Source organism: Heliconius melpomene, chromosome 4 (genome assembly GCF_056956725.1).
Source record: "Heliconius melpomene rosina isolate 202511_hmr_F chromosome 4, ASM5695672v1, whole genome shotgun sequence".
Lineage (NCBI taxonomy): Eukaryota > Metazoa > Arthropoda > Insecta > Lepidoptera > Nymphalidae > Heliconius > Heliconius melpomene.
Genome location: NC_140392.1, coordinates 942742 through 1501964, shown reverse-complemented (window position 1 = coordinate 1501964; position 559223 = coordinate 942742). Strand labels below are relative to the sequence as shown.

Sequence of the window (559223 nt, the reverse complement as noted above, 5' to 3'; positions counted from 1 at the left end):
CTAGGATTATCTTTCAGTAGTGTCCGCAGAATACTGCATAGAGACCTTAAATTTCACCCATACAAGATTCAGGTAGTGCAAGAATTAACAGTTAGAGACTTAGACACACGAACAAATTTATGCCGCGACATTCAGCAGATCCCCCGCACTGCTGTTTTGATCTTCAGTGATGAGGCACATTTTCACCTCGCCGGAACTGTCAACAAACAGAATTTTCGATACTGGGCTGAGAATAACCCACGAAACCTACACGAACGACCACTTCACAGCCCTCGAGTGACAGTGTGGTGCGCTATTGCAGAGTTTGGCTTCAGCAGTGTGTCGTCAATGGAGGTAGACATTTACAGGATATCATTTTTAAAACCAACTAAATTAAAACTGCATGTTATGTGCTTTCAAACAATAAAATAATTTTTACTGCATGTCGCTTTGTTTTTAATACACACCTTATTGAAATCGGAAAGTTCAATATGACTCACCCTGTATATGAGAGAAATAAGTAAGAATAAAAGAAGAGGAAAGATACTGTTATTAAGATGACAAAAAGTCTCATTACCGTGAGACCTACAGCAAAGATGAATCTATGTTAATATTATAATATTGAAGATTTTGGTTAAACGCTCTAAAGAATCTCAGGAACTACTTTGAATTGCAATTATATTATTTAATGTGTTAAATTAATGATTTCTTAAAAAAGAATATAGACTATATTACGTCACGTTAATCGTTTCGATGTGGTCCACTAAATCTGCGGTCAGAGTAACCTCGAGCTCTTAGAATGTGTCATGTGTCATACAAAAATCTTAGTAATTTCCATTTGACCACGAAGGCGAAGCCACAGGTAAAAGTTAGGTAACCAACTGAGATGTAAAGTTAGACTAAATAAACATTATCAGATGACTATTCATCTCATCTGAAAACCGACATAAAACTGTCTCTTTTAAAATATTTTGATCTCAGTAAATTACAGAAAAATAAAAATATATGCTTCTCAAATTTACTTTAATATAATATATTAACTATCACAGAAAGTAGAATCCAAAAACCTCCCATTTCTCAATCCTGGACACCCCAACATACTGACATTGAAGTAAATATTTAAAAAAATCGAACCTACGAATCTTCTCATGTATTCTACAATAAGACTGTAATTGTGTTGCTTATTCCTATGACGGCTGCGTTACCTTACTCTCATTGTCATTTTGAACTAACATCGTGAAAGCCTTTGAAGAAACTTTTGAAGCGTCCCGTTGTCTAAGATTTCTTTATTTTCGTCTTACACCTGGTTGCGTAGTACTATTGTTAAATTTTTAAATCAAAATAAATCCGTATTTCTTTGTATATAAATATATGCCTTTTTATCTTTCAACATCTCTAAAAAATATACGGCGTAAATAGAAGGTACCTAGTGGTTGCTACAAAAATGCATGATTTTGTTATTTTGTCAATAGTACTACGCAACCAGTTGTATGACGAAAATAAAGAAATCTTAAACAACTGAAGTTACCGCAAATATTTTTGTGTGTTTTAGCTTCACGCTTCCCGCAAATAGCACAGTACAGAGGGAAGCCTAGTGTTAAGACACTCCTTTCCCCAGTATCCACCGAATTTTAGAAATATTGCATGTTAAGTGGAGCAACTCAACGCCGCGCTTTGTTTTGTTACCAGTGAGAGGAACCAATAATAATTAATTCGCCTGAGTAGCAATCGAAGCCGCAACCTTCTCGTTAACAACCAGACAGCCTCAGTATAGACAAATTGTGTTAAAAGTGCCGAAAAATAAAAATTACCATAAATATCATATTTTTTAAAAAAAAGTCTACGGCCTAAATTTTTTTTAATACAATAATAGTACCCAATGATTTTAGTCTTAAATTTACAAGGTCAAGTAACTATTATGTTAATAAAAGGTACAGAAACGTGTTCATAACTCAAGTAGCTGTAGCTGGGGACCGAACTTGTCAATATCGCTTTGATGTCTTGTTGCTACCGACGATTTATGTCTAGCGATATTATCTATATAAAATAGTAAGAGAAATTATTTTTGAGACATTAACATGATAGGTTAAATATAAAATAGATAGATTTTCTATTCTATTCGTGATTTTATAATGCCTTTAACGTTTGACAGTAAAATGCGTCTCATAGAAAAGTAACTGATATGAAAGTGAGAAGCAAGAATTTATGTCTTTTTGTCAATAAGGTCTTGCCAAAGTTGCATGATTTTTAAAAAATATAATTAAAGAAATGAAAAATTTTACAATTTTGTTTTTTTTTTATTTTGAACCCACACTTACCGTTCTAATTACACCAAAACCTAATACTATATTTTTTAAAGGTATATTTGTTAAGACATTTTAGGTTTAGGTTTAACAAGAACAGTTCTTCCATTTTGAAAAAAACGTATACATGTATTTTTTTCAAATATAAACGCTACCCCGTCACCGACTCGGGTCAGGTATAAATTTAAAATTCTCCAAATAAGATCGCTGTTTTACTTGTTTGTTAAAGTGCCTCGTTGAGGCCCGCCAGGCCCGCCAGGCCAGCTCTAATTATAATATGTTGTAAAGAACCCTTTTCTTCACAGCAAGTAGGTAGGTACAGTTAATAATAAATCTTGATGCGGAAAATGGATTTCAATGCGGTATTTTGTATCGTCGAGTAAGTAACTGAGTGCCTGACGTATGTGGGTACGTTATTTTTTCAAATGTCCCTGAAATATATATCTGAATTTAAGAAATACATATATTTGTTGTTTTTTAGTAGTTATTTCAATTTAAGGTTGTATTTGCGTTTGGTGTTTTAGTGTTCATTGTGTTCTCTGTCCATAATACTTGCATTTATTTATTAATGAATGTTAGTTGAGTATATAAGTATTATCATTTCAATTAAGTCGTTGCTTAAGAAATAAAAAATCTATTTTAAATAACTACAACAATTATATTACAATTCAACCTTTTCGACGATGAAATACAATTTCGACCCCTACAGTTAACATACGGTTTATCTTGTTGGTTCAGTGTCGGGCTTTGTTTTGCTAACGGTTTGTAAGCATGCCGCTGCAATGTTTTACACCAGGGCAACAGACAAAAACAGGAGGTGATTCTAGTATAGAAAGAATTTAGACCATCTTACTATATAAATATTACGCTGGCTAGTAAAAAAAAACTAATTGAAGCCGTAGTTGTGCAGTGATAATAAACATAACGGTTGTGGATTCAATTCTCTCTCGGAGCAATAAATTATTATTAATTAAAACTTTAATTTTCAGTTGTGTTTGGCCACTCAAAAGTCCTAACACTAGGTTCCATCTGCCTACCCCGCTATTGGCGGAATACATCTGAAGTTGACAAAAAAGGAAATAAAAAACATTCTTAACATAATCAATTAAGGCAGCCCAATAAATTATTAAAAAAGATCAGATAATGAGTGACTACCTACGTTTCTAAACAAAAGTTTAATAGCTACCTCCATTGGCAAGGGGTGCCTGCGCTCAAAACGATCGAGTTGTGGTAATAAGAATTAAGATTCTTTGATAGAATCATTTAATTTTATACAATTCTTAACGGTTTCTTCAATTTTTTAACAGTCACTTTTGTATTTATTAGGTATTAAATATGAATTTAATTTCTATTATTACTAAAAATATAACAAAATATAAAGTCTTCCTTAATATCCTAATTCTAAAAAAAATGTCAATGTTAGGTGAGGCCACTCGTGGCCCAAGGGTACTAGTGCGACTGCAAACGTGAGAGGTTGTGGGTTCGATTCCCTATCGAGGCCACTCAACACACAATCTCGCCAGAATCTCGGCGCATAGTGGGGAGCGTAAGTGTCTTAATTCTTAACAGAATATCTTAACACAGGTTCTCAGGTTCAGAGGGAACTACACTGATATGTGCGGGATACAGCGTGAAGATGAAAAAAAATTGTGGAATTTGTTTTTCACACTAACTGTTCATATTTCTTACTTATTAACATTTAAAAGCTAATTATCAATATTTTACATTAACTCCATTTCTATTTTTTAATCCTATAAAAAACATTTAAAAATCCAATTTTTCCACCAAATCAGCCCAGATAATACAAAGAGGACGTTTCTAAACAAAGTCTAATACGAGTTGGCAAGGGGTGTCCGCACTCGATCAACTTCGAACGGTAGTTTGGCGCTATTCCATATCAAAGGACAATCCGTTGGGCCACCGACCGTTGCGTCAGACACGAGACGGCATTCGTAAATGAACGCGGTCTAGACAGATTTTAGTAATAAATTGTGAAAATTTTTAATCTTTTTAGATATACGCTGTATGTATCCCGTATATAGCAGAGTAGGCAGAGGGAATCTAGGAACCTCGTATTGAGACATTCTGTTCACGTTAAACAGTTCCCCATCCCATGATGAATTTCTGGAGGCATTACATGTTAAGTGGCGGAACTCAACGCCGTGCTTTTTGACTTCTTATTTAGCTTATATGATTTAGATATAGATATTTTGGGTATACTGACTGTGATGTTTATTTGAGCACTGAAAGGATTGGACTTGATATTTGCCTGGATGAACTCGAAAGTCACTTCTGTTTGTGTTTCACTCTCTTTTCTCTTGCTACCCCGCTAGTTAAAGCGGGATATTAAGGGGGAAGTTTTATACTTCCCCCTGCGTGAAGATAAAAAAAGTCAAATTTAGTAAATCATTGTTTTGTTGATCCTCTTAAAACAGAATCTAGTATCAATAAATTAGACATTAGACATTTTCATTTAACACAGAGAGTGGATAACAGAGTGTCTTAACATTAGGTTCTCGCTGGTTACCCTGCCATGGAGTACATATATGAATGTTACAGCGAGAAGCTGCACTGCATCACATCTTATATCACCTATACATATAACAAGTAAACTAAAACCTCCAATTATATTCGTGTTCCCAAAATCTTAGAAGGCTAGCAACAACAGCGAAACAAACATCTCTAGCTGAGAATAACTCTGAATACGTTTCGGGCCAATGAAAAAGTAAGTACATCGCCTTGACCTCGGCCAGTTACGAATGAATACGTAATACGGATCGCGCTTGGCTCTATAGGGTAAACGGTGAATGGTGGATTTACTAAAACATAGATTTTTTTAAACCATTATATACATGAACACATTTTGAAGTATAGTTATTATTAAATTAAATTATAGTGACCAAATAAAAAAATGTCTATAGGGAAATTTTTAAAAATTCTCCCTTGACTTAAATAAAATCAGCTTCACGCTGTATCCCGCACACAGCAGAGTAGGCAAATTGAACCTAGTGTTAAGACACTCCGTTTCCCTCTTTCCGCCGAATTCTGGAGGCATTGCGTGTTGAGTGGCGAAACTCAACGCCGTAATAACATTACATATGTACATTTAGCAATATTTGTAAATATTCAAAATTTACACGATAAGCAATATAATACTTCAAACTTAAGTAAGTAAATTTAAGTAAACCAACAGCGCCCTATTGGAATTAATTAAAAAAATTATACTTTTGGACCTTCAGAATATTTTGTGTCAAAATTAGATCAAACTCCCTAAACTGGTGGAACTGGTTTGAAATAATATATTTTAATACCTTATTGCTATGGCTCCATGTTCATTAGTGTGATAGTCTGTGTGACATTTCCGCACTTACAAATAAACTTGTTAATATTAAATTATTATGTTTATTTAACTTCCTATCTACGGTAACAATCTATTTGTATAGTTATAGTTTTAATTTTGAAGTAATTGATATTTTTTTCTAGAAATAAGAGAGATTAGGTCCTCATGGCACACACACGTGGATTCGATTCCCATTTGAAAGAATAAAATTTTAATATGTAGTTTCATTTTTCGCTGTGGTAACGAGGTAAAGGTCGACGTTGAGTTCCGTCGTCGTCCTCCCACAAGCGTGTGGATTCGATTCCCATTCGATAGAATAAAATATTTAATAGTTTTACTTTTCGCTTTGGTAACTAGGTAAGGTCGATGTTGAGTTCCGCCAGTCAACACGTATTGTCTCAAGAATTCGGCGGAAAGTGGGGAACGGAAGTGTCTTAATGGAATAGAAGTTTCTTAACACAGGGTACTCAGAATCTCTCTGCCTACCCTGCTATGTATGAGATACAGCATGAATGTTTATGTAATTGTTTCAAGCTTTATTACTATATTAATATAACAGTTTTTGAACTTGACGTTATCACATATCAATCATAACACGTTCATTAAGTATAGGAAAAACGAGCTTACTAATTCATATTATGTTCTGTTATTTTTCGACTTCCGTCCACTTAAGGATCCAAGATCTAAATAAGTGACAAAACTCAACACTATTTATTATGTTCTTTATAGTAGGTACCTATGTATATAGGTAAAAACACTATGACCCACTCAACTCCCCTTCACCTGCCCGCCAAAATTTATACAATTTTTATTTATGTGGCACAATTTAAAAAGATAACGGTTAACTTAACCGAATATATAAATATATAGAAATTTTCGTAATTTGGAAAGCGATGTTTATGTAATTTGTCGATAGTGATCAGATAAGCTTATTGGCTGGTTGTACCAATGCTTAGGACAAATAGAGTGTGAAATCTTAAATATTTTGAAGGTAAAACGTATAGGGTGTCGTCATGTCTGTAATATTAGTTTCAAATAACTTAGAAAGCTGGATAGGTATGCTATTGAGGTTTTGACAATACCTTATATGTTAGACATGTTCATGAAATTTAAGACATTACTTTCACATGCACTTTTCGAGGCATTAAATGTTGATTGGGGTTTAAAACATAAACGACATAGGTACAGATGTAAATTTAAAAATATATTAATAATACATAAATAAATTTCTTATTATTATTATTCTTATTTCCTATATATATGAACATTTCAAAGAAAACCTATTTAATATTACCTAGTACACTATCAAAGTGGTAGAGGTAGTATAGTATGTGGCACTTGTTCACGCATTCAGGAGTCTCGTCTCAACGAGTCTGCGAATGCAGTCTGGACCGAAAGTCTACTTAGTGATATACTAACGTGATGCCTGCCTGCTTTATTATACTACAACAACATAAGGACACCTAGAATGAAAGTGATATAACACTACGTTTCCGGTTTTTGATAAAAACATGATAGCAAATAGGTTTATTTTTATGATTCTGTGTCAATTAGCTATAAATTAAATTTTTTTTAGAAGTCCGTTTTATTGTTAGGCTGTGATGCATATCTACTACAGTTCGTCTAAATTGCAGAGTAAAAATATAAAGAAAGTTATTTTGGTTTTCTATATATACAAGACAATTAAAATCGATAGACGTAGGTACTCTTCTTCTGCTTCAAAGTATGTTTTATATTATTTATTTTATTTATTGAATTATAATATTTTTGAAAATGGCTGTGTATTCGAATTCTATACACATTTTCAACTTCATATATCGAAATATTGTCAACATCGTAGGTCTTCATATGTACATGTAAAAGAAATATGGAAAGTGCAATTGTAGTGATTAGTCACTACTGCACAAAAAATGAAATAATAACAATGAATTTTAATATATAATCATCCTTAGTGTTAATAGTTTAATTAATGTTTACCGACATATTGGGTAAGTAGGACGATTATAATAAAATAATAATTGAATGAGTAAGATTTTAGCGTGGGTGGTCGTAACTCGTGAGATATTTTTGCTCCTTAAAATATTGAATTACTTTAGTTTAGTTCAATGCAATGTCTCTAGAATTCGGCTGAAAGTGGAGAACGGAGTATGTTAACACTGTGTTCCCTCTGCCTACCCTGCTGTGTGCGAGATAAAGCGTGAAGCTGTTTTTTTTTTCTAGTTAGTTTGCATCTTGTTGTACTAAATATTAAAAAAGGGTGTCTAATTTTTGCACTACGTTGACAATTTAATGTTTAAGTGACACCAGTTTTACGCCATATTGACACCAGATTTGCGTGTTAAGTTATGAAAAGTGCTTTTATTATTGGTAATATTTATATTATTAGAATCTATGTAGGTAGATTTTTAAAAATTCTACCTTGACTTGGCAAGAGGTAATGCTATTTATTTAATGTTTTTTTAATATTTCGCATTAAGAATATTTTAGAAAATTAATATTTAAGTAGAAATGAAACTAGTGAAGATATTAGTATTTTTTTTAATGTTGTTCAGTTTAGCGTTGACGACTAAAGAAGACTTTGACTTGTTTAGTTTACACTTTTTTTTGAGAATTATTTTTTACTATTAAATGTTTTATCTTTAAAGAAGAAAATAAGTTAAATTTGACTATTTAATAATAATTTAATACAAATATATTTAACCCCATTCCGTTAAAATCCGATAGACGTTCTACGAAGTAGTGATAAATAATAACCGGCCAAGTGAGAATTAGACCTAGAAAAGAAGGGTTCCTCGCGCCTGTCATGTATTCATTACGTTTTTTTTAATATGTTACCCCATTTTCATATTTCAAATAATATTTAAAAATTAGTTGGGATAAAGACATACCAATATGTATATGTGCGTGAGAAGTTTTTGATTTTCTCTAAAGTAGGATAATTGTATCTGTTTGGGACTGATGCCGCGGGATGGCGCTAGTTTGCCTGCGCGCATGCGCGGGACAACTGACGACAACTTAGCTTACTATGGCGCGGTGCGCGGGGTGCGTAGCCGTTACAACAAAATTTGTTTCGTCAAAGTTTTCTTTATTAAACGTCTATGTTATTTGTTATACAGTCCACTAATTTCAATCCCATCGATGCTTCGTCGACCTCTACAATATATTTGCTTATATTGAGTGAAGCACAGCGTCTGACTGTAAACTCAGTGGACGTGGATTCGACTTTCTCTCGGGGCAATCATTTTTTTTATTTTCTCACTCTGATATCAATATATTTTTTAAATAATTGCAATTAACAAAAGAAATTATTTTTAAATTAACACCACGACCGACATATTCGTAATGAAGGATAATTCTGTAGAAAGTGGGGAATGGAGTGTCTTAACACTACGTTCCCTCTGCCTACCCTGCTGTATGTGGGATACAGTGTGAAGCCGGAAAAAAAATCATTTTAAGAGGTGAAATATTTCTTTAAATCATATTTATAATTATTATTCTCATCCTTCTTCAGCTGCAGGCAGTATCCTAGAAAATATTAAATAATTCATTTCCTCAAGTGGGAATCGAACCTACTACCTGTCTTATTGTTAGAGTGGCTTTAGATTGTTATTTTCTAAATTATATTTATAAATATATACAAATTATACATTTGAATGATCCCACAAAAGGTACATGTTAAGGGTACCCTAAGAATAAATAAGCTCGACGTGGAAGTCTGAAGGCGCGATGCATTAACCTATTAATGCAGCTTATCAACGTTATACCTATACTAAAGCTATTAAGTAAAGACGTACCCGTCTGTCGGGAAGTCGGTGAAGTTCACGAGCTCATGAAATTAGAAAACTAACGATATGAGTAAGAGTCGTTTAAAAATTCCTTCTTAAACTTATTATTTATTTTATACAGCCTATTTTTTTTAAATTAACGCTATAATCCGTATATAGTAGTGTAGGTAGAGAGAACCTAATGTTGAGACACTCCGTTTCTGATACAGCCGAAATAAATAAAAAAAATCTATTATTTATTACTACAATTTGCCTTTATTTTATTTTTTTGAGGGTACCTAGTGAACTTGTTGCTAACGTGGCATGCAGATTGTTAAGAATTCATCATATAGTACACTAACTTACAATGTGATATAATTCTAATTAAAAAAAAAGGTAATACTTTAAAAAAAAAATAGTTTGTGACCAAACAACAATACACGTATATTGTAGTACCTCTTTTGTTTAGAGTCGGTTAAAATAATCAGCTATTTAGGCAATTCTATAAAAGATGTCTATACATACTTATATTATTGCGTTAGGAGTTCTTCAAAGAATTTGAATATAAATATTATATTGTCCACCATCTTGTATAATAATAATGGAATAGGTATTTGTTATTACCTCGTTAATCAAACCTTTCTCATATGAAAAGTCAAGAAACAGCTCATTTCGCTTGAATACAATATTTGTTTACGGAAATTGAGTCTTTCGTCCTACCTATATTTCTTAAAATTATTAGAATCGGAAATATTTATTTATTCAATATTATTACAGTACATATTATTTTCTTTTTACTATCACGTGCTTTTTAGAATATCGTCTGTTTCGAGAATAGTTCTTTTTCCATAAGAATCAATTTGATGGCTTTAAATCTTTATATGAAGCTTAATATCTCATTTGTATGAATAAAATAAAATAATATAACAAACTAAAATTAACTTTCTCCCATGTAAGGCGACGACAGCTAAGTGGCCATATCTCCAACTGCCACTAATTGACACTGAGTGAGGAGTTAACAAATTAAAATGACTTAATCATCGAGTCACAACTTACAGTCATCAGTGGTGGTGTAGTATGCAGGATAATCACCTGGTGTGATCGGTTCCGCGGTGGCGGTGGTGGTAATGGTGGTGGCGACGGCGGCAGGGCGGGCGGAAGCTGCGTCGCATCCCGCCCGGTGCAGCGCCACCCTGCGCCCCCCCGCCGCCCGCCCGCCGCGAGCACCCCGCCGCCCCGCCGCCGCCCCGCGCGCCCGCACCGCGCCCCGCCGCCGCCAGGCGCGTGCGCCCGCCGGCCGGCAACTCAGTTCACCGCCGCGCCGCGACCATATCACACGTGCGTTGCGTTACAACGACGCGGCGCCCGCAACGATCGCTACACTAAATTTTGACCAGTGACACGAGAGGGAAACCTCTCCGGAGCCGCCAAGATTGCGTCCCAAGTGGAGATGCCATCAAGCCTTTTCGGTGAGCTGGGCGGCGGGGGCCTGGTGGAGGACCAGCGCGCCTTCCAGCTCGCGCTCGAGCTGAGCATGCTGAACTTCGGCGAGAGCCTGCCGGCGAGCACTTCGCTGGCGAGCCCGCTCGGCTTCGCGCCGCCGCCCGACGACCGCGCCAAGAAGTCGCAGAACATGACGGAGTGCGTGCCCGTGCCTTCCTCCGAGCACGTCGCCGAGATCGTGGGCAGACAAGGTAGGCACTAGGCAGTAGGCAGCAGGCACCCTTGTGCAAGGGCGCTTCGGCGCACGTGCCGCCGCTTCTAGGTTATGTTCGACCCGCGGCCCCGCTTTGTTTGTTTACCCTCAACCTGCGGCTCGCGGCGCGCTGCGTAGCCGCTGGCACGTAGGTCGTAGCTTTGGGACGTAGGCCGGTGTCACCGTGGATAATTCATAAATGATTGATTGTGCAGTGATTTCCCATGGTACGGTCGCCCAGAGTTATTTCTCACCGGTAGACTAGCGACCTGGGCCTGTCGGAGTCAGGTGAAAAAACTACGATCCACTAATTAAAAGGCTGCGACGAACAAAAAACGATACCCTTAGGGACGTTATAGTTTTTCTTGAGAGTGCGTAAAAAATTCCGACAAAGCCCATCCACGCCGCCTTATCTGAGACTAATTTTTCGAAATGTGCACCGGATTTGCGAAAAAAAACTAATTGCATGCCTGTTCGGAGGTTCCTTTGTGAGAGTTATTTTCTTGCCTTTAACGACGCGTTGTAGATGCGGCTTCGTTAGCTATCTACCCTCCTTCGATATTTTTTTGCACGTTTTACATTTGTGTCACGTAAGCAGTAGTACCGAAAGTTCACCTACTAAACTTCGTAGACAATGCCTTTAAGCTTTATATCGATAACTTAATATGCATTTAGTGATGTTCTGTTCTAAATTTTAAAAAATAGTACATTATTTATATAAATATAGGTATATTGATGCATGAGCAAGCGAGTTTCTTCCATCTTGTAGGTATTTACAAACAGCCAAACACCTAGTTCCTACGTTACAAGTTAAAAATGTAAATATTGAAATTTACAATTTAAAACTGCTTAACTAGACGACATATAAATTTTATAGTAAGTTAAGCAATTATCAGAATGTGTGATACATTTGCATTAAATTAGACTTGCTTCTGTCTAATATGTTCAATTAATAACTTAATTTATCCGTTTCAAGGACAGATTTGAATTATTATTTTTTTATACTCATATATGGTAAAAATTAATACATGAAAATTCCAAAAACCTTCCAAATAATCTAATTTAAACTTTCTTTCATTATATTGGCATTAGAAATAATTTAAACTAGCTAGAAACAAACAAAATATCTATTATTGATGTATGCTGTCGTCGCCTTACATGGGAGAAAGTTAATTTTAGTTTGTTATTTTGTTTAAATATGTATCTTTTTGTATATGTTGTTAATTGTAATAGTATCAATCTAAATAAAAATTGTATCAATAAAATGTCTGTAATATTCAAATGTATAGGTACAACTTCGTATTACTATAAGTATGAAAATAATACCCACATAGTATTGTAATTTTTTCCCGCGCCATTTAATTGAAGTAAAATTACATTAGTGTTGTACCTACCTTACTATTATAAAAAAAATATTGAAATCAGCACTATATAACTCATTTAGCTGTCACTATGTTTTTCGAGACGTAATAACATTCGATTAAAAAAATAACAACCCAATACAAAAACTAAAAATATATTTAAATCTTATATACAATATATAAAATCGTAATAAATAACATATTTCATCAATATTATTATTATCTATGTTGTCTACACGTATATATTGTAACAATATTTTAAAACTCATGAGTCTGTTTGGATGAACGCACTAATATCAGGAACTACCTACTAGTCCGATTTGAAATTATTTTTGTGTTAACCAGTCCATTTATTAAATAAGGCTAGATATGCATTACATCATTAATGCCATTGCAACTACAGCTGAAGTTAGCTCAGGCACTTATAACATTATACTAAACTTTTAGGTATTACTTTATTACCATTTGACAACGGGAGCGAAGCCGCAGCATAAAGCTAGTCCATTAAAACATATATTATTATAACTTAGAATAGATATCGAACAAAAACAATCCCGATTTGTCCCGCAATCCCGACGCGAGTCCCGTCCCTGGTCCCCGTGCACGTCCCCCGCTTTTTAATGAGACGCTCGCGATATAGAAATTGCATTCCGGTGATTGCCCCGTCCCGAGCCCCGTGCTGATGTATGCTGTGTGCACGTTACGATACTACCTATGTTCATATACGTATTATATACTTATTTGTTGGCTATTATTAATATATTCGTTTATTTACGGCGTTGAGTTCCGCATTTGATGCGTTGTCTCGATTTGAAGTGGAAAGCGGAGAACGGAGTGTCTTATCACTAGGTTGGAGTAAGGTATCTCGCTATATGCGGGATAAAGCGTGAAATGTATATTTTTAATATAAATAATTTTTTTTTTTTTTGGAAATTTGCGAGTTATACCGAAATCCCGTGGTAGTATAAATATATAGATAATAGTATTTTATACATAATATTTATTATTATTTAATCTAAAAATAATACATTTCAGATCATTATTTCGGTATATGTTATTAATAATTATATATTTTAAGATCGTATAAAGTCGAATCTTTGCTTGAAAAAAAATATTTTCAGATACCTACCTACGCTCATTAAAAAAGATTTGTTTAAGCATGTTGAGTACACTTCGTATTTGAGTATTATTGATTTTTTTCGCAACGTTTTTCAAAATGAAAATATCCCAGTTACGCAATTAATATACCAGTAACTTGGGAATGGCCTTGTGCTTGATTACTATTAAGCGAGAGGTCGTTGGTTCGATTCTCAACTACACATATGGTCATCATTGTATTAATTTGAATATATAGATATTCTTATTATAATCTAATAACTGTATACATACATTAGTATTGTCCATTCCAGTATTATTATAAAGAAGTAAAGTATATTTAACGAAACAATAAGAATTTAATACGATGTTAAATTGTTTCACAAGAATAACTAACGCTCAGACGGCGTAACAGAAAGCTGGAAACCTTTCCCAAGAACAATAATACAAAAATATAGTCTATAGACTTATATGTATGTATGTTTGTACGTATGTAGACTGCATTTCCAGCCGCCTCTTAAAAGCAAAACAAAAAACCGCCCGGCCGCGACACTTGCAACCTTGTCTAACCAAACTACCGACTGCTTCATTTCACTGGCGGTCGTAACGGCGACGGCCCTTTATTGCGACAAGGTGCCATCTGCGGAACATTTCGTATTGTAATGTAGGTTATATCGCTATATTTAGGTCGTTTCGTTTTTGAACGATTCAGTTTGTTTTAGTTTTGTGTCTAAATGCTTCTTGTGTTTTTTGTATGTCCTATTCATTGTGTTCATATAGAATATATTTTCTCTAGAAATTCGGGAGAAATTAGAATTATATGCTATAACTAATAAGAAAACAATCTAGTCGTAGACTATAAACAAAAGCTTAGTTTATTATAGAATTAACATATAAATATTATTATAATGTTATGGAAAAGTATAGCTGCATAATTTTCATAATAAAACGTAAACCGAGACCTTCCTACATTCACACAAAAAAAAACGCAGTAGTTAAAAATATCTCATAAAAGTTCGAGAACATCTTTAGAATTAAATCTTTTCTGCGGACCTACCGGGCACAGCCACAATGGGGGAATGGTAGAAATTCAATACTCACTTGGAAACACACAAGTGCTTTAGCTGGGAAGTTTTTATTTATAATAAAGGTTCCTACGTACCTACTGCGTACTTACCTGAGATTTTTTGCAAATATTTTAATTTGTTTGCTTTAAAAGCTCAAATAGGCTTTGTTAATACAGGCGCTGGTTTCCAGCTATGTTATTTTTATTCAAATTGCCCGTACACTCTACATACAATGAGTATATATTATGTTTTATATATGTAAATATAACTACTTAGTATTTTATATTCGCCATTTTTTTTTGTTATCTATGATTAACATGTATTATATCCGCGATTTCAAAAGATATCGACATACTTACAAAACAATGGTCAATCGAAGTGAAATCTTAAAATTCTCAAAACATAATTACGAGTTACGACCTTATAACCACGCGTTGTACGACATGAATGTAAAATGAGAACATCCTTCGCTCCAGCCGGCGTCCGCCGCGATCTGAACCTTACACCCTCGGAATAGGAGTAGCTGGGACAAAAATACTATACGCTCGTTCTGTTTATACCAGTGACATGTGTTTCAGAATATACCAAAAGGAGGTTGTTTAAAATTCTCGCGTTTACGCGCGGACGGCGTGACGTCACGTCCGGTCGCTGGCTCTCTATCGGTATCGATTCGATGTTCGATTGTCTCGATGTCGATCGGATCCTGTCGGCGCGTTTGTTGTTTTGATTTGTAGTGGCGCAACGTACGGTGGTTTGAATCTCGTGTCTCGACGAAATCGAGTCGAAAGACGATTTAAGCTTAATAAAAAAGTAAGGCAGAAGGAATCTAGTGTTAAGAAGGAGTGTTCCTTTCCCCACTTTTCTCGGAGTTTTGTAGGCATTCATTACGTGTTTAATGGCGGAACTCAACGCCGCGCTTTGCCTCGACAGCAAAGCGAAAAAATCTAAATATTAATGTAAATAAATATTTCATTTCTTCGATTGGGGATCGAATCCACAACTCACACTTTGAGACTGGCCTCTAAGCTTAATATTATCAATTATTATCACTTATCCGTATTGTAAATACGAGGATAGCACCGATCCCGGTCCGCGTCAGTAATTCATCCCCGTCTCGAGCCGGTTAGTGACGGGCCGAGACCGGTTCTACATCAATGACTGGCAACCCCTCTCTCTCCGCCTCTGTTTACTTCACATCTTGATAGTCATGTTTTTAGAGTACAATAACTCTCGATTTTGACGTTACCCGACCGCTACCGACTGTGGGAACCAAAAGTTCACGGGAACCAAGATGGCTCGCTAGAGAATACGACGCATAAGTTGCATCTTTAAAGATGCAGGCTTTTCTATACAAATGTACAAAGACGCACTCTTTAGCTACAAGTACAATGTAAGCGTAGTACAAATAGTATCGGTTTGGCCGAAAGAGAAAACAATCTAGTAAATCACACGTGCGAGCAGCGTGTACTAAGACCGCAGCACCGGCGAGGCGGTGAGAGGAAATCGAGATTCGCAGTACTGGCGTACGTTCCGGTCGACGCCACCGCAGTCAGGGTCAAGGCTTCTCCTGGCCGCTGCTGCTCGCCTGGTACTCGCGGGGCGCCCGCGATCAACGGAAATGGGATATAAAGCGAATTTAATTTCTACTATGTCTTTTGCGTGCGTGTGATCTCTGTTTATTTGCTTGTTAATTATCGAGCGGCATAAGGACTAAATTGTTAATTTATGCATGCAACTTTATTTATATGTTTAGTATTTTTTTCTTTTTATTTATATAAAAATATTAATTGGGGCTGTTGTGTTACTGTAAACGCGATCATTATGGGTTCATTTCCCCGGCTAGTAATTTCTTCGCTCTTGTAACAAAGTAAAGCTTACCACGTTGTGTCTTAAAAAATCTGCAAAAGTGGAAAAGTAGTGTCTTAACATTAGGTTCCCTCTGCCTACCTAGCAACGGCCCATATGTGGGATACGACGTGAAGCTGAAAAAAAAAACAATTCATTCAGTTCATTCAAAACTCGTAAACGTCTGATCAGAAGGGTCGCTGAATTGCTTGTTAACCCGCTGCTATTACTTTAACAAGATTACACAAATCTCTATTCGTTGACAATTTTTGAATGAAACGGCTTCGTCGTAACAAATAGAGGAGCATCTGTCCCGGACTCCTCTCCCCCACCCCCCGGGCGCAGAGACGTCCCGAAATTCCACGATCCCGTTTTTATGTAAGTCAACAGATGCATTCTGGAACACCGCTAACCGCATCTTGCATCCTTATCTGTCCTTCGGAAATGAGATCCACGGATGTGTAGCAACTGATGATTTTAAGATATATTTTAAGGTGTACCACATTCTCCGTCCCTGTCGCTCACAGGTTCCCAGTGCGATGGCGCCATGCCGTGCTCCGGGAACTAACTTGCCCCTGTTTGTATTGTACGCAGGAGCATTCCTAAAGTGGAAGCGTTTTGTTTCTAATGCTTTGTGTATAAACAGACTGCTCGACTGGCAACAGAGTGTGACACGGGGTCACAGTGGTGAGTTGCGAAAGAGTGCCGTGACGTCACAATGCCGGCACCCTCACGTCTGCGAAACTTAGGGACCCTAATGAACGACTTCCTAATTGCCGCGGCAGCTCGAATAAGCCCGTAATCCGGCGCGAAAACGCACTACTCCGTTTAATTGTGGACCTTGAGCCCTTTCGGTGCTGAGTCTGAAATTGTGTGCAGACGTCTCACGGCGCGCACTCGTACTAGTGGACGCGAACGATTATTTATGATACGTTTATTGAGTCATATACGTCGACCAGACGTAGCAGAGAAACCGCTCTTATGGAACATGGTGGTTTGAGGCCAGTGTCGCGTGCAGGCACGGGTGCGCACGAGCCAAGTTGTAGGGCGACAAGTCAATATGCTTCCCGCACTAATGTTGACAACAATCCATCTCGGAGTGTCAGGCGGCGCCGCGAATTAGACTCACTCCCATTTCGATTTGCTCGTCATCCGTGGCACCGCGGACCGCTCTCATCATTGCGGGCACCTACTTCTACACGCCGTCATTTACCGCGAGAACTAAGCGAGAGCAATTTCAGTCCGAGATTAATTTATTTGTCGCGGACTACATTATTGTGATGGAAAAAGTCTCGTTCATTTTTCTTGTAAGGGTTTAATGACAGGATACGTTTATAATGCGTACGAGTCGAGTCGAGTCGAAGACGCAGATGTGTGAAATGTTGCACTAAGAATGTGCCCGATCTGGTGGCGGCCAGCGAACGCCACATGTGCCCTTAATCCTTATTCGTAGTTTATTACTCGTTCAGTAGTTGACATTCAGCAAGTCCGCCGAACTAGTTCCACAGAAATTCTACATTGTAACGTAATTATATATTAACAATCGATTTAAAATCGACTACTATTATTATTAGTCACGATCGAATAACGCTTATTTTAACAATAACAAGGGACGGAAGCCGAAGTAAATTAATTTTAAAAGACAACACATGATATTTCACATGGTAGTATAATATCATTTACAAAAATACCTTGGAAATAGATTACCAGGCACACTTACTCACGTTTCTTATCACGGAGTTGAGGTAAGGTAACATCTGCTGGTAACCGTCGTCGTCCACCGTCGAACCGTCTTTTGCGACCGTTGCCTCGCACCTGCCTCGCCTTAAGTACATCAATTTATTGATATCAGTATAATCATATCGACAATGGATTAATTTAATCATCAATCATTTGTCAATGAGGGCAAAGCTTTTACTTTAATTACATATCTGGTTTAATTGAGTCCTTATGAGATATCGAGATAAATCTTTTTAACTTTAAGTTGTCCATGTTCGCATTACCACGAATACATGTGACATGCATGTTATGTTAAATGATAGATACATGTTTCTTTTCTGTTTTTTACTTAGTTTTACGTGTAAGTCTATAATATTTCGAAAATAAATCGTTTTTTCTGTGTAGTTGAACTGACCATCACCGTACACCAGCAACTAATAGTTACTAAAAATAGAAAAATTTGTTTACCCAGTAATAAATTCAATGAAATAAAAAATATAAGAAAATATAGTAGAGTATGTATTATTTATTCTGTTTACGCTTGTCATTTAAGAGTCAATGTCCTGTCATCGAAGTTATTGAATACATACAATATTTTATTTAGCTTCGAATTCCACATTCCTTTAGCAAAAAAACAAAAACAAGTAAAGTTGGTTGCACACACATGTTCATTACATGAATGTTAACTATTTTCGAAGAACCGTTAAGGCTATGCTGTATAAGCGTTTAATTGCGAAAATGCTACAAAAAATTCATTATTAAAACGATAATAAGACCCATCTATAGTACTGTTTGGTTTTTTATTTTTATTTTATATAATTAATCAATACCTTTTTTAATTGGTGATTGTAGAGAATATTCTATTAATTACTTTTTGAAATACCCGTTGATTGTTCCGAATCTTGTTTTAATGTCACAAGTTATTTTTGGACTATAAATAGTACGAATGAAGATATTTTTAGATTATTTCAAGACTGTCCAAGCTTTAGATTTCAAGAGGCGCGGGTTCGAATACAGCTACGTTCCAACTTGTATACGTTTTCAAAAAATACTTCTGTTCTAAGTGTAAAATAACATTAAAAAATATTACGAAAAATTCCCATAAAACAAAACCTTTATAATTTATTTTAAATATAGGTATTTAAAATCAACTTTCAAAGGATTTTCGCTTCCTTATATTTCGCCTACACTCACCATGCCTTGGCCGCGACACAAAAAAAAGAATAAACACCTGGTGGCCATTATAAATTTAATCCATTGTGAATTAAATTACTTCCTATATTCGTGTTTAATTTGTATTTAAAATTATAGGTGTTCTGTTAGTACGTATGTATATGTATGTGTACGTGTCAGTATTGGGGTACAAGGTAATGGGATATTTTTTTTTATTTTTTCTTTTATGGGGCGGTTCTTTAGAAAATATTTTGAAAATAGTTATATAATACTAAACAAAATGAATAAAACTAAGGATACAAAGAGTATATTATAGCATCTTTTATTATTTTATTTTATTTATCAATATAGAGAGACGATAAGTTTACTAACTCTCTCCTCATAAAAAAAATAAAAAAACAATCCTTATTATTTAACCCAAAAAAAAAATTCAACGGTCATATCTACCAAAAACATTATACAGGATGTAACAAAATATTAAAAATTTGAACCTAGTACCAACCGACCGCTCAGAAGAAGTAGTTGTTCAAAACTCATTAAGGGGTAAATATAATACACGAACACGAACGACAGATGTTGTGGCCGTTACCGACGTTGACGGTGCGTGAGAGCGTCAACCGTCACCTAGACGACGTTCGCTATTCGTTATATTATGTTATTTGTATGGAATAAAAATTATTATATTGTTTGTTATACACTAGGTTCCCTCTGCCTAGCCCGCTGTGTGCGAGATACAGCGTGAAGTTTATTTTATTTTGTTATACTATTCGAAAAGATTTACCTCTTATGATGCATATTAATTATTTCTTGAATCAGTTATTTGAGGCCAGTTGTTGCACAGGCTTTGTATATGTACTAGAGAGTCAAAAGGATATTTTTTTTTTTTTAAATATTATTATTTTTCTATAAAAAGTACCCAATGTCCTTTCTTATACTTTTAAGTATAGGAGTGCAAAGTTTCATGATAATCGGTTGAGTAGTTGTGGTGTAAAAGCGTTACAAACAAAACGTTACGTTTGATCAAAAGTGTACGTTTGCGTTTACAAACGTTGAAATTGTATATAAAAACTTATTCCAACTTCCCAAAAAGGTCTTGCGACATACGAAATTTTTATGCTTATAACTTAATAATAAATAATTTTTAACCGACTTCTGTAAGAAAAGGAGGTTATCAATTCGACTGTATTTTTTTTTTTTTTTTATTTTTTTTTTTTTTATGTTTGTTACCTCATAACTTTTAACTGGGTGGACCGATTTTGATATTTTTTTTTTTATTTGAAAGGTATAGCTTCCTGAATGGTCCCATTTTTTTTTGGTCCATGTCTGACAATGGTATCCATGAGAAAATCACATAAGTCTTAAATTTGCATTATGCATGTGCGCGACTAATAGCCGAATAACTCAATATCGCGCCAACCGATTTTGATGATTCTTTTTTTATTTGAAAGGATACACTTTAAGGATAATTTGGTGAAAGTTTGGTTAGGTTTCGATTATGGAATCCGGAGAAAATTGAGAAAGTTTGTTTTTTTTGGTCAAAAATTAATTATACTGTAATAGTTACAAGCAAAAACTTTTTAAATTGATGTCAGAAGTGAGATTCCTGATCGTTGCATTTCTTTTCAACCAATCTCAAAAAAGAGGATGTTCTCATTTTCAACCAACTTCAAAAAAGGGAGATTCCGAATTCACCCGAATACTTTTTATGTTTGTTCTTGTCAATATACCAAAATGTAACTTTGCACAAAAATAATAGCTAATTAAATGAAGTTTTACATAGAACAATCACAACCACTCGTTGACAACCACTACCACCACCATCACCACTCGTTCAAGAAGCATCATTTTAAGATCTACCCATCACTAAAAATCGTAAAATAAATTAATTTTTAACAAAAACAAAAACCGACTTCTAACAACGAACTAAAAAGTGAAAAATAATTATATAAAGATTTTATAATTTTGAAGTCGGTGTCAAACTAATGCTACAACACCCTTACTACATATCTAATTACTAAGCCTGTTTGTTTTACTTGGCACCGACTTCAAAATTATAAAATCTTTATATAATTATTTTTCACTTTTTAGTTCGTTGTTAGAAGTCGGTTTTTGTTTTTGTTAAAAATTAATTTTTACATGGAGCATATAAGAGTTTACGCAATATTAATTTAATAATTAAAATTTATCTTTATTTTATGGTAATTAGAGCAATGTACTGTTTGTATAAAAATACTGTTTTTGTTTACGATAAATGAATCTACTACTTTAACGAATAACTCGGAAAACTAATTCATAATTCGATTATATTAAACGTAAGTAACATTAAATTTCATTTGTATCGCGCCTGTGGAACACCGCGGATGCGAGGTTATCAGGCTCTTATCAATAAGCGGAAACTGATTAATAATATTCCTGGGATTCTCGAAAAATTAAAGGAAAGCGCAATATGTTTTTTTAATAAGTAGGACTTAGTGTTGCTAAAAATAAACCTGCATACGAGAGCCAAGTAAAACACTTCATTATAATTATGACATTTTTATGTGTTGAGAATATGAGATAATGTCAGCGGTAATTGGTGAGGCCGGTCGTGAGGCAGAGGCACAAGCGCGTGGCCGTAAACGCAACAGGTTATGGGTTCGATTCCCTTTCGATGAAATGAAATATTAATTAATATCTCTGCATACCCACTGCATATCCTACTTCATGTGGAATACAGAGTGAAGCTGAACAAAAAATAATAATAATTGCGTTTTTGCAAAAACCTTTTCTTTCACAAAACGTGTCTTAAGTGTAAAAAATAACAAAAACCATAACAACTTCCCTTTGAATTCAACAATAATTCGACACTTAAGAAGTCGTCCGTCCACTTCAGACAAAACGTTTCTATCTATATTGTAAAATACCTTAACACTGCGCACAAAAGGTTCCCTTTCTCGAGAAACATAACTGTAGGTACACTAAAATGACCACTGAAAAAAACCGCCGGCGCTCAAAAGCTCCGATCGCGGTTATTAAGTCGGGTCTTCAAATTCCAGTGAGAGTCTACCTGCTCCTCCACTGTTACCTGCCTTATCGTCCCTGGCTATTGGCTATAAATTAAGGACACGTTTCAAATGAGATATATCATGGTTGAGGGGGACTTCATTATTTTATCATCACGTTCGGTGGCGGGTTAACGTCCTCAGCGGGTTAGCGCGGGATCGTAACTCAATATTACTATTTACTGTATCGCAAATAGTAGTCTCAGGTTACTTTAATTGACAGTGACGGTTGAGTTTTTTACTTTCGCCGTTGCGTTTTTACCTTGTGTAGTAGGTTCAGGGGGATACAGCACGAGGAGCGGAGAGGAGCGGAGAGGAGAGGAGAGGCTAGTCGCTGCTGGCGTAGTGGGTGGCGACCTCTCCTCGTGTAAACCGATATTTCCATCATGAAAATGTTCAATGGCCGGTGTCGAGTTGCCTCCGAGCGGTGCGTGTCGCCACCCTTTAGATTTTCGTTTCGCATGCTGGTACATTATTTCGCGTCATTAATTATTGTGTACGATTTTTTATACTGAAGTGCCCTCATACGCCACCTGCTTCGAGTTCGGGCAATTAGATGTAACAGTTGTCTTTGGGAATGTTAAATGTGACATATTGCGGGTTCGATTACCACTCGAGGAAATGAAATATTTAATATTTTCATTTAGTCGCTGTAGTATCAAGGTAAAGCGCAGCATTGAGTTACGCCACCCAACACGCAACGCCTCTAGATATCAGCGGACATTTGGGAGCGGAGTGTCTTAACACTACACTCCCCTTGCCTGTCCCGCTACAACGGAGATACAGTGTGATGCTGAAGCTTTCATTATTAGATATTATTGATTTCAACAACTAAATATTAAATATAATCGGCAGCAGTACCAGAGCGAACCGCTCAGTTCCGCTAGGAGCCAAGTGGAGGCAGCTGGCGGGAAGGCGCCATCTGCGGCGGCGCCCGGAAGTACCAATTTGTTTTGTTTTCGGTTTTCGTTCAGCTCCTAGCGTCGTATGCAAATGTACTGAACGTAGCGTAACGACTTTCGTGACATTTGCAGGGTGACACGTGTCCACTGTTGTAGTGCAACCGCCAGACGAAAATGCATAATTTTATAGGCTGTTGTATCGCGGAAGGCAAAAGGATGTGGTGGAGTTCCGTCACGACTCGTAAATTCTGCGGAAAATGGAGAATGGAGTGTCCTAACACCTTCCTTTTGCCTACTTTATAAGCTTTATATATTACAATATAAAGATAAAGAAAAATAATTCATAAGAACATTCTTTGATAGCCTATGTTCATATTTTTGCGTTGGTACTGTGAACAAAGAAAACAAGCAAGCATAACTTTTGAATACTAAAATTAAATTCTACTTACATTAAATAAAACGTGTAAACTTAACGAAATACGGTGCTGAGACCGACGAAGACACCCGACATCTGCCGCGAGCACCTGCCGCGCTAACTCCAGTTTTTACAAGCGATCATACCGCCTGATAACTCATGCTGCCTTGGTACCTTTGTAAATTATTTCCAACATTACATACAATACATATAAATAAACCAGCGAGTGGGAAAGTTTACTTGCAACATATAGTAAGTACAACGAATATTGGCCGCTCATATATTAGCTGCAGGTGGCTGCGCAGATTTGATTTTATTATTTCTTTTACTCTATTTTTTCCCGAATAAACGAGAGAGAGAGAGAGAGAGAGAGAAACAGAGAGAGAGAGCCTAACAGCCACGACTCGTCACCCGTGCTATACAAGGCACGTTTTTAAAATAACATAATTAATGCAACTTCAATGGCGCCGGCCCCATGCAACTTACACCTGAGGCGCGGTAAACTACAATGAAATATAATAAAATAATATTATAGTCATTTCAAACACGCACTACCTACCTACCTATCATTTTAGGGTCCTAGAAATTGAAAAAGAAAAACACTTGTTACTTGAGTCTTTTAATCATAATTATTAATTAGATAACGAGGCTGTCATGGCGCAGCAGTTACGCGGATTAATTATAAACCCAACGGTTTTTGGTTCAATGCCCATTTGAGGGAATTGATTTTTTGTTTCCTAATTCTGGTTAAACGATGAGCATAGTGTTGAAATGCTCTCGGACAGAAACAACTCCCCTTAACCTACCCCACTATAAACCGAAAGAAGCTAAAAAAAACTAAACTAATCTAGCTAGCTTAAACAACATTTTAATACCATTTTTTTTCTCTAAAAAACACTTTTTAGTACACAAAATGACGTAGGGCTACAGAGCGGCATTCCGCAGTAATAGTCCTTAGAAGCGGCTCCGGCGAGACGCATCGAGAGCATCGATCCTTTTGCGACACACGCTTTCGTTTCGCGAAGACTTCTCGCCATTATATTATTTAACAGAATTAGTCGGTCCGTCTGTCAATGTGCGAAACTCTAATGTTAGTAGACAATAAGTAAAAAAAAATTAAACTAATATTTACATATATATATTAGATGATAATATCGTGTTAAAGTTGACAATTTTAGTAAACTTACAAAATAAATAACTCTCTTTCTCTCTCTCTCTCTCTATTTTAACAATTTAAAATCGTATATCTCATTGTAATTATCGTTATGTAAATATCTCATACAGATTAAAAGCTGTAACATCCACACATGTAGAAAGCTCGATGTGTTGCTCAAGAATTATTTGCTTAAATTCATTCTCGTTAGAAATTTTATATGGAATTTCAATATTCATCATATACCAGCTTCACGAGTCTATCGTTAAGACACTGCTGCCCACTTTCCGTCAAATTTTGAAGCAATAAAAATATTAAATATTTCATTCATTGAGTGGGAATCGAACCCATAACCTGGTGCGTTGACTCGCTTGGTCCCCCGAGACACGACTGGCCTCGAATATTTATTTCCAAACCATAAAACAATATGCGAACTTAATTTAGGATATTCTTAGCGTGATATCGGGGTGATCTTGATTAGGTTCAATAACTAGGTATATCCAAATCACTAACCTCTCCGGTCTCCGCTGGCGGTATTGAACAACAATTTTATTATAATTGGCAAAGCAGTCAACGCTTCTCGGAAATTATTCCTTTTTTTTCTCTTTATTTCCAACATTTGGCCGATCTCGTTTTTGCACCAGAATCACTCAGACGCACCTTTGTTCTCCTCCTCCATATTGTTTTAAATGCTTCCAAAGGAACTCACATGAATCGTGAGTGAAAGTGCGCCATACAAATTATAATGTACCTACCATTAACAATAACGTTGACGTGTTTTTTTTATTGTATTTTATATTTATTTATAAGTTATTTAAAAGTTTCCACAACTCGAGTAAATTAAAATAATTTTCTTTTTTTTTTTTGTCACTTAATGAAATAACAAAAATCTGTACGTGTTAGATCGTTTGCTTTATTATAATTTTATTCAATTTAAAAAATATATATGTCAAATACAAAAAATCCGCCCCTTAGCGATTTTAAAATATGCACAGATAAGAAAAACACGTTGCTGAGTTATTAGAGTTTTTTGCAATTACTAACATGAGGTGAAGTATTTGTTTTATTTATCTTCGTTGACACAGAAACCCACTCCCTGTAATTAGGGGTAGAACGCGAGCCCGGGGGAGCCGCCAGCTGACGGCCCGCTCGACCGTAAACGTTACTGTTCACACAGAAAATTAATACTTTTCTAAAGCGTAACAATAATTCTACATCGAGATATTTTTTTAGCTATTTCGAAAAGTTTAATTAAGTCGAGAACCGAACCAGTAGGTACAAGGCGTCATAAATCACGTTATTAATTTAGGATATCGCAACCAACAACACAAAGGCTATAAATATGCGACATCGATTTAGGTATTGGATCTTTAGGATGCCGACGACATTTCTCACAAAAATGATTTGATGCGGAATTATTTTGAACGAATGTTTCACGGTGGCCGAAACGCCCAACGTCTCTTGACCTTTCCAAGCTACCAATATAGAATGATAACGTGGACTAGAGTGAAGTAATCGAAGGCCAGGTTGAGTTGGTGATCGAAATTAAAACTTTTGATGTAGCCGGCGTGTTCTAGAGCCGTTTATTTCTCATAAACACTAAACTCGGACAAAAGAGTTCACAATTCATTTAGATTTTTATCGTTTTAAGAAGAAAAACTAATAACGTCATGCTCACCTAAATATGGATATGTAGGTTTACGCACTATACGGGCCTTGTTTTCGGCTATACGATTTTTAATTAAGTTTAGTCATACCAGCTCCTCATTAATTATATATGCTTTTGACTTCTGGATGTCAACATCTGCCCTTATTGATCTATGTGCAGCAATGAGTACAATATTCGACCGGTTTCGTTTACTATATGAAAGTAAAAACTCAGCACATACTAATATAGACATATTAATTGATATTCCATTTTAATCGAATTATCTAGTTCATTACCTGGCTGGTCCGTAGTTTTTGCGGACCGTCGTCACGACATCAAAGATCGGCCGCCGTTTGACATATATTTTGATACCTCACGCAGATTATAATAATGTATGCACATGGATGACTTACTGTTCGCTGGTGGCCTTTTTTTTTAACAATGTTACTTGTAAGTCACTTTGCCCAGGTCGTGTGAGGTGGTCTCAGTCCACCTGTATAGTTTAATGTCGATTTTATGCTCTGCCCAATTAAAAAAACAAATATATAACAAACAAGGACTAATATTTAATATCCTATATCGTATGGCAAGTTTCGAGCAGCATTAACAGACGCCCGAGGCTTGGGCTATTAATTTTATAATTATATTCTATAGGTTGTACAGACACATCTATATAGAAATAAACAGTTTTTAATATACAAAATGTTTGCATGCATTTTTGACACTGCAAATTTAGAATGAGCGATCGGTACTAGAATTAAATTGTCAAATAAGTTCATCCACTATCATTAAGAACGGATGGCAAACGTATGCAGACATTAGTCCGTTATTTGTTGATGGCGTCATCCATATAATTTATCATTTTAAACGAATCGCTTATTCATTTGAGACCCTCCCATAATTTAAATTACCTTAGACTAATTTTTGTATTGCAAATACTATAATTCGGCGGGTGGTGTTTAACGGAAGTATTTTAATGGGAACAGAGTGTGTCGTCACTAGATTCTCAGGTTCGCTCTTCGGGATGCAACGTCAAGCTGAAAAAAAAAGAATTATAAACTAGATATTTTGATACTAACATCGCCGTAGAGCTTTTGGGACATGCCAGATTAAGCACCTTGGTTATCCATGTTTTTAATATTGACTGATATACAGCGTTGAGGAAGGTTATGATAGGAGGAAAATGAGGGAAATAGGACTAGGACCTCGCTGTCTTCATATAAAAAAAACATTGCATGCATTCACATAAATCACGTGGCTCTTTCCATTTGTTTACGAATCGATTGGTGCATATTCGTCGCGGTCTCGGCAACGCGCCTGATGTAGATATCCTAAAACGGTCAATTCCCAGTGCAATGCACTCTTACTAAATAACTTAATGTCTCCGTCATTCGAGACAACTCTTTTTTTTATGTTTTGCCACAATTAAATGCGCATATTCGGAACGTCCTCAGAGTTATTATGTTAAGTAGGTAATTAATTTCCAACCAGGTCTTTTATAGATGCATATTTATTGCAATAAATGTCTATACGAATAAAAATGATCGGCTATATTTTTGTAATTTTAATTGGCTGTTTGTTTGTTGGCTGTGGTATGAGTTGTATGGGACCGTCAACACGAGTTTCTTTGTGATACATCATGGCGACGTCCGTTCCGGCCGCGGTGACTCGGATGACCTAAAGACGACCTATCGCAAACAAAAATAAAGCTTCCCATTCACAATCAACACATCACTAGCAACCTTGAACTAGTTTAACTGGGCGGGAATAAATCAAGACAGACATGGCAACACCGCGCCGCCAGGGGTTAAAAAAAAGACCCGTTTCGCCGTATTAGCCCAGACGTATTATTATCTTATTATTATAATACGCTCTACAGCTCCGACACGCGGCGTTGTCCGAGATTAATTAACATTTTAGGTCTGTATACAATAATCGAGGCTAATATTTCATCAGTTTAACAACAAATAAACATATTTACACGTAGGTCATTCCAATAATACATTACTCGCGTGACATTTCAACGGGGGTGGCCATAAACAAAAAAGGATTACGAAATTTATTTATAATGATATTTTTGTATTAATATTTTTGTAAATTGACCTTTTACAAGATTTAATGTGGCGTCAGCGCGAGTTGTAATTCACATTTTTAGTGGAGGTTGCGTCAGAGCTGCATTTGCGTCTGGTCTGCATCAGTGCAGGGGTCACACGCGAACCGTTTGATGGAGGTCCGTAATGACCCCAAATCATAATCCACGGACCTGCAAAAAATATCGATATTAATCTTAATCTTCCGTTACCGCAAATATGATTAATCTTTTTTATTTTAATTTTAAAATCATATTATAATAAAAATTTAGTAATAAATCAATCCGTATTTTATTTTGGAACCAATTTGCCAATCAATGGACGCGGTACGGTGTAACAAATAGACGTTATATTAGGTAGGTTTATTTGTGAATGTATAAATAACTAGTTATTTGCACAGTCTAATGACAGGTTCGGTGATTGCCTCTCCGCCGTATTATAATTATGTATCATAAAGACCATGGAGGTTCCAGACCGCAGAAAAAACTGCCAAAAGCTAATCTGTTGCGGCAATTAACTTATCAAGTAATAGTGAAGGTCAATAGTAATAAATAGTTTTCAGAAATCTACTTTAAAGGATTGATTATATTTTCGAGTACGAGCCAGGTTCTCTATAGGTGCTCTTATAACAAGTTACCGTCCATTTACACTGCATAAAGGATTTTACTCTCAATTCTACTGAAATTGTCGTGTCGGACTATGCGGTTCTTTTACTGTTGAAGGAAATGAGCGGTTTTTGACATCTTTTGACTTTTATTGTGAGTGCAATTTGGGTGCAGGTTGATATTATGAGTGATATTACCGACGCCTTTCATTATTTTTACTTGTATAGCTAATAGGTTCTTCGTGATGTACGACAACAATGTATTTATGAAAAGCTTCACGCGACACGTCTGGTAAATGATTCACGCCTTCGAGTTATTCTTGTAATGCTATAGTCACATACTTTACAAAATTGCAAATATTCCTCTATAAATTGCAAATATTTAATATTTTCGTTTCCTGTGGGCTATGGAAGTATTTTAATGATAACGGAGTGTATTAACACTAGGTTCCCACATTCCCCCTGCCTACTCTGCAGGATGCAGCGTGAAGCCAAAAAAAAGAGGAGTTATTAATAGTGAAGTCCTTCCATACATAATTATTAGTATAGTGACACGAGATAACTTTGCGAGATTATAACAAAAAGGTGAAATCAATTCGTTTCAGTGGACAAGTGCATAGACAAACCAGATCCAGGCTCCCACACGTACGGCTTCTATAGTCTGCGGTGGATAGGCCGCTTCATTTGATACCTCATCCTATGTGATTCTTAGTTTTTTCTATTATATACTTATTTATAGTGGTTGATCGAGTTTTGTTTCTATTTACACATATGTGCACTGATGCATGTTACAAGTATTTATTAATAATTTAACATGTTTTCATCTAAAATCTTGGGGATAAACGTTGAAGAATAGAAAACGTAGGGCAAAATCACTTTTCTAATTAGACTTTTTGAAAAAAAAAATCTAATTAGAGTCTAGTCTAGTCTAACGAAAGTATTAATACCAAAATATAATCAAAAACCTAAGTTTATCTAAGAAAGTTTATAACAAATACATTGTGGTAATTCCAACAAAGTGACTGGGGAGCACAAGTTAACAATAAACATAAAATCGCGATCCGCGCATTACGTGCATCCGGCGAGCTTTCGTCCGGCGCATGCGCGTGCGCACTGCCCGCCGGATGTCTTGCGGTCACACGCAATTTCACAACCTCTGTACTCATGCCACCTACTATAAAGAAAAAAGTGAAATTTGCAAATTATTTAAATTCAAATGACACATAAATAAGTGAGCTTCACGCTGTATCCCCCACACAACAGGATAGGCAGAGGGAATCTAGTGTTAAGACACTCCGTTCCCGACATTGAGGCGTTGAGTGTTGAGTCGCGAAACTCAACGCCGCGCTTTGCCTTGACTCCAAATGACATATTCTTTACAAATGAAACAAAAAAAAACCATTCTTATTGTACAGAATCCATTATTTATTTCCCAATAAGACAGTTAATTTTCACTTGCCAAATGATAAGATAAGTGCATATAATTTTATTGTACCTATAGAGTCGACTATAAAATGTACAGAACTTATCAAGGTCTGTTATTTATATCCTGTCCTAGAGGCACTAGAGGTCGAATTCAAGCTTTAAGACGCTTAAGCTGCTTGGCTTCTAACAGCCTCTAGACACGTTGCCCAAAACAATGTAAGGTAACCCTGAAACCTGATTAGCTATCAATCATATGCGAGATTTTAATACTCGTTAATTGATGATAGGTGCCATTGTGTCCCCGACCTACCCTGATGACGTTGGACTTCTTCTATCTGTTTACACATTAATAAACTTTATCTTATGTTTTTGACGTTAAATACTTATTGTTATTTATGATTCCTCACATTGAACACTAAATCACAGAGTGTTGGTACTTACATTATGCACCTACGTGTTACAAATAACTATAGCACTGTCTGAGCGAGTCACGCAAAAAATAATGAAATTCTCATGGATTTTTTTACGTTTAATTTATTTTTTAAAAATTAACAGAAATAAAAAAATGTACCTATAGGTAAAATAATCAATTATTAATATATTCATCTATTTATCTATTAATCTGACAAATTAAATATCTAGTTAGACTTTAAAAGATTTAAACGGAAACATAAAGTTATCATGTACCGACATTGCTTACGCAATGCCAATTACAAATATAATAATCAGCATAAAGTGCGAGGGCTCAGGGGGCTCCATTCATTTTATTGGCAAGTCGTTGACTTATTGCTTTCCGGGCGGTTCAATATGTCACTCGATAACAATGTTACTGCGTCCGATCTGAGTGGACGGAGAGTTAACCCTTTAGTTATTATTAGATTATCATCTCAGCTGACGGTCAAGTTTAATCAGCTTTACGTTGTATTCCGCAGACAACAAGTAGGCAGAGGTAACCTAGTGTCAAGACACTGCGCATTTTCCACCGAAGGCATTGAGTGGCGGAACTCAACGCTGAGCTCCAGCGTCTCGACACCAGTGAGATAAAATGAAAATATAAATAAACCCACAAACGGGCGCCTTTCCAGTCACAAGATGGTCTCAAGTTAAATTTAAATCACTCTTATTTAATTTAGTACAGTAATACTCCAAAACTGGACTAACGGCGGTCTCTCCCTTTATAACTTTAACGTTTCGAAGGGTCCTTTAACGGTAAAGCCGCGGACGGCGTCACATTCGGCGCTGCACCACTCCAGTCGCGTCATTTCGGCAACTAATAACCCAACTGGTGCTCATAATTTATAAGGCGGTCCGAGCGACCGCTTTTTACGTCGCCGTTGCCGACGTCTGGGAATCCGCACTGGGGACCAGGCGGGGACCAGGGGGGAACCAGGCGGGGGCCAGATTCCGCTTGGCATTCCGCGAGTATACTGCAGCGGATGCCCGCGAATTCGATGTTTCGAAATCAAAATTTGCACTCAATAGATGAGAGGAACCGTCCGCATATATAATGGACGCGCGTCGTTTCCCACGCAAATCGCGTATCTAATAAAACAACGAGACTTCTTAATCTGACGATCGTCTCATGGCGTCGGGACGTCTCCGTAAGACGTGTCTGACAAATGTATCGACGCTGAACGCGAGTGACCTACTTCCGGCGCAATAAACTACCCTTTCGAAATTCGCGTCGGCCGTATCTCTGCGAACGGGCTTCGATAAGTTACTTTTTAGCCTTTTAGCGTCAGCTCCGTTGCATTCCTGACTTTACGATCATCTCGAGCTGACCGACGCCTGACAGAGAGCTCGTAAAAGAGTGGATTTTACATCTTATTGTTCGCCTTTCGCGAAATCTAATTGAAGTTGGCAGGACTTGCGCCCGCATTCATCTTTACGTGTTCTTAATTTTACTGCCGTCTCGTACGATAATGACAACTGACGGGAATTCGTTCATTATTTTTTATCACACATTAAAAATTTAAACGGTTCGCGAGAACGTTATTGGGTAATGCATCATCAGTCTGTCTGTACGCTCGGCTCGTCCTGAAAGCTCGCGAACTCGAACCGAAAGCTCTCATTTACCAGAGCCATTATTTCAAAATATCACATTTATTGTACTTTAAATATCACAATGCAAAAAACAATCGTAAAATAGACTTTAACAGATCTATAAAAGTAAATACAAATGCTCATTGGTGTTTTTTACGTTTTAATTAATTAATGTTTCGAACTGGTTGTTACAACTTCCTACTTTTCTTACAAGTCGTAAAATATTTATAATTATTATAATTACTGTATAAGTTTTTGATAAGAAAACTAGTTACAGGCGCGTATTAAGTTTAAATTCATTCATATATTTTTAAAATCGCGAAATAACAAAGATCGGTCAGCATTGAGAGGCCGAGAGCCGCGTGTTTTTAGAACTATGTATAAGTTAGTGGCATAGGGACGAAGATCGTTAAATATGAATAGAATGTTCTAGCTGAGGCCTAGAGTTTAATTCGAAGCCGGGCACACCGTGACTCACTTTGTATTCGCCATACGTCGGCCTGCGTCACTCGCCTATCGGAAACGATGGCCGAGACGCCTATTTAAACGCGTCGTGCCCACTTTTATATATAAAATACGACTGACAACAATACCAGTTATTAAATTTTGTATACGATTGGCTTGAGAATTAATATTTATAAAAGGAATTACTTACACTAGGTACCTACGCCCGCTATAAGTAGTAGATATAAATTTATATTTTACTATAATATTTAAAAAAAACAAGCTTACAAACTGTTATATGTTCTTTTTAGAACATTATTAAATTCTTCTCATTCAAATCTGCATAAAGCTAGTTCCACGATTAACTTTAATCACACTATACATAATTTCCATAGTATTTTTTAATCTTTGATGTCTTTAAACTCTGCTGACGCATCCCTTTCGCTCCTTCAATATTCATCAGCGTTTAGTGGAGCTGTTCTTCATTATTCATACCGTATAATGGTGTATAATATTACTTGAAATATAATAGCGTTAAATAAATTATATTAGTTTTACATATACCATGTTGCATACAGTAAGTTTATCAATAATTCTAATGTCGTATAATATTTTAAGATTAATCTTTTTCGTATTAAATGGAAGAAGTAGTATTTTTTTATATATTTTTTTTTTAAATTAGTATAAAAGCTCATTGAAGGTGAATAGCTATATTAAGTCCAAAAGGACAAAAACTTTGAATTTTTGTAACTTCTTGCTGTATTCTTGCTGACTGGCAGCGACTTGCGTTTATTGTTTTTTTAGAATTGTTTCAAAAGTAACTTTTTTTTTAACTTCTTAATTACGTCGTACGAGAATAAGAATGCTGTAAGACACAACAATACCGGACGTCATCTCGATTGTCCGAAACGTAAAACGACATTTTATAAACATTTAACGCAACGACGACGTGGCCTTTGGAATGCACACTTTTGTACTATATGTTTACAATACTTTGTTATTTACTAACCGCAGCACACTTCGAAAATTAAAGTATTTAAAACAAGACTATTTTATATTATAAAATGAAATTAAGTTATTTAATTCCCCTTAAACTATAAAAGATATCGAAAACATAACTAAAACTTAATTGAGATTTGTCCAACTAATTTTCCGTTCAACTTCATAGGAGGCCCCATTATAAATAGAACGAGTAAAATCGATAATAATAGTCGATTGTTTATTTTCTGATAAAAAAAAACTTGTATCGAGATTGTCGTTTACATTTATTTTATTGCGTCTGTGCAGTAAAAATGTTACTTGAATGGTTTTATAGTTGCGATGTTATTATATATAGTTATTAATGTTTTTTTTGTTTGTCTGCAGGTAAATATCTCCTCACACTCGAGAGTAATTCCTCGGTAGATTATCTCTGTAATCTCTCTCCAACCACTTCATAAATCCAGTAAGTTAAATTTATATAAAAAGAAACTGATATCTCATCCAAGAAATGCAGTGTCGCCAATTAATATGTTTATCGAGTGGCATATCTGACGGGGCGAGGTCACCAACTTTCTTGTCGTCCCACGGTTTGCGATGCCACCAAACAAACATGAGATACTATCCTCGTCGCGTCAGCCTCGTCAGTTCCGTCAGTTGAAGCGACTGACTAGCTACAGCAACTGACCTAGCCCACGCGGAATGGAACACTTTCTTCTAAACTCAAAATGTAACTGTAACTACTTTGCGGACCGCGTTTCCGGCGCCCGTGACGTCACGCCCGTCTCGCCGCGCCGCGCCGGTCGCCGCCCCTACTACGTAACCTTGGCGAGATGTGCTCGCCTCGCCACGAGCAGCGCTTCGCTTTCGATTTCATTTTTTTTTTATTAAAACAATCTATATTATGGACGCGAGCGAAAGGACACAGCACGCAACGCTTCGCCTCGATCGCTTCGTAGTATCTTATTCGCATAATGCTACCTTTACATATGTATAACATGCAGCCGGATGCAAAAATTATACTTATTGAATTCCACTTATAAGGTGAAATAAGAGCAAATCTTGGGTAATTTTTCACACGATCCACGAGAGCATAGGCGCCCTAAGCGGCGGTCGGGGTGAGCGAACTCGCAGCCTGTAATTTCGGACCGCAAAAGGAATAAAACGTATCGAGATCGGTGATTAAAAACCTTTGTCGGTTCTACTAATATTTATATTTTAGCAATGCGTCCGACATCTAATTGGCCGCTTGTATATTTGAGGCGGACCACGGGCCGCGGCGCGGCGCCGACCACCGACCACCGACCACCGACGCTTCATTAGTTTTCCTGGTAGTGCATCATAAAAGCCCGATTTTTATGTATAGTCGTATATGTCAAAACGTGACCCCATCATAGAGTACGGCCGACACACCGACAAAAGACATCAACGACGACCTTAACAGCAATAGCTAGGAAACAATTGTTTCATTTTGTCGTTCAATAAGAAGCTAAATATAGCTGGTAAATTATAAAGTATCGCAGGTGGTAAGTACGGGCGAGGCAACTAGTTTGAACTGGCCACCGCGGGTACTCTCGCTCGGCCCAAGGTCTGGGATATTGAACCTGACCGGAGCAACAGCACGGCAAGGTCCGCCGCGAAAGAGATGGCTGCACTATCACTCATTGTTATGGAGCTAGCGTCGCGGCCACACACCACTACCACTACCACCATAGGCGCGCGCGCGCTGATCGATGCCTTTCGCCTGAACCTTCGACTTCTAATCAGATGCAAAGTGTCAGCCAGTTATAGAGCGATCCCGTAAGCGCGATGCGCACTTCCTGAACCGGCGGTCGAGCGGAAGCGGGAGCGGGGGCGGCAGCGGGAGCGGGGGCGGCAGCGGGAGCGGGTGCGCGTGACAGAGACAGCGTGCGCACGACAGGGACGGCAGAAGTGCATTGCGCTGACGCATCGCGATCGTCTGCGCGTGTTCGTCTTTTTGTTGACGCTGCCCGCTGGTACGCTGCTTTCGGTTTCGTTGTTTACGAACACTCCGCTCGAGTGTCGCTTCGCTAATATCAATCAACGATCTGGTAATTAAATCCGCTCGTCGTCGGACCGGTCCTCGATTTGGCATTTGTGGGTTCCCACGCGGTTGTCATTTCAATTATGAATGGCGGCCTTCGGGAGAGGGATGCCGGCGGAGGGCGGAGGGCCGGCGGAGGACGGAGGCGCGCTCCCGGCGAGTGCGCTGACCCACTGCCTGTGACCGCATTCCTCTCGGCCATCGATGATTTCGCTTAGTCAGACCGATGGGCAATTATTATCTATTTATAGATCTTGGAAGGAAGCTGAAGTACCGTCAGCTATTATGAATGTAAATACTCATACCCTCATTGCCATAATTAAAAATAAATAACATCGTTTTCGGTGTGTTAGTCAGCGTGCGCTCGCCCCCTGCCGAGACCGCGTGAACTTTTTATCGGTCGGTCTCTGGGAGTACATCTTACTTAGCGGTGCGTTAAGGATGTGTTGCGACGTGACCGAATATCGAAATGGCATTTGTTTGATATGATAATGACTTTCTGATAGGACACAAACACACAGTTGTTGTACTGTAATCGTAATTGTTAACCTCGATCCCCACGTGCGTCGTTATCGCGCAGCCGCGGCCTCTAATACGTAGTAGCGTAGTTCTCACGGCGCGCTGCCGGGGACGTTCACACCCAATAAGCACCGCGGGCCGGAGCGCGGCGCGGCGGCGGTGAGGGCCGATCGCTGCTTATTTGTGGTCGGCAAACATTCACCCAGATAAGCCGTGAACGGCGTGCCTGTGCTTCCCACATCTGCTACGACCTTGGCCGCTCAGCCCGTTGTGTAACGACGCTATCAGTCACGCTCCCTGCCTCCCGACCCCCCGGAGCCCCCGACTCCCGGCTCCCCGACCCGCCGCTCACCTCACCGGCGAATCTTACCGAGTTTTCCGGTCTCGATAACTTTATCAGCTTTATCGAGCAGATGCTCGGTTATGAAAGTCAGCCACGCGACGTACTCCACGATCCGAATGTAAATCGGTACAGGATACAATTTGGTTTCGGGCTATAAAAGCAACCACGTGGCTGTATGCCTCGTTAACATAATTACAGTTTTCGACTGGACATACAGGTTTGGACGCTCACCTGAATACATTTCGTCGGTCTGCTCGATATCGGCTGTAGCGTTTGTACGAAATCGAAAGTTAAGTCGAGAAGGTTGCTCAAAAGTAAACTATAACCAAAACACTACGCCGTAGTGACGAAACGGGTTAGCAGCTTAAAAAAACTGATTGTGCATAGAATACGAGGCGAGGCACCGATTGTATTGTTGACATTTCAGTGATGACTTATGGTTTAGAGAAACACTCTCGTTGACTCTCGTCGACGGCGCTCCTTCCGTGAGCTTTTATTATTCCGGTTATAAATTAAACTGCTCGTTAATCGTCCCTCTAATCCGTCTGGGCGTTGACTCCACGAGCGCGCCCGCTCTGATCGTCAATGCCTTGTTTACCCTCGTCGTTCAAACGCACTTAGATCTAAATTACGCATGTCTCCATACTATGCCGCGTTTGAGCGCGAGAAAAACTGACAATAGAGGTCCGGCGGGCGAGTCATCGTCGTGGAATGTGGTCGCATCGCAGCCTCCCATATTACAGTCTAAACCATTTCTCGTCCACAGTGCCGCGACTCTACACTCGTTTGGGACTATCAGATATCGACGTGAGATAATTCGATTCGATGGTCAGTTTTTTGTACGTTATTGTTAGCCTCGAATGATACACTGCTTGAATATTTAGCAATATCCGCTGACTTCACCGCTTATAAAAAATGGCGAATAATTAGTCAATAAAAATTCCGCCGATTATATAGCGACTTGTTACACGGGTGTTGCGTAATTGGAGTAAACGACCTAAGAGCTGGTGGTCCGCGGCAAGGTCTTGGGGACCACGTGGTGGCAGCATGTGGCCTTTACATACGCCGGTGCTCTGCCGTTAACAAAATTAATTACTACTCAAATTTATATAAAATTTACATTGGATCTCTCGAAAAGAAGCTTCCACACCAATATTAGATACGTTAAACAAAATGGTGAATACCAATTTATCGATAAAATAAAACCAGAATAATCGTATTAACATATTTTGTTTTATCTTTTTTATTTTATAAAGGAAAGATAACGTCAATAAGATTCTCTTTAAAGCACTTACGTTATCACATAATTATCATCAACCCTCATCAAGATATCTCAATTCAAAAGTAAAAAAAAATAAGCTCGTACGCAACAAGGTAACATACTAAAGCGACAATTAATATAATTTAGCATACATAACTCCCTAATTTGAAAGGTTGATAATTTGAATGGGTTACGAGCGGGCGATGGACGTCGCCCTTGACCGGGCGTCGCGGCGCTCAGCGGTAAACAAATTGAATGAAACGTGTACCATTCATGTGTGTGCCGTTACAGCACGATAACTCAAGTATATTTAACAAGGCGTCACACGGTCCCCGCCGATAACCCACTGTTAGAAATTTAAAAAAATGCCTTTTTTGATGACAGGTGAACAATGAAAGTAATAAAATAGATAACTGTTAGACAAACTGCCTAATTTACGCTTTTATTATGATATTATTATTTAATTAACAAGTTTAATTAGAAGTTTACACATAGCTGAGTTAATAAAACAGCATTTACAAGTAAAATATATAAACATAATATAATGATATATTTAATTTAACTAACAAATATAATTCAAAGTTAGTGAATGATAAAAGCGAACCGTGTGTCGAACGGAAACTGGCGTCACGGCTGGAGGCGCCCCTCAAGACGTGAGCGGCGCGGGCGCACGGTTCCACCTCATTTGCAGCCATTTCCCTCTCTTTACTAAGTCCTGGGCATGTTGCCTTAAATTGTAATTGATATCGTTAAACTCAACTTTAACTCTAAGCTAAAGCCACTTATTTCACAAACTTAAGTTTTCTACCACGTGTTTGTTATTATGTTTTTGTTTCGAACACGTATTTTATATCTTCTAGAATGTTCTCTGTAATAAAAGCTTGCTTGTTATTATTTCGATACTAACAAACTATAAACTCCAAAGTTTAAGATTGCTTAACATTTAGTGTATAGTGTATCCTTATTAAATCCTTATATATACGAGTACATATATAAAAAAATACATCTATTAATATGATAACATTTAAAGTTCATAGTATTTTAATTTGAGATACAAAATTTGCTTTAGATATTCAAAAACTTATTTCATAACATTTTTTCCTACATAAAAATACTTTAATACCTATACAATTTTATTGCGATTGCACAATACTTCAAAAAATAAGCCTTAAATGTTGTTAACCTTAAGTTTTCGTTATCTTATACAAACATTTAAACTGACATAATAGATAAGAAATCCAGATTTACCAGTAGTTTTAAGTGAAATATTAGTTTGATAGGACTCCAGGCTCGGCCCTAATAGACTAGGGCTCCTCCTCCAAGGATAGAAGGAGCCCTATTCCACTAGGGCCGAGCGAACAATTACAGAATGTTATAATTTGCGGAAGGCTCGCGGGTGAACGGCCGGAGCGGCCGATCGCGCCGAAGGTCAAGGCGGATCGGAATCTAGTTGCAACGAAAGAAAAAGTGACGCCCAACCTGAATAGAATACGAGGACGAGTAAAAATGAAAGCTCATTTTGACAAAACTTTTACTTATTATATTAGCGTGGCTTATTTATTATTTGGGTACCGTCATTCGTGATTCAATTTTGTTCCCTAGACTATTTATTTTATGAGAATTTTAATTGGATTCAAAAAAATATAGTTGGTATGGCTAATAAAATTTTTTCACACGTATTTTATTAGTAAAGTTCGTTAGCTTTGTTTCCTTGTATCGGATAAGCGTTCAACACGCAAAATAGTTTTTGATTCTATTTTATTGAATCATTGCGATGACTTGCTCGATGCGTGCGAAAGATCTCGTACACGTTAGATATCCTGGTGGCTGGTGGTTGGGTCGTTCTGCGTGCAATGACCCGCCAATTTCGTTAAATAATAATGTCAATATTTATATTTCTGCTTATTTTTGTTACCTTAATTTATAATACGCAATTAAAAATTAATATAATATTTTTGTAGCTTACTAAGATCGGTAAAGTAATGTATGTAGGTTTGTATTGTTAATTTTGGTTTCTTTAACAATAATGATTAATCTTATAATATTTTGATAAAAGAAAAATTATCTATTTAAAAATACAGGTATATAAAATAAACATAAAAATGTACTGCAGTGAACTGTAACCCTGAAAATATAACACGACATGGTTTTATTCTGCAGCAACTAGAGTTCTGACCGCACGCGAAATGAAAACATTGTTTCATACAAATCTGGGCCTGGTTTTAATCTGAAAGAGTTATTCATATTACGATTCTACATACCTTGTACATACATAGATAACTGAATTTTTATTACTTTTTTGGCACTTATCGTACCTATCTACTTATGTATTCTTTAAAATATCTAAGCTTAAAAAATCCAATAAGAAATATTGAACTATTATTATTGTTGTTAAAAGAATTCTGATACAACCAATAATGAGATACCAGCTACGGTCTGAAACAAAGAGTTTCCTAACTTTCTTGTTAAGTATTCGGTCCATATTTTCGTAGTACCTTTGTTGTTTGTTTTACAATTGGAAGATTCCACATTTTTTGTCCGCGAAACTCTATCGCTTGCAGCTGCACCCTAATTAAAATGTTCGAAACCGAATCCCAGCGGTCTCGATCTGTATCAATTTTGCTTAATGGGCCGTTCTACAGTCGATTTGACGGCTAAAAACTTGCTCCCAGCCTTAGCTTGTAGGTCATTGTTGAATGCCCCTTCTTGGACTTTTTTACCTTTTATTGGACGATTATTCTGTCTTAACTAAATTATATATTTACTCTCAATAAATTATATGTTGGCTGTTAGAATACATTGAAATAATTTACCACACTGGTTGGTATATTAAAGACAATATACGTTATCAATTTCAAGGATGGACACGAGTACATCACGCGGCCTCAGATCGTTGGAGACCTTCAAATTATGAACCCAGAACGAAAATAATAACGATTAGTTCGTGCGTTTATTTATTGTAACGATCAGACTAATTATTTCACAGCTTAATCTAATTTGTTACGCATCATGGCTCGAATCGTACCCACAATATGTTCCATATCGCCTTGGAATGTTCCTATTTGTTGAAGAAACGTATTTTTGATCAAACACCGTCCATCGGATTACTTAAATGCAGAAGTCGCACAAAACTTTTCGGGCTTCCGTAACGTGACGTCGTGTCTGGAAAATATATCTGTGAATTGCTTGAACCTATACGAAATATACAGTTTATAGGAATCTCATAAAAATATAAGTAATTTTTTGCTCATAATTAACCTCCTCAGGTAAGCGAAAGTGCAGAGTATCATACAACTTCGATTTGAAGTCGATTGACTTATTGAAAACAAATCGATCACAGCAAGTAATTCAGTTCAATGATGTCTGAAGTTCTAAAGTATGTATAGTATTTTGATAGTAGGGTCGGATGCACCTAGCTCGACGAAATGTCACTCGGTGAGCCGCCGCCACATTTAGTCGCTCCGAAATAGACGCCGCGTTCAACAACCCCTCACATTCGTCATCGTCTCTATAAGACTCGCTGACCTTTTACATCGCCGCCTCTCCGCACAGAACTGGTCTAGAAATCAATAAAAACCGGCAATGTACCACGACATTTGCAGTTTCCACGCCCGACATATCGAGAAATAAAAGCTTCAATATTTAGACTGTTGCTAATTACATTATTCTGGCGATATCCTTGTCCATACCTGCGATTATCTGTATGTAATTTGGAGCTGTCAAATCATATCCAAAATTAATTGAGTGTTCGTTTCAAACGGGCCCGAGCCGCAACGATCGCTGCAATTTCGACCCGTCATAATGACCGGGCGGCAAAAACTTTTGACACTTAGCTGCCAGAAATAACAATCGATTATTTGATTTGGTCTGTATAGATAGGTCTTTTGAATAAATCGCAATCTTGAAAGGCTAAGGGTATATTTGAAGAGGACGAGGGTCATGGTGAGGAGGACTGTAGTCGGGAAGCTGTTTGTAAACAACTCCATTTAGTTTGCGCTTTTATAGTCTATTTTATTGCGACATCTAACCAGGAAGAGGGGAGCGTTGTTCCGTATGCCACGTGTGGATGATATATCCCGATTGCGGGTATGAGGTCGATATGTCACAAAAAGCTTATACATTGACATTTCTACTAGGTACGTTATTTCTATCGCCGTCGCTGGCGCCAACTTCATATTAGACACAGGTCCCGTTTGTTTTCGAGTGCAATATTTCTGAAACTTATTAAGCAATACGTCATTCGAACATTACAGATCGTCTGTCATGTTAAAAGCTTTGAATGCCTAACCTTTCCCAATAGTGTTTATTGGAATACTTCACTACCTACGCGTAGATCACACTTACGTATGAGTGTAACGAATCTCGTTATTTATAGTAACAGTAGATGGCCGATGTAGTGTTGTGGACAGCGTCAGATTGTTATCGCGGTTGTTGTGGGTTCGATTTCCGTTAGTTGTGGGAAAATTAAGTGCGGCGTTGTGTTCCGCCATGCAATACGCATATCACTTGGATTCGTATCCGAATGCCTTAACTCTATATTATCTATATTTACTCTGCTATATGCAAGATAAAACGTGGCTAAAAAAATATCAATTTTTTTTTATTTAAGTGTTGTACGACGGTAACGGAGTGTTTATTCATATTTCGCAGTTCAGGTTTCCCCCCATTGCATCGCGCTTGTCTCATAACTCCGCCTCTGCCGGTGTCACGGTGGCACAAAGTATATTTTTTTTGTATGACTTTATTTACGTGAAATATTATCCTTTAGAGTGACCTTTTACAATATTAACACGTATAAAACAACACACTATAATGTTACCGCGTAAATCACAATTGGATTTAAGAGATATTAAATTTCGTTCTCAAGTTGTGAGGAAGTGAATGGCATATAATTATGGATAATGATGGTGTACGGGTTGTAAATAGTAATTGGAACGGTTCCTTGGAATTACTTAAAATTTTTCAACAGCTTAGTTATTAAAGAAACCATTAGAATTTAAATTTCATAATAAATCTAAAAAGTTTCACGACCGTATATTTTTTAATAAGTAAAAATTGTTAAATAAAGAAAAGAAGAATATAATACAGAATGATAAAATAACAACATTATTTTTATTAACTTTTTAATTAAGGCAAATAATACACGTATCAATGTCACGGATTATTGCTTCTTTTTATATATAAAAAAGGAATTTATTGCAACACATTTTATTTACTTCCAAAATTACCATATTTACACTCAATTATTGAAATATAAATAGCAGGAAAATAAATCTTCGAAACTACATGTAAAAAAAAAGAAGTAAAACAAAATGAAATATAAGAGTTTCTTACTCAAAATACATGTTATTTTTTTATTTTAATAAATATGTAATAGTGCACAAACACAAGAGTGTCTTAACACTTATTTTCTACTTTCTATCCTGCTATGATAAAAAGTTTAATAATAATAAGTCTAATAATAGTAGAAAATATAATTGTTTCAAATAATACATTTAATATTTATGAAACAGTATGTTTGTAACTGTGTCGTCTCCGTCTCTCCACATGTGGTTGTGAGCCGGCGCGCCCTTCGTCCTATTTAATGATATTTGCAAATTACAAGCGCTCAAAGCTTTTGGCCAGTAAGGCTTAGTGCACATGTTATACGATAAATTTTAGTTATTTTATTAAATGAAAATTTATTGAGCAGGGTGTTTGTATGGCTGTAAATTCGATAGGATGTGGGTTCGATTTACCTCTGGCAATGAAGCAAAGCACGGCGTTGAGCTCTAACACTTAACACACAATGCCTCTAGAATTCAGAATTGAGAACGGAGTGTCTTATCACAAGGTTCCCAGGTTCCCTCTGCCTACCTTGCTAGGTGCAAGATACAGCATGAAGCTAAAAAACAAGAAAAACCTTTTTTAAAATTAAAACATATAACATATACACCACAAATACGTCATTCTCGAAAAGTAAACGTATCCTATACGATGCATGAAATATTCCATATAATTTATCAAATATTAAGATAAAATCACAAGATTTTAAACAAAGATTTAATATACAATATACATATATATTTCTTACACGTCTGTCTCGATAATAAATAAGAGGGTGGTCCCTGAACCAACAATGAGCTGAGCGTCTCCAAAGTTTGCACAACAAACACTCGGTCACCGTCACCGTACCGCGAATATCGTACAGAAGGTACCACCTTTACAATTTTTTAAGGTTCCTTTGTCATTTAATGATGAAATATGTATACAATACTTGTATTGAGGTCAAGTTATAAACTGTATATTAAATATATGATCGTAACCGGAAGTACCTCAATTCGTTTTTAAATCATCTAACTAATATAATAATTTAAAAGTAAAATTATTACTTTGAATAATTAAGGAACATCACTACAGCCTCGTTTCTGTGGACACGTTTTACTTGTATTTAACATAGTTCATGTAGACTAATATTATAAACAAATTCGTTTAAATTGTACACTGGTAAGTCTAAAGCAGGCAATTCCAACGTATGTTAACGTAAACGGTCAGGGTCGTTGAGACTCAAGGTCGACGTACGTCCCGCGTGGGTACTACAATAGAAATTTAACTAAGGACCTCTAGATAATCAAAATATATCTTAAAGGAATTTCTGTTAAATACTTATATCAATTAAAAATTATTAACAAAATAATCATTTATTAATGTGTTTTTTTAAGTTTCTCCGTGGACAATTTATACTGTGAGAATAGTTCGTATAGTTTCTAAAATATTTTTCACGAATATAAGAACTTATTCGTGCAGACACTAACACCGTATAGCCCGAGGTGGGTTCACGGACCAGATGTCAAAGTACTGTAACGCAGTGATCTCCTAAATATAATCATTTTCGGTGCGTTGCTCCTACTGCTAACTTTTGATGCAGTACTATGAGGTGATAGAAAATATTATACCTACATTAGAAATATGTTTATGTCTATATTACAACAAATATTAAAAGTTTCAAACATTTAACTTTTTAAAATATTTTCTAGTAGAATTAGAACCTTTCTTTGTTTAATAGTAATAAATAAAGTCACTGATCACTAGCTAACGGCTGTCAGTCCTAAGTGAAAAGTGTAAAATATTTCTGTAAGTATTCATAACTGAGTCATCAGCACGCCGCTCGGAGGACGCTTACCTCTCCTCGATCTATATGAAAGACGATTTATGGCAGACAAATAGCACGATAGAGTTAACCAGACTAGAAAAACCTGTAGGGATAGAGAAAAAACGCAACAGGTGTTGTACTTAAATGGTTCGCAAACTTAAACAGCGTCTCCTCCCAAAAGTTCAAAGTCCTTAGAAGACCTTTAAAAGACAAAAACTTTAATATTGTACCAACTTGACGTATTATGATTTTAGATAAGGCAAATATTTGGTCGTGAACATCTTTTGTCAATTTCCTTGAACATTACAATTCGCATATATTATGTAACCTTCTAGGATTGACCTCACGTACGTCGTCGAGACGGAAACGCATAGACCAACTTTTAGGCAGCGATATCTCACAAGCATCTCACGGTGGTCTGATACCGGTCTTCAATTTAATCTAAGTATACAATAGTAACCTCTTATTACATGGACTATAAGACGATTGTGGCTTGTTGTTTGGAAAAACCGTGACCACCGACCCGTTCACAGCTTTGATATTTAGCCGTCTCATAAAAAACTCGCCCAATTTTTATACTGACCGTAAATGTTCTCAAAAGATCGTTAAAATCCATATACCTAAGGAATATATCAAATTATACAAAAAATGCATCCTTGCGTAAGATATGAGGTTCCTTACATCAGGTTGATTAACCGATAAGGGAAGTCCTATCATAATACCGGTCCCGAACCGAAATTTTAGTGATATTACACAATATTTACAAGAGAACGTTGAGTTTCTGAGTGATGTCCGAAAACGTATGGAAAAACTGCTAATATTTGTAATATAGCGTGCGTCCGTGTGTGACCGAGAATCGTACGTTTCAAGATAGTAAGTAAAAAAGGGAAATTACGTATTAATATAAATTATAATTAACTCTAATTTGTCCATTTAAGTATTACTAATATTCAAAAGAAAAAAAACACATAATTCCAACTATTTATATATTAGAACTTAAATTAATCCAAAGAGATACGTCAGTCAAATAAGCACAAAAAAAGATTTTTACTATTTAAATTTGACAAGACAAGAAAGAAGTGAATAGGGGGCGATTTGTTTCAGAATAACCAGGCGTTTATGATCAATAAGGAGGTTTGACGATTAGGCACCGTGAGAGCTGGCGTCCCGCCAAGCGGGCCACGTACGTTCACCCACCTCGTAAACGTAATTAACTATTGTTTTTACAAGATATTTGTGTGTATGTAGTATGAACATTTTCTACTGAACTACGTGCCTTATCGTCGCAAAGTTTGGCGCATTTGACGAATCCAGGGCAACCTTGGCCTTGGAGATATCTCCGGGTAATAAATAATAATGTGTCGATCGTGTGTTTGAATTTTTTTTTCGGTTTATACGTAATTTTATTGTGTTAATAATCTATGAAATTTTATATTAAAATTTAATTTTTTACTTTAAAATATTATATATAACCAAACTTAAAAGAACACAGATTATAAATATATTTTAAACACGTGTATTCAAATTTAGAGTGCAAAGTATTATAATATGCCATACCATAGTATCTAACTCAACAGCCAGTTTCTGTCAAAAAAAGTTAATTATTGCTCTTATTTCTTATATTATTGAATATTGACCCAATATTACAATATCTTGCAGCGAGTAGTCATCATTAAAAGTACGTACAATAATATATCTTAACACTCTAAAAATAAAGTGCATTATCGATTATACAATGCAGTACGTAGCTAAGTACGTAATTTCACACCTGATTCATAACCGAGAGATCATTGAACCAATCTCCATAATATAATACGAACGATCACACAGAACTAAATATAGATAATTAATACTATAAGTTGTTTTTTCTTCGTTAAACTAACGCCAACAATGTTGAATGTGTGTTTTGCTTTTAAATCTCATGAACTTTTGAACGGAATGAATGGCGATGGATGTATAAAAATAGCTATATCTTATCTATTATATTTTACTTCCGCAATGGTTATTGTGGCTAGTCGTGACGCAGGGACATAAACGCGACTGGTTGTGGGTTCGATTCCAACTCGAGGAAATGCATAATTAATATTTTCATTCCTTCGCTGGTGTCTTGAGATGAGTGCATCTCAAGATCGATCTCAGATTTGAGAGTGATTTATAAATACGAGCTTAAGTTTCCATTTGAACACCGGGACGTCAGAGGTAAAAGCTAGTATATGTCTATAATTTCTGTAATGTATATAAATATGAAAATAATGTGTATACGAATGTTTAATTAAAAAACTATGAAATCCTATATTAGTAATAATCTTTTCTGGTTATAAATTTAGATCATTATGTGTCAATTTTCAATAGTTTAATGTGTTAAATTTATAGTTATTTAAACATTTAGGATAGTTAAATAAAATATTTTTAACATCTCAAATTTTGTGCTAATATGATTTTAATTATGAAATACACCGTTTTCTCTATAAATTTGCTTAAGTGTTAGAATCTTTATTACTAATTTTACAATATATATGTATATACTTTACAGTAAATTTTAGACATTTATATCTTTATAAAACCTATAAAATATTTATTCGTTAAGTGGACCAGAAAACAATTTCATAAGTAAATAATGTATTCTGTATAAGTATATATTAATAATACAAAACAATCTTTGATACAATGTCGGATAGCCCATACAAATAATTAAACACTCAGATTCAGTAATTTAGGTCAAGCACCGCCTTGAAGCCTAGACTACAGGGAATACTGTAGTCTATAGGTAGATAAACCTATTGTTGAATTCTACTTATAATTAATAATGTAATTTATGTTTTGAAAGTCATGGAAAATGGTGTATTTGTGTAGTTGAATTAGAATAACTGTAATAAGTGATTTTGTATTGTTGTTCATTTGCTGTCATTTTGTAAAATGGAGAGCAGAGTGTCTTAACATTAGGCTCCCTCAACCCACCCTGCTACATGCGGGATACAGCGAGAAGCTGAAAAAAAAACATATAACTAAATCTTTTACTGGACTATTTTTAACTGCTATCCATTATCATCCTATTATTAAAACAAACCAAGGTACTAATAAAGAAAGGGAGGAAGGCGGGAGGTAGGTGGACAAAACGGGAATACCTCTTGGGCCTTTTTACCTTGTAATGTAGGCTTTGTAGAACTAGCCGGTGTGGTAAAGGGCACTCTGTCAACCCTTGAGCGCCACACACTTGGGTTAGGTTAGTTCTCAGGTTTTCATTTTAATTTGGATACTAAAGGTGCTTTCTAGTGTTAGTTTTACGTACTTTTATTTGGGGTATTGTTGTCAACTAAAAAAAATATATATTTAAAACTTTTAATTCTTGTTTAATATATATTTGCTTAGCTTCACGCTGTATCGCATATAGCAGTGTTGGCAGAAGAAATTTAGGAACCTAACATTAAGACACTTCCGTTGCCCACTTTTTGTCGAATTCTGGAGGCATTGTTGTTGAGTGATGGAATCCAACGGATTTCTTATATTTATATCTTTATAACTTATTTTTTTAAATACCACCGGAAAACTAACTTAGCTTACGTGTTTTGGGTCACGGTCGGTTAAATAAATTATTTGAAGAATGACTAAGCAACATAAAAAAATAGATTACACATTTAACGAGATTTTATTTATTTATTTTATTTTTTTAGCTTCGCGATATATTCCGACACTTACTAGGATAGGCAGAGGGAAACTATTGTTAAGACACTTCCTTACCAATAAGACACTTCCGTTTCCCATTTTCCGCCGAATTCTGGAGGCATTGGAAATGGCGAATGGCGAGGAAATGTAAATAGAGTAAAAATCGAACCTACAACCTATCGCATTTACATTCGCACGCTTGTCGCCCTGCGCCACGACTGGCCTCACAAGATTTTATCAAGAACAATAAAATGACAAAAAATACGACAGCTTTTGATGGCGGTTAGTTTTGAGTATTTGGGGCCATTTAAAAGTCATCTTTAATACCTACGTAATTTTAGGAAATCTACGTGTCTAGAATATCTAATCTACGTGATATTTGAAAAAAATAAACGACATATTCTAAACTCATAAAGTGACAACGTAATAACTATAAAAGCTATCAAAAATGTATATAAAAATATATTTTTCAACAAAAACCACTGACAGCGATAATTAAAAAAACTAAGGCCATCGCGGCGTAGTGGATAGCATCTGATTGTAACCGCAATGGTTGTGGATTTGAACTAGAGGGAATAATTATATTAATTTCCTCGCTCTGGTAAACAATGCGCGGCGTTAAGTTTCGCCACTCACCATAAAATCTATCAAAAGTTTAGCGGAAAGTAAGGATTTAGCGGAAACGGAATATCTTAACACTAGGTTTCCGTTGCCTGAAAAATGCAACGCAATGCGTGAAAAAGCATGTAGCTGTAAATATAAGGTTTTTATTGAGTATCATCTTAATAAAACTTTAAAAAAAATTCAACTAATTATAAATATATATATTTGTACTAAATATTTCTAAATATAACAGGAAAATGAGAAATAAGCCACGAGTTACCTGTTAAATGACTCAGTGGGTTGAAATGTATCAGGCTTTGTATCGACAGCGTACTGCAAGTCCCACGGGACTATATGTAAATATAGCCTCGCTGTTGTCATAAAAGACCCTATTACAAGAACAGAGAGTTCAATTTGCAATAACGTTAACCGAGATGACGTCTATTAAGGACGTTATTTAGAATTACATAAAGTTTGTTGACTTTCGTTTACACGATCGTATAATTTTTTTATCTTTTTAAATTAACTTTATACTTCTTTTTATTACTTAGATATATTTAAGAAATATTACGTAATATTATCTTATAACATATTTTTTTATTAAAATATTTATAAAATCCTTAAACGACTTGAGTCAGCGCCATAATAAACGAAAAAAAAAAACTAAAAAAATATGTAAAATTTACATTATCTTTGACATGTACATTGCAAAGTTAATTATTTTAAAATATTCACTTAATATGAATATAAAACGTTTATTGCACATTAATTAGGATTACAACGATTACAAGGAGTACTCATTTCGGTGCTTGTAAAGTGTCTCGTAAAATATAAGTCAGGAAATTTATTGAGTGTGAGCGTCGGCGGGAAAAAATTTATGTAGCATTGTCCGCGAAAATACGATCATTGAGATTCGGTATTCGAGATTTAGGTACGATGTTTCCTAGAAAGAAATTCGTAAAGCAAAATTATTTGAGAAGTATACGATTTTATGTTTTTTTTAATATATACCTATATTTTTTAATGATTTCTGCCAAAAAGTATTAAGTAGTCTTGGAGTAGTGGGACAACGTGTGACCAAACACTACGTTTTTCTTCACTGGTTTCGATTATCTCTCGCGGGGACAAGATATTTTAATTTCCTTTTTCTATATGCAATGTCTCGAAAATTACGCGGCGCCTGTGGAACAGAGAGTCACACTATTTCTATCCTGAGATGCAGGAAAAAGAGTGAAAAAAAGAGCAAAAAAATATAAATTGTTGCTTACGTCACCTGAGAACATTCAGCTACGCGCAAACTACTCACGAAATACTTAATAATAAATATCTTATAGTAGATTAACATCTGGTGTCAATGAAATCTTTTAACATTTTAGCAAAACGAGATTGTAATATATGTACATATAACACTTCATTCACAACCTTGAAGTTGATCGGCGATAACAATTAATTAAGCGAAAATTCCTCATACAAAAAAATATTGCCAGTTTTTTATACATCCCTTTCCATTAAAATAGATAAGAGATTGCCCTCTAAGGACAGCCAAGCGACACCTTAGTTAATTTATAAAGTAAAATATTTATAGTAAAAAGACCTTGGTACGATTAGAGGTACGTTAAGTAACTTGTTATAATTCGACAGTAAAATTTTATTTTAGTCCGTTGTTGCGCAGTTGGGCAGCGTTGGCTTATAAAGGTTAAACTTGTAGGTTCGGTCCAAGTTTACGTCGAGATCCGCTATTTAATAAGTAGGAAACGGAGTGTCTCAACACTAAGTGCTCGTACCGAAAAAAGCATGAAGTAAAATCGGTCGGTAACCTTTCCCTCCGATGGTACTACGACAGTCGCGTGTACAATATTCTATATTTATGCCAAATTATTGTATAATTTAGTCAAGAACCTCCAGACGAAAATGCGGCCTTGAGACTGTCTTAAGCTCAAACATGTACAAGATTAATAGTTTTTTACATAATAACGATAGAATCTTTCATGTTTAATATAATTAGCTTTCTTTATCTTTTATTTGAAAAGGTCAAGGCTTCATTGTTCCAAGCCTAGTATTGTTTTTTTTAAATATTCATAGGTTATTTTCGTCATATATGTATGTAGATTTTGTAGGTTAAATTGTGATCAGAAATCTATAAATAAATAACTATGGAAAGAACATTCGATTTCATTCTTATTTCTAAGTATTCTGTATTTACGGGTGAAAGAGAGAGTGTAGAAAAGTAATATTTAGTTAACTGCATTAAAAAATACTAACTCTGAACAGTAAACGAGCTTATTCGGCAGCTTTTCGTAACCTAACATTAATATTTATGCAATGAAAGTTCAAAAATTTTTTACAAGTTTCTAAAAAAATAAAAATACTTAAAAGTAACGTAAAATTGTAATGCTTACAAGTTTTATTAATTAGTTATTTTTTGGTTTTACTTAGTATTTTTTATACTAACGTTATTTTTTTCTTTCAGGTAAATATCTGGAGCAATTGGACAACTTACTACTTACAATTGGTGAAGTTTATAATTTAAGTAATATACAGTCGTGGCGAAGGGGTACTAGCGTGCGACATTAAGAGATTGTGGGTTCGATTCCCACTCGAGAAAGTGAAATATATTAATATTCGTTTCTTCGCTCTTCGCTTCATTCAGCGCCTCCACAATACGGAGGAAAGTGGGGAACAAAGTGTCTTAACATTAGGTTCCCGGCTACCCAACTGTATGCAGGGTCAAGCGTGATGTTAAAAAAGTATATATATGACTTTTAAAAGCAAATAGTTAATGCAGACGGCAGAGGTGCATTATTGCAAGTAATGTTACAGGGCAAGTGCTAATTTTTACACTTCCAACGTACGTATGTATGTATGTCTTTCGGTCGTTACTCTTAACTCTTAAACAACAGTATCATATGTTGATGATAAATAAAAACAAATAAATCAGCTTCACGCTGTATCCCACAAACAGCCGATAGGCAGAGGGAACCTAGTGTTAAGACACTCCGTCCCCACTTTTTGTCGAATTCTGGAGGTGTTGAGTGGCAGAACTGACGTGACGTTACAGTCAGTCGGCCTCATATTCCCGATACTTTTATAAAAACATTCCAAATAAAATGTAAGTATGAAATGTATGAACTATTAAATAAAATATTTGATATTTTTCAAACAGTAGTGTCGAGTCGCGTTCTAAAATAACAAGACATTAAGTTTAAGCAGAATTCGTCTACAATGGTTGTTATTGTAACTTGACTTCGACTGACTAATTAATAAGGCCTCTCAACTTAAAAGTCATTCCAAAGGGCAATGTAAAGGAAACTCAAAATATCCCTTGTTTCGGTTCTTTGAATATTAAAAGATGCTTTGAATTTCGAAATTCATACTTTAATCCCCATAAAAATATGTGCCTTTAAGCATAAAACTTGGATACCATTTAATTATTTTATTATTCAGCTGTAATTTCGTCGACAATACTATTAGAACTTTTAATAAATATAAAAAAGAAAGAGAATCCTACAATTATAGAAAAGTTCAACCCTCTTCATGAAATTACTAAATTGCTTAAATACGACAGTGTAGATAAACTGCCATGGGTAGTTATCATTCAAGACACACCAGCCTCTGCAACGTAAAAAGCAACATACTAAAACATCCACCCGTTTAACCATTCTTCTTTCTTCGAACATGTCTCGAGATGAGTTCGACGTCGAAGTGCTCATCTCTCTCTCTCTCTCTCTCTCTCGCGCAACACTCTCCAAACGCCACGTGTCACTCACTGCTCTCATAAAGTATCAAGTCGTTACGCCACTATAAACGAAATTAACATTTATTACCATTGAAACAAGGTCTCTAATTACTTAAGTGGACGTGCCAGCCCAGCCACTTTGCCCAAAGAGTAAGGGAGTACCACCCGGCGGTTAACACTGCGAAATCGACCTAGATGCACTTATATCAAGACCGCATTTCCAATGTGGAAGTCAAATTGTCTCAAAGAACGTCTGCTGCCCTAAATTCAACGGCATTCTAAATAGACCGCGAGTGCATTTTTAAAGTGTAAGTCTGTCTAGCTCTTTACATAGCTCCTAAACTATTTTGGATCGTAAGCTGGTAGAAATAGTGATTATATAGTAAAACAAACGTCAGGTGGGCATTGAACGCTAAAATTTCAGTTCGATCAACCCCGGCCTCCCCTCTGGCCGCACTCCTAAAGACACCATTAATCACTCCGCTTAGCCGCGAGTCGTTCTAATAACAGGCCTATTGTAAGGAAGTAAAGCTCGTTTTAGGTTGAGGGGTCGCGGACTTACGCCCCTGCGTCTGTGCGAGCTCCTCGTTACCGCTGTAGCCCTGGTGTTACGTAAGCCGAGTGCAATGGCCGCGGGAAACACCAGGAAAAACTGTTTTCCTCAACACGAGCTAACCTTAATTTTGATCGTTTGAGATTTTTTTGTGTGTTTTGTTAAGTTTTTTTGCATGGTAGTATATCGTAGTTGAGTATGAAATGTTAAATTATGTCTATTTAATGAAGGTATTTATTTCAACTGTATCGTTTTATGAAACGACTTTGTTTTAGACGAAAATAGACGTTTAAATATAGAAGCTAACATCAAATATCAGTTGTTAATAAACAATTTACTATCATTAAAACATATTAATAAGCACAACATAACTAAAACTAAACCAAATGAACGGTCTAGCAACACAGACATGACCTGCGCGATGGTTTCCTGGTGCGCGCAATCACCTCAAAATGTGGGTTAAATTCGCACGCGGCAGGGGTTGCCAATGCACCGGCCGCGGGTCGTTGACCGGTATCGATCGCTGACGGCACGCGCCCCGGCGGCGCCGCAACCCCTACCCCCTACCAACCCCCGCCCTACACCAGCCCCCACCCCCGCCCTCGCCCCACACACCCCCGCCCGCCCCCGCTACGCTCTCAAACACCGCATGCGACATTTCGCTCCATTTAAAAAGCCGGCTCGTATCCTATTTTTGCGCGGGAAATGTATTATAATACTCTACGCGTAGTGGTAATTAGTTGAAAAGTCATTTTAATATAGATTCTCGTGCCTCTATTTACCCTTTGAAGTGCAGTTTCCATTTTATTTCTATCGAATGTATGGTATCTTCTAATAATTACTCGTTGACCTCTGATTTTTGACCGACGACTGTCGTATTGATGGCGCAAACGCTACGGTTGGCGGCGTGCCAAAATTACTGGCGAAAAAAACGCTTTTCCCCTATCTGATGGAATAATAGTAAACATTTCCATTTTCTCGTGTCCTCAGAAGTTTGTAATAAAAAAAATGTTGGCTGCGGAATGATTTGTACGATCGTTACAATGAAGATGTATTTCAAAGTATTCAAAAGGCAGAATAGATGAACGCATTCCCTGGGTTCCATTGTGGGCCGGAAGTGTGGCCATAACTGGGTAGTAACAGATGTAGGTTGCGCGGGAAAACTCGGCACTTCCGCTTTCCCGCTAAGTTGGCCACCCCACAACGCGCTAGCGCGAACTCCCTTCGACTTCTGCTCGCCTGGTACTTTATAGAAAATTCCGCGTAGTCTATCCATATACTTTTTGCTCCTAGTCTCATCATTTGCCTTTTGAAACTTAGTGCTGTAAGGCTTTATTCACAATGGTAGATAAATGGGTACATACAAATTTATATAGAAATAGTTTGTTTCGGTTAAGCAAATTTATATTACAATGTTAAAATACTACACATTTATTTTAAAATTATTATCGTAAATTTAATAATATTCATATATTCCATATCAATTTATAGAATAAATACTTAAAGATACATAAAAGCCTTACATTACAGTAGCGACTCGAGCGCGGCTGCGCCCGCTTAAGGCCGAATTATAAAAAACTGTTAATAAAATGTAGCCTATGTGTTATTATCAGCATGTAAATATGAAGTTTCATCTAAATCCGTTCCTTAGTTCTTGCGTGAAAGTGGAACATACAGCCATCATCACACACTTTCACTTTTATAATATTAGTAAGATATGCCAAATTTTAAAGTCATACAGTTATTTAATATACCAACATAACAATAATAATCTATTACCTAAATTACATCCCTAAACATCTGCCATGATAAATTATTTTTACAATTTGAATACAGATAAAAAAGGTTTAAGAGCCCATTAATATTTGGATATACATACATATCATAATATAAATTTCTTATAGTAAGCTCACACGATGTTTTTATAACGCCATAAACTTTATATAGATGTGTAACGGCCCTTACTCTTTGCACTGAGCGTTGTACTCCTCGCTAGACATGATCTCCTGGTACTTTATTATAAATATTACCCGCTCTGCCTACGTAGTACTGTACTTTATTTTATTTCTGTCACACAAAAAGCTTAAGAGACGCTATTTCCGGGGGCTTTTAGAGCATCTTGTTTCAATTATATTATTACATCATGTGGAAAAGTTAAAGTGATGAATATTCCCGTAGTGTATTCCGTGTTGAGTGGCGGAACTCAACGCTGTGCCTTGCTTAAAGAGCAAGGAAAAGAAAATAATTCGTTCCCCCAGGTGGATATCGAACCCACAAATGTCGCACTTACAACAAAAAATGTATGCATATTATATGCGTTAAATTACTATATTGTATAATAATTATAATAACGATATAAATAACGATAAGGATAATTAATTTTATATAACATCTGTATTTGAGGGGTATTAATCAAAAGTTGGCCGTCGATTAATCAAACACAGCTTAGACCGCTCCGTGCTCTATTGAGCTATCCTATTTCATTATTTTGAAAGGATTCCGCTATTTTTGTTATAAAAAAATCTGTAGACAGATTTATATTTATTTATATAGATTTCTTAAATATCAATAAACATCTTTTTTTTAATTTTCAACTTCCTGTTAAATACATATCTACTAATTATAATATTTTTCTATACTTCTGTACAAATATTATAAAGCTGAAAAGTATATTTGGTTGAACGTTGTAATCTCAAGAACTGCAGTTTCTAATTGAACATTATTACTGTTTGTGACGGATAGTCCAGTTTTCGAACGTAACAAATACTTATTTCCATTTGATAACGCGACCGAAGCCGCAGGCAAAAGCTAGTTTGTTATAAACACGTTTATACAGATATAAATATTTGGAATATCTTCATTTATAATACACCCAAAATGCCGAGACCGACGTGCTGAAACACCATGCAAGCACCATAAATCTTCACCACGTCTCATTGTCCTCCGCCCTAACGTTAAATTTCCTGTGAACAGAAGATAACCTCCTAAATCACTTTGTGTTAGATTACATCGTTATCGTGATAATAAAGAGAAAATTGTTTATTTAAGCAGATTTAATATTAATTAACGCTAGTTTAAGCTTCATTTAGTGCCATCGTTGTAATAATAACACGTAGAGTAATAAAAAACTATAGCAACGTAAAAAAAACCCCAGCGTAAAATCAGCGTAAGGGGTTGAAAAAAAGTATATGATAAAAAGTCCGTAGCGTGCGGCGCAGTGACCCGGTTCTACGGCGTAGAGAGCAGTGGCCGCTACGGGCTACGATGTAGGTGAACTAGGGTCTACGCGGCCGACGAGTACTTCAGGCGGTGGCGTGGGTTTTAATTGAGGGTTGCGCGGGTTGTGGGGGTTGCGGGTAGCGGGTTCTTATTTTCAACTTTGCGCTCTTAATGAGAGAGACAATTTGTTTAATGATACATTTCGTTTAGCATAAATAAAATCTAGGCCGTCCCCACTTGTCCTGAAACGTGATTTAATGTCCTTTAATTATTTATTTAAATCATACATTTTTTTATCTTCACGTTGTATCTCGCATATAGCAGGGTAGGCAGAGGGAACGTAGTGTTAAGACACTCCATTCCTCGCTTTTCGCCGTATTTTCGACGCATTGTGTATTGAGCTGCTAATAATAATTTATTTCTCGGTGGGAATCGAATTTACAACTATCGCATTACAATCACACTATTATACCACTGCGCCATAACTGGCTTGGTTTTAATTATTCATTTGATATTATACAACTTTAGATAAAAGTATTTAACAAAACCAGCGCAGGTTTTCGGTGTTCGGTGTTCGGCGTGCGTGTAATCTCGCTCTTTTAAATAATAAATCAAACATTTGTAAAGCGTCGGGCATGTTTTTGATTTTATATTGTCTGTCATTTAGATGTATGAAAAATATTCTTATTTGTTAGGATTTCTTTATATATGTAATTAAAAATATCTATAGAAATCCTCATTAGTAGATAGACGCTTCTAATATTAAGTTAAATTAGATATTAGAACTTTGATATTCTTGTATTCGCATTCTGTTGAAGAATTTTACTTGAAACGATCAAGATACTGTTATAAGGAAATTCCACCGTTTCTGCGAGGGTTGTAGAAAGAGACAATTATATATTACATCTCGTTCTAGGAGGGAGAGAATACAAATTTACCTTATCTAAGAGGGTCTTTCCTCTGAAACATCGAAATGTGATTCTACCCTTATAAAATACAACTCGATATTTAATATATCCACATTATAACAATTTTTATAGAAGCACGAACGCACTAATGATTATTTATATAAGAAAATATAACTATATAAATATAATATTGTAGTGCTATACAAATGAACGTGCCGTCAGCCACGACGCGACTAAAACGCCTCCAAAGCTTTGACGCCGCAGTCATTATTACACTCCACAATACAGAGGGAACCTTGTGCTAAATAATTCAACATTTTTCAACCAAGCCCCCTTTCTTCTCTACGCTGTGAACAACCTGTGCTCGGCTGATAGAATGTTATAAACATCTTTAAATATTGTTCTCGGTTCATTATTAGTTAAAACACGGATGGTTTACAGCCTTTTCGCTTTTTTAAGGAGCTTTTCTTAAATTATTCTGTATATTTTGTTATAAGGATTATTTTGAGGCTGTCGTAGCCCATAGGTACTAGGGTGTGACTGTAACACAACGGTTGTGGGTTTGATCCCCACTCGAGGGATTGAAGTATTATTTATTAATATTGTCATGCATGCATGCATTGACACGCAATGCCTCGTAAAATTCGGCGGAAAATCAGAGTGTTTTAAAACTAGGTTGTCTCCGCCTACTCAGTTTTTTGCGGGATACAGCGTGAAGCTGAAAAAAAAGGATAATTTTTATAGTTTTGTCGTATTTTGTCAAATCATCTCATACGAGTCTCTTTAATTTGTCAAGCGGTAACATACTTGGCAGCTTGCCAACGCCATGTATCGCGAATAAAACTAAGCTCGGTATTACCATTCGATTCCTAGTGCAGGCAATGGTATGAAATTTTTCATCCTATCCTTAAAATTTTATTTGATTTGGTTTAAAGTAAAATTTTAAAATATTTATCAGCCTTTATGATTGAGGCTAAAAGCTTTTGATACATTTCAATAATAATATTCGTTAATATTTAGTTTTTCATCTACAAGGGAAATACCAACATAATATATGGGTCATTACTTTTATGCATCGTAAACGTCTCACCTTTCTCTAACGCAAAGGAAAATAGAGACATAATTTATTATATAGAAAAACCGTCTTCAGGAAGCGTGCGATATTGATTGCGGGGTCGTGGATACGCTCGGACAGGACACTGCACGCTACGCTACCACGCCGTTTGCCGCAGTGGGGTGGAGGGGGGCGCGAGCGGGACGCGCGTACAACAGAGCCACGAGTCGGTGCGGGACAACGACCCACCACGTGGCCTCTTATTTGGGGCAAAAGAGCATAATTATTTGTGTGAACCGGGGTCAGAAATCATTATATTGTAAAATGGCCGAAAGTAACTACATAATTAATTTCTTTTCATACAAAAGGAAAATTTCAACGTAACAACGTATTTTAACGTAACGTAGTCTACGTGTGTCCCCCGAGTGCCGCCGCCGCCGATTGACGCTTCCGCCGCCCGGTCCCGGCCGGCGCCGCTCGCAGTGACGGGCGCTGTCAGAGTGTCGCAGTGTCGTAGTGTCGTGTCGCCAGCTCGCCAGACCAATGATACAATTGCTTACTATTAAATGATACTATGTAGAGTACCTACAGGGCACCTACTACCTACTTACATAGAAATTATCTAGCGTTGACTCGTATTGTCTAATTTTCTTCAGATGTCATAATTAAAACTAAAATGTTTATTTTATAATATTTTAATGTAAAATAACAATCGCTACATAAATATGTTGTTTGTTTCAGGTTGCAAAATCAAAGCACTGCGCGCCAAGACCAACACCTACATAAAGACACCGGTGCGCGGCGAGGAGCCCGTGTTTGTGGTGACGGGCCGCAAGGAGGACGTCGCACGCGCCAAGCGCGAGATCCTCTCCGCCGCCGAGCACTTTTCGCAGATCCGCGCCTCGCGCAAGTGCGGGGCCGCGCCCCCGCCGCCCGCTGGCGCCCCGGGGCACGTGACGGCGCAGGTGCGCGTGCCCTACCGCGTGGTGGGACTCGTAGTGGGCCCCAAGGGCGCCACCATCAAGCGCATCCAGCACACCACGCACACCTACATTGTGACGCCGTCGCGCGAGCGCGAGCCCGTGTTCGAGGTCACCGGCCTGCCCGAGAGCGTGGAGGCGGCGCGCAAGGAGATCGAGGCGCACATCGCGCTGCGCACCGGCGCGGCGGGTGCGGGCGCAGGCGCGGAGGCGGGCGCGGCAGCAGGCGCGGGCACGGGCGCGGGTGGGCTGTCGGACGAGTCGCTGGCGCAGTTCTACCGCGCCGTGGGGCTGCCATCGCTGCTGCGGCCCGAGCAGGAGGCCGCCTTCTCGTCTGCGGGCTCGTGCTCGTCGGGAGGCTCGTCGGGGCGGCTGGGCGACCTACTGGGCATCTGGTCGTCCACGGAGCGCGACGAGGGGCTGGGCGAGTCGCCGTCGTTTGAGTCGCCGGGCGCGGGCGGCGTGTGGGCGTGGGGCCCGCCGCGGCCATCGCCCGCAGCGTCTCCGGCGCGCGCTTGCGCTGTGTGCGCCGAGCGCGGCGTGGCGGCGGCGCTGGTGCCGTGCGGGCACAACCTGTTCTGCCTGGAGTGCGCGCAGCGGCTGGCGGCGACGGCGGCGCCGTGCCCCGCGTGCGCCGCGCCCGCGCACCAGGCTATCCGCATCCTGTCGTAAGTTCCCGCCGATGTGGAACTGACCTTTTTTACTTAAATCGTTACGAAAATATTAAAAAAAAGTCGCGTAATCGAAATCCTGGTGCCAAAAGTCGGCGCCTCGCCGGCACGGCCCGTCCGCCGCGCCGTACCTATCGTAAGTCGGCAGAGTTTCTCACGATATATTTTCTTATTATGAACGTTTTTTATTGGTCGTCGAGCGTCCGCCGCGCTCGGCGCCGCAGAGAGTCGAGGTTACGATAGAATTTCGAAAAAAAGCATAAAATTTAAAAAAAGTTGTATAATTATTATTATTGATAGCATAAATGAGAAATCGAAAATTTATAAAGCTTACCTAATGTAGTAGCGTAAAGTATTAAGATATCGTAATAATATAATAAGCGAGGGGCGGGCGGCGCGGGGCCGGACGCGCGGCGCGGAGCGGCCTAGCCAATGTGTTGTTGATAGGTAATGAGTATTGAGTAATGAGTATTGAGTATCGAGTGTAGCGTAATGCCGCCCGCGCCGCCCGAGGCGCCACCGCAGCCCGAGGCGCCACCGCAGCCCGAGGCGCCGCCGCCGCCGCCCCGCGCGCCATGCTCATTATTTTGACTATACGATTATTCGCTTAAATGATATTATACATACGTACACACTATGATTATAATAATATTAATATAATGTTTGTTTTAAGTGTGTTTTAATGTTTAGATTTTTATTGTAATGTTTTTATGAATGATTTTTATCTGTACGATTATTATTGATTAATTATTATTTTATGTGTTGACGATGTTTTTTTGTATTATGTGCACCCACGTGGGTCGAGGCTGCCGTTTGCTCGTTTAGTGGTTAATATCGACTAAGAAATCTAAAGTAATAAATGGTAAAGAAATAATACGACTCATTCATTATTATTATTATATTATAAACTATTGTAGTTTGTAGCACGACATTGACTATTCATTACCTATTGATACTTATTAAGTATTATTATTATTATTATATTGAATAAATCTAAAGAATGCATAATTATATTTCATAGGATCATTATTCTGTATAACTCTAGTTAAATATAACGATAATAAAATAAATATAATTGTATTTGTATCGGACGACGTTGTTGTTTGGTTTAACGGGGGGCTGCTTTTATGAATTGATATTTTTTTATTTTTTTACCGTTATTAGTTTTTGACTTACTCATGTAAAGATACGCGAGATTAAAAAAACTGCCTATTAGATTATATTTTAAAAAATAATGGTTGCGTAAAATCAGCCCCCGTCGTACGTAGATCCAGTGATTTCGATAATTTTATTTTCATAATAAAATGGGTAGACGCTTTAGGTTCAAATAACGTTGTGAAAATTTGTGAAATTTTGTAGACTACATATCTTATTATAAATCTAATATAAACTATAAATTTCGATCTAAATCTTTTATTTATCCTCCTTACTTGTATGTAAAATACACAAAAATATACTTCAACTAAGTATCCTACTTATAACATCAAAAAAGATACTGAATTAAGAAAACCTATGAATACTAAAATGAGTCGAGTATTAGAAGCTCTTTAAAGCTTTCTAAGAATAAAGATAAGAATATTCAATAAATACTACATAGGTTACACGTCCCGAACGGAGAAGCCATATACAGGGTGTCCCAGGAGCCAACGATAAAACGAAACCAGGTGATAGACCAAGTCGTGACAGTTATGAGAAAAATATAAAAAAAAATCTTTGTCATGTATTTTTCATATTATATTGATTTTAAAAAATATCACAAAAACCGACACCCTGTGATGGTTTTTCACGTCCCTGGACTACAAATATTACTCTTTCTTCATTTTTTTTTCTGTAATGTAATCATGATTAACCCTTCTGTGAATTACAGTTTAAGATTTAAGCATACCTGCATCAGTTTTCAATAAAATGTGGTGTTTTTGCCAAACATTAAATTCAAAATATTTACTACACCCAACTTTAACCGACTGTACTATAAAAAAAATGTACTACACTGTTTTTGCAAGTAACTTTAAAAGTTGGCGCATTTAATCTGGATTCCGAAATGGTACGACACTTGCTGGATTACTTCTTTGTTGAAGAGAGAAAAATCGAAATACACGATAATCGGGATGACGTTCAGCTTTTTGGTATCTTTTCCGATACATTCTAGCTGCAGCATTTGCGTTACATAACCATTCTCCATGAATGAAATGCATATTGGCAATGTGTCAAAGACCGAGTATATGGCCTGCGAGAGCCCGGAATCGAGCACTGTTCTTATAAGTCCTGGGCCAGCCCCTAAGTCGGATAAGCGTTGCCTGGGCTAAGTGTTTAGTTTAGGGAGGTGACTGGAGTGGTCTGTGATCGCAGGATACCGTCCAAACTCTTATCCGTCTTATAGAGATCGTGATCGATGCCTTCAGACTCGTGCATGACGGATCCAAGGTACCTGAACTTTTCCAACTTAGGGGATGACCCAGGACTTATAAGGACAGTGCTCGAGTCCGGGGTCTCGCAGGCGATATACTCGGTCTTTGACACATTGCCAATATGCATTTCATTCATAGAGAATGGTTATGTAACGCAAATGCTGCAGCTAGAATGTATCGGAAAAGATACCAAAAAGCTGAACGTCATCCCGATTATCGTGTATTTCGATTTTTCTCTCTTCAACAAAGAAGTAATCCAGCAAGTGTCGTACCATTTCGGAATCCAGATTAAATGCGCCAACTTTTAAAGTTACTTGCAAAAACAGTGTAGTACATTTTTTTTATAGTACAGTCGGTTAAAGTTGGGTGTAGTAAATATTTTGAATTTAATGTTTGGCAAAAACACCACATTTTATTGAAAACTGATGCAGGTATGTTTAAATCTTAAACTGTAATTCACAGAAGGGTTAATCATGATTACATTACAGAAAAAAAAATGAAGAAAGAGTAATATTTGTAGTCCAAGGACGTGAAAAACCATCACAGGGTGTCGGTTTTTGTGATATTTTTTAAAATCAATATAATATGAAAAATACATGACAAAGATTTTTTTTTATATTTTTCTCATAACTGTCACGACTTGGTCTATCACCTGGTTTCGTTTTATCGTTGGCTCCTGGGACACCCTGTATATCTTTCATACAAAGAAGTTCTCAACTTCAAAAGTGCAAAAGCGAACTTATTGGAAACAAAATTAGTTGATCTCAACCTTATAAATATAAAAAAATAATAATAATAAAATATTTTAGTAAAATAGTATGAATTTCATGTTTTTTGTTTTAATCGATAATTATCAAACAACATTGAGATAATTATGAGGGTAGCAAATTAAACATATTAGTAAACAGTACATTCCTTCCAGGGGATTCTGTTCTTTTTACTGGGCATATAAGAGGTTCATGATAGTGGACAACGCGAAAAAAGTATGCAGGAACCGTAGAGTTTAACTCTCCGTTCTCTCAGTACCCCGCTAAGAATAAAGCTAAAAAATTTAAAGATAAAAAATTCTTTCTAACATTTGGCTTTTAAGCTTTAATTTAACTAGGAGTTACTTTTTTTATAAAAGACTCTTGTTGTTCATGAACTTTCTACAAGAACTTTTGATAGACACACTGAAAGTAATGACACAATCACATAACATCATACTCCTTAAATATTAGTTTTTAAGAAAAAAGTGAATAAATAAAAAAAAGTCTTGAATCTTCCTTGAAAATCACTGGTTCAAGTCCTGCTATCTATATAATTATTAAACTACTCAAATGTCATACTCAAATATTCTAGTAAAGCAATAGTGCAACATTTGATTTTCTGTCTAGAAATTGATGAGAGAAGATTTTTTTACTCTAGCTTTTCTCCAACCCTTCTCATATGTGGGAGATGTAAAAAAATATTTTTATTATTTAATTATTTCCTATTTATGTATAAATTAATTTTAGATTTCTACAAAATGTTTCAAATAAAAAATAACGTATTATATTTTATATTTATGTATTTACTATAATTTGATTGGTGGGTATGGAGTGCACAGCAGACTGGAACGCGAGCCCGTCGATGACAACAAGGTTCATTCTTCGCTTCAGACTAACATTAAAAAATAAAAAAATATAAGAAATCCTCTAACAAGATAAACGATTGATATGGGAATAAAATGGGAGAAAAACAATGATCTCTATATATTAGCATTAAACTGTAATATGCTTTAATATATTTTAGGCCTCTTTTATTATAATTATAGAAGAATAAAATAACACACTGTATCGTGCATATCAAAAATAGTATGAGGAAGTAATCTAGGGTTAAAGATACAGTTCCCCACTATCCATCCAATTTTGGAAACATCGTGTGCCAATGCCGCACTTTGTTTTGTTACCAAAACGAAGAAGTTAAAGAAACTCTCAATTAAGAATTGAATTTGTAGACAAACGCTGTAACGGCCATTATAATTATAAAATGTTCAGATTCACGCTGTATCGCGCACACATCAGGGTAGGCAGAGGGAGAGACACTAGGTAGTGTTAAGACACTCCGTTCCCCACTTTCTGCCAAATTCTGGAGGAATTGCGTGTTTAGTGGCAGAATTCAACGCCGCACTTCTGCCTCTATAAAATGTTGTAAATTAATATTTATTTAATGTACCTACATAACCTTTAAATGGTTAATATGTATTACGTGGGCGGGTAAAAGAACAGTTCAATGCACAAATTACAAAATTCCATATGCTAATTTATTCTGGAATTATTAAATAACGTTAAATTAGAAATGTATGTGAATTATTTATATTTATACTTAAAATTTCTTTGCTCTAGCAAAAACCCCGTTGTTGAGTTCCTCCTCTCAACCAGCAATGCCTTGAAAAATTCGGGGGAAAGTGTTTTAACGTTCCCCCTGCCTACCCTACTGTGTGCGGGATATAGCGTGAAGCTGATGATTATTATAGTTATTTTGTAGGATCGATTCCCAATGCTCAGGTAGGCAAATTGCAGCGTTAAGTTCTGCCATTCAATGCAAGCGTAAACATAGTCTAGGATATATAGGATAGGATAAATTGTAGGTGACAAAAGCATATTTGACAATGACAATATATTTTCAGTTTTTAAACTATTTTGATTTTAGAATTTTATTTTTAACAACATCAATGCAAGGTAACCATAAATAAAAGCTTACTTTTTAAAAACTGAAAATCTCGAAAGAAATTATCATTGGCGAAATCTAAATGCTCGTCATTATAAAATGTCTAAGAAAATATTTTTTACAAGTATTTAATTAGAAATAAAATAATTGCGGTTTATATAATAATAAGAAGAAAATATATATTAAAAAAAACCCTTCTAAGATATAGACTGAAATACTAACTAAAAAATATTTAATAAATAAATTCTTTACGGTCATTACCCATACAATCTACGTCGACAAAGCCTGCAAGCTGCTACTTTACGATTGAATGAACTAGTTAATATCGTATTTGTTTTCAACAAACAAGACTGTCACTAGACCTCATCTCACAGCAGCAGGATGCTGGGCCCCGTAACCTGATACTGTAACCTCACAATATCATAAAAATCACCAATATTTTATTTGTTACCCTTATCCACTAAGAAATAGGGATAAAATTTGACATAGCAATGTTTTTTTAAACGATTTTGTAAAATAGTTTTTGATAATAGGTACTTTGGTTGCCATCTGTCGCTAGAGCTGCTTGGTCACGATCACACGTTTTTCTCATATGTATACGTCGGAAGTTGACTATTTTTGTACCCGCAGGTGTACACTCGGTAGGGTACAATGTGCTTTAAAGCGTTATTAAAATTTCATTGTTTAATTAAATAACTTATTAGTATTATGTATGTAATATATAATTTAGTTACCTCTTTTTATTTAGGCAAATTTATAAAAGTAACTCAGTAAGTATATTACTATCAGGCCAGATAAGGGCCATTACACACAGAACTAAAGCAACAGGTAAAAGTATGGATTAAGATAACATATATAAAATATGCTCGTTTATATATGTATGTTCTTAATTCCTGGGCCTAGTTAAAATTTTAGATTCTCTTATATAATTAAATTTATTTTAAAACTTTTGGAAATTTGGAAAATAGTCTGTAGAATACAAAGGGAAAATAGAAAGTCCAGAAAAGCCTCATGCAAATGTGGAATTTTTATTGGTTACAGTATTTTATACAAGGAATTTATTCGTCTAATAATGTGATTTGATAAAAGACCTTTTGATTTGTGATCCTATGGAAAATTCTACTCAGAGATGTTATAAGAGGAAAACTTGTGTAAACATGCTTAGGTCCAGACGATAGTAATACAGAAAATAACATATTTAACTTTCAACAAGTATCGAGGTTTGCTCTATATCAAACGTTGATACCAACTAAAGAAAATTTATATTAGAGACTAGAGATAGATCTGGATCGGACTTACAATATGGCTTCCACCTTGGTCGCTCTTCTATTCTGATCTTTTGGTTTACCTGATCCACCATTGGTCTGCAGCTAATGAAAACATGGGGAAAGCCTTCGATCAAGTGTGGCACGGAGAAACTTCAGCGAAAAGCGCATACCCTGCTATATGCAGACTGCAGCCTAAACCTATAAAAATAATCATAGATCATTAATAAAAAACCTGACAATATATAATAACACGATTAAGATATATACAATAGTTATTTTAAAAAATATAATAAATAACTTATCTATATATATAAAAGGACTTGTCCTCACTGACTGAGGTAAGACGCACGCACAGCCGTAACCGCTCATGGTAGAAACGCGAAATTTGGACAGATGTTTACTTTCGTAATCTGGAGATCCACTTAGAAGGGATTTTGAAAAATTTTAACCCTAAAGAGGTGAAATAGGGGTTAAAAGTTAGTATGGAAAATAATTTAAATCGGCACCGATTCTTATAAAATTTGAAATTTAGATTTTTAAAAGTATTTAATTGAACACGTATTTCATCGTTTTCTAGAATTTACCCCCTAAGGGTGCAAATAAGGGGTTGAAAGTTTGTATGGAAAAATTCTTAAATCGCCACCGATTTTTATAAAATTTGAAATTTAGAATCTTAAAAATATCTCATTGAACACATGTTTCATGGTTTATTAGAATTCACCCCTAAGCGAAGCTGCGCGCGTCCGCTAGTTTATACATATAAACGTATGTAGAGGGCAAATCAACTCAATCCAGATGATGGAAGCTGTATGCAGTATACTATAGTGTACTCGTATAGCTCGGTGCAGCGTGCAGGCTGCGGTGATCGCATCCGCCCCTCACTTCCGTCGCTATCAACCTTTAGTTTTTAACATTCGGTGTTTTTTTACTCGTTTTCTTTTTCCCATGACCTACAGGATGTTTTTTTATGAAGATTGTTTAACCATAATGTGGTTAATATATTAAAAGGATATGTGATTTATGAAATAATATTTCTTTTATCGAAATTTTCAATTTCCGTTCCGTTTAAATTATAATATTTTAATTATGTACATTTTTCAAAATTTTGCTCTTAAATTTTTGAATTTATTTTTTTATTATGTACACACATTATATTATTATATTTTGTGATACTCATTATAAGTGGCGGAACCAAGTATAAATATATAAGTATTTCATTTCCTAGAGTGGAAATCGAACCTACAACCTGGCGTTTACAGTCACTTGTGCCACTGCACTATGGAGTAATAGTTTCTTTTACTTCAGAAATAACAGTAAGACATATTTTCTTAAGCTTTAGTGTTCCATTCAGCACCAGGTGAGTCACTTGAACTTAGAAAAATGAAAATAATTTGAAAATTCATTATTTTTTTTATAAAATCTATTTTCCATCGAACCAGTTCTAGGTATCCTAGTAATGAAGGGTAAATCCTACTTAGTCACAGGTTTTCCCTATTCGATGCTCTACATACACTCCTACCACAACTTTTAAAACCTTGAAGTGAACACGTGACATGCTAATTTGGTTTGAAATAACGAAATAAAATTACGAAAGGTTATATTATCTATTATCGTTTACATAAAACGAAACAGTATGTGGGATCGAAGAAATGAAAATATTTATATTTAATAATTCATTCCCCCTAGTGAGATTGAACCGACAACCGTCGCGTTACAGTCACATGCTTGTGCCTCCGCGCAACGATGCCTCACTTTAACTTTAACTTTAGTATATTAAATTTAAAAATTGTACAGAATTACATTTGTCAAATACAAACACCCATACATTAATTAGCTATACGGTACCCACTCAGAGATATAATGAGGCTTTTTATATTTTAAAGTATTATTGACATACTTAGTACCTACCTATATTGAAAAACTCATTTTTATAGCTTTAATATATTTCGTTCAAATTTGAACAATATTATATTATTTACTTCTGATCCTATTGATTATAAAATTTGATTTTAAAATATTTTATTATAATATTGAAAAAAAAAAAGTCTTCACGCTATTTGTCATAGTTAGACTCTCGTCTCGTCTGTTTTCCACATTCCATCTACCAGAGTGTGAAAAAAAAATAATGAAATATTCTCCCGAGTGGGAATGGAACCCGCTACCATCGCTTCTATAGTCAGACGACTTCCCACCACCACGACAACCTCATATTAAAAAATAAGAAACACTATATTAGAATAATATTAAAATTATTAATAATTATGAATAAAAATACAATAATCTTATTATTTATTCACAAAAAGATGTTGATATGAAATAAAGACAAGATTATCTAGTAGATACATATTTTATTACTTAGAAAGATACTTGGTAAATATTTTATAGATATAATACTTAATTCTTTAAGACGTTTTCATATTATGATAATAACAATGCCTACACGGTGCTTTTACCCGACCGGAACTGACCTATAAGCTGGAAGCGATGAAATACAGGTTTAGTATGAATAAAACATCACTGGAAGGGCCAAAATGTTTTGGTACCAATAATAATATGTGATGGGCGGATATTTGTGAATTTACCTCATGTTTGATACAAGAAATATAAAAAACTGGCCAAGTGCGAGTTGGATAAGCGAAAAAAGTTCTAAGGGTAGCAGGTTCTTATTTATAAAAATGGCCAAAACTTCACGTTTGTGGTATGAAAAACCCTGTTAAACATTTATTTGATTTTGATTTCTAGTAAGTGTTGTTCTATCGGCAACAGAAATTCAACATCTGTGAAAATTTCAACTAACTACGACAGTTTATGAGATATAGCCTGGTAACAGACGGACAGACAGATAGATGGGCGGGCAGCGGATTCTTGGTAATAGGATCCCGTTTGGGTACGGAACCTTAATAACAATAATTTGTAATATTGAGAGAATAGCGAACTTGGTATTTGTCAATATAAAACAAATATATTATGTAAATAATATTTTATAATATTTTTTTAGGAAAACTTTAAGTTGTTAAAAAGCTTTCGTATTTCTCGAGGCAGGAAAGAAATAAATAAACAATCACTACATATTCCACTCCTCATCTGAACAGTACTAGTTCAATTGTGGAACTCAACACTGCAATAAAAAAATACACCCTCATCTAAATATTTCACATGTGTTATTCAAACTCTGTATATCTTTGTAACGTATTGTATTCGACTATAAATCGCAGCACGCGATCCGAAAATTACCAGCACATTTTCCTTAGCCCCCACTACATCCCGCTCGCGCCTCCTGTAGATAACTATTTATATAAAAATCTAATTCCATTTGAATATTTATGGAGCTAATTTTTGGTATGATAACTACAGGTTCTAATTCCATGTAAAGTTAATATTTGTATTAGATACACAGGGTAGGAATCTATAGTTAAGCACTCCGTTCTCATTAAGACACTTCCATTTCTCACTGTTCACAGAACTTTGGAGGCATTGCATGTTGAGTAGCGGAGCTCAACGCCGCGCTTTACCTCGTTACCAGAGTCAGGTAATGAAATTAATACGAGGTAATAGAGGTCGAGTAACACTGCCACGTACGACGGACCTTATACTCTATTACCTATATTTACTAGATGTATCCGTTTACTAAACAGGCAGCGGCAGCGAAAAGGTTAAATGTTAGACGCCCAAGGGCTCTAAACCGTTCTTATACATAGGAGTATAAAGTAAATATGTAACGAACTTGTTTTGTGAATAAATCCTACGAGATCAGAAATAAATTGAAGTTTTATTAACATTTTCTTCAATATTTTTCTTCTGTTTTTTCTGTTTAACTCTGTATTCCGCATATAGCAGTGTAGCCAGAAGTAGCTCAGAGTGAAGAAATAAAAATATTAATAAATATTTATTCATTCCTTCGAGTAGGGATCCAAAACGATCAAACGATCGAACCCAAAACCGTCATGTTACAGTCACACCCTTGTGCACCTGGGCCACGACGGCCTAGAATAAAATATGAATTATAAATATAAATTTTCTTTAGAGCATAACTATATCCAACTATTCGACCTTATAAAATACAAGGGATTAATTCGAAAACATGTTATATTGCACCAATATATAAAACCACATATAAAATATGTAGGTACTCCTACCGTAAAACATTTTGATTCAACAAATAGTAGAAAAATGTGTAGAATATATTTTTATTTTTTCCATTCTTACTATTTATGCCTAGCCTAGACCCTTAGTTACGCGATTTCGATTCCGTACTAGTACTACACTACTTTGAGGTTATCGGAAAATTTGATATTACTGGGGCTATATTCCTCTATCTCATCTTCTTCTTGGTAAATAAACTTCGTATTGCATGTAACGTGTTTTCGTAAAATATATATAGACCTTCTATAGTTTGTATGTTTAACGTGCTTCATGTAAATAATAATATACCGATGGAAATTGTTAGCCTTAATTTAGAATTGTTTAGGAGTGTATGTAGCCAGTCAGCCGCAAGAACACAAGTGTGTGACTGTAACACGACTGTTTATGGGTTCGATTTCCACTTGATTATCGAATATATATTGACATTTATATTTTCATTTCCTGGCTCTGGTCTCAAGGCAAACTTCCGTCACTCAACATGCAATACCACAAAAAAACAACGGAAAGTGGGGAACGGAGTGTCTTAACACTAGGTTCCGTATGCATACCCTGATGTGTGATTTTATTTAGGAGTAAATGCCGCAATGATGTGCGCCATCTAAGCATTTAGTGATAAGTAAATAATGTAATATCACTATGCTCTCTCTTTCTATGTGTAGTAAATGCATTTATAAGCTCATTCTTCATTCATTCTCTCATTACATACAGTCAATAAGTCGTACACTCATTCTCTAATATAAACAGACAAACACAATCTCGTTCACAACACGCCATTAATATGAGAGCAAGTGGCGAGAGGAGATGTGTTGGTAGTCTGTTCATGAGGACGGGTCCCGTGAAATACACTGTTTAGACTATCCAGTATGACAAGATGTGAGAAATCTTATTATAAGACTTTACATAAGTATATAATTACTATATAAATATATAAGAAAAAATATTGCCTTAGATATTTCATTGAGTACCTATGCATATAGCTTCTTAACTCAATGTGACTGAAATTGACTAAAAATAGTATGTGTTATTAAGTTCATATATAATCTCTAGCTTAGCAGTTTGCATTATGAATGCAAAAAAAAAAATAGGAATCTTTTAAGCCACCCAACCGTCTTCCGCCTTCCAAACGAATTTCAGTGTTGGGTGAACTATACTCAAATACAAAATAGTAGATACTAAAACACAAAATATCGAACTGAAGACTTCAATCTAGGCAATGTAGGTAACAACGACTGAACCTACAGTCAACCACATTTAATATTAAAAATGGAAATTGGTCAGCGCATTTATAGATTAAATATTTGATCAGTGGTGCAAATACAGTACTCGGATTACATATAGAATGTATGTAGGGAAAATAATATGTAATTGCGACTCAATTTTCAAGGGTCATGCAAACGTTTCGCCGTATAAAAGTAAGATTTTTTTCACGTAGAAACTTCATTTCAAGAGAGAACCTAGTGTTAAGAAACTCCGTTCCCTACTTTTGGCCAAATTTGAAGGCATTGTGTGCTTGTAGTGGTGTAACTCATTGCCGCGCAATAATATAATTTATCATTATTTCCATTTCTTTACTCTAAAGTAAGTTTCTGTTATGAAATGAACTAAAAGTAGAATTATAGATTTTTTAACGCTTTATGGCCATAATTTAAAGTATGACAAGTATTAAAAAATAAAACAAAGAAAATGTACCTACAGCTTATTAAGTACCTATTTGAGAATGCAGATTCTATATTTCTTACGTCAAAAATTACAAATTATTTAAATTTAATTTTAATTCGCTCTGGATTTTAAAATTTTATCAATACGAGTGGTTTTTATGCAGTATTTAGCAGTAAATGAATTTTTCCATTTAATTTTAAATGAAATAATATATGAAAATATACGGCGGTGGTACCAGGTACTACAGCACGGTAGGCGGAGCGCTATGACGCATGGTCGCACCCCGAATGCGCTTGCCGAGCCTTCGCTTCGATATACTAAGAGCTGGATGTGACGGACGGTATAGAGAAATTTAATTAATTCTTATACTTAGATACCTTTAAATGTTCTTTTAGGATTCCGTACCTCAAAGGTTGTACTTACTGTTAACCTACAATTATGAAATTGGTAAGGTTCCCTCTGACTAGTATTTAATCTGTTTTTATAATTGATATTATGTTTTTGCAGCGGCACAAGCGTAAATACGACAGGTTGTGAGCTCGATATACAAAGAAAAGATACTTTGTTTTCCGCCTAGATAGTAGTGTAGACCAGAGAGGGGAAATGAAAATAATTCTCAAGAGAACTTAAGAACCCACAACCATCACGTTTACACCTAGATGTTGTCCCACTGCGCTACGATGAAAACTTATATTTTAAGGCAATAAATATTAAAAGAATATTTCTTTTGACTATTCCAGCTAAAGTTTCCAGTGGTATTTTCAAATTAAGGCCTCACACACTGCTAATTACGTACACGATTGTTGATGTCACTACATATTTACCTTCTTACTATTTATTGTACGTTTGCCACTCTAGAATAACAAAGCTTTGAGAGTGTTTCATCATTATTTTTATTTTTTTAAGAATTCGGTCTTTTTTTTAATATTAATGTGCCTGAGGTGAGTCTGGATTCGTTGTGGGTTCAAAGTAAAGTCGGAGTGAATTTTATGTGAGAAAAATAACCGTGAAAGGAAAGAAGAATGTCATCATTATCAGCTTAAAAATAATATAATATTTAAAAATAACTGAAAATATATAGGCTTTGCCTAAGAATTATTAATATTAATCAAATAAAAACTCATGGCAGACATTTTGATATGTCTTACTTTTGTTTATAATATAACAAGAATATCAATTATGTTTGAAATTCAGATAAAACATATGATCCTTTCCAAGAATACTTTCTAATATCATCACACGTTTTACATAATAGATAAGTACTTATATAGAATCTTATTATATATTGTTATTTTTTAATATAAAGGTAATCTCTACTGTATTGCGACTACACGATCACGGCACATTATTTTTTTCAGGTTCCCACTGTATCCCGCATGTAGTAGAGTAGGCAGAATTAAAGCACCCCGCCTACTTCCCGTCCATTTCTAGAGGCGTGTTGAGTGGCGGAGAGCGAAGAAAATTAAAATATCAATTATTTCATTTATTTTAGTAATTTTTTTTAACCACTTAATTTTGTTAACTAACGATCTATACATTATCCTTATTGTAAGCTTAGAACGTGTGTGCGCTATTGTTTTAAAGTAAATTAATCTTGTATATTCATACAATCGATAGTTACAGGTTCAAACAGGTTTCAGTTGAAGAAATTTGTGATTTTAATTATTTTCACTTCCCGCTCTGGTTACACAAAGTGCAGCAATTCAGTTTAACCAATTGTGTTGTAAATTTAAAAAAATATTGTAAATAAAAAAGTTTCTAAATGTTTCGAGTAAATGTAGAAACTATTTCTTATTTAAAGACTATAGGTAACACTGATATCGATTGGAAAAGGCGGCTATACAAATATTTTAATATTATGCCAGTCACCAAAATATTGCCAATAACAGTCTCCCTCTGGACTAATTAAATTATCAAATATAAGCCCAATATTGAGCGCCTTAAGGATCTGTTTGGCTCATTTATATGTTTTATTTATAAGAAAATTTCCACCCCCTGTTTGAACACCGTAATCCTCTGAGGGTTTCTCTAGAGTCACGTAGAATCCCAAATTATTGTATTTGAACCACTCAACCTAATATTGTTATAATTGTGTTTCTTTTTGCTGAAATATAATCTAAAGGTGCTTTTGTTTAAAAAAAGTACTCACATTAATATATAATTTTTCCATACCTAAATAATCAATCAGTCATTTCAATTGATACTAGATGACTGTAGCGTCATTGTGATTGATTTCGAGACAAAGCAATTAATGATTATACATCATCAGCCGCACAAAGCCGGCCTGGACGATAATAACAAATAAACAATAGCTGCAGCGGCATGGCGCGGCGTTCCCCGTGCACGCACACATGCACACAACGTGCACACACGCAACCAATTCAACTTTCCCAATATGAAAATAGAGCGCACCCACACATGGACAAGTCCCGGGGATTTACCCGCACAGGCGAAGGCGCCAGTACGGACTGAGCTGCAGGGTTTGCGAGTGTGCGTCACGTTTGTACGCGGTCAGTGTCGCGCTACGTCAGTAGTCAGTTCAAGTTGAGTGGTGGGGCGGGCGGGAGGAGCGGGGTAAGGCGCGGGAAGGCGGGCGGGGGCCTCACGCACACCAGGGCGGGCAGGTTCCCCGGGCGTAGTACTAGAGACACATTGATCCACAGCGTCTGGCGGCATCGATTGTGCAGTTTCCTGCAACGCTGGTTGCCGTGGCGACCGCCCACCTCTGCACCCGCCTTCCATTTAGAAACTTCAACGCGGAAAATTCTTGTTTTCGATCTCGCTCTGGGACTTTCTTTTTTCTAATTACTTTTAGAGTTTTCTATTCAAATAGATATTATATAATGGGGTATGTTCTGATGCTGTTTTTAGAAGTGGTTTTTGCAACGTATTTTTTTCTCTTGCAGGTACACCACATACGATGTAGATCTGTACCACGTAGAGTTGTTAATTAAAAATCAAGATTCATTTTATATTAACTGTTTATAATATAGCAGCAACTTAACATATTTAGACTTAACCTTTATTATAATAATTAATGATTACTTTAATTCTAATATTATGTTACTTTAATACATTTATAACTAAATACGAGTATATAATATATAATTTTTTTAAATCGTAGCGCAGTGGCACAAGCCCCCCATTGGTAAAGAGGCAAAAGGCGGCAAAAGTTCCGTCGTATAAATTGGAAACGGAGTGTCTTAACACTAGGCTCCCAGACCCTCTACCCACTGTGCTATGTACGGGATAGAGCGTGAAACTTAAAAAAAAAAAACAGATAAAATAATTATATTTTCCATTAACATCAGCACTAATCTGTCTGGGAACCCTTGTAGCATCAGCAAATCTCGAAAAGCCCCCTCGGAGCGCTAATCCATCGCAGTGGGGCCCCGCCGCGGCGGGCGCACTGCTAATTGTTACACTGCCTACTGTTTTCAGGCTCCGATTGACATCCACTGCGCTTTATGCACTTTGTTAGTATGATTTGATTTATTATTCTTTTTTTTGTTAGGGATGTTTTACATGTTTTTTTTGGTTGTGAGTTTTAGGTTTTTTTTTTACGAACAGTACATGTTTCCTTGGTTTGCTTACGCAGTATAATGTTGGATCCTATCACTATCTAAATACAGTAATTTATTGCAGGGGACACTGCGTTCTCTTGGATGCTTATATTATTACTGAAAGAACAATTCATTATTGTATTTTTTTTAGGTTCTCTCTGTATATCGCACATAGCAGAGTAGGCAGAGAGAACCTGGAAACCTAGTGGTAAAAATATGGTACTAAGAGAAAAAATATAATTATTTAATATAGTAATAAATTTCTTATTACAAAAAAACAAATACGAAAGAAAAAAAAGAAAAACAATTTCAAGCAGTTCCCGCATAGGGGAATATGCAGAGAAAGGTAATATTAAGATATTCATTCTCCACTATCCTCCATATTTTCGAGACATTACGTGTTGAGAGACGCAATTCATAACCGCGCTGCCAGAGCGGAGACATGAAAATAAATATTTGCCTTAGTGGCATTGAACCTACAACCGTCTCGATCACCGTCAGGCGCTATCGCACTGCACTAACTGCCTCAACGTACACGAGTACATACATACATCCATTTTCTTTAAAGTAAACATATCGATATTGCATTTCATCCAAAATACATGGATTTTTTAAACTTTCATAGCGTATCCTTACTGCAGTATGCAGAATTTCAAAGTAAAGTGTTTCAGTACATACGTTCGTTACGCGCGCCGATACAAGACACGCCTTTATTTATCACCGTTTTCATTATGGTGGGATATTCATTCTTTATATATAGGTATCTTAATTTCAGTTTTTCAGTAATATGGGGCGAGCAGTGTGACAGCGTCTAACTGTAAATGCAGGTGTGGATTCGATTCCCACTGTGGAAATTAAATAATTTAAATTTTAACGATCTAGTAACAAGACAACCACATTATTGTGAAAAGACTAGAGAAAATTTAGCGATAATTTAAAGTAGAATTTGAACCAAAAATGTTTTCGTTCAGTCTAAGGTATAAAAATTGATTGCTTATACTAGGACTTTATTAAGCTTATTTCATTCAATATAGTTTAAAATTATGACAAATAGCTCTATATCTACACAATAAAATCCTACTACTAAAAATATGACAATATTCGTCATTCAGTCACAATGATAAGGGATTTACCGCTGTGAATTAGGTTAAAACAAAGTTAATGCCACCACGCCCTACGTTTATATGCATAGAGCCGCGCCGCGCTGTTATAGTGAAAACTGCCCATAAACCTGAAATAGTATTTTTACTTGTTATATAGGAAATATTTGGAAATCAAAGATCTTTTTTTTGGTTTTTTTTTTAAAATACCCTTAAGGCTATCGAGGCGCAGTGGGTGTATGTTTTAAGAGCGATGGTTGTGTGTTCGATTTCCACTCACCTGAATTATTATTTTAGCCTCACGAAATAAACAGTAAATCCATATATTTACGTAATAAATCAATCATTCTTACATAATTTATACAAAGATTAAATATGATGTTAATCTTTATAATTATTCTTGTTAAATGAAACTTGAACCCTTCATTTACGTCATAGGGCTATCTTAGAAAAAAACACCTACAACAGGGAACTTTAAATAGCGCTATACTCGTAGGTACGAAGCAAGCTAGTTTAAAAAGCATGAATAATTTCCTTTTATAAAGTATAGCTTCACTGCGTACAAGAAATTTTTAATAAAAATTGTTTTTAAGTTATCTTTTTTGTTCTATTTAGTATGTTTTATCTAATTTCCTTATGAGATTCTTATAATTCAAATACAAATGATGAATATAATCAAAAATAATAGTTAATTCCTTCATAATAAATATGTTGGGTAATTATTTTTTTTTAATTTTCAACATATGTACGTATTAGTTAGTATACGGTACATAAGTTAAGACAAAAACAAAACCAAACCACATGTACTACAATAACTTTAGAGAATTTTTTTTGTAATATGAAGAAGTGGCGTAGCGTAGATTACACATGTAACCAAGCTGGAATGTTACCAAATTCTTAAGAAAAAACACATTGAACTCTTGTTTTAGTGCATTGCTACCTTCTCTATTGTACGTGGACGTGGACGTACACCACTACCTGGCTCTCGTCCAGGAGACATCATACTGCATCACATACATCACTAGTAATGACTGTAGGGTGTGAAAACTGTAAAATAATGTAATATTTACTTTTTTGATTGAGGCCAGTCGTGGTTGTGGGTTCGATATCCACTCGAGGAAATTACATATGTAATGTTTTCTTTTCCTCGCTCGGTAACGAGGCGGCGTTGAGTTCCGCCGTTGTTTGATTTAGACTTTATATCTTTCTTTTAGTAATTGTTGTCAATATTGTAATTTTGTCATGAAGGGTGAAAAACCGGACCATTCTGTTTTGAAACTGCTCGTATAATAAGTTAAATATTTTTCATTTAAAAGTTGCGAGAGGCCTGAGATAAGTCGACTTGTACATGACATAACATTAGGGTTTATTTTTTTATATACAATTCAAGAGAAAATTGTATTCATCCTCATCTTCAATCCTCAAATAAATATATAAAGACATAGTTTGCCTTTTTTTATGAAAATTAATATTTAATATCAAACACAGCAGAAGTGAATTAGCTAGTATACGAACGCTAATGCTGAAGTAGCCTAATTTTAGTTCTACCTCTAGTACAGTTTGACCGATATTGAAGTTATTAACTCACAGTAACAAACTTTGATTGAACTAAATTTGATTTAATATTTCATATTATTAATTTGAAGAGAAAAACGAAATTCTATGTCTATAAATTTAAAAAGAAGGAATTTATATTTTATATTACAATCCCTATACTTACGCACTAATTTACATTAGCCATTTTATTGTTTTTTTATTTTTAATCTGGGAATGCGGCAAAGAACGGCGTTGTATCCCACCACTCAACACGCAATGCCACTAGAATTCGGCGGGAAGGGGGGGGCACGGAGTGTCCCAGGGTCCCTATGCCTCCCTGCTACATGCGGAAAGCAACGTGAAGCTTTTTGAAGAGCTGAAAAGAGAAAGTGAGTAAATATTTTTTGCCGTGATCAGTCACGGCAGTCACTACTATTTTTCTTTTTGAACTCAGTTAAAAATTCAAATAATACCTACCACATTTATTTTTGTATAGTGAATAATATTTTTAGAAAAGCATATTTCTGTTGATAACTAAGTTAGAAGGAACCGTCTACTGGTGTGAACTGATAGAATGTAAGTATAACAACGCCCGCGGCGGTTCACAATGCGGTGCTGGTACCTACCTACCCTACCTACCTCTACGGTCTAGATGCGACACGTGGGTGCAGCAAAGAAAAATCAATGCAGTGGAAACGCATTTTCTATACACAGGTTATATGTTAAGCCTGATTAATAGATTCTAGAATAAACCTTTACTAAAATTTGTAGAATCTGTAAGGAAGTTTGGCTGAACACACGTATTTTTATATTCATTTACAGATTTGCATTGAAAAATTATCTCAGAATGTATCTTTTCCAAATGGTAATCGAACTCACTACTATTGCGAAAAGCTATGCATTTTTTTAATATATTCTTTTACATAAAATTTTGTAAATAATTGTACAACTTGAGATGAGATGAAAAGAATATAATTTTAACTTTTACCATATAGCGGGTAAATATTATTGTAATAATGAAAGTTATTTGAAAGTTACTTTTTTATAGATAAGTTCTAAAAAGTTCAGTATATGTTACATTTTAATCAAAGTGGTATTACATACTCTAGTATGTTTTTCTTTCTCTAGAAAGAAAAATGTTTTTAAAAAACGTATAATAAATATTTGAACGAAGCAGGACCCGAATACGGGTCTCTTTGGAACTGTAAGCTTCCAATTTTTATACGTTTTCTAAAAATATAACTTTAATTTATTTGGTAGCTAGTAAGGTTTTACTTAATTAAAATACTTTAAATTATATGTATTTGGGGAGATCGAACTCATAATTATAAGTTTTACAGTCAAACGTCCCACTGTGCCAGGATCGCTTCAATAAATATTTTACCAACGAACCTTTAATCAAATCAAACTAAATGAATTATAACTAAATCTCTTATTTTTGAATAAAACTTTTCAATTTCTAGATCCCTTTTCGGTATTCATTATGGATGGAAAGTAGAATGTAAGGTAGATTGAACTACTCAATAGCGCGACGACTTGTGCTTATCATCTAACAAATATGCAGAGAAGTAAATTTTATTATTTATATCAAAAATCTATTTATATAATTAATATTCTGAGTCATCACATTATTATGTTAGATTTTTTTAAAAATAGAAAAGTAACAAAAGTTGAGGTATTTGTGCGACTAACAGAAGTTGCAACGATAATGAAGTGTCTAGACATTTTTAAAAAAATTTGTCACCACACAATTGTGTTAGCTTTAAAACTTAGCTCAGACTTTTAAAGAAACAACGTAAGTAAATAATACAAGTTTTAATTGTATATATAGTTAGGTAGGTAGGTAGGTAGGTAGGTACTACAATTGATACTATCTTGAAGCATTTGGTTTAAAAATGTCTATACAAAAGTGATAACGAGTGTATAAGCTCTGGACAGCGTCTGTTTATGATTGTTGGTTCGAGTAAGGAAATTCGGAGGAAAAATTATATTAACATTATTTTCATTTCTCTGGTCTAGTAAATAAAGCACGGTGTAAAGTTCCGCCACTTAACAGAGATTTCATATATCTTTCGTCGTCGTGCGGAAAGTGGAGAACGGAATATCTTAAAGGAAACCCAGTAATAAGCCAAAGAGGCTTATTCTTTATAGGTAGAAAAAACTACTTACAGTAAAACGCGTGGGGCTGTTCATTCTTAAAAAAATCCATCGCGGTGTTAAATGCTTCACATCACCCAAGGTCTTGAAGCAACTTCATACTTACCTCTATGTCTCTTCTTCCTCTCTTACTGCAAGAATGCACAAAATATGTGAAAAAATAATAATATTGACATTCAACTTTGCGAAATAACATCTTATTTAAATGTTTCCAGGTCGTGATATACGATATAATTTTTGTTCGCTTTTCCGAATGCAAAATGATCTGTTAGATATTTCAACATAGAAATAGAAAGTTTTCTACAATAAAAGTATAAATAGAGCTCATTAAAATTATATTCGATATGCACCCGTAAATGTACAAAGGGGTCCAAATAGAAAAGGAAAATATGATTCGCCTTTGAAAAGTGCGATTTTTAATTTCCTTATTAAATCTGTACGGCTCAGCGTGCCGTCTCTCTTCTAGCGAAGCCTATTACCATACTTATTGGATTTTACGCTCTTTGATGCTTCGCTTTTTTCGTCCGTCAAAAATGTGACAGTGTCCGGACTGAAGCGAAGCATAAATGTTTTTTTTAATATGAATTATACTATGTTTTTCTGAGGTTAGCAGAAAAAACACTGGAATAATATCTTGTAAAGAATCAATTTAAGATTCTGTTTTAAGAATATTACGGAATATCTCGAATTTTTTTACGAAAAGTGGGAAATGGAGTGTCTTTCATTACATTAGGTTCCCTCCGACTACCTTGCTATATGTCTTGGTATATTGTGAAGCTATTTATTTAATACATATTTCAAGAATGACTTTATTATGTTAAATTAAATGCTAAAACAAGAAGGTATAATACGTCTTTTGTTAAATTATATTTAAAAAATAGTAAGCAACCTCTTGAGTTTCTCAGTAGAAAAGTTTCAAGCCGCAGGTAACTTCCACTAGTATTGACATTACTGATACTTTTATGTAACTTGATTCTAAAGTACAAGCATTTTTTAATTAATGACTCAACTAAATACAGAATAAATGTAATTTTTTTTTCACTAATAAAAGAAAATCTTCTTCAAATAATTAACGCACGAAAGAATTGTTAAGTGTGTTTGTAAATAATTAAATCACGACTATTTCATTGCTTTCATATGGAACGTTGAAGATCAAATTTATATGTCTTAAAAATTTTATTTTCACTCAGTGAATGAGATATTTTCATTTCCGTAACAAGACAGCACGGCGTTGTGCTCCGTCACCGTCGCAATATTTTGAAAATTGGATGGAAGTGGGGAATGGATTGTCTTAACACTAAGCTCTCTCTGCCTACCCTGTCATATATATAAAGACGACGGGAGTGTATTATCATCAGATTCCCTCAGCCCATCATGTAAAAAAAGACCCAAATGTTTAATAGGTAAATCACGACCGCCTCACAAAGTCTAAGAACTTATATGACACGTTGCAACTAATCCTTGTCAGTCCCGACATTCGCTACCATGTACATACATACATTTAAATATATTAACTTCATAATTTAGAATTCTGACATCAATTTAAAATGCAACATACTTCTCGCTGAATATTTTAAGTAAACGCAGCGACTGCGGCGTACCTATATTAAATTATTTTTTGCATACACTTTTAGCTTAAATAGTTTTAAAATTATTTTATTTAAATTTGTGGCTTCTAGAAATTATTTGGGTAATGTCAAATGATAAAATATATTAAAAATGTTAATATATGTCATAATATTTGTTTATAAACAGCTAATGTTTGAACACTAAATTCCAATTTTCTAGATATTTCATATTACATAGCGAATTTCAACGTCGTGCCTTGTCTGTTTACTAGCGAAGAATCGATATAATTTATTCTTCTGAATGGAAATCGAACCCACAATCGACATTTACAGTCATACACTGTGCCATTGCGCCTATAGTCTATAGGTACTTTAATAATTGAATCTATATCATATTTCGACACTATGAAGGGAATGAAAATTAATAAGGTACTTCCGGTTAAACTAAAATTATGAAATTTGACAATTAGCATCTACAGGTTCTAGGTTCAGCTAGATCAAACTTAAATCAGAAAACTATACATTTGTGGTTAAATCCTAAAAAACAGTAACCTTAAAAGTACGGCAAAATTTGGTATTAAAGCAATACATTTTAGTTTAGCTTACGCTTTTGAATCAAACTTTGTAATCCTGGCCCACTACTGGTCTCACATAATTGCTTTATTTCCATTATTATACCCTCACACATAAGAGTATAAGCGACCTCACATGCCTATTATATTCTCTCAAGCCTCTCAAAATGCAATCTCACGAAGATGCAAAGGGAAGCATGGTTCCATTTCCATTGATTGCAACAGTGTTTAATTCGGTATGGTGGGATACGATCGAACCAGCTCGGCTCTCGGCTCCAGGGCCAGACTCTTTGTGAATTGTACGTACAGGTTATTACCTAAATAGCCTATATACAGTACTAAAATACTCAAACACCAGTTTTAATTGTTGGTGTTAAAGTTATATTTTGAATGCAAGTGGAAATGCATTCGCGCCATCAAAGGAGCTTATGCAAAAGTCAGGCGTTGCAATTTAGTCTTTAAATTCGCCTTAATAAATATCAATTTTGTATGTAAACTATACAATGCAGTGCTATAACGTAGCTGGTGTCTGTAATGGATAGTAAATATTGAAATATAAGCCCTATCTATTGTTATTTAGGTTTAATTCCAAGTGAACGTTCAATTTTAGTTCCGCGTCTGAAGAGTTGTGTTTCTGAACAGCCAGCAAGTTGAAAATATAGGATTTTAATATTAACCAGCCACATTCTGGGCTTTGTGAGCGTTATTCCCTTTATTTTTTCATAAAAAGCGTCTGGATGTCTTGTAATTATGTTTGCATTTAATTAGTGAATCTTTTAGAAAACCACTCCAGCCTGTTTGTAACAAATTTAAAGGATTTCATTTTAATTATTTCAGGATTAATACTTCTATTTAGCAAATAATTGAATAAATTATTCAATATTTATTTTAAAAACCTCATTTTAGACTGATAACAGAACTAAAATTCCAAACCGCACACAGAATTAAGCAGTCTAAGCATAATAACGCACAACCCATTTACTAATATGTATGTCTGACTACTCCACCTGATTTGTTTTCTTTGGGGAGATATAATTCTACTGCATACTATTACCAGAAGCAATACCAAAAAAGCTAAAATAAAAAAAATAAGACCATTGCGTTGTCGCTATGAAATACATCAAAAAACATTTATTGTAAATCAGCAATGTATATCGATATAGTTTTTAGTTGGATTTGCAGTAGTGTTAAAGTAGCGGTAGTCTCGACGTTCCGGGAGTGCTCGACCTACCCCAACGTACAGTGCTTTGCCCCCCTACAGGCTGCAGGCTGCAACGCTATAGAGAATGTCAAAGGTAGAGTATAGTAGGTAGTAGGTACGTATCTACCTACGTACATGCAATGGTGGCCTAATGGATTATTCAATCAGTGGTTTTTTTTGTTTTCGTTTTACGTTCAAAATGTTTTGAAGGGTAAAATGTCTCTTTTTGATTAATTATTACTCGTTTTTAACAGGTTGATATCTGTATGTGTTTAATAAATTCTTTTGAAGTACATTTCGTTTTATTTAAATTGATTCTTGTTTATAATTAATAGTAAAGGTTAAGTGACAATTAACGTTATTCATAGTTAATATTGATTTTATTAATAATAATTTGGAATATTCTTATTTACCTTAAATATAAATATTAAATGGCTTAACACATATCAGTGAGTGGAGAATGTAGCATCTTAGTATTTTAACAAGTTCTCTCTGACTCAACTCTGTAGGTGAAAATAATCCGTGAAATATAAATTGGATTAAACTATTTTTTGTAAAAATCTTGGCAAAAGGAGAGAAACGTATGATAAGACTGATTTGACACTACGCTCTCTAGAGATTCTCTCCTCCTCTCCCGACTCTCCTCTCCGTCTAAAACAATTAAATTTGTCTAATCTATTTGAATTTTCGTTTCATTTCAAATGTATTTAGTACAAACGCAAAGCTATTACGCGTCGCGTCGGACCTATCGTCGCCCGCAGCGCGCTCGGCTGAGTCAATGTTGATTTTACCGATGAAACCATGTCCACGTTACATTCAAATAGCAAGAGTTTTTTTTAGAAAGTAATTAATTATTATTTATTGATATTTAAGCTATTGAAAACATTATTGAGGTTAGTCTTCATAGGCACATGTATAACTGCTACGATTTCCACTCGAGGAAATTAAATATTTTATATTTCCTCGCTCTGGTGTCGAGGCAAAGCAGGGCGATAAGTTCTGCCACTCTATTTTCAGGATTTGATTGTAAATGGGGAATGGAGTGTCTTAACACTAGGTTCTCTTTGCCTACCCTGCTGTTTGCATGGTTACGGCAGATCAATATATTATGTCCGATGATATTGTTCCGTTACACAGTTTTACAAGCAATTAATTACAACTAGGTAAGCAAATAATAGATGTATGTATCTACGCAATATCAAATTCTAGATACTACTATACTATTTATTTTTTATAAAATATACAGACTATCTAAATTGGGGTCGTAGACGTACTAAGAATTCTTCTTTTATTTCCCAGGATAACTTTATATTTTCAATATCTTAAGTAGTTCCCTTTTTATATTACTAAAAAGTAATATAATAGCACTCAAAAGGATTATCCATAAACGAACAAAGCCAGAGTAATAACTTGTTTTACACTAACAATAATTACTTAAACATGAAAATACAAAATAATAATTAAAGCGTGTAAAACATCAATTTGGTTACAGCTCACGAACTGAGTGCCGTACATTATGCGAAACAATGTATTGGAATCCCACTGACCGCACTCGTATCGCTATCAATCTGTCGACCACATATTAAAAATTATTAATTCGCAAAAAAAAACCAAATGAATTGAAAATCAGATCTTATATTATGCCTAGATATTATAATTAGTGCAATTGCTATAATTATTTAATCGGTTATTTAATTATTTAATCCGTTACCAAAATGTGCTAAAAGTGAAGGAAAGAAGTGTAGTAACGGTAAGTTTTCTCTGCCTACCTTGCTACATGCCAGGATAAACTGGAATAGATAGAGAGAGAGAGAGAGATAGACTGATGAAATACAAATATTTATAAGAGACAATGAAGTAGCATTGCGCGTTGACTGAACTCAAACTCATGAAAATATTTAATATTTTATTTCCTCGAATAGGAATTGAACCCATAGCCTATCGCGCTTACATTCGCACGCTAATACGTCTGCGCCACGGCTGGCCTCATTCTACTAATTTTATTAATATTATTTTAAGGTTAAACAAGTGAACCTTGCGACCGTACTAACCTCTAAGCACATAAGCCCCCCAACTCATGAACTGTGGTTAAGCTTCACTGAGTTAACATTTGACATTTGGTTTTTCGTTACTAATTAAAAAAAAAGAATGTACATTTTTACCGAAAATAAACTAGAATATGATAAATAAAAATTCTTGTTTTATTATTTTTAGGACTAAGCGTAAAATATAATTAATATAGTAATTGGATAAAAGCTTCTGTTCTGATTATTTAATTCAGCTTCCTTTTTAATACTTCGATTTGGCGCAGATGAAGAACATTTCACTTTCAAAACGCCAGTTGTGGGTTCGATTCCCGCGCAGGTTAATTATTGGATTACAATGGATGTTAATTAAAACTTATTAAGATTATTTTTTTATATTATAAAATAAGAATAATGCTTAAATTTTACGAAACAAATTGAACCCACAAATGGCGACTATGCGGCAAGATTCACCACTAAAGTTATATGCAAGGTAAATACACATATTATGAGTTTTATATGCCATATTGTATAAAATGGGAACCTGCCCAAGACTCTCGACCCCCAACACTGATATCGATATAAAATAATATATTAAACACTTAAATATCACATTATTCTTTTAAAACCTACAGATAACAAGCATACGAGGTTATAATTATCAATTGAGACGATCTCCACAAGGATGAACCCAGCATGGTGCTTGTACTCTTTAAATGGACGAATAATGAAATATTACCGAAAGCTTCGAGAATACATAATAATATATGTACTTGAAAATATCAAGATTAATACAGATAATATAAAAAACATTGAATTGTTTGCCATTAAAATTTGGTATGTTTATTTTTCTTTTGATTGGATTGTTTAATTGTTTTATTAAACTTCTTGTTGATCTTGTTAAATAAATTGATTTATATTAAATCGCTTGAATATGATGAAATGAAATACAAATGGTTTTGCTAACAAAATAAATGAAAATATGAAATTTTCATTTTTTTGCTCTGGTGTTGAAAGCAAAGAGCGGCGTTGAGTACCGTGTCTCAACGAAATGCTTCTAGATTTCGTCGGAAAGTGGGAAGGGAAGGCACTAGGCTCACTCTGCCAAGCTTGCTCAAGAAGACACTGAGAAAAAAGAAATATATTTTTTAGAAATACATCAAAATATGAGCCAAAAAATGTCACAATTAAGTAACAACACAAACTATTACTATACGAAATCCTAATAGAATATAAGCAGGTGTGTGTGTGAGTGTGTGTGTGAGTGTGCGCGGCGGTATCCATGACGACCGCCGGATGCGCCGCCATCGCTTGCACCCGGGAATAGGTTGACCAGATGTTTAGCTGGAAAATTATGAAAAATTAATATAGGAAAAATTAATATTAATAAACATTGTTTTATGTTATTGAGAGGAGGAAATAAAATAAACTAAATTTGTTTAAAAAATTACAAGTTCCACAGCTTTATTTGTATTATTTTCCATATAATAATTTTTTAGGCCAATCATGGCGCAGGAGCACAAGCTTGTGGCTAGACACGTTAGGTTGTGGGTCCGATTCTCACTCAAGGATATAATATATTTAAAAATATGGCGTTGATATTCGCCACTCAACACGTAATACCTCCAGAATTTGCTGAAAAATAGGGATCGGAAGTGACTCAATGGCAACGAAGTGTATTAACATTCATATTATGTTTTCTCTATTAGTCAATTGATAAAAAAATTATATTCAATTTATCTTAAGCGTGTGTATGAAGCGGGGTTGTTGAGATCCACTACTCAATCTGCAATGTCTTGAAAATTATGGACAAGGACAAGGATGGAAAAGGGGGGAAAGGAATTGTAGAGGGATCCTAGTGTTAGGACACTTCTTAACGGTAAGTTTCCTCTGGCTACTCTGCTATATCCGGAATATGTGGTAAAGCTGTAACAAAAAATACGTGATACGTTTATGAAATATTTATTTTAATTACTAAAAGTTAGCAACGGTAATAAAGTTTTTTAGCTTCACTCTGTATCCCGCACATAGCAATGTAGGCAGAGGAAACAAGGGAACCTAGTGTTAAGGCACTCTGTTCACATTAAGACACTTAATAAAGTGCTCCCACAAAAAAATATTACTAAATTGGTAACCCTAAAGTTGCATAGAATTCACTATTAGTTAGTACCTGCGGGATCCTGCTTCCTAACATTTTAGACGATATCTGCGTTTTAATGGGTTTCCAACAAAAATAAATAGGTACGCTTACCGTTTTATTGATATTGATATATTACTTTAATAAAATGTAAATTATATTGTATTTAATTATCATTAATAAGTTTAGCATATTTTTTAAAAATTTCTCTGGTAATATAATAAGCACGCAATGTCTGGAGATGTGGGTGGAGAACGGAAAATCTTTTCTAGTCTTAGCAGGATAAAGCGCGAAAAAAATCATTCTTACAGTGTTATTTCATTTTTATAGTATATTTTTGTGGTGTCACTATCTACACAAGACATTCAAATCTTTTTAATTCTTAGAGAAAAGTATGGAAGATGGAATGTAGAGTTTAGACACTTATTTCCCCACGCATCGCTAAATATTCGAGACATTGTGTATAGTGAGATTTTTTCTTATTACCAAAGCTAGGAAAATAAACTACAGATTATTTTAAATTTATTATCGAACGCTCAACTGTCCTGTTCACAGTATGAATTAATTCTTTATTATAACAAAATATAAAAGAACAATAATGTAATATGTGCGCAAAAGGCCAATATTCGGTCCACGTTGCGAGAGTATTAGATGCAACCAGCTACAGTCTACAGTATAACAAAAGTTCGCGTTATTAAAAAGGCGAGCGTGCGGTAGACAGTCATCCTTTACAATTTTCAAAATTTAAGCGGACCCCTAAAAAAGGGCAGTCAAATGGTTGATTTTTACCCGATCATGGGCTAGTATTCATTATGGGTCTACATAGGGGAGGCAGACTGTCTCGAATGCCATACATTCGACATATCAAAAAATATATTGCACGTCTGAAGCACTGCTTCTCAATCTGTTTTGTTTCTCAAAATCGTTTGTTTCTATTTTATCAGCGTAATGTTTTAATTTTTTTTAGTTTCAGCTTGTTTAGAAAGTCAGAGAGTTAATAATACAAAAATTACACATATATGTGATGTTCTTATGGTTTTTTTTTAAAAAGATGTATTTTCTTTGTAAAAGTTTATTATAACAAATTGCAGCCTTATTATATACTCGGTGACTTTAGGAAAAATAATTTATATAAAATATTTATCAACAAAAAATTAAACAAAAACTATTTTAGAATAGTCTCTATAAAATATTTTCCACATTACTTTTTCGAGATTTTAAGTAAAAGCTCGTAGATAACATTAAAAGCTATTAAAAAATATCCTGGAGGCTTAGTAAATAGTCGCACCCACGTGCTCTTATACCCTGAGGCTAAAACCTTTAATCTTACCTACCTTAGCCTATTTTTATAGCATGGACATGGCAGTTGTCTGCCATGCCATTTTTCAGAAAGAAGCTATTTTTGTAAATGTTCAATCCAAAAGGTCAGTCAATTAATTTTATTCAAAATAAGAATTGTGTAAAAAGTGCATGCATTTTTTGAACGTCAAATAAATAAATTATTACCATTTCACTAAAGTTAATGCCTCATATCTGAGAAGAACCGGCGCAAGAAAGAACAAGTTCACTCTAAAAATCTTTGAGTTTCACTCACGGCAATGGAATATTTAATATTTTTATATATTTGCTCGGATAAAGAGACGAAACACTGCGTTAAGTTTCGCCACATAAAACACCAAGTCCAACCATAAGCAGGCATACAACATGAATCTAAAAAAAACAAAGAACAAACAAACACTATTATTCTTTGTATTCCATATACAATATACATATAAACAACCCCTAAAGTGTCAATTCAAATCACTGTTTTAAATAATATAAACAATAAAACCCGTTGATAATCAGTGGCCAGTATCGAAGCTGTCTGCACTCACCCCTCTGTCGACTGCCAATTGTAATTAGCAAATTGCTTACTAAAATGTACGATACGAACTGATGCTGCGCCACTTTTAACTCTTTTTGCAACATTCGAATATGTAATGTCGTTCAAAAAGCAAGGAATATTTATTCTTTTATTTCATTTTATTTTACTGTAAGTCAATTTTTAGTTTGATTGTGAGTAAATTTTCAGTGCAGCATTATTACATGGAACTGACTGTGTTACGAAAATTGGGCGGAAAGTGTGTGCGTGTAAAAAGGGGAAAAGTGTGTCTTCCTGCCTTCTCAGCAGGGGATGGTGATAAAATCAAATCAGCTTCACGCTGTATCCCGCACACAGCAGGGCAGGCAAAGAGAATCTAGTGGTATTCCGTTCCCCGCTTTTCGCCCAATTCTGGAGGCATTGCGTGTTGTGAAGCGGAACTCAACAAACTCAACGAAGATAACAAATATTAATATGAACATACAATTTAGATTGAACTCCTTACAAATCATTATCTCCTAGTACTCAGCCGGTCGCAATGTGTGAGGTTTCCCCACGTGTATGATTCTGCGTATGTGTGTCCCCACTGCGCTACTATTACTTACTGGTTGCCGCCCGCAACTTCGCTAGCATAAATTATAAAACATAACATCCCGTTGATTAATTTCCGTAGGAATCTTGAGAAATCGTCTCTCACTGCTCCCCTATACTCCCCAAGACATCTATATAACAAATTTCAGCGTTCTACGCCGCGTACCTGTCAGTCACTTAGTAACGGCAGGATCGGTATAGGAAACCTAGGTTACTATTGTTAGGATACTCTGTTCCCATTAAGACACTTTTATTCCACACTTTCCACCTAATTGCTGTACTCAATGTCGAGCTTTGCCTCATGACCAGGGCGAGGAAAAGAAAGTATCAAATATTTCATTTCCTCGAATGGGAATCGAACGTACAACCTTTCAGTACATTCTCACGTTTGTGCTCCTGCGCCAAACATCTACATAGATTTCAAAAACATGTTATTATGTGATATTTTAGCTTTACAGTATGTTAAAGTTAGAAAAGTAAATAAAATTTAAAGTTCATAGTATTTTCTTGTACTAGTTACATTGCATTTCCCCATCAGCTCCAGCCATGATTTATGCGTCGTCGCACTGCACCGTTCCACGCAAACTCATAGCTGTATTAAGTAATAGGGACCATTGCACGTTTTAACAGTATATATGACTGACGGGCGAAGTCGATGGTCAAACATTAAAATGAATAGTTACGAATATAGAACCTTCGAATTTTCGAAAAAGTAGTCGGTTCAAATATATTTTTATTCTTGGAGGGAGATTCTAATATACTCTGTTTCTAAAGATAATAATAGTGGTTAGTAATCGTCAGTACGTCGTTAATTAAATTTTTTTATATAGAACATTAAAAGTAGAATAAATGACGCAATAAGATCATAAGCTTCTGACTGTAAACGCGACGGTTGTAGGTTCGATACCCAAAAGGGGGAAATGATTATATTTTACTTATTTTATTTCACCGTTCTGGTAGACAAAATGCGGTGATAAGTTCCGCCACCCAACATGCTCCTCGCCACCTCGAAAGTTGGGCGGAGCGTAGAGAATAGAGAGCCTATAGAAGGCTCTGTCTACCCTGCCATGCAAAAAAGAGCATGAAGCTTTTTTCATATTGGATTTGAACCGAAAGTCACTTCTTGAACGCGTATCCATGCTAACTGCATCGAAATAATTTCAACGATTTCCGGAGAAGAAGAGGAGAGATACTGTATAGTAAGACGTCGTTAATGCTTTTTAAAGGCATGCCAATTACCCATTCCCTAGCTGCAAACTAAATAGTTTGCAAGAATCAATATAGACGAGTCAATATAAATTACATTGTATTAAATGAAATTCCGGCTTTTCCCTCACAGACATTCGAGTCCATTGCGCACTCAACAGCCCTCTAAAACGTAGCTATATACGAGTGATCATTGTTAGACAAATGAAACTTTTCCATATAAATATGTACAAAATACCTATAACTAAGTGCAAAAAGTCCAAACTAAAAATACAGGCAAGTTGAATAGCAGTGCAGATCCAGGGAGCTGTCAAAACTCCGGGCCTCGTCAGTTTCCGGCAAACGTCGGGTAACATCGACACCTAACGACCAATCAAAAATGAGCTTCACAATCTGCAGGATATATGGAATTTAGTACAACTAGGAGGTAGGGTGGGGTTCTTGTTATTTCGGTCGCGTCTCGACGTCCAAGTGTGAGTGCGTGAACTTTGGTAATGAACCACGGGGCGATTGGCCGGGAGCGACCCCCGGTGCAGCTTCCGCGCTATCGACTCACCTTCTAATGTCTCATGGTGTCCTGGTACTTGCTCCGGTTAATTATGCTCAGGTTGTTGCCCTCGCTCCCTGGTAATACGGATGCTACCTGCATTGTAAATAATAATTGTTTTTGTATGATGCACATTGAATGTATCGAATAATATTTATGTACTTATAATATTTACTTATATTAAATAGGATAAATTTAAAAAACTGTTTTTTTTGTTCTATTCTCAATAATAGTTCGAGATGTGGACAATCTCTAATTATGGAGCTTCACGCGTTTTCCGCATAGCAGGGTAGAGAGAGAGAGCCTAGTGGACTCCATTTACCACTTTCCACCGAGTTCTAAAGACATAGCTGTACAGTGGCGGAACCCAACATCGCACTTTGACTCAACACCAGAGCGAAGAAATAAAAATATTAAATATTTTATTCAAATGGGGATCGAACTCGCAACCTGTCGCGTTTATAGTCACATGCTTGTACCCCTGTGCTACAACTGGCGCCCATACTCCATTATTATATTTTTTAAAATATCAACGTGTAATGTTGTGACTATTGACTATTCACTTGCCTACACTCCAACAGATGCCCACGCAATATTAGAGAGTATGAAATTGATTTTAAATTCTTAATAGCGTCTTTGACTTCAAAGAATTAATCTCAGGTACATCTCTACATAATAAATATAAGTTTATGGAATTCATTTATTTTAATGTATTTTCATCACATTATCTAATGTTTTTCATTGTTTCAAAATGTCTGTAACAAAATAAAATATTTACAATATTTCCAGATTGTTCATAAAAATTACAATAAATAAGTAATAATAGATAAAAAACAATGTATCAAAAACATATTTAATAGCAAAAAAGGCGTTAAATTTGCACATATCATAGCTATAGTTATTGCTTTTTCAAAGCATTTTACTTAAAAAAAAACTATTAGCTCAGATGAAATAATAAAATTTTACAAAAAACTTATAATTAAAGGGGTAAACTGATTCGGTATCCGCCTGTGTAACTAAGCGTAAACTCCATTTCAGACTGCAGACAGATAGATACCTATACCTCTCCTTTTGTCCAATTTCATAATTCCCTCCGTCGGAAAGCCCTCGAACTTTTCATCCGCCCAGGCATCTACTACAACGCTATTTATTAATTTGATTTTGTAATAACAAGTTTAAAATAAATATTTTGCCAGCTTCATGCTGTATCCCGCAACTTGCAGTTTATGCAGAGGAAACCTAGTGTTAAGACACTCCGTTTCCAATGTAAATTCCAATGCCAAATTTCGAGACGTCTGGACTGTGGAGTGGTAGAACTCAACGTAAATTAAAATTAGTCGTTACTACTGGGTGTATTCATAGTTTTTTTAAATAAATAACTTAATGTTTGACATTAAGTTATTTACTTTCTCGTGATGTTGTGAGTATGCTGGTCAGAAGAATCCAATATAGCATGTAGGCTTATGTAATCCAAAGGAAACATATGATAAATATAAATATTATTATCTATAGGAATCGAACTAAATCATTAATTATTGTTTAGTATTGCGGAAAAGAGTACTGCTGAATAAGTATACATCCCTTGCAAAGTGCTATTAAAGGATTTGATCACGAATCTAACTTATAGCGGTCCAACCTCCATGCACTCTTGGCTGTGAGTATTCTTATCCTAAAGTACATAATATTTTCTCATTCCACAAACGACAATTCATCATCATAATGGAATATACATATTAGTCATCTCCATCAACTCCCCACTTAGTGTCACTGTAAAACTGAAACAATTAGAGCTATCGAAATAGCCAAAACAAATTTGTCCAGCAAACATTGCCCTCGTGATTATATCCCAATATACGAGATCAAAGGGCGCCGTACAGAGTACAAATCCAGTTAAGGACTGCCATTCAATTAACAGCCTTACATTGAGGAAATAGGCTTGTCATAGCATTCCTAATACAGAGAGACTCTTAAAAATTAAATAACGCACACGCATAAGGGATAGGGTTGCAGAGGAGGGGTCCAGACAGAAAAATGCACTTGGCACCCCTCGTCTAGACTGCAGACTGTCTGCAGGGGAGCCGCTGGTCGGGGACGACGTCAAGGTCACCTGACTCTGGAAGATCGTGGTAGGTTAGATTTATTATCTTCGATTTTAATTGGCGGTAATGGGTGAGGTTTGTGGATATAAAAAGTGTAATGTTGCTTAAAAGATAGCAATATTTCTGAAAAGGTTTCTTATGTATTATTTCATGCTGTATCTCGAATGTAGCAGGGTAAGCAGAGGGAGCCTACTGTTAAGACATTCCACTCTTGGCTTTCTTAATTCTGGAGGCCTCAGGAACTCAACTCCGCGTTTTTCCTTGTGCCCCTGCGTCCTTGGCATCAAAACTGGCATCTTTCTTCTTTCTAATTTCTTAAAGTAAATATTAAATATTTCTTAGAGCTTATATTTTATTTAAAACATTGTTATATTCAAGTTTCAACACGACTATTAAACACTAATCGAATAGTTATCAGAATACACCATACGAGTACATCCAAATTATTTAATTTTAAGTTGTAACATCCAAAATTGCATAAAATTAAAGCAATTGAGAAATTTTAAATAGACGACTGATTGCGAGTATCACCTTCTCGTTTTCATAAAAGCCTTATTAAGTAGGATATTATTCTTATAATGGTAATATTATACCATAAAAAAATTAAGGGGTTCTCAATCTTTGAAACGTAAAACAAATCCTATAAGTAATTTATTTTTTTATTAAAATAATACTAATAGCTGATTCTATGTATTAGGTGCTTTATACAAGCGGGCCTCACGACATGTAGTTGGCAACCCCTGTCGTATAATTTAGTGCTTGTCTGGAGCTATACCTAGTGGGTACGTCGCGGCCGCGAGGGGTAGGTCAGTTCCATTGGACAGACGGCTGCGTTTTTGTTCTTATTTGTTAAGCTTTTAGGGGATAGGGCTCTCTTTATTATAATTGATTGTGGGGGTAGATTGAGTATACGTATAGTTTTGTATTGAATATACATATGTACTCGTATAGTGTATTTTAAGTAAGGTAGTTAAGAGTTGGATTTAAATTAATTAAATTTCTTTAAATATATTGGTTATGTTAGTTTTTTATTACAGTAGTTGTATTTTTTGTTCTTAAGAACCAATTTTTTACATAAAGATTATTTTGTCAACATTGATGTAATTTAAGGCTAATCGTGGCGCAGGGGCACGAGCGTGTGACTGTAAACACGGCAGGTTGTGGGTTCGATTCCCACTCTAGGAAATGAAATATTATTATTTTCAGTTCCTCGCTGTGGTACCGATGCAATGCGAGGCGTTGAAATCCGTCGCTCAACACACAAGGCCTTCGGAATTGGGCTGAAATTGGGGATAAAAAATCAAAGAAAGTATGAAAATGTATATGATATTTTTCAAACATATGTTGTAGTATTAAAATAATATGAAGAAAAATTAAAAAAAGGGACTGGTGTGGAGTGTGTTACATAATGATATTTTATATAATTTAATTTCAAAATTAAATAAATATATATCTAAATGTTTGTATATCAAATCAATAATCCAAGGGATAATTAAAAATATACATTTGCAAAATGCACTTTACAATTTGAAACAAAATATTAGGAGTAGACTGGTGATATGATTTACTGTCCCTATCTCAAAGTATTAGATTCCAAACTAAACAGTGTCTCAGACAACACAGGGCGTGTCTAGACTAAAATAGCATATGGATTTATTCTTCACTTTAATGTTTTGTAAATTGGAATTTCTTCTAACGAAAATGTTATCTATATCTTCATAATTACCTAATTATATAGTTGTTTATTCTCGTGTATATTTATTTAGTTTAACACTGTATCCCGTCAATGACATTGAAGACAAAAGAGAATCTAGTACTAAGAAGAGAAGTTACGTTGCGGAACTCAACGCCGAGCTTTGGTTTGTAAAATTTGGGGAACGGAGTGTCTTAATACCTCCTCCCCCACTCGCCCTTGTGCCTCCCTCCTGAAGGTAGAGCCTTCTGCACCATATCACATGAGGTATATAGTGTAAACCCAAAAAAATATTGATATTATTTGACCGAAAAATCTACGTAAAAGAATAATATCTATATAACATGCAAATCAGTAATTAATTTTTAAGTAGTAGATAGAACAAATTAAACATTATTCCTTTGTCTAATTAAAAAAATAAATTGTTGCGTTCCACATTCCGTTCAAACCGCATTCATTGTTCGAGCCATCTCATATTTCAGTATTGCATGTTAATTGGATGACAATGACGTATGTATACTACAATAGACCGTAGTCAATAGCGAGTGGAGTTACTTTAATCGAATAGCTCATTAGTAAGCCCTATGGTCCTATTTAGTTCATTTTCCCCTTTTTATAGATATTATATTGATGAAATAGTATGTTATTAATTATTTTGTAGTTTTTTTTTGTTTCAGTATATGCTTTTGGGAACAATGTTTTTACTAAAACATATTAGAGAAATTTAATTATTTCAAATACTTATATATATAGTTATTGCCCCGAGTGAGTTTTAAGTCCGCAACCATTTAAGTGTGCAGTCACGTAACGAACGAAATTGCGACATTATAACTAATTTTAATCAGAAAAATAAACTTATAAAATATGCTTCACGCTGAGTACACATAGCTATGTTATACCCAGCTGGGTACGAAGAGAGTTAAGACACTCTGTTTCCCACTTTCCAATTTTCCAACTTTAAAACTCCATGCTTTACCTTACATTCAGACCCTGTGTGTTTTATTTTTAAACATTGTAATGTTCAGAGTGAAAATGATAATTCAGCTTATAGAATTATTAACTTGTAAATTAAAACCTAATTGCCATATTACTAAAACATTATGTGTCAACACATTCAGCCATGAATAGAAGTATAAACATGAAAAGGTATTCTGCTTTTGTTCTTGCAATAAATAAAACAAGGTCGTCCCATGTAAATTTGGACACGATCTTGAACTTTGAGCAAATGTCATGGGAATCTTTATGGGAATTTACCTGATATTACAACAAGTTATTATAACAAATTTAAATAATATTCTTTTATATTCTGTGCCCTTTTTTTTTCTTAATAAAATGTTGTGATAATTAACGCTTGATACACATTTGTGAAATATACTTAAGTACAATGTAAAATATAAATATTATTTTATGTTACATGACCGTTCAAACTAGTAACCCTTATTTTAAAAAATGCATAGTTTTAGTAACTGAGTTAATAATAATTTCTTTATATGAAATTCTTAACTTATGTATTTTAACCGGGTAAGTACACTTAAAAGTTTAATCTAAAAAGCAACAACACTGTAGCAGTGCTACTTGCAACTCAAACACTTAATTCATTTTCAAGTGGAGAGACTTCCGGTCTCGTCTAATCTTGAAAACCTGCACTGAATGCGGATCCCGACAAAATCAATTTGACTCATAAATATATGTAGTACAGTTATGTATAGACCGTAGACGCGTAGCCGTCTACGCCCGTAGCCATCACGTAGACACTGCTACCTATAAAACGTGCTTTATTCTGTACCTACATGAAAAATTGAGGTTCTGTGATAGTTATCTTTGTATCTACGAATATTTCAGTAATTTTGCTTATTATGTAGGAGTGAATCTAGTCATATCACTCATGTTGGTCCTAAAAATTGAATTAGGCGGAAAGTTGGGAACGCAGTTGTTTAATGGGAACGAAGTGTCTTAACACTAGGTTCCTCCTCTGTCTACCCTACTACATGCCGGATACACTCTGTAATTTAAAAAAAACAAATAAAATGTTATAGATGTAAATATTCCCCCTATTGGGAATCGATCCTGACTATCCTGTGTTCAGTGTGACTTATTTCGAATCTACGCCCCCATGGTGTCACATAAAGTACTATTATATTATTGGAAAAAGCTTTTGAAAAAACTAGTAAAGTTTATTCCACTAATTACGTTTTACTAGTAACTAGTACTACTACTCATAGTAGGAGGCTCAATAGTAGTAAAAGCCACGTGCTCTCAATGCTTTATATGAGAGCGTGTACAATACCTACCTACCTGCAAATAAAAGGAAAATCTCATTATTTCCTTACTTCTATAAAATTTTCAACTAGAATAATCTAAAATATAAAAAAATACACAACACTACAACTAAAAAAAATAACTAAATAACATAAAAACTGAACTTCCTCAACATATAATATTAGAAAACTAACAAACATATACAGAAATAGTACTAAATATCCGCGTGTTCATAGCTAAACAAACATAAAAAAGTCAATTTTCCCGGGGCCGGGAGCCAGTACCAGGGTAACATGGGCCGGCGGCGGTGGGGCTGCGGCGAGCGCAATGCAGGCGGGTTAACGGCCGCGCATCGATCCACCCCCGCCCCCGCCCTGCGTCACCCTTATGTAACCGGTGACGTGGTCTCTTCCGGATTTCACGTTGCATACTATGGATTACTTCTATATATTATAAATGTTTTCCTTTTATTTGCTTAAGTTTTATATTATTGTATGTTTTATTAATAATTTCATGAAAATATTTCGAAATTCTAAAAAGAAATGGTTAAAAACTGCTGCACTATATAACAATTATGTAATTTGGCAACGGGAAATGATTTTAATTTGTTCATTTAACGATTTTAATTATTCCATTAAAACATACTAGAAGTGAGAAAATAATTAGCAGTCTTTACAAGCTGTGCGAAATTTTTAGGGCCAACAAGGAGGATCAAATTATGTCATTGTTTACAGTTCGTTGACTTCGAGCTGCGAATGAATGTTAAAAATGTGGTGGAACTTAAGAGTACAATTTTCACACAATGAAAAGATTATAGAAAAATTTAACATGTTTTAATGTGCACTACAAAATATAAATGTTTTGGATATATTATTTTTGTTATTTAGAATTTTAGCAAAAATTAAAAATCATTGTAGCACTAATATAAATAAATCACCACCCTCATTCTGTACGCAGGGTAGGCAGAGGGAACCTTGTTTAGACACTCCGTTCTCTATTTTCCGCATAATTTTTCGAGGAATTATGCATTGAGTGGCATAAATAAACGCCGGGCTTTTGCCTTGGTGCCAGAACAAAGAAAAGAAAATATTAATAAATAATAATTCATTCTTTCGAGTGCGGATCGAATCTAAAACCGCCACAACAGCCTCAACACGGTATAATAATAAATATATTAATAGATAATACTAGTGCTTACACAACTCTGTACCAAATTAAAAAAAGATCATACATAAATAATTGCTTCTGCAATTACTATCTGCATTGAATGGTTCAAACGCACCACCCACCACCCACCCACTCACCGCCCACTCACCGTCTACACCTGTTCTACACGCGCCATAGAAACGATCCCGTAACGCCGTAAACCAACAAGCGAACTGCATCCGCATTCATCAAGCGGGTTAAATTTACACCAGCCACGTATTAAGCGGTGAAAACCCATCGTTAAATGCTCTCGTTGTAGCTTAGGATTTGTAGGCTGGTTTTTATTTGATGGAAATAAATATTATGTGGTGTGCTGAAACGGTTTTTTTTTTATTTTATAATATATTTATTGCTCTATTATCTTCTAAGCTAATATTAAAATCACATGAATTTGTACTACTGAATAATAAATATTTATTAACCCTATTAAATATTTATTAATCCTAAACATAAAGGAAATAATATTATACCTACCATATCATTCGACAATTTCCGACGTAAACATACTTTCCCGTTATCTTTCTAAATAAATCTATGGAATAATGATAGAAACACCATAACGGCTACGGCTGATAGTGAACTAGAAAAACCACTTCAAGCACTACATCTTAACTTTGACATTTTACATGCCAAATTCAATTTTACACCAACAACATAAGGTCCATAATAGATTAAATTAATAATTTCTTGACTATAGTTTCGATTTACAGAATTTACGTCACTATTTTAGTTGAAAATAATGGTGATATTTCCATGTACAGTGATCTAGGACGTTAGCTTCTAGTGTCGTAGTTCGAGGCTCAGGAATACTGAATAAGGGTCGTCTGACGATGACTATGGGAATATTTATAAATTCCAAGCTTAGAACTGAGATTACAGGGCGTTGCTGTTAAGTGTTTGGATGAATTGCTTGAAATTTTTAAACATTTATTAACATTCTAGGGACATTGGGACATGGCTAACGATTCCGTAGCGAGGTTTTACATACAGAGGAAACACATTCTACTGCCCCAACTTTAGAAAAAATTACGTTGACGGTCGAGTTGAGTTGAGTGGCGGAACCCAACACTGCACTTTATCTTGTTACTGGAGGGTGGACACGAAAAATAATAATTCCTACGAGTTGAAATCAAACCTACAACTTTCGCGTTCAAAATCAGACTCTGCCTCTATACAAAGTCGGTCTCAATTTTGTTTAATAGCATTGCTCAGTAAAATTTCATACGAATGTTACATAAAAAAAAAACAAAAAAATGCATTATAAACTTTATAATGCAGCATTTGTTGGTAATGCGGCTAGAAATTACAGTAATAACTTCATTCATGCCCTAATGGGGGTCCCCATCTAGGTCCCGACTTTATAGAAAAATAAAAAAAAACCTCAGCATAAACCCTATGCAATACAGAAGTACCTACGTCATTCTATCTCCACGCTGCACTGAACTCTGGAGAACACTCAAAATAATTAAAACTCAACTTAAAAAACATTCTGATTTTATTCGAAATGCGAATAGTCGCTCTTATTTAAAGTAGAAGGATGTATAAAAAAATAATGTTTTACGATTACGATATATTAGTTAAGTAAATAATGTTTATATCCTTATAAAAAAATCGGTTAATATTATTTCCTTCTCGGAACAACTAATTAAATAGAACAAATTGTACCTTATTATCATATAACAATAAAACATATAATATAATAAATGTACTCATAAAATTTATATAACCGCCATTAAATAATTAATTTATACAATACATACCAAATTCACAAACATAAAATCCAGATACAATATAAAATACATAAAATTTATTTGTCGAATAAAAGAATCTATATGCGCTGACCCAATAACTACGAACAATGCATATATGCTATGTTAAAACAAAAGGAAGCTACGAGCCGTAGCCCGTAGCTCCGTAGCGAGGTTACGCCGTAGCCCGGGCGCGGTCGGCGACCCCTGGCCGTGAACGGGGGTGCGCCGGGCGAGCCCCGCGACGCGCGCACAGGCGTGTGCACACACACAGGCACAACGCACCCCTACCCGCTTTATATATGGTGCTACAAATGATATAATTTTTGATTCGTTTTTTGCATAGTACCTATCGTTAAACGATATATTTTAAAACATCTATATGTTTCTATATATGCCGCGAATTTTGATTATCTCTATAAAACTTTACATATTATTAAGGTATTTTGTCGTGTTGTAATAAAATATTCTAATATTGCCTCAGTTATTTTATTTTAGAATTTCATATCTGTATATTACAGTATGACTGTATGACTACAAAAATATCGTAAAAATTATATAAAGCAATGTTTCTAATAAAATTCATTAAATATATAAATGAATATCAAACATTAAATTAAAATTAACAAAACATTAAAATAAGTTTAATACACATAAGGAGACTTCAATCACTACAATTTTTCTAATGCAATAGAGCGAACACGCTGTATTTTCATTAGTCGACTCAGTCACGCACACTAACGACTACAGACGCGCACACACACGCATCTCTCATATCCGTGAAAGCGTGTGAACACTCCGCCACACCCCCGTCACCGTGCCAACAAGGCGGCACCCACACAAACAAGACAATCCTAGAAAATTGCTACATCTGTGTGCTTTCAGACGTGTACAGATAGAAAACTGTTACAAATGTGTGAGTGAAAAATGTATGTTAATGTCGTACTTCCGCGTTCAGTATTCGTGTCATGCGCACACCAGCGCGCAGTAAGTTTGCGTGTGTGAGTGTGGTTGCGGTGGTGTGCGCAGGGTGCATCGACTCTTCCGCTTCCGCCGGGTACAACGGCCCCGGGCTTGATTTATGTCCGCCCGTTTGAAGGTTTGCGTGTTATTGTGACGTTTCTACTGATTTCCACTAAAGTTTCTACTTATTTCACTGTATTATTGTAATGAGATGGTTATATCGTTGGGCGAGCCCAGTGCCGCCGCTGTTATTTATGAATCGAGGCATAAAACTAAAATGCTTCCTATCTAGGACATTCCGCCCAACGAATATTTTGGATAAATACATATTTTATGTTTTTACCATATTTAAATAATATCAATAAAATCATACGTAATTATAAATAACCAATAGCTTTCATTAGCGCTGTTTATATTTGAAACACTTCTAACAATTCTGTTTCCACCTTCGAGAATGTTAACTGAAAACATCCACAAGCCTCTCTAAACTTCATAACTCAATCCACCATCAATCACTCACAGCTTACGATCGTGACACTAAGTTTTAAGAACACACAAAAGATATAATAGAAAATATTATTTGACAAGAATATTGCAATTTCTCAACATGATTGAATATTTATAAACAATACTAGCTTTTGCTCGCGGCTTTGCTACCGTTAACGTGTTTAAATAATTGTTTGAATGTTTTTCAATTGAATGAGTGAAATAATTAATTTCTAATTCATTTCAAAAGCTGAAGCTAAAGCTTATCTATACAAGAATTATATGCCAACATATATAAAAGGAAACATTCACAGTAAAATTAACTACAACCAAAAAGAAAACTTTAAACAGAAAAGATGGAGCTAAATTATAACTGTCCTGACGTTGCTTTTAGGTCTTATTACTTTTTTTCATATTTTACAGATCTTCGTTTTTCCTGTCTCTACTTTCGACACTAATTAGACTCGTTATTAAGGAAAGCCGTGGATTTTTACCGTCATTTGAATGTAAAAACTATTCTGGTCTTATTTAGAATTTTATGAATATATTATTTTAAAATTTATTTATTTAATTATACATATTAGGAAGACTTTTTTTCATAATAATATGTATATTGAAATAACTGAAGAAATGACTGAAAAAAGATTTTAGTGTGAGATATTGACATAGACATTGCACGTGGAGTTAGTGGGAATCGAACCCAAAGCTGTCGAATATATATTCAGTACTACTAATGAAATAACAGAAACAATTGCAGTACAAAAGAAAAAAACTAAACATCCCAACGGAACCACCGAACAATGGTATTCGCAGACGAAATCAATCCTAAAATTCAAATAAAGCGGCCTGGTGGGTTCAAGGGAGTGCATTAAAAAGTCTGGTCTAGCCCCAGAGTGGTATTAAATATTTAATTTGTCGCTTTCCCGTCTGTCCGTCGTCGTCGGAGGTATACAATGCCTATCCGTATAGCGTCGTCTGTGTGGCTGTGGCGAGGCGCGGTGCATTGCGGAAAATGCAGATTATAAAGAGATGTCTGGTTACGGTAAGTTTTTTTTGTATAGCATTTTGTGGTTTGTCGTCATTTGTAAATTTTATCTCAATTTTTTTCCTGTTTCACGCTGTATCCCGCATACAGGAGGGTAGGTTAAAGGCCGCGCATTGCCTTGTTGGCAGAGCAAGGAAATGAAAATAGTTAATTCCCTCGGGATTCGAATCCACAATGGTTACAGGCATACCTGCGTGCGTTACAGATGTTTAACTTACTTTGGTGATGCATTTTTGATATGATCTCTTAATTTAATCAGATAAAGTTCAAGTGTGTGTACCAAACAACACGTACAATTTGGTAAATGGTCAGAAATCAGAAATAGTTTGAAATTTATTTTTATTATTATAACAAAATTTGAAAAAGCTAATCTCATAAAAGGCGAAGCTAGAAAATTTCTTCTATACATTTATATTATATTCAAAGCTTATTATTGCTATAGAGGAGTCACGAGGCGCTCCTTGTGACTTTTCTTTCTCCAGTTCATTTTAATTTAAATTCTAAAATTATTTTACTCAGTCAGTCTTCGTCTTATATTAAATTAGTTGTTTTCACAGTCACTTTGTTGTTTATTTTTAACATAAAATATTAAAAACCTCTACATTCATTGACAAAAACCCATATAACATACAAACATACGTATCCACCATTCAATATGCATATACAAATCAATCGACATGCTCCATCACGGGCTACGAACGCTGTGCAGCGCCAGACACTATATCAATATTGGATCTACTGCGATATACGCGCGACGATAGCGCAGTGGGATGTCCAATTATAAACTGATATAACTTTTATATCGTTGCAGAGGCCGTCGTAGCGCAGTGGTATGTGAGTTCGCGTAAACGCAACGGTTGTGAGTTCGATTCTGCTCGGGGAAATGAATGATTATTTATTAATATTTTTATTTCTCCGCTCACAAACTACTTGTAACTCATCCACTTCCACTTGTTGGCTGGAAGAGATCTCTTATAGAGATAAGTCCACCTTTGTCAACTAAATCTATTTTATTGTTTTCTTATGTATATTTTGTGCAATAAAGAATATTATATAAAATAAGGCAAAAGCATTGAGTTTCAATCAACACGCAATGCCTCAAAAATCTGCTGTGTCGGGATACAGCGTGAAGCTGGAAAAAAAAGACTTTCTAACATCTATGATGACTTACTCTGGTACTGTCTGCTTATTTACAACTATGATTTAATTTAAATTTAAGTCAGTTAGCTACAAAACAAATTAATTATAAATACTGTAACAGCTCCAACAGTGTAAGCCGTACACAAACAGAAAAACATGCGTAATTTTAACATATTATCAAAGTTTAACTTGTCATAAAATATTTAAATGTATTAAAAAACAACGTAAATTTTAACATGAAATTTCAATAATTCAACAGCTTCGGTCTGTTCGTAGGTTCGTTCGTATTGTACTCTGTCAATGCTAGACTTGTCAATATTAAGGCCAAGCTATGCGAGAACGACGTAATAATAGCAGTATTGATTGGGCTACAATCAATATCTCAAAGGTGGATTCAATAAGACCAAATAATAATTTAATATGTTAGCTAGGTATTGTTTATATAAACAGTATGTAGAGATATTTTATCTCGAATATAGCAGAGAAGGCGGAGAGAAGAGAAGTTATTTATATATTTTTAATTGTTTAATCTTCTTGAAGTTTATTCTGCCTAAAAAATCGATTAATAGCATCTAGCTGGGTAAACAGAGGGGACCTAGTGTTAAGATATTCCGTTCCCCACTTACTCCCGAATTTTGAGGCATTTAGTGTTGAGTGATAGAAATCAACGCCGCGCTTTGTCGCGCGCTTGCATTACCAGAGCAAGAAAATTATAATATTAAATATATCATCCCCCGAGTGGAAATCGAACCCACAACCGTCACGTTTATAGTTACACTCTTATCCCACTGGGCCACGACGGCCTCAAAAAGAAATCCGAGAAAATAATTAACTTATATATTCTTTAAATTTAAATTATTTATATCGAAATCTAATAATATTTCTAAATAAACTTCACACATATCATTGTTTGTATAACTTCATACAAATAAAACAATTCTAATACAAGTCTACGTATCAATGGGAAGCCTCGAGTAACAATCGATGTTCAAAGCATCGTTTACTGTACAAACTTCGAAATACCGTCTCTTGGGAAAATAAATACTCCTCTCCACATCTGCTCTCCTGGTGCCCATGCTTTGTGGACAGGTGTCTACTTTGTTTCATATTAGTAAGGTAGGTTTGATAGGTTTACCTTTGTTAACTTGTTTTAAGTTAGATGAATATTACTTACAAAGTTGTAATTTACTTTTTTTCTTGAGGCATTGCGTGTTGAATGTCGGAACTTAACGCCGTGCTTTGTCTCATTAAAATATATAACATTTTTGGTATTACAAACAACATCTAACAATAATAATAATATACAAAAAAATCTATAAATTAAAGAATTAGATACGTATATATCAAATTAATAATAAACAATTCCATGCAAGTCCAACCAAAACAAAGAAACACTCATACATATGAAAAAAATCAATTTTTCAATTAGAACCCAGCGGGATTAGTATCCAACACCACTCGTGACGTACCAACGAGTATCTAAGCCGAGATTGATCAATAGTCATCAACGTAATGAACGCACACACTCGTACACAACGCCTCACGCACACGCACACACGCACGCCGCTGGGGTTCGTTGACCTACATAGCGTTGTTTATTTTCGTTGAGGGTGGAAATTAAAAATTTTACTTTTATGTGAAACCGCCTAAAGCGTTTTCAACTGTGAATGTATGAATCCTGCTTAATCATAACTTTTGTGGTGTTATTTTTTTTTCATTATTACTATTAAATACTTGTCAGTTTTATTATGAAAGGTCCATATAATGAAAAATCAATTTTAAAGACTAAACAACAGTTAGCAAAGTTAAAATTTCTAATTTAATTTTAACGAATAGTGTTTTATCTCTTTATATTATTTTTTTTTTATTTCTACGCTTTTCCACATTTTTATAAAATCAAAATTTACATATTTTCTTTTTAAATGATGATGAATACAGCTTATTTTACGAGGAATGTCAAGTAAAAGCTTAAATAATAATTTAATAATAACATGAGGCCATTTAAAGGAGGTGGATGGCAGCGGATGGGTTGAGCTGTCCAAGACCGGGATGAGCTGGCCAAGACCGGGATTGGCTTGCCCTCGATGGGGACGGCCTACGTTTAGTGGTGAATGGTGTGAAGCTGAGGAAAAACAATAATGAATATTTAACTTAAATTTATTTTAAAACATTTCTCTCAAACAAAAAAAAAATAAATCACTGTCTATAGTCATATACCTAGTATGAAAAAAATGTTTACTCTATATCCACAAAGGTACCTGACCTGGTAGACCTTTGGTAAACATTCATCCATGTAGTAGTAATAGTCCAGCTATAATAAGAAGGGTTATTGGCCACACTAAATTTGAACTTCTAGGGCTTTAGGCTGAAGGTTGATGTATAGTAACTGGTGTAAGTGTAGTTTGTCACTGAACTGGCGTGAACTTTCAACTTTTCCAGCGGTTATTAACTCCTTATGTTAGTATATAGGAAATTTATTTATATTTCTTGTTTTGTGGTATTGCGTAAAATATGAATTATGAAGTGTTTGAAACGATATTATATTATTATATTATATAGTAGAGACTTTTCTGGGTGTGAGTTTCGGAGGATTTTTTTATTTCACGCTTATTTTCGTTTCGAATATATCCAATGATGAGACACTCCGTTCTCCACTCTCCACCAGATTTTGAAAAAGAGATTTTAATTTCTATTATCTTATATGAATTTACATTTTTTCGCGATTTTACATTCGAGAAATACCTGAGGAATCCGATAGAAAATTATTTATATTAAGATACACTTCGTGTACCTGGTAAAGATGCTTAAATAAAAAAATGTGTTGGTAAATTTAATATAAAATAAAATATTTTTGTAAATAACTTGTGTAGAGTATTTCATTTTAAGCTGTGTATGTACTGTGTATACTTATAGTCTTTAAAATACGTTTCTCTATATCTGGAATATTTTTATATTATTCAGTATTTTTAAAAAAATATCTATGTATATTTTTACCTCTTTTTATACGATAGGATCATAAAGTTGAAATTTCATTTAATTTTCCTTCAGATTACACCATATTGTGCGTCCACACCTCATTGGTTTTACTAACTAAATATTAAATATATGTATAAAGTAAATATACCGGAAAGACCTCGACCTCATTACCACCCTAGACCCCAGTGACCCCATGCAAGTAGCAGGTCACCGTAGCCGTGCGAGTAATGCAATTAAACACCATCACAAATGATACAGCTCGTCGAACCGTCAAGTAAATATATACGTGGATATGCAATTATATATGTATAATACAATGTGTTAATTCAAGAAGCATAGCAGTATAAAAAAGTGTATGAAAAAAATTTATAATATTTTTTTCAAATTAACGCTTAAACAATATAATATGATAGAGAGAAATTAGTGTCCGTGTGAAAGTAGTGTATTCCGTCTTCGTTTTAGAAACCATTACTATCGTTTTTTTAATCAGAAGATTTCTACTCAACTGCTGCTATAAAATTGCCTGTCAAAAGTACCTTTACCCTTTTTGCCACCGCAAAGAAAACAGAGGGAACCTAATGTTACGACACTCTGTTTCCTTCCTTGTTGTATCCTTCGCTTCCTCCCAACTTACGAAACTCAACGCCGCGCTTTGCTTACCAGGGCGGGGAAATAATTTACTAATATTTTCATCTTTTCCCTCTGGTTGAATTTATCATTGTGGCGCTGCTCCATGACAGTTTATCCAAAAAGTAAAAGAAAATATGGGATCATTTTGAAAAAGCTATATTTCATTGTTACATTTATAAATTTCATATTTTGTCTATGAATATGAATTTGTGAACACTTTCAACATATTTATATTGAAAACATAATATCCATAGTTATAATTTGGGCTGCGCGTTTTCTAGTTATCTCTCAGTAACAGAAAAGTTTTATATGGATTTAACTTATTGATTTTTCGAATACTAACTTAAATTTCTCAAGGTTATAACAATTAAATTCAAGTGACACTTTTAAAACAATACTTTAACAACTAAATAAGGGGTGTAATAATATAAATGTGCTACAATCGATACAGTCAACTTTCGAATGAGACGGGACGTGACATAAACTAGTTCTACCCTCTTTTATTAACCAAATATCTATATAATTATTATTAATTGGAAATTAGCAACCAATATACATATATTATTAAATATGATATCTGTGTAAAGAATAAAGATACTATAATCTGGGATTTTATAATAAATACAACACCGTTATGGCATCGTTGCCGCAATTTTCGTAAATATAAAGTAAACTTGGACCCACATTAATTTAAATTTAAATTTGTAACATTGGTGTCCACGATTTTATGTGAAAGTTTAAATGAAAATAAGTGAAGACAAATATTAGTGTTTTATTTCGAGACAAAAAATAAAAAATACACGTAGGTAATTCAAACGGCGTATCCAACACGATAAAATCAAAAGCACCTCAAGGTCCTAAAGCCCTAGCGAGGGTGCGCTATGGGGGCTCATGACCTAGTTTCGTGGGGCTCCCAGGTTCCCCATCGATCCACGGCACACCACACATATGTATAGGGGCTACTTTATTTAAGGGGAAACCCATGTAACGGAATCTAATAAAAGATTTATTATTGTTTATAAGTTATAAAGATATAGGATTGGATGTTGTTTAAACATACTACTTTGTTTATAGATATTAAGGAAATTGAACTATTTGTTAAATGTTTAAAGAGTAAAGTATATAAAATAATTTCATAGCAATTGTTCAATTTTAAAACCACAGTAGAATGCATGTATTTCAAAAGAACAAAAGAAATTTACAAAAGAGAACAGACTATATAAATAACTGTGAATGCTCATTCTTTTTAAGTAAAATTAACACACACATAATTGGCTTCACTTTTATATTTCATATTTAAAAAAAAAGAGTATTCAATATTTAAGGTTTTCAAGTAAGTTTTCAAAATCAACTCAATTCGAATACAAAAACAGTTCAACTTGGGTCGGTCCCTCGTTCGGGACTGGCTGATCCAATTTACCCTTTGTCGTCGACACACAGATACTGCAAAGCGAGTTATTATGCAGTATCAGTAGGCTCTAATTATAACACAGGTGGCTTCGACTCAAAACCCTGTACAATGTTGCAAAACTAGGTTGTTTATTGCAAAAGTAACAAAAGTTTATTGAATAAAATAAAATTTCGTAATTTACCTACCAACATTTCATGCGATATCATTTTAGTTAAATACAAGACATATCAGCCAATAAAAAAAACTAAACTTAGATAGTTTAATCTGTTGACAAAATCGACTGTTGACAGTATCAGCAAGATCTTACCTAAAAGCATTGTTATCGTATCCCACCTGGCGTAGCCTTTCAATCTCAGACAGATGTCTCCTAGATATCTCAAGAATCAAGTCCCAACGGACAACAAAGGTTTTATAACAACAGGCGCGGGCGTCAGCTGTCGGCCATCTTGCGCCGTAAAAAATAGGCCAATAACTTTATAGCGAAAAAAAGTTAAAGAAATGCCAAAGATGGCGGCAGGTGCGCTGTCAGCTGCGCACGCACCTTTGTGTTAATTGCTTCGGGCTCGGGCCATGTTTTATATTATTTTGCCGTTCGAGTCAAAGACTTCGACAGATACCATTACTTTGAGTTGAGCGAACGACTTAAGTGATTATAATAATATTAATCTTATTGCGGCTATTACTGGTAACGTATTTGAAGTTTAACTAGATTTGTTGGAAGATATGTAATTCTGTTTTATTTATAATTTTCGGATTGTTAGAAGATATTTTAACAGAGAGTTGAGAACGAAAATTATGAAAGGATAAAACTAGAATAAACAGAAATATATCGAATAATAAAACCTAAGAACCAATTACCTAAGGCATATCTAAAAAAAAATAATTAAATTCGTTAATTTTAACAATGTTTATCCTTAGAGGAAAATACGAAAGAACAAAGAATAATTATTCAAATGTAAAAATGAATATATTAATAATTTTCTATTTAAATAATTACTTTTTATACCGAGGTCGAGCTGCAACAAAGTATGTAATAGAATCGAAGGAACCTAAATTTAACCACTTTTAATAATTAAAACATCATCAAACTGGACATTTAGGTATACGTAGCTCAGGTGACAATACAATATTATGGTATCAAGGAGCTGGAAGGATGATGGAGTTAGGATCTGAATATTGCAACTCTTCAGAGGTTTCTAATATACCATTCGAATTTAGGCTCACGCAAATTATAGCTCCGAGCACGTTCTGCTACTTGGAGTAGTGCGTACATTTTTAAGTGTTTTAACTATACCTAAGTATATTATTATTATTGCATAATAAATTTTCTAATTTACCTAAATTCCAAATCAATTTTAACACCTTGTAAACACAAATTATGACATTTCCCTATATTATAATTACTAAACATAATTTACTATCATCTGCATATATCAAAGGCAATAAAACTCACTAATCTATAGAATAGAAGTAATCTAACGGATAACGAGTGCATCAGGTGGTGCCAAGTTACTGACCCACCCGACGCACGTGCCCGCGCACCTGCCTACCTGGAGCCACTGACCGACACTTTCTTACTTGGCAAAAAGAAATATATACCATCTGCCCGCCCCAGGGCTAGGAATCTTGGAATTTACTAAAGGTTAGCTGAATATTATTCTAAGCAAGGTGATTATGTTATAATATTTGTAGATTTATATTTTTAGCTTCGCGCTGTATCCCGCACATAGCAGAGCAGATGGGCAGAGAAAGCAGAGGAATCCTAGGAACCCAGTATTAAGACACTCCGTTCCCATTAAGACACTTTCGTTCCCAGTTTCCGCCGAATTATGGAAGCATTGCGTGTCGTCAGGCAAAACACGACGCCGCGTTTTGCCTTGTTAGCAGAGCGGAGAAATAAAAATATTAAATATTATACAAGTGGGAATCGAACTCACAGCCGTTACGTTTACAGTAGCACCCTTGTACCACGACAGCCTGTAGGTATATATTTACAAAATTATTTTCTCAGTCTAATGTCAAAATTTGGAATCAAAATCAAAACGTGTAGAAAAAAGAAATATGAAAAATTAAAACGAGAGTAATAACAATACGACCTTTACTTTTAAATAGGCGTTAGTTGCTTTTCGCATTTGTTTATTAAGGGGCAGAATTCAGAAGACATCGCCAAAGGCTAGAAGTAGCCAGTTATTTATGTCCCCCCTTGCTTACATACACTGGACATCCAAACATCGAAAATATGTTTTAGAAGATCTGGTCGTTGGCTAGACTTATTGTTTAAACACATAATTATTAGAAGATGAGGTAAGTTGCCTATAATATAAATACAAAGTTTCCAAACTTCATTATTTCCAAATAATTTAATTATAAAATTACTTAACACAAAAAGGGAAAGGAATAACAGAATAAGGTAACACAGATATGGAACGTATTGTTTTATTTTGAAAGTTTTAAATTTAATGCAATATACATTTTCCATATGTATATAAATTTTATACAATCTGTAAGACTGCAACTGTACACATTAGGTATATGACGCTTTAAATCCTAGCACTTCTCTTCCTATATATTTCTTTGCCTCTAAGTTAAGGTTATCAGTTCATCATATTGTTACTGTATACAAAATAATATATAGGACACACGTGTTTGATACTTCAATTATTTCTTTTAAATAAAACCGTTTAAAAATCAAAAAGATTATGTCAAATGGAAAATTTTTTATAAACAAATTATATTTCACCATATAATTTCAAGTAGAAATCTACTTACAGAGATTTAATTATTACGTCAGTCGTATTAAAAAGAAATTAAACGTACAGACTTTGTTTTAGACGCCATCTATTGAGCCTTTCATTAACTAATATTTTCAAGGTATTAAAATATTATTTTCATAAAATAAGGTCAAAATGTATAAAAATCAAGAAAAAACGTAATACAGTATGATTACGGTTAACATTACGGCATATATCTAACCGCGTGTCCTTATGCAAGTTTGGCGTATAAATACTTGGATATTCTTGCTCTACATGGTTATTTGGGCACTATGATCTCACGTTACATACATTATTAACTAAAGGACGCCATATTTTGCGATATTTATATTTTTATAATACCTAATATACAAAAAATCCAAAGAATTAAATATATGTACTAATAAATCCCGAATCTAACATACGTTTACTGTTACAAATTATAAAATAAAATAAAACAAAATCAGCTTCACGTTGTATCCCGCACACTGCAGGGTATACAGAGGGAATCTTGTGTTAAGACACTCCGGTCCCTACTTTCCGCCGAATTCTGGTGGCATTGCGTGTTGAGTGGCGGGACTCAACGCCACGCTTTGCCTCGAAATGAAAATAAAAATATATATCAATTTAATTTTTTTTTCCTTTCCTCGAGTGGGGATCAAACCAGTCGATTTTATAGAAGACATTGTGCCCCTGCGCCACGACTGGCCTCAAATTGTAAAATAATCATAAAATATGGAGATTTTCAGCGCCGTCTGTACAAAAACTACGAAATTATCAAAGGTGTAGCTAGAACAATAATTCTCCAGAAGATGGCACTTTATACCATTTTTTAAAAAAAAATATTACTTTATATCTGCGGCTTCGAATCTATGACAAAATTAAAAAACAATTAAAGAATATATAATAAATAATAGTCTATAGCCTCCTACGATAAATGAACTATTTAATAAAAAAAGTTTGAACAAGTAGTAGTTTCTATGATTATGCATAAAATAGCATTTTTAGTTATTAACCATTATTAATAAGTGTTTAAAAGACAGCTAACACAAATTATGCACAATATGGCGTCATTTATGCAATTTGGATATAAATATGACACATCTAAGGAATGTCACTAAATATATCTACTGTTACCGAACAGGTACGATTGCTTTGTGTTCTAATAAAATACAATTTCAAATTTTACCTCTTTTGGTATATTAAAGCACTAAGACGTCAGTCTTTGGTGTCGTATATGCGTTAGATTTAAAATTTGAAATGCATAATAAAAATGCTCTACCAGCTAATGTCTTATTGATATAATAAATAGAAATAGTTTGTGCTTGTTTTATTTACTATAAAAATATATTACAACCACAGTGTATTTAGCAAAAAAATTAACCACCCTCTTGGTTTATCGAAAAAGAAGCAAATGAAAATATATTTTTGTTTCAAATCTAATAACGGCAAACATTGCATGAGCAAAACATTCAACTAATAGAGCATTTTGAACAAGTATTTTAATTTTTATTATAGGAACTATAATTAGAGCTAGTGTTTAGCAACATGTGAACGGTGTAGTTCATAGAACAACCGCATTTCAATATGTGAATAAATTATTTAGAAAATATCATCTGTAATGTTGAAATGAACTGATTATATACACACAAATGTAATGTAAACGTAAATCTCGCATATAGCAGGTCAGGAATAAACAAGTGTCAAACGAAGACACTTAATTCTCTAGATGATTTTAAAATGATTATATAATAATATTAACTAATAAAAGAACAAAACCCTTTTCTATGCAATGGATCTACTAATCATAAGAATTAATGTTGCATATGTGTAAAATAATATGCTTTTTCATATGATTACAAAAAAATGTCACTCCAAGTTCATTAATAAAATATTTAAATATTATTTTGTTACTTGTTTCCCCCAACATAATAATAAAAATTTTTTTTTGCTGAATGTGACGAATATATAAATAATTTACGCTACACAGTTCCTATGTTTCTGATGTTTCGTGGCCGCTTTGAAGTCAGTGTTTTTGAACTTAACCCAGTGTAAATTTGAAAAGAAATAGAAAGAATAATCATTAGAAAAAGTCCTGAATTCGAATTTGTGTAGCCATCTACAACCAGCTTCAAGGTAGCCACGACTCGTCGACCATACTTTGGCTAATTGATGTAATGTGTATGTATTATGATCAATAGTAAATTTTATGGCTACTCTGAATTTAGCTTCAATTTTTGTGCATTTGTATTCTACGGAATTATGCAAAATATCAACACACTAAGATACGTTTTTTTAGCAAATTAATAAGATCGGAGAACCAAATGAAAATGTTCTCTAATTTGCATTCGATTCTCTGAGTTCTTTAATTTACTTCACCAACATACTGTTATATGGAGAACATACAAAAAAGATTGTACACTAAGTAAGAGATAAACTTGTACAATAGGAGAACTACTGTCAAAAGGAGATCCAATTAAATTATGGTTGTATTCATAATATTTCTCTTTAAAAAAAAACAATCCAAAATTTACTGTTTCCAATATAGAAGGTGCAATAACTTTCCATGTAGTAATCAGTCATATTTTATTTTTAAGAATTTTCAATATTTTGTGGTATTCCAATATATCACTTATCACTATCACTGACATATTAAAACGGCTACATTCAAAGCAACCATAAACTGACCAAGCGTCGTCGGTCGACGAGTTGTGGCCACCATAAAGTTAGCTGTAGATGGCTGCAATACCAGTTAGATTTTAAAATTTACCTTAACTTTTTGGTATATACAGTCTTTAGATAAACAATGCCGAAAACTTAAGACATTCTAACAACAGGGCGGCCACAACTCGACAACCATACTGTATGATTAACTTATATAATTTGCAATCTACATTGCTTCTTATGCATCATATGAATTTTCTTCAAGCTACCAAATTTATAAATAATGATTTTTTTAATGGGCTGAAAAAATATTTTGTATTTCTATGTAATATTTGTGTTTATGGAAGTAAGTATGGAAGTAAACTAGATTAAAAAATCTTTGCAACAGACAGTCATGACAGTATCACAGTCCATTTGAAACATATACATACTTTTATTCTTCATGCATCTTTTATTTTCTTGTAAAGAATCTGTCATACTGTCTTACTGTCTATATATATGTGTACTATAATATATTTATATAAATGAATTGAGTAATTTATTTAGCTAACCAACTTTATATGCTGATAAAACTAAAAATTAAAAGTACATGAGTCATCAAAAAATTTTTAATATGTAAACAAAATCAGATACTTACAATATTTACATAATTTACACGAAATAAGTGGTAAAGCTATATAGAAGAATGGTAGTGTTATACTAAAGTAGCTGCTTGAGGTTTTAACAGTGTTTAAATTGAAAATTACGCCTCATATTGGCATAACAGACAATATTTGAACTGTATTCATGAGAAATTATGATTTAAAACAACAAACATACTAAATCATCTATATTAAGTAAAAGATCGACGAAAGTTTTGTAGCATTTTTTTGCTACAAAATTTTTGGTCTAAATTCTTTTAAAGCAAATATCTTTTAAAATATATTTACGAAAATTTACTGCATTTTTTGCTTTTGCTTTTAAAACAACTATCCTTTAAAAGAAATGAAAGGTATCACTAATCACTTTAATTCTATATATACACACAACAATATATCTGTATGGACTGGACAAACGGACAGACAGCCCTTGATAAGGATAATAAATTTATATCAAGAAACAGTTTTATATAAATTAACACTATTAAAACTTGCAGCCATACTTACAATGACTATACAATTTAAATTATACATGACTTTTAAATTTTCAATGTTGCAATATAAATAAAAGAAGTAGAAATGTGAAAGAAGTAGAAGTAGTGATTGTTTTTAAAAAAAAAACAACTTAAGAAAAATTTGAATGGCAACTGTCACAAATGTTTCGAAGTTCCCATCACAGTGTTGCCAGCATCCTAAACACCACAACTAAATAAAAAATGTTATGATTGTCTCTCATTTGCTTTTACAAACAAAACAAGCCACTATAAATACACCAAAATAAGCACATCACTTTGGTAGCTGGCAACACTAGTCACATCACAATTCACAAGACATCACTATCACAGACACTTAGTCGCAATCCATATCAGTGTTGTACTGTCGATCTCTATCGTTGTTGACAGAGGAGTTGGATCCAGTTGAACTGCCGGACCTGTTCTGTGGTGCCCATATTCCACCAGTAGTGATGGAGGAAGCCGGTGATGAGGATGTACTGGTGTCATTGAATGAGTCCCACTGGGTTTGGAACCTTCGGAACACACCGGGATGGCGTCCGGCTGCTCGTCGTATCACTACACGAGGTGCTGGTGGGATAAATAAGTATTAATAAAAAGGTTGTTGTAGCGCAGCCGAGTTTGTTTCCCACATAGGGAAGTGACTTATTTTCATCTACTCACTCTAATAACCAGGTTAAGTTACCAGGCAATGTCCCGAAAATTGGATGAAAACTAGGCTTTGGTTGGCTAACCCTCTGTTTGCCTGGCTAAATGCAACATACAGTGTAATTTTTTTTTTGTTTTCTGTTTTAGCATTAGGTTCTCTGCTGTATTCTTTTATATGCAGAAAAAAGATATCGCTCAAATAGGTAAATATAATGTAATTGAGTAAATTACATGTAATTTAAGAAGACTTAAGAAAACATTAAAGTTCAAGCATAGATATGTTTTGTTGTTTATTTAAAGTATTTTTCTTTCCTAAATATAAAATAACACTTAACAAACAAAAAAAACTACATACATATCCTTATCTGCCCTTCACCAATAGTAGTAGTAGTGGGTGTGGCACTAGTAGTAGTACTGCTAGTAGTTGTAGTAGTAGTAGTTGCTGGTGTAGTGGTCGCTGTGGACACCTCCTCAGGGGGCAAGAGTGATCTACGACATATCGGACAGGTGGCGTGAAGCTGGAGCCAGGGTGTGATGCAGGTCTGGTGGTACACATGTTCACATTCCAAGCGGGATATTGTTTCACCTGCGAATATACAGTATATTTAATGAGTCACACAGATTTGATTTTAGGATTTTTCTTAAGAAAATTTGCATAGCAGGGTAAGCACTGGGAACCTAGTGTTAAGACACTCCATTCCCCACTTTTCGAGGCATCGCGTGTGTTGGAACTCAACGCCGGGCTTGCTTGCGACTGGGTGCACAACAAATAAATGAAAATATAATCATCATCATCAATCCACAGGCCACGACTAGTCCATACCATAAAGGATTTATAAAAAACGTGTTTGTTAAAAACATATATTTTTTGTGTTGTAAGGGAGGGATCAACAAAAAAAGTTCAAGTCCTAGATAATGAAAAATGAATTGCCCTTTTTTGTTAAAATTAAACAAATTTAATATTTTGTCTTTAGCTTCTAAAAAGGTACTCAAGTCAAAATGAAGTTTGACAGTATAAAAAAAAACTCAAGTAGTAAGTAGTAGTAATGACGAAAGGGGTTGTTTGGTTTGGTTCCCACTCGAAGGAATGGATTTATTTCATATTTTCATTTTTATTTCCTCCCTCTGATATCAAGACAAAGCATAGCTAGTAATAATTAAGTTCCGCCACACTGCACTTAAGGTCTTAAAAATTCGGCAGAAAATCGGGTTGGGAATCTGGGGAACAATTTTAAAACTAGGTACCCTCTGTAGGGTGAATAGGGTGTGAAGCCAAAAAATGTAAACCCAATTGCAAATTGAGTCCAGAAAGTTTTAATTGATCTAATTATTCTATTACAGTAAATAAATACAAACCTAATTGGAAGTTCTCCCAACAGACCGAACATGCTGTATTAGCATTGGCCTGTTCCTCTGTCACTTGTTCAGTTGGCAGGCTCGCCAACCGTTCTCGGGGTAGCGGAGGTGGTCCAGAGTGTTCTAATTGGCCGAGGAGCTGAGTCACTACTGCATCGAGGCCTGAAATGTCATTGTTAAATTGTGAATTTTATAGCTTTTTAATGATTAGTTTGTCTATTTAATAAAGTTTTTTATGCATCCACACATAGGGTAGGCAGAGGGAACCTAGGAAACTAGTGTTAAAACCCACCTTAAGGCGAATTTTGAAGGCATCGTGTGTAGAGTGCCAGAACTCAAAAAGGCTTTGCCTCGTGAAATTTTAAATATTTCATTTCTTCGAGAGGGAATTGAACCCACAACCTGTAGCGCTTACACTCACACGCTTGTGCCGCTGCGCCACGAGTGACCTTCAGTAAAGTTAATGTTTAAATACCTAATAAAATTATTCTGTTTTACTTTGAAAATGGCTGACGATGGCTGTGACGAGTCGCGACCGCCCTGAAGCTTGCCCTAGAAGGTTGTGCCAGATTTGTATTTAGGATTTGTTCTTACTTTTGATTATTCTCGTCCCAATGTATAATCAGGAATACAATGTGTAAAAATTTAGAAACGTCAAAATTATTTGTCTGTTCAATGTGGCCACAACATACCAGCCCTACTGTACCAAAAACCACAATGTAGTGTGGCCAGACACTTCCTAACAGTGCGATAATGATATGTGTGATAATAAGTATTAGTTTCATTGTCTTCGAAATATACAATTATTAATATTGCATTATTATAGAATTCACAGACACTCCTCTTTAATATTATGTAAGTTTGTGAGGATGGATTAACATTTACAGGATTAACATGTATGTTAATGTAAAAAAAATCTTAATTTGCGCGGGCGAAGCCGCGGGTAGGTCGATATTTTAATCAAATATATATGGTATTAAACCGTCTCCTCCAAACAGACATAGCCCCCCAATGTTACAAAGACAAGTGCCTCTCCTTAATGTGAATGTAGCTTTACAGACTTGGCCTCGTTTGCTTTTATCTTTTTGAGCCAAAGAGATACATCGTAAGAATCGTTATTTATATGAAAATTATCTTATTACAAAACTAGTATGTGGCATCGTACCATCTCCTCCAAACACATAGTCTCCTGGGGTGCCGACCAGTACAAAGGGTGCTCCAGCCGTCATGGCACCAGCTGAAGGCCGACCACCACCTATCATCCATACAAGCTCCTCCATGAGGGTGGGCCTCCTCGTTGCGCCCGTGTTAGGCGTGTTACTCGTTGACGATCCATTGGCTGCGGTGGGATTTGTACCACTAAGAAAAATAAGTGCAATAACCATGTTATATATATATGTATCTCTAATGATTGTTGTCTAATCAAAACTATAAATAGACTCATTTATATATAGTTTTATATTTAGTAGTTTTATATTCATTTAAAAAATTTATGTGTAATGAAAAACTTACCGACGACCACCACTTAAACGACCACCGGACATTAAAAATGCTAAATCATTCAACATTGGAGGTGTACTCTGAAAATTAAAAATCATTATTTAAATTTAATAAATCAAATTACAAATTCTTGCACATTTGTTTATCTTTAAATTATTGTAATACACTGTATTTTTTTCTATATACCACACCTAGGCTCAAATAGTATCACAACTTCAAAATTTTCAAATCTCTTTGATTCACTCTGTCTACGTTGCTATGTCCGGGCAACAGTTCAAACCGTAAAAGATATTATAATATACATAACTAATATTATAGGAAATGAAATTGTTTCCTTATCTTTACATTTATATGATAATAGACACAGATAAGGATCTAAAGATTTTATTAAAGATTTCTTAAAATGTTCAATTAAAACAATAAATAATTAGTATTTACATTTAAATGTACAAAATATTGCAATTTTTAATTAATGTTTTAAAGATTCCTCCTGCCTAGAACTATACTTCACAGGTTAGCATTAGCTTTATAATATTTCAAATTTAGTATTGTTAGAGTGCAGCTCTGCATGTAATAATAATTGTGTAATATTTCCATTCAATATATGATCAATCTGTTTACAATGTACTGTATATAGCGTCAAAATCAATTGTTTTGCTGTTTTTTAGGTCAGTGTCAGTATTGGTATTGCTATATAGACTTTAAACTATAATTTAAACATAAAAATCAATATTTACCCTAAGTCTTTGGATTTCATCTGAATCATCTAAGTTACTCATATCATCAATATTGCTCATATCATCAATATTACTCATATCAGCATCGCTATAGTCATCACTGGACATAGCCATAGCTTCCGCTGCTTCATCCAGCTGTTCGATAAAACCACCTTCACAGTATGGGCATGTATAATCCTGAAAAATATGAATATACATTTTATTTTATAATTTTTTTCCTCTATCCTACATATAGCACACAGACAGAGCGATAGTAGTGTAAACACTCCATTTCCCCATGCACAATCCAAAATGTCAAGATGTTGCTTGTTGAGTGCCTTAAGACCGTGGGGTTCTTTTATGTCTTGTCTTGTTACCAGAGATTAAATAAAAATAATTCATTACAAAGAATGGGAATCTATTCCACAATCATCATGTTTACAGAGATGTATTGTTGTGCTATGATTTCTTAATATAGAAATAAGATTACTTTTACACATGTCTTATTTCAAATTTTTTTTTTCTTTTGGAATAATATTTTATAAAATTTAATATTTCATAAGAATTAAATTAAAGAATTTTATACTTAATAAGATATTTTATGTTTGAATTTACAAGGATATATATGTAAGGTATATGATAATTTTTCCTATTTTTCAATAACTGAAACGCAATTAAAGCTTACAATTTTCCGTAAGCCAAGTGATTTATAAATATTTTTTTAAAATAGTAGCTATTCTTTAAATGTATAACAATAATACTATGATGTAACTTTGTGTAATTCCGCAAAATATTGTCGTAGTCCGTAATAAGTATTTTATTATTACTGTTGACTATCACGAGTTAAGTGCGTATCATAATTTCACACCGGTTGCACCAATAGAAATTGATAAAATTTAATTATACAAAAGGTTCCACTAGGATGCAACAATTTTAAAGCGTGACCTTGACATACTGTAGTGGATGATCAATATAATTGGAAATTCCAGTATAAATGTATTGGATTTATAGTCCTAAAATACTATTGATTTTTACCTGCAGAACATTTTCAAATTCAACAAGACACCTGTGGCAGAAAAAACGAGTAGCTGGCCTACGCTCTACCAATGCATCAGCCATTGTCACTATTTAATTAGAGTTACACCAATAAATTCAAAATAAAATAAATTATACTACAGAACTGTGCTTTTAATCAATGAACAAAAATTTATCGTTCGCCATTTTTTAAGACATGCACACAGTCATAACTTTTTAAACTACAGATTGTATTAAAATTGCACAGACTATAAAAAACACAAATAATGTAGTGTTTGTATGGTTTTTTTTATTTGTATTATTAAACCACCTTATAAAAATGTGATTTGGTAAGAAGGTAACATTTGTATAAATTAATAGAAGATAATATTATAAAGCAAAAATTATATATCTTGGGAGCACAAGTGAATTTCATAAATAAATAGCAACACAAAGTAAATAAAAATAAATTGAAGTAAAACATAAAAGGCAACACTGAAATATCTGTCGTTGCGTCGAAATATCATGATACTATCGATAAACATATAATTTTGTGTAATATTTTATTTTCGTGTAAAGAATATTGAAATGATTTTCATCTAATATTTTTAAACGCGTAGTTTAATTTACTTGCCAACAGTTTAAAAATGAATAAAAAAATATTTCATTAGTTCGTAATCTGTGCGTGTAATGTTTGTGAGGATGATTGTTATCAAATCTGAGTGAAATAAATCCTAATCATGTGGATATCTCCTAAACGTACTACTTACCAACATTTATATTACCTAGTGTAAAATATAATACTATATTTAATCGGATAATTAACTTAGTATAAGGTAAAGTGGGTCAACAGTGGGTATTATAATCAAACCATATTGATTACAATGAATGAGAAAAAGTTAGTGCACAATTTCACGAGCTACATAACACCTAAGGTATGAATATTATAAATTTGGGAAATTAAATATTTTATAGTAATTTTTTAAAAATATAATATGTATTATAATGATTGCATAAATTACTATATTTCCATTTTTATAACAAAGTAAATAAAATATATATTATTTGATTTTAGCCTGCTGAGAAAAATGGTTCAGTCCAGGAATTGAAACCAAAGCTTCTAAATGGTAAGCTATTACTTGTACTCTTAAAAAAAATTCATATTGTTATTTAAAGAATCTTTCTAATAAGAAATCAGTCAATTCAAAAAAGAAAGCTTAATGAAATCAAATATTTTGATTATTTGAATAAAGAGAAGTATGAAGTATGTTACAATGTAACTAAGTTTAAAAAAATATTTAGATCAAGAAATGTTATATATTTCATAAGTTACAACCTAAAAGGTATTTTTTTAAGAATATGCTTTATTAATCTTAATTTACAAACCAGCTAACTTCACACAAGATGCTGAAAGCATTATCTTTTTTTGCACTTCACTTTTCAAAATATTATGTTTCTTGAGTTTGACTATTTACCAACATAACTTATTTATCTTCATAAGTGGTTGTGGTCTGTTAATAATATTGTAATGTTTTTAATGTCTCTTATAATTTTCACACAGGTGGGTGGAGTTAGCTGGTATGAGAATTAAGATTTCAATATAAACAAATTAGACTTAAATTCCAAAATGCTTTGTGATTAATTTCTATTAATCAGAGTGATTGGATGGTTGTGTTCTGAAGCATTGCATGCAAATTTTGATGTCTTCTAAAAATATTTTTCTTTAAGAGTAGAACAACACTTTAAAAATGTTAAAAATATTTAATATTACAAGGTACTTCATTTAAATTACCATGTATATAAAGGAAGCCTTACATTAATTACATTGGGTTTGTTTAATTATAATTAATTCAATTATCTATGGATGATTGAATTTCATTGTTTGCCACCTGCTATTTATGTGTAAAATTTCTTTGTAATAGCAAATACTTTTTTATTATAATTTATGGATTGTTTCAATGTTATCAGGCACAAAGAATGACCAGACGCTATAATTCCATACTAAATTATTGACATTTGCAAGCCTTCCTGGACTATATTACATAACATTTATGCGGTCAGAATTATCTCAGCTTCTAACTATTTGTGTTGCATACTTCATATACAACTCTTAGATCTGTATTAGTAACTACTCTCAACTCTGGAGTTTCGTTTTCGTTCATGGGTTATAATTTATCAATGAAAAGGCTATCTTAAAATCGATCTCAGAGTTGACAGCGGTTTATAGCCTTAGTTATTTATCGATTTGATCATGAGGGCAGAGCTGCAGCTAAAAATTGGTAGTAAAATAGGACCTGACATCTTAAGCGAACTAAATTATCCTCTTAATTTCAAATACAGGTAATATATAAAACATAGTATAGGTAATATCAACAAGTTACCACATTTCAGTGATGATGTAAATGACAATAATAACTCAATTACGTATGCATTGCGTGCGGCTAACTGTATCGCCGTATATGAAGAGATCCGTACATAAATATTGCTATGGAATCATAGACTTTATGCTAGTATTAAAATATGATCGATAATTGATTGTTGTTCATTAGCACCATATTTGTTTTAACGCTAGAAAAATTAACGAAGGGTCTCTCATTCGCGAGTTGATAGCGTTATGTTGTTTGCGTTTTGTGATATGGGTGCTTTGAGGCCAGGTGCGTTTTTTTAAAGTTATAAATGATATAGTGGCTAAGTTACGACTATGTTGTGTAAGAAATATTTTATCAATACTATCATAAAAAAAACCAGTTTCACGCTGTATCCCGCACACAGCAGGGTAGCCAGAGGGAACCTAGAATTAGGACACTCCATTCCCCACTTTCTGCCGAATTCTGGCATTGCGTATTGAGGGGAATTTGATTTTAGGAAATTAAGTAAAAATAAAATTATATTAAGTAATTTAATGGTTTATTTGATTACATTAGAAATATAAAAAAATATATATTATTAAATAATTATGTGAACTACACTTCATTATGAAGGATTGTATTTATGGTCAAACTAAACATTGAAAACCCAAATAGCCTTGTTTGCTTAATAACCTTTTAGGATATTCACATTAAGTCACCCGCTAGGTGTACTACTTACTAAAAATAGTATCAATAAGGATTCCCCGAATCTTTGTTTCATTATATGTATATGGTATTTATTATCCTTATGTAGATTCTTACGCATCTGCTCTGAACCCGGGGTTTGGGGAATTACTTTACGTCACCGCGAAAATATTTCGGTCGTTGTTCTCTTAGAATTTTAAATAAAAAAGTTGATGGTAAAGCAATTTTATAAACAGTGTTTAATTCTTTTACGGATGTTTATAAATTTTAATTAAAAATATATTTTTTTATATTATGAGTACTAAAACATTTAATTATTTTGATTTTCAACTCTATTAAGACAGCGCGGAGCTTAACTCCGTCAATTCAAGTGGAAAACAGAGAACGAAGTGTCTTAACAGTGTATCCTATCTATCTGCTGGAAATGTGGAAAAATAGACTTTTGTATATAATAAGATATATACATAAGATACGAGTTATTACATAACAATGACAACTTTCTTGTATGTCCGATGTACGGATACCAAGGTATCGCGTATCAGTGTAAATAAACTTATATCCTATTGCTTATACTCACCTACTTCAAAACTCAGTGTGAAAAGACAGGTCCTTCACTGTTTTGTAAATAAAACTACATCATATAAATACAGCTATTTTAAACAAATATAATAAGAACTAGTGGTGCACTTAAAAATGTATTTGACTTAATATAATAGTGGATTCGAATCCCACTCGAATGTTTACTTTCTTAATACAAATCTTTCTGAGGGTCCAGTAAAAATAATCCAGGTTTCGTAGAAATTTCCTTCCACGCGTCATGGAACTGTGGAATGGCATACCCGCGGCAGTGTTTCCAGGTCGGTACGATATTTGTACCTTCAAAAAGCGCGTCTATCTCCACCTCAGAGGCTTGCAACGCACCTGTAGCTCCTCTGGTGGTGCACGGGGTCGTGGGCGGCGGTGATCACCATCAAGTGACCCGAACGCTCGTTTGCGTTGTCCTTTTTCCATAAAAAAAAAGTTAAGGAAACTACATCAGTACATTTCCTCTCTCTTATCCCCAAATTGTACTGGCGCTACGTAACGTAAAAGAATTATGCACTCCGTTTTGTAATTAAATCAACATTTGCTTTAATATAAATAAACATACTATATATATACCTACTAGGTATATGATAAAAGAGCAATGATCCATTTGAATTTTATTACCAGATGACTAATAACAACAGCCGTCAGCTCCACCTGTCCCTGAATTACTTGCATACTTATACCTTGTACACTGCTAACTGAGTAACTGGTACGTCGAAAAGCTATAAAGAAACCAGTCCTGGTGACTGTAAATGCGACAAAGTTGTGGGTTCGACTCCCGCTCGAGGAAATTAAATATGTAATATTTATATTTCATATGCACTAATGGCAACGCACGCAATATCTCCAGAATTTGGCGGATCTTGGGGAACGGAAGTGTCTTAACGCTAGGTACCCAGGTTTTCTGTCCTTATTCTTGCTAAGTGCGGGATACAGAATGAAGCTCAAAAAAATAAAGTAAACTACGATTTTGAAATAATTGTTAGATTGTCCCTTGTCGAAACCGGCATTTTTCTGCCCGATTTCGACTTGTCTTGCCAAAGCTGGAAAATGAATATAATTCCTCGAGTTCCTACTTAAGGAACTCATTAATTAAGAAGTACAAGGAATGATAAAGAGTAGGTAAAATAATTAAATTACGAAAACAAGTTATTTCGTTAATCTTAACGGTTAGGTTAGTTCATAATATACGCATGACTTAATGTATTAAAAAATAACTATAACAATGTGATATATTAAACATAATACAATTAAAATAGAACAGTTTGATTATAAAAACACCAACAACAATAATAAAATAATCAGTAAAATATTTGTTATTCTTCATATACTATAGGTCAGGTTAGAGGGTTATATTCAGCACAGACATCGACCGACTTATGAATATTCCTTGCGAACTGACAAAATGAAACTAGGATGTTTTTAGTACAGCTTCTGTCTGGTCTTTTTTTCTGCATAGCAAGGTAGGCAGAGGGAACCTAATGTTAAGACACTCCGTTCCCCTAGCACTGCCCAATTTTCGATACCTATTGCGTAATTATTTATTAAATTTTTCATTTCGTCGCTCTGGCACCAAGTCATAAAGCCCGGCGTCGAGTTCCGCCGCTCAACACGGAATGCCTCGGTGGAGTCGGTGGAAAGTGGGGAACGGAATGTCTTAACACTAAGTTCCCTCTGCCTTCTCCGCTGTGTACCAAGATAGAGAATATGTGTTAGATTATTTATGTGTAAATTTACAGAACATACCACGTTATTGCATGACTCACTTATCGCAAGATTATTTTTCACAACAGACGTGAGTTATGCGAGACTATTTATTTATATATATATATAATCCGCTACGGATATCTCTAAATCTGGTATAGATAGGTAATAGTAGATATTGCATTTTGCAATCGAGGCCAGTTAGCGAATATAAATTATTAATAAGTATAATATTATATTGTTAGCTCTGTCCTGCGGCTCCGCGTGGGCTAATGGTCTCCTGCCCACCACTGTATCATCTCCAAAATAGTGTAGTACCAACTCCAGAAATCTTACTACCAAAAAAATTTTAACTAAAAAGTAAAAAAAAAATCTTTACTCGAATCTGATCAAAGTCTTTTATCAGCCTCAATATGGGGAGTGTCTCCACAAAACTTTACGTCTAGGTTCGGTTAGGTTAGATTCTTTCCTAACTTTACGTCTAATAGTCTACGCAGACAAATTGTGGACGACGACGACCAGTCTATAAATAAAAATTAATTTGATGCCAATCAGTTTTTGACTTTTACATTCGACATTGCTTAGGTTCCCTTTGCATTTTTTATATAAACGAGTGAAAAGTTATTTTTTTATTCTATTTTATAACTTATTTATTTTACTTAAATATGTTTTGTTTACATACAATAACAAAAGATTCATAATAACGATGTTCTAAAAATATTATGTTATCGTTTGCACTTGACATTTTTATTTATTGTCCACTCTATGAGTCATTAATAATTATAACTATGCGTACATATTTAAAATAGTTTTTCATATTATCTCTAGTTATATTTTATATTTTAAACTAGTCGTTGCCCCGCATCTTTCGTACACTTAATACATAAAATGGAAAATCCTATTTTCTCTTTTTTCCATATGAATTTAGAGAAATCCTTTCTACGTTAGGGCTTTTTTTGTTATGACGATCCCTTATTATAATATTCCATTAATTAATTCCTGAAATTGAAGCCACAACCTATCGTGTTTACATTAGCACGCTTGTGTCTCTCTTCAGTAGTTTCGACTGTGCGTTATGTCTCAGTCACTCGGTAACTTATTTGAAAAAGATTACTTAAAAGGTACCAAATTTTATACTTTTTATTTTTACAAGCAATTATTAATATTTAAAATTAACCGGTAAACGAGTTTCACGTAATTATTCTGTTATTTACATTAATATAAACAATGTCTAAATATATAACATCTTAGAATAATGTCTAAATATTTAACGCTGTGGAATACGGTAACTCTTTGAGTCACCTAATTTCACGGTCACTGCTGTTTACGCCAATTACGGATTTGTTTAAAAAATATATCTAGTTCAATGTTAATTTTCAAGGTCGACCAAGTTTCTAAACAAATACTAATATGCTTATTGAAATTAATGTATAAAAGACAAAATTATCATAATTAGATTTTACTTACTACATTGTACAGGCTACATTGAACATTGTATAGGCTGTCGTAACGCAGCTAGCTGGGCACAAACGTGTGACTGAAGTGTAGGTTCGATCCCCACTCGGGGAAATAACTTATTATTTATTAATATTTTCAATTCTTCGTTTTTTTATAAAGCTTGTAGAGTGTCGTTGTGTTCCGCCACTCTACATATAATGCATCAAAAATTCGGCGGAAAGTGGGAAACGGAGTGTGATAACACTAGGTTCCCTCTGTCTACCCTGCTATATGCTGCTATAGCTATTACAGATCGTTAAATTGTAACATTTTCACAGGCGAAATGATCGTGGGCCCCGCGCACAATGTGATGATGCTGGCGCCCCTCAGCGAGCGCAAGTCCGGCAGATTTGGTTCACTCTTCGTCACCAACTACAAGCTGTCCTTCGTTCCGCTTGATGTCTCTGGCAATGACGTGAGTTTACAATAAATAATCAATTTAACTATAGTATGTAGTAATGAAAATTATACTAATATAAAAGTTCTATTTCTATTTGGTAAGTTTTTATTTTCATCAAAGCACAACGCCACTCAACACGCAAAGTCTTGGGAAGACGGAGTGTTACACGAAGGAAGACGGAAGACGGAGTGTATATCACTAGGTTTCCTCTGCCTATCCCGTTATATACGGGAAACAGCGTCATGAAAATAGTCCACTCAACTTTTCTCTTCAGTTAAAGGAACTCAACGCCTCTCTTCTAATGAAAAATGTATTTTAAAAATGTCTTTAACAAAAATTATGTTAATATTACAGGAGTGTGGCCAAAAAAATCAATTGGTAGGCGTGTTCGACGTGCCACTGACGGGTGTCGGAGCACTCTGGCAGACCGACGGGACGCCCACGCGGCGACGGCGTCTCCTGCCGCGCTCCGACGTGCCCGTCAAGTGTAAGGGACTACAGATTGTTTGTAAGGTGAATGATGTATATATTTTTTTCATTTTCTTAAGTATCTCTTCTCTGTCTATCTTTTTCTTTATTATCTAGATATTTATTATTCAGTACACTCGTTTCAATTCCATTTCCCTTTCCATCCATGTTTGGGGGAAAGATTTTATTTAAATTATTATAATTTCCTGGTTGAAATAAAACGATGCGCTTAAATTATACCTACTGCTCAAAAATTGGTGGAATGTCGTGAAATCTTATATGAATTTCTTCCAAAATATCGTATTGTATCGTTCTGTTCTGTATGCGAGAAACTAAGAAAAGAAAATAACTGAATAAATCATTTTACTTTATTAGCTATTTTACTATTAAGCATGTGCTATTTGAGTATTATATTGAAACACAGTACAGACGGTGTTATGATATGACGCCTGTTTTACAGTCTCCTATTACATGTTGTGCAATGCTCTATAGAATTGCAGAACATAAATTACGTAGGTATACAGAATCCCGCTGTATCCCGCACAAAGCAGGGTAAGCAGAAGGAACATAGTGTTAAGATACTCCGTTTCCCATTTTCTGCCGAATTATAGAGGCATTGCGTGTTGAGTTGAGAACTCAATGACTCAATATGAGATATTTGTTTAAATGATTAGTAAATAACTGTCAAATGCAAAATTCTGATAAGTCTTACTATTTGGGACTTACTGAATTGCTTATATTTGTATGGAAGTCAATAGAAAAATGCTGTTTTTACCTATAACTGTCAGAAAAATGTTTTCGACATTTTCTTATTTTTGTTTCTTTTTGCGAGGCGTTGAGTACCGCCACTCTACACGCAATGCCTCCAGAATTCGGATGTACCTAAATGAGAAGCGAAGTGTCTTAACACAGGGTTCTCAGGTTCCCTCTGTTTGCCCTACTATGTGCGGAATACACTGTAAACCTAAAAAATGACTTATCGTGATAAAAGATTGTACTTTATTGTAGACCAAAGAAATAAGAAAACTTTTAATCTCTTTATTTAATTAATATCTATTACAGAATATGAAAGTGCTGACATTCAGTTTCATGCACTCCGCCATAGGCAGCGCCAGACAAGTTGCCATAGCTCTCCTCCACCATGCTTTCCCCAAAAGACACGATCTCTTATTCGCCTTCGAATGCAAAGAACCATATTACCCCACTCTACCTTCAGACCTGAACATGTTTCAAAGACCTGGCGACTGGAAAAGAGAGTTAGAACGATGTGATTGTCCACATTGGAGAATTACTTGTATTAATGGGACGTCAGATGCCTTCATGCTCAGTGCTGGTGAAACCCTGATAGTACCGAGTTCGGTTCTCGATTGTAATTTGATAGAAACGGCGAGACATTTCAGGTCGGGTAGAGTGCCCATATGGGTATGGGGTAGTAGTAAAGGTGCGGCTTTGTTGAGAAGTGGTGAATTACTGCCTACGGAGCAGTCGGCGACTGCTGAAAGTGTTTTGTTGGAACAGGTATTTCTTGTTTCTTTTCTTGTTATATTGTTTAAGTTTTAAATGTTTTTTTTAGATTAAAAGTTTGTTTGGTAATAATGTTATTAGTTTCGCTTTGCTTATGTTATGATTATATTCTTATTAATTCCAGGTCCGTCGCTCCCATCCAAAACTTACGCCTCCCTATGTGATATATTTATGTGGAAACAGTTTTAATAACAGCGGATCGACTTTCACCTTACCACCATTGGCCACGTTGCACATGTCCTTTAAGAAGTTAGCCGATTTGTGTACGCCTACTACGCTACCGGGATTTTGGGTACGTTGATGAAATATTTATTTAAATTTATATTTCTATTCCTCCGCTCTGGTGTCAAGGCCAAGCGTGGAGTTGAATTCCGCACGCAATGCCTCCAGAATTCGGCGGAAAGTGGGCAACGGAGTGTGTTAACACTAGGTTCCCTCTGCTTACCCTGCTGTGCGCGGGATACAGCGTGAAGCTGATTTCATATGAAGTTTTCCTCACAGAATATGTATATTATATAGTATAAAATTGTCCCAGATGCAAGACTCCCAGTACTACTCCATACTGGAGTCGAGCCGGTGGCTGCGCTACGTGGCGTCGTGCCTCGCCTTCGCGGACGACGCGGCTGAACATCTGTGCGACAATGCTACTGTCGTTTTACAGGAAGGTTAGTAGGCTTGGTTTATATGTTTAGTTTCACGCATTTAGCGGGGCATGGGCACAGGCAACGGAATAGAAAAATGTCGTTTGAGAGAATTATCTATTCTTTAATACGAAGTTTTGTATGTTGGAGGGCTGAACTCGAAAATGTGATTTGTATACATTAATGTTGTTTTTTTTATTTATACATATATTTTTCATTTATTACAGATAATTTTTATTTATATTCTTGTATTTTGCTTTGTGACACGCACTAAAAAAAACGTACTATTACTTTTTTTTTATTATTTAAACGAAAAAAATATTTATAAGTGTGTTTATTTAACACATTCTGTTTTATTAACATACATGCTTTTTAATTTTCCAGGTGACGGGGTAGATTATTGTGCAGTTGTGTCGTGTCTCACTCAACTGCTGCTAGATGAACATTTTAGAACTATATCTGGATTTCAATCGCTCATACAAAAAGAATGGGTCGCACTCGGACATCCATTTTGTGACAGGTTAGAATTGTAACTCTGTGTAACTTATATATTTACTTTAGGGTTCCTAGTAAATCATATTAATAGTATCTTTTGTATTATTTGTAGGTTCTTACATTTAAATTATAGTGGTTTTCTACTTTTATGATTCTTATACTTACTATGTTATTGATATTAATAGTTGCTAGTAATATGAGCTAACTAAAAAACCTATAACTAAAAATAATTTTTAAAGATGCCTTTTGACTTTATAATTAAATAAATCTGAGAGTAATTTTTTTATTCTTACAAAAAAAAAATTTATTAATATAACAAGACTTACAATTTCAGATTTGGCCTACCCCGTCCGGGAACCTCAAAAGAAGAAACAGAACGGGAACCTCAAGCTCAGACCGCACCAGTTTTCCTACTGTTCCTAGATTGTGTATGGCAGTTACAGAGACAATTCCCCGCGAGTTTCCAGTTCACGGAGACTTATCTCACTACGCTGTGGGACTGTGCCCATAATCACTTGTTTGATACTTTCCTCTTTAATTGTCCGAGAGATAGAGAACTGGCTGTCGCTAAGGTAATATCCTTTTAATATAATTATGTTGAAGAGTATGCGTGCGTGTGTGTGTAGGTGTGTGGATGCGATATTGTGTGTCCGTGTTTCCATTTTAATTTTGGAAACATTTTAAGTAATTTATTTACATTTTATAAAAAAAAATTAGTAATAGTAGTATTTAATAATTGAGCTGCAATCTAAAAATATAAGCTGAGGTGTATCTAATTTAATTTTAGAAACTTATTAAATTATATTTATTTTAGTCTATAATATAATTTTTATTTTATATATTACTCGTAATAGATTTTATATTAATTAATATTCAAAATATTCATTAATAATTTCCGTTTTTTAATAATTTTAAATATTTATTTTTAGAACTTCGTTCAAAGACCGCTCTGGGACTGGGAAGAACAATTTTCCGAACAAGATATCGCACTGTTCTACAATCCATTGTATTCAGGGCCTATTAAAACGCCACCAACGCAGAGGCATTGTAAGTCATTTGGTATTTTTTAGCTAGTGTTGACATTCTGATCCTCCAATTTCTAGTTTCCAATTTTCGAGACATTGTACGTTGTGTGGCAAAACTGTATGACGCAACTTCGTGTTCTTACCAAAACTAAAAAATATAAATAATTTATTCCCTTTATCCTACTAAATTATGACATTTATATTATTAATTATACTTATATTATTATAACTAAAACCTAACAATTGCTCCACTAGCTCAAGCCCAAGGCGGCCGTCTCTCGGCACAAGTGTCACAAGTGTCACAAGTGTCACGAGTGTCGCGTCTCACCCCGTGCACGTCGGTGGCGGGCGTGGAGGTGTGGGCGCAGTGCTACGAGCGGTGGTTAACGCCGCTGGACGCGCCCCGCGCCGGGCACGTGCAGTACTACGTGTTCCATTGCGCGGTGCGGGATCAGGTGACGGATGTTTTTGTTATAGTAATACGTAATGTATATGGTGCATCAGTAAATGTATCATTATTAGTGGTAAGAGAGGTAGGGGGAGACTTCGGTTGACCTTCGAAAATACAGTATCAAAGATACTGGAGGAAGGTCACATAAAAAGCATGATAACCCACCAGAGGACATGTATGAAGAGGTTGATGATAGTGGATGAGGCGAAAGCGGTATGTAGACATCGTAGCGTTTGCCGCTCTGACCTCTCTGCCTACTCCATTAGGGATACAGTGGAAAGCTAAGTTAATACATTTATCAACTAATAACTCAATAAGCAATGCGCACTAATAATCAATTGACTGAAAATGGGCAACGGAATATCTTGACACTTAAAAAATACATTTATCATTAGCTTTTTGATTTCATATATGAACAATGTATTTGTGTTAGTTGTGTATCGCGTTAGGTATTACAGGCTATAGAATAAACATACATTTTTAAAATTAGGGTCTTATAATTAGAAAACACAGACGTAACTGCTAATGCAGAAACGTCAAATTTGGACAGATGTTTATTTTCATAATGTGGACACCCACTGAAAAGGGATTTCGAATCTAAATATCATAAAACTGTTACAATATAAAAAATTAAAAATTGTACATAATAATTAATTAAAAAATATGGTTGTTACAGATACAGAAACTGAACGACAAACTGACTTCCCTCTCAATCCTCAACCGGCATTCCAACGGTGAAACCGACGCGTCCGAACCCGCTCCCACTCCTATTGTGACGCGATTTTACCCTTTCAGTTTAAAGAGCAACGATGAAATAAGCAGAAACCTAGACTCTATGCAAGTAAGCCTTATAGATGCAAGTCAGTTATTGGACTCACAGTCTTTGTTAAATGCACCTGATTAAGTATTTAATTATATTAATTATATATGTATTAAAAATAGTTTCTGGGTCATAATTGGTTTTTGTATTAGTAGAAATTAACCCACGATCTATTTAGACGTCTTCTAACTTACACCCCTATTTAAATGCCAAACCACACAGTTTTACATATGTAAAATTTGTCCACTTAGCAACAAATCTATAACTGTTACAAAATATGTAATGCTTCATATTATAATCATGTTTTCATGATTATAATTTATAATCACTTTTTAACATTTTTTTCTACAAAACGTACAGCGCCTTTAGGAGTTAAAATTCTCAGTCTCACAATTCTTGTAACTTGTGATTTCTACAACTCTCGACTCATTATAAGAAAACCTAAGATATTGTAGGATTTTGTTTTACTAAAACAATAAATTTGTGAATTATAACATTACGTTCAGAGGGCACGATATATGTATTTTAATTTTGATGACATTAGATATTTTTTACCTTAAATGTTTTTGAAAAAATCAACAAACAAATAAAATTAAAATCCTATTGTTCTACAATGCATAAATTCGTACATTGGAATGTCGAAAAACTGAACAACTTGGTTCGAGCAATTGTGTAATAGTAATGTATAACTTAAACATATTAGTGTACTTAGTGCCCTTTTTTGTATAAATAAGTATTTAAATATATAACTAGCCATTATTTCGACAAGTATTACATAGTTTAATATATTTTCATGTATATAGTTATAATGCTTAATTCTAAATGTTAGCCAGCCAGTTATATGAAGGAATTGAATTTGAGTACTTTTAGCGGCTTTGATGTTAAGTTAATAATCTTATAGATATTATTCTTAAAATATATGCAACTTTTACTGGTTTTGGTAATTACTGTGTATATTATAAATGCGCCATTCTATCTATATCTTAATGAATTATATTAAGATATATATGGGAATGTAGTGTCTAACATTAGGTCCCCTATTCTTTAAGATAAAAAAAAATGTCATAAATTTTAGTGATTAAAACAATTACTTACTAGCAAAAACCAGTTATATATTATCACATATTGTTATGAAAAATAATAAAAATGATTTTAAAATATATGCAACATGCTAAACACTTCAAGCACAGAGTGTTAATAAAACAAATTTAGCAATAAAATTCAGGCTAAGGTGTAAATATTTATTAATTTTGTGACTTTAAAGGGTGAAAAGTAAAACAATAAGGGATAAAAGTGAAATATTATTATATGAATATACAGTAATACCGCTTAACCCGACTGAATTTTGAAATTTTGTAGATTGATAGGGCGGATAATCGCGAATCCGTATAACTAAGGGCGGATAATCGGGTTTCTACAATATTTGAATTTGAATCTGTGTTTATTATATAATACGTGATTAGCATTTATCTATTTTCACTCTTCTATACAATTGTTACAAGTTTTGTGGCTATAAAGCTTACTTAGTAGAATTCAGAAAGATTCACTTGACTCTTTCACTTGGATAATTAAATTTTAATACATTGAATATTAACGTATTTAATCTGGTAAAAATAATAAATTAAATAAAGTTTATATTTAAATATATGTAGATATTAAATATAATATGTTGATATTCTTTTACAACATATAGTTTATGTAACACAATTCTGAATAAATGGCATTACCTCTCGCCAAGATAATTCTTATAAATTTATTAGATCATTTATCTTTGGGTAGGGGTAATTTATAAAAATCTTTCACTACATAAATAAGATGTAGATGTACAAACGTATAAGAATTTCGACGTAGCGTAAAAAAGGTCGAGGTAGAGCCGTCGTGGCGCAGCGGCACAAGGGTGTGACTGTAACGCGACGGTTGTTGGTTCGATCCCCACTCGAGGAAGTGAAATATTTATTTACATTTATTTCCATTTCTTCGCTCTGGTGTCGAGGCTAAGCGCGGCGTTGAGTTCTGCCACCCAACACGCATTGCCTCCAGAATTCGGCAGAAAGTGGGGAACGGAATGTCTTAACACTAGGTTCCCTCTGCCTACCCTGCTAAGTGCGGGATTCAGCGTGAAGCTGTAAAAAAGGTATGGCTTAGTCGGTGCTTCGACGATTTTCAAAAAGCGTGGGTTCGAGCTCCATTTATTAAAATGTTTATACGTTTCTCAATATTTAGCTTTCCGTCTAAATTCCATAATTTTTATTTTCTATACAAATTAATAATTATTATAATTAGAATATATCTAATTTATTATTATAATAGTAACATTGTTATGTTGTTACCATTTCTTTTAAATATTGTATAACTTTTGTATATTATTGTTTGTATTGTATTAGATATTAGGCAACACTGACTGTGTTATACGTACATAATTAGGTATTTGTTTTTTTTTTTATTAATAATGAACAAATCACAAAATTATAGTACTTTCTAGAATTAGTTAATATTAATATTCTTCTTTATTAGTACATTATTAATGAATGAATGAGTGTATCGAATAATTCGTTCATGTATTAAAGTAAATTGTACTTCATTTTTATTATGTAAATTGAATGTGAATGAATGTTAATGTGTGTATATAGGAAGTGAACTAAAAGGAGTGAAAATATTAGAAACTGTAGAAAATTATATGCAAATTAAGTTAAATACGCACATCTACTAGATTTTTGTTGCACTCACTAACTTTTATATTCATAATCGACCAAATTTTATTTATTTCTTGTAATCTGTTTGTTGTAAATATGGCAGCTACCAAGTGTATTACTTTAGTTTGTTATTAATTTTAATGCAAATTTATATATTTATAAAAGTTTTATTGTACATTCTTAACAAGACTAATAATTTTTTCTTTTAAAACATTGTTTGGGCATAAATCAGATACAAATTGTATACATTGTTAGAAGATAGTGGCATAACTTTTATGCGAGACTGTAAAAGCTTAAATTTAATGTTTGGAGTAACGAAAATCGAATAAATTCTTCTATTTAAATTTGATCAGGAAATATATTTTTGGATTTTGTAACTTTGGCGAATCATTTGTCATTGTAATTAATATGAACGTGCTATACCCGTCAGGTTATAAATAACATATTGTTGAAACTTAAGCGAAGTTTAGTCTTGATATTGATTGTATTTTTGTAGTATTAAGTTGATGTATAAATATTTCTACGAATTGTTAAAATTACAATGATTAGAATATGAAAGAGGTTCGCTGGTGTTTTATAATTTTGATGAAAATTGTGCCATTTTTTGTAATTTGGTTCAGCCAAAACTATTCATCAAAGTAACCCAGTTAGCAATAGCAATAAATGTAGCGGCGTTGCGTGTTAGTACCTGACGGTCGTTGCGTTCACATACGACAAATAAAACAATTAACCTCGAAATTTTTGGGTTTTATTTATCATCTGTGCTGTAGAAAAAAAAGGTTTTTTTTTATTTGACATTTCTTTTTTTTTCATTTTATGTATTTCACTGATAGTACTTACATAATATTTATAAATCTTCCGAGTTCTATGTTGCGATTTAATTACTTAGTACGTATATTCACCAAATCGTCTATTCTAATCAGGAAAAGTTTATTGATTGATTTCTTGATATATGGCGTTGAAAAGGTTATTAATATTATCTCAAATTATTAAATGAAGTTAGAACCCACAGCCTCAGCCTGTCAAAGAAGTACTAACTGTGTCTTTTAATTAATTTACTATATCAATGAGAAGAACAATCTTATATTTTTATTTTACTTTAAATAATTATTTCTGAACATTAGGCACAAATTTTTGATTTGTTAACAAATTAATTTTCCCTTAATTATACAATAATTACTTAAAAATCTTTTTAACTAGACTAAGAAAATATCTATTCTTACAAATATAATAATAATAATATTAGCGTGAAATTTCAATGGCGTAGATAAATGAAAGTCAATTGGTAAATGTAAATAAGAAAATAAATGCCGCAATAGATGGTAGATGATGAGAACATGGATTATTTTTATCAAGAATTAAAAAACGGAGTCTGAAATAATAATAAGCCTCTAAAGTATAAAATAATACGTCACTTGCGAATTACTTAACATTTTACTTGGCTCTCATCCCACGTTTGTTTTTTGTGGGAATTATTACACAAAGAGAAAGAAATAAATATTAATATTATTTTATAGTTCATGTCGCAGGTTTTTCTTCCTCCATCAAAACTTCTATTCGTCTGAGTTTTTCCAAATGTTTCTTAGCAATGCGGAATTTATTGAGAAGCATCGTCCGTTCCCAGCTCCATAGTGACAGACGCTGTTGAAATATTCTTGTATTTTTATGTCATTTATATATTAAATTATTTAATTTATTTATAAGATATAATATGTAAGTATAGAATATATGTTTTAATATATGCCTCTATATTTGTGATACATAAAACTACACTTTTTTATATGAAAAGGCCAATTTGATAACATTCCATCTTTTCTAAGCGTCCTTATACGCTTATTTCTTTCCCCGAGTGGGAATCGAACCCTTAACCATCGCGTTTATGTATAAGTTGCACGTAAGAACATAACGTTTCTGTGCCACAACAGCACCCTAAATTCCGACTAATATTTTTCAATATATGTATCACTGTGACACAATTAAATAATATTTATACATAGGTAGTTTGTTTAAAAGCAATGATAAAATAAACAAATCTAGCAATAGAAATAAAATTAAATAAAAGAGCGTATATCTATTTTATTTATTTCTTCAAATTTGCAAATAAAATAAACAAATCTACATACTAATAAACACATGATAACTAAAAGGGAAGTGAAAAACGTATATCAACAAACAAACAAACTTTATTCATGCTCCACTAACAAAGTTAAAAACAAATATATATTTCAGTCGTTTCAAACAATCTATAAAGCGCTCTAGGAACCATTTACTCTATAAATGCAAACATACATACATACATACACGTCTCTTATTGTATGATATCAACATTTTAATTTCATATGTAGGTACTCTATATTCACAAAAAATATATATCATAGTCCTTTCTTAATAAAATTTGTCGCATATTACGTTTTTTTTAATTATGATATTATTGTAATATAATGTACAGGAAATTTAGTTTATTAAGATTCACCAAACCTAGCTTTACAAAACAATTAAAATATATACGCCATATTTTGAAGTTGCATAAATATTGTGCTATAAATTCTAAGTATATATTAATTAAACACATTATTATAGAGTTTAGTGATGTTATTTTGAAATATTTTTTTTAAATAGATTATATAATTATACTTGTGACATTAACAAATAGCCACGACTCTATACCCTTAAAATAAAAAAAATAAAACTAACTTACTAAAAATGCGTAAATCTGAATTTTCATTAAATTGCAAAAAATATATGTGCAATATATATATATATATATATATATATATATTTTATTTGTGCATACTGAACTAAATTGAGAATATTTAAAAAAAATACTTTACATTTGTATTACTGATAAATTGTTTAGGGACATCTTTCTTCACTATGATACTTTAAAAGATTGTAATTATTTAGTTAAAATCGGTTTAGAAAATAATGTTATAATAAAAAATCTGAAAAAGGCAGTGATGTCTCATCAGTTACTTGCTATTAATATCATTTTAAAAACCAATTTGCCGCATAAATTTAATCCAAACCTATTACTTAATACCCACAACTCTAATTTTTATTTAAAAAAAAAATCAATTGTTAGACAATTCAGTTTGATATTTCAAAAACAGTTTATAAAACATGAATACAAATTCACATAACGTTTATTGAATGTGTAATAATAATAAATTGGTCATCTCAATTGACTCTATATATAAAATAAGATATCCACATGTAGTCCAAGCTCAGTTAGAAAATAAGATTGGCATTAAAATATAACAAGAAATACTCAGATATAATAATAAAAATTAAAATATTATAAAAGTTAACTGAGCAGCCGTATAAATAGATAGTTTCAGTGTTAAACGTCGTAACTCCACTGTCAGTTGTCGTCTTCATCATTCTCAAACATATCCCCGTACTCTTGTGAGTGCTCGAAATCTCTCAAATCCTGAACAAACAATGTGAGAATGAGTAAGAGTACAACTGTACTTTTAATATGTAGATATATTTATAATATTAATGCCAATTATTATTAAAATATATTAAAGGCTATATGATATTCAAATTACTTCATTAAGAAGAGACATGTTTTTAATTAACTTCTATAAAGAAATCTTTCTAAAAAGCAAAGGCAAACAATAAAAAGGTCTAAATTTCTTAATAAAAGCATACCATGCACGCGATTATACATTATTATTACTCATATATTAGGTAGAAGGAATCGTAGGGGTAATGTAAAATATATTAGCTTAGAAAGAGTTTAAATAAGCTGTGTTCAAATTTTAAGACATGTAATTAATATATTATTTATTATTGTTAAAGATCATTGTCTGGTTGTAGGTTCGGTACCCATTTTAGAAATAACAGAAAACTTACTTTCTTATTCCTCTTTATATAAAGAACTATAAGAAAACAAAAGATATAATTACCTGAAACATGCCAGTAGCAGCCGCATAACCAGTCATGGCCAGTAAAGCAAATATACCAGCTAGGAACTTATTACGTGTTGCATTTGGAAATTGTGCTTCTCTCTCAGCTTGTGTACCTTGAGACTTCTTTGAGGTTTGTCTGTTGTATTCTGCACATGATAAATTATATTACTGTGGTTGTATGACATTGAGTCGCCAGTCGTCGCCAATCGGGCATAAGTGTGTTACGTAAAGTATACATTCAAATTATATGCTATAAAAGCCAAAGATTATCTTCATAAAATTTCCTTGATGATGGAATAACTTTCGCTCATAGTTTCAATATATTTTTCAAATAAAAAAGGGTGAAGTATTACCTTGCAATTTTCAATTATTTTTTGTCACAAAATGCCTTATTGTGACTTATTTATAAAACATAGATAAACAGTGACACAGACTATACTTTAGAGAAAGAAATTGAATGTTTTTGTAATACAATGTACACAGTTAAAATTATGATGGAGTTCCTTATTATTTTATTTTGCTATAAAAGGCTAAGTAAGTTTTAAACTGTAATGTTATATTAGCTTATAGAACTCTTGATGAACAAAGCTTTCATATATAAACAAAAAAAAGGAAATCCAACTGGTAGTTCCAGAGATCTCAGTGTTTAGGCAAGCAAATAGACTCTTCTGCTTTATTATATCAGTATAAATTATACATTTGCCCAGCTAGGCAATATTTAATAATTTAGGGTTTCCAAAAATGTATTTAACATATACAACAATTATTTATGATAAATGATTTATCATAAGAGAAAAAAACATATATATGTTTTTTCTTGACACTACAATTTTTTTAAAATTATTAATCTGTTACAATGTGTTGAATTCAAGTAGGAAGCAGAAAATGGAGTATCTCAACACTAGGATCTCTATGCCTACTCCACTATATATGAATAAAGTGGGAATCTGAAAAAAAAACTTAATAATAATTCTGAAAACTCACCATCTGTAACATTCCTAAAGTTTTTCTGACTAATTCTAGCAACAAATCTACTTAAATTTGCTATTCCTTTGACATGATTTGATAAAGTTGAATTTGGAAAAGGTGCTTTCACTAGGGGTGCAAGATATGCAAATACTATTGCATCAAATGAAGATGGACGGTTACCAAAGAAATATTCACTCTCTCCTAATCTGTCTGAAAGAGTTTTAAGGCACTTTTCTGCTTCACTGTAGACCTGTGAACATAAAAATGGTATTTACATGACATTAAAACAAACAAATAGCCAGGAAATAATAATAGTTTTTCAAAATAATAGTTTTTCAGCATAAGGTTAAAATATAATACTCATTGCAAGCCTAACCACAGTGTATATTAATATGATTAACATGTTATATAGGTAATTTAAAATTAAACTATTCAAAATAACTTACAGTTTTCTCAATTTCTTTTAGATCTGTATGTTCACCATATAAAGCATCTATCATTTCCTTAGCAACATTTTGATATCTAGATGGATAATAAAAATTAAATGGTATTTGTAGGGCCTTTGCGAATGTTGGTCGTGTTACATCCCCATAATTCTTCTCGTCTACCCACCATGCATATTGATATGCAGGATAAAGCTTATCTCGGAGGTATTGGGTAAATGCACTAGCTTCAGCAGCTTGTTTCTGATTTAAATGTACATCTGTGCTGTAGTGCTAAAACAAACTTCGTAATGAATATCAAAATTATAAAATGTTATAAGAATAACATTTTTTGTAGTTGTCTCTTACCAACGATTTTAAATATTCTACAACCTCTTCAAAATTAGTAAGAATAGTTCTTCCATCTTTCATAACAGGTAAAGAGCCTTTTGGTGTGAAAAATGGATTGCTACATTCTCGAACCTTCACTGGCACTCCGATAAATTTCATATAAGTCTGAAATTTTATGTGAAATTTGTGTTAACTATTAGCGCCGGTATAACATAAATAGGTTATAAATAAAACACATACTAAGACTTTTAGACACTCTAAGTCAATAGATGCTAGCCCCCATTCTCCTCTCCATATATCTAATTCTATGCTGGCCATATTTTTTTTCAAGACCAATTCACAATTTCAAATAAATTTGAACTTCTAATTTTTTGACATTACACAACAGATGTCAGTAATCAGTACAATCAAATATCACACAGATTAAAATAAGTAAATGGTCTTAATTTTTTGTCCATTCCTAATTTTTAAATATAATAGCAAAAATGTAACAGAAGTGTTTTATTAATTATATAGTAAGTACTAAATAGTGCTGATGTATAGTTTGCACAAAAAATATATATTGTGAAAAAATAATTATTCAAATAAGGCCAGTAAGTAAATTTGCCATATGAAAAAGTCAATTTCATTTCAAGTTTGTAACTTAGCAATTTTTCTGATTTGAAATGTTAACATAAAATTCATGATCCCGTTGACGGTGTCTTTTGTGTTTTTGTAGGCATTATATATATTGTTTTATTCGTTTAAATTTAATATATTTTGGTATTCAAACAAATTTATGCATAAATAATCATGTTGATTGATCAACTACCAGAGAAGAACGAAGGCCCAGATAAAGAACAAGCTTTAGTTTTTAATAATAGCTCACAAGAAATTTTAAATAATAGCGAGTTATTTGAGATTGAAGAAATCAAATATGACGGTATGCGTTTAAAAATTCTGCATATTCCATTTACATGACAAAGATGTATTTTGATAGTTAAATGCAATTTAATGTTTTCTTTTAATTTTAGAAAACAATCTATGTACACGTGATTTGGTAATTCTATACGAAAACATGGATCATTGTACGAAAACCATTCATATTTCTAAAAATACAATTGAAAAAGCACCTAACCACTATGTAGAAACAGTAATTTACAATGATGATTTAGATTCTGATGTTTCGGATGTTAGTGAAATCTACAGTAATGAAGATGTTCATAACGTCATCATGATTAACGACGAAAGGATTGACCTTCTCAATACAATTCCTTCTTTTCAAGCTTCACTCTGTCATAAATATGGCAGCGTGAATATGAAAACAGCTTATATAGCTAACGAATATAATAAACATTTTATATTTAACGACAATTATATTAAAGATCAATTAAATATACATTCAATATCTGGTTGCAAGTACTCCGATAGTACTGTAATTCCGGCGTCATTATTAGATTATATTTGCTGTAAGCGATCAGAAGACAATTATAGTTTTTATATGGATAACGTTATAAAATACGTTCAACATACTATTGACCAGTTGAGACGTATAAGTAACGGTGACTATTTAACTGGAACAGCTAAAGAAAAGTGGCGAGAGGTAATCAGCATTCCTAAGGAGAATGAATGTCAAAAAAATGCAATAGTGAGTTGTGCCAGCGTACCCGCACGAATTAAACGTAAATCGAGGCATTTCAAAAATACGTGGGATGATGAGGTGCATTCAGAAATGGATATAAGATGCCTAAAAAAAATATTAGAAAAACGTATTTATCTGCAAGTGCCAAAAATACTAAGTGGGACTTACAAACTTTTCCACAAATGCTTTGATAATAATCTCACTATAAGCTGTAAGAAAGATAAACAATTATCTAGCCTCAAAAATATAAATGAATCGCGTCTAAATGTAGTAATAAAATTACAATGTTCAAATTCTGATAAGGTTGAGGCTAACGTGAATTCAGTTATGGTCCTTCGTTCATCATTACAAGAAGAACCTAATACAGGTAGTTTTTTTCTCGTAAGTTGACATTATTATGTGCTTATTTAAAGATTTGTTAATTTTTATATTGTTTTAGAACAATGTTCACTTATAGAAATTACCTCTGATTACGATGAAAAAGCCAAAATAAGTTACATTGAAAATAACGTTAATGAAGTCATTTTAAAATCCACACCTAGTTTATCATACCACAGTCAATGTGATTTTAATGAAAATATAAAATCAGAAGAAAGTTGTACTTTTGAAGAATTTACCGAGCCGTATCCAATTACGGACGAACTATCGTATACAATGCGACGATTAAACATACACTCCCCTGTACTAGAGGAAAGTGAAAACACATCAACTAAAAAGAAAAGAACTTCTCGTGTCAGAATTAAATCACCATATGAAAATAGATCATATGCTATTGAAGAAAAGAGACGAAGGAAACTTTTAGAGATTAAAGAGAAACGAGAAAAAAAGAAAATGGTGATCAATGAGAATCATAAAGTAACTAAACCGAAATATGGAAAAGGTGCAATAATGGCTCATTCTTCATACTCTGTTACAAAGTTATCTATTACAAATAAATCCTTTTATAATTCGATATATGGACAAACTTTAGACGACAAAAGTTTAAAAAAAGAAGTTAAAAGTCATAATATAGATAATATTTCTTCTCTTGATTATGACAATGAAGAGAAACATGAATCTGGATCAATACCAAATAAAGCAAGCCAACATTTCATCAGTCGTAGTTATTATCTAGACGATGCAGACACGGAAATGATGCACTTACCTAGCAAATCAGACAGCGTTCGAGACGTAGGAAAAGAAATTGGTACTCGATCGACGTCCACTATATCTAATTACGTGGATAACTTGAGTATTATCAAACGACTGTATACAAATGCATCAGCATCCGATCTAAGTGTTACAGATACAATGTCAAGCTTTCACAAGCAAATGTTGTAAGTATAATATTATTTATAAGTTATTTTATCATATTTTACCCTGCTATAGCTGTAATATATTTAAACGAGTATCACTTGAATGTACCAATAATATTTTTTAATGTTTTTATTATTTTTAATAGAATAGGGGCAGGTGAAGTCAATAAAAATGATTTTCTCAAGTTCTCACAAAGTACTGAAGCATTAGTTCCAACTAATACACCAACGAAAAATGAACATAAAAGAATTGATAAAAAAGAAGTGACTACTGAATGCCGAAGAAATATAGACAAAATTTATGATTTAATGAAAATAAATAATGAAACAGATACCCATAGTTTGAGAAATCATAAAAATAATGTAACAACAACTGTTGCGAAGGAAAGTTTTAGTACACAAAGTTGTGACAGTGGAAGTAGCAACAAACATCAATTAATATCTTCAAATATCAATAAAGATATAAACAGTGATCTTGTAACTGTTATTCCAAAAGTTATAATAAATTCGAAGCAACGTACTACAGCAGTAGATAATAAAATAAAAAAAGAAGTTAAAAAATATGACACTACAAAAATAATAAATAACCCATTAAAAGCAATATCTCAACTGCTCCACGATATTGATAACGTTCAGAAAACACGGCAAAAGGGTGGAAATGAAAGAAGATCATCGAAGAAATCTGAAAATGTATATCCAGAAAACAAACTGAAAATTTCAACCTACAAACGAAATAACGATATAAGTACTGTACGATTACAATCTCACAAAGAGAAACATTTACACCAAAATTTAACATTTGAAAAGACCAAACAAGCTCGACGCTTGTCTCCTGAGAAACCTGCAACTAAATTGTACAGAAAAAATGTAATAGATATCATCGACGAAGTGAAGGAACTAAAAGGGGAAGCGGTCCGGGGTCCATCGAAACGATCTCGATTAGATAACTTAGCGCAACCAAAAAAATTATATGTTCAGGCTCATTATGAACAATATCAAAATAAACATGAAAAACAATTTGCGACTGACAGACAAAGAGTCGGCTTTCAATTACCAAATAGGGAAAGGCTTTCACCAGCGGCATTGAAACGACAAAAAAAAGTTGCAGATACGTCGACATTAGCGACGAAGCAGACGGGTATTGATTCAGCAATAGGTGTGTAAAGGTGAATTTGTTTAGCAAAAATGTAAAAAAAAAAGTTTAAGCAAAAGTTATGTAATCACATATAGGTATATGAATTAAGTATATTAGTGAATACAATATTTCATCTACAAATTTCTTTTAAATAAATAAAATTGGATAGTTTCAGTATAACTATACTATGTGAAAAGTATTTGAATTGTGAAAAAGGTCTCTAAATCTTTCTTTCTATATATTACAGAAAAATCTATGAATTCCAAAACAGTATACAGAAACATCTTGGAAGATCATGACAAGAAAACTTATACAAAACGACCATTGTCTTGCACCAAGACAAACTCATTACTCAACTCCTTGTAAGATGTTTTTCGTTTTGTTTTCAGTATTATTTAAATTTTCATTCATTTTTTTAATTTATATATTTGCTGCTTTCTAGGAATAAAAAAAATTTTTCTGTGGAATCTTACGCAACCAATAATCAGACTATTGCTTCAGCTTTGTCACATAATGGCAATAACGAAATCTCTCGAGCGCCTCTCATACCTGTGTGTATTGACTTAGGTAAATATATTAATTTATGGTTTTCATTTAAATTTAATTCATAGTTTATCAATTTCTTACATATTGCAAATTATATTTATATTAAGTTAAATTACCAATCTGAGTTTATCTAATAAACGTGTACTTGTTCTAACTATCTTCATATTATTGCAGAATCTGTTACATCATCTCCTGCAGAAGGATCGAACGCTCTTGGGAATAAATTACACTTAATGATAAATTCTATTACTAGTACAAATTATGTATCGAACTCCCTCACTGGAACGAAAGAGCCCGTAGTAGAATCTGATATAGACGAAAAAAAAACGAAAACTGACCCTCATCCGTTAAATGAAAATGATAAAGCAACTTCTGAGTACTCTATCGATGTATTTGAAGACAAAAATATTGTAACAGCAGTAGCTTGTATTTCTGAAAATAATCAAAATGGTGAAGCCGACAAAGGTCCTGTAACAAAGATATTGACATATGCAGTTAAAGATTCTGACAGCGAGCTCCATAAGTTGGAAAACGCTTTACATAATCAAATATCAACTGGCACATTTCAGAAACGGCTAAAAATAAAAAAGCTGACTCTTACACCTAAACATTCCATACAAGAAGCATTTGTTCTTAATTCTGGAGACACTGACACTTTGCTTGTTAAATCGACATTATCTCGCAAATTTGGTTTCTCTAAAACAGATATGTCTGAAATGAAGCCTATCCCGGATTTGTCTAATATGATTATAGATAGAACGTTTCCTATTCAAATATCAACTGTAGGATATGCTCTTCTTAAGCATTATGATCATAATATTTCTAAACTTACTGAAAATGAAAGAAATCCAAAAATAACTTTTATTAATAAAAGTTCACCTAAAATCAAAGAGCTATGTCATAAAAGCTTTCAATGCAACATGAAAATTCAGAGTGACTTAGAACCCAATAATACTGACATACCAATGACCAAAAAGAACTATGTAAGACCCGAGTCTAGCAAAGTCGATAACTCAAGTGAAATGACTGAAGGTATATTCGAAGATCTTTTAAAATTTAAAGATGTTAGTTTAGAAGAAAAATACAAAGATAATGAAATAAATCTAAAAGCGGAATCTGACAATATTAGCACTTCCCCTTCACTGGATATTCTAGTGGGGCTTTTGAATGAAATTAAAAAGATTACATCACGTCAAGCTAATTTTGTCAAATGTAGTAATGAAATTAATTTGAATATAAAAAATAAAGAACTAGAAGTATTACTCAATAACGTCCCAATACAAGAAAATTCGTCTGATAACAGTATTAGTAGTTCGATTTCATTGAATTCTCTTATAAACAAAGAAGAAACATCTAATAATCGTCCCGTACTTCGAAATGATGGAGAGCTCGTTAAAACAAAAATAGAAAAAGGAAAAGCATTTGATAAAGTAAAACGTATATGTTTCGATAAAGAACTAACCGTCAAAATGTCACAAAAAGAGTTTAAACATGCTTTCACAGATGTGCCATCGCAATTTTATATAACTACACTCAATAGAAGTACAGGTTACTCTACTAATAAACACTTAAGCCATTCGGTGACAACACTATATGACTGCAGCATACTTCATTTGAATTCATCAACTCACAAAATAATAGAATTACCAAAATATAACAACGAAATATCACAATATAATAAAACTGCCCTTGCAAGTGAAGAGAAAATTACGAAAAAATGTAATTCTATAGTAAAGAAAATGTCAAAAACTGAGAATATAATGCTTTCTGAATTAGATACGACGATGAAAATGAAAAGAGATATTTTAGTAACAATGTATTCAATCCTAGTATTAACTATATTTACTGCTTTGACGTTTCCTGATCTACTTCCTCCAGCTTAATTTAATTTGAAAAGCTCGATGAAACAAAATTTTGAGTTATATGAATATTATTTTGCTAAATTGTATATTTTTATATTATATTTTATTTATTGATTCAATTTGTTATTTTATATTGGATAATTAAAAATGAAATTAAATTGATTTAATTTTAACGTAAATGTGGATTTTAAATTATTGAATAGTTAGTAATATTAAATAAATATCATTATTAATATATTAAAATAATCAGCTTCATCTGTATCCCGCCTATATCAGAGTAGGCAGAGAGGGAACCTAGTGTTAAGATTAAGACATATCCACAGAGTATATTCTATATACTATACACACATCATTCCCTACTTTTCGCTGATTTTTTAAGTAATGAAAAAAATATTAAAAATTGCTTAATAATTATTAATGAGGCCAGTCGACTGGTTGTGGGTTGGATCCCCGCTTGAGAACATGAAATATTTATTTAAATTTCTATTTATATTTTCTTCGCTGTTGTTTCGAGGCAAAGCGCGGCGTTGAGTTCCGCCACTCAACACGTCATGTCTCCAGAATTCCGCGAAAAGCGGGGAACGGAGTGTCTTAACACTAAGTTCCTTCTGCCTAATCTGGTGTGTGCGGGATACAGCGTGAAACTGATTTAATTATTATTATTGTCAATGCTTTTTTAGGCGTGTCATAAAACTTATTTTATAGTTTAATCTGTCTATTATTTTAAGAAAAGTAAACTGTCAATGTCAAAAACACATGTTGAAGTTGGTACCTATTCAAACTTCAAACAAGTTCGACAAGAAAATGTTAGCGTAATTTGGTTTTGCATATAAAATCATTATATAGTTTTATTTTCCAATATGTCAGGCGGAAGAAGTAAATCTACTAAGGTATTTTTTTATTCTGTAGAAAATGAAATATTCCTTTATATAACTTATATAAACATCAATTTTTAAAATTTGTTCCTTCTAGCGCAAAAAGAAAGACATTGAATTTACCGCTGAAAACATTGATAATACAGCACCTGTTCAAAAAATCTTAGATGAACTACATCACAAAAATCCTCAAGCATATTTATTTTATTCCCGTAATATAAAACAGAGACATACTACTGCAACAGCTTTAAAAAACTATCATTATGTGGTGCCAGGCTTTTCTTTAAGCACTTTTGATAATGATTGGGATGGAGAACTTAATATAGACTTTTTTGAAACATTCTCTTATAAAAGTTTAACACCAAAAATGATTTCTACTTTAAAACACATAGAAAAGGCAGATCCAGTAACAAGTTATATGAAGACTAAAATGGAATGGCAAAGAGGATGCCGAAATCTAAGACTGACTGGTGGTTAGTATTCACTAACTAAAGTTGAATTTAAAAATTTAACTATTAGTAGAGTACGGCTTGTAATGGTGTGAGTGGGAATTTGATCCCAACTTGGTAAAATTATATATAATTATTTTCATTTCCACATTCTGGTAGACAAAGAACTGTACTGAGTTTCCACACTTGCCATATCATTTTTCAATATGTAGAAAAAGGAGTGTTATGTTATAGTCATCCTGTTAACCAGTGAAAAGTCGCTAAAAATTTTTTTTACATACATGCAAAATTTAAAATTTTTAGCTTTTACTAATATGATGCAAAAGTACGAAAGTCTAAATGAAGAAGTAGTGCAGTGTCCAAAGCACATTGTGGACATGGCAGCCCATCTCGACAGTAATCCCGATCCATATTTTGATTGTACATACAATTGGTATTATGCTGGTAATGGCAATTTACAACTCATGTGTATTGACTGGATAGATTATTTGCTATATAGTGAATTTTCTACTGTTTGTAAGTAAAATATTTTCTAAGAGTTTTTATTTTTACTATTCTTATAAATATATCTCACACATGGCAGGGTAGCCAGAGGGAACCTAATGTTAAGACACTGTTTCTCACTTTCTGCCGAATTGTGGAGGCATTGAGTGTTGAGTGATGGAACTCTACCTTTGTGTAAATTTAAACAAATATTTCATTTCCTCGAGTGGGAATTGAACCCACAACTGGGCACCACTAATTATTAATTTATTAATAATGATTATTTTTAGGGGCTTTTTATTTTTAGTGCTCAGTGACACAAGTGTGCATATGTAAATGCGACAGTTGTGGGTTTGATTCCTACTCGTAGAATAACATATTTACTATTTTAATTTCCCCACTCTGATCCTGAGGCAAAGACCAGCATTGAATTTGGTTGACCAGAGTTGAGTAAATGCCAAATGAAAATTCGACGGAAACTGGAGAGCTAATAATGGACTAACTGATTGAGTCTTAACACTAGTTTCTCAGGTACTCTCTACCCTGATGTTTGCAGCATACAGTGCAACATAAGCTAGTTTTTTTTTATAAATTACCAATTTTTGTACATAAGAATATTAAATGTAAAAGTCCTTACTGTATAAAAATAACAACACAAATTTATAAAAATTTCAGATATATCTCATTTCAACAGAAATGAACATATAATTGATGAGACACCAGCTGCAACATTTGACTGTGGGACAGATTGTTATATTCTTGAAACCATTTGTTCAACAAACAACATTATTGCATTGAGAACAAAATATAAGATTTTTATATTAAAAACTGTCACACAAAACTGTAAGCTGCTAATCGAACTTGTTAAATGTGTAGGATCAGAGTTACCATACACTGGCATATCATTTGATGATTATCATAAAAATATATTATATATTACAACTTTAGATAGCAAACTAAGTATAGTTAATTTAGATAGGGTAAAGGCTAGAAGTATTAAATTAAAAAGCAAAATTTCAATGGTGGATAACTGGAACACAGTCCTCGGTACTGGACGAGGCTATTTTACACATGTTGGACGAAAATCCATTTCCATATATGATAAAAGATCTAATAAACGTGTTTCGGTTTGGACAGAATTAAGAAATTTAACCGATGAAATTGGCTGTAATGATATAAGTGTTGCAAAATTCATTGGGGAGCATTCATTATATTTTGGCACAGATCACCATCTTTTCTTAATGGATTTACGAAATATGAATCATAATGACAAAGCTAAAGTCATACAACGATGGACCCATGGCATGGAATGTATTCCTGCTTACATATCTCATACTAGTTTTGAAATGAATAAAGAACTTTTAGTTCTTAGCAGTCAGTGGTGTGAAGATATGTGTGTATTACCAAATAGTAGCAATATTATAAAAGAGATTGATTCCACTGGTATTTTTATACCTTACCGTCCTCCAAGTATTTTGAAAACTCTTGAGGAAGCACGGCAAAAAATGTTATGTAGTGATTTATATAATCCCATAGATACAAGAATATGTACAGCCATAACTGGTGTTTTAATAATGGAGAGGGCTGAGAAATATGATATTTTGATGCAAAATGCCCTCGGAGACATAACTTGTCACACCCTTTTCCCGGAATACATGGATACATTTGTTGATAATGAAGGACCTCAAAATTTACACGATTGGAGTACCTCATTCAAGCTGCCGACAAAAACTTATGAAGTATCATCAGTTGAAAACATAGCTAGCATTTGGAAGCAATTGAAGAGATTACCTGATAATTTCAGACTTGAGGGCGATCTTAACGATAAAAGTCTGTTTAATAAATCTGAGATTTCAGAAGCATTTGAAAAGGAAGAGGTGGACATAGGTTTGCAGGAAGTTTGGTTGAAAGGCCAGAGCGAGAGTGTTGTGGATCAATCGTCATTTGCCCTTGATTTATATTTTTCAGAAGATGAAAGTGAATAAATGCTATATTATGGTGCAGTTCTAAAATAACTGAATGAATAATCGATGGTTGTAGGTGTGAATCTCACTTGAATGAGTGTTCTTATTCAAATATTTATTTTTATTAAATTAGCTAAATTGTTGTTTGATATTATTTGTAATTTTTTAATACTGAGACTAACAGCATTAATCTCATAAGCAGGGTATTCAAAGGACACCTAGTGTTATGAGTTAAGACACTCCATTCCTTACTTTCCGTAGAATTCTGGAGGCATTGCTTGCTGAGTGACAACACCGCACTTTACCTCGACACCAGAGCGAATAAATGGAAATATTAATTTAAATCAATAAATTAATATTAATTTCATGTTAAAAAAAATCAAAAAGTTTAATTTCACTCTTAGTGAAAATTTCAAAAAAATATATATTAATATTTTTTGTACCTATAGACTATTTTTTTATCCCGGAATTCTCACGAGTGGTTTGTGTATGGGCCATCTACATAAATAAATATGAAATAACTAAACATGTACCATTTAAGTACGACAATTTTTTGCAAGCACAATCAAAAGAAAAAATTCTCATAAAGCTTAAGTTACGATTTATATATAAATAAGATTAAGGCCTGTCGCGGCGCAGGAGTCATAAGCGCACGACTATAACCGCGATAAGTGGATTCGATTCTCACTCGAGAAAAACGAATATTTAATATTTTTATTTTATCGCTCTGGGCACGAGTGTAGCGCGGTGTTAAGCTCCGTTGTTCAACACTAATAAAAAAAAGGGGAATAAAGCTTAATGAAGACGGTGCATTTTAACACTAAGTTCCCAGGTTCCCTTTGCACGCGGGGGCAGTTAGTAGTGAGTAAATAGGTTATTTGTTTTTACTATTTGGTATGTAGGAGATCCGAGAATATGTTATAATAAAAATAAGTGATTGGACTATAAATATTGAAATTAAACCTCATTAATTTTATTTTAACTAGTCAATAAATGTATTCTTTAAAAATTATATGTTCATATTTGGCTGTGTTATATTTTATCATAATAAAACAATTTTTCAAAGGATAATAAATAAAAGAGTTTTCATTTAACAAATCTATAATTAATATCTACAAGTGAGATAACAAGCATGTCATGCATGACGTCACACACACATACATACATTACACCAATATTAATATAAGTACAGGTTTAAACTTCAAATTCTAGATAATTAAAATGCCACGAAATTTTAAATAAGTAAGTAAATTTTAAGTAAGTTTTTAAGAAGTAGTTTTGAATTATTGTGGGAATGAAATTAGTATCAAAATTTACAACGAAAATGTTAAGTAAAGATCTTAATAGTTAATACCAAAATTTTAAACATTTTATAATCGAGAATAAAAACGTTTTATTATATGTTTTAGTATCAGGGTCATCCATAAAATAAAATGCATAAATTTTATGATTTCTTACTTTCCTAGAGGATCTAGTGTGACGTCACATTGCCAGTTTATTCGAAATTATTAAATTAAAACACCAGTTCTAAATTATTATTCTCTTAACTTTATGCTGTATCCCGTATATATATAGGGGTAGCTCTAGGGATTAGTAGGTAGTAGTAGGTAGTAGGGTACACTGGTACTTCTTCAAAGGTAACTCTGGAAACTCCGCTACCCACTCTTGACGATAAGTGTTTGACATTGCGTGTTGAGTGGTGGAACTTAACGCCGCGCTTTCTTAAGTTACCAGAGTGAGGAAATGAATCACTCTTCACCGTGTGACGTATTTCATGGATGGCCCCTAAAATATTGATACTACAATAGCCGTATAGAAATAATGGAGGAACTTTTTAAATATTAAGATTGCCTCTTTATAAATAAATTGGATTTAAGAACACGAAAAAAATAATTAAGGGCAATTTCTTTTTTTCCATCACTCTATTCTACCAATACTGTATTTCATTAAATGTTCAAATATAATTTAATCACATTAGTTGGTATCACATTATTATACAGAAGAATATAAACTTATTTAGTTTCTTGACATTTTACCTATTTCTTTACATACTTATATGAATATAATTTAATTTGATGTTTCATAAATATGAAAGTTAATTTCACGAATTTAACACAAACAGGAAGATATCATTCACATACATAACAGTTACGTAGGTTTGAAGCCAAACTTATACATTTGCTACTTCATTCGCTGACACTTTGCAGGAAACTGGAAAGAAACAATATTTATCAGGCAATATGTTTGTTATTAAGAATAATAAATTAAATTCCGTCATCACTCAGAAAGATTTATATCTTTTAAAAAATGATTTTTTTGTGTGATTAGATTAATTGCGGAATTATGACTTGTCATTCAATATCAAAGTATTACGTAACACTAAGTTAATTTAAAAAAAAAAAGACCCATGATAGTGCTGTTAAGAAGTGTCATGTATATAAGTGACAGTTGTGCGTATGAATCTGACTTGGTAGAATATTGTTGTCTTTATGAAATCTATATTCACACTCAAAGCGTTTTGCGCTACACTCGACAACTTGAAAAAATCAGGAAAAGCGCGGCGTTGAGTTCCGCTACTCACATGCAATGCCTCCAGAACTCGGCGGTAAATACAAAACGAAAATGTCTTAATGAGAATAGAGTCTTTTAACACTTTCCACATCTCTTCCCTCTGCCTACTGTGTGGGACACAGCATAAAGAAAAAAAGGGTATTTCTTTTAATTACACCATTTCTTTTAAGAAGTATCTAAACCCACATAACCAACCACTATCGTCTAGTAAACCCCCGCAACCAGGAGCCGGTGATGGTGGTGGTAGGCGGCGTCTCCTTCTCCATGTGCTCCAGCAGGCGTCGCTGGTTGTCACGGAAGGCCGCTATTGGGTCCTCGAACTGGCTGTAGTAGCGGAGCACCTCTCGAACGTCGGTTACGTTTGACATTGCTATAGCTGTAAAAAATATGTTATGATTTATAATACAATTTAATATAAATCTATATCATAATATTATAGAGGTTAAAGATAAAATTGATAATATTAAAAACAATATATTATGGATATTTTATAAAGTGCAAAAAACAATAATATACCGAAATGCTGTCGTTCAGTGCCTATAGAAATCGGCGGAAAGTAGGGAGCGGAGTGTCTTAACAATAGACTCCCACTGCATAGCCTGCTACAAGCGAGATACAGTGCAAAACTGATAATTATAAAATATAACTATTTTTATAAAAATTTAGATAAATAAGTATAACTAACCTTGTAACAAATTAGCCAAATCAAGAAGTGCAGTGTCGTCGTCAGCTCCCTTCCACTTCTTTAATATGAGCGCATTATCAGGTTGGAATTTAGTTGTCATTTTGTTCCAATCCACCACTATTACCTGAAACGAAATATAAAAAATTATTTATTTTTATAATAATATAAATTTATAAAATTATTTATACTTATTTTGTACTAGTACATATTTGCATAATTATTAGTTAATATTGTTAATATCATTGGGCAGGGGAGTTAAATAAACAACTCTTTTTTCACTTCAAGCTATTAGCTGCTTTAAGGCTGCAAGTATAGCAAGGTTAAGAAACTAATTCATCACTTTTCACCCAATTCTTAAAGCCATTACGTGTTAAAACTCAACGCCGCGTTTTATCATCTTAACAGAGCGAGGAAATGACAATAATTCATTACAACGAGTGAGAATCGAACACACGATCGTCGTAATTACATTCGGCAACCCACTGCGCCAAATTGCTTAAACAATAAAAGAGCAAAAAAGATAAAATAAAAAATGTTTTTGCTTTTGTTTCTATCACCATATCTTTAAGATAAGAGAATCATTACTCTCCATGAATTTCATTTCATGAATTTCATTAAATTCATTTTTTTTTTATCTAATGTGGAATATTTTCCATATTTTAAAAAAAATATGGATTTTAGAAAATTTCTATGAACTATAAATTTTTCTGAATATAATTTGCAGTTATATCAGTTTATAATCATTATAATCTTTGTTAGTTAGTCAATCTGTTTTTATAATATAATTAAATATTAAACTTACCTTCGACAAATCACGATTCAGACCTTCAAGATTTTTAACATGGACTCCATCTATAAAGTGAGTGGAATCTCTGAACAATCTGTAGGATATCATTTTGTTTTCAGGATCTAATTTGTCTAAAACTGGCCAAATCATAAAACCGTTCTCAGAAGTAAATATAACAACTTCGTAATCCGAGTTAGCTACTGTTTGTAAAAATTGATCGACGCCAGGACGCTTTTTGAATCTGAAATTTTTATATAATAAAATAAAAACATGTGTATTTCTGTGAGCTTCATGCCTTAAAGCAGAATATAGAGGGAATTTTGTTCCCCATACACAGCCGCATTTCGGCGGAACTCAACGCCACGCTTTTTACTTATTACCAGGACAAGAAAATTAAAATAATAAATAATTTATTCTCGAGATTGGCAATCGAATACATAATCGTCATAATATCTAAGAAATCTTATTCTATATAACCTACTACCTAACGGTAAGTGGAGAACGGAGTCTTAACATTAGGTTCCCTCTGCCTACTCTACTATAGGGATACAGCGTGACGGTGTTAAAACATAAGAGAAATTTAAGAATTTTCTTTTATTTAAACAATCCAGATTTAACGTTTTTTTACTATGTATTAAAAAAATTAAAAATAACAAAATCTAAAAATATACAATATAAGATATATTTTAAGCATTATATTACCTCCACCCAGTTTGATATGACCAGTCGGGATGTACAAGAACATCAGTGAATTCTAGCACTAAAGTATAAGTAGGTTGATATGGCGGCGGCAAGGGGTCCGGCAGAAGTTTTTCACGGGAAGGCTCTTTAATCATCTGTGCAATTAGGTGTATTCATTTATATACAATCTGCAAGTGCGATGTTTGCAGGTTCGATTCCTTGGGGGAACAATTTGTTCTCATTTTCTTGCTTTGTTAGCATGATAAAGTACTGTGTTGACTTCTTCAACCCAACAAGCAATTTATCGAAAATTAAGGAATATGTGTGGAACTGAGTGACTTATTCAAATTCAAATTCAAAATATTCTTTATTCAAATAGGCAATTATTATAAGCACTTTTGAATCGTCGAATGAACATATGAACAAAAAGCTACCACCGGTTCGGAAGGCAGTTCTGCTGAGAAGAGCCGGCAAGAAACTCAACAGTTGCTCTTTTCAAAGTCAATGGTATATTTTACTATTACATTAGCTGGCAGCTGTCCTGCCTGACATTCAATAGACATTAATTCCATACATGTTTATCCTCTAAATATTCTTGAACAGTGTAATACGCTTTACTTGTTAGAATTTTTTTTACAGATATTTTAAATTTTTGTAGTGGCAAACTAAGAATACACTGCGGAATTTTATTATATACACGTATACTCAGACCCATAAAGGATTTATTAACTTTCTGGAGGCGAAAACTTGGTGTAACAAGCTTATCTTTATTTCTCGTTTCTATCATATGATTGTCACTATGTTTACTATGACAATGTATATTTTGTCAGACAAAGAGAATGTTATAGTATATAAATTGGGAAGCAACTGTAATAATACCTGCATCTTTGAAAAAGTAAGCCTATCTCACTTAGTAAGCCTATCTCACCCTGCTTGGGTAGGCAAAGGGAACCTAATGTTGAGATGACCATTATACAAGTTATATTCAAAAATATCTATAAAAAAATATTTGCATGTAGTAATAATTGCATGGGTGAAGTTTAATTATTCTATTCCATACCTTTTACTAATAAAAAGATAAGATTAATGCCATCTTAAGTGAAGGAGGGTCAGCAGGAATATCCTCTATTTCATTGTTTTTCACATTATGTGGCCTTATGTTGTATTGCACAATACTTATCCATTTACACACAAGTTTTATCATTATCTATATATCATTCTTATTCTTTAAGCTTTAATTCTACCTCAATTATTTTATAAAAATTGATTTAACCATCTCTATAAAAAAATACTAATATATAAAATATGGATTAAGTTATTTAAAATTACCTTTTCATAAAATGTAAGTTCCTTCCAAGTTCTCCTCAGGTACTGCAAAGGCACTGGTAGGTGTGAAAATTCATCCTCTATGGGTCTGCCTTCATCATCTCTCCGTGGAGCTCCCATTTCAATAACCATACAACCTCCCATAATGGTCATCGCTCCACCAAAGGCTGCAAAACTAATTACTATGATTATTAATTGACATCTATGGATATCTTCTTTAAAGAATATGACTCTAAGATTTATATTAAAACATTGACATTTATATTTAAATGATATTATCTTTCTTTGTTTTATCTCATGCCTCATGCTTTATCCTGCACATAGCACAATGGACAGAGAGGATATTCTCAACTTTTATGGTGAACTTGTGATACTGTAGATTAAATTTACAAAACTCTGTAATCTGTCTTGTCAAGAGGGGAGAAACCATGGTTGTGCCATTGCATGTTGGACTGAGCACCTTACAATGACCTCAATAATTATTATACTTTCAAAAATATATCTTACGCATTCACATCATTTATATATTATAAATCTCGATTTTATAGCTATTTTTAAACGAAATACCCAATTTTCATTCGCCTCCAACTCTTTTCATTCTCCTCAGTCTTCTCTTTTTGCTCTTCGTCAAATTTTTGTTGTTCTTGTTGTATTTCTTGAGCATCTTTCTGGCTTGGAGTTGACTGAGGGAAAAATCGTCCGAGGATGTCTACCTTCTCAGGTTCTTTTGCGGTTTTGTTCTTATCCCCTGAAACCAATTATTATAATAGTTTTTCTACTAAATTAGACGGTTACTAATCGCCAACAAATGTATATTAAGGAATAAAATATTTTTCTATTATACTATTCAAATTTTTATTTAAAAATATAGTTAAATCGAAACTAACCTATATTTTCAGAAGAATAAAATCTTACAGAGCTTGTCGATAAAAGAAATATATTTTGCCTCAAAAAATTTGTACTTTGAAGTTTAAGGCTATTACAACATATCGCCCGTGTTAGACAAAATGCTTTTCTAAAAGCCATTATTTTAATATTTTATAAACTAAACGCCGAATTCACATTTCTTTGAAACAAAACAACTGACATTGTCAAATTGCTGTCATTTGAACTCAAAACTATGTCATAGATAAAGCAAAAGTCTATGCAAATCATAAACGACTACCGGTTTGTAGCTGATAACATAAAAAATAGTTTTATATTAGTATTTACTTAATCAAATATGCTTGCTTGCTTCAAAAAATAATAAGTACGTATATAGAAACTTATACCCTCTAAATATATTTATGCTGTATCCCGCATGTAGAAGGGTAGACAAAGGGAACCTAGTGTTAAAACTCTCTTCTCCCCACTTTCCGCCGAAATCTAGAGGCATTGTTGAATGAAGTGAAGCTGAATCCTGAAAGATAAAAAAATAAATAGACCTATATAAATTTACTTTTTTCTATTAAGGCTCATCTGCGCTCGTAGCGCAGTATTATATCATCTTACTGTGAAGACGAAGTTTGGACACATAACAAGTGTGGATTCGGAGTTAGTATGATTATATCATATAAAATATTTTTTGCGGTTTCCAGATTCACCACTGTTCATGCAATCTATCTGATTTCATGAAGATTATGGTGATTTCATGAATCAGGTGGAAAGGCAAAAGCGAAGATGTCGTGACTTTTGGTAAGTTGGTTCTCTCTACAGCTTTCTTTCTCTTTCTTGCTCTTGCAGAAAGAGCGTTAAACGTAAATAATATTAAAAAAATCAGTATAATATATACAAATTTAAGTATTCTGAGAAAATTAAATTCAAAACTGTTTAAAATGAACAAAATTAATCAAATATATTATTTTAATGGTGTCACGTAGTTTATCATCATAATAAGATAAAAGTAAGTGTAAGTACTTAACACATGTTTGAAAATTAATTACAGATATCACCATAAAAAAAAATTCTATTGTTTTATGTTTTTCTTCAAACAAACTAATTGTTTATAAACTCTATATCAACAATGCTATCAATGTTTACACTAAATTATCATATTATTATGAAACAATTTTAAGTAATACCTTTTAAATAACGTAATACATTTAGTTTTTTTTGGGACACAAGATGGAAAACAACGCCGCTGTTTTGTACGGACCTAAAGATATGAGGGTCGTAAGTAAATATATTTTTTTCTATTTATTATTATCAATTGCGCAAGGGGGCAATGTGGGAAGGGGGAGAGCGGGGTGATCCGTGCCTACCCCAGCAATTAAGTAATTACAACAATATTTGTAGAATATTGTATGTTTGTTACGTTCCCACACAACCCGGGAATCGCTGACCTAGGACCACCCAGAACATGTCCCCCAACATTACCCATAATTTCATTTCCAATTAATACATTGCACAATTCTCTTAAATCTTGGAATTGTTATTTGAATCCCCGCACCTGCAGTTGTAATTAAAATTAAAATTAAACATAGAAATAAAAATCATTCTTGTCTCCGACTTTGAGCAAGTCTCACCTTTTGTAATAATAAGTTAATTTTAATAAAATATTTTTAAGTAAAATCGGTTTTTTTTGGAACCTACGCTGCCACCGTACATAATTGGCGCAGTCGGTAGGATACTCGCGGGCCGGGTCGCGAGCAACGTAACTTAAAATTCGGGAATATCGAATTTAACGTCTCCGCGGACCACCCGGGTGGCTCTCAAGCACCAGCACGAGTATCCAGAATCTACGAGGCGGCGCAGGAGTATCCAGACATTGATGCACCAGAGAAAACAGATTTAACCCAGTAAGTACATTAGAATCTTTCTAGTGATTGCTTACCCGTATTTTTAAGTTTCCTTTTTTCCGTTTCCCTTTTGTGGCAATTGGAGATTTTTTTTTTAATATTAATTTAGGTTTAATACGAATAAAAACGCGGTTCTTAAATTTCCTTTTTCGGTAATCTAAGATATATAGGTTTAGCAATTATTATTATAACGTAATTAATTTTTTATTAAATAGAATATAATTAAATTAAAATGTCGGAATTAGATAACATTTTTAAAGCTTTACGCCTAGTGCCCGAATTTGACGGAAATTCAAATGTTTTACCCAGATTTATTAGTTTATGCGATCAATTGGTACAGGAATTTATTAGTAATAATCCCGATAATAATTTAGTTAGTATTGCTCTTGCAAATGGTATTTTAAATAAAGTAACAGGCTCAGCGGCACGCTTAATAAATACAAGTGGTATTCCATCAGACTGGAGTGGCATTCGTAAGTCGCTAATTAATAATTTTTCAGATCAACGCGATGAAACTGCGTTGTACAATGATCTCTCTCTTTTAACACAGGGATCTAATACCCCTCAGGAATTTTATGAACGTTGCCAAAATTTATTTAGTACAATAATGACATATATTACATTGCATGAGGAAATTGGTACTACTATAGAAGCTAAAAGAATTTTATATCAGAAATTAACTTTGCAAGCGTTTTTAAGAGGTTTAAAGGACCCCTTAGGCTCACGCATACGATGCATGAGGCCGGAAACCATAGAAAAAGCGTTAGAATTCGTTCAAGACGAATTAAATACTATGTATTTACAGGCTCGAAATGAACCCGACAGGACAAAGCACCCCCAGAATTTTTCTTCTCAGTCTTTTAAGGTAAATAATTTTAATAACCACATTCCACAGTTTAAGCCACATTTTCAAGCTAATTATCCACTTCGTAATAATTTTATAACTAACCCACAACAGACATTTCATAGACAACACTTAGGCCCAACTCGTACTCAACAAATATTTAGAGCACAACCCCCAAATTATAATCCCCATAATGCATTTAGAATTATCCCACGTAATGCACCCTCACAATTTAACTCGACCTCTCAGGCACCTCGTCCTATGAGCGGTGTTAGTAATTTTGTACCTAGAAATTTACCACCTACTAGGCATATTCCAGGACATGATTGGAGTAAGCACGGAAACCCACCACCGTCGAATTATTTTAAAACAAGGGAAATGAATTTCCACGACAGTGACCTTTATGACCAGTACTATGACTATTATGATTATTATGACGATAATGAATATTATAATTACGACGATTATTATTACGCAAATCCATATTATAGTAGCGAACCACCCCAAGAATTATCTCAAAATTGCGAACAAATTGTAGAGGAACCTTCGTCATCAACCCATAATAAAGAGGATTTTCAGAAACTCAAAATTTTAGACAAACCAAAATAGAACTTAATCTCCAAACTCAACGTCAACTTCCCTATATTCAGATTAAAAATCCCCCTCTAAAATTACTTATCGATACCGGCGCGAATCAATCTTTTATAAGTCCAGATGCAGTAGAAAAATATTTTAATAAATTTTCTTTAAAATATGATCCTTTCGAAGTAAGTAACGTACACGCTGTAAGTAGACATAAGTATTCCGTAACAATACCCAGTTTTCCTGAATTTAATAGTAAAGATAGCATTACATTTTTTATATATAAGTTCCATAATTATTTTGACGGTTTAATCGGTACGGATTTATTAGATAAATGGGAAGCGACTATCGATTATAAAAGAAAATTATTTGTTACTTCAAACGCGTGCAACCCTATTCAAATTTATAATTCGTGTAATTTAAATTTGTACGAAAATATTATACCGGCAGGTACCTCGAAATTACTAAAATTACCAATTAATATTCGTGAAGGTGAAATTTTTATCCCAGAACAAGTAATCTCTAGTTGTATTATAAAGGAGTGTTTAACTTGCGCGAAAAATAACAGAGCTATTTTAGAAATTTATAACCCCACACGCAATGACATCATTTTTTCTATCGATAAACCTATCCAGGCGGAATTGAATAATATCGAATATAAGCATACCAAGCGAATGATAGAACGCGAAAAAGATGTTCTCTCCCGTTTACGGACTAGCCATTTAAATGAGGAAGAAAGAATTAATTTAGAAACGCTTTGTGGTCGTTATTCGGATATATTTTATTTAGAAGGCGAAACCTTAACGTTTAGCAATACAATTAAGCATTCGATTAAAACGACAGATGAAATACCCGTATATACTAAAAGCTATAGGTATCCTTTTATACATAGACAGGAAGTCAGGGAACAAATTCAGAGCATGTTAGATCAAGGAATTATTAGACCCTCAGACTCAGCTTGGAGCTCTCCCATATGGATCGTTCCAAAGAAAAGCGACGCTTCAGGAAAAACTAAGTGGCGCATTGTCATAGATTTTCGTAAAGTTAATGAAAAAACGATTGACGATAAGTATCCTATACCGAATATATCGGATATTTTGGATAAATTAGGTAATTGTCAATATTTCAGTACATTAGACCTTGCTAGCGGGTTCCACCAAATTGAGATGAACCCCGCTGATATTTCTAAAACTGCTTTTAATGTGGAGCATGGGCATTTCGAGTTTTTAAGAATGCCCATGGGCTTAAAAAACGCACCCTCGACCTTTCAAAGGGTCATGGATAATGTCTTACGTGGTTTACAAAATAAAATATGCTTAGTATATTTAGACGACATAATAGTTTTTAGCACTTCACTTCAAGAACACATAGAAAATTTAGGAAAAGTCTTTGATAGATTACGCGAGTCAAATTTTAGAATACAAATGAGTAAGTCGGAATTTTTAAAAAAAGAAACAGCATATTTAGGTCATATTATTACATGCGACGGAATAAAACCAAATCCCGACAAGATATCTGCTATTCAAAATTATCCCATTCCGAAAACGAGTACCGAGATAAAACGATTTTTAGGACTCGTAGGTTATTATAGAAAATTTATTCCCAATTTTGCAAAGATTATAAAACCACTCACTCAATGTTTAAAAAAAGGTTCAAAAATTATTTTAAATCAAGATTATACAGATTGTTTCGAAAAATGTAAAAAATTATTGATTAACGATCCCATCCTGCAATACCCCGACTTTTCCAAGGACTTTATACTGACTACGGACGCTTCGAATTTAGCTATAGGCGCTGTACTTTCGCAAGGACCTATTGGTTCAGATAAACCCATTGCATATGCATCTAGAACTTTAAACACGAGCGAAATTAATTATAGCACAATTGAGAAGGAATTACTAGCGATAGTTTGGGCTACGAAGTATTTCCGCCCCTATTTATTTGGAAGAAAATTTAAAATTATGACCGACCATAGACCCCTTCAGTGGATTATGAATATTAAAGAACCCAATTCCCGACTGACTCGATGGAGATTAAAATTAAGTGAATATGATTTTTCTGTAATTTATAAACAGGGTAAATATAATTGCAATGCCGATGCTTTATCCCGTATAGAGATTCATAATGAAGAAGCGAATTCAATTGCAGTAAATTGCTCAGAAAAATCCCCTTCGAATTCAAATACAGCAACCGTACATACAGACTCAGAAAACCCCATTTTAGAAATTCCCATAACTGACGACCCCTTAAATAAATTTCATAGGCAGATTATTTTTAACATAGTTGGCGACATTAAAAGTAGACCTGTGGTATCGAAAATATTTGAAAATTATATAAAAACTACGATTTCAATTTCAAGTTCAAATCTAGAAAACGACGTAGTATACGCGGTAAAAGAATATATAAATCCCAAGGTAAAAACTGGTATTTTAATTAATCCCCCATTAGGTATGTATAAAATAATCCCAATAATTCAAAATAACTTTAAAAGTTCTTCAATGAACCTTCTCCTTTGTAAAAATAATTTAGAAAATGTAAAAGATTATCTAAAACAACAAGAAATAATTAAAAACTATCATGAAGGTAAAACGAACCATCGCGGAATAAATGAAAGTTATCTCTCGTTATCGAAACGATATTTTTGGCCAAAATTAAAGGAACAGGTTACGAAATATATTAATGAATGTTCTATCTGCGGACAAGCGAAGTATGACCGTAATCCTATTAAGCAAAAATTTCAAATTGTTCCTCCCCCGACTAAACCTTTCACCATAGTTCATTTAGATTTATTTAGTGTGGAAAATCAAAAATATTTAACAATAATTGACGCATTTTCAAAATACGCACAAGCTTATCATTTAAGGGATGCTACTGCGATTAGTGTCGTACAAGGGTTATTAATGTTTTTCACTCATCACGGTGTGCCCTTGATGGTCGTAACCGATAGAGGTCCTGAATTTTCAAACCAATTATTTTTAGAGTTCCTTAGACTACATAAAATTATTCACCATAAGATTTTACCTTGTTCGCCTAATGAAAATGGAATAGTAGAACGGCTCCATTCCACATTATTAGAACATTTAAGAATATTAAAATTAAATCAAAATGGAGAATCAGTTATTAATCTCATGCCTTATGCTCTCTTAGCTTACAATAGTTCTATTCATAGTTTCACAAAATGTCGACCTTTAGATATAATAACTGGACATTTCGACCCCCGTGATCCCGTAGACATTGACCTGACAGAACAATTATTACAATTATATATAAGCGATCATCGTGATCGAATGAAAAAGGTTTATGACATTATTAACGAATCTTCTTTACACCAACGAACCCAAATTATTGAAAATTTAAATAAAAATAGAGAACCTGAGACTATTTACTTACCCGACCAACAGATATTCATACGAAACCCTAAATCATCTCGACAAAAACTAGCCTCTCGTTTTACTCACGATAATGTTTTAGCTGATTTACCAATACACATTTATACAAAGAAAAAACGATTACCTGTTGCAAAAACGAGGCTAAAAAGAGTACCTAATAGTGCTCGATTGACTGACGATCCTGTTAATGACCTTGACCCTAGCGGAAGAAATTAATTTTAGTAACGTGTAGATTTAAGTAAAATTCGTAATAGTTTAGACTCCGTTAAATTACAAATAAATAATATTGAGCCGATTTTAAAGCTTTCCCTTTTCCAAATGCAATGCAGCTGAAAACTTTTGAGTTTAATCGTGTTAAGAGAGGACTCATTGATAGATTATGTAATAGATTATGAAAAGTATTTCGGGAAATCTCGACTACACGGACGCCATAAAGTATGATAGAGCCATTAACTTACTAGAAAAATTAATGAATAATTTAACGAATATTAATATAACTTTTACACATATAACTTAAATATTTTTAATTTTATTATAGTTATCATTCTATTTTCGCTTTTAATATGTATCAAGGTATGTTAAGCAAATTAAATACATTATATAAGAAAAAATAACTTTTAGATATTAGTTTTAGATACTATTTTGACGTAATAAAGGTTGGTTATTATTATAATGCTAAATATATTATTTTAATTTTCAAGTTTCCAATTGTTTTCCCTAAGAATTTTCCTGAATCATTTGTACTCTGTACCTAAAATAAATCGCCACATCTTTTATTCCTCTCACCCCTTCCTAGCAATTCACGAAAAAGATTTTATGTACCTACATAGAGGCTGAATGCCCGAAGATCGGTGAATCATACCTATATGATCTTATTGTTAACTAAAACCTACAAGGAAATTCTGAAATAACACAAAAAAACTGAAATTTTCGAGGCAACTAAGAAATTTTCCGCACAGCAACCTATTTCGAAAATATCTATCTAATAGTCTTTATCATACCACAGTTCCATTTTATGAAATTAATTTATGAAACTTAAGAAAAATGAAAAGCCGAAGCCATCGAGTGAAGGGAATTCTTCAAAGGGAGAGACCAGCGCTCGAGATCCACTAGAGCACATTCTCCAGCACTATTCGAGATCCAAGGACACCGAATAGGTGCTGTTCTTCAGGAGGGAGGTGTTACGTTCCCACACAACCCGGGAATCGCTGACCTAGGACCACCCAGAACATGTCCCCCAACATTACCCATAATTTCATTTCCAATTAATACATTGCACAATTCTCTTAAATCTTGGAATTGTTATTTGAATCCCCGCACCTGCAGTTGTAATTAAAATTAAAATTAAACATAGAAATAAAAATCATTCTTGTCTCCGACTTTGAGCAAGTCTCACCTTTTGTAATAATAAGTTAATTTTAATAAAATATTTTTAAGTAAAATCGGTTTTTTTTGGAACCTACGCTGCCACCGTACATAATTTGTTTGTAAATACAATAATATAACAACAGTATTTAAATATAATAATATTTGTTTCAGGTAAAATGGCCTATGCCAGTGATCAACGAAAATGGTAAATAATATATTTATTAAAGTATTATAATATATTACAAATAAAATAAGCATTGTCAGTCATTTATTACAAAAAATAAAAATTAAGTATAACGACTTTTGCAGAGGTACTAATAAAAATGGAATGTGTCGGAATCTGTGGCTCTGATGTAAAGCTATATTCCAGTGGCAAATGTGGATTGGAGGTTCTCAGTCAACCCATTGTCATGGGCCACGAAGGTGCTGGTACAGTAGTTCAGGTACGGCGAATAATTTTCATATTGTTTTTCTTGCAATACAAGGTATTATTTGATATGAGTATACAATTAAACTGTGAATTTTACATATATAGAATAATGAAAAGACGATTTTTGTACTGATTTCTAGATTTCCGAAACTTATATACATAACGTTTTATATCATATTGATACATTGTTTTCCCGTGAAATAAAAAAAACCTATGATAATTTAGGTGGGTAGTAAAGTAACAAACGTGGCGGTAGGGGACCGTGTAGCGGTAGAGCCCACGCAGCCGTGTCGAAGCTGCGACCTCTGCAAGCAAGGCAGATACAACCTGTGTGTCAAACCCAGCTACTGCTCCACTGCAGACACTTCGGGAAACATTTGCAATTATTATAAGCATGTCGCTGATTTTTGCCATAAGTATGTATTTTTTTGTTATTTAAGTTAAAATAACTTCAATATATTATGTAGTATTACATAGAAGTTCCCGTATCGCAGTTAAAATTTACTTTGTATAATACTAGTGACCCTCTCGCGGCTTCGCCCACTTGAAGTACCTACACAACTATTTATTTACTGATCTGACTTACTTACGTGTTCTTATAACATTATAATTTTAAATATGGCATCTATTATATAAATAGTTTATTAAAAATAAAAAGCATAGTTTTATAAATATTTAAATTAAGATAAAACAGTTAATTTATTGCAATAAACAAAATACTTCCTCTATCCTGCCTCCATATGTACCTTACCTAAATAAATTTTTACAATATGTAATAATAATGAAATCTAAAACACTCACAGAATCCCAGACAACGTAACACTAGAAGAAGGTGCCGCGGTACAGCCATTGGCCATCGCGATCCACGCGTGCAGCCGCGCCAACATCCGCCTGGGCAGCGTGCTGGTCGTACTCGGCGCGGGCCCTATAGGCGTGCTGTGCGCGCTCACCGCACGCTCTATGGGGGTGTCTAAAATACTTATGACTGGTATTATTTTATATTTAGTTTGTTTTGTTATAAAATAATGATATCAGGTTCTTTTTTCTTGAAATAAAAATATGTCTCTGAGAAGCTCAATATCAGCGAGCGTTCTCTATTTTCGTGTGACTGACGTGAAGCGTTAGTCTTATCAATAATCTATTCGATTCTCTAATATAACACTACCATTTATTTCTGTCTTATTTTATTTATAAATATATGTATTTTATTTATAATATATTTTAAATTGTTTTACATTTTTTTTAACTGTTTTACATCATGGGAAAGAAAAATACTTTTTAGAAACCATATAAAAATGTCCCACTACGTTCAAATTATTGTGTTTTACTAAAAAGTATCATTTTAAACTGTCCAGATGTAGTTGAGTCTCGACTGAAAATAGCAAAGGAATTGGTCGCTGATTACACGTTGCTCGTGAAACCAGATAGTAAAAATGAAGATGTTGTGGAAGAAATCACAAAAATCTTGGGTACCTCTCCCCACGTGGCCATAGACGCGTGCGGGTATGAGTCCAGCCAGAGTGTGGCTATGTTGGTAAATATAACCTTGTAGTTGCATATTTTTTTTACATTTTAAAACTATTATTCTACACTTCCAAGAATCCACTTCACAGATAGACAGAAAGAGATAATCTAGTTTCGAGACACTCTGTTTGCCCTTACCGCATTGGCGCATTTAACAACGTCACACTTCGTCTTTCCAAAGCAAGGAAATTACAATCAGCCATCATATTATTTTTCCAAAAAAAAAAAAATTCTCGAGTTATTGGGAAAGACTACTCGACGGAGTAAATAAAACATTACATGTAGCCGTGGCCCAGGGGCACAAGAATGACTGTAACGCGACGGTTCGCATGGGTTTGATCCCCACTCGAAGGAATGAATTACTTATTAATATTTTCACGTGACGAAGTGAAAACGGGGAAACGCAAGTGAAAGTGGGGAACCAAGTGTCTTTCTTAACACTAGGTTCTCTCTGCCTACTCCGCTGCGGGATAATTAATTTTTGAAATTAGTATGATTTTTTAAATTAATATCAGTAATTATATGTATAGGTAACTCGTTCCGGCGGTACGGTGTTGGTGGTCGGTATCGGCGAAGCGTACGCGCGCGTCCCGCTGAGCAACGCAATGCTAAGAGAAGTGGACGTCCGAGGGGCATACAGATTGCTCAATTCGTAAATACTTTTAATTGATAAATTTTGATTTTTGTTCTTCTTTATTCGTTATTTAAATGTAATCTCGAGGAGTGTAAGCCCATGGAGTGGCAGGAAATAACCCAGTGTTTAATATTTTCATTTCTTCACTCTAGTGACGAATATCAGGAACAGTAATAAAAAAGTAATCTCTCAACTTAAACTCGAACTCAGAACCATAGTCAGCAGTTTGTGATGATGATACCATATATCTCATTTTAGTGTTATTTTATGCAGTGCAATGCATCGCAGTAATATATTGATTAGGTACTATAACTAAAAGTTAGAGTATATTAATTCTTTCTAGGTATCCGGTAGCGTTGGCGGCGGTATCGAGTGGAGCCATAAATCTTAAATCCTTCATAACACATCATTTCCCATTGGAAAAGTCAAAGGAGGCTCTAGAATATGCTGCCACTGGTGCAGCTATGAAAATTATTATACATTTATAATAAATATACAAGTATTTTCATTGTGCTTCTCATTTTAATAAAGCTATTACCGACCGATATTACCTATTCTGGATGGTGAAATATTAAATTAAAACTAATTACTAACAGTTATTTATGACCATAGTTACTAGTTTTAAAATCTTCGCATCTTGTTAAATTCGAATATTACGTAGGTATGGCTTGCAGTTAAAATGAAGATATCTTTACTTCGATAGTCTCTACTTAAAGCAAAGTCGTGGAAATCAATGATAAAAGATTATTTCCAAAAAAGTATAATATTAAATATAGGTGAATAGGTAGTTGTTAACAACATGGAATAATTTCCATGGATTTGTTTCTGAATAGAATTGAATTTAAAAGGAATCATTATTTAATTGCAACTTGCAACAACTTATAAAGTAATTATCACAAAAATGATTAACTCCTTTTTAAAAAAACAACTTTTTAAGTCCTATCCAAATAATACTCTTATAAATATTCTTTATTTTAATTAAAATTATTATTGAGATCTATCTTATTTGTATTATCATTTTTAAATGTTTAGTGAAATGAAATATTTTTTTATAGTTTATAATGATTTATTAATACTGAACATAGTTAAGTACATAGCATATGTTTTGCATTATATACAATCCATAGTTACATTGGAATGTTATATAAATAACTTTGAAATATTTCTAACAATAAATTCAGTCTTAAAATTACAAATTACCTAGAAAATATAATTACTAAAAAATATCAAGATGTTACAGATCAAAAATATTTTAAATACATAAATACTTAATAAAACGTGTTTAACTACTATGCAACCTTTTTTATTATACATACTAAACTCGTTTTAATTGTGTGATAAATTAATTGCACTAAAAAACTATTCTTGGAATAACTATCTCTGTAGTTAACTGTTTTATTCACTAGGGTAGGGTCAGTTTTCCGCATCGAGTAGAACATAATAACTATACATATTAAAATGTATTTTTTTTTCCTCCTGCTATATTAAAGAAAAGGTACGGACATACAAGAGACTTTTTTATTAATAAGAAATTTGAATTTAGAACATAAGTAAAAACGGTTGCATAGCGGTTGTGTTGTGTTATAATTTTACAGATATTGATGTTAAAAAACAAACTACCAATTAACATAAATTAACTATTCAGTTTCTCAAATTTCTACTAAAGTAGTTTTATTATATTATTAAGTAATATAGGGTTATATTTTAGTGTTATATTTCGAAAAGTCACGGTGCTCTAAACAGCGATTCGAGTAGTTCGGGCTCGGTCAGGTCCTTTTTGAATTGTTGTGCAATGTCTTGTATAAGATGGCGTCTACGGACGTGAGGCGGCTGGTATCTGTGAACGGTATATCCATGTTCAAAATGAGTACAAGAATAAAGGTATTAATGTTTATATATACATTTACTCTTGGAGGTATTCTGATTAAGTTAGTGTGTCGTTCTAAGTCCTGCTACATGTATATGAAATTTTCATTTACTTGTAAAGAGATTTCAAAAGTTTAAACTACAATTTATAAATTTTAACAAAATTAGTTTTGAGTTTTTTTGTCAGTATCCCGCTTGTAGTAGGGTAGGCAGAGGGAGACTACTGTTAAGTCACTCCGTTTCGTACAGTAAGTACTCACAGATCGGTATTGAGCCGTGCACGTCGGGCCAGGAAGCACGCGGCGCGTCTCAACGCAGCGGGCAATAGACGTGGGGCCACTAGCGCGCCGTCCGCCAGCACGCCCGCCCCGCCCCGGACCCGAACCCGCGCTAACCCGCCTCTCACCCCTGACACGCACAGCGTGCTGTAGGAGCGTGGAGCACCACCCGCCGCGTCGGGCACGCCCGTATCGCAGTAGCGGAGGAGATCATCTGTAGACAAATAATTATATTAGAATAGTTTATTTAGTATTTAATGAATATACTGTTTTTTTGTGACTGTCAATATTTTAGAAACGTATATATATAGAGATAAATTTTCTTCACAACTTAATTTTATATTTTAAATACAAAATGATATATAATTGCCATATCATGTTTTTAACTCGGTAACTATTTTTGCGAATTGAAAAATGTTTCAGTGTTAAAATATATTTTTTAATTTGTAACAATATAATTTGAGCTCATTTTCATTTATATGACCATACAGACGAAGCCGAAGAATATGAGATGAAAAATAGACACGTTATATCAATACTAACATTGTTAACTAGTGCTTACCAATAGGCAGATTTAAATGATCTTCAAAATCCTCCAGCCATATAATAAGAATCTTAGGCATAAAATCTCTGTTCCTTCTGCCGCTGCCTGAAATAGTGAAAAAAAATATTAGATTCGTTTGAAAAATATATTTTAGTTCTGTCGGTTCAGTTCTAGCGATAACGCTCTCGCTGACTCATTCGCTCTTCACTTATATAAATAATAATAAAACATACCAGAAAGACCACTTGGTTGTGAAGGCGGCGGCGCAGTGGGCGCAGGTCGGTCCAGTTCAAGCGAAAGCGCTCTCGCTTGTTCTTTCGCTCGTCGCTCACCTCGCTCGCTCTCGCTTACGCTTCGCTCGTAATTTACGCTCCCCCCGCTTCCGCTTGACACATCCCACCAGGAAGCGGAGGATTTGTCTGAAGTGCGGCTGTGAATGGTATAATGCTTCCGTTAGAGATTAGTCATAATAATGACTAAAGCAAAGTCATTATTATGACTTACAACTTACTTTTGTATAGCAATGTTTCTATTAAATAAATAGTGTATCTAAAAAATTTTAAAACATACATGTATTTATATGCCCATACAAATGTACTTGTATTCAATTACTCGACTACTAATAAAAAAATAAAATAAGCAATCTCACTTAGTAGAGAGACAGGAACCATCAACGTCGGTGGTTTCTTCATCGACCTCGTAGCCGGAAGGTACCACGAACGCGATCTCATCCGTCGAGTCCGACCAGTAAAGTACCTATAATAATTATTATTAGTTATTATATTATGGTATACTGGTATACCCAAAACAATGTGTGGAATTTTTGTTATGAAAATATTTATATAACAACGTAATTGAGTTTTTATGTGATAATAAAAGAAATAACATTTTGAGCACTATTTCAAGTTTAGTGATGCAATTAAATATATTTTTTACGACGTTTACAACTTATGTGTTTTCGAAGTTCAACCGAGGTCACCCCTTCCTTCATAAATACACCACTTTTCCGTCATAAATCTTTTTTGCCATTCTTTCATCACTCATTCGGTCGACGTGCCCAAACCAGCTGAGCACGTTCTTGTTCATTCTCACCTCGTTTATCTCTTTATTGCGGATTCGATCAGCTAAGCTGACTCCGCATATCCTTCGTTCCAAAAATGCTTTGTGTCTGCTGACGTTTCACCCTCTCATCACTGCAGCTAAGACTCCGTTAACCCTGTTGCCTGCATTAATACCTTTCCACATCCATCTCGTATCTTTCATCTCTACTGAACACACCGCCAAAATATACCACTTCATTCACTTGTTCTATCTATATCTAATAAATTCAAATTTTCATACGTTTCCTAAAAAGTATTATTCTTTCCTTAATTGTTAAAAATAGCCGGTAGTCCTCACCTGGTCCCTGCCGTCGTAGAGCGCGGGAGCGTGGGGCGCGAGGGGAGGTCGGGGCGCGGCGGGGGGAGACGCAGGGGGCGCGTCGTAGCTGGTGCGCGCGTGCCCGCTCCACCCCGCGTGCCCCGCCACGCGCACCGGTGTGCCGAGCCTAGGAAAAATTATTTAAAAAATAACAAAACGAAGACGAAGACGACGACGGGAAAAAATCGTATTAGTATTAGATAGATTAATACAATACACAATCTGGTTCCTTTTATACTTTTAAAAGAACTTCTTAAAAAGATCCATCCAGATTGCGAGCTTTGAGACGGGAGACAATAATCCCCGCAACATCCTCGAATCACCTCACATTGGCGACCACACGCAGCACTGTAACGACTTCCAGCTGCATCTAGACCACGCAGCGCCTCTGTGAGACTGGGAGACATACTGAGAGATGGGGTCGCGGACACTCACCCCCGCAACATCCTCACAAAGGCGGGCGCCAGGTCGTCTCTCCTCGCGTTGGCCACGACGTGGTGGGCGGCAAGGGGCGCGGAGGAGGCGCGCACGTAGAACACGTGCACGGTGAGCGCGGCGCGGCTGCCCGTTGCGTCCAGGCGACGCAGCGCGGCGGAGAAGCCGGGGGACGTGCTGTCCAGTGCGGTGAGGCGGGGGACGCGAGCCTGGAATCGAATTGCAATAGATATTAAAACTACTTTTTTTATCTTTGCACTATTTCCCGCATATAGAAAATCAGACGACCTAATTAAAAATAAATGATTACTTTATTTTAATGATTGATTGATAATTTACGCTAATATTACGATACAATTACATAAGTTAAATTTATCAGGTAAACACAGATTTATAGATTACAACTTTTTAATACTATAGTTATAATGTTTATATACCTTTTTTTCACCTCCAATATTTAAATATCCAAAATGAGACAGGAATAACCTCGCTGTCTGAAATTCCGTCACTGGCTCAGGTGGTACGTATTCTTCCGGTGTCTGAAAATAAACGATTTTCATTTATAACTAGCGACTTCATTTATAAACGACTTAGACCGCTTGAAGTATACAATTCTTTACTTTCTCTATATATCATCTATAAAAAAAACAATTCATCTCATTCAACAACACCTGTGTGGTATTTTGACGTATAAGCTATATTATTGTAACGTTCATTTAAATCCTTTCAGTCATTTTGCGTAAAAGTGGAAAAAACATCTACCTTCACAAATTTTCATATTTATAACATTAATGTTATAAACTAAATGCGGTCGTGGCGCATCGGCACAAGAGTGTGACTGTAACGCGACGGTTGTGAGTTCGATTGGAGACTCGAGGAAGTGAAATATTTATTTACGTTTATATTTCCATTTCTTCGCTCTGGTGTCGAGGCAAAGCGCGGCGTTGAGTTCTGCCACTCAACAACAACAATGCCTCCAAAATTCGGCCAAAAGTGGGGAACGGAGTGTCTTAACACTCTGTCGGTCTGTCACTCAACAGTTCCCTCTGTCTACCCTGCTGTGTGCGGGATACAGCGTAAAGCTGAAAAATATATATATATTAGTAAGAAGTAGTCTCACCACATTATCTTCTGCTTCTCGCACTCGTTTCTCGAGAGCCGCTTGCTGTTCCAATAGACGAAACAGTGTGGGCGCCTCGGGGTCGTTTAGCTGACGAAGCACCGCGTCCAGAGAAGGGAATGCACTGTCTCTGAGGATACAATTCGCTTTTACGTTACTTCTAATAATATTGGTGGTAATTTTTTAACTGACTTCCTAAAAGGAGGTTATCAATTCGACTGTATTTTTTTAATGTTTATTATCCTAGAACTTGGTGGACTGGGTGTGCCGATTTGAAAGCTAATGCTTCCCGTGTGTGTGGTCCCATTTTAATATGGTCCATTTCTGATCATGAGAAAATCACATAAGTCTTAAATTTACATTAAGTATATGCGCGACAAATGAACGAATAACTCAATATCCCGCCAACCGATTTTTTTTTGTTAAAGGTATACTTCAAGGGTAATTTGATGAAAGTTTGGTTAGGTTCTGATTGTGGAACTCGGTTGAAATTGAAGTAATACGTACACGGCACAGGCAGGTGGCGCGGGCAGAGCGCGGCAGGCGGGCGCAGGGCGCGCTGGTGGCTCCGCCATGGGCACGGGGCGCGCGCACGCGGAACCCCCGCGTGTTGCGCAACGCGGTGCGCCTCGCATGGAGAGCGACCACGCGTAGCGGCCCCAGCCGCAGCGGATTATTACTGCAAGTTAGATTATATGTTTTAGTTCTTATACATTATGTCAACGCAATTATTGTGTATTCGATTTCCATTGAAAGGAATTAATCATATTTTATTCTCATTTCTCTGATCTGGTAGATAAAGAGCTTCAGTTTTCAGTTTCGCCACTCAACACGCTCTGTTTCAAGAATTATATAGTGCTTGAACAAATTCTATGAAAAAAGACGTATCTCAACATTATTTCCTCTGCCTACTCTGTTATAAGCGCGTTCAAAATGTTAGAAAACGGAAGCGGTTAACGTGTTTAAAATAAACACGATAAAAACACATACCGTCTTATGTTTCCAACGTATTCGGATAGAGATTCCACGTAATTACAATAAGTGACATGTATCACTCAATAACAACACTACACACTAGATACTTTCCAATGTCTGTTTGACACAATTCCACTGCTTTTATTGTCTTTTTCACCTAAATCTACCCACATTTTCACGAGTACGCTAACAATATATATATATTGGAAAACGTATAAACATTTAAACTGTGAATGAAAGTGTGTTGTTAAAAGTATTTTTCAGGTTCACATTTTCCCCGCACGCAAAGTAGACAGAGTATGTCTCACCGACGACGGTGGGCTGCGGCTCCTGGCTGTTCCCGAGCGGCTCCTCGAGCAACGACAGCAGCGTGCCCGCGTCCGCCACGAAGTGCCGCAGGCGGCCGTGACCCAGCGCGCCCAGCCAGCGCTCGTCCAGGCGGCACCAGCCACCACCTCCGCCGCCCGAACCCACCTAAGACAAAAGCCAAAAAGCTTAAATTGCTTTTGTACCTGAAATACTTTGCGCCTCGAAGACGCCTATAAAATATCTTCTCACAACATTATTTATTTTAATATTAAAAATAAATAGATAATAGCGTTGTAATGAGCAGTTAGAAGAAGCAGAAGCAGTTAGAATATAGTATAATATATATTATTTTCTGTAGGTATTTTTTACTATTTAGTGTTCAATTCAGATACTGGTATAATGTGACAAAATTTGAGTGTTTTATTATTCAACCGAAAGTCCTTAGTTCTTTAAATAACAAATAAACTACACTAGATTCCCTCTGCTCACCCAACTGCTATATACTATATGCTGTACATAAAACTAAAAAAAATTCGTTACCTGTTCTAATATCAACATTAGTAGCGACTCAGCAGCGTCTCTTACTCTCATAGACACTGGCTTTAATTCCTTTTCGTCTTTCATTTTAGGGGGCTCTCCTGGTTTTCCTGTAACAAGCAATATATTTAATTAAACTATTCAAAATTATGTTCACCTCTAAACTAAAATTTATTCATAACTTGCAATAGAATGCTTTCAATAAATGATCATCACCCAAAATAAACACATGCACACGCACTACCATAACCGTGGACATAGATACGTCCACAAGCGCACTCGCACTCACATACACGTACACGCGCAAAAGTGCAGGTCGCGTACACACGGGCACACTCACCTTGGCTCTTGGAGCCGGACATGCCGAGCTCGACGACCTCGAGCAGCGCGGCGAGGCAGGCGGGGTCGGCCAGCAGTGGCGCGCACAGCCACGCGGCGAGGCAGGTGTAGGCGCCCACCACGCACGAGTGCAGGTCGCGCGAGTGCGCGGGCGGCGGCCGGTTACACTGCACGTTGATGTAGTCGCATATCCAGCGGACGGCGCGTTTGCGCTCTATTGCCTCTGTTATTAAATTATTTGGTGGTATTTACAAAAAACGGGGTCATCCGTAAATGATGTCACACGTTAAGGAAAGTCGAGTCAAGTCGAGGGAGTCGACGAAGGATCACGAGCGGAGGGAAGGGCCTAAATGTCTATAAAGTTCTAAGTGTTAAATAAGGTTCAAAGTATAAAAACACGAAACACAACATCAAATTTATGTGAACAAAAATAATTTAAATTTAAAGAATGTACAATATGTAACATCCCACAAGGTAGGTTGGGACGTTTTATAATTATGACCAGTAGAAACAAGCACGCAGGAGTGCTTGTTGTGCATAATTTAGCATGGCCTCAAAGCACATGGCGAACCCTACACTTTGTTCTTCAATTTTTGCCCAATTTAGAAATATTGCTTGAAAATAATACCGCGATTTATCTCACCAGAATGAAAAAATTAAATATTGAAACCTTACACTAAATGTGATTTTACACGCGACTGGTGGAAGAAATGAAACATTTAATATTTTCATTTATTCGCTCTGGTATTCGCAAAGAGAAGCGTCAAGTTCCGCCACTCAACACGCAATGCCTTCAAAATTCTGCGAATAATAGGAAACGAAATGTAATTTAATAATAGGTTCCCTCTGCCTATCCTGCTGGGTGAGGAATACAGCGTGACGATAAAAAATAATAATAAGTGATTATTACTGTTAAAAAATCTTCTATTTATCATATCACCGTAACTACTAATTAGTCCTATGAAATATTTTACACTTACCTATCATAAATTCTGAATGACATGCAATCAAAACGTTAATATTAAAATTGTAATTCTTATTTAAACAATGTTAAAAATAATTTAATTTAAATTAAAACAACGTACCTGGTTTAGTGGAATGTAATTTAGCAAGTCCTGACAAAAGTTCTAGGGCCGCAAGTGAGACTTGCAAGTCTCCTTTCCAAGACGATATGAGGCGATGACATACCAAATATGTTGCACGAACTACTAACGCTGAACCTATAATATTACTTTATAATTGAGTACGATACAAAGTACAAATAAGTTTAAAATATTATGTTGTAGTGGTTAATATATTTAAAAAGAAACTTAAGATCTATAAAACATATACTACAACAAATATACGAGTAAGTAGTTAGTTTACTATCTAGATATAATTCAGTACCTTATAAGACCAGAAAGTATCCCTTATTAATATATTGATATATAAAATAGTAAAACTTTGTTAAGATAATTTTTATACATAATTTAACTCCTCTCGTATATGAAACATATCAAAAATATTAAACTTGATCATATTAGACATGTAAGTATAAACCACGTGGTCTAAGCTGAGCTTTGCATTTGTGTGAGTGTTCATATACAGAGTAGATGTGACGTCAGCCTTTAAGGAGTTTATACTTTAAGGAGTTTATACTATATAATAACATTTATTATATTATGATAAGAACTAATATCAGCAAGCAATAAACATAAACATAAAACAAATAAGCAATACGTCATATTGTAAGGTGTTAAGAGATGATATTTGTGTCTTCTTTGCTAAAATTAATTTCTTGAGTACTACACTTCTAGTATAGTAACTAATAATATAAGAGATGCAAGATTTCTTATAATAAAGTAATTTTTATATTGTTTATATAACAAAAAATGTAGTTTTATAGTATATTTTTTAAATCAAAACTACCAGTAGTTATATTAGTTAACTAATAAGCTATAATTGTGCAGTATGCGCTTAAGTGCGTTTCTTCTTTGATACTAAAAATATAACAATCATTATCCAACAATAAAAAAAAAACAAATATCATCCCTAATTTCAGCAAAAAAAAAAATTACCGAAAAATGGCGAAGACGGGTCTAACTCCCTAACATCGGCCGCGTAGTCGTCCTGCGAGGACTCCGCGCTAGCCGGCCCGCTGCTGTCCGACCGCGCTAAAATGATCCCCGGTGTAATCAAATTGTATATGAACTTGGGGTCTTTTTAACTTGGCTGGCTTTTATTTTGCCATATATTGTTCCTTTTTTCTTTAATATATTTTAAAAAATACATTTTTTATATGTGATATAAATAATAAGTACAACAAACTGGCCCGCTGCTGTTCATCGCTTTATCGTGCCAAATAACGTCGTTGGTTTCGTTATTATAATTTTTTAAAATATTTTTATTACAGCATTCCTTTTGCCTAAAATTGTTTGCACTCATAAGTAACTGCATTGATATTAAATGCTTTTAATGTATATAAAAGAAAATAAATAACTTCTTAAGAACACATTTATAGTACCATGTCGTCAATTTAATATTAGTACTTGATAGTTTTATTCCATAAATGTGTAATAACCAATTATGTGTTAATATTAGAAATAACATTTGTTTACAAATTATACTTATAGTTCGAATTTATAATAGTTGGTATATTTATATTTTTCACAGAAAAAAATACATGAATAATAACAGAATGGTTATGTGTTAAAAACCCGCATTAAATTGCATGTTTAAAGCAAACAAAATGTAGCATGTGCGTTATCGTTGTAATCAAATAAATGTATGTATATGTGACAGTGGGGCTTGATGGTGTGAAGTATACTTTGTTTATGTATAAATTAATATGTATTATGAATTGATAAAAGAAAAATTTTCCCTGCCATTGTTTCTCACGGAAATTCTCAATTACTTACCATAATTAACAAACACTTAAACGCTTAACTGAATATTCCTTAAAATCATCATAAGTCATAATTGTTAAAACATAATTTGTATATTATCTGTATGTATCATTCTATCTATCATTTATATCTCTCTGTTTCTATCTGTTAACTCTAATAACAGAATGAAGAGCACAGATACAACACGCCGAATATTAGTAGAAAGAACACGTTGAACTTGAGGATTAGGAAGATTGCTCGCGATTGCTTAGTTCTAAGTTTAAAAAAAAACAAACAAGCCAACCTTTACTCTCGCCTGCATTCGGCGCGGAGGGCGCGGAGGGGGCAGACGCGGGCGGGGACGCGGGCGTGGCGGCGTTGTGTCTCACGCACAGATATAATGCACTAAGCAGTGGTACTGCCAGTGCGTCAGACGCCTCAGCTTGTACTGCACCCACGCATACGAGGGCTAGGCGACCGCGTGCGTAATCTCCGAGAGTCATTCCTGCACTGGACATTCAGGTTCATTATTGAGATAATTAAAAAATACGTATAAATTTTGTTCAAATATACTAACTATTCATTACACCCAGGGAACTCCGGAACAGGCAGCCCTCTATAATGATAGGGGAAGGACACTAGAGACAATAATAAACTGATAGCTGCTTTTCGCAACTCTCGTTTGTCTATTGCCCCACATTCTAACTTCGGCTCTCGTTCAGTGAGGATCCGGTCTAGAGCATTTATATAGTCCGGTACTAATACTAGTACACCGTCTAGGTCGATCCTGGAAATTAGAAGTTTTTTTATTTATCTTGTTTTTAAAATAAAAATATTTTTTTATCTTCATGCTATACTTTACATATAGCAGAATAAACACAGAGAAATAGCGTTGGGCTATTTCGTTTTCTGCATATCATCCAATTTTTCGAGACATTGTGAAAGGTAGAAATTAACACTGCAATTTGTCTTATTATCAATAAGTTTCAACTATTAATCGAACCTACACTCGTCGCGTCTAAGTCGACACGACACCCCTAAATTTGAATATTTAAATAATATTTTATATACAGATAAAAATAAATAACAACAAACCTAAATATATCCTCTGAATGTCTAACAACAGCGGCGGCAACGGCGCGGTCGCGCAAGCCGCGCTGCAGCGCTGCGTATGAGCGAGCCAGATACGGCGCAAGCACTTGTTCGCGGCATTGCTTGGCGCAGAGGACGCGACACAACGCACCGAGCGCTACAGCGCGACCTGACACATAATGACACTAATGGTATTTTATCTGCGATTATTTATTACTAAGCTTTGCCTGCGACTTTGTCCGCATGGTTAGATGAGAATAAATAAGGATTATTTATAACAAATAAGAATACATCTAAACGATTAATAACGTTATTATGATTATCCCTCCTCGATAAATGGACTGTTCAACACAAAATGATTTTGTTCAATTTGCACCAGTAGTTCTTAAGAAATTACCCAGTAGTTCTTAAGTAAACCGAGGTTATAATAAATCATCATACACTAATCTAAAGCAAAAAAGTCCAAATCCTGCCACGAATAAAAAATATATATACATAAAGATTTAATTAAAATTTTATTCCACAAATAAAAAAATATGAATAACCTGCTTGATAGCTGCTCATATTAAGTTTCAACGCCGCATCAGATAACGACGCGGGCGGTGGAGTCCCTTCTGATCGTTCTGAAAACACCATTGTAATCATATAACAATTTTATCATTAATACAGTACAGTCGAGTCTGAAATTAAAGCTGCGGCTTAGATGGATTGATGGATACACAAATTAGATTTTAGGACATTTCTTTCTATAGTTATTTTCTTTTTACGTGCATAATGCGCAAACTTCAGAAAAGATTACTTCAATGCGGCCACGAATACAGATGTGGTAGGCAAAATATTAGAAATTTGTGATTTTTGTTTAGCGTCACAAAACTCTCAAAATAAATATAGAAGGTAATTAATTCTCCCCAGTCGGAATGAAAGCCACAACCGTCTTGTTTGCTGCTTGTGCCATGTGGTCTTGGCAATGTGGCCAAGACGACCTTACGGTTTAAAAATATATATGAATAGATATTGAAGAAAATACTGCAATTAAATTACTTTAAATTTAAAAAATGATAGCTTAAAATATAATATATGTATTTATGTCGTCTAAAAAGTATGAACCCACGTTGATTAATCACAGGCGTGGTACCAACAAGCGCGGCTTCGAACAGCCACTCTCCAAAAAGGTGGAATATCGAGTTAACTTTAGGTCGCAGAGGTGTGAGTGGCGGCTTCTCTATTTCCACAACTGTAAAGAGAAAAACACATTATTTTGTAATAGATTATTTATTTATTTTTTAACTTTACGCTGTATCCCGCATGAAGCATGGCAAGATACTCTGATACTTTTAGGTCACTCCTTTCCCCAATTTCTTCTGGAGACACTGCATGTTGATTGGTGGAACTCAACGCCGCGCTTTGCCTCGTTATGAGAGCGAAGAAATCCTTCCTCGAGAGTGAATCGAGCCCACAATCTGTCTGGCCAGTATCTTTAAATGATATCATTAATATATTCACATTTTACCTTGCGAAGTAATAGAATTGGGTGGCGTTGCTGGAACTACACTTGAAGGTCTGCTGGTTAAACCAATCAACGACGAACGAGGAGTACCTGTTAATATGTCACAAGTAATAAAATATTATGAAAAGGAACTGAATATTAAAATAATGTAATGAATACAAAAATAATATGATGAAAAAAAATACTTTTTACAAAAAATACACTAAACTACAGTGCAGTTAAGCAAAAAAAGCTAAGTACAATATCCAGTAATACTTCTAAGTCTATATCGCTACTATGATTCAAACTAAATGTCAGCCCAAATAAAGTGAAAAAATAATGAAATATAAAACAAAATGACATACACAAATATTATAGTTAAATGGACATAAAGTTATAACCAGTTTTAGATCACTAAAATGTTTAGCCAAGCAGTATTTTATACATTTAATAAAATTGTAACTGACCGCGGTCTGTATAAATGGAATGAAATCATGGCAGATATAAATGGAAAATGGAAAATTTACGGATAAATGTTATTGTAGACATTTATAAATATAATAGAACCCAAAAGAAAAATTATTAACACTCTTGCCTGTTTGTTGGTTTGTCAATTTGTCTGTCCGTTTGAAAGTCAAAGTCAAAATATCTTTATTCCATAAAAATGCTTAACATTTACTTGGACATGTCATAAAAGTAGAAAAAAATGCAAAACAAAATAACCAAAAAGTTTGTGCACACTAATCTAAGAAAGATTAAATATAGATTAAATACAGTTTTCACTATTGTATTTTGGCAAAACTTGTAAGTATGTAATATTATTTTTTTAACATAATTTACATAAAAGAAAATTGTAAGCAATTCTTACGAATATATCATATTTTTTTGCTTTAAATATAAGGCAAACAATGTCAGAAACAGCAGTCATTCTTTATAAGCACCACCGGTGACGCTACCAAAACTACTTTTAAGTTATAACTAAAATAAAAACTCAAAAACTCAAACTCTACACAGTAAAAAAGTATAAAAAAAGCAAATTACTCAAAATAACGACCTAAAATTAGTAACAGTACGATCGACGTATCGAGGCCGCCCTGAACTTAACTGTAAAAAACTGTGCTAATTAGATTTTCCTTACTTTTTCTTCCCAAGTGAAAAATACATAAAACTTCAGAAAATCTAACTTCCGAGCGGCCACGACATATCAACCATACTTTACACCCATATTAAAACCTAAGCATACTTTTGTCAACCGGCTTCTCCCGCGGCCGGGTCGCACTGAACGACTTGGCGAGGCGGCGGTGAGGCGGGGGCGTGGCGTCCTCTTCGCCCTCCACACCCCCCGGGACTCCCCCCGAACCCCCTGGGACACCCCCCGCACCCTCCACCGTCCACCGTTCCGTACTGCACCCTGTTATACGGTTACCACGCCACTACGCTACTTATTGGTTGTGATTTTGTGATGGATTCTTTTGTATTTTGTGTGTGTCAGTATTTATAGTTATATATATAGTATATTTTATTGTAAAAAATTATTGATACTTACGTTTGGGAATTTCAAATTAATGGATTAATAAACACGGACAAAATTTATTAAAAATTATATACAAATTTTAATTTAATTAATTGAGATAGTCATGGAAAATCAATAAGTATTAATTATATGTTTTTCTTTTTATATAAATTTCTCAGTTTAATAGGAAAGTTTTTGTTGTGTTATGCAAAGTGAATCCACCACTAACTAACTACTACCACAAATAATATATTAATTTTCAATGTTCACAATATACTAAAATACAAAATATGCAAATCTTTACATTTTAAAATTATAATATATTATCTGTGTAATGTATTAACTATATAACAAAATAGAAAGAATTCAATAAAAAGAAAAAAGAAATATATCTTTCATTTCCTTATATTAGTATATATGCATTTTCATTGTTGAAAGAGATTATCTTTCTATATAGCAATATAGTCTAAAAAATATTGTACACATTATAAATTAAGCAGAAATACAGCTAAATCTTTTTTAAAATAATTATCCCCATTATGTTTAAAATATAAAACCATTAGAAGACACCCAGAAGAATTGTGCTACCAAATAGGGTCATTAAGTAGTGATAAGTATTAGATATAGGAGTGAATAACATTTGTTTTTTAATTTTTTAAATGAATGTTGCTATTTTCTTCTAATAATTGAAAATAAACTATAAAATAATTTTATTATTGCCAATAATCTTTGATTAAAAAAGAAATAAAACACTCTCATGCATTCCGAACTACAAACAAAACAAGTTTAAAATAAAGAAAAAAAAACTATTTTAATCGTTCACACAACTCACAGGCCTATAAAAACAATTCTTAACATTCCAAACTTAAATTCAAATTTAATTTCAATGAAAGTAAAGCACTTCAAAAATTTAAATTTTAAAGAACCAATTTCAAATTCGAAAACACTTCTAAGCCAGACAAAAAACAATAATTTAAGCAAATATTACATCTCCTTATTTGAAATGTTCAAAGTTCGTAATTCAAATTTCGAAACATTACATCTAAGATTCCAATTCAATCAAGTAGAAAAAATATATATAAATGTTGTTTTTCCAAATTCGAAATTTTCAATGACTTACCAAGGAAAGCGTCGACGTGTGCCGCAACACCGAGCATGGCGCGATGGAAGATGTGCGCTAGCGACGTCACCCACATTTCCCGTGATTCTTTACCCTCTTCTTTGTCTTCTGTCATCCAATGCTATAATTATACAAATCATATTATTCTGGTATAATAAATATAATAAAAGGTTAAGAGAAAAATGCTAAAAGTAACATATGTAAATAAAAAAGACAAAAATCTTTTTCATTCAATTCATTCGGATCTGTTGCACACAATTTTCACGCCATAATTTTCCAATCACTTCAGCAATAAGCCTTCTATAGTTTTTCGGGCACCATAATGTTGGAAAGTCATTATACGTTGAGTGGGGAAACTAAGCACTGTACTTCTTTTCAGGACATATATAATGAAAATAATCCATTCTAGAAACTATAATTATTTAACTTTTACCTGAAAGAACAATGGTGTATTAGTGATAAGGTGAAACTTGGTGAGATCTACAGGGTTGCCTATAGTATGCAACATGCGGTACCAGCTCTGCGTAACCGCTTCCGCGCTCATGTCCGCTGGTACTAGGTTCGCATCCTCTTCTCCTGAAACAAAAAAGGTTATTACAGTACAGTCGACGAGTTGTGGCCTGTCCAAAGTTAGCTGAAATTGACTGAGCAGATGTGATTTAACGTGTGATTTGATTAAAAGTACGACGGGGCACAGGTGGGCCCGGTGTATATATATGTACCAGTTGGTACATACCTATGGGCATGACGGGATACAGCGGCCCGTAGGCGTGCTGAAGAAGGCGCGCGGTGAGGCACAAAGACACGCGCGTCCACTGCTCCGTAAGCGGCGCACGGTGCCGCCAGCGCACGCACTGCTCGCGCAACGTACGCCACAACGCGGGCGACGGGAAACACCTGGTACACCAACCATATTATAAGTAACGTTCCGCCACTTAGCACTCAATGCCTAGAAAAATTCGCCAAAAAATGGGAAACAGAGTGTCTTAACACTAGTTTCTCTCTGCCTACTCTACTATGTAAGGGATACAGCTGAAGCTGATAAAAAAAATATTCGACGACCTGAAAATAAAATATTTAAATAGTGATAACAGACATCAATGGTATGAATCATTTATTTCTATTATATTCTATCATTTTTGAGATAAACAGAAACCATATCATATTTCTATGATTACTGTACACAACAAGCATATAACAAAATAGGCAGAGGGAAGCTAGTATTATGACACTACTCTTCACTATTTTATTACTTGTAGAGTGAAGAAATAACAATATTGCATTCACTTGAGTTTAAATCAATCGCAACCATTGTGTTTACAGTCAGGTTTTATAAACTATAAAACAATAAAAAAACACAAACACAAACCTATGACACGCCAGTATCCACACTTCGAACAGCACACACAGCACTCTCTCACATAACTCCTCAGCTGCACCCAGCAAGGGTCCAGGCGGTGCCAGCAACGCTGCTGCTGCTGCCAGCAAGAGGAGAAGAAGAGAGCGCCACTCTCGAGCTCCTAGGGATCCACTGTCAGCCAGCATGCGAGCGAGGCGAAGAACACGGTGGCAGAGCACCGCATGCTTGCTTATTAAGTTGCCGCCTAGTGTTTTTTTTTATTGATAAGTTTGCACATGAGACTTAAGCGGTATATGTTTATATGATAAAAATTATAGTAAACTTGTTTTAATGGCCTTATTCCCAAATGAATAACAAAGCTAAGCACATATAGTAACATTTTACTTTAGATAGCATTTACGTTTTTCATGAATAGATAAACAAAATTTCAGACACCTCTTGCATTATGCAGGGTAGAAAACCAACAAAAAGACTCCACTTTATCCAACAAAGTCATTTTATAAGTAACCCTCAAGAATTGAAACAAATAGACTATGTTGGACTATTAATAGTCACAATAGACACAATAACATTTTATTTTTTTACTTCACTCACCTAAGTCCGTTTGGTAAATAAATGAAAGTGCTTGAAAAGAAAATTTTATAAACTTAAAACTTGATCTTAGGAAATATATTAGTATTGAAGTATACAATTTGTGTAAGTTTGCCATATTCTGAAAAGTATAATTTGAAAAAATTCTAGGATAATCCCAAAAAATGGCCCAATATTGGAACTATGTGACTGGTGGCCTTAAATATTAATTAAACAAATACACAACAACAACAAAACTTTTTTCTTTTATTTTTATTTATGTTGTTCTTTCTATATATTTCTTTGCAATTTTATGTGTGCAATAAAGTATATTCTATTCTTTTCTAAACAAATTTTTAAATATCACTACTAACAAAAACTAGAAAATCACACTTACTTTCATTAGGCCGTGGTACAAACAGATTGTGGAGGTGATTGAATATCTTATTAGCATATCTATGAGGTTCTGCAGCTAATGGTGGTGGTACTGCAGGCTGTGGGGGATGAGCTGGAGCGGCAGCTGCTGATGCCGGTAAAAGGGCAGAGAGCCATGAGTAACAGATATTCACACAAGCCCTCAGCGCTTCATGTTCAGAGAGGGGAAGAGATAATCCATATCGGATTACTTCTAATACCCATTCTACCTGTAAATTATAACAACACATTGAACAAACAATTGTAAGAGAAAAATGAATGTGAAATCAAAAAAAAAAATATGATCTACTATATTGTGTTCAGTTACTTGTTTCATAGATAAGATGTGTATGTATGTCATTTTAATTTACCTCAGCATCTGTAGTAAGTGGGCTATGTTGACGAGAGGCTAGTTGACAAACAACAGCTAAAACCACATCTCTACCACCAACTGCTGCAAGTACTCCTCGTCCACCTCCCTCTAGAGGCAATGAATTCCATTCCGAATACATACTGTCACCCTCCTTGACCTAAAAGTAAATAAATTAGCACAGAAATCGTTAATTTTATATCATATATAAAAGATATTTAATTTTTTTTTTCTTTCATGCAAATATTGTACAAATAACAGAGTACACAGAGAGAAACTAGTGTCAATATATTAAATATAGTAACATATACTTTCACACGGAAATGGTGCATATAGTTTTCTATATAAATAATTAATAAATAAATAAGATATAGCGGTGTTTTTAAGGAAGAAAGAAGCGGAACTTACTTTACTATTGACTCTATTAAAAATTCCCACATTCATAAATAAAGTATACCTAACGGTATACAGCACTTTCTTATGATTAAAATACAATGTACGTAAATATTCCAACAAAAATGTTAGATTGACGTAGATATATTAACTTATAATACTGCAGTATGTTTAGAGGTCCTTTTAAACAAATAATTACAATCCTTAGAACAATGATAGTTATATTAAATGAATAATTTTCCTTTAATTTCCTTTGTTTATCTAACACATTTCTATGCTAACAATTTTAAAACTACACGTCTTGTTAGAAATTACAAATTAATAATACGAGTGACGTTTCATTTGACTTAAAAAAATGACATTAGAGATAACAGAAAATCATCGATCACAGACTATAGTATGTTGTAATATTTGTATATCTTAGCTGGATCTCTTTTTAACGTGCATTCTCCTATTGCGTTATATTGTCTTTTTTACCGTACATTCTCCTTTGTGTGTTTTCCATTCAACGTGACACTGGCGAAGTGATTAGTGCTGAATTGGCACGCTCGGAACGCCATAAATAAAGAGCAACAACGACTATAGTATGTAATAGTAAGTTTGATTTTTGATAAAGTTGCAGTTTTGCTGTAGTTTTGAGTTTCTTGCCGGCTCTTCTCAGCAGAACTGCCTTCCGAACCGGTGGTAGCTTTTTGTTTATATATGTTCATTCGACGATTCAAAAGGGCTTGTAATAGTTTATTTGAATAAAGAATAATTTGAATTAAAAGTCATGAGAGAATGGTAAAAATCTAACGTAGAGTTCAAAAAATGTATAATTTCACACCGTACGTAAATTATTTTTTTAATTTTTACACTTAAGTATATGACAGAGACAGACGACAGTTGATAATTGACATTTCGGGTTAAAATTATATTTGTTTTTATTTTGGTTATTGATTGTAAACCTGGGTGAACGTGAAGTGAAGTGTAGCAATTAGTCTTATCATCAATAAGTTAGTCAATTTGTAAAAAAGCTAATACCTTAGTCCATTGATAATAGGAATTAATCAAATATTTAATAACTTTGTAAACTTGACAAAATGTCGATACAGTGGACTCTTATAGCAGGAATCCTGTACGTTGAAATTTTCATACTCCTGTTATTGGTTTCACCATTTTTCTTCTGTAGATCATGGAGTCCTATTTTACGAATATCATGGATAGAGAGTATTCGAGAAAATATATCAATATTTTTCTACAGTTACATGGGAATAATGAGTCTGTTTTTGATTGATTCTATTAGAGATATGATGAAATATGCTCACTCTCACTCGGATCTCAGCCAAGCTCATTTGCCTACTGATTTGAAAAACAATCTTAAAATGTTCAGAGCTCAAAGAAACTACTACATTACAGGCATTTCTATGGTGTTAGCATTTGTTATTAAAAGAATACTGGGTATCCTCATATATCACACTAATCTACAAGACACAGCTGACACCATGATTGATAAGACACAAGAAGTTCTGAAAATGACAACAGAAGCAGCTACTAAGGATGCTGAAGAACATCTACAAGAAAAAATCAATGAAATGGAAGCAAAATTACAAGAATCATTACATTCATTGGAAGAGCAAAAAACTAAAAGTATTGAAATTGAAAAGCAAGTGAAAATGTGGCGACAAAAATATGAAGAACTTAAAAGCTTTCAAAATGGCCATGTTGATATGTAAACATCTTTCACATTAACTAATATCTATAACTAGTCTATTTTTATCACTCACATGTGGCCAGGTGAATAAAAATATAACAAATGAAGTAGAAATTAATGTCTATTAGTAATTTACATTTTATTCTTTCATAGTCCATAATCAGCTGGTCTTACATTTAATTAAAATTTTTAAGGTATGACAATGATATTAATATTATGTATGATATTAAAATAATATTTTTTAAGTTTGCCTAGTTTTTAGATTTATTTAAGCTATATATGCTGCATAATTATATTGGTAGAAATAAAAAAAAACTTTTAAAAAGTCTGTCCTTTAAGGGCCATTTGTGATTACATTTAATAAAAAAAAATTTAGTCTAGGAAAGTATTAAATATTTATTGTGATAATATATATATCTTTCATCTAATAAGTATACTATTTTTATATCTATATAATACTTTCTAAATGACAAACACAAAATTGGGGGCCTTTGTGAACTTTATACTAAATTATACTACACTGCGGTTGCCTACAGATATTTGGAGATGCTCATTGTACAAACGGAACTGTTTCTACAACATATTATATACATAATTTTTTTAAGTATATAGACCTAAGTTCAAACTGATGTTACTTTTATTAATATTAAGTGTTAACTCTAATAGTATATAATACATTTGATCATTTATCTAGATACTAGTCTTTATTAACTATATTGCTAATAATGCCTAAATTTTGACTGATTTTAATGGCATTTTTTGTAAAGAAATGTTTTTGTTATACTGTATATGCAGCATTTTGTAGATAACTATGAAAATCCTTCTTAACATAGTATATAAGGAAAAGGATGATTTCAATGAAACCAACTCAATTTAATGAAACTGTATTTATTTCAAAAGCTTTGATCTAAGGGTAGTTGATGTATTTCATATACATAATTGGTGTACACTCTAGCAGAACTCTTATTGACTAGATCAATTTTAAGAATATTATAAAAATATACCCTGCTATTATTTAAATTAAAATATAATGTTCTTTTATTTCTCTTATTCCACTACCAAAACTGGATCATATATATTTGATCTAACTGGATCATATACACATGATATAATTTAATTTTTTAACTAAATTGAGAGTAAACATTGGATTTTTTATAGTAATAAAATAATTTATTTTATTTATAAATTTCTTTGCAATACACTGTTTTATTAGGTATAGTAATATATAATATATATTTCTGGTGTGAATTTTAAAACATAAATACATATATGTTATGTATTGTTTGACGAGATGCAGCCACTCTGAAGTTAGATGACGGCACATATTTGATTTTAGCAATTTATTATCAGCAAACCTAACTTCAAAGCGGCCACAACTTGTTGACCGTACTGTACATATATATTTAGAATTTATTAGAATTGTTAGCGTCTCTCGGTTGTACGTGTATCATGACTTTGATGCCGGTGCCGCGACGCGCCACCTCGTAAGCTTCCAATGTCTCTTCAATGCTGAAGTGGTGGGTCACCAGTGGTTTGACGTTTATCTGTCCGCTAGCCACCATTGATAACGCTATTGGGTATCTGTTTAGAAACAAAATATTGTTTAAGTATGTTCAATTTGTGAAATATGCAGAAGGCTGTGATGTGTCATTAATGGGCCAAGATTTTATATGCCTACAGGTGACAGAATTTAATGTCATGCTTTGCCTAGAGTTATACTTATCTAGGAAATATTTATGTATTAAAAAAATAACAATTTACAGATAGGGTTTGAAGTCTTAATGCATAAGGTTTGCATTAAGTTAGGCATACTCTTTGTCAATGAAGTAGAAATAATGTGAGAGGACAACATCCATCTTCCTGTGTAAGTACAGGCAGTTACTAAAATTAGATTGTATTTAAAACTACTAATATAGATCATACTAGTGGACCCGGACGCGGCTACGCCTGCTTCAACTATAAGAATATTTATGAAATATATTCATTAAATTATTTTCAATTTTCAATAGAATTAGTAAGAAAATATAAGTTTAATATTCAAAAAGAGTAATAAGTAGATACACATTATTAGAAAAAATTATCTGAGTTATTGAAATTAACCAACAAAAGGATTAAAAGTAACTAAAGGATAGATATTCTTAATATTAGAAAAAGTACCTAAAGTTTTCCGTGCGTGCGTACATAGATATCGACTCTACGAAATAACTAAACATTTCTCTCTATTAAGCAGGATAAATTTAGCGGGCAATATCAAATAATATAAGAAGAGAACCAAAGTGTAGCTTAAATTAATTATAAACAGCAAATAATTACATAAACATTTACAATAGTTCTAAAATGTATGAAAATTTATAAAACCGTCAAAGTCATCTGCCGGTTCACGTCGGTCATACTCATACTATGCCGCCCGTAGGCTAGGTCATTTTGGATCAGTGACATCTCCTTAATTATTTATTAGAATGTTATACAGTAAACTATAATTTCAATCTAGATAAAATGTTAATAGTGACTATTATATTTATTTTCATAAGGATGAATATCAAAATGTCGCGGTAACGGTTGCGTAGCGACGCGACGGTTGTTAGTAACATGGCAGAATAAATTGCATGTCAAATTAGAAAGTACTTTAAAATACATTAGTATATATGTGTAATGTTATGTTATATAGCCTATAGCACTTCTGAAGAATGCAGCTTTCATACAAAACAAAAACAATGAAAATCGGACCAGTAGATCCAGAGATCTTAGCGTTCAAACAAACAAACAAACAAACAAACAAACAAACAAACAAACTCTTCCGTTTTATTATATTAGTATAGATTAAACGTTTCATATTGCAGACTAGACTAACAAGAAAATTAAAATTGAAATTTAAAAAGAAAATGTTTTTAGTGTTCATTTAATTTATAGTGTTTTCTAAAGCAAAGATAAGCTACATGCTAATAACAATTAATACTTATAACATACTCATTGACGTAGCGGAAAATGCCGCGGACATCAACCTCCCTTGCGACTGCACCAGCCAACGGCACTGTCAACTCGGGGCTGCCCATACCCACTAGAACTGCTGCACCCCCCGACTTTGTTGCCTGTTTAATATATTTACATAATATAGCATGATATTTTTTCAAATTAAGGTTACAATTATACAATTAATAGGCAATGCGGTCGTATTAACTTACTAAAAGTGATTCAAGCAACATAATTTTAATTGTATTATAGTACTAAGAGCGGTACTAAAATAATAATTTCAAAAGAAAATGGACATGGTCCTTCGAGCGAGATCTTATTAACTGATAAATAATACAATATCAAAACTGACAATTGGAGTGAATTGAAAATGTTGAAATATTAAAAATACATATACTATTGAACTAGTGACGTTAGCGGCCCGCTCACGTCCGCTTATGTAGACCTATATATTATAGACAAATTATACAAGTTGTTATATAAATTGTAGCTTGTATTAGTTTTCTATATAAGCTAATGTTTCAAATTTTATAATATTGGTAGGATTTCCAACTAACCAGTAGTGCAAGACGAACAGTGGCCTGTGCGCCGCTCGCATCTATGGAGACGTCTGGATGACCTCCTAGAAGCTCGTGTACCTAAAACAATATTGCTTATTACTTTTTTCTTTAGGCTTTTTCACGTATAGCAGGAGAGGAAGGTTTTAAAGACATAGTGTCTTCCCCACAATACGACTAGCTACTACTTTCGAGACATTATGCTGATTAGCGGAACTCAGTACGACGCTTTGTCTCGTTAGCAGAGCAAAAAAAGAAAATAATTCATTCCCTCTAGTGGGAAACTTAATCAGTCAGTCAGACTCTGTCTGTCTCTCTCTCTCTGTTTCTGTTTATACGAGTTAAGATTGAACCGGACTTGATTGTGTACATATCTATTATTACTAGTAATAATACTAAACATTTAAATTCAAAGTATACGTGGGGTACTTACCTTATGTACTATTTCCGCCTCATTTGAATCCTTAGTGACCAGCAAAGTATGATCAGCACCTAACTTTTTGGCAGTCTCTAATCGGGACTGAAGTAAATCTGAAGACAAAGCAAGCACACTTATTAATATTATTATTATTTTTTTGACTATCGTTTTTTTTTCACTAACCTAAAAAATAACAAAAGAAAATACGTTTTTTAGAAACGTATAACAAATTTAACGTATTTGAACCCTTGCCTATTGGAAACCGTCCAAGCACTCTGACCACTTATGAACGTATGGTTTAGTGTGAGTTTTATGCATTTTTAAAAAAAGATTAGGAACACTATTATTATTCTCTATGTAGAGCACATTATATATGTGTCACACTAATTGTAGACTGTTGTTAACTTTTATTTCATGTAGGTACAAATTTGGACAAGCTGATTGCTGACAAAATCGAATTCTTTAAATTAATTAAAATCAGCTTCACGTCGTATCCCGTACTCTATGTTAAGACACTCCGTTACCCACTTTCCGCCGAAATCAATGTAAAATTGACTGGTTATAAGTTCGATCCCCACTCGAGGAAATTAAAATTTTATTTATATTTTCATTTCTTTGCTCTGGTGTAGAGGCAAAGCGCGGCGTTGAGTTCTGCCACTTATCACGCAATGCTTCCAGATTTCGGCGGAAACTGGGAAATGGAGTCAAAAGAATATTATCTATTTACCTGTAATAAGAATCTTGCTAGCACCCATAGCCCTAGCAGCCAACATGGTAACAAGTCCAATGGGTCCTGCGCCCAGCACCAGCACAGCTTGTCCGGCGGTCACGCCGCCGCGCCTGCACGCGTGGATACCCACTGATAGAGGCTCAAGGAGCGCACCCTCCTCCATGGAGACGTGGTCTGGTAATCTGGAAGTGATTTTATTTAAATTAAATACATTTAAGTTCAAAAGTTAATTTAAATTTTATATATAAATATTAGCGGTAATAGTATTATTATTTTTTTCACGCCATAGTAGGGTAGACAGGACGAAATTTCAAGGCATTGCGTGTTGGGTGGCGCAACACAACGCTGCGCTCATGCCTTGGTATCAGAGCGAACAAATGAAAATATTAAGAAATAATAATTAATTAATTCCCCCGAGTGGGAATCGAACCTACACCACAATGGCCTCTTAAATGTAAATATTGGAAATCAGATTTTTTTTGTATTTTTAACATTATTTAAGTTTTATTTCACACTTAAAAAAGAAAAAATATACAATTTATAAGTGGCTTAAATTAGCTAGAGCGATTGATATGTTCAAGGTTAGGTTAATATGTTGTTATAGTATTGAAATTAAATTACATTGTTTAAATATATTAGTCAACGTCATAAAACGATTAGTTTGGATACAATGAAATTGAAGAATTAGAAAACTATTATTACGTAAGATTACATTAATGAAAATGGCCAGCGTGGCACAGATGCACAAGCGTGCGACTGTTGACGCACAGATTGTGGGCTCGATTCACATTGTTCGCGATTAACACTAGGTGTTCAAGTTTCCTCTGTATACTCGTATATAGTCGATCGAAGTTTTTACGTTATAAACTCAATGTACATAACGTTATCTTACTTTACCAGTTACCTACACTATTTATTAAGATCTCTTATCAGTTTAAACTCAATCACAACGATCAATGAAGTATAACAACAACTCACTTATAGCAAAAATCGGCAGCATGTTTATAATAGCGAACCAGATTGCCGTCGAAGGGCGGCGTGGCGCAGAACTCTATGTCGGGGCAGAGGTGGTATCTGCCGGTCTTGCAGAACTCACAGTACCGACAAGGAACACCAGGCTCGATGGCCACTCGATCTCCAACTTGTAGATTCTTCACTTTGGCGCCTATCTGTGGAATAAAACAGATATGTTTGTAATTTAAGTAATATTTATTATTAGTGTTTTTAATTTATCGAAAAACATATTCTGTATTTCGTTTGGTAAAATAAATAGAACCTAAAGCTTAATATTTTAAGCCATGATATTATATATGATATTACATATGTAAACTTTATGAGATTAATGTTTATTATGTTTATAGTATTATTAAGAATATTGTGCACGTTGTTCAATTTCCTTCCATTGCATTCCGATACTAAATTATGTAACTAATTCTAAAATTTATTTATGAGCAAATAGTAAAATTTAATTTATGAATACAATGTGTTAAAAAGTTATAAAATCACTAAACTGTATCTTTCAATTTAGCTTCATTTAGATGTGAACAAGAATTGAAAGTAATTGTAAAGTAATTGGCGAAACAATACGTCCATTAATGTCAAGGATATTCTTAAATATCACAATACATAAACTGAAACTGAAACCATTATAAATTTAAAGTAAAATAAAATAATAGTTTAATAACTAACTTGAAAGGAAGTTACGGTAAGTTTTAGGTAAAATGTTTTGGATCCTAAAAGCTGACGCGACTATTTCTCTAGAATGACCTGATAGTTGTTCTATGGAATGAGATGATAGTTGTTCTTGTATTAGCTTGGTATTTATTTTTTTTACTTAGGTAAGTAAGTAGGTATTCTACATATTAAGTGAAAGAAAAGATGTAATTTTAGCTTTTCGCTTTTTCTGCTTATTGTGCTTACTTTGTAAGTTAGGCGTAGGGTAACTCAACGCCATCATTTGTCTTCCAGAGTAGAAAAATAAAAATAACTAACTAATTTCCCCGAATACGGATCGATCCCATAACCATACCGTTTACAGTTAAACGCTTTCCCACTGCGCCACGATAGCCTTGAAAATATGATATCAACATTTAATAACATAAGCAAGATAACAGTTTTTTTAATGTATGTTTCATGTAATTCTTATCTCAAAGAATACTTACACTATTATTTTACATCAACTATATTTCTATACACAAAGGTATATACATAGGTATCTACATATGTTTACTTGTATTTTATGTTAACTACATATAATAATTATTTGTTGTTAGGCACATATAAATATAATAGTTATAATTTATCTTCAAGCGGTACCCCGCCTATAACAGGGTAGGCAAAGGAAACCGTTCCCGACTTTTTGACGAATTGTCGAGGTAGTGATGAAACTCAATACCACGTTTTACATTGTTACCAGAGCATAGAAATGAAAATAATAATTCATTGCCCCGAGTGTCCTACCCCGAGTGTGGATGCTTGCGCCCCTGCTCTACGACGGGCTCAGAATATTTTCCGCTCACTCTTCGTTTTTTTCCCGAATATTATTAACTCTAGCTACGAAAAAACAGAAAGAGAAAGAAAAGGCTTTGAAACCGTTACGTTCACGTTTTTATGTTTCCTAATAAAGTGTTATATACCTACAAGATAAAATTACAAGCAAAACTCATCTGAAATGTATTAGTAGCAAAATATTAGTACAAAGATTAAAAATATATCTTTATTGTCGACGATTGTTGATTTTTGTAAAACTTTCCGAATTATGTAGGTACTTAGCAATTGGTGGTAATAACGTAAATAATGTCTGCGTTGCATAATAACGATAACGTCTTATTACTTATTATCGCTTTTAATAACTTACATCGTACACACGATGATGTGTTTTGTATGTAATTAAGTCATTTTCAGATATACTGTTACTGATATATATAAAATAATTTTATATTAATATTAAAAAAAAAACCAATCAGTCTCACGCCGTATCCCGCAACCAGCAATATAGGCTGAGGGAAGCTAGTGCCGTAGCTAGTAGTACATTCCGTGCCCCATTTTCCGCCGAATTCTGGAAGCATTGCGCATTGAGTGGCGGAATTCAACACCGCACTTTAGAAGTAAAGAGCCACCAGAACGAAGAAATAAGAATGTAAACTTACATAAATATTTTATTTCCTCAGGATCGAACCTGCAACTAGTCTCGTTTACAGTCACACTTTGTGCCCCTGCGCCACTACTGGCCCCAATAATAAAATTTAGTAAAATCATATTTATTAATAATTATTATAGTTTAGTAAGACGAGTATGTTAATTTGTCTGACATTATCGCCAGACACACCTCCGGCCTCGACCGGTTTGAATGTCACATGTTTACTACGCATTACGAGCTACTACGGTAGATACCTGCTAGATACGTACGTAGGTATATTTAATCGTGTTAGTAACAACCATATACGTATAAATATATATGTATAATATATTATTTATTGTAAAAGATATATTTCCAATACAAGGACATTTTAAGGGCAAACTCATAAATAATATTATATTTTAAACATACGTAATACACACAATATAACGTATTATTTTCTTTCTACTTGTTTATAATATATGTAAAGTGTAATTTTTCTAGTTAATGAATGCGAAATCGTCAACATTCATAAGTAATGGATAACTTAACAAAAAAAATGTTTGTGGTCTTTCTCTCTCTCTTTTACCCTGAAGGATGAAACGTGAAGCTATAAAAATGTTGTTTATTTTAAAAATGATTTTGTATACCTTAGCAACTACCCCGGATGCTTCGTGTCCCATGACCATCGGTGCATTGAGGACGAAGTGTCCGCAGGAGCCGTGCTGCCAGTAGTGCACGTCTGACCCGCAGATGCCGACGCAGTCCATACGGAGAAGAACCTCTACAAATTTTGTTTTTTTTAATATGGCATAATCAAATCTTCAAAATATTTCCTGTTGCACAAGATAGGCAGAGATAAATTCTCAATGTCGCGTTTTCACTTGAAAATCGAACCCACAATCTGTCGGGTTTACAGTCATATACTAGTACCCCTGCACCACGACTTGCCTAATTGTATTAATATTAAATATGAATAAAATATGCTGTATTCTTACCATCGTCAGCTATTTCTGGAATAGGTGTTTGTTCCTGCAACACAACATTATAAACTCAACATAACACAGATATAGGTACCAAGAAAATCTAAATAAATACTTAAGGTTACTTATTAAGCAGACTAATCTCAAATCAAAGTTAATTGAATTAATTAACTTGACAAAAGAGTGAAAACAAAAGACAAGTCTTCAAGCTAAGTTAAGGCCGGTCTTTATAAGCCGCTCTCAAGTTTGATCTTACACGAGTACTTGACTACGATATAGTAACCAGTAAGTAGTTGGTAATTATTTTAAGGAGTTAGTACTTATTTATAATACACAGAGGTGAAATGATTTTCTTAAAAAACTAAGTAACATTGGCCGATAAAGAATACACAGCTTACCCACTGTTTATGACGATACGATTATGTGTTCAGGTGTAATAGGTACACAAAACAACTGACACTTGACATACATACATAATATGTAAATTGTAGCTACATATTTTTAAATTGAAACCCGTTTTTTAGTAGAGTAAGTCTACACCCTACCCTAATATACATACGTACAAATATTATTTGTATTTATAATTTTATTTCAATCGGAACTTACCAGTCGCAAATCCTTAGTTTTGTACAAAACAGCAGTGAGGTTATCCAACGCCATTGCTAACGCGTGCGCTCTGGGCGACTGTCACACAACTACTAAAGTACTAATATAGTTAACTAATGATAAATGATAATTTAGCTTCGCAAATCGCAACTATTTCTCATTACACAAAGATAATTAACAGAAGCAACAGTAAAAAAATACTATTTTATTTAGATTGAATGGATTGGAGACTTCATTGATTTTGTCAAGGCAAATGTAGTGGAAATAATAAGGAACAAAACACTTTAGACTATATATAGAACTAGAAAACCGGGATAAGGAAGCTCTATTACGATATTAGAAGACTTCAATCAATTCCACGAGCTCGTTAGACATTACAATGAGATATTAACAAATTTAAGTGAATCCATTTCAAATTGTAGTGCACATAGCAAATAGTGTAGTAATGTAGTTCTTACGGGTGTTAGAGATTCTTTATACAGCCAAACGCTATTACGCGTCTAAAAACTTAACAAAGCTACCGCACATAGTAGAATAGGCAGAGGGAACTTGTGTACCTAATTAACATTAGGTACACAAGTTCCTTTTTTTATGAACTTCTGTTTCCTATTTTACGCTGAATTCTTAAGGTATTGCGTGTCGAATGTCGAAATCGGAACACAACGCCATACTAAACCAAAAATGAAAATATTTCATTTTCCCAAGAGGGAATTGAATCTACATCCATCATGATTACAGTTGCACTTGTGCTTCTGCGCCACGATAGCCTCTCATTATTTCGAAAGATTATCTAAGTATTCTTTATAAGTTTTTTTTTACGAAAGGAGTAAAAAATAGTTATTAAATATTTGTGGTCACGAGATGAAAATCAAAGTAAGCATGGAATAATGTCCATCTGCAACGCAGCTGCCCCACAAAATAGGGGTAGTTTTTATATATATTATTGATAGATTGAAATTGGGGTGAATTATCGATTTACGATCTTGCATTTACAAGTCCGTCAAAAGTTGTGAAAAAGATAATTAAGTAGGTAAATTAGTAACTATACTAGGTATATTTCTATTAACGGTATTATTTTCTTATAAATATATTTTTAAAGTCGATGTGTGTGCAGAGAAAATTTTACAATAAATTATAAACACAGTAGAACAGCGTAACACTACACACGAACACTAGGTAGTAGGTTCCCTCTGCCTACCATTATACCTTGCCTACTTAAATTTTAATTGTTATAAACATAAAAGTATATCATAGGATATTCCATGTGAAAAATCTGTCCCTACCCATATATCCCGTGAGATTTGCTGAAGGACAGTTTTACAATAATTACATCATTATACAGGTGTAAGCTTTTTACTTATTGCTACGTTTTTTTCGACCTATTTTATAGATCTATGTCCTAATCACATCACAACTCAAATCCTGAATGCCCCGCCTCCTCTAGGTACTATATTTGTACTTGCGTCAACGGCCATGCCTTTGATTCATTGTTAAAAACATAATATACACTTATCACACTATCTTAAAAGGTATTTGTATTAGGTACATAAAAGATTATATTATATGTATTAAACATTATCACCGTCAAAAACAATTTAGATACCGTGCCTAAATACTATCAGTTACTGCACGCTGTTGGTCGCAGTTATTTTGGTGTCAAATTTTGCTTTAAGTTTAAACAATTCCTCGGTTTCCTACAAAAAATATATGTTAAACGACGATATTTGTAAATAAATACAGGCTGTTAAGAGTCAATTGAGGGTTCGTTCTCCTTCCTCTCTAACCACTCACTCTTGCTTCATAAATCTTTTTTACCAATTTTCATTCCTGAGTAAGTTGTTCTTCATTCTCACTATAGGTAACATCCTCACTAATACTTACTGGTTATTATTTGTATCTCTTTATAGAGCAGCTTTTAGCAGATTCCGTTACCTAAGCTGACTCTGAGAAGTCGTACAGTATCTATATATATATATCTTTATGTAATACCCATGTTTCAATGGTACGTATAACAGCGTCGGTACCGGTACTGCATTGTGTACGGCCAAACGTTACTGTTACTGGTATCACAAAAAAATTGTAAAAATCATATTAAACTAGCTTCACGCTGTATCTCACACAGGGCAGGGCAGCGGGAATTTTGAGACACTGCGTATTGAGTGGCGAAACTCAACGCCGGACTTTTGCCTTGGTGCCAGAGCGAAGAAATGACAATATGTATTAATAAATAATAATTCATTTCCTAGATTGGGGATCGAACCCACAACCGTCGCATTACAGTCACACTCTTGTTCTTGAACAAGAGTGGCCTCAATTATTTGCAGATTCCAGAAGTAACATTATAGAAGTGGCTTAGCTAGGGTATTTGCTGCCCGGTGCGGCTTAGGGGACTTGATGCCCTTTAAAATGGTCTAAGGTCTAAAAAAAAACAAAGTGATCGTCGACGACTTTGATGCCCCTTTCCTTTTGATGAGTTCTAAAAAAAAAACAAAGTGATCGTCGACTTTGATACCCCTTTCCTTTTGATGAGTTCTAAAAAAAAAAAGTGATCGTCGACGACTTTGATGCCCCTTTTCTGTTGATGCCCGGTACGACCGCACCGCTCGCACCCCCCTAGCTACGCCACTGGATTATAGTAGATATAAACCAAATAAACCACATATTTATAAATATATGGTACATATTATAATTATTCATTTGTATAATATAATAAAACAAGCTTTTATTTAATTAACAACTTGTCGACTTATCGGCTTACTCTTTAAATGATTGTATCTAATCTTTACGACTGACTTAGTTTTATAATAAAATGTTAACGATATAGTAATAATATGATCAGACTTATAAATTTATGTTTTACTTAAGTAGTAATTTTAATTTAATTTATATTTTAATAAATATTAAAAACCTATATTTAAGAAATATTTTTAGTTTTCATTCCCCCATTCTGGTACAACAAGGAGCCTTTCCACTCATGCGGAGTAATATCTTAACACTCGGTTCTCTCTGCCTACCCTACTATATCCGGCTCAAAGAGTAGGTATACTTAGCTCCACGCTGTATTCCAAACTCGGAAACCTAGTGTTAAAACAGTTCGTTTCTAATTACAACAATTACAATAAATTCTCAATACATTGTAAGTATTTGTGTTTAGTGACGGAACTAGTTCAGGATCGGACGGAGTGGCGAGAATTAGGGGAGGCCTATGTCCAGCAGTGGACGTTGAAAGGCTGATGGATGGATGGATGGACGGAACTCAACGCCGCGCCTTGCCGTTACGAGAGCGAGGAAATTAAAAACATTAAATATTTCATTCTGCCAAGTCGGAATCGAACCCGTAGCCGTCCTTTTTACCGTCGCATACTTCTGTACCACGAGTGCCTCACGAAGAGCACATATAATAATTATGTTTGTTGTACCTACATATATACGATTTTATTTTATTATCTATCTCATAATTTGTTTATTGTACTTAGTACACATGCGTCATCTTAATTTATAAATAAGTAAATAATGTGATAAAATAGTTTTTTTTTATTTAACAATAATATAAGGTAGCGTGATAATCCTCACTGACCTTTCCAGATAAATCCGAACAGTTAGCTATGTCAGTATCATTGGAATATTTTTATTAAAACCTACGCTGACATGATATGACCGACAATAATATTTTTTCCAATTATTTATCTTTTTAGCTTCACGTTGAATGCCGCACATAGCAAGGTATGCTGATTGAGCCTGGGATGATAGTGTTAAGATTAAGACACTTCGTTTCCGTTAAGACACTTTGGTTCACAAATTCCATTTTGCACTGAATTCTGGAAGCATTGCATGTTGAGTGAGGGAACTCAAGGTAGCAGGTTATCTCGTTACCAGAGCGAGGAAATGAAAATATTGAACATCTCGTTTTCGCGAATGGGAACCCACAACCTTAAGGCTTAAAAACAAATAACTGACGTTTATTTTATTTCATATAGTATTGAATACAAATATTTTTACAAATTGTATCAACTTTCTGATAATATAGATACGCTCAGTTTCTTTTTTTAAATTGTCTCTTTTGCTTAATAGGCTGATAGCAAGTTTTTTTTCAATTTTAGGATTATTAAAAACTAGCGGCCCGCTCGCGGTTACACCCGCGTGAACTATGTTATTATTAATTTCTGTCTCCATGACTACGTCCTAGTGACGTCTATGCAAGAAATTATTTTAATATTTTGGGCAATTTTTCTTTTATTTCTATGAAATCGTATTTAATATTATGCTATAAAAATATTGACTGATGATTATGCATTAATATCCTTATTTACATGCGTAAAATATATTTCAATTTCAAACAAATTTATTATACCAACTCTATAAATAGAATACAACAAGCAAAAATAAAAACAATTTTTATCCATAATTATAAGCATACAATTTATTCCACACATCACTCCGCCCAACCCCACAATCCGTGGCTCTCTCTAATCGTCTCCCTATTATCTCTTCTTTGTCGAGTCACAGCACTAGCTTCACCCTTCGCAACGGCCTTCTTCCTTTCCATTTTCTTCTGTCGAACTTCAAGATTCTTCTTTACTTGGTTTTTGACCACTTCCGGAGCTATTGTACTCGCTGATGTATACGATCTTATTGATCTAACATCAGATAGTGCTTTTTCTATCATTGCTAGTCTGTATTTTTGGGAATTTTTATCTTCTATGCTATCTTCTTTGTTCTGTTTTTCTTCTCCATCTTTAATAGGTACAAGTGTTGGTACTTCTTCTGTTTCTGATATTGTCAGGTCTTTTGTTGCACTGATCATATTCTGCACTTGTGTTTCGTCGTGCTGTATTGAAGCTTCAACCTGTGAGCATTTTTTAAAATTAAATATTATTGGTCACTCAGCAAATATAAAACTTATAAATGTATACAGATAAATGTGTATGTATTGTAAAGTGGGGAATGGAGTGTCTCAACATTAGGTTCCCATTGCCTACACTGCTGTGATATAGGGTATAGGATACGGCGTGAAGTTAAAAAAAAAAAAAGAAATAAACGTGTACAAAGTAGAAAGAAAATAAAATGAATCAAATTAGCTTCACACTGTATCCTGCACACAGCAAAGTAGGCAGACATTTTTCCACACCTGCCACCGAATTTTTCGAGGCATTGCGTGTTGAGTGCCGGAACACAACGCCGGGCTCTTGCCTTAGTGCCATACCGAAAATCCAACCATTCGAGTGGGGTCGAACCGTGTTACAGTCACAAAATTTTGTGATTGCGCTATGACGGTCTCAAATAAGAAGAATAAAATAAGATTTCATTATACAAGATTATAAACAATGCCTTTGTAAACAAAGGCAGGCAAAGAATAAAAAAAAAATTGTAACTAACGTTGATCAATTATACCTATTCTATTATTTATTATTATATTATTATTATTATATTTGATACTAATGTTATAAAGTTGAAGACGTTAGTTTATGTGGATAATGGACTACTGGTTCAAATAGATTTTTTTTCCATTTATGCATAAATATAGAATGCATCATACACAAATCAGTTCTTCGCATCTCAAAGTAAAAAGCAATAATATGTTAGTACTAGACAACTATATATCTTTCTTACAACTATGTGATAGTTGTATCATCACTAACATAAAAAAAAGTATTAAAGTAATATTTAAAAATTACCTGCTGTCTTAGTGAAGCAATTTCATCTACAGAACATTTACTACTTTCATTTTCTTCTTGTTTCTCTCCATTCTCCTCATCACTGGCCTCGTCTTCACTTACTTCAAGACCAATACCCATTTCCTATAAACAAATATTTGATTTTTTATGCAACTGACATAAAGAACAAATAGTAATTTTATCTATACTAATATTAATAAAATAAAAATGAAGAATTTGGTTAATCTCAAGAATTACTGGTTGAATTAAAAAAATCTTTGTGTTAAATAGTCCTTATTTTATGAGAGTAGATTGCTATATGCAGTATTTTAATAATATTATACTATGAATATGAATACCAAGTACAATTCCATTCAGAATATATAATGTTCTTGCTCTTTCTACAATTTGTTTCCTGCATATTACAGAGCATCCAACAAGAATCTAGAATTAAAACCCTCTGCAATTTCTGTGTGTCAGTATATTTAGAAAAGTATATATTACAATTAACATTTATACCTGTAAAAGTTCATCTTCAAGTCCATTAGTCCGCTTATATCCAGAACAAGCCACTTCTTCGTCAAGATGGTCGTCCCGCTCAAGGTCAGTGAACTTTGGATATAAACTGCTTTCGTAGCCGAAACGCTTTTTGAAAAATTCACGCACACATTTCACATCCCGGTCAAAGTAACTGTGGAATGAGGAATTCATTTAGTATTAAATAAAAGTAATTGTTTAATTTTTCTCAAGCATAACACGTAGTAGTCAGAGAAAAACAAATGTTAAGAGACTGTGACCTTCATTTTTCACTCAGTTTCGAGATATTGCGTGTTGAATAACAAAACACAATACAACACAAAAACTGAGTAAAGTAAAATAGCAACAAATTATGATTATAGTCACAACAGATTTTTCTTGCTCTGTTAAGACAAAGCAAGTAAAATTCTGGCACTGATACCTAATAATGAAAGATATGTTAGTATTAGATTCCCTCTGCTTACCCTGCAATGTGAGCAACATAGCATAAAGATAAAACCAAGTACTCACAGCTCAGCATTAGGATGTTTAGTGGACACCATTTGTGGAAAATCAATAATAATTGGGTGTCCATGTTCATCTATCATGATGTTGAATTCATTAAAATCACCATGAATGACCCCACAGTTGCCAAGACGGACAATTAAACTCATAAGCTCGTCATAGAGACCTTCTACATCTTCCACTTCAGATACATGGGTCCTGAAATGTAAATAAATTATGTCTTTAACAATCTTTATTCTTTATAATATTTTACCTTTACTTCTGCATGGTGTATAATATTCATATTTAATTATGTATATACTTATGTTAAAAATAGGAAATAAGAATTAATAAGAAAAATATTACATTGGTCCTCCACCAACAAGTTCCATAACAACACAGTGTCTATTAAAATCAATTGGTTTAGGAACTGGAAATCCCCTGTCATGTAAAGCTTTCATGTAAGCAAACTCCTTGGTGGCAGAGATTCTAGACAAGTAAAGCCATGAGGCACGGTTCCTGTGTGCATGGTAGTCTCTTTTGTCTTTGATGTTTCGAAAGCATGTGCGGCCTAATCTGAAAATGTAAGATTTTTAGATATAATATTCAAAAAATTACTACCTTAAAGCCTAACCTGGTATACCTGGTATAACTAACTTATAGATTAGTTAAGCCAATTTTATTACCAAATTTTTATGAATTAATGATTGTATCAATATTACTTAGTATGTGAAAAACAAATAAACTACAAAATAAAATTCTTTACCTGTGCAATTTCAAGCATAAGGGGTTTCTATCTTCATCAGCAACAGTGTAAATATTTGATTCTTTTCCAACACCAATTTGATTACCAAAAGAAGTAATCACTTTCCTGTTAGTCAGGGCTTTTAAAGCTAAGTAGTCATATCCAGCATTTGTGAGTCTGTACCCATCATCTATAACCAATAATTAAAATAATAAGATTTAATAATAAGATCTAGTGCAAATATATAATCAGTAAAAATAAAATTGACCTTACAATGTTTACCACGTTCATATGTCAATAGTCTATGTTTACATAAATCCTTCATGAGTTTATGAACTCCTCCGTGACGTAGATTTGCAATAGATGCTACTAAAGATCCTGGCACCAGTTCGTGGTTTTTCATACCCATCTCTACCTAAAATTAGTTAAATATTAAATGTTTTCTGCTAATAATAACAAGGTTATAAAAAATAATACTTACAGCTGTAAGAACCCGAAAGTCTTCAGGTGTTAAGTAGCGCAAAATTGTAACGTCTAGTTTACCCATTGTGACAATTTTTGTATTAAAAACAAATCAAAATAATTTAAAAACACATCATAACATTACACAGAAACGTGGATCCCAAAAAATAAAACCCAAAGGACTGTCTTTTTGACACTGACATTTAAACATTTCATTTAAAAATCTTGAAATAATTAGTTGTTTTATAAAAAAAGGGTAACTACCAACGAAAAAAATATTGTAAAGATTAAAAGCTAATATTTCTTTAGTAGAAACAATATTTTTACAAAAGTTTTAAGAATATGAAATAGATTAAAGATTAATAAAGTTAAACGTTTATTTGCCGAATGAAATTTCCAAACTGTTTAACATTGACAGTGACAGTCTGTACTTTGACATTTTACAACAATGTTTTGTACTTGTCTTGTCCCGTTCGGTTCGCTTGTCGCCCTTCGTCAGTGTATTTTTAGTTACTAATTCGCTGTTAGAATTATAAATAATAACAAAGTGGTCTAAGTTACAATAGTAACTGAAATAATTATAGATTTATCCTCTTTTACGACGCTATGATTAGATATCAATCTACATAATTCAAAATAAATTTAAAAATTAATAATGGAACAAAACAAATCAGAATTTTTAAATGGATTGATCTGGTTAGAAGAACCAAAATCTGTGTTCTACTCAGGACAGTTGATTACGGGAAATGTTAAATTCGATCTAAGTAATCCACTGAAGTTATTGTGTAAGTTTTTACTGCAATAGTAAGGAATATATCATAATTTTCTAATATCCATTATATTTTTAAATTTTTTTTTTCTTTGTAGATATTAACATAGTTTTCAAAGGGGAAGCTAATGTGGAATGGTCAGAACAAGAGGTTGAAACTTATTCTGGTGTTACAAGAAAAAGAGAAGTAAAATATGGTGGCAATGAAGTTTATTTCGATTTTACACTTTGTGTTTGTGGAGGAAATGGTATTTACAACTTATTATTTATGTTATTTTTCTGTACTACATATAAAAGTATTACAAGTATCATTTAACAACAAGTAATGAACATGTGATTTTTGTAACCATTGTATATTTTTTATCTTCATGCTTTTTTCCAAATATAGTAATTAAACAGAATTAGTTAAGTATAACAACACTCCATTCTCACCAATTTTTTCTGTTTTGACTGTTTCCAGTACCACCAACTTTATACCATACCTCCTATCCTTTATAGCAGAAGTAACCACTAGGCTACTATAATCCATTTTATTATTAACTTACCTTACCACTAGGTAAGATCTATTCTTCACATGTTGCCTAATTTCAAGAGATTGAGTGTTTGGGTTGGGGAATAATTGTCTTGTTGTCAAAATGTATAATGAGGAAATAATAATTCATACCCTTGAACTTACAACCATTATGTTTATAGTCAGAAAATGATAACTACTTTTTGCTTTCAGGTATAACAGTACTGCCGAGCGGAGCCCACTCCATACCTTTTGTGTACCAACTTCCTCCTAACATACCATCGTCATTTGAAGGAGAAAGAGGAAGTATCTCATATAAAGTCACAGCAAGCCTTTTACACACAGATGGTGTGACAAAAGAGGAAATTGTTAAAAAAATTAATGTCATTGCCCCTTTGGATCTAAATACTGAAGAAAACATGGTAAAGATAAATAATAACATAGATTATCTCTTTTTTCAATACAGCAGGATAAGCAGAAGGAACCTAGTGTTAAATACTCTTACCCACTGTCCAATTTGTGTATTGATTGTTGCATTTTTCATATAAATAATAATAGCACCATGTGTTTGAATCATGTAAATAATTTCATGGCTTCAAATTTATTTTATTGAGTATTTGTAATGCAGGCCATTGTAAGGCAATGGGACAACATTTGAATGTTAAGGGTGATGATGATAGTTGTAGGTTCAATTTCTTTTTATTTCTTTGCTTGGAAAAAATAAAGGATAGCATTTAGTTCTGCCTGTTGAGACACAATTTATGTTTGCTGTGTCTATGTTAACTGTGTGCTGAGCTATTCTGTGCTGTGTTACATGTGGAAAAACATGGAGATGAAAATATGAATCAAGATATTTTACGGTCTGAATAAAAAAATCTAATAGTATTAGGCTTTGGCTTCTATCATTCAGTATCTCAAAATTACAGTATGTCACTAGGAATAAAAAATCGTATTTTTGGGGCCGGTCTTGGTGCAGGTCCACAAAGTGTAACTGTAAAATCGACTGATTGTGGGTTTGGTCCCCACCCACGGTATTGGGTTGGTTGGAGGAAATGAAATATTAATTATTTTCATTTCTTCGCACTGGTGTCAAGGCAAAGCGCGGCATTGAGTTCCGCCACTCAACACGCAATGCATTCAAAACGCGGAGGAAAGTGGGGAATAGAGTGTCTTAACACTATTTTCCTTCTGCCTACACTGCTGTTTGCAGGATACAGCGTGAAGGTTGACAATTTACTAGAAATATACATGGTTGTTATTACCTTATCAATATTATACAAAATTCTGATTCATTTTATTATGAAAAGAAGTCTATTGCATAAAAACAATCTAAATTTAAACATTATGATTTGTCTAAAATATGTTATCAGTAGCATTAATTTGATCATTCATTAATCAACCACACAAACATTATGATTCATTAATAGAACTATCTATTGACTCTTGTGCTGGGTAATTTTTATAGTTGAATGAATTTGTGTATAATATTCTAGACTAGTCGTAGCCCGTAACTCTGTTTGCGTAGAGTGGGGAAAAAAATCTTTTGTTATCGCGATTCTGTAGAAATTTAGAGATTTCATTTTTCTATATACCTAATAATGACAACCTTGTTCGAAGCTGGTAAATCTGTTTTAATATTTTTTTTCAGAATTTTTGTACATTAAATTTGTAAATATAGATTTTATATTGTAATAAAACAATAGCGGGAACTCCCTAGTGCTCTTATCAGACACGAATGTAATTATAAATTAATCTCCTATATTCACTATTGATATTGCGAAAGTAATTCTAACCAGACTCCTTAAGAATATATCTAATATTCTATACATTATGTGAAATTTTAAAAATAATCCATATAACGTGAATATCCCACATCTAGCAGAATAAATAGAAGACAAAGTAGTTCGTTATGTTCGCTTGAGATATTTGTCTCCCGCGCACTTCTGAATATTCGACAAAGTGGTTGTTGACTACCGAAACTCAACGCCTGGTTGTCTTTTTACAGAGAGAGCAAATAAAATAAATTATTTCCTCGAGTAGAAATCGAACTCGTAACCGTCTCGTTTACAGTCAGACGCTGTGACAGCTTCCGGCATATTTATATCCTGTAATAAGTAACTATAGGATATGAATAACACGTTAAAACGATAATATTAATAGGGAATTGTGTTATGACTATTCACGCCCACGTGATAATACTAAGCAATAGATTAAATAATCTAAATATATAACTACAGTCATACATATTTTGTTATTGAAAGGTATTAAAGTAAATATTGAAAGGTATTTCGATGATAAGTTGATAATGATGCATTTCATTTGATATAAATTCTGATACATATCAATTAATAATAATCTATGTTGGATACAAAACAGTTTTCAAATTGCTGTTTATGAAGGCTTCAATTAAAATAAAATTACAATTTCAAAAATTTCCGTTATAGAACTCTGTCTCACTTAAAAATATATGTTTTTGCTTCTCGAATCGCCTGTACGAAACCTAATGTTAAGAAATTCTGTTCTCCGCTTTAAGAACCTAACACCGCACTGTAATTTACCAAGCAATATAGGAAATATCAGTACATAACCTTACCCACCGAGTGCAACCGCCCCTACCGACAGTCGGACTCAGTCTTATTGATATAGGATTTTCTCGTATCCAGGAACCCATACAAATGGAATTCGAGGAGGTATACAGCTGTAACTGGTCGTGTTCGTCACGTCCTCTCTCCTTATCCATTAAAATACCTCACTCAGGATACTGTCCCGGTCAAGTAATACCCATCACTGTGGACGCCAGGAACGAATCGAATGTTGAAGTTAGCAAGATTATATTTCAAATTGTTAAGGTAAGTTTCTAAAGTTTAAAGTTGAGAAAATGTTCTTATTGAAATTATCTTATTTTATATAATGTCTGCCATTTGTATTAATTTACTGTCAAGATTATACATAGTTAAATATAATATACGGTTTTGTAAGATGAGATTTTCACGCGTCGTTCTCACTGTGTAAGTTAAGCACTTTCTTTCTTCTAGTGTTAGGCCATTTTTAGAAACATGCCCACCATTTGTGCGCATTTTGAATTATAATAACTAAACGCTTTTTTGGAGTAACGTAATTGGCACATTCATGTTTATGATTAGGTACAATTATTTTTTTGCTATATAAAAATATTAAAAAAGTAAAGCAAAGAAAATCCTCTTAGAAAACGTTTAAAAATTTGGAAAACGTCCCAACACTCTTGAGCACTAAGCCATACGTTTAAGTATATGGAACGATTCCAAAATGCGCGGGTTCAAACTTCGCTGCTCAACATTTTTATACGTTTTCTATATAAGTATTTTTTCTTTCTTAAGTATGGGATAACATTTTAAAAAAAAAATTCAATTTAAAGGAACTCATATTTTTTTTCTGTAGAGAATGCGATATCTAAGTCAGCAACCGGTGTCGTCGATCATCCCACCTGAAGAACTCTTGGTTTCTATCAAGAAAGGCCCTATTTTGAGTAGAACCAACCGACAATACGTTTTTGAAGTTAAATTACCTGATTTTATAGCTTTAAATCTCGACGACTGCGGCATCATTGACTTGGGATATTTTTTGAAGGTACGTAAAAGTTCGTAAATATTTTTATTGGCGATATAATCGATAGAAATATTAATATTTGATTATGTTACAAATATATTTATAATAAATATGATTTAAAACCTAGCATTTTCGTTATACATACAATGACGTATAAACCACAATCATTTAATGTTTACTTTTAAGAGCTTTATGAATTATTATCATTAAATAAGTTTTATATTTAAGTAGAATCAATAATTTTAAACAGGTCAAGATGAAAGTGTCTGGGTGTAACGACGACATGTCAGATGAAGCTAGCTTGTGCCTCGGCTTAGTGCCAATTGGAAGCAATCTAGATGTGAAACAAACGCATCCAATGGCGGAGTGCCTGCCACTGGCACCTATACCCAGTATTAACCAAAACCCTCCAACTAATGCCTTACCTCCATCTTATGATAGTGTTTTTACTCAAAACGTGCCAAATTTACAAATTTGTCCACCTGGACCTATACCTTACCCTATGCCAAATATTATTGATAAAAGCATGCACGGCTCTCAAAATAATATAGTGGGTGCTTTTGAAACCCATACGCCTCATAATATGCAAAATCCACCGATGCCTGGATTTCAGCAGTGTCCCTACCCACCGCCAAACCAAAATGCCCCATCGTACCCTGGTCCCCCTTACCCACATATGCCCCAGGGTCAAAGTCCTTATCCTGTTTTTGGATATCCAAATGCACAATTTCCTAATTTACCCCCCGGACAATCGTTTTCAGCCTTCCCTTCAGCTCCACCCCAGTAAAATATGATATATTATTACTGAAATACTATTTAAAAAAAATATGCTATCAATAATATTACTATATTATATATAAAGCCTTACTTCGTTATTCTAAATAAATATATACTTATGTACTTACATTTATTTCAAGCGCAAACAATAAAGGAAATGTTCTGTGATATTTTGTAAGTTTTTGGCTTTTCAATCGTGAGGCCTTTTCTTATAATTGTTAAAGGGATTATTATTTGTTGAAATATAAATATTTACGAAGTAAAACCTGAAAACGTTGAGGCCGGTCGTGGCGCAAGGACACAAGCGTGCGACTGTAAGTTATGGATTCGATTCCCACTCGTGAGAATGAAATATTTTCCGCGGTCTGGTAACAAGGCAAACGGAAGTGCATTAATAGGAACGAAGTGTCTTAGCACTAGGTTCCCAGGTTCCCTCTAGGGCAAGCACCTTGAGGTGGCGATCTTGAGATAAATGTTATAATGATGAATGAAAACGGCATTTCAAGATTGATCTAGCAATTGAGAGCGGTTTTTAATTACATGCCTTAGAAGTCTATATATATAAAATATGTAGATATATGAAATAGACTACTTCTTTTAGTGGAAAAAAAGAAAGAAAGAAAAAATATCATTCTAAAGAATAATTCTAAACATAGTCGATATCACTCACCATCACGCTGTTTTCTGTATTGCAGGAAGAGAACCTATTGTTAAGAAACTCCATTCCCTATTTTTTCGCCATTTTTCGAGACATTGAATGCAAAACTAAGACTTTGTCTAGAGCGTTTAATTAAAAATTGTTTTAAAAAAATAATTCCTGGCGAGAATCGAACACATAACTATCTCGATTACAGTTAGACGCTGGCCAGTGGCCTCAATTTGCATAAAATAAATTTACACTAACAATTCTCAGTACTTTAAGTTGTTGTCTTACGCCCGATGTTAATAATCAATCCTAATCCATAAATTGCAACCATAGATTGAAATAGACAGAGATGGAGGACGGCATGCAGGTTAATGATTGGATAGACATGTCAAAAAATCCAAGATTGACGTTAACTGGAGATCGGAGATACATTATTAACATTGGGCGTTAGAATTTGTGGCAAATTAATCACGTAAAGTGCCATACTATAATAAGTGAACATTTTATACAGCTTTTAAAAATGTTAAGATTTTTGTATTTTATTAAAAAAAAATGTTATCACCTATAAGTACATTAAGTATAGTAAAGATTTTATTGTTATCAATAAAGAAAATCAGCTTATTTTTTATTATATTTTTGTGCTGTGCAATTTATTTTTCTTATCTATCTTTTTTATATTTAAAAAATATAGCTATGACATAAAAATATATTTATTACAAAATAAGAAATGAACCAGCCTAAACTATACCTATTATAATATATGTTATAATAAATTATCCTCCTTTACAAATAAATAAAGTTGAACAATATTTTTGTTTTATTTCATGAAAGCACTTCTAACATTATGTACATATTTTTTTTCATGAATAATTATTCTTTTTAATAGGACAATAATACCAAATAAGAACCTAAAAGATTAAGTTTGAACTAAAAAAAAACTGTTTGGTTTTAGCTTTTTATTACCTAAGCCGATTTTAGTATCACCTAAAACTCGTCAGGGTCGAAACAATTTATTTTACGATCATAAACGGATGCGGATCGCAAATACAAAGGTTGCGGAGTTTTTAATTAATGCTGGTATTAGTTTTTTTTGGGTTCACACTGTATCTCACATATACCATGGTAGCGACAGGAAACCTAGTTTTAAAATCCTCCATTCCCCATTTCCGTCAAATATTCGAAGCATTGTGTTTAGGAGTAAAAAATCACTTATCACATAAAATATTTTATTGTAATTGTGTCTTTCAATTATTATAAGCAAATATTAAAAATATAATATAAAAGTAATAAGCTCTTATAGAAATTCTTATATAGACAATAAGAATATAAACAATTAAAAATAATTTAAGACTAGAAATTATAAACAATAAGGTAATATATTTTAAAATTCCGTTTTAAATATCTACGTAACATCAAAATTGCTCAAAAATCAAAATTTTACACAAAGCTGTTATGTTGCAAACTTGTTTAAAACTAGTATAGTACGGCCGATGAGTTGTGGCCGCAGTGAAGTTATCTAGACACGGCTGCGTAGTTTTGATTTTAGGACTTTCCTTTCTTTCTGACCTTTCATTTCTTTCTTCCCGAGTGTACACACAATACGCAAAATTTCAGAAAGTCTAATTTCAAAGCGGCCACAACACGTCGGCAGTACTGTACAACACATATGATGAAAAGATGGCGTCGGGCGGACTGACCTTGACTTACACCAGACAACAGACGCGAACTTTGATGAATGGATTAAATATACATTATAATACTTTGTAATATGCATTGATATAAGGAAAAATGGAAGCAATAGTTTGTGTTTTCTAAATAGATTTCATTTGGAAACAAAATAATAGTATACATTTTATAATAGAACGAGAGCTTATACTAATGTAGTAAAATGTAGAATAAAAAATATAAAAAGAGGAAGAATTTAACAATATTTGTTTGTTGCATAAGTACTTATAAACGCATATTATCATCTTTTTGGGACCTACGTATTAATAAACATTATAGTAACTAGTAACATTTGTATATAATATAATTTGTAATTTAAATACATTAAAACTATATACATTTAAACAACAATCGACTCGCATTTAGAATGGACGTTAATACATAGCGACAACTAACAATATTAAAATGGCACATTACACTTATGTATTCCTGAAATAGTTTCTTTAATTATTAATTCTAAACAGGCACTTTATTAGACATAGCGTATACAGTAAGGTCGACAAGTCGTGGTCGCCTGAAGTTAAATTTTCTGAACTTCTACGCTTTATGTATTAAAAAAAGTGATCTAAATTAGGAAAAAGTTACTTAAAAGTATTAGTTAAGTTCTTATTTAATAAAAGAGTAAATGTTGAAACAAATACTTGAAAAGTGATCAAAATAAGAAGTCTTACGTCGTTTTAGTCTACTAACTTAAGATAAATATAAAAAAAGGCTTATTTACAGTCTTTAGTTTTGTTAATTTTTAAATAATTAAATTTTCATTTCTTACTAGCCTTCAATAATTTTTCTGTATTATAATGTAAATACTGTTTTCTTAATTTTTTCGTCTGTTCAGTATATATTCAAGTTAATTGTTTAATAATTTCAAAATATTATTTTCGTAACTAAAATTAAAAAGTTGCCATTCTGTTCATTTGTTACAAGAGAGTTTATTCACTCTTTTTCTGAAACAAAAATATAAAAGTTAAAAAATAAAGTCACTAAGAAATTACTAAGATACCATCAATTTCCAATTAATTACGTAAGAAAGGAAATCACAAAACAACAAAAACATACGAGTTCGTAAATAAAACAGTGATAAAAGTTTGTTAAGAACTAATTCTGTACATATTATATATATAATTTAATTTAAACTAGTTTGAATAGAACATACTTGCTATTATTGTTCTTTGAATCTTTTTCATAATTACTTTGAACTAGTAAAATAAAAAAAATATTCTAATAATAATAATACTTTAAAAAATTAATACTTGAAATTTTTTATCTTTTTAAATTCCGTGAAAATAAATTTAAGACGGATTTTTATGTATGGAGGTAAAAAACTTACTTTCAATAGGTGAGTCAGATGGAGGGGCGCTCGCAGATGCATAAGGATTTACAGGTACAGACTGAAAAATATACAATTTTAGATACGAGTCTAAATTTATATTAAAAAAAATCATCTTCATGCTGTATCCCGCACACAGCAGGGTAGGCAAAGGGTTAAGACACTGTTCCCCACTTTCTGACAATTCTGGAGGCCTTGCGTGTTGAGTGGTAGAACTCAACGCCGCGCTTTGCCTCGGCACCAGAGCGAAGAAATGTAAATATAAATTTAAATAAATGTTTCATCCTACACGAGGAGGAGTAGGGATCGAATCCACAACCAGTCGGTTTTAGTCACACTTTGTGCCCCTGCGTCAGGACTGGCTAATATTTATACTAACTGAAACAAAATATTAGCTTCTAACTGGCAACTTAAGTGTTTAGACACTCTGTTCCCCACTTTCTGCACAATTTTTGAGTAGTTGTGTGTTCATTGACACACAACTACTCAAAAATTCAAACAAAATCTTAGCGTTTACAATATGGCGGCGTTGTCCTACCTTCCTATATGTGGAATACATAAAATAAAAACCAAAATACTTACAGAAGGCATATTCAAGTTAGGTGACAACGGCATCGATCCTGGTATTCTAAATCCTAAAGTGCCTGTTCTTAATGAACTTATACCTGAACCTGGTAAAGGTTGTGTCCCAGTGGAATAAGGAGAGGCAGGAGGGTAAGGAGAATTTCCTGTGGGGTATGGAGGGTTACCAGCGGGGTAAGGATTATTTCCGGTACTTATGCCTGAATCTGGTAAAGGTTGTGTCCCAGTGGGGTAAGGAGAAGCAGGAGGATAAGAGGAATTTCCAGTAGGGTATGGATTATTTCTGGTTGGATACGGAGAATTTTCTACTGGGTAAGGTGGCTTTTCTGTAGGATAAGGAGTATTTTCGGTAGGATATGGAGCATTTCCTGTAGCGTGAGGAGAATTTGCCACTGGGTAAGGTGTGTTTTCTGAAGGGTAAGGCGTATTTCCTGTAGGGTAAGGCGAACCGTCATTTGTATTAGACGACCTTTGTAGAGTATTTCCGGGATATGGGGGAGGATTATCAAAATTATGTACACTCTCTACAGGATATGGTGCTTTTGATGCATTTGTCGGATATGGAGCATTAGTGGTAGGGTATGGAGTTTTCTGATCTGATGGATAAGAAGTAGGATCGCGGTAAGGAGTGTTACCACCAGGATAAGGAGCATTTCCAGCGGGATAAGAGGCGTCACCACCCGGATAAGGAGCGTTACTAGCTGGATAAGGGGTAATACTAGGTGGATAAAATTGGTTTCCAGAGTGAGAGGGTAAGGGTTGTTGGGTAACAGCCACCATATGTTGAGGCATTTGATCCTGTAAGGGATTCTGTACATTATCTTGAAATCCCACTAAAGGAACGTTGCCTATTATAATATTGTGAGTCCCTTCTGAATCACTGTGGCATCCGGCTGGGTTTACAACTACCTAGAACAATATAATATGTTTCTCAATTGTCAATACTATGTACATATATTTATGTATATCAAATTGATAATCATTATGAGATTAGATATGTTTTTCGTATAAACATTTTCTAATAGGTTAATAATATTTAAATAAAAATATTGATAAATAGCATTTCCTCTTGCCAAACGATAATAATTCTTAACACTTAAAACTTGCGTACCGGAAATTTGTGAAAACCGCACAGTGATGTTAACAACAAAATAAAAATTTTATTGGAAAATGAGGAAATGAAATGAATTCATTTCTTCACTCTGGTGTCAAGATAAATGCGGCATTGAGTTACGCCACTCAAGACGCAATGCCTTTAGATATCGCGGATAGGTTGGGAACAAAGTATCTTAACACTAGGTTCCCTCTGACTACCCTGCTGTGTGCGGAATACAGCTTGAAGCTGATTTAATTCTTTAATTTGTTAGCATGCACATACAGTATTCTTGTTATGACTTAAAAAATGGTATTCCTTTTACAGACTATAACCATGATAATATCACATATCATTATCTTTGCTTGCATTGTCGAGTGGTTTGTGTTTGCACTGCGTAATCAGTTATTTATTATTGCATTATATAAAAACGTGTTTTTTTAAAAAGAATTAATAGCTATAATTATAATTTTTATTATATTAGAATAGATAGAAATTTCAATCTTTACTATCATTGCAATCCACGATGACTACTGGCCTTAAGCCTAGTAAGAAAGTATTTAATTACGTATATGTACTTGCAATACCCTACCCTTCTTTATTAATAAAAATAAAAACCTTTTGTTTATCAAATATTTCATTCAATTTTACAACATAAATAACAAACATATAACAATTTCACCGTAACTGAACACGTACGCTCCGTGGTGAGAGCCCTTGGATGGATTCCAAGAAGCGCGGGTTCGAGTTCCGTTTCACTCATTTTTTTATACTTACATGAAACATGTCAAAACTACATACCTTAAACTTATAAGTGATATCGATATATCTACAATCGTTCAAATTGTATACATCCAGCGCGGGCACTTCCATTTCCACGGTATAATTCCGTGATGTGTTCGCCGGTACCGGCCCTTTTGTTATTTTAGCTATGGTATCCTTTTCTGAACGTTCGTCTGGGTTGCTTGTTGCTATGAATTTAATTTTCTAAAATGATATATAATATAATTAGTAAGTGTTACACAATGTTATATATTATACTTTATTTTTGTTTCGATTCTAGTTCAAATTCTGCACAGGTTAATATTAATACCACTGTACATAGCTTATATTATACCTATGCGTAAAAAATGGAATAATGTGTTTTTTGTATAGTACAAGCGATTTGTAAAAAGAAACTAAACTCAATAATTTGTTTTACACAAATAATAAAATGGCAACTTTTATCATTGCAGTTTGAACTAAATAATAGGTATAAATAGGTCGAGGTGAATTAAAAATAGAGTTTTCTGGTTTAAAATTAGATCGTCCATTCTACTAATTCTAATGATCGTAATCTTGAGGACATACATTACTGGTAATGCGATCCCATTACAAAAATTTGGAAAGTTATAAATAAATGATCATAAAAACTTGGCACTCTCACAATGAATGTCTATCAATGTATGTATATATTTATTATATAGAGTTTGAAATGCATTAATGTACTTAAAAGATTATATATATACATATAATAAAATCGTAACTGATCGCTGTCTATACATACAAGATACAATATTATAATTTTTTTTTATTCCAGGCATTTATATAAAATAATAGAACCCTTACCCTAACCTTAACCCTAGAATTTTTGTCTTATTTTCTTGCAAACGCATGTACAATGCAAATATTTAAAATATTAAAAATGTAATTGTACAAATATTATTTTACTGGATTGGCTAAAATTTTAGCTGTCAATGTATACATTGATGGATACGGATATATATTCAAAATGACAATGTTATTTGTGTACGATAGTATTACAATTAGTAAATAAATAATTGAGTAAATAAATAGTTCAAACGGGCGAAGACGTGAGCGGGTCGCTAGTTTATAATATAAATATATGGAAGCAGTCGTTAGTAAGTGATTTTAGTTTGATATATAAAAAGATATATAAACTTTTAGTTACAGAATAACATTAAGATCAAAGGATCTTTATCGTCTAAGAAATAAAAAAGAACTTACCTTAACAACCAAAAGTTTAATATCATTGACATCAACAGTACCATTGTTGGAACAGCTGACTTCAATGGGAATATTTTGTCCCGGGCAGAACCCCGACACGGGCACATTGATAACAGTGTTAGTTGCTCCAGAACCCATACAACAACAACAGTACGATGCGTTGAATTCCATTTCTATAGGTTCCTGTTCAAAAAATACTATGAGTAAAATAATAATCCTGAATGGTATTATTAAAGTGAGGCATAACAGACAACAAAAGTAGTTTTAATGGAAACAGAGAGCCTTAACACGAGATTCCTCGATTCCTTCTGCCTGCCCTACTACGTGCGGGAGGGTGAAGATAAAAAATATATTATTACAATAAGGTTATATATTTGGATGTTTGCCCTTTAACAATATGGTAATTGAATTGTAATAATAAATATTATAAGTATACAATTGAATAAATCAGCTTTATGCAGTATCCCGCACACAGCAGGTTAGGCAGATTGAATCCACTGTTAAGACACTTCCTTCCCCATATTCCGCCGAATCCTGAAAGCATATCGTGTTGAGTGGCGGAACTCAACGCCGCGCTTACGCTCGACACCAAAGCGAAGAAATGAAAAAAATAAATATTTAATTTTCTCGAGGGGGAATCGAACCCACAGCCAGTTCCGTTTACAGTCACACACCTGTGCCCCTGCGCCACGACTGGTCCCAATTTAAAAATAATAAAAAATATTATATGTGAGTTGAAAGTGTGTCAATATACCTATAAATAATTTTATATATTTCATTTACAATTAAGCTAGTCATGAATAAGCAATCATGTTGCATAGCACAGAAGCCAGCAAAAATTATTATTATTGTGATAAAAACCAGGAAAATGCATGACTAGGGTTATTCCTAATGCCTGCATTTCTAGGTAATGATAATAAATCATAATGCACATGTTGTTCTTAATATATTCAAGTACTGGATGACAATTAATCTTATCAATATTATAGATATATAAAACTTAGGCAATAATGGGTTGTTTAGTACAAAGTCTGTGTCTAAACACAACAGTTATGGGTTAAATTTCCACTTGGGAATACTATATACTAAGGTCCCACACCACTATTATTTAATATATTCATTTTCTCTCTCTGGCAACAAGACAAAGTGCGCCATTGAGTTATGTCACTCAACATGAAATGTCTCGAAAATTGGGTTGGTGTGTGGGGAACAGAGTGCCTTAACACTAGATTTCTTCTGCCCCCAACTATATGAACAATATGTGGCCAAAAAGAAATTTCTGATAATACTAACCCTACAATATGGATCTTTATTAAGATCCAACAAATTGTAAACACGAACTGCAACTTTTTTCTCTTGATCAAATTTTAAAGATCTGTCGACTACCACTTTTATTTGATATCTAATATGACCATATGAGCCCTCGAAAGACGATGGACTATTATGTGGCAGGTGGAAAGCAAATGGGAATTCATAATCACCAGGTTTAAGATGACATTCACCTAAATTAAAGATAAAAATATTACTTAGTGGTTATTTAATACAATTGTTGTTTTAATTAACTAAAGTAAATTGTTAATGCTTATAAACAATTACATAGGAAGAAGTTCTCATTTTTGCTGTTATATTTAGACAAATATTAAAATTTCTTTTCGCAGAAAGAGTAGCAAGTATAAATTTGCTAAATTCTTGCTTTGTGATGACAATATTAAACGCTTTGTGTAATATGTTCTAAAACATTGATACAACATATTGCCATAAATTCTATTTAAATTTCAAATTGTCTACATTTACATCTTTTAAACTGTTAAAAAAAAAAAAATTAACTAATAATAATAGGATACCTGATTCTCCACCAATTAAATATATTTTAGCATTTGCATATTCTTCATAAGAGTCATGGCTGACTGTGCGAGTTTCTTGTTTACCATTTACTGTGTAACTCTCCTGTGTAGTCCAATGTACTTTACAAAAACCTTTAAATTTTGCATATATACCTTAAACAAGATTAATAAATGATTTTTATTAATGAAGAATTTTTGTATAGTTTACTTTTTTTAGTTTCACACTGTACTCTGTATATGCAGAGGCTAACATTAAGACTATGTTGTGAAAAGACAAATTGACTGGCAAAAATATAATGGAGTCTGTGCTGGTGCAGGGGCATAAGCATTCAACTAAATGTGAAGGTTGTTGGTTTCATTCCCACTCAGTAGAATAAAATATTACATTATTTAATTTCCAGCAGTCTGGCAAAATGCAGCATTGACAGAAGTCAAGTGGATAACATGAGGAAATATTTGAGAAAATATAAAAAATTTCATTCCCCTGATCGGGAATCAGACCCATAGTTATGGCCTTTAAAGTCATGTTTGTGCTCCTGTGCCACAAAAGCCTCCATAAGGAAACATATTTATTTAGAAAAACATTCATAATTTAAAAAAAAATTAAGAATTAGGTAATTCAATTATAATGCTTTTTTATAATCCCATATAGAATAAAAAAAACTAATATACAATTATATTTATTTAATTTTAAAATATTTTGGAATGATACATATATCAATTGCATAATATTTTAATGTGCTTAACAATTAGCTTATCAAACCATTACTCCAGTACAATTTTTTAGGTCTATGCTGTATCACAGCAGCTTGGGTAGAGGGAACCTTATGTAAAAGTATACCTTAGGTAAATAGTCAACATAGTGTAAAGTTGGAGTACCATTCCCATTGTGACAATGATGTTGCCTACTTTCCGCATTCTCGAGGCATTAGGTGTTGAGTGGCGAAATTAAACACTGCGCTTTGTCTAGGTACAAGAGTAAGGAATTGAAAATAATAAATATTTCATTCCCCAGATTGGGAAAAGAACCCACAATCGTGGTATTTACAATACCACGCTTGTGCCCCTTGCTTTATGACGTCCTCTAGCTCCATAAGTCATTAAGGTAACATTAAATGAAAAAAGTGCTATAAGTTTTTTTTGCATATCAAAATATTAACTTGCTAATTTTATGTACAAGGCAAATACAACATTTTATTTAGCAAAAAACAATAAGTATGTTACTTACCACGAAAAGTTTTTTCCTTTTCTTGAAAAAATACTAGTTTTCCTTTGACGGTTTGTCCAGGATAATAAGTTCCGTTGGGACTTTCTAAGACGATTCTACCTTCATCAAAACCCATTTTAGTTTGTTTACTACACTATACCTTAATATATTTTACTTTGAATTCGAATATATACTATTTTTTTCAAATGTACTGAAATATCCGCTGGACACAAGTAATTTATATTTCAAATTAGTAAATCTGTAGAAAGATAAAATTCTTAAAAAAACACTTTTTTTTATTTTTTACACACGAACATCTTATACACGAGAATTTGTTATCTTCGCTTCATATTTAAAAGTTATTAGATTGAATTGAATATGGCAAATAACAAAAATAGCCGCCGATCGCCGAATATGCACTGAAAACGAACCCAGTCGTATTCGGAATTGTTGAACTTGAAAGTTGAAGTTTTAATTGAATTAGACGATCGTAGTTAGATCGATTAATCGAAGAATTGATTTGACAGTCCAAAAATACCGATCTCTTAAATCGATATGGAGTACTGAATCGATTCATTCGATATTGCAGCCTTGAATTTGATTTATTGAGAAATATAAAACAAAAAAAATATTGAGAAAAAAGAAACAAAATAAATAATTAAAAGAGTGAAACTATATTTCTTTATTAAAATTTTAATCTACAGATTAATTTGTTGCCTAGGCCAGAAATTGTGACAGACCGCCGAATGCCGAAAAAAGCCGAAAAAATGTATATTTTTTAGGAAGAAAGCTGTATATTTTTTATTTTTAAAGACATCTTGATATAAGGTGCCGTTCAATGCAATATTCACAAATTGTATAAACTGTGCAAATAAAAATGGTTGTCAAACTCATCGTAGCTTGGTTGCTTGTCAAAGTGAATTGTGCACAAGATCAGTTTAATACGAAACATCGTTGAGGTATAACGATATAAGAATTTTCGTAAAAATGCGCGTATTTTATTATTTTAATATATTTATAGTTTATTTTTGAAAAAATTGTTCGATATGTTGTTAAAGTATTAAAATTTATATTTCGATACCAATTTTATATGTTATGTAAAAAACTGGAACTTTTTGAATTACAACCTTAACAGTGTGGTAAACGAAATGAGGTTTATGAATTAAACTTTAAAAATCCTTTAATTTAATCGCTTTAAATTTATTCAAAAATGGCAACGTCACACAAAGATATTGAATTAAGTCCCGTAAATACACAACCGGACAATAATAAACCGGCGGCAAGTGTGCCGGTGCATGATGAAGAAGATGTTATCATCGGACGATTCAGAAAAATAAGTTCAGCAAAATCTATGGCCGCTACGAACGGCAACATTCAATATCCTTCTGAGATTATCCGAAGTGACACTGACCTAGAAGCTGGGTTACAGTTTAAAGCAAAAGAAGGTGAGAAGGAGAAGCTTCTTGAAACTATAACAAATGGCGCAGTACTTCGCCCTAAGTCTCCAGTAACAAAAAGCAGTTTCAGAGATGTTGAAAAACCTTCTCGGTTTAAAGATCAACCTTCAACTACTAGATTTCAGGTATGTAAATTTTAATGAGGAATAAAAAATCAAATATTAAATATACCTTTTAACATACCATAAATTACCATACCATAATTTTAAAATATTTAATATGATTTGAAATATTTTATCAGTGTTCTACAGTACAGTAAATACAGTCACAAATCAATCAAAACTCATACCTAATAACTAACAATCATTCTGCCAATAGGGTAATGTGTTGAAAGTCTACACAATGCTATACAATGTCACACTTTGTTTAGCAAAAAATGAAGAGATAAAGATATTTTAATTCCCTGATTAGGAATTGAATCCACTATCATCTCATTTTAAATCTTGCACTGTCTAATTGGACTACAATGGCTGCATAATATTTTTTTTTATCATTTAGTCCATTTTTATAATTCACCTTTCAATATTTGTAAGAGATAATACAAAACAGAAAATTATTGTTTATTAATAGCTAATATTTACTCATTACGGGACATATAAAAATAATTTTTTACTTATCAATGCAAATATTGAAGATGTAAACCTCATCTTGAAGCCATCATAGAACAAGATTATCCTTGTTTGTTTTCAAACCCTTTGGTCTATTAAAAAGACCGCATCATCATCCACCATCCACTATAAAATTTTGAACATCTATATAGTATTTTAAACATATGTCAAAATATTCCCAAAAAACTGTACTAATAAATAGTAGTGTAGTACAGTATTAATAAATATTAGAAGTATCTCACTTAGGGCCATTGTGAGTGGGATAGCATCTGACTGTAAAAGCCACATTTGTAGTACAATTTAGGGAGGTGTGGTAAGAAGGGGAGTTCATGGCTAAAGGAGTGTTTTAACACTAGGTTCCCTTTATGTACACTGCTATATATTGCTTACAATGTAAAGCTTAAAAAAAACTTAGTATAAAACAAAATAATAAATGATTGTTGTAAGAAATATTTTTAGAAATTGTTAATCAAAATTTAATTTAAATTGTTAATCAAAATTTAAACTATGTACACTATGATTTTGTCTCTGCAAACCTTGAGCTTATTATACACAGTCTGTAGTAAAATAGTTTTTTATATATTAAATATACATATATGCAACAGGAACTAGCAATGACCTCATTCCGATAAGAAATAAACCATGCGTACAGGTATTATGTAAATGCTATGGAACAATATTCATTGCCACACTAGCTTTAGTGACGATTTTAACTTGATAATTACATTCAAAAGCTATTTTAACTACAAATAATGGAAGGCTTGCATTGTGTAAAATAAACTGATTCACATAATGGAGTCCGATAAGGTATTTCATAGTGGAATATGTTATGTGAAGTTTTATTTTTACACACATTGAATTGTCGTGAATTACTATTTCTATATTATGAAATTTAAAAAAAAAATTCTTGAATTTAATAAAATATAATCCAAGTTCTCAGACCTGTTCAGACCTGTACACAATGGTTGTCCTCATATTAAAATCCTAGAAATATCTGTTTTTAAAATGATTTTCTTTTCTTGTCCATTTCCTGACAAAGTAAGCCGTTGGGCTTCCTTAATTCAGTACGTCGTTGTCAGTTCGCTATTGATTGAGCAGAATTTGGGGACCAGAATAATTTCTCAGTTGATACTGTTTAAGGCAGGATGTATGTACAAAATACGATATAAGGAACTTCTTTTTTCTTGGTTCTTTCTTAGGATCCTCAAAGGAAATGGTTGTCAGCGTCGGCAAAGCCAAAAGAGGGTTATTTCAATAAATGCAGCGGTCCACGTTAGCGGCGCCTATACCGATAAATCATAATAGCAATAAATTGGATAATCACCTATACTTCCCATAGCCTCGGCGTACGTCTTAATATTGTAACGTGTTACCACTGTATGCGTAGCGATAGTTTTTTATAGCTTGAAAAGTTGAAAGACGAAGCGAATAGTGTCCTCTGGCTTTCACATTATATGTTGGCTTTCACCGGCGTTCATTTTTTTTCCAGTATTTTAAGGCAAATGACTTGAGATACCACTTTTAAATTAAAATCAATTATAAATTAAGAATTTTTAACACAAAATAGGTTAACGCTCATTGCAATTGTAGAGTTTTTGTCGCGTACGATGGCAGTTCTATTATTTCTACTTTAATTAACAAAAAATGTCTGTAGGCTTGTGGACGTTCACCCTAAGGCTAGGTGTAGGGGGCCGTGGATTGGCAATGGATAGCGGATTAGACTGGTTTTGTACATGTACGGGTACCGACATTCCAAGAAGCTACAAGGGACACAAATAAAATATTATAAGATTATAGAGATATACAGATATAATACGCAATACCTATATATACCTTTGTACATACAGGTATTAGGTAGGTGTTAGTAGGTAGTTTAGTTTTATCTACCACTTGTATAGTTTGACATAGTTTAATTGTTATGACTTTCTTAGGGACTAGCTATGCTGGTGGAAAGTAAGAAACGGTAGTGTTTTAATGGGACACAGGATATCTTAACACTAGGTTCCCAGGTTCCCTTTGCATAGCCAGCTGTGTACGAGCTACTGTATTCTGTTAAAAATAATTAATATTTGACTACTGCAAAATGAAGAAAGAATTTAATTGTTTACGACCAGCTCTACGTCAATGTTCGGTGTCACCTTAAAAAATACGTAGTAGGTATTCAGAAAAAAAAAACTATAATTTTAACCTATGATAAGGTCGGAAAAATCGCTATATTCTTGAATTTAAATCACTTTATTACGTATTTAGGTATATTGGAATAATATACATTTTTAAAACTATTATTTTCTATTACCCACTGTTTCAGTAAAACTATTAATGTATTACTTTCTATATATATGTAAACATATTCACGTACCTTTATACAATTATCTGATTTAAATTAAATAGATTTCTCAATACACTCATTACTTATGAATTTTATCTACGAGTATATTGGTAGGGTAAAGTTCTACTAGAAATAAGGAATGTTATTTTATGGAACACTTAAAAATAAAGTATTCTTGAAACGATACGTTGACTCATCAGGAAATATTACTTCAACTAATTCCATATCAAAAGCAGTTTTAGCAATATGTACTATAAACTACAGGTTATACAAATTTGAACCACTTAAAGCAATATGAAAATAGCGAGTCCAGAATCCGTTGGCCAGTATAAGTGGGCGCGTCTAAATATAGTGCATCTAAAAATACACGCTGTGGCAATCCCATCCTTGCTCTCTTGGGTCAAATGATTGAAATCAACTTGACCGAGACCCTTGGGGTACTTCGGGATACGGTGTAGACAAGGGAAGGAATCAATTAAGAAGTTATGGTTGTAAGGAATTAGTATATCCTCATCGGAAAAGTTTTTTTCCAACATCCTTTGACAGGTTTTTTAGTATACCTAAAAAGAGAAGTCAAAAATGTTTTATTTGTAACATATTTGGTTCAGTTTTCTATTATGAAGATATTTTTTAAAGGCTATAAGTATAGTAAATCTTTGTAAAATGGTTTTTACTATTAGGCAAATCATAATGAATGGAACAGTTTGCTCCCTTTCCTCTTCCAACTGATGGGTGGTAATCGCAGACGGTACTTCACCACTAGATAAACATAATAAAACTAAAATGCTGCTATCTAATTATGATTAGATAGAAGCATTTTAGTATAAGTATTAAGTAAATTAGCTAGGAATATGTTAGTATCGAATTTTTAATAACTAAAAGGTCTCTATGAAAATATCTCTGTGGATTTTGTATGACGACATCGAAGCTGTTTGTCTTTTATTCGAGCCGTATAACCAGGGTAATTGTTCGTCCCGATTATTAAACTTACTTATATTTTTTTTAACTCCGCGCAATCCCAATATGGCGGGGTAGGCAAATAGAGAAGTGTTAAGATAATAATTTTCTTTGCTTTCTGCCAGTAAATCGGGATATTGCGTGTTGAGTTACGGTACTTAACGCCGCAGTTTGTCCTATCAGCGCAGAAATATGACTAATTATTTTTACCGACTGAAGATCGCTGTCCGTTTGCGTTTAGATGGCGTATAAGTATTAATAAGTAGTTATCTCTACTATTAATAAGACATTGGACAAAAGTAAAATAGCGACGTTGTTTCAAAGTAACCGTTAAGTTAAAGCAGTTTTGTGATAGAATAATACCGTTACATAGAATAGGCCTCAGATTGAATCATCGATATAAAAATGACGTATTGATAGGAAACGAAAACGTATGAGTAACGGATAAATTTTAATACGACGTGACTTGGAATATTTATTGGAACTACCTAAATAAATAACTATACAAGCAATAAAATAATTATGCAAACTAATTTAATATATAAATAGTTAATATGAACTGTTCACGTTTGGCCAATTATAAATATAATATTTAGAAACAATAATATACGCCAGTCGTGATGCAGGGGGACAAGCGTGTGACTCCAAATGCAACAGATTGTGGTTTCGACTCCTGAAGTGAAGTGAAGCTGAAAAAAATGACGACATAAATGAATATATATTCTGAAAAAGCTGAAGCTGAAAAAAATGACGACATAAATTAATATATATTCTGAAAAAGCTGAAGCTGAAAAAAATGACGACATAAATTAATATATATTTTTTTATTTGATTGCTCCATAGTAAAAAGCCTTTGTAAACCAGTTTGTTAAGTTGAATATTTATGATGGTTGTTGCTAAATAGTATATAATTAAATTTGCTGTATCTAATTGGAAAATTTTAGATTTTAAATGATGTAAACACACTAAGTTAAGCTAATCTAAACACTATAAACTGGAATAGAATAGTTTATAGAATAGTTTTTAATTAATATTTTTACTTGTAATTTAATTTAAAAGAGCAAATCGCTCTAAAAAGCATTCATTGCCTAGTAAGCATGCATAAATAATTGATTATTTTGTAGATAATTTCCAAATATGTAATAACTATTTTTATTTCAGATGGAAGACAAACAAGACGAAGCTACAGAGTCTGACGGTTCAGGCATGGAGAGTGACGACCCGCTGACTGCTACTGACACTAAATATGGGAAAAGCTTTAGGTAACCTTTCCAGCCTATACTTATTTACGTGGAAAAATCATTTACTTTAGATCCTGCATGGAACAGGGTAGTTTCGGTGTAGGTCTAGGGAACTAAATGCCGCGCTTTATCATCTCGGATAGAGCAAGGAAATGACAATATTTTATTCCCTGAGTGAGAATCGAACCCAAAACGGTCACGCTTGCAGTCAGACATTGTGCTGTTGCGCAAAAACTGATCTCCGTAGTGTGGTTATTTTAAAAATATTGAATTGAAGTTTGTGTCAAATTATTCTTTAGTTTTTCCCCAACAAAGAATAATATAGCATGCGTGCATAATGTTGAGCAAAGACACGTTAAACAATTGTTAAACAGCACTAGCAAGACTCTATGGAATATTTCTTTTTATTATTGTATACTTAAAAAGCGTATGTTATTATCAGTTTAATTATATGTAATAGTAAATAAAAATAAAATTTTTATCACCTTAACGCTGTATCCTGCACACAGCAGGCTAGAAAGAGGGAACCTAATGTTGAGACACTATTCCCCACTTTCCGCCGAATATCTAAAGGCATTGCCTGTAAAGTGGCGGAATTCATCGTCGGACTTTTGCCTAGGTGCCAGAACGAAAAAAGGAAAATATGAATAAGTAAAAATTCATTCCATCAACCATTCGTCAACCGTCGCGTTACAGTCACACCCTTATACACTGGACCACGACGGCCTCCATAAATTGAGTAGATTCATTAATTTAATTTATTTTTTACAATAGTAGCGTACAAAGCTACAAGTAATCCATATTATTAAATTCGAAACACGTTTCAGTTAGGACAATGTACTTTCATCATTAGAAATTTGTGATTGTGTAATAGCCCTCATAGTTGCGTTACACAAAACCAAAATTTGCATACACTACCTACATACTAATATATCGTTATTAGCATTGTGTATGTATTAGATAAGTGAAACAATATAATGTATTACTTTTTTAGAATCCCGGAACTCGAAAGGAAAAGACGGTGCCCTTATAGTATCACTTTGTTGTCGGTCTGTCTGTTTTTTTGTGAAAAGCCTTTATCTGATGCCGCATCCGCATGATTTCTCCGCATCCGCATGAAAATTCGACGAAAAGTTCGAGACGGAGTGTCAATACAATATTTGTTGTACTAACTTTTCTTTATAATGTCTAGACATTTTACACGTGAGGCGTTGCCGCGGCTGGACAACTACAGGAATGTATTATCGTTACACGCCGCGCCACGACCCACCTTAGATGAGCTTCACAATGCTTCTCTGTCAAGAAAGGTAAGAGTTGTATCTAATTTCTATAAAAATATAATGCTGCCACTCAACGCGCAATACCATCAGAATTGAAGGGAACGGAAGTGTCTTAATGGAAACGGAGTTCTTTAAAACTAGGTTCCCAGGTTCCTTTTGCCTGCTCTGCTTTGAGCGGAATACAAAGTGAAGCTAAAAAAAGTATAGATTCAGGCCATGATTGGACACTGGGACAGCGTCCGACTGTAACGCGATAGTTGTGGGTTCGATTCTCACTCAGAGGAATGAATTATTTAAAATATTTCCTTTTTCTTCGTTCTGGTGTCGAGGCAAATCGCGGTGTTGAGTTCCGCCACTCAGCACGCAATGCCTTCAGAATTCGGCGGAAAGAGGGAAACGGAGTGTCTTAACACTAGGTTTCCTCTGCCTATCCTGCTGTGTGCGGGATACCGCGTGAAGCTGATTTGATTTAAATTGTAATATGATTTAATAGCATTTGTTGATAAATTATTTGTAATATCAAAATTGAATGTCTCTCAACTCAGAAACTTACCTATAACTATTATATTAGGTATATCCGTATCTTATATGCATGAAACGTTAAATAAATTAAATTATGATATAAAGGTTCACGCTAAGTTAAAAACATATAAAATAATTACCTTGAACTTTTCTAGAAATTAATTATTGAAAACTACCTTTCACGTACTACTTTGTCCGCTTTAGAAGCTCAGTATTACTTTCTAACCGAACATGCGAAATGTATGGTAGAGAATAGAGTGTTTTGACACTAGACTCTATATTTAAAAAGCAGTAATAACTGTGGCAGTTACAATAAAAGCAGATATGTAAATATTTTTTTTACTATATGATTTAAGCAATCGTGTTTATTTTGGTCGCGTCTTATTACTACAGAAATACATTTTCGAGCGTAACTAATCGTTGAAAATGTAGGCAGTTAACGTCGAAAGAAAATCACAAATCACACTGCGACCAGGTTAAAATATTATTATAGTATATTTTTCAATGTATTGTTAGAATTTTCTTTGTAAAATGACATAATCATGTCGTAATATTGTTTAAGATCGCTTTATGAGAAATAACTATTTGTATTTAATCGTAATTTTAAATAACTTTACCTTAATTTCTGTTGGCCTTCGTGCTACTACCTTGCGACTGTAAGCGAAACGGTTGTGGGTTTGATTACTATTCGGGGGAATGAACTATTTAATATTTTCATTTTCTCACTTTGGCAACAAGGTAAAGGTGAATTGAAATCTGATGAAAATCAGATCTGCCACTGAACACAATGCTAGAGGCACTTCTGATCTGAAGTGTTATAATAGAAACGGAGTGTCTTAACACTAGGTTCGTAAGTTCTCTGTCTAACCTGATATATGCCAGTTACAGCCTAAAACTAAAAAAATTGTAGATAATTTCCCCATTTGCTCTATAGGTATATATTTCTATAGAAAATTTACCCCATTTGCTCTAAATATATTTGTATATTGATTTACTCATAGTACTAGATTCTTCCTGATTCATCATATGAAAACCTCCAATTTCAGTCAACTATGTCCCGATAACGTTAGCGAATATAGGAACTTTAAAAGCATAAGGAAGTTTGGCACGGACCCATGTTGATTAATATCTTTCTTAGAATACTGTCATTACATCTGTACCTAGATTCCGCTTAGTAATATTCTTAATAATGTATTTCTATTTACTGAATCAATTGACGTTTTTATAAGAAAAGGATTTGTTTGCGTTTTTTTCCGTTTCTAAAGAATCTTTGTCAAGTCGACTATATTTTGTTTAAATTGCAAAATATTTCAACCATGCCACCAAATAAATATATAATAATAAAATAGGATGTAAATACCAATACTAGAAAGGGTTTTCGTTTTTTATTGTAGGTATTTCATTTGAAAGAAAGGGTTATTATGTATGTAGGCTTTACTGTGGACTGAATTTTGAAATGCAGTAATTAACAATCTTTGAGACCAGTCGTAGCGCAGGGGCACAGGCGTGCAACCGTAAAAGAGGAGGCGATGAAATATTCACTCTTGTAACAATGCAAAACGCGGCGCTGAGTTCTGCCAACTTTCCGCCTCCACGGTTCGGCGGAGAGTTGGGAACAGATATGTCTTAACACTAGGTTCCAAGTTCCCTCTGCCTACCCTGCTATTTGTGGGATACAGAGTGAAGTAATAATCATTATATTTATATTTAAAAATGTAAAATTGATTAACTAATTTAATAAAAGTGTATTCTGAAGATTATATTGTATTACAAAACTACAAAAATGTATCACACTAATTTTCCATATCGGAGTCCCAATATATTCAATGCGAAATTAAATATGTATAAAATTTTTCGTACAGTAGTATAAAGGTAAGTTTCGGCTGAATGATTGTTCCCGTTACATATACATACATCATAGACGACACACAAAAATTTATATTCGTACCGGAAATTTTTACGATTCGATTTGTCCTTGTACGCTCAATTCGTAGCGTGATAAACGGATAGCGTTAGTCGAGCATATCTATGTATAAATATATATATTTATTCGCCTTATAAATATATTAAAATAAATCGGAAAATGTTATAATTTACAATACGATGATTCCAATCTCAATAAGGGAAACTCTCTCTGAATTAGTCAGAAAATCACAGTGTTGAGTTCCACCACTCGACACGCAAGTCTTAAAAATTCGCTGTTGAGTTGGTTAGGGTGTCTTGACACTAGATTGAAGGTTTTCTTTACCTGACTATCTTACAAGATTCAGGATGAAGTATAAAGCTGAAAAAAAAACCGTTAAAAACAATTGTTATTTATGGTTTCACATATAAACCATATCGAATTTCGATTACTTACGCACATATCAGTTTTTTGTCAGCTTTTTGTCGTGTCAGTCAATTGATGTATTGTCTGTGGCGTTGCCGACGCAAATATTTATCGGGGGGCACACCTGAATCAATACCAGCCCTATAGTTCGACCATGTGTTGCTTTTTATGTATTCAGAGTACTTCCTTCTTTAGTGATATTACCTTGAAATGTTATGTATGACAAACTAAACTAAACGCCTGTGGGAAGTGGGAAGGCTATTTCTTTTTAAAGTTCCAGGATTGTAGATCAACGGGAAGAAAGGAGTTGTACCAACTTATAAAAATTGACAAACTTAAGCTTGCGGGCGCTTGCACTCCTCATGTATGAGACGATAATTTTACACAGATTTTTTCCTATGAAATTCTAATTAATTTTTACTCGTCGTGTTTTCCTTTATTTGTATTGTAAGTGCTCACTTCGTGCCTGACTAGTTTGCGTTGACTTAGAAATTTGTTTTTTTTTTATATATTTGATATTAATTTCAATTTGAAATCTCTACGCGATATCAAGAAAAATGGTTTTGACAGACGAACGGACAGACAACAAAGTTATTCTATTAGGGTTCCGTTTTTTTTCCTTTTAAGACACGGGACCCAAAAAATCAGAAAGAATTAATTTAATACTTTTTTTTATAAGTAATCCTCGTCATTATCTGATCGTGACAATGTTCTTTTTTTTAAATTTACTTACTATGAATAGTGAGGTACAACTGAATGGAACGGCAGATGCGTGTACCGAATACACCTTTTGATTGAGATACTATTGAATTTTTTATGTTCATTTTCTTAATTCGATACGCTCCCATCCTATAAAGTAACAATAAACATGAAAGTATCAAAAGAATCAAAGAAATCATAATAATAGTAGTAATGGAATTCAAATAGATTTTTCGATAATGTCCCGCATTTTGTAGAATAAGCAACGACTTAGCGAGATAAAAGAGTGACCCGACGCTGGGAAGCGCACGTCACTGCGGCATTGTGCTACATCTGTATTATTACATTTTTTTTCAGTAGGCAAAGGGAACCTAGTGTCAAGATACTCCGATTCTTACGCTCTGCTATTTTAGAGATATTGTATGTTGAGTGATGGGACTCAACACATCACTTTGTGTTCTTAGAGCATAGCAAGGAAATGAAAATAGTTAATTTCCCCGAATGGGAATCAAATCTACAACCGTGGCGTTTAATGTCGTGTTCCCGCTGCTCCACGACTGCCTATATATGTAGAATTTAATGTAATTAACAACAAATTACTCTTTGAAATGAAATAGGAATATAAGAATGTCTCTATCAACTAAGATCTTTTGAATTGCTCATTCGAAAACGCATAATTAAACATTATAGCGTCATTTACTTTAATTGGTATAATAACTTACAATAATTCAATAGTTTATCAATGCTAAGTCAAGGTTAGAAACAAGCCATACATGTAATCGACCACGCGGTCTCTATGTATACTGGGAAATATAGTAGGTACGTCATACGTGCACGTTGTTAGGATTTGTTATTTGTTTTGATATGCAATGCGACAGTTGTAGGTTTGATTTCCACTTGGGGAAATGAACTGTTTTTATTTCCTCGCTCTCTGGTAACAAGGCAAAGCGCGGCGTTGAGTTCTGCCACTCAAGACGCCATTTCTCTAAAATTCAGCGGAAAGTGTAGAGTACAGAGTGTCTTAATAGCAGGTTTCCAGGATCCCTCTGCCTACTCTGCCATAAATAAAATTAAAAAGCTCCACTGAAAATGTACATTTATTTTTGGAAAATTTCTAAAATAATTTGTTGAAATCATTTATTTTCTAAGTAACTTTAGAACAATATAAAAACAAAATAACTTATAATATTATTTATTTTCTATTGTATTTATAATGTCATCGTAAATTCACACTAAACCGCACCACCTTATGTGATAACAAAGGGTATCTAAAAGAAGGTCGATGGTATTTTTTTTTCTCACGATGAAATTTAAAAACAACATTATGGATATTCATAAATTAAAGTTCGTATTTGTGTTTAAAAAGTCTGGCATCGGACCCAGACCCACCTGTCATCTATATAAAACTCCTGCGTTTCTGACTGACTGATATATACTGACATATGACTGAAGTATAGCTGGAATAACGTAGCACGTCAACATGTAGCTTAGAGTCTTGGGAGATGCACGGGAAAACTAAGAGATGATTTCTAGAATTTTCCTCGAACAGGAAAATGTGGGATTCTGGGTTTAAACGTAATTGCGGGCGCACACTAGTCTTTTAAATAAAACAAACTCGAAACATTGATGTTATTTAATTTTTTTCTGATCCAGTAGGATAACAATAGTGTTGGATTCTGCAACTTAACACTATGTATCTCTAAAATGGGTGGGAAGTGGAGCCCGTAGTGTCCCAACACTATTTTCCCCTTGCCTACCTTAATACGTAGAAAACATTACAAAAAGTACATACAATATTCGATACGCATTCTTCAGATCGCATGACCACCGTCCATTGAATGAACTGTTTACTCCACGCTAGCTCACTAATTACCATCAGGTACGACGGTACTAATTGCGTCTTCAATTACGGTTGTGGGGTCTGGGGGTCAATATGGGTGACGATTTCTTTCTTAATTTACATCGTATATTTGTATGTATGTATGTTTGTCTGTGTATGTATGTACTTGGCGCCATTGTGGCGTAGCTCTTGTCGGAGAAAAAATGATCGTAATTATAATTTTGTAGCCTCCCGTTGTATCTCGCATGTAGCAGGGTAGGCGGAGGTAACGTGGGAACCTAGTGTTAAAACACCCCGTTCCTTTAATGGGATTTAAGATAACTGTCTAAAAATAAATAATAAAACATTTTATAAGAACAATTTTTGTTTTTGTTTTGAAGTTTTATTTAATTTTTTAGCTAGCTTTCAGTCGAAAAACTTGACTTGTTATCAATTGAACGTGAGTCAAAATTATGCAGGTATAGTTTAGATTAGTAGGTAGATATCTAGAAACATGTAGTTATTCATTCGGGCATAGGGATACGTCAGTCACGTATGCAGTTAATGAAACATAAATATTTTGTGTCGAAAACTATTTTTATATAGATTAAATTTAGTAGAGTTTTATTACATTTCAGAACGACATTATAATTACATTTCAGAAATAAAAAAATATGTAATCTGTAATATATTGTTAGTTAGTAGTTACATATATATTATTGTTTTAATAATTTATATTATATATTTTTTGTAAAAAACCTGCATAAAATATCGACACAAATCCTATCTCGCTTTAATGGCTCATACATCATGTTTCCTGGAAAAATACTCTATTCCTAGAAAGATAATACGAAATAAGGCCGTATAGTGTGAATCGAGCCTGAGTGGGCAATTTTCTGCAAGTTTTACAATTTATAACAAAAATATACAATGTTTATAATAATTATCATATTGATTGATGACACAACAGTATAATTATTAATTGTTTACATACCGTACGTTACATTGTTGTTAAATAGTAAATTACTCGATGTACCTACTTTGCACGTTTTTTTTTATTACAAATGTAAAAATTAATGAATTTTACTACTTTAGTTATTAATTTTAATGTGTCTCATGAATTTAAAAAAAAGCAGTCTACGTGACTGTCTTTAGTAAAATTAAGATTAACATTAAACATTCAAAATGTGAAATTAAAAAAAAATTAACTGTCTTGATGTTCATACGAGTATATATAAAAGTAATGCATGTTGGCCTCTGCCAACCAGTGAAAAATCATCAGTCAAAAAAACCAGTGAAAAATCACTACGCTTTTTATTTGTACTGATTGTAGGTCACGCTTATTCTTTATAGAGGAAAACGAAAATATTTTCAAGATACATATTTCCCAGAATAGGCAATCCTTCAGACAGCTTTTTAACTTCACCACGATGGCATAAATCCGGATTTTTTTTTCAAAAGTCAAATAATGAAGGAATGTATTTATAAGTATTTTTTAATGTATCTTTGAGATACAGTGAAGAAAAAATATATTATATTGATATTGTATCATACTACCTACTGGCATAAAGGTAGAGTTATGGAAAAGTTTTTAATTATCACAAAAATTGATATCAATAAAATGTGTACCTAATATTTGTTTATAATTTGTATAAAATACAAGTTTTTTTATCTTTTGTCATCTTAAAATGTATCGCTAATGCTTAATATATGCGACCTTCCCTGACTTTGTCTGATAGCTTGTTGTTTTCCGTATAAATAAACATTTATAATTATTTAATGGGATGTATAACTTTGCTATAAGTAAATAAATAAATAAAATTATTTACTAGGAAGAAGAATGGTAATTTACTGCATACTTATATATTTATTATTTACAAAGCTGATAAATAATCACACTTGAAAGCGGTGGGTACAGCGGTGTAGGTAGCCAACTGCCAAAGACCCTGCAGCAACAAATGAACTAAGCTGTTTAAGTTTTATCAATATAAACCAAAATATAAATAATTAAACATTTAAAAATTACCTCGTATTTTTTAAATGAGTTGAAATCATAATTGGGTTCCTGCAACAGCTTATTTATATTCCGATGATGGATTGTTTTTACTGGATCAAATTTGTTGGTCAGGTTCCAATGGCCCCCTGAAATCGGGGTCCCTAGTGCAAGCCACCGTCTAGCCCCCCGGTCTCTGTGAGAAAGTACTTAATAATTAACGGACGTATTGACATTATGCTAATACAAATGGATAGATGTATCCAAATCTATAACGCTATTTTTAATGGTAACCGTCGCGTCGTTGCGTATGATTCGGGGGAATGATTATATCTAAATTGCTTTCATTTCCACGGTCAAGGAAGACAAAGCGCGGCGTTGGGTTCCGATCTTTAGCTTGCAATCTTAATTAAAATGGTAAGAAAATGTACTTTAAAAATTTCCTATATATATGAGTCTTTTATGTCAGCAATTTTAGATTTTTTTCGGACACAACAATTTTCGCCTTTAGCACTTATTTGATTGTTAATTACAATTATAGCTTAATGCACATATTAGACATCTTTCGCTTCATGAAGAGGGAACCTAGGCTTAAATTAAGGCATTTTGTTCTCCACGCGCTGGTTAATTTTACGGAACTCGACGCCGCGCTACTACCAAAACGAGGAAATGAAGATTATACATTTTCCTGTATGGGAATCGAACTCACAACTGTCGCTGTAAGGTTCTGTACCGCTGCCGACAGAACGGCCTCATATACAGTTACTGTGCTTAAAGTTATAATGTTTAGTATAGAATTAATTATATAAAAAACGCTATACGCGACGACCTTATATAATCGTAACTAAGAATATACATTCAAATCCTCATAAAATAAATAATATATTGTATTATAACGCAATTGAATATTTACTGAGCACGTATAGGCTAATGCGATATTACGTTTGCGTCACGTACCTCACTTACACGTGAAGCGCTTATTGTGGATATAATTAATTTCCTGATTTGTTTTATTGTCATTTACCTTATAAAATAAAGGTGTCTTTCCTCAGTGGTACAGCGTTCGTATGTAAACGTGATGGTTGTGGGTTCGATCTCACTGGAGAAGTCAATTATTTTCTTTTCCTTGCACTGGTAATAAGACAAAATATGGATGACGAACGGGAACGGAGTGTCTTCACATTAAAGTTACGCATCGTCAAGTTCTCTCTGCCTTTCTTCCGATACATTAGCGTATTTAGAAATATTTTTATATTGGTTCCTGGACTTAAATTTCGGACTGACTTAAAGGGCTGCTTTCATTTTTCAGGCCTTGTTTTTTATTAGTCAAATTTTTGAAATAGGCACCGGTCTGTTCTGGGCACAGACCATCCTGCCACATATTCCTACGTTCATGTTGGATGCGGGATACATTAAAGCTATTTTTTTTTTATTTTTTACCTTATAAATAGTTGTCTGGATAAGCCTATTAGTGACATTTGTAAAACGATTTCTAGAAAGCTTGTTTACTTAATAGCTTAAAATGGAAAGCTGTTTTCATTTGCCTGGTTAAGATATAATAATTATAACTTAGAATATGAATTATACATATATTTCTGGTGAATTTGGTTACCACTTTTGGGGAACCGAATAAACTATTAATAAAAATTAAGGCTTCTGTTTGCATTTTTTTACCAAAAGTAATAATAGTTCTAATTTTAATTCTTAGATTACTTCTACTATCACATATACAGTGATGAAGAAATCCAGAGTATTTATCAACATACAAATTTTCAAGATGGGTCCTTAACATGAGCATTCTTATTATTAAAAAAAATAGTAGACTAATTATTTCCCCTATGCTTTCTTTGGATGATATCAACGTAATTACATTTTTAATGGGGTTTTATTAGTTCAGGTCATAGGTGGACCCCGGTGGACCCCATTGGTACCACTAACGTTGCATACCGTAGGCGTACGATAGATAATTGCATAGCTTTGACTGTGACTCACGTGTTAGTACCTGCATTGTTTAATTAATTATGTGCCTTCTGGCACAGTGACTGCTTTTTATGGACATAGTTTACAACGTCGGTGGTCGTGATGTTAAATCCTGTTAAATTTCCATCAATGCTTATTGGAGAATTAAAGCAGATATGTTATTAATATCTTATAGTTTTTTCGTGATTCATTCAATATTTGACATTGGTTATATTGACTTAGCTATTAATTATTATACTAGCTGATAATAATAATAATTTATTTCCTTCCAGCCAGGTCAGACTCTAGAGAAAGATCAGGGTACGCCGATACTACCGTCGCCTAACGTGAAGTTTGGATGGATCAAAGGAGTGCTTATGCGATGTCTACTGAACATATGGGGTGTTATGCTGTTTTTAAGGCTCTCCTGGGTCGTTGGTCAAGCTGGAATAGGTAATTTGCACTTCTCCAACCATTCAATTCTTTATATTTCAAAGATGTTTTGAGTAAAACTTAATTTTCTCCTATATATTATCGTAATGAAGAATTATATTTCTTAGTGTATCTCCACTTTAACCGTAAATTATCATTATGTACAAAATTATTATGATCATTTAGGTACTTTTCGATTTTCATGTAAATTATAATCGTTACATTAAAAATAATGATATTAGTTAGATATATTAGTATCATGCTGATATAATTCGATTTAAAAAAAAAACAACAGTTGCACCCTTTATCCCGCACAGAGCAACCTAATGTTAAGACACTCAGTTCCCCATATTCCGCCGCTAATATTAATATAATACCTATCATAAATAGAGAGCAAACTAAAAACAATACAGACAGACAAAAAATATAAAATAGTTAATTTAACATTCAAACTGTAATTCTCTTTTGTTTTAATTTGAAATGAAACTAATTTTAAAATATTTCTACCCCTTAAATCCTGTAAGTAGTATGTGGTAAAGTAATTTCCTTTGTCGGCAGCGCAGGCATCGCTTCTAATACTGACGACGTCCGTGGTGACCATCATAACGGCGCTTTCCATGTCCGCTATAAGCACGAATGGAGTTATAAAAGGGGGTTAGTTTTATTTTATAATATAATAAAAGAGTTGAATAAAAACGAATTCATTAATAATTTAATTTTTTTATAATAAATAATGTCTTATAAGATGGATGTATAAATAGATGCCTTTGCCGAGATCTCATTTATTTTTTTAAGAAAAAAGTAGTTGATTGTTTTTTTACCATTAATTATAATTTTTACATTAATTTGAGTCCAGTGACTCAGTAAATTGCAAATTAAGATTTTTGTTTTCCATATTTTTTGGCTTCAACATTTTTTTTTATATTATTTTCTTCACGCACTTATAGGTGGTACGTATTACATGATATCGCGGTCTCTCGGACCGGAGTTCGGTGGTTCAATAGGGTTAATATTTTCTATGGCGAACGCGGTAGCGTGCGCTATGTACGTCGTCGGTTTTGGGGAATCCCTTATAACTTTAATACCTGAACACGCTTACATGGTCAGCAAGAGTTGGGTAAGAAATCGTCTTTATTTTATTTCTTGCTATTTCTTTATGATATTTATTTTGTGATAGAGAACCGACATTCAGTCATTTAATATTTCCTAATATTGTTTGCATACTATGATTGAATAATTTCTATTTATTGCATCGTATTAAATGATTAAACAAAGTGTAACTGTAAAACCGACTAGTTGTGGGTTCGATCCCCACTCGAAGATATGAAATATTTATTTAAATTTATATTTCCATTTCATCTCTCTGGTGTCGAGGCAAAGCGCGGCGTTGAGTTCTGCCACTTAACTCGCAATGCCTGCAGAATTCGGCAGAAAGTGGGGAACGGAGTGTCTTAACACTACATTTCCTCTGCCTACCCTACTGTGTGCAGGATACAGCGTGAAACTGATTTGTAATTTATATTAAACTTAACAATAATATTTCTAGGATCAAGCCATATATGGTTGTATAACAATAGTTCTACTCACGGGTATAGTAATAGTTGGTTTGGAATGGGAGGCGAAAGCTCAAATTGTGCTTTTGATTATCTTACTGGCGGCCATTGCGGATTTCTGCATTGGCGCCATTATAGGACCGAAGAGTGATGTGGAAGTGGCACAAGGATTTGTGGGATTTAATAGTAAGTAATACTTATTGTATAAAACTATTTTTACTCATTTTTTTTTTTAAATACGGTATTTTTGTTTTTGTTTGATGAGCTTATAATAACTATATAAAGTATTCCACTAATCCTTTTTGTTTTCATTGTTAAGTTTTTCAACACGAGTTTTAGTGCATGATACTTTAAATATAGAAATCGTAATCTATAATGCCATCTCTTTCTTTCACATTATTTTAACAAAAAAAGTACATCATAATCTCTATTTACAGAAAAATCTTAATTTTCAAAACTGTTACATTTGAAATGAGTTTTAGTATTAGTATTAAAAACTATATTTCACTGTTTCAGCGACAGTATTCTACGATAATGTAAAGCCAGATTACAGGAAGTTTGAAGGTGTGGAACATAATTTCTTCTCAGTGTTCTCTATATTCTTCCCCGCTGCTACGGGTATATTGGCTGGTGCTAATATATCTGGTGATTTAAAGGTAGAATAATCTGATAATTAATTAAATAATGTTTTTTTTTTATTTTAATTATATATATTAATCATTTATTAATTTCATCGTTGTTCAAAAATGATTTTGAATGGTTTGTTGTTGGTTTGGTGTATTTGTCGTATGCATGCCATAGTAGAGTTACCTAAATTACCTATATAAAAAAAAAAACTTTAAATACAAAAGCTAAAAATATAACATTAAATCCAAAAGTTAAGCTTAACATGGCTTTATACTGTAGTGTGATTATCACTGTCATTAGCTTCAAATGTTAAAATTCAGAAAATAACTAAATATACAGATGAAAAAAAAAAATAATAATAATAATAAATATTTTTTTTCCAGGACCCACAAAAATCAATACCAAAAGGCACTCTCCTAGCTATCTTCTTAACGACAATATCTTATATAGTAATAGCAATAATAGCGGGTGCCACGGTGCTGCGCGACGCTAGCGGAGAATTGGGTATACCTTGTTTTAATGATGAATGTCATTATGGATTGCATCATAGTAATGATGTGAGTGTTGGTTGTTTTATATATATATATATACAGCGATAGATATGAATTATTAGGGAATGAGTTATTGATATTCTTCGCTCTGGTTACAAGACTAAGCGCGGCGTTAAGTTCCGCTGCTCATCATATAATATCTCGAAAATTTCAGCAATTAGTGGCGTACGAAGTGGTTTTAGACTACATTCCTTATATGTATGTGCAGGATGTCACTTATTCCCACAATAAGACGTAATATAGAAAATTCCGTCCACAATTTGGAAATTCCTCTTTTAATGCTCTCCTCTATTTCTCTAGGAATTTACCTATCTAATGCTTTCTAAGTCCAATAGATTACATGTATAGATTTAATCGTTATTGTCATATATTATCATCTATCTATTTTTTTTTTATTAATACTATACCACTACAGACACTTGGTCCACTATACTCTAATCTGCTTTGCTGCTATATTTTTAACCTTTGTTTATCTATATTTGTTACTCTTGCATTATATCCTTGTCTTTTACATTTCTTGTTTTTAAAAGAAATATAGTAACTATAAACCATATTTTTAGGTAATTCGTCTGGTATCAGCATTCGGTCCCCTAATCTATGGCGGATGTTTCGCCGCCACGCTCTCTTCTGCATTGGCGTCGCTAGTATCTGCTCCGAAAGTATTCCAGGTATGTCATGAGATGAGATGAAATATAAAATTAATTGTATGTATTACAGCAGGTTCTCCCTACTTACCCTACTATGTGTGGGATGCAGTGTGAAGCTGAAAAAACATTAGGAATATAAATAAATTTCTCTCTTATATTTCGAATTCAGCATTAAAACACCTTAAAGTTTTCTTTTTTAACTGAAATAACAAAAATATTTTAAATATTCATGTAACTGTAATGTAAATTAACATTAATAATATAGAATTACTTATTTCTAGGCTTTATGTCAAGACAAGTTATATCCGTATTTGGAGTTCTTCGCTAAGGGCTACGGAGCTAATAATGAACCAGTGAGAGGATACGCGCTTACTTTTATAATCGCTATTAGTTTTATACTTATGGGTACGTGTCTTATTAAATTTTGTGTTTATTATAATATTATTTCTAACATAAAAAACATTCAGTCCAGATAAATTATAAGACATAACGAGAAATGCCTCCGTAACTATGTTATTTATTCTGTGTGTTAGAGATTTTTCATTGACACATTAAAATTGAATATCTGGAACGTCTTATGAAGTACCATTATAGTCCAGTATGAGAAACAATTAATTGCCACTTTTGAAAAAGTTATTGAACATAAGCTTGTTTTACAAATTAAAATTAAGGAATTTTACTACAAGAAATCGGGAAATATCTTTGTCTTACCTGCTATGTGCGTGACAACAGCATGACGATTAAAAAAAGTGTCTTGCCACTAGATTCTCTTTGCCTACCTGTTGTTAGTTTCAATCCACTACAACATCTGGTAAAATTAAGTAGTATAGCTATTGATAATTAAAACACAAAAAAAAACATCACCTTTTTTATTGTTTTCAGGTGGCCTTAACCAAATAGCACCGTTGATATCAAACTTCTTCCTTGCCGCGTACGCATTAATAAACTTTGCAACGTTCCACGCGAGTCTCGCCAAGCCGGTTGGGTGGAGACCTACTTTTAGGGTAAATATATGAAACTTTTAATAAGTTTTGTCATTTTTGTGGTCAATGTGGCGCAGTGAGACAGCCTCTGTTTGTAAATCTGAAGGTTATGCGTTTAATACTCTGAGGAGTAAATTACTTTATTTTTTTTACTTTGGTAAGATGAAAGTGGGGCGTTGAGTTGCGCCTCCAGTTGTCTCGAATTCGAGCGTAAAGAAGAGAGCACAGTGTTTTAACACAATAATCTCACTGCGTAATTTGCTTGCTGGAAAACTTGCTGGAAAAATGTTGACTAAAAAAAAAAAATTTATGATACATGCAGTAACTTACAACATATTGGGGCTTTTGGGCACGCTCTATCTTTCAGTTGACAAAAAAAATATTCAGTGTTTTCAAGGATAGAATATTTGATAATAACTTAAGCTTGATTCCACTCGTTCTCGTGAAAAATGATTGACAGACAGACAACAAAGGTATACTACAATCTTCTTATTTATTGACGTAAAAAATCCTTAAAAAATATTTATAAATATGTATGTATAATTTGAACAGCTGTACAACATGTGGTTGTCTTTGGTGGGCGCAGTGGTGTGCGTCGCCATCATGTTCGTCATCTCTTGGGGCACCGCGTTGTTGACGTTCGCGTGCCTGTTGGCTCTGTATCTGCTGGTGTCTTATAGGAAACCTGGTAGTTAATATTTTGTAGTCTCTTTTTCATTTATATTTTTTACCCGCACATAGCAAGTAGGCAGAGGGAACCTGGTAACCTAGTGTTAATACTCTTCATTCTAATTGAAACACTTCTGTTCCCCACTTTACCCCAAATTCTGGAGGTAATGCGTGTTGAGTAGCGAAAATCAAATCCCCCGCTTTGTCTCGTAGCCAGAGTGAGAAAATGAAAATAATAAACATTTAATTTCCCCGAGTGGGAATCAAACCTATAAGCTTACAGCCGCACGCTTGTGCCCCTGCGCTCACTGCTGTCGTACTGTAAACTATATGAATGACTTTACTTACTTAAAATTATATTTATTAGATGTAAATTGGGGCTCTACAACACAAGCGCAAACATACAAAACGGCGCTGTCCGGCGTTCACCAACTGAACAGAGTCACTGAACATGTTAAAAATTACAGGTAAATTTTACATTTTAAATTTATTATGTGCTGAGTAAACTTCTTATAATAAAAATCTTCAAAATTACATCAAACTTTACTAAGAGAAATATTTAGCCCATTTGAATGTGCTTAGAACATGCTGATTGTATCCCAATAATCTAAAAAAAATATATGAATTTCAATTATGTAAATACTATGGAATTGTAAATACGTTGGAAAAAAATATTCAAAATTATTATTAAAAATTCAGAACTTAAATTAATTTATTATTTATGTATTAGATATGAACCTAATATAATTGTAAAATAATATGTATGTATGTAATTTTTTAATAGACCACAAATACTGGTTTTAACCGGATTTCCTGGAGAGAGGCCATTGCTCACTGACTTCACTTATCTCTTAACAAAGGGATTGTCTTTAATGCTTTGTGGACATATTATGCAGGTAACTATTTTTTGTGCATAGATTATATAAAAATGTTTTGTTTAATGGTGTTACGTCATCTCGCGAGAACTTAAAAATTACGACGACATATTAATGGATTTATATTGTAAATCGAGTGAAGATCATGTTTTTTTTAAATATGTTGATTTTTTCGATATGGTAAGAGAAAGTAAGACAGTCATCTACATATGAAGCATTATTCCCAAAATAGCCTTTGAGTCATATTAGATGGATAGATGGCTCCAATAATAGATTTTCCCATTTATCTCCCATGTACAGACAGCAATCAGTTACAATTTTATTATATTTATAGATTTTATAATAATTTCAGTCGCAAGTTAATCATCGTACTCGTGAAGCATTAACAAATCGTTCCTACCATTGGTTCCTTAAACGGAAAATAAAGGCTTTCTACACTTTAGTCGATGAAGTCTCGTTCAAAGATGGCGCTAGTGCTTTAATACAGGTATGGACAATGTAAATCAAGTTTTTTTGTCCAAGTAATGTGTAATAAGTTATCTTGTTTTTCCACCCATAGCAGGGTATGCAGAGAGAACTTAGTGTTATGACACTAAGTTCCATTATAAAGAGTCATTACGTTTTGAGGAGCTATACTCAACGCCCCGCTTTACCTTTTTACCATAGGTAGAAAATTTTAAATAATTCATTTCCCGGAGTGGGAATTGAAATAAAAACCGTCGCATTTAAATTCATAACCTTCTGCGCCGAGGCGGCTTTTTAATATTCAAAATAATTTTCTTTTTTGTTCTATTGTTATACAGCATTTTCACAACAATAAAAATATAATATGTCAATAAATTATTTCATAGACATTTTATATTAAAAATTGAAAATTTTTATATATTTTTAGGCTAGTGGAGTAGGAAAGTTGAAGCCCAACATCCTGATGATGGGGTTTAAAGAAGATTGGCAGACGTGCAACCGGAGTGAGCTGGCTGAATACGTTGATGTTATGCAGTTAGTCTTTAATGTTTTATATAAATTTTAGAACGAATTACTTGTATACATTATCATAGTTTTGTATATCACTTATAAGATTTATTTAGCGAATTGAAGTCTTGAATTATTGATGGAAAACAGATTAGACAAAGGAGGAGAATACATGGTCTTGGATTTTATTTTCTTGTCTTTCAACCAATTATAATTTTATTTCTGTACTTGCTTTTTACAATCGGTGGCAATATGAAATAGAAGAGTAAGCAAAGACAACTTATAGTAAAGATGTATATTTCATCACGTTAATCCTTTCGATGGAAATCCACTCTACTTCCGAGACGTTTATGATATAAACTGAGTTTAGAAGATGTGAGCAACAAATTTAATTTACATGGAGAATTGTCTTGTAATTGAGACTATATCAAAGTATTTATAAATGTGTTATATTGGTGAATAAATAAATGAAATAAATAACTCTTAAAAAATATTTAACACATTTCCTATCCCACAGTAAAGCACTAGACGTGCACATGGCATTAGCTCTCCTTCGTGTGGACGGCGGCCTCTGCGGCGGCGCTCTAGATGACGATCTACACGCCTACCTGAGAGCGGCCGACGACATTGCTGACACTACCGCTTTTACACGTACGTAGAGTATAGAGTTATTAGAACAATTAAGAAAATAATTGATTTTTATAAGTGTTTTTTATTTTATTAATAAATATAACTCAATTATTTGAATATACTAAAACAAAAATCATCATCATCATCATCAACAGCCATCTTTTGTCCACTGCTGGACATATGCCTTCCCCAATTCTCGCCACGACACTCCTCAGCTTTTCGGACCAAAAATTCTGTTTATTAAATATTTGCCTAGATAACATTAAAATTTATTTAATGACATTAATTGTTTAGCTATAGGCACATCTAAAAGAAATAAAAAAACTATAAAGATTGAATTAAATGTATTAATTTATTTTATCACAGGTTCTATGGGTGACAGTATCAAGGAATCGAAATCTACTGAGAGCTTGAATTCTCAATCAAGAGGTAATATTAATTATAACAAAAAAATATTTGTGATTAATCTTTCCTATGATGATATATAAAATAATAGTTTTTTTAGCTCACGCTCTATCTCGCACAGCAGGGTAGCCAAATAAGACACTCTGTTCCCATTATGACACTTTCATTCTCTACTTTCCACTGAATTCTAGAGGTATTGCGTTTGAGTATTCAATATTTCATTTCTTCGGAATCGAACCCACAACCTTTACAGTTGCACGATTGTCCTCCTGCGCGACAACGGTCTACAATTAACAAAATTAAAATTATAAATTGCCTAATAAAATAAATTGATTGTATTTAGATGACAGCAGCATGTCTGACGTGTCGGTGTCGGGAGAGAGGCGCGTGTCGCCCCATCCCGCGGCTAAACACCGCAAGGCGAAAGAGAGGTAACTTTGACACACTTTTGTTTATTTTATCTACTTCATTGCTAGAATTTTAAAGATTAAAGAGAATCTAGTGTTAAGTTAATCTGTTATCAACTTTTCATCAATTATCATGGAGTTTTGGGTAACATGTGAAATATCGCATTAGGTTGAATTTAAACAATGATATATATTGCATCCGTTCCCTCTTCCTACCCTGCTGTGTGTAGTACAGCGTGACGCTATTTTTTATTATTATTATAATATAATATACAATAAACATTGTTTCAGTAAAACTCTTAGTGAAGTTGTCCGTCGTATTGGTATAACTAAAGCTCGACGCGCCTCCTCCTTCACGTCAGTGGAACAGTTCACTAAGAAACAGCCCGGCACTGTCGACGTGTGGTGGTTGTATGATGATGGCGGTAAGTCTTACTTACTAAACAGTAAATACTGAATAGTACTTAATAACTTAATATCGTCGGCCGAGAAGCTTGAGAGCTAGCGTCCGGAATTCATCAGTTCTGGGCGCCAGTTCAGTTCTCATAAATACCGTATATCTTTCCAGGCTTAACACTGCTTCTGCCATACATTCTATCAACGCGTCGTGCGTGGGCGGCGTGTCCATTACGTGTATTTACTCTCGCCAATAAAAACACTGAAATGGAAATTGAGGAAAGAAAGTAAGTGTATATTTATATATTTTTTTAGTTAAAGATTTATTACACAAAGCATGCAATGTCTTGAATTTAAGCAGTGAATGGAGAACGAAGAGCATTTTAAATTGGATTCAGACTGCGCACCCTCCTATCTTGATATATATATCCAGTAGGATATTTTTAAAATGTGATGTGATGTGAAAACGTTAAAAGAGCCAGGGCATCTGTGTGCCTGTGAAAATTGTTTTTAAAGCACTGATGATGGAGAACACGATGAGTATGCATAAGTAACAAATAATACATTGCGCTTTTTTTGAAGACTGTCAAAAAATTAAGAAATATATTTATATCATTTAACATGTTTCTAAATTTTATTATTGTAAAAATATGTTAAAAATGCTTTGTTTCAGCATGGCGTCACTATTATCAAAGTTTCGTATAGACTACTCAGCTTTGAAAATGATTCCTGACGTGAATAAGAAACCTAAAGACTCCACACTCGCGTACTTTGACGATCTCATCGCGCCCTTCAAGACAACAGATGATAGTACTGATGAAAGTAAGTTGATGTTTTTATTTAAATTTATAAAATTATAGGTCAAATATAATTAAGCATTGACGTCATAATACAATTAATATTTTCATTTTCTCGCGCTGGTAAATAGGAGCATTGAGTTTGACACGCAATGACACGTCGGAATGTGTGGTATAGAAATGTCTAAATGAGGAATCGAGTGTCAAACAATAGGTTATCAGGTTCCCTCGGCTTATCCTGTGGGATACAGTGTGAACTTAAAAAAAATGATATTTAGTTATTTACGTACATGAAGATATTGTTGTTACTAAAATTTGCTTTGAATAAAAGTGATTATTTTGAAAAGTTTGATTTTTGAAAGTAGTAGTTTTCTCTGATTATGCATTTCCCATGTAGCGAATACAGGAAATTTACTCATGAGATAATGCTATTTACGATAATTATTAGAGATATTATTTCTATTTCATTAATAAAATAATAAACAAACTTTCCCACCCAACAGTGTCAATAACAGAGGCCGACCTAATAGCAGCGCGATCCCGCACGCACCGCTACCTGCGCGTGCGCGAGCTCATCAACGCGCACTCTTCCAACGCGCGCCTCGTGTGCGTGACGCAGCCCATGCCGCGCCGCCGCCTGCCCGCGCCTCTCTACGCCGGCTGGCTGGCCGCTCTCTCCACCGCCGCGCCCACCGTGCTGTTGGTGCGGGGCAACCACGCCTCCGTGCTTACGTTTTACTCTTAATGTGGTCCCTTGGTTGCCATGGTGAAGCGAGCTGAAGTGGTTGGCCGTGTTCACCTTCTACTCTGGTCTTTATGGGTGCCATGGTAACATTAATAAACAGTCCGGCGCGCGCTTCGTGTCGTCCCTTAACCCATGCCACCGCCTCCCCGCGCTCTTATTAACCGGGTGGTTACCCACGTTTCCCTTACTTTGTTGCGAGTGAGCAGAAACATACTGCCGCTGACATCCTGACATCTAACAAAGTCCCCTGGCGGTTGCCATAGTGACGCGTGTCTGCACAGCGTAGTGTCAGTGTCAGTCAGTGCCATGGTAACATCCGCATCTCGGCTGCCATATTTAAGAGCGTCTAGATTGTGTTGGCAATGGTGACGCCAGCTGGCTGGCATCGACAAGTCCTTCTGTAATATGGTAAGAAGGAATGCTATGCCGCGTTGTTCTCCTTCGACTCTTAATCTCTAAAATATTTCATCACTCGTTATATTTCATGTTTACCATGGAGACTTTCCATGCTGTGGTTACTTATATGTACACATAATTCAACTGTAGTTATTCTAATCGTTGTATTTTTTCATTATTACTACTTCAATTTTTACAATAAATACAAATAAATATTTTATTAATAATAGACCTGTGGTAACCTAGTATATTACATTTTCTTTTTCTCTACCTAGTAACATGAAGTAATTCAAAAATATAATAAATTAACAAATTTCTACCTAGTAGTACAACCAATATTTATGGTTCTTACTTATAGTATGAATCTATATGATAACTTTATATATTTTCCACATCATTCTGAAAGAGACAAAAAAAGTATTAGATAAATAACTGTTTGACTTTTATTAAGTAATTATTAAAAAACGTATTATATATAGGTTTTGTAAAGTAGATAATTATGTTATCGAATAGATTATATGGATTAGAAAATCGATTCTTGTTATTCAAATTACTTACATGTACACGCAATGTATTGAAGATTTATTTCATAATAATTCTCCAACGTAACGGACTTATATGTAGTCATATAACAGAAACCCTACTAACATACATAATATTATGTAAATATAATATCGTTAGCTACTTTACTTATTTACGGCATTCTTTATTTTATAAAAAAATATGCGTTGTGGTACGCATAGACGACGATTGAAATTCCGACACAAATGTCAGACATTCAGACGCAAAATCGATGGTTAAAAATATCAAAATTGAAAATTACTACTACTACTTACCAGACACTGAGACACTCTGTATCACACACCTATTGTTGTGACACTTATTGTCATGTCACAATAATTTTTGTAGTTAGAGACACTCGTATTCATACAGAGACACTCGGCCGTAGTCTATTCGTACCTTTATTAACATTATGAAAGATGCCTCAATATTTATACCAATTTTATTTCTGAGAAACTTTTATAATATTTTTTTTGACGAATATTTAATAAATTCAAGTGTCGTTATTTACGCGAAGGCGAAAGAAACAACTTAACTTATAAATCTATATATTAGATAATTTAGATTAACCAGTATTGCTATTTATATATCAATAATATTTTGTTTAAATGCCAGTGAAAGAACAGAAAAACAAATTAAAATATTCCTTCGTATATAATTCATTTTCATCTTCTAGATAGATACAATGGAAACTATTTGATTTTTTCTTATAATAATACTATTAGTATATTAGTATAATTGAACATTCCCATAACCTGAGAGTACAAATATTTATATATTATAATTTTTAATCATGTTTGTAGGACAGAGATTTTACAATATAATAATAAAGTTTTTCGGTACCGAAACTTTGTAAACATCTTCCTGCTTTACAGCTAATAATTGGATTTAACATATTTTTTTTAATAATATTTGCTTATGTCTTAAAAAATGTTGTTACTTATTATTTTTCTATTCTCACATACGAGTTTTGAACTTTTAATACTTCACTAGTAAAAGCAGGATTCTTGTGTATATTTTTTTGTATTAAAAAAGTAATATGTAAAAGAAAATTAAATAAAGTTTTATGATCTAGTTAGTGATGGATGATCAATTAATATTTATAATTTTTAGTTTATAGTTTGAATCTATATCTAATATAATTTGGTTTTTTAACTTATACATGACAAAAGGATTTCCAATAAATAATTTACATTTTTATTTCACTATAAAAGGAATTTATTAATAAGTAAAGTAATTTGATATCGGCCATTGTTATACATATTAAATACATATCTACATTAACATACATCGATTTCATAAGAGTCCCTAATGGCCTTAATTCTAAACAAGATGTGCCTAAACTTTTATAAGTATTACTAATAACTTTATATTTTATCGAATAATTCATCTGAATGAATTTTGATCTGAAAATTAATAATAACTTTTGTAACAATTGTTTTACATAAATGAATTTTTAAATTTACTATTTTTGTATATCTCTTTATATACATGTATTTAATAATAATTTTGTATTTGTCTTGTACAATACTTTTTGTATTAAATTATAATACTTTTTTAAATTATAATACAGTCCAGTGATAGTTTAGATCTGTCTTGGAAGTGATGTAACTGTTGGAAGTCGCAGGTTCGATCTTCTAACAACTATTTATTTTATTAAAGTAGAAACCCGATTAACCGAGCAATGATTGTGCTCAGGTATTCAGATATCCGGATAATGGCATTTCTGAAGAAGACGTTTGAAAAAGTACTTTTTATATAATATTGTATCACCATGTATTTTTTTTAATATTACGAAACGATATCTGTCTTACATCTTTCACGTTATTAACTTTAATTACGAATATTTTTTCTTTTCATTTATATTCCATTAAATATAGGTACATTTTTATTTTATTATGAAGGAAGTTTTACGTGTAAAGTATTTTAATATTTGCCATTGTCGTACATATTACAAGAGAATATGATTGACAATTGATTTAGGTTGACTGTCCGGATAATACCGAATCATAACTAAAGGCCGGATGATCGAGTCTCTACTGTATATTATATTTATTTAAAATTGTTTACAATTAAATATATAAATTAATTGTGTTTTATCAAGACGGAAAGTATATTTTTATACTAATTAATCTTAAGTATTGTATTGTATAACTATTCTGTATATTTGATTTTAATTCTCATTTTATATTATTTAAATTATAAATCATTTTTTAAAAAAAATCCTGTGTGACGTTTAACTTGCAATTAATCATAAAATAAATTGTATTATAAATTTATTTTATTAACTAACTGTAGTATAAAAATTTATTGTTTTTAGCATAGATTAATTTTAGTGTATACTAATGTTTTTTTTATTTCTGATTACTAAATGAATTTATATGAATTTATTGAACAACATGAATTTTCACTAACATTTTTAATCAATCAAGAATACTAATAATAGGTAATTGTATTACACATTCAGTTGTATATGGATTAGAATAAACAAATTGGAATTAAAAAATAAATTTAATTACTAAATACAACTTTAAAATCACTAATATATATCCTTTTCTTGTTTTTCGTACGGATTAGAGCGAAAATTATATAATTTTATGTAAGTTAAACCCTAATTGATATGTGTAATTGTGGCTATTAAAATAAAAAAAAATGTTTCCATATACGATTGAACGACTAATTTAATAACATGACTGTACCTGAAGCTTATAATGACATTATATTAGTTACCTAACCAAGATTTTTACATTTAGTTATTTATTAAAATATTCCTAATTATTACTAATTAATTATGTGTTTTGTTGTTTGTACATTGTGTTGTAAACAATATTTTGAAAAATTATAAATAAATGAAAATAATAACTTTGTTTTAGTTCTTAAAAAAATATTTATCAAATTTCATTGCAAACGCATATATACAAATTCTACTCATTTAAATATTTTGACTGGAATAGAACCCACTACCTCAGTAACAAACAAAATAGGCAAAAGGCTACTTGACTCTTTCTTTCAAGCAGATCTTAAATGGTTAATGTTTCCTATTTACTACACAAAATTGACTGACAAGTAGAACATTGATACATAAAGCTAATTATTTATTATACTGTTAGCAAACTCATGTAAAAGAGGGTAGATAAAGGTGAAAAAGAATTGTGTTAATAGGGGGATGCAAGAGCTTAAGGTTTAGCTGGGCTGGTAGGGTTCCATATGAGCTGCTCCAAATGATCATTTTTATTATATGGACAGAAAATGCTTGCTATCTGGATCAACTTTTACTAAGACACTTATTTATATCTCTTAAAGATTAAATGGGCTGCTAGGGTTCCATAGCAGGTACTCCAGACCTTCGTTTTTGTTATGTGAGTGGAAATTGTCTGTCATGTTGTTCAATTTTCTCCAAGGCAGTATATTTATATCTCTTACAGTTTAGACAAGTTGTTAAGGTTCCCCATCAGGTATCCAGATCTTCAAAAGAAACTATAGCCTAGATGTTGCCTAGACTTAATAACTATACAACAAAGAAGTTTCATTCAAATCAGTCTAGTAGTTCCCAAGATTAGCGTGTATAGTAATTTTTTTTGGGATTTGGCCTCTATTACCTAAACTCCCCTCAATTATTATTTTGTAAATATATTCAATGCACAGATCCACCATTTTACTTTTTTATTATATGTATAGATATATTGCAAATATTTTCTTTTATCTTATAGGCGAAGGCAGTATCTTAGCTGGATCTCTTTTTGATGTGCATTCTCCTTTTTCATAATATTATCTCTTTTTAACCATAGATTCTCCTTTGTGTGTTTTCCATTCTATGTAACATTGGCAAAGTGATTAGTGCAGAACGGGTACACTTGGAACCCCATAATTAAAGAACAACAACAACAACAACAGATTAATTCATTTAATGGCACTTAAATTATACATAAATTGTTAAAATATTATTAAAAATGTACAATTAAACAAACAATTGTTGAAATTTAATCAATCTATTGTACTATTTTGTAACATATAATCTGTGACTTCATTTACCTTTTGTTCACAGTGGCTTAATAATACATCATCAAGTTCCATTGCTCTTCTATATAACTCTTGAGTCTTTTTTACACTGTTATGTAAATTTTGCTGGCTAGCAACAAGCTTGGAAATGTTTACCTTTCCGTTTAAGAATTCAATATCTTCCTTTGTTAGTGATGAGTATGGCACTTTTGAGCTTCTTGGTGCTGTTATAGCCATTTGAAACTGTCTACAGAAAATTAATAATTTTATAGGTTTTCTATATGTCGAGTCTGATATTAGTGTAAAATATACTTACTGCTTCAGATCATTATATTTATTTCGTCTTTCTTTAACTTCAGTTTTCCATTGTTCTTTTTCAGACAAAAGTTTGTCATGATACCTAAAATTATAAATATATCAATTACAATGTATATTTATTTACTCTTTAACATAATAATTAGCGAGTAACTTAACAGAGCTTAATATACTTTAAAAGTTCTTCGTTGCAATTATCATCGACGTCGCCTTTTTCCTTGCAAGCATTGGGATCAGTATTTTCAGTAAAAGGTTGGGGAGCTAAAACCGAATCAAAAATATTTTAAATTAATTACGATTATAATTTGTAGTAAAGAACAATTTTGTGTTTATTACCTATATAATAAAATTAAAGGATTACATTTAAATACAATAAAATACCTAAAGAATTTCGTCTTTCGAAAAATGTGGAACGCCTTCGTCGTGGGGGTGACGACTGCTGAGCATCATTTTCAGTAGAAGTATTTTCCATTTTAATGTTTTGACAACAATTTTAAATCACTGTAATAAATTAAAATGTATGCATAAGTTTCCAGCAATTTTGAATTACAAAAACAAAACTGACGTTGTTTAACGGACGTTATGTTTGACGCAGACGTCAGGCATAGACATGAAAAAAGTATCGATACTCTGTGGTATTGAGTACATTGCCTTTCGATACTTTTATACTCGATACTTTTTCGATATTTGTACTCATCAAGTACTTTTTAACACGAATAAATTACCCAACTAACTTGGCCTTTTGTCTCATAGTTACGATAGCGACATCTCACTCACACGCAATCTTCCTTTGGAATCATCTGTATGCGAGAATCGTAAATCGTAATTAGGGAATATTTTTAACATTCTAAATTATCCTCTAATTACTATTTGATGAGAATTATAATAGTAATGAGTACAAAAATTAATTACACTACTACTAAGTACCTACTGTGAAAAATAACCCGAAACCGCCCATCACCAAAACGGCTCGAATGTTTTTTTATTGTTAAGCGATTGTAAGGAGGAATGGGTTTTATATTTTTTTTATTTTTGTAACTTAGTGAATTTGATGTTCTAACGTACGCGAACTAGTTCCCAAGAAATTTCCTCGATACTTCAAAACAACGATACTTTTATCAGTAAGTGGCTTAAAAATATTTTTGATTATTTTTTTCGAAACGGTGTTTTTTAAAATTTGTTGATATCAATGAATAACTTAGATTACTCGTTCAGAAACAACCTTAAATGTTAAATTATTGATTTGAGTAAGGAGTTATAATATTCTTTGTAAAATACTTGTACTGATTGCATATTACAAAAAATACCCAAATTAAATCGAATAATCGAATCGAAAATAATTAATTGAGAACCTCCTTATTGTTTTTGATATGAATTGCTATAATATATTCGTAGGCAAACTAATAATGCCTTAAATTATTCATGACGATAATTTTTTTTAAACAAAGCAATTGGAGAAAGTTTTAAGTAAATCGTTCAGTACTTTTAGAGATAAAAGTGACCATACATACAGACAGACAGACAGACAAGAAATTAAAGAAATATATTTTTGCTTTCTATTATTCTTTTTAAGCGCCCCATATTTTTTTGACTGAAATGGATAGACCATTTCAGTCAAAAATTATAAATGTACAGACATTATATTGTTTTATAAAAGTTTTGATTTGATTTGAAGATAAGATAATTAGATATATTTTAATATTTTAACACAATAAAATTATTAAATATGACGTTTACTAACTATATTTTTGTAATCAAGGAAGTAGATCGTCTCGCTTACGCCGAGTTAGTTAAGCTGACTGTTCAACCTAAATACCGCGATGAATTCGATCTCGCAACCTCTATTATATTGGACACTTGGACAGTGCTAGCTTTGTCACTACGTCATCATTTTACGTCGAGTATAAAAAAATAAATAAAAACATCGGAGTTGAAAACGGAAATGTCTTAATGGGGAATGGATTGTTTTAACACTAGGTTCCCAATTTCCTTCTGCCTACGCTGCTATGTGCGAGATACAGCGTGAAGCTAAAAAAATAGGTGCTACCAGATACAGGTAAAATGACCAAATTACTATCGTAGTTGTTCATTTTTTCGCTTTGAACCCACAATCTTGTGATGTACATGATTGTGGGTTCAAAGTTGATGGCGAAAAGTCGTTAGATTGTTACATATCATAAAATATATATTTTAAATATTTATTTATACACGTCCTTCTGACTCTGACATTCAAAATATTATTTAATTCTATTATAGCTTTGGGTATATCGTAGGTACACAGCGCCGGAGCGCCCGTCCTGCGCTCTATCTTTGAGTATCATGCAGAGTTGTGGACCTCGACGCTGGCTTTGTTTTCTTACCAGAGCGAGGTGAAAGATATTCATTCCTTCGAGTAGGAATCGAATCTACTTGGCCACGGCCGCCTCTAATTCTTATTTTTTCAACGAAAAATAATCATTGATTTAAATTATTTTATAACTATGTATATATATTATTTATGTAGTCAATTCTAATAAATATAGCACTTATGTTTATTACTGAACTAAATTCCTTACAAGTGGGTTAAGCTGTGTTTTAGTGCCGTTTAGCTCACGACTTAAACTAGCAGATAATTTAGTTTGCAATTTTTTATGCAACAGTAACTATTATATAATTTTTAAGTAAATTTAATGCTAATGATATGCATATTTGCGTTTTTAAAAATTATTACAATGGACATTATTATATTCATTTTTCTTTAAATAAGAACGTTAATTCGACTGTGTTTGCGAGAACAATAAGTTATTTTGTTAATGGTCTTTTATAATGAAACATTACCGTGATGCATGTGTTAATCACAGTTTAGACTGTAGACTCACATATTATAATATGAAATCGGACATTACATTATTATGATAATTTTAAGAATACTGATAATGATATAATACTATATTATATCCGTATTTTTGAAATACACTAAGATGTAATATTGCATAGCGTTGTCGGTTGTTAACGAGACGTGGTGGGTTCGATTCCCACTCGGGAAGTCGGGAGTATGAATTATTATCATTTTCTCGTTCTGGCAACAAGTCAAAGCGCGATGTTGAATGAATTCAATATGATTTATATCTTAAAAACTAAGAGGTGCGTGGGAAACAGTGTCTCTTTGCTTACTCGGCTCAGCTCAGCTGAAAATATATGTATAGTTAATATTATGTTAAGTAACTACCTTATTAAGTGTAAATGAGCCTGGTAGCCGTAGGTTACCACATTAGGTTACAGGATTCTGTAGACAGGTGAATTAGGCAACTAAGTATATAGGGATAATAAAAACAAGATTAAATCTGACTTAGATAGATAAGCCTAGTTTAAAAGTCAATTAAGGTTTGTTTAAGCCACGAAGCTATTAACCGGTAGCTTAGAAGCATGGAAATAAGCTTCTACTAAGTTCTGATACATATATTAGTAAAAGAAGAATATTAATTACCTCTTTAAATATATGGGGGATAATTTAAAAAATCCTTGCACTATTTATGTATTTAGGTGACAAAACAACAATCCATTTATGTTAATAAGAAGAACATTTGATAATTTATTGTAATACTCTAATACTTGTCATGTCGATACACCTTATCGCTTAAAAAACAGAAATATTCAAAATATGATTAATAAAATTTAAATATACATAGGTATTGTCTTTGTTTGTTATCTATAGGCCATAAAGTTAGCTCATCATTCAAATTCTAGTAATATTTCTAGGAAATATTATGTAAGTACTCAAGTCGTAACAGGATTAATGTGCTCAAATTTTCTTTGCTTATTTTTTGGAGAAACTATCCATATGATTTCTATATATAGACATATGTTTTCAAATGAAGTATATTCAAAGATAAAAAGGGCTACTTACTAAAATTATTTTAATTTAGAATATACCAAAGGTTTTCTAAGCAGCGATGTGCAATTATCCCAATGAAATATCACTGCTGCACTCGGCCACTCAGAGTCACCACTGGTCAAATCAAAACGATAACCAGTCCACTCGCGGGCGTCGCGTTGATAGAACGTTGCTGTCAAGAGCATTTCCCGCGTAAATCCCGAGTCAATTTTTGTGTAACTTTTTTATTGTGCTCTCTGTGTTTTGTGTACGTGACCTTAAATATACTGATTACTGGATGCAAAGGATTCAGGTTAGTTATATAGTTTTTATTCTTAATATATTTTTTTTGTTAAGTTTAAATGTATGAAAAATTCCGTTTTTAATTTATTTCTGAATGATAAATGGTTACGCGATATTTTTTTTTAAATATATTCACTTGAACGGAAAGTGTCCTTGGACTTTATATTATGAATGTTGTTTTTTTTTATAATTTTCGGCTGATCGAAAAATATTTGATGACATATATGACTCAAATATTTTTTTATAAATCTTTAATTTAATGTTTATAAAATTAATTAACAGTAAACAAGAGTTGTTGTAAAATATATTTTATAATTAATTATTTAATAAAGTTTAACAATTAACAACAAATCTACTTGCATAGCGTGTTAATTTAACGTTTAATAAAAAATAAATTTTAATTAAAACTTTGAATAACTTCTTATGTTAAGAATATAATATTTTTAGTCTATTTATTTAGTACCAAGATAATACACATAAAGTTTTGTTTCAAAGTTTTTGGCGCTCATACTTCTTATTTTGACAATTAAAAATGTACATTTTACTAATGTTCCTCAATGCTTCATTTTCTATAAATAAAAACTTAAAACAGAAAAAAACTAACTTAACAAATAAATAAATACAAAAATAAATGAAAAGAACAAAGAAATAATATTACATACAACTAACAAGCAACAATAAATGATTAAAAACAAGATGTTAGCCAAGACGATTCGAAGATTGCATTGATGCAACTACAGCCGCAACCCGCAATAGTTAGTGATCATTTTGAATCTTTATTTTCCTGTCGACTTGTTCTGCAACTGACAGAAGCGGGTTTAGAGATGTTTTATAACTTATTTATGGGCTGCGTAACATTTTTCTGTTGCACATTATTTAATTGCTATTCCTGGTAAGCTATAGTTATTATACTTATAGCAGTAACAAACTGGTAGGTTGGTAAATTAAATAGACTTGTAGAATGACTTGTGGATAAAATTGTGGAATATTGGGAAAATTGTGGATTTCATCCCTCTTGAGGAAATTCATTATTTTCATTTTTCTCTCTCTAGTAATAAGGCAAAGCGCAGCATAGAGTTCTGTCATTACGTTCCTTCTACATTCCAAGTTACATGCGGCATAAGACGTGAAACTGAAAAAAAATATGACAAGTTTATCTTATCATTTTTTACATTAAAAATCTAACTAATATTAATGGAATTGTTCTTGTAATCATTCAAGTTTCGGCAATTGCAATCAAAGAGTCATTATAAGTATTTCTCACAATATTGATAGAACACATTGCAATTAACCGTGAAATCGAATATGCAATAGCTACCTAGCCTATATAGTTATGTAAGTAAATACCGAAGCTTATGAAGTGGGTAATACTGGATACATATTATGAATAATAGTTTGCTTTTAATGGGTTTTAGTAAATAAGTCACCAATTACAAATAACTATTTTTATTAAGATTTTTTTACTTTCTCTGGTAAAGACAAAATGCGTTGTTGGGTTTCGCAATTTAACACGCAATGTCTCGAATTCAGACGAAAGAGGTAAACATAATGTCTTGATACTAGGTTTTTCCTTCCCTATTCCCTAGGTTTTTATTCCCTACTCTGCTGTAAGATACATAAATATGCTATCTAAAAGATGTTAAAAGTAACATAATATGGCCGTTTAATATTTTCAGCATTTAAATATGAACAATGTATTTATTTATATTAATTAAATGCACTCTTACTTCGCTTTGTTAACATTTTTTTATTACGAAGATATTTTTTTTATTAGTGTAACAACATTAATAACAATGTTATTCATGGATCATAATATGGAAATATTCTATTTGAATACACAACGTGTAGATAAAAAATGAAAAAAAAGAGTACAATAATCTCAACAAATGTAAGTCTACATATGTATTTTATACTTTTGGAGAAGAAGTCTTATAATATTCCAGCTTCCTTTTTTTGCGTTGCTTTTGGTTCATATCTGTTAATTCAATTAAGAATACTATGGTTTCTTTAGAATGTTGTTCTGCATAACATAAAATTCCAATATATACAAGAGGAATTTCAATAACATCAAGTTGTCGAGAATCATATGTGCATTTTCTCTCTTGTGGCTCAGTGGTGAGAATGTATATTATTCTAAAGTTATTAAAAATATGACGCTAGAGATAACGGGTTCAAATCCATTCAATGATTACGTTTTTCAAAGTTTAATAAATCTGTTTAATCATATTATATTCTTGGAAGTTATCCTCAATCGTTATATTTTATTTATATCGTAATTACAATTTACAGTGCAATATTTTATATACTTTAAGTTTGGGTAATAATAGTTTTTACGACATTGGCGTTATCTATTGCTATTGTGGCGCATTTGGACTGGACGTAATATTTGCTTGTTCAAATTTATATTTTTTGTCTTAAATAAAAAAACTTTTTACTTATATAAAATGTATATTTAATATATATTAGATGCCGTCATGGCGCGGGGGCACAAGTGTGTGATCGCAATACGACGGTTGTGGGTTCGGTTGCCCACTCGAGGGAAATAATGATTATATATCTTAATATTTTCACTTCTTCGCTCTGGCACCAAGGCAAAAAGCTCGGTGTTGAGTTCCGCCATTAAACACGCAATGCCTCGAAAAATTCGAAAAGTGGATAACGGGATGTCTTAGCACTAGGTAGAGGTACCATCTGCCTAACCTGTTCTATACGGGAAACACCGTGAAGCTGATTTATTTATTTATTAATTTAATAAATAAAATGATTATCAATATCATTTATTATAATCGTATATCTGTTAAAAATACTATTATTATCCGTTAAGCCGTATTAAATGATTACAATAATCAAACGTCTAAAGATAAAATTATTGTCAACATTTTTAACACATTGAATTTACGGAATAAAACCTATAATATTATCTTATTTTTTAGGTTCACAGTGGGAACCTGAAAACGCAGTGTTATGACTAACTTCTAAAGACCATATTTTTAGTCCCGGCTCCATTGTCAGACCAGATTGATGTTACCACCTAATAAACTGTTTAAACGTAGAGTTTCATAATGATACAATTATTACAAGTGGGTCAAATTCAGTTTCTTAGATTTAGTAACATAGTTAAAACTCGAAGTTATAAAAACGACTTGAAAACTATTTATAACCATATTTTAAAAAGATTTGATGATTACATTAATATAGAACGTGTTTTTACATACATTTGTTAATCATAAAATTAACTTATCACAAAGTAAAAAGTATCATAAAAACCATATATATTTTTAGTACTTAAAATGTACGAAATCTAAGAGTTATCGATAATCATTGATTATTTGACGTTTTATAATTGTATTGTATATGCAGTTGTTCCGCATCGTTGTTTCCCGTTAGCTGCAGGCTGCAGGTAGCGGGCGCTATGGGCTCGAGTGCATTTCATGGGTACTGAACACCTATATACCTACATAGCTGTTTATTCTAGCATTTTATTTTAGACTTCAAATCATATCAGCGTCACGCTGTATCCCGCACACAGCACAGGGTAGGCAGAGGGAACCGTTACCGTTGTCCGTTACCCATTTTCCGTTGAATTCTGGAGTCATTGGGTGTTGAGTGGCGGAACTCAACGCCGCACTTTGTCTCGACACCAGAGTGAAGAAATGAAAATATATATTTAAACAAATATTTCATCTCTTTGAGTTTGGATCGAACCCACCACCAGCAACGTCTACCTACAGTCACACCTTGTGGCCGGCGTCTACTATTTTAGATTATTTTAGAAAGAAACAGATCAGAAGATTTCTAAAGAAAAGATCAGCATTCACATCGAATGTGAAGTTATAGATGCACTATGGACTGTAACAGCAATGATTGATGATTCTGTACAATAATTATGCTTAATTAAGTTTAACTAACTTTTCATTGCGGACTCACCGTAGTAGTGTAGGAGTAGGTTAAATGAAAACAATTTACATGATTAATTATAACCTATTTTAAAAACTGTACTATACAACGTAAAAATAATTTTCGAATCCGAACTAGCTCATTCGATTAGTGTGTAAATCAAACAAATTTTTATAATATTAAAGTATAAATTATACCGATTTCAAAAGATGGCGATGTATGATCTATTTATGCCTCCCTATACCTACAACGACGACGTGCTTCCGATATCGTAAATTATGATTAAATATCTAGATATCATTACAAAATGAAGCAAAATACTTATTTAGTTGATTTCCGAGAACAATTTAGCATGCCCCTGTCCGAATCGGTCGCAACAAAAAGAAAATGTACCTAACAAACTTATTGATATTTCCGTTTCGTCTCCAATCAGTAGATCCAAGGCCGTTTTTCACAACAATACTTGTTCTGCCTATCTTTTGTAATAGCATAGATTGATATAGCGGTGTAATATACCTATGTAAGTATGTTTATTTAACTAGTAGCTCATTTATTAGTACCTATAACAAATGTTATTATTATTATTATTATTTTTCATTGAAGATAGGCAAGCATTTGTCCGCTATCTCGCCTGGTGGTAAGTGACGATGCGATCGATGGTGGGGCATGCTTACCTAGATAATACCTATTCACTTTTTCCTTGAAGAGGGCCAAGTTGTATTTATCGGGGAACAGTACAGCAGGCTGGGAACTCCCTGTGGAACTCCACTCCTTAGCTGTCGCATTAAGAAAGTGGAGGCGAAGTGCTGTGTACGAAAAGGAGGCACGTCGATGACATAAGGGTGAAATCCCAGCCTACGTCTAGTGCCCCGCTGATGGAAAGGAGAAGAAGATAATAAACGGAGTATAAAAATAGTAATACGCTAAATGGTCGTTCTTTTTATCAGATATTTAAAATATCTTCCAAACATTTAAACTTTTAGCAAATTTAAAAATATATTATGAATAATCGTAACTATGACTATATTGTACAAAACGCAATTTTTAAAGGTCACTTTCGTTATGCAGGTATTATGTTACGTTGGAATCGTACATAATAATTGTTTGACGGCAAATGAGACTTGTCTTATCTAAATGATTGCTAATAATTACTTAAACATTTGATTGTAATAAGTAAGTTTAGTTCAAGTTTCAACATATTTATCCATTATTAATAATATAATGTGGTATATCTAAACGTTTTGCAAATCGACGAACGACCAAGATCTAAGAATATTTGTTACATATTTCCACCAGAGAGAACGGAGCTCCAAAGGCTTCGGAGCACTAACCTACTATCTATAACTACTACAATATAATATTTTTCAATTTTTTTATTTATATATCTTCTTACCTTCTTCTTACATCGTACCTTTGTCAAATATCAAATTGTATAGCTTAATAACGCGGCGTTGAATTCCGCCACTCACCGCGCAATCCCTCCAGAACTCGGCGGAAAACGAGGGAACGGAGTGTCTTAACACTAGGTTCCCTCCGCCTCCCCTGCAGAGTGCGGGATACAGCGTGAAGCGGATTCTATAGCTTAATAAAAGTATAAATACAATGTAATATGTAAGTGAATGAATTCATTTATCTGAATGCGCCGGATGTGCATAATAAGAACCGACTAGAACGACATACTAAATTGTATAGTATTAACTAGATGTTGCACGCTAGATTCAATCTCCGTTGTCTTGCAATATTTCTAGACAAATATGAAGCGCGATGGTTGTGGGTTCGATACTAATAATTAATATGAAGAAAGAAATTATTATATTTAGAAGATTTCATTGAGTGTAAAACTAAAGATGTGGATAAATACGAAGTGTGCTTACAAACAGGTAAATATTATTTTTAATATATTTGTCAACATCTTATACAAATATTTTTTATCTATTATTTTGATTAAAAAAGTTAAAGATCTGCCTATCTATTGATAGTGGTAATGCCGGGTAGGTGGAAAAGTCAATGTCTCGCTTTACCTAACAAGATTTATGAACCATAAAAATATATTTTGTTAAATTTAATCATTCCCCAAAGTGAGATTAGCGTAAGTCACCACCTTTTCCAGCTGGATACATATTAACCGAGCTGCAATGGCGAATATTAACCTTATTTTTTTCAACTTCACTATGTATCCCGCATATATAGCAGGGTAGGCAGAGGTAACCTGGGAACCTAGTGTTAAAACACTGCCGTTACCCACTTTCCGCTGGATTATAAAAGCATTGCATGTTGAGTGGATGGCCTCAAAGCCGCGCTTTGCCTCGTTACCAGCTATTATTATTACTTCGTGTGGGGATCGAACCCACAATCTCTCGCATTTACAATCGTGCTTGTATCCTGGCATCTTATATCAACGTTATTTATATTATTTTTTATTACATCGCTTACTTAGGTAACATAATGATTAAATCGAGTACCATTTAGCAATTATGCCTTGGTTTTTTAACAAATAACAGCATAACACAATTATGTGGAACAATAAATATTCATTATTGGAAAAAAAAAACCAAGTGTTTATTTGTAATTCCAAATACTTGTTTGTTTAGTTTTGTAACCGGTTACTTAGAAAATACTATACGTATGTATATACATATATACATATATAGATACGAATGTTAATGTCTTCGTAACAATTTGCAAATTAATGGATTCTTGAAGACATTTCACGTTAAACTAGTTGTGTTGAGTGAATCTTTTATTTATTTATGTCTATTCTAGTTTTGTTTTAAAAACCACATTATATTTTAGCGTAACCATCTTTTTTTGGCTTATGTAAACGAATGTGAATGGGAATCTTTTTTTAAGTTTAGTAATTTTTTTAAGTAGGCGGAGTGAACTTAATGTTGAGACTCTCCTTTGGCACTCATGCTAATTTGAGACATTACGTGTTAAGTGGGGGATATTAGTTGTTAATTTCACTTCAGTAGTAAATTGCAGTGGCACAAGTTGTAAAACGCAACGGATGTAGGTTCGATTCCCCTAGCGCGATGTTGAGTTCCTCCACTGAATACGCAGTACGTCTAGAATTCAACGAAAAGCGGGAAACGGGGTGTGAAACACTAGGTCCCCCGGCCTACCCCGCTGTAAGCGGGATAAAGCGTGAAACTAGAAGAAAAAACAATTGAGCATAATAAAAATTGCGTAATTTTTAAACGATATTTAAAATTCTTTTATTTCATTTGTGTTGGCTAGTTTTAAGAGATTATTTTTTTTGAGTTGGTTTGATTTTTTTTAAGAACTTTAGGTAATCTTCATTGATATCTACTTATACGTTCGGTTATTTGTGAATGCATATATGTAGTTGAATGACAAACTATTTTACTATACAAAGACTGTACATATACGGGTCAGTCTCAGGACATCCTACGTATCTTTTATTTATTATGTAAATATTGTACTATTTATTGTTCTCTCTTAATACTCTAAGGTTAATATTAAAATTAGGTAAGTATATTATGATAAGTTTTTTAATATATTTCTTGTGTTGCAAACAACATCAAAAAGCTTATTAAAAACTGAAGACAAAAAAATATATAAATAGATTTTATGTATTTTAAGCATTCAAATTATTTTTTGGTTGAACGATGACTTTTATTGCATCTCGGGTGAATTATATTTAAATTTTATGTTATATTTAAATTACTAGTGAGCCCGGACGCGGCTACGCCCGCGAATGTATAAGTCTAAATAACTAAAATAAGTTAAAAAATAATAATAAGTGGAGATTTATTATTAGAAAAAATATCTGAGTAACCGAAATGAACAAACAAAAGAAGTAAAAGTACCTAAAGTTTGCCGTGCGCGCATCCTAAACATTTTTCTATATTAAATAATTATTAATTTTTGCGAACAATATTAAATAAAATCCCAAATGATTAAAATTACGATATGTTAAGTGCATAACATCGGTATAATCGGTACAACAGAACTAAGATGAATTAATTATAAGCAGCAAATAATTAAATAAAATTGACAGTAATTCGAAAATATATAAAAATTTACTAATCCATCAAAGTCATCTCCCCGTTCGCGTCGGTCATACTATACCACTCGTAGGCTAGGTCATTTGGAATCAGTGACATATTAATTATTTATTAGAATGTTATACAGTAAACTATAATTTCAATCTAAATGAAATGCTAAAAGTGACTATTATATTTATTTTCATAAGGATGAATATCAAATTATAGAAATTATCTAATTTTTGTTAATGTATACAAATCTATATCGGCGCGCGCCATGTACGCGTTAAGCAAACTCACTTTGGGTGACGTTTTCTTAAAACAACAAACGTTGCAAGCCGTTGCTTAGCAACGCGTATCGACGATTGTTATTAACATGGCGGAATAAATTGCTTGTCAAATTAATTATTTTAATATATTGGTATATATCAAAAATATTACAAATATGAGAAAAAAAAGTATCCTATGTTCATCCCGGGACCCTCAAGTATCTCTATATGAGTATTTTATCACAATTAAATTAGCGGTTTAGCCCTGATTGCGTAAAAGACAGACAGACAGACAGATAGAGTTACTTTCGAATTTATAATATAGGTATGGATTGTCATTTCCCTGTTTTGGTAGACAAAACTTGATATTAAAGTTGAAGTATAAAATGATATTGTAGAATATTAAAATGTTTTCGTACCACATTAATTATTAATTATAATAAAATAACGAAAACATATAAAAACAGACAGAAGATATCCTGTTACTTTCTCTGATGTTTAAAAATTGCTGTTGATTAGAATATCAGTGTTGACGCAATACACGCTGCTATACGATATTTTGTAATATATTGCTGTATAATATATGTAATAGCACGTTTAACTATAGAAATATCATATAACAGCAATTTAAGGGAGATTTTAAAATTTATAAAGTTAAGGCAAAAAAGATTTTTGCTCTTTTATTTTCCATTAAATGTATGAAAGAACATATGTAAAATGCAGCTTATTTTCCTGGTTTTACCTTTAACATAAAAGGGAACCTAGTGTTAGGACACTCCATTCCCCACTTTTCGCATTCTTGAGGCATGTGCGTATTGAGTGGCGAAACCTAATGGCGCGCATTGCCTCGTCATCAGAGTGAGGAAATGAAAATATTAAATATTTCAATTTCGAGATTAGGAATCGAACCCACAAGCTTCGCATTTACACGCTTGTGACCCCGTGCCATGACAGCCTTATAAATTATTATTTTACAATATTTTATTAATAAAAAATCTAAACCTAATAATTTCTTTGGCAAGAACTTGAAGTCTTGGATTCAGTCAGACAACAGTCAACAGCGGTACATTGCATGATATAATATAGAGGAAACTATATTTAAATTTCTATTTATTTCTTTTTGATAGGTATTTAACAAGCTATACTATTGTATAAGATTGCTATTATAGAAGTCAATTACTTTGTCCTCGATAGCTTTCCGTATTGCGTACTAGGTTTTAGAACCTAACGCAGATATTTGTTCAAGATCGGGGGAATACTCATATTATTAGTACTTATATTATAAAAAAAGATCTTTAGAATTATATAACAACATGACATTTATATAGAAAATCAATGTATTCAGTAAAATAACTTACAGGCAAGTCGTTATGACGTTACAAAGAAAAAAGTAAAAAAAACACAATTGCGTATGAGTTCTACCACTCAAAATATAATGCCTTCAAAAAATGGCGGATAGTGGGTAACGGAGTCAACATCAGGTTCCCAGGTACCCTCTGCCTCCTATGTGCGGGTCAAAGCGTAAAGCTAAATAAAGTCATCGCGTGTTTTAATAAGTGCATACAATTATACAACACGCAAATATTATGTAATCTACAAAGACTATTCGTTCGTATATAATTTGTAGTCTAAAGACGCAGTATGTGTGCGCCATGTTCATCACTAGCATGGTGGAATATCAATGAAAACGTCCTCGTTTTAATGGAACTATTATGTTTTATTGAATCAATATTATGATATTAAACGTACTGCTGTTCAATTGGGGCCGAGTGGGAAAAGGGTGTGATTGTAAATGAGACAGGGGTTCGATTCCCACTCTAGGAATTACAATATTTTATATTTACGTTTCTTCGCTCTAATTCCGCTACTCAACACGTAATGCCTGCCTGCCCTGCTGTCTGCGGGCTAGGGATACAGCACGACGCTAAAAACAAATTGCAGTTCAAGAGTCTCTTGTTGTACTGCATTTAGTGATCAGTCCAATTGAGCAATTTAAATTGCTTTTTATATGAATGAGGATTCTACTTACTTATTTGAACACATACCTACTTGATTTAAAAAACAGATAATTTCATTTCGCTCGCCATTAGGCATAAAGAGTCAAAAAAAAAATTGTGTTAAGACATATATGTTTATATTTTATTATTATTTATATACAATATACATAATAGTTATTTAACTATACATATTTATGTATTATTATATATAGAGATACTATGTCACTGTTGTTTTATTATTATTTTTTATTTACATAGATACACGTGGCTTATATTATTCAATAGTGTTGAGCAATTAGCAATCGTAAAACGTCAACTCGCCATAAATGTCAGGGCGAATGTGTTAATCAGTAATCGATTATAATGATTATCAATATTAATCGAGTATTCCGTAGTGAGCAAAACATCGATATGAAATCCATTTGCCGCGGCCGAATTACTATTGAGATTTGTAATTGATGCACGCAATTCCGGCGGAATATTACACATACCAATACTTGTATAGCATAAATGTAGAAAAAAAAATACAAAAAAATATGTTTTAATATGTGCATATTAAAATATTATTTTTTCTCAGTTTCCGTTTCCCGTATTACCGGTGTCGTATAAACAACATTGTAAGATATAAATTGTAATACTTTATTACCTGTATTATTAAAATCGCTATCACACAACGCAGGGTAGACAGAGGGAATTAAAAGAGTTTAGTAGTGTTAAGACACTATTGCCCACTTTCCGTAGAAATGCAGAGGCATTGGGAACACGCAACTTCACCCTTCGCCAGATGAAAAATTAAATATATAAATTTAAATAAATATTTCAATTTTTGGAGTGGGGATCGAACCCACAACCAGTCGCGTTTACAGGCACACACTTGTGCCCCTGCGCCACGACTGACCTCTATTACATTATATTAAATATTAAAAGATAAAGATGTTATATAATATTTATTTTTAGTATCGACCCACAAAGGCTTCACCTTAACCGTAAACAAGATTATTACATACAAACTCCATGATGCAGAAAGATAACAAAAGAATTTAACAAAACAAGATTCCATTGCATGTTGCTCTTGGGTGGCGGAACTCAACTCTGCCATTTTTAAACTATATTGAAGAAATGAAAATATTTTAGGTACTTTTTGACACCATATTGGCGCAATGGAAAAGTTTCAGATAGTTGTGAATTTGAAGGTAATGTAATGCAAGCGTTCCAAACGCGGCTTCGCCCATCTTATTTTTTTTTGTTATATTATAACCAATTTAAATATTTTTTTAAATAAATGTGTACATGTATTATTTTAATTTATAAGCAACATTACTGTAAAGTTTTATCTAAATCTGTTTAGTAGTTTTTGCGAGAAAGTGGAACGCTTGTTGAATTAATGGATGAAATGGATATAAACAAATGTAATCCACATTTATTTCTCTTCTGTTTTTTAAAAATTAAAGAAAACATAAAGTCGTAACATTTTCTTGAATAATCAAGCTATCATATTACATAGTCATTCTTTCAGAGTGTGGTAACATAATATTAAAATAATATTAAATCAATGACTAACCAATTCTCACTAGTTCTACCATATTGAAATCATCAATCAAAGATCAAATTGGAGTAACCAGCAACCACCGGAAGCGTCCACAATGGTGACTAGACGGCCACAGTTCTCAAATAAACGTCGCGCCATTACTTCACATCTCGTAAGAGTTGTATCTCTCGTATCACGCAATCTGTGGGGAAACCGATAAATATATAACCTCCTTGTGTGCTGCAATATATTTATTACGTAGAAATTACGTAGAAATTACGGTACGTCGTCGATATGTTTAAATTATTTTTTCTATAAAAAGTATTAAAAAAAATTAAGGTAGCCGAATTTGAACCCGCGCCTTTTAAACGAGTTCCGCTGCGTTCAAATTTTTATATATTTTCTTAAAAAAATGTTTTTCTTTCCTAAATATGTAATAATACTTGTAATACGTTAAAAATATTTATTTAAATATAGTTCCGGTGTTTTAATTAATGTTATCTATAGTTCTATATTAATATTACAATGCTGAAGACTTTGTTTAGTTGATCGCAATAATCTCAGGAACTGCAGGTTCATTTGATACTTGTACATTTGGATGTCCAACCGAAGTTGCAGAAGCATCCTGATTCTTGACAGTTTCTTTAAAACGCAGTGTGTGTGTGTTTTTTTTATTTCTGGGAATTTTTATTCATCATTCAGATTTTTCCTTTGCTTATCTAAAAAAAGGGGTCAATCGGCCACATATAATAAAATAAAAAAATGTAAACACCCAATCGTTTTGTCATGCTGTAACACCTGAGAACGCGTGGAGAACGGAGTGTCTTATACGACATCCATCCAGCCTACCCTGCTACATATCCGAAATTCACCGTAAAGTTATAAAAAAAAATATAACACTTATTTAGTAGTACAATAATTATTTCAAATGATCGCTCTCAGCTTGTCATTAAATGTTATTTAAAGTAATTCACATTTTTTTATATCACGGAATTAATCTTTTTATTTTCGTAGTCAACTAACCAATTTAATTCGGGCGTGTCGCAAGCAATAACCTGAACCACCTATTTTGTTGATGGCAATGATGCTCGACGGCCTTGTTTTTTGTTTCTAATAATGACTGCGCGTTTGCGTTAAGTCTTGTGGAGTAAGCGGAGAATGTAGTAATTTGTCATTATCACTTCTAATTTTTTTTTCTGTTTATGTGGAACGAATAGGAAAAATATATTGTGATTATTTTGAAACTGACTATTAATAGCATAATAGAATTTTTGTATCTGTTCTTAAGTTGCCAAAAGTAGTGTGTTTGGAGATCTTTTCCAAAAGGGGTTTTGATGTTAGCTTTAAACTGATGTTCTTGTTAGAGAAATCATACTATAACAATAGTAAGAATATAGAATGTAGTCCGTTCCGTTCCCTTTTTACCACCCTATTTCCGAACATTGCGTGTTGAGTAGCCTCCAGAATTTGAGGAAAAGTGGGGAAAGAAAGTGTTTTAATGGAACCGAAGTATCTTAACACTAAGTTTCCAGGTTTCCTGCTATCTGCTCTGCGGGATACAGCGTGAAATTGAAAAATCTTACTTCTTATTTAACAACATAAAACTCCAGTTACTAAAATATCGACAAAAATAACAGTAATTGTCTTGTTTTATGACATCGACATACAAGTATGGTACAGTGCAGGCTAGAGGCTGTGGCGGTGAGAAAGGAACAAGGCCGCGTAATACATCCACGGCAATGACCTTTCACGTGCGAATGCATATCTTGCTTGTTTTATTTTGAGAGGCCATATTGTATTATATATTAATTTAATTATTTTTTTTAGCTTCACTTGTTTTTTAGCGTCACGCTGTATCCCGCACAGCAGAGTATGCAAAGGGAACCTAGTGTTCAGACACTCCGTTCTCCATTTTCCACTTAATTCTAATGGCATTGCGTGTAGAGACAGACACCTGAGCGAAGAAAATGGAAATGAAATATTTCAATTAATTATTAATTTACTTGCCAATTTTCGAAGTACCGAATCGAGGAATTGAAAATAATTCATACTCTCGATTGGGAATGGAATCCAGATACTGTAATTAAACAGTACTACACAGTAATTACACAAGGAATGGACATTAATTATTATTTATAATTATATCGATGATCAACATGGCGTTCCCAAATAGACCGTTTCGATGCAACGAAGCAATTGTGCTGTGGCCTGTGCCTCCAGATACGATATAAACCTGATGAAGTGTCGCTACACTTGCCATGATTTCTACTTTATATTATAAACTTTTACTAGTCCTCACTCGCAACTTTGCTTGGGCAGACTTTAAGACTAAATTTTAAATCTTGCTTTATCCATTCCATTCTGGATTTAAAATCTGGCGGTCCCAAATACATGTCAAATTTCAACTTCTAGGTCCACTACTTTCGTCTGAGCGTTTTCTGTCGAAAGGGCACTAACATATGGTATTTTCGTCAAAAAGTCGTGGTAAGCCAGCATCAGCAAATAAACATACAATATATTTTTTAATTATATTGCATAAATTAAAATTAATTTATAGTAGAAATTTATTTATTAATTAATTTATTAAAATTTACAAAGGGTATCGCAAGGTAGGTGAGGGCAAGAGAATCTTGTTATATGAATACTTCGCCAGATATTTAGGTATTGTCACCAGTACCTATTCATCTCCATCGAGCATTATATACCTCTATTATGACAATCGGGTCGTCAAATTGACCTTTGATTGTCCACTGACCAGCGCCGGTGCCGGCTCGCGCCTGCCGCCGTCGCGCTTGTATCGGAGAGACAAAACTACCTAGTGTGTTTAGAGATATTGATAAACATAGCTTTAGAATATAATATAAATATAATAAATATAAGTATAATAGGATAAAGGAAAATACGTTTAACTGAAGTTTCTTGTACAGTTGCGCATGCGTGTGACTGTCAACGCGAAGGTCGTGGGTTGGATCCTCACCCGGGAATGAAATATTTAATATTTTCATTTTGTCGCTTAAGATTGTCTTAAAACTAAGTTTTCAGGTTCCTTCTACCTACTCTACTGTGTTTACCGTAATACAGGCATACAGATAAAATATGTTAATATATCTTGTATGGCTATATTTATAAAAAAAATATGATTAAGTTAATATTAATGTGAAATTCAATAAAGTTATTATTTTATTGAAAAAAAGTTTATGAAAACCACAAAAAATATACAGCAGATGCGTGAAAATAAAACAAAAATATATTTTTTTGCGTCACGCTGTGTTCCGCATACAACAAAGTAGGCTGGGCCTAGTGTTAAGACATTGCAAGACTCCGAATTCTACAGGCATAGCGTGTTGAGTGGCGGAACCCAACGCCGCGTTTTGCCTCAACACATATCAGGGTATCAGATATTATATTACTACTTCCTAGGTCATAATATTAAATTATAAATGATTGAACAAGTTTAAAATACTCGTCATAAACTAGCATATCGTTGTGCAAGTCTTTTTGCATAGTGACGTGAGACAATTCTATATTGAGCTATTTGGGTCACTGCAAACTTTAAACACTTACTTTTATACGATTTATTCAAAATAAATACAAATAAATGGGCGTAAATTTAGATAAAAAATTGGCAATACAGTTCGAGTTCATTTACAAACGAAGTTTTTAACGAAATGTTATTTACATTTGTCATTGTCACAAGAACTGATACTCGTAATGTCCCTCCAATTTATCAACTTACATTGTAAGTTGTAATTCCCTTTGACCTACAATCCTGAAATTCATACGGAACCCTCGGTTGGCCAGCCTGACTCGCACTTGACCGGTCTTTTTAAATTTATTATAACTTTAAAGTAATTATTTACATCGTCATGGGTTCTTGATTGCACTTCAACCATTATTCACGCACCACCAGCTGTTCGCCCTGACTTTGCTTACTCGAAAATGTGGCTCAAGGTCTCTGTTCACAGTAGATTGCCTCTAATGAGACCATCTAGTGTAATTGAAAACTTTACAGCCACTTGTACACTTCTTTGAATGTATGTTTGGCATTCGGTGGTAATTTCCTTATTAAAAAAAAATGCAAAACAAATCGCAGCGTTAAGTTCCTCTTTTCAATGCAATGTTTCGAAAATTAGGTAGTAGACTTCGCAAATCATCATGCTGTATCAAGAATTGGGCGGAGAGTGAAGAAAGGATTGTTTTAATATAAAATTCCTTCTGCTTGTTCATCTCAGTGGAAAAGAGCATAAAAGTTTTTGTATATCTTTTTTTATTTTATTTATTAAATTTATTTTATAAAAGTGCAGCATTGTGTTCCGCCACTCTGCACGCAATTCCTCCAGAATTCGGTGGAAAATGGGGAATAGAGTGTTAACACTCGATTACCTCTGCCTATACTGCTGTGAGCGGGATACCTCGTGAAACTAAAGAATAATCCAAGAAAAAAACTATTGGAATTCCTCAACAGATGAAGTTGATAAAAAAAACAACAAAAAGTAGATTTCTAATGGTAAGGATTTGGGTCGACTTCTAAATTGTAATATGGCTTGAAAAAAAGATTCAAATGAATTAATTATGTTTTTACAAAATTAGTATTATGTTAATCTACTATTAGGTACTAGCAGTTGCCAAATATGAATTTTAAAACAGGAAACCGTTTCGATACTTTACTTGCTATGTTGATATTGCAATTACTGTATCCATTTTTGTGTGTGAACATGTTGAAGATCGCCATTTTGTTTTACTAAGGACTGTAAATCGGTTTTTTTTTTCAATGAAAATTTCGTGAAATTCCTAAGGGAACACTTTATGAATTCCAGGGAATTTTATAGTGCTCCTCCTTCACTTCCTAAGAAACATTCATGCATTTTCAGTTCACAAGTTCAGTTTTTTACCTAAGTAAAAGAAGAGAGCAATCAATTGAAGACATGCATATGACGGATTGCATACGACGGCTGTTACTTCGAATTCAACGGTATATTTTAAATATTTGTTTTATCAATTTAAACTTGTAGTTCCTGAGATTAGCGAGATCAACCATACACACTTTTCAGCTTTATAATATTAGTATAGAAATATAGATTAAGTAAATACACGCATTCAATTCACGCATAGCTACATAAGTATTAATGTAAATATTTTTTTATTGTAACGTATAAACCTAGTTGTAATTACAACAAGACTTGTGTTTTATTGTAATTGCAACAGTTGCGCCGCTTTTCTTTTACAATAATGCAATACATCAAGTAATTATTATTTCACTTTTTTTATGTACACGCTGTATCCCGCCCAAAGCAGGGTAGGCAGAGGGAACCTATTTATTACTCTGGAGGCATTTCGTGTTGATCGGCGTGTCGTCTCGTTAGCGCGAAAATTAAAATATTACATATTTTGTTTCCTCGACTGGAAATCGAACCCATAACATGTCGCGTTTACGCGTTTTTTATTAATTGTTATGTTGAGTATAATTAAGTAATAGATCTTATAATAAATAAGAATAAAAAACTGAAATGATTACCTATTATTATTTCTCTTATAGTACCTGTTATCAATCAAGAATAAAGTGACGGTTGTAAGTTCGATGCCCACGCTGAGTTAATATATTTTAATGACCGTGGCGTCGCGTTCCGCCGTAGAGTTCTGCGGAACACGGAATATCTGGAAAATTGAGTAACAGTAGCGGAGGTACGGAGTGTCTTAACACTAGGTGCTAACTGTAAAGCTGTTTTTTTGTTTGTTTTTTCCATATACCACAACTACATAAACATGATATCATATATATATATATATATATATAATATTGCACGTTAATACGCTATATATATATATATATATATATAGCGTATTAACGTGCAATAGCTGCTATTGTAATGCTGGATTTTAATGTTTATAACACGTGTTTAACATTTGTATGAGGATACGAGCAAATAGTAACTACTTATAAGGATTCATAAAAAGTTGTATTCTAAGAATATAAGCTTGTTAAATAAAAATAGAGATATAAATAAACCTTAGTTTTTCTTATATTTTTTGCATTAAAATATTTTCAGCAATTTAATTTGTTGATTTCATAAGTTATTTAGGAAAACTTAGTCGATTGAGGCAGTATAGTCTGACTGTAATAACCACGGCTCTAAGTTTCCTCGCACCGCCGATAGCCTTGCTCTGGTATCACGGTAAAGTGTGGCGTTTAGTTTAGTCACAATGCCTTGGAAAAGCCGTAATGTTTTGCGTAAAGCGTGGGGAACGGAGTTTCTTGGCACTAGGTGGGTAAAAATGAGATATTTTTTTGTAGCTATTTATAAACTTTGGTTTTTGTAATAAAAAATTAACAGGTGTGCTACGAAAAAATATGTTTTTTATATTATAAAAAAAACACTAAAAATATTTACTTTTAAATTGTTATATAATATACGATATTCATAAAAACTATACGCACAAAAACTTATAGCATATAATCAAAAATAAACTGTACCAAAACCAGTTTCCGTAACCGAATGACCAGTTAAATAACATGTTTATATTGTAATGTCGTCCAACCTGTCTGATTCCCGACTGACCGAGTGAGCCAGATATATCTCGGGATTAGTGACAACTAGCAACATGAAGCTATGGTAGCTCAGTGGAGAAGGGTACCTACATACTTGATGATGGTAATAGGTTTAATATCCACTCGAGAAAATGCTGCTATCACTGCCACTACCAAAATTTAAAATATCTGAAAAAAAAATTTTAACAAGTAAAGCTTATTACACTGTTCAAGAATATTTAGAGGATAAAGATGTATGGAATTAATGTCTATTGAATGTCAGGCAGGATAGCTGCCAGCTAATGTAATAGTAAAATATACCATTGACTTTAAAAAGAGCAACTGTTGAGTTTCTTGCCGGCTCTTCTCAGCAGAACTGCCTTCCGAACCGGTGGTAGCTTTTTGTTGACATGTACATTCGACGATTCAAAAGTGCTTATAAAGTTTATTTGAATAAAGAATATTTTGAATTTGAATTTGAACAAGTAGCGATTAACCGAGTGGTCAAATCTAACTCGGGCTGCAAGTAACTACAGTGTGTTATATTTAATTTTCCCGATATATCTGGCGATTAGTGACACCTAGTAACACGAGGCCATGGTAGCTCAGTGGAGATGGGTACAGATCATTTACATACAAATATGCAAGTGGTATATAGTGTAGTGGTATATATAGTGGTTATAGGTTCACTTGATAAATGATTATGTTTAGAAGATAGTAGATCATAATTGTGATTCGCGCCCGTGGTCTTTCTAACTCTGGCCGCAAGTGCAGTGGGTTACATTAAAATTGTTAGCGTTATTTTTTTACCTTTGTTATCTTTTCTCGATAAGTTGACTATTCAATACAGAAATATATTTTTTTTTACTTAAACTCGTTCAACCAAACAAATTCTTCATATTATTAGTATTCTCTATATTATTAGTATATAGTATAGCTATAGATATACATTTTTCAAATCCCCTGTTGTCTAGACAGCGTGGTCTGTCGCACTATTTACTTGTTAAAGTATTCCCAACTCCAGATAATTTTATTTAAAATATATCTTAGTTTCCTACAATGATGTTAAGCAGAACGCGGCGTTAAGTTCCGTCATCCAAGAATTACGCCATCAGTAACGAAATGTTTTGACACAAGTTCTTCCTAATTAGCTAAATACAACAGACGTTTTAAGATAAAAAAAAGGTTATATAAGCAAATGACTAATGAAAAAACATGTTTAATCATCGTCGTGTCGATTCCCAAGTGACCCAATGAGCCCGATTCGTCTCAGGATTAGTAACAGTTACAATATACTGTTATTTTGTCTAATCTTTGTTATAATGTGAAATATTGCACGTAGTTTATATTTTTTTTTTATTTAACCTGTATCCCGTATCTAGCAGGGTAGGAATTGGGAACCTTGAAATGCTAAGACACTCCGCTCTCATTAAGTCACTTTCCTTCGGTTTTCGAGGAACTCTGAAGGCATTGTGTGTTGAGTTACAAAAGTAATTCAGATCCGAAAAAAAAACGATCGAATTGATTAACCTCCTCCTTTTGCAGAAGTTGAATAATAAACAATAATATAGATCAAGAGGTTTGTAGTAGCTAGTAATAAAAAAGTTATACATATTTTTATGTAATGCGGAAATTATAGACATTACTTCCGGTATAGACATCCTCGTGTAGTAGAAAATAGCCTACCCTGCTGTGTGCGGGCTACAGCGTGAAAGTGTTTTTTTTTTAATTTTGTAGAGTTGTACTGCATTACAAGATCAGATATAGGAGTTTAACGCCGCTATACCCACTTAAGTTTAATAAGCATACTATTGAAATTGAAACACCAAACGTCAAATGTCAGTAGTTCCTGATATTAGCGCGTACAACCAAACAAACTATATTTAATATTAGTATAGATTTAAATAGGTCTATAAAATCGGATTCGTTTCACCAACAAGGATGCAAGTTATCAAGGCTAACTTATATTGTGAAGGCTTAGAGTGTAAACCTGGTAACAGCCTTTTAAGCAAATTATGAAAAGAAACAAAAAATTAATGTATAAAAAGAAATCAGTTTCACGCTAGTTTGAGCCTAGTGTTGAGACTCTCCGTTCCCCACTTTCTGCCAAATTCTGGAGGAATTGCGTGTTGAGTGGTAGAACTCAACGCGGCGCTATGCCTCGACACCAGAGCGAAGAAGTGGAAATATAAACAAAATACAGATTATAGCAGGTTTTCATTCTAAGTTAACATTTTTTTTATATGCCAAAAAAAGCTCTCTGCAGCTTTAACGATTATTCAACGTCGAGTACCAGGCAAACAGAAGTCACGAGGAGGATTGTATCGCAAAAAATGATCTCATTTTATTTAATAGACACCGCACATTAATTTATATTCGGTCGACTTTAATTTACTAATAATTGAATATTGTAATAAATTATTTTGTCTTTTTTTTTTTTGTAATAAATATTGTTACATTTTTTTAGTGGTGGGTTCTTTAAATTGAGTTCACATTGAAAGTATTTTAAGTGATTAAAGCTTAAATTTTAATTTTGTTGTTATACTATTTTTGTTATACTATTTGATGAATGTTTGCAAAGAAATTTTATTGCAGTTACTGGACACGCAATGTTTTGAAAATATAACGGAAAATAGAGAACGGAGTGTCTTAACACTAGGTTCCAGGATACAGCGAGAAGCTTTTAACAGACAAAAAACTAAATATTAAATTGTTTTAACTATGTTATTAACTCTATAATGTGCGATGATTCTGACAATATTGACACGTTTTTATCCTTAAATGCGGTTTCATGTCAAAAGGTCATATGTCAGTGTTTCAAATTTTAACAAATTTAAACTCTATTTTAAAGAAATAAAATTAATTATTGATTTCATAGCTATATACTCTTCAAAGCGTTGTATAGGGCGTCGTGGCGCAGTGGCGTCTGACCGTATGCACGATGATTGTGGGTTCGCACTCGGGGAAATTTTAAATTGTTTTATTTCTTCACTCTGTTATACAAGGTCCGGTGTTGAGTTCCGCCATTCAACGCTACTGACTAGGTTCACTAGGTCCCCAGGTTACCTCTGCCTTTATTACCTCTGTTTTTTGTATCTATGATTGATTTTACATAGCTTAGGGCAAGTTCATTGATTAAAACTTAAAAGCAATTAAAGATGTATTCTTTCACAGACTTATGGGTTAGAGACAATAACATTCAAATAAACTAAATAAAAGATCATAAAATGTTATTATTAGCGATTACAATATATGAAATATTTTTATGGCACACTATAAACTACTATTTATTGACGCTTTTACTTTAAACCCGGTTTTTTATTCATATTTCTTCCTAAGTTGTTGTTTTCAGCTTCACACGCACGTAGACAGAGGGAACCTAGTGTCAACACACTACGTTCCCCATTTACTGCCCAAATTTAAAAACGTTTTATGTTGAGTAGCGGAGATCAACGCCGCAGTTTGACCGGAACGAGAAAGTGAAAACAATTAATTCCCCTACAAGTAGTAGTTCCCGAGATTACCGAGTTCAACAAAGACATGTAGCAGATAGAGTTTTTTTAATAAGCACTCAGGCAAAGAACCTGTAACCTTCTCTCTCTCTCTCTCTCTATAAGACAACAATTTAACATTACAGCTCTAAAATCTAAATAACGAGTCAGTCAGTCAGCGAGAGGTCACAAGCGCAAGCCATAATCAAGTATTTATAGCGTATGACCGCCATACATAAATGAACCAGTTATCTTTAATATAGCTACCTCGTATGATCTTATCTCGAGATGCAAGTATATATCTCGAGATATATATTATGTAGGTAATAATTAATATCTTAATATAATATTGTAGAGGCCAATTGTGTGACTGTAGTCGCGGGAGCACAAGCTTGTGACACACGCGTTGAAAATGCGGTGGGTGGTGGGTTCGATTCTCACTCGATAAAATGGAACATCTAATATTTTCATTTTGTCGCTCTCGTAACGAGGTAAAGGGCGGTGTAGAGTTCTGCCACTCAACACGCAATGCCATTAGAATTCTGAGTGTAGTGGGAAACGGAACTGTCTTAATGAGAACAGATTGTCTCCATTTAACGCCTTAAAGCCTCCTCAAGCATAGGTACGGAGGACGACTAAAATATATACCAATTGTACCTACTCTTTTTCTATCAATGCTTGAGGTCAAATAGAATAATTGAGGCCAGTCGTGGTGCAGGAGCACAATATAAACGCGACAGGTAGTGGGTTCTACCTCATTCGAGGAAATGAAATATTTATTTAAAGTTATATTTTTGTCTGAGCAAAGCGCTGCGCTGAGTTCCACCACTCAACACGCAATGCCTTCAGAATTCGGCGAAAAACGGGGAACAGAGTGTCTTAACTTTAGGTTCCCTCTGCGTACCCTGCTGCGCTAAGGAAACAGTGTGAAGTTGATTTTATCTAATACAAGTTCATATATCAATATCCAGCTGTCGTCGTCTGAACAGCGCGGTGAAAGATTTAAGTGGTGGAAGCCAAGAACTTACGTTACGTGCCTCTAATGACATTTCCACCGTAATATATCAATCTCATTAGACAAACTTGTACTTTCTAAGCATTACTCATTTCTTTGTCTCGTTTAAGGTTATGTAAAGACAAATATTATTATATTTGACGTAATATCCGGTTTTGCTATGACACTCTTTATCCGGATTAAATTGTTATCGGTTTTTTAGTTTATACATTCGCCGTTTGCCAATCCCAATTTGAAGAAATTAATAAAATATTTGTCGCTCTGGAGTCGAGGCAAAACGCAGCATTATGTTCTGCTACTCAACACGCCATGCTTCCAGGATTCGTCGGAAGGTTAGGAAAGTGACCGCATTGCAATGTCATGTTCCAAAAATTAGGCGGAGAGTGGAGAATGGAATGTCTTAAAAAGAAGTTCATTCCGGTCTTTTTTCGAGCTTAATACTGTTAGAAATATATTGATGTTAATCTTCTGTACATAATATCATTGATTACAAAATATTATTTATAAATAAAAAAATATATATATTTTGTAAATAAAAAAAAAACTAGGAACAAACAGAACTAGAAGTCAGATCTTGTAAAATCTTAATTTCGTATAAAAAAATGAAAACAGTAGAATACAATTAAAAAAAATTGCACTAACCTTGTCTTTGTTCGCTCTGCGCGGGGACCGTGAACGACATCGGTGTTATTATTTCACATTATTTACTTGCTATCCCTACAAAACCTATTGTTACATCTGTATTCTATTATTGTATAGAAATAATCTTTTTAAGACATTTAGGTTATTCTTGACGTATTACTATTACATGTTGTATAATCATAAAAAAATGTCGAGGAAATTAAATAATATTATGCCTTAAGGATTCTGCGGTGGAGAACGAGTGTCTTAATGAGAACGGAGTGTATCAGCGCTAGGTTCCCAGTTTCCCTCTGCCTACCTTTTTATAGGTGGGATATGGCCTCAAGAAGCGCACTAAAAATATATAATATATCTGCTTAATGTTAATATATCAGTAACACAGTTGAAATGTGGTCTATTGGACGCGATAGTTATGCTTTCGATTTTTACTTGATATTTTAAAATGTATTTGTTTTTCAATTGTATTATTTCACTTCTCAACTTTTTTTGCCACATATAACAGAACCAGAATCAAGTGCCCTAATTTCTTTCCTCCCAGTTTTCAAGACATTTGTTGAGTGGCGGAGCTTAACATCGCATTTGAAGAACTTATTTGAGGAACCAAAAACAATTCGCTACTCCGAATAGAGATAGAACTCGCAACCACCGTCTGTAAAGTGAGAAGCTGCTCTCATACCCAACTTTAGCCTCTATAAATAATCGTTAGACTTCAATTTATATATTTTTCTAAGATGAACATGATTTTTCTTATATAACTAACAACAATACTCTGATATCGCAATTAATGATCTGTACCAGGAATGTTAATAAAAGAAACAATAAATTATGTCGGTATGTTGAATTCTACTTATTACAAGCATCCTTGTGTTGAGATTACTTATTTATTATGTAGACGTAAACTTACATTGTGTCTGATTATTAATAATAATAATTTATTATATGTATTTTTTTTATTATTATTATACTTTTTACTCACTGAAGTTACTGCCTCTAAGATGCGCCGGCACAAGAAACTCGGCGGGACAATTTTTTTTTAAATCAATTATTTACAGAATCACACTTATTTATTAATGTCAACAATGATACCTTTGAAGTAGACTGGAACCAATAGAGTACTACATAATAGAAAAAAATCAATTAGATTTCTTCGTCCTGGTAAGTAAACTGACTTCCGCCACGTAACATACTGTCTCGAATTCAAACGTGAAACTAAAAAAATAAGATCTTAACTCTAGGTTCCCTTTAGGTTACCCTTTTTGTACGAGATGCGTGAAGTTACAAGCAATTAATCAATAAACAAAAACAGTTGTTAAGGTAATGTTAGTTTTAATTCGATCTCAAATACTAGAGAGAGAAAGCTATATCATAAATATGCATAGATGATTTCTCTGATCGCACGCCAGCGCATGTGCAATGTTCGATGTGCATGTTTCTACGAAATATATGAAAATGCTAATATTTTTCACGTATCGACTAGTGGTTGGAGATTTATTGGTGTTTACTTTAGTGTTGTAAACTCGATGGTAGTAGGTTCGATTTCCAGTCGGAGCGAATTATTTTCATTTTCTTGCTCTGGTATCAAGACATAGAGCGGCGTTGAGTTCTGCCTCTCAACGATCGAACTCAAAAACAAGTATAACAGTGTCTTGAGTTTAGGTTCTTAGGCCTTTTCTACTATTTCGGTTATAAAATGTGAAACAAAAATAAAATCATATTAATGTTAGTATTACAGTACGCGACCATAACAGTATTTAAAATATTTATTTAACATTCTGAAAAGCTTATCCATACCTATATTATAAATTCGAAAGTAACTCTGTCTGTCTGTCTGTCTGTCTTTTACGCAATCAGGGCCAAACCGCTAATTTAATTGTGATAAAATACTCATATAGAGATACTTGCGGGTCTCGGGATGAACATAGGATACTTTTTTTCTTATATTTGTAATATTTTCGATATATACCAATATATTAAAATACTTATTAATTTGACATGCAATTTATTCCGCCATGTTAATAACAACCGTCGTTGCTAAGCAACCATTTGCAAAGTTTGTTGTTATAAAACGTCACCCAAAATGAGCTTGCTTAACGCATGTCTCTATTGAAAACTGAAAATAATTTCATAAATATATTTAATAAATATTCGTATAGTTCAAGCGGGCGTAGCCGCGTACGGGTCCACTAGTATGTCTATGAAATTTTAATCTACCGGACACGACTTTGAGGTTAATACTGTTAATAAAATATTTTATGTTATTTATATGATCAAATTTTCACTTTCGATATTTTTTTATACTTATGAATGTAAATTAAATAATAAAAAGAAATTGTAATGTTTTGTAATACTTAAGGCGAATTATTATTAAAAATTGAATAAAAATTTTTCATAAAGCAGTCAGCATCTGTGTGAACTTGATTCTCAATCGCAGGATTAAGTTGTAAGAAGTGAGAAATTGCAATAAAAAGAAAGGAAAATATCCAAAAAATGGAATTTTATGCTTATATTTCTTTTGTAAAACATTTAAAATCGAACCTCTAAGTCAATGCAATTCAAATATACTAGCATTCATGCATAGTTTTTGCTGCATTTTGCTGCAAAACTTATAGAATATTTCCCGTATTCCCCTACAATTATGTAATTGTATTTCTCATACATCTTCCATGTACACACATCAATCAGTTTCAATTTTATTATATGTATATGTTTATTTCAAGAAAACTTAACCAATACAAAGGTGAACTTTATCGCCGATAAAATAATAAACCTTCAAGTTGTAGAGCTTATACTGTGGGAATAAGGAAAGACACTGCGAGGCACGAACCGGATTTAAAGGCCATACGGGCCTTACCCAACGATTGTGTTTTACGAGACTAGAGACTTGATTCGTGCCTGATGCATTACAGCTTTCAAAATAGTTTGAAATGCTACTGGGGAATTTTTATTTTCTCCGTTCTCTTTTTTATTCATACATTTTTCACATGTACGTTTATGTTACGTTTTATTTGTTGATGCCCAGTAGATGAAATTGAAGTAAGAATTATAAAGGCTTTTTTTGATAATAAAGTCTTTAACGTGTTTTTTTGTTTCACGCCGTATCCCGCAGGATAGGATAGAAGGAACCTACATTTAAGACACTCCGTCCCCGATTCTCAGCTATGTTTCAAGATATTAGTATTAAGATATTACGAGAGTTTTTGAGTTTCAATCGAATCCACGACAGTTTATACCCGTCTGGTTATAATAAAACAATTTACATCATTTTCATCCAAATCGGATATTTTTTTATTATACTTACATTTTAACACAATATTTCAGTTTAAAATGTAAAAATACAATAAAACTGTAGACAGCGATAGCAATTAAATTAATAACGCGGACACAAACATCAATATCACTATTTACGTAAATAAAGTTCAATGTCCTTGGAAGCCTTTGACCTAGGGTTGATAAAATATTAATTAGTTATTAATTTAAATATATTATAATCTAAGTTCTGTGAACTTATATGTTATCCGAATTATTAGGTGTCGGGACGCAGTAGGACAGCTTTTAAATTTAAATGCGAAGGTTATAGGTTCGATTTCCTTTCCGGGGTAAGATTAAATTTAAAATATTTTTATTTCAAAGTTTTGATAAACAAAGCATAGCGTTGAATGGTGCAAATTTAAAATTTTATTGAAAATAAAAGCTAAAAAATTCAACGAAAAATGAGATACGAAGTATCTTTGAATTATGGCTTGTATAAAAATAAAACTTAACCAAATGAATTTCTAAAATTAACATTAATTATACACAAACTCAGTGGAATTATTTATGTACTACATGTAACGTACAAATTATAATTTTTGTGAATTACTTTTCACGCTTCGAACGCGAGAAAGTAAAAGTTAATTATATTTTTATTTCTTATGTACATTGTTACCTTGAATTATTCGATTGTACTTTATCTTTGTTAAGTAATCTGATATTTGAGCAGTTGACTTAATTTTTTAGTTATTTATTTTTAAGAGTAAAAAGAGTTTTTTTTAAATATTAATTGTTAAATATTGTAAGTGAAATATAGAGATAACGGTTGATAGAGACAGTTTAGTGTCAATGTCAATTATCAAACGTTGAAACAAAAATCGAACGTAGATCAAAACCAAATAAAAAATATCTTGTACATCTTTTGTCATTATTATATTATGTATATGTACTGTTTTTATATTCCCTAAGACAGATATAAGCTATCACCATATAACTATCTATAGTAAAAAATAATAGACATCCCTAGCTCAGGTCGTTAGCCTTTAGTGACGTCCCATGTCACAGTGTCATTATTTTTAATAAATAATCTGTTCATAGCGTATGGTTTTACAAGCACTAATTCCATTCGCTGACATCGACAATATTGTAATGAACCCGCGATATACGGCAAGGCGATGAGACCCCGGGTCAGAGTCACTGGTGAGTCCATTTTAATAAAAGGGAACAAGTGTTTTATTAACATTGCTGCGAACAGAATAATCGATTATCTATTCGTTACTTCTATTTTTCATACAAAGTGAATACTTTGTTATATTTATAATAGAAGTAGTTTTTAAATTTCGATTAATGGTAAAATTATATTTATTCTTTTAAGTTATAGAGATATTTTGTGGGGATGATATTATTAGTTTACAATCTACATATTCGTTAATAAATGATCTTTTTAAAAAAGTAATTGAATGGTACGTATTGGATGTTAACTTCGTGATGTGCCAAGGCTGAGGAAACCCTTCCTAAAAAAACACTACTAACTTTAAAGGACACAACATAATAATACTTATTTAACTAATATAAACCCTCGTTAGAGGAATGAATGATAAAACTATATTTTTCCTTGTTACAGATTGTGCTTAAACTTGAAGAGAGTAAATTACAGGTAAATTAAATATAGCTTCGTAGCGCAGCTGTACAGCATCTGACTTATAGTAGCAACGGTTGTGGGTTCGATTTCTATTTGAGGGAATGAATTATTTTCGTTTCCTCGTTCCTGTAACCAAACAAAGTTTCACACTATGTATATACCACTATAACTTAGTGTTAAGACACTACCGTTCCTCACTTTCCGCCAAATTCTGGTGTGTGGACTCCCTCGTTCACCACTGAATAAACAGTATGTCTAAAATGAAGCATTAGGTTCCCTTTGCCTTTCCTGCTATACAGCGTGAAGCGGTTTAAAGGTAACAATAGCAGTAGTTCCAGTGGTAGCCGGTCTGAGACAGACTCACATAACTTATCACTAGGCACTGGAACACCACTCCGGCACGCGTCGACGCGGTCCAGCGGGCTTTACGCTTTCTATCATCTCGACGAGATGCTACATACTTATATACCAACGTACACGTGTTCTTTGATAAAACAATACTATATTTTTACCATTTTTGCTAAAATGTTTTAATTATTTTGTTTTATTTAAAAATAAATTAAGATATTTAAGTTCATTTAAAGGCCTAACTTTATGGCTCTGGTCAGGAGGCACAACGCGTCGTTGAGTTCCGCCACCGGAAAGTGGAGAACATCAGGTGCCTTGATGGGAACAGAGTATCCTGACATTAGGTTTCCGGGTCTCTTAATCTAGGCATATGAAACGAATAGAGTACTATATTAAGTAAATAATCTATAAAGTAATCCATCAATGTTACCTATTTTCATATACACCCATACGTTAAATCGATCCAATTAGAAATAGATACATAGGTTACCTACCTATATATTATCATTATGATATAAAAATAATTTTGAAAGAATAATATTTAAAAAAAGACATTACTTTAAGAAAAACCACATATTTTGAGACATCATTTTCAATTCCACGTTATGGTAGACAAACCGCTTCTACTGTATCTACATTCTACGTTCAGAACTGTCTTGGGGACTTAATGTGTGTCATGTATACATACAGCTCTTAAAACGTGTCATATGTGACACTGATTGCCATTTGACAATAACTAAGAATTTAGCGGGCGAAGCCGCAACTAAAAGCTAGATTAAAATAATAATAGTGTAAAAATCATGTCACACATTACCACTATACCAATAACCTAGAAGAGAAGTAAACCTTCGCATTAGACAATTATTCGTCTCGTGGTCTGTTTAACCTCGCTGTTAGTGTCGCTATCGTACTGCAAAATCAGTATAATTATCCTTTTACTTATATCTCTATGTGTTTTTAAGTGAAATAATAGATTGGTGGTTGTATGTTCGATACCTGTTTGGGGAAATGAAATATTTTCATTTTGGTGTTTTGGTAACAACACTAAACGCGGCGTTTAATTACTGAACACGCAATATCACTGAAGTTGGGCGCTGTGTTGGGAACGGACAATTAATACTAATTCTAAGTTCCCTCTGACTCCTGCCATCCTGTTATAAGCGGGATATAGCGAAACTAATAAAAAAAATCTACAATCAAATTCAATAAAAAAATGACTACCTTAAGCTTTTCTTAAAGCTATTCAAAATAAAGTTCGACTATAAACTTTAAATATAACACCGTCGCTATTGTCACGATGATCATTTCCTTCACGCGTTCGGAATACAAAAGAGCATTAAAAGGCATTTATGACACGAACAGTTACTTAAAAACTTTCAACTATGACAAAAATCATACAATTATGTATATACTATAGATTAGAGGCTGTCTGACTGTTATGGTCACGGTTGTGGATTCAATTCCTCTCGGGGGAATGAATTATAAAAATATTTTGTCGCTCTGGTAACGACATAGTGTTTTAACGACGAGTGTTTAAACGCTAGGTTCCCTATGACTACCTGGCTATGTGCGGGATACAGTGTGAAGGTAATAATAAAAAATCTTTCTATCAATATTAAGTTGTTTTTTAAACTACGTAAACAACGTTGTCCAAGGGGTCTCTCTTTTGTAAACGGAACTAAAGTGAACTTGCGCAATGACGAGTTTCACTGTACCTTTATTAATATTTATTGGCATATTAAAAAAATGTGACATGATACCCTGCTACATGCGGGAGTCAGCAAAAATAAATATTTAGGTAATTTTGGGAGTTATCAACCCTTATCGTTAACGTTTATTTTCTCCGTATCTGTTAAAGATATCTTAATGAAATTTTAATTGAACATTTAAACGCAAACCTATATGGAGATATGCCACTCATCATATCGGGCTAGATCCTTTTATAATTAGTTTTAAGTATTTAGTGATTACCCGTATAAAACTCCAACATCTTCTGTGAGAAAGGGGTCTTGACATACAGATAGACAGACGAACGGCCAACAAAGTAATCCAATAATAGTATTTTTTTCGGAAATACGGAACCCTAAAAAGATTAATATAGCCAGGATTACATAAAAGATAGAAATTGCTAGAAAACTTAAGTAGATACTTATCTAGAAAGTTAATCGAGTCATCCATAACGTCTATAATAAGAACACGCTGCAGCTGGTGACTAATTGCACGTCACAGGTATCGGTTCAATTTGTAACTGTCGAATGCGATCAAAATGAGTAAACGATGTTTGTCTTTGTATTTGGAAATGTGTATGTTTTTTTTGTCCGTGTTTGTTATTTAAGCCAATTTTCATGTATTTCATCATTTAAGGTATTGGGAAAGAATTTAGTGAAAAAGTAGAATGTGGCGTAGAATTCCTCCATTCAACATGCAATGCCTCCAGAATTTGGCGGAAAGTGAAGGACGGAAAATGATCCCTCTGCTCTGCCTACCCTACTATGTTCGGAATACAGTTTGAAATTAAAAAATAAAGTAAAATGAAAATAATAGATCATTTGTTTAGGGACGTCGGAAAAACCTTTATATTTCAACAACCTTTACCCAATGTTTCGGCCCTGTGACCAAATAGAAATAACAGAGAGTTGTGACACATGGTACATTCTAAGAGCTCAAGATACTTATTATGATGAATATCTTAACACTAGGCTCCTTCTGTCTATTCTGCTTGGAGAAAAAACATAACTCTTTAACTAGGCCCATGTGTTGACAGTATTACATCAAAAGAGTATAGTACCAAGGACTTGTTAGACAACTTTGGTAAGACTAGAGAAAGTCACGCATCATAAGAAATGCTAACATCGCTAATAAGGAAGTGTCGTTATGTGGTGCGCTTGCGCAACTGACCGATACTACTTTAGTGACACATTGATTGTGTGTCAAGAGCGGCTGTGGAGGGTGTCTATGAAGGAGTGATTGTACACTTTATTATTTAAATTATGTTTTAGTTTTTGTTTTAGGACCATTGTGGCGTATGAATGTAAGCGTTGTGTTTTCAATTGCCATTTGCTACTTGGGAATGCATATATTTAAATCATCAATAAAAGTGCGGTGTTAAGCTCCGCCACACAACATGTAATGGCTCCAAAATTGGCTTCGTTGTCCGAATTCTCGAAGCATTGCGTGTTGAGTGGTGGTACCCAATGTCGCGCTTTGCCACGTTACCAGAGCGAGGAAATGAAAATATCAAATATTTCATTCCCCCAAGTGGGAATCAAACCCGAAACCGTCGCGTTTACTGTCACACGCTTGTACTGCGCTATCGTAGCGCAAACCACTAATAATATATTTCTAATTTATATACTTTAATAAGTTTGATTTAACTCCAAGAATAAAACACAGATATTACATTTTCGACTATAAGACTTAATTTTAACTGCATTTTCATAAAAGTAATTTAACATCGTGACCAAATCAGATACGCCTTGAATCTTTGATCTCATAAAATGTTTCCGTATAAGGCGAAGGTTGATAACTGGAATTAGGTACTGAATCAGTAATGCATGAGAAGTTTTTACAAATGATAAAATGAAATAAGTAAATATGTTTTCTGCTTACTACTAAGTCATAGGTATTGATTTCAGCTTCACGCTGTATTACGTACGTATGAGGGTAGGCAGAGGGAACACAGTGTTAAAACACTCCGTACTTTATCAAGGTTCTTCCATTCCAAATCCAAATTCTCGAGGCATTGAGAGTTCTGTGGCAAAAGTCTACACTGTGCTTTTCCTCGTTACTAGAATAAAGGATTTTTTAAAATATTATTACATCAAATTTGCTATTTAGTACAACCGTTATTACTAAAATGCAATATGTTTTTATAGGTGCATTTTAAAACTGCAATTTCTATACTTCTTTCTTACCTAACAAGTAAATAAGTAAACACGATTTTCACAATATTTATTTACAAGCAATAGACTCCCGTCGATAGTACCAAATTAAACTAAATTACCTATTACTTCCAAAGCGAATCGATAGAAGGTCAATTTGCAAAATTTGTTCAGATGGGTTTTTACAATCATTTCCAATATAAACTAGTTTTTAGAAAAAAAAAATATCTTCATGCTGTATCCCTCATAAAACTGGGTAGTGAACCTAGTGTTAAAACACTCCACTTCTCACTTTCCGCTGAATTTTTCGAGGCATTGCGTGTTGAGTGGTGTTGAGTGGTGCAACTCAAAGATCGCGCCTTGTCTTCTTCTCAGAGCGAGCAAATGAGCAATTTACAGTCCGATACTGTCTCACTGTTTCATGGCGGCGTTGAAAACCGCTCAACACGTAACGCCTCTTGAATTCGGCGGGATATGGAGTGTCTTAACACTAGTTTCCCCGGTTCCTTCTGCCTACTCTTCTAAGTGATACAGCGTGAAGAAAAAATATATAAATATGACTAACGTACATAAGTACTAATTTCCTTATTTCCGACCATTGTGGGATTGTGAGAAAGTATTGAGTACAATACTAGACGATATCGGTCACTTTCCCTCTCGGATTTTCGGTTACAAACGGTGGATTAGTTTCACTCTAGTTTGTTATGGTTTTTGGGTTATTGTATCGAGCTTGAGTTTGATACCCAAATATCAAATTTCTATTATTTGAAGCTTTGAAGAAAGCTAGTTGCAATTTTACTTATTATTTTTCTGAGAAACAGTTCGTTTATAATAACTATAATAAAAATATTTTAGGGAGTTTTAAAGCTTAAGGTGTTTACGTATAGCAGTTACGTATAACCGTTTTCCCCCGTTTTTAGGAATTTTGGGAAATAATTTTTGTGTGAATGAGGTCATCCTATAGTGGCGTAGAGGCCCAGGCGTGCGTCTCTAAATTTGATCTAAATTCTAAAGGCATTCATCAGAGCGAAGAATTGAAAATATAAATTTAAATAAATATTTGATTTCCTGGGAATTGAACCCACAATCTGTCACGTTTACAGCTCTCTGTGACTGGCCTCAAAATTATAATTATTTTTATTATTTGTTAACTTATTCAGCAATAGAGGGGCGTATGGGTATCAGTTTACAGTCTGTTCACATCGCGTCACGTACTACGTCAATCTACAATAGATTGGTCAGGTTTCCAAATCAAATTTCCTAATAATTTTAAATATTTGATATCAATTTAAATTTAAAAACAGCTTTGATTATAAACGCCGTGGTTATGGGTTTTTATTGGGCATATAACTTAGGAAATTAATTATTTTTATTAATCTGGCGAGTTAAAATGTGGGGTTATGTTTGTAATATGCTTTTTTAAGCATCAACTTGGCTATGGTGTAGATATTTAGAATATATAGGACACATCGTAAAATAAACAATAGCATAGATAAAGTACGGAACGATGGAATTATAAATAATATCGAATATATAAGTAAAATAAGTAATTAGCTTCATGTTTTTTCGTGGTGTGGTAAGGCTTAGCACAGAGCTTTTTCTTACTAGAGTATAATAACATAGTATTTTCGGCGGAAAATCGAACTCATAACGGTTGCGTATATAGACACAATTGCCACTGCGCCACGACAACCTCCGTAAGAATTTATAAAACAAAAAAAAACGATGTCTTTTGAATGACGGTGTTTAAACTATTTAAACAGCCATAACGAAGCGAAAGTAATTATGTATTAAGATAAGCAATCTCCATACATTTACAATACAAATACAATATTTTCGTTAATAAAAAGCCCAGAAGTTGTTTTCTTAGACTTTCCCTGAATGTTAAACAAAAGTGAAAATCGTATCGTAATTTGGGGTCAGCGGAGCGTGGACTTGGTGCAATTACTTCGTAGATCTTCTTAGTTAGTGTTACGTTGGAATAGATCATTGTTCCCTTATTTGGTTTCGATATGCTTCACATGGAATTAGATAATAAATGTAGACGTGATGGTTGTGGGTTCGATTCTTATTAACCCATTGTACTAATGGTCAGTTACCTCGGGCGTTTAGGCTGTCAAGTCTTAGATTGTTCTTGAGATGCCGTTTTTATTCATCATCATCATCATCATCATCAGCCTGTCCTCGTCCACTGCTGGACATAGGCCTCTCCAATGGCACGCCACTGAGCTCGATCTTCAGCTCTTTATTCATAGATATGTAATTTATGATTGAAAACGGCATCTCAAGATCGATCTCAAAATTGAGAGTGGTGTGAACTTGAGTATAAATTCATTCATTCATAGATATTTCCATTTTGCTACGATGACGAAACCACAAGTAAAAGCTTTACCTAGTTATACATAAAACTACAGATTTTATTTAATAATAATAAATATTGCAGTTACATTTCAAATATTTAAACAGAGATTGCGACCCATTGTCTCGAAAACACTATTTCAATAAGACACTAAGTTTCTTTGTGTCTTCTTAACATGTAAATGTATGACTCAAAAGAAAAGGTTTTTGTTTATGATTAATAGGTGACCTCGATGTCTGACTCTTTATTCTTTGACTTTTTGACTATGGCTTAGACAGAATTGTATGAACCATATAGACAAGACGGGAGAGGGGGGGGGGGGAATGTAGGGGGAATGTAAGCGTATGGCCTAGTTTGATATCACAGTGGCAGAATCTGAGAAGTGCGGGTTCAGATTTTTTGGTAATTTTTTTTTATGAAAGTTGCGCCTCGTACAATATTTTTATCAAAAATTGTAATTAAATATGTCTTTTTTGTTTGTAACTAAAATTTTATTAATGGAACTTGAACGCTGAATCTAATTTAACAAAAAACCTAATTTATAAAAAAATAAAATAAAATCTAATTAAATAAAAACAATTTAATAAACAAACAAAATTGTCATTATAATAATAAAATATATTTTTTAAGCAAACGAGGCGTTGAGTTTCACCACTTAGCGAAGGAGCGTAGTTTTTTAACACTAGTTTATTTTTTTATTTTTTTTTATTAACAACTGATAAGTAACAACAAAATTGTTAGTAATCTCTCATACTATGTATAAATGTGTAATTTACTGTGATTAATGTATCGCGTGTAGTATGAAGTAAGAACGATATGTTGACAGGCAGATATTAGCTAAGACTTTTAATTCACTTTTCAGTGCAAAAAAGATAAAAAAATATTTTTTCATTAAATAGCTTTTCGTATTAAGAAATTTAATTATTTTTATGTTAGTACTTACTACAAGGAACTTTAAGAGAAACATTAATTCAAATTTGAATTACGTGCTAGTTGAAGAGATATCTGTAGATAGAGTTATATTATTTATAGGTGGTAAAGCAAGTATAACATTTTCAAATTTAAAATAATCCTTTTCAAGTGACATAGTGTCCAAAAAAATCCATTTTCATTGGCTTGGTCTCGTCATCAGAGCGAAACAAAAAAATCTCCCATAGGAATCGTCTATAGAATAGGAATAGGGATCGTCGCGTTTACCTGTCACTGTGTCACTATGCCAGGGGCCCAGCCCATGACTATCTATTGGTCTTTTTTGGGAGTTACGTGCCCAAAGGGTAAAATGGGACCCTATTACGAAGACTGCCCTATCCGTCCGTTGGTGTGCCTGCCACCGGGCTGTATATCGAACTGTAATAGTTAGACAGTTGAAATTTCTGCAGAAGTTGTATTTTTGTTCCTGCTATAACAACAAATACTAATAAACAGAATAATTAAAATGTGTAATGTGTAAAATGTAAAATAATAAACGTGATTTTTTACCGTTTTTATAGGTAGTACGGAACCCTTCATGCGCGTGTCCGACTCGCAATTGGCCGGTATTTTTACTTATACAAGTTGAACATTGTTTCCAAATTACAATGTAATATTAGTGTTATTAAAGTGTCTGTGTAATTGCAACCAAATATGAAATATTGTACTGCGTACTGCACGCGAATAATAAACATATGTACCTCTTTCAACATAATTTCTGACCACCAAATCGACTGTCACCTGATTTGGTCTTTTTGTGGTCAAATATACATACGGAGCTTATATTAGTGGTTTTATAACTGTGACATGTTTTGAATGGAAAGTATTAGAAAAAAATTATTTACTATGTATTTTTAAAATATGTAGTTGAATGGACTAGAATGTATGGCTTAGTGGTCAGAGCGCTTGGACGGTTTCCAACAGGCGCGGATTCGAGACCAATTCTCTTATTTATACGTTTTGTAAGAAATACTGTTAATATTAATAAATATTTGAATACCATATAAATATATCCACATTCTCTTATGATATTAAATCTTCCTTGTAACGTGCGAACTGCGATGTACCTGTATTAATAATTAACTATTTCCAATGACATGCGAACAGCATATTACAGCTGTATTAATTATTTTGTTGTGAAAATAATTTGAATTTATAATACTTAATAAATTGTTTGAAACAATAATTATTTTAATTATCATCAAAGAATTGGTAAATAATTTGTGGTAGGTACTATAGACTAATGGCGTAACTCAACGCTGCGCCTTGGCTTATTAATATAATTCCTGAATTGCCTGAATTAATATAATTCCTGAATTTTATATAAGTAACAATTTTAAATCACACAGATGCTACAAATATAAGCTAAATTGGTCTCAACAGCTGTAATTTCGACAGTCCTGTCACCTCCGCGACCCGTAGACGTGGTGTAAAGGTTTCTAATTCTAAGACCTTGGCTTGCATCAGCGCTATGAAAGGGCGCACTGTCGGTTCGCAGCTATGCTTTGTTTTTGATAGCTGAGGCCTGAGATGAGAGTGAAATGTTCTTTTTCTATTTATTCCTTGACATCTTTGGCATTGGAGTATTGTAGTTGTTATTGTGTGTTCTTATTTAAGGCTTAGAATTATGCCTTTTTGTTTTTGCTCGCAGCTTTTTTACCAATATAAATTAATACAATGTACGAAAAATATATAGACATTTTTATTATTTCAAATACTTATATCCTAAACTAGATCTCTAAACTTTTGAAGTAGTTGATACACAATGATTCTTCTGGCTCGAGGTAATGCATTATTTTCATTTCTTCTCTCTGGAATGACACTAGGACAATTGACAGTATAATAATTATATTAAATTGTAAAATAGTGTAATTCGTATAAAAAAAGATACGGACTACGTGTATGTTGTATTTAATTAAAATATATTTTAAAAATACACTAAATTCCCTCTGCCTATCCTGCTATACGGGATACGACGAGAAGATAAAAAAATATTCTTCAATGCTATCGAATTTTGAAAGTGAAGTTTATTATTATATTTTTTTTATTATCGTAATTCAAAGCAACACCGTGGAGTAGTGTCGTGCTTGTACCGCGCACCGCCGTCGTCCGCCTCGTGGTGAATGGCTTGTTTAGTTCGTGAGATGCATATCAATGTTGTTCAGTGTTGTGACGTTGTTTGCTGTCTTATGTTGTAAATGTGGAGAGCAGAGAGTTTTGATACTAGGATTTAACTAGCTACTGCTACTGAAAAGTTTAATTAAATATAAAAAATACATATATACATTTGTAAATAATACATGTTATTGGATACATTTAAACATAAATTCTTATAATCTTAGTAACTATGATCTTAGACGCAGGTTGAAAATTTTATTTATTGTAACTTTTTTAAAATTAAATATTCCATTTACCCAGGAAGCTTATTATATTTATTTTTATTACATTACGTTAACCATTCAATCTCTACTAAAACGATTAATATAAACATTTATTTCTTCAAGTTATATCTCTTATAAAATACTTTGTTCCTGAACTCACATCACTATAAAGGAGCGCAAGCGCATTCTATCACGACCCGAGTGTTACTATTAATAACTATTGTTAGGAAACAATCTCTTCTAACGAAATATATCTTTCGTTATAAGAAACTACCCTTTACCGGCTTTGAAGCCAACATGGACGTGTTCTGTCGAAATGATACCATAGTTTGTTGTATATGATTGTTATGTTTTGGTAGGGTTGGCATATAATATCTTATTTCAAAAAAATATATTTATCTAAAATATATAAGCATAGTCACAAACTTAAATATTATCCACACCATCTGGATGCGTGGCACTTCACTACTGTGCGGTTTCGTAGGAATTTCCTTCCACGCGCCACCGAACTGTGGAACGGTCTACCCGCGGCAGTGTTTCCAGGTCCGTACGATATGGGTACCTTCAAAAAGCGCGTCTATCTCCACCTCAAAGGCCGGCAACGCACCTGTAGCTCCTCTGGTGCTGCACGGGGTCGTGGGCGGCGGTGATCATCATCAGGTGACCCGAACGCTCGTTTGCCTTATCCTTTTTCCATAAAAAAAAAAAGAGACATATTTTTAAGGACATCTACAATTCGCGAGGTTCCAGCAGAACTTTGCATTTGTTTGAGTTTTTGGCCGGTTTATACTGCTTTATGGAAATTTTTTGAGTTCGATTTCTTAAGTGAAAGATAAGAACAACAGTTGCGTTTACGCCCCTGTACCACGACTAGCCTCAAAGTATAGAAGCTTTTAAATGAGCACGATGCATAAATATAATGAAAACATTTTTAATATTTTTAAAGTGGTCAGTATTTTACACTCAGGAAATAAATCAAGTAATCAAAACATATTACTATAAAACTTAATGGCTTATTTTTTACTAAATTAATTTTAATTATTAATCATAATTTTATAGATTTACGTAAATTATTTATCTATTTCATGACAATCAATTACTGAATGCTAAAACAGAATTAACATTTCATCACTTTGTCTTTGTAGACCGAATTAGCGGAAAATTAAAATTTTTACACTTGTTTTGCTAAGCAGAGTATATTCACTTACTTTTACATTTCATAATAAAATATTTAATATTAAGTTACAATGCTCCTATAACGAAGTCTAATTTAAAAAAAAATACATATTTATGATAGAGCATAAAACATAGATATATAGCATATAAACGTATACATATAAGTTGTGGCGCAAAGGCATTAACGTGACAGGTTGTGGGTTTGATTCCCACTTAAGGTAATGAAATATTTAATATTTTCATTTCCTCGCTCTGGTAATAAGGCATAAGCGCGCGTTTAATTCCGGATGGATTTAATGGAGACCGGTGTCTCATAATAGAAACGGAGTGTCTTAACAATTAAGGTCAACGGGAACTAAGGTCTCTTCTGCCGACTCTGCAACCGGCGAGGTACAAAAACCTGAAACTGGAGCCTAAATCCTTTCCTAAAGCTGACAGCCCTAATAAGTGACAAGATTTGTTCGGGCTTGTACGGTTTCGAAATGGTTATTGCATTATTACGAGGACAAAACGGCAGCTTTGGCGAATAATAAGTTCATTTTGTTATATGTACGAGTAGTTTGAAGTTTTGTAATTTATAACGTAATACAATACTACAATGTAAATACTTCGCTTTGTGTATTATAAATGACGAAAATACATAATTATATGACAATTTTGAGGCCGTCGTAGCGCAGCGGCACAGCGTCTGTAAAAACGATGGTTGTGGATTCAGTTCACACTCGGGAGAAATAGTTCTTTTAATTTTTCTAGCCAGGAGTTTGAAAAGTTGCAGCGTTGTACTCCGCCATTCAAGACTCAATGTCTGTATGTGTAAAACAAATGTTTAACAACAATTTACACATATGTATGTAGGTACATATAGAGATAGCAAATATTAATTTTAATTCGGTTTAATGTCAGTTAAAAACTAATTGGCCATTTTGCGTACTGCTATCTAATTTTATGATCATTACCAGCACTGTCCCTACAAAAGTAGTACATCTCAATATTAGCGTATACTCGTATATATAGTGTAGGCGTTGCTAATTTCTTCGTAATTTAATAAGGTCAGGTTCACTCGGTAATTTGCCTTGTAAACCTGTTAGTAGGATAAGAGGAAAAATTACAGGACGCTACAATTTTAGCAATCAATAGCACTCAGAGACGTTAATTAGAGTTTAACTGATAATTATTTTGAATTAGGTCATTGTAGCGCAGCGGTATAGCGTTTGAGTACTAACGCGGAGCTGGTAGGTTCGATTCCGGTGTTTAATTGTTTTTATTTCCCCGCTGTGGTAATAAGACAAAGCGCGGCGCTAAGTTTCACAACTCAACACGTAGGGATGGGAAATGGGAACGAAAGGTGTTTACACTAGGTTCCTTCTACTTACTTTTATAGGTTGAACCTTTCAAAAAAAGCTGATTATATAGGTAATATTAGGCAGAGCAAACCTGGGAACCTACTGTTAAGACACACGTTCGTATTAAAATACTTTCTTTCTCCCACTTACAGCCGAATTCTGGACACATTGCGTGTTGAGAGGCGGAACTCAACGCCGCTCTTTAGCTACCGAGAGGAAATGAAGATAATATGTCTTCATCATGTGTTATTACACAGATATATTTATCTATGTAATTTTTTATTACAAGTATAAGTAAGTGGGTCGTAGATTTACCGCTCGTCATACTAACAATTTTATAATATAACCTTTTCTTCCTTTGAATTTGAACAGCATGCTATTTAGAAAGCAATTCTAGGTCGGGCAATTTGCATCTAGTGTTCAACTTAGTGTACTAACTGGTTTCGAAACTTAGGTCATTAGGACTTTAATAGAAATGGCTCTAATACAATTGAAATTAAAGTAAAATTATTAATATAGGTATATGTAAATATAGCGTTCCTTTTTTATGACACCCGTCAGATGTCTATAATTAATTGACAACCACATAGAAGGAAAAAAAAAGTGAATACGTGTGAAGATAAAAGCTATAAAGCAAAGCAAATTGAATAAAAATAATATATAAAAGAGAGATACGAATAATTAATGTCTATTCCGCACGTGACACCTACCTACCACATTTTCATCCGTGGCAAGCCTTAATGCCACACTGAGGCACAGACTCAGAATCAAACTACCGTTAAACCACTAAAGAGGTATAGTGAATAAGGCTTTACTTCAAATTATGCATTCACTATGTAGCGGGATACTACTTAATTCATGGGAATAATGCAATATTATATACATATAGGTACTAAAATGGGCCGTCGTGGTACAGATGAGCTGGTTGACGGTTGACGGTTGGGATTCGATTCTTAATACGAGTAATGAAGTATCGGTAATGAGGTATTTTCACTTCCAGGCTGTAGTAACAAGACAAAGCTAATTTCCAACTAATATTTTGAAAATTGGGCGGTGTGTAGGGAACGGAGTGTCTGTACACTAGGTTTCCTCTGCCTATCCTGCTATATGCGTGATGCAGCGGGAAGCTAAAAAAAATATAATATTTTATAAAAATGTAATTTGATTATATCGGCAACAATGTATAGTCAGAAATTGCCTTAGAGATGGTAAGTATGGGAATTGATAAAGCTTAGCAAAGTGCACTATGTACCTATGCTATGTGAGAATCCTTTGCATCATCGATTCTAAGTATATTACATTATAATTGTAATGCTATTTAGAAATATCTACCAGAAATGGAAATAATGATGAAATATGATGAAAAATTATGAAAATAAATTATTAATTAAAAAAAAATAAAATAAAATAATAAATATTTTTTGTGGGTTAGGCAGAAGGATCCTGTGAACTACTATAAGGATAAAGACACTCCGTTCTAATAAAAATATTTTTTTAAATTAAATTTATTAAAATAGCATTTTTATATATTTTATAATCGCACAAACGAAAATGCAGACTTTAACATGTATTTTATATACTAGCACAAACTTTTTGGTATCTAACCTCAAACAATAGTCATTATTGTAATTTGTAACTCAGTCATTCCGTGAACTAACCCAAATACTAACGCACATTATGTACCGAAATCTATGAAATTATATTTTGTACCAGCCTTTTGCCTTTAATAACTTCCGAAAGTCCCTTGATGAGGTCACTTGAGTCAAATGGGTCAGTCTATAGTAGCTTTAGTTGTATATGTTATCAAAATATAATGCTAATTTAAAAAACATTAAGAAAAATATTTTTCTGTATTAGCAAAAAGGTACAATATATGGAAAAATTGTTGGTAAAAGCACATCGTCTGACTGTAACCGTGATGTTTGTGGGTTCAATTCCTACACGGAGGAATGAATTATTTCTATTTCCTCGCTCTGTCACAAATACAAAACGTGACGTTAGTTCCGTCATTCGACTCGCAATGTCCCGAATATTGGCGGGAAAGTAGGAGCGAAGAGTCTTAACTAGGTCTAGGTTAATACAATCTGTGTATTAAAATACATATTGCAATATAACTGATACAGCAGTTTTAAAATCCAGCTAAAAAAATGTGGAATAATTATGTAACTCAATTAAAATTTACATTTAATTTTAACTTTCAGGAAACACATCAAGACTACGGAATGGGGCGGAGTTGTTGAAGATAGCTTGCCATATAACAAAATGATATAAATATGGAATCACCGGTCAGAATATGTATAGGTACATATTAATTATATACTTATAAAAAATATTTTACTTTTAGAGACCTTCTGACTGCCACTTGTATGTATAAATGACATTTTCATAAATATGAATGCTAAACTATATAAAGTAAAAAATATTTTTTTATAATAAATGCTGAAGCAAATGCCAATGCAGGAAAATATCGTTTATTTGATAAAATAATTGCACTTTTTTTAAAATAAGTATATGTATATGTATGTAAATGATGCGGAATATGTCGCCAGGGCTCGCTACGTAGCTGTCAATACCTTTAAATTTGCCGAACGTGGAGAGTGAATATTTTGTTTAGTTTTTTTATGAATTTATAAAAAAAATATTCTATAGATATAACGTATACGTTTATTTGAAATTTCAGGTGCCGCATTAGTAGTGAACTTGTTACTGTTGACCAGCAAAGTCACTGCAAATACATTGCCCATAGAAACGACAAAAGAACCCTTTGGCAAAACTAATGTCACCACTTGGAGGAGTAAACCTAAACTACCAGATGTTGCTTTAAATGAATTACATCCAAAAGATTCCACGAGTGAAGAGCACACAGAGAAAAATGCTAAATATAAAGACAGGGGAAGGGTTAAGTTCAATTTGTCTAAACCAACGCAAAGTAGTGCAAAAAGAACAACGACTGTATCAGACGTTATAATAGTAACACCGACTCCAGAAATAAAAAAACCTGCGGAGATTATAAGCAGTATGCATACTTATAAGAAAACTAAAATGCCCTCGGTCACTTTGGTCAGCACGAGCAAACCATTTGAGTTATCGTCCGTTCAGAATGACGAATATGATGATGATGATGATGATGCTGATGAGGACGATGAAGATAATGGATCTTTTGAAAAATATTCGTCTACTAAGTTTGATGGTGGAAGTTTCTTTACAATGCCAAGTTTCGATGACGACGATGATTTTAATAGCAAAAAATATATGCATGGCTACGATATGGATGTGAAAAATGATCATAGTAAACCTTCTTATGAAAGTTTCTCTAGTTTATTCCCTAAAAGTGTTTATACACAAGAGGAATCTTCGTACACGTCAGATTCCTATTTTGACTTCAACTCTGATCTCACTACGCCTAAAAACAATTTCTTTGATAAAAAATATCAAGAAGTCTCGTCTAGTATTTTGAATCATTTAGATATAATTAAATCTAAATCACCACCGCCGAATATAACAAATATAAATAAAGTAGTTAAGGAAAATGTAGGATTTGATAAGCTTAATAACAATACACCAGCTAACAAATCGAGTGTATTTATAAAGAATACCAAAGAAATTCGTTATCTAGATAGCGATAAAGCCGGTTCTAGCAGTGATGGGCTATCTGATGTACAGGGTACAAGTATTTATTATGAAATGACTGTTTTATCAACTGAAACCTATAATTTTAAGGACAGCAACGATTATGACTGCGAAAATGATACTGAAACGTCCTCTACAACACAAAGTACTCCTATAAAAGAAGAAATTGAATCTATACAAGGCAAGCTTTCTAAAAAAGTGGAAATTTCATCTAAAAAACATTTGATCGATTCTGAACCAAGTCCAGTATCTATATCAATAGTTGCTTCTCCGTTCTCCCCAAGTACAATACAGCCAGCTCTTAGTTCAGTAAATCCAATGCCTACTTCTACGCAAAATGCATTTTTTTCTACTGATACGAGTAGAATATATTCTAGCAACTATAATAGTAGAAATAAAAATTATTCTAAACGTCTTAATTTATCGGGCACCAAAAATTCACCAAACAGTGTATTTTCTACTTTGCAAACAGAGCAAGCATCTCCAAATCAAGCTAACAGGCCTCAGACCAGACGATTTCATTTTACTACGCCTAAAATAAAACCAATATGGATGGCACCGAGAAAAAATTACACTAGACCTGTACCTCGAGTTCCGACTACGATATATTATGAACATTTTGATATAAAAGATAAAATTATGAACAAAACTAAGACGAAAGGAAGCTTAACAACACAGTCGTCTGATATTGACCCAGTATTACAAAGTGAAGTAAGTGGTGTTAAGAAAATTGTACATTCTCAATCTATATCTGATAACACAATTCCATCATTATGGAAGAGAGGATCGACGAAATTTGCGACTTCTACTTCTGCATCTGGTGAAAGAAATACTGTAGTTGATTTAGAAATACCTCCAACCATGACAGCATGGGCTTTGGCTAGCTTGCGAAGTCCCCCACCATCTAACTACACAGTAAATAGCACGGTGTCAACACAAAAAACTTTTGATGAGAATGAATTACAAAAAGTTGCAGAAATTTTAGGTATGTATAATGTTTATTATATTTTATTTTAATAATATTTTAATAATATTTTCTGTAATATTTCCATTTTCTAGGTAAGAAAGAAGTTACCACTAGTTCTACAACAAGTACTACAGTGACAGCAAACAACTTTGTTACTAAAAATATAACCGAAATCTATCAGAAGAAATTACCGTGGAAGCCTATATTGCCTACTTTATCTAATTCTGTTCTTGACATCAAAGAAAGACCTGAACCGATATCGGAGCGTGTACCAGCAGAAAGTAATATATCCATTCAAAGTAGTGCAGAACCTGCAAGCACTTTATCAGTGAATGTATTGGCAAGCACTGATACTAATTCTGACACTGAAACTGAATCTCCCTGGATACCAGTAACAGATAACGACCAAACTGTTGAAAGTAATAACTCTTTGCAAAATGAAACTGAAACAATTCCGCCAGTTGACGCAACCAAGTCAACTGGATTCGAATCTATTACGAAATTACCTTCGAGTGTAACTACGCCTAGTGACGACACAGCGGCTTCTTCAGAAGTGAAGAATATAACGCAAGAACTAAAACAGCATGTAAATGTACAACCTACTACTGATAATTATGAAATAACAACAATTAGATTTTCTTATGTTCCAATAGAAACTGAGGAAACCATATCAGCAGATGTAACAGATTGGATTCCTGTTTCTCCAACACGAACTCGTGATACAACTACGGACAATACTCCTGTGACTACTTATAGACCAAAATACGTAACTACTACTGAGAAAATGGAAGAAACGACTACTGTCATAGACAATAATACATCGCCAATCGAAGTATCGTCTCAAACAATTGAAAATGCAACGCATAAAGAAATTACGATAACAACTGAGATGGTTGAAAAAATAATTTCTACAGATATTCCAACTACTACAGATATTAGTATACCAGATACAACAATTAAAGATATAATTACATCAACAACAGAGCTCACAACAACACCAATTGAAACAACTACAATCATAGTAACAGTGGCCACTGAAATAAATTCTGAAAGGGTTCCAATAACTACTATCCCAGATTTACCCGAAACTACTGTTGTCGAAGAAATAAAGGATAAAGAAAATGAAATAATAACACAAGACAACAAACCTACAGAAACTGATAAAATTGAAACTGAAACATATTCAACAACAATGCAAACGAAGCATGTACCAACAACAATAAAGTACATACCAGCTGTGAACCCTTCAACAACAGTCCCGACGACAACAGAATTCTCACATCTTGTAGAAAGTACGACCGAGTTCGTAGAAATTACAACAAAAACAGTAAATGAATTGGAAGATCTAACGAGTTACTCTGATGTGACAACTGAGGCGTCTTTGAGGACACTAGAGGAAGAAGCGGGTTCGGGCGCGGCGATAGCGATAGCTGTCAGTACTATTGGAGTCATCGCGCTTGTCTTACTTGTTGGATTATTGGTAAGTTCTTATATACATTTTATTTAAATCATCGCCTCTTAATTAGTTAAATTAATTATAAAAATATTTTTTCGACATAATTTCTATACTGAATAGCCAGTGCATGTCGGTTCGAATCCCATTACAATTTTTGTTTTTAAATAAAACAAAACAGCACGTTTGCATAAATATTACAATCAAACATTTTCATCTTGAAAATTTTCATCTTCAATTAAATTTCTTTCTTCTTGGGTTTCTTTCGAGTTTTTCTCCATCGAATAAAAATTCTCCATCGATGAATGTTCGTACAACTTCTCCAAAGTAATGAGCATAATATCTATAGATAGCTCACGATAAATTACGTTCACTACTTTGGGTGACGTTGTAGATTAATTAATTATACGTAGATAGTAAGATACAGCGTACCCTGAAATTTAATATTTTAAAATTTTAGAATCTTCTGAAATTATGCTGCGGGCCCACAAAGGTTCGTTTTCCATACCTAGTTATTCGCAGATATTATAAAAAACTAGCGGCCCGCTCGCGGTGTCACCCGCGTGAACTGTTGTTATTAATTTCTGTCTCCATGACTACGTCCTAGTGACGTCTATGCAAAATTTGAGACTCCTAGCATTTGTAGTAACGAAGTTTTATACAAACTTTCGACCCCAAAAACAACCCCTTAGAAATCGAATATTACAAATTCCTGTCTTAGCGAGCACCTACGTCCTATAAGTAACTCCTATGCAAAATTTGAGATTCCTAGCACATGTAGTTTCTGAGATTTCGTGATGAGTGAGTGACCTTTCGATTTTATATATATAGATTTATATTCAAATTAACTAATTTTTAATCGATTCGATTTTGATAATATCGTACTGGATAGAATATACTTTTTACTGGACTTTTTACTTTTTACATATGGTCTTATTTAAATGAATATATGGTTCGCTCTTTTTTAGCTTTACGCTATATCACGCCCATAGCATGGTAGGCACAGGGAACCTAATGTTAAAATACTCCGTTCTCATTAAGACACTTCCACTCCCTGCTTTGCGTCGAATTCTCGTGACATTGCGCATTGAGTGTGGAACTCAACGTTCAGCTTTGCTCACGTTTCAGCTCACGTTACCAGAGCGAGCAAACGAAAATATTTAATAATTTCATTTGAGTGGAAATCGAACCCGCTACCGTTGCGTTTACAATTGCACGCTTGTGCCCGTGCGCTACGATAACGACAACAAGCAACTTAACAAACGCAATATAACAATATATCATTTACACATGTTTACTTTAGCTTATGGTTAGTAACGTTCCTTTATTTATGCGTTTTATTAAATGGAGTTAGTAATTTGATTAACATACCTTATTCCTTCAAGGTTTCTTCTTGAGACTTGCGGGACATTTTGAGACTGTTCCTGAAATTGATGATGATATCATTTTAGTGAATGGTATCTATTATTGGTAGGTAGGATAAGGTAATTGCCACTTAGCCACAACAACTATTTCAATATACTGGTATGTATAAAGTTTAAAAAACAACAATATTTTATGAGAAACAGGAGAACCGGAGTATTTATCACTAGATCCCGATGTACAGTGAAAAACTAACAATAAATGCAATATTTTATATTTTTTAAACAATATTTAGTTTTAGTATTTAAATCAAGAGCCTGAAACAAAGAAAAAAAATATACCAAATATATCTATCCAGACATTTTATTTATAAAAATAAATAAAATATTACTATAGACTGCAATTTACATACATTTTCGTTCCTAAATATTTTTTTTAAGATCTCTGCCACAATTTGAAAAACACTTAGCACTTGCATACACCAATTGCAGAACAGTAAATGCAACAGCAAGTACAATTCAAAGCAAGATATAATTATAACAATTTCTCACAACGTAGCTGGACACCAACGGCTTAAAAGCTCATAAAAATACCTTGCAGTAACACTATCGCTGTCACCCGACACCTCTTATCGGAGTTGCGAGAACTCACTGGCCCGCCTTAGCGCTTTACCACCCTTGATAACATTATATTATTTAAACATCCGGTCAAGTTTAATTATTTGATTGTAATGTCTATATTGTTTGGACTTTTGGATTGTACGATACGGTTGTAGGTTCGATTCTTTTCTGTTTGGTGTAGATTTTTTATAATGTGACAATAAGGTGGTGTAATATGTAATGTAGGGATAAAGGTAAGTTTTTGACTCCCTGACCTTGATCGATACATATAGTATACCATTCGTCTATGTCCACATGTCGGTTTTGAAAAATAAAATGGTCGGCCATCGTGGTGCAGCTACGTTATTTGACTGTAAACACGACGGTTGTGAGTTCGATTCCTACTCGAAGGAATAATCTTTCCTGGAATCCCACCACTCATCACGCAAAGTCGCAAATTTGGGGAAAAAGTGAAAAATGGAATGTCTTAAAAACCAAAAAAGCTAAAAAAATATTTAAGCCACCTCTTATCTTTCCCTATGTCCCAATAAAGCACCTATACTATGCTATAGTATTTGTATTTATATAAAATACCTTATACTCGTAGATATTTTCTCACGATAGAACTTGATCCCAGTACAAAAATGCAAAGATGTAAAAGATAATTTATAGTACAGAATAGGAATTTATTTTTTTGTTAGTTTCGTCACAAGGATTAACGAAATGTATTAATTATTATTTAATTAAAAAACCACAGGATGTATCTTTAAGCATTAAACAAAATATGGTAAAAACTATAATTAAATGCTCTAGTTAACTTTATTTTCATTGGGTTGATTTAGAATCGTAAAAAAAAAGTTTATTTTTAATTATTGCATTTGTTTCTTTTAAATCATAATTATTATAAAATAATTTCATCGATATCCACTTTAAACTGAACACAACGTTAATAATATAAAAAAGGATTTTTTTTCTATAGTACAAGTTAATGCAATCCCACCAACGCCAATTATATCCCTAATTGAAAATTATATAAAATAATGTTTGTTTCTATTCACCCCGCTTAATCGATATTCGATTTCTACAAGTAAATATTATAATACATTTAAAAGAATAACATAATTAAGTTATATAGACATCATTCTATAATATTATATACTATCCTACCACCACTTTATTTCCATAAATCCTTCTTTCTTTTATCCTAATCTAAATTTTTCTTTAATTAATGTAGTAACTTTTTCAACCGTGACATAACCTTTCTTTGACTTTTTTAGCTTTTATCTTACGGCTCCGTGAATAGGTTATATATAGTATCAAATTTTTTAGATGTAATCCCAAATATATAAAATAGTTACTGAATAATAATGTATATAAAACGGTCATAGTGACGATAACGATAATAATGTCGTTTTCATGACATAATTTAAACAAAACGCATAACGGGTGCGTTTACACGCAACAGATTATCACTCTCATTCGAGGAAATGAAATATTTGACATTTTCATTTTCTCTCTCTGGTAACGAGGCAAAGCGAAAGAATTCAAAGGAAAGTAGGTAACGAACATAACTGTGATAACTGAACTGGTAGTACCCTTCAATGCGGGATACAGCGTGCAAACTAAAAAAATATATAAAAATAAAATAAAAAAGCTCTTACCAACAATATATATAGCTTTTCTTTCCACCAAAAACACTAAAATTATATCTTAATAAACAATTTTAGTCATAAAACATAAACTATTACTAATAAACATTTAAGAAAATTAAAAATATATTTTTATTGAATTTAATTAAAATATAAAAAAGAGAAGAAATTAGGTGCGGGCGCGCACTCTACTGGTCTAGAGAGTTGTGAGTTGTGACTTATGAGTTCGAGTTGATTTGTTTATGAGTGATTCAGTTTCAGGGCGGTGGGCGTTATTTAGGGTGTTTTGTATAGAAAGTATTTTATTTTAATTATCTATTAGTTTTATGTTGTAATTATAAAATACAAGTATACATACTCGTATATTAGGGTTTACACAGGAAACCACTAGGTTCCTTCTGTAAACCCCGATGTAAAGAAAACACCCCCATTTTTACGCACTGCACAATTTTCTTTCCAGTTTTCTTACTATTGTTACTTAGGGGAAGAAATAAAAATAATTTATTCATCGTAGTGCGAATCGAACCCACAACTACAATCTTTTACAGTCAGACGATCGATGAGTTTTTGTGTAACTTTTTTTTTATTTTTACTTAATATAATTTTATATATATAATACTAGTGGACGCGCGCAGCTTCGCCCGCTTATTTGCACTTTTAGGGGTGAATCCTAATAAACTATGAAACACGTGTTTAATGAAATAATTTTAAGAGTTTAAATTTCAAATCTTATAAAAATCGGTGGCGATTTAAAAAAAATCCATACAAACTTCGACTATATTGCAAATTCCCTTTTTAGCGAGCACCTACGTCCTATAAGTAACTCCTATGCAAAATTTGAGATTCCTAGCACATGTAGTTTCTGAGATTTCGTGATGAGTGAGTGACCTTTCGATTTTATATATATAGATGATGAAATAGGAAGGGATGTCTAACAAAAAAAAGTATACAAAACTTTCTTATAACTGCACCTTACTAAGGCTCTTACTAAGCTAAGTTAAGCGTCGCCATATCGCTAGGAAAGGATGTTTTTACAAAGTTAATTATAAGCAAAGCTAAATGATAATTAACCTTTAGTTTCCATTATACTTTTGGAACCTTTCTATTTCTTTATTTTCACGCGTTATATTCGAAGAAGACAGAATATATTGATAAAACACTCCGTCTTCTTAATCTATACCTACTAATATTATGAAACTGTGACAGTGTTTGTTTGGTCCACCGCGTTAGTAACTACAAGAAAAAAGTATTATGGACACTTTTAATAGGTGATAAATAAAAAATGCTGAACCATAAGTGTTTAACCCAAAGAGGTGTTACCTAGAAGTGGCTAACTAACGTCAAGTGCCAATTTGATTACGTCTCTCGACGTCAGCTAAATATTTTAACGACCTACTCGTAAGTACGAAGTAGGTACGAACTGGGAACCATATTCCCACGTTTTAAACTCTTTTGCTTACATATTATATCAATTTTATTATTCTGTGTTATATTTGTAAATTGAAATTCATTACTTTAGAAAAAAGGATAAGTAGATTTATGTAAATCAAACGGAGATGATCTCATCATTTAAATAAGATGTATTTTAATTTAGGGTATAGTAAAAGTTTTCTGAGAAATGGTTCAGTAATTTTTGACATGTGGATATTCAGTAAATAAGTGTCAAAATACTGTTCGCCACGCACCAATTTTTAGGATATTGCATATTGAGTGGTACAAATCAACGTCTCCCTTTCTTACCAGAAATGCAAACAATTCATTCCCCTAAGTGGAAATGGAACCCACAACTGTTGCATTTACTTCTTTTCTTCAGTTTTGTCAGTCGCTGTGCCTATGCGCTACGACGGTCCCCACCAACGGATGAATTTTTAATTCAATTCACAGTAATAAATTTACCGAAAATTAATGGCACAACCTAAAGGTAAATTAGGTAAATGATCATTTTAAAGTAATTAATGTCCGTCCTCAAATATACTATATCATTTGATAATTTGAAATTTTATACATTTTTTTGTAGCTGGTGGTCCGTCGGCGTGGTCGTCGTGGTGTGTACGCCCAGCGGTGTACCCCCGTGTCTCTCGACGCGTACAGCTTGGACAGCGTGAGCGTGGGCCACAGGAAGGGCAACCAAAGGTTGAGGGCTAGCAAACGAAGCTATGGCAATCCTGCTTATGATGATGAGGTAATATTTACGGGTTTTTTTTTGTTATTTAAACAAAAAAAAACAAAACACGCCCATTGCTATAGTTTACTACTTTCCAACACTACCACTACCACTTTCCACCGAATTCTTCGAGGCATTACGTGTGACGGAACTCAACGTTGGGCTTTTGCCTTGGTGCTAGAGCGAAGAAATGAAAATATAATAAATAATAATTTATTCCCTCGGGGCTCGAACTCAGAACCATCGTATTACAGTCACCCGCGTGTCCCTGCCGGCTACGACGCGACGGCCTCAATTTCGTTACAATTTTAACATTTTTTTATATAAATATATTTTTCAATTTATTTAACTTCCTTACTATTAGGTAACCTCACATCCAATGCAATACCCAGCCTTAGCAAACTTTGCAATGGACATTGACTCAATAACCGCTGAGTTCTCTGAGATCCCCTCAGTGACGGTGCGACCTGATGAGGTACCACCAGGCTGCGAAGACAAGAACAGGTACTCCAATGTCCTCCCGCTACCGGAGACCAGGGTGCCTTTGAAAAGAATTGGCAATGATCCAACTTCGGAATATATTAATGCTAATTATGTTACGGTAAGCAATTAAGCATTTTTTTATATAAATGAAAAAAAAAAAAAATTTTTTAAAGATTATTGTAGAGCTTTTTGTGTAGGACTGGTGAGAATGACCAATATTTTTATATTAACTGATGATTCACAAGACAAACATATATTATAAATTAATGGTATGGAACGTTATAGTAAGAAATTATTTGTCTATACTTAGAAATAAAAGGGTTTTAGTTGTCGCCTGCAACTTTGTTTTTTATGTTGAATCATTTATTTACTTTGTATCTCATTGATGTTATGTTTTCTCTGTAATTAATATTACATTAATTTTTTTTTATTATTAAATTAGATGCATATTTTTTTATTTCTAGGGTCCCGGTAATATCCGTGACTACTACATAGCGTGCCAGGCGCCGCTGTCTAACACTGTCACTGACTTCTGGAGAATGATCTGGGAGCAGAACTCACGACTGATCGTCATGCTTACTGAGTACATGGAAAATGGCATTGTAAGTTTCCCAGATTCTTGTCTTTCCCGCATGCAGATTAGGAAGAAGGCTAGTGTTAAAAGACTCCGTTATCCATTTTCCAATCAATTCTTGAGACACTGTTGCGCTTTTTCCTGTTACCATAGTAAGGAAATGAATAGAATTCGTTGTGAGAATGGAATCACAACCGTCGAGCTTACAATCGGGCGGTGTTCCCATACACCACGACGACGGCCTCTTACATTAGCATAAGACAAATTTTGACATAAGATACGGCTTTAAAATAATTAAAAACATCAAGAAATCTTTAAATATTGTTCTTAAAAAATATTACAATATTCTGTTACTGGGAATCTAAGTATTTATTTTAACACGCTCTTGTTCATAGTAATCAACTTGCAACTTTGTAACTGTACCTTCAATAAAATCTAAGAAACTGAACCCATATTAATTACGTTATCGTGAAACTTGACTGTTATACGTACGTCGTACATACCTTAGATGATGGGGTATCATCGAGCTGATCTGATGATGGACCCAGGGTAATGAAATTCAGAGAGGTTACTAGTAAAGCACTCGAATTAAGGGTCATATTATTTATAGCTCTTAGCATTTGGTATTTTTGTACTTTTTCTTTTTCTTCTTCTTTAATTATATAATTATATTTGTTGAATTTCTAATACATCAGATTGAAAATTAGTAAACACAATTTCTCTTTACAGGAGAAATGCTACGAATATTTACCACCGTCAGAAATATCGGACAGCAAGAGGACTTTTGGAGAATTCCAGATTATATTAAAGAAACGGGAACAGAAGGACAAATATGCTGTATCCAGTGTCCAACTGATAAACCTTAATACCAGGACGTGGCGGGAGGTGACTCATATGTGGTACTTCTGGCCAGCTAAAGGAGTTCCTGACGATTATGATTCAGTCATAGACTTCTTATCAGAAATGAGGAGTTACATGAAAGTATCGCAGACTGCCAAAGAGTATGATGAAGAGGGTAAGTTTCCAGTGATTTGTTTGTTTATTGACTCACTAACGTTTATTTACTTCAGTCTATAGGTACCTACATTACAAAATAAATATAATTTACTCTCTTTACTTATTTTTTTCACTAAGGCTGATAATTCGTCAGTTTTATCGGAAGTTTATATTTAAATAGAGATCAGTTTTGTGGCATTGTTAATTTTAATCTCCTAAACAAAGCGCCGTCTTGAGTACCGTCACTCAACACCTAATATCTCCAATATTTGGAGTTGCGCGGGAACAGTGTCTTACATTAGGTCCCATTTACCTACCGTGCTATGCGAGAAAAAGCATAAAGCTACTTTAATAAATATAATTCCTTCAAATTATTCCAGGAGTAGAAGTAATATACCAGGACCAAAGTAGATCATCATACCACAATCTATCAAAACTGCGCAGCGACGAGAACGGATCAAGCAACGGAATGAACGTATACTCCCCCGCAAAAGCTGAGGAGATGATGAGGAAGAGCAACCCGACTAATGGCACTCTGGGCAAGATGAAAGCTGCTTCTGAAGTTGAAGGCAAGTTGAAATGACGAATATTTCTTAAATTAGCATCTAGAATTTATTGTTAATTAAAATAAAATAAAAATTAAATAACATGTTCTTGCAATATATGAATTGGTGTTCATTGTTCTCAATACCTACAAGTATTACTTAAAATATTAATTTAAATATTGAAATTTAGGTATCCGTCCATGCACAGTAGTATGTGCATCAGGGGCAGGACGGTCGGCGGCGTTAATCGCCGCGGATATATGCTCGCGAGCACTCGCCGCCGGGCGAGCGGACATACCACGTGTGGTGCGGAAACTGAGAGACCAGCGACCACACTCGTTGACCAACCGACATCATTACATATTTTTGTATAGAGTAAGTATTATTATCTGTTATTTACGTAATATATCATCTACCTTGCCTGTTTAATACATGTAGCTATAATTTTTAAATCAGAGAGTTTTGTGTTTAAATTTCCATGAGTGTACCTTTAAATAAAGTTAGTTAATAATTAATTTTTAAAATAATATGAACATTTCTTTATATACTATTTATTTATTTACAGCTATTGAGTGAATACGGCAACAAGCTGATGGGAGGAGGAATGGATACCATTTGAAACTTCGAAGTCTGACATAAAAAATAAATAAATAGATTATAATTCATTTGTAACAATAAGGTATTGTAAATATCGTATAAAATACCGTTTATACATCACAATAAGGTCTTAGTAATGTTTTATGCAAGTATCTAACTTTAGAGATGGTTGTAGGTTCGATCCCATACTGAGAGAAAGTTTATTTTCAAGGCAAATTGTACAGAACGAAGTAACCCATTGCTCTCTTTTTCCTTTGTTATCCTACATGATAGGGAAATATATGAAAATGAATAAAACTTACAGTTTTGAAACGTATACTGTTCGTATACAAATAATAATGACTAAAGGTTTTCACAAGTTTGATCCTCAGGAACATTGAATAAAAAAAATATTTACATAGCTAAGCTAACTTATACCCTAAGTTAAGACGCTAATTATCGTAGTTGTTGTGGTTTTATAGAGAAAGCACTGACGGTCGACATAATCAATTTTATCAATTTTAAAGATGTAGAGACGTAGTATACTACTCTAATATAAACTGAAGATTTTTTGTCCAAATCCAAAAGGTAAAGGAAGGATCTTATCTGTAATGACTATTGAAAATTTTTCATTGAAAATACCATTTGGCACATACGGTAGTCGTTTAATAACATATTTTTTAGATGTATATATTTTTTATAATTTTATTGTTATTTTGAAATATATTTTTTATTATTTCGGTTCCTATACTGTTAAAGAATAGTAAGAGTTCAGCCTTAATTGGAATATACCAAAGTATACATTAGATCTCTACTTTTTGGTAGCTCAAAAATAAATACTTTAGAACGTAAGACATTCTTTTGGTAGCTAATAGTTATTAAAAAACATATTATTTCGTATTATGAACATAATTCTATTATTAATATTAACACAATTTGTGATATGTTTGTTATCTTCTATTTATTCTTGTAACAAAAAGATTTTTAAGATAAAAACAAGTTTTTTATCATTTGACATTTGTCTATGAATGATAAGTTGTTTCGCCTATTATATTATTATATTATAATAATTTTATATTATTTACTTTTAGATATTGTCATAATAGCCTTTGTAATACTTAGAATAGCTTAAACTACTTAGTTAAATAACGTAATAATAATGTATATAATAAGATTTGAAGAACAATTTAGGTTATCAACTAGAACGCTAGTCTTTAACACATTGCAATACCAAAAAACTCAATTTTCAAATGTTACCTTAGCTTTGAAACGCAGTGTTATATTAAATGCATAATGTAGTATTTATCGAGGTCTGCTGTGATTTCTAATGTCTTCAGCTAAATAATATAAATTGCTAAGTTCATTTTGATATAAATAAACAACTTAATAACATGATAGTAAAATAAAGCAATTTTTGACAGTGTATTTTATAATGTAAATTACGTATACAGATAATAAAATTCCCGCCATTTCTTTTACTTTGTAAATTCTAGGTTATCAGTTTGTTAGCAATTTGTATTATTTAGCTGTGGATATGTAATTTGAATATTTTTTAACTTTAGATTAATTTTATCGCTCTGTGTTGTACATTTTTATAACTTATTGATTAATTAAAAATTATTTTGGAAACTTCATCAATTTTATAAATGTTTGTGTTATACAAATACATATTAAATATTTTGCTTTTTAATCAAAATTTGCTCATAATCAAATGAAAGATAATTAATTTCTGCACAATTTTGAGGTAAAATGAATTTAATTATTATAGATATCCACCTATCTTTTCCTTAAATAGTAAACTAATAAAAATGTACAACACAAAGTGTCACAATACTCTTTAGATTCGATGTGTGCTTTTTAATCACTTGTTATTTTCCACGTTAGTTTGTAAAAATATTTAATTTTACGTTGTATACTTTGAAATATTTTAGATATATGTAATATATTTTGAGAAATTTAATTGTTTATCGTAGCTTATAATCGTTGCCTCCTATATCAACAGCATATAACTATAGTTTTTGCAAGGAATTGCATACAATGAAGGTAGATCACAGATGTTGACATCAATTTAAATGACGTAATAGTATTCCTTACTATAATTGTGACGTTATAAATTCTAAAAACCAATTTTCTAGGAGAAAGACTAGGCTCACACAGTTGTCTTTGCTTCGAAATATAAAAGTAGGTTTTAACTATAGATATATATATATAGAGGTTTACAATTCGGCAACACTTCACATGCTAATATAATTGATGTATGTAAATAATAAGATTATTCTTATATTATTTTTGTTGTTATAATTACTTTTTTTATATTGTTTACCAAAAAATATTATTGTAGCGACGATTTGTGCTCTATGAATAGTTGTAGGAAGACTCATAATAAAGTTTTGATTAAAAAATATTTTCTTTTATTTATACTGTGTGTGTGTAGAATAAAATTTGAATTAAAATATTTTTTTTTCTTTTTATTGCAAAATTAATTTTATACATTTTTTAAATAGATCGAGAGTCAAAGACCGCGTAATCACGAGCCTTTAAAGATTTTATCTAAACTAGGGTCGCAAGTCCCAGATATTTCTCCAAGCTCCTGTCTTTTAAAACCCGTATTGTAAAACTATCAATATTGAAATTCTAAGACATTTCATCATATAATATAATGTATTAGCTAATAACATATTTTTATGCTACAATTTATAAGTAATGTATAAGGATTTTAGCCATCGCTGCCACGAGGACTATTCAGCAACGATTCTTCTATAATAGAAGATTCTGATGAATCTCTATCTTCTTCATTAATTTCTTCCACTATTAGTTCTTCGTCATCACTAATTACAACATCTTGTTGTTTATCCGATTGTTCTTTTTGCTTATTATCGTGATTTACATCCATTTTAGAACTGCTCCCTGAGCTTTCTTGAAGTTTAGCATCAATGTGTAATGAAAATTTTACTCCTGGGATGATATCTTGTATAATTTTAGTAGTCATATCTAGAATAGAATTATAGATTAAAGTCGTATAATACAGCATCTGACTATAAACGCGATGGTTGTCAATGCAATTCCCACTCAGAGGAATGAATTATATTCATTTGCTTGTGGTAATTGGCGTTAAACTCCACCACACGATACGAGATGCTTAGAATTTTACTCTGCCTGGGAAACGAAACTAAAACTATATATATAAATAAAAGAAACAACACAGTCTCGCGTTCTCCTCTGCTATATGATAACATTTAAAGAAAACCATGGGTTACTTTAAAAAAACAAATTAAATGTTGAATCCCTTCGCTTACTCTTCGTGTAATCCAAGGAACCACATTCCTCAGATATTTTAGATAGCGCCGCGGGATCTACCAAATGTTGGCTTGCCTGCGAACATGCATAAGATCCTGCCAATGATATTGAAGAAACTGTCGTTAGATCTGAAAAAGTAAGTACACCTACATATTGTTTTTTTTCAGCATAACACTATGTCATAAGTAGCAGGATAGGCAGACACTAAGACACTCCGGTGCGAACTTTCCGCTGAATTAAGGAGGCATTGCATGTAGATTGGTCGACACTAGAGCGTAGAAATGAAAATATGAAATATTTCAGTTCTTTCAATGAGAATCGAACTCACAACCTGTCGCGTTTTACAGTTCCACACTTGTGCTCCTGGGCCACTGGCCATCCCGCCATTCAATATGCAGTGCATGAGGAGTGTCTCAACACTAGGTTTCCTCTACCTATTCTGCTGTGTGCGAGATACAGCGTAAAGCGATAAAAAAGACAAAAAGTTATTTTTTACTTACTTGGCCTCGTCGGAGAAGTGATGTTGCCTATAATCTGTAATTTATGTGTTTAAATAAGCAAAAATAAGATTAAATTATACAGTGGAAGATGTAGACGTTTACGTCGTTTTAACAAAAAAATACACATCACGCAAAAGAAAGAAAATAAAATAGATAAAAAAAACAACTCATTTTTGTCAACGTTTAATATAGGCAAAAAACACATCGTTCCCTACTTCCCACCAAATTTTCGAGATATTGCACACCACCATTACCAGAAGGAGGAAAAGAAAATAACTCTTTAATAAATCTTTATTTACATTCAAACACTGTCCCACTTCGGTATGGTTTAGATTATTTAATACCTTGTTTTCATTGTATAAGCCGAGTGTGTGTTGCGCTGCAATACTTTCTTTACTTTCGCCATTGGTTTTCTGTAAGATAAAATTAGTAGTTTTTATACTAAATAGCAAAATAATATTTCGGAAGACTTTAGAAATATTTCAACGCCGGACTTGGTGCCAGACCAAAGAAATGAAAATATTAATAAGTAATAATTCAGACATATACTCGTATTTAAATAAAAGAATTTAAAAAACTCACTTCAATATTAGCACGCTGGTATCGGTGGTAGGCCCTCTGTACTATGTTTTTCAGGGCGCAGGTTTGATTCTCCTCAATATTAACTTTCCTTATTAATTTTAAAAATAAACTTTGCTCTTTAACTAAAATATAATTAAAGTTAGTAGCCTTATTGTACATGTTGTTTTTGTAAATTTTTTATATAAATATAATGTATGGTGTATTGTATTGTTAGTTTAATAGACCAGAGGCTAGGGGTAAGTACTATTTTTTTTTATTTCCGTGGTCTGGTGGTTTACGGTATTAATATCTACCATATAATAATAATAATTTAATATTATTAGGGAGTTTTTAGTGAGTTACTTGCATTTAAAACATGGTAAGCTCGTTGCCAAAAAATGTATTGCTTGAAATAAATATTTATACGTATAAATATATATTTATATATTATTTAAATATAATTTGAAATTAATGCGTAACTATATAAAAGAAAGGTAATTATAGAAATTATTATATGCCTTATTTGGTAAAAAATTGACGTACTTGCACTTTTAAAAAAAATTGAAGCAGACTTAAAGTGTTTAAATAGTCTCTCCACATATAATGACAAATATTTCATTTATAAAAAAAATGGAATTACATCATTGTTGCACCAAATCGATCGACATAGAAATTGATAATACTATAAATAACCTGTATCTTTTTTAAAATGTTTTTCTATAATATCGACAGCTTTCTCCACATCTTCGTCATTTAAACCTATAATTCTTAATTCTTCATATATGTCAAATTCACATGCACACTCGCAGGTCTCCTTGCATATGCGACAAGCTACAGCGAGTGTCTCTCGTACTTCTAACAACGATTGCAGGTAGTTTGCTATAAACTTGTATATATCACGTGGCTGTGCTCGTAGTACCTATAAATGTTATTTAAGCTTCCACTGTGGAGGTGCGTTGGGAACGGAGCTTTAACACTATTAAATGGGGCAGTTTTTAAATTGAATTTCACGTTAACGGCGTAAAACTAGGTTCCCAGGTTCCCTTAGCGGGGTAGTCACTACATACGGGATATATCTCGTAATGCTATTTATTATTATTTTCTCAAGCCAAGACAAAGCTCAGGGTTGATATCCGCGCAATGTGTTGATTTCAGACAGAAAGTGAGAAAAAGCGGGCGGAAAGTGGAATTTAAAACCAACTAACGTACTTCTCTTGAGATATCACTCATGAGGTCTTTTAGACCTTCTGGCAACGCCAACTTGCAACTTTCTAGTATTTGTTTTTGTAATAAATCCGTCATGTTTAAATATTTTTTGTCCACAATTAAATTAATATGTGTTTTGTAAATATCAATATGGCCTTGCTTTAGAAAGTAAGAAAATATACATTTTTTAATCGGTATTTGAGTTAAATACAAGATTTCAAGTTAAATAAACATTGTGTTCTTCACATATGCTATCAATTTAAATGTTTTAGAATGGTTTAAAAATTGTAATTAATTTTCTTAAGTAAGAAGTTCTAAACAATTGTTTTATTTTGAGAGATATGTTCTACTATTTAGATTTTTTTACTTATGGCATAGATAGCTAACAAATATGTGCATATTTAAGTATATTACTTATATAATTTTGGTATCTCTCAATTCACGGGGTGGAGTATAAAAGCGCCCTCAAAACAAACTTTTTTTTTTAAATTGATAATGTTTGTTCAATTTAAAGTTCATTAAATTGTCTTTAATATATAAAATAAACTTTAACGTTGAAGATTCTTACAAACAATCCAAACTCCCTTACGGGGTTAGAGACAGAAATAAAATAGTGTGTTGCTATTTTAGATAAAAAGCAATAAAAGCATATTAAAAATAATTCATTAGAAGTTAATGCAGCTTTGCCATGCTTATTGAGCTTAGACTCTTCGAGTAAACAGTTTAACACGGTAAGGGTTAATAAGAAATTTATCGATATAAAATTATTTTTAATGAAATATTTTATTACATTTATTGTATTTATTAGAAAAAGACAATATTTTACTAAAATTTATCACATCCTTCATTCTATTCAATTTCCCGCTCGGGTAGGGCGCGGCGTTGAGTCCCGCCACTCAACATCTCGAAAACTGGCTGTTTGGCCTTGTTGGAAAAGTCTCAACACTACTCTCTGTCTACAATGCTACACCGGGAAAAGCGTATTTTTTAGTTATTTACGAATATTTATGTATTTTTTTATTTAAAAGTTATTAATTTGTGACGTCTTCCATCTCTCCTTCATCTTCCACATCTGTTGTATTCGCAGTTAGCGGAGCCGACGATGGTAGCGAAGCTGGGATACTCTCTTCATATTCACTGTGATCTGTAATATATAATATTAGTAATTTTAATTTTGTTTTCGACGTTTTAAATAATCCAAAATATACTATAAGTGATATTAGAGGCCTTCCTGGTGCAATGGTTGAGTGTCTGACTTTAAACTCGACTGTTATGGGTTCGATTCTCGATTTCCCCCGGAATGAATTACATTTATCGCTAGAACTAGAAACCTTTAGGACTTAGGTATACTACCTTAAAAGTTAACCAATCCTAATACAGCCTGTATTTTGGTATTTTGGCATTTATTAAAGTAATTGTGTGTCGACATCTAGATTCTACATCTAATGAAACAACTGATGGACAAATCAATTTCCATAATGCCAGGTTCCCACGTTCGCTTTCAGAAATAATGTCAAATGATATAGATTGAAGTAACTGATAAAGAATTAATTGAAATTCTCGAAGACGATAAGTATTTATGATTCGGGTTTACGAGTTCATTCTTTTTATTAAATTCACGCTGTATCCCGAACCCAGCAGAGTGGGCAGAAAGAACCTGGTGTTAAGGACACTTCGTGTCTCATACTCCGGCGAATTCTGTTGAATGGCGGAACATAACTCGACTCGACATCCAAGCGAAGAAATGAAAATATTAAATATTTATTTCCTCTATTGGGCATCGAACCTACAATCAAATCGTTTACAGTCAATCCTTGTATAATTACAAATCTACAAATAATAATTATTTATCTCCATATATAATTATAACGTACATATGTATATATAATTTTAATTTATCTATTTTCACCTGTAATATCCTCTGGTACATCTTCCATATCTTCCTGCACACCTTCAAAGTCTTCCCCATATTCAGTTCCTTCACTTACTTCAGTCGTCTCTGGTGCCATCACTTCTCCGACTTCTTCTTCGTAAGCCTCTGTATCAGATACTACCTGTGGAGGTACCTAAGACATAAGAAGAATAAAAAAAATAAAATTATATATAGGCACGTTTTGGTTAGTGGTCAGAGAGTGATCAGATGGTATCCAGCGGGGGCTCATATCTTGCGTTTTCAAAAAAAAAAGATTGTATAGCTCGATAAAAACGTATGGCTTAATTGACGATGCGACGTGCGCTTGGACGGTTTCCAAGAGGCATGGGTTCAAATACCACGTATTTTTTTAATGAAATTGAAATATTTTCGTTTCCGTGTATTAATAAAGAATTAAAATTTTAAATACCAAGGTAACTAATAGTAAGATTCGTATATAATGTTCTAAGCGAACTGTATACAGCAACAACTAAGCGGAAAAATAAAACACTTCGTTCTTTCTCTTATTTTATGATCGTATGGATGAATTCTCACATATTTATATGTACTTTATGGACTCAGAACCAAATCAAGTCAGACCTTCGTTATTATATAAAGCCTGAAAGTTTCTGTGCGTTGGGTGTGTGCACCCAACACCGGTAAGCACTATTAGGGAATATGGATCTTGGGTGATCGTCACTGTGAGTTATTAGGTAAGTAAGATACAAATATAGTACCTAACTTTCGTTAAATTATAAAGCGCAATTATTCAATATTTTCTTGGGAATAATATTATTAATTTATTATTACGAACTTTAACGAACACTAGGTTTCCAAAGTATGGCGGAACATGGGGAACGGACTGTCTTAACAGTAGGTTCCCTCTGCCTACCCTGCGATGTGCGTGATTCAGCGTGAACTAAAAAAAATGTATTTACATACTTCCGCGAAAGATATCTTTTGTCCGGTGGATGGTGGCGCAATTTGACTATCGATGCGGCTTTTACGTGATTCTGTTTTACTTGGCTGGATAAGCTGAGATTGGGGCATCCCTGTAGAAAAAGTAGTAGTGTAGTATCAGTAAAAGTAGTAGTGTAGTAGTAGTGTAGTATCTGATTGAAAATCAATGTTAACGAGGTCGATTCCGACTCGATCGAATAAGTATATTTAAGTTGTTTTTATTGTCCCGATTTGCTAAGACAAAATGTGATATTGAGTTCCGCAACATGCAATACCTCAAAGTTAGGCAGAAATACTCTTATTTCTGCCTAACTTGAGTAAAGTTAAAAAAGTACCTCCAGAAATTTGACTAGACACAAGGCTAGGAAGTCTGCTTTGCCTAGATTCTATTCTAGACGCCTGCTCCTGGACGGAAGGCAGCTCTTGCAGGTGGTCTTCCTCTGGGACGTGGGTGATGGCCGTCATGGGCTCGTACGAAATGCTGAGAGTATCAGGTGGCGCTTCCTCGAACATTGCATGTACGTCCTCTTTAGGTACTTCGATACTCTGTCATATGAAATATATAAATATTTTACGGTAATCATTTTTTGGTGTGGCCGTCGTGTTGCAGTGTGATAGCATCTGTACTGTAAATACGATGGTTGTGGGTTCGATCCGTGGTTTGATTATAGCCATTTTCATTTGTTCGGTCTGATAGGTTAAAAGGAGACACTGAGTTCATCTGTCTGGAAAATTGGTGTTCGAACGTAGAAAACGGAGAACTTAACATTAGGCACCTTCTGCCTAGCCTGTTATATGAGAGAAAAAGCGAGAAGCTAAAAAATGCCATATAACTGTAATAAAACTTAATGTAAAAAATTACATACTATCAATGGTCCCAAATCAATTTCTCTCGAAGCGGCAATATCTATAGGCGGACCTGGTAAATCCAATTTTGGACCTCTCTTCTTTTTCTTCTGAAGATGTTGGAGGAGATTTCTACGTACGTAATAGCCTTTGTAGGCTGCCTGGAAATAAATATTATAACATAAAAATAAAGTATTTTTGTTAAATATTAATTATAAAATTTTTAAGTGAAAAAAGATAGATTGAGCACGTTGAAACAAAACCCTAAAACATACGCATATCACCATAAACGAATGTACACGAAAATCCTTTCTCCTCTTCCTCTTTCCTCCATAAGGCACCCCTTAGTTGATCTTTATTCTCTCTAGTATAAGGTAACGCAGAAGGAAAAAAAAGGAGAGTAGAAAGGGCGAGGGGAGTAAAAGTATAAGGACCTGAAAACAATTTGAGGTGGTTTACCTCATCAGTCATCACGGCTTAATCTCTATCGATTTGATGAGATAAAAGCAAATAACGATATGTAATTAGTCGACGAATAGTAATTAGTCAAATAATTAGAAAATTACAATAAATTATGAAAACTTCAATAATTCTTTTTTAATATATTTAAAAAATACCTGAATTTTTTGTGTAGCTCGATCTAATTCACTCAAAGACGGTTTAGTTTTCTTATACAGCTCTAGAGTCCTTCTTGCTGCTATTTCCCACGGCTCCTCTGGTTTCATTTTCAAAGACTGTATGCATTAAATATATGATTTAAAATTTTATTTGTGTGTTGATGACTCGTGGCCGCTCTGAAGGTACCTGTAGACGGCTGTGCAGATTTGATTTTTGGATTTTTCTCATTTAATTAACAATTATTTTCTTGTTTCTTGACGAGGGAACAATGCGCAAAAGTTCAGAACCTAACTTCTGGGCGTCCGCGAGCCACTCCTTGACCGTACTTTACAGTATACAGTGAACTAATAAGTATATTTTTAATATGTTATGCAATTCTATGTTTTCGATCATTATTTATTTTAATATATTATTTAATAAGTAGGTCCTCGCTATCATAGTTATTGCTATGGTTGTGAATTCAATCCACACTGAGGGAAAAAAATATTAACAGAGAAAAATACAGTAAAGGGAAATAGTACATGGAACATATTCAGTAAAGATATTATAACTGTGTAATAATCTAATTTAGATACTACTGAAAAATCCCAGATCAAGATTCGACAACTACAGAGTAAGACAATGCGCGGCGCTGAGTTTCGCCACTCAATGACTCATGCAATGTCTCAAATTTAGACAGAAAATGACACGACATTAAGTAAATACCTTTTCTAGAGTGGTTTTCTTGTACCAATAGTCGCGGTAGGCATTCCTCACAACTTGACACACTTTAGCCGCCATCACCTCGTCCAGTGGAGTTCGACTCAGAATCTTCTTCATTATTTGTTGTTCTTTTATCGGTTCTATTTAGGAAATATTTTTTTTAGCTTCACGCTGTATAGCGCACATAGCACGGTAGGCAGAGGGAACCTGGGAACCCAGTATTAAGACACTTTGTTCCCATTAAGACACATCCGGTTACCATTTTCTGAAGGTATTGTGTGTTGAGTGGCGGAATTCAACACCGCAATTTGGCTGGTTATCAGAAAATTGAATATTGCATTTTCAGAGCAACAAGTTTACTTACAGTAGCACACCTGTGCCCCTGTGCCATGACTGGCCTCAATAATGGAACTTCTATTCAATTAAGTTATTATGTGAACTACCTACATAATATGTACATATTTTTGGTGTTACCAAGTTATGCTCACACACACAAGTGATATGCAAGTGATTTGCTTAATACAAATATAAACACGTTATTATTGAGCATCGAACTCACGACCCAAGGGATAGATTAGAAAAGGCGTTAACGACTATTTGTATGTTATTTACAAAGAAAAAATGAGTGGCCTCTTCGGTTCGATTCACAGTCAAGGAAGCGAATTATTATTTATTAATACATTTATTTGTTCGCTCTGGCAAGATAAAATCCCGCCGTTGAGGTCCGCCAGTCAACACAAAATGTATCGAAAAATTCGGCGGAAAGTAGGAAAAGGAGTGTCTTAACACTATGTTCCCTCTGCGTACCCTTCTGTGTGCGGGTTACAGGGTGTAGCTGATTAGATTTTTTTTGAAGCGCTTTTGAAGCTGCGAAATTAATGTATGTGGAGACAGGGGGTGAACGAGGAATGTGGGAAACAGGAATACTGAGACCGTAGTGTTTTTCATTCCGTTCTCTCTGGCTACCGCGCTAGGGATATAGCTAAGTAAGTAAGTTAAGGACTAAACCCATGATGATGTTTTTACAGAATATTTCCACTACCTGTAACATTTTCCGGTTGCTTTTCAATTTCCTCTTTAATAATTTCCGTTGCGATCGCAGCTTGTCCACGTTGAAGACCCAGCTGCATCAGATGCTCGGACACTGAAGGTCTGCAGTCGCAGAGGTCATCTAATATCTTTGTTGCCATTATACCATGTTCCCTTGTAAGAAGGAGCGCAGAGAGGTAGCTGGCTATGAATTTGTACATATTTTGTGGCTGATCCCGCAATACCTGGTATATTACTCGTATATTTATTATTAAAGGTATTTCATTGTTATTTGTATGGAGAATTTAATAAGAAAAATCTGGTTAGATATTAAGGATGAATATATTTGATTTACCCAAAATATTTTAAAGTATTTTATTCCTTTTGCCAAAGGATTTTGACAAAAAAATATTTCTTCTATAACTAAGCAATGCCCACTGCATTGTTTTTATAGTTATTCTTATCTCGCACAAAGCAGGTTAGGCAGATGGATCCTGGGAACCTAATGTTAAGACACTCCGTCCTGTACTCTCCAACTGTCTCCCTGTTATACGCGGGATCCAACGTGAAAAAAATACCACGAATACTTACTTCCCGTGATATATCAGACATAAGTTCTTTCAATCCTTCCGGTATAGTAAATACATTTGAACACCCGTGTTTTTGTAGCAGCGCGTTCATTTTTCTAATAATACTTTAAAAACTCAAAACACATAAAATGCGCGGAACAATTTATTATATAAATATGACATTACATTTTTTCTTATAATTACATTTTCTTTTTATAATTGTAGAAAATAGTTTTTATGGTCATATCATATTCAATTATTATTTAACAAGCATCAATGTTTACGACTTATTTACTCGTATTTATTAATTTTAGTATATTTTTTTGAACCTGAACCTTTGGAATTTGAGATATCACGTGGCATCACGTACGTTGAAAAATTCGAGTCCCACCTACTTTAAGTGTACTTTTACTACTTCGTTACGTACTTTGTTATTTAATGTAAATAGGTCGTCGTGGCGCAGCGGCACAAGGGTGTGACTGTAACGCGACGGTGGTGGGTTCGATCCCCACTCGAGGAAATCAAATATTTAATGCTTTCATTTGCTCTCGTGTCAAGGCCTTCCGTGGTTCCTTCTGCACATCCTGCTATATGCGTGATACACCGTGAAGCTATTAAAAAAGTATTTATAAGCGAATATGTATACATATTCTTAAAAATAAATAATTAATTAGCAATTTGAACAATAACACATATATATAAAACAACATAATTACCTCCTGAACTATGACTAAAGAAAATCTCAATATTAAAATAGCGCTAATTAAACAATTTTAAACGTAAAGTCTTCGAAATAAGGTTTAAAGTACCTTAAAACAAGACAGTCACTCATAATACTACCGTAGGGTAAGAACCATTAAGAATCTGTCCACAAAATGCACCGGACGTGCGCTAACTAAACCGCGGCTTATAATATTTAATTTGAATAGGAAATAAATGATAAGACGTGTGTGATAACAGTGTGTCAATAGAAGATAAGCTGGATGTGACAAATGCTGGCTAATATCGTTATTACGCAGCCGCGACTGTTTATTTTGATTCTAGTCTGTGTAGTTCCTTATCTACGAGGTGCACGTTTTCTTTGAATTTTACTGCATTTAATATATTGATTTTCGCGTTTAAGTTACTTATAGTATTTAAATTTTGGATTTTTTAAAAATGGATGTGACAACAGCTAAGGCGGTGGCCATGCTGGCTCTAGGATTGGGTAGCTTCGTGATAGGTATGGCACCTGTATGTATATCGCAAAGTGCAAGGCAACGGCATCCTTTGCTTCTTTCGTGTTTACTCTGTTTCGGTGGAGGAGTTTTGTTAGCCACTTCTTTAATTCACATGCTGCCAGAAGCTAGAGAGAAGTTGCCAACGTATTCAGAACTTATGCTGTGCCTTGGTTTCTTCTTAGTTTACATGGTTGATGAGATTGTTCACGTTTTCAACGGAACTGAAGAAAGAGTGAGTCGTGGAAGATACGGGAGTGGAGAGAGAACAGCTTTGTTGGGAGGAACTGACGGGGAATTGGGTAGATGTCATGGAGATCTGCAAAATCCTATGATGTGTCATGTCAGTCATTCGGAACCATGTAGTAGAAGTTCGTCGGGTATAGTTGGGTTGCTGTGTGCGTTGGTTGTACACAGCCTGTTGGAAGGACTGGCTATAGGGCTGCAAGAATCGTCTTCTCAGGTATTATTTTTTGTATTTACTTTGATTTTTTAAGTATAATTATAATGTAATAAGTTTTTTTTTTGAAAAAAAAAGACTATCAGATCAGATATTTACGTCGGGTATGCGGTATCTAATGCATTTTTAGGTGCAATATCATTTATCTGATAACGATTTGAAGGATGATCGTGACTCCTAATTGATATTCATGTAATAAATTGATAAAATATGTTTTTTTTAAGGAAAATAATATTTGTTACTGCGGCATGGATAAAAAGTTTTCCTCTTCCCCTTTTTACAGTAGTCGGTAAAAAAATATAAGTAATGGCTTATAATATTTTGATATTTTCCTCGGTTCCATAATTTAGTCGTTTGTTTACCGCTAACGTCGTATCCTTCATATAGCAGAGTAGGTAGAAGGAATCTAATATTGAAACTCTAATCTACTCTACTCTACTCTAATTGATCTAATTGTTGCACTCAACAATAATAAAATGAAATTTAGTTTCACAACAAGGGGGAGCGGGGCGTCTTAACACTAGGTTCCTTCTGCCTGCTTCTCTGTGTGCAGACGAACAGAAGATACTACAAACATTTTTGGGTCCCATAAAATTAGTTATGTAATTTAATTTAATTGATCTGGATATAGAATGCTTACATTGCCTATTCCTATTAATCAATCATTTTCAATATAAAGAATATGTATCACGGGGGATGTCCACCAGCGGTACAGAACTGCTAAAATAATGTGAATTTGTGATAGTGAACTATATATCATAAAAATATAATTAAATAGGCGACGTGCCGCAGCGGCGTTGAGTTTCGCCATTCAATACGCAATGTCTCCAAATTTTGGCCAAAAAATGGGGAACAGACTGTCTTAAATTAGTTTTTGCCTACCCTGCCGTCTGGGGGAAATAGCGTGAAGAAGAACATCACTAATTGATTACTATGATATTGATTATAAATAACTTTCTAGTATGAAATTAAATCTTTCACCGCAACCCACAATATATTTCTACCTATTAACAATAACGGAAGTGTATTATTAACCTTATACGTTTACTTTTTCTTTATTATTGCTTTAAGAACTATATTTTTAAAGAGGTGATCGTGGCACAGGTGCACAAACGTACGCGTATAACGAGACAGATTGTGGGTTCGATACCCGTTCTTCGCTGATATCGAGGTAAAGCGCGGCGTTTAGTTCCGCCACTCAACACGCAATGCCTCCAGAATGATAAAACAGTATAAATTATCAAGTATAAGGTGTTTGTGCAATGCAATGCAATGTGACCTAGTTATGCGTAAGATAATTAACGTCGTTGAAGGACTTATACGATTAGGAAAATATTTTTATTGTGTATATTACGTGTTATTTTAACAATTTTTTATTTCCACATTATAGTTTTAGTTATCTCTTTAGTGCCTTTCGTAAACTGACGGGTAAAATGCTATACTATAGATGAAATATACTATTGGCCGCCCGCAACTTTGTTTGTAGACTTTGAGACGTAAAATGGTAAATCCTTTTTTCCCTTCCCGCAGGAATTTAGAGAAATCTTATTCTGTATTAATCCTATTACAGAATCTGCTATTAATCCTATTAATCCTATTACAGAATCTCTCCTTCATTTCTCCAAGGATCAAACAAGGATGTTAAATTTCAACATTTTGGTCCAGTAGTTTCGTCTGTCAATCACTCAGTAAAGAACCTTCATTTTAGGGTGCCGTACTACAAATATACAATTTTGAAATAGGTACGGAACCTTCCGTGGGCGAGTCTAAGTCGCACTTGACCGAATATTTAAATATAGAATTGATCTCGTTGTTATCCCATGCAAGTATATTTTTGTGCTTACTCAAGCGTACTTACACTTTGTGAGCATTGCATATTTTGCAGGTTTAATAGCTAGAATTGCGATAAGAGAGAATGAACAGAACTTCTAAGAATTGTAAAGATATTTAGTTACCATATAGATATTTTACGGGAACCTACTCTCGCTTAATTTCCCACTTTCGAGAAAAATTTCAAGACATCGCGTGTTGGGAGGCGGATCTTGGACTCGGGGGACTCGGATATTGGACTCGATCGTATCGCTTTTAGTCACACGATGTGCCACAGCCTGCTGTGCTGTGTGACAGCCTTACTTGGATATGTTTCATTAGATTTTTTTTATCAATCTAAAAACCTAAAACTTTTAGGTTCTTCTCCTGCTTGCTGCAGTGGCCAGTCACAAGTACGTCGTCGGTTTCTGCCTCGGTGCTGAACTCTGCGAGAGTACATCTGGTCGTATTTGTATGCACATAGTCAGCGTGGCGCTGTTCAGTGGAGGCTCTGTGGCCGGGATAGCGGTGGGTGGGGCGTTAAACACCGCGGTCTTGAAGGACTCTGTCGCTATACCTGTTATGCAGGTGAGTACAGTACGGATGACAAGCAGTGCCCGCCTGACGTTGGCTGTAGATGGATGGATTTTTTTTTACAATTTTTGCTTATTTATATTATATTTATTTGCTAAAATATTTTTATACATTTTAGGCACTAGCGGCTGGTACTCTTCTATATGTGACAGTGAGCGAGGTTCTACCCCGCGAGAGGGCGCGTTGGCATGAACGCAAACGCGCCGCAGGTTTTGTGCAGTTCTTGTCGGTAGGCGTTGGATTCGCTATTATGTATCTATCTACGATATATTTGGGTGAGTTATGAAATCTATACTTGCATTACCATCAGCTTCACGGTGTATCCCGCACACTGCAGGGAAGACAGAGGGAACTTCGTGTTAAAAAACTCCATTCTCCATTCCAAAACTCCAAATTCTTGAATCATTGCGTGTTGAGTGGCGGACCTCAAGCCGCGCTTTGCCTCGATACCAGAGGAAATGGAAATATAAATTTAAATAAACATTTCATTTCCTTGAGTGGGGATCGAACTCACAACCAGTCACGTATAATGTCGTACTTTGTACAAATGCGCCATGACTAGCCTCTCAATCTATATTTCTAAATTAATATTATAGAGTTAAAAATTTAAATTGGTTAAACTCGCTAATCTCTACAACTACAGTTATATGGTTCTTATATAATTTGGATTAGATTGGAATCTTTTTAAGCTATCGGAGATTTGCAAGTTTACTTCATGGTCATTTAATTTTTAAAATTCTCAATCAGACGATAAATCATAGATTTTAAATAATTCTTTTGTCAAAAAAAAATATTTACAAATATAACTAAATAAAAATGAACGCTATGTACAAAAAGCAGGTCGTGTGTATATTAAAAAAATATATATTTATTTTTTCAGATCACGACGTTTAGAAACAACCTATATTGTTAAGAGAATTAAAGAGTAGGTCAGGTCAGTGGATTCAGTAAAGTACATTATAGTAGGAAGTATTATTTTTATAGTTTTGTAGGTCAGTTAACAGCCTTTTTTTATAAAAGAACCTATTTCTGCCTTTATAAATATAGATATTATCGTTTATTTAAATTTTGGCATACTACTTATAAATGAAATGATATTTAAACATTAAAGAATTTATGTCTTTTTGTAACGGACATTAATCTTATGAAGGCAATTTTATATTTAATAGTAAATATGTTTGCCTTCTTGGAAACATCTTCATAGTAGGTAGTGTAAGAAAATGTAAAAGATGTTAGAATTGTTAATAATTGATAAATGTTATCTTATGCTCGGAATAAACAGGCTTCATTCTATATATTAGATATACTTATGTAAAGCAAAAAATTGCTTGTTTTTATTTTGTGAATGTTAAAATTAATTAGTTAAGTTAAAAATATCAATGTTTTAAAAATGACAATAAAACGATAAGTTTTTAATTTTAGTTTTTTTTTTATTTCATTAAAATTGTGTTTTTGTCAACAATTATTTTACATCGGTTGTTATTTGTGATAAGTTTCACTGTAACCAATATTTCAGTTTTACTCAATTTTTTCCATAAAATAAATAAAATTTAAGTAGCTTTCATGTTAATTCTAGAAAATTATAATTTGGTACGAGTAAATTGTGAATAAATACAAAATAAGTACTACTAATTCAACGGTTACAACTACAATACATTACATTTCTGGTATTTTTTTTATAATTAAAAATGGCACAGTTCTGTCGTCGATGTACAAGCAATAGTAAAAAATGGAAAAAAATTGACTTAAAATACATTATGTATGAAGTGTAAATCTAATAAGAATATTTAGTATAAAGTTCTAATATATAAAAATTGGAAACTATAGAGACATATTTTCTGTATTTTTACTAAGTTACAATTCAATTAATAAAAAAAAAAACGAAATCCACAGATAATAACTGTAATGTAAATCATACACGACGACAGTGTTGCTAGCTAAAACAAGTGTAACTAACGCCATCTATACACGTTAATTTAAAATCGAATCTACTATTCACCAACAGATGGCGGGACTCGATCCAATTTGTATGACATTGAATTTCATATCCACATTTAAATGCACAAAATAATCTCAGTCATTAATACTATTGTTATTATATACATATGCTTATATCGCTCATTTGGTGTAAAAATTACGTAATTGCATTTTTTTTAGGAAAATAGGTTAAATATATAAATTTATGTGAAAAGGCTGTTTAAGTCTTCGGCATTTTTTAAAGAAAGTGCAAAAACGTGGTTGTTGCGACAAATGAGCAATATGTCATTAGAGAAGCGATCTAAACTAACTACAGAACGGAATACCTCGTATTGTATAAATAAACGAATACACTTAATCTACATTAAATATTATAAAAAAGTATTACAAAATAGAAAATAATACAGATCTTTGACTCGACACTTAAAACTAGAAGGAAATACAGTTACAATATAATATAACAAATAGTTTATATAAAAAAAGTTATTACTTTTGAATAAATATTCTTAAATTGTAAAATAAGAGAGCATTAGTAATAATGGCACAACGTTTTAAAGTTTTTGATTGTTGAATTTAAAAAAAAAACAGAATAAGTTTGAAATGTCAAATATATTTTAGTTTTTTTATTTCTTTACTGTCAAAAACGTTGCGACTTTATTTTGTGGCATAAGTTTTGTGCCTCTGTTTAAAAAAAAAAGGTAGTCTATGATATTCTATCCTCAATCTTTATTTTCTCAATTGACATTTAAAATTTATTTGAAGTAATATTAACAATAACAATATATTTTTAATTATTTTAAGTGTATACTTTCACTTTCTTTAATAATATGAATCATATAGGTGTATAATAAAAAAAATACTATTTTCTTGTATAAATCGTTTTTTAAATTTATCTATACTAAATATGCTATATTAATGTTTGACATTTAAGGCACAAAATGAAGGCACTGTTCATAAGATCGAAGTTAATAAGACAAGAAGCGTTATAAATAGAAAATGTCAAAATAAATACAATAATACCGAAATAGACCAAACTAATGTGGCGTCGGTAACGTTTTTACAGCTAAGTGCCGTAGCATCATTATAAGCAACCTAATGAATACTGTATATACACGCATTTACCAGTTTTTGTTCGCATTTGCTTATATATTTATAGTTTATATGATAATCATAGAAGAATACAGGAATATATGTCCGTAAAACACTTCACTGTCACACTGATAAGATGCTACGACCTACACTAAAAGGGAATAAATTTCACAGTTCTCCACTCACATCAAGTGTCATCTTCCTCTTCAAGGCGTCTATTCCTCTTCCTCTGCCTGTGTCGTTCTAGCCTCTTCCTGTGAGGATTTTTTCTTTTAGTCGGCGTTATTTGGCATTCACACCCCGCCCGGACTCTCACATAATCCATGGACCATCCACCAGAGCCAGGCACTGAGAAATGGCCTTCAGGACGATAATTTTGCATATCAGTAGCTGAAGAATACCTAACTAGAGCGTAAGAGTATGAATACTTTTGGACGCACCTCGATTGGTTATACAGTCTGGCGTCTACGAAACGACACGGATTATCCACTACTTCGGGCGCACAAGACCGTTCGTAAAGCCTCTGCTTGTTTTCACCATCCTCGTATAGCTCTACGTAGAGTCCGGTCGGGGTCCGACCTCCCTTCTTGGCAACCATTTCGATTACTGAGGGGCAGCACTCCACCACGTCTTTCTGTGAGCCCTCCTTGCGCAGTATTGTTTGCATTTCGCGCCAATGCGACCGCTTCCACGCCGCCGTCGCGTCTAACTCATCGTCCGTTCTGAAAGATTATATAAAAAAATTAATGACTATAATTATATATATAAGACAAAGCGCAGTGTTAACTTCCGCCTCTCAACACGCAATGTCTCGAAAATTGAGTGTAATATGTGTCAGCCATCTCTGTCTACTCTAGTTTATGCGGGATGCAGCCAGTTACAAACTACATAAATAATCTAACATTTAATTAAAACCCAAATATAAATAAATTTCTTTTTTAAAATTAAGTTATACATTAAATAAAATACCAATAAAACTATATCAATAATATTGCATAAATCGGAAATCGAATTTCTAATCACCGACGCTATAATGGCCAGTTGATACCACGCCAGGTGATTATCAGAATGCAATTGAAAAGTTTAAATTATTAAAATGTGATTGCTACAAAATTAGTAATATTATGCGTAACTTATGAAATTGTTATTTTATAAATTTAATTTTAAATGTTCCGATCTCAGCGGGACTCGAGTGTTACGTCGATTTATTTCAATTTATGGTATTTAGTTATTCACGTTGATTTCGTAAAATTGATTCGAAAATGGATTGTATTTTTTTTATTAACTTCACGCTGTATTCCAAGAACGAGAACATGGGCAACTAGTGTTAAGACACTCTTTTCAGTAAAGACACTTCCGTTCCATATTTTCCGTCGAATTCTGGATACATAGAGTTTCAGTGGCAGAACTCATTGTTTGCTTTGCTCGAGGCAGGGAACCAGAGCAAAGAAATTAAAATATCAAACATTTCATAGATACTGATATCGCAAGTTCAAATACAAAATAATAAACGATACTGGATTTACAAATATTAAAACTGTTTCCCAAAAACATATTCTTCATCAACAGGTGGATAAGAAATATCTCAATAAGCAGCTTCATTGATAATATGAGATTGCCTTATATCTTAAGTACAGGTGTACAGCGTGGGACATCCTGATGGCAACATCTCCACTATCTACCACCCATAAACAGTATCGAACAAACTGCCTGAATTAATTCAACTAATTTAGTATTAAAAATTCTCATACTAAGTATAATTTTACAGAGGAAATAAATAATTTTGAATTCAAGATAAGAGATACGAATGCAAATGGTGGGTTCGATTATAGAAAATTAAAATGTAATCTTAATTAAAACAGGTACGTTATGATTATTGAATGGATCTAAATGAGAAATATCTTGGCGGATGGTATTGGGCGATAAACTAATATAAAATATATATTTTTTGTTATTTCAATATATTTTTGTAAGTGATGACTGAACTAAAAAGAAATTAGCTTCCCAAAAGGTATAATAGGAATCTAGACATAAGTTCCCGTTGCCTACCGAAATATATGCGTGATCCAGCGTGCAGTAAAAAAATAACTATTATATAATAATCACATAACAAATACTGATGATATTTTACTATCTACAAGAAACTCGTATATTTTTTTACTCCACTCCCCAGTTTCTACTCGGGAAATGGAGTGTCTTAACACTAGTTTTTCTCTGCCTAGAAAAGGCTAAATGTGGAATACAATACTTTGCTGTAGATTATGATTCAAAGCACGTAAGAATTTGAATCCATGAATCAGAATATCCAGATCACAAATGATTAATCACTGCTTTATCCGATGCAGTGCTAGTAAATACCGAAGCAAATAAAATAAATACAGCTGTTAAGTTAAAATGTTTAACAGAACCACTAGCGATTGATGCAGTAAACAGTATTCATTTTCAATTTCTATATAAGGTTAGTTTAATTCTTGTCTGTATTAGTAATATGTGAAGAATATTTACTTTTATAAGTAGTAAAATTTGATACATAAGGATATATCACTCCTTTAGTGTACCTAGGAACCTAGTGTTAAGACACTCAGTTCCCATTAAGACACTTCCCCATTATCCACCGAATTCTCAAGACATTGTGTACTGAATGGCAGAACTCAACGTCGCCCTTTGCCTGGTTACCAGGTCGAGGAAATTAAAACGTTAAATATTTCGCTCCACCGAGACATTTAATTTAAATAACTTATTGTCTCTTATGACATAAACAATAAAATAAGTATCAATAAACTTAGTAGTAGTCGAGGTCTAGTCTAGTTCTGGTTCAGTCTAGGTCTAGGTCTAAGTCCAGGTCTAGATCTAACTTACAGTACGCGATGCGAGTGGTGCGGCTGGGGTGCGCGGCGCACGCGGCTCGCGTTCCCCATCACGTCGCCTGCGCCCGCCACTGCCCCACACAGCACCTGGAAATTATGAATTTAATATTAGAAAATATCTTTAACATTCTTAAAGTATTATTCCATACTCAAAAAAATATGCATATGGCGTTAATTAATAAGTAATGATAATTAAGCCGTGGAGGCACAGTATCTCATTCTTAACACGACGGTTGGTAGTTCGATTCTGGTCATTAAAACCTTTTTTATCTCGAATACTTAAAGAAAACAGATAAAAATTGGAACTTTTTTGCCTATTTCATAGGATTTCACCTTCAGAAAAGGCATAATATCAATTTATGTATAGGAATTTAGGTTAGTAACAGTGTGCCTACATTTATTTTTTCCGTTTAAAATAGTTACGAAAGAAGCTTTAGTTCATCAGGTGATTGGGTAGACTTATAAAGATGATGAAATATTGAGTGCAAAGTGGCATTCACTTATTATTATAGTTCTGATATAAATTCCTATCTATTTTTATGCACATGTAACACTGATGGAGCAGGTATAATATATCTGAAGAATTTTGTTTATATTTATTAAATGGCGCAGGTTTAAATTGAATTCCGTGTCTCAAGAATTCAGAGGAATATGGGCAACGAAGTGTTTTAACACTAGGTTCCCAGATTCCTCCTGCCTACCTTGCTATGATCTGGATTCAGCGTGAAGTAAGACAGCGTTGTAATTACCGAAACATGTATGTGGGTTCGATTCTCACTCAGGGGAATTAATTTTAATTCACCTTCTCTGGTTAGATGAAGTGTGCAATCCTATATGTAATTTATCGAAAAACGGAAAGTAGGCAACGGAGTTTAATAACATTAAATTTCTTCATCCTATCGTACAAATAGATTGAGTAATTATTATAAAGCCTAGACTTTACAACGTCTTATAATATCTAGATAACGTGACACACGTAGAATACGTCTGTCACGTTATCCCTTTGTCAGACTGTTTTCTCAACAAATGAATTGTTTATATAATGACAGAGATATGATGAAAGAAAGGTTTTGTTTCATCACATCTCTCCGCCATTAAATGGGGCACGCGTCGTGGAAATGTATGAGTTAGTACATGTTGATGTTGATTTGTCTGTTTGTTTACTGAATCATCTGTCTCTTAGTTTATGTAATACGTTTGCTGATTTAGTTCTTGATAGTTTTTTGTTTCCATGGAAAAAGTTTTAGGTTTGTATTTTTTTGAGAAATAATTAACGGGTAATATATTTTGAGACGGTCGTAACGTAAACGTTGTGTCGACGTCTATTCGAAGGAATTAATTATTTTCATTTCTTTTATTTTTGCTGGTAATAAAATAAAGTGCAGCGTTAGGTTCCGCCACTCAACCTACACTGCCATATGTGAGATACTAGAATCTAAAAAAAAACAATATCAAAATATCAAATATTTGATTAAATTGAAAAAAAAAAGACTGTCCGTTCAATTCTCGAGACATCATGCGTTGACTGGCGGTACTTAACGCCGCGGTTTATATTATTTACCAGAGTGAAACTTCAATATTGATTTCTATCTATAAATTAGCATAATATATCAAAATCGGAAGAAGATCAAAGTATAGAAACAGTAGTGGCATAAAACAACTTATACGACCATACACTGTCAGATCCAACGCTATATTTTATTGAAGCAACAAAGGGAGCTGACATCGCAATGTTGCAAGTCGCACATCGCGCGGCGTTTTGATACGTGGCATGTCAAATTCTATACGTAAATGTCAGGATGTTTGTTTTCTTCTTGTATGGGGATATAGTGGTTAAATTTTGTGATGTCATTAGGTATTATGGCGAAGTCGTTGTCGGTTACCATTAATATGAAGCATGTGTGTTCGATTCTTACTCTGAGGGATGGTTTTTTATTTCTTCGTTATTTTAATTGCTTTAAATAATTATAATTTGTAATAAATAACAATGCGATGATTGTGAGTTCAAATTATGGAGGGAATGATTACTTTCATTTTCCTTACAATTGAGCGGAAAATTAGGCTTTTCCTTTGCTTACCGCACTATGCAGACAAGCGTAGGCTTTTTATATAATATAATAAAAAATATTAATAAATGCCTACGCTTTACGCATTTATGCAAGTATTTGCATAAATTCAAAGTTTTTAAAAACAAAACCATATATAGATAGATATATAGATGAAGGTTCCGCAAGAAAAGACATTTGTATAGGATGACACCATTACTATAGAAGTCCGGTTGTCGGTAACATATTACATATGACATCATCAAAGTAATCAGATGTCAATATGATTATTATTTGTGATAATTTCAAACTATACTTTTTTAAAGACAATTTTTTGATAGTAATTACGAAGTAAAATATATGTATAAAATTTTTTACTGTATAAAATTATTTCGTTACCTACTAAGTAACTGATAGATTATATAAAACCAGAATTCCGCCGCGTGGAACAATAAAATCTAGTTTTTCCTTAGGGATTGTTGGAGAGCACTAAGAGGAAATTTTGTTTTTTAGGAATGATTCACACCACAAAAAATCTCCTCCATTCTCTACTTTCTGTCTACATCTCTCCTCAATCTTATGCTAAAATAACAATTTACCTAATATTTACTAAACTAATATTAATTTACGAAGGAGTCGAGTTTCCTGTAGCGCGTGGAACGTGCAGCTCATACTAGATTTGTTGTGACAGTCCAAGCGGGCCACCGCTGTCAGAGTCCGACCTATATCTTTCAATCTCTGGATGTATTAGAATGCAAACAGCGAAAGCTATAGGGAAATTATTTCTACCTTTAAAACAATACAAATACTTGTTTATATTTGTGTTTCGCAACCGTTTATATTTTACCTTCTAGGTAAGGTAAGTGTTAGATTCTTATGCAAATTGAGCGGATCGAGCATCGAGTGTTTGTAATGTTCTATCTTGTAACGTTTAATATAGGATGGTGTTTTTTTATTTTTTAAATAATTTTAGTTGTTTTTATTTGAAAAGAGAACTTTTTCACGTAGGTATAGCATGGTAGGTAGAGGAAAGTAGTGTTAAAACACTCTGTTCCCCAGGTTTCACACAATTTTCGACAACTCTTTATTAATTTATCAAAAAAGCAACTTTTCTTGCGTTACTAATATAGATAGAAAAATGGTATCGTTTAATTTTATAGCATTTTTATTACTTACAAACTTAACAGATGTAAGTTAAAACTGTGTTCATTCAAATAGCTACTACGAATAAATTTTCATTGATTTATAGCCATTTGAAGAGATATGTAGGTTACAGCGGAGCGCTTTAAGTAACATAAGGCATATGTTATACAGGCCCATAATAAACGAGGACTTTCTTTGACTTTGTTTAATCAAGATGAGCCTTGGACTATCGCGGAATTTTTTATCCTGCATCTCGTACGGGCAGTGGAGGGATTCTAGTGTTAGGATATATATATCATTCCCCACTTTCAACTAAATAAAGCGCAATTTCTTGTAAGTCTTTGTTTGTTGAATGGAGGAAGTCAACGCCGCGCAGTGCTCGTTTTCAAATTTTTCCCGAGAACATTTTACCTATCACTTTAAAACTTTTCCCCAGAACAAAATAAAAACCCGCTACCATCACGTTTAGACAGACACGTGCTACGTGACATAAATGGAATTATATTATAGTTAATAGAAAATACATAAATATATTGTTATCGAGATGACATTTCTTATTATTAAAATATTATGTAAAATTATACATTACTATGCATTGTGTGCTGTTTATTATTCGAGACGTAGACTAATTAGTATCCTAATGGCATCAAGCATCAATATTGAAAAATCGTTATTTCTTTTGTAAATATAAAGAATATTAGGATATTGAAAGTTTTTAAACAAATTTATTGTTTCGTAGCTTAGGAACTAAGTGTTAAGACACTGAGTTTAAACTTCATAATATTTAAGACATTACGTGCGGAACTCAACGCCGCCGCCGCTGATTTGTACGAAATTTGTGGAAAAATTTGGATATAATATTCAAATCAGTCCTATTTATATACTAAAAAATATATTTTAATGATTGACGGTATAATAATTGCCTTATCGTTGTATGTTAATTGTATGAATTAATACTAAAAATATTTTATCAGTGTATACTAAATTTTATTGTAATATTTTATTTTATTAATATTATATTAATATATAATGAGGAATGGTAATAGGTATGAAATAATGCTTCAAACGTTCGTTACAGTAAAGTTTTTACGTATACAAATACACTAGTTTTTGTTTCATTAAAAATAACCAAGTAGTTATGATTTTACAGGCATTTGAAGTTTGCAAAAATTTCAAATGTCGCTAACAGTCCCGCGGTCGGCGGTGACGTCACAGGTCTGGCAGAACTCACTGGTCGCCAACGGTGATAGGAGATCTCGCGCAGTACTTTGTTTGTTTGTTACTCGCTTGTGTTTAGTGTTAATACAATTAATGAAAATGGATGAAGGATTCGAAAAAGATCAATCGGATAACCTACCTGTAATAGATGGATTTATGGTTGCTGATTATTTATCGGAAAATAGTGATGTCGTCGCCGCAGAAATGCGAGGAGTAAAAATGCGAAGGTAAGTTTTGTTGTCTAACTAGTAATATTATGTCAATTTGGGGTATAGATAATAACTATCTTACGTTATTTTATTTGATATTATTTATTTAAAACTGTAATGTAAACCACCCTAACTAGTTTCATATTGAGGTACGCTATTTGCGTTAAAAGTACCAAACTTTTTATTCAAGTTCAAAGTAGTAAGAATGTTTTTTAAGTGAAAATAATAAATAATAATATAACTAAATTCATGCAGTAAATTGAGTATGCACAATTTTTTTTAAAGTAGATTTTTAATATTTTTATTGTGATTATTGAAGATCGGCAAGAGAGAGTTATTGTCATGATGCGTACTATTGCGTGCTATTGCGTACGTATAAGTTAAAAGACTAGGTTATGTATGTAAGTTTATACGTAATCTGCGAAGATTGTGCCGCCAGCAGAGGTGATTGTAAACATACCATGGCATTTATAATGGGCTACATCGTCGAAGCGACGAGTCTTCAACAACTGCAACCAAGTCTTCTTTTTCTTGGCATTAATCCCGGCGTATGTTGCCAGGATCTGCCTTCCTGCTTAACCTACTCCACTTTACACGATCTGTAACGTCCTGAGTGGTTCGACCATTGGCACTCATGTCCTGCATCACGACATCCAAACACCGCGTTCTTGGGCGTTCGGAGGTCTAGCTCCAGAGACAGGACAGACATAGCAAAGAAATTGCATCCGACATAGTTCCTACGCCGGCGCGCAACGTTGCCATACCATCTTAGGCCACGCTCTTGGAGCTTATCCGCTACGTCATGGACCCCAAGACTACCTCGAATGCGTCAGACCGCAGCATCTTCATTTCCGTGACGTGAAGCTCCTCAGCGTGCCGAGATAGTGCTGGCCAACATTCGCTGCCGTATAATAGAACCAGTCAGATGATGCTCTTATATATCATCCCGTTGAGCTTGGGTGGTATTCTGCGGTCGCAAACCACACCAATAACCTCCCACCATTTGGCCCAGGAAGCGCTTATCCAGCCATGGACATCGTGATCGATGCCTCTAGACTCATGCATAACGGATCCAAGGTACTTCAAACTTTTCCAACTTAACGGCTGGCTCAGGACTTATAAGGACAGTGCTCGAGTCTGGGCTCCCCCAGGCTATGTATTCGGTCTTCGACATATTTTGTTTAAGACCGCCGTTGTCAAGCGCACCCTTCCAGAGGTTCACTTTACGCTCCATCAGCCATGGAGGCTGGTCCTGGATGTGAGCCGTGACAGTACACTACAATAAATAAGAACGAACTAAAAGCCGAGCCTTGGTGAACCCCCTACTATGATCTAAAGGGTTTGGTGTCGCCAACAGCATTCCTAACCATCGTGAATCGCAAAGCGGGATCGTGGTACATATCTCTGATAATCTCAATATAGGCCTCAGGGATCCCTTTGGATGGCAATGCCCTCCAAATACATTGACGAGGCACACAGCTAAAGGCCTTCTGCAAATCTAAAAAGGCCGCAAATCTAATGCAGAGCTCTCCTTTTTTTTCCTGTATGCCTCCATGAAAGTTCTGAGTAGTCTCTCCATTAATTTACTGATTAAGTTTGTGGTAACGCCCAAGCCAAGCCAAGTGTTGTTGGAAAAAATTCAAGCTTTCTAGTATCGATACTACAATAAAAATAATCAAAGCTAAAGATTTTGGTACAACACGCCATGAAACCGAGCAGGATAGAACTGTTTTTTTTGACAAAGTACTTTGAAAACTTCAATATCTTAAAATACAATGCTCGCTATTACATTATGTCTGTGAAAAAAAAAAGATTTTAAAAATATACCTATATATTATTTATTAAACGAAACTAAATTTGTGGTGGAACGCCAGCTAAAGAAGAGCGTGAACTGCGAGTGAACGAAGACGAACTGAGCGAGCGAGTTTTGCAAGACCTGTGACGTCACGCGAGTCGGTTATGGCCCGACGGAATCTCGCGTCGCGCGCTTACTTTAAAGGACAATATCTCAAAAACTAATAGACGTATCAAAATAATTCTTTCACAGGTATTTTTTGTTTTTAAAGGACAATACGATGAGCTAGAATTTAAAATTAGTGATTATTCTCCATTACGAAGAATATTAGATATTCTTAGCTCCACGTTATAATCCGAATAAAGCAGGAGGAACTAAAGGACTTTTCGGTTAATTCTTCTCCGTTTAGCTCTCCATCTATTTTCAAGACATTACGTGTTTAGTAGCAAAACTCAACGCTGCAATTTGTGCCAAATATGTGGAGAAATTGTGAAATAATATTCAAAGTAATCTTATTTTTAAGAAATACAATATGTCGGTAAATGATTGACGGTACAATAATTGCCTTATCGTTGTATGTTAATTGTATAAATGAATACTAAAAGTATTTTATCAGTGTATAATTAATTTTATTTTAATAGATATAATAATAAATTAATATCCGTTATTACTATGTTCTATTTATTTATTGCGTGATTCAAAATATTGTGTAATTTTAATCTATTTTATTATTCTGATAGAATTTGATTTGTCAAAAAAACTGGGTTGTGAATAATTTATGTACCTACTTGATATTGGATTAATTAAGATTATTTTTGTATTGGCTTAATTTGTTATTTGCAATATAAACAAATTAAGCTAATATAAAAAAAAATATCTTAAAATAAAATGTATAAATTCTATGATATGTATGTATTCGTAGAGGAATAGAATAAACTTGTAATTATAATATTTTCTTACTATATATAATATCTACTTTGGCTATATACGTGTGAAATGGAGTGTCCTAACATCTAGTGTTGGGACACTATATAAAAAATATGGATAACGAAAATATCCATAAATAACAGAGTTAATTTACAAATATATTAACCGACAACAGGTAAAGTCACTAAAAAGCACCTAGCTCTAAGCGATACTATTAAAATGTAGAATTGAATGACATTCCAACGATCGAAGTCATAAAATTGAGGACGCATTCGAATAGTATATTAAATATCGATATAACATCTTAAGCTTGTTTATTACTAGACTATAGAGTGCTATAGGATATTAATTGTTTTGCTTCTGTTCGTGTATTTTACGAATATTTATGTAATTTGACGTCGTTGTGACGGTATTGGGTGGTTGTAAGTTTGATTTCCACTCTTAAGTTTATGTTTAAAGTATTGTTTCTCATTTTGGTTTATGGTGAAACGATATTTGCAAAGTTGTTTCAAGTCAGACTAGGCAGAGACTAGATATAGAAGATGATGATTAATACAACAAGGTTCTATCTTATAGGTCCCCTTTAACTATCGTAAAGTGGTGAGCAGAGGGTACCTGGGTTACCCTGGGTATCTAGTGTTCGTACTGGGTGGTTGTTGTCCGTTCCCATTAAGTCGCTTCGGTTCTCCACTTTCCGCTAAATTCCGGACATATTGCGTGTTGAGTGTTGGAACTCCACGACTTAGGTATATATGCATGCAGTAATTTATACGAGAGAGAGCTAAAATGAAAGATAATAAAAAAAACATGTTAAAATATAATAGTTCACACATAATTCTACGTTAACATAATAATTAATTATTTAATTTAAATATATAAATATTAATCTCCATATGTATGAGCGGTAATGTCGTCTCAGTAACGACCCGAGCGGTACCTCCCGTCTATGGGGGACATTACGCTATATCGAATGCTAAAAATTCATTAGACCTTTATAAATATTCATTTGAGATGGTGTATCGCGTATTCGAATATATTCTCACGTGTTTTATTAGGTTTAGTTGTGAAATGATGCCGCCCTACATAGTGAAGTACGCACACAACCTGGGAACATAGTGTTAAGACACTCCGATTAAGATACTTCCGTTCTCCACTTTCCGCTAAATGAATCCACTTTCCGCTAAAGCAGGCAGTTAGGCGGTACGAAGGTCGCCGGGTCAGCTAGTATATAATAAAAGTACTCGTAGTTCAAGGCACTGTTTTCTCTTCTGTCTCTAACAATAATAAATTCATTTTATATCAATTTCAAATTATTATCAAAACTTATTAGTTGACATTTAAGTTGCAACGAATCAGGTAAATTTTCTTAGCAAAAGCGATCTCTACCGTTCTAAAAACATCGTTTTAATCTCGACTAAAATAAACATACACCGTTTCATATAAAAAAAGGTTAAACGCATTTAAAATAATATATTCAAATATAAATTTTACTGATAGTAAAAAAAAGAATATTCATTTACACTTCATCCATTTACACTTCTATACATATAATAAGAACGTGATGGCTGTCTGTATATGGAAGTTTTATGAAAATAACTGTAATTGGGGGTATTTTTCAATACAATACCACTCAAAACAATGATTTTTTAATTTTTTGTCCGTCTGCCTGTGTTTTTTTGCACTGTCATGTCGTGAAATAGTTCAAATCGATATGGAAGCTATTGTATTTTGGTAAGCTTCCTTACATTTAGTGTTTGTTTTAATTCGGCTTATAAATAAAAACATCATATCAATTTATCATTATATGGCAAGCCAACAACGACAAACAACAAACGACAAGCGTTCGATTATAATGCGACGGGCTATGAGTTCAATTCCCACTTGAGGATATGAAATATTTAATATTTTTATTTCCTCGCTCTGGTAACGAGACAAAGCGTGGCGATGAGAAGTGGGGAATGGAATTGCCGTAATGAGAATAGAGTGTCTTAACACTAGATTTCCTCTGACAACAAAAGTAAAAAAAGTTTTTTTTTAACTTATGTTTGTACCTATATATTTAGTTACTTTTTATTATTGTATTAATAATTAAATAGCAATATTTTATCGTGTGCTTATCCTGATTGTGTAGTGTGAGTATGAGTTTTGCCTTCTATTTTTTGTTTTTAATTAATATTGTTTTATATATTTTTTATTATTATAATTTCATTGTTGTGCTTTTATAGGCATCATTCAACGCAATCTCTTTCTTGTTTCTTATTGCTGGTGGTCAAGGGTGAATAATGTTATATCCATATTTGGTAGTAATAGCCGTAGTGGTAGTTTTAGTAGTATTTATATATTAATATATATCTATATATTTATTTTTTCTGTATCTATTATAGTATTTGTTATGTATGATAATAGTATTTTTAATATAAAAGACGATTCTTTTTACTCTTTATCATCTTCCTCTGATGGCAGTCTTCACAGTACTTCCTTACCCATATCTACCTTCCTTGACAATACTTTTTCAAATTTCCAAAAAAACTTTAATGTTATTCACATTAATGCCCAAAGCATCCCTGCTCATCATACTGATCTTTTAACTTCTTTTGATTGTGAAAATGTCCATGCAATTTTAATTTCCGAATCATTCCTTAAACCCTATCTACCTTCTGCTTCCTTCTCCATACCTAACTTCCACCTTATACGGAATGACCGCATTGGTAAGGGCGGTGGTGGTGTAGCCATTTACATTCGCGACCATATACCGTTTACTATTGTTACCAAATCTCCATCAGAATACTCTGAAGCTGCTGAATATATTTTTATTGAAGTTCTACTCGGGCGATCCAAGTTGTTACTTGGAGTGTTTTATAGCCCATCCTTGCATATAAATTATTTTGACACTTTAGAATCTATATTAGATAAATACGTACCTACTGCTGATCACACTGTGATTCTTGGTGATTTTAACACGTGCATTATAAAAAATGACTCGCGTACGAAACAGCTGTGTAACATTATTAATAGCTCAAATTTGAAATTACTCCCATCGAACCCTACACATTTCTTCCCTCATTGTGCGCCGTCCCAATTGGATCTTATAATTGTTTCCTCGATCGATTATGTAAAGCACCACGGACAATTTCCTGCCGAAGCCTTTTCCTACCATGATTTAATGTATTTGTCTTATGATGTTCGCCCGCCTAAGGTAAAGCCGTCCATTGTTATGAGACGCAGTTTTAAAAATTTCAAGCATGATGAGTTCATGCGCGACCTTAATGACATCAACTGGGATTCCATCTTTAATGCGACAACTATTGATGCTAAATTAGAGTTGCTGAACTCAATTATAACTGAGCTTTATGACAAACATGCTCCTCTGCGGCCTATGAAGTTAAAACACTTACCTGCGCCCTGGATTACGCAAGAGATTAGATCGTTAATGACCAAAAGAAATTCTGCTAAATCTAAATATAAAAAAAATCCTACTGACCAAAATCTTCTAAAATACAAATCCTTGCGTAATCGGTGTAGTAGAGTGTGCAGGGATGCTCAAATAAATTATATTCACACAAATTTGAAAAACTTAAATACCCGCAAATCATGGAAGTTTCTGCAGTCACTAGGGATCGGCCGCCAACGTCAGGACATGATTCGGGACATCGATATAGATGCCTTGAATATACATTTTGCATCAATTACACCCATGGACGATACAGTTAAGGCAAATACATTAAATGTTATCCGTTCCTTGCCCACTCCTTCAACCACTCCATTCCTTTTTGATTTAATTACACCTGCCCAGGTTAAAAAAAATATTCTGGCGATAAAATCAGATGCTGCTGGTTTTGATGGCATCAACCGTAAGCTATTACTTTTACCCTTAAGAGTGCTGGCCCCGGTAATTACACATATTTTTAATTTTTCCCTCTCCTCTAACTCCTTTCCAAGTGCATGGCGAATAGCCCGCATTATTCCTATACCAAAATCCAAAGATCCAAAATCCTTTTCCCAATACCGTCCAATCTCAATACTTCCCTTCTTGTCTAAGGTCTTGGAACGTATTGTCTCGGAACAATTAAATCGATACCTTTTAGAAAACCGTACTTTGTCTCAATTCCAATCTGGTTTTCGAAGTGGACACAGCACAGTTACTACTTTAATCAAAGTGTGCGACGATATACGGTTTAATATGGAGAACCAAAATCTTACCCTCATTGCATTGCTTGATTTCAGTAACGCTTTTAATACTGTTAATACTGATTTACTAATTGCTGTCTTACAATCAATAAACATCTCCCCAGAAGCTACTGAGTGGTTCCGAAACTATCTATCGAACCGGCAACAATACGTACAAGCAAACGACAAATCATCTTCCCTATGCTCATTGTCTGCGGGTGTCCCACAAGGCGGTGTCCTTTCCCCACTCCTGTTCTCTATTTTTATTAATACTGTTTCCCAAACCCTATCCTCTTCCTTCCATCTATATGCTGACGACTTACAGATTTACTTAGCGACTCCATCCAGTGATATGGATGTGGCTATTTGTAAATTTAACGAGAATTTACATAATATATCTGTGTGGAGTACATCTTATGGACTTACTATTAATCCTAGTAAGTCCCAGTTAAGCATTATAGGCAGCACTAAGCAATTAAAAAAACTTGAGGGTATAAAACTTCCCTCAGTACAGCTTAATGGTGTCGTTTTAAGTGTTAATGCGTCTATAAGGAACCTTGGGATTATTTTAGACAACTCGCTATCTTGGTCAGCGCAGATAGCGGAGGTCAGCCGAAAATTATTTGCTAGTATTGGATCCCTCAAACGATATAAACATTTCCTACCGGTTAAAATCAAAACTACTCTGGCTCACTCACTACTGCTACCGATTTTAGATTATGCTGACTCATGTTACCCAGACTTATCTGAGGAACAATTAAACAAACTAGAGCGGTTACAAAACTTATGTATTCGATTTATTTATGGTCTTCGTAAGTTTGATCATGTCTCAGATCATCGTCGTCAGCTTGGATGGCTTCCTATCAGACATCGCCGTAACTTCCGGATGCTTACTCTCCTCTATTCAATCCTTTATAATCCTCTCTATCCTGCTTATTTAAAAGATCGTTTCTGTTTCCGTGACTCCGATTCTAGCCTACGCCTTGAACTTAGGTCCAGGAGCGATAATCTTCTTAAATTTCCAACTTGTCGTACCCAATTCTATTCCAATTCCTTCACTGTAAAATCTGCTATCCTCTGGAATGAACTTCCGTCCGAAATACGTCATTCTAAATCACTTAATATTTTTAAAAATCGTTTAAAAGACTATCTTTTCCAAATATAACTGTAGTTTATCTTTAGTCGTTTATATATATATATTTATATTATGTAGTATTATGTATTATATTTATAGGATTATATGTAGATATTATATTATTATTTTGTATTAATATTATATTATTATTATTATGTAAATATGTATATATATATATATGTATGTGTGTATATTCATTATTATTTTATTACTGTCTGTTATTTAATCTAATTGGGCACTATAACGTTATTCCCATTTCTTTATTTTTAGTCCTTTATTTTACAAGGGTTGCCTGGAAGAGATTGCTTGAAGCAATAAGGCCGCCTTTGCATACATTTTATAAAAATATATTGTTTCTTTCTCTTTTATATGTATTTATGTGTGCAATAAAGTTTTTTCTATTCTATTTTTTTCTATTCTAAAAAAAATCATTTACTTTTAAGCACAAACAAAGTCACAGGTAAAGCTAGTAAAATAATATACGAGACACGAATTAAAAAGATATATCGAAAACACTTTACGTTGATAACACTTGATGAATCCAACATAATTGATCGCCTTTAAGTTATTTAATCGCGGTTAAGTTAAGTCGTAAACACGCTGTTAACTTTTTATATGCGGCTATAGAAGAAATTAACTGATAGAAGTATGTGTGACAGGTGGCGAGGTTAAAGTCCTTAATGTACCGCTATAGGGAACGGTGTCTTGGCGAAATAAAAAAATATTTATTGGTAATTATATCTATTTTATTAATCCTCTTTGGAATCAGGAGTATGGAGTCAAAGGTTTAATTAATTTGAATTTAAATTATGGAGTAGATAACGTCTTTTTCAATTTTTTGTGGAGGATTCTCTAGCAGAGAACTACTCTCTTTTCTGCATAACTGGGTTGGCAGATTTAGTATCAAGATACTTCGTTCATCACGCGACGACCAATTTTCGAGACATTACGGAAGGTGTGCAGTTGCTTCTCGCTGTAACCTTCACATAGCGGGGTTGGTATAGGGAACCTGGGGACCTTAGTTAAGATACTCCATTTTCATTAAGAGAGGGCAAAGGGAATCTAGTATTACGTTCTACGAGAGTGAGGAAAAGATTTTTTTTGTTTACAGTCGCACGCTTGGACCCCTACACCAGGACTGGCCTCCTTTATTGAAACATTTTAAACAGCTTTCTATGAAGTTAAGTACAATAGCTATGGCGTAATATTAAAATCAAATCTAACTAGTAGTTTTATTATGAAAACATATGAGCAGGAAACTACAAGTACAACAAGGCAGATCAAACATTGACTAATATGTGAAGAAACTCGCGTTCAATCCAATCGAAGTCTAAGTGAAGCTAGAGTTAATATTTGTGTTTGTATTACAGAAGTTTCTCTTTCAATAGTTACCTCGTTACCTTGTTATGCAGATATTGAAGAGCTGTAATGCTGGTTGGAAATCTTTAATTTTTATTATTTTTTACGTTAATTCAATAAAATATTGTTATTTTTTTCGTCTAGTAACTGCAGTTTTGCAGCCCTCAGGTATTAAATAGAATATTTTTTAGCTTAAGCTTTATTGGGGTCAGAAAAGGAAATATGCAAAAGAAATTGTAAAGTTAGCTCATGTATCATAATTTACACATATGTATAACTTTGCTCAGTGCATAACAAAGTAAACAGATAGAACTTAGTGTTAGAACACTCCGTTCCCCATGTTCCACACATTTTTTGAGGCATTGCGTGTTAAATTGCTGAACTCAAGTGCTGAGCTATGTCTATCCGATGGGGTAATGGTAATGAAGAGGGAAACTGGTAACTTAAGACACTCCCTTTCCGTTAAGACACTTCCGTTGTCCACTTTCCGTCATATTCTGGAGGCATTCTGGCGACATTTTACACATGTCCAATGCGTCAATAATTTACAATGAAAGTTAATTTATTTACACACCCACAATACAATATAAGCTGAAATATTGAACATTAGATCTCAATGTTTGAAAACTTCATTAATACAAAGGCCAAGTAAGCCGTGTTTATACAAAACCCACCCACTAGAGTACGTACTAAAGTAGCTAAATGGTAGGTAACGATGTTATTATTATATTATGTGGTTTAGAGCATAATTTAATTTACGTTTTGCTAACACTTGTGTGTGTTTACAATGTTCAAGAGGTCGTCTTGGTGTAGTGGCTGTGGTGGAATGCGACGGTTGTGAGTTCTATTTCCATTTGGTATTAATTATTTTCTTTTTCTTGCTCTGGTAGTAAGGCAAGTCGTGGCGTTGAGTTCTGTCACAAATAATGTCGCAATAATTGGGAGAAAAGTTGGCAATGGAGTGTCTCAACTCTAGGTTCCCTCTTCTTACCTTACGAGAAGCAGCGTGGAGCTAAAAATAATTGAAGTTTAGTATTTTATTTGTACATTTAATTCGTAAGCTTTGGTTTTTTAAAATAAGATATATTAGGTTAGAAGATTATACGATATTTTTCAAAATATCGCTTAAAGAAATTTTATGAGAAATTACATAGTATTCTTATACATAATGTTTACTATGATTTATATCTATGATATAAATCATGGCAGTGAAAAACGACCGAAATATTTCCTATGCAAATGAAAACAAATAACATAGAAAATTATTACAAGCAAATTTTATGTACTATAAAGATATTTAAAGATTTTATATACATCCTTAAGTCGAGTAATAAAATGAATATTAGATTATTTCATTCTTATTTATCTTTTTAAAACAATAATGAACTTTTAATTTTGCGTTGCCATAAATTTATTTTATAGCGTTGCTTTAGATAACAACTTCATTACGGGTAATGAAGCAAGCGGGGCGTTGAGTTCTGCCACTCAACTCGCAATGCCTCCGGTATTCGACAGTGGGTAATAGAAGTGTCTTAATGGGAACGAAATCTTAACACTAGGTTACCAGGGTCCCTCTGCCAATGCTGCTAAAACACTATATTACTATTGAAAATTAAGCAATTTATCACCAAATTACACTACAATTATGGTGTTAACCACCACCATTATCCCAAATCACCACTTTCAGTACCCTCCAATACCGATATTGGGTTCAAATAAATCTAACACCGTCAAAACAAGCTGTAAAATCACCGTTTGTGCGTATTAAAATTTTATTTCATCCACTTTTATAGGAGAGATAAACTTTGACTTTACGTTGCCAGCCAAGTTCGACGTGATTTACGATCCGCTTTTATATCTAACTATTGGTCCCGTTTCTAAGACAAAATTATCACCCTTAATCCCTTTTACGTATAGTTTATTGGGTTTTAGTTTTGTTTACTATAACTATTATATAGTGTACTTGCTTGGTGTTTTATCTACAATTGAAATACTTAATCGTGTATAAGAAATGCTATTTAGACACCTTTTTAGAATACGAACTTTAACATAGTGATCTATGATGGTATGATGGGGAATGATGATTAAATTATTTTCATTGCTATGCTGACAAATACGGCAGGACGTTAAGTTAAGGAGAATCGAATGTCTAAACACTAAGACGTCAAGACATCGTTAGTGGCAGAACCGAAAGTCTCCATTTGTTTTTATACCAGAGCGAAGAAATTAAAAATAATTCATTCCTTCAAGTGACAATCAAACCTACAACCATCTACGAGTATATGCCCCTGCGCCTGCAAGGCCTCTCTTCATCATTATGATAAAAGGATTACCAAAACAGAAGCCACTTGTAGAAGCGTGCGAAACACTTTAGATAATGATTAAAGATGCCGCGCGCTGAAAGGTCGTTGTAACTTGGCTATCATTGTTACTTGCAATAGTTATGTTAGACTTGGATTTATAAGCTGTTTGATTTTAAAGGGCGTCTCGTATCAGCATAAATATTAGAATGTCATGATATTTACATTGTTTCAATATGATTTTGAATGTTGCTTAAATATATGAAATATGTGAGACGAGAAATAATATAAGATACTACCATTTTTTTTTTATTAATTGTAAATAATGTCGTTGTGAACGCGACTGCTGTTAGTTCTTTCCCCACTCAGTGAAAAAAATATATATTTTCATTTCCTAATTCTATCTTATTACCCGACAAAGCACGGCGTTGAGTTCCAATACTCAACATGTAATATAAAGAAATATATTTTCAATGAAATTACGTCAATATGACTTACTTAATATAGCACCAGTGTATAATATTAAGCAAACATAATAGATAGACGTCGCGCCATAATTAATTAACACTAAAACGGTACACGCAGTACGTAAATCGAGAAACTATTAAAGATCGTTGGAATAAATCAATTATAATGTCAGTGCCGATCATAACCTGGCTGACAGTTTATAAATAAAGCCATAGAATGTCAGTCTCGAGGAAGGGCTATATTTTATTTAATTTCTATATAATCTTTTAATTATAAGATTATCCCGCAAAAAGGAGGGTAGGTAGAGGGATCAGAGTGCTAGAAAACTTCGTTCTCCACTTTACGCCGAAATCACGAAGCATCTATATTTTAAATTTCCCGCAAATATAGGACCAGACCAGAAAATTATGAAAAAAGAATAAAATCTATATATATAAAAGGACTTGTCCTCACTGACTGAGGTAAGACGCACGCACAGCCGTAACCGCTGTGCGTAGAAACGTGAAATTTGGACATAAGTTTACTTTTGTAATCTGGACATCCACTAAGAAGGGATTTTGAAAAAATTTAACCCTAAAGGGGTGAAATACGGGTTCAAAGTTTGTATGGAAAAAAATTTAAATCACCACCGATTTTTATAAAATTTGAAATTTAGATTTTTAAAAGTATTTAATTGAACATGTGTTTCATGGTTTTCTAGAATTCACCCCCTAAGGGTGCAAATAAGGGGTTGAAAGTTTGTATGGAAAAATCTTTAATACGCCACCGATGTTTATAAAATTTGAAATTTAGACTTAAAATTATTTCATTAAACACATGTTTCGTGGTTTATTAGAATTCACACCTAAATAAGCTAGCGAAGCTGCGCGCGTCCACTAGTAATATAATAATTCCAGGATATAAATGAAAAAAGGAGCCACGCTATTTCTCCTAACCTCACATCTAAGACAAGCCCCACGCACTTTGTGACACCCGCTATTGCAACTTGATGGTCATTCGATAATATTATACTGACTTTAGATGTAATATAAATTACAGAGAGCCAGTGGGAGTGATTTATTTTATTGTTGATTAAATTTAAACACTATTTTCATTGATGTCATGTTAGCCTTTGATTTAGTTATGTGTTCGTTTTTGTTAAAAAAAATCATATTTCAGTTTAAACTTTCAGATGCTCTACGAAGCGATGATTGGATGTCATGATGAAGGACATATAGCCCAGAGACTGACCATCGAGGAAGTCGAAGATCATGCAAGATGGAGTAAATTGAGTCGGAAAGCCAAACCCGGCCACAAATACCGGACCTTTTTCTATATAGGAAAATAAGAGACTTTCGTTTTCATTTCATGAAAATAATGATCGCACAAACGTTTCTAATGTTTAATTATTAAATCTGAAACTGAAAAGCTATTCTAATCTTGTCTAAACAAGATTCGATCCTACAACCTTCATTATCAATTAAGGCACTACTTACTTAACACTACATACTTATTATCACTTCCATCATTTCAACTTTCTATAAAAAGTAAAAAAAACGTCTCCGAAATGAATGTTCAAAACCAATAATTTTCGTGTTACGTCCAAATAATCCCACAGCGTCAGATTATTAAACGCAAAGACCGGTAATCGAATCGGTAACCAAAATAAATTTAAATGTCACATTGCAAAGTTAATAACTTAAGGATGGCGGTCTGACGGACAGATCCGAGCGGCGTGAATAATTGTAACGTCAAATATACGCGCTTAATCCGTGGAAAGGAGGCGTCGTAAGTAATGGTTTCTTTGCCAATTTACATGGATATATATGTATATATTGTGTATATTATATACTAGCTTTTATTTACTATAACCGAATAATATTTTTTTTAATAGTATAAGTAAAATGTATAAAGAGTTGGGTATAACATTTTTCTAAATACCCAAAGAGGTTCCAATATCTCACTCATAGAATTCGAATCTATAACCATCGCGCCTACCGGCTTCGTGTCCTCGGACGATGGTGGGTTCCATGATAAGGATTAAAGTGATATAATATAGCCTCAATAAAAAAAAACAATATAAATCTATCTCTACATGTAGGACCCGGTAGTTCCTGAGATTAGAACATTAAAATTAAAAGAAAAATACATACGGCAATTACTTACACGAACAAAGAGACTAAAAATAACAAACGGTAGAGATTCCACCTTAATATAGGTCAGCTTATCGTACAAATTTCACCTTAATACTTTTATTTCCTTATGTTTGCTTAGGAATCATAGAGCTTGATAAGAATGTAAGTCACAACACGCACTCGTTGCAGTATTTCGATATTGTATATAGAAAAAATATTTGAAACGTTTAAGTAGAGAGAATCTGGTGTTAAAACACTTAGTTCTTCGTATTCCACCTCAGTTCGATGTAATTCAATGCAGCAACGTGGTATATCATAGTGACGATATGAGAACAATTGACTCGTATGCACTAAACCCACAAACATTGCGCTTACAGACAGACGCCGCTGTGCTATTTTTTTATCCTAAAAAATATATATAATATACTTTTACTTAGTAGAGTAGGCAGCGAGGAACATGGGAACCTAGTGCTCAGACGTTCGTTCTTATTGAGACACTTCAGTGAGTGAGACTTTCGTTCTTATTGAGTGACGGAACTCAACGCCGCGCCTTGCTTTGTTACTAGAGCGGGGACATGAAAATATATAATATATATTTCATTCTCTTGTGTGGGAACAGAACCCATGACCGTTGCGCACACAGTCACTCGCAGGCTCGTGCCCCAGCGACGGCCACGTATTTTCTGTTATATTTTTATCTATCTATCTGACTATTGTGCTTAGTCAGGTATGTTGAGACCAGATCTACTTGGCTGAGCTGATAACACTGCAATAGCATAAAAAAATGTAAACAATATAATTTCAACATCACTTTATAATAATTATAAACTCAGTTCAGTTCTTCACGTATACAGCAGGGTAGGCAGAGGGAAACTAGTGTTGAGACACTTCGTTCTCCACTTTCTACCGAATTTTTCTAGGCATTCCGTGCTAAGTAGCGAAACTCAACGCCGGACTTTTGCCATGGTGCCAGATCGAAGAAAATGTTAAAAAATAATGGTTCCTTCGAGTCAGGATCGAACTCACAACCGTCGCGGTACAGTTCCACTCTTGTGTCACTGTACTACGACGGCCTGTTATATTATAATGCTCTAACAAAATACAGTATGTGAGTCATTCATTAAATATCCAAACGTGAACCGGTGACATTGAATTATGTGGAACGGGATTAATATACGAGATATACGAGTGTGTAGACGCCCTTTATCTCATTTCCTTACCGCCCTCTTAGGGTTGTTACTTATTAATAAAATTTAAATTAAATTAGCATCACGCTGTATCCCGCACACTGCAGTGTAGAGGGAACCTAGTGTAAGATACTTGATTTCCGCCACTCAACACGCAATCACTCCAGAATTTGGCAAAAAATGGCGAACGGAATGTCCTAACACTAGGCTCCCTTTGCCTCCCTGCCTGCCTTGCTACAAGCAGGATATAGCGATTATTTTAAAAAACAAAAAAAGAGTTTTGCTATATACGTGCTATATAGCATGTTAAAGCAAAAAAAATGAGGTAAATTCTATATTGTAGTGGGAATCGAACCCACAGTTAAAGTCTTGTGCCCCTACGCCACGAATGGCTTCAACATTATTTCCAACCCTGCTTAAAAGCCGCATATGAATCAATAAGTACAGAGCTTATAGAACTTTGAATAATGGAACTCGAAGTACGCGATCACATTAAGTTATCTTTATTATAATTTATATCCATTTATTTCCATTTATTTGGACGCTACACTCAGTAATGAGAGAAAGTTTAGTGTTAACAGAACTTTTACCTTAATTAAAATTTAGTAGCTTTTTTTGTTGTTTAAAACAATTTGTTACAATTTTGTTCTTACACAATAATTTTAAGATAATGTCATTTACTTCGTTGGAAAATGGAGTTAAGCTTTTGACCTACTGAGCTTTAATTTGGCTTGAAGATTAAGAATGGTTTTAAAGAGAAATTTTGTTTATATTTTTTTTTGTTTAAAAGTACCCACCGTTGAAGCCGTTGCGGTGCAGCGGTAGGGACATCGTATACCGCGACGCTTATACGTTCGATTTCCGTCCGGGAATAAATTATTTTCATTTTGTCACTCAGGTAACAAGACCAGTTGAGTTCCGCCACCTAACACGCAGGTCTCCAAGATTTAGGGATGGAGTATGTTCACTATACAGCTATATATGGAATACAGCATGAAGATAAACATACGAGTATATCGAGTGCATTATAGAAAGTAAATGGCAATAATGCCCTTTACCTATAGTTTTATTACATTTTAATTGTATTTGATTCACATTAAGTATTTACTAGAGCTAGATTAGAACAGATATAAAATTGAATGTACTATAAACCTGTATCTCTATTTCTTGCAGATCAGTATCTGCTCCATCGTAAAGCAGCATCATGATTTTTGACATTCATTTAGCAGGGTAGAGAGAGGAAAAGCAATGTCTAAACATTCAAATTTCGACACGGTACATTCACTTATCTTTCGCTGTACTTTCGAGACACTGTATGGTGAATAGCTGAACTCAACGCCGTGCTTTTGCTTCTATATTATTATATATTTATCTATTGTTGAGCTATGATCATGTTTGATATGCTATTGTTTTATGTCTTAATTGCTAGTATATTTTTAAACATTTTAAAATGTAATAATGATGTATACTATATATTTCTAATAGATTTACTATAGAACTATAACTGGGTTTCTTATCGAAGCTTAGTTAAGATAAAATTTCGTTATCTATTATCTATTTGCTTGTAACTGTACAAAAATGTAAAATTACACAAGCAATGTAACTCAGCGGGAGGCAGCGTTGCCTACTGAGACGGAAATCGTGGGTTTGATAATTGCATTTCTAAATGACATAGGACATGTATACATTAATATTTAATAGACACGTATATACACTCATATTATATTTGACTGTACGGCATACGGTTGTCGGTTCGATTCTCAAAAGGATAAATATTTAATTTTCATGAGCACTAGCAGAAGCGGCTTTTTAGTTAACCTTGCCGTTCCCCACTGTTCCTCCAATTTTCAAAACATTAAATATTGAGATTGAACGACCACACCACAGTGAGAAAAAGTAATAAAAATAAAAAATATAGCATTAAAATTAAATACAAAAGTAATACAAAAACAATCAAGAATAACATTATTGCCAATTGAAAATAATAAGGCAAGGCATTCGTATATAAAAAAAGGATCTCACAAGCTGAGCCCGAGATACGCAAAGCGCGTCTATTTGTTATATGTCACAAATTATAATTGATTTATAGCACATTGCTACACGCGGTGTCTTTGTGTGGATTAAACGGAGAGTTGTATGCGGGAGTGAGTTCAGAATATACATATAAGTATCTAGTTTTTAAAAATTAAATCTTATATAGTTAATGGTAGGCAATTGGAGAATTAGTTTAATTTTTACGCGCTTATCTAAGAAAGTGCTCGTTCAAATTGAAACATAGATTCTTAATTAACAAACCCGCTACATTCAAATATTTATTGGTTTTTAAAACGAGTAAGTAGTTTAAAACAAACATTGTCGTCAAAACCGAAATCGTAATATACATTTTTGTTACCAGAGCGAAAAAAACAGAATAATGCATTTCTCCGCTTTCTCCGTGTATCGCTCTTACATTCAGACGCTATCCCACTCCACAATGACGGTTTTAACTTAAAGGATCTTTTAAGATTTTATGATTTATTCATACATATGTCGCATAACCACATCCAAACGTGAGTTATGCTTTTATTTTTCTATGCAGCCGCTAAAGTGGGTGACAGTATAATTTAACTGTTTCGCAGTGTGTCGGGATTAATTGAAACTTTTCATCTAAATATAAAACTATTAATGTATTCTTGTAGGGCATTAATTGATAATTTATTTGACGTTGTTTGGTATTTGGCTACGGTGGCGCAGTGGCACAACTGTACAAATGATGGTTGAAGGTTCAGTTTCCATTCGGGAGAGTGAATTTAGTTTCATTTTCCTTGCATAGACAAAGATAGCGTTGAATTTCGTCATTTCAGGTGGAAAGCGAAGTGTTTTTAACCGAGTGCGGCGAATGACTAAGGCAGATAGGGTGCACGTGACTGACTTGACGTTTTTGGATTCCAATTCTACCCTTGGTAATATATTTATTAGATCCTATAACTTTTTAAAGTTTGGGCATTCAGCCTGTATCCTCACATCTTCGGTATCACTAGGAACTTTTTTCCAATCCCTTAATAAGGCAAATCCTACTACGGATAAAAATAACAACCAGGTAACCAACTGGTAGCAAAACCAAAATTTCCTAAATCGACGTATAATAGCGTTTCAACCCGCCATTCACCACCTAATCCTCACCTAAAGACATGAATGACCAATGTTTATTCTCATTTACCAAATATATTTACAGAGACGCTTCCCCAAACCCAAAGGGGCCGTGTCATCTCAATATTTGGGTATAACGTTCAAATACATTCAATGGGCCATGTGTACATTTGCCTACACCTTGCGGCATGGGGTTCGATTTCCTGTTTGTCCACGATAAGGGCTTCAACAAACAATGTTGGTATGCAAGTTAACACGGCTTGGACACCCGCATTATTACTTTCTACATACTATTTAATGTTGATGATAATAATTTGTTGTCTTTATTCTTTTTTTTCAGCTTCTTGTATCCCGCATATAGCAAGAAAAGCAAAGGAAATTTAGTGTTAAGGCACTTCGTTTGTTATTTCCAAAGAAGAAGAAGAAGAGCGAAGAAAATGCAAATATAAACGTAAATAAATATTTTACTTCCTCGAGTAGGTATCGAACATGCAACCGTTGCATTACAGTCCCACCCTTGTGCCTTGCACCACGACCTCAATACTAACTTGTATAATATTATAAGACTAGCGGACGCGCGCAGCTTCGCTTGCTTATTTAGGGGTGAAAACCTTGAAACACATGTTCAATTAAATATTTTTAAGAGTCTAAATTCCAAATTTTATAAACATCGGTGGCGATTTAAATTTTTTTCCATACCTTTCAACCCCTTATTTGCACTCTTAGGAGGAGAATTCTAGAAAACGATGAAACGCGTGTTCAATTAAATATTTTCAAAAATCTAAATTTCAAATTTTATAAAAATCGGTGCCGATTTAATTTTTTTTCCATACAAACTTTCCACCCCTATTTTACCCCTTTAGGGTTAAAATTTTACAAAATCCCTTCTTAGTGGATGTCCAGATTACGAGAGTAAACATCTGTCCAAATTGCATGTTTCTACGCACAGCGGTTACGGCTGTGCGCGCGTCTTACCTCAGTCAGTGAGGACAAGTCCTTTTATATATATAGATATTAGATAAATCAAATCCCTTACAGTGCATTGATAATTAAATAACTAAGAATAATTTTCTAGTTTTTACAAATGTCAAGAAATTATTTACAATATGAACAATTGTAATAAATGATAAGAATAAATATTTATTGATTTAATCGGAATGTAGACGCGATAATAAGTTGAGACGCCGGTCTCCGTTTTTGTTGGGCTACTTGTGTTTTTCCGCAATTAAATATTTAAAAATATTTGCTTAGTAATTCTGTTGCTATATACTGTTAAAGATAAATATAAATCTATATTACCTCTAATATTATAAAGTTGAAGTTTGTTTGTCTGAACACGCTAATATCAGGAACTACACTAGTAATAGTAACAAATCGAATACGGCTCTACGCCGTAACTATAGAAAGAGTCACTTTGGACACTTAAAATTGTTCTTGCGTTACACAAGATGCTTAGTTTCTACATCAACAGATGGATGAAGCTGCAGGAAATAGCTAATTAAATAAAAAAATCCATATTACTTCTGGAGGAGGAGTAGGCAATGTTTCCACTTCGTTGAGTATCGGAACTCAATAGAAAAAATGAAAATATTTCAAAACTACTGTTAGCTAGCTCATTTGATAAATACTTGTATAGTACACATTTGTATTATGAAAAGTAATAAGTATTTTTGAAACAAACAAACAAACAAACAAAAAAACAAACAAACATTTGAAAAAGGTTTTATACAAATAGTATTCAATGTACTTTCTTTGTTTAGTTTAAAATATATAAAATTCTTATAATATATAGATAATTTTAATAATCAATAATAAAGAATTTTAAAAATATTTTATTATGCATTATTAAGATAATCTATTATAAGAATTTGGCGGGTTTGACATTCTGTGGTATTTTATCACAAGAATGTATCTTATCAAAACAATAATTACTTTAGAATCAATTGGATATTATACAGCATTTTAGTGAATGGAAAAATTCATCAAGATCTTATCCACTATAAAGAAAGAAACTTTTTTTTTTTAGTTTCTCGCATGTAGCAGGGCAGGTAATGAAAACTAAGTGTTTAGACACTTCATATACCTTGCTATGGAAAAAATGAAGCTTATGCTTTTTATGGAACTATCAAACATTATTTTTGTAATACTACAACACTAAAGATACGTGGTCCATACCCTTTTATCTTACTATTATATCTAATTCTTCTTATCGTATATGCATATTAATTTTATTATTATCTATTTATATAATTAATATCTAAGATAAGAAAATATTGTCTTTGTTAGGTATATGTTTTATTTTTGTAAATTATTACTTAAAATTAAGGTCAATTATAGTAAGATAGACTTGTATTGATTTTAAATTATTGATTTTAAATTATTAATATACCTAAATCCTATTAAACGTTTACTATCCTTATACTATCATTTACTTCCGCGTAAAGTTCACATAATTATGCGAAATAACGTAAGTAGATAGTTTGGCAAATTGGTTGATTTATCATATATAATTTGACAAATGGGACAGTCAGTCATGGAGGTCAGTGCCGGTGTCAGTGTCAGTGTCAGGATCAGGACCGCGGTCGTGATTAGTTTTAGTTCATACTGGTATGAGGCCGGGTCACTCTAGGTAACGCGTCGTGACAACGCCCTAGGCTTCCTGCTACGATGGTTTTGTTTTTTTTTGTTGTCTTTGAATCCCGCGTATGGGGGGTAGAGAGAGGGAACCTAATGTTAATACTTAATAAATATTCCGTTCCGTAGCGTATAATTTTCGAGATATTGCGTGCTAGGTGTCGGAATAGAACGCCGAGCTTTGTTTCGTTACCAAGCGAGAAAATGAAAAATATTAATAGCAAATAATTAATTTCCACGAGCGCGAATCGAACTCACTATCATCGCCTATCTTAACCTACCTACCTAAACCATTATTTTTTTAATATTTTCAAATAGGTTCCATTTGTTATTCAAACCCAGCGATGTTACAAATTCGACGTCAGATACCAAAGATAAAGAGTTAAAGAGATATGAGCTAAAGTACCGACAAATTAATTAGATACATTCCACTGTCTTAGTTGATGACATCCCGCGTGTTTGTTTTTAGTTCAGTTATTAGTTCAATGCATTAGTTAGATGGGGAACATTGATTTACCGTTTTTTTCTTAATGTTGTAGGTACTATCACGTATGGAACTAGTTTATGTATATTCATTTACAGCTTCACGCCTTTTCCCGTAGCAGGTGGAATTTACTGTTAACACTAGTAGTATTTTAACAGTAGGCCATTCGTAAGTTCGATTTTGATTAGGAGGAAATTAAACATTTTATATTTTTATTTCTTCGCTCTGTTATCGAGGCAAAGTGCGGCGTTGAGTTCCATCACTCAACACGAAATGCCTCCAGAATTCGACGGAAAGTGGGGAGCGGAGTGCCTTAACATTTCTAATGCTATCCCGCGTGAAGCTGGAATCAAAAACACTACATTCGCTTCTTTAAGTCCAATTTTCGAGACGTGTTGATTGGCGTATATATTTTATTTGTGAAATTTGTCCCCCTAATTTGGCAACATTCACTATATATTTTAAAAAAATTAACTCTTTACTCTCTTTCATTTTCAACGCAAAATCCTGCATTTATAATTTATTTGAACATAATATTAATAGTGTATGAAATATGATTATTACTGTATATATTACTAAAGAATGTACATAGTAATAAAATTTCGATTATCAATTCTAAGGCACAATAAGGAAATCGCGTAAAATTTGTTTGACAGTGTACATGGATGACCATAAATTGCGAGTCGTAAAATATGGCGGAGGTTATTAACGTGAAATATGTTATTATACAATTTATTTAGTAAGTGCTTCTAGGAGTTTTTTTCTATTTATTAGCATCTGGTGATACTTAGACCCGTGTTTAAGAACCGCTCTCAAGTCTGAGATCGATCTTGAGATGTTGTTTTCATTCATAAATTATATATCGGTATGTAATGCAAACGATAATTCAAGATCCATGTCAGAATTGATTGAAATGACCCCATTGAAAACATTGCGTGTTTTATTACCAATATGAGAAATATTTCACTCCCCCGAGTGGGGATCGAACCCACAACCGTCGAGTTTGCAGTCAGACACTGCGCTACTGGGCCACGACTGCCTCTATAAGATAAAGTATTGTTAAACGCTTAAAATCAACAGCTACTCAAATATTTACATGTTTGTGATAAATAAACCGTTTATTGACTATGTCACTTTTTCGCACTTACATAATATTATGAGTTTAAACATGAAAAGATGATAATTTTGATATAGTTGCCAGTCTATAAGGAGAGTATAATTATTTAAAAAGATATTATCTTTGTTTTGAAAGGTATATAGATAGATCTCGCATGTAGCTCTTTGCGGTGTAAAAGTTAGGCGGCAAGCGTGGGACGGAGTGTTCTAGCACTAGGTTTGTCCTGCCTACCTTGCCGTCGTCGTGGGAATCGAACCTACAATTGTAATACATATTTATATAATTAATTATCAATTCAATATAGATTTTAATCGATTGTCGATGTCGTTAAGTATAACTGTTGGATGGTGAAACGATCAGTCGGTTGATACGTTCGCACTTAACTCATAAATCAAGTCTATCGATAATAACTGACTTTGACCCCTTATACAACAATGGGCCAATGCATTGACCTTTATTGTACTAGGCGCGATATTATTTACCATTTCATAACTTATGATGCAATTTTTTTTTATTATGCAGTTTTGAAATTTAATATTTTTTTGTTTTTTTTTTTTTATATTTTTTGGTATCTATTTTTTATCTTTTCTTGCAAAGTATTCATTCATTTCACTTCTTTTCACTTTTTTTTTCTTAATCTTTTAGCTTCACGCTTTATAAAATAATGGAATACTTTCGGTGATCTAGATATTTCTAGATCCTATACAATGTTACTAATTTTCTAACTAAGAAGAAATTGTTTCTATTAGTGCTATAAATAGGAAAATAAAATGTTTGATAACGCAATGTAAGTAGCATTAAGAGATTTTCATTATATTACCATATTTTTATATATTGTGGTTAAAAAGTTTATTTATTTCTCAAAAGAAATTATATTTCACTATATTAATCTATGTGAGCGGGGTATAATACAGGGTCGCATTCTATATTGTTTTTATAAAATATTCTTTTAATTTATTTATTTATATTACTAGAATTTCTTACATATTTATTTAATTTATTTATTTATATTACTAGAATTTCATATTACTAGAATTTTCATAAATGACTCAGCATTTTAAGTTAAATTTTTGACATAGTTACAAACGATGTTCTTATGTTTAAATAATTACTTCTGAATAGACAATATGATAATTAAATTCAAATTAAAACGGTGATAAGTATTTGAATGTCGGTACCAATTTTGGACATTTTAGAATATCAAATTAGCCCATATGTATGTATATATGTAGATCGTAGTTTGTTGCCGCCGCGTTTAACCGCCCTAAATAAATAAAACCAGTTAATTATTAGATTGTCGCCGTTGCGCCGTAGTAGAGTTGAGAGGAACTTTGAACGATGTGGTCGTCGGTACTATTTTATAATGGGGATTTTATTATTGGAATTTTCCAGGTTATAAGTTATTGTACGACACAGATTATGATCGTGGGTGTTTTCAGTTTCTGTGTTTTTCTTATTCTTAATTGAGTTGGTTTTTGTGAAGTTAGTCCATTTAGCAAACTTGCTTTCAAGAGAGCTAGATGTGTCCTCATCACATCGTCACATAAATTGTACGATATTTGAAGGACTAGAACAGCCCTTGTATTTTACCATCCAGAATGTAATGACTAAAATTAACAGAGGACAGAGTGAGTGAAAAATATTAAAATTGTAAAATTTAATAACCATAAAAACAATAAAATAAATAACTTTAAAGTTAAAACATTAATTATACATTACATATATTTAGTGCTAAGTCGTTATCATAAATCGTAATGTAAATTGAGACATCATTTTGAAATAAATCGATTATATACCATATATCAACTAATAAATCGATTATACTTACCACATTAATTGCCATGAGCAAAAGTAAATTTATCCAAGGTCTTGAATAAATCATACATAAAATTTGAGGCTAACACTTCCGTTCAAACACTTTCCAGTCACATCTAATAAAGCACATCGACATTTTCATCACTAATAACAATTTTAAAAGTTTAATTTATTTTATTATTATTTTTTAAATAAAATAAAATTAAAAACCAGACATATCGAATTAAAAAATATTCAAAATATATTTTTTACAATCCGCGCGCTTTTTTGACGTACGCGTCATTGACAGTTCTACTTTTTTTTTACGGACGACTTGCGCTGTTAACAGCTGGCGCTATACTGCCGAGGGAATTGCGCTTCCTCGTGTAACATAGGTGTGTATTTTAGTTAGTCAGGAATGTTAGTGTTTCAATCGCGATGAAAAAAAGGTAAACGCTTAAAGCACCGACTTCATCTATATTTTTAAGGAAAGAAGAGAGAAGAAGAAAGAAAAAATATACTTTGGGAATATTTCTTTTTATCTTTGATGTCATTTTTGATAATAATAAAATTCTAATTGATAAAATTTGACGATGATGACGACATAATTTAAAATAAAAACAGTATCATATAGTGAAATTAGTTCTTTCATTATAAAACAATTATGATAATTGGATAAGGTATTGGCTTGGAAACATAAGGAAACGACTTCTAGTTGCTTTATATCTGTAAAAATATGTAGATATTAATTTTGTTTATATCATAATAGTTTTAGCCGCTTTTGTGTCGTTATGTTTAGACATTTTAAACGACTTCTTTAAGAAAAGGAGGTTATCAATTCGACTGTATTTTTTTTAGCTTCACTTTGTATCATGCATATAGAAAAAAAGGCTGAGGGAACCTAGTGTTAAGAAATTCCGCTCTCCGCCCGGATTCGAGGCATTGGGTTATTGAGTGGCGAAATTCAACACCGCTTTTCATGTACCGGGAGAGAGAAGGTAAAAATAAAATATTCTACATAATACTGACAGTCAAATACATAACATTATTCAGTTAATTTCGCGAGAAGAAAGACTAATTACAAATTTTGAAAGCGTCTCCTACAATTTTTCAAGAAGTGCTAATACGTCATTGTTGCACCAAACGAATGATATCTCTATTCTCTAGTATATTGTAGCAATATTAATTTTATTCAAACGCCGTTACAGCTTAACGGTGCCGTTAAAACAGTAAAGACATTTTAAATGAGAAACATTATTAGATTTTATATGGTCGAGTTTCCATAAAATTGGAATATAACAGAGGGAAATTGCAGCTTTTAGGACCCAAGGCGGTACGTACTGTTCACGAATAACTATATAAGCCCACGCGTGTATAGCCTAGTTGTGGTCTGTGGCTTTGCTTGGTGATATTGGTTATAAGTATAATTGTGTTTTGTTATATTTTTTTGTGATATTAAGTGATTTCACTATATTTAACTAGTCGTCCCTGTTTGTGTGGACGTTAAATTTAAGAAATCACGTCTTGTATATGAATGTGGAGGGGACTCCAATTCCTTGAATTTTGTAAATGTCAAATTTCAACTTCCTGAATTTAGTAGTTTCGTCTATGTTATGTTTGGTTTAGAAATGGAAGAGTTTTATAGATATAACAGTTTGGTACTTTTTTATATTCAGAAGCCATAAAGCAACAAAAATATAATAATTATGAATGTTAATATTCATGTAATAGCTAGACTAAATAGCTAGATATCAGAACCATTAAATAAATGGAAAACTTTATAATTCTAAGACCATCGTAGCGCAGTGGAACAGCGTTTAATAGGAAGTAACGCAATGGTTGTGTATGCTATCCCCACTTTTATTTCCATTTTTCCCTTCTAGCAGACACAGGTCGGTGTAGATTTTGGAAAAGTATTAACACCAGTTTTTCCCTGTTTATCCTGCTACTTGCGGGATAGAGCGTGAACCTAAGAAAATTTTAAAATTCTAAATATATAATGTTATTATAATAATTATTATTTAAAAATATATATAAACTTTGCACTTTTGCGGGCCCGTGTGTATACTTGATTGTTTAAATTTGATGAACACTATAATATTTAACGAGTGTTGGAATTACACTACAGTGATTGCAGCTACTGATTATTACTTCCCATATCTGTGTAGTATCACTGGGGGACCGCTCTAAGACCAAATACTTATATATTATAGTTCACCTTATAATAATATAACCTTATAATAATATAATAACTATTAAATAATAGTATATACAAATAATAGTATTCTAGTTAAGTTTCTACGCATATATGACTCATATTTGTAGAGAAAATTGTGTCTAGCCATTATTAGTTAACCTATTTTAAATTTAAAAAAAACATTTTTAATAAGTATGAAAAATTTATGTAACTTCGATATAGACAAGACTTTTATTAAAGAGAGGAACGTCGTATGGACGCAACGTTTCATAGGATATGTAACTAACCTAAGGAAGCTTTAGCTCTACCTTGAAGAACTTTGAAGCTTTCACGGGCACCAGGATAGTTATTTGAACCATATGTGATTTTTTTTAAAAAGTTGTAGTTTATTAGTACTCACCGCGAGCAAAGTGGAGAGGGCGCTTGCCATGAGCATCGCGCGGGTCGCTCGGGGTAGGCGGGCGGAGGGGCGCGCGCGAGCCCCGTCCGGCCGCCCTCCGGCCCTCTACCACCGTTGCACCTTCATTGCACACCTGGAACACATATAATACGTTTAATTTAATTTAAATTAATTGATGATTAAAAATCATTGACACAGAATGCTTTGAAAAGTAAATAAATTTGTAGAGAAAATCTTGATTTCGTATAATAAAACGGCTAAGAATACTCTCGATTAAGTCAACTTTTAAACAAAACAAACCTAATTAAAATTGATTTGGGAGCTACGATGCTACAGCCAGACATACAGAATATACATATACAGAGGCACTCAATATTTGTAACTTATAACACCCCTCTGCAAGTATTGTACTGACGGGCGCTTCGGACGAGGCCAATCGTGGCGCACTGCCTAAAGCGTGCGACTATAAAAGCGACTTTAGAATTCGTCGGAAAAGAAATGGAAGGAAATGAATATTTCATTCTCCAATCGAATCCGCGAACGTCGCTATCAATAATAATAATATATCTAGACGATGAACATTTCAATAATTTTCTATCGCAACAATAGAAAAAAATTGCTTAAATTACATTCGATAGTAGGTAACTAATAGATAAGTAAAGTATTTGTATTATTATAAAATAGCCAAATAAATTAAATATTTTAATTGATAATGAATATTAGTCATCAGTTAATAATACATTTTGAAACGAGAGGTCAATTTAGTCGCTTGGTTTATATATATATATATATATGTATTCGTAAATAGATGAATGAAAAGAAGACTTGTAAATTAATTTGTAGGGACTTGTCATTCAAAGTATTTTTCAAGAAAAGGTACCTACAATGTCGGCGCTGTTTTTTTCAAGCTTAAGCTTTTTTCCACATAGAAGAATAGGCCAGGGATATAACGCGACAGGTTGTGGTTTCGATTCCCTTTCGAGGAAATGAAAATATTAAATATTTTTATTCTGCCAAATGCTTGAGGTATTGTCTATTGAGAAGTGGAACTCAACACCGCGCTTTGTCTCGACACCAGAGTGAAGAAGTGACAGTATTAAATACATATTTCCATTTCTTGAAGTGGGGATCGAACCCACAAACCATAGCGTTTAGTCACACTGTGTCCTGTCGGCCATGACTGTCTTGTACATTTTTTTAATACTCTTATTTTATTTTATTTAAAAAATAATTGTTACATATTATAGAGCTTTAGGGATTTCAGGAAAAAATACTATAATTTTCTGCAATACAGTGACTAATTACATAAACATTCGCAAAATCATCGTGGACTTTGCCCTTTTGTAATCAATCTGATGTCATTTACACACCTCCTTACATTTATTACAAATAATGATCATTTCTTTCAAAATAGAAATGGAAATTTCGTATTTAAAGGTTATCTATTAAGTGCTAGAATGGAATATCATATTTTTTCTTCTTTTAATTCAATGTCAATCGATTCGGTTGTTTCTTATCACCGGTGGCGCCGGGACTTATCTTGTACTTTCAAATATTTGTGCTATTATTCACATTTTCAGGAACGCATTGCTTATAAGAGATTTATATAGATTTCTAAGTATTAGTAAGATTAGTCATTTATAGATTTTCAAGAAATTAAAGGATATTTTTATATAAGAATCAACATTATGAAAAAGGATGTTTATTTAGTGCTGACGTAGGTATTTTATTTATTACTTTTTGTCCAGTCGTATCGTAGTAGCCATAATCCATACTTATATTATAAATTCGAAAGTAACTCTGTCTGTCTGTCTATCTGTCTGTCTATCTATCTGTCTGTCTGTCTGTCTGTCTGTCTGTCTGTCTTTTACACAATCAGGGCGATACCGCTAACTTAATTGTAATAAAATACTCATATGGGGATATTTGAGGTTCTCGGGATGAACATAGGATACTTTTTTTTCTCATTTGTATCATTTTCGATATATACAAATATATTAAAATACTTATTAATTTGGCATGCAATTTATTCCGCCATGTTAATAACAACCGTCGTTGCTAAGCAACGATTTGCGAAGATTTTTTTAGCAAACGTTACCCAAAAAATATTATTAGATTTATCAACTAATTAAAATTGAATATCAATGGATAACAAATCAGTATAGCGAGGAATGCAGAGCATTTATATAAAACATTTATTAGACGTTTAAAAACTTTGGCTATCTCGATCTATTCAATTGTTTCGTCGATTGTAGTGTGATCGATAATTGATAATAATAACTAATTAATAAAATTCATTAATAATTTTCTGTTATCATCATATTCTTTTTCAGTGTTACTTACAGGTACGTTTCTTTTTACGCGGTGAAAATTTTGAATGAAATTTTATTGGAAAATTATAGTGTTGTGTGAAATATAGTGTATGTGTGTAATATATCCAAAATTGCTTTGGTTTATAGCTTTTATCTTCACACGTAGTCACTTTTTTTATTCCTTCTACTCTCTCTACTTAAATTCTCTTTACATGTATAAAAAAAAATAGAATAAAAAAAATACATAAAACAGTTTAAATGTGATTTACATAATATATTATTATATGGGTAAACAGTTGGTAAATAGTAAATTGATTTCAGTATTAAATCAATTTTCTTGTACACAGTAACCATTACTTTCATTAATTAGTCAAGTCACTTGTTAGTCTTAGGTGAAGAAAAAATAGAAATGGTATGTTTTTAGACTAGAAAAAATAAATTACTGAAAGGAAATTCGTTAGCGTGGGCGTGTCTACTAGCGGCATTAGCCTGCCCTCCAGTGGCCCAATCCTATCGAAGTCAAAATAACGTTTAATATATGAAATCAAAATTTTCTCATTATTTATTTGACCGTGTAGCGCCATCCTAATAAAAGTGTCAACATGGAGAATAAGATGAACTGTAACTTAGTAAAATAAAATTCAAAAGTTTCTTGACTCTACTTTTAATCAATCTTTTTTCTATAGGTTTCTTAATTTTTCAACATAATGTTTTATTAGTTTAAAATTTTTGGCAAAGATCCGGCTGCCGCTAACGATCAATTATCAACATCATCATTATTTCATTCTTTTATAAGTCATTAGGATTTTTTCCTTTCATTTGAAAATAGATTCTTACAAAAAGATATTCACCCACCATACATTTTCTGGAGAAGTAGATCTACTCTATGATTTATCTATCATTCATCAGCTTGTACAAATAATTAGGTTTCCGTCTAACATTATAGATTACGTGCTAAACAACCCAGCGCCAAACAAATGTTAAAATTTCAATAATCATTATAATTTATCATTGCGTGGTTTAATTATATTCCACTTTATCAATACAAAATGATCGACAGCCGTTTATCATTGGCAAGCCACGGAGCAGTAAATGTTATATATTTAAGAATTTATTTATTATGGCGTAGTGTCGGACTATAAACTCGACGGTTGTGACTTCGATTCCCACTTGTGGAAAATTTTGATTTCTTATTAAAGCTCTGCAAATATGGCAAAGTCAGGCATTGATTTTCGCCAATGGAGTGTTTTAACACCAGGGTCCCTTTAGCTACTCTGCTATGAACATAGTCCAGCTGCAAAAGTATACTAAAATAAATTGACATAAGTATTTATTTTTAGTTATCCTGCTAAACCTAAATCTGTACTAATTCAAATTTATACATTATATTGTTAATAATATTGTCTTTTCTTTATTTATATAAATACTAGTGGGCCCGGACGCGGCTACGCCCGCGAAGATATAAGCCTAAATAATTAAAATAAGTTAAAAATTAATAATAAGTGGAGATTTATTATTAGAAAAAATATCTGAGTAACCGAAATGAACAAACAAAAGAAGTAAAAGTAACTAAAGGAAATTCTTAATATTAGAAAAAGTACCAAAAGTTTGCCGTGCGTGCATACTAAACATTTTTCTATATTAAATAATTATTAATTTCAGATCTATATCGGCGCGCGCCATGTATGCATTAAGCAAACTCACTTTGGGTGACGTTTTCTTAAAACAACAAACTTTGCAAGCCGTTGCTTAGCAACGCGTAGCGACGACTGTTATTAACATGGCGGAATAAATTGCATGTCAAATTAATTATTTTAATATATTGGTATATATCGAAAATATTACAAATATGAGAAAAAAAAGTATTCTATGTTCATCCCGAGACCCTCAAATATTTCTATATTTGAGTATTTTATAACAATTAAATTAGCGGTTTGGCCCTGATTGCGTAAAAGACAGACAGACAGACAGACAGAGTTACTTTCGAATTTATAATATAGGTATGGATTATTACTTTACTCGCTGTACATATAGCGGACAGACAGAGTTACTTTCGAATTTATAATATAGGTATGGATTATTACTTTACTCGCTGTACATATAGCGGAATTCAACGCTGACGGCGTTGAATTCCGCTATATGTACAGCGCGCAACGCTAATACTTTCTTACTATATTAATCATTCTCGAGAACACCCATAAGAAGCATTTCATATTCAAACCTAGTATGAACCTACGACGATTTGAACTTATCTACAGATGTGATCTACATAAAGATGTTAGAAATATATTATATGGCCGTATGCTAATATTATAGAGTATTCATGTCCAGGACGAAGCTTACGAACACGGAAAGCTAACTAAAAGCAATGCTTATTTTGATATATTATTGCTTTAGTTAGAAACAATACCTCTCTTTTCTTTTATTTTAGGTTGGAAAAGGTTTCTTTAGGTTAATTTGTCATGTAACTGTGATATTATTTCGCTTACTTTCTCTATTGGTTCGGAAGCTTTTGAAAGTATTTACAAAAGTAAAAGAAGGTTTGTTTATTAAGTACCTTACTACTAACAATAAAAAGAAGGGGTACGGTGAAAGATAGAAGTACTGTAATAATTAATATTAGCCATAATTTAAAGTTTAAGAGAGACCATTGTGGATTCAATATACACTCAGTGGAATTAATTATTTTCATTTCCTCGTAAAGCATGACGTTGAACACCGCTGCTTAGCACGACGCGACGTCCAAAAATTGTAAAGACTTCAGCTCACCAAGTATCATTCAAATACAAGTTAATAAACATAAGATAATAAGCCCTTAGAGTTGTGATTGACACATTATGCTATTTCAACGAGATCACCTAATATAAATCAAAGTCAGTTTTATCTAGATCTTTTAGCTGTGTACTCTAATGGTCTAAATATTTACATACTCAGCTATGGACAAAGGGGTCACGAGATTTTCGTAACAATCGTGGATACTGTAAGATTGATGTATAAAATAAAAAAATCTGCTTCACACTGTATTCCGCACATAGCAACGTAAGCAGCGGAAATCTAGTGTTAAGACACTCCTTCACTCTCCGCTGAATTCTGGGTGCATTGCTTGTTCAGTGGCGGAACTTAACGCCGCGCGCGCTCGCTTTCTTATACATATTTACTCCAACTACTTTAAAAATGAGGATCCACGGAGGGCATGTATGAAGAGATTGATGACAGTGGACGAGGCGAAAGAGGTATGTAGAGACCGTAGCGTTTGGCGCTCCGTTCTCTCTGTCTACCCCGCTAGGGATAAAGCGTGAAGCTATGTATGTATGTACTTCAAAAATTCCTGTAAAACATATCTCATAAACTATTTAAATCAATCAGTTATTTTAATCATAATAAGGTAATATCTATATAATATATAATAGTTATTTAAGCGTCATAAATACGTTATTCAGAACAAATGGCCGTCTGTACGTAATGATATAATTAATTTTATTCAATACAATTGCTATATTATAATAAATAATCACGCGGACATTAATAAGATGTGTCAAGAGCACGGCGCCATTTTATTGTTGATTTTGTTTGTTGATAGCTGTTTTGAGTGGAATCTACATAGACGAGGTTTTGTTTTTGTTGAAAAGCTGTCAAAGTTATTTTTTTTTTCTGTATATAGCATAGTAGGCAGAGGGAACGTAGTGTCAAGACACTCCTTTCCCCACACACTGTTCAATTTTCAAGATATTGTGTATTGAATGGAGAAAGTCGACGCGCAAGTAGTCCGCAGTGTGGGAATCGAACCCATTACCCTCGCATTTGCTTAGACGTTTTAGACGTTGTGATGCGGTGCCATGGTGCCAGGTGAGCTTCAATCACATTTTATGTTAAATAAAGCCTTTGCTGCCAATGTTTCTACGGCCTACTTAACAGGTGCAGTACCTGTAAACATTAAAAAGGATCGTCGAAAGCCACTTTATATGTATTTTTTTCTTATATATGTGTCTAGTTTGTCAACAGTTGTTCGATGATCATTCAATGAAACACAAAATCAAGTTATAATAAATACATTTTATATAATAAATTGATTTAAGATTTGCAATCTAATTAGTAAGAAAAGTATTTTGCCTCAGAATCCGGCGGAAAGTGGGAAACGGAAGCGTCTTAACACTTCTTCCTTCTCTCCACCCTGCTATATAACCTATAAAAAATATTAATAATCATCATTTTCCACAAAAAGAAATGCTAGCCATAAAATCTGTCCATATAGAAGTGATCGTTCAATTCAATTCGTCGTAACTACACATAAAATGGCAAATAGAATTAACAAATCAAATATACGATGTTTTGCAGTTAAGTTTATTAAGCAGTAAATAGTATCTAGACCTTGCCCAATACTAACATAAATAACGTATAGCTATATCTATACCTAGAGGTACTCGTATATTACGAAATTGGCACTTTGTGGATTTCTAATTAAAAACAATTAACGATTTACTTGGACTTGTTTCGACGTGGACATGATTAATTATTGAATATAGGAATTATATTAATTATTTATATATTATAATGTTGTTTTTTTACGTTAATTTGAAGACGGTCGTAGTGAAGAGACTGACTGGTTATGGGTTCGATTTTGTTCAAACCCAATTAAGTATAATTGGGTTGAGGCTTACCACTCTACACGTAATGTTTCTTATTTAGGTGGAAGGTGGTGGTGGTAGGGGAAGGTCTAATAACTAATTCTGAAAGAATTAAATAAAAGAATTTTGATGGAAAACGGATATTTATTAAAATGTCAAAAGTTAAAAGAAAAAAAGGTGACAGAATAATTTAATAGAATACAATTTATTTATTGTACAAGTATATCCATTCCTTTTCATAAATCAATTTATATTTTTGTTATAAAGTATTAAAAGTAATAAAAATTAAAATAAATACTTCTTTATTAAATGTCGCTTTATTAATTATTAAGTTTATTAATGGATTATTATTATTTTCTAGGCACAAAAGAGCAAGGAAAGCTTATAATATAAACTTTAATTACCCTCTCTCCACTCGAGTGGGTAAAACTATAAATTAATTATTTTAATTTTCTCGTTCGAAACGAATTTCTTCGAATACGAAGCAGGTGAAGTATGCGTAGCAATATGCGTAGGGTAGAGAGTCTCTAGTGTTATATACATATACGAGTACACCAACTTTAAGCACAACGAATCACAAAACGTAAAAGCTTTCACTCCGACAGGAGAGACGGAAGTCGTAACTTTCATACGTCCATATAAATAATAATAAGAGCTCTATAATATTCATATAATATTATAATATAATATAATATAATATAGGCACGTCCTCGATCCATTATAGTTAATCGATAGTGCGAAATCGCCAGCGCGTTTGTTGGCGTTATGTCTATTGATCAGGCCACTGGCGCCTCACATACCGACGTGTAGCACCCACTCAGTGTAGGGACTTGGATAAATTGATTACTTTTAAAATTAAAAAAATATTTAAGGTTTAATATATAGTAAAAAAAAATCTAAAAAACATGCTTTTTTACACTCAGTGCTATAGAATATGCTTGAAGATATAAATTATATAACCACTGGAGTGGTTTACTACTAACTTTTGCATAGTTTCACTAGTTAAGCTATGGCTCCATCATTAGATCAGCTCGATAATACTATATTATTATTATATATATATTGTATTGTTATCTACATCTATCTTGCCAAAGGTTTAATGATATAATTATTTTAAGTGTTAATCGACTTAGTAATGCACCTTTTGAAATGCATAAGCAGTATTCTGTATAAATTATATCATTTACACGATATTCATATAAAATGATCAAGAGCTCTATTATAAGTACGAGAAGCTCAATTTAACTTGACTCTGTATCCCGTACACAGTAGGTCAGCCAGAATGAACATGGGAATTTAATGTTAAGAAACTCCGTTCCCATTAAAACACTTCCGCTCTCCACGTTCTGCCAAATTCATTTATTTTACTAATAAGTACGAGTCATTATGCTTATACTTTATTTTTTTTCTTTCATTCCAAATAATACACAGTGTGTAGGTTTATTTTTTGCCTATACAACCTTATAGTTTGAATAAAAAAATATATTTATTAGAATAAGCTTAAGTCCTCAATGTCAGTGGTCGTTTATTTTATATGCACGATTAAATACTTGCGATAAGATTACGATTTAATCTCTTGATTGCATAAAATATTAAATTATATACATATATGTATATGTGCATATATATGCATGTATTTACTATTAAATAACACGAATAGTATGTATAAGTAATAGTAGGCTGAAGTTGTCCAGTTGTATATTTATGTTTGATTTATTTGTTTAAAATGGCTAATAAGTTTTTGGGCAGTTTTAGCATAGGTATATTTGTTTTTATTGGAAACAAATTAAATTGAGCTACTATTGAAAATTGTAACAAAATTCTTAAGAGCAGTTGATGTTGTTAGTGCCTATATAGGGAGGTTACCACAAAGGTTACCGCTAAGGAAGATTTGGCAAACGTAAATAAGTGAGTCACTCTAGGCACATTGAAAATGTTACAAATATTTAGAATTTATACTTTTCTTATTTAGATATTTTTTTAGCTTCACACTGAATCACGCATTTAGCACTGTAGGCAAAGGGGCCTTAGTGTTAACATACTCCGTTACCATTATGCCACTTCCATTACCCAGTTTCGGAAGCATTGGGGGTGTTGAGTAGTAGAGCTCAACGCCCGCTTTTCCTGGTCATTAATTGATACCCTACGAGATGATGATGTATTTCTAAATTGTGAATATTTAATTCAGCGCTTAATATTTTAACAAAAAAGCTCTATATAAAACTACAAGCAAATCCATGAGACACGTCTAGTATAGCATTTACCTAAGAACAAGGAATGTACTTCGGCTAGACAGTATTAGCAAAAAAGTTAAATAGTAACTAATTTATATACAAAAGTTTTTATTATCACGTGCAAATATTTCCTTAATAATAATTAATATAAGTAATTTCTGAAAGCTATTAACGGCACGTACTAATATAATTGTTATTGCATTTATGTGGAGTTTTTACATTTTTATTGATCATACATACATACATGTTGCAAATAAATGAGATATCACTTGACAATGCGTAAATATGTTACATTTTTTATAAATACTATTTACAAGGTAATAGGCACTTTGATTAATTAAATTTTAATTTGTTTGGAATTGAAATTTATTGGTAGTTTGGATTTTTTTTCTTTTATAATTTTTTTACTTTTTATTTTCTTTTATTATATTAACACTGACCATTTTTAGGGTTCCGTTGTTCGCTTTGTAGTACGTATGTGTAGACCATTTATCTCGAGATTGCGTAGAGGTATCAAGGCTGAAGTAATTGTCAAATGTTCAAGTCCCCCCGTAGCACAAAATAAATCAAGCTTCTAAGTCAACGCAATCAAAAGATTTTATGTTTCGTTTTGTAGATATTTTGTATGAAATTAGCCGCATAGTTTACGCTTATAGAGAGTACTTGCCGAGGACCTACACCTATGAAATTTGGCAGGAAGTGAGAACTTAAAAGAAAAGTAAAAAAAATCGATATTTTACATGAAAAACTTATATTTGCAGTTCATTTCATACGAAATGATTACATACATACATCCGGAAACTTAATTTTAACAATATTCACCGCGTAATCCAAACCTGTAAGGTATTGGTAAGTGAGAACTTACAGTAGTAGTTAACAAACTTAGTTAAAAATAACTATTTTTGGCAGGCAGAGGGAATCTGGGAACTCAGTGTTTTGACACTGCTTTTCCACTAAGACACTTTCTTTCTGCATTTGCTGAATTCAGCTGGCATTGAGCGTTGAGTGGCGTCACTCTACGCCGCGCTTAACCTCGTTACCAGAAGGAAGTAAATACTTAGTATAAGTAAATTTTAAAATAAGTAATAACCTAACAAAAAAAACATTCGTGCCACTTACGCAGAATCGATTGCCATAATAACAATTTATTAAATACAAAAGTATTCATAGCGCGGCTCGTTAAAATACTCGACATAGCCCAACGCAATTAAGCAGTGATAGCTGCTAACATATAAATATATAATATGTTTAGTAGTTATTTTGTTTGTTTGTGGTATTTAGACTGATTTAGAAAGTCCACGTTATTACAAAATTAAATTATTATATTAACTGTGATGGCACTGTTTTTTATGTATGAGTTTCTTGCCGGCTCTTCTCAGCAGAACTGCCTTCCGAAGCGGTGGTAGCTTTTTGTTCATATGTTCATTCGACGATTCAAAAGTGCTTGTAATAAATTTATTTGAATAAAGAATATTTTGAATTTGAATTTGTATATGTTGTAATATTGTCTATGAGCAGTTGAGGTCAGCCATGGCGCAAGGGCACAAGCGTGTGAATATAAACGCGATAGGTTGTGGGTTCGATTGCTTCTCAAGGATATTTCATATTTTCATTTCCTCGCTCTAGTAATGAGGCAAAAAGCGTTGCATTCAGCCACTCAACACGCATTGTCTCCAGAATTTGGCAGGAAGTGGGGAATGGAAATGTCTTAATAGGAACGGAGTGTCTAGTGTTCCCAGGTTCCCTTTACCTACCCGGTAGCTGAGGATAGCGTAAATCTAAAATAAAAAAATATAGAACATATTTTAAAATAGTTTGGTCGTATGATACAATGTGAGAGGAGATTAAATTACAAGATATATTATATAGATATATATCTATGTTATATTTTCATGAAAAATACATATATACAAATAGATATAGAACACTACGTTACCCCTGCTACTTTATTTTCGTAATATTTTTTTTGTTAGAATGGATAACTCACCCAAGTACAATTACAACTGCACGATTGTTATTATACTCGTATGTCTAAGCACTAATCTCTCAGAAACTAAGAATCATATCGATATTAACCTTTTTGATTCATATGTAATAGAATCTAAATAGGGAACGATCCAAGTTTCATCAAGATTCGTCTAGCATTTGATATCCATGAAATACGAGTGTATTTAAAGTCGGTAAAGTTTTAGCAAATTACTTATATTAATAATATCACAATTACATCCAATTGACAGCCTAATCAAATTCAAAATAGACTTTATAATATTAAACAAGCGTATCATTCACAAGGTGACAAACGCCAGCACATTACTTCGAAATGGTCGGTAAGGGAGCCGGCATTTGCATTCTGGTAGCTGGACTATAAATAATAAGAGACAGGTATCTGTCTGTCTTTAGAAGTACAGACTTACGATACAACACTTTGTTTATGGATACAAGTAAACATGGCAGTGATTAAAGTAATTTCGTTTGTGTTTAACTAGATATGAAATTACTCGTACTTTATATTTGATTTCATCAATTGTTTTCGTATTTTTTTTTGTCGAAACTCTCTATCTCTCTATTTGTCCTTAATGTTAAGTTTATATTCCCGTATTAGTTTCCCGCATATAGCACGGTAGGCAGAGGATACCTGGGAACCCAGTGTTAAGAGAGACCGTTCCCCACTTTGCGGCAAATTCTGGGCTTTGCTTGCTCAGTGGTGGAACTGGACGACGCGCTTCGCCTCGTTATCAGAGCAAGAAAATGAAAATTTCATATCCTCGAGTGAGAATCGAATTCACAGTCTGTCGCGTTTACGGTCACGCGCTTTTGCCCCTGCGCCACGACTGACCTAATTATTATAAGTAACTACCCTACCTTCAAAAACATGAGGTGAGACAAAGTGTGATGATAGATTCCACCATACACCTATAAGGTTAACTATTTAGATCAAAATTAAAGCTTCCTATATCACAATTGAAGCTATAATCTAGATATTAACAAAATTTCATTCATATCCTTTAATATATTTTTAAGATTATAATGTTTCTGGCGTTTTCTTAATTAAAGTGGATATATATATATATATAAGAAATTCGTTTTAGAATTTATGCTGTCAATAAAATTATGAATATTTTTATCAATCCAGCCAGCACAACTACCGGCTGTACTGTAACAGACATAATGTATTCAGTTTTAAAGTGACGGACGCAGGTAGTTGTTTTAACTCGTTACACTATTTGCATTGCAGATTTATGAATGGCGCTACATTTATTGAAATTGACGTTCTGCTGTCCTGACACCTTAACACTGGTTTAGATTAAGTAAATATATTTTTTATTATCAGCTTCACGCCGTATCCCGCATATAGCAGGATAGGCAGAGGGAACCTAGACCGCTCCCCATTAACGCTGAATTATGAAGATATGTGTTCAGTGGCGCAACTTAACGCCGCGGTTTTTTTAACTATAACTAAGGGTGTTTTTTATTATTGCGACACGCAGTGCCTCCTGAATTCGGAGGAAAGTGGAGAACGGACACTTCCTAACTTCGTTCCTATTAAGACACTTCTTAACAGGAACGAAGTTTCGCAACACTAGGTTCACGTAATGGGATACTGCGTGCGATAACATTTATTCTTTACATAAAGTTTCTATTTACTTTCTTATATAGCTTAAAGTTATGTGTTAACAATTCAATCAATAACCGACGACAGCGAGATTATTATCTAAAATAATAAGACTGGAACAAAGTCCTCTAGAGGCCGAATACCGAGGTGGCAGAATTATGACACAAATAATTACCATTACGGGGATATTTATGTGTAAGCGAGCTTTGTTAGGCCATAGCCTACAAATATTGCAGTTTTATCACTATTTTGTAACAGTCGTATTTTAATTATATTTGGCAGATACAGAAGACTTTCTTTATTTTTAGTATTTCAGCTTCACGCTGTATTCCGCAAGTACTATTTATTGTAGGCAGAGGGTTTTGACACTAAGTTCCCTCTGTCTATATTTGCCAGTACGCGTAGCGTAAAAGTAAATACTTCCACAATAATCTGGTGCAACTGAAACATGACAGAATATATATGATAGCTTAATTTTTCTGTCAGATTCTTATTTTTTTAAATCTGCACACCTTAAATATAACTGTGGGAATTTACAATTCTTATTAATATTTAGAGTTATGCTATCCTTATTCTTTGAGGGAGTGTTCTCAATTGGCACTTCCAAGTAACAGACTTGTGCCCGGTACGCTCCTGTATATCTCTAAGAAATCCTGAGTTCCCTATATATAACACCTATTATTATTCTCCATTAAAGGGTTTCTGATAGAGATAAGTTATCAGTACTTATTTTATCTGTTATTTAATATTTTTATATGTTTTTTCGTGTGTGGTACAAAAATTAATGATGGAAAGTTGAATAATCAGGAAAAGTGTAGAGATTTGTCACTCCAATACCGAACTTTTTCCTTTATGTCATGTGGCAGAACTCAGAAATACACAATGTACAGAAATGACAAGGCTGAATATTGGCTATAATCCTATTGTAAAGTGTTTATTCGGCCTCACTATAATCTGTTAATAAACTTTTGCCGATAATCAGTATCTTAAAGCTAAAATCGTGAGAGCTTTAATATGTTAAGTATTTAGCTATACATAATTGCATTTATCTTTTATCTTTAACAACTACATATTACCGAATTACGTAAATGCCTATGAACGCGTCTATAACGTCTTTTTTAGTTTTACGCTGTATCCCGCACATAGCAAGGCAGAGGGAACTTGAGAACATAGTGTTTAGATACTCCGTTCTCAATTAAATAGTTAAATACGGAGATTAGCGGCTATAACAGAATATACTCTTTAGCTTTAAATTATTAGTATAGAATTAAATATAAATAAGCTTTAAGTTTTAAAATAATACAAAATTAATTAACTACTAGTTACATCGGTTAGTTTTATTTCTATAACGATTTGTGCTAAATATAATAAAAAAAAGGTAATATTATACTCATTTCATAGTAATTACTATGTTCTGCGAAAATATCTAAAGTAACTGTCATATAAATTACTTTAAAGTACTTTAAAACGAATTCTAATTAGGTAATTATGTGACATAATGAGGTGTAGTGATGGCCGAATTTGCATAAAAGCTATTCTGTGTTCCGTAGGAATTTAAGTCTTTAATAGTTAATAAAATAATTTTGAAAGTGTTAAGTATTAACTAAGTTTGGAAAAACAAGTTTAATGTCAAATTATTTAGGTAACCTCCACTCCTATATTTTAGAGACGTTTGTAGTTTACATTATTTTTCTATATCTGTAAAATGTAGGTATTATGTTGACTTTCAGGTTATATACCATATAGCAGGGTAAGCAAAGAGAACCCAGTGTCAAGATACTCCGTTCAAAATAATCTATAATAAGAAATACGTTATATTTTATAACTGACGATTTGTTTATAGTTTGTCTTTTTTGTCTTTATTCTAGCTTCGGCTTCATGTCATTATTTATGTTCTACTTTTTCCTAGGGAATAAATGGTTTCTTCTTTTAAGGAATTGTCATTTTCTCAAGTTACCTACTAAATATCCGATATCGGCCACAATGCCGTCAAAAAAATATAGATTATAATTAAAAGAAAATCATTTCTAACGAAGACCAATATCAAACTGGGAAGATGTATAATATTTTATTTTCAAAGAAATGTTTTAAAATCTTAGTTAAAGATATTAGGCAAAGTATCACTTTTGATATACTGAGTTCGGTATTCCATTTCTCCGGTCAAGGTCGGCCTAAGTAGTCTCATGACCCAGTCATGTTCCTGAATGGTGGCTGCGTGACACCTTCAACTAGCCACTTCCGTGTTTGTTTGATCCTTGTAGACTGTACAATGTATAGACCTACCATATTTTTATTTAATACGCTTTTATTATATCAACTATGCTATAAAAAGGTAAGCCAATAAGTCTAGTAAGTCAGTGAGTTGAGGCTGACTCTTGCTATAAAAAAGCATTTTTATCTACATAAAGAACAAGAAAAGGATTTGTTTTAAGTCCTTAACGCATCTGGTTGTAGGTAAAAAAGTCAACTTGAAGAAGTTCTTTTCTAATAACAGACTAACATTTAGTATAAGTTTTATAAAAGATAACAAATCGTAAAAACAACTTAATGTTTCCCACAAGAAAACAAACGGAACCTAGTTTTGCAACGCTACATTTCCCCTCCAAGTTCAAGACATTAAGTGCTTAGTAGTGCAACTCAATACCGTGCTTTAAAATAAAAACAATTTTAATATAATCATTTTTCAGAGTGGGGCTCTAAAATCATTGCACTTTTACTATTTATAAAAACATATATTTTATAAAACATTTAAAATTCCAAATATTGTGATATTTTCTTTGGTCTATGGCAAATTGTCATAAGACAGGGTTGATTACTCTAGCGGGCGCCGGATCGATCAAGTTCCTACTCGATTCATATCGAGTTAGAATGTTTTTTTTTTCTTTTATTGACGTCACTGACAATATTGTTTCATAATATTTAAATATTTTAAGTAAGATACGAGTATAAATAAAAAGAGGCGATCTTTATTGAATACTTAAAACCTGAGGAATACAATTTTTTTTATCGAATTATTTATTAATATTTTTTTAGTTATTAATTTCTATAATAAAAAAAAATAAAAAAAGTATTTTGAAAATGAAATAATATTTTATAAAATTTCCGCCGTTTGCCGTTCTGGCGCATCGGCACATAGTCAAATGAAGAAGAAGAAGAAGAACGAGATGGTTGTGGGTTTCAATTTCCACTCGGAGGAATGATTTATTTGCAACTCCTTTCCGGGATAACAAGACAAAGAGCAGCGTTTAGTTTCGGCACTCAACACGCAATGTCTCGATAATTGGGCTTCCCGCATAGTCTCCGGAGGGAACAATTGCAGAGAGAAACAGAGTTTTTTTAGCGTGATACAAATTAAAAAAGAAGTAAATTATTCTACTTGTAAAAACTAGTGAAAAAAAAATAACGAAACCAGCACTTATAATTCTTATGAAGAAGTGCAAATTGAATCTTCGCCTCTATCATTACCGGTAGCTGTTAATAAATGTTCCAGAAAACACATGAGCCTATAAAAGGTATGAAAGCGATTACGTGAGACAGGTGTGACAATTTATTTATGACATTTAACCGTCAAGCACAGTGGTCATTATCACCTACTGAGAACGAGGTAGCGGATTTGACATATATGATAAAATTATAATACTTAATTGGATTTTTTTAAGTATTATCCTGTAGTCAAACTTGGTGTGAAGATATGGTATTTCTTATTTTTCCGCATAATTTTCAAGATATTACAAGTTTGAGTGGCGGACGTTAATGCCGCGCGACGAATTCATAATTCACACTTTTCATGTTAGATAGTCCCTATATCGAGGAAGGCGGTCAGAGTTACTTCAGGCACTTAGAATATATCGAAAGTAAGGGCCTTGTTATGTTTATTCCAAGAGTTAAGTCCTCCAGACTCCTACTGGGAACTGACTAACTACTCAGAACGTCAAATATCGCATACATGGACGGCATAATGCTAAACAAATGAAGAAGAAGATGATAACAAGAACATTTGTACTACCCGGTAATGGTATCTACGGCCCTTATCTTAGCTACAGGCATAGTTTCAAAGTCAAGCAGGTGCAAATTTAATTCGAGCTCCGTGTTGGAGAAAAAGTAATTGTATTTTATGACGTTATCGCCGCAATAATTTCTTGTTTCCAAGTAAGCTGGAGGCTCTCGTCGGCACAGAACATGGCTCTGTAGAATAGGCTTTATTTAACTTGAATGAGCAGAGAAGCGCGGTTTGTAACTTATAATTCAATTATTTTTTTAATTGACTTCTGTAAAAGGTATCAATTTGATTGTATTTCTTTTTATATTTGTTCCCTTAGAACGTTTGATTGGGCGAATCGATTTTGATGATTTCTTTTTTTATTTGAAAACTGGTGCTTTCCGTGTAGTTCCTATTTAATTTGGTCCACTTCTGGCAATATTATTCATGAGAAAATCACATAAGGCTTAAATTTACACCGCATCGCCCAATTTTCAGGACATGTTTACGTGTTGAATGACGGAACTTAATTTATTTTCTTATCAAAGGAAGCAAATGGAAATAATTCAATCCCCAAAATGAGGATCAAACTCGCAACTAATAAAACTTTAAGCATTGTAAGAATGTAAAAAAATTTTTTTTTTTCTAGTTGTAAAGATATTATAATATTACAATAATTATTGTTAGGTAAATAATGTGTATCTTGTTGTTTAGGAATAGAACAAAAACATCATTTAATGTGTATGTTCATAGTTTAAAGGTTTTACGAGTGTAACAACCGTATATAAGAATTATGTAAATGTCAACCATGAAGTTTATTACTTTGTGAGATCGTTAATAATTGTTATTTTCTTATAGTTAATTAATTTACATAATAATAGCAATCTACGTATAAGGAAAAATCAAATTACGTCATGCCATTTCTGATTACTCGCTATTCTATGCTCCTAACTAAATAAGGCTTGTAGAGAGGTGATGGATGGCTCATGCTAAGTAATATTTCATTTAACTTGTATTAAGCTTCCTGTAAGCTTAGTTAATGATTTTTTTAACACATAGAACGTCGTAGCAGTGCAGTTTGTAATTATTTGGTAACGTATGACAGTATTGGGTTAAATTTTTTTGCCAGGAAGTGTTTAGAATATTTTTGTTCTTTGATTTGGTATGCCAAGTGCGACGAGGGAATGACATTGAAAATTATTTCATTGCTTTTTATTCGCTGCCTCTTAACTTTCCATTTTTGAATTATTTGTTTATTGGCGGAACTCAACGCCGTTTTTTATTTAACAGAGCAGGGAAATGTAAATGAGAGAAATTTAAACGTAATCATGCCTCCGAATGGGGAGCAAACCCACAATGATTACACTGATATGCTGTCCCATAGCTTCACAACAGAATTAATTGAAAAATTGGCATATATTATCTCTATGGACTTTTTTCTTCTTTTTGGACGAATAAGGCAGAAATTAATTAATAATAACAATTCATGCTTCACTTTCCGCCCATTATAGACGTGTTGGGTGATAAACCTAAAGGCTTGTTACGATCTATTTCAGTACCTACACTACGAACAAACAATAAAGAACATCTAAATTCAGTTTTTATATATATATCTAATTAAATCTAAGATTAAACGCTAATAATTACTGTAACGATTCCCGTATAACATCTTTATTCATCAACTGCAACAAGGAAGCCTTGTGAATAATGTTTTTGCGTGTCGACAACTTTGAAACGATTTAATATGAATAATATAAGTAATTATGAATACAGCATTTATTGTATTAATTTATTTTTCCTCTGTACTTAATTGCCTTAATAAATTAATTGGTTTTTGTAGCCTTTTCATTTTTCTAGCGACTGCTGGTTATAATTAGGTTAATTATTAATTTATGGAATAGGAAACAGACGTTAGAGCTTAAGAAATATATTAATAGCTAGCGAACCGCTTGTGACTTCGTTCGCTTGAATGTGATATAATTTTTTATTACACTATACAAGAAAACTTTTTTAAATTGATTTTGAGCCATTTTGAGATTAGAGTGCACAAATTTCTTGTCTAGAATACATTTAACTAGCACCGTTACCTGTAAATTATATCAAACAAAAAAAAAACACTATACACTATTCAAATAAAACTATGGAGACTTTAAAACATAAATATAATAAAAGAATAAAACACCCATTTCTTTGAACCTCGTTTATAGCGTGAAATAAGTGAAGACGCGTGAAATGGTTATGTTTATAGTAAGTATCGACAGCGTTATTCTATTAGCTGTGGAGCTGGAATGGACCGTTTGACCTTAGCAGAGCGTGGTGGAATAATAGTACTTTGCGAATGATTCTACTATGGTATTGGGTTCATACTCTAGATTTCTTGATTATGTTGTTGTTTTTTTTTAATGGTCAGCTATTCATCCCGCATTTAGCAGGACAGGCAGTGTTACGCCTTTAGTTCTGCATTTACGTTTTTATTAATGTTCACGTTTTTTTTTCCTTTTTTGCGTTTATGAATATTATATTTTTATTGCGTTGAATATTTTTAAAGTATAGATATAGAGAAACTACGTGCTACAATTGGATTCAGAAAATAAAAATAAATAAAATGATACATCCAACGCATAATCAAGAAAACGTAATTGGTATCTTTTAAAATTAGTTGCTATGTAGTGGATATCAACGCCGTATTTTCAAACAATGCAAATTTATCCAAACAGCTGATCTATCTTATATATATTGAAAATACTTTTACTAATATATTAGTATTATATTTTAAATAAATAAAAAAAGCTTTTAGTAAAAGTCGACAATGTGGCGACACACTACAAAGTTGGCACATAGCACCGCGTCGTTTGTGTGTGGTCTCTATACGATGCTCCAGATGGATCGCGGACATTTATTTTACGAACTTGAAAAATATATAATTTATAGTCTATAACCTCCATACTAGTACATGGTCCAGTAAAATTATGTAATATAAGCAGACAGAACTGAAGTATCGCAGTAATCTATAATGTAATTGTTTGTAGGCGGAGCTTATCAAAGTAGCAATTATAAAATAGATTCAGTTATGTTAGAATAAACAAGTTAATTATAAAATTAAATAATCATATTGTTATCGATATTTTTTTATTTTCACGCAGGTAGATGACTTAGGCGCTTTTTTTCCTATTTTCCGCCCAATTCCCAACATTGCATAGCCGAGTCTGGTAACGAGACAAATCGCAGCGTTGAGTTCTGCCACTCAACACCTAATGCTTCACCAATTCAGCGAAAAGTGAAGATAAGAAATGGCATTTTTTCCACCACGTAAACGTTTCAGACTTAAGCTTAAAATTAAAGCTTGCAGCTAACAATACTAATGTATTTCTTATTCTTATTAGTTGTATTATGATGTATTAATATATAGATACATAAAAATGTAACCATATAATATTCCAATAAAAAAGTATAATTAAATAGTTAGCGCGCAAATTGGCCAATAAGCCTTAATTGAGATATTGAGTTGAATGCGTTAAGATCAGAATCTCGCTTACATCGTTACGCCCGAGTACATTCGAGTGTAAATCAAATTAAATTATTTTCTTTAGCTTTATGCAAATTCTGCACGTAGCAGGGTACGCAGAGGGAACCTGGGAATCTAGTGTTAAGATTTTCATTTCCTCGAGTGGGAATGGAAACCACACCATACGTTTTACAGTCGCACGTTTGTTGTCACAACTGCCCTCCAGGATTTTGGAATTGGCAATTTTTTTGGCATTGGCAAGCAGCATTGTTTCGCCATTCAAAACACAATGTCATAGAATTATTTTAACAATTTCATAGAAACAACATAATTTTTTTAAAAAAACCATAAATATATAAAAACTATTTACTAAAACTTTTCTCCATGCCGGTACAGCGTACGGGCGGCACTCCCCGATGCGTATCTCAGATACGAATCGATACAAAGAAGCAAATTAGCTGTTCACGATTTATGCATTTGACAGAGTACCTGCCTGCAGTATAAAATGGACCATATGTTGCAAATATATGGAAATATAAATGTAATATAACGACAATTTAGTTGCAACGGATTTTGATAACGACCGCTGTCGTTTAATTAACGTGGTTGAATTAGTTCTTGTATAAGATATTTAGTATATTTATAGTTTTGTGAGGTATTTTTGTTTGTGTCGATACATAAAGCTTAGTTTGTGGCTGAGGTGCATCTTAAAGTGAGCTGGATATAGAAAATGAAACAACTTAAAAAACTAGTAAGTCATCTAATTTCTCTCTGCCTACAGAAACTAATTCTCTTTTTTTTAATCGTTATACTCTTTCGTAATACTCTCTTTTTTTTTTAATTTTATTTTTTAATTCTTTCTAAATTTAATTTTTAGCTGATAAATAAATCTAATAACCATATAAAAATCGTTATATAATAATTTCACCCCCAATGTCTCGTAGTGTAACACTATCACTATTCGGAATCGAACCCGCAACTGTCGCGTTCACAGTCAGTCGCTGCGCCAAGACGGTCTCTAGTAGTATTACGTTATTACCTAAATGGCATAAGTAAGAACTAGGCATAAATTTATAATTCCCATTTAATTTGCAGTAACTCGATATCAACCAGCTATCAAGGCAACTTATTACGTTCGTGTTGAAATATTGTCTAGTTCGTGTAATGGTGGGTCACGCTCCAATTCGTCTCATTAGCAGAGCAGATCTACGGTAGGTAGGTAGAGAGCTAGAGGGTAGGCAGGTAGCTAGGTAGGTAGGGAGGTATGTAGGTAGTAAGTACTAATGGTTATATTATGCAACTAGTGGCTAATTTAACATACAAATTGTACTGTATAATTATATTGCATGGTCGTTTGAAGATGTGTTTGTTGTAAATCAAGTTAATGTTTAATTTTATCTTGCGGGAAGATCTTGGCGCGAGGAGTCAGTTTTGATTATAAACGTTGGTTCTGGGTTCTATTCTGATTCGGGAGCATGATTGCGATTAAATTAATTATTTTCTACCAAAGGTAGAGAAAGTGCGGGTCTACGCCTAGCGAGGAATTTTCGTGCATTGCGTGTTGAATGACGGAGCACCAGACTTTTACCACCAGAAAGAGTAAATGAAAATATTTTATATAAAATCATTCTCTGAATTCATTCATTTCTCTTCCTTTCCTCCTGGCATTAATCCCGGCTATTGCCAGGGTCTGCCTTCCTACTCAACCAACTCTACTTTGCACGGTCATTTCTCTTCCGTCAGAAGCTTTCCCACGACGGTTCCATAAAGAGCTAAAATATCTCTCTCTGAAGAAAAATGGCCAAATCATTGCAAGGTTTTTAAAACACAGATATAGATATCTTTATATAGATACCTTTATCTAAAGTTTATCTAATCTGTACAAGTACTCGCCGGTCGTGAGTAGTGAGTAGAGTCGTCTAAAAGTCGACGTGCATTTAATATGACAGCCATTTAACAAGTCAAGCCGTTAGATAGTAGCGCCTTATTAACTTTTCACTAATAGGGATTGGTTAAGGCCTGTTGTTAAGGTTCTGGGTTCGATTCTTACTCAAAGAATATATATTTTTATTTTTCTGGAGGGGAATGGAGAACCCTGCTATAGGCAGGCTACAGAGTGAAGCTAAAAAAATATTCGTTACTTCGTTAACGCTGACATAATTCAGACGAGTCTTATTGTTAGCAAAGGTGGATCGAGCTTTTATAAAAATTCCTTTTTTTATTCGTTCCGTAAAAAAGTGCAAATTAAAATTCCGGTACTTAACGTAGATTTTTTTTCTTAATATTCTTCATATGTTTTTAGAAGAAGTATAAAAATAACACTAATCAGCGTTTCTAAATTATGAGAACAGAAACACTTAATTATTAAATACCTAAATGGTCTTAATTAGTCAAAAATTTCACGAAATTACCCTTTAAAGTTAATGTTTTAGTACTTGAAGATATTAATCACAGGCTTATTCGGAGGTAAAGGTTTTAAATGTTTCCTGGCTATACTAGTCGTCACCCACAACTTTGCTTGCATGGACTGTAAAACGTAAAACGAATTATATAATTTTACCAGTTCTCGTAGATATTACTCCCTCACCTACCCACATGCCAAATTTAAATTTTCTAAGTCCTGTCTTCCAGTCCAGTTCATTCGTCTGTGCATTGTCTGTCAACCATTCGGTAACGGAAGAGTTTTATAAATTGGATATATACATTACATATAATGCGATTTTTAAAGTTATACAATTAAATTTTCTTTTTTAATACCAAACTTTAATTTTCTACTGTTGTAATTATAATATATTTCTTATTATTGTAAAGTCCTGTTAAATAGTTTTTCTAAATCTGTCATAATATCTATACAAATCGAACGCACTACCTTCGCCACACGGAACAATACTATAAACAGATTTTTCAAAGACAACTTCTTAGAATAACAGTACAAATCGATCGCATCAAAGGGCGAAGTAATGACAAGCGTTGACAGATAGACATTTAAAATTCTTCGATGATGTACGGAGCTTTCGACAGTGTCAATGTTCTTAATATAGGTTATATTTTTATGTATGATGAATTTCCACCGCGCAGGGTAAGCGGAGGAAACATGGGAACCTAGCCTTAAAACACTCCATCCCTTATGGCTGATTTTGGGGTCCCACTCAAAAGGATTTTTTTTTTGTTTTGGTGACAAGAGGAAGCGCAGTAGGCGATGTCTCGAAAATTCTGCAGTAAAGAATGAACGGAGTGTCTTAACATTCCCACTGCCTACCCGACATCATAAAGAAAAAGAATAAAAACAAAGAAATAAAACCATAAAACGAAAAATGGAAGCCATAGTAAATAAAATAGAAGGTAACATGACAGTGTGTAGGTACGCGCGTTGCGCACGCGCCGACCACCGGGGGCGATTGATACAAAAACAAATTCGCCGGCGACCACACAACTCACTTTAAAAATGGCTTAAGCCGTTTATATATGAAACCGTGTTATAGAATTTTGCAGAGTATTTTTAGATTATAATAACTCTTAAGAATATAAATAATGATTATTAAAGATTATAGGTGAAAGTTAAATATTGAATAACATTAATATTGGTATGAAGATGTCGTGTTACAGCTCAGTTTGCCTGTGAACGCGAAGGTTATAGGTTCGATCCTCTCTCGCTCAGGCTACTTAAGGCGCAGGGTTGAGTTTCACCACTCAATTCGATATCGTAGTGTCTTAACACTAAATGGAGAAATCGAATCCACATCCCATCCCAGTATCAAACGTTACGACTGCGCCATGATAGCCTCGTTTGATAATTTAGATTACATTCATACTCCAAACAAGACTGAACCCGCAAATTCATCGAAGTTTATTAGCATTGTTGATAATATACACTTAGATTTTATAGTCTCATTCTATGAAGATTTAACGACTATTTTCATACAGTTAATAATTTTAATGACAGCTATCGTAAAACAAGATAGTAAATAATAAAGAAATTATAACTGTTTACAAAGAAAGTCAAAATAGATATTGACAATGAAACAATGTCAAGCACCGACTCTATTAAGTTGTTTTGAACGTCGAGAGAAATGTGTCTCTACAAAAATGTATGTACAGCTCGATCACAATAAACTGATTAAACTAACTTTTATTATAAGGGAATAAAGTTGAAAATTGAATTTGTTTAATTGTTAAATGGCAAAGCAATGTTAGCTTTAAGACAGCCTGCGTGAAACTGAACAAAAGTATTAAGCGCAATTTGCTCCAATCAAAAGGCGTTTGGCGGTCTTGACCTTAGATCTATATAGAAAACGGTGTTTGTTAAAATAGCATCTGTTATATTATAGCATTTCTAATGGAAATATATTTTAAGTACGTAATGTTTAAATATAATGTCTAATAATGTAAAATAACTGTCGTTGCTCGGAAACTGCTATCTCTATGATTAGGTTATAATTTAAAAGATGTCTTCAAATAAAATTCAAACAGCCATGGTTGAGCCATGGCCTACAATCACATACGCGCCACCATGTCACAATGGTGTCAACAACTTGTAAATTTCAATGTAAACTAACTTGACTAACTATCGTATAAATATACAATTAATATTATTCTTCGAAAAGGTCAGCAATAGGTACCTACCTCTAGGTACCAAACAGATGGCTATCTTACTAAAGAATCAAATACCAATCTTGCCATGTAAAATATAATTCTACATAGAAATTATGCTTCACATTAATTCTTGGATCACGTCGGCCTCTTTGATGGACAAGTGCGGACAATTTATTTACAATATGCTATAATTGATGCTGACTACTGTATGAGAATCTACACAGTCTTTAAGCTTTTGTTCAACCAAACATTCTCTTCTGCTTTATAATATTAATATTACATAGAAGTATAGATATTAACAATACAGATTCAAAGAAACCCAAAATCAGGTCAAACCATCATTGCATTTAAAAATGATTTATTTCAATACAATGTTTTATGCTAAATTGTTCTTAAAATCCCTCATGACATTTACAACTCGAAGCGGCGAACAAGAGCGGCGTCACTACAAAGAGAGTAAATTGATGATACACCATTTCATCTGTCAAAGCGAAGTGTGGACGACGATTAGTGAAACAGTAGGTTGAATAATTGGAGAGTGACAGGAGTGACACAGCTCTTTTTTATTACTACTTTTTTGTTTTACTTTAATACTTTCCAAAATTGTGGGATTTTCGTCTGTTTTCTGTTGAGGTAGCTAGCTTATTTTTTTTAAAATATGAAGTAAATAAAATATTTTGTTCTATATTTTCTACTCATTTGAAAAGTTATAAGCAAATGACTATTTATAAAATATTTATTTTTAAATTCTCATCGCCTTCACCTTAAGAAAAAAACATTCGAACCACCATAAATGTCTGTAAACAAAAAAAATGTACTTACATCCTATTCCATAAAAAGTGAACATCCTTAAAGTCACTTAAGTGATAATATAAATTAAATTAACAATTTATTATTTACTTTACTTTTGTAAGTAATAAACGAGTATTGTGTTAAGAATAACATACAGCACTTGATGCTAAATCGAGATTTATGATCATTGATGTATTGAGTGCCGTCAATGACAGAAACGATGGCTCGTAAAATCGTTATAAGCATCTCATTGGCGCCACGTGCAAGTACCTTGCTAATTCCACGCCTTTTGACTGCTCAGGATGACTGTGGGAGGTATCTGGAACAAATGTAATGAATAATTAAATTATTTTTCAGTTAAAATGTCTGTTTATATTAAAAAAAGTTCATTAATAGATATAGTGGGTATAGGTTTTGTGGCAAATCAATTTCAAATACGTACTGTTTATATCGTATACTTTGCAGTTGCAAAATAATTGATAATAAATATCTTGATCAATTTAGTAAAATTATAGCATTGAATTACCTTTATAATGAACTATAATAAATATAGTATATCTCTAAATAAAAATATTCTGGAAGAGCTAGAATTTATGGCCTATATTACAAAAGATATGTTCCCTCGTAAAAAACTAGTACGTGACCGACAAAGTAAATCATGATAACTAACACTTTGCTAATTGTCAAAACGTTGTGTTACAATTTCATAGGATCACATTTCAACTGAACTTATGCAGTTAATTGGATAAACTGACGTGTGAAACGTTTTTTTAAATTTATTATAGCATTGTTACGGACATAATCTGTTAACTCGCGACGTGACCGAATCTTAGATGGAGCTTGGTACAAAGAGAACCGCTGTTGCTGTCGGTCTGTCACTTATTAGCACTGTTTCTGTAAATTAAATGTAATACAGTCAATGATACTGTGGGCTGTGAAATAATATATATTTTCTCAGTCTATCAATTTCTTAATTGATCTAAGAAAAAGGAAAATATCATAAACCCCTACCATATTATTTAATATTTATTATTGACATATAAAACAAATTAACCTTAATAACTAGTATAATTTGCAATGCAAATAAAAAAAATGTACTGCCACCTTTTACGCATAATCTAAGTCTAATCCCACCTTATGGAGTCACACCTACTACACATCAACCAATCCTAGAAGCTACAATCTATATTATTACTTATTAATAATTGATATGTATAAATAAACTAGACTCATAATTTTAATTACTTCCTCTTAGCAAGTATCATACTTACATTAACTTACAATATAATACCACGGCGGTCCATATATCGTTTTAAATGATAAATTAAACTTACATAACTGACAACTGCTACAAACAACGCAGCGGGAATCTCACCGCATTAATCTCTTTGAAATGAACTCTACATTCGATCATAAACATTATTGTAATGTAAAAATTGACGATTTTACTTATTTCCATTGCCACCGATAATGGAAATTCTTCTCTATTCTATAAGCATTAGAGCTCAAATCTTGTTATATAAAGAAGTGGTTTAATGTTTGAAATAATTTTACAGTGTATCAGGTACCATCCAGACGTGAAAAGTGCATTATAAATACTTACAGTAATTGCATTTAAGCGAATGTTAAGAGCAATACATGCGTAAATCCTTTGAAGAGCTAAGGCTAAATCATTATTTCTTGTTTCATATATTTATTAGGAACGGTAGCATTATTTTGAATGGAGATAGCGGGTTTGATGTCTAAGAAATGCAAATTATTTTTTATAAACTAGTCACGGCACTATCAACGACAACATTTACATTTGTACCTTTAGTTTTTTATAATGTTAAAAAATATGTGTATCAATTAAAATTATAGACTAATTCTATATCTAATTTACTCGTAATTTCGTTAAATCCATACATAAACATATTTTATAAGTAATGTAATAACAAACAAAACAAAAATAAATTTGGACATTTAATTTTGTCACGAAGTGTAATCGTTATAACATAAAAACTTTAAAATATTAGTAATTTATATATAAATAACTTCTATGAATTAACAATTCTAGTACTAAAATAACCATTATCAATAATATATTTGATTAAAATAATTTCCTCAGTTCATATTTATTATGTGCAAGGGACAAGTGAAACGATAATGAGCTTGACACGTGAACCCTCGAAACCGCATATTCTACATTAAATTTATCGTTTGTATCTCGCTACTGGAGGTATTTCATTGAATTTATTATACATTTGGCATTATAGTGTTAGGAAATTATAAGAGAAATTCCATGTTAAGATTGGTGGAAGTATCTCACTATATAAGCGATGGTTTAGGTTTGATACTAGATCAGAGGATGGTTTTTTCAAAACAGGTATTTTAGTATTCTCGGTCTAGTTAGATAAAACTGAACACACGATGCCTCAAGAAATCGGCAGAAAGTGATGAACGGGGAGTGTTTTAATTGGAACGGAGTGTCTAACCCTAGGTTAACAGGTTCATAAGTGAAATCTCTTTAAAATTTGAAATTAAGCGATTTCAATTTAAAAAATATGACATAATGACAATATGACAATAATTGTTGTTCAATAAGTTGTCACGAATAACGATATCTCAGTCCTGGCTGAGGCTACCATGGCGCAGTGGCACAACCGTGTGGTTGTAATCGTGTCGGTTGTGAGTTCCATTTGCACTCGGGGAAATCGATTATTATTTATGAATATTTTAATTCCTTCACTCTGGTAACAAGGAGAAGCGCCACGTTAAATTCCGCCACTAAACACGCATTGTCTTGACAATTTAGCGAAAAGTGGGGATTATCTTAACACTTGATTCCCTCTGCTTACTCTGCTATTTGCAGCATATAACTTGAAGCTGAAAAAAATGATGTCTCAGAAATTAAAGATATAGAAATCGAGCCCATGATCGCGTTCTATTAGATTCCATTTTAATAACAAACGTGTCATAGGATGTAACACCTTACAATTTAATTTTTAACACCCAAAAAATATTTATTTTGAACCGAATACCACGAGAGTACCATCAGATAGTTCTCATTATTATCTACTTTACATATAAAAAGCCCCAGCTACACCCAGTCCCACCCAATCGAAAGTTCAAACTAGGACATTAGGCAATCTAATTAGCATACCTTTATGCTTTAAAAGCCGCTATCGCCTTCAAATGATCACATATTTGTGCCTCAATTTGTTTGGTCTACTGATTGAAGGCATCCAAGTTTTATATATGAGAAAAATGTAAGGACCCCGTGGGAACGTTGCTACGGTCAATATTGGTATATCTATTCATTCTTACCGACTGTGGCAGCTTTTTCTATAGCGTCAAACAATTCCCCTGCCTTTTACACCTACGTCGAGTTTGTATTTAGGTTTCTGATTAGCCTGTCGCTTCGCCGATATATAATAGTAAATAATGCATTTTTGTGGGTCACTTTTATAGCTGGCTCGTCGTCATGGGTGGCTCGGGTGCCTTTCTCATTTTTATGACAATTCTCCCTTTTGGTTGCCGCGTTTACGTTACAAATGATAGTTTTCGTATATTCATTGTTGCCTTAAACTGTTTGGATATACGTAGTAGCGGTCTGCGTTTGAGGTTTTAAAATATGTCCCCGAATATATTTTTTGGGATTTGACAGTTCACACTGTATCCTGCATTTAGCACGATAGGCACGTACCGCTCAATTTTGGTAATATTCCGCGTTCAGTGACTGATCTCTCTCGCTTGGAATTTAAAATAACCCATTTCTTCGAGTAGGTAGGTATCGAACTCACCACCTGTAACTGACCTCAATTACATTCAATTCCAGTTCAAATACCTTTACTTTATTTTTCATTTTCTTTCTTAATATTTCAAATCGGAGACTCGAGCGACATCACTTAATACGAGTGTCTCAAAATAAGACGGAAAACAAAAAACAGAGTGATTTAACACTAGATTCTCTTCACCTATAAACAAAATTCTTCCCATGCTTTACATTTACAAAAAAATGCAACGTTTCATATATTCTTGTTAATAGAAATCAACAATCGATACAATATATAATAGAATAGATTTAGAATCGTCTCGATAATCAAATTAAACCCCTAAATATGATGCGGACGTCGTAAACTGTTCGCGGCTAATTACCGACTTCACGCTATGGAAATAATTATGTGAGTTCTCAGAGCTATGGGGTTAGAGTGGGATTGGATAAATGTTATATTGATAACAATGATATAGAGGCCGTCTGATGGTACAGGCAACAGTTTTGAGTTCGATTCCGAATTGGGGGCATGGGTTGTTTTCATTTTCTTGCTCTGGTGCTGGCTAGCTTGAGATTGCTGCTGAACATAAAATATCTTGAAAATTTGGCAGAGGGTGGGAAACGCATTGCATTACCATTAGGTACCCCCTACTAAAAATAGACTTATAGTATATATATATATATATATATATATATATATATATATATATAAAAATAGACTTATAGTATCGTTGGTTATGGATTTGGATTATGGAATTACCACTTGAGTTTTACCACCGATCCTATTAGATAATAATGCGCTTATAAAACAACGTCGAAACATTATGGCTAGAGCTAAGAATATCCCTACAGACATACTAACCCTAAATAAATTGTAACAAACTATTAAGAAATTCGACTTAAATTGATAAGACCGTATGGCATAGTGGTCAGTGTGTTTGGACAGTTTTCGGAAAGCAGAGATTCGAGTCCTAGTTTTAAAAAAAAATATTGAACAGTCAATAACGGAACTCTACCGATTAAACAGAAAAAGGCAATCATTTGTAGATCTAACACAAAAATCTTACAGATTGTAAAAGAAAAATAAAATTAAATAATGATCTAATCTATTTACTTTTATAACTATAAATTATACTAAAAAACTATGTAAATCGCTTTAGTGGGCTATTAGGTTATTTTTTGTGTCGGACAAGGCGGCGCTTGTAGCCGACCGATTACGTTTTTATTGGCAATTGACAGGAGAGGAGGATGTTTTAATACCTTCTTAGAAATATGGTGGTATATTGGTAACGTTTACAGTTAACTTAGAAATAAAAATTTATACAAATAAAAGGATATTGTAGCGCAGTTGGAAAAATCACATGATTTTGGATTAAGGTTCGAAGACAGCCACATATTAATTTATTAAAAAAATACACTTTTATGTTTTTCCTACGAAAAGAAACATAGGGTTAAGAGTGTTAAGATACTAATTTTCGTCAAATTTTCAATATATTGCGTGTTGGGTGGCGGAACTGAACGCCGCGCTTGGGCATATTAATATTGAAAATTATGAAAATTGCAGACCACTCCTAAAAACAGTTAATTATTTGAGTTGCTAGCATTTATTAATGAATTATAGGTAAGCTATCGTGTAATTACAACAGCGCTATACGTTTCTAATACTGCGTTTTGCGTTTGAATATTAATTTAGATCTTGATTTCGTACTAATTATACAAGATATTTGACAGGAGTTTAGATTTTCGTCGTAACTTGTTAGCCGTTTGTAACAGGTTCATTGAATTTAGGTCATTGTCAATAATATAATTTTAATCAATTACATCTAATGTTACTTAATTTTTGTGGTGTAGTGGGAAAACGTCTGTCAAGTAGGACCTGCGCTTCTTGGAAGCCATTCAAGTGTTCCCTAGGTGTGGAGTAACACAAAAAAATATCTCAAAATAGCTTTTGGTGATTATTATTTCAGTTATTGTAAAGTGGGTAATGATAATTTCTTAATAGGAACGGAGTTCCCAGGTTCCCTCTACCTATTCCAGGATAGGTACAGCGTAAACCTAAGAAATAAATAAATATTTCTTAGGTTTACGCTTCAAAAACAAAAAAAATAATAGTTTAGTATAGAGTACTTCTACTCGTTTAAGTATTATGTAGCTATCAAGTTTATCGTGTTTGAGACTTAATAGATAAACTGCCAATTTAGAAGAGTATAAAGTAATTTTAATTTAATTTTAAGTTGACTTTTAGATAAGAATCCGGTTATATTAATATGAAAAGGAGTTGTATTTTAGTTCTAATAAATGTAGCCGTAGTGATGTAAGGTCTGGCCGTATATAAAACGGTTGTAGCTTCGATTTCTAGTCGCGGGAATCAATTATTTTAATATTTTCGCTCTTATAGAAAATCAAAACGTGTCGTTGAGATCCGTAACTTTCCTCTATATATTCTGCTAAATGCGGAATACAGCGTGACGTGAAAAAAAATTAAAGAAACTCTCATTATGTCCATAATGCTAACTCGTAAAACCTTTAACTACTTACACCTGCCATTTTGTAGGTTTCTTCATTACACTGGTACAAAGCTATCTTTATATAGAATATCACTTTTTTAGTATTAGTAAACATATTTTAGAAAAAAACTATATATAAATCGCCTTATTAAAAGACAAATATAGATTTAATTTAGGTTTATTTTCTTTTTTCCTATATTATACAATTATGCAAGGAGAACGTATTAAATGGTGGAACTTAATACCGCAATTTTCAACAAGGAAAAGTGTAGGAACGGAGGAAAGGAAATGTCTTAATGGCAAGAGTGTGCTAAGAGGACTAGGTTCCCTTGCCTTTCCTGATATGTGTTGGATACAGCGTAAGCTTGGTAGATATAGAAAAATTAACTAATTCCCCCCTTTTTAACTTCCCCTTATTGGAGATTAAATTAGCTATGCAATGATAGCTTTAAAACAAGATTATTTTATTATTTCCAAATCGATAACATCAAAGAAAACTGTACGACAGTAATTATAGCAGTAATTTATCACTTATCCAAGACGTATCACGACTAACAATTAACATACAATCAGTATTTAGCATTAGAATTAGCTTTACAGGTATATTTGTATGAAGTTTGAGCTAACAAAGATTTATTGCTTGTAAATTATATTGAAATTAATATTAGTTGCTGTTATTTGCGGAGATAGGTCGCGTGTTCGGTTCCTGTTTGTGTTGTTTTTGTTAATTTAGAGATTAGCGGCTTGGACTGCACTAAATTAATCTATTCCGTGTATATCGATATTGTTAAAACTAATAGTTTGTTTGTTTGAGAACGTTAATCTCAGAAACTACTGGTTGAAATTGTAAAATTCTTTTAGAGGCATATGTCTTAAAAAAATTGGATTTACTAGCACTATCAACATTAAACAACCATTAAAGGCGATTTTTGATGATGTATACTTTTACGAATTAAAAATGAATTTTGGACTGAAACATACCTTGTGAGTCTACTTTTAGTCTATAAATAATTTTATAATCCGCAGGAGTCAGGCACCCGGTCTAGTATAGATAATACAATCTGTGTGGGGTCTAAACGATTGTGTATACTAGTTCAATCTAGTTCCAATCCGATCTTCTTGCTACACGTGTTCTGCGCGCGCGCAGGCATACGGCTAACTCAATAATTGGTTTATTTCATCAAGCGAAATTAATAGGCAGACATATTTAGTATATTTATTTAGTGCAAATTTAAATTGATTTACTGTATAATGGATTTTTGTCTAAAGAAGTGGGAAGAGAAAGTACTTTCAATAGTCATTCGTTTTGGTCTATATATAGAGGGATATTGTGTGAGTGGTGGAATTTAACGCTGTAATAAACCTTAATACAACAACTAGGTAACAGAAGTTTTTTTTTGCCAATCTGGTTTTTTGTTTTAACAATTATAACGTTAAAACTACTAAACAAATTTAATTATGAAAACGTTGGTTGGAATATAATTCGAAAATGATGTAAATGATGTATGTAGAATATTGAGAAGCTAAAAAACTTGGAGTAAGAAATCAAGAATATCATGTAAATGTAAAAGGTATGCTGCTATGGAGAAAATAACGAGAAGCAGCTTTTATACTAGCATCAAAATAAATACAAAAATATAAACTAGTATTACTATTCTTTATAGAGTTAGTTCCCATGACTCACTCCGGGTATTATGTTCAGGACCTAGCTTACAATATGTACTTAGGGCTTCGTAGCTTTACGAGAGAAAGCATTTTGTGAAATATGCATCATAAAACTGATTAATGTGACTTGCAGTGGGAATTATTTGGTCACAAAACTTTATTTCTATGTATTGTTTTAGAAATTTATATGTTACAATGTTGGAATAGGAATTTGTGTCATATATTTTTATGGAGAACTCGAACGAATTCGAAGGTATACTTCAGTACGGAATTTCAGTATACTTATTAAAGTTGATCTTAAATAATATTAATATGTACGTTGAAACAACTTTATTTACAAAATATAATTGATTTCGAGACCATTCTTTGTATCAATAATAATGCAATAAATTTGAGTCGTTTTAAAGTAGGTATATGATATAGTTTATTTGGTGGTTTATTTTTAAATATAATAGACCGCCTAGAAGATTAACTATAAATAATTCAATCACCGAAATTCCCGTTGAAATTGGATCAGCCGTTTCTAATATTAAAGTTGTCTAGACAGAAAGATAGACAGCCAGACAAAAATGTTAAAAATATACAAATAATAGCATGTATTCAAGAAAAAAACTAATATTTACGTTTACTATTATTATTGCTACTTTTTAGCTTTACGTTTTTTATACTTCAAATAGTATGGAGGCTGAAGGAACCTAATGTCAAGGCAGTTTGTTTTAAAATTTTCACGAGAATTCGAAACATTTTGTGTTGAGTGGCGGTACTCAACGTTGCATTTTGTAGACCGGAAAAATAAAAAAGAAACGGTACACTTTATATTTTCAAAAAACTATACTAAAATACATTTAAAGATAAAATATCATCTACTTTTGTGAATTATTTATATGAAAACGTATTTCCAAACCACAGTTTCTCCATTTAATGGGTTATTGTTATTGTCTTAGTTATTAAGCTTTCTACGTCTTGTCGACTTCAGTAGTAGAATAAATACATGTCACTTTTGTCCTGCACCACTTGTATTAAGGCCCGACAAACAGTTACCTCGCTATGTTATTTGACTCCAAATTAGTTTAGATTAGTTTTGAAATTTGTATGAACGTAGGAAAAGTAGGTTGTGGATTCTAATGTGAAATATGTTAGGTAATGACGTGTCAGTGTGAACATTCAAATTCAAATTTAAAATATTCTTTATTCAAATAAACTTATTATAAGCACTTTTGAATCGTAGAATGAACATATGAACAAAAAGCTACCACCGCTTCGGAAGGCAGTTCTGTTGAGAAGAGCCGGCAAGAAACTCAACAGTTGCTCTTTTCTAAGTCAATGGTATATTTTATTACATTAGCTGGCAGCTATCCTGCATTACATTCAATAGACATTCCATACATGTTTATCCTCTAAATATTTTTGAACAGAATTATTAATTCTAAAATCACACGGTACAACTGGGTGCTGAGTAAAATTAATATTTGCCTTATAACCTACGTTTAGTTAGCGAAAACTGTCCTGTAAGCCTTTCATAACCCAATAGAACTCTATTAATAGAAAATGACTCTTAAGTCAAACGAATAGAGTTTAAAATAGTGTAGTAATTTGTTTATGTTCCTAGCTTATTACCGATATGACAAACAGGTTGATGCGTGACCGCGTCTCTGTTCTAACTCGCAAGTAAACAGACGTATTGTCTAAATTGTCGTGAGAAAGTTCTTCTAAGGTGACATTTAATTAGATTAATTATTACGTGGGTTCGATTCCAACTCGAATTGAGTCAGTGAAATATTTTTATAATGATTAAGGATTGGCAAAAAGATTTATGATCCAAAAGTCAGTGGTAAGGGTAGACCACAGGTAGGATGAGACCTCGGTTGCATGAGAACCCCCCGGAGGGCATATATGAAGAGGTGGATGACAGTGGATGAGGCGAAAGAGGTATGTAGAGACTGTAGTATTCCGTTCAACCCCGCTAGGGATAAAGCATGAAGCTAAGTTAAGTTACATAAAGAACGAAATATTTTGACACTATCCTTCATAGCAAACAGATATGCCGGATACGGCGTGAAGCTACAAAACAGTAATCAGGATTTGTACTATAACATTTAACTGTTGATAAATATCCACAAATTAGAACCCATAATCATCGCGAGTAATAACTAATAAGCCTAGTTTACACTGAAACCCGACGTTAACTAATAACATCTATTTTACCTAAGTGTTTACACCGTATCTAGTCATTATAGCACATTTACTACAGCACTTTAGGCACAAATATAAGTTAGGTCTAGAGCTAGATATTCTATGGTCGTTTAACTTATAACAGATTACCAGAATTATTAGGCAAGCGGACAGGTCACTTAGCTAAGATCAACTTTTCCATAATGCATATAATTTGGACGGAGTACGCAGTGACAGTAGTACTAATCTATATATATAAAAGGACTTGTCCTCACTGACTGAGGTAAGACGCACGCACAGCCGTAACCACTGATGGTAGAAACGTGGAATTTGGACAGATATTTACTTTCGTAATCTGGACATCCACTAAGAAGGGATTTCGAAAAATTTTAACCCTAAAGGGGTGAAATAGGGGTTGAAAGTTTGTATGGAAAAAAAAATAAATCTGCACCGGTTTTTATAAAATTGTAAATTCAGACTCTTAAAAATATTTAATTGAACACGTGTTTCACGGTTTTCTAGAATTTACCCCCTAAGGGTGCCAATAAGGGGTTGAAAGTTTGTATGGAAAAATGTTAAAATCGCCACCGATTTTTATAAAATTTGAAATTTAGACTCTTAAAAATATTTCATTGAACACATGTTTCATGGTTTATTAGAATTCACCCCTAAATACGCAAGCGAAGCTGCGCGCGTCCGCTAGTACTCCCATAGAATGATAAATTGTGTAGAAATTACTAAGAATATACGCCGAGGCCAGTCGTGGCGCAAAAGCACTAGCGTGTGACTGTTAACATGACCGGTAATGGGTTCGATCTCAACCCGAGGAAATTAATATTTATTTAAATGTATATTCCATTTGTTCACTTTGATGTCATTGCAAGGCGCGATGAGTTCCGCCACTCAACATGTAAAGCCCCCAGAATTCGGCGGATAGTGAGGAACGGAAGTAGTTTAATTTAAAACTAATGTACATTAGGTTTCCAGGTTCTCTCTGCCTAATTATCTATGTGCGGGATTGCGGAAAGTAAAAAAAGAATTTCAATCCCATTCTTAATGCTACAGCCTACATTTAATAATTCTTAGCATCTCTTAATGCTATTCTCTCAAGAGCAACTCATCTCCAATAAATAATTTTCAGCATTCTAAGCTACGTTTTTGCGGCTGTGCACTGCCTGTCGGTCTCTCAGTAACAGAAGAGTTTTATATATAGAAAATCCTGACAGAACTTTAAATACTCGTATATCCAAATGGACGGAGTATATAGAAACGTAATAATTAGGTTAAGTCAATTATTCTATAAGAAATTAGAATAGACTATAAAGTGACATTACTATTAATATCACTCCATTATATGTAGAATAATAAATTGAAAACAAATTACTGATATTGTATGTTAAATTCAATGTTTCAGCGTCCACGGTCTGTCGTATCGAGGCCGATTATAAATAAGGCATAGAAAGCAACTTGTGTAATAGCGTATACGGTAGAGTCAAATACAAATATTTTATTGGTAATTATGGATAGTTAAAAGTTTATGTTTTTGTGATAGTTGTGAGTTCGATCTTCAGTTGGGGGAATGGTTATTAAATTGGTATTAAAGCACTTTCGATCTTCACTTTTCGCGTAACTTAATTAACCTAGTTTTTTTAGTTAACCGTGAAAAAGCGTGAAGCTGTTATTTTTTTAATTTATGTTTTTGTAGTAAATAAGTCAGTTTAGTTGTCAAGGCCTATAATTTCTAACTCAGATGCCGTAGATTCAAGGTTAGACATTAAACATTTTTAAAGCGGAGCTTAACTCTACATTCTTTATTTAATATATCAACATTACATAATAAATATTTAAAATTACTCATTCTGTATACCTATATACAGCTTGTTAGAAAATATAACAAATAAAGGTACCTTATTAACATATAATCTAGATATCGGAATTCAACCCAATCGGCCGCCTTCATCTCATAAAATAATGAGCACGAATTTATAAAACATACAAAAATTAACATACATATCGATTGATTTTTCACAATATACATAATTATGATATAATTTAAAACTAAAATTTAGATTTAAGTTTAAAGGCTGCCCAGATAAGGTAATTGTAGAGTGTCGTATGTATAATATATGTAAACAGTATCGGCTTCGGTGTTTCTCAGAAGCGACGTTTTGGCTAACGATCGTCTGGTATGCCGGTGTAAGGGACAAGGTCGTATTACAATGAAATGTTTGACCGATTTCAAAGAAGGAGGTTCTATGTTCGATAGTTATATATTTTGTTAGGTTTGGGCATCGATTTCTTGGTCAAATGTCACTCTATTTCAAAATTATATATTTTTTATAATGGTCTTGTTTTATATTATGTATTTTTTAATTATTAAACTATTCCGTTATAGTTTTCTTCTTAAAAATTGATGAACGCCGGTTGCACCATAAAAATTATGCCTCATTGTCACGTTCCGCCTGAGCTGAGTGTGCAAGCGAGAGCGAGGAGAATACGATAGAGAGGCACGTTTACGTTGTTACTTGTAACTAATCTATGTACAATATGAGCAAAACCTATAGTATTTGAATTACCGAGTGCAAATAAATGTTAATTTATCAAAATTTATAAATTCTCTCAATCTTCTTCAATCTTCAATCTCCTTTTCATCAATTCATAAAAGTATTCAATGTTTTCTTTTATCGCTATAAAAAGAGTAAAACTTAAAATGTTTAAACAACACAATGCCCGGCTCTTACGCTATACTAAGACCAACCATAAAAACGAACTACAGGTGCAAACCCCAGCAAATAAATCGAATTGACTTCCAATATCTAAATCCTGGATGAAAGCAACAGGAAGTATTTGAGTCGATCAGCCTTCTAGGAATATATAAACGATAATTTATTTGCCTACTTTGTAATTAATCCTTTCCGCTCTTACGGAGGCATGCTCTTGTGCTTAAAAATCTGCTTAGTCATTCAAAGTTGTGTTTTGTAGAATATTTGAATTAAAATATCGATTTATATTATTAAGGTTGTCGTGGCTCAGTGGAACCATATGACAGAATAAACGCTACGGCAGTGGGTCCGATTCTCAGTTAAGGGAAAGAATTATTTAATACTTGCATTTCCTCCTTCTTCCGTTGATAATTATTTTTTGTACATTTTTTATATAATTTTTTAAAAATGTTTTTGGTTAACAAAAACATTTTTTATATTAAAATTAACCAAAAACCAAAAAGTACAAAGTCAGACACAGCACTGTGCCACGATCGGCGTCTATCAAATATATTGTCGTATATGATATACCTATAGGGACTCTTTATAATGTTGGTATACCTCACATTTTGAACAATCTATTCCTACACATAATTTTTATTAGTTTTACGATGTATCCCGCATATAGCACAAAAGGCTCCAAAAATCTGAAAACCTTGTGCAAAGACTTTCCGTTTCTGTTAAAACATTTCGATTCTTCACTTTCTGCCGAAGTCTTGAAGATATTGCGTGTTGAGTGGCAGAACTCAACGCTGCGCTTCGTCTCGTTACCAGAACAAGGAAAATGAAGATATGAAATATTTAATTACATGAATTGGTAATCGAACCCCTAACCTGTCACGCTTACAATCACACGCTTGTGCTCCTACACCACGACTGCCCTCGAACTCACCAATAATACAGTTTCTAAAAGCTCCCATGCACTCTAGACCTGAGATACGATAAATACAATTAACCTAACCCCGCTACTTCCCTATAGGTAAGACTATAAGTTAGAGAACACGTCTAAATTACTGATAAGGTGCTGATAGTGCGGCGGTTGCGAATGGACGGCTATCTTCGGACCGATCGTAACATTGCATGACCCCAGGTGAAAGTAAACTAAACTTACTTATATATTTTGTGGTTTTTTATATGATTATAGTTTTTTTATATTTGAGGCTATTGTGATTATAAACGCGACGGTTATGGGTTCGGTTCACACTTGGAGCAATTAATTAGTATGGCGAATTCCGCCATTTAACCCACAGAATCTCGAAAACTTGGCGGAAATTGGGAAACAGAGTGACTACAGCGTAAAAATCTTATCTTAATGGTTGTAGGATATAACAGTTTAACAAAGTCTTTTGAATCATCAAATGAACATAAAGCTACCATCAACTCGAAAGAAGGCTTATTTTATTTAATATAGAAGTTACAAAATAATTATAATTTATAGGATAATTTAATCTCAGTTTACTGTTTATATTTTGAGATTGCGATATCTTATATCATAGTTGAAATTAACATAAATTTATATGATTTAAATTAACTGATACAAATTAATTATACTTCAAATGGAGACATATCCTGAAATTGTCAAGAAAATATTAAAATATGTCTTCTAAAAGCTTATGCAATAATAGTGGCGCAAGGAGAACTTGCGTGACTGAACATCATGATATATTTTAATAGGCAGAGGAAACCTGATTTTAGGACAGTATTTATAAATCGCTCTCAACTCTGAGACCGATCTTGAGATTGATTTTGAGATGCAGATTTCATTCAGATATTATTAACAGGACATAGACACTCCGTTTTTCGTTCCGTTAACATTTGTCGTCTGGTGTTTTGTTGAGTAGTGGAACTCCATGTCCTATTTTACTATAGCGGAAATATGAAAATAACTTTTTCATCCGAATGTGGATTGATCCCATAACCATGGCCATGGGTGGTCTTGGAACTTGAGCTTAATAATTAAGTTTGTTTATATAAAATTTTGTAAAGAAACTCGCAGTCGTACACCACTCAACACTCAATATCTCGAAAATAGTGGGATGCGTGGAGAACGGAGAGTTTTAACACAAGATTTTCTCTGCCTACCTCACCAAATGCGATGAAATACAGTGTGAAATTAAAAAATACAACAAAGATCTATAACATTTTTAACTAGCAACCCTATTAACCGATGAAAGTGATTGATCAAACTGATATGAACCCAATACCTACTCAACCAAAGGTCAGATCAACACTCCATAGGAATGCAGCGGTAGTAGGTGGAGGTAGGTACGTGGGCGTGGGTAGTGTACATGGGTAGTTTCATTTGACTTTTCGCGTCATTAAGTGTTTGTATACACTCGATGTATACTTCGTCGAATACACGATAAATGGTCATTCATTCTGGGCTTATGGGAAAAAATTATCGTTTTGTTTGTCGATTGTTACGATATTACTCCGAAATGTTAAATTATTTATGGAATAATCAACCTTATATTAGATATGTTGAAAGCCATTTTCCCATATTAAATGTTTGTTGATAAAACCACACGGTCGACTGTTTATTTGATACTATTGTACTGCATTCTAAAGACGGATTTCGACTTGAATTGTTCTGTTAAACACCGTTTTTATGGAAGTGGCGTCGGTGATATTTGTTTTTTTATAAACTGTGAAAGATGTCGAAATTTCATTTTTTTCTATGGTGCTTTCTTGGTGTTGTAATTTTTGTTTAAAGTGAAGTTGCTGCTTATAGACCAGATATATTTTTGCTTGGAATTATGTTTTGTAGACTATATTCTAAGATATGTTTGTATATATTGATATATTCTACAATTATCAATGGGGAAAGGAGTGTCTTAGTTACTTAGCCCTAAGAGTTTCTACATGTAATTTTTCTTTCGTTCTCTCTTTGTCTCGCAATCTTAGACAGGCTAACACTACTTTCTCCGCTTTTATTTTGTTCTGAACTTTGTCCACTAGAGCGGAGACATGAAAATAAGCCCACAATCTTCGCGTATGTAGTAAAACGCTATACCACTAAAATAAATATTTTCTTCCAGGGGACCTAGTATTACGTCATTGCGTTCCTATTAAAACACTTGTTTTTCTCACTAAAACAAATATTTACTGTTTTTATTTGTTTTTTTAATCACTTTGATTATTTTAGTGAACCTTCACCACTGGTGATACCACTAGTGAGTAATGATTGCCAACTTATACCAATTGAAGTATTCTTCGAGGCGCCAACAGTCAACAACAATTTGCTTGAACGATTATAAGTATGTAAGTACTTTAAACGATAAAACATGTATTTCTTTATATCAAGTAGAGGCGAGAAATAGCGTGAAGCCAATAAAAACAATGTCTAAACTCGCTAAAATGTAAGTTCACAAGCTGAGAATTAAACAAAGGCAGACCCTACAGTTGTCCAATTACTTCCAGTACCAAGCATACCCGATTGTGAGATATTCGAGATTGCGATCTACGGCGGTGAGATTTTATAGGCTTTATAGGCTTGTTCTGATACAGCAGTGATTAGAGATACTATCGAACGATACTTATATTAAAATGTTGGAGTGTAGGATTGTGTCACTGGAATCGGTAGATTATCTTAATTATTGTAAACTTATAAAAGACAGGCTGTTATGGCGTAGCGATATAGTTTGTACTTATAATCGCGATAGTTGTGGCTTTGATCCCGTTTGGGGGACTGAAATATTGTCATTTTTTGACTTATAAGTCATTTTAGGTCTACGTTGTATCCTGAAAATAGTAGGGTAGGGTAATCTAGTATATTCTGTTCCCATTAAGGCATTTCCGTAACCCAATTTCAGCCGATTTCTCGAGGCGTTGCGTTTTGAGTGATGGAAATCAACGTCGCGCTTAGCCGACCAAGATCGAGGAAATGAAAATGTCAAATATTTCATTTCGTTGAGTGGGAATAGAACCCATAACCTACCTCTACTAAGAGGTACACATTATTTTAAAAAAAATTTACAAAATTGAATATAAAAAGGCTATATATCAGAACAACAATTGAAATTCCATAGTACAAATTAATGTAAATTGTTTATTTGTACGCACATTCATCACTCGCGACGTATTAAGTGTTTTTCTCGACAAAGAATCACAATATTTGCCACTTGAACGCGCACTCGCCGATGTATCGTAAACACGCACCTACAATACATCTTAGTGTGGCTTCTTTCACTTTTATTTAATTTATTTCTTTCGGTAAAGTCCGTTGGAGTACGGAAAAAATTAAGTAAACGCAATCAAAAGATATGAGCATTTATAAAACGTTTTTGCTAAATTTGAATAAAACCTATAGGGAAATTCCCAAAGGAATGAGAACTTGCAGTACAGACAAATAAAAGAATACAAAAAATAGAACTTTATATTACTGTTAAAAATTACTATTAAAAACTTTAAATTGTAGTTCTTTTCGTACAAATTAACTGCACACTTCCGCAAATTTAAGTTTGTCAACTTTACTAAATTGTTCCTGTTCCTAAAATTGGTACGGACTCGCACTTAAACTACACCTCCACAACGCAATTATAACCTCTTTTCCAATTCTGAACCTCGCAACGTTGAAAATATTAGCAATACCAGTTCCCACATAGTACCCATTAATTAAAAACCATTGAGTATCATTGGGTTAAATCCGTTGAATTTAAAAAGACGACATTTATTTTAGGGTTAAGGAGTGTAGGGCACTAAAAGAAGATTTATCAAAAATCTTAAAGTCCACACAAATAAAATTGAATAACAACTATGTACTTTGTAATTAAAACATCAACTGTCATAACTCATATGGCTGTTATATGAGAAATAGCTTCACTTTAAATTAATTGATTTATCTTTGACAGATTGAGAAACCGAATTGAGTGTGAAAAATACCACACTTAATGTCAAATATGGTTAAAAAGGATCCCATTGATGCATTTGGGACAGTGTCTTCGAAACTAAGTGGTGCCCCCCCATATACAGATGTGGACGTCCATTTACTTAATACGAAACAAAATTGCAGATGTTACAAACATTTTATTGCGAAATTGTTTGTGTTATAACAAGTGGGACTAATATTTCGTTTTAGCAAATGTGTTTTTATTTTTTTTAATTTTTTTTTAACTTCACACAGTAATCTGCATATAGCGCGATTAGTAGAGGGAACCTAGTGTTCAGACACTCTATTCTCTATTTTCTAATTCCGCTAATGATATGAAAATATTACAATTCCAATAAACGGGACAAGTTGTAGATTCGATTCTCAATTGAGAAAATGAAATATTTAATATTTCGATTTTGATAAGTAGGCAAGAACGGAACGGAAGTGTTTCAATCAGGGATACGAATATTACAATTCTAAGAAATGGACCTACGTCATTTGACCGTAAACGGGACACAAGTTGTAGATTCGATTCTCACTCGAGAAATTAATATTTCGATTTTGATAACTAGGCAAGACGTTGCATTGAGTTTGTTCACTCAATACGCTGACCTGAAGTGTTTCAGTCGGGGATTCGATTCCCATTCGAAGAAATACAGTATTTAATATTTTCATTTCTTCGCTCTGGTGTCTCGACGATTTGAGTTCCACCCCTCAACACGCAACTTCCAGAATCCGGCGGGATATGTGGATCAGAAGTCTTAATAGGAACGGAGTATCTTCACACTAAATTCCCAGGTCCCCTCTGCCTACCCTGCTATGTACGGTATACAGCATTAAGCTAAAAAAGCTAAATGAATAGTGGTAACTTTTTCTTAAGCGTAGGAAGTCACGAGCAGAAGCTTGTAGCCATTATACAAAGTGGCTGACCACCAGTTTTATCTATCATCTAAGTTTATGTTGCTTTTGGTCGCGGCCATTTGGTCAGCATTAGCATATTCCAAACAAGTAACAAGCTGTGGCTGTGACAGACGGACGAGGTCTCGCCGCTGTTATGGTAATACTATGACTAAATTATATGATGAACATATCTTTGTAACAGGTTCGAATCTGTTTAGCGGAAGTTTTTTGTGAAATATTTCATATTATTAAATTTAAATATTTAATTGTATGAAATATTTCACAACAACGCAACGACCTCATGTGATAAGACAAGAGATATGAAATAATACAGCTTCAAATACAGAATTGGATAGTAAATGTGTAATTTCAATATAAAGGAGCTGTTAATACGACGTTTATACAAATAATCTGATTAATGACTATTTTAAGACGAATATTGGTGTTTATTTTAAGTATGTAAATTATTATCTTACAAAACGATGATATATTGCTTTTTAAGGAACAATTTGTGTCAGCTAAATACTAAATGTATAATCAATGATCTCTCGTTTTAACTCTATAGACCTAATAAAAGGGATTACCACATTTATAAAGTTTTTAATTTTTTTTTAGCTTTACGCTGTATCCCGCTCATAGTAGGGTAGGCAGATGGAACCTGAGAACCTAGCTAGAAGCTTCCGTTTGTCACTTTCCGCTAAATTCTGGAAGCATTGGGTATGTGTATTGTATTGTTACCAGAGCGAGAGAAAAAAAAAAAACATTTCCCTGAGTGGAATTCGAATACACGACCGTCTCGATTAGTGAGCCTCAGTGCCATTGCGTCACAACGATCTTATACTCGTATTAATGATTATTTATATATTATTTGAAAAGAGCAAATATTTTCTCATAATAACCCCTTCGTATAATGAACTTGCCTTAAAAAATCATGTTATTAATATAATTGTCAAAGGAATTTTCAATGGCTAAGTGTTTTTTCAAAGTGTTTAAAATTAAAACGAAAGTGACACAGCACAGTGACTGACAGGTCTTGTCATCGTAAATTAGTGACGGTTTTAAAAAAGTGTTTAAATATAACGCAAATTTTCCCCTTGACAGCAGAGTGTTGACAAAAGTGCATATTTCATTTTTTTTTCACTTTTTTTATACACATTTTTTTTATTGTTTACACAGAATTTAAAAGAATCGTGTTACTTTTGAAGGACCTCAAATAATGTCCACGTCTGTCTGTTCTGAAATGACATGAGAAAAAATTGTTGACGCCACCTTGGCAGTTGATACGTGTTTAACTGTTTAAAATGATTTTAGGTTCGATACCCGTTCATGGACTTTTTAAAATTTGTTATGTATAATTCTGATCTTGCTATACTTTTATAATATTTCTTTTTTCATTTGCTTCGTAGATATTTACCTCTCTACATCAAAATTTACAAAAAAATCTGAAAATATTATGCTGTAATATTCGATCTACGCCGAAATATACGAAAGAATTTTTAAAGTAGCTTCGCGTTTTTCCCGCATAGCAAGGCAGAGGTAGGCAGAAGCAGCTTTTTCCATTTTCCGCTCAATTTGCAAGACATCGCGTGTTTAGCGGCGGCACTTAACGCCGCGTTCTGTCTACCAGTGCGGAGAAACTAAACTAAAACAAATATAATCTTTAAATTCAGGGAATGTGGATCGAACACGCTATCGTCCTTACAGTTAGATGCTGTTCCACTAAGCCATGAAGGTCCCTATAGAGAATTTTAAAGATATCTTCATAAATTTGCGTGACCATTTCACAAATTTTCTGCCTCATAATGCTGACCGACCCATAAAAACGTCAGTCGATCATTGAAGATGTCAATTCCAAGTAAAGTGGGTAAAAGAATCATTTGTTTACACTTCAAAGTTATACTTAACAATGGGTGTTGGTGTCTGGGTGGCGCCTGGTGCCTGGTGCCTGGTACACAATACTGAGATCGGTTTGTCCCAAGCACAACATAAATAGGCCATTTTTTTAGTTTTATAATTTTTAAATTTAGTTAGGAGGTCAATCATTTTAAGCATTGTAATTGTAATTGTAATTTCAATATTTATTTATTTATTTATTTTATTAAGTTTATCAACGGCTCATACATTGTTACATTTCAGTAAATCTAACTTAAAAACTAAAAACAATTAATGTATTGCCACTTAAAGATAAACACTGCATGCAATATAAAGTGGTTGTGAACAATCGTGAAATGGTAATTTATATAAACATAGGTTTGCAAATAAATAAGCGCGTATCAAAATTACATAAAAATATACTAAAAACTAGATTAAGGAATACACACATACATATATACCATAAATAGGTACATAACCAGGAGCATCAGTAATAACATAATTTACACACATTGTGTTGCTTTCTTAAAAGCTGTTAAAGACATTTTAAAGATATCAATATTCGTGGACACACTACATTTTTTATTATAAAGTGAGCTAAGCCTTGTAATAGGAGAATTAGATCCTAATTTTGTTCTCCGTTGCGGTGGTGCAAACAAACGGATAGGTTTTCGAGGTATTTTACGGGGTATGTTTTGCATATAACAGTAAGACCTAGTTTCCGCCCAATTATCGAGATTTTTCTTAATACATAATATAACCTGATAGACACTAAGGTGTCTAATGTTATTTTTAATGTTAAAATATCGTACATTAATTTAATTTTCCTATAGCCCAGATAGCTAGGTGGTACTATTTTTTAGTTTTACGCATACAGCAGTATAAACAGAATTAGTGTTAAGACACTTCGTTTTCACACACTTAACGTTGCTCTTTGTTTTTTTTACTTTGAGCCGAATCCACAATCGTCGCGTCTGCCGCTGTGCCATGACGGTTTCAGCGGGACTATTCTAGTTAGATTTGAAGAATTAATGCTAATTGTACAACTAAATTATTATCTTTGGTATTTACCTTCCATACGTAAAGAATAGAATAATATATGACTATATAATTATATCTATATCTATATATTAGTCAAACCTCAAAGGAAACAAAGACGGTGCAGTTCACGCTTAGACTGATAACGCACATATTTTTACTTTAAACACTATTCATACTAATGATAGAATTAATTATTTTTAGATAAACTAAAAAGTTTCTTATGGATTTTTTTTTGTTTTTTTTTTTAACTATGTTATGAAATGAAATGAAAATGAAATGAATCATTCGTATCGACAGCGACAGTGAGTTCCGCTACTCAAGACGCAATGCCTCGAGAATTCACCGGAAAGTGGGAAACGGAGTGTCTTAACACTATGTTCCTCCAACCTACCTTTTTGCTGTACCTGATTTAATTCAAAACCACTAAACGAAGTCACTAATTAAATATCATTATAATGAATCATCACTCCCGTGGACTTGCCAAATGCATTTATGTCACAGTGTGACAACGCCGCGTGTAAATTAGTCAAAACGTCAAATAACTCAATAGCGTCGTGGTGTGGCGCGTGAACTCTGATAGTCCTGAGTGGATTGCACAATTGAACTGACTTGGAGATTGCTTTTGTGCGAAAGAGAGGTATCTTAGGTTCAAGTAAAGAGCGTTGTAAATATATGTAAGCGTTGTTATATACGTAAGAACAAAGCTAACCCACTGCAGGTCCGCTTTCTCATAATTTTCTCATAATTTCTTCAGAATTATTTTTAAGACTGTTAACTTAAATATGGTTAGAGGAGACCAGGTGTTAAGTAACCCAACCCCCAATTTTAGAAACATAGCATGTTGGGTGACAAAAGTCATCGTCGCGCTTTGTCTTGCTACCAGAGCGTGGAAATGATAATAAAGTATTGCCTCGAATAGGATTCGAGCTCACAACCGTCGAGCTTACAGTCAGATGCTATGCTGCTGCACCACGATGATTTCTAGTCATAAAGGCAAAAAAAAACCTCATATAAAATTATGTACAAGAATTCAAACGGCACGCTGCGCTGGTACGCTGTTAAACAGTTTTACCAATCCGAATTAATATCCAGTGTCGGAGTATCAAATAACAAATATTAGTTAAAGAGCCATATTTCTATAGGATCTAGGCCACGAGCAATCTTAGCAGCATTAACATTTTATATCTATTTACAGTAAATCAGTCAGTCAGTGTGCAAGCGGAGGTCACCTATAGGCAAAATGGGTTTACGAAATATTTACACAAAAACAATTTACTTATTTTTAGGAAGTTATGTCAAATACGTACGTGCTTATAAAATTCGGAGGTTTTCCTCGATTTCCATCGGATTCTATCATTTGATACAGATTTCGGGGTAGAGTCTTCTCCAATGGGAAGGACCAATGGGAAGAACCATTGGGAAGGAATCTTTCAAGCAGCAAAAGGTATCAGGGTTTTAAGGTTCACAAATGATGAAGAAAGAAGAAAAAAGGAAAACAAACATAAAAATATATACGAAAATGGAACCTATTGCTTTTCGGAAAAAGAACACAGTTTTACATTCTTACGTACTCACCATTAAACGCTTAAAACAAACAAAACTATGTAAAATCTAGAGCAAATAATAACTAAGATATATATCACGCCCAATTCCCCCATACAACGGTACTACGTCGCTTTACCAGTAATAGCTAATAAATTCCACGGAACTATCGCTGTAGGCGCAATAATTGATAACTTATTTGATTTATCGACCAATCAGCACGCGGACGTGCTGAAACTTTCAATTAATACATAAATATGAGGTGATAGGAACTGTGGTTTTGTTGCTGTAAATGGAACTTTGTATAAATTATCTTTGAGGGGAAAAGCGTGAAGGATATTTATGTTTCACGCTTATTCTATGATCGCTGGATTTTTTTAGGATTCGTACAGAGAACTTAAGTGTTAAGATATTGCTTGCCCCAAAATCAGCAGTACGTTCTTCATCATTCTCAACGTGACATCCTTGCAAGTACCCACCATTCTGTGTATCTCCTCCTTGCGGATTCGATCAGCTAAGCTGACCCTGTATAGAGATTGCATCTCCACAGCATTCATCTTTCTTTCACTCTTCTTCAGTAATACCCTCGCTTCGTTGCCGTGTAACAGCGTGGTGACGTCGAACAAATATATAATGAAAAAATGGCATGGCTTTTTGTCTTGAAATATATTTTTTTCCTTGCGGTGGTAACTGCCACGACGCCCCCTCATGGATATAACATAGTTAATTAAGGTAATCTGTATAAATAAACGTAAGGAAGGTCTTTTCGTACACAGAAATACGTGACTTGAAAATGAATAGTATGTTAATTATAAACTTATATTACTCCTATTCTGTGATATTTGGAATAATTTAAGAATTTGTGTGCGAAAAGTCTTTTTATGTAAATTATATCATAATTATGTTATAAAACTAAACAGATCGAAGACAGAATCGAACCCACAATCGTCGAATTTACAGTCGTACACTTTATCTACTTGGTTTTCCTTTTCGACCGTACGCGTCCGGCGTACCTACATTTTACGATGCGGTCCTCATTGTTTTCATCCCGCTGCCCCTATTTCTTTAAAACTGTTATCCAAATTGGTCGCAAAGTCACTTTATGTTACATTGTGATTGAAGTTTGTGGCTTCTTACGTCTTACTTATCTCTCTTTCTCTTTTTTGGGTTCCGTACCTCAAAATTTAAAAATGGAACTCGTCTGTCTGTCTGTCGAGATCGAGATCTGAGCTGAAGTAATACCAAATATTCAGATCAATGGTTCCGTGAAGGACAGAAAAAATATATCTTCTAAGTCAACGCAATCAAAAGTTACGAGCATTAGAGCTTCCATTTTGTTACATTTTGTCAGGAGATTTTTTTTAAATTTATCAACTCAACAAGCAATGTCCGGAAAATTAAGCAGTACTTGAGAACGGAGTGTTCACACTAATTTCTCTCTGCCTATCCTATATAGTGAGAACCTAAAAAAAGGAAAAGTTGTAAGCATTAGTAATAATGATAATAACGTCGTTTATCCTTATCCAAATGGTGCACTTGTTTTACCAAGTTGTCTCCAAATCGGTAACACGTGTCGGTCGCTACTTTAGAACAAGTAAAAATACTCATTGAGATTGTAATATGTAAATGGTATTTACCTATTGTTTTCTTTACTATCTTAAAACGAAATAACTCACGTGTTTGAAGGAAGCCGCCTACGCTTGAAGTAATCTATATATATTTTTCCATGCCGTACAACACATATTACAGTGTAGACAGAGAGAACCTGGGAATCCAGTGTTAAGACATTACTTATCCTTTAGAGACATTTCTGTTCCACACATTCTATTGAGTTCTATTAAACTAGGCATTACGTGTTGAGGGGCGGAACTTAACGCGTCGCTTTGCCTAGCTATCAGAGATAGTTAGGTAGAGTTACGGTACAATAAAAATTAATAAAGAAGTTAAGTGCGACAAAATTATCTCTACTTATACCGTAAAATATATTGTTCTTTTTGTAAAGAAAAACATATTTTTAAAACTACACGCTGTATCCCACAAGTAGAGTAGACAAAGGGAGCATCAAGTTAAGACAATCCGTTCCCCACTTTCCTAGAATTTTTAAAACATTGTGTGTTAAGTAGCTGATCTCAACACCGCACTTTGTGCTACACGGATACAAAAATGAAAATAATTTGCCCCGACTAAGAATCGAACTCACGACCAATGTGCTTACAATGGATATAAAATAAGCAACTATTAAGAAGAAATATGAAGCTATATAAACCACGGTTGACATAGCAACAGGAACGCCGCAATGACTTCAAAAGTCCGAACGAACAATAAATATTGTGTTTGTTTCTTTTTCTCATTGTTTGTTTTCTAATAGCCTATGGGGTATGATTTACATGACTTGTGTCACAGAGTAAGTAAGATTATCGATATTGCTTGAATAAAATTATGATTTTAAGCAGTTATCCCAATGCTACCGCTTATCTAGGTATTGTGTAACAAGTATATACTTGATATATATAACAACTAGCGGACGCGCGCAACTTCACTTGCGTATTTAGGGGTGAATTCTAATAACCCATGAAACATGTGTTCAATAAAATATTTTTAAGAGTCTAAATTTCAAATTTTATAAAAATCGGCGGCGATTTAAAAAAAATCCATACAAACTTTCAACCCCTTATTTACACCCTTAGGGGGAGAATTCTAAAAAACGATGAAACATGTGTTCAATTAAATACTTTTAAAAATCTAAATTTCAAATTTTATAAAAATCGGCGCCGATTTCAATTTTTTTCCATACAAACTTTAAACCCCTATTTCAGCCCTTTAGGGTAAAAATTTTTCAAAATCCTTTCTTAGTGGATGTCCAGATTACGAAAGTAAACATCTGTCCAAATTTCAAGTTTCTACGCACAGCGGTTACGGCTGTGCGTGCGTCTTACCTCAGTCAGTGAGGACAAGTCCTTTTTATATATATAGATAATGGCGTTCTTAATAGAAAACAGCAGTTTTACGTTTTTTCACGCATAGCACACCCTGCTGTATATAGAGGGAACCTAATGTTAAGACACTCCTTTTCCCGCTTTACACCCAGTTTTTAAGACATTGCATATTGAATGACGGCATTCAACGGACAGCGAGAGCGGTAATGAAAAAGTTTAATATTTATTCAGTCAAGAATTTTGCGTAAATCGATTCAGGATCAAAATGTTAATGTGTATATAGTCCAATTCCAAAATTGATGTAAATGTCCACTTTTTTTTTTCCATTAAACTAACCACTTCGTTCCACTCTCTTCCATGTTTTAAAATACCATGCTTCTGGTTACTAATATGTAATTGGTAATATATGATTTTTTTTCTAAATATTTCGCTCAACTCACGTTGGGTGGCAACACAAAAGAGCTTACCCTAATAACTATCTCATAAATTTGTACCATTTTATTTGAATTCTAAAAACGGACAAATCTGATCGAATATTTCAATTTATTTTATATTTTGCCGACGACCATTGTTTCTGAAGTTGAAGGGGAACGATGCTATCAATACATAAAATAAGTTTAGTTTTGTTTCACGTACAATACTCGTATACTGAAGAATTGGCCGAACAAAGATCGATAAGGCCCGAAATAATTCTACCTGGGAATGTTGCCAGATATATGAAATATTTTGTTATGCAATTTTAAGAACTCCACAAATATGTAAATTGGGCGTATTTTAGGGGTTATTGATAAATTTTTGACATTATTATCTCTATAGCAGTATGCGATTTAGATAAAGTATTTACTTAGTTAAATTTCGTTCTTCGATTTGAATTTTTAAGGGCAATTATAATTAATTGATATAATACTACAATTCATTTAAGTAACATAAGAATGGGACGAAGGATGTAGATTCGATTATCCAAGATATGTATTATTTTTTAGTTCCCTGCTCCACATAGACAAAGTGCAACGTTGCGTTCGAACAATCAACGCGGAGTGTCTCGTATTCGGTTATTAAGCGGAGAATGGAATATCTTGACTCTATCTGTCCTACTATTTATATTACTCTGTGATACATTGTGAAGCTAACAACTCAAACCATACTAAGATCAGTTAGAAGTTTAACTATGTCTTAATATTTATGATCTGAGAATCGAATTCGCTATCATCGTTTTCATTTAAAAACATTTATGTCATATATAATTCTAATATATTATAAATATATATGGCATGTTGATTTAATATAATAGACCACAAATCGCTCAGCCTTCTGTTACGATTTAGGATATTTATGAATTGATTAGAATTTACAACTTGGTGGCATTTGAATTGTAATAGCTATAACAAGATAAGCGAATAACTTACTAAAGTGGATAACTGACACCAAATATGGAATGAATACAGGCTACATGCTGTCGTAGTGTTGGGGCACGAGCATTGAATGTAGGTACAATATTGTAAACGTAAGTTCAAAATATATGTAGTAACTCTCTCATAATGTAAATTATATTTGGGGCTCACTTTATAAGAGGCGGAGAGCGGAGAATAAAAAGAGGAGAGTTACGTTTAATAACTTCTTTTCGGAACGTATATTGATTGATACTAATCTCATGTAACTATATTTATTATTTCATAAAATCATATACTTACCGTATACGCATATTTCATTAGAAAAATATTTTAAATATTTATATTTATAATTTTTTAAATATATATATTTCCTCCTTACTTAAATGTAGTAAACATTTAATATGATAGGATAATGTTTTAAAATTAACACTTTTTAATTTTTCTGTAAAAGAAACAAAAATAGAAAAGATATCCATCTATAGAACATAGACAATAGTTAACTTAAATTCGAAGAATTAAATAACAAGATAAGATAACATACAAATTCTATTCAAAGATGGGTTAGTATATTTTGTATACAGACAACTGATAACCAGGAATCGCCTAACTTCAGTCTCAGCTATCACATTCACAGCTTGACGCTTCTCCTCCATTGCAGGGTAGGCTGAGAGATTCCAGAGTTAAGGCACTCCGTTCAAAATATATCAAATCTATCAAATATTTCTCCGGTGCTGAGTTCCGCCACTCAACACGTAATGCCTACAGAATTCAGCGAAAAATGGGGAACAGAAGTGTCCTAATAGGAATGGACTATCATGAAAATAGGTTCCCAACTTAAAAGTATGAACCTAAAAAAATAATATATATATTTTTATGGAATACTATGGCGTCAAATATGAATTTTGTCAATACCTAACCAGAAAAATGCAGCAGATAACATAACAGCATGCATATGAAACTATTTTAACGCATCTTCTCATAGACCAACGAATGATGTCGAAATAGTGATGTGATAGTGTTAAAGAAACTAATATTTAGATATATTTAATTAGATAATTAAGTAAGCTGTGAAGAAATAAAAAGTAAAATCACTTCCGCTTGTAATAATATGAGAAATTCATTATAGATGATTAGTATGGAAATTTAAACTGGGATTTTGGTTTCAGATGTTATCGACATGATATTGTAAGTATGGATCCATTATAATTATACACTTTTAGTTTATTTAATAACTAATTTATATTTATGAATTGCCTAGAGGCCCTCGTGGCGCAGAAATATAAGTGTGCGCCTGTAAACGTGACGGTCGAGAGTTCGATTTCTACTCGGGGGAGTGTAATGTTTAATATCTTCTTCGCTCTGGTAACCAGGCAAAACGCGGCGTTGAGTTACGCTACTCAATATCTCAAGAATCCGGCGGAATGTAATGGAACTGTTTGAATGGGTGTCTTAACCCTAGGTTCCCAGGTTCCTAATGCCTACTCTGCTATAAGCGGGATTGAGCGTGAAGCTTAAAAATAAATAATAATTACCCAGAAAATTTTGAGGAGTAGCATTATATGAGGGCGTCGTGGAACAGTGCCTGTAAATGCTATGGTTGAGGTTGCGCTTTAAACTCGGGGTAATTGAATATTCTCATTTCCTCATGCTGAAAGTGCAAAGCGCGGCGTTGAATTCCGCCACCCAAGCCGCTATGTCTCGAGAACTTAGTCTCTTCTTACCAGGGTCTACCCTGTTATATGTGGGATGAAGCGTCTAGCTTAAGATTCTATTAATAGATTCCACTGCTTTTAATACGTAGGTAGTAGGTATAGACGTTAGACACTGTGTCCCACCGCACAACTACGGTCTTAAATAAAACTTTTTTTTATGCAGAACTATAAAGCTAAGTCAAAGAATTCTAAGCATAAATTAATTAATAAAGTAGCTTCAATTTAATATACCTGAGTTTTTTTCTTATTTTTATTTTTATTTTTTTTAGCTTTACGCTATATCCCGCACATAGGCAAATGAAACCTAGTGTTATGATCCTCCGTTGATATTCTCTATCGGTGTTTATTAAATCGTTATATCAAAAGTTTCTCAGAAAGTGAGTATTAGGTGTTTAAATCCGTTTCTTTCTATCGCTTGATTTGAAATTGATCATTTAACTTAAATATTTAAAATCTCGTCCGTCCGGGCCATTACGTGCTCATTAAAATATTTTTGTTTTGATAACTGCTTGTATGAGGAAAGTGAATGTATGAGAGTAGGTAAGATACTCGTATAGATATATATACTACTTATACATTTCTTATTATAACGTAGATTTGTTTGTTTATACTTAGAAAATAAATTAAACTACGATTTTGACGTAACCGAGTTATTGGGGTCAATGATTAAATACCGGAAGCTGCAGGTTCAATTTAACGAGTGTTAAAATTTATGTTAACATATTTTTTTAAATGTGTAAATATTCCTCATAAAAAAGCGATACATTGTTTCTAGCATATTCTATAACACAATTTAAACAAATGTAAAATAAGATTGGTTGGTAATTAAGGACTCGAACTCACACCTCTTGGTGAAATTTTCTCATTCTTATATGTTTTTAAAGTCCTTTAGATTTCATTTTCCAAAATGAAAAGTTCAGAATCCATACCTATATTATAAATTCGAAAGTAACTCTGTCTGTCTGTCTGTCTGTCTGTCTTTTACGCAATCAGGGCCAAACCGCTAATTTAATTGTAATAAAATACACATATAGAGATACATGAGAGTACCGGGATGAACATAGGATACTTTTTTTTCTTATATTTGTAATATTGTCGATATATACTAATATATTAAAATACATTTAATTTGACATGCAATTTACTCCGCCATGTTAATAACAATCGTCGCTACGCGTTGCTAAGCAACGGCTTGCAAAGTTTGTTGTTTTAAGAAAACGTCACCCAAAGTGACTTTGCTTAATGCATACATGGCGCGATTTGTATACATTAACAAAAATTAGATCATTTCTATAATTTGATATTCATCCTTATGAAAATAAATATAATAGTCACTTTTAGCATTTTATCTAGATTGAAATTATAGTTTACTGTATAACATTCTAATAAATAAGGAGATGTCACTGATTTCAAATGACCTAGCCTACGAGTGGTATAGTATGACCGACGCGAACGGGCAGATGACTTTGATGGTTTTGTAATTTTTTATATATTTTCAAATTATTATTATTTTTTATGTAATTATTTGCTGCTTATAATTAATTTATCTCAGTTCGGTTATCTATACCGGTTTTATACACTTAAAATATCGTAATTTTAATCATTTCGGATTTTATTTAATATTGTTCGCAAAAATTAATAATTAATTAATATAGAAAAATGTTTAGTGCACGCGCACGGCAAACTTTAGGTACTTTTTCTAATATTAAAATTTTCCTTTAGTTACTTTTACTTCTTTTGTTTGTTCGTTTCGGTTACTCAGATATTTTTTCTAATAATAAATCTCCACTTATTATTATTTTTTAACTTATTTTAATTATTTAGGCTTATACTTTCGCGGGCGTAGCCGCGTCCGGGCCCACTAGTACTCTATATAAAAACGTAACGTAAAAAAAAACTCATACTTGTCAAATTCCCCAAGTGGGAATTGAACCACTACCGTCCAGGTAGGTATTGCCACTGCGCTTCTACAGCTTTATTTAATATATTTAAATATTTATTACCAACTTTATGATAGCTATATCATAATCGACAACGTTAATAGCAAAATAAATTGAAGAAATCAGCTACCTGTGGAACATAACGAGACGTTATTCATACAAATGTTATTACTTCAGAGGTCTTATTGCAATTTCAATGGTATTATTAAAATATTTACCTTCGCTCGAGCCTCAAGATTACGGTTTGTCAAAATATTACGTCTATAGGATATCTTGAGACGCTCAAGTTGCAATGCTTAAATTATAGACGGATGCCTTTTTTTTGTATTATTATCTCGTGTATCACACATATGTAGAACAGGATAGACAGAGGGAGCTTAGTTTTAAGACATTCCGTTACGTGTTAAGCCGCGAAACCTAACGCCGCGTTTTTAATTCCGCCGAGTGGGAATAGAATCCACAAGGGACGTGAAGGCAGATAAATCTATCTAACAACTCTCTAGTAATACCACATTAAGGATACAAAAAAAAATTAAAGCAGTGGGACTCGAACCTGTGCCTCTTGAAAATCGTCCAACACTTTATTACCTAATATAGTTATAATAAAGTCATAATATAATCATAACAAAGTCATAAAATATAACATAACCATAAACGCCGAAGTTTCTCACTTGAGTCATAGTCGAAGTCGGAGTCATCAACATTTCAGCGCAGGGCGGCTGGAGCCCACCGCTGCAGTGATTTATACTTATTTTGCTCTTGAAATTGTCTACTCGTAGCTTATTTAAAATGTTCACACTGATAGATGTATCTCTTAGGTTCCCTCATTTGTTAGGTGATGGCTTAATTTTTGGGCTTGATGTTTGTTTGTTACAAAAAAACTACTTAACTAATGTTTTATAAAGTTATCGTGTTAGAACTGCTGTTTAAGATTTACTTCCCCTGACATATTTTTTACGTTATCTAACGCAAAACATGCATAACTTCACGCAGAATCCCTGATATAGCAGGGTAGGCGGAGAGAACCTAGTGCTAAGGCACTCCGTCCAATTCCCGAAATATCGCGTGTGGAGCGGCGGAACTCAACGATACTTTTTATCTTGTTACCAGAGCGAAGACGTGAAAATATTTAGTAACTTATTCTTCAGAGTAGGAATCGACCCCACAAGCGTTTGCAGTCGTTATGTCGGTGCACCACGACGGAGTCCTTGGAGCTAAATCTGCTATGTACACTTTGAATAAGCAATTTTTGCAGTGGCTTAACTGATGTTTTTGACGTATCTACGAGTATATTTGTTGTAGTTAAATGAAACTTTTTGCAATATCTCAGCTAGATAACAAACAAAGCTTTTTTCCTTTGAGTCTTGTTGTCAATTTTCAAAATAATTTAACAATAACGTTTTTTATTAACTTAATAATGTCCCAATAAATAAATAAAAACTAAAACAAGACTTAGTAAGTTATAGTTTAAATATTGAGTGAAAATTATAATTCTTTTACAAAAAAAATTTAATGATCGACATTTAAAACAGTTATTTAGTTATTGCACGTATTGTTACATACTTGTTTTTGTATGAAATAAATTATTTATTTGTTAGACAATCTGAGTTTGTTTTAGAAAAAAAGTGTAAGTCTAATTCACTTTGTGCATAATCAATAATAATTAGCAGTGTAGTAATTAATTTAAATAAAGTGAGAATATTGATATTGGATGTATCATCAAAATTGGGGTTTTTTTTTAAAACAAATTTTTAAGAACATATTGATTAAGTATTTTAATGTATAGTAATAGATCCTCCTCCTAAATCAAATATTTTATTATTATTTTATAATATGTTTATAAGAAATGTGAATTATTCACAATTCTTAATTTCTTGTTTTATTAACAAAATTTGTAATAAGTATTATTAGCTTGTTTTCAAATATAATACATAAATATTTAATAACAATTTTTTTAATAATAAATAAATATTATTATTAAAAAAATAAATATTATAATTAAAATATTACCTGTCAAACAAAAATCACTTTTCATGTCTGAAATCACAGTGCACATCACTACACAGCACAATCGAAAAAAAAATCACTCATTAAAAAAACTCACAGATAAAAAATATCCTATTAACCACCTACAAAAATAAAAAAATAAAGTTATAATAATTATAATTTTTAAATGATTAATCTTCTTTATAGTTATATAGGATCGCGCGTGGTTGCTGGATGCGCGTGCGCAGGGCACTGCGTGACTACGGCGCGGCCACGCTACCATTGAAGCTGACTGAAGAGCTTTCGCAATTGTTTCATATGTTATATTACGTGGTGTTACCGTTACTCATATGTGCATTATATCTGTACTTTACTATTCTGATAGTTAAATTATATATTTTTTAAATTACATTCACGAATACGTATAGAATTTTAAAATTTTAAGGTGATTAACAAGTATTATTGACCAGTAAAGTAAAATTAAAGTATGAACGAGATTCAAGAGGCCGTCATGGTTCTTGGTTACAAGCGTGATACTGTTAACGCGACGGTTGTAGATTCGACTATAGATTATTCTAAGGGAATGAAATATTTGATATTTTCATTTCCTCGTGGTGAAAACAAGGCAAAAGCGAGATTTCTGCGGAAAGTTGAGGAAGGGCGTGGAGTATTTTAATGGAACGGAGTGTCTCAATACTAGATTATCGTAAAACTTTTACAACTTAAAACTTAAAACACAACTTAAGTTTCAGCAAGAATATTCCGCCTATTATAATTTTAATTTTATTTTACAGAAATATTTTTAAGCTATCATATACTGTATATTATAATAGAAAATTTAAATATAAATATGAACTTAAAATCTAAATAGACATAAAACAGAATATTCTTTTGTAACAAAATTAGCGTTCACGAACTCACGTAAAGCATTCATCCACCACTATTTAATGCTACAACGCTAACGAGCTTCGCGATAGCTTTCTTGCAAAGCTTATATTAAAGCTGGTCCATTCTGTTACTTTATGCATTGATTTGCAAGTAAAAGGCCACAAATTGTTTCCTTTTAAATACCCATTGTTTGAGAACGGACCGTACCTGCTGGTGTACTTGATCTTATTGTCCTAGGTAGTTATTATTTGGGTGGTGTTTGAAATTGAGCTCTATGGTCAGGTGTTTAAGTATATTATAAGTTATTCTGGAGGGTTGCTTATTTGCACTAAAGTTGTAAGCGTGGTAATTGTTATGAGCCACCGCGCCAATGCTTTATAAGTGATGCAAGTTTAAAGTTTGTATTAACAGTTAAGAATATCAATATTCATGTTATTTTTGTTATTATTATTATACAAAATATACTTTTATTATTATAAGAGAATTTCAAAATCATTTGTGTTATTCTCAAAATATGTTGTAAATAATCCAAATAAGTTTCATACTTCTTGCAGGGTGGAGTGCCCTTCAAAGTAGTACTTAGTTTCAAGACACTCCGTTCTCCACTCTCCACATAAATCCTAGATATTTGACATTAAGCGGATATTAACGCCTTTACCGCTATTACCGCGTGTTACGGTATATCTCACTAGTCGCCTATATCTAAGCAAATCACGTTTTTAACTTTAACTTTTTTGTGTAATTTCCTAATGTTCACAGCTTATAGAGAATAACAAAATTGAAAGAAATTTAGAATTGTGTCGAAATCAATACAATTTACGTGAGTTACATACGTGAGCTATATATCTATGGGGAATGTAGTTAAACTACGTGTTAACTTGAAGATATATAAATTGTATGAAAAAATGTATAAAGCCTTTGTGTCTATATGTATATTAAATTGTGATAGAAATAATTATAATAAGGAAAAAATTGCATATAATTGAGTAGTCCATCTATAAACGTGAAGTTTATAGGTTGTAATCCTATTTGAGGTAATGAATTCAACTGAGTACCATCACTATACACGTAAAATCTCAAAAAAAATGTTAAAAAGTACAGAAAGAACTTTTTAAAACTAGATTAGAAAACAAAGGGAGAAAAAATTAAATAAACATTTCCCCAACTCAAGACGAACCCATAACCGTCGCGTATAATTAGGACATTCTTCAACTAAACCACAATGCCATACAGATTCATAAAATCAAATATTTTCTTAGCAACTTGACGAATTTAACACTCTGTAAGTATTGGGAACAGTCGCCGGAGAAATGAATTATTCATACGAAAATCATCTAATGACTTATAAGTATGAAATTTTTGAGATACTATCATGAGATTTGTCACATGCAAGTATGATTTATGGACATCACTATGTAAATGAATGCTAAAAATTGAATATATTTATTTTTTTTATTTTACAAAGCCTATACGTTCAATTCAATAGATAGATTATAATACCTTGTAACCTTATTAGCGAACTCTACCATTTTTATTTAAATTTAATTCGTCATACATCGGCATCTTCTAACAAGGGCTATGGGTTCGATACTCACTGTATATTGTATATTGAGTAGATCTCAATGTCTAGAAAATGGACAATAAAAACCGGGAAGTGAGAATCGGAGTGTCCCGACACTAGGTTTCCTCTATAAATTCATGTGTGAAGCTGTATTTTTTAATTATATATTTTATATGTAATTGGAAATATTGTTAATTCATACTTATAAGGGTTAGTTTTAAATTAAATTAAGGGGGGTGCCTAATTTGTTTGTTTTCCCGTTTCTGATTTCTAAAAATATCATATAAATATATATATGATTACATTTCTCTGTTTTACAGTGACTTTTTGTATCGATAAATCAGTAGGCGCACAGACCCTCGCTTCCGTGGTCGCTACCCATGTTCACGTCAGATATCGATGCTAGCCAAACTTTACATGACTTTAAATTTCATTGTACATTTGAAGCTGGAATATTATTTCTCCTTGGATTTTGCTTTCTCCATATTTTATGTTGTGCGAGTGATTTATACATTACTAGCGACCCTCTTGCGGCTTCGCCCGCTTTTACTACTGGATTATTTATATAATGTATGTTTGCAAAGCACTTAAGAAAATAGGAAAATTAATTAAACCCTAATGCAACCCGCATTTTCCAATTGTTTCTAACAGCAAGGAGGTAGGTACCGTAATTTTAAATCTGTGCTACTAATGTTTTCAAGTACTTATTAAAATATATTTAAATGATTATTTTTACATAGTTAAATGATTATTTTTAAACGGAAGAAATTATAAACAAAAACCTACCTACTAATAACTACTACAAAAAATATGAAACCAAATATATCGCGCTGAAATAATACATTCAACTCCAATTATTCAATACGTGCAAACGCATCTAAATCTTTGTTGCTATAGAGGCAGGCGGGTTTTTTTTTCGAGCTTGTGGTTAATGCTGAAGAGAGTAATCTGTCCCTGATAAAAAGCAAGCACTACGTGGCTTCCTGTGAGGAAAATTAAATAGAATGCATCGGCCGAGAATCAAACCCGGGCCGCCCACATGGCAGGCGAGCATTCTACCACTGAACCACCGATGCGTGTAAGGCAGGCGGGCGCGGCGACAATGGCGAGTGGAGAGCCGTTTCGCAGCAAGGATTTTTTGATATAGTAACAACTTCTAAAGTACTTATTAAAATGAAAAACAGTAAAAGACAGTTTTGATCTACATTTAATGGCCAACGTAACTAATATACTTATTTATATGCTGAGAGTAAGGGATAAGTGAAACTTAGTAGTAACATACAACTGATGTATCAACGGCGGGATGTGTCAACAATTAAATGCGTTTTTCTGTAAAATTATTCGCAATTTCGAAATAGTGTGAAAAGCAAGTTTTATCATCGTTTAACATAGAAAATTAATAAAGTATTTTAAAGGATAAGGATTAATACCATTATGGAAAAATATCCCTCACAATAAAAAATATGTTGAAATTATTATTTTTAGACAGAAAAATGATCACTACACGTTATTCTTAAAAGATACGAATATGCCGTCGCGGACTTTTTTGTAGATCTTATTAAGAGGAACAATACTCCAGTACGTTTTTTCATGTAGTACTTACCATTAGAGCAGCGCATGCGCAAAAGTGTCTCAACGGGTAGGACTTTATACATATTTATCGTATTTATGTTAATTTACATAAGAATGTACAAATAATAAACTATATATAAACCTTCTACGAAAAACACCCGACTTAATGGTGAAGGACGCATCAAAATCCGTTTGGTTGGTTTAGAAGAAGAAGAGTTAGAAACAACAGACAGACACGAAAAGCGACTTTGTTTTATAAGATATAGGATAGGATATTAAAAGCCGTCATGATAGAGTGAGTCATCGGCTACCTGTACTTATATACAATAGTAGTGAGTTCAATTCCCAATAATTATTATGATTGTATTGAAATAATTTTATTTCGCCGTTTTCAATAGGCGAAAATTTAGACACACGAAAATGAGATTACATGATACACAAATTACAATTTTAAAAATTGGGTGGAAAGCAGAATGTCTTGACACTATATTTTCTCTCACTATCCTGCTATAGGTACTTGGTAGATGCATCAAACAAAAAAAAACACTACAAAAGTAAGCAAAACCGTGCAATGTAACTTAAGTAAAAGCTTGCTCTATACACAAATTAATTAATGATAAAAACAAACCATACAAGCGAGCGGCACCTCTAATCAAGTTTGCACAGTACTGTTACCCTTCCAGGACGATAACGAATTACATTTAGAACCTTGCACTCTCCACTTATGTGTGGTCTGTATTAATGTATTTGTATTTTTTAGCTTCACTGTTCACATATAACAATCTAGGCAGGTTCTCTGCTCCGCGCCCTGTCAAATTTTCGATACATTGCATGTTAAATGGTGAAATACAACGCCATGCGTTATCTTATTACACTCAAATGGGGTGGGAATGAAAACCAACATCGTAACGCTTACAGAGGCTACCGCTGCACTATAGGCCTCAAAGTAAAACAAAAAAATGAAATGAAAAACAATAATATTTACTATACTCGTACAGAAATTGACGAAAGAAATGATAATAATTAATTCCCTCGTGTGAGAATCTACTGTCACGTTTACAGTCAGATACAGTGCCGCTGCGCTATACTCAATATAAAGCAAAGAAGAAACTGAAGTGAAGAACCATGATATATGTAAATTGACGTAAGGCATGCAAGACCTTCCTCATGGAAATGATTTTTGACATTATGTCTGAGAATCTACAAGATTTCCATTTCGTAACTTAATCTAACTTAATATATCATGCGATCAGATCTGATATATCGCCGGTTATAGAATTACTCAACACCTATAACGATATAATTTTCACACCTCATATATTTATTTACTTTATGATTATCATAATAAAATAATTAACAGAAACATGAAGAGAGCAATAAGTTTAAAGTTTCAATTTCTTACACCGTATCGGTTACGATGAGGCCGGAGTGGCACAAGCGTGTGACTGAAAACGCGACGGCTATGGGTTCGATTCTGAATCGATATCAGAATGGGGGGAACGAATTATTAATTAATTATTAATATTTTCATTTCCCCGCTCTAGTAACAAGGCGAGCGCCACCTAAATTAACCAGAAAAACCAGTAAAATTTTAACAAAAAAAAAATATATATTTGAATGCATAAATTGCACACAATAATTAATTTTCGTATATATATATATATATATATATATATTTAAATATATTTTATGAGTTATGCCACTTTACTGGACGCACCAAATCTAATCGAATGTTACGTAATATATGCATATAAACTTATCGACCAAGTTCATCTAAAACAAGTAGCACTCACGTTATTTTATAATATATTTGTTTTATAAACAATAGTGTTTTCATTTCTATATTAGCTGTAGTAAATACTAAAGGCAGGAGTAAGGAACAGTTTTGCTATACGTGAATAAATTTTTCTCTATTTATTTTATAACAGCTCCCCAGGAGTACAAGCGTGCCAGTTTAAACGTGACGATTGTGGGTTCGATTCCAACTCGGGGAAATGAGATGCATGGAGCAAAAATGGAAAAAGGGCAATAGACGAGTATCTTCATACTAGGCTTTCTCTGCCTAGCACGCTATATGCGGGATACAGCGGGAAAGCAAAAATATATTTATGTATATATTTGGAATATTGACTTATACAGCTATCGTCGCGAATTCGATACTCGTGTGACGGTCTCTGAAGAACTTTTTTTTTAATCTGATGGAACTCTATAAAAATACTATGATTTTTTTAAAATAATAACTTACTCTATGAGTGGTAAATTATTCATTTGCGTTAAATATACGTGTGTAAAACGTAACGGACGTGGGTTCAATTCCCACTCGGAGGCATGAAATATTTAATATTTTAATTTGTCTGCACTGGTAACAAGGCAAAATATGACGTTCCGGAACATAAAACGTAATACTTCAAGAATTCGACGGATAGTGGATAACGAAAATATATTCATGGGAACGAAGTGCCTTCATATTAGGTTCCCAGGTTCCCTCTGCTTACTACTATGTGCGGGATAGAACGTGAAGCTAAAAAAATAGTAACCAAAGGTTGTAGCCTCCTCCTTCCTTAATAATAAACTTGGAAAAGTCAACGAACGCTTTCAGAGTAATAATACAAATATTTTCAGTTGTTTACACAGCGTTAATGTAAACTAAAGTAGCTTTTGTATTCATAATAATATAATTATGTATTAACTTAAGCTGAGGTAATAATTAATAATAATTAATTGCAAGAAAAATTTTCATGTCTGATGGCGTTGATATCTTTTTCTTGTAATTAAAATTATATTAATCACTAAACGATTTGTGGAGGAAAAGTGAGTGGAAAGAGAGGTAGGGGAAGACTATTGTTGACTTTCGAACTTTGGAGGACTGTCACGTGAACAACGTGTCAAGCATGCGGGGTTGATGTAAAAATTGATGGGCAGGCACAGTGGGTTGCATCAAAAAGGTTAATGGGAAAGAAAACAAAGCGAAAACGGAGAACAGCATGAACTGACAGCAGGTAAAGATGAATTTGCAATACATTTTGGACCGAGAATAAAAAAGAAGTAACCTTCACACTGACTGTAAGAATAAAATAACATGACAACATATCATTGTCCAAAATCCACAAAACAAGACAAACAAACAAACAAGAGGCACCCGCGAGGCAAAAATGTATTATAGGCCCCCGAACTATGTATAAAAGGGGCATCTATCACTATTGGGCTATTTGTCACTGAACAGATTTACGTGTGGGAGATCAAAGTTGCCGCGGAAGCCCCCGATATCAAAGCATTTAGTTAGAAATGCCGCACACGTAAAATAGCTAAGGCTGCTTGTAAACTATAAATAATAGAAACCAATACGTTAATTATAAATAACTTTATATTTTTGTAATTTTTATATGTAGCGATGTGCAGGTAATTTTATTCTCCGCCAATAGAGAGAAAAATCTCTTTGTTATTTTTTTCATGTACTTTAAAGTCATATTTATAACAGGATCTATCTTTTTAATCGTACAAAAGAATATAAAAGAATTGAGTGCCTTTTTATACCTTACAAATGATTTATTAAAGCTGAAACAATTTTTCTAGTACGAAGCCTAAATTATCAGCACATCTCTAGAAAAACTAGTAGTAGAGTTAAGTCAAAAATTATATACTAATTGTTTATAATTTCAGTGTGTAGAACACCTGTTCTACGTGACACGTACGATGTACGAGTACGTGATGTGATCGTAACCGTTCTCGTACCCGTTCTTTTATTTATCACTATTTTCTAATATATTCTCCTAATTATAAACCGGGTTGTTCTTTGAAAGGATTAACTTAAATTGTCGTTTTGGTGTGAATGAATACAAATATACCTTAAATATTTTTGTAATGTAAATCAAAAACTGTTCCTTTCAGGTATTTCTCATATCTGTATATAGACAGAGCCTTTAAATAATTGATAAATATAGCTTCGCACTGTAACCCGCATATAGCAGAGTAGGCAGAGGGAACCTAGTGATAAATCACTTCGTTCTCTAGGCACCAACGATTTCTCAAGACAAAGAGAAATTCATATAGTAACATTAAACTGTATTATTTAAAAAAGTTAGCCTATACATTCCAAGCAATATTTATTCATTCCCGCAAAAAGTGAAAGCTATATTTTTAACAGCTATAATTTGCCAGCCGTCATGCAAAACGCCGTGTTTAAGTGCACGCGATCTCCCGACAAAGGATGCGCAAAAACCAATGACATAATATACAAAAAAAACGGGTCAAGTGCGAGTCGGACCCGCTCGTCGAGGGTTCCGTGTCAATATCAGGAATTTCGTGTAGGTAAACGGGAAGTGCAACTTATAACAGGCACACTTAAGAATGGAGGTGTATGCATTTTGTATGAAATGAAATGGAAATATAAGTTTGTAATTTTTTTCAATTAAATGTCTATAAAAAATTCTTATAAGAGATCGGTTTTTTTTTCAAATTTATATTACAGTTAAAAACAATTCATAAAAATTGATCCATATGCACGCGAATTTAAGTTTCAGGTAGGGGTCAGGTTGCATAAGTTGCAGTTCCTACCGTCTTGAAATTGATCCGGAACCCTCAGTGGACTAGTCCTACTTACATTGACCGATTTTTTTATTTATTTACAAAAAAATTAACAGAACTCATCTATATGTCACAACTTATATTATTTCTAAGACATTATCATAATATTATGTTTATTATTTCCAAAATAGCAAATCCATATGTAAGTTCCAACATGGCACCCATCCAACCCTAAGCCTGTATGGTTTGTTACTCGATTGCTGTGAATAGATCTCATGCTCATTTAAATAATATATTCTTGAAGTAATACGAATAAAGAATGACTGACCTATTTCTATGATAAAGTCAAATAATTTAATGTATGAGTTTAAAATTAAAATGTATTTAAATTATCATCATCATCAACAACCATCTTTTGTCCACTGCTGGACTGCTGCTGGCCAATTCCCCAATTCTCGCCACCACACTCGATCCTCAGCTCTTTGGACCCATCCGCTTCCCATTATAGTATTTAAATACTAACAATAATTGAAAACATTTTAAAATATAGAAAAATTAAATTAAATTTTGACCAAAAAGTTAGAAGAGATGGCTATAAGTTACATTTTTATAAAAATGCCACGATAAAAAAACGTGTGATAAAATAGTCACGATACTTATAGCCCAAGATCCCATTGCCCCCAAACCTACGTCGTTTTAAAAGCTTTCAAGCAATTCAAGCTGAAATTTTGAGGATTATTAATCTAATATGTAGTTAAAACAATATGAGTACTTACTAAATTAAAAGTGGGGCCCTCTCAAAGTTAGCGTCATCACCGAACAAACTTGCAGGTTTTAACCAGAGGCTTCAACATGCACCAATTTAACCAACAGAAAGCATGCTTATAATTTACAAATGTCTCAATAAGTTGTCGAAATATTCGCATCAGAGTGGATTTACTACGGTCTGTTTGACCGTAGCAGCCAGCTTACGACCAAGGACGGCCAACGTGTAGTCCGCATTCTTAAGGAAATGTTGGTACTTGTGCAATCAACTTGCTCTATAAATAAAACCTAGCTTTTGGTGCTGGAGTTATCAGTGAATAAAGCTTATTATGGATGATTGGTTGCGTAGGTTTTTGTAACAAATTCGGGATTGTACGTTTTTCGTATTACGGGTCGCTTTCGCTTTTTGAAAGTGACATCAAATTATCATGCTACTTTTAGGTATATCACCGTTGTATACTTTTGCCTCGATACCAGAGCAAAAAAAAATTAAAATATTAATTATTTCATTTGCTCGAATAGAAATCAAACCCATAGCCCGTCGCGCTTGTCTCACACTTGTGCCCCTTCGTCACAACTGTCCTTATACAAAATTTTAATCATACATTAAAAGTTATAGTTAATCTAAATGGAAACCTATTCGTGTTATATAGTGATCAAAACAAATAAACAAAACAAATCGAAATTTTCGTTGCTTTCCTGAAAGTATAAAGCTTTCAATACATATAAATTAACGTCGCCATTTTACATAATAACAGATATATTTATAATAGCAATTTTAAACTACACTTACAAATCGGTGTTGCTATTTGAGATAAATTTAGAATATTTATCTACTAAATTACGTTAGAGTCAACCAGAGACATTTACTTTAAAACAATATCTAAATATGAGTAGTGATAGCAGAAAACTTATATTATACTAATATTATTATAATTCTAATTATTTTTTACTATGCCGTGCCGTGTGTAAGAGTATGTGAAATCTTGCAAGCTCTATGAGATACACTTCTCAGTAACCTGATGACTTAAAATGTGGATTACATCTTCAGTTCTTATGATAGTGAAGAAGCTCCCGCACACACCAGGTTAGGCAGAAGGAACCTAGTGTGAAGATACTCCATTCTCCATCAAGACACTCCCCTTCCACCAAACTCACGTTGCGTGTGGGGTGGCGGGACTCAATGCTGCAAGATAATATGAATTCAAGACTAGATTTTTTTATTGCTTTCCCTATTTTACATGGGATATAGTTTGAAACTGTTAAATATAATAAAATATTAGATACCTACTTTATAAATAAATAACAAATATTTAATTCAAATTCCTATACAAATTTACAATTGTAAGATAATAGATAAGAGGTACGAGAGGCCATGAATAAGACTAGCTAATTAATTATTATATCTAATTTCATTAAGTTCCAATGGGTCTTTATATCGATTTTGTGTTGGAATTTAATCAAAGTTTCCAATTAACGAAATTAATATGCTGTTGTAGTAAATATTTAAGGACACCAAATACTATAGTATAATACAATTAGGTATTAATTAATGTTATTAAAATATAATATGTTAGTACAGTTCGAAATATGCCATATTTTTAACACATAATATGCAAGTGAAAAAATTTTTTCTTTTTTTTTAGCTTTATCCGGTATCCCGGATGTATCAGGGTAGGCTGTAGGCCTAGTGTTATAACACTCCGCTCTCCACTTAACTCCACGTCGTGTCAACTGCACTTTGTCTGGATATTAGAGCGAATACATGAAAATATTAATTAATTCGAGTGGAAATCGAACCCACAAGTTGTCGCATTTACAGTCACACGCTAGTATCCCTGCGCCACTACTAACGCAGTTTTGGTAGTTACCAATTTACCTTTAATTAAAGGTAATATTAACTTACATTTATCTCCAAGTGTACAGTCGATAAAATTGCAAAATAAGTACATATCGCATAATGTCCCAGGTTCAATTTAACTGTAAGCAGCTTATTAGACCGTTAGGCTATGGATGGGTGTGAAAATGACCGCTTGAATTAGCTGAGTAGCTTCATCGACTTGTTCTAAGCGAGAGTTATGATGGTGATACCAAATGAATATATATTATGTACTTTATAAAATAATATTTTCTTTTTAAAATGAATTTATATATATTTGAATGGGTGAAACAGGTGTTATTTAGTTCCATCCGTCTCCCGCTCAGGTTAAGTAGAAAGAACTTAGTGCTTAAACACTCCGTTCCCCACTTTCTCCGTAATTTTCAAGATTTTCCCTTTTTTCAAGATTTTGGGAAAACAAAAAACAATTTAATTACACTCTTTCTCAAATATATTCTTTCGTCTACCTTGCTAGTGTATATGAGATAGGCATGTATACATTAATAGTCTTGTAGCGCCACTTAATTAGCCACAAGCACCGAGTACTTCCTTCATACATTATACATTACGTAGATTTGTATCTACACTATTTAGAGCAGGTTTTCTTACTGATGCACTTGAGTAACAGCGACAAATAATTCATTTCTTCCAATATTACATATTACTACTACGAATACTTATAAATTACCGTAAGGACAGTAAACGACGGTTGCGAGTTCGCTTCCCACTTGGGGACCGGAAGACGTTAAAACAAATACACACAATACAAATTAAATACAAATATTACAAAAACGATAAATATTTATTTTTATTGAATATTGACTTCCTAATTCAGAAGACAAGTTCTTTAATTCGAAACTAAAGTATATGTATGTATAATAATAGATACATAGACTAAACAAAAGCTGTCTTTAGACGAGCTCTAACAATGGCAGCTCCGTTGACGTTCATCTGTCATCGTCTCTCTGAAGTCTGACCTCTTCCTTGAACTACTTCAGAGCTCAATCATCGGCGACCATCATAAAATTTACTGCGAATAATCGATATTAATTCCTACAATCGATATCTGAGTGAATTTAAAATCGATTTGTTTGTATTTGTCAATTTGCTCAATTGAAAAGATGATGGTATTTGTAAATCTGTTGAAAACGTAAACAGAAGAAAGAGAAAACTAAAAAGATTATTAAGTAAAAAAAATACAATATTTATTTATAAATTTATGTAATTATTATTATTGATTTTAAAGTTAAATAAAATAAAAATTGTTTAAACGTGTTATTTTATTTATTTATCTATAAAGCTCTTCCGTTACTGAGTGACAATGCACAGGAAAGTTAAAATTAAAAATGTAGCCTACCTACTTAAGAAGTATTTCAAGATTTTTTCTTAGTACTTAAGCACTAAGAAAAAATCTTGAAATTCCTATGAGAAAGGAAAAAGACGGTATTTTCGTTTCTACGTCTCAAAGTCCACCGTAAACCAAGACGCGGATGACGACTAGTCTTACATAAACTTTAACATGACATAACTCCAGCATACAAACAATAATATTATCTTTGACACTAAGAAACAATAGTAAAACATTGCTTGTTGTATAACACAAGAGAGCGGTTATATAAAATTTTCAATTTATATGTAAATTGTATTTACATATAATTATTATTTTCTATATAAGTCGTTAGCAATATCCATACATGAAGGATATTCTTCAATTCTTATTTATATCTTGCATGATGGTAAGCTGGAAGCCCTCGTCAGGCACCTCTCAGAAGCTCTCGGCACAAGTCTTGGCGAGTGGAGGTTACAAGAGTGTAAGCGACATGGGCTTACTTTCGAGACATTGCATCTTGAGTGATGGACGTTATCAGAGAGAGAGAAAATGAGAATAATAATGTTTACTCCGAGTGAAAACTTTAGCTCACTCACGCCAACTTTAGTACTATAATAATAACGTAATATGTTTGACGCTAAATAAATGTACTAACAAATGGATTCTTATGTGACATAACTTCAACAAGACGTAAACGATACGATTTGCAAAACTATTGTACTGTATAATTCAAGTGGAATCAAAATATTTTAATTTAGATGATGATAACTTCTACAAGCAGTTTCGAATTGTAATTTAGCAAAGAGATGTCAGTGATATCAGTGTTGTCAGTTCAAAAAGGTACAGTGAGCTATGTAATTGTACAGCTATAACGTACGTCATTGTCATTTTGTATCCCATATAATATAAATCAGAATAGGCAAAAAGTCCGAGTCCTCCGAGTGGGAATCGAACCAGGAACCATCGCCCCTACAAGCAGATACGATAATAAAATATAACTTAATATAAATATAATAAATATCTTTTTAATAGTATATTATAAACGTTAAAGCGTACCCACTCTCACACACGGCTCGTTGGTTCAGAAATAATGTTCCACAAATAGACCGTTAGCGCCTTGCACTTGCACGCCGAATTGACTTCGATTGTCGTAACCCGTGTCTGTACTTCACTAATAATATCGATTATACAATTAATGAAGATATTCATTTTATTGAAAGCGAAATATGTAGCTGTTTTTAAAATAATATGTATATTATGGGTTCGGTTCCCACTTGAGGTAAATGATAATTTAATTTATTTGCAATGGTAGCAAGAAAAATAACGGTCTTGAGTTTCTTTACTAAGTAAGCAATGTCTCCGAAATTAGGAAACGGAGTGTCTTAACACTAGGTTCTCTCAACTTTCTCAGCTATAGCTGAAGCAATTTTTTGCTAATTAATTTAGATAAAGAATATGAAATGAAATCTTGTAATAAAAGTAGACTATTAAGAATATTTTTTGCATCCAATACCTCAGACACTATTATAATATAATTTAGCAAATTGGATGTAACTAATTTGATATAGACGGACAGACAGAGCTGTCACAGTGTCTTACTGTCATCGTACTAAATCAATTAGTTAGTAATTAGAAGTGTGAGAGAAGTTTACACTTCCGCATTTTATAATTGGGTGTTATTGTTATATCATTATACAAAGTACAGCCCGCAACTTTACTTGCGTGGACTTTAAGCTCTTTTGCACTGATCCTGTACGAATTTCAAGAAATTCTGTTTCTATATTATAGAAATTTCAATAATTCGATATGTCGTAGAATTATTGAAATTTCTACACATTTAAGCATATTGATCAAAGAATAATAATTATTATTATTTTGAGCTTTTAGCTTTTACAACACAAATCTAAACAGTTTTTAAAGGTTTTGAAAATTGTTTTTAAAATATTTGTATAAATGTATTGGTACTTATTAATGAATATATAAAATACAGCGCAGCGTTAGGCTCTGCAACATATATATAATATTGTGTAGAAAAACGAAAGGTTTTAATAGAGATATAACGTGGTGCAAATAATAATAAGCACTTTTCATATAAACGAAAAACATTATAAAATACATACTGTAATTCTAACTTCTCGAAAACGTCAAAACGTCAACCCTTTGTTAAACTTAAATAGAAAATCGGTCTACACCTACTTACATTGAAAATGTTTCCTATCTTCAAAATGACTCATACTCCATTACGAACCGATCCTCATCAGATCAGATCTATAAAAGAACAAAATGACTTTCCAACATGATGCAACCATTGTATTGACAAAATTAGCCAACCAAAGCTTCTCAAAGTTGGCTCGTGGGTGTCGCTATAAAATAACATTGTTAAGTATTGTTAAGTATAATGAGATAAATCTGTAATTAAACTGATTAATAAGGGCTAACTAATGAACGAACAATAAATATAGCGTAGAGCTTTAACGACCTCGAAAAGATATATTACTTTGAATAAAAGCTCATTTTGTATTGGAAGTAATATATTATTTTAATTGGTAACTCTAAGTCTTGGCATTGGTTTTGTCTTTTAGATATATTTAAATAGATTTTGAGATTAATCAATCTTAAGGAAAGTGTAGGTTGAGACTCTAGTGATAAACGCTGGGATTAATGTCAGGAGGAATGAGAAGGGAATGCTAAAATTCGGGAAAATAACGTTAGATAGTTTAGGTATTGGGGCCAGTCGTGGCAAGGAGCACAAGCGAGTGCGTAAGTGCGACAGGATATGGGTTCGAATCCCATTTGATGAAACAAAATATTTAATATTTCTTCTTTCCCTCGATCTGGTAATGAAGCAAAGCGCGGTTTTCAGTTCTATCACCCAACACTTAATGCCTTCAGGATTTAGTGAAAAGACGGGAACGGAAGTGTCGTAATGGAAATCGAGTGTCATAACACTAGGTTCCCAGCGTCCCTCTTCCTACCTTGATGTGTGGATACAGCGTCAAGCTAAAAAAATACTATACAAATATTTAAAGGTGCATAATTTTTTAACTGTTTGTATGCACAATGTAATGAAACTCTACAATTTCAATTTATCAACTTTCTAAGCATATTGTACGTATAATTTAGTAAAGCTACCTAATAACTTCATGTAAAGCGTAACGGAGGGACAAGCGTGTCATGCCGTCATACAATTAAGTTAAGCTTGCTTGTCGTGTTCATTTTACAAATTTACTTCCTTTATCCAATTTAGTGGTGTTATGCTGTAGAGGCTGATCGTGGTGCAGTGGTACAAGCGAGTGAGTGGGTTCGCTCGAGGAAATGAAATATTTAATTCATTTGTTCGCTCTGGTGTCGAAGCAAAGTGCGGCGTTGAGTTCTGTCACTCTCCAAAACTTTTGTTGAAAAATGAATCAAAATACGGTCGAAAGTGAGAAACAGGTGGGTTTTAAAGGGGACGGAGTATCTAATAAGATATCTAATAAGATACTCCGTTCTCTTTAAGAACTTCGGAATCTAATGAGACTCCTAGGTTCCCTCTGGTTCCCTAACCAGCTATTCGGGATACAGCGTGAAGCTACAAGCAAATATTTAAAGAAGCAGTTAAATAATACAAGTTAAACGCTAAGCAAATCTGACCGGTTTCTTCCACAGTTTATAATACATCCAACATATCATACCAGTACTTGTTCTAGGTATTGACTAGATAAGTTAAAACAATGATCTATTTAAATGATATTGTTCTAGATATTTTTAAATATATGTAAAACAACTTGAAAGTAAATACTGAATTATTATTATTATTGAGAAACTATACGATTTTCTATATTGAGTTCCATTACCCTATAGCTCGATGAGCCTTTTTTGTTTCTATATTTTAATTAAGTTATTTTTTTGAGAAAAGTAGTGAGTAACATGTTTGTTTAATTTTTTTGGTAAAAAATTAAAAGCAGCTAAAATGAAATAAAAATTATAAATAATTACACCAAATATCAAACAAGAAAATTATAAAATAAGACTAATTTTACGATAGAGTACGAAAATAGAAGCTCTCAAAAATACGTAGATTTATATATATAGATTTAAAGCAAGACCACACTTAGTAACCGATATCGTCGCGAACAACATATTAAAAGACAGCTTATCGAATTTACGATTAAGTGCCTCAGTACTTGCCAAGAGATAGAGGAAAAGCTTTGTGCCTCGCACCCACAAGTTACGAGAGACACTTGCGTTTGACACTCACTCTATAAAATTATAATTTACGAGGCTTATATTATGCTTACTATGATTAGGCTTTCAAAATGTATATTTCGAAATCGATTGTTTCGTATTTTCATTTTTTTTTGTTAATAAATTTGTAATTTAAATTTTCTTTGAAAATAAATTGTAGATTAAAAATTATTGATAGGATTACTTTGATGCCGGTACCATTGAATTAATTCGTTTCATAAATACTTAGCTATAAAAAATATTAAACTTCAATATAGTTTTGTTTATGTAAAGCCTATCATTAGATAGGAGAAACCTTAGCTCCAATTAAAGACACGTAATTCTAAATAACAACAACCTAATATTGTATTTTGTACATTATATGAATATCTATACTTCTATACTAAAATGGGTGGGGCATATTTGTCGTAGAGCCGACGGCCGCTGGGGCAGACATGTAGAGTGGACCTCGCACGAAACGTCCGGTGGGACGAACCCCAGCTAGGTGGACCGACCTAAAGAAATTGGCGGGAAGTGGATGGGTTCGAAGAGCTGGAATTGGAAGGCCTATGTCGAACAGTGGACAATCGATGGCTGTCGATGATGACGATAATACTAAAATTATATTGTTCCAATCCAGCACACTAATCTCAGAACTTAATAATTCAGTTAGAAAAAATATTTCCTCTTCTATACTAGTTAACAGAACCTTAATAGCTAAACTTCTCAAATTTACCATCACAATTTTCAATTTACATATCCCAAAGCAACTCAAGGCAAAATTAACCCTAATACCAATTACAAATCAAATTAATCTTTCAAAACAAACTTATCCAATTATACGACGTGTCAAATCGTAGATAGCTTAATGTTTCAATTCTCTGCGGCGTGAGACCACACAGGGCTCCTCCCTCGCGTCTTGCTCTACGTGGGCCAGCGCCTGGAGGTGGCGGCGTGCTTTGTGAGTCACCAACGTTGAACATATAATGAACTCTTTTAGCCAATTTACTTGGTATTGATTGGTATTGCTACTAGCGGTGGATCATCATTATATGGTGGATTGAGATATTGAATCATTGAAACGATGATGAACGATGTATTAAAGCTTTCTCTTATTTTTTTTATATTATTTCACGCTAAACGATTTTATAAATAATTAATAAAATAGAATGATTTTTGAAATATTCTCGATCTATTTTACTTTTGGGTGACATTTGGATGTAGAGGGGTTATAAAAAGTTTTGAAAAATATAATATCAGTAATATTTCTTGTGCAATAACAATATTACAAAACAACTCCACGATCCTAATTCATTCAATATCAGTATGAATTTCTATGTTATTTAGACATTAAGCTCACTTCCTATATAAAACGCTTAGGTACTGTCACAACACCGGCACCTTTGGAGATAATTTAAAAATCATATAAATCTATTTTATCTGTAGTTCAACAAATCGCTTATGAAATGTTCGTAATAATACTATAAAAGTGACGTCATAACCTTGTATGAACAGTTTTAGAGCTTAACAAATGACTATTATTTATACTATAGTTATAGAATAGTTATTTTATTGTAAATTCACGACCAGTAGACTAGATATTATGGTCACAAGCATTACATCACATCTTCATCACATCACAGTATTTGACATATATAACATACTACATAGTTGGTTTGTCCGGATGGCCGTAAAATTAACAAATACTTTTCAAACAAACCCGAATAGTCTTCAATAGTTAAGTTTAGTACACTTCGTCGGTTACTTAAATGATGTCTGCTAAAAGCAGGAATAAATTAATGACACGACAGACTATGGTGCTATAAAATAGATAACTGATGATATATACGTAAATAGATCTTTGTAGCACTGTCAGTTATTTTGGTTTTCAAATATTGTAACGTTTTTTTTTGGTTTTTTATTAGTTTAATTATATATTTCTAATATTGTAAGTGTGAAAATGTGTGGGGTGGATGGATGTTTGTTGATCAGAATAATAGACAATGCAATATACTTAATTTTTTTTTTTCGAACATGATGTTAATGCTGTTAGCCCTACCTAGTAGGTACAGGGAACCTAGTATTAAAATACTAGGTTCCTTGTACCTTCTCTGCTAACCAGTATTTTACATCTTAATTGCTCTAAGACGAATATAGCTATAATATGTCAACCACACTAACAATGATAAAATTATTTTCTCTCATCTCATACCTAATTACAATCCTTGAATAAACAACATAAACAAAACACACGTGACAGAAACGATGATGTTTTCACTTCGTCATGCCACTTGTTAGATGTAAATTAGCTCAAAATATATTAGTTATTCCTTAGAAGGAGGAACTGCGAACGTTCGGTATTATTAGATGGAATCTAGTAATGTCTCGATGTCATGTACATTTACAGATATTTTAGTTTCATATTAATAACACGGGAATGCTAGTCAATTATATTTCAAGATCTTGTTGTTGTCGTTATTTTCAGCTTCACGTAGTAATATCGTAGGCTAAGTAGTGAGGATGTAGAGTTTAAACACTCTTCACTCTCCACGCATCACCATATAGGTATATGTCACTAAGTTAACTATGCCAGAAAAGTAAATAATAACAAACTATAGTCTATTCACTAAGAATTTAACCAGATCCTCGAATTCTAGTCAAATAGAGGCAAATAATATACGATAATTCGACATTTACTTAGAAATACAACGTTTGTTTGTTTCTCGAAACACTTTGATCCAATAATGACTAATTTATATTCTGAATTGCAGCCATTTCAATTTCCATGTACATTTACAGTCGATTGTAAAAGATTGATACTAAAGTAAATTGGTTTATTGTGAATTTGTACAGAAGTGCCCCAGTGGGTAGGTTTAATGCCTTGTAACGTCTTTATATGGTCGATTCGCTCTATTAATTATAAGAATAAATCATATGATTCAGTAATTGGAGGGTTGCTAAGAGGTGCGGGTTCATATTCCGTTACGTTGAAATTTTCATATTATTAGTGTTTTTACCCATTTAGGCAGGAAGAAGAAAAGAAGAGAGAAGAGATTATTTAAACAGTTTCAATCAACTAGGGCACGGAATTTAGTGTTGTTTGCCACTTTTCAACTAATTTTCCAGCCATTGAGTTTTGTGTGGCGGATATTGACGCCGCACTGTTCCCACGTTACAAGCTGGCCTAAGGACTATGACGGAAGTAAATGCCTTGCTAAATCTGTTCATAGAGTTAGATCCCCGGACGCCCAAGGAAGCGATGGCTGGATGTTGTGATGCAGGACATAAGAGCCAATGGTCCATTGTATATCCACCAGGGATCCTGAAGAAGAAAGACCTGATCAGTCAGTTTTCAGGAATATTTCCTCGAGTAGGAATCGAACCAATAACCTCTCGCGTTTACAGTTACAAGCTTGTATGCGTATGTCAGACTATATTCTGTGACAACTACGAAACGGACAGGCGACATGAGGCAGGAGACGCTGTCGTAACCGTCTAGTCGGCCAGACGGAACATCGTAATATTCATATATTAAATTATTGGTGATTCACAAATATATTTATACTTTATTAGTAATTTACTGTAAAATAATTTCGATTTTTTTTTTCATCTTCAAGCCTACTACCCACATATAGCAGGTAGCCAGAAGCAACCGATTTTCGAGACATAGAGTGTCTGAGTCTGAGTGAGAAACCAAAATGGTTTCTATTAATACAATTTTTACAATAGGTGTTTCAATATCACAACCGGCAACCGGCCTCTAAAAGCATACAAATATTTCACAAATCTACAAATGTAATGAAGATACATTTTGCCAATATCACAAATATTTAGCTAACCACAATTACAAAATAACGTCTAAAACAAACAAACAAAAACTTAAAAACTCAGGAAGTGGAATCAGCTTCCAGTTGTAAAATACGATCATTTTGATAAATAAAGTAAAATGAAAATAAAAAGGGATTTTACGATATAAATAAATGTGGTGTAAACATCTCCATGAATTAAGTCATAAAACAACAGCTTTACTACTAGTTTGGTTTGAGTGACTTTTAATGTTGTTTTTAACTCACAACTTGATTAGTACTGACATGTTGTCTTTAATATAGAAATTTTGTTGGCATTTCTTCGGCATATTGCTGGATTGACAGAGAAAGTTTATTTAATTATGCTCTTTTGGCTTGACGCTTTATCCCGCACGTTGCATTAGGCAAAAATAACCTAGTTCCCGTCCCGAACTCCCGTTCCCCACTTCAACGGTAGGTTGCCAGGTTCCTTCTGGTTATCCTGGTATATGCGAAAATACAGTGTGCGAGTATAGCGTGATGCTGAATAATTATTAAAGTAAGCACTTATACCTATCATTATTTCTATAGCTTCACGCACTATTCTCTTTAACAGTGTAGGCTAAGATAACCTGCTTTCAAAATTAATCGTTCTCCATCCTGTGCCCATTTTTATCTGAGTCGTGGAGCAGTGGCTCTCGAAAATTGGTCAATGAGTGAACCACGGAGTGTCTTAACTCTAAGTTCCATCTATCCATCCTGATATATGCGGGATAAATTTAAAAAAATACATAAGTATTATACAATTACACATAATTTACGAGTACATTTCGTTCTAGTAACACATCCATTACGCAACAACGCATATGTATAACATAAAGATTTCGACACACAAACGCCTAATTAACTAACAAAACGATAATTTTTCATTGCTCCCAAAAAACTAATTATCTTCATTACACCATTTTTAATATTAAAACGATGTTTCGACGGATTTATGGTGCAACTAGACGCTATTAAAGTTTTAACTATTTTTAGATACATAAGTAATTTTTGTTCTTAGAAACTGTGAAATGGGTGTGTGTAACGAGTAGATACAAAAAACTATTTATTGTATCTTGCAAATAGTGAATTCTCTCTTTTAAAATGATTGTTTTATTTTAGCTTCACGCTGTATCAGTGTTCCTTAAGTAGAGGGAGCCTGGGCACTTAGTGTTAAAACACTCTGTCCCCATTAAGAACCTTCTGGTACCCACTTTCCTACTTATTGGAAGAAATGGCTGATTGGAAAATTCATTTTATTTAGAAGGCCCACCAGACATGTTATAAATCTTTATATAGATAGTCTTTTTATCGAGGACTACTTAAGTACGATTAATTGTTACGATGTAACCCACTCATCACCGTACCTGCAACTAAGCTATCTCGGACTCTTAAATATATCATGAGTCATAACTCTTAGTCATTTCTCTGCACAGGCGAAACCGGAAAAAGTTAGATAAAAGCTAGAATATTAATGAAGTAGATTGTTCATATATACCCTGTGTAAAATGAAAACCCACCAACAATGCTCGTCCAACCGGAAAGACCGACCACAGAGAGAAAGAGAAAGAGGACTTAGAATTAGAACCTGTAACCACCGCAGGCTCTCTCTATTCCTCAAATAAGACACTACGTTATCAACATATAAATTATGTAACTATTTATTAATGAAGCTGCACGCCTATCGTCACTGATACAATAATGAAGGCCATAAAATGTGAAGTGCATATCGTAATAGCAATTTAAAAGTAATAAAATAAGAACCAATAAAGTCATAAAGAAATGATACATATAAAATACTTCATTCGTTTTATTTACTTTTTTAACTTCAACGGGTGTTCTGCCTACTACAGGGGGAACCTAGTAAGACACTCTGTTCCGCACATTTTCCTAGCTTTCCAGATATTACGTGCTGATGGGCGCAACTTAACGCCGTTCATTGAATTTAAATATTTGAAATTTTTTTGGCGTCTTCATATTTGCAAAATTTTCTTATAACTTTTAGTATGGCGTTGGAGTATTACTGGTTAGGAAGTGAGAGAAGGAGAGTGGAAGTGTGAGTTAATACGCATTTCAGAGGGTCACCCTTAAACATACCCTTGAGTTACAAGTTTAGTCTAATCTTCACTTCAAATATCTATAAGTGCTGAAGATTGAATTTTCTTAGAGATTTTAAATGTTTAAGCTTAACAAATTAAATTAATTATTTAAATTATTTAAAAATATTTTTTTTTAAATTCTTTACAGTTATCATTGATGTCGATAGATGGACTATAAAACAGTATACAACATTTTGAGCATAGTAATGCCCGGTATGACTTTAACCCTATTCTATACCCAATCAGGCATACCCCAGCTGCGGCGCGCTGTCAACACAATATCTTGCTATAATTAAAATATAGGCGAATATCTCGTAGTGTCGTATTTTACGAGTTTTTTACGATTGTGATAAAATGACTTAATCATGCATTACAAATTAGGTCGATATTGAAATGTCAATGAACTAACGTGGATTTTCATATTCAAAAAATGAGAGGCGGTCCGCAGCAGAGCGGTACAGCGTCCGACAATAACCGTGACGGTTATGGATTTGATTCCCACTCGGTACAATTAATTATTTTCAATACCGCGTTCGCTAGAGCTTATTACTAAATAAGACAAGGACGGCGTTAAGTTCCGCTATCCTTATTAACATATAATTAAAATGTCTATATATTGGTAAAAAGTAATAAATCAAGTGTTTCTTTATATCGTTTCTTACATCGTTTTCATCTCTTTATGATTGTAGATTTGCTTCTCACTCAGTCAAATAAGTAATTTTATTTCTTTGGCCTGGTTAAGGTTGAATAAAATTTCTAATATATATTTATATAAATCACGGAGCTAACAAATATAAATTTAACTTATTAAAAATGATATTCAAAAATATAACTCAATTTACGAAACCATATTTAAAATAAATCATTCAAATTAAACATACACATCAAAAGAAAGTAAGCGAAATAAAAGGAAGTGGCCAAAGAACAAAAAGAATGCGAACTCAGTTCATTCACTCACCTGCAGGGTACCAACTGAGTATTGGGCACGAATTTATGCGAGCACGACGCATCCCGCCTTCAGATATATCGAGTCATTTTGAGAATTGAGTGTTAAATGCACTCTTTTTTCTCTTACTCTCATATCAATCTGTTGAATGAATGAAGAGTAGGTCTATTATAAAAAAAAAACTTTTTTTCTGTTTTATCGATTTCGAGATATTAGTCCTTTAATTTTTTTTCCCATTTCTAAAAACCATATTTACTTAATTTCTCCTATAATATACTACTCTAAGACCTATATATATAAGTGGAGAAAAAAATGTTTAAAAAAACACGGGAAAGCTCGAGAGCTTCAATGCGTAAACTGTTAAAGCTACCATGGCAGAACCGTATGACTTATAAAAAACTTAACAAAACTAAAAACAGCAGGATCAACGTTTCTTTCGTGCATTTTCTATATGCGGCGGAAGTCAACGCCGCGAAATGTGTTTAAAATGTAGTAGATAAGCTATTTCATATCTCATTTTTCGACACACATTTTGTGTGGTAGGTAGTTTGAAAATGAATTTGAAGGTATCGCCTAACATATATACATACTTGTGTATACGTGTACTCAATTATTTATAATATGAAAAGATGAACAGAAGTGACTAATGGATTATGTAATGCCACCCACGATGCTACACCATAATATATCGCATTATAGTATAGTTCAAAGAAAAAAAAGGAGAGGACTTTCATTAATATTTTATGTATGAAACACATATAACAAGCTATGCAGAGGGAACCTAGTGTTAAGACACTCCTTTTTCCCTTTTCCGCCCATCGTGCCATTGTGTGCTAAATAGCAGAACCCAGCTCTGAGAATTTCCTTGTTACCACAGCAAAGAAAAGTAGGAATCGAACACCCAACCGTCACACGCTGTGCCGCTACACCACAACGGGCCTCTCAACATTTATTTTTACATTAGCCCCATAAATATGAAAATTAACATTCAATACTAAATTACACAATAAATTCCAAAACAATACACAAAATTAAATTTTACCAAAACACTGATATCTCAATCGGTATGGATTATTAAATGAAATTTATGGGGGCGTTAAGTTCTTTGTTTGTTAGTCTTCTTATTTTGTTTTGCCTCGTAAGTGCGTCTTCGGGCGATACAATCGATTGGGGTCGATAATTCAGGAAATTTGCCGTAATTTTTAACTTTGAAGATAAATACGAAACGTTGGATTCTTAAATTGATAAAGCTTATGTCTCCTATAATTATCATAAAAAAGCAGCTTCATGATTTTCCCGCACTGCAGGATAGGTAAAGAAGCTTTAAAAGAAGAAGAATTTCTTCCGAATTACAACCTTAATGGACGGAGTATGTTGCATTTGAGTTTTAATATTATATTATAGGCAGAAGGAACCTGAGATTTCCTCGGTCACATTAAGAGTATTCCGTGGGAAGTGGGGAACGTCTGTTCCCCACTTCCCACGAAATACTCGAGGTATTGCGGGTTGAGTGACAAAATTCAACGCCGCCCTTTGCCTCGTCTCGATTCTCGATTTTCATTTCATGCTCTGGTAGAGCTTAAAATTAAAATATAAAATATTATAATCCCCAGAATAGGAATTGAACTCACAGCGTGCAGGCTCAAGCGCGTCGCACGCTTGTGCCCCTGCACCACAACTACCACAATGAAGTAGTTTATTTAAAAGCTTTTTTATCACAATTAAGTATTATATATACTTATATTAAAAAACCCTACTATTATTATTATTGTGTCAAGATATTTTAATAAGAGTTTAATAACACAGAAACACTTTATAAACACCTTTATTTAATATATTCAATAAACTATTTCCTTGCTTTTTAATGTGTACGGGTGAAACTTGTCGTGTAAGAATTGGATCTATGTATAATGAATTCCGTATAAAAAAATATTTTTATACTAAAACTTTTTAATAGCGAATTATTTGAGATTGAGCCCGTTAACCTGTCGGTTGTGGCGGGAACAAATTATTTTCATTTCCTTGCCTTAGTAAGGACACAAATAGTGACATTGAGTTCCCTTTCCCCCGCTTAACCCGCAATGTCTCGAAAATTGAGCGGAAAGTAGAAAACGGATAGTCTTAAGTAAATTCCCTCTGCCTACCTTGATATTTGAGTAATACGGCATAATTACTCGATTAGATGTATTATATATCTATAGATATATTATACGACCTTGTCCTCCTCTCTTGTATTATATGTAACGTCCTTGCAATATTTGTAGCTTAAATTAGGAATTAAATTAAAAATTAATTTTCTTGCCATTGTTTCTTAATATATACTTTTAACAACAAATCATTTTTATATAACGTAACTAGGATTAGTGAAAATATCATAGCGGAACCCTAAAAAAGATAATCAAACAAGAATTTCAGGGCACCTGTTCACATAAACTTAGTCTTTAAATATCAAGTATGATTATTATGTTTCGAAATTATAGGCTATAAACATATTATTAATATAAAAATAAAGTAGCTTATTGAGTTTAACTGTCTTAACAGAGCAGCTAAAAATAACAATATCAATTCTAAATGATTATAGTTATAGTTACTAATATACTAAAGGTGCAAGTAATTCTGTTAACGACTCTCTTATAGCCAAAATGCTTAACTAATTTTAGTAAAACTTTATTACTTGAGGCCACATGAAGGAGTTAATTGTTTTCATATAGGGCAAGGCCCTCCTAACAATACAAAAATTAAATATTCATTTATATATTTTCACTTTTTCGCTCTGGTCTCAAGGCAAGGTTATATTTATATATAGGATATTCAATTTAAGTTGATGTTAAGTTTCTATCAGTATATTTACATATTTATGAAAAATATGAAGCACTTGGAGGCAAAATCCCAAATACAGTTCCGCTGTTTTATTGCCAAAAAATAGGACCGAAAAGAGCACAATAAATTCTAAAAATTGCGTGTTGGGTGGCAGAACTAAAGACCAAAACTATAATTTATGTAAAAATTGTACATAATCAACAATCCATGAACGTGTTTACAAATGTTGTACTGCAACTGAAGTTAAAGAAATCACAAGATCATGCATATTCCGTGTTATAATGTGATTTATAAATAGTTTCCTGGCGCCGATCGATCGCTGTCAATTTATTATATACATATGCATATGAAAATGAGACAGCGTGAAGCTACGTAAGTAAGTATTTCATTAATTCATAATATTTCTCTTTATTCGTATAAAAAATCAATACTAGAACAACAGATACAATTCATGAACGCCCAACACCATATATTATCTTCAAATCTCGCTATTTATATACGAAACTTCATTAAAACTGTCACAGGAATCCACACAAAGCGGTGCCATTAGAAAGAGTTGTGTACATGAAAACTTCACCGGCTTGTCGTTTATGGTGGCTCCACCATCGCGACAGAAATACAACACTCAACACGAGTACTACTATAGACTTAATAATCGACTAGTATGATACATCGATTATTAATTAAAAAAATAAAAAACAAACTCTTAAAATCACACTTTTCATATAATTAATATATGAATTGCATTTTATGTATTTTTTAATAAATTTTTAAAGAATCTAATTAGACAATCAAGTCAAAAATGCAACGGCTTATATTGACCCATTCAAAGAAAAAAAATATATAAAAATCACGAAACTATATTGCTTTTCAACCAAAAACAAAGACAAAAATCCACATATTTTTTCCTTAACTCTAATTGCAAGGGCTAAAATATTCCTAATAGGGGGATAAAATATTCCTTTTAGAGTATTTAACAAAAAATCTTTATAAAATATAAACTAAAGTGAACTTACCACAAGTAAGCTGATTTTTATATATATATTTTTTATTTTTTAGACATTATAAATTATATAAAATGATCGTTGGATATTCTTTCAAGAATAAATAAAATTACTATCTATATAATCCCTGGTATTTTTCTAATTTATCATCTTAATTACCGTAATGCCATTTCTATCCCACAGATACCTATATTACTGCAATCGTATTTTGACACAATTCTTCGCTAGCAACACAAAGTAACACTTTATAGTACTCACATTTTTTATTTTCTACTTTATTTTCTAGGTAATAGGTGTTATAATATTTCGTCGAAATCGCGTTGCTAGTGACAAGTGGTAGAATTTCAGTAATGCATTTACAGACAGGGCTCAAAATTCTCGTATCTGTTTTTAATGCTTGTTGCATAGTGTTAGGGTGTCAATGTTTGGCTAAAACTAAATTATCTCGATTAAAAATAATTATGGTTTATTTTATGTAGAGACAATTAAGGAGTATGTACCCATTTATGGTATACTAGCGGACGCGCGCAGCTTCGCGTGCTTATTTGCACCCTTAGGGATGAATTCTAATAAACTATGAAACACGTATCCAATTGAATATTTTTAAGAGTCTGAATTTAAAATTTAATAAAAATTGATGTCGATTTAAAGATTTTTTCATATAAACTTTCAACCCCTTATTTGCACCCTTAGGGGGAGAATTCTATAAAACCATGAAACATGTATTCAGTTAAATACTTTTAAGAGTCTGAATTTTAAATTTTATAAAAATTGGAGCCGATTTAAAAACATTTCTATACAAACTTTCAACCCCTTATTTGCACCCTTAGGGGGTGAATTCTAAAAAACCATGAAACACGTGTTCAATTAAATATTTTTAAGAATCTGAATTTCAAATTTTATAAAAATCAGTGCCGATTTAAAAAAATTTTTATACAAACTTGCAACCCCTATTTCAACCCTTTAGAGTTAAAATTTTTCAAAATCCCTTCTTAGTGGATGTCCAGATTACAAAAGTAAATACCTGTCCAAATTTGAAGTTTCTACCATCAGCGGTTACAGCTGTGCGTGCGTCTTACCTCAGTCAGTGAGGACAAGTCCTTTTATATATATAGATATGTATGTGTGTATCCCTTAATTTAGTTTTAGTATATTTTTATATAATTTTGATACGCGCTTATTTATTTGCAAAGCTATGTTTGTATAAATTACCATTTCACGATTGTTCACAACCACTTTACATTGCATGCAGTGTTTATCTTTAAGTGGCAGTACATTAATTGTTTTTAGTTTTTAAGTTAGATTTACTGAAATGTAATAATGTATGTATATTTATATATATGTATTTTATATAAATATATATAAATATTCCTAAATATATTAGAGTTATATTATATTTTATATTAGAGTTAGTTTAGAGTTAGTTTTCTCAATATACCTCGAGTACATTGCTCATCACAACATTCTTGTCACCCTACACATTTGAAACTGAAGTCTCATAATTTGACGTCGATGAGCCGCGAACCTCTATCCACGCCCCATCTCACTCATTTAACCCACAAAATGTTCAATTTCTAAAAATATATCGTTAAATATATATTTTATAGAAATTTCAGTAAACAAAGAATTAGAAGGAACATTAAAGCTGCTGTTACGATGGTAAAATAGAGATTTACTTTATTAATTTACAAATTTTACTAAAAAACACATTGAAGTGACATATGTGATTGGTAAAGCATGACATGGAAAAAACCTTATATTGGTTTAGGGTTCTTATTTTCTCGATCTCATTGATTTTCTCATCTGATGTCTACTTCTTCTAGTCTTACTTGAAACAGTGAGTTACTTTAGAAAATCAATAGGAAAATTACTGTGAATCTAACATTATTTACCCCACGAATAGGTGAATTCGTAAAAGTGTCACCAGTGTTTCACAAGTGTGATGCTTCCGTGGATTCTCCGCATCACACCCTGGTCGAATGCTTCACTTGGGCCCTACAACGTCTTGCCTTCATTGGTGTAGTGTAGGGACCTCTCACTATCTGTATCTGGGTGCCATGTTTAATAGTAAGATGGAACTACTCTACAATGATGTTCATCTACGAATTGAAATGTATAAAGCAACCGTCAGGCAATTTATTATAATAAATAAATTGTCATACAAATAATTGTAACCTTATTTTACTTACCATATTTATTACGTAATTATTATCAAAATTTACGATTATTATTTAGCTCTTATATGTCAACGTCATCGTGTAATAAACGACACGTTTTGGGGCTTGGTTCGAGAAAAAAATAGCTTAAAACTTCATATATTTTCAATAATTTATCGTCAATTTGTATAACGAAACTATGTCATTAGTTAAGTCATACAATTTTCGTCGTAATCTTGTTATATGACTTTCAACCCTATGTTTTAAAAAACAAAGTTGATTTTACCCTTCCAGTGAAGATCAAAGACAGTCATTTATTATGACTAGTTAAAAATAATATGGATTTTGCGGAGAAAAAATGGGACCTATTTGTAGATTATTATTGTATTTATGACGTTTCTCAGAAGCTATTCTTGTAAACTATTTTAATGTTCCTAAATTATGATTTATATTTGAAATATTAAAAAGATAATTATTATTTCATTTACTAATGTACAAAATGCAATACATAAATTCAAGAAAATGATTTTGTTTTAAAGTAGAAATACGTTTTTTTAGCTTCATGATTCATCCCGCGTAGCACGGTGGTTCTCAACTTTCCGCTTATATTCGAATCGTTGCGTTTCTTATCTATATTGACGGACTCTAACGTCCTGCTGTATCTTGCCAGAGAAGGAAAATATTTTTCTCCCTCGAGTGGGAATTGCATTCGCAAAAATTGCTTTTAAAATCAAATATAAGTTTTGTTTATATTGTGGTAGTAATGTATTCGAAAGTACAAGTCTACGCTACGGACCACTATATACTATATACCGTATAAACATCAACATTAAGTACTTACGTAATATCCTCTTTTTCATTTCACCTCCTGCAGACCTGAAAATATTAAGAAAGTTAATATTAGCTAAAAATAATGTTTCAATATGAAGAAAAAATGTTAAAATAAAGTTAAATTTGCAAAAGAATTTTTATATTTTCACGTCTGATCGCTCTCTTAGCGATAAGGCCGCCAATTGTACTGTTCTATGTTTTAAATACATGTATATGTGTCTTTTCTATAGTACAATAAAGAGTATTTTGTTTTGTTTTGTTTTTGTTGTATTACGCATATAGCAGGGTTGAAAGACAATCCGTTTCCCATTTTGCACCCTATTTCGAGACATTGCGTCTAGTTACCGAAGCTAGGGAATAGAAATGATTATCAATTAATTATAGACATCTGACGGGTGTCATAAAAAAGGAACGCTATATTTAAAGAGAATAAAGAGAATAAAATTATGTAAAGATAAATATAATCTTTTTTTAGCGTGATTCCGTATCCCGCATAAAGCAAGATAGGCAAAGGCAATCTAGTGTTAAGATATTCCGTTGCCCATTTCCGTGGAATTTTAGAGGCATTTCGTGTTGATTGGCGGAACTCAACCCCGCGCATTAATAAATCAGTTGTCCAATTTCATTTAAAATTGAAGCCACTACTTAATATATAAATCTTGTGGCATCTATATAAAAATCTAATAACAATATATTCGTCAGTCGCCGTGCGTCCGCTATAAGCATAAAGTAAATGGGCGTCGCGAGTCTAGACTATGGACGGGTGTCGGTCGACGCAGTGATTGAACACTGTGTGTGTTTGCATTATTTAAAATGTATGGAAATTCTACTTTATGAGTATAATTTGAATTTTACGCAATGGCACAGCGTTTCATTGCAAACGCGACGGTTGTCGCTTCGATTCCCACTTGATGGAATAAATTATTTTTATTTTCTTGTTTTGGTTAGAAGGTGATGCTCGGTGTTTAGTTCGACCATTCCATTTTTCGTTAAGTGGGAATTAGAGTGTAGGCGAAGGGAACCTAATATTAAGACACTTCGTTCCTCAACTACCGCCTAATTTTCAAGACATTGCGTATTACTGGGGTGAAGTAGTGAATATAAATGATTCCTAAGTGTGGGAATCGAACCCGCAACCATCTCGTTTTACAGTAAGACAGCTGCGTCAGACCACCCCTTATGCATTATATTTTTAATCTATATTTACAATATAAAGTTTCTCCTTAAAAGCACTAAAAATAAATTCACATACTGTGCAGGAATCCGGAAATGCCCACTTACAAGTATAATTCGCACGTATCAAGTTACTGCAACTGAAAGGACGAAGCATACGAATTTACACTCTTAACGGAACAAAAATATATTAAGTTTAAAATATTTCTTGGCTTTTCATACAGTCTGTACGTATCGTGCAATGTCATATTAGACAGTGGCGCCACCATTAGAGAGCAAACTTTTCTTTGCTGTCTAAAAACTTACAATAATCACTATTCCAATGAAAATAAAATTCAAATTCGTTCAACAAAGTATATTTTATGACAGATATTTGTTCTGGCATCCGCGTTCAGACTGTCTTTAACCTGTCACAATATTGGCTCATTTCATCGGCGGTATTCATACAAATTACGCTTTAACGCTTTAAATGTTGCCTTTCCTTTTTCCATTTGTCATTCCTATCTGTCCGACAGCGGGATGGAGCGAGTTAAACGTCCCTAGCGAATCGAGTACGTGTTTCGATAAATAAATATCGATTTGTAATCGATATGTAACGAATACGCGTGCGAAATCGATTTGAGAACGTAATGCTTCTATTCAAAGTTAAATGGATGTGTTTATCGATTTACACTTATTTTATGATGATTGTCATTTATGGTGAGTAATTTAAAGTTTAAGTAAAAAATATATTATTATGCAAAGCTTAGTATGCAGTAGATAGTTGTGAGTTTAATTCCCACTCGAGGAAATCCTTCACGCTGTATCCCGCACACAGTAAGGCAGGCAGAGACCTAGTGTTAAGACACTCCTTTCCCCACTTTCTGCCGAATTCTGGAGGCATTGCGTGTTGCGTGGCAGAACTCAACGCTGTGCTTTGCCTCGACACCAGAGCGAAGAAATGGAAATATAAACGTAAATAAATATTTCACTCACTCGACTGGGGATCGAACCCACAACCTTCCCGTTAGTAAAACCCTTGTGCCGATACGCCACAACGGCCTCATTTACCATTACTACCATAATATTAAGTTCCATACCTACCTATTTTCCACTAACATTCCAATGTTTACTCAATAACATAAATAAAACGATTAGCCAAGTTAGATCTCGTTCCAATTTACAGTTCACAATAATTTATAATTTAATCTACTTGACAAGTATGTAAATGATAAACTTTACTACCGATATGTTAAGGGATTATCCTTTCACCGCGACGTTTAACAAACCTAACAATATTGTATGGAACATATCGTATAATAATATACCACGTTTATGCACTAGGTAACCCGTAGTAGCTCGAATAATTAAGTGGCTTTGGAAAGAAAAGGTATTGAAATAAAAATAATATCCCCTGACAAGACAAAACGCAGCGTTGAATTCCGCCATTTAGGACACAATGTCTTAAATTCGGCGGACTGTAACCCTCAAACAGCACATAGGCAAAGGGAACCTAGTGTTAGGACACCCAGTTCCCCTCTTTCGGGTATTTTTACGTTGAGTGACGAAACCGGGCTTTTGCCGTGGTACCTGAGCGAAGCAATAAAAATAAGATACAATAATTCATTTCCACTAATGGGGATCAAACCCACGACTGTTGCGTTACAGACACACCCTTGTGCCCCTGGGCCACGACGGTTTCAAATAACATTCAAAATCAACTTCAACAAAAAAACCATACATTTTATGTATTGACTCTAAACTCTTAATCAGTCTCTACTCACTTCTCTCATGTCTTTGTGTTTGTATTGCACTTACGGTAGTGTTGTAACTCCATAATCGCATTATCTCAGTAAATATGTTTTTATAGTTTGAAAATCAGTAAAAAGTTTATTTCTTTTATAAAGGTACATTGTGATAAATAGTTTTCAAATCATATTTTTGAATATAACCGAATAGTTAAGTGCAATTATATTTTTATTTCAATTTAACTGAATAATTGAGTTATGACTTAGTTAATTTTTCACTACCACAAGCCCAAATATTCTCATTTCATGCATCGTATGCATCACTCAAATAATTCATTGAATAAAACGAGGTTTACTGCGAAATATAATAAACAAAAACGTCAGAAACACACAAACGAACGGACACTAAAACGTCTTCCCTATATAGAATTCTTTTGATCTGCATCTGACATGACCGTACACGAGGGCCAACAAGTGTTAGAATTTCGCGGAGCTTACGCAACAGTGAAAGTAGAAGTAAATACCGGGATAAGTTTAGATTTAATATGTTTAGTGCATGAGGAAGCGTGGTATTGCAAATATAAATATTATGAACAAACACTCTTTTGGGATTGCGTCTTGTAACTCAATTTTTAGGCCCAACTACTTTTAAATGGTCGTTAAATTGAATTTGTTTTCTTTGATCTTTTAAATTGGTTATGCATATTTAAACTGTGTAGCAGAAATAGTATGGTAGAGTAAATTGCTTCACGGAATTGACTGCTACTGGGTAGCCTAAACTGTGTTTACTAAAAAAAGACAGCAGGGTAAGTAGAGGTAACCTAATTTTAAGACATTCCCTACGACTTCATTTTCGAGACATTGCGTGTTGCGAGATAACAAGATATCACTTGCACTTGAAGTTGAATGAAATTGAATTACTAGATAATCAGCCAAGAGTAAAGCTTATACTTCTTTTAAACATTAAAATTAAAATAACAAATCGAAATAGCAACGATACAATTATCAGAAAACATGATTAAAGCTTACAACAAACCATTCAAACTAAGTTAAAGCGATATATGATTCCTATTTACATTAACCACAAATAGGCTAGACAATACGGAAAATTAATATTTTCCACCACATCCACCAGCAATTTTGATCTCTAAACAAACACGAATAAAGCATATAATACCAATAACAAAATATTAAAACCAGGATTGGCAGAGAGCTGCTAAATCGTATAAAAACATTGCCCGGTGCATTAACCACTGACGCCCAAATACGTACATAGATTTACTTTATCGAAAATAGACTCGCGCTGTTGTAAATAAATGTCGACGGAGAGCTCGTGATTGATATATGGATGGATCCGGCAAGTCGGAGTCTCAGAGATCAAATGGTATAGATATGACGGGACTGGTATTCAAATTCAATGGGGCACTGTTGGTTGCAAATGGTGGTGGGTTATTTAGGATTATGTAATCACCTTCAAATTGTCATTTCTCAAGAATTCGGCAGGAAGTGGGGAATGGAAGTGTCTTAATAAGGAACGGAGTGTTTTAACACTAGGTACCCAGATTCGCTCTGCTTACTTTGCTATGTGGAAAATACAGCGTAAAGCTAAAAGAAATAAAAAAAATACCAATCACCAGTAAATTATAGCGCTATAAGCGCTCTAGTAAATATTCCATGTAATGAGAAAGACGGATAGAAGTGAGGTATTAAAAAACAACAAGATTGCAAGAAAACTCCACACAGAATTTCTCTATACGGATAACGGAGACAGAGTGTCTAGTCACTAGGTTTTTACCTTCCATAGTATTCAGGATAGAGAATGAAGCTAAAAACAATATTTTAGTGTCATGTCTGTACAATATTGTGTTCGTCTCGGAAGGTACAGGAGTTCGAAGAAAGCAACAACTCGCTGCCACTGTTCTATCGAATTTGGTTAATATTGACATTATATTTATTGATTTTCTTTGTATTTGTTAAATGTCTGCTTAATAACAATACCGTAATGCTGCATTATAGGTCGGTATTTAAAGTATTTCTACTCTGTTGCAGGATAGGAAAGGAAACACTTCTTCACATCTTAATCTAAAACATATTTTTTTAGCTTCATGTTAATCAATTTTATAGATATTGCTGCCAGATCGAGGAAATGTAAATATATATTTTATTATCCCGAGTGGAAGCGAAGCTTCAACCGTCGAGCTTACAGCCAGAGACACGACCTCAATATAAAATAGTTAAATATTGTTAAGCCTTTATAGCGTTAGTAAAGTATCTATTCGTCCTAATTACTAGTATTATACTAAATATTTGAAAAAATAATCTTTAAATATTTATTTCTATTGCATCAGAATACTTGCTCTAAGAATTTTCAACAAATTTCTAAAGTGGCCTTCTTTTTTGTACTGCACTCGCAAAATTGTCTATTTAGTCTTTCTATTGTAACCGTAGCGATATGTCAGTAGAACACATATATAGTTAATTTTTTATTAAAAGGAAATTGGGTGTAGAATGTACGTCTAGATTTTAATAGCTTACAAAAAGAGACGGGAAACACCTTAAAAAGTCTTGCTAATCAATTTAATTTGTTAAAAAAAAAGTCTTTTATTTGATTTTGCACACATAAATCTATAACATGGTTTGTAAGGAATATATACTAGTAAATCGACTGAAAATATAAAAGAAACTCCTAAAAACGTAACATTATAGTAGATAAATACTACAAATTACAAAGAAATGCGCATTGTAATGGTAAAAATGGCACTTATGTTGTCATAAAACCTAATTACTTTTACGCCAAGTCGGCAGTGAGATGGAAAGTTTCACATACGTTCACTTCTAATAAAAATATACATAAATCTAACTAAGAAAATATTATATTTTATAGGCACTGAAAACCTTCGTAATTATGTCGACGTCTTGTTGTAAAGAGAGCTAACCCACATATTGTAGGTCTGGAGAAAATGAAAGTGGAAAGATTAAACAAAAGGATATAGCTTCGACTGAGGCTATTGTCTGCGCAAGGGTACAAACGTGCGAATGTAGACACGATGCTTGTGAGTTCGATATCAATTCAGAGGAAGAAAATGTTTAATACATATTTTCATTTCGTCGCTCTGGTAATGAGCCAAAGCGAGGATAGGAGAATTCCACGCTTTTTCTTGTTACTATCAAAGTAATTAAAACTATTCATTGACTCCCCCAGAGGAAATCGAACCCACACCCTAACAACATTACGGTAGCCTCACATACAAAGTGTTGCTTCAACAAAAATCTTGTTAAAATTAATCTAATGGCATATAAATTCAAAATTATAAAAATAATTTTCTAAATATTAATACATATTTGAAGATTTAAAAAAAAAAACAAAAAAAACATTGCACAGTAATAAAATAGTTTATTTATCATCAAAAATTCACACAGTCTAGACCGCGGTCGCGGAATGAAATACGACTTTCATTCTGAAAGAGTTGTTGACTAAGCTTTAAACATGATATAAACATTTTGGGAGCAAGCCAGCGGGTCTGCTGGGTCCTGGATCTGGCCGGTAATATAGAAAATATATTTTGTTTCGTTTGTTTGTTATACGTAAAAGATATGTTTGTTTCTGTTTTTATTTTATATGGTCCCTATTCCCAAGTGCGTCCTACGAAAAATATATAAATACGATTTACAACATACCCATTATATCTCAAAAACTACTGAACCAATATTAATATATCTTGGCTATTAGTTTAACTTAGCCTTAGTTGAAATACACCACATTTAAAACAAGAAGTATTAGACATTTTGATATAACTTGGTTCCTAAGAAATTTGTCCACAAACAATCTTACGAAATTTACCATACGTGTTTCAATGCCCAAATAGATCATCATATCAAAATGTTATTCAATTCCAAAAATATCACACATAATATGTATGTATTCATACATGTCATAACCTCCTCCTTTTAATGTTGGTAAAAAATATGCATTGGTCTCAGAAAAAAATCTATTAATCGGCAAGAGAGTAATATACAGATAATTAATTGCCTCTATAAAATATTATGTGACGTGTTGTCACACCTGAAGACACGAAGTCTTCCAGCGCAGTGCGACCGGGACTTGGCAAGTGACTGCCACATTTATCATTTTTATTAGTTTTTCGTATTATTTATTGGAGTTAAATGCGAATGTTTTCGTAATTTAGGGCCAGTAAGACTGACAGGGGGAAAATTAGGAAATAAATCACAAAGTACTATAAACCCGTCATACCCGCATATAGCATGATAAGAAGAGGAAACCAAGTGTGAAGAGACTATCCTCCGCTTTCCTACACAAAACTTAAGAGCTTTTTTAGAGGCGCGGGTCAAGTCACGTTTAATTATTATACATTTTCTAAAAATATGTTGCTATGAATAGTATTTTGAAATTTTATTCATTTCCTAAAAAGGGGGATCTCTTAAATGAGATCCTTAATGGTTAGCTCAGCTGCTGATGGAAACCGGGCTTCAGAATGAATATTTGTATAAAAATAAAACAGTCGTCCAGACTCCAGGTGACACTGCCCGGGTGTGGTCTGAACGAGACAGTTTATTGCATCATTACGTCTGCTGTGTATCGAGTGCTGGCAACCAAATATTTGTGCTAATACATTTTCTAAATCAATGTATTTTTTTTCAGCTTAGAAAATATTTTAGGCGTTAAGAACGTATGTATGGCTGAGTGATCAAAGCGCTTGTAAAGATAGAGGCGTGAGTTTGAGTTTTGCATCGTTAATTTTAGTAATACATTTTTATTAAAAAAAAATTGTTAGTGGAATAATAATTTGAAAATAAAAAAAGGTTTTAATAAAAAGCATATAAACTGTTACCAACAAAAACTGTCAAGCTTAGTTAGTGATAATGAGCATATCTTTTAAAATGAAGAACCAGCAATAAAATCTAGACTCAATACTTTTTTTACGATTGTTTTTACTTTCACATAAGTGACTCTTCGCGTGTTTATAGGCAATAAATTATTTTTTTCCAACTGTTTACAAAATGTTTGCCACTCAACATTTATGTTGAAATGTAATCAAATGACACTAAAAGTGTATTAAAAAGTGTTGTATCACGGCTTCTTTTTATTATTTCTTACATTTTTATGATGATTAAGTAAATATTATGTGGCATTAACAATTTTAAATTATTATTTTTTCATCCCTAGCAGAGTAGCATAGCATAGGCCTCTGCATAGCTCTTTGCTCCGTCCACTAAAATTTATATAAAAAACAATATATATAAAAATAATATATATAAAAATAATTCGATTGTAATAACAGACATCGCACCAATTAAGCTTTTACAAATCAATGAAAGCAATAAGAGAGGATTTTAAGATTTTTACTTAACACATGTGAAATTGATCTGCTAATCCTCCTAAATAAGCTAAAATAGTCTCAGACCCAAAGGTTTTTATTTTTTTGTTTTCGTATATTTGTTTTAATATTTTACCTGCGCCTACGCATACAACCCTTTTCATTAGATGAACCGTGTCTCATTTTGTTTTAGGACTTCTTGGCACGTCGCAAAAAAATTACGTTTTATTGTTTCTAGTCCAGAACAAGAGCCAGAGATTTTACACGAACTATTTCATGCTACTTGTAAGCCAAGTACATGCGTGAAATTTGGCACATTTTTGAAAGACCCTTTAGTTTACAATGTACATAAAATTTTATAAATTTAACTCATAGGTTTATTCATATGTTAACGTTCAAAAACCGCCATGTTTATCACTAACTCACTCACTCATCAAAAATCTAACCTTCTTTTAGCTGAACACACACTAAACACACACTTTGCAAAGTTCTGTATAAAATAATAGATATTTTTTATTAAATTTCATTTTTGAGTTACTTCACTTGCATTATGGAGTGCGATATGTATTTTTTAAGCAGTTTATAGTGTTTCATTTTTATGCGTTCACTGGAACAATAGTAGCAAATTAGTGCGAAGTCAGTTAAAGTAATTTAATTCTTTGTTGCCGCAGCTTTTACGACTTGGAAGGAATCAACTTCCAAAGTCCAAGCGTAGACCTGCGAAAGAGTTTTTAAAATATTTATTAATAGCAAAATAAGAAAAGTACACGTACATAAACATCAGACTGACCGCGATAGTTATGGGTTCGAATTCCATTTAGAAATGTAACTAAATATTTCATTTCCTCAAGTGGGGATCGAACCCACAACCGTCGCGTTACAGTCACACTCTTGTGCCGCTGCGCCACGACGGCCTTATCCTAAACATTTTCATTATTTGATCCTAAATATTCCACAAAAGTTTGATACTTACTACTTACTTTTACATCTTTTGGGGTAAGAAATGAAGCGATTTAAGCGGTTTGAGATATACCCTTTATTGTTCGAATGAATTGACCTCAACGCTAGCACTGAGGTTATTAAGGTACTAGCCCGTAAGCTCATAATTTTATAGCAGGCATATAAAAATTTTGAAACAAATAAGAAACTAAAACTTTGCAGAACTTTTGTCGAATATTTCTTGATTCTACTTAAAAGCTACGAGCCAAATGCCTGGAATATAGCAAGATAGGTAGATGGAACATTGGCACATCATGTTAAGACTGAAAATAAACAATAATTTTTTTAAAAATTTTGAGTTAAATATTTAAATTTTGTATATTATTTTTTTGCCGTACACTTTATGAATCGTTTGAAATAAACAAAAATTAAATGAAATAGAATATACATTTATTTATAAACCATAAATTACAATACATATTTTTTTATAGTAATAAGTACGTAAATAACACTTAGAAACATAAAAGCCATCATAGATACGTATTCCGTGACAAACACCCATAAAGACTATGAACCATTAAATCTTCTACATATCAACTTTCACCCATTTATTTATGCAAATACGTTCTCTATACTGTGTTAATACTATAAATTTACCCACTGCGTTACTTGCGTTACACCTAAATAAATCAATTGTAACCTAGTTCACGACTAAAGGTGCCATTAGTTATCTTAATTTCACTTTTAACTTTTATAGGTAAAACCTTTGAATATGCAAGTGTTTTTAATTTTATATGGATTTTTTAATGTATCTGTGTATAGTTTCTTTTAGTTTAACCTTGTATTCCGCATATTGCTGAAAGCTAAAAAACTTATGTGGTAGGTAGAGGCATCCTAATCTTTACAACATTCCGTTTCTTATTTTCTCAATTTTTGAGATTTGAGTATTGGGTGATGAAACTCAACGTTGCGTTTTATCTTTTTATAAAAGCGACGAAGTGAAAATAATTCTGCCCACCGAACCAACAACCGTTGCTTTTACAGTCAGTTTTTTTTATATATTAAAAATAATAGAAAAATATTTAATTGATCTACAGAAAATACTTTTATTAAATTAGTGAATCAATTTTACATTTTTAAATATAAATTATTATAAAAAAGATACATTTAAAAATATAAAAAAATAATAAAAAATAATTGATCTAATTATTAGACAGTATAAATGTTGATATTTTTATATTTCAGTGACAAAAAGCGCTCTCAATTGAACACTGAGTGGAACACCTATTTCTTTAATTTTCAAAAGAATATTAAAGATTTCTGTATCTCAAAATCGTAATGAACACATTAAATATTTTTACTGCGGCGTTGTGTTCCGTCACTCAACACACAATGCCTCGAATTCAGGCGGCTTCTCATATAGCAGGGTAAGACGCCTTCCCTTTCTTACTCTTCTAAATCTCTATCTCCACAGCATAACAATGAAAACACATTTAACAGATTCATAAAATTTCTAGTAATACCTAAAGAAATACAAGCATCATTCATAAAACATAAACTTTAACTGTCCACTTGTCAGTCTCATTAAGTACTCCACCGTGTAGACGGCCTCCGAGCCGTGTCTTAACAGCGCACTAACAAGTAGAACCACAGATTCATTATAACTAGTATACACTGATTAAGACTTCTCGTACAAATTTTTTAGTCTTGCTAGTTAATGAGAAATTACTGAATGGTTAGGTGGAAATTATTGGAATTAAGCTAAATACATATACATGGAGCTTTTAATTAATAATTAGGTAATAATGTAAATAAAGAATATTATTTTTTTCGTAGGCAGAGGGAATCTAGAGTCAAGACACTCCGTTGCACATTTTCCATTTAACTCAACGCTGCGCTTTGCCTCGAAATCAGAGCGAATAAATGAAAATATTAAATATTTCATTTCCTCGCAAATCAAATCTACAACCTGTCATATTTGTCAGTCATCTCCTTGTACCCTTACGCCAACACTGGTTTCGTCAGGTTTAATAAAAAAATGTTGGTGTCAGGTCTTACAGGAAACACGAGCTCGGAAGACAGTTTTCCTGAGAAAAATTTGCGAGAAATTGAATATTTGGCCTTTTGCTTCTAAACTAAAGTATTTAACTATAGGAATATATTCCGGCCTTTAGTCCGCGGATGCCATACATATCGCAGGCTGCCAGTATTTGTGTTTTCTTTCATCGCATTTTTTACAGTTCATAAATCTTAATTGACGTTATTTACTGCGGGAAGTGTAAATGGCGTTGGAGTAAAAACCTTTAATAAAGTTCTAATTCCCAACTTCAAGGCTGTTATGTGCAATGTACACCAATGGCTGTATATTAAACTAAATACAGTTATACGGATATATGAAAGAAATTTAGTTAAACATTTTTAGACGTATAAATTTAAAGAGAACAAAAGTTTTGATTGTAATATCAGCTTCACGATGTATCCTGCAGCAGGATAGGCTAAAGGAACCTAGTGTTGAGATACTCCGTTCGCCGTCACTGTAATATGAAATATTAAATTATAGCAAAAAACTCGCTCATGGAGAATCAGTAATATTTTTATTTTTAGGTCAATGGAAAGTACAGCTTATAAATGTTGCTAAAAACTTAAGTTTTCGGACGCATGCACTCATTTTGTATAAAAGGAACTACAAATATAAGCTTAATGATTTTTTTTCTATAATTCATAGAAATTAATTCATAGTAAAAGAAATTCCTATAAATTTATAATTTTTGGATTTCCTCGTTTTTTTTTATATTTCAAGTTTTCACTTCGGGCCAAATTTCATAGGTTTTAATAACGTGGCAAATTTCATACACAATTCGTAAAAACGTTGCAAAATGCTAGTGCATTAATTACATTGATATAGAAGCCTGATTTTTTGTGTGTTCTGAGATATTGTAGAATGAATATTAATTTCAGCTTGATAGGATAAATGGTCTTGACAGACGCCACTTGAACAAAGTGATAATGAAAGTCCAGATTTTCTTTTTGTGATAAGGGACCTTAAAAATATGCATCAAAAACATCCCTTTAATTCTCTTTCCCTTTTAAGCATAACAACGCATTCTAACTAAAACGGCGAGACAAAGTATATGGCAACCACGTCATATACTCAATTACATTTTTATTTTTATTTCTACATTGTATACAAAGAATTACTTCATAAATTAGCAACATATTATTTAAATTATACAATAATAAAACATTTATTCATATCCAACACCTGCTTCTTAAAACTAATAAAAGTGAAATATATTATCAAATTACATTATTCAGTACGGATATAATGTATGTATGTTTATTTAATAATAACCATTAAACAAGCAAAGTCTTGTCAGATTTATATTATAGAGTTGTTACTAAGCATTTGAATAAGTTAGAAATTATAATATTTTAAGTTTTATGTAAGTCACGTAGAACTATTCTTGAGGCATCGTTCATATTTATGAAAGAATGTTTTAAAGAAAAATAATATAATTAGGCATATAATATTATAATCGTTGAATTGTTCGAGATAAAAAGCGTTATCAAATAATTCTTATATCTCTAAAAATATAAAAAATAATTAAAAAATATTCAACACACTATGCTTCCAGAATTTAGCGGAAATTAGAGAGCGGAGTGTCTTATCACTACCTTCCCTCTGTCTATCCTACCATATGCGAGATACCGCGTGAATGCCGAATTTGTGCCAGTAGCTGTACTGTATTATACTGAATTTAAAAAATTTCTGAAGCGAAATTTGAGCCGATGATCACTTTTTAACATATCTATTCTCTTAGCTTTCTCAAAAACTTCCGAGCTTAAGATATAGACACGATTATTACAACGCTTGTATAATTTTTTGATATCGGATATTGAGAAATCATTAATGAAATTAACACACTGATACAAACATACATACATACATACATACGTTTTTCGATAAAAAAAGTAATAAACATAAATACTCCAATTAAATTGAGATTACGATATTTTTTATGTATCTAGCTTTATCTTATATGACATTACTTAAATTTCTTAACGAATTAATAGAAAATAAATTATTTATCTATGAAATCATTGTATCTAATAGGTTGAGGCCTTCGTAACGCAGCGGCACAACGCTTGACTGTAAACGTGATGGTTGAGGGTTCGATTTCTACTCGAGAGGTGAAATATTTCAAAAACTTAACTGTAAAACATTAAAATTTTCACAACATAATATACATACACAGCAGTAAAATAAATTTAATTGCAATTAAGCACTAAATGACGTCTCTAAGTGAAGTAGTTAATCATTCCAGTTATCTGAGCCCACGTGGACAGCACGGTAAGCTATCTCCACCAATAAATGTTCCTTTCAACTAAATAGCGGTATCTACGGATGTATCAACTTGGCAACTTAACTTTAACTTTGGGCGACGCTATCTTTAAACGACGGCGTGGATTTATAGTGCCGGTTCGATTATTCTAACAATTAAGTAATAGATAGCTGGTAGAGATGGCTATTATTATTATTTTATCTTTTGTAGTGTTGTGCAATTAGATTGGGATTATTGGATTGTTATAGTGGTTGTAAGTTCGATTTTGGAAAAGTTTTTGTTATTGTTATAGAAGTATTCTATTAAAAGGTGATATGTTAGAACGTTTTGCTGTCATGTTAATATAATTTACACATAGCAGCATAGGCAGAAGGATATTATTCTAGATAGGCTAGTATTTTAGTATTAAAACACTCCGTTCTTATTAAAACTCACAACTGTTTTCCACTTCCCGCTGTATTCTGGAGGCATTTTTTTACTACGATTTAGCATATACGCATAATATTTTAAAATTATATCTTCCCTTTTATCCGCATAAGCCTTGTCTTCCACTAACACTATATAATATATATATAAAAGATGCACTACCAGTGTCTGAATCATTCCTACTATCACAATCTACAAATCAGATTAATGCTATAATAAAACAAGATTTAGTCAACTATTCTATTATAATGGTAATTACTTATTATCGGCTTACATTAATTTACATTAAGTAATTTAATGCTGGCTTTGTTGTACACTTGGATTAGTAAGCTTAGATGGGTGACGACTACGACGACAATCATCACCGAATGTCTCGAGTACGTGTGGTAAGCGAAAAACGGTATATCTTGACTCTATATCTCTATATCTTAGGGAAACGAGGAAATGAACATATTCTCATCACGTTTTTCATCATTTTTTTCGTAACATTTTTTTAACTTAGACGGATTTGAACCCGCCGCTAAGAACATCTAAGAGGTGCAGGTTCAAACTAAAATAATATTTCAAATTCAATACATCTCACCATTAATGGGTCATCGTCACAACGCGACCTTTTAAACTTACTCGTTATTTAACAATACAAATCCGTTGCCCCAAGTAAACCTGTTTACATTTCTAAGTATGTATCTCGGTTAGCGCTAGTATCGATAACAGGATCGATTCTGTTATCGATACGATCGCATTTCGTCGTGATTAAAGGCTTAAGTAGATATCATTTCGTAAGTACAGTGTTCTTATACGACCTAAACTGCGACATAAAAAACTTTCACTGATTAACTTATCTAGTGTAAATACTATGGATAAGATTTTAATTGAGGCCGTTCTGGCGCAAGGGTACGACTATAAATGTGATGGTTTTGGGTTATATTCCGGTCGGAGGAATATTATTCATTTAATATTTTCATTTCCTCGCTCTGGTGACGAGACAAAGCGTGGCGTTGAGTTGCTCCACTTAATACGCAATGCCTCCAAAATTCGACGGAAAGCGGACAACGAAAGTGTCTTAATGGTAACGGAATATCGTAACACTAGGTTCTCAGATCCCCTCTGCCTAACCTGCGATATGCAGGATACATCTTACTATTTAGTAATATAATAATTGGTGCTTAATTAAAATAGTAAAATTTCGAAAGGACCTTTATATAATATTAATTGTTATTAATATTATCTATATAAAAATCTTTGAGATTTTATCTCTCAGCTCTGTAAATTCTGTATAAAAGTTAAAAAACATTTTATTCATGAATTTCGCGCTGTAACTTGTATTTAGCATAGTAGGCAGAGAGAAACTAGTGCCAAGATACTCCGTTCCCCACGCACGTTACGACGGCCAATAACAAATAATAAGCCCTACCATTTTCCAAATAAAATGGCTTACTGGGCCACAACGTAGTCATACACAGTGTTGCTATTTTAATCGAATATCATTGCTAAATCGATATCACGATCTACACAATCGAATCAGCTACCAGAAATGTGTGTTGCAAAACTGTCGCGCCCGGGCTTCCGTTATTTCTTAACAATACTGTCTAATATTATACTGGTATTAGAGACTTAGTAATTATGTTATATAGGACTGGTATTGGTCTTAGCTCTTAGTGCTAAAGTATTAAATTGTAATAGTTAAACATCGATATCGTTATAATGAAACATAGAAGAGTTGGATTTTTATATTATTGTATAAAGTCGTTGTAAATTCGAAAACAATATACTCATAGCATACATATCAGATCTCAGCAGTTTCACGCTTTTTCCCGCTTAGGAGGATAGACGGAGAAAATTAAGTGTTACCTCCAGCTCCGTTCTCCACGTTCAGTTACGGAACTCATCTCCGCGCTTTGTCTATCATCACATTTACAGTTTCTCGCTATTCAAAAAATTAAAAGACCCCAAACTGAGTGGAAGAAAAAGAAATGTACAAACTAATATATATATTAATAGGCTTTTAGCCTTCGACACAAATGCAAAACATTAAAATAAGTTTTTTTTAAAATACCACGCAAAACTATCAGAAATAATTACACATTTACACATTTTCACATTTACTGTTAGACGCTATCCTGTGTTATTATGTCTAGTCTTCAAAAAAAAACTAAATCAAAATATCAAAAGTTCACTAACCTCACATATCTGACACGGGGACAAAAATATCGTGAATTAGATATTATCGAACTTTCACCGGAACCTAATTACGCCTCTAACCAATAAAATGTGGACTTTATTCCCCTAGTAGTAGAAGTGACGACACTTACGAGAAAACTAAAAATACTAGTGGCCTATTTATATAATTTTTGATAATGAGAGACATCGTGATACTATCGGGAAGGCTGTGCACGCGACAGTTTTGGGTTCCTTCCTCAATTTGAATATTTTTTAAGGATGTTTCACACTGTAGTTCCAGTCACGGTTCGCTCTCGGTCCGATCTCAGTCTGCTTAAAATATTGGTATATGAGAAATAATGAGAGCATTTATACTATCATTTCCAGTTAAGTTCGGGCCCAATTACACGTATAAAGATCAAGAGAGAGAAATATGAGAGAGAGAACCGAACGAAAGTGTGAATCCTCCCTTATATTTAGTCCGCAAGCAACATCTGAAATACGTCTTAAACATAAATTTTTATTTATTTATTTACTATAGTTACTTAGTTAAAAGTCGGCTTGATAAAATCCTATTCAAATTTCGACAATAGCACTATATCATATCAAAATTTATTTAAAACTACAGTTATATCAAAAATAATATATGTCCAAACAGTCCATTAGTTTCGTCTATCTTTGCTAATTATGACAAATCGTCTGCATTATCATTTTAATATTAGCTTACAATCTTATTAGAATAGAATATATTATTCACTCAATACATATTTATAGTTCATTAAGATCCTAACTTACATAAGTAACATTAAATTATAGTAACAGATGTGATTATGAAAAATTTGTATAATTTTATTTAGGAACACAATGTGTTTTTTAAATTAATCTCTAGATATATAAATGTGTATTGTATATGTAATATGGCATATATATAGCTATGTATATCAGAATAACATATAAGCAAAATACACTGACTATATAATAGAATTCTACTTTTTTTGTACAACTTGGTTGTAACATAACCACAATTTTAAGCAGACAGTAGAAGGCCCAGGGTTGTTGGTTCAATTCCTACTCGAGGAAATTAAATATTTTCATTTTTTAGCTCTACAGTCGAGGAAAAGAATGGCGTTGAGCTCAACACGCAATACCTCCAGATTTCGGCGGAACATGGGGAGCGGTGTGTCTTAACAATAGGTCTGCCCCTTTCCCACTTTCAGTGTAAAAGTGAAAAAAATAAAGCGGTTGAGTTACTAGTAAAGTAATAAGCAAAAACAAAAATTAATAAATTTATAATATATTGTATGTCGAGCCAACTAATCTTATAGACAGACACAGGAAGTGACTAGCATATATATAAATATTCATATCAAATCAATAAAGCAACGGCATTATTTTCGCAAGACGCCATCATCTAAATCTTAATATATGACTTAATCTACAACATTTAATAGGGTTTTATACATAATCTTTTTAACTTGTGAGCCTAAGTTATTGACAGGGGCCTGTTTCAATCATTTTTTATATACTTACTGTTCATTTTATTAGCAAATGAAATTTTAAATGTACGTTTTAGCAATTCTTAAAGACCAGTTCACCTTTGAAGTTACTACAAACGCAATACGATTCAAGACAAATTGTATTGAAACGTGAGAATTGTTTGATCAACAAAATATGTGTATGTCGGTACAAACGAATGTGAATGTAATATACAATGTATTTTTTAATGTACATTTGATGTATCCGGCACACAGCAGGGTAGGCAGAGGGAACCTAGTGTCGAGACACTCCGTTCCCCACTTTCTATCCAATTTTCGGGAGGTGATGTTTTAAATAAAAGATATAAACAAGCGCTTTGTCTTACTACCAGAGCGTAGAATTAAAAATAACTCATTCCCCTGAGAGGGAATCGAATTAATGACTGTCCCGTTTATTTCGCCATCGAGTTCGACATATTACGTCAAAAATAGACAACAATGTAAACAGATTTAATCAGAATGCGGCTTACATTGTCGTGGATTAACTCAAATATTTATGAAGTAGAATAATCTCTTTCGAATTGGTGGCAGGTGGTATAAAGCAGGATACACACCTGTTCGTAGTACTCGTACATTTTAATATTGGAGTCTCTAGCAAGTCACGTCGTTGAGTTGCGCCACTGAACAAGTAATGTCTCGAATTCGGTAGGGTAACGAAGTGTCTTGACACTATTACTTTGTTAAATCTACAGTACAGGGTTAAAACACATACTCGGTGGCTAAGAGATGAAAAGCTTATCATTCTGCGCTTTACCCGCTTCAACAGGAGTGGACGTCGTCATCATAACTTCTTAAGTTTTCTTAACTTATCGATACCAGTCATAGAGTGCACATGTGATGAGGCGAGTCATAGCGCACGGCCATAACTGTATTGTAATTCGGCAGAAAATGGGTAATGGAAGTGTGTAAATGGGAACGTATCTATAAGAAAAATAAAATAGCACTAGATTTTTACTTTCCACCCAATCCACCAGACAGAAATATTAATTAACTTAACAGTCTCTCCCAAACATCCAAGAATTTTCGGTTATTTTTTTGTAACCAACCTCAAAGAAATATGTTATATCAATTAACACTTTATTAAGAGGTAATCTCCGATCTGGCGACGTTCCAAATGAGACGTCACAAGTCACTTTTATACGCAAATAACTATCGATACGACGTTCTAGGAAATAGAATAGAATAGTATTGTATAAATAGTTGCTTCGCTTGTGATATTTATAAACCTATTAGCGTTGGTAGATTCCTTGTCTCGTCTATACTTTAATTGGTTACCTAAGCTCTTATAACGAATATTATTGGACACGTGTAAAGTTTTTTTTTCCTTTTGTGTATCCCGCGTCCAACATGACAGCTTACACGCTTTACAACTTGTGAAGCAAGGGTATAGTGTCTGGCTGTAAATGCGGTAGTGGGTTCGGTTTTCACTTTAGGGGATGAATAATTTTATTTCCTCATATATCTTGTAAATTATTATAAACTGCCTGAGAAATTATTTGACTTTTAAAAAATGAAGCTTATTTTTATTATAGAGTAGAGTTAAAGTAACCTGAAAAAACTCCTTTAACAACTTTTATTAATGTTGCACATATAGCTAAGCCTGTGATGAAGCAAGAGGCCGTGGTATGGCGATATCTAATAAACATACATTTATGATTTATAAATATCTAGTATATTAGTTTTGAAATTTTGAATACCAGTTTATGATGTCTGGCCTAATAGTTAAAATAATTAACTACTTAATCAACAGACATTTATTATGTACCTTATTCAATAATATACATATATTCTAACACGGGACCATTAAGAAAAAAATAAAACCAACTTGACCACTCGTTTCTGCCTACCCTGCTTTGTACGGGATATATCGTGAAGTTGATTTATTTTTTATTTAATACATACAATAGGGGCACAACAAATTGCAATAAGAGCGGTGGCTTTGAAAGAGTACTATAAATTTCAGCTAATTGTGAGCTCAGAGACATTAATGTACCGTTTGATTTCCATTAAACTACTTCCTAAAGATATAAACGTGACGATTTTTGGTTGGATTCCCACTCGGAACAAAGAATTGTTTTCATTTCTCCTCTCTGGTAACTAGAAAACGCGTGAAAAAGTCCTGCCTTTCATCTCGTAATGTCTCCATAATTGACGGAAAGCAGGGAATGGACAGTTTACACTAGGACTTTACACAAGACAAATTGTAACAAGAGCGCTAACTATGAAATAGAACTAATAACTTCAACTATGCTCAGAGATATCAATTACCGTTTAATTATCATTAAATTAGTACACATCCTAACCAGTGTTAATCACCTAAACAAAAATAGAATTAAAATAAAATGACATGTTGTTCGTGATTTAAGTTCTATCGCACACGATATTTAGATCCGAAACAACTTCGTTCCGAATACCAGCGCTCTGCCATTACGCATGTCTATATGAGCAAATACGAGTACATAGAAAAACAAATAGATTATTATTATATATTTCGCATAATAATTGCCAAATATCATGGATTTTATAGTATCATGGATATAGATAGTCTTTATATTCTTTTGTTTCTTTTTTCTTTCTTTCTGATGATGGAGCTAGGACTTTTACCCAGATTTTATCCCGCACACAGCAACCTAATGTTAAGACACTCGCTTCCCACTTTTCACCAAATTCTGAAGACATAACGTGATGAGTGGCAGAGCTCAACACTGCGCTTTGACACCAGAGCGAAGAAATGAAACTATTAAATATTTCATTTCCTCGAATGGAAATCGAACCCACACATGTCATGTCAAGCATTATAAAATGATATATATAGCAGTTCTCATGTAAACCACTTCCAGTTTTCGTATATGTAAGCATACATCAAAGATGCGCACGCGCATTAAACAAACCGTCGGGCGTCGCCAATTCGGCAGGCGCTATGCAATTACGCACGATAATATCCAACGCGTTTAATATCATCATATATAGGGTTGTCGATATAACATCGTTACTAGTATTTTTGTTATTTCTCTTAATTATTATTTTTTCAGCTTCATGCTGTATCCTGCCTGTAAGAGGGTAGGCAGAAGGAGGCTAGTGTTAGGAAACTGCGCTCTACACTTTCCGCCTAATTTTTACTGACGGAACTAAACGCTGTTCTACAAATTGTAATCTAAATTAATAAAAAACATTTTCGATTCTTCTACGTAATTGGCTAAGGCTATGAATATCGACGTGCTGGGTACCATATGATCTCAGTTAATGAGGATCGAGAGCAAGTGTTGTCAAGCAATTATTCGTTTCTATACGTTGTAAGCCTTTTAATAAATTAGAAAGTACAATTAATTCTATAAGAGCATTTTTATCTGCAGGCAAAAATAAATATTACATATATAGATAAATATTACAACACAGACTTGTGGAATTAGTATAATTTTTTTTAATTAATATTTAAATTAATACAACTAAAAATATCATTATTTAAAAATAATTAGTTCTGGAATGTTTTGATAAAAGAATATTTACCATTTTATCTTCATATGAGGTCCATCTCATGTCTTCATGATCATGAGATATTCTACTCATCCGCATAAGTTAATAACTATACAATATCACAATTTCATTGGCTTAACTACATTTTACTTTTTACTTTCATTAGAAAACCCGTTTGTTTGTTTTTATTGTTGATTTGTGTCAGGCTAGAACAGTCTGGGTCGTTAAATCCTGATAAGATAAGCACTTTCTATTCGCCTGATTGGCGAACGTTATAAATAAGCATAGCGGCTCAGTGTCTGGCTGTACGCTGTACGGAGGAGGAATCAATTATGTAACATTTTCATTTCCTCACTTTAGTGGCACGACAATGTGCGGCGTTCAGCTCCGTCACGCAACATACAATATCTCGAAAATTGGGCGGAAAGTTAGGAACAAGCGTGAAGCATGGATAGTTTAGACTCCAGGAGCTCTCATAGTATTGGTCTTTACACATAAAGATAGTACATCGAATGCTCCCTCGCCCCTATAACGTGACACGATTCGTTAAGCTTTATGATGACAGTAGTGCTATAAAATATTAATTTATATACTAGGCTAGAATAACAATTATAATTAATAATTTTCAATCTCAACGATATAAGTCATATTTAAATAGATATTTGTATTTTATATGTCTGATTAAAGGTAGTGATGATTGAGTTGACATTTCACTTAAGAACATCTACTCTAACAGTGGCGTTAGGTTTTCAATAGTGAATCCTATCCTAAAGTTAAAAAAATATAGTGTAAATATTGAGTCTGTGCTCGTATTTTTTTTTCTTTAATATAGCTTTATGTAATAATTGAAAATTATAGCTTTATGAATCACTTCACGTCACGAACGACCTTTCAAGGGCAGTCGCCAAAAAACAATAGCTTCTACAAGTAATATCAGAAACTAATGACATTTGTGCAGCGTCTCTGAAAAATTCATAAGGCCAGCTCAAGGACAACTCGTTAAAAAGTGTGCTGGAATAATGGAACAGTAACATTTAATTCTGATAGCATAACGGAAACATATTGAAATGTACTTAAATTAAAAAGCAATGAAATGTCAAAAAATCTAATTAGAAAAGGAAGGAAAGGATTTTCGATTATGTAAATATAGTATAGAAATCAGTTTTTAGTTACTTAACTATTATTTTATGGAATAAATATTCAGAATTAAATACAGAAAAAATCTTTTATTTTTAATAAACAAAATAAAACGAAGCACCTACATTCTAGATAAATAAAAAAATATCCAACAGAAACAACCCTGTCAGACAACCAATCTACACTCGTGATTACGAACATCCTCCCCGCATGCATATTGCATGAGCTCTTGTTAAAGCCCCGTCAGTCCCCACTCACCGCTCTCCGCGCATACTGTTCTGTGAGCTCGTGGACTATACTTTATGGACGTCGCAAATGATAAGTTAGCTGCTATAAACGATTTATTTATACAGTGATATGTTATACACGTATATTTAGTTTGTATAGTTTTGTATAATTCATAATATTTATTTTGAATTCAGTTGTATGGCATGACTTCCTCTCATGTTTTTGACTAGTATTATTTGCGGCTTTACCTCCATTGGTCAATTGGAATTGATTATAAATTATGTGTGTCATATGTGTCACATCTGGCAAGTAGAATGTCAAGATACATTCTCTGACACTCTCACACTGCTTATATCTAACCCGATAAATCCCGATAAATCCAATACAAAAAGACATTTTACCATTAGTTCCTGAGATTACTTAGCAAATTCTTTTATTTTATAATGTAAGTATAGCTATAGACTGCTGAAACCTAGACATAATGATTGTTTTATTGCTCTGTCCCTGTAGGACACCATAGCTTTTATTATAAGCTGACATTCAAGTGCTTCTTTTTCTTTAACCACAATTTTCTTCTTCTTTCTTCTCGTATAAAACGTTTTTATTGGTGACAGAGTGGCTGCCATATAACATACGACTATACAGTAAAACATAGTGGTTGTAGAAAGATTTTGACAAGTAGGGGAGTGTGAAGGAGAATACGCAAACGATGTTGCGGACTACAGATTATAATTTAAAAACATTGCATTGTTTAACATTCCATTAAGTAAGTATATCTCATGGCGCGGGGTTGAGTTCCGCCACTCAACTGACAAAAATGGGCAGTGCATGTATCATCCTAACATTAGGTTCCCTCTACCTCCCAGCCATATACAGGATACAGCTTAAAACTAAAAAATTCTAATCCATTCAAAATATAAGCCAAGTAGCGGTTTCAAGTAAGTATATAATGTAATATTTATACAAAGGTGTTAACGTAACGAGGTCCCATTATGTGAGTTTATCATGTCTTGATGACACGTTAGGTCCTGGACTCGACAGGTTTACTAACAGTTATCATTTTTTAATAAATACTCTTGTCAAAGAAGTTATTGATGGATTTGCGGTGTTTTATAAGGAAAAAAGAGGTTTTCTTATGGCAGATTCAAAAGAGATTACAAAGATATATTACATATATATTAATATAATATAAATTATTAAAAGGTAGCATATACATATGGAGTAGAAAATGCAGTAACAGAAGGCGTCGTGGCGCAGTGGAACTGCATCTAACTGTATACGCGACCATTGTGGGTTCAATTATCACTCGTGAAAATGATAATTTTTAATTGATTTCACTGCATTCCGCCACCCAACACGAAATTTATCGTTAATACGGCTGAAATTCCGAATAAAGCGTGAAACTTTTAGAATAAAAACAATAATTAAAACTATAACGAAACATAAATTGAACTACATGTATCTATATATATAAAATCGAAAGGTCACTCACTCATCACGAAATCTCAGAAACTACAAGTGCTAGGAATCTCAAATTTTGCATAGGAGTTACTTATAGGACGTAGGTGCTCGCTAAGACGGGAATTTGCAATATTCGATTACTAAGGGGTTGTTTTTGGGGTCGAAAGTTTGTATGAAACTTCGTTACTACAAATGCTAGGAGTCTCAAATTTTGCATAGACGTCACTAGGACGTAGTCATGGAGACGGAAATTAATAATAACATAGTTCACGCGAGTGAAACCGCGAGCGGGCTGCTAGTACTTCTATATATAGAAATTATAATTTTAAGTATCTACTTACTTCATAAGCAAATGTAAATAGTGTATGTAAACTGGTAGACCGTTGTAGCATCATCGTTAACCCGCTATCGGCACACTTGCGGCGAGTTCTAATAATTATTATACTATCTTTGACTTCATAAAGCTCTACTACGTTTCAATATAAGAAGCGCTTTTAGAATATAAGGTTTTAATCATGACATGATTCTTTAGGTCAGGTCCTGGTTTTGTGTTCGATTCCTCACTGGTACCGAGGCAATACGCGGTGTTGAGTTCGCCATTCTAGTGGGGAACGGAGAGTCTCTGTTACATACTAGGTGCTGGCTACCTCTGCCAATCCTACCATTCGCTGAATTCAGCGTGAAACTCAAAAAAATATGCTTAAGTTAGTTAAGTTCTATTTTAAATATTGAGGTTATCCTCTGACTGTCAACGCGATGGTACTATCAGATACACAGTTTTAGAATCCCAGTCAAGGTAATAAATTATTGTCATTTCTCGCTCTGGTAAGACAAGGCGCGGTGTGGAGTTATGCCACTCATTGCATAATGTCTCGAATTCTAGCGGAAAGCGGAGAACAGTGTCTTGAGATCTATGTGTGAAAACAATGCAGCTGCTTATATGTAAAATAGAAAATCTCGTTTAACCATCTCCATCAAAATTTTAGGAAATCCTCTCTTAATGCTAAAACTCTCTTTAAGCAACATACCAAAAAACATGCCAAATTTTTTTTTTTAAGTTCTGTATCTTCGAGCATCATCCTTCAGTCACTCATTAACGTTAAATATGATACATACTCACATTAGGATGACAAGAGTCAGTTAGAAAGTAAGGAATAGCTCTTTTAGAATACAATTTATTTCGCGATCAATCTTTTGACAGCAAAATGTCGGAGTTAAACATAATTTCTTAGAGTAGAAAACGTCTTAAATTGTAAACATTATATTGTAATAAACATATTTTACAATTTAACAACTCTACAACTATCATTATTCGTATCTAAAATCGTTGTTTAATGTCAAACGGATATTATTAAAGATATAACGTCAACTATTGAACTGCTTTTAATTTAAATGCAGTATAAATTAATATAAGTGGTATAAAAGTCGACTGAATAAACTGGTTTATATATACACATGATATAGATGTTAAAGTACCAACTTTGTATTTGTAAGTATTGAATAGATAAATTTAAATAATAATAAACACACTCTATTTCCAAATTCGCGCTGAATTTTCTGAACCCATGTCTGGTTCTTCCTACCAGTTTATAATAATCTGTTTCTCGCTTAGCATCGTTGACAAAGATACCTTTAAGTTAAGACAGTACAATCCCTATTTCCTGGTCAATTTTCAAAATATTCCAAGATCAATAGTGGAACTCAACGCCGCACCTTATCTCCAAAAATAATTAAATATAAGAATTCCCTGAGTGTAGAACCCAGTGCCTTTCTATAAAGGCACTGGGTGTATATATTTATATATACATTTGAATTACATTTATTCATATATTTAACTGTGTTAAACGCTGATTCAACGACTAAAAAACCAATATCGATAAATTTTCATAGAGTAAAACATTGAGTCAGACAATTGGCGTAATTTCAACGCGACACTGACCACATAATCTCGAATATGCGATAGTATTTTATTGTGGACGGAATTAAAAATACACACGTAGGTGTGTAGACATCGGCGTGCGCCGTCTAGCGATGTCTCAATTTTAAAATGTTTTGTTTAAATCTATGAAGACTTGTTTTATATTTGCCAAAGTCTCGCATATAGCAGAGGAGGCAGAGGGAACGTAGTGTTAAGTCACTCCGTTCCCATAAATTTACAGAATTCAACAACTCAACGTTGCGCTTATTGCCAGAGCAGAATGAAAAAACTAAATTAATTTATTTCTCGAATGGAAGTTGAACCCACGACTGTCGCGTTAACAATCAGATGCTGTACCGCTATGCCACGATGGTCCAAATACAAGTTAATATTAATATTATAAAAACATTGTTTAACTCCGCATAATCCTCGTGCGAAGCTTTAAATATATTTTTTTACCTTCACTGAATTCTAATCAAATAATAGTAGCCTCAAAATGCCTCCAGATTTCAGCGGAAAGTGGGGAATGGAGTATCTTAACACTAGGTTCCCTCTCCATATCCTGCTGTGTGCGGGATACAGCGTGAAGTTGATTTGATTTGATTTTTTTAATAGTAGTCTATAATGAATCAACGGCCGAAACAAACACTATACGAAACGAATATTGGCAACTACGAACCAATTTCACCCATCTAACAAATCTAAAAACGTCAGTCAAGTAGTGGTAAGCTAGTGCACACCCGTCTCTGCTCGTGTTTGATCGTACAACAATCCACATTGTATGCTAATTGAAGTGGGCTCGCGCTTTGAAGTGATATTAGTGCTAGTATTGATTTTACGAGTAAGCTTTAGATAGTGATCTGGTGAAGCACTTGAATGTGCAAGGAGGTTTTTTTATTGTTTTCCTTTATTCTAACAACTTTACTGGTGTAATGTTTTTTTTTTCTATATAGATAAATAAATATAATTATATAATAATAAATATCCTGTTTTTTTTAAAATTCCTTATATGTACATACCTAGCATGTGTATTTTTTATGAAGCATATTAACGACTACGATAGGGTGAATTTATACTCAAAAGGCAATGTCTCGAAAATTGGGCGATATGACGATAGGTGTAGAGAACGAAATGTCTTGACACTACCCTGCTATATTTATATATGTATGTGGAAAGCGGAGAACAGTGTCTTGACATATAATCTTGCAACAGAAAATAGTATTTGAAAAATTATACTACAAACCACTTTAAATTTTTGCATACATTTTTTTTATATTTTAATGGTGCAAGATATGGATATCTGCTTTACATAAAGTCTTACTTTTCGTGTTGCAATGTATTTTAGTCGAACCTGTTATTGTCGCAGATAGCCGATGGCATCCTCAACACCTATACAAGTTAATTAGCGTGTCTATAAAAAGAAAAATAATTATTTTGTTTATATCACGCAAAAGCTAATTTGAATTTAAAAAAAATGATGACACTTTTGCGCCAGTCATTACATTAAAGACGCATTATATATATTTCCATGGGTCATACAAATGGTGGCAAACAGTGGATTTCACTAACAGAAATAGTTTTATTTTAACATTATGAAAGTTTTAGTGTTAATATTATTCTAGAAAATTATATTGTGTCAGAAAATACACTCGTATAAAAATATGAACGCGAGGAAAAGCGCACCGTGGAGTTTCGCCACTCAACATGCAAGAATTCGGTAGAAAGTGAAAGTGGAGTGTCTTGACACTAGCCCCCCTCTGCCTGCCCTGCTATATGCGAGATACAACGTGAATCATGAAAATCGGTTCACTCCGTCAAAAGTTCTAAGTTGATGTTTGTTACACATTAAAAAATACAGTCTAATTGATAACCTCCTTTTACAGAAGTTGGTTAAAAAGGAATAGTTCGTTATCCGACTCCTTCGCAAAACACAAAAAAAAACATATCCAGAAGTCATTTTTAGTAACTAATTTGTCGAAAAATATATAGTGTGTTTTAAAAACAATATTACAAGAATCACATAATAAAAAACTCCAATTTTTCAACTCGACCGACACAAATTTATTAAAAGTATCCTAGCAACGATCAAAATATTTCTACATGTTTATTATGTATATACTATATTAGTATCAAGAAGACACTCTTGCGCAGGTCATTACGTTAAATTTATTGTTCACCAATCAAATGCTCAGCTGCGATACAACGCACTATACGTTAGGCGGTGACGGGGAAGAAACACATCAAAGGGGCCGTTCTCTTGACGTCGAAATAAACATAGTTTTTGTATATAATTATGAAATATACGAATAAATGCCGCAAACTTGACATTCTTTGATTAGCATTGGTCTCTTTGTCTTAACATGTACCCGTAGTTAATAATATCCAAGTCAATATAAATATAGAAGCCATCTTGGTTCAGTGGCAGTGTCTGACTGGTAACGCAACAGCTATGGATTACGAGTGGTTGCAGTAGAGTTCCACCATTCAACACGCAAGGTGTAAAAAATTGGTGCGTGAGAAAAGGAGTGTTTTAACACTAGCTACCAACTGTCTACCTTGATATTAAGATGTAAGAAAATGAGGCTAGTCCTAGCGCACAAGCGGGTAACTGTAAACTCAAAAGGTTGTGTGTTCGATTCCCATTCGAAGAAAAAAATATTTGGATGTCAAGGCAAAGCGCGGTATTGAGTTCTGCCATTGAACATACAACGCTTTCGGAATTTGGCGGAAAAAGTGGGGAGCGGAGTGTCTTAACAATAGGCCTACCCTGCTAAATGTGGAATACAGCGTGAAGCTAGAAAAAGTAATAAGATACCCCAAAAAGGACATATAACTTAAACATCCCAGATCCTCTGAATTTCATCCCAGAACTGTCATTTTCATATCCGAACAAAAAACGCAATAATTTAATCATTAATATGCCATTACAGTAATTATCACCATTTGCTAGTATTTAAAAGAGCTATTTCTATAACTTGCCATAAGGACGCTATTTAAAATGAATAAAAACATAATCTGTAAGGATACGCGTGAGCTGCGGGAGACTAGGTGACAAATACATTTTACATATTATTTATGCCTTATACAGTTGTAACAGAAGTCATTTTTACTGTTCCCATGAATACTTGTATAGAAGTGTAGAAGTCGACGGGGTCGTCGACTCGCGATGGGAATCACAAATAGTGATATTTTGTTCTTGTGATATTTATTGTGTGCATAGAAATACATTTTTTTAGGTCCACGCAGATGTCAGTGTAGGCAGAGGGAACCTGGGAACCTCATGTTAAGATACTTCGTTCTCTTTATGTCACTTCCGTTTCCCACGTGAGATTCGAACCCACGACTTGTAGAGTTTATAGTCGCACGCTGCGACATCACGATTTTCCATGCACAAATATGTTATAACTTATATTTTTACTTTATTTCGACTTGAATTGAGGTGAATTTAATGAAGAAAATACTTTATTCAAACAGAAACTAAATTTTACAATAACAAAAAAAAATATCAAAAGAAAGATAGCACTTAAATCTTCTTTTTTTAATTCCTGAATTAATTCCTACCACAGAAGCCAGAGAGAACATAGCGCTAAACGCTACGGAGTCGTCATATCTTTTTCGACTTATCCACTGTCATTAACCTTTTCATATAGGGCACCCAGGGGGGTCCACGTGCTTTTACGTGACCTTCCTCCAATATCATCAATATTGTGTTCTCGGATCACCGAGGTCTGCCTCTCTTACAACTCACTCCTGGGACTTAATTCAGCTTTGCTAATATATTATTCAAGGTCGTAAAGCACAAAGTTGCGTAACAACATTATATTTTATACTGGACAAATGTATTCTAATTACATTTAAGAATTAATTAGTGTGTGGGAGAGACACTAATGCTCACAGTTAAGTCAAACCTCCGCCTATTTTAAACACTAGATCTAAGACCTTGTCTACTTATGCATGTTTTGATTGAACAAAGATTAATAAAAGATATCAGTTTCTTGAATAAGATGTAAACTTACAATTTAATACTAAAATCACAAATTTCTAGATATGTTATATCTTTTGTAATGCAATTGTTGTTAGTACATATTATAAGCCGTCGTAGTACAGCGGCACAGTGTATGACTATAAACGCGACGATGTGGGCTTCAGTCCTATTCTATCTATTACTATTCTCTATATTCTGTCATCGGTTTCTTATTTCCCATCTTTTAATTGCTTACATATTGTGATATTACAACATATTTACTAAACATTAATTACCATTTCTACTTTATTACGTCATACAGCGTCACAAATAAGTCACCTCCCATTACCCCCCATTGTCCATACGGAAATTCCAGTTATGCATATAAGAATATGGGCAAGTGTTCTTGAATATTAAATGTGCATGTCAAAATACACTCGATAAGCGTAAACAATGCTACTGTACGCGTGTGTTATTAAGAGGGTTTACCTTGTAAATACCGCTAAGAAACTTTCTTTGAAGTACATTCGACTACTAAATCCCTTTTACTATTTGTTTCTCTTTTTCCGTTAATCCGTTAGTCCATTTGTAAAACGAGTGTCAACGGTAGATGTAAAAATAAAAAATTCAAAATTAATTACTTTGTTCATTTTTTAGATTATATTTTTGCAGGGTAAGTACAGAGCTACCTAGCCTTACTCTCCGTTCTCCGCTTAAGTGTTAGTTTTCGAGACATTGCGTGTTAAATGGACAGCAGTGGAGCGGAGTTCAATACCGTGATTTCTCTTTTTACCAGAACGAAGAGATGAAAATAATTCATTCTTACACATTGGAATTGAACCCCCAATCGCTGCGTTTACAGTCTGTGCTGCTGCTACCTGTTACAATATGATTTATAATGATTCTTTCCATCTGATACTTTGAAAATAAACAAAACTTTACTTCGATTGAGAATTGAATCTTTAACCACTGTGACTATGCTCAGTCGCTTTCTGTGCTACGACGGCATCCTCAACAATAATCAGTATATTATGCTAATAGCACTTAAAACCACTATATGACCGCGATTGTCTTGAAAACCAGTTAAAATACATAATTACGAAGTCTGAGCTGGACTGAGTAACAATAGTAGGTACGAGCAATACTAATATGTCTAACATCTTTATCGCTTACTTCACTAAATAAATGAACACTTTTATAATTAACAAAAAAAAATCTTTTATTTTTAATGCAAATGATGCAATTAACGCATTTTAATTTTGTCTAAACGTGAGACAATAAATTTTGTATCACGGCCAATATATTTTCTTAGAAAAATATTATATATGTATAGTAATTGATACATAAACTTCTTTAGTATTCTTTTTCAGCTTCACGCGAATCCCGCACATAGCCGAGCAGAAACCTGAGAATCAAATGTTAAGACACTCTGTTTTGGCACGGTCGAAAAACCACAAATGAAGAACTGAACTGAACTCACACTCTGTTCCTATTAAAATACTTCCATTTCCACTTTCCTCCCAATTCTGAAGGCATCGCAAGTTGAGTGGCGGAACTTAACGCCGCGCATTGTCTAGGACAAAGTGACATGAACGTATACTATAGGTAAATATGCATAATATATGCATAAGTAAAAGCGGACGAAGTCACAAATAAAACACAAGCTATAGACAAAGTAAGAGATTTCGAACGCGATTGTACATCATGTTTGCTTCAAGCTCTAGCCACCATCGGAGAAAAGTTTGCTTGCACTCGTGTCTCGCTTAGAACTCAAATTGGTATGTAATCTTTGAAAGTGTCGGCTATTTGAATTATGGATATAAATCAGTAAAAACAATTAATTTAGTTAATTATAGTTTTTTATAATTACATATATTATACATGTAAATTAATTTCTTGAAAATTTAACGAAATTCATTCATTCAACGAAAAAAAGGGAACGGACTGTCTTAAGCATTAGGTTTGCTATAATACGGAATGCACTATCCTGTTGAATCGCGTAACTCAACACTGCGCTCAGTATTGTCATTCTGGTAGCAAAGAAATGCAAATAATTTATTTCTCCGAGTGAAGATCTTGCTCACAATCGTCGCTTATACAGTCAAACGCTAGTCTCCTGAACTACGATGGTCTCATATGTAAAGATAAATTTATAGCTGACCAGCTGGCCTAGTGTTTAATGACTTTAGGCTAGCCAGTCGAATGAATTTCTACTTACTATAGAAATTTGTATAATAAACATTAAGAGGTGATTTGAGAGCTCTAAAACGTAAATATCAAATATAATAAATAGCAAAACTACTGCCTGTCTGTCTTACTGTAAACACGGCAGGTGTAGGTTCGATTCCCTCTTCCGGAATAAGTTGTTTTCATTTCTTCGCTGTTTCTAAAATTATATTAAACTCTACTTTACATCGTTTTGAGTGCGGCGTTGAGTTTATTTCTGTTTATTCTGTTGTATGCAGGAGATATGTAAAGCTAAATATTTTAATCTAATAGTAAATGCACTATAGTATCTTCTTTTTCATTTTCTTAGCTTCAAGCTGCGTCCCTAACATAGCAAGGCAAGCAGAGAAAATGCAGGAACTGAGTGTTACGACACTTCGAGCCGCCTCTCAGGTGAAATTCAAAACCGGCGGAATTCAAAACCGGCGGAATTCAAAGCAGGCAAAGCATAGCCTCGTTACCCGAGCGACGAAGTCAAAATATTAAACATTTCAATTTCTCAACTGGACTTCGAACTCACAACCTGTCGCGTTAACAATCTCACGCTTCTATCCCTGCGCCACCACTGGCCTCTGTACTTTTTCATAATTCCCATGAATTCACGGTTTTCGACACAACATATCAACTTTAACACAAACTCATTATATAAAACTCTGACGTACACAAATGACCAAATTAACAGGAAATGCGCTAATTGGATGTGTAAATAGCAGTTTTAACAATCCGTACCACTGATTAGCATAGAAGAGGCTTATTTATGTTGATAGTTTTTATGAGGACGCCGGGATCGTGGGGTGATGGGTTCAAATCTTGGATCTTGCGTAATTCCATACATAAAATATGGATATACGAGATGTTGTATTTTACAGCGCAGTGGGCACGAACGAGCTTTGTTTGTCTGTATGCTTAGTTTGTTTTTATATAATTATGTACCTTGTTTTGTACCTTTTTGTATAGTTTTACCTTGTATCCCGAGTTTACCAGGACACTTGATTTCCCACTCTCCGCCCCATTTTCGAGACATTGCATTTTACATTTCATCGCTTTGATAGGAAGCACGACTAGGGGTTCCATTTATTATATTTATCTAAACTTAGTTAATAAGGAGAGAAAGAGAACGGAGTGTCATAACACAAGTTTCTCTCTACCTTCCCTAATGTGCGAGCGATGTTATTTAATATATTTATTCGCCCTACAAGGATTATATTCCCACTTTACGCTGGCGCTGGCACAAACTTTGCTTCAAGTGTCGTGTTTATTTGCATAGCGTCCTGTTTAAAAAATAACGGAGAGCGACTCACGACATGAGGCCATTCATGGCGCAGTCCCAAAGCGTGACTGTAAACGCAACAGGTTGAGGGTTCAATCCCCACTCGAGGATATTAAATATTTATTCAAATTTATTTTTCCATTTCTTCGCTCTGGTGATGAGACAAAGTGCGGCATTGGCTTCCATCACTCAGCACGCAGTGTCTCCAGAATTCGGCGAAAAGTGGGGAACAGAGTCACTTAACACAAGGTTCCCTCTGGTGAGACTCACGCCACACCTACATATGTTTTCTTATATCTTAAAGCTTCTCCTGAAATTTAGAAATATAAAGAGACAGCCAGGATTAGTGAGTTAATAAATTACTTTGCTAATAAATCACTTTCCACTGGTTACACTGATAGTTGGGAACACTACTTTTAACATCTGTCCCCGCGATTGGGATTTGAATCTACACTCATTATATTTGATGATATATTACTACTAGGTAACTAGCGTCTCTGAATATTTTTTAAATGTTTCTACTAAAACTACTGTTTAATATTAAATTCATAATATAAATAATCCAATATAATTTTAAATTATTAAAATGACGTTTTAATATGAAAAATGATATTATTGCCTTACATGAAAGTGTTATATTTTTTTATTCTACAGTTTCTTTATATCCTATCGAAAATAGCAACCTAAAATCTATATTAATACTGTAAAGATGAAAAGTTAGTTTGATTGAACGCGCTAATCTCAGGAACTACCGATTCGAATTGTTTTTTTTTTGTTAGATAGTCAATTTATCGAGGAATACTATATTAAATTACGATATTTATTTTGATGTACACCACTCTTCCTGCAGTTAAAGCTACCTCGGACTCTAAAAATGTACTATATGTCATATACAACTTGTAGTTACTATCATTAGACCACGCCGGCGAAGTCACGAGAAATAAATAAAATCGCAATACCTCCAGAATTCGGATGAAAATGGGGTAACACCTTAGCACCACGTGCTTAAGTTCCTTTTGCCTACCATGCTATGTGCGGAATACAAAAAAAAGTAAAAATAGAATATCGAACCCACTATCACCCAACTGCGTCACACGTTTAACAGATAACAATTAACTATATTTGATCACAGTCGCTGTACACATAAGATAATGTATATTTAACTAGAGAATGCTGTACGCGATGCAATATGTTTCTCATAGTCATTACCAATGTTAGGTTTAACTACCTTTTAACCACGTTCCATTTTAACTATTACATTTTACCATTTTCACATTAAACTAAATGGAAAACGGTAAATCTAATAAGGTTAAATATATTAAATAGTAAAACTAGGTGGATTTTAGGTTGACTGACATTATAATGTAAGTTATGTCAGTATTAATAATATTGTTTTAATAATATGGTAATCATACATCTACATTGTATATTTAGATTTGATATGTGATAAGAAAACCACGTGGTATTCTAGCAAATGTCAAAATAATTTAAATACTGTACTACACTTTCAGCTTATAATAAATTTTAATAAAACTTTCTATAGGAAATACTAGTATATAATATACTTAATAAATAAAAAAATCTATACAATAAATATATAAATCAAAGTACTTTCAAACTTACCTGTAAAGCGAAATTCAGCAATTTTTACCATTATCAGGATATAGCACAGAATTAAAAATAATCACGTAAAACACAGCACATACAATATTCTAGCACAGCACAGCACATTTGATAAAAAAAACTTTTTTCTAAAATCAATCGAAGCGAAAATGAGCGCGCGTACACGGTGACTCCAAACCTACGACTGAAGCCGGCGAGACGGTAATAAACCGACTTCACTTTTTTTCATTTATTTTGAAACTAACTAAAAATTCGCTTACAGTACTATTGACGAGTCGTGGGCACCCTAAAATTAACCTTAAATACCTGTGCAGGTTATATTTTAAGATTTTTCTTATATCTGATTATTTTCGTTACATTGAACAATGCGCAACAGTTCTAAAAGCCTAACTTCAACGGCCACGACTCGTCGATCCTACTGTACTGCTCGCAAGATTGACGCCTTCCCTTTGTGAGACCGACCACCGTGTATTTAATGCGAACGTCAAATTTGACAAGATAATCCGCACTTTGCAAATTGGGCGCTACGAATTTTTGCGGCCGTTATATACTGCGGGCGTATTTTTGTACGTGAAACATTTTTTTTAAATTTATATTTTGTTTTTACTTCACACTGTATCCCGCAGCAGGGTACGCCGAGTAATCTAGTGTCAAGATACTCCGTCTTCACTTACCGTGTAAAGTGACAGAGCTTTACATCACACTTTATCTTCTTCGCACAGCAAGAAAATAATAGTTCATTCCTTTGAGTGGGAATTAAAACCTGTGTCGATTTCGTATGTTATTTTTTTCTATTACATTAAAAAAAATAAGCAAATAAAAAAATAAAAGCAGAAACCAAATATAAAAAAAATATTTCTATGGCAATTAATAAATATAGGTTATTTGTGGTTACCACGTTGTCGTAGATAATTGAATGTTGCGTGAAAACGTTTACATTTAATCATTTTCCTTATTTATTGTGTTTTTCCTTTACTTTTATTATTTCTTCGTGCATTCATTATTCGTATGTAATTTTGTAAATGTCACTTGAGTATTTATCTGTTAATATGTATAATTGTATATATAAAACTCTTTAGGACTTAAGTGATGGACAGACAACGCACAGACGGTGAAATCTAAGGTGAAAGTACAAAAAGCTTCTTAAATGAAACTATTTAAACTAATATTTTTTTTTATATCTTACTACTGTTAATGCTCTATGTAAATAATAATATTGAGGCAGATAAGTTCCCTTTGACGCCCCAGAATTCGGAGGTAAATGGTGGGGACCTAGTGGTAAGACACTTCTGCTCCACCTGTTCCGCCGAAATCTGGGGCATTACGTGTTAAATGACGGAACTCAACGCCACGGTTTATCTCGACACCAGAACGAAGTAATGAAAATATGAAATAATTCATTTCCTCGAAGGGGGAATCGAATCCACGACCTATCACGTTTACAGTCACATATTTGTTCACCTGCGCCCCAACTGGCGTAACAAAATGAATGCACGAACATAAAATATTCTTAATAACATCATAACCAATTTCTTTAAGCAAAGTCGGTAAAAAACGAGTCACCGATAAAAGATACAACGTCTGTCAGTCACCACCTCGGGGCGAAATCATAGCGCCTCCGACGCTAAATTACTGTATGCAATATAGAAATTACACTAAAAATCTACAAAATATACTTTATTACTTTATAATAAGGGCCATGGTGCTAGCATTTATATGGTTTTAAAGATTTATATGCAAAAATTGTTGTTTACGCAGCGATCGAACTTGTTTTATAGAAATGAAATTTTCACCTTATAAGTTCATATATTTTGTTGCATAAAGCCTCCTATTATACAATTATCATATTAAAGCCTTTTTTTTATTTACACACTTTTTTTGCCTTTTTTTTAGCAGTAAGCAGAAAAAACGCCGCTCAGCCGAGAAATTACGTTTTGATCGGGCGAATCCTTTGTCTTTTACCACAGCGGAGAAATAAATATAATTAATTATCCGTAGGAAGTGGGAATCGAACCCGCAGCTTTGACGTTTGCAGTCAATGTGCAATTTTCTAAAAGCAGTGCAAAAATAATTTCAAAATATTCTGCTCTCCACTTTTAGAAAAAACAATCACCTGTATCAATTATAACTTTATATATGCAACGAAAACCAAGTGACAAAGCTTGAGCTATACTCGTATATTAGATTTCTTAAATGGATATAGGAAACACGATGTGCTCTCTAAGTACAGCCTATTTAAATTTTATATCCTTGAAATTTATTTGAATCAGTTCTCAAGTGTTTTGGTTCTACTATTAGGCTTTTCCTCACGGTGCGGATATAAAAACGACAACATTGCAGCATTATCGTATCAAATCGTCATTAAATTTATTACATAAAATAAATATTATCGGATAATAATAATATTTTTTATTATTAGCTCCTCTCGAGATATAATTTAACTCTTATATTCTTAAAAAAATTGTATAAACATATAAAATTTCATTTCAAAAACGTTAAATCGAAATTATAAAATCAAATCTCTTAACAGTTATTGTATTTAAAACAGATTTTCTTCCCGTTATGGTTATCTAGCACATAATTACTCTCAAGGGCAAAGATTACGAAGTAATTACATAATTATATTACCTACTTATATTACTGTTATTTAGTACAACTTTTCTAAAACTTAAATCTTTCCATCGCCCTATATGAAATCCACCTAAGAGCGGTACAGTCATTCATTACATTCTCGATTATGTTCAAACTGTACTTTTACGAGTGTAACGTCGATTACGATCGTAAATTAATCGAAACGTCGATGTCAAGGTCGAGAGGAATCGATTACGTTAACGTTTTATCGATATTCGGGTTACTGGGGAGTGTGGGTTCTATTGACACATATTACTCGTCACCGTTATAAGGTTATCTTTGAAAAATTATCATTGCCTTGTAAAATTATAATAACTTTGCTTTAAATTTCATCTCATTTCATACCGACTTTGTACATAATAAAATTAAAATATATTAAAAATAAAGTAAATACTCCAAAAACTATATTTTCTTTTGTATTTTCACGCTATATCTCGCATATAGTTAAATAAACAGAGGGAACCTACTATTAAGACACTACGTTACCCACTTTCTACCAGATTTTTCGATATTACTCGTAGCGTGTTACCCGCCATTTAGGCGGGTTTTAACGCCGTTCCTTGTATTGTTGCCAGGGCCATAACCTGAATAATAAAAGAAATAATGCATACTTTTTCATTAAAAAAAAACCTAACAACAGCCCAATAGTAAACTAAACTCAACATAATCATTACAAATTGATCACTTGCCAAGTAGCTAGGTGTTCATAAATAAACAACACTGTACTCGTATATCGTAACGGCTCGCCGGTCGCTAATGTAGCAGCGTCATTGTTTTTGATATTTCAATTTTAACCTGACTATTGCGTCCTACCTGACCGTCTGAGTCTAGTCTAGATCTTACTAACTATATCTACTACAAATATATTTATATCTTAATCCTATATAGTATGTATAATCAATAGATTTTATCCCATTTAGGTAGGCAGAGGGGACCTAGTGTTAAATCACTTCGTTACCCATTTTCCCGATTTTCAAGACATTGTGTATTGACATTGTATATGGTGGAAGAAGTTAACGCCGTGCTTCGTTTTATAACAGCGGGGAAATTATAATTGTTTAAATACAACCATTTTCTGAAGTGGGAAACAAATATAAAATCATCGCGTTTTCCCCCACAGAATGACTCGAAAATTAAGCGGAAAATGACAAATAGAGTTTCGTAACACTAGGTTCCTCCTGTCTACTCTACTATACATGAAATACAGCATTAAGCCAAAAGTAATAGCCAATAGTAATAGCCAATATTCAATAATAATACATAAACACCGTAGCACCTCATATTATTAAAGAAAATGTCTGTACAAACTAGAAACTGGAATAACATTATTATACCGTTATTTATTAAAGTAATCATTCTTAGATAATCAGGCTTAAACAGAACAAACTGAACTGTAACATTGTAAAGGACGCCATAAAATATAGGATTATTTTCTATGAAATAAACCATATAACGTCACTTTCAGTACTTTACATTTAAGCTTAGCAACGAGATCAAAAACTATTAAACTTTAGAAACAGATAAGGACCACTTTGCGTGAAAGTTGGAGGGAACCTTCGAGTGGCAAGGAAGTAAACGACGCGTAAACAATCATAAATTATAGGTTCCGGAATGAATAAACGAGCCAATTCTAGTCCAGTTAGACAATACGTATAAATCTAGTAGTAGTATAGTATTAGTCACGTATAATTTCTACACACGATGCGATCTGACAGCGTTACACAGACGTCTATTGGTGTACTATATTAATGGTAATTAAAAGTTAATTGTCATTTAGAAGTGCTATTGTATTTTCTAATCGGGCGAGGAGCGCTAATTCTCTAAACTCTAAAGTGATCCTTTATTGCATTTGTTAAATTCTAAGTCTTCTTTTATACTTATCACTTATCTAGTCTCTTCTTTTTACTCTCTCTTTCTAAAAATAAAAATAAATAAGCTGCACGATGTATGCCGCATATAACAGGGTAGGCAAAAGGAACCTAGTGTTAAAGCACTCCATTCCACACTTTCTTCCTAATCCTGGAAGCATTTGCCTCGTTATCAGAGCGAGGAAACAAAAATTTTAAATATTTCATTTCCTCAAGTGAGAATCAAGCTACAACCTCTCGGGCTTACATTTACACGCTGGTGTCCCTGCGCCGTGACTGGCCTTAATATCAAAATAAATACTTATATTTATAAATCCATAAAAACATCGTAGCCCTTATCGGTATCCATGGTTGTAAAGAGACCGTCGCGTCGTCGTATGCAAGCGGCCTATGGCATTAACTCATATTGCACACTAACCTACGAGTAAGTGCTGTGACTGATGCAAATCAATCACGCCTTAACAAGGAGGAAATGTGGGGGGTATACTATGAGCGATAAAGTTTTTAAAATTCATGTATCCAAAAAATGTATTCATTTGCTTCTCCTATATTAACTAATTATAGTTATTATAGGAGAGTACAATACTAAACCTTATTGGACTTAGCGCGATGGCTGTGAAAAAATGTAACTTCTAAGCCAACGCAACCAAAATATATGTAGTCGTTTATGCCATAAATACTGTAAAAATAATTTTATATAAAAGAAAATTCTGCAATATATATCACTGTTTTATCAATTTAACCTTGATATGTATGTAACTGCTTAATGTATTACAGAAAATGACACTAGGGTGGTCGTAGTTTTATTTTTTCTTTGAAAGTTAAAAATAAAAATGACACTATCGACATCTACTCACGGATCTGTCGCACACTGTACGATATTTTCTACAGCTTATACTCACTTTAAATAGGATTTTACTGGAAATTTGCTCTTGTCCTACTGATTTCACACAGTCGATAGCGAGAGTGTGTAACGTGCATTGGTAAAAGGTGTTATACATATTATTTATTATTTTTCCAGTCACGTTGCGTTCTAGTTTACTAAAGTATTCTTTAGTAGACTAATTCTCACGTACATTTCATTTATTAAGCCTTTTATTTACTGCAAATGCCTGTCTTAAGTTCTTTTATGAATATTTTCAAAAGGTAAAATTTCTTCTAATATATACAGAATTCTGACATGACTCCGTGGAAACTGTAACGGAGCTAAGGAGTCCTTACCAGATAGTTAGGGTTCTTCAAAATAATACGTTGCGAATGACTTAACACAAGGTTCCCACCACCTTCCGTGCTACATGCAGGATACACCGAAAAGCATTCCAACAGCGTTGCATCTACACAAATCACTGAACTGTCATTGGGTAACACATTAATTCCCCTTAACAAATCGCAAATTCTTTAAAACATGCACATACATACATTTGATATTGCAAATAATCGATTTAAATTTAAAATTGAGTTTTAAAAATTTAAAATTTTAAAATTTTCCTCGTAAAAAGTGGTTAACATGTGGATCTTGTTAAAATTGATGAATGAAAATGAAATGTATGTGTGACAGTTTAAGGGCACCGAGACGGGCGTGAAGTACTGCGTCTAGACGCGAGGTGCGTGACGAGAGAGACATTATACATTTAACGCATTTCTTGGACATCTGCTAAGAAAAAATATATTGCTTCTAGAAAGAATATCTCAATATAGAAGCAGCTCATTTTACGGGAGCTCACAATTTCTCACTTTCAACAATGAGAGCATGTTATGCGGGTTTTTACGCTTTTTCGCCTCTTCCACTGTCATCAACCTTCATACATGCCATCGATGGATCCATTATGATTTTACTTAACATTTCTCTAGTATCATCGATACTGTGCTCTCAAAGGTCAATCGAGGTGCCCCCTACTCTTTTACTATACATTCTCATTTTCTTCTTTTGTCTCTTATTCTCCTCTAGGTTTTTATGGTACTCTTATTACTTATTCGACAATGACTGTTTTAACTGTGCACTCTCGGTACGTAGAGTGTAGTGTTAAGACACTCACTCCGCTCTGTTTACCTGAACAAATAACGCTAAAGAGTAATGTAAGTAAGTAAGATGTAATGTGCTTATTAGTCTATGTATGTATGAATGCTTGTTTCTATGAGGCATTGTATATATCAAATGCGTTGACCGATTTTAATGATTTTTATGTCAATCGATGGTTTTCAGTATTAGTAAAAAAAACAATCAAAATTCACCACAGCTACAACCAGGGGAATTTTTATATTCTTAGGGAGCTCTACGTGTTGGACCTGTATTCCCGCGCAAGCCTGCCAAAAGACCGGCGGCTTCCTTTGAACTTAAGATCTTTAACGAAAGAGAAATGTAATAACAATTTTTACAACGAATTTAATTATTTTGAATGAAATGCTATAGTAAATAATTATAAAAAGACAAAAACTATAATTTAGTTCTAGAAAAAAAAAATGATAATGGTTCATTTTCATAGTTCTTGTTACAGTAATAATAGGTACAATTACTTTTCACTCTTACATTTTCAAACGAAAACGTTATATAAAAATATATATTTTCAATCGACTTCTGTAAGAAAAGGAGGTTATCAATTCGACTGGGTTTTTTTAATAATATAAGTCTTTGCTAGGCGTTATAAAATATTATTAATTTGACGACGAAACGATGTGAGAATTGATGTGTTTTAAAAGTCCTAATTAATAAAAAAATAAGAAAATCTCGAATTGTTTTTTCTAGGAATGAAAATTTCGATAGCTTTGGACAAAGCTTTTGGAAAAGACATAGATACGTCTCTACATAATAAAATTTTAACATAAAATATAAATGTATTCATTCGGCAGCTGCGTCCTGTCCATTGAGATTTACAACTACGACATGCTGATTTATAGACTCGAACCTATTACTGCAGCCGTATTTGTCTGTTTTAAAATGTATACTTCTAGCCACTGCGCTATAGCGTGTAAAACTATTAAAATCACTTAATGATTTGGGTAAGGATATCAAAATTATATTGGGTTAACTTTGTTCCTGGTTTTCGTTATTTTTTTTATGTTTTATTTTGTAATTTTTCATTATTTAATAGAAGATGCAGTTAAGTTTTTTATGTCAAAATAGTACATTGACACAAAAAGCACTAGTATTAAGTTACCCTAATATTGCGTTTTCGTATTTGGGTTTGAACAAATAGATATGTTCGTGTAAAAGTGGTTTTTTTTTAATTTTAAGGTAAATTTTTGTACGTAAAATTTCTGGGGTAGGCACTATTCAGGGGTGGGCACGGAGAGCCCCACCCGTCTATATTTATGCGGGATATATTCAAGTGTGAAAATAATATTCAAAAATCATTTACTTAAGTAGACTAACATACTCAAAAGCTTTTTAATATAACAATATATTTCAAACATTCATTCGCGTCGAGATTATCCGTTACTCCTCTCGGAGGTAAGACGGCGCCAATATTTGGACTTTGTGAATGCATCCCAAATCAAATTCTTATAAATACAACAAGAAACACAGATGAAATTTTTCACTAAAATATTGTAAAGGAATTAAAGTTTTTGTGTTATAAAAATAAGGGTGGTAATTCTTTGAAATGCTTACATATTTTGATACAATCTTTGGAAATTGTAATGTAAGTCACGCCTCTCGATGTCACCTCGTTTGTCACTATCGACAGAGCAACGTGCGGTTTTTATATGCAAGCATAAGCTAGGAGGCAGCGGTGATTATTTGCTTATTTACTTCTTTTATAAAAAAGTGGTATTGAGTTGCCACACACAATGCCTCTAAAATTGTTTTAACACTAGGAAATATTTGCAAAGGAAGTATTCAATATTATAATTTGTTTGCTGTGGTATCGAGGCAATGCGTGGCGTAGAGTTTTCTCACTGAACACGCAATGCCTCCAGTTTGGGGGAAAGTGGGAAGAACAGTGTCTTAACACTAGGCTCCTCCTGCCTACAATACTACACGAAGGCTAAATACACAGTATAAGCACGGCATATATCAATCTTTTTACACTGCTAGTCTACATAAAGGATACATACAACAATACAACACATATTTCAACAACCGTCTCATAGTCTACAATATAAACAATACGAAAAAATCGTCCCCACATTTGCATATATGCAAGTTGAATTGCAAATTACAACTGCATGAGAAACGTAATCATTTCGTTACATTATTTTAACGACACTGTATTTTTCACCTCACGAATATGTTAAAGAACATATCTATATAAGTATAAAATATATAATAGCGTAAGGTCACTCACTCCCTCATTCACTCTTCACGAAATCTTAGAAACTACAAATGTAAAAAATTTGTCAATTTTCACATTAAAAGTTACAATGACTTAACGGTTCAGAGTAAATTTTAATGCGAAAAATGTTTGGGTGACGACGAAGAGTTAGTTCTTTTTACCAAAAAAAATCAAAATCAAATCAGCGTCACGCTGTATCCCGCACACAGCAGGGTAGGCAAAGGGAACCTTGTCTTAAGAAACTCCGTTCCTCACTTTCTGCCGAATCCTATAGGCATTGCGCATTGAGTGGCATAACACCAGAGCGAAGAAATGCAAATATAAATGTAAATAAATATTTTACTTCCTCGAGTGGGGATCGAACCCACAACCGTCGCGTTACAGTCACACCCTTGTGAACACAACAATAAATTCAATTTTTAACATGTACAAGTAACAAATTAAAAATCTCTATCATTATTAAACTAATGCTAAGATAAAAAACATTAGAAAGTAAAAAAGAACACATATTTTAATGATAAACAGTAAGAACTACGACTTAAAGACTTAAATTAATCAAATAACTTAAGTCACTCTAATGATGCATGTCCATCATTAACATATGCATGGACCACCGCGCTGGTTGTTTTATATTCAAATTTGTTTTAAATAATCATTTTAATTGGTCAATAGATATTCTATCTGTGTCTCTATAACACCTGAGGGCGTCTAATATTATATGATATTGTTAGTTTTCTATAGCTAAGTTCTATTGTTTTATAGCCATTGGCGTTGGAGGAGGGAAGCCGGGTGGGCTGTGCCCACCCCACCATTTTCAAATTAAAAAAACACGTTTATACGAACATATTATCTGTTCAAATGTAAAGTCCAGTCCCCCCAGAAAATATCTCTAGATACGCCAATGTTTAGAGTTTCGCACTGCATCCCATCTAGCAAAGAGTAGGCAGAGAGAACCCTGTGTTAAGACACTCCACGTACTGCCCGAATTCGAGAAATGTGGAAAAAATGGTCAGGAAATTATAATATTAATTCGTTTCTTTGAGTGAGACTCGAACTTACAACCGTCGCATTTACAATCATACACTGTGCTGCTGTTCTACGACGGCAATTATTATATTTAAATTATTTTCACTTCTTTGTTCTAGTAAACGCCTAAGCGCAAAGTCTAAAGTCAATGGGGCGAAAAGTGAAGAACTGTTCCGTTTGACATTTGCCGTAACACTATTTTTTTTACCTATTCTGGCTATATGAAGATATACGAAGGAATCCGTAAAAGTAAAAAATAAAAACCATAGTGGCGCAGCGGCACAACGTCTCAATGTAAACGCGACAGTTATTGGTTCGATTCCCATTCAAGGGAATGAATTATTTTCATTTTCCTTGCTCTGGTAACAAGGTAAAGCTCGGCGATAAGTTCCGCCATCATCCAGTAATGGAGTGTTTTGACACTAGTTTCTCTGTCTACCCTGCTGTATGAGTGAAGATGTAAAAACACAAAAGGTACTACTTATAAATACAACATATATTGTTGTACGATCAGTTTACGCAATTTCCTTAGCTATTTCAACATTCAGTAAACATGAGATGCCTTCCGAATCACAATTATGCTCCAAAAGAGCCGACTCCATACAAATTAATTAATTAGCACGCTGCCCGCGGCCCCTCTGCTGCCTCTTGCTACCTTTTAAAACGTATATAGACTAAATATTGTATTATTATAGTAACTACTTACTTCTGATACAGTCCTCTTATACTTGAAACGTGTCTAGCTTATAATATTAGTATATACTAGCGACTCACCCGCGGTTTTGCCTGCTTAATCTGTTGTTGTGATACAGCTACAGCTTATTACACATTTTAAATAAAACTATTTTAATCGGATTATTCGCGTATATTTAAGATTATACATTTTTGGAAACGCACGTTTCGAACACTTTGCAGCAGTGGTCACGCGCGGTGGTAGACTGAGGTGGCATTCGTCTGTCAGTTGAAATAATTATTATATCAAACTACCCTCACAGCAGTTTGGTAAATAATTATGAGATTGTAAATAGGAAAGTCGTTGTGACACAGGGCCTGAATGCAAACACAACGGGTGTGGGATTCCCGCTTGAGGGAATTAATTCTTTTCATTCGCCCGCTCTGGTAAAAATAGGAAGCCGGGTGTTGTGTTTCGCCACTCAACAGATATTGTCTTGAAAATGTGGCGGATATCGGGGAAGAGAGTATTTTACACAACCCTTCCCCTTTTTCTTAACTTATCTGAAGTTAGAAGAGAAAGAAGAAAGGGAAGGGCTTGTGTTAAAATACTGAAAATGTGAATTAAAACACCTATGTTAGTTGAAAATAATTAAAAGGTGTCCACTTTGGACGATTTCCACAGAATTCGTTCAAGATGATAATTATCACGGAAACCACGAGAAATTTCGAATATGCCCAAAGGAAGTATATCAATTAGGCTAAATATGGAACCGGCTTTTTAAATTGGCTTTGTAGCGAACATTCTTCTAACGAACGCTGGAGAATCCCACGATACAAACCAAACGCCACTATTTATCTGTTAATTATTATATTTGTATAACAATACCAGAACTAGATTCTCACGCGTACTCGTATGTGTAGATGGTAGTGGATTCCAATCTTTTTCGAATTGATATTAAATATAAAAGAAAATTGAATTCACACTGAAAAAATCTTTTATAGTTGCAGAGAGAAACCAGTGTCAACCTTTTCCGCTTTCCGCCTTCCGAAATCAGGACATTATCTTTAATTAAATTTACTTTCATTTCCGTTTTCTCAATTTGAACTTTAAAAATAATTCAACTTGCAAATAAACAACAAACAAATGTATAAAAATGTTAAGTAGTAACTCCGCTTCCCACTTTCCGCCTAATTCTAGAGGCATCACGTATTAAGTGGCGTCGAACTCAACACACAGCCGAAGAAATGAAAATAGTAAATATTAAATTTCCCGAACGGGAATCGAACTCACAACCTAGTGTCCCTGCGCCACGACTGACTTCTGATCTATATATTATTTGTATCTAAATATAAATATCTAAGTATATTTAATGCCTAACGTAATTAAACACTTAACTTCGAACGGTGGAAGTAAACACGGCGATATTTTAAGAAGGCTATCAATCGGCCAGTCAACTGAAATGGTGGATTGCTCGGCTTTGTGGTGTTCCAACTCGTTTTACTATTAACTAGTGGTTTTTAGTTATTGGAGTTGAAAATGTTGTCGGGTTATTGTTTTTGATTGTTGAACTTTTTTTGTTGTTGGTAGTTATATAGTTAGTATAGTTTTTTATTTGTGAATATTATGTTTTAGATTTCAATACAGAAAAATATACTATGAAAAACATTGTAAACAAAATTGAAATTTTAATACTGATGAATAATAAAAAAATATATAATTTTGTTTACTATAGCACCTTACAGTGGTATTATTCTTAGGTATTACTGCTATAGTCGAAATAATTGTAATTTTATTTTCATTTGATCTACATGTAATAGAAGTAGCTATACAAAGTTATTTAAAATTTTATGGATTGATAAAAGTATGATAAAGTTATTTCTCCTGCACATATATTTAAATTCATGGCTTAATGCAAATAAATTTAGTTTTAGCGACATCTAGTGTTCAATAGCAAAAGCTGTAGTTACTTTCAACAATTTCCCAATTGATGGCGCTGGCTGGTATTTTTAAATATCTTTTGTAAAGAAATATTTATATTTAAAGATTTTCTTTTGTAAATTTAAACTACAATATATATTTCAATATTTGATAATATATTTTGTTATCAATATAATTATTTATATGAAATAAATATTTTAAAAGTAATTGTAACGAACTGGCAACACTTCGTTCGACCATTTTTCTTTCTTGACGTGCTGTCAAACAATCAAAACAGCACGTGTAAAAATGCGTATTGAAACTTGTTATTTCTGCTCCTCCAGGATATATCCTGGCCATGGCATACAATTTGTGAGAAACGATTGCAAGGTAAATATCAATTGACCAACATTCTTATTAATAGTAATTAGTTTTACTCAACAATTTTCTCTGTTGCGTTAACCGTACGTAATATCATCAGATTTTCAGATTTTGCCGATCAAAATGCCATGCAGCGTTCAAAAAGAAGAAGAACCCACGTAAAACTAAATGGACCAAAGCTTACCGTAAGACTGCTGGCAAGGAATTGGCTATTGACCCATCATTTGAATTTGAGAAACGTCGCCATGCACCAGTGAAATATAACAGAGAACTATGGACAAAGACCATAGAAGCTATGAAGAAAGTAGAGGAAATCAGACAGAAGAGATCAAATAATTATATTATGCAGCGATTAAGGAAGGGACGCGAAGTAGAGTGGCAGAGGGATGTCAGAGAAGTTCAAAGAGATATCTCTCTTATCAGGTATGTTTTGTTCATAATTTTAACTTAAAATTGCATAATCCATATATATATTAATGCATAATTGTGAAATTTCAATACACATTGAAATTTCACAATTATGCATTTTATCAATCCACATTGAAATTTCACAATTAATCATATACAAATAAGTAGTAGACAATATTTTCATTACTATTAAATGTAATTGTAACCTTTCGTATAAGAATTAAGAACATAGATATATGAAGGAAATAAATAAATATGATTTTTTTAAATACACACTTCTTAAAAAATTCCAATAGTTTTTTTTACTAAAAATAATATATATTTTTTAAATTATCACCATCTGCATTTATTCATGTCTTTATATCTAAAGGCCCTTGACAGGAATGTACAGCCACAGTTTAATAAAGCCCGGTTGCCAGTGTATAATACTTTGCTATACTTGTATGCTAAATTTTTCACACACCTCACTGAATTATATTTGCTGCTTAGTTAATGAGCACCAAGCAGCCAAGAAGCAAATAATACTGTGGTTTTTTAAAACCATAGCATATGCTGTAACTTAAATATCCAAATAATAAATTAATATATATTTTTTATTTTCAGATCACCAGCCGCAGGTCTCAAACAGAAACAAGCTGAAGAAATGGAAGTTGAACCTGAAACTATTGAAGTTGTCGATGCCAAGGGAAGGAAGCAAGTGATAGAAGCACCCGTCATGGTACCCGCTGTGGGGGAGATGATCGAGGAGGGAGGGGATGTGGAACTGTAATAGATTAGGAAATATAAGTTTTACGCTAATATATTTTTCGTTTTATTTAGAAACTAGCAACCCAAATGATGCATCATCTGTTTAAACTTATTGTAATATTATAGCCAAATTATATTAAATCTTTACGGAAATTGAAGCTTATGTGTAATTCTGATGTATAAGCTACTATAAAGTTTCATCTAAATCTGTTTAGTATTTTTTACGTGAAAGTGGAACAAACATGCAGTGGCGTAGTGAGCTTTACTCGCGCCCGGGGCAAAATACTTTTGCAGCGCCCCCCACACATACATCACAATATAATTTCATATGTACGTTTAAATAGTTTTGCGGACTATTTCGCGCCCCTTTCAGAGCGGCGCCCGGGGCATGATGCTCCCTCTCACTACGCCACTGCAAACATTCATCCTCACATACTTTTATGTTACTTAAAACTATACATTTTTTATTTTATTTTGTCTTAATTAAATATAACGTTTTTTTTTCATTTCTAAATTAAAGATAACAAACTAAAGATTTGGCAGTACTCAATGCCGCGCTTTACCTCGACACCAGAGCGCAGAAATGGAAATGCAAACGTAAATAAGTATTTCACCCCTTCGAGTGGGGATTGAACCCACAACCGTCGCGTAACAGTCACACCCTTGTGCCGCTGCGCCACGACTCAACAAGCAATGCCCCCAGAAAACGTCCGAAAGTGGGGAACGGAAGGGCCGCAATGAGAACGAAGTGTCGATACAAGATTATCAGATTCCCTCTGCCTACTCTGCTATATGTGGTTATATTATAACAAAAAACACTGCTATATTATCACAAAAATGCATTAACATACGACAATATTTAATTTACCGCCAAAGTTGTAAAATTAACTTTGGCGCATTTATATTACGTATAAGCCAATAAATATGATGAAATCGAGGAAAATATTTTGTCATACAACCTCGTCCCCATTAAAGATTTGAAGCCAAACTCATAGCATGCTATAGATACTTACCTACCTTTTTTTCCTTCAATTCCTACTGGGAACCTAAAATGTTTATTTATTCGTTATTGCTTAATAAATTGCTAGTATTTCGTCAACAACAAAATTGTCTTGATAATATAAATAAAGTATTGATTTCCAGCGCCACCAATACCTTAATCCCCTTAGGTGTACTGACAGGGGTTGAAAACTCGAATATAATTTTTTATTTTTTTGTTATAAAAAAAACATTATTTTACTTTATTGTTTGTAAGCAGTCTTTTATCTTCGATTACCACTCGAGGAAATGAAATAGCGTTTTCTCGCTCTGGTTTCCATCCATGGTTGAATTCCACCACTCAACACGCAATGCCTCCAAATGGGTAACGGAGTGTTAACACTAGTTTTCCAGGTTTTGCGAACCTGCTATGTGCGGGATACAAGGCGAAGCTAAAAAATACCTTTAAATTAAATTCGATATCTATTGTATTTAGTTACATATAAAATACCAATGTGTTATTTAAACATAATTTTTAATTAAAAAAAGATTCTCAGAGATACTGGCAAAGGTTTCATACTCCTGTTTAATCCAATTAGTACCGGTAGCATGTCTGGATTAAGCACCCAGTCTGTTCACCTGCCTCGTTGTAACAGTTCTCTTTGGTCATTCAAAATGGCCGTGTACTCTTACTTAATTAGTACATTAGTGGCTGTCGTGTCTTACGTCGTATATCAAAAATACTCAAATGTCTACACGAGTTTTGTTTCGAAACCTGAAAAAAGATATGATTACATCATCGGTAAGATTGTTTTGTAGTCAGTGCTCTCTTCTCTCTCTATATTTTAGTTTTTTTATTGAGATAGAGAGAGATATTAAGAATATATATAACTAAAATAAAGTTTCCAAAAATGTTTAAAAAAAGTTTAAAAAAAAAATGTTTTGAAGGGAAATTTAGAAACAAGTTCTGTTGGAGTCTTACGTAATAGGTATGCCAGGTTTTTATTTTATTAATGTGCATCAACAACTCACTTTAAGCGCGACTGTTGTAGGTTCGATTTCCGACGCGGAAAAGGGAGTTATCTTCATTTCCTCGCTCTGACAACTTCTCACGTTCAGTTAAAAATACTAAGTTTTTTTATGTTATTCTACTATATGTGGATTCCAATCGAAAAAGACATTTTTTTATCTAGAGGCCTATAATTATGATGTATGCCTCTTAACTAGTAGAAATTAACTGTAATGATATAAATATTTGCTCAGTTGGTGCTGGAACAGCAGGATGCGTGCTCGCGGCCCGGCTCTCAGAAGATCCCAATTTGAAGGTATTGTTATTGGAAGCTGGAGATCACATGAGCTACTTCACCAAGATACCGCTAGTGTCGACCGCCGCGCAGCAAGGCAACAACGACTGGTCAGTGCACGCGACTTCGCAGAAATATTCATCTTTTGGATTGCACAACCAGGTATTATAAAACTTACAACTTATTTGGTGGCAGCCAATGCAAAAATAGTTAAACATAAACTAATAATAATTAAAAAAACCCAAATCGGCACCAGCTCCCAAATAACGAATTTCAAATAGTAAAAAGCCTCAATAATTTTACAGCGAAAACTGCCTACCCTGCTATGTGAGTTCCGCCACTCCAGAATTTGGTGGAAAGTGGGGTACGGAGTGTCTTAACACTAAGTTCCGTCTGCCTATCCTGCGGTATGTAATTTAATTTTTATTTTTATATTCTTTTTAGGTTCCAATTATTCCACGAGGGAAAGGTCCAGGAGGGTCCAGCCAAATTAACTTTCTTCTCCACGGTTTTGGTTTGCCTGAAGACTTTAATAGATGGTCGAGACTTGGTTTCAAAGGATGGACCTTAGAAGATTTAAAACCATACTTCTTAAAAGCATTTGGAACTGTAAAAAGCGAGTTCGATTCTGATTTTTGCCCACCAAAAGGATTTTGTTCTGAGGTAAGAAAACATAAATGTTCGGGGAATTTTGGAGAATTTTTTTGTTTTGAATTTTCGCAATTGGGGAATTTTCATTATGTTCATCTTTTTTATTCTATGGAATGTAAAAAATGATACTAGAAGCTTTTTAAAAGAATAATTAAATGAAAAAAGAAATATGTTTTATATTAATAACCATTCAAATTGTATCGCCGAATATAAGAAATACACACACACTTTATAGTGTTTGAAAATAATGTCAACAAAAAAAAAATATGCATTATTTTATTAATATTTATTTTAATAGTATTTAATGCAATTTTCAGGCACCAATGAAGTTAAAGCTCATTGACGAAGAAAACGAAATGATGAAAGTTTTCAAACAGGCGTCTTCAAGTATTGCAGACAAACATACTTTATTTAGAAAAGCCACAGCGAATGTTCGAGATGGTAACAGGTTCCAAACTTTTGATGCATACCTGAAGCCGGCACTGCGAAGACCTAACTTGCATGTGCTGTTAAAGACTCAGGCGATTTCGGTGAGTTTCATAGCTTTTCAAACAATTTTTTTTCTTTGTAGCATTGACTTATGGCTAGAAATGGATGGATTTTTTAGGCAACAAGCCCATTACACCATGAAACCGCGTTATTTACTTTCGTTTCGTTTTTACATTTTGTGTTGAGTGGCAGAAATCAACATCAAGTTTTGTTTAAGTAAAAAAGGTCATTGAAAAAAATTCACCGCTTCAAGTGAGAATCGAACCCGCAACCAACTACTAATTAAATTGAAGTAGCAAAAAGGCAGACAGACTAACAAACACAAACATAGTGAAAAATAAAAACCAATTTAATTTCAGGTTAGATTTGTAAACAAAAAGGCAGCGTCTCTCTACATACTACAAGATCACCGAAATCTGGACAACATATTCGTTAAGAGGGAGATCATTGTCAGCGCTGGTGCTGTTAAAACACCACAGTTGATGATCTTATCGGGGATTGGACCTAGAAACTTAATCAAAAGGTATTATGAAAGAAATTATATATTAATCTTAATTTTTTGTATATTTAAATTTTATGAATCTCTCTGTTTTTGGCACATTTCCAGTCGTTGCATGCTAAAAATGGCGCAATGCTCACACCCCTTGATAAAGTAGATATCTACTTCCTTTAATAACCCTCCCTTAACAGTCGGGCAAAAGAAAAACATTTTTTAAAATAGTAATTTTGCCTTTTTCCTTCAGGCTCAGGATAGATGTTATATCTGAAAACGAACGTGTCGGTCGAAATCTCCACGACCACATGAACATGCCTCTCTACGTCAGCATCAAGAAACCTATCGGCATCACTTTAGCCAAAGTGTTCAGTGTTTCAACTTTAGTGAATTATTTTTGGTATAAAACCGGTAAGATGAAGAATTATTACTTAAAATACTTTTAGTCTTTGTACGGGAAATACCTTCCTTCTCGTTTGTCGCAAGGTATAGAAGTAGGACAATAAGCAAACCAATATATGAACATTATGTAAATGGAAAGTTTATTTCTGGTGGGAGAAACAAAACCTACTTTTTATATACATGGGTACAGGCTACAATAAACCTACAAAATTTTGCAGTAAAAGCCACATGTTTTTGTCAAACAAAACATATTAATGTTGCTTTACATTAATAACATTTTTATAACTTTTTTGCAGGCTACCTAGCATTTCCACCAGTCGCCGGCTTGGAGTATAGAAATACTTCGGCTTTAATGCTGTTCTCGATGGGCTCAGCCAGTGAAAGATTATTACGTGATTTATCTAACTACAAGTCTAAGGTATACTAAATAAAATATGTTTTATAGATATGTTTTTTGTGTATTATTTAATAATAAAAATATTTTAAGTTGAATATCGAGCTTAGTGAGTCATTCGAGAGGCTTACGACGATCATGGCTCAATATATTTTATTCAGAATAAATGAATTTGGATCTTCTTTGAATATAAGCTATAAAAAATATAAGCTATAAAAAATAAAAAGTGCGGGATACAGCGTGAAGCTAACCAAAACACAAGAATATTCCACAAAAATACAACCAAAAGCACAAAGTAACGAGAAAATCTTGAAGCCGTCGTGACGCAGGGGCACAAGAGTATGACTGTAATGCGACAGTTGTAAGTTCGATTTTTCGCTCTGGCAACCAGACAAAAGCCCGGCCTTGAATTCCCCCACTCAACAGCCCTGAAAAATTCGGCGAAAAGTGAGGAACAAACTTAACACCCACAGCAGACCCAGCTGTTTGCGGGATACAGCATGAAGCTGAGTAATTTTTTTTATACAAACTAACTATATATAGAGGAGTATTAACAGGTATTTCGAGAAACATTCCCTTTTCACAACGACACCAGCAAAGAGGGCTTCATGTTCCTAGCGACGTGCGTACGGCCGAAGAGCAGGGGCACTGTCACGCTGAAGGACTCCAGCACCACTGTCCCGGTGGTAGTCGACCCTAATTACTTACATCGGGATTATGATGTTAAATGTATGATAAAAGGTTAGTTTATGTATGAGTAGGTAAATGTAGGAATTTAGTTTTTGAATGCTGCATTTAGCTTCAAGCTGTAACCTTGATTATGGCAGGGTAGGCAGAAGGAATCTCGGAACCTAGTTAAGACCCTCCGTTCCCATTAGGAATTCCAATGAAATTTGAAGGCATTACGAGTTGAGTGGCGGAATTAAGACGTTTTTCTTTTAGATTATTTGCAATAATATTTATAATATTAATAATATTTGTAGTTATAAGTATGCGATCGTCTACCCTCGAACAAAGCTAAATAAAAGCCTTAGTAACCTATAAATATAGATAGATAAAAATCCAGATAGGTATATTAGATAATCATTCTCATCATACAATGGTCTATCCTTACTGACAATGAAACCCACGACTGGTTGTAAAGTTTAGTATAAAACTCGTTTTCTTTCTTATTTAATCAACGTGACAGTCAAAAACATAAAACATATTTTTTTATGCTATTTACTAAAAGGCATCAATTTATTTCAAATTAGTGAATGTGATATATATCTTTCAGCAATCAGACGAGCGGAGAGACTACTATCAACCAAACCGTTTCAAGATATAGGCGCAAGAATCCATTGGCCGAGACCAGAACGATGTCTCACCTTCTGGAACTACACAAAACTCGACCAAATGGGACTGGTTCGGCGCAGGAAAAAGTAAACTTGATTACACTTCTTTTTCACGCGGTAGGCAGAGAATAGCTGGGAATCTAGGAACAGGAACCTGGGAACCTAGTGTTTAGATACTCCTTCCAATTAAGTTTTCCGTTCCCCACTTTCCCCTGATTTCTGGAAGCATTGCGTGTTGAGTGGCCGACGCACTGTACAGTCGCACGCTTGTACCCGTACACCACGACTGGCCTCATATTGAGTACACATAAAGTTTAAAATTTACGTTAAAGGAGAAAAGATATGTAATACTTAACATGGCCATTCTGTTTTGACCTCAAAAAAGAACATCGTTTTTTTTCGTTAATTATAATTTTATTAACTACTATTGTGTATTGTGTAACATAACACTAGACTTTTTTTTTTGCGTATCTAGTGCTTTTGTTGTTTTTAGGGTTTTTTTAACATGTACAGCGATAATCTATAGGGCTTATCGCTTAAAACGTATAACAGCATCAACCGTGGTTGTAGGCTGTACGATTGGATCCCACGCGGCTTTGATTGATATCTTTATTTCTATTTATTTCTATCTTTATTTCTAGAAATTACCGCGAAAATACCACTTGTACCGTGGTTATTCAACCATGCTACAAGCGGTATTAAGAGTGAAGCTAAAAAAACTTGATACGTACTTAATTTATTTTAACCTTGTATGTCTGACTAAAAAAAAAATATTATAGTACGTATGCACATATTAAATATATATTATTATTTTTTGTGCAGAATTAAAACAAACATCAACAATTTAAGCTGATCTTTTTACATAGGAAATATATTTTTTTTCAGAGGAAAGAAACAATTGAGTAAACCCATAAAGGAGGTTCCAAAACCAAAACCAAAAGTTCATAGTCCTCCCGACGTATACCTAGAGTGTTTGTTAAGAGAAGTCGCTGTCACTGGACACCACGCAGCCGGCACCTGCGCTGGAGGACAAGTCGTTGACAGTGAACTCAGGTTTGTTTATCTATAACCCTCTTTTCTTTTGAATTTTAAGTAAACATGTAAAACACGTAGTTGCTCATAGAACTAATAGCTTTGGTTTAACTTTTCTTTTGTATTTTGTGTTTATTTTATATATTTTACTTTCAGTCTCACGATGTTTCCCTTATGTAGCAGTGTAGGCAGAAGGGACCTAGTGTTATGATAGATTAATGTTATCTAATGTTATAAATTATGATAAAACCATTAATTGCGAAAAATTGAAACATAAATTCCTCATTTCAGGGTCAAAGACGTCCAAGGCTTACGAATCATGGACGCCAGTGTGTTCCCTTCTCCAATATCGCTATATCCCAATTCTGTCATAGTTGCTATGGCGGAAAAAGCGGCGGATCTAATACGAAACTCTCCTTTAATTACATAAATAAATATATATATAGTTAAGTTGTTTTATTTCTTTAAGAAATACGTAGGTTATCATAGTATTAGTGCCACCAAATATTGGTGGTATAAGATTTTTTTAACTTCATACGTCTTTTAATAGTTGAATTTCTTGGCAACTTCGAGTCATTCAACTTCGAGTCAAATATATTTGGCAAAGAGAAAAGAAAATATGGACATGGAAAAGAAGAGAGATCTTGTTAAAATGACGTCTTGTCCCTTTTTCCAAGGCAACTGTTTACCAGCAGGCTTAGTAAGCTAGAGCCTAAGGCGGCAGATTTTAGAGGAGGAGCGGCAAATATAGTTTTATATTTTTGCTCCCTCGTTTTATATATAAAAGCCTCCAAAATTCGGGGGAAAGCGGGGAACAGAGTGTCTTAAGACTAGGTTCCCTCTGCCTACCTTTGTGTGCGGGATACAACGTGAAGTGACGTGGTTACTTTCAACTATGATTAAGATATAGATGTAGGGATAACATTTAAATATCTCGTATTATGGCGAAATAAATTGTCTTTATGTACCTACTTTATTGCTAAAAAAAACTTTTTACTTACTTTATAATATTACATCAAAGTGCATTTAATGGAAAATGTACAAAACTTAAATAATTTAATAAACTACGTTATAAATGACAAGAACACTTAAGTTTATTTTAGGTTAACCAAATAAACCATTATAGATTACTATGTACACTAATATCTTGAGTAACAATCACAGCATAAATAATAAACCAAGTATAGACTCTAATCATTTTTTAAACACAAAGCGAATCAAGGACCTTTTTTGCTTTACTAAATTGGTGTTAACGTTAAAGGTAGTTCAGTTCTAAACTTGCTCTCTGTAGAACCGCACCGCAGCACATTTTCACAATGCCAATCTTAGACGATTTTACAAATTGTGAAAATGATGTACGATTGGATGGCAAAGTGGCCATTGTCACGGGTGCTACCGCAGGGACGGGACTGGAAGTGGCAAAGAATCTGGCAAAACGTGGAGCAAAAGTCATCATAGCCAGTCGTAGTTCTGAAAAACTAGAAAATGCAAAAAATGACATTATAAAAAGTTCAGGAAACAATAATGTAGTCACCGGGACGATGGATTTTGTATCTCTTAATTCGATTCGGAATTTCGCTAATGATATTAACACGTTGGAGCCAAGACTTGACATTTTAATCAATAATATTGGTGCTATTGGACTAGAAGACCGACTGACCGCTGATAACTTACACCTCATGATGCAAGTTAATTATTTTGGAGCTTTCTTATTAACATTCCTCCTTTTCCCACTAATGAAAGCCTCTGCACCAAGTAGAGTTGTAAATGTGTCATCTATATCTCTTATTTTAGGATACATTGACATAGACCATATGAATGATGTGGGAAGGTATTCTAATTTTGGACTTTACTGTAATTCTAAGTTAGCGGATGTGTTGTTTACAGTAGAAATGGATAAAAGGATTAAAGGCAGTGGAGTGAATGTTTACAGTATGGATCCAGGTTTAGCAAAATCAGAATTTTTCAGATATTACAATAATACCTCTTTAAAAAAGTTTTTTAACACAGGTTTATCAATAGTTGGCAGGCCTCTACATAGAGTTGCAACAATGCCTGTGTTCTTAGCTGTTGATCCTCGAGTGAAGGAGTCTAGTGGAAAGCATTTTCGTGATTGTGCAGAATTTTACAGTAGCTGGTTTGCCAATGATACTGTTCTGTCTCGCAGATTGTGGGAGGAGTCTAAAAGGTTGGTCGGTATTACTCCTGACGAGGACTGGGAAAATTCATAAGAATATGTAACAATATCCATATGGATGATCGACTATCGTTTATAAGAATGTACACAGTATTACAGTTGATTTTTATATATCTATTAATAAAATATATTTTTATTTTGTAGAGTTTGTTTAATTTTTATACTAAACTTTAAAAAATGCAGATTTTAATCATTTGTAGATACGATCATTTTATCCATAGGTTTTGTTTTTTTCCCAAAGCTGAATAAATCTTTCAATATAATACACATTGCTTGTAGAAACACAAAACTATATATTTTTTAATTTTAATGTAATAAAATAGAACAGTTATTTAATATTGTACGCAATTACTAAAAGGCATTTTCTACTAGACGCGAAAGGGGTCTTAATGGGGTACCGAGTATCTTAACTCTAGGTTCCCAGATTCCCTCTGCTCACCCTGCTATATGCAGGAGGATACTTTCTATTTATTATATTAATAAGAACTTGCCTTTATTTATAAATTATTTTATATTTAGTGGGTAAGCCAAAAAATATTTGTGTTAGAAGAGACTCCGTTTTATATATGTAAATATCAGTTAATAGCCGAGCGGTGGGCGCTTCATTTACGGAGGTGGTGGAGGCGAACCTAAAAGGGGCAATGTCACAAAGAGACGATAGGGTGATAGAGGCATAGAGGCATACTATACTGTATAAAATAATTGTATAAAAGACAATTATATATGAAATGTACAATAATAATATATGTAAAAAAAAAAAAAAAGAAAGATTGTCGGTAGGGGTCTCATCCAACCCCTCTGGTGTAAGATCTAGATATAAGTACAGTTTAAATTGTCCCAAAATTAAGTACGCCACATTAAAAGAACTTTCTTAAAATAAAAAAGGCACTGGCAACAATGCGTAAATGTAGTTTTTAAAATAAAAAAAAAAAAAAAAAAGAAAAAAAAAAAACATCAGTTAATAAAAAAAAGAAATAGCATAAATATAAATTGTACAATTATTACAAGAACTAAAGACAAGAAATATAATTATACATATTTTTTAATTGCTTTTCCTTAATATAAACAGACAGGTTGTACAATATACAATGTACGTATGGGGCGGGGTATTCCTCGCGAAGCGGACAGGTAGTAAAAAAAGTCGAGGTCACTAATTTTGGTTACATTATAATACTAATGACAGCTTACGACTTCGTCCGCTTAGAACCACTACGACCACCACCACGACCATTTTTGTACTGTTCTAAAATGGGTGGAATACAATGATATTTGAAATCGAAGTAACAATCATCCCGTTTAAATTGACACGGTGTCTCACTGCACTATAACGGCCTCACTTTTCAATATTTTTTGCCAACACAAAACTGCCCACCTTATAGATAACCTTATCTAATGTGCCCTTTCCTTACTTAACCTTTATCAAATCTTCTTTTGAAATTGCCTATCAAGTTGCATTGCATTTCTTGATTTTAAACTATAGTTTAGGAGGACTTATCAGTCCGCCGTTTGCAACATCTGATCATCGAACAACATATCTGATTGTTCATCACATGCTGCAAATCTTCAATTTTAAATATATTTAGAAAATGGGACGAACAGACAAAAAATCATGTTCTTTTAATGTTTTACGTGCCCCTACATCATTAAAATCAATGAACAAACACATTTTGTTTACTGTTTTATATATAGATGATTATTGAGGTAATAAATACGTATATAATGATACATTATCACGTGGACGCTTATATTTACATTAGTGAGTGAGAATTAATAAGTATTATTTCAATAATACCAAAGTTATAACACCGCCGCACGTAAACAAAACATACTTATACATTTTATTTGTTAAGTTTTAAGGCCGTCGTGGCGTAGCGGCACAAGGGTGTGACTGTAACGCGACGGTTCTGGGTTCGATCTCTACTCGAGGAAGTAAAATATTTATTTTAATTTATATTTTCATTTCTTCGCTCCGGTGCGGTGTCGAGGTAAAACTCGGCGTTGAGTTCCACCACTAAATACGCTATGCCTCCAGTATTCGGGTGAAAGTGGGAAACGGAGTGTCTTAGCACTAGGTTTCCTCTGCCTACCCTGTTCATCTGCCTACCCTACCCTACGATACAGCATGAAGCTAATTTTTAATATAATTATAAGCCTAGTTGTATATCTTACTTAAGTATAGAGGTACGTTCCTACTAGTTGAGTCTAACCAGAAACAATACAATCTCACATTTAAATATAATTAATAAAATAAAAGACTAATAAAGTCTCCCGCCTGCGTCTTTTCACTTTTATTAATAAATCTGTACCTACATACAAGTATGCCTCACATTCACAGTCAATGTCATGTTATTAAATATGAAAACTGTCTGAAACTAAAGCAAACAAAACAAAGCAAATGTGCACTGTAAAATAATTGCTCGCCACGTTCCAGTAGGCATCACAGATGCAATCAGCGTCAGTCATATTAAGAAACAGTAAACAATAGTAAAAACTAACATTTTTTTTTTATTGCCAGAATAAAATAACACAAGATATCATTGTCAAATAAAATGACGCCTGAGTTTCTCGTCATATTTGTTGATTTATAAAACAACCAAAAAGAAAAGAATAATATTGTGCCTTAGAAAAAAAATATAAAAGGCTAGCCTTAATTGAAACAAAAGGTTTCTCGATACAGAATTATCAGTTTCCTGCTTATTTTATTTATTTCAACACGCACGAGTCGATGCTCACTGATTGCGTCTGGCGCATTCTCTATAGTTAATGAAATTATGAATTAAATTATAATCTTTTAATAAACTATAGTCTTCATTAAACTATAGTCATTCGTGGATTTCTCTTTCTGACAGCAAGGCACTCCAGTTTTAGTTCCACCACTAAATACGCAGGGCCTCAAAAGATTCGTAAAAAAATCACGTAAATTCGAAAGTGGCGAATGGAGGGGTATACCCTCTGTCTACCCTGCTAGTGTTGTGTGCGAGACACAACGTGAAGCTGAGCTATTGTTACAAATTATACTATTTATAATACATACAAAAATAATAATTTAAATATTACACCCGAGAGCGCAAACATAATTAAGCACAGTAATCCAACCGACATTATTTAATACGTAAAGTATCGCCCGCTTCTAAACAAGCTGCGCTATGAATAAGTTTACGAATGTACCTATAACTAAGCAAAAGACTGAAGGATAACAATAAATATTTTTTTATCCATTTACTAGCATCGCTAGCAATTTGTATGATAGGTAAATTTAATCTTTCCTTCAATTCTCCTGTGAAAAGTTGACTGAAAAATTGATTTTGCGCGGTGGCGGGACTATACGCCGTCGCCGTACTTTTGTGTTACTAGAACGAATGAACGAACGAAAAGAAAATAATCCATTTTAGTAAGTGGGAATCAAAACCCACAACCATCACGTTTACGTCAGTGAAAAGCTTTACTGCTGCGTCAGGACGGGCTCATTTTAATAAATTTATTACAAATACATCATACTTTTATAATGAAGGCTAACTCTACAGATCCTAAGTACGTACATAAATTAACTTAGTTCCTACTACAAAAACTATCTTTTAAATAGATTTTATATAGTAAATATATTAAATAAATATTTATTTATTTTTTTCCTTAATTCATTTACAATTGCAAATTAACAATACAAATTGAAATTCTTATCACAGACTAAAAACGTATGAGGAAGTGTTCTTGCTCCTACTAAGTTATAATATTTTTTACGTTCAAAAACCACTATAGAAAATAGAATCTTAACACTAAATCTGCGACAGAGTTTTGCCACTCCACTCGTTGTCGCTCTTAAAGCCTATAGGGCTAACGGCCTTAACCTCACGTTCGAAAAATATTATAATACGGGACTATTGCTGTCACGTGTTGAACTATGTCACGTTGAAATTAAGAGAAAATATATTATTTTACATAAGTTAAATAATAACAGTACACTTAAGTTTTTAACACAGTTTTATGATATCTGCTATATACAGAGGGTGGAGCAAGGACCACTACTTTTACTAGATAAGCTTCCTATATTACTACTGTTACCATTTCCATTTCGTATGTATAAATTAAATTTATTTTATTAAAATATAAAAAAACTAAATAGTAATTTTTAAAGAATTTATTTTCAACTTTGAATTTTAAATACTACATAGCAAAAGACACATTTAACACCTTCAACGAAAAAGAAGCAATATATTTTTACATGATATATAGAATAAATATAATTAATAATTATAACAAAGTGAGAAAATTGTGAGTACTCAATAGTAATATCTACAAGACAATTAAATACCGATATAAAATAATAATAATATCAAATAACGTTGCAGAACACGTTTATGGTTCAACTTCCTTTTAGCCTTTAGTGTCTTTGTAGACGTTGACCTGATTATATTGTCACATTAATTTAAAATCAAAGTGAACAATGTGTGAAACAAGTGCACGTCTCGATGGCAAAGTGGTCATCGTAACTGGTGGCAGCACTGGGATGGGATACGAAGCAGCCAAAAGCATAGCTCGCAAAGGAGCCAGAGTCATCATAGCCAGTCGCAACGAAACAAAACTGAGCAGAGCAAGAGATCGAATAGAACAAATTACTGGAAATAAAAACATTAGTTATAGATTACTTGACTTAGCTTCAGTACAATCTGTTAGAAATTTCGCCACTAATACTCTTCAAACTGAAGAAAGACTAGATGTTCTTATCAACAACGCGGGTGCTGTCGCCTTACCAGACAAGCTCACCGCCGATGGAATTAATCTGACAATGCAAGTAAACTATTTCGGAGCATTTCTTCTCACGTATCTATTGCTGCCTTTACTCAAGAGCTCCGCACCTAGCAGAATAATTAACAGTTCTGCTTCATCAATGTACATAGGACATTTAGATTTTGCCCATTGGAACGATGTTGGAAGGTATAACCTGATTGAAGAAACGGCGAATTCTAAATTAGCCGTAACTTTGTTTAATGCGGAGTTGGATCGTAGATTAAAGGGTACCGGTGTAACAGCAAATACTTTTGATCCATTCGTAGTGCGTGATACAAATATATTAGAAAATCTTCCAAATTTAGTTAGAAATATTTCTCAATTGTTTATAGATATGATAGGACAGCCGAAAGAAGAAGTTGGAAAACAAATAACAGTGCTAGCAGCAGATCCTGCATTAGAGACTGTGAGTGGAAAACACTATAAGTTTTGTAAAACTTGGATTAACCATTGGTTGGTCAGTGAGCGGCAGCTTACAAAAGAGCTTTCGGAAAGGTCGAAAGGAATCTTAAATATAACAGCAGAGGAAGATTGGGAGAATGAGATTTAAGGTTTTATAAATGCTTTTAACAAATAAATTCAATCTTTACATTTATATGATGTACATATATTACGTAAAGTAATAAAAAGATATCCTTAAGACATATAACATGAAATAATGTTTAAAAATATCTTTGTGTAATAATTTTAGTGTAGACTTAACGTAGCCATAAAAAGTACCAAACATAATATTGTGATTAAAAATATTGTATATTCATAACATATGTTTTAATCGCGACATTTCTTCGGGTTTCTTTATTATAGTAAGCAAAAAATCCTTTAGTAGTAATATAATCCTTTCACTCTTCTTTTATTTATAGTCGGATGAATTCCGTTGGATGTCTGTGAACTTAGCAGAGCATTGTCCAGCAGATCAAAAAAAAATGGAGTTCTCTTCGCATGCACCTGAGTTCTACAGTTCCTGATAGGTTTTATAAATAGTTCTGTCGTTTTTACCCCTGAAAAAGTTATGTAAAAAAATGATCTGCTAACTTCCCTTGGCAGATCATTTTTTTGCAAATAAAAATTGGGGCGAGATCTGCACTCCTAGGGATGAATAAAATAGTTCCTGATCATTTTTAACAATAGTTCTGTTAATTTCACGAAGAAAGAAATTTTTAAACAGAAAAAAAAGAACGTTCGTTTCGAAAATAGTTCGAAAGGTAAAGTAATTTTTAAAATTAATAAAATGATACTCAGACGCGAGAACTCTTTATTTTACAATACAATATAAGTAGTTCTACGATATTTAGCCTGAAAGAAAACCAGAATTCTGAAAAAACTGCCAGCAGAGCATAGTTTAATGTATGAAATATTGAAAAATGTCTATTTTAACTCTTCATATGTAAAAGTACTAAATAATTTTCCATTTTAATTTTTACTCGGGAACTCTTTGATTTCTACAAGAATATGAGTAGTTCTATTATAAAAAGTCAATTATAAAACTAGAACTCCTGTAAAAATGCCAGCAGAGCATAGTTGAAAATTCGATTTGTTGAAAAATATCAAATTAACTTGTTGCGACTAAAAATATTTTTAAAAAATATTAATATCTTGCTCAGAAGCGGGACAGGGACATTGTGTGTTTAGTAGCGGAACTCAACGAAGAACTGTATTCTTTCATGAAAATAATTTATTCTCCCTAGTCGGAATTGAACGCACAACCCTCAGACTCAGTACAATAAAAATAAAAAAATACCTCTATAATAACATTCTCAAAGAGTAAAATGATACAAAAGTAATCTTGTACAGATCTTGTAAAACTGGCAAGGTCATATATCTACACATTTTATAGCTGTACAATAATTGCTTGAGGCCAGTCATGGCGCAGGGGCACAAGACTGTATCTTTAAACGCTACTGGTTGTGGGTTCGATCTCCACTCGATGAAATGTAATACTTATTTAAATTTATAATTTCATTTCTTCGTTATGGTGTCGAGGCAAAGAGCGGCGTTGAGTTCCGCCACTCAACACGCAATGCCTCTACAATTCAGCGGAAATTAGGAAACGGAGTGTCTTAACACTAGGTCTTTCTGCCTACTCTGCTGTTTGTATGTTTCAATAATGGCTTCATCTAAGTAACTATAAAGAATTGCACAAAAATAAAAGCAGACGAAATGTAATTTAGACAGGTAGGCAAATGTATATATTAGGCAGATTATCAAATTTAGTTTTACACTAGTGTTGTAATAAGTGCTATTAGTATTAACCGACCGAATATATTACGCTCCGTTTTAGTAAGTACGTAATAATACATAGGGGAAGTAGAGGCAGCTTGGAAACATGGGCTATATTATTTGATATAATTATAAAAAAATATTCTCTCCCCCATGTCCCCAGACTGGTGGAGTGTCTTTCTCCATGTTCCCTGTATTTTTTGCGGGGGATCCATAAATTTATTTTACTTAAAAACTAAGAAAATAACGATATTATAAATAGATATATAATGTAGAGTTCAAAACTAATATCTTTAATTTTATAATAATTACTTCATTTTCCTTAATGGACAAGTTCTTTTCTTCGTGTTACCTTCAAGCTACATTTATATCCACACTAGCTTGTTACGTAAAGTAGCTAACTTTGTGACGTATCTCTATTAAAGTCCAATGTATTTTATAAATATAGTTGGAGAACTTATTAAAGGTTCTCGAACTATATTTGTATTTTATATTATATTATATTGTATTTATTCATCTACCTACTTGTTACTTAGGAAAATTAAAAACCTTTCTGACAATGGAAAATACAATAGAAATATAAAAGAATACAAAAGATTATTTTATATTATTTTTTATGTAAATTACTAAAATAATACTAAAAAAAAAATACAGTCGAATTGATAACCACCTTTTCTTACAGAAGTCGGTTAAAAATTATAGTAGTAGTAAGATATGAAAACATGATGTATTCCAAACAAAATTCTACTCATGTTAAGCTTAACTTTTTAAATAAATCATAATATATTAAATACTATATCGATACGTTCACATGAGTCTCGATAAGAATTGATAAATAAAAATGAAACAAGTTGTCTAATGTTCATGCACCTAAACATATAAAGCGTATCATTGACCTTCTTTGCTTATTACCTTGGTATTAAAACTGAAGGTAGATCAGTTTTAAAATTGCTGTCTGTTAAACCACACTGATAGTTAGTTATATTTTCGTTATGCGAATCTTAGACGATTTTACAAATTGTGAAAATGATATACGATTGGACGGTAAGGTGGCACTTGTTACTGGTGCCACATCAGGGACTGGACTAGAAGTGGCCAAGAATCTGTCAAAACGAGGAGCAAGAGTCATTATAGCCAGTCGTAGCCCTGAAAAACTATTAAACGCACAAAACGACATTATTAAAAGCTCAGGAAACACTGATGTAGTCACCAGGACGATGGATTTTGAATCTCTTAAATCAATTAGGAGTTTTGCAAATGATATCAACACGTTCGAGCCACGACTAGACATTTTGATCAATAATATTGGTGCTATTGGACTAGAAGACCGATTGACAGCTGATAACTTACATCTCATGATGCAAGTTAATTACTTTGGAGCTTTCTTATTAACATTCCTGCTTTTTCCATTAATGAAAGCTTCAGCACCCAGCAGAGTTATAAATGTGTCATCTTTAGCTCTTATTTTGGGAAAAATTGAAATAGATCATATGAATGATGTGGGAAGATATTCAAATTTCGGAATTTATTGCAACGCGAAATTGGCAGACGTGTTATTTACAATAGAAATGGACAAAAGAATTAAAGATAGTGGTGTGAGCGTTTACAGTATGGATCCAGGATTAGGCAAATCGGAATTTTTTAGACATTATAACAGTACTTTATGGAAGACATTTTTTAACACGGCTCTTACAATATTTGGTAGGCCTTTACATAGAGTTGCAACAATGCCTGTGTTCTTAGCTGTTGACCCTCGAGTGAAGGAGTCTGGTGGAAAGCATTTTCGTGATTGTGCAGAATTTTACAGTACCTGGTTTGCCAATGATACTGTTTTAACTAGAAGATTGTGGAAAGAATCTAAAAGGTTGGTCGGCATCACTCCTGATGAAGACTGGGAAAATATTTATTTTTATAATAATAATTTCTATGACACATTTAGGTAGTTTAGATAATGCTAGTCAATTAATAAATAATAATTTCTATTTCTTATATAAAATTATTTGTTGTTTTGCCTACATTTTGCCCAATTTTATGATTTATAGAGAATATTATGTACAAAAGCTAAGATAGTTTATTTATATTTATATTATTAAAGATTTAAAACAAGTAAAAGTTTTTTTACATTTTTAAAGTGTTATGGACACACAGGAATGAAAAATACTCATTAGGTAAACGTATAATGTTAAAATTATCTTATGTGCATGCAATATGATTCACATAATTAATTCACATCATTTTTTCATTATATTGTATAAGTTATTACAATAACTTTTTAGTGTGTGTGTATGCAACATTCCACCAGCATAAATTACTTAACCAGATCAAGGATAATAATTACTAAGAATCTCTAGATGCATCAATGAGATATCTATAGTAATATTCTATTTCTGAAGAGTTTATTCAGTTAAAACGTACAATCTCGGGAAATAGGTACTTTTGGTGTTTTTATGCATCATGCTGTATCCTGCACACAGCAGGGTCGGCAGAGGAAGCCTAGTTAAGATACCATTCATTCCCCAAATATCGTCGTCAAACAACAAATATTGTCGTCACGTTACTCGTCTCGATGTAATCTACTGTACCCGCGACTTACCTCGGACACTTACAATGAGTTATATACTGAAATTATATACAATTCTTAGACATTTATGGCAGCAAAGCCGCAGAAAAATACTAATATCATATATGTAAATAAAGCTTTTTCACTAACAATTTATTTTTCAACTTTTATTACATTTAAATATAATTTATTTTTACGTAATTTAGTGATAGGTCACACCATTTTTCACTTTAGAGAAAAGTGAATTAAAATTGTTTAATTATATGGTTACTTCTAGCACTGGTTACAAAAAAGGATATTTCGTAATTCGCCTTTCTTTAATTAACAGACCGAGGTTATACAATGTACATGTGTTGTAAGCTGTAAATTATGTTCTAAGTAGCAGTTACCCTCACCTTCACCTTGCGCGAAACCATACGTAAATGATTAAGGTATATTATTGGACATCTTTAATTTCCTTTGCTTGAACTATAAAACATAAAATTTTATTTTTTCCGTTCCTGCAGAGATTTAATAAATCCTGTCTTACTACTCGCTCGCCTACACATCCCAAAGAACTCCTTTGTCAGATGGCAGCTAAAATCATGACATTCCACTTTAGCAACCATGGCACAGTGGCCCCCGCGATGGCCTGAGAAAAATATTAAGATTTTAACTTACGAAACTAGAACCTCTTGATTCTTAAACAAGAATTGGTTAACAAAAGTAAAAATGAAAATATCGTAAAAAAAATATAAAATATTTCTTACATATATTTAGCGCTTTATATGAAAACTACGAGTACATGGGTGTAAAGAGCCATATTAAACTTTACTAAAGACTTTAGACTTATCGATCGATAAGTGGAAAATAAAGTTATGTACTTCCAGTTAACAATTAAAAATTGAGGGGTGTATGGGGAATGAGAGCACAGGTTCCTTCTTACCTACTATATATAGAGCACAACGTAAAGCTAAAACTATTATGTAGGCATCATCTTGTTCTTCCTGCATACCCTTTGTTAATAAAAATGCCTAAATTTATTTAAAATCGTTACAAATATATATACATACATGTACACAAGTACACCTTGGTGTCAAGGTTGTTCTTCTCACCTTGGTTTCGTTAGTGTAATTTTAGGCGTTAGTATATATATATATATATATCTATCTAGTATTTTACATATGTCTATGCTTATTTTAATATAAGTCTGAGATGTACTAATAATGTATCAGTGTAAGGAGGCAGGAATGCACCTGTCCGTTTGTTCGTAATGCGCAAATCATTATGTCAGTCACACTCATCTCGCTTCCGTGTGAATTACGCAAATATGGCCGCTTGGTCCAAATTACAGGCGTCGAGTATAAAACAAATAGGGTTTTCTTTATAAAATTTGTATTACAATTTTATGTAATATTATTGTACTGAACAGAAATGACGATCAAAAAGTTATTGTATTTAATTGCCCAACCTACCCCCCATAGTGTAAGGGACATATAAAAATTTATTAGAGTCATTTGTAAGCGCAAAACTAATGTAGTTTTTGATTGAAACATACACTTTTTCTACGATTCACGAACCATTCATGTCTCCAAAAAATTCATCCTCAAATTAGATATATATAAGTTAAATATAACAATATTGCGCTTAAGTAAGCGTAATGTATGACGCCCTGCAGCGCAATGGACAGACGATTTAAAGAAGGTGGCTGGCACCGGATGGATGCGAGAAGCCCAAGACCGGGATGGTTGGCGCTTGATGAGGGAGGCCTACGTTCAGCAGTGGACGGCGATAAGCTGATGAAAAAAAAGTTAAATATTATAATAGGTCTATTGGCAACTATTTAAAAACTCGTATACAGCAGGTTTAATGCAAATTAGATTCCATAACTAGAATCTGTTATTGACGACGTAGAGAAACTTTTTAAAATATTAATGTTGATTTTAAAGCTGTTCTTACTGTTTACTATAAAAAAAGTATTTTTTGCCCTTAGAAGGTCCTGCACTGACGCCAACACAAAATAAATTCGTTATAAACAATATAAAATCGCTCCAGCCTATAACTTAAGAAGAAACAAACACTAAAAGGATTCTGCGGTGAAACTGGAAAGTGTGTTTTCCACCGTCCTCTATGCCGCTTGCATCTCAAATATGTCTAACTAACGTGTAATATATTGATTTGTAAAACACACGCCACCGTAACGCTGAGTTAGCGGCCCCACTTTGATGGTTGCATACTTTTGTTTTACTTTTCTATTAGGATTATTAAGTTAAATGCTTTAGGTGTTTTTTTTTTGGCTTCACGTTAGGTATATCCCGCGTTTAGGGTAGGAAAAGGAAACCTGGGATCTAAGTGTTAGGACACTCCGTCTCCCCATACAGACTTCGAATGGGTATTTTATACTTCTTTGTATTCTGCATTTCTGGTCCATGGGCAACAACGAAAAAACTAATTATAGTTCACTCTGTAATAGAAAAAATATCAAAAGTTAACTTGTAAATTTAAATAGCAATGGTTCATAAATACGTATCAGCATCAAATTTTCTAAAGGAAAAAACTTGTAAAAAACAGATTGAGGATTGAGGCCATCGTAGCATATGACAAAAAACGTGACGATTGAGGGTTCGATTCCCACACGGGGTTATAAATTACAAAAAAAAGAAAAAATACAGAAAACAATAAAAAAAAAATATGTACAATAGATAACTTATATCTAAGAGAGATCTTTACCACAAAACCTTTGAATGTAGGAGATATTAAGAGAAGAGGAGGATCACAAGCGTGCGACTGTTAACGCGACGAGTCGTGGGTTCGATCCCCACTCGGGAAAATGAAATATTTATTTAAATTTATATTTTCATTTCTTCGCTTTTGTGTCGAGTCAAAACACGGATTTGAGCTTCGCCACTCTTTAATCTGATTTTAAAAATGCCAAGGATCACCAGCCAATAGATATAAAAAAAATACAGTCGAATTGATAACCTCCGTTTCTGACAGAAGTCGGTCAAAAATGAGAAATGAGTTCTATAAGCGCTCTCGGGAAGAAGAGTGAAATTTAGGGAACTCTATACTTTTTTCTTTTCAATAAGTTTAATAAGTATAAACATCGATAAAACACAATAATGCGATAGAGCACAGCTAACATCACTACACAGTCGTCAGTCGTAACGGGTCATTGGAAAGTATGCAGCAAAGGTTAGGTATTTGTTATAACGATGGTTTATCTGTCCGCCGACTGGAGCACATTGCGCGATGAGTAGAGTCGGTACTATTTATTGAGAGTATCTTGTAAATCTATATAAATTTGTATTTTGTTACTGGTACTGTTATAATTCACTTATTTCCTATTGAAATCTATATACTAAATAGGTTTATAAAAGTCTTATGTTACCGAGTCAATGATAGAACGCACAGATGTAACTAATGGACTTAAGTAAATTGAAATAAGAGGGGATATTTCAAAACTCCTACAGGAACGAGAAAAAATGCAATTTTCTACTGTACCCACGTCTTATGGTCCACGTAAATAAAGTCGCCGGCGACAAGTTACACATAAATTAGTACAATGTACATTTTTAACTCATGGTTCTGAAATATAGTTCAAGCGAGTGATGAAGAGGTGATCGCGAGGTGAGGTAGGTGACTGAAAATCTACCTACCCTAATGCACGCAAATTATGCTGAAAATAAAATAAACAAAACATTCCATTCAGATTCTGAAAAAATGTTATCCTTATATAAGTATGTGTATTACGAAATATATATAAATGTATATAAGTGTATCTCATATATTAACATACTATGAAGTATCTACAGAGGTTATAAGTGACTAACAATTTCCTTCCATTACATAACGGAGGAAAGCTTTGTACGTGTAAAGTTTACTCGTGATTAGGGACGACCTCTTCTTACATTTGAGGCTCATGTACTTTATACATAATATTATTTATAAAATTCAATATACATATAAACAAAACTGATCAAGTGCGAGTAGGACTCGCGCACCGAGGATTCCGCACTAATTTCAAGATTGTAGGTCAACTTAAAGTACAACTTATAAAAGTTTAAAGACTAAGTAAGCGAACGCAAATTTAATATAAGTTAATAGTGATTATATATCTAATTTTATAGGGCCACGGGACGAGACGAGACCCTATATATTTTGATTACGAGGCGAATTCCATAGAAAATACAGCATCTCGATAATTTTTATTTAAGCTTGTGCATAAGTTTTATATATTTATTTTAACACAGATAAGATTTAATTTTTAATTATTGTTTGTCATTGTCAGTTTGAAAGACTATTTTGAGAATAGATATAATTATCAGCCTGTTCTTGGCCTCAATATACTCAAATAGGTATTAAAACAAAAACACATATCCTTATGTTTCTTAATTATTCGGAAAGAGATTCCACATAATTGCAATAAGTGATATAATATATGTATTATCCATTAACAATATTTCACACGAGTTTCCTTCGAATAAGGGTCGTAACCTACAAACAGCTTCGGCACAGTTTTATTGCTTTTAGTATAGTCCTTTTCGCCTACATCTACCCTCCTATACACGAATTTGCTAACAGTATTTATTTCATGCAGTAATGGCTGCGTTCACATAGCTAAAATTATATTGAATAATCATATCGTTAAACCAATTCCTAATGAACACAACGTGCTCTATACATTAACTGACATTTCAAAAGACAAAGATGATGCAAGCAGACTCAATCATTCAAAATTTGCAAATAAGAAAATCCAACCATGTGGACACCAGATAATTCTGGGGTGGGCAACACAACCAGCATGCTCTGTTGATGATGAAGAAACAAGAAGCTAATAAAATAAAGATATCACCATCATTGCAATTAACAGCCATCACTCCTAAGTCTTATCTGATGGTGTGTAACAGTGGGAAAGTTATATAATATTCGCGTATTGTCTTTACTTGCCATTTGATAACGTAAGTGAGCTTCGGGTCAATTGGGTCATTGGGTAATGGTAGAAGCTATGTTATTTATGATGTAAAGGAACTAATATTATTTTTCATATAAATAGCAAATACCACCTTGGGCAGTTGCGGCACAAACACGACCGGATGTGGACTCGATTTTACACACGATACCTTTAGAATTCGGCGTAAAGTGGGTAGAAGAGTGTCATAACACTTAGCTTCCTCCGCCTACCCTACTACATACAGGGTACAGCGTAACGCTTGAAAGGAAACAACAATAAAACACAACACACTAGAATTTTCATATGATGCTTAAGTAATAATTATCATGATACGAAAACAACAATCCCTCTCGCACTGTAAATTATATGGACCAAATGCCTGCCTTGGAAGAAGAGGAACTAGCCGCTGTTTATGAAAATAATTTATTCCAACTAGAGATTAATAACCTAAAAGTAATATAAATTACTAGCGGCCCGCTCGCGATTTCACCCGCGTGAACTACGTTATTATTCATTTCTGTCTCCATGACTACGTCCTAGTGGCGTCTATGCAAAATTTGAGGCTCCTAGCATTTGTAGTAACGAAGTTTCATACAAACTTTCGACCCCAAAAACAATCCCTTAGAAATCAAATATTGCAAATTCCCGTCTTAGCGAGCACCTACGTCCTATAAATAACTCCTATGCAAAATTTGAGATTCCTAGCACATGTAGTTTCTGAGATTTCGTGATGAGTGAGTGACCTTTCGATTTTATATATATAGACTAGCGGCCCGCTCGCGGTTGCACCCGCGTAAACTATGTTATTATTAATTTCTGTCTCCATGACTACGTCCTAGTGACGTCTATGCAAAATTTGAGACTCCTAGCATTTGTAGTAACGAAGTTTCATACAAACTTTCGACCCCAAAAACAACCCCTTAGAAGTCGAATATTGCAAATTCCCGTCTTAGCGAGCGCCTACGTCCTATAAGTAGCTCCTATGCAAAATTTGGGATTCCTAGCACATGTAGTTTCTGAGATTTCGTGATGAGTGAGTGACCTTTCGATTTTATATATATAGATATAGATTATAAATTACTATTAACATATTATACATCACTCAGGTATCTTCCTATATAAAGATAGAAAGTCATTGAACTTGTAATACCAGATATCAACAGCTTCAAACCATCAATCACCATTTCTAGGTCACATTCTTACAACCCTAGGACCTATATGTTAGTCTTACATGTGATTAAAGTGAAAACGTTATTGATATCCGTTGATATGTCAACGTTAGTTTTATAGTGATAGTAAAGATTGTTTTTATAATTTTTTCATATAAATTAAGTGTCATGTAAATTCATGTAATAATATGTTTTTTTGTAATTGTATTTAGGCTTACCATCTATAATAGACTTTTAAAGAATGTTAAATAATTAGACTCCTTTTTAGGGTATATTTTATTTTATCTCTAGGACTTCGTAGTGCAACAGCACAGCGTTTAGGTTCGATTGCCACTCGAGGACGTAAATTATTTTTATTTCGTCGCTCTGGTAATTAAAGTGCAGCATTGCTTGCAATGCCGGGATTAATGCCAAGAGGAAGAATTGCTTGCAATGATCAAAATTCAGTATAATAATAATTATAATTGGGCAGAAAGTAGGGAACAGAGTGTTATAAGTGTAGGATCGACAAAGGTAACGTCACACACGTGCAGGATCGACAAAGGTCTAGCTTGCGGGAAAAAAGCGTGAAGCTACTAATAGTCTATACAAGAATTTCTAAGTTTTCTATTATAATAATAATCGAATATAAATAGTACAAAGTAAACAACATATAGAAAAACAGTGATGAAACCTGTATACGTGCTTCCACTATCAATTGCTCCTATGATTAACTTTTACTTGCATTTAAAGGTTACGTACATCATATACCTATGTGGGATAAATTATGTTTTGACAAACAAATTTGAATCTTGAACCATCATCATAAAGTATACTTTAGTGAATGATTGTAATAAAATCATCATACTAGTTTCTATTTTTTTAACTCTCAATGGATATTGTGACATGTGATTGAGCAGAATTTTAAAGAAATAACAAACTTTAACAAAGTAACGGTCGGTTCTGCCATGGCATTATTAATTAATTATTTTGAAAATGACTTGCAAGTAAGATGACTTAAGTAAAAATACTTCCAAGCAACTTTCAAGTAAGAAAATTAATAGTATGAAAGTAGGGTCTCTTCCTACGATACGCGGATTATAGCTGACCGATTTCGCAAGGATACAATAGCATGAGTGAAGAAGAACGTGCTCAGGTGGTTTGATACGTCGACAAAATGGTTTATGAAGTAAGAGTGAGTACTTGAGTGGTAAGACTGACAAGGACATCGGTTGACCTTCAAAACAACAAAGATACTGTGTCTCGAAGGTCAGGTAAATGTATATGAGTATGAAGAGGTTGATGACAGTGGACAAGCCAAAAAAGATATTTATTTTTTGGCACTCTATACTCTCTAGCTTCTCTGCTAATGAAAAAACGTGAAGCTAAAAAAACATTAAAGTAATATTTATTACTATTTTAAGTAACGCAGCGGAATTACAACCCAATCCTTGAAAAAACTAAAGGCACTCTAAGTCAATTAATAATAATAATAATCCGTTTTTCACTTCCTGCCAAATGTCTCAAGACATAGCGTGTTGAGAGGCGGAACTCAACAAGTGCAATTTCTATAGTAAATATGAGTTTTATATAATGAATATTTCATATTTAGCACTCATCTACCCATATTAACCTTTCACTTTTGACGGTACGTCGTTTACCAACTAGATGATTGACAACACAACTTTACATTAATCGTATTTCAATATTTCTAAAGCTTTTAATTTGTACCTTAAGTAACTGTTATTTTTCTCAATTGAGACACAATTCTTATTATTTATAGGATATCATTTCTGTTTTCTAGCATGGTATAGTACCTGTATAAAGTCTACATCTACATTTTGCCAAAACTACTTATAAAGCTAAGTAAGTAGGTATTTAGTAAATTTTGAACACAGAAAAGTAAAAAGGTAACTCATCTTACGGATCTTCAACCTTCAGATTAAGAGGTTAAAACTTTGTGTCAAGGGCTCTACAAGTGAAATATTTAATGAAAAACCTTTTTAGAAAACCACCAATATTTTTTTTCGTTAAAAAATAACCGAGGGTTTTCTTTTACAAGTAATTTAAAAGACTATCGGCGTTTCTGTTGAGTAATTTATGAAAATTTCATATGACTAGCTCATCGACAACATATTAAAAATTGTTCTTGGGTAATGAAACAGTAAAATCACGCTGTACAAATTAAGAGAATGGACCAACTTTAAATCGATTTGTTCAGATATTTACGCAAGTATTTGCATATCTCACCAGTCAACAATAATCGGAGAATGTTTGAGAAATGAAAATATTTTAATATTGTGAAGCAATTCTAGCTTTCGCCATTAATTGGCTAATACAAGGTGGCAAGTATATTAAGTTCCACAGATTTTTTTTACCTATCTCTTACTAATATGTTCTGTGACCGATAAACCCTTTGTTTTTCATAGAATACATTACAAAGACATTAGAAAAAAAGGCACATATGATCAAATTATTTGGGCTAGCACTACTCATTTTAAAAAAATTACGTAATATCCTATACCTTTATAATATCCTTTACGACTACGACTTTATAATATCCTTTGCCAGTCGTATCGTACACTATAAAGTAGCCCAGTCAGTTTTAATTAATAAAGATCTTCTAATTATATTTGCATTTATCACAGACTCGTGATCTTCGCTAATATGCGATGAATATACAAATAATTCATTATTTTTTGGTTTTGCTTTCTATTTGGTTATTAAATAGTTGATTGAAGCCCTCATGGCACAGTGGTACAGCATTTGACTTTTAACGCGATGGTTCTGAAAAATTCTGTTAAATAAAATTTAAAGCTAAAAATATAACAAGAAATACCTATTACATTGTTAATAACGTAATATATTGAAATATTTTAAATTCAATTGCACAAACTCCTCGCCACATCAAAGATGCTAATGATGATAATTAAGAATATACAATTTTGACATTTTGTACGAAAGATGCACTAAGACACATTGTGAAACGCTAGAATGCGTTTTTTTTTCTCTTATATTGTCTATACATACATACATAATAAAAAATGTATGTTCGTCCGTGATTTCAAAATAAATGATTTTATAAATAGAGGTTACGGAGCAACATATAGACTACTTTTCATACCCGAATTTGTGCGGTTTCCGGATTTACGCGAACTACGAGTTACGAGACTACACTTGTTACGAGAAAAATAAATAAAATTCCAAAAGAGTTAGATTGTGATGTATTTTTATGTATAATATTTTTTTCTTAAATAATAAAAAAAATATATAGTATAGTCGAAGCGATCAAAGTCGCACCGGACCACTAGTTTGAAAATATATTAAGCAACTTTACTACTAAGAATGTTATTGAATGTGGCATTGCAATTGGCAGATAAAATTGAAGGTCATTTTTTTGTTTTACCATGCAAGAAATATTTAATCAACAATAACCGATTTGAATTTTGGCCCAAGAATATTATAAATAACCTAGGTATTACTAGGTGCCACTGCGGCACCACGGCGTCTCCAATATCTGTTCCACTTTTCGAATTCTCATACTTGGCTCGGCTTTACTCTAATAGCTCGGCTCCAATGGGAAGTTCCCTCCTAATTCCAGATCCAAGTGCTTAAATATCAATTAATGTTTGTCTTAATGTTACTATGTAATATGTTATTTAATGCCAGTTTTGATATGGTTAGTTATCAAGTTCTTAGATGTGATCCCAGGTCCAGGTGAAGGCCTCTTCCATCCTCTTCCATTCATCTTTATATTTTTTTGTTGTCCTATTTACTCCCGCAAATTCTACAATGTCAAACCCGTCTTATTAAAACATAATCTAGTACATTTAAAATATTAAATAACCATATATGGATTTAATACAAGTAATTGCCTATGGTTTAAGTGTGAAATACTTATGTTGGAATCAGTGCTAATGAACAAATGCCATCAAAGGTTAAACGGAGTAGATCGATGTTTTGACCATGAGATCTACTGCAAGGGAAAGGAATTATCTGCAATTGATTTGGATCATCATTAAGGATATCGAGGATTAGTGAGATATCGTTTATCTGTATATACGATGGTTGTGAGTTTAGTTCACTGAGGGGCATACATCATTTCATTTCTCACGCAGAAGCGTTCAGTTCTCGCAACTCTACACGTAACTTTGGCGGAGAGGATGGAGTGTGCCAAACTTAAATTCTTTCTGAGTATCCTGTTATGAGTGATAAAAAAATTGTTAACTTAGGTTTTAAATATCTTATTATTTATTATGCTTTTTATTAAGCGGGGTATGTGTCCATAAGTAATAAGCTATTCTGTTCTCCAACACTACGTCACATACATCTTTGAAAGGTGTGCGCCCATGTTCAGAAATAATTATTTATAAGTAAGTACCCTATAAATAGAGAATTTCGATATAATTTACATAATAATCAACAATAAATTGGAATCGTCCTCGGTCCATCACACGTTTAAATCCAAGGCTAAAGTTATTACGGACGTTCACTTTTAGTACATAAAACGTATGAATTGCCATTGATTTGTTCTTTTCGTAACTCCTTTCTATTACTTGAAATGATTATCGTGACAAGTCGAAGGAATTTTAGCTGGTCAGCACTTTCATCTATTCTGCAATTCATGTCCCAAGCGCTACTCCAAGAAAGCCGTCGAAAGTGGCCCACCAACCAGGCATCAGCGGTTTGCGTCACAGGCTCGATTCGCAGAATAATAACTTTGTATCATATGAACAGTAGCGATCGAAGAGGAACACCTGGAAGTTTTAGTAGATCTTTAAACGGCTTTATTCTCAACATTTTGCATGCACGTCCACGAGTCCCATTTGAGCCCCAGTTCCCACTCGATCGAAAAATAATTTAGTGTAGTCTTTAGTCTAGTTTGCCAAAATAGACATTTATAAGCAAAAGTAACGATCTTTAAATGTTATACCAAAAATTCAGTGCTGTAAACCTAGATTCAGAAATTTCCAATTGATTGAATCCAAAATCGTCGCCTTACACGCTATTGCCTCTGTGCAACGACTATCTCAAATATCTACATATTAGAATAAAATAACATCTCGTTACGTAAAACAATCTCTAGCTAGAGACGTTTATTCATGAATATTAAAACTCTATTATTATCAGATGCAATTAATTCAAACACTCGAGTCGTATTTAAACATAACGTGTTATCATAAATATACAATAAAAATTTGTAATATGCAATTATACATTAAAGATTTTGGTGAAAATAAAAAAGATGGAATATTAATTTTATTGTGTAAGGTAATCAGTATTGGAAATTGTTACGTTGTTCTTTTGATTGGCTTTGATTAGTTCGTTACGTGAGGCCGTCGTGGTAGTGGCTGAAGGGTGGGATTGTGATTCAGTGGAAAGTAGGGAACGGAAGTGTCTAAATGGAAACGGAGTATGATAACACTAGGTCGCCAGGTTCCCTCTGAATACCCTGTTATGTGTAGGACGCAGTGTGAGCCTTAAAGAAATAATTCGTCAAATATTAATTAATTTTTAACGACGTAAACAGTTCCTTTTACCTACTCTGATTTGCAGGAGTAAAAGTAAACCTGAAAAATATTGAGACATTTAAATACTTTTTGTAGCTTTACCTGGAAATGAACCCCCATTCTGTCCCATTTATAGTCGCACACTAGTGCCCCTGCACCACGACTGGCCTACCACATTTAATAACCACATATGAGAATATAATTAAGTACATATCAGAATAAATTAAAAACATGACTATCTCATTTGTAGTTTATAAAGAAAAAATTACAGCACCCACTCGTATTGGTATACCAAATTTACAACTCCAGTGACCCCCACCAATGAACCTAAGGTCACTTTCGCAAGGAACGATCTAACTAAGCGATATTTGAATGCAAAGCAAACCAAAAACCGCTATAAGTAATGAATATTCTAATAACGTGCTGGTATTGTTGCGAGATACATCCTGTATAACTTACTAATTTGTCAGATTAACTATTTTTAAGTCAATATCAGCTTAAAATAACGATTTTTTGCTATAAAACTATTTACTTTGTGTGTCGAGGTCGTCATGGCGCAGCGGTACACAGTCTAACTGTAAACGTGATGGTTGCGGGATTGATTCCGCTCTTCCCTCTCGGGGGACTGAAATATTTAATGTTTTCATTTCTTCGCTCTCAGTCAACCTCCATACAACACGCAATGCCTCCAAAATTCAAAGTTAGGGACGTAACAAGTTCCTTCTGCCTACTACTAAAAAAATACTTCGTATAAATGAAAGCATAGTGACGCAGTTCTCCCTTACCTGACCAAACATCATATCCATTTCGATAATATTTATACAAAAATCTGTCAATCCTCGTCAGACTGCTTAACCAACTATCCACCTTACCTTACTAATTGCTATATAATTACAAAAAGTGATAAAACTAAAATTATCGTTTTAAAAGTGAGATGATACCCATATGACCCCTAAACCTCTGGCCTTTCCCACGCAACACATACTTCACCAGTGCCCATTGCCCATTGCACACGAGGTAAAACTCTATTATCATTTACGCAACGTTAGTAAAAATATTATTTAACACCTTCGACACGACTATAAGTAGTTTGTAAATAAAGTATGGATCAAAATGTTATATAAAAGTCAGCCAGTGTGAAAATGAGGCAGTTTTAGCTATCATTTTATATCTACAGTCTTTTTAGGCATACAGAAATAACTTTTTCATATATAAAAGTCTCTTTATTCTCAACATTTTGCTTTCTATACAAATCCTTTATATTTTTTTCCCTAAGCCCCTGACCACTGAATACATATGACCTGAAACCGTTTCGTCAGTTATTCTGAAAGTTGTGAAAGAAATTGCTAAACTAATATGCAGAAGTTCTTTTAATACCTCACTAATTTTAATTTTTATTTCTACTTTTTGCGAATTCAATAACATAATACGATCGTATAGGAATAATGAAAAGTAACCTCTCGTGTCATTAGTTTTTTGTGAGACCGATGTAGAAAAAATTGAAGACACATTATTTCTGACATTTCAAAATGTGTTAAATGCATGTTGGACTTAAATTGCAAGAGCACAACATGTTTCGTAAATATCGTACATAAATGCTGCTGTGAACGTGACGGTTGTAGGTTCGATTCCCTCAAGGGTATAGGGAAATATTTTCATTTTCTTCATATTTAACGTACGGCTTCATGTAACGTTTCGAATTTGTGAAAAAAAGGACAAAAAAAGCGTCTTAACACTACACAGTACTCATGTGCCGGAGTGGGGACGGAAGTGTCTCTTTGAGAATAGAGTATCTTAACACTGGGTTCCCAGGTTCCCTCTGCCTACACTGCTATGAGCATGAATTTGAAGCGAAAACAAAATATATTAAATTACGCAAACGCTTATACCTTGTGCCGTATATTCGTACTATACCCTCTATTGTGAAATATGGTGTGAGTGCTTAAGTATTTCGGGGCAATTACATTTTCTAGACAGAATTCAGCATTATTTTGTATTACACATACATTTACATACATTTTCTACACATTATGACTAACAGACATTAGAGTGGATGAAGAAATGAAAGTCTTCATCAAATTATCATTTTATACTTTTGTGTAACTGTCTGTTTATAGGTACTATACGTGCACCTTGTATTAAACGCTTATTATAGTTTATTAGCTATTTATGAGTTTCTTATAGTTTAATAGTTGAAGCCGTCACAAGCATGTCTTAAAATTACGCGGAAATCAGGGAATTACTTGCGGTATGCATGGTAAGATGAAGCTAAAAAATTGAATGAATCTACTTTATATTGAAAAATATATTTTTAAAATTAATAATATGATGCCACCAGGCAAAGCAAAAGCTGAATTTCAATACTGATAAGAAAGAAATAAGAAGAGACCTTCTAAATATTGTATTTAATAATAAATATCTTATATTATAAGTTCTATATATTTAATTAAACAAAATACTTATTACATAGAAAATAATAAGAAACTCTTCCAAAACAAACAAACAGACAACGCGAACAAATTTACTGGACTTCTAAAGTTCGGGACTCCTTCGCCATAATAAAAAAACAGAATTTATAAAATTATCTAAAAGCTGAATCTAGTATTAACGTAACAAATCATTACATGACTCTGACGATATTTGAATTGAATACAATGGAAACTGTCGCGTGAGAACTCCTCATACTCGCGAGGAAATATAGGGTCAATTCTATTATATATGGTAAAAGGAATGAACTAACTTAAGCTGCAGCTATTTTTTCAACTATTTTCCCTCATAGTAGTGTACGTAGAAGCTGTTACTTGTCGTCTGGAATTGAGACAATGCGTGTTGAGTGGCGGAACTCAACACCGCTCTTTGATTTAAAAAATCTGTGGGGATGGACCTTATAATCGCTTACAGACGCTATAACAATACGTTAAGATGGTGTCGATGAGAATGGCTATTGACGATTAAATATCATCAAGTGTGTTTACTATTTTTCTTTTATTTTTAAGAACATAAAGATATTTTATTTCTCCTAGGCGAAATATTTTTTTTTTAATTTCTCACCATGACAATATATATATTTTTTTCATTATAATAAAATGCAAGACTAGTGAATCTAATATAAATAGTGACTTTATTACTTATTTTTCATCCAAATACTTTATTTAGCTGTACGCGGTATCCCGCGCATAGCAGGATAGGCAGAGGGAACCTAGCTCCCTAGAGTTAACTCACTTCGTTTCCGTTAAGATATCCAAAAATAAGCAGTGTTAAATCATTCTACAGTATGTATACTTATCTCATTGAAAATTTAAGCACGACTTCTGACTTAACCACGTTATCCTTTTATCAAGTTGGCGCTTTCTTCAATCGTAAAACGTAATGAGTTGTTTACATTAGTATAAGAGCCTGCATTACCCTTAGTTATGTCCTTTGTTTATCCTTTAAGCCTTTGTAATTATATGTACGTACAAACTACATTTTATAGAAAGTTTTTTATATGTAAAATGAAAATCATTTGAAGCTAGTCGTGACGCAGTAGCACACAAGTGGGAATATAAACGCGATAGGTTGTGGGTTCCCACTTCAGAAAGTGAAATATAGAAAATATTTTCATTTTTCTCGCTTTGGTAAAGAGGCCAAGCGCGTCGTTGAGTCGTCGCTAGGTTCCCACGTACCCTTTGCCTATCTTGTAATGTTTTAATAGCCAGAGCCAATTTTTGACTAGTATTTGTGCACTGAGTGCAAACGCTACAGTTATAGTTTTGAGTCCACCACTTAACTCATAAGAATACTCGGCGTAAAGTGGGGAAAGGAGTATCTTAAGACTAGGTTCCCTTTTGCCTACTTTGCTATACGAAATACACCGTAAAGCTAAAAAATAATAAAAAGAATATTAAAAATAACTTTCATTGTATACAAATAGGTTTGCTTTTATCTTTAGATGACCAGGTTGCGCCACGAGTTCAACATCGCAACAAATAAAAGGAGTTATTGGTCAATAGTAAGTACAATGAGAGATCATTATAAACACATATTTCCTTAACACTGATTTGTATTACAACCATATATATGAACACCATACCTGAAGTTACCTCAGTGTTTGTTACATTATTATGCAAAGGTATTAAAAGTTCCAGGATTCAATTCCGTTATATTCATTATAGGTCAAATGTTATATAATGGACTTCTTATTATTATTATTGAGAAAAATACGTATTTTTTTAGCTTCACGCTGTATAAAATTTACGATCTGAAAAAATGCCTACTAATACTATAATATTTTTTTTTCTATACGCTACCTAATGAGAAACAAGTAATTCCTGTCACTCAATTTTTAATTTTCAAAATAATAATTAACTAAAGCAAAGCACCTTCGTGCTTATTCCCGGGGCAGAGAAATTATATGTTAAGTGGCGGAATCCACTCAACACAAAACTTACGTTAATTAAGCAATTTATGAAATTAAAAAAATATATGCACAAATCGATAAGTATTACGAAAAAGTCTAATCGCCTTTCATATAAAAGTTTCTTCATTTACTATTTACTGGGACTTACGTAATCAAACAGTAATCTCTAGTAATCTTCTAATAAAAAAATACTCACCCGTTCTATGCTACGTGATATAAAACGTAAATAAAATTTGGAAATAATGACTCTGATATTTCCTTTATAAGTTTCCTTTATATAAAAGAAGAATTCCTTCCTTTATATAAAAGAAGAATTATCTCGTTATTATCGTGGCGCAGCGGCACAAGGATGTGACTGTAACGCGACGGTTGTGGGTTCGAATCTCACTCGAGGATATGAAATAATTACTTACATTTATATTGCCATTTCCTCGCTCTGGAGCCGAGACAAAGCGCGGCGTTGAGTTCTGCCACTCAACACGCAATGCCTTCAAAATTCGGCAGAAATTGAGGAATAGAGTGTCTTAACACTAAGTTCCCTCTGCCTACCCTGTTGAGTGCGGGACGCTAGAATAAAAATTCTATATCTTCCATATTATTATATGTATAGATAAAGATGACGATACGAAATACTGTAGCTATTTCTGTAAGCATTAGCCGTTTCTTTATAGTTTTATGATCGCTTAGGATTTAATTAACATTTATAAGCATTGTTGACGTCAACGTCGTGAAAGTTCGCAAAAAACTAAGACGTCAATTTACACAAATTCGACGCGAATATGAATATTTGGCGTCGCATATATTTGCATTATTTGATCAAATATTTCGAACTATTGTAAAGATGAACATAGATATTTCGGATTATAAAAATTATTATTTTTTAATATCCTATCCTATATCTTATAAAACAAAGTCGCTTTTCGTGTCTGTCTGAACTTTCTAACTCTTCTTCTTCTAAACCACCCAACGGATTTTTATGCGGTCTTCACCATTAAGTCGAGTGTTTTTCATAGAAGGTTTATATATAGTTTATTATTTGTACATTCTTATGTAAATTAACATAAATACGATAAATGTCTATAAAGTCCTACCCATTGAGACACTTTCGCGCATGCGCTGCTTTAATGGTAAGTACTACATGAAAATAATGTACTGGAGTATTGTTCCTCTTAATAAGATCTACAAAAAAGTCCGCGATAGCATATTTTTATCTTTTAAGGATAACGTGTAGTGATCATATTTCTGTCTAAAAATAGTAATTTCAATATATTTTTTATTGTGAGGGATATTTTTCCATAATGGTATTAATCCTTATCCTTTAAAATACTTTATTAATTTTCTACGTTAAACGAAGATAAAAATTGCTTTTTACACTATTTCGAAATTGCGAATAGTTTTAGAGAAAAACGCATTTAATTGTTGACACATCACGCCGTTGACTCATTAGCCGTGCCGACTCAAGTTTTACTTATCCCTTACTCTCAGCATATAAATAAGTATATTAGTTACGTTGGCCATTTAATGTAGATCAAAACTGTCTTTTACTGTTTTTTCATTTTAATAATTACTTTAGAAGTTGTTACAATATCAAAACATCCTTGCTGCGAAACGCGCCCCGCGACGTTTTGCTTATACAAGCGCGTCATGAGCAGTCATCGGTGGTTCACTGGTAGAATGCTCGCCTGCCACGCGGGCGGCCCGGGTTCGATTCCCGGCCAATGCATTCTATTTAATTTTCCTCACAGGCAGCCACGTAGTGCTTGCTTTTCATCAGGGACAGAATACCCTCTTCAGCATTAACCACAAGCTCGAAAAAAAAACCCGCCCGCTATAAAGGCATAGCAACGAAGATTTAGATGCGTTTGCACGTATTGGATAATTGGAGTTGAATGTATTATTTCAGCGCGATATATTTGGTTTCATATTTTTTGTAGTAGTTATTAGTAGGAAGGCTGTTGTTTATAATTTCTTCCGTTTAAAAATAGTCATTTAACTCTGTAAAAATAGTCATTTAAATATATTTTAATAAGTACTTGAAAAGATTAGTAGCACAGATTTAAAATTACGGTACCTACTAAAAAATCCTTGCCGAGTAAAACAATTGGAAAATCCTTATTGGAACTACCAAAATGCGGGTTGCATTAGAGTTTAATTAATTTTCACATTATCTTAAGTGCTTTGCAAACTTACATTATATGAATAATCCAGTAGTAAAAGCGGGCGAAGCCGCAAGGGGGCCTCTAGTAACGAATATAACTTCGTATGTATAAGCGTAGGTAGAGCGACACTAAATTCTCATTTACGTTTTTGAGACATTAAGGTCCGTATTTATAATTCACTTACTTCCAGAGGTCCATCTTGAGAGCGACATTAAGATGCACTTATAAATTATAATATATGTATTCATATATTATAATTTATAAGTGAAAACGGAAGCTCAAGATCGCTTTCAACATCGATCTTAGATTGGAGAGCTATTTATCACACAAGAAATGAAAATTAATTTCCCCGAGTGGCAACTGAACCCACAACCGTCGCGTTCAGTCGACGCTTTTCCTCCGTCCCTTATTTTTTTTTCTAAATTCATCTCTATGAAAGGGTCTTCTATCTGTATGGGAATGGACTGTCATTTTAAATGATTTCTAAATTTTTATAATAAATTAATAAATTATAATCGGTACATAGATATTCAAGTCAATGTTTAAAATATGGTATTCATATATTAAAAATATAGATGGTGCTACTGGTTTTTCTCGCATAGCAGCGTTGACAGTGTCCCGTTGTGTTGTAGTGTTGTCGTTGACAGTGTTACAGTAACCTAGTGTTAAAACACTCCTTCTTCACGTTTCATTGAATTTTCGGGACATTGCGTGTTGAGTCTCTATAAAACTCAACACCGTATATGGGCGGTGGGAATTAGAAATATAAAAATATATAAAACATCTTAAAGTCGCAAGCAATTTTGTAGGTGATGACTAGTATCTTATAAGAGAGGATAACATATCAACTAATTGATGTGATAATTATAAGTTTAAATTTGCCACAAGCTGCCACAGCTTTGCCACAGTAAATTTATTGACATGCTGTTTTCTGAGAATTGCGGAAATACCCAATTTTCAGGGTAACAAACATATTTTTTCAATAATATTTGGGTAAGCTTTAATGAAAATGTAAAGTAAATGAGATAGAATATACTCTATCTTGTACTTCTCATTCAAATACAAATTAGGGAGCTCTATAACTTAATAGAAATTAGATATTCTATAGATTAAAGATTTTTTCATACTATAATGAACCAAAACCATTTATTCAGTTTAAACTTATCTTTCAAAAAGTACCCTCGGCTACCCCCGAAAAGTTAAGAAAAAAAACCTCGCATGTCGCCCTCCAATTAGACGAACTTCCTATAGAAGTAGCATCTCCCTTACACAATCTTCCTTTCGCCGCCCCACCGCGTTCTAACTTTACTATATATCAGTCTGAGAGCTGGTCTCTGCATCATAGTCCGTACGGAACCTCAGATCTACCACACACCATGAAAGCCTTCGTAGCGGTAAGTTGAGTGTGTGACAAGTGCCCAATAGTGATGTTTACTATAATATAATAAATAATCAATACAATAATATATATCAATAAATTTTGTGCTCGTGCTCTCGTGACTAAATTGTGGAACATTTGATTATTTTATTGGGAAGGATAATTGAAAAGTGTTTCTTTTTTTTTGGGAATTTAAATGATTTTTTTTTTGTTGGTTTTGGTTACTTTAAATATTATATTGATTATCCTTTTCAGTGAAATTTATCAGTGCTCTATAAGTTACTCAATACATCTCCCGTTCGTAGGACAGACGGGACCAAGTGACCAATCTTTATTTTTCTTTCTCCATTTTTTCTCGCAATTTAGAAACACTATGTACTGATATTAAGTCCAGGCCGAGAAAACTTGTATTCCAAATATGAAAAAAAAATAAAAAAAAGACTTGAAACGATACCGCTTACAGTTTAACTATTCCTTTTTTTAATCATATTTACACGTAATTTCTCATAAAAGCTTGTTCTTGTAAAATCTAAATCGTTTAAAATTCGCCACTTCCCAACCTTTTCTATTCCATTAAAAAAAAATCAAATCTTAGATCATCATACCGTGGGAAAGATAAAGCTAAAACATTTCACTTTACGCTTCATACAATAGTAAATGTCCTATTCAAATGTAGTACGTGAAATATTTTAAATCAACGCGTATGCCTTAATACAAGGTGTTAAAGTCCATATTGCGTTATTTTCTCGTAAAAGGAAGTTCACAGAGATGTAATTAGTTGAAACTTTTTGTACTTATGTCTCTTGCAATGAGTATAATATACATTTGCATATTTTCCTTGTGGAGATAAATCGATTTGCATGATTACGATGCACCAGTTCTCATCAACGTACTGTTTCCTATTCGGTTTTTATTAGTTATGTTTTTTAAATCGATATTACTCTTATAATTATTTTAATTGATTTTTGAGATTTAATTAAATATCTTAAATGCTGCACTAATTCAATAGAAATCATGATAGATAGATAGATTATTCTCACATAGAAAATTTTAAATAATAAACTCTTTTATAAAAACTTAAATAATAAACCTAAAATATGTACCTAATTCCTTTCATTTTATAAAACTTATAAAAAGTTATAATTTAATAATAATTAAATAAAAAATATTATATTTAGTAGAGTTAAGTTACACCTGATGCAACGGCGGTCGCAGGTCGCAGGTCGAGCGGCTACCGTAACACATAGCTATGTTACGACAAAAACATATTTTCTTTACATAACTATAAAACTTTCGCCATAATTACAACTGCTTAGATATTTATACAAATGTACATATATATATATTAGAAGCTGTTGTCAGCGGCGTCTGATTGCAAACGCGACGATAGTGAGTTCGATTCCTATTCGGAAAAATGAATTATTTTTATTTTATCGTTCCTGTATTAACTTCCCATTAAATTTCTTCTACCTGTACTGCTATAAAGGATGCAACGTAAACTAATAGTCGTAATCTTTAAAAGAACAGGATGCTTGGCCATAAAATTATTTAAGGAAAATTAAGAACGGAAAATCTGATCACTAGATCTTTCTGCCGACCCCGCTGTCCAGGAGATGCGTAAATAATTTAATAGTAGACTAGACCTGTAAATACTTCTAATAAACTATTTAGAAACCGTATAGTTAAGTATCATTTAAATATAAATAAATTCAAATTAAATTCGTTAAATTACAATAAACGTACACACAGTGCGAATGTAGTCATCACTTATTTATATTTATATATTTAAAATAGGTAAAGTGTATATAATACGGAGACTAAAGTGAATTTATTGCAATATTTTTTTAAAAATAATAGTAGAATTATGAAATACTCGAGATTTCATGCTCTTACACTGCATTGGAGAAATATTGGGCTTAAAGTCTTAATTAGAAGAAAAAAAAATAGCATCTATAGCAAAACATACGACAAACGCGATGTTTGTATATTCGATGAACTGAATTGCTAAAATTTCTTGTGTTTGCCTAAAGTTCTACATACATATATTTATTTCATAATTTCTAATTCTTCCTGAAATAGAGAGTTATACCCACCACTCAGAAATATTCTAAATCTTACAATCCCAGCACAATTATTGTAATAGCTATAGCAATTTTAACGAGCATTAGATCCCACGTCTTATTTCAATATAATATTATGTAACATACCGTGACAGCAAGGGAGGGCCATCACCAGTATCGCGTCATCATCGATATATTTCATCATCACAAAATCTATTCTAAACACGTTGTATTGTCAAAGCAAATGTGTTCTGTGTACAAATAGATAGACAAAAGTAATCCGATATAACGTTGTTAGAATTTAATGTTTCTAGATCTAGGCTAGGTTTTTTTAGATTCTTTAAGAAATCGTTAGAAATTAATTTCTGCCTGGAAAGAAAATTAAAATTAATGGAAGATAAGTTATCTGTGTAACTATAATAGTAAATTTAAGAAAATATATTTATGTTGACCGCTGTCATTTTTTTTCTACAAAAATTAAATTAAGTTAAAAATTAAATAACTACAATTAAATGACAAACTGGGATTACTTTTCCCAACATTACGGCGCAGTCACGAAGAGCATGAAAGCTTAAGCGTGACTTCCCACTATGTGTAAAAGCTTTCAAAGACTTACACTAGGAAAGCCAACTAATAGATTACACTGAGAAAAAATCAGAAGAAAAATTTTGTAAGATTTACTTGAAATATAATTTTAATTAACAATTAAAGAACTCTAACTTTTATCATGTCTTTACACGATTATTGTATATAAAGGTTCATAGTAATATTTCTTTATTAAATAACTTAACGCTCTTACGTTAACTGAGAGTATTAGTAATTAGTAACTTACTAAGAGTGAGAAAATATAGAGTCAAGACACCACACTCCTATTATACAAAAAGGCCTACAGGCCTTAGTTTAATTTACTATTATGCAATTGTATTGTAATAATTTAAACCAAAAAGAAATAATAGAAATACCGCCTCAGTAAGATCGAGCCCTCAAACATCGCGATTAGACAATATCCCACTGCTTCACTCTCCATAATATTAATAATAGGTAATACGATTCTAGATAACTTTAATATAAAATTAATACAAAAATTGTATAAAATTATAGTTATTTGATATTAAAATATATAATTATTAAAAAAATGGACAGTCGACCTCTGAAGTATAGCGCCGGCGCGTCTCCGACCTATGACACTGCACTTTCACTTTGCGATTCTATTTTATTTATCTCGAAGCTTTTTCTAATAAACCTCATTACTAGCAAAATTTGTATATTTTTTATTATTTTCTGATTTGTGGGCAGATATTAATAGTTGTAGTTATATATTTTACTGAACAAATAGATTTTTTATTTATTTAATTATTTTTATCATCATATTATCATTTTTTACATTAATTGAAGATTTTTTTATTGTTGTAATTATTATTTATTTATATTTATGTACTGGAATATTCATAACAGTATCAACAATACAGATCTAATAGTGAGTACAATGGTAAAAGTCAACCTAATGTTCTATATATTAAAGCTAAAAAATTAGACTTAAATTAAATTAAATAATCGAATATATTACTGCATAAAATCCATAGGACATTATAAAAGAAAGTGACATGATTAAGACGTTATGAGCATAGAAACTATGTTGACCCCAAAATACTTTGTATACGTGACAGATAAAAAATTTCACCTACAATTAACTTTGAAAACGCGGAAACCGACAATTTCGATTGTTTACAACACTATTATTATTTTATAGTGATGTTTATGTTATTTTTTTATCGTCCGTTGATTTTTTTATTTAGCGTCATATATAGAAATCCTACCATTTAGACTGCCATCTATGTTTAGAGGCACCGAACTTAACACCATAAAAAAAGAAAAAAGTGCCTAAGCAGAGAATAATAATAGACAATAAAAACATAAGTGATATATACATTCACTTGAGAGAGAATCGAACACAGAACCATCACCTACTCGTACGTAAACAAAATCAAAACGTCTCGTACATCACTAATGTTGACTCAAAACACGGTAGTGTTGTGTAACGTTTGTTAAGTTATGCTTCAGAGATGCGTTCGCAAACAAACGTGGACAAAAGGAATGCATTTCAATTTCACGTTGGGCTATTAAATTTTAGTACGTGTGTAGATAATTATTTTACAGAACAGGTAATAAATAAATATAAGACTAGGTTTATTTGTGACGTTTTAAGAAATGTTTCTGAAAGCACTAGTCCCTTTCAATGTTAATCACTGAAAACCAAAAGGGAAAAGATATATAAAAAATCCTAGATGGTTTCCAAAATACGGTGCATCAAGTCTCACTTTCGGTACAGATCCCGCTAATGCGGGATATATCCCGCAGTCTGATTACAGACTTATAAGTCTGTAATCAGACTTAATGAAAATCAAAATATTCTTTATTCAAATAGACTTTCGCAAGCACTTTCCTAATGTAATTGCTATGTAATAGGGGTATACAAAGGCATACTTTACCTAACTTCATTTATACTATAAATTTAAATTACTTTTCAAACAAAATGAACTTAGTTATAAGCTATGACGATATTTTGACAGGATTATTTTATATCATAAAAAACACATTTTGCAATAATATTTAGATTTCACGTCTCCTTATAGACCATTCGCACGTATAGGTCTATTATATCTAATAAGTGCATAATCAAGCGTGGAAAGTAAGAGGCAGTGAAGTACTTGAAACGAGTTAGCGAGTCTTCGTGAAAATTAGTATTGTCATAAATCAAATACCTCCTGTTGGTGGAGATCCTGGTAGAGATGACGCAACAGCTAGCAATTCTGACTACGTCATAACGTAGTCTCAAATAATATTACTCTTCTAATTTTGATAATTATTTAGGAAATACATATTAAAACAACTAAATAAAATAAGATAATACCAAGCTTAAATATTAGTATTTCAATGTTTACGCATTTGTACGCAAATATTAGACTGTTCTTTATTTTCCCAATTTCAAATTTTCCCAAGTGATTTTATAACTTTATACATTTTAGTCTAATCTATTTTTTTCTTCTACAGTGCATAGCCCTGGCCTTGGTTGCCTGCGCAAGCGCAGAACCTCCTTCTGGATACAACTACAACCGTCCTTCCGGTGGGATATCGGGTGGAATTAGTGGTCTAATCGGCGGCGGCAGCTACCATGCCGTCTCATCAGGATACCAGACCTCCGAGGGCCAAAACGTCGACCCCCAACTCCTTGAACAAATCCGTCAAATCCTCCTTAAAGAAGAAGCTTCCTCTTCATCAGGATCAATCGGAATTAGCGCCCCTTCATCATCCTATGGTGTTCCTTCATCCTCATATGGCGTCCCATCATCCTCCTACGGAGTCCCAAGCGGTGGCCGCGTTGTTGGCATCAACCTTGAGGGAGTCCGTCAAGCTATCCAAGTAGCCCAATACGAACAACAGTCCGGTGGAAGCAGCGGCGGATACCCATCAGGTCCCTCATCCTCGTACGGTGCTCCCGCCCGTCCTCCCTCCAGCAGTTATGGAGCCCCCTACTAAATCCAAACCCGAACAAATGTTCGTTATTCGGACTATCTCGTAACATCTCCGGGAGCCCGAATATTTAAACCTATGGGTAGACCGCCACGTACAATGTAGGTGGCGTCTCCCGGCCCCCCCATCCTGGCCAACGCCTGCGACTGTGCACGCACACGGGTTACCCAGCTGTCAGCCAGTCGTAAACAACTGACGACTGACAAAACTGACACTTGCTTAGCTTTTGATAACGTTTGTGACAATTGTGTCAGTCGGTAGCAGTGCACGAAGTGGCTCACAGCTGGGAACGACTCTCGTTCTGTAAAAAGTTTATCGATAAGTTAGGTTAATTTATGTTATAAGATTTTGTTTTTTTTTACAAAAAATAATAAATACATTTTGACACCGTAATTTATTTTTTTATTATTGATTTTACAAAGGGTCGTGTTGGTAATTACTTAAATACAATTAGCAAAAGGCAAAGATATGAAATGAAAGTAAAATCTAGGACTATTTTTTAAACATCAACGAAATATTAATCTTTGTTCATCATGCATACATACTAGATCTAACAATTTACATTTTTATACGATAATAAAAATGAATTAAATCCTTGTAGCGGATGCCACAATAAGATTGTTATAGAATGTGCCATTAGTGAAACATAAAAATGCAAATATATGAAAGCAGACACAGAAATATGTGTAAGTAACAATTAATAAATATGCGCATAAAATTAACGAAGTTATTATAGCAGACACTACGTTTGCTTGTTATGTATAATTCGAAACTTTCTTAAAACAATAAACATTTATTTTCCTTATCTTGATACGTCTCTCGCATTTTACTGAGAGCCTTTAAGGAATAAACTTTTCATTTTGTCTATAAATATTTAAAAAACATCGGTTTAGCTATATCCCACATATAGCAAGTTAGGCAGAGGGAACCTGGTTACCCAGCGTTAAGACACTCCGTTCCCATTAAGGCACTTACGTTCCTTGCTTTCCGTAGACTTCTGGAGGCATTGTGTGTTGAGTGGTGGAGGTTAACGATTGCCTCGTTCCAGAGCGTAGAAATTAAAATCACCACAACTCAAGTGGGAAGAAGAGAGAAAGTACCTTTTTAATTCAAGCTGAATTATATGCTTGCAAAAAGCAAGATTCACTTCTCGCTCAAATTCAACACACTGTATAGTAAATAGAGGAACTCAACGCCGCGCAATGTCTTAACCGAGCATTAAAATAAAATAAATTTAATTTATTATTAATTTTAAAATAAAATAAGAAACACAAATTTCATATACATATATGAGACTAGCGGACGCGCGCAGCTTCGCTTGCGTATTTAAGGGTGAATTCTAATAACCCATGAAACATGTGTTCAATGAAATATTTTTAAGAGTCTAAATTTGAAATTTTATAAAAATCGGTGGCGATTTAAAGATTTTTCCATACACACCTTCAACCCCTTATTTGCACCCTTAGGGGGTGAATTCTAGAAAACCATGAAACATATGTTCAATTAAATATTTTTAAGAGTCTAAATATCAAATTTTATAAAAATCGGTGGCGATTTAAGAATTTTCCCATACAAACTTTCAACCCCTTATTTGCACCCTTTGGGGGTGAATTCTAGAAAACCATGAAACATATGTTTAATTAAATATTTTTAAGAGTCTAAATATCAAATTTTATAAAAATCAGTGGCGATTTAAGAATTTTCCCATACAAACTTTCAACCCCTTATTTGCACCCTTTGGGGGTGAGTTCTAGAAAACGATGAAACACGTGTTCAATTAAATATTTTTAAAAATCTAAATTTCAAATTTTACAAAAATCGGTGCCGATTTAATTTTTTTTTCATACAAACTTTGAACCCCTATTTCACCCCTTTAGGGTTAAAATTTTTCAAAATCTCTTCTTAGTGGATGTCCAGATTACGAAAGTAAACATCTGTCCAAATTCCACGTTTCTACGCACAGCGGTTACGGCTGTGCGCGCGTCTTACCTCAGTCAGTGAGGACAAGTCCTTTTATATATATAGATAATTGTGGGTTCCATCGCATTTCAAGGGACTGATTATATTTATTTTCTTTTCTTAGCTCTGATAGGCAAAGAGCGACGTTGATGCCGTCACTCAACACACAATATCTCAAGAATTGGGTAGAGCGTAGGAAACAGTGTGTGATATAAATCTTATGTATTCTCTGTCTACAATTGCGGAAAAAATCGTGAATCAGTAATAAAAATCCTATAAAACATTAGAAAAAACCTATAAATATTTGCCGGAAATTTAATCATTGTCGTCATTCCCAAAATATATTTTTGCGTCCAAATAAAGTGTACAGTTATCTTATTTCTCTCGCAAATAAGTACGTCCTTGAATATATCTAGAAAGCGATCACCAGTGTTTCAAGTGTCACTTAAAAAAGAAAAGAATTGCTCTTTAAAAGGCGACTTGTTTTTTTATCTCAAATCAGCTTTCTTTTAAGTAGAAAAATTTGGCTTAAGGCCAAATATCTAAGTACATTACGTTTTGTAAGTTGTGGCCGCCCTGAAGTTAGGTGTACTTTCTTCCCCAGTGGACATTACAGAAAACTTTATGGTGGCCACGACTAATCGGCCGTGCTGTACTTACATACATGCATTGTGAATCGAAACGCATCGCGGTAGAGTCCGCGTTCCATTTTAGTTAATATAGACTATCCAAATATAGAAGTTATCATAAATAATGAGTTATTTATTGTTATTGAGTCATGTTCACATAAACTGAAGAATAAATACTTGTAAAATATGATTCGATAATGACGCTAATATTCAAATTCAAATATTAAAGAAAAGCATCTTAAATTTTGTGTTAAAATAACTTAGAGAGTTTATAAATTATAATTATAAATTTATAATATAAAATCTAGGGAGCTGCCTCCTTGCTAGCAACACTTTTGATTAAACAACTGTGCTACAATATTAGACGGAAAATGAAGAGGAGAACTGAGTGTCTTTACACAAGGTTCCATCTACCGTTTCCGCTGTCTCTCGTACATATATAACAGGTGCGCTACTATATTTATGTGGGATAAAGCGCGAAACTAAAAATTTAAACAATTGATTCATACCTACATTATGGACAGGTTCACATCTCCCTCAAGGAAATGACATATTTAATATTTTCATTTCCTCGTTTTGGTATCAAGGCAAAGCGCGGGGTTTAATTCCGCCCTTCAACTCACTTGCTTCCAGATGAGCCGGAAAGTGGGGCACGGAATTGTTTTAATACTAGGTTCCCAGATTCCTTCCACCTACCCTTTTATGTGCGGAAAACTGCATGAAACTGAAAAAGAGAGAAAAATAAAAGTTAAACTAAATAAATCAAAACAAAAAGAATACCGGAACAGATACAATCTCTAAGCTTTTACATTTCTCATGATAACTTATTTTAACGACATAACAATAGAAAACTACTCACATATACATTTTAATTAAATTTAATGATGTGCTTGTGCTTTGATGGTGTCGTAACAAACATTTTAGAAAAATAAAGATTAATATACATACATATGTGGACCTAAGTATTTATTATTTAATACTTATATTCGGTAACAGGAGGCTGGGTTTTTTTTCGAATCACGCTGTACCCCTACATAATAGGATAGGCAAACAGAATCTAGTGTAAGTACACTCCGTTCCCCATTTACCGTCAAATTATAGAAGCATTGCGACAGCGACACCAGGTCGAAGAAATGAAAATATTAAATATTTAATTTCCTCGAATGGGAATCAAAACTACAACCTGCCGGGTTGCCGAGCCACGACTGGCATCATTGTGTTATACCTAATGTATGACACAAAAAAGACAAAGATTATTAAGAAAATATATATATAGTTTTAAAGTAGGACCTACGTAAAATATATTTTGTAAATGAATAATTAAAAAAAAACCTTTCTTAAAATACCATTACCATTAATGTTTAAGTTAGGACATTTACATTAATTGCTTTCAGTAGAAATCACACAAATAAAAGAGAATCTCTCGAAGTTTCAACTATAACCCCGGCTAGTGATGTTGCTAATGTACTTTTTTCGATTATTGAACAAACCGTACACGCTCGAGATTACATTGTGGCCACGTGCTCTGCGGATATGCACAGTTAGTTATTTTATTTAGGTAAGTATACGCAAGCATAAAAAAAAATAGTATCGGGGTCATCTGAGCTGTTCAAAATTACTGTAAACGCGGCAGGTTGTAGATTCGATTTCCACTAGAGGAAATTAAATATATTATATTTCGGTTTCGAAGAAAAGCTCGACGTTGAGTTCTTCCACTCAAGACGCAATTTCTCCAGAATTCGGCAGAAAGTAAGAAGCGGAGTAAGAAACGAAGAGCCTAGAGCGCTAATAAAGCGCTGTGTTGTTGATTAGCAATTAAATATCACATGAATGTTATTTCCTTATGCGTGTTCTATCGGTTGTATAAAGAGGAGTGCTTGAAGAAATTTTTTCCCATCCTTTATATTCTACAACCGTACTGCACACCACCAAAAGCAATATCACCCTCACCATCTGGGTTCCTGGGTCAGGTTAAGTACCCGGTATGCCAAATCATTCTTTCCAAGAACTTTTGTGAAACCACCTATTTACAAAGTTATGATAATGGAATTTTCACCGTATCACTAAATTCCGTAAAAGTTGATAACACATTAATGTTTCTTCTAGTGCTACCAATGTGCATGGGTATTGGCAGCACCAAAGTGACTGCCTAGTATAAACTAAATCAAGATTTCTAAAACTTACAAATTAAATACCTGAAATAATATTTTTCCATAAATGTCACTCTTACAGGCCACATCGCGACCCACTTGGGCCGTACATCATTTGATCATTACAAATATGAAACGC

General features: G+C 33.3%; 26 protein-coding genes and 1 pseudogene across 41 annotated transcripts; 16 read left to right on the top strand and 11 right to left on the bottom strand.

Annotated features, from left to right (window-relative positions):
• Window positions 1–10686: 10686 nt before the first annotated feature.
• Window positions 10687–62195, top strand: LOC146539363 (RNA-binding protein MEX3B). The gene is made up of 2 exons (XM_085208222.1): window positions 10687–11080; window positions 59883–62195. Exons 1-2 carry the CDS (start codon window positions 10837–10839, stop codon window positions 60791–60793), a joined length of 1155 nt encoding a protein of 384 aa, XP_085064348.1. The 5' UTR covers window positions 10687–10836; the 3' UTR covers window positions 60794–62195.
• A 50907-nt stretch (window positions 62196–113102) lies between these two features.
• On the bottom strand, window positions 113103–122724 carry LOC146539362 (E3 ubiquitin-protein ligase RNF115-like). The gene is made up of 7 exons (XM_085185227.1): window positions 122500–122724; window positions 121486–121662; window positions 120761–120828; window positions 120414–120607; window positions 119249–119410; window positions 118248–118478; window positions 113103–117814 (listed from the first exon to the last, which is right to left on the bottom strand). The coding sequence occupies exons 1-7, from the start codon at window positions 122581–122583 to the stop codon at window positions 117582–117584; spliced, it is 1149 nt and encodes a 382-aa protein (XP_085041353.1). The 5' UTR covers window positions 122584–122724; the 3' UTR covers window positions 113103–117581.
• Window positions 122725–122990: 266 nt separating this feature from the next.
• LOC146539361 (myotubularin-related protein 10-A) lies at window positions 122991–138575 on the top strand. 2 transcript variants are annotated; one of them, XM_085185223.1, is made up of 12 exons: window positions 122991–123413; window positions 123554–123605; window positions 129599–129735; window positions 130075–130233; window positions 131251–131706; window positions 131837–132004; window positions 132248–132377; window positions 132738–132873; window positions 133183–133420; window positions 133778–133895; window positions 134129–134328; window positions 135001–138575. In XM_085185223.1, exons 1-12 carry the CDS (start codon window positions 123363–123365, stop codon window positions 135226–135228), a joined length of 2073 nt encoding a protein of 690 aa, XP_085041349.1. In that variant the 5' UTR covers window positions 122991–123362; the 3' UTR covers window positions 135229–138575. The 2 variants fall into 2 exon arrangements, with proteins under 2 accessions (XP_085041349.1, XP_085041350.1); XM_085185224.1 differs by lacking the exons at window positions 122991–123413; window positions 123554–123605 and adding an exon at window positions 125089–125132.
• A 681-nt stretch (window positions 138576–139256) lies between these two features.
• On the bottom strand, window positions 139257–143908 carry LOC146539360 (metaxin-1). 2 transcript variants are annotated; one of them, XM_085185225.1, is made up of 6 exons: window positions 143734–143908; window positions 143512–143658; window positions 143167–143436; window positions 142736–142970; window positions 141749–141897; window positions 139257–139478 (listed from the first exon to the last, which is right to left on the bottom strand). In XM_085185225.1, the coding sequence occupies exons 1-6, from the start codon at window positions 143809–143811 to the stop codon at window positions 139356–139358; spliced, it is 1002 nt and encodes a 333-aa protein (XP_085041351.1). In that variant the 5' UTR covers window positions 143812–143908; the 3' UTR covers window positions 139257–139355. The 2 variants fall into 2 exon arrangements, with proteins under 2 accessions (XP_085041351.1, XP_085041352.1); XM_085185226.1 differs by lacking the exon at window positions 139257–139478 and adding an exon at window positions 140003–141267 and having other exon boundaries at window positions 143734–143905.
• A 377-nt stretch (window positions 143909–144285) lies between these two features.
• On the top strand, window positions 144286–150085 carry LOC146539359 (uncharacterized). Its single transcript, XM_085185167.1, has 7 exons — window positions 144286–144415; window positions 144507–145481; window positions 145554–146430; window positions 146556–147565; window positions 147792–147906; window positions 147987–148111; window positions 148265–150085. Exons 1-7 carry the CDS (start codon window positions 144286–144288, stop codon window positions 149971–149973), a joined length of 4941 nt encoding a protein of 1646 aa, XP_085041293.1. The 3' UTR covers window positions 149974–150085.
• Window positions 150086–150690: 605 nt separating this feature from the next.
• Window positions 150691–154803, top strand: LOC146539358 (uncharacterized). The gene is made up of 4 exons (XM_085184986.1): window positions 150691–150842; window positions 150925–151300; window positions 151580–151792; window positions 152435–154803. Exons 1-4 carry the CDS (start codon window positions 150813–150815, stop codon window positions 153742–153744), a joined length of 1929 nt encoding a protein of 642 aa, XP_085041112.1. The 5' UTR covers window positions 150691–150812; the 3' UTR covers window positions 153745–154803.
• Window positions 154804–154806: 3 nt separating this feature from the next.
• Window positions 154807–160874, bottom strand: LOC146539357 (mitochondrial import inner membrane translocase subunit TIM50-C-like). Of its 2 annotated transcripts, none has more exons than XM_085184988.1 (8): window positions 160661–160874; window positions 160341–160521; window positions 159777–159948; window positions 158469–158602; window positions 157782–158007; window positions 156980–157103; window positions 156481–156670; window positions 154807–155934 (listed from the first exon to the last, which is right to left on the bottom strand). In XM_085184988.1, the coding sequence occupies exons 1-7, from the start codon at window positions 160797–160799 to the stop codon at window positions 156492–156494; spliced, it is 1155 nt and encodes a 384-aa protein (XP_085041114.1). In that variant the 5' UTR covers window positions 160800–160874; the 3' UTR covers window positions 154807–155934; window positions 156481–156491. The 2 variants fall into 2 exon arrangements, with proteins under 2 accessions (XP_085041114.1, XP_085041113.1); XM_085184987.1 differs by having other exon boundaries at window positions 156490–156670.
• Window positions 160875–160923: 49 nt separating this feature from the next.
• LOC146539356 (sorbitol dehydrogenase-like) lies at window positions 160924–171829 on the top strand. Of its 3 annotated transcripts, XM_085184991.1 has the most exons (9): window positions 160924–161022; window positions 161351–161447; window positions 168905–168938; window positions 169043–169176; window positions 169389–169579; window positions 169967–170151; window positions 170519–170697; window positions 171218–171339; window positions 171665–171829. In XM_085184991.1, the coding sequence occupies exons 3-9, from the start codon at window positions 168917–168919 to the stop codon at window positions 171807–171809; spliced, it is 978 nt and encodes a 325-aa protein (XP_085041117.1). In that variant the 5' UTR covers window positions 160924–161022; window positions 161351–161447; window positions 168905–168916; the 3' UTR covers window positions 171810–171829. The 3 variants fall into 3 exon arrangements, with proteins under 3 accessions (XP_085041117.1, XP_085041118.1, XP_085041116.1); XM_085184992.1 differs by lacking the exons at window positions 160924–161022; window positions 161351–161447 and adding an exon at window positions 161170–161306; XM_085184990.1 differs by lacking the exons at window positions 160924–161022; window positions 161351–161447 and adding an exon at window positions 161681–161924.
• Window positions 171830–172365: 536 nt separating this feature from the next.
• Window positions 172366–190660, bottom strand: LOC146539355 (ral GTPase-activating protein subunit beta). 6 transcript variants are annotated; one of them, XM_085184980.1, is made up of 31 exons: window positions 190341–190660; window positions 189934–190092; window positions 189546–189792; window positions 189173–189202; window positions 188588–188822; window positions 187955–188115; window positions 187652–187794; window positions 187219–187339; window positions 185829–185996; window positions 184610–184696; window positions 184211–184333; window positions 183645–183722; window positions 183103–183268; window positions 182585–182794; window positions 182312–182517; window positions 181201–181296; window positions 180229–180363; window positions 180124–180135; window positions 179145–179366; window positions 178808–178914; window positions 178267–178432; window positions 177491–177662; window positions 176987–177113; window positions 176301–176402; window positions 175864–176072; window positions 175408–175555; window positions 174659–174765; window positions 174243–174439; window positions 174028–174114; window positions 173448–173679; window positions 172366–173158 (listed from the first exon to the last, which is right to left on the bottom strand). In XM_085184980.1, exons 1-31 carry the CDS (start codon window positions 190374–190376, stop codon window positions 173047–173049), a joined length of 4401 nt encoding a protein of 1466 aa, XP_085041106.1. In that variant the 5' UTR covers window positions 190377–190660; the 3' UTR covers window positions 172366–173046. The 6 variants fall into 6 exon arrangements, with proteins under 6 accessions (XP_085041106.1, XP_085041105.1, XP_085041107.1 ...); XM_085184979.1 differs by having other exon boundaries at window positions 176984–177113; window positions 190341–190659; XM_085184981.1 differs by lacking the exon at window positions 180124–180135 and having other exon boundaries at window positions 176984–177113; window positions 190341–190659.
• A 579-nt stretch (window positions 190661–191239) lies between these two features.
• Window positions 191240–201494, bottom strand: LOC146539353 (sorbitol dehydrogenase-like). Its single transcript, XM_085184989.1, has 9 exons — window positions 201401–201494; window positions 200810–200843; window positions 200462–200595; window positions 197672–197862; window positions 196691–196875; window positions 195979–196076; window positions 195546–195626; window positions 194986–195107; window positions 191240–193599 (listed from the first exon to the last, which is right to left on the bottom strand). Exons 1-9 carry the CDS (start codon window positions 201452–201454, stop codon window positions 193422–193424), a joined length of 1077 nt encoding a protein of 358 aa, XP_085041115.1. The 5' UTR covers window positions 201455–201494; the 3' UTR covers window positions 191240–193421.
• On the top strand, window positions 191408–192040 carry LOC146539354 (B-cell receptor-associated protein 31-like). Its single transcript, XM_085185166.1, has one exon. It carries the CDS (start codon window positions 191408–191410, stop codon window positions 192038–192040), a length of 633 nt encoding a protein of 210 aa, XP_085041292.1.
• A 4121-nt stretch (window positions 201495–205615) lies between the features above and the next one.
• RIOK2 (RIO kinase 2) lies at window positions 205616–209481 on the bottom strand. Of its 2 annotated transcripts, none has more exons than XM_085208091.1 (8): window positions 209301–209481; window positions 209093–209234; window positions 208841–209009; window positions 208441–208650; window positions 208102–208293; window positions 207574–207745; window positions 207076–207198; window positions 205616–206246 (listed from the first exon to the last, which is right to left on the bottom strand). In XM_085208091.1, exons 1-8 carry the CDS (start codon window positions 209364–209366, stop codon window positions 205833–205835), a joined length of 1488 nt encoding a protein of 495 aa, XP_085064217.1. In that variant the 5' UTR covers window positions 209367–209481; the 3' UTR covers window positions 205616–205832. The 2 variants fall into 2 exon arrangements, with proteins under 2 accessions (XP_085064217.1, XP_085064218.1); XM_085208092.1 differs by having other exon boundaries at window positions 209093–209230; window positions 209301–209454.
• Window positions 209482–209913: 432 nt separating this feature from the next.
• Window positions 209914–215493, top strand: LOC146539351 (arrestin domain-containing protein 4-like). The gene is made up of 6 exons (XM_085208093.1): window positions 209914–210066; window positions 210149–210298; window positions 210775–210983; window positions 213225–213410; window positions 213979–214167; window positions 214397–215493. The coding sequence occupies exons 1-6, from the start codon at window positions 209937–209939 to the stop codon at window positions 214931–214933; spliced, it is 1401 nt and encodes a 466-aa protein (XP_085064219.1). The 5' UTR covers window positions 209914–209936; the 3' UTR covers window positions 214934–215493.
• A 2446-nt stretch (window positions 215494–217939) lies between these two features.
• LOC146539350 (arrestin domain-containing protein 17-like) lies at window positions 217940–225843 on the bottom strand. The gene is made up of 8 exons (XM_085208090.1): window positions 225376–225843; window positions 224148–224300; window positions 223597–223805; window positions 222304–222486; window positions 221098–221283; window positions 219204–220112; window positions 218622–218682; window positions 217940–218238 (listed from the first exon to the last, which is right to left on the bottom strand). Exons 1-8 carry the CDS (start codon window positions 225488–225490, stop codon window positions 218228–218230), a joined length of 1827 nt encoding a protein of 608 aa, XP_085064216.1. The 5' UTR covers window positions 225491–225843; the 3' UTR covers window positions 217940–218227.
• A 461-nt stretch (window positions 225844–226304) lies between these two features.
• Window positions 226305–257052, top strand: Ncc69 (sodium chloride cotransporter 69). The gene is made up of 24 exons (XM_085184952.1): window positions 226305–226936; window positions 231867–231967; window positions 233139–233253; window positions 242841–243000; window positions 243538–243633; window positions 243927–244096; window positions 244526–244718; window positions 245049–245188; window positions 245543–245716; window positions 246271–246378; window positions 246639–246762; window positions 247240–247361; window positions 247893–248028; window positions 248377–248476; window positions 248794–248905; window positions 249237–249371; window positions 249777–249883; window positions 250374–250507; window positions 250853–250915; window positions 251235–251322; window positions 251590–251723; window positions 251867–251981; window positions 252368–252516; window positions 252995–257052. Exons 1-24 carry the CDS (start codon window positions 226565–226567, stop codon window positions 253234–253236), a joined length of 3390 nt encoding a protein of 1129 aa, XP_085041078.1. The 5' UTR covers window positions 226305–226564; the 3' UTR covers window positions 253237–257052.
• Window positions 257053–258083: 1031 nt separating this feature from the next.
• On the bottom strand, window positions 258084–259102 carry LOC146539348 (uncharacterized). The gene is made up of 4 exons (XM_085184953.1): window positions 258889–259102; window positions 258681–258768; window positions 258509–258592; window positions 258084–258439 (listed from the first exon to the last, which is right to left on the bottom strand). The coding sequence occupies exons 1-4, from the start codon at window positions 258977–258979 to the stop codon at window positions 258178–258180; spliced, it is 525 nt and encodes a 174-aa protein (XP_085041079.1). The 5' UTR covers window positions 258980–259102; the 3' UTR covers window positions 258084–258177.
• Window positions 259103–262505: 3403 nt separating this feature from the next.
• Window positions 262506–320780, top strand: LOC146539347 (uncharacterized). 2 transcript variants are annotated; one of them, XM_085184949.1, is made up of 12 exons: window positions 262506–262673; window positions 290909–290941; window positions 305585–305684; window positions 306064–307998; window positions 308073–309460; window positions 315061–315225; window positions 315572–315808; window positions 316155–316292; window positions 316994–317279; window positions 317641–317829; window positions 317996–318180; window positions 318371–320780. In XM_085184949.1, the coding sequence occupies exons 3-12, from the start codon at window positions 305657–305659 to the stop codon at window positions 318422–318424; spliced, it is 4605 nt and encodes a 1534-aa protein (XP_085041075.1). In that variant the 5' UTR covers window positions 262506–262673; window positions 290909–290941; window positions 305585–305656; the 3' UTR covers window positions 318425–320780. The 2 variants fall into 2 exon arrangements, with proteins under 2 accessions (XP_085041075.1, XP_085041076.1); XM_085184950.1 differs by lacking the exon at window positions 290909–290941.
• On the bottom strand, window positions 320595–324041 carry LOC146539346 (uncharacterized). The gene is made up of 7 exons (XM_085185164.1): window positions 323949–324041; window positions 323433–323658; window positions 322761–322882; window positions 322523–322591; window positions 322179–322212; window positions 321678–321806; window positions 320595–321372 (listed from the first exon to the last, which is right to left on the bottom strand). The coding sequence occupies exons 1-7, from the start codon at window positions 324039–324041 to the stop codon at window positions 321098–321100; spliced, it is 948 nt and encodes a 315-aa protein (XP_085041290.1). The 3' UTR covers window positions 320595–321097.
• A 929-nt stretch (window positions 324042–324970) lies between these two features.
• On the bottom strand, window positions 324971–331436 carry LOC146539345 (uncharacterized). 2 transcript variants are annotated; one of them, XM_085208253.1, is made up of 9 exons: window positions 331298–331436; window positions 330026–330257; window positions 328987–329123; window positions 328281–328397; window positions 327684–327824; window positions 327153–327363; window positions 326800–326909; window positions 325855–326011; window positions 324971–325089 (listed from the first exon to the last, which is right to left on the bottom strand). In XM_085208253.1, exons 2-9 carry the CDS (start codon window positions 330231–330233, stop codon window positions 324977–324979), a joined length of 1194 nt encoding a protein of 397 aa, XP_085064379.1. In that variant the 5' UTR covers window positions 330234–330257; window positions 331298–331436; the 3' UTR covers window positions 324971–324976. The 2 variants fall into 2 exon arrangements, with proteins under 2 accessions (XP_085064379.1, XP_085064378.1); XM_085208252.1 differs by lacking the exon at window positions 331298–331436 and adding an exon at window positions 330604–331172.
• A 22-nt stretch (window positions 331437–331458) lies between these two features.
• On the top strand, window positions 331459–336082 carry Zip88E (Zinc/iron regulated transporter-related protein 88E). The gene is made up of 4 exons (XM_085208254.1): window positions 331459–332261; window positions 334446–334655; window positions 334780–334936; window positions 335542–336082. The coding sequence occupies exons 1-4, from the start codon at window positions 331740–331742 to the stop codon at window positions 335553–335555; spliced, it is 903 nt and encodes a 300-aa protein (XP_085064380.1). The 5' UTR covers window positions 331459–331739; the 3' UTR covers window positions 335556–336082.
• LOC146539343 (uncharacterized) lies at window positions 336071–507177 on the bottom strand. Of its 3 annotated transcripts, XM_085208257.1 has the most exons (6): window positions 507038–507177; window positions 461538–461572; window positions 398340–398388; window positions 372417–372549; window positions 340587–340681; window positions 336071–338449 (listed from the first exon to the last, which is right to left on the bottom strand). In XM_085208257.1, exons 4-6 carry the CDS (start codon window positions 372450–372452, stop codon window positions 337915–337917), a joined length of 666 nt encoding a protein of 221 aa, XP_085064383.1. In that variant the 5' UTR covers window positions 372453–372549; window positions 398340–398388; window positions 461538–461572; window positions 507038–507177; the 3' UTR covers window positions 336071–337914. The 3 variants fall into 3 exon arrangements, with proteins under 3 accessions (XP_085064383.1, XP_085064382.1, XP_085064381.1); XM_085208256.1 differs by lacking the exons at window positions 461538–461572; window positions 507038–507177 and adding an exon at window positions 431144–431387; XM_085208255.1 differs by lacking the exons at window positions 372417–372549; window positions 398340–398388; window positions 461538–461572; window positions 507038–507177 and adding an exon at window positions 369854–370161.
• A 1915-nt stretch (window positions 507178–509092) lies between these two features.
• RpL24-like (ribosomal protein L24-like) lies at window positions 509093–510445 on the top strand. Its single transcript, XM_085208441.1, has 3 exons — window positions 509093–509246; window positions 509338–509660; window positions 510249–510445. The coding sequence occupies exons 1-3, from the start codon at window positions 509166–509168 to the stop codon at window positions 510412–510414; spliced, it is 570 nt and encodes a 189-aa protein (XP_085064567.1). The 5' UTR covers window positions 509093–509165; the 3' UTR covers window positions 510415–510445.
• A 1555-nt stretch (window positions 510446–512000) lies between these two features.
• Window positions 512001–517919, top strand: ninaG (neither inactivation nor afterpotential protein G). Its single transcript, XM_085208095.1, has 11 exons — window positions 512001–512172; window positions 512634–512836; window positions 513119–513337; window positions 513643–513855; window positions 514174–514337; window positions 514558–514718; window positions 515006–515127; window positions 515661–515844; window positions 516380–516524; window positions 517323–517490; window positions 517761–517919. Exons 1-11 carry the CDS (start codon window positions 512046–512048, stop codon window positions 517897–517899), a joined length of 1845 nt encoding a protein of 614 aa, XP_085064221.1. The 5' UTR covers window positions 512001–512045; the 3' UTR covers window positions 517900–517919.
• A 723-nt stretch (window positions 517920–518642) lies between these two features.
• On the top strand, window positions 518643–519809 carry LOC146539340 (retinol dehydrogenase 11 pseudogene; annotated as a pseudogene).
• Window positions 519810–524023: 4214 nt separating this feature from the next.
• LOC146539339 (retinol dehydrogenase 11-like) lies at window positions 524024–525211 on the top strand. Its single transcript, XM_085185017.1, has one exon. It carries the CDS (start codon window positions 524108–524110, stop codon window positions 524999–525001), a length of 894 nt encoding a protein of 297 aa, XP_085041143.1. The 5' UTR covers window positions 524024–524107; the 3' UTR covers window positions 525002–525211.
• Window positions 525212–525947: 736 nt separating this feature from the next.
• LOC146539338 (retinol dehydrogenase 11-like) lies at window positions 525948–528754 on the top strand. The gene has a single exon (XM_085184958.1). It carries the CDS (start codon window positions 527661–527663, stop codon window positions 528609–528611), a length of 951 nt encoding a protein of 316 aa, XP_085041084.1. The 5' UTR covers window positions 525948–527660; the 3' UTR covers window positions 528612–528754.
• Window positions 528755–548680: 19926 nt separating this feature from the next.
• LOC146539337 (uncharacterized) lies at window positions 548681–554739 on the top strand. Its single transcript, XM_085184901.1, has 2 exons — window positions 548681–548771; window positions 553867–554739. Exons 1-2 carry the CDS (start codon window positions 548754–548756, stop codon window positions 554350–554352), a joined length of 504 nt encoding a protein of 167 aa, XP_085041027.1. The 5' UTR covers window positions 548681–548753; the 3' UTR covers window positions 554353–554739.
• The last annotated feature ends 4484 nt before the right edge of the window (window positions 554740–559223 follow it).

What these genes read in the sequence shown, in the direction of transcription:
- LOC146539363 (XM_085208222.1), top strand. Translation starts at nt 10,837, where the DNA reads ATGCCATCAAGCCTTTTCGGTGAGCTGGGCGGCGGGGGCCTGGTGGAG. An exon ending in CGAGATCGTGGGCAGACAAG is followed by an intron (nt 11,081 to 59,882) that starts GTAGGCACTAGG and finishes TGTTTGTTTCAG; the next exon opens with GTTGCAAAATCAAAGCACTG.
- LOC146539362 (XM_085185227.1), bottom strand. Translation starts at nt 122,583, where the DNA reads ATGGCTGATGCATTGGTAGAGCGTAGGCCAGCTACTCGTTTTTTCTGC. An exon ending in CGTTTAAGTGGTGGTCGTCG is followed by an intron (nt 120,608 to 120,760) that starts GTAAGTTTTTCA and finishes TATTTTTCTTAG; the next exon opens with TGGTACAAATCCCACCGCAG. An exon ending in TGAAGGGCAGATAAGGATAT is followed by an intron (nt 117,815 to 118,247) that starts GTATGTAGTTTT and finishes TTATCCCACCAG; the next exon opens with CACCTCGTGTAGTGATACGA.
- LOC146539361 (XM_085185223.1), top strand. Translation starts at nt 123,363, where the DNA reads ATGAATGAGAAAAAGTTAGTGCACAATTTCACGAGCTACATAACACCT. An exon ending in GCCACCAACGCAGAGGCATT is followed by an intron (nt 133,896 to 134,128) that starts GTAAGTCATTTG and finishes TTGCTCCACTAG; the next exon opens with CTCAAGCCCAAGGCGGCCGT. An exon ending in ATTGCGCGGTGCGGGATCAG is followed by an intron (nt 134,329 to 135,000) that starts GTGACGGATGTT and finishes TGGTTGTTACAG; the next exon opens with ATACAGAAACTGAACGACAA.
- LOC146539360 (XM_085185225.1), bottom strand. Translation starts at nt 143,811, where the DNA reads ATGGCCAGCATAGAATTAGATATATGGAGAGGAGAATGGGGGCTAGCA. An exon ending in TAGAGTGTCTAAAAGTCTTA is followed by an intron (nt 143,659 to 143,733) that starts GTATGTGTTTTA and finishes ATAAAATTTCAG; the next exon opens with ACTTATATGAAATTTATCGG. An exon ending in TAAAAGAAATTGAGAAAACT is followed by an intron (nt 142,971 to 143,166) that starts GTAAGTTATTTT and finishes TTATGTTCACAG; the next exon opens with GTCTACAGTGAAGCAGAAAA.
- LOC146539359 (XM_085185167.1), top strand. Translation starts at nt 144,286, where the DNA reads ATGTTGATTGATCAACTACCAGAGAAGAACGAAGGCCCAGATAAAGAA. An exon ending in TGAAGAAATCAAATATGACG is followed by an intron (nt 144,416 to 144,506) that starts GTATGCGTTTAA and finishes TTTTAATTTTAG; the next exon opens with AAAACAATCTATGTACACGT. An exon ending in AACTCATTACTCAACTCCTT is followed by an intron (nt 147,907 to 147,986) that starts GTAAGATGTTTT and finishes GCTGCTTTCTAG; the next exon opens with GAATAAAAAAAATTTTTCTG.
- LOC146539358 (XM_085184986.1), top strand. Translation starts at nt 150,813, where the DNA reads ATGTCAGGCGGAAGAAGTAAATCTACTAAG. An exon ending in GAAGAAGTAAATCTACTAAG is followed by an intron (nt 150,843 to 150,924) that starts GTATTTTTTTAT and finishes TGTTCCTTCTAG; the next exon opens with CGCAAAAAGAAAGACATTGA. An exon ending in AAATCTAAGACTGACTGGTG is followed by an intron (nt 151,301 to 151,579) that starts GTTAGTATTCAC and finishes TAAAATTTTTAG; the next exon opens with CTTTTACTAATATGATGCAA.
- LOC146539357 (XM_085184988.1), bottom strand. Translation starts at nt 160,799, where the DNA reads ATGGCTTTTAGAAAAGCATTTTGTCTAACACGGGCGATATGTTGTAAT. An exon ending in TCATATCAAACTGGGTGGAG is followed by an intron (nt 158,008 to 158,468) that starts GTAATATAATGC and finishes TAAAAATTTCAG; the next exon opens with ATTCAAAAAGCGTCCTGGCG. An exon ending in TTTGGCTAATTTGTTACAAG is followed by an intron (nt 156,671 to 156,979) that starts GTTAGTTATACT and finishes TATTTTTTACAG; the next exon opens with CTATAGCAATGTCAAACGTA.
- LOC146539356 (XM_085184990.1), top strand. Translation starts at nt 161,877, where the DNA reads ATGGAAAACAACGCCGCTGTTTTGTACGGACCTAAAGATATGAGGGTC. An exon ending in GTGCTGGTACAGTAGTTCAG is followed by an intron (nt 169,177 to 169,388) that starts GTACGGCGAATA and finishes ATGATAATTTAG; the next exon opens with GTGGGTAGTAAAGTAACAAA. An exon ending in GTCGCTGATTTTTGCCATAA is followed by an intron (nt 169,580 to 169,966) that starts GTATGTATTTTT and finishes AAACACTCACAG; the next exon opens with AATCCCAGACAACGTAACAC.
- LOC146539355 (XM_085184979.1), bottom strand. Translation starts at nt 190,376, where the DNA reads ATGAATGTGGGAATTTTTAATAGAGTCAATAGTAAA. An exon ending in GAATGCAGGCGAGAGTAAAG is followed by an intron (nt 181,297 to 182,311) that starts GTTGGCTTGTTT and finishes GGATCATTTTAG; the next exon opens with CGCGGTCGGACAGCAGCGGG. An exon ending in TCATTTAAATCTGCCTATTG is followed by an intron (nt 173,680 to 174,027) that starts GTAAGCACTAGT and finishes ATTTGTCTACAG; the next exon opens with ATGATCTCCTCCGCTACTGC.
- LOC146539354 (XM_085185166.1), top strand. Translation starts at nt 191,408, where the DNA reads ATGTCGATACAGTGGACTCTTATAGCAGGAATCCTGTACGTTGAAATT.
- LOC146539353 (XM_085184989.1), bottom strand. Translation starts at nt 201,454, where the DNA reads ATGGCGTTGGATAACCTCACTGCTGTTTTGTACAAAACTAAGGATTTG. An exon ending in AAACTAAGGATTTGCGACTG is followed by an intron (nt 200,844 to 201,400) that starts GTAAGTTCCGAT and finishes GTTGTGTTGCAG; the next exon opens with GAACAAACACCTATTCCAGA. An exon ending in AGGCGGAAATAGTACATAAG is followed by an intron (nt 195,627 to 195,978) that starts GTAAGTACCCCA and finishes ATATTGTTTTAG; the next exon opens with GTACACGAGCTTCTAGGAGG.
- RIOK2 (XM_085208091.1), bottom strand. Translation starts at nt 209,366, where the DNA reads ATGGGTAAACTAGACGTTACAATTTTGCGCTACTTAACACCTGAAGAC. An exon ending in TTATGCTTGAAATTGCACAG is followed by an intron (nt 208,651 to 208,840) that starts GTAAAGAATTTT and finishes TTACATTTTCAG; the next exon opens with ATTAGGCCGCACATGCTTTC. An exon ending in TTGCTTCACTAAGACAGCAG is followed by an intron (nt 206,247 to 207,075) that starts GTAATTTTTAAA and finishes AAATGCTCACAG; the next exon opens with GTTGAAGCTTCAATACAGCA.
- LOC146539351 (XM_085208093.1), top strand. Translation starts at nt 209,937, where the DNA reads ATGGAACAAAACAAATCAGAATTTTTAAATGGATTGATCTGGTTAGAA. An exon ending in TTGTGTTTGTGGAGGAAATG is followed by an intron (nt 210,299 to 210,774) that starts GTATTTACAACT and finishes TTTTGCTTTCAG; the next exon opens with GTATAACAGTACTGCCGAGC. An exon ending in TAAATACTGAAGAAAACATG is followed by an intron (nt 210,984 to 213,224) that starts GTAAAGATAAAT and finishes TCTCGTATCCAG; the next exon opens with GAACCCATACAAATGGAATT.
- LOC146539350 (XM_085208090.1), bottom strand. Translation starts at nt 225,490, where the DNA reads ATGGGTTTTGATGAAGGTAGAATCGTCTTAGAAAGTCCCAACGGAACT. An exon ending in ATAAAGATCCATATTGTAGG is followed by an intron (nt 222,487 to 223,596) that starts GTTAGTATTATC and finishes TTTTTTGAACAG; the next exon opens with GAACCTATAGAAATGGAATT. An exon ending in ATATCACTTATAAGTTTAAG is followed by an intron (nt 220,113 to 221,097) that starts GTATGTAGTTTT and finishes ATATTGTTCTAG; the next exon opens with GTAGTTGTAAACCCAGCCGG.
- Ncc69 (XM_085184952.1), top strand. Translation starts at nt 226,565, where the DNA reads ATGGCAACGTCACACAAAGATATTGAATTAAGTCCCGTAAATACACAA. An exon ending in ACATGGTCAGCAAGAGTTGG is followed by an intron (nt 244,097 to 244,525) that starts GTAAGAAATCGT and finishes TAATATTTCTAG; the next exon opens with GATCAAGCCATATATGGTTG. An exon ending in GCGCTAGTGCTTTAATACAG is followed by an intron (nt 249,372 to 249,776) that starts GTATGGACAATG and finishes ATATATTTTTAG; the next exon opens with GCTAGTGGAGTAGGAAAGTT.
- LOC146539348 (XM_085184953.1), bottom strand. Translation starts at nt 258,979, where the DNA reads ATGGAAAATACTTCTACTGAAAATGATGCTCAGCAGTCGTCACCCCCA. An exon ending in CGAAAGACGAAATTCTTTAG is followed by an intron (nt 258,769 to 258,888) that starts GTATTTTATTGT and finishes ATTCGGTTTTAG; the next exon opens with CTCCCCAACCTTTTACTGAA. An exon ending in AAATATAATGATCTGAAGCA is followed by an intron (nt 258,440 to 258,508) that starts GTAAGTATATTT and finishes AATTTTCTGTAG; the next exon opens with ACAGTTTCAAATGGCTATAA.
- LOC146539347 (XM_085184950.1), top strand. Translation starts at nt 305,657, where the DNA reads ATGGAATCACCGGTCAGAATATGTATAG. An exon ending in AAAAGTTGCAGAAATTTTAG is followed by an intron (nt 307,999 to 308,072) that starts GTATGTATAATG and finishes TCCATTTTCTAG; the next exon opens with GTAAGAAAGAAGTTACCACT. An exon ending in TTAATGCTAATTATGTTACG is followed by an intron (nt 315,809 to 316,154) that starts GTAAGCAATTAA and finishes TTTTATTTCTAG; the next exon opens with GGTCCCGGTAATATCCGTGA.
- LOC146539346 (XM_085185164.1), bottom strand. Translation starts at nt 324,041, where the DNA reads ATGACGGATTTATTACAAAAACAAATACTAGAAAGTTGCAAGTTGGCG. An exon ending in TGAGTGATATCTCAAGAGAA is followed by an intron (nt 323,659 to 323,948) that starts GTACGTTAGTTG and finishes TAACATTTATAG; the next exon opens with GTACTACGAGCACAGCCACG. An exon ending in GCTTATACAATGAAAACAAG is followed by an intron (nt 322,213 to 322,522) that starts GTATTAAATAAT and finishes CATAAATTACAG; the next exon opens with ATTATAGGCAACATCACTTC.
- LOC146539345 (XM_085208252.1), bottom strand. Translation starts at nt 330,693, where the DNA reads ATGAACGCGCTGCTACAAAAACACGGGTGTTCAAATGTATTTACTATA. An exon ending in TTGATTTGGGACCATTGATA is followed by an intron (nt 327,364 to 327,683) that starts GTATGTAATTTT and finishes TTCATATGACAG; the next exon opens with AGTATCGAAGTACCTAAAGA. An exon ending in GTCTAGTCAAATTTCTGGAG is followed by an intron (nt 326,910 to 327,152) that starts GTACTTTTTTAA and finishes CTTTTTCTACAG; the next exon opens with GGATGCCCCAATCTCAGCTT.
- Zip88E (XM_085208254.1), top strand. Translation starts at nt 331,740, where the DNA reads ATGGATGTGACAACAGCTAAGGCGGTGGCCATGCTGGCTCTAGGATTG. An exon ending in TGCAAGAATCGTCTTCTCAG is followed by an intron (nt 332,262 to 334,445) that starts GTATTATTTTTT and finishes TAAAACTTTTAG; the next exon opens with GTTCTTCTCCTGCTTGCTGC. An exon ending in TCGCTATACCTGTTATGCAG is followed by an intron (nt 334,656 to 334,779) that starts GTGAGTACAGTA and finishes TATACATTTTAG; the next exon opens with GCACTAGCGGCTGGTACTCT.
- LOC146539343 (XM_085208255.1), bottom strand. Translation starts at nt 369,907, where the DNA reads ATGATTTATTCAAGACCTTGGATAAATTTACTTTTGCTCATGGCAATT. An exon ending in TGCTCATGGCAATTAATGTG is followed by an intron (nt 340,682 to 369,853) that starts GTAAGTATAATC and finishes CATAATTTCCAG; the next exon opens with GTGCTGTGTGGGGCAGTGGC. An exon ending in CACCACTCGCATCGCGTACT is followed by an intron (nt 338,450 to 340,586) that starts GTAAGTTAGATC and finishes ATAATCTTTCAG; the next exon opens with AACGGACGATGAGTTAGACG.
- RpL24-like (XM_085208441.1), top strand. Translation starts at nt 509,166, where the DNA reads ATGCGTATTGAAACTTGTTATTTCTGCTCCTCCAGGATATATCCTGGC. An exon ending in TTGTGAGAAACGATTGCAAG is followed by an intron (nt 509,247 to 509,337) that starts GTAAATATCAAT and finishes TAATATCATCAG; the next exon opens with ATTTTCAGATTTTGCCGATC. An exon ending in AGAGATATCTCTCTTATCAG is followed by an intron (nt 509,661 to 510,248) that starts GTATGTTTTGTT and finishes TTTTATTTTCAG; the next exon opens with ATCACCAGCCGCAGGTCTCA.
- ninaG (XM_085208095.1), top strand. Translation starts at nt 512,046, where the DNA reads ATGGCCGTGTACTCTTACTTAATTAGTACATTAGTGGCTGTCGTGTCT. An exon ending in AAGATATGATTACATCATCG is followed by an intron (nt 512,173 to 512,633) that starts GTAAGATTGTTT and finishes ATATTTGCTCAG; the next exon opens with TTGGTGCTGGAACAGCAGGA. An exon ending in CAAAAGGATTTTGTTCTGAG is followed by an intron (nt 513,338 to 513,642) that starts GTAAGAAAACAT and finishes TGCAATTTTCAG; the next exon opens with GCACCAATGAAGTTAAAGCT.
- LOC146539339 (XM_085185017.1), top strand. Translation starts at nt 524,108, where the DNA reads ATGTGTGAAACAAGTGCACGTCTCGATGGCAAAGTGGTCATCGTAACT.
- LOC146539338 (XM_085184958.1), top strand. Translation starts at nt 527,661, where the DNA reads ATGCGAATCTTAGACGATTTTACAAATTGTGAAAATGATATACGATTG.